The sequence below is a fragment of the Diabrotica virgifera genome, chromosome 1, assembly GCF_917563875.1.
Source record: "Diabrotica virgifera virgifera chromosome 1, PGI_DIABVI_V3a".
NCBI classification, from domain to species: Eukaryota; Metazoa; Arthropoda; class Insecta; order Coleoptera; family Chrysomelidae; genus Diabrotica; species Diabrotica virgifera.
In genome coordinates this window covers 51,280,127-51,808,967 of record NC_065443.1, presented here as the reverse complement: position 1 = coordinate 51,808,967, position 528,841 = coordinate 51,280,127, and the positions used below count along the sequence as shown (strand labels likewise).

The window sequence follows — 528,841 nt, the reverse complement described above, 5'->3', positions numbered from 1 at the left end:
ACCACTATCAACACGTATGTGCCACTGAAAAGCGACGGCATAGTGTTTAGTCACGGTGCCTGTGCCTAAAATGATTAATAATAAAACTTTATCTATCCTGGTTCTTAGTATATATAGTCTAGGGCGCATCTGTTTTAAGATGGACGTTGAGAGGTGCATCAAATTTTTTTGCAGAAATTGCTTGAAAATAACTCAAATAATAATATTTGAGTTATCCTCCCACTCAAAATGGTCCGGAACATTGTTTAAATAATCAAAATGTCAAAATATGAAGGAAAAATTCGATTTTTTTATTGGTTTTTTGATTATAACTTTAAAACTATTCATTTCTGAGAAAAGTTGTACTGACATAAAAGTTGCGTAATTAACTTTTCTACAATATAGAACTGGTTAAAAATTTAAACAATAGTCACCCTTGTTGCAAAATAGCAATAATTGCGAAAAAAAACCATACAAAAACAAGTATTCGCATTTTACGTTTTTCAACCATTTATGCGACACTTAGGACCTTCATATTTTACCCAGAAAAACGTTATAACATAGTAAACAAACACTGTAAATTTCATTAAGATCGGTTTAATAGACTTTGCAAAATAAATTTTAAAATCCAGCTTTCGCAAAAAAAATTCATTTTTTTAAAATGTTGCAGGACTGAAAATAAAGCAGATAGCAAGTTGAATTTTTTTTTGCTTATAGAAGTGTACTGTACCTTTCATTTGTAATTTGCAAAATTAAAATCGATTAATTACCACGGCGCCATGAAATTTTTTAAATAAACGTTAATTTTTGGTGCTACGCGCAGGACAGCTGTGTTCGATTCACACAAGTTGATTTCCACCAAAATTTCTTCCAATCTTTATTTAATATATTATTTTCTTACTCTATATTTTGTTGTATTTTAATATTTTAATTCCACAAAAATCAAATTAATTTTATTATTGTTTGTGAAATATTGTTTAAACAATTGCATATGTTTAAATATAATAAACTTTTATTCTCTAAATTAAAATATATGAACAAAGAAAGTTTTTGCTAAAAAAAGTGTTATTTCAAAGGATAGAGTATGTGTTTTTATTTTGCAATAAACAAATTTATTTATTTATATCGAAAAGTAATAAAAATTAAAATGTATCAATCATTATCAAAGGTCAATGGAATGCCCAATCAGAGTAAACTATCCGCAGTCCTGCGCGTAGCACCAATAATTAATGTTTATTTAAAAAAAATCCTGACGCCGTGATTGTTAATCGATTTTAATATTGCAAATTGCAAATGAAAGGTACAGTACACTTCTATACTCAAAAAAAAATTAACTTGCTATCTGCTTTATTTTCAGTCCTATAACATTTTGAAAAGACGAATTTCTTTGCGAAAGCTGGATTGCAAAATTTATTTTGCACAATCTATTGACCCGATCTTAATTAAATTTACAGTGTTGTTTTACTGTATCATAAAGTTTTTCTGGGTGAAATATGAAGATCCTAAGTGTACCATAAATGGTTGAAAAACGTAAAATGCGAATACTTGTTTTTGTATGGTTTTTTTCGCAATTATTGCTATTTTGCAACAAGGGTGACTATTTTTTAAATTTTTAGCCAATTCTATATTGTAGGAAATTTAATTACGCAACTTTTATGTTAGTACAACTTTTCTCGGAAATAAATACTTCTAAAGTTATAATCAAAAAACCAAGAAAAAAATCGAATTTTTCCTTTATTTTTTGACATTTTGATTATTTAAACAATGTTCCGGACCTTTTTGAGAGGGAGGATAACTCAAATATTATTATTTGAGTTATTTTTAAGCAATTTCTGCAAAAAAATTTAAGTCACCTCTCAACGTCCAAACGTACTAATATTTTTACAGATGCGCTCTGGTCTAATATTACTAGGCGAGTTTGCTATCATGATTCATGATTGATATAAAAGTGCGTAGCTATCATGTCCAAAATATATAATAGTCAAGATCTTCATCTTTCGTGGTCATCAGTTTGTTATTTTTGACAGTTACTTACTTTTTTAAAATATATGTACGGTATTCTAATAATTGTTACGTTATTATACATATACTTTTGTTTTTATACGGAGTCCTTGATTATATATAAGTTATCATTTACGTCGCAAAGTTGAAGAAAAAAAGTCATTACAATAATAATCATACGGTATATTAAAGGATGCCGGGTGATTATAAAACAATTATTGTAAAATAAAAGGTGTATTTAACAAATGTCAGTTATAAATATATTACAAAGTTAGTTTGTCGTACGCCTTCATAGAATTCGCCACAATATACCTACCACGCAATCCTCCAACACGTTCTTCAATGGATATCTGATCAAGAAATCAGCTCATCAACCTCATTTAACAACACCTTATTCGAAGAAAATGTTTGTGCAATGATTGAGAATTCCGTATTAAAATAATGTATTTCTGTCTGTATTTCCATTTAAGCAATGGAAAAATTATTGAATATTTTTCAAAACTCTAAAAGATAAAAAACTACTAAGGAAATAATAGTAAAGTAGAGGCATTTTTTTATTATTTGTTTAATAGTCCATTTACTCACGGTTTTTGCTCCGGATTTTAAAGAACCGCTTTAATTGACATGACATTTGGTATAAACATAGCTAACGTGTCAAAGAAAAAAAGTGATAGTAAATTTTTCACCCCCAACTTTTGCCCTGGGGTTTAGTATCACCCCTTCTCTGTGTGAAAAAACATACGTTCAAGATAAGTCCGGAAATGGGTAACACCGTATATTATTTTTCATAATCTAAAGGTAAAAAAGCAAACTTGATTTATTATTTATTAAGTTTTTGTTTAATTTTCAATGTATGCAAACAGAAAATATTTACTAAATAACAAACTCAAAATAAATTTTTGTTTCATTGACCAGTGTAAAGTACATAGTTGTTTAATAATTTAGTTTTTGTAAATAAAGATTTCTTTCTACAACCGTGTTAAAAATGCAAATTTTAGTACGAGCGTTAAAGATGCTGCTTTAAGGCACTAGTGCCTTGACCGTATAGGCAATTTTGATGTAATGTCAAAAAAATATAAAAATGGAATGTCAGTCAAGTTCAAGTAAAAGTTTTTGTAGATATTGTCCTTTAATTACGTTTGTAGAAAAAATATTGTATGATATGCGTGTTAAAAAGTACATTTTTAAGACACTCATGTGAATTGCAGAACTCGCTATCGCTCATTCTGCAAACTTTCACATGCGTGCCTTTTTTTTTTTTTTTTTTTTTTTTTTTTTTGGCTTAGACTTACCGTCATACTGCCAGACACATAAGGAATACAAGTTATCAAGTTATACAAAACAGGTTTAAAACAAAGATAACAACTAAAAGGTATTAATTAAAAATGTTTAAGGGAATTATAATGATAATTTGCTGTCTTTTAAAAAGTTAATTAAAGAGTTGTATACATCTACAGAACCAAGTGATAATAAATATAGTATATTCCAAGGAGTTGCTACTTTACATTTTAATAAATCATTTATTAATTTAGATGAGTAAATTGTATTTTTAGAACAACCAAAAAATATATGATCTAAATCACTTTCCTCTTCACAATGCTCACATTTATCATTATCCAAAACCTGTATTTTAAATAAATGCTTTGGATAACATGCATGCCCGAATCGTACTCTAATAATAGAAGTTATGTACTTTCTAGAAGCTCTACAAGACTTGTACCAAGGAAATTTGGGAATATCGGGCTGAATTAACGAGTATCTATTTTGATTCACAAAAGAGTATTCCTTCCACTGGTAGCTCCACTCCCGATGCAGTGTTGACTTAAAAGAGATTATACTATCAGTCAGTGTTATTTTATGTAGAATACTGGTATCGGATGAAACGCTTTCTTTGGCTAATAAGTCGACATACTCATTATGTTCAAATCCTGCGTGTGCTTTAATCCAGATAAAATGTACATTGATTCCTTTGGTTAAAAGATTTTGTTTAATATGTTTAATTTTATAAATGTATGGCCAGTCTTGGATGTTTGGGGGTCCATATTTACCAAGAGATTTCAATACTGCTAAGGAGTCAGACAAAATTATAATATGGGCGAAATCAAATTCAGCTACATATAGTAAAGCTTCATATATTGCAATAGCCTCTGCTGTATAAATCGAAGTCTCCGGTTTCAGTTTGAATTTCTTTTCTATATGTCCCGATGGTATAAAAAAGGCGCATCCAGTTCCATCTGCAGATTTAGACGCATCTGTATATAGAGCTATTGACTCATTGTAACTATTCGTTATGGATAAAAGAATATTTTTATTTAAATATATGTTTTCACTATAATTTGGTACAATAATATCTGTAGGAGAAAAGAAAGAAGAGTACGCGTAGTTTTTGAATAAGTCGTTCGTTTTATCTATATTTTTTAAGAGTACTATATTTTGATTATAAGCTTCACACAGTAAGGGAGATTTCTTTTTTTGCCAATATTTATTGGTTAGATCATGGCAACTTAAAGTCACTATTTTTTGGTATAGAAGAGGGTTAATTAAGTATACTTTCATTAAATATTTTTTGGACAAAAAACTTCGTCTTAGATTTAAAGGAGGTTCCAAGGCTTCCAAATATAAAGCTTGTACTGGAGTGGATCTCATAGCTCCTAGACATATTCGTAAGGCTGAATTCTGTAAAACGTTGATTTTGTTTAGTAGTGCATTACTTGCTGATCCATACAAAACACTGCCGTAATCGAAAATAGATCGTATGTAAGCTTTATAAAATAATAAACTTACTTCAACATCCGATCCCCACCAAGTTCTATTAATTGATTTAAGAAAGTTTATTCCCTTATTACACCTGTTCAACATGTCGTCAATATGTAACTTCCAGGTCAATTTTTGGTCGAGTATCATTCCAAGATATTTAATTTTATTTTTAAAAGAAAATTTATGCCCACCTAAGGTATATGATTGTGCTAATATTAGGAAAGTTATGTCTGGTAAATAAACAAACTTGTGATTTACTGCATGATAATTCAAAGCCATTTTCAATAAACCATTTTTTATGGAGACCATAGACACTATTCAAGTTTTCAATGGATTGCTGTTATTTCTTATGTTCTGTGTACAAACAGAAATCGTCAGCATATTGTACAACATTAAATGCAATATTGTTAATAGCGATGTTGTGTAGATCTGCTGTGTAAATGTTAAATAAAATAGGGCTCAAAACGGAGCCCTGAGGTAATCCTTTATTATTAAGTCTAGGGCCTATAAGAGTATGATTATTTTTTAAATAAATTATTCTATTTTTATACAGGTTTACAATGTTAGAAGCAAACTGTGATGGAATATTAAAAAATGTAATCATTTTTTCTTGGAGAATTGAAAGAGAGACAGAGTCATAAGCACCTTCGATGTCTAAAAATAAAGCGGGCACATAACTGTTCCTGGAAAAACTGTTCTGAATGTCTACAACAAGAGTTGTTAAGGAATCTAAAGTTCCATAACCTTTTTTAAAACCATGTTGGTTAGCGGGTAAAGGATTTTGATCCCTTAGCCACCAATCCAACCTAATCTTAACCATCCGTTCGAGAGTCTTCAATATACATGATAATAATGATATCGGTCGGTAAGCTTCAGCTAATTTAGGGTCTTTCCCCGGTTTGGGAATAGGAACGACTATAATACGCTTAAAATCTATTATGCTGTTGCCTTCAATAATTATCTGGTCAAATATATTTAAAAGTAATTGTTTTGCGTTATCTGGTAAATGTTGTATCATAGGATATTTGATTGCATCGTATCCTGGTGAGGTACTAACGCGATTATCAAGGGCAAATTCTAATTCAGTTCTCGAAAAAGGTGTAAGGAGAAAATGATTCTGATCAGATGGAAGCGTTTTAGAATTAATAACATCTAACTGGTTATTTACGTAAGGTGGAGCTATTTTATCGAAAAAATCGTCTATCCATGAATTACTTAGAGGTAATGAAAAATTAACTTTTTTCCTATTCATTTTTCTTGCTTGATTCCAAATAAGACTAGATGGAGTTTGTTTATTTAATTTTGAACACCATGCAACCCAACTTTGTTTGGCCTTTAATTTCAGGAATTTTTTGACACGAGCATTTACTTCTTTGCATTTACAAAAATTTTCAGGAGAAGAATTGTTTTTATAGTTTATTAATGCCTTCTTTCTTTCTGCAACGGATTGATCACATTCCGAATCCCACCACGGAGGGGGAGTCCGTTTGCATTTAAATGGTTTATATTCAGAAATAGATTGTTTAGAAGCTTCATTAATACAGTCAATAAGGAAATTATATTTTTCTTGGGTATTTAAGGATGTATGAGGTTTTTCGTTTAATAAGGTATCAACAAGCTGAGAGTATAATGACCAATTTGCTTTTTTAATGTTCCACTTAGTACTGGGATAAATGGTATTAGCATTAGTTCCCAAGACATCGATTACAACCTTTATAACGAAATGATTTGATCCCAAGGTATCAAGATCTACAGACCACGAAGTTTTATCAAAAAGGGATGGTGAGCAAAACGTGACATCAGTCATGGAATCTGAGTTTCCTGGACTCGTTTGGCAAGTTGGTTGTCCATTATTCATTACTACATAATCTAAATTCTGAATTGTCTCCACAATTTGATGGCCTATATTATCATTTTTATATGAGCCCCACAAAGAATTATGTGCATTCATATCTCCTCCAATGATACAAGGGTGTTTTAGTTGAGAAAATAACTTATCCCAATCTTCGGTTTTTATTCAAGCAAGTCTTGAATATAATTTTTTTTAATTGTTATGCGCTCAAAAGGAATACCAGTTTTAATTAAAATAGCAACTCCAGAATAGCCGTCATCGCGATCTTCGCGTATCACATTATAACCTCTATAAATATATACAACATCCCGTTTAAACCAAGTTTCACTTATTAAAGCTATGTCAATATCTTCGGTTATTAAAAAGTTAATAAGGCTGTTTTTGTTAGCAACAGCTGATCGAGCATTCCATTGTATTATTTTGAGTTTAGATTTGTTCGTCATTAGATGAGTTATTTTTTAAAATATTATCTAGAACATTATTAATACCTTTGGCTAACAAATTCATGTCAAGTGATTTTGCCTCTTCTAAACAATTAATATTTTGAATAAAACTTGAGAAAAGAAGTACTAAGGAATCTACTAACTTATTTTTATCATTGTCTGTATTAGGAAAACTTTCCTTATTTAAGGGAGGTAAAGGTTGAGACGGTCCAAATCTGAAAGGGATGAGATATGGTGTAGGATCTTCGGAAGTTGGAGATGATACTTTTCTTTTTTTATTTGCACTATACTCAGTGCTTGATGTACTACAGCTTGGTTGGCTAAAACTTTTGGGTTTCTGTAGGTGAGGCCTCAATGGCTTGAAATAAGGAGATGTACTAACTTCAGAGGAGTTAGTTAATTTTGGAAATTCTTTGTCTGAATTTGACAATATTTCAAATCTGTTATTAGAAATAAGCCCAGAAAATGATGAGTCACTCAAATTTTTTGCCTCCAAATATGAGATTTTATGTTCAATCATGATATTTTTTATTTTTTTTTGATGTTCGAAAAAAGGACAGTTTTTAGAGATCGATATATGCTTATCAGTTTTACAGTGTATGCAATACTTTTTTGTTTCATCACATGTATGTATGTCATTTTTAATTTGTCCACATTGTATACAGTATTCCTATGTACCTTTACACTGTCTAGAAATATGTCCATATTTGAGGCATTTATAACATTGCGTCACTTTACCCAACAATTTTTCCACTTGGAAAAATACATAATTTATCACAACATAGTTTGGCAAACAATTGCCTTCAAAAGTAATTATAACATTACGTCTAGGGACGTATTCTGTATTTCCATCCTTTTCTACTTTCCTGTGCATTCTTTTAATATCAATAATTGGTGAACTAGAGCTCATATATTTTTTCAAATAGTCAATATTATATTTGGTATCAACATCGCGTATCAGTCCTTTGATTTCCAAGAGGTGATTTGGAATGTACGCTTTTAAATTATCGTCCTTTAAGTGACTATTATTGACTAAATTGTTTGCATCCAAAATAGATTTGAGGATTACTTTAACACGGTTTCTTCCTATACTTTTAATTTGCTTAATATTATTAATCTTTAATTTTTGATGTAAAATATCTGCAACAACCATTGGATGCAAACGGGAAATATTCTGATCATTGGTCTTCTCAACATAAACACAACAATTTTGAAAGTCGTAACTATTACAATTAATATTAAAAAGTTTTACCTCCCTTGTAGCAGAAGAATTTGTGGTGATAGTTCCTGTATCCATGTCTTGATTACTATCACTAATAACTTCAGCAGTATTTAGTTCGCACACTGGCGTCTTTTTTATATTCTCCCCCATCTGGGGAGAATATTTTCACTTTTGTATCACTATTCTACAATATGTAAATGTTTTTACCCACGATGAAATTTAAATGTTTTAATTGTCACAAAAACTGCGAGCTGAATGTCAATATTTAGGTACGTTTAACCATGGCCAAATTTTAAACTGTTCACACAAAAGTTAAACACCGTGAAAAGAAGCCTAGGCTGTTTAACCCATAGGACTGAAACTTCTTATCAATGATAATTAAAACCACTATAAAATTAATTTAAGTTAAACTACTAAAAAATTAATTTTTTCTGGAGCTATTTTAGATGCAACCGTATTTGACGTTTATTAATGTCAAAAGTGCATGCGTGCCTTAAACGTGTACTTTTAACACTTATATCATAAATAACTATTAATAAATTTTTTGTTTGTCCGAACATGCCAAAATTTTCGATGAGCTAGACTAAATAGTTATTATAGTATTATGTTGTATAAGTATAACTAAACAAGGGTAATAACATCCATTTTCCGTCATAAAATTTTAAAATTTATAAGTGAAACCGATCTACACTCGACAGAAAGAAGTAATCGAAAGTATCTAGAAATTATATCATATAAACAAATATAAAATGTTAAAAACGTTTACTTTCTACTACTTCAATTCAAACGTTGCATGACAAATTGTGTAATTTCAGTTCACAAAAACTATAAAAGTAAATCACTGGAAGATTTGTTTTAATTTCAAACTGACTATAAGAAGGTCTTACCGAACAACAAATCGAAACTTTTATTTGTATCAGTCTTGCTTAATCTTTAATATAATTGTCACTCGTAGTTGGTAATTATTTTAGAAAGGAAAGCTTCTTGTGAAACATGTGCTTACAAGTATCTAAAATATGTTAGAATATAAAAATAAAAGCATGTACGGCCATTCAGCCTAATATCACTTCTGTATTGTTAGATATTATTCGATACGTTTAATGAGATACTTGACTTCTTATACCGTTCACATTATGTATCTTGCTTTTTTCATTAGCTACATTTTTTGAGTCCTGATTATCCTTTTTATGAGGATCCTGGCCTTTTATTTTAATTGTATTTATTTTTGGCAAATTTCCTATTTTCCTGCTCTGTTTTTCGTGATTTAAAGTTTGTGACTATTTTTTTATGTTCTTTTCCGTTCGGATATTCTCTAGATCAGAGGTCGGCAACGCGGGCCCTTCAATAAATTTTAATGCGCCCTTAAACAAATTTTAATGCGCCCTTAAACTATTGTTAATTTAGACAAGAAATTCAAAACGTATCTTTTTTAAACGCCATGAATTTTTAATTTAGTATTTTACTCTTTACATTAAAAATGTGGCCGACCTCTGCTCTAGATCTTAACTTTTAATATACAGCTTGTGTATTTAAGAGGAAACAGTAGCGATCAACAGGTAGCAACAAACGCGTTCCAAGATTGCGGCTCTAATTTTGAATATTTTGTCGAGATATTTTGCACACATATTCGTAATATAATAAAGAATGGCGGTACAGAGCCCAATTTCAGAAATATGTTGGTATGTGGAAATTACTCTACAACTAAATATAATATTGAAAAAAGGAGCCTGTACCGCCATTAAGAAAGACAAAAAAATACACTTTCTTCAAATAAACTTTTTTATCCCATGCCTAGATTTTGTGTAATCTTGGAACTACTAAAAATCGATTTTTTTATAACAAGAAATCGAAAGTCACTGACTTGGCACCATTAGTCCTGTCGCCAGGGGGGTACAACGGCCTTCTTAATTCAGATGGACTTACCCAAGTTTTTTTTATGTATTTTGGCCCGTAGAATACGAATTTTTTGGGTAACAGTTGATCCGGATGTCGATAAGATTGTTATAAACAAAGAAGTTGAGGAATTACATGACAGCGATTTCTCGCAAAACAAAACATTTTTTTGTATTTTTTGGGTCATTCTAACCAAAAAATGTTCCTACAAGTTTTTTCGTAGGATGCATAGTTTTCGAGATAAACGCGGCTGAACTTTCAAAAAATCGAAAAATTACAATTTTTGAACCCGAATAACCTTTGAATAAAAAATAAAATAGCAATTCTGCTTACCAGCTTTAAAAGTTTGAGTCAAATTATATCTGTTTTGAATATTTGCATTGCTACAAATTTATTTTTTAATTGTTAAAAAAAGCTATAAACACATAGTGTTTCCCGTGCCTAATACATGCGTTTTAATGCATGCTACGTAGAAATAGCCCCGCTTGCACTCTTATCTCCTCTACCTACTCGTTTGATTTTAAATGAGAAATCATTGAAAACATCACTCAAGCACTAGGTGTTTATAGCTTTGTTTTAACAATAAAATAATAAATTTTTAGCAATACAAATAATTAAAACCGATATAATTTGACTTGAACTTTCAAATGCGGTAAGCAGAATTGCTATTTTATTTTTTAATCAAAAGTTATTCGGGTTCAAAAATTGCAATTTTTCGATTTTTTGAAAGTTCAACCCCGTTTATCTCGAAAACTATGCATCCTACGAAAAAAATTGTAGGAACATTTTTTGGTTAGAATGGCCCAAAAAATACAAAAAAATGTTTTGTTTTGCGAGAAATCGCTGTTATGTGATTCCTCAACTTCTTGGTTTATAACAATCTTATCGACATGCGGATCAACTGTTACCCAAAAAATTCGTGTTCTACAAGTCAAAATACATAAAAAAAACTTGGGTAAGTCCATCTGAATACAGGAGGCCGTTGTACCCCCCCTGGCGACAGGACTACATTTCGCGCCTATGTGTATAAAAATTATTGTTTTTGATAGTATAAACGTCACTGTCAGTGTGGCGAATTAATGACGCACTGTTGCCTCACTTTTCAAAGTTCGCAGAACCGCCGTTTGTTGCCACCTGTTGAACGCTACTGTATCACCTTAATAAAAATTCGCAGTTATTGCATCTAGCTTTTTCCTTCAACAATATTATGGTATTCTGTGTTTCCTCTATGTAATAGGACCCAACTGTTGGTCTCTAAACTATCTTTGTTGAAAGATACTTCTATCCTTCTATCCTTTTATATCTTTGTTGGAAGATCCGGTCTCTCATGGAAGTCTACCGTAGAACATATTGATTTCTCCCGTTCCAGTCGGAAGGCATGGGGACTGATCCGCAAACTGGGCGAAGCAAGCAGAGCACAACACTTAAACAAATCAACAATTGAGCCAAATAAGATAGCAATAGAATAATTGATAACTCTCGAACTCCATCTGAGAAAACTCATACATCGACGGTAAAGAAGCTCTTAAACAACTTAAAGCAAATACCCCCGCAACATCAGAAACTCACGTGCCTTCTCATTGAATGAAATAAACGAAGCGCTTAACCAAACCAAAACGGGAAAAGCAGCTGGTTTCGATGGAATATATCATGAGTTTATAGTCCACACTGGTACAAAAACACGACAGTGGCTCAAAGAATTCTTTAGCGATGCTAAAAAGAACAAAAATTATCACAATCCAGAAGCCTGGCAAAGACAACAAGCTGCCTGAAAGTTACCGGCCTATCGCCTTACTCAGTTGCTATTATAAATTACTAGAACGACTCTTATATAATAGAATATGTAACACCATTAAGGACGCTGTACCAATTGAGCAAGCTGGATTTAGAAGAGGACGAAGCTGCTGTGACCAAGTGCTGTCCTTAACTACATTCATCGATGCTGGCTTTGAAATACGTGAAAAATCTGCCATAACATTTATAGACTTTACGGCTGCCTATGACACTGTGTGGAGAGAGGGCCTTATTTATAAGTTGATGAAAATCATACCCTGTCTCAAAACTTGTCAGCTGATAAACAATCTACTAACTAACAGACTGTTTCAGGTATATATAAATGAGCACGGATATACCTGAAACAAAATCGAGAAAATTCGCTTATGCAGACGACCTGGCCATTGGCTTCCAAGATAATAGTAAGGAAGCTGGAGAACGAGCTCTAAACGAGGACCTAACTACACTAAGTAACTACTTTGAGAACTGGCGCTTACGTCCTAACACAAGCAAAACTGAAACCTGTCTCTTTCACCTGTCGAATCAACTTGCGGGCGATACTCTCAATGTAACTCTAAATGATGCAGCTATCAAACATAACAACAACCCCAAATATCTAGGCGTCACACTTGATAGAACACTCACCTTCAAAAGTCATCTTACAAACGCAGCCGGTAAACTGAGAACAAGAAACAATATAATAACAAAACTTGCTGGAACAACTTGGGGTGCTTCTGCAGCTACTCTTCGGACCTCTGCTCTAGCTTTGGTTTTTTCAGTGGCAGAATATTGTGCCTCAGTATGGCTAAATAGTGCACATACAAACAAAATCGATGTCCAACTTAATCAAACCATGAGAATAATCACTGGAACAATAAAATCAACCCCAGTGAGATGGCTGCCTACTTTGAGCAATATTGCTTCATTAGATCTACGCCGTACAGCATCATTAGTGAGAGAGTACCAGAAAATTGTAGCCAACATACAATTACCAATCCATCAAGACATACCAGACATCTCAAAAGAGCACCAGCGACTGAGGTCTAGAAATCCTCCAATCAGATCTGCCCAAACAATTGGTGATTCCTATGAAATACAAAGGCAATGGTCCACAAGATGGATGCCAACAATAGCAGCAGAGTATATTCAGATATCCACCCCAACCCAGGGTTTCATCGGATCGGGTCTGCCCCGTTCCACCTGGGCGAGGCTTAATCGCATACGTACCGGACATGGTAAATGTGCTGATTCTCTGTTCAAACGGGGTCGTGCGGAAAGTCCACAGTGCGATTGCGGATCACCTAGACAGACCATAAGTCATTGTGTTTCAGATTGCCAAAATCGTGCCTACCGTGGAATCATCCAGGACTTTGTGGAATGCTCCCCAGAAGCAGTTGAATGGCTATGTAAATTGGACATTAATATTTAGGTTCATGCATTATATTTTAGTTTTTGAATAATATATTATATTTGTGTATTTATCGTACTGTGAAAGTCCATACTCTAAATAAAATAAAAACTATCTTTGTTCTAACACCACGTAAATAAAAAAATATTTTAACATGCACATTTGAATCTTCTTCACCAGGATTTGTTGGTTCTTTTTTTTCGAGCATGGATGCTGTGTTGAGGGATGAAAGATATGAATTACTTCTACTTCAAATCACATTGGAAGGTAAAGTACATGGCAAAAGATCAGTAGGAAGACGCCAGAACTCGTGGCTGAAAGACATGAGGATATGGTTTGACCGCTCATCCACAGAAATCTTTCGTGCAGCAGTTTCCAAAGCTACAGTTGCCATTTGGATATCCAACCTTCGAAAGGGAAGCAATAAGAAGAAGATTCTGTGAACTTGGAACGTCTTGTTTTTCAGGAATTGGTTTATTATGTTTACCGAAGCTGGTCCGAAGTCCTGCTGCATTTTGTGAATAAGTATGCATGTTGCACTAGAGTACATAAAAACGCATTTAATTACAATTTTTGGAATAAACATAAGGCTACCGATTTTGCGGTCTACTACGGTTTTGAAATACAGCGGAAAAATAAATCGACTTTGAAATACAGCTCCTATAGTTCAAATTCAATAGAATTGTCAGAGCAGTGATTTTGTAGTTCGTAAACACTTGATGGAAAGGCTATCTAATTATTTGTTTATTATCCTTTATTTTCCCTTATTTTAAAAATGTACACGCTACCATTGAAAACACTCGTCTCTCGTCTCGGGTCCCTCCAGAGTCTATCATTTTTAAGCGATGCTCTGACAATCCTATTGAATTTCGACTATAGCATCTTTTTGCATTGTATTCAGGATGACGTCTGGAAAAAGTCTACAATAGCAAAATGGGTGGAAATGCATAATTACATTTTAAAGTGCAGATTTTGTTATTCAGGGGGTTTTGGGGTCGCTGAACACGAATACGCAATCAGAACCGGCCCCTGAAGCACCTGGTGCCCAGGGTTATTGATAAGGCACGTCATCTGAAATTTCGAGGGTTTTCGCACTCAATTGATGCAAGTAGATTACTCGGGGCTTTTTGAGGTTGCTGAACACGAATACGCCATCAGAACCGACCTATGAAAACAGAAAACCCTCGAAATTCCATAAGATGACGTGCTTATCAGTGACCGTGGGCACAAGGTGCTCCGAAGGTTGATTCTGATGTCATATTAGTGTTCAGCAACCCCAAAACCCCCACGAGTAATCTGTTTGTATCAATTTAGTGCCGAAAACTCTCGAAACTCCAGAAGAAAACGTGCATCAGCAGTGACCCTGGGCATCAGATGCTCTGGGGTTCCCAGTGGCCTTAATATATTAGAATAGAATAAAATAGAATAGAAATATGCCTTATTGTCATGAAAAATTGTACAATTTTATCGACAAAGCTTACAAAAAGTCAAGAAAACAAAACAATAATAATTAAATTTACTAAAATTACATAAATCGTCAGTATAAATTAAAAAAAAATAATAATGATGGAGTTAAACAATTAATCAATTGCAAAATTTAAATAAATTGCAAATTGCATAGTCTACCTAGTAATTAAGTTTAAAAGTTAAGCTGCTGCATATGACACCCAAATATAGATGAAAAATAATAATAAAAATACTACTTGTGCAAAGGGTACTGTAATTTCTTAGTTATTGATTAACAAAATCTTCTACTGAATAATATGGCCTTTCAGATAGGTAGGCTTTTGTCAGTTTACGGAATTTGGGGAAAGATGCTGCAGATTTAAGTTGTAGAGGGAGATGGTTGTAAAGTTTTTTTGCGGAATATAATATAGATTTCTTGGACATCTTGGCTTTTAAAGCACCCTATGTAACGCACAGCTGGCACAGCTGAATGTGGCTGCATTTTTAGGTTTGTGCATCACAGTGTTGCCATGCTGTTTTCTATATATTTCTTTCATAATTTCAATCAATGTTAAATTAAATATACCTACAAGAATAATAGAATAATAACATTTACTTCTCCGTCATTATACTAGGTATAATGATAAATGAGGTGTCAAATTAAAGCTTATAATCCAAGGATAGTACTAAAGGTAAGACATTAGATCTAGGTTGTCTGTCCGTCTGTCTGTCTGACCGCGAATATAACTCCTCCGTTACTATACCAGGTAGAATGACAAATGAGGTGTCAAATGAAAGCTTATAATCCAAGTATGGTACTGAAGGTGAGAAATTTGACATAGGTTGTCACTCCTCCGTTACTATACCAGGTAGAATGACAAATGGGGTGTCAAATGAAAGCTTATAATACAAGGATGGTACTAAAGGTGAGAAATTTGACATAGGCTGTCTGTCCGCCTGTCCGTCCAACCACGAATATAACTCATCCGTCACTATAGCAGGTAGAATGACAAATGAGGTGTCAAATGAAAGCTTATAATACAAGGATGGTACTAAAGGTGAGAAATTTGACATAGGCTGTCTGTCCGTCTGTCCGTCCGACCGCGAATATAACTCCTTCGTCACTATACCAGGTAGAATGACAAATTAGGTGTCAAATGAAAGCTTATAATACAAGGATGGTACTAAAGATGAGAAGTTTGACATAGGCTGTCTGTCCGTCTCTCCGTCCGACCGCGAGTATAACTCATCCGTCACTATACCAGGTAGAATGACAAATGAGGTGTCAACTGAAAGTTTATAATCCAAGGATAGTAGTAAAGGTGAGAAATTAGACCTAGGTTGTCTGTCCGTCTGTCTGTCTGTCCGCGAATATAACTCCTCCGTCACTATACCAGGTCGGACGGACAGGCGGACAGACAGCCTATGTCAAACTTCTCATCTTTAGTACCATCCTTGGATTATAAGCTTTCATTTGACACCTCATTTGTCATTCTACCTGGTACAGTGACGAAGGAATCATATACGCGGTCGGACAGACAGACGGACAGACAGCCTAGGTTAAATTTCTCACCCTTAGTACCATCCTTGGATAAGCTTTTATTTGACACCTCATTTGTCATTCTACCTGGTATAATGACGAAGGAGTTGAGTTTGCAAACAGACAGACAAGACGGACGGACGGACAGACGGACGTGGACAATTCAATGTTTTCACATTTTTTCAAAATTGGTGAAAACAACAACATAATAAACTTTACTTAATTGGTGTTTCAAAACTACTTACTTTTAACACATTAGGTACACAATATTACAAGGTTTCTAGCAAGTTAAACGTCACAATGATTTAAAATAATCAAGTAAAAACCTATATATACATAACATATTAGGACATACCTAAAATACACAAAAATGATACATTTCACACACAAATATAATATCACAAAAAATTGTAACGAGATAGTATGAAAAAATAGAGGATACGGCAACGGTGTTATATGTGACGGTCGGCCCGGGTCGGATTCAATACCAATATCTACACAGACATGACATAATATATTAGGGTGCTTTAAAATCCAAGATGTCCGATTTCTTTACTAACTCAGAGGACGGGGTCGGCAAATAGACGTCAAACGGAGCATTTCTCGTGAAGTAGTCGTGATTAGGTCTTGGTGGAAAGACATGTAGATGTTTATGGATTAAGCAAACAGTTTCTAAAATATATAAAGATGGAAGGGTTACAATTCTGTGATGTTTGAAGTAACTTCTACAATGTGTTGTTCTTCTAAGGAAAAACAGATATCTTATTGCTCTTTTTTGTAATTTGAAAATAACATCGAATTGGGCAACTGTACCAGAACCTGTAAGAAAGGCTCACCAACTGATTGTAATAACTACCGCACTATAGCCCTGATCTCCCACGCAAGTAAAGTCCTTCTAACTATAATTAACGAGAGATTAAAATCAATACTTTTACCACCACAGATCCCACAATAACAATGTGGATTTGTCCCTGGAAGAGGCATACGTATTATCTCTCCCACGTTATTCAATATATATATATATATATATATATATATATATATATATATATGTTGATGTGATCTTGATTATTGATATGAGATAATATTCTTATATGTCACTTAATTTAATCAATGTATTAATACTAATCTAATTAATTAACCAGATCACATATCAATATGTTTTCAATCTCAGGGCGAATTATAAATTAATTACTTACTTTCGTGGCTTCAAATATTTCTTAATGGTTCCTAATCGGGATAGAAAAGAAAAGAGTAAAAAAAATACACATATGGGTTACAATTATAATCAAAATATTTTTTATTTTATTTAAAAAGCAATCACTGCTTAATATTTGCTATTTCTTATTATTCTTAAACATAACATTTACAAATGGGAATCTTATTTCCTTTTGGTTTTCAATTGAAAGTTTTTATTAACATTTAACTATTAGGAGTTATTAGCAACAACTCTATTTAAGTTTGATGAAGCTTTTCTGATATTATTGATTATGTTATTCAATTTTTATGTGGAATTTAATACGAAAAACCCATACATTCATGTCCAAACAAATGAGACTGACCTTTTCCTGGTGAACTGAAAATGTCCTCACACAAAACCCGTTCCTGCTATCCTTGGCTGCGATCAAACCTCGTCCTGGCTTCCAGTAATGTACTCCTTTGAAAAACTAGCTCGAATAGCTCTCGTTCCTGCTTCGGTCGTGATGCTGTGTTCTACCTTTTTCGAAACTGCTATCAGCTACCGGGACACTCTTGGCTCAAGGAGGTTCTTTTACTCTCGACCTGGCCTACTTCTCGTTCCACGATAGATACTCCACACTCACGGAACTACCGGCTTTCTCACTCTCCGTACACTACCGTCTACTACTCGACTTCACTTCTCGACAGCTCATAACATTCTGATCTCACTTTGTCATTCATTCACCTACTTTCTAAATATCCCTTCCAGATTCACAAATCAATCTTCCACCACCAACTCTCATTCGTAATATTCCTCAAAACCAATTTTTAATCTTTCTAAATATGCTTAATGGATTTCAAAAGAAAATATTTAATTCCCATTCTAAAATACTTTCTAACTATTTACAAATTTTAATGACCTATTCTCTCTTTCAAATGAGTCTTATTTAGCATAGGCTAATGATCGAAACCTTCCGCGAAAAACGATAATGAACTATCATCTATTTCACTGAGTTTTATTTAGCATAGGCTAATGATCGACCTTCCGAGAAGAACGATAATGGTACGCGTCATTCACTTTGTTTATCTAAGCACATTGTTCCGAGTTTCGTACGCTTATTCTAATCACTTCTTAAAATTAAATATAACAATTTGTTGTATACAGGGTGTTCTAAATTTATATGCCCGTGGTTGAGAAAATTGAAAATATTTTATATTAAATTGAATTTTGTTTATAATTATCAAATTTTAATTTTTATATCAAATAGAAATATAACAATATATATATATATATATATATATATATATATATATATATATATATATATATATATATATATATATATATATATATATATATTAATTAAACGAAAAGATTTCTCTGGTATACAGAAGAAATCTTTTCCGTAGCGGACGCGAAAATGTAAATTTCAAAGTCTTCATAAAAGACGATGAACGACAAAAGACACCTCTTTGTGTCACAGATTTGTCTACAAAGCCACGTTATTCGCTACACATTCGTCAATAACGGAGAAGAACCGTGATATGAAAGGAAACGGCAATTGCATTTTATTTCACTTCGACCACCACCGATATTCTACACGACGTGTTTCGAGCTCATGTCAAGCTCTCGTCAGGAACATCTAGGTGGATGGTCGAGGTGTAAGAAAATGCTTTTGGCCTTTCTGGTAATAATAAAATAACCAGACTTCAGTACACTTGGTACGACATCTATATTAATTAAACGAAAAGATTTCTCTGGTATACAGAAGAAATCTTTTCCGTAGCGGACGCGAAAATGTAAATTTCAAAGTCTTCCTAAAAGACGATGAACGACAAAAGACACCTCTTTGTGTCACAGATTTGTCTACAAAGCCACGTTATTCGCTACACATTCGTCAATAACGGAGAAGAACCGTGATATGAAAGGAAACGGCAATTGCATTTTATTTCACTTCGACCACCACCGATATTCTACACGACGTGTTTCGAGCTCATGTCAAGCTCTCGTCAGGAACATCTAGGTGGATGGTCGAGGTGTAAGAAAATGCTTTTGGCCTTTCTGGTAATAATAAAATAACCAGACTTCAGTACACTTGGTACGACATCTATATTAATTAAACGAAAAGATTTATCTGGTATACAGAAGAAATCTTTTCCGTAGCGGACGCGAAAATGTAAATTTCAAAGTCTTCATAAAAGACGATGAACGACAAAAGACACCTCTTTGTGTCACAGATTTGTCTACAAAGCCACGTTATTCGCTACACATTCGTCAATAACGGAGAAGAACCGTGATATGAAAGGAAACGGCAATTGCATTTTATTTCACTTCGACCACCACCGATATTCTACACGACGTGTTTCGAGCTCATGTCAAGCTCTCGTCAGGAACATCTAGGTGGATGGTCGAGGTGTAAGAAAATGCTTTTGGCCTTTCTGGTAATAATAAAATAACCAGACTTCAGTACACTTGGTACGACATCTATATTAATTAAACGAAAAGATTTCTCTGGTATACAGAAGAAATCTTTTCCGTAGCGGACGCGAAAATGTAAATTTCAAAGTCTTCATAAAAGACGATGAACGACAAAAGACACCTCTTTGTGTCACAGATTTGTCTACAAAGCCACGTTATTCGCTACACATTCGTCAATAACGGAGAAGAACCGTGATATGAAAGGAAACGGCAATTGCATTTTATTTTACTTCGACCACCACCGATATTCTACACGACGTGTTTCGAGCTCATGTCAAGCTCTCGTCAGGAACATCTAGGTGGATGGTCGAGGTGTAAGAAAATGCTTTTGGCCTTTCTGGTAATAATAAAATAACCAGACTTCAGTACACTTGGTACGACATCTATATTAATTAAACGAAAAGATTTCTCTGGTATACAGAAGAAATCTTTTCCGTAGCGGACGCGAAAATGTAAATTTCAAAGTCTTCATAAAAGACGATGAACGACAAAAGACACCTCTTTGTGTCACAGATTTGTCTACAAAGCCACGTTATTCGCTACACATTCGTCAATAACGGAGAAGAACCGTGATATGAAAGGAAACGGCAATTGCATTTTATTTCACTTCGACCACCACCGATATTCTACACGACGTGTTTCGAGCTCATGTCAAGCTCTCGTCAGGAACATCTAGGTGGATGGTCGAGGTGTAAGAAAATGCTTTTGGCCTTTCTGGTAATAATAAAATAACCAGACTTCAGTACACTTGGTACGACATCTATATTAATTAAACGAAAAGATTTCTCTGGTATACAGAAGAAATCTTTTCCGTAGCGGACGCGAAAATGTAAATTTCAAAGTCTTCATAAAAGACGATGAACGACAAAAGACACCTCTTTGTGTCACAGATTTGTCTACAAAGCCACGTTATTCGCTACACATTCGTCAATAACGGAGAAGAACCGTGATATGAAAGGAAACGGCAATTGCATTTTATTTCACTTCGACCACCACCGATATTCTACACGACGTGTTTCGAGCTCATGTCAAGCTCTCGTCAGGAACATCTAGGTGGATGGTCGAGGTGTAAGAAAATGCTTTTGGCCTTTCTGGTAATAATAAAATAACCAGACTTCAGTACACTTGGTACGACATCTATATTAATTAAACGAAAAGATTTCTCTGGTATACAGAAGAAATCTTTTCCGTAGCGGACGCGAAAATGTAAATTTCAAAGTCTTCATAAAAGACAATGAACGACAAAAGACACCTCTTTGTGTCACAGATTTGTCTACAAAGCCACGTTATTCGCTACACATTCGTCAATAACGGAGAAGAACCGTGATATGAAAGGAAACGGCAATTGCATTTTATTTCACTTCGACCACCACCGATATTCTACACGACGTGTTTCGAGCTCATGTCAAGCTCTCGTCAGGAACATCTAGGTGGATGGTCGAGGTGTCGACTTTGTAGACAAATCTGTGACACAAAGAGGTGTCTTTTGTCGTTCATCGTCTTTTATGAAGACTTTGAAATTTACATTTTCGCGTCCGCTACGGAAAAGATTTCTTCTGTATACCAGAGAAATCTTTTCGTTTAATTAATATAGATGTCGTACCAAGTGTACTGAAGTCTGGTTATTTTATTATTACCAGAAAGGCCAAAAGCATTTTCTTACACCTCGACCATCCACCTAGATGTTCCTGACGAGAGCTTGACATGAGCTCGAAACACGTCGTGTAGAATATCGGTGGTGGTCGAAGTGAAATAAAATGCAATTGCCGTTTCCTTTCATATATATATATATATATATATATATATATATATATATATATATATATATATATATATATATATATATATATATATATATATATATATATATATATATATAGCGAACACATCGTGCGCATTTTATTCGACGGATGGCTAAGAGGAATATCAGTAGGAGGCCGAAAAATCAGCAATCTCCGCTATGCTGACGACACTTTAGTACTAGCATTATCAACAAATGAACTTAAATACATAATGTACAGACTAGATACTATTAGTCGTGAATATGGACTTAAAATTAATGCACAGAAGACCAAGGTAATGATAATCGATCGAATTAGAAATAACCAGCCGGAAATACGAAACGTAGCGGGGTTTCAAGTGGTAAGACGTTTCAATTACTTAGGTTCTGTTACCACAAACAATGGTGGATGCGAAGAAGAAATACGCCGACGCCTTACAATGGCCAGATCAGCAACGGTCAAACTCACTAAAATATGGAAAGATACGGCCATAACCAGGAACACGAAACTGCGCCTGGTACGGACGCTTATCTTTCCTATCGCTACCTATGCTTCAGAAACTTGGACCATTAAAAAGTCCGACTCACGACGTATAATGGCCTTTGAAATGTGGGTATATCGTAGAATGATGCGCATACCCTGGACAGCACATCGCACAAATATCTCAATATTATCAGAACTCGACATCAACACTAGGCTTACCACCATCATCAACCAAAATATATTGAGGTACTTTGGACACATTACCAGACGAAGAGAAGGCATGGAGAGGTTGGTGGTTGAAGTCAAGGTAGAGGGTAAAAGAACTCGAGGAAGATCGCCACTCCGATGGTCAGACCAAATAAAATGCGCCACCGGTTACTCTCTGTATGAGGCAGCACACCGCGCCCAGGAGAGAGAAGAATGGATAGCAACCATTCGTCAAATACCATAACGTCACCACACCCTTACGAAGGATAAAGGACAGAGGAGGAGGACCAGAACCCCAAAAAGGAAGACCATAACGAAGATGTGACTCAAACAAAGAAAAATATGTTATTTTGAAACAGATCAGTCATTCGAAACATATCTTATAGCATAGCAAGCTGAATATAGTTTCTTTTTTAACAAATTAATATGGAGGGACCATTTAAGGTTGCTGTCTAAGAAAATACCAAGAAATTTTACAGAATCAACAGTACTGATCTGGCTGTTATTAAGAGGTAAGGGTTGAAGAGCTCCTTTATAAGATAATGCTACTATTTTATCTACGTTAAACGAGAGTAAATTAGAGTCAGACCAGGTTTTTATTGTAAGTAGATCAGAAGTTATAGTTATAGTAGCATGAAGAGTTGCAATATTTGAGTTGGTCCAAGTGATACTGGTATCATCAGCATAAAGAAAGATTTTTCCATCGATTTTTAAACTAGTAATGTCATTATTAAAGATAAGGAAAAGTAGAGGATCCAATACTGACCCTTGAGGTATCCCACATACAATGTTTTTGAGACTAGAGTCTGTATCATTTGCTCTAACCAGTTGCTTCCGATCATCCAAGTAAGATTGGAACCAATTCAAAGAAATACCTCGAATTCCGTAGAAATTTAGTTTTTTTTATCAAAATGTTGTGATTTACACAATCAAAAGATTTGGCGTAGTCACAAAAAACGGTGATAGTGTGAAGATTATTGTTCAGTGCTTAATAAACCTCGTGTAGTACAGAAAACATTGCATCAGTGGTGCATTTATTATGTAAAAAGCCGAACTGATTTTGTGATAAAATGTTGTTTTCAACGAGAAAGGACATAAGTCGGGCTTGTATGAGTCTCTCAATAATTTTGGAGAGTACCGGTAGTAGTGCAATAGGTCTATAATTGCAGGTATTAGATATTTCACCACCCTTATGAAGAGGAATAATGATGGTAGTCTTTAGGCACTCTGGAAATTTGCCTTTCTCAAAAGAATCATTAATCAGTGAGATGAGGACTTCCAACACACTTTCTGGGAGATTAGAAAAAAATTTTATCGATAGGCCATCAGTACTACAGGAAGATTTGCTTTTGATACTATTGATTGCTTGGATCAGTTCAGATTTATCGACTGGTTTTATAAAGAATGAACTCGAGACCTTTCTTGAATTAGGGAGATAGGAAATGGGATCTTTTTGTGACAAAATAGTTGATGTAATATTCTTACTCACATTAACAAAGTATTCATTTAATTTTCAGGGTCTGGAAGGGAAAATGTTTGAGTAGTGTGGGTTTTATTTCGAAGATCGTTTATTACGGACCAAGTTTCTTTTGCAACACTTTTAGAGCTTTCCAGACGGTTTTGGTAGTAGACTTTTTTAGCTGATTTTATAAGTTTAAGATAGGTTGCCCTGTACTTGGTGATATATTCAGTGATAGAGACGTTGGTAGTAAATTTCTTGATGTAGAGTAGAGAACGCATATTATTGGAAGATATTCGGATACCTTTAGTAGTCCAGGGTTTGTGATGTTTTGGCTTAATTGGAATTATAGGAAATGCTTTATTGAAGATACAGACAAGCTTATCTAAAGAATCACTGAAATTATTATCCACGTCCATAGCAGGAAAGCGCCACTCAGAGGTTAAGCATAAATTTTGGAAATTGCGAAAGTTCCGGGTAGATAAAATCCTGCCTAAACGTCGGGTTTTCGAGGAGGGTTTGCTAAAGATATTAAACTTCGTATAAACTGCTTCATGATCAGATAGTCCAGCATTAATAATTGTAGAGTGGGCATCAAGGGGTGAGAAATCTGAGACAATATAATCAATTCATCTGGCCCTTAATATATTCATTTTGACATGTTTATGCACTTTTGAATGCATGTTATGCACTTTAAAATGCAATTTTATCACAAAACTAGTTGAAAACAACATTTTATCACAAAATCAGTTCGGCTTTTTAAATAATAAATGCACCACTGATGCCATGTTTTCTGTACTACATGAGGTATATCAAGCACTGAACAATAATCTTTGCACTGCCACCGTTTTTTGTGACTATGTCAAAGCTTTTGATTGTGTAAATCACAACATTTTGATAAAAAAACTAAATTTCTACGGAATTAGAGGCATTTCTTTAGACTGGTTCCAATCTTACTTGGAAGATAGGAAACAACTGGTTAGAGCAAATGATAAAGACTCTAGTCTCAAAAACATTGTATGTGGGGTACCTCAAGGTTCAGTATTGGGTCCTCTACTTTTCCTTATCTTTATTAATGACATCACTAATTTAAAAATCGATGGAAACATCTTTCTTTTTGCTGATGATACCAGTATCACTTGGAGCAACTCAAATATTGCAACTCTTCATGCTACTATAACTTCTGATCTACTTACAATAAAAACCTGGTCTGACTCAAATTTACTCTCGTTTAACGTAGATAAAACAGTAGCATTGTCTTATAAAGGAGCTCTTCAACCCTTACCTCTTAATAACAGCCAGATCAGTACCGTTGATTCTGTAAAATTTCTTGGCATTTTTTTAGACAGCAACCTTAAATGGTCCCTCCATATCGATTTGTTACGGAAGAAACTCTCTTCAGCCTGCTATGCTATAAGATCTGTTTCGAATGAACTCAATTTAGCATCTTCCAAAATAACATATTTTTCTTTGTTCGAGTCACATCTTCGTTATGGTCTTCCTTTTTGGGGTTCTGGTACAGCTGTCCAATTCGATGTTATTTTCAAATTACAAAAAAGAGCAATAAGATATCTGTTTGGCCTCAGAAGAACAACACACTGCAGAAGTTACTTCAAAGATCACGGAATTTTAACCCTTCCATCTTTGTATATTTTAGAAACTGTTTGCTTAATTCGTAAACATCTACATGTCTTTCCACCAAGACCTAATCATCACTACTTCACGAGAAATTCTACGTTTGACGTCTATTTGCCGACCCCGTCCTCGGAGTTAGTAAAGAAATCGATATTATATTCCGCAAAAAAAATGTACAACCATCTCCCCCTACACCTAAAATCTGCACCATCTTTTCCCAAATTCCGTAAACTGACAAAAGCCTACCTGTCTGAAAGACCATATTATTCAGTAGAAGATTATTTTAGTCAATAACTAAGAAATTACAGTACCCTTTGCACAAGTAGTATTTTTATTATTTTTTTATCTATATTTGGTGTCATATGCAGCAGCTTAACTTTTTAACTTTTAAACCTTTTTTATTAATTATTAGGTAGACTATGGATTTGCAATTTATTTAAATTTTTGCAATTGATTATTTCTGTTTTAACTTCGATTTATTTATTTATTTTATTTAACTTATTGACGATTTATGTAATTTTAGTAAATTGGATTGTTACTGTTTTGTTTTTTTTTTACTATTTATAAGCTTTGTCGATAAAATTGTAAAATTTTTCATGGCAATAAAGCATATTTCTATTCTATTCTAATTATGCATTTCTACCCAATTTTTCTATTGCAGACTTTTTTTCTGACGTCATCCTGAACATGATGCAAAAAGTTATGTCTCTAGGTGCTGTATTTAAAAATCGATCTATTCTGGTGTTTTAAGTTGTAAATGACTTGGTCTATTTAGTCTACTAGAATAGTTCTTTTGTGTGTGTAGAGAGGGGTTTGGCTTCGGACTTTTAATCCATTAGCCACAGATTAGATAGTTCTTTTATGAAGTAGTCTCAGATGTGCAAAGTAGACAAGATTGCCACTTTCGTAGTAAATAAATATTAGGACACATACGGAAGACACTATTGTTTTCAAATATTAATTATTATAAAATAATGTTATCTAAATACTTTCAAAAACTCTTCATGAATTATTTAAGTAGACAGGAAGTGAAATTTTTAATATCACTCGTACACATAGAGTATAATTTCCAGATTCTTAAATAGCTTTTATTGCATCGTCCAAATTAACCTTGATATAATGATTCCTTCTGAGTTAATGTGGAGATATCTTATGTAGTTAATTTGCATTTAATCCTTTACACAATCGTATAAAATACATTAAATTTTTATGTTTCGGAACAAACCATATTAGTCATCGGCCATTTCATATTGTTCATTATACTAATGCAATTATTGCTCAAGCACATTATGTTAAAATACCACTATAATAGATTTAAATATCTAGTTGGTAAATAGTAAATGTCTACGTGGTAGCTTGTTAAACGTTTAATAGCGACAATGATGTAGGTATGTATAACATGAATATATAATTCTTGACCACCAATAATTCTAAACAATTAAAATATTGACAAAAGTGGATGTCGAAGAGTCGATGGAATCACTTCTTCATTACTTTAAGAACTAATAATAAGGCGTTCTGCCAACTATCACCTCAAATATAAATATTCTCCTCATCTGAGGTTCATAGAAAAATAATGAACACTAATTCTGACAAAGCCACAGGATACGTTTTAATCGATGGAAGAATCCTAAAACACCTACCAAAAACCAAAATCATGCTACGAACAGCCGAAATAAAGACACTAAGAGCAATAGCAGGGAAGACAAGAAGGGATAGAATACGAAACAACCTCATCAGGGAACAATGTGGCGTGCAATATGTAGAGACCACCAAAAAGATGAAGAGATAGCTGGCAGTCTACCTCTCAAGAAATACTTCAATGTCTGAATTAACAGATCGACAGATCTACAAGTATAAGAAGAAGAATTTATTTTCCAATTCAGCGGAAATAGACTCATATTATAATGATTTTTTCTATCGTCATATAAGCTTATTGCTCTCGATGTCCAAGATATTTGAAGATTCCTGCTGAATGAAGTAAACAAAACTCTATTACTCGATAAAATACCCGATATCAATTTGGTTTCAGTCAAAACTATTCAAAAATCCAAGAGTATCGTAGAATTGTAACAATGAAACGTTGGGCGCCAATGTGTAACCATAAAACAACCATATAGATCAGCGGTTCTCAATCTGTGGTACATGTACCACTGGTGGTACATATCATAAAACAACTATCTACATAGAACTAGATCGTTTGGTGCCAACAAAAGAGGGCACCTCAATCATGTAACTATGAACAGGCACTTTTAAACACAGGAACAGAGATGATAATTTTATTTTTAGGGTTTCCACTAGCTTTTTTCAGATATACAGGGTGACTGATTAGTGTGATAAAGCTCAGTAGATCCGCTATAGTAATAGATAGCAATAAAAGTTAATAACAAAAATTGTAGTCAACTTTGAGCTTAACATTACAAATTTAGTTAGAATGTTATAGGGTGTTCGATAACATAGTGGCAGACCAAACTTATGTTTTTTTTAATGGAACACCCTATATTTTATTTTATATTCGAAATCTTCTTAACTTCCCCTTTACAAAAATAAGGTTTGTTATGTTATACAGGGTATTTACAAAGTTATAACTAAAGCGCGGAATATATATGCATCTTTTTTCATGAAAATATGCACAAATATTGACTTTTATTACAAAATATGCAATCCAATATGTAATAAAATTGAATTATGTAATAGAACAAAATAGGGTGCAAAAAGTACTACGTTCAAAAAATGGTTTTTATTTGGAAAAATACACATACTTAGTAAGTAAGAAAAACATAGTCAGATACAATTATTTACTATTTTAAAATGGTACAAAATTAAAAAGACTAAGTTTTCAATCTAATAGCACATAAAACAACATCAAAAAAAGGTACTCTGCATCCTACCAGATTGAAAACAATGGGAACCTTCTCTGGTTACACCTCCGAGGCTTCTACAATTTGCAAGCCATAATGGATGCTGAGACTAAGGAAGATGAGGGAATTTTACAATTTATAATTCACGTCCCATCTGCTCAGCGCGGTAAATTTCCAACGAGAAAAGTTCTCGTCGTACTCCAATCAGAGTAAACATGTAAATCAAAAATTAATAAACCATTTTCAATTTCGTTGCAACACGAAAATACAGCCGCATCATTATTCTAGTTCAATCAGAGAGTGCAGCAAGCACCTCTACCGGTTTCGAAACTTATTGGTCTCTCATCAGGAGGCACATATGCTGCTCTCTCTGGCCCAACCAGGACAAACCCCGGCGTGCAGTGACGGATTGCAACGAACGAAATGGCAGTGATGCCGTAGCGGCAACTGCTACCAAAAGACTAAGTTTTCAATCTAATAGCACTTAAAACAACATCAAAAAATGTTACTCTTACTAAAAAGCATATTTGGCATAGGGTAGACTTTGTTTCTTGAGCTATTCCCTACTTTCTGTGAGAATATCAAGTAAATTGATGCATTAGGACGAAATTCAGAGCCAATTACCCTCATTGACTGAACTATCAACAGTGCTCTATGTAACTCTATTTCACCCCTATTTCACCTACTCCTTAGTAGCTCAAGACGCGACAGTTTCGCGTCCTGAAACCAACAATTTTACGGCGAATGGTAGTAGCGCCATTTTTGCTGGGTACTTTTTGGTTCATCCTCGTAAATAGTATATTAAGTATGGAGAACGGTAAGGGTTTTATACCGATCGAAGACAATTGTTTGGAGGAGGTGCGGCGCGACGACTCCAATTATTGTCTAAGATCGGTTACCCTTAACGTTCGACATGCTTATAACGTTTTTTGCACGATTGATACCATTATAAATTATAAAATTAAACATTTTCGTCATATTGACTAGTTTCATTCATTTTATCAAGATAGATACTTTGGTTGTTAGGTAGTAACTAGGGTGCATAACAACAATGGAGAATTGAGTTTTTATTTAGTTGTCAATAATTTTAAGTACAATTTTGATTATTATAAATTAAAATACGAGCGAAAGTGAATTTGAAGAAATTGAACGGGCTTGGGAAGAAGGGTGTTCCGCAATTATTCCCGAAAAATCCAAAATCCGTTATCAAAATACCTACCAAAGTTTTAAAAAATGGTGCGAAGGCAAGAATTTAAGAATCGAAGAAAAGACTCTATTGGCATATTTCGTTCAAAGACATATGCAGTTGATGAAAGCTCCTGGAAGCCTCTGGGCAGAATATTCTTTATGATGGCATTGCTATTTCCAAGTTTTCAACTTTGATCGCGTATTTGAAGAGAAAAAATGTTGGATACTACTAATGTATGCGATTCTGCAGGAGTTTCTGTTAGAAGTGAAACCACAGCCCAAACAAGTGGGATTTCATTAAATAATTTAACAAAATGTACCATAAGTTTCAATATTAATAAATAATTCGTTAGTTTTCTTTATTCTTTCAAAAAATAAATTAAAATTAAGAGATTTTTTAACTCGACGGTAAGTGAATTACTTACCGTCGAGTTGGAGTACTTACCGTCGAGTTGGATTACTTACCGTCGAGTTGCTAGTAAATGTCACCTACTGACGTAAAATCTGTCACGGTAAACAGTCAAAAATGATCAATCGTGCAAAAAAAGTTTTTTTTATTGTTAAAAGATATAACCGAACATTCAATTTTATGTTTATTAACGTTTTTACTAAGGTAAAGTAGCGCTGTTTTTTGCTCTACCCTTCTAGTTTTTTGCCATGACTGATGATCCAACGGTTGAGCAAGCATGGCGTTGGTGTGTATGTGTGTAAATTTAAAACACCTGGTCGGGAACAATTCACGTTGCTAATACGTAAAGATCCAAGTGGGTGATAAACAAAACAATGCAACCAGTTGTCAGTTTAGGAAGTGTAATTATGTGACCGTATATGTGGGCTTATTCGTATATAACATATTATGGATTTTTTTTTCATTATTGTGGATTAGGCGCCGTTCGTTTGATATAGTTTGCGTATTACAAAATAAATATTACATTTGTGTATATCAATATGATTATATCCACTGATCATTTTAGATATGCTAAAAGACAAAATGATTCATCGATTTGAAATACCTTCTCTTCTAGCTCAAAATATTGTCAATTTCTACAAAAACAGGTAAATATATATCAGGTTTGAAAATAATAAACTCATTGGACCACGCTTTAATATCTCAGGTCTTCCACAGGGGTCAGTTTTAAGTCCTCTTCTATTTAATCTTTACACAGCTGATTTTCATAATATTAGTATCGACAATATTTCATTTAATATAATACAATATGCTGACGACTTTTGTATTTATACTGAATCTAAAAAATATAATGATGGCTTAAACACATTGGAACATATCCATGAACATTGCCGTGAGTGGTTTAAAAAAAATGGTTTTGAGTTAGCAAACAACAAGTCTAACATTTGTATATTCACTAGACACAATGTACCTCAAAGAGAACAAATACAATTAAGTGATGATTACTTTCCTGTTTGTAAATCAGTAAAATATCTGGGTATGATTCTAGATACCAAATTGACTTGGAAACTGCACGTTGATTTTATGCTTGATAGGTGCAGTAAAACACTAAATTTTCTTAAATCAATTGCAAAAACTTGGTGGGGTGCAGATGTTGAAACATGTCTTCTATTTTATCGTTCATATATCAGATCTATTATAGATTATGGCTCAGTACTGTATGGATCGGCTAGTAAAAATATTTTAGGTCGCATAGATGTTTTTCTAAACACAGTATTGCGTTGTTGCATAGGTGCTATGAGATCTACCCCTATTGAACCACTCTATGTTGAAACAATGGAATTGCCGACTAAATTCAGAAGGCAATATCTCAGTCAAAAATTTCTTCTTAAGATCCGATGTTACAACACTTGTTTATATAAAGAAATTAGTACTTTAAATTATTTTGATTTAACAAATAAATATTTTGCTCACAAAAATTCGCCACCGTTATGTGAAGCATTTCGAAACACTGCGAATAGTAATACTGAACTTGCAGTTGCAAATAAAGTGGTAGATTTCGAAGATTTCTTTGAGTTACTAAATCAAGTAGATATAATATAACCCAGTTATCATGAACAGTCTTTATTAAACAGTATTGTTTTAAACAACTACCTTAAAAATTGGTCAAAGTCTGTTTGTATTTATACAGATGCATCCAGAAGTTCAAATGGTACTGGTTGTGCCTTTTATATTCCAGATAAATTTATAGAAAAAATGTTTAAACTGCCCTCAAATTTCTCCATTTTTAGTGCTGAGGCTGCGGCGGTATATGAGGCTATAATTTATTTCAAGTTAGCATCCTATAATTCTGCAGTAATTTTTTCTGATTCATTATCTGTGCTTATTGCTATTCAATCACCTCAACTACCTTGTAGTACATCTAATCCATACATTTTCTTAATAAAAAAATCTTATGTGAAATTAATAAACAAACCCAGAAATACAACTTATGTGGATCAAAGCACATTCAGGACTTACACATAATGAACATGTAGACCAATTAGCTAAAAATTCCCTCATCCATGGAAAAGTATCGAAATATCAGCCCTGCATTGTAGATGCTTTTTCTTGTTTAAGAACTGAACAGATGAAGAACTGGAAAACACACTGGGAAAGGTACTGTAGCATATCAACAACACAATACAGTTTGATACAACCGATTATTCCGGAAAAACCTTGGTATAATAATTTCACCCTCCCTCGCAAATACATATCCACCATCAGTAGAATTAGATTTGGACATGCATGTTATCCTGCACATTTATTTAATATAAACATATTAGATTCGAATATTTGTCAAGAATGTGAGGTTAAAAGTGACTTGAACCACATATTTTTTGAATGCAAGAAGCATAAACACCTAACCAATCACCTAATTAAAAGAATTATAGACCAGAACATCCCACTCCTTGTAAATATTCTCTTTATTCTGTCAGTGAATAAACAGAAAATTTTTGACTGTTTGGTATCTTTCTTGTCGGATAGTAAAATATTATTGTAATTAATTATAGGTATTTGTAAAATAGGTTAAAAAAATTTTAAAAAAAATTTAAAAAAAATTGAAAAGAAAACAATAAAAAATATGAAACAAAAAAAATTACAAAAAAAATATAATAAAAAAAAATTTAAAGAAAAAAAATCACTAAGAGGATTTAAACCTCCGAGGGGTTGAACCGGGTTGACATCTTATCGTAGTGACAAAAAAAAACAAAATAAAAAACAAAACAAAAAACAAAACAAAAAAAACAAAAAAATATATATACAAAAAAGAATGCATTTATTTTAAATATTAACATTAATAATTTTATTTGTAAAATGTATACACTATGTGTTCTTGATAAACATTAAGTAGTAAAACCTATAATATATTTATAATATTTATTAACACAGTATGTACATTAGCTGTAATAAGTAGGTAAAATAAGAAGTAAAAAATTGTAATATTATTATAATAACCATGTTTCACTAATTGGCAATATCTTTAATACATTTACTTTTGATTGAAACTGGCTGAATGACTATAGTCCAAGCCAAAAAAAATATCCACTGATCCAAAATTATTGTCATCATAGTGGGCCATGAAGGAGAGAGATAGCTATACCTACAGCGCATATCTATCATTAATTCAGATATACTTGTCAGTTTACGTCAACTTTGATGTTTCAAGTTTTAGTAAACAAAAGTATTATTAAAAATGGTTTTCACGGATGAACAAAAGCGATCTACGCTGGAAGTGTATTTTAGATACAGCCAAAGAACTAATAGGCCAGGGTAATAAGACAAAAATATACCCTGTTCGTGACACTCGAGCAGCCAGGGTACTGAAGCGTTTTTTCGACAAGTAATACCTATAGGAACAAATTGTAACTATTTCCTGCGTAGGATCTGGCGGCCATTTTTATTTATAAACAATTAACTGTCAAAAAATGGCATTTTTCCCTTTTTTTTTCAAATCAATGGAAAACAGTGAAACTTATGATTTTTTTAGTACAAATATCTTTGAGATTATGGAAAAAGCTTTAAAATGACATATTACAAAGTTTGATGTACTCATTTATTGTTAATATAATTGCGAAAAAAGGTCGGAACTGCAAAAAAATTATTTTCGCAATAACTGCTGTAAAAATTAGTCTACAGGTTTGAAATTTTTGTGAAATGAGGGTTCTTTGGTGCTTAATATGTGATAAAAATTTCAAAGCGATTCATTCAATTGTTTAAATTTTATTAGAATTGTTTATCTCAGTGAGCATTTTTTTTGCACTAACATAAGTCAGAAAAAAAGACGCTAGAACCATTCCACAGGTGTCAAATGGAAAAGCATGAACTATATTTTCAACTTGGTTTAAAAAAAGCGAATAAAAATTGCATTTATTAGTAACAAATAATTGTGCAAAAGTATCGTAAATCTTTCCTTATAAACTTTTTGAATAACTTTTTCCAAAAAAATTAACTTTTTTACCCTGTTTTAAGTGCACAACTACCAAGTAATGTTATTTATATCATAATTGATAAAAAATTGTAATAAATATTGTTGTGATCTTTATTATTGATATGAGATAATATTCTTATATGTCATTTAATTTAATCAATGCATTAATAATAATCTAATTAATTTACCAGATCACATATCAATATGTTTTCAATCTCAGGGCTTTTTATAAATTAATTACTTACTTACGTGGCTTCTAAGTATTTCTCAATGGTTCCTAATCGGGATAGGAAAGAAAAGAGTAAAATAATACACACATATGGGTTACAATTGTAATAAAATATTGTTTATTTTATTTAAATGGCAATCACTGCTTAATATTTGCTATATCTTATTATTCTTAAACATAACATTTACACATGGGAATCTTATTTCCTTTTGGTTTCCAATTGAAAGTTTTTATTAACATTTAACTATTATGCTTTATTAGCAACAATTCTATTTAAGTTTGATGAAGCTTTTCTGATATTATTGATTATGTTTCTTCAATTTTAAATGTGGTATTTAATACGAAAAACCCATACATTCATGTCCAAACAAATGAGACTGACCTTTTTCTGGTGAACTGAGAATGTCTTCACACAAAACCCGTTTCCTGCTATCCTTGGCTGCGATCAAAACCTCGTCCTGGCTTCCAGTAATGTTCTCCTTTGAAACTAGCTCGTATAGCTCTCGTTTCCTGCTTCTGTCGTGATGCTGTGTTCTACCTTTTTCGAAACTGCAATCAGCTACCGGGAACTCTTGGCTCAAGGAGGTTCTTTTACTCTCAACTTGGCCTACCTCTCGTTCCACGATAGATACTCCACACTCACGGAACTACACCGGCTTTCTCACTCTCCGTACACTACCGTCTACTACTGGACTTCACTTCTCGACAGCTCAAAACATTCTGATCTCTATTTGTCATTCATTCCCCTACTTTCTAAATATCCCTTCCAGATTCACAAATCAAACTTCCACCACCAACTCTCATTCGCAGTATTCCTCAAAACCCATTTTTTAATCTTTCTAAATATGCTTAATGGATTTCAAAAGAAAAATAGTTAATTCCCATTCTAAAATTACTTTCTACTATTTACAAAATTTAATGATCTATTATCTACTTCAACTGAGTCTTATTTAGCATAAGCTAATGATCGAACCTTCCGCGAACAACGATAATGACCTATTATCGATTTCACTTGAGTTTTATTTAGCATAGGCTAATGATCGAACCTTCCGCGAACAACGATAATGGTACGCGCCATTCACTTTGTTTGTTCTAAGCGCATTGTCCCGAGTTTCGTTTAATCACTTCTTAAAATTAAATATAACAATTTGTTGTATACATGTTGTTCTAAATTTATATGCCCGTGGTTGAGAAAATTGAAAATATTTTATATTAAATTGAATTTTGTTTATAATTATCAAAATTTAATTTTCATATCAAATAGAAATATAACAATATATATAATTTCTTATATAACAAAATAAAAAGTTTATAAGGAAAGATTTACGATACTTTTGCATAATTATTTATTACTAATAAATGCATTTTTATTCGCTTTTTTTAAAAACCAAGTTGAAAACATAGCCATGCTCTTTCATTTGACACCTGTGGAATGGTACTAACGTCATTTTTTTCTGACTTATGTTATTGTAAAAAAATGCTCTCTGGGATAAACAATTTGAATAAAATTTAAACAATTGAATGAATCGCTTTGAAATTTTTATCACATATTAAGCACCAAAGAACCCTTATATGACAAAAATTTCAAAGCTGTACACTAATTTTTACAATAGATATTGCGAAATTATTTTTTTTTTGCAATTCCGACCTTTTTTCGCAATTATAATAACAAGAAATGAGTATATCAAACTTTGTAATATATATATATATATATATATATATATATATATATATATATATATATATATATATATATATATATATATATCATAAAGGAGTACGACCGTCAATTCCAATATAACAAAGGAGCACTCGTAAGTGTAGGGTTTTATCGGTCAAGTGGGTGAAAAAAGAGACAAAGAATTCAGCTACTTCATCTATTTATTGAAGACGTTTCGTCTACTGCTCAGTAGACATCATCAGTTCATCTACAAAAAGAGTGGTATAAGAGACAACATCCAAAAGAGAGGTAAACAAGCACTAGCGTTACCTTAAAAAGACATGTAGCAAACGATAAGATGTACATAGTAAAAAAACCTTATCCATGAACCAACGTAATGTAAAAGTATATAACATTTAAGTGTATAGTTAATATTTAAAAAACTTTAGTACAGCCAAAGACAAGACCATGTGGTAACAGTCATATATAAAAAAATAAAAAAAAACAAGTGGAAAAAAGCCGGCTTGCTTTTTTTTGAAGTCAAGAATGAACCAAGAAAAAACCAGATTCACTTCCAAAAACTTAGTAGTATTTAAGCATACTTCATTTTAACTTTGGGTAACATCATTAAATGAGTAGAATGCTAATATGCAACTTTAAAAATTTAAGGTCAAATAGTTACCAGCAGGTCATCCTAGCCCAACCGACACACAAAAGAAAATGGAGTTTGAATTATCAGGTGTAAACTGACATCTCGCCAAGAGGCAGGCAACCTTTAAAAAATTATAACAAAGAGTGACTGACAACTGCAGTGCAGCGCGGTAAAATTTAAATTGATGTAATTAAAACAGTTATAAAAGTGTTTAAAAAGTGAAAGTAATATCAAGAAGTAATCAAGGGATGTACCTTATACCTCGTAGACAAGAATCACAGTTTATTTTAAACAAGTGAGGGCACTTCACACAATTATATGGAAAAGTGCCTACGTTAGTACTGGTAATCCAGTTAACTAACTAATATATAAGATAGTACAATAGTATAACTCCCATATATCGCAGCTCAAAAAGCAAGAAAAAAATATATGCAATAATTTAAGAAAATTTATAAATCAGTTTAGCAATTAATTATTTATATGGGAAATAAGCCACAATTAAAATGAAAAAAATAATTTTATTAACGTTTCGACGCCCAAATCGGGTGCCGTTGTCAAAATACAAAATATTACTAAAATAAACTAAAGTGTTGTTGCTAAGCAAAAAAATTCTTCTAATAATTTATTTAATCTCACTCATTTATATTGGCAATTCAGACATATATTATACATTTTAAAGTAGAAGACTTTAAAATGATATTGCCAATATTTATGAGTTGCGTTCCTGGGACGACTTACTGAAAGATAGTTCATTCGATTACATGAAATTAACCCCAACTCAAGAATATCCGTCATAAAAAATTATAGCATGTGATATGTCTTTAAAAAGACAACCAAATGCAACGACAGTAAAATTCTCGCGTTAGAGACTTCATAGTAAATCACAAGGGAAAACCAGGAAAAACCCTGTGATACTATCCCGACATCGTAAGTATTTGGTCTTACATTAATTTACTCTCAAAAAATAATACCAAATTCTGACTTGTAACATGTTTAAATTATAAATAATATTAATAATACTAGATATATAAGTAATACTAAAATATAAAATATGTACTAGCTCGATATTATTGACTTACTAATCTTGGTATTTTCTTTCTATTGACTTCCTCTTTCAGTATGGGTAACCACATCCTACTGCATTCTACCGAGGAATTTGCGACACAATTGGTTTCATTTAGCATAATTAGAGCCGCTTCTTTGATTTTTCTCTTTTTACTATCTGATTCTTTCAGGACTATACTTGAATCTCTCCACTGAACTCTATGTTCATTATCCCATGCGTGTTGACATATTTGAGATCTCTCAAATTCTCTATTTTTAATATAAGATTGATGTTCACTTATTCTAACGTCTAATGGTCTTGATGTCTCACCTAAATAAAATTGTTCGCATTCACAAGGTATTTTATAAATGCAATTCTTTGTTCTTTCTTGATCATTGTTAGGTTTAGTTTTAGATAGAATAGATCTCAATGTGTTTGTTGTTTTGAATGTTGTTGAAATGTTGAACTTATTTCCTATTGTTTTAAGTTTCTCGGATAGTCCTTTTATATATGGTATTGATATTTTCCTCGTATTATTTCTGGTGAATGTTGTAGGATCCCGTTCTAAGTTGTTCTGTTCCATTCGATCCAATCTTGACAATTCCTTATTTATAAACGATAAAGGATAATCATTTTTTAATAAAACAGATGTTAAAAATTGTTTTTCTGATAAAAAGGAATTTTCGTTAGAACAAGTAATTTTGGCTCTATCATATAAGGATTTAATGATTCCCTTTTTAACGTTGATGTTGTGATTTGACTTGTAATTGAGATATCTGTTGGTGTGTGTTGGTTTTCTATACACTTGAGTCTCATATCCAATATCCTTCTTTGAGATCAAAACATCGAGGAAAGGTAGGCTGTTATTGTATTCCTTTTCCATTGTAAATTTTATTGTCTCTTCTTGATCGTTTATAATATTCAGGAACGTATCCAACAATTCTGATCTATGAGACCATATTGAAAACACATCATCTACATATCTCCACCATACTGTGGGTTTTAAATTTTGTTTAGAAATAATATTAGTTTCGAAATCCTCCATAAATATATTAGCCAATAATGGAGATAAAGAAGAGCCCATTGCTAGACCAAAATTTTGTTTATAGAATTCATTGTTTAGTTGAAAATAGGTATTATGGGTACATAATGTCAATAACTCCATTATAGCTGATACATTTAGTCTTGTCCTAGTTGCCAATGTATTATCATTCTCTAATTTCGTTTTGATTATGTTTAAAGTTTTATCTAATGGTACATTTGTAAATAAACTGTTTATGTCAAAACTTACTAAAATATTATTTGGATTAAATTCAATAGTTGATAATTTGTTTAAAAAATGTTTTGTATTTTTTATAAAAGTGTCATCATTATTAGCAAATGGTTTTAGAATGTTTAATAAGAATTTTGATAGTTCACTACAAGGAGAATTGATGGTACTACAAATGGGTCTAAGTGGTATGTTCGCTTTATGAATTTTCGGCACTCCATAAAAATGTGGTGTTTTACTGTAGTGAGGTGTCATTAATTTTCTTTGATAGTATGTTAGATCATTTTTAAATTTGAATAAAACTCTATATATTTTGTTTTCCAGTGTCTTCGTTGGATCCTTCGTTAATTTGCTATAAGGTCCATTTGTAATTAGATCTGTAATTTTGTCCTCATATTGTATTTTATTCATTATTACAGTTGCATTGCCTTTATCCGCTGGTAGGATTGTTATGGAGTCATCATTTCTTAAAGTTTTTAAAGCTTTCATTTCCTCTTTGCTGATGTTCTGTTCAATTTGATTAGACTTTTCCAATTCAAGTTTACATAGTACCCTATATTGTTCTTTTTCATGAGTTGGTAGACACTGGGATATTTTCTCCACTGAGCTGATTATGTCTAATTTTGGAATAGATGGATGAGTAACAGCATAGTTTAAACCCTTTGACAATACCAAATTTTCCGTTGCATTTAAATGTCTATTTGATAGATTGACAACTGTCGCTAATATGTCATTATTTCTATTTAGGTTATCAAAAGTATGTAAACTATTTTGTTCTAAAAGATTATTAAATTTATTTAAATGTATATTTCTTTGTTTCTGATATGAATTTTCATAAATTATGTGTAAACTAAAAATAATTCGATCAAAATCAGAATTTGATATCATTCCGAAAAGTAAATCTTCAATACTTACGATGTCTTGTTCGATAAAAAATAAATTTGACCTGTGAAATTGCAACCTTTCCCGGATCATCGACAAACTGGCTCTATGTAGAATATTTTGGAGTCTTCTGCTTGAGTATGCTGGCCGTAACCTCAAGCCCTTTGGTATTATGTTGTTATTTCTACATCTTCTTAAAAATTTTATTGAATTTTGACAATGTGCCAGTTTCTCGTAGAAGGTTTCCAATTTCCTAAAATTTTGACACACGATAGGCCCATACCGGTTTCTTAATGTTGTTCTGAAGCTATTTTCTTGTGGCATTTTTATGATTAATTATTTATATGGGAAATTATTTTTTGAGAGTAAATTAATGTAAGACCAAATACTTACGATGTCGGGATAGTATCACAGGGTTTTTCCTGGTTTTCCCTTGTGATTTACTATGAAGTCTCTAACGCGAGAATTTTACTGTCGTTGCATTTGGTTGTCTTTTTAAAGACATATCACATGCTATAATTTTTTATGACGGATATTCTTGAGTTGGGGTTAATTTCATGTAATCGAATGAACTATCTTTCAGTAAGTCGTCCCAGGAACGCAACTCATAAATATTGGCAATATCATTTTAAAGTCTTCTACTTTAAAATGTATAATATATGTCTGAATTGCCAATATAAATGAGTGAGATTAAATAAATTATTAGAAGAATTTTTTTGCTTAGCAACAACACTTTAGTTTATTTTAGTAATATTTTGTATTTTGACAACGGCACCCGATTTGGGCGTCGAAACGTTAATAAAATTATTTTTTTCATTTTAATTGTGGCTTATTTCCCATATAAATAATTAATCATAAAAATGCCACAAGAAAATAGCTTCAGAACAACAGTTTAGCAAATTGTAATTTATAATTAATATCAATAATGCAACATTTTATCCTATGGCAAAATTTTAAATTGTACATCTAATAAGTAAACTGTTATTATCAAAAAAAAAAAAGTGGGAAAAGCTTGAAAAAACCACCAAAAACTTTTTTACAATAAAATAATTTAAGTGAATAACATCGACTGATTCAGCAAGATCACTATTAAAGAAGTGGAAAAAGCCTGAAAACCACAAAACTTTTTTACAATATAATAATTTGAGTGTAATAATACCAACTAATTCTGCAAAATCAATGCATGGTATATTTGACTCAAGTTACTGATGTCAGTTCTCTTGTTAAGTACATTAGAGGTTTTTAATATGAAACACATCTCTAAGAACTGTCTTTTCGACAGGTTGCGTTCATTGCAAAGGATCTTGGCTTCATCAAAGTCCACCTTATGTTTTGTATCTATTGCATGTTGGGCTAAGGCACAAGTTGGTTTTTTCAAATTGATATCACTACGGTGTGAAATTAAACGTGATTTTAAAGCTCGCTTTGTCTGCCCTACATAACATGCGTCACATTCAGCACAAGGTATGTGGTAGACCACATTAACTTGTTCCAAAGGGGACAAGAGTGTTTTAGTCTTAGAGAACAAATTTCTGACTGTTCTTGCGTTCTTAATTGCAATCTTAACAGGAATATTATTATTTTTATATAGTTTAATAAGTTTATCAGTAACCTGAGGAAAATAAGGAAGTGAAGAAAACTGGGAAACAGGAGTCCCAAGATTAGTAGTAGGCAGAATTGTGATGTTAACAGTATTATTCGATATTGATCTAAGTTGGTCACCATTGGGTATGTCGTTCAGAGAAGAACCGTAGCTTTGGGAAAAAAGAAATTTATTGATAAGGGAGGAAGGGTAGGAATTATCTACCAATATACTTCTGAGTAGCAGAAGGGATTCCCTTCGATTAACCGGATGTGCCAACCTATGTAGCCTACAGCTTAAAGCTTTAATAAGATTTATTTTATATTTAAAAGGATGACAAGAATGGTAGTTGAGAAACCTATTAGAGGCCATTGGTTTCCTATACCAACTTGTACAAAGTGTGTTATCTCCACTTCTAGTGACACGCATGTCCAAGAAGGGGATACTATGGTTGTTGGGGTCCTCGAGTTCACATGTGAACTGCAAATGAGGAACTCTTCACTCTTCAATGGGTTTGATCCTCATTTGCAGTTCACATGTGAACTCGAGGACCCCAACAACCATAGTATCCCCTTCTTGGACATGCGTGTCACTAGAAGTGGAGATAACACACTTTGTACAAGTTGGTATAGGAAACCAATGGCCTCTAATAGGTTTCTCAACTACCATTCTTGTCATCCTTTTAAATATAAAATAAATCTTATTAAAGCTTTAAGCTGTAGGCTACATAGGTTGGCACATCCGGTTAATCGAAGGGAATCCCTTCTGCTACTCAGAAGTATATTGGTAGATAATTCCTACCCTTCCTCCCTTATCAATAAATTTCTTTTTTCCCAAAGCTACGGTTCTTCTCTGAACGACATACCCAATGGTGACCAACTTAGATCAATATCGAATAATACTGTTAACATCACAATTCTGCCTACTACTAATCTTGGGACTCCTGTTTCCCAGTTTTCTTCACTTCCTTATTTTCCTCAGGTTACTGATAAACTTATTAAACTATATAAAAATAATAATATTCCTGTTAAGATTGCAATTAAGAACGCAAGAACAGTCAGAAATTTGTTCTCTAAGACTAAAACACCCTTGTCCCCTTTGGAACAAGTTAATGTGGTCTACCACATACCTTGTGCTGAATGTGACGCATGTTATGTAGGGCAGACAAAGCGAGCTTTAAAATCACGTTTAATTTCACACCGTAGTGATATCAATTTGAAAAAACCAACTTGTGCCTTAGCCCAACATGCAATAGATACAAAACATAAGGTGGACTTTGATGAAGCCAAGATCCTTTGCAATGAACGCAACCTGTCGAAAAGACAGTTCTTAGAGATGTGTTTCATATTAAAAACCTCTAATGTACTTAACAAGAGAACTGACATCAGTAACTTGAGTCAAATATACCATGCATTGATTTTGCAGAATTAGTTGGTATTATTACACTCAAATTATTATATTGTAAAAAAGTTTTGTGGTTTTCAGGCTTTTTCCACTTCTTTAATAGTGATCTTGCTGAATCAGTCGATGTTATTCACTTAAATTATTTTATTGTAAAAAAGTTTTTGGTGGTTTTTTCAAGCTTTTCCCACTTTTTTTTTTTTTTGATAATAACAGTTTACTTATTAGATGTACAATTTAAAATTTTGCCATAGGATAAAATGTTGCATTATTGATATTAATTATAAATTACAATTTGCTAAACTGATTTATAAATTTTCTTAAATTATTGCATATATTTTTTTCTTGCTTTTTGAGCTGCGATATATGGGAGTTATACTATTGTACTATCTTATATATTAGTTAGTTAACTGGATTACCAGTACTAACGTAGGCACTTTTCCATATAATTGTGTGAAGTGCCCTCACTTGTTTAAAATAAACTGTGATTCTTGTCTACGAGGTATAAGGTACATCCCTTGATTACTTCTTGATATTACTTTCACTTTTTAAACACTTTTATAACTGTTTTAATTACATCAATTTAAATTTTACCGCGCTGCACTGCAGTTGTCAATCACTCTTTGTTATAATTTTTTAAAGGTTGCCTGCCTCTTGGCGAGATGTCAGTTTACACCTGATAATTCAAACTCCATTTTCTTTTGTGTGTCGGTTGGGCTAGGATGACCTGCTGGTAACTATTTGACCTTAAATTTTTAAAGTTGCATATTAGCATTCTACTCATTTAATGATGTTACCCAAAGTTAAAATGAAGTATGCTTAAATACTACTAAGTTTTTGGAAGTGAATCTGGTTTTTTCTTGGTTCATTCTTGACTTCAAAAAAAAGCAAGCCGGCTTTTTTCCACTTGTTTTTTTTATTTTTTTATATATGACTGTTACCACATGGTCTTGTCTTTGGCTGTACTAAAGTTTTTTAAATATTAACTATACACTTAAATGTTATATACTTTTACATTACGTTGGTTCATGGATAAGGTTTTTTTACTATGTACATCTTATCGTTTGCTACATGTCTTTTTAAGGTAACGCTAGTGCTTGTTTACCTCTCTTTTGGATGTTGTCTCTTATACCACTCTTTTTGTAGATGAACTGATGATGTCTACTGAGCAGTAGACGAAACGTCTTCAATAAATAGATGAAGTAGCTGAATTCTTTGTCTCTTTTTTCACCCACTTGACCGATAAAACCCTACACTTACGAGTGCTCCTTTGTTATATATATATATATATATATATATATATATATATATATATATATATATATATATATATATATATATATATATATATATATATATATATATATATATATATATATTTAAAAACATGAGATGTAGATCCTTGAAACACACTCAGTGATCAAAAGATCCAAGGTTAATGGTTTGACGACCACTCGTACGAAATCAAACAGATGAAATAGAGAATGTGGAAAAATCCCCTTACGAACAATTCACACATCCACCATTTCGGGTTGGGAAAAATTTTTTGAATAGAATCAAAGATCCAAACACCAGTTCTTATAAATGTGTTTCGCCCTCTTCAACCTCTCTGGGCTTATCAATAAAGATGAGAGGTTGAATATCTTTAGACACATTCCAATCAAAAAACAACATTCGAGACCTAGACATAGAAGGTGCGTAAATCTACGGCAAGTCCGACAATGACAGTCTCAAGTTTTAATTCCCTAATTACTTAAAGTAAGTAAAATATATGTTTAAAAACATGAGATGTAGATCCTTGAAACACACTCAGTGATCAAAAGATCCAAGGTTAATGGTTTGACGACCACTCGTACGAAATCAAACAGATGAAATAGAGAATGTGGAAAAATCCCCTTACGAACAATTCACACATCCACCATTTATATATATATATATATATAATGTTCTTGAACTCCTAAGTGGAGCATAGAGCTTCAGTTAAAACGCGCCATCGGGTTCTATTTTGCGCTAGGGCCTTCACCTCATTCCAAGACTTTCCTTGACTTCTTATCTCGTCCATGATGGATCTTCTCCAAGTTTGTGCTGGGCGACCTCTTTTTCTCTTTCCTTGGGGATTCCACTCTAGGGCATTTTTGCAATACTGGAACTATCTTTTCGGAGTGTGTGACCTATCCACCCCCACTTTCTGTATTTTATTTCATTTTCTACCCTCTTTTGTTGGGTCAGGTGTAGCAGATCTTCGTTTCTGATGGGGTTTGGCCAGAAAATACGAACAATTCTTCGTAGACATTTGTTAACAAAGACCTACAAAAACTTTGTAATACGTCATTTTAAAGCTTTTTCCATAATCTCAAGATATTTGTACTAAAAAAACCATAAGTTTCACTGTTTTCCATTGATTTGAAAAAAAGGGAAAAATGCCATTTTTTGACACTTAATTGTTTATAAATAAAAATGGCCGCCAGATCCTACGCAGGAAATAGTTACAATTGGCTCTTATAGGTATTACCTGTCGAAAAAACGCTTCAGTACCCAGGCTGCTCGAGTGTCATGGAAAAAACCTTACTACCCTGGACTATAACGGAGAATCCGTTTACTCCAACCGAGATTCTTTTGAAAATTTTGTTAAAAATTTCCCAATGTTGAACTTCATTATGACGTCTTTTGCACAACTATTCGTCGCTTTGTAGATGTTTATAGAGAAACGGGAAGCGTAATTCACAAGCCAGGGGCAGGCAGGCCTAAAGTGTGAACTGAAGAAAACATTGAACTGGTCAGAACAGTTATTGTAGATCAACCACATTCATCAACAGGTAGATCTTTCATATGGAACTTGCCAATGTATTCTTAAGCAAGATTTACATTTTCATCCGTATCGTTTACAAGCCTGCCATGAAATCACCCTAAACGACTATCCCCAAAGGCTAGCATTCTGTAATTGGTTTCTGAACAATCTCAATAATAATGATGATGTATTAGGCAAAATCTTTTTTACTGACAAATGTTGGATTCATTTTTCTGGGTACATAATATGAGGATATGTCTTTATATCCACAGAAACTTGGAGTTTGGGCTGCTATAAGCAAGCAACGTATTGTAGGACCCATATTTTTCGAAGAGATTCTAAATGCTGAAAGATACCATCAAGAGATTTTAACTCATTTGATGGTATCATTAAATTTTAAATCATTTGATGAATGATGAATTAATACTGATAAAAATGATAGATGATAATAATTTTCAGCAAGACGGGGTTAGAATTCATACAAGTGCAATCTGCAAAATTTGAATTTTATTGTGGACTTTTTCAACAATAGGGTCATAAGTCATAAGTTTAAATTACTCGTATTATATTTGTCTCCTCAATCCTGTGATTTGGCCTCCTGCGATTTATTTCTGTGGCCACAATTAAAAAATTCAATTTTTAAAACTTCTGTAGCGGATTGGAAGATCTTAACAAATAATAGAGAATCATATTGAAAAATTAAAATAATACTCCGTGGGTCCTAAACAATGTTATAACTACAGACACTATGACACTATACAGATAACAATGAGAAAAAGAGTTACATTGTGTAGAGATGTTGGCGGTGGACATATACGGCATCTTCGTTGATATTATTTATTATTGTTACTTATAATTTTGTTAATTTTTGATTAAAATTCTGTGTTAAAGGTTTTGACTGATTTTTTTATGTTGGATTCATCTTTCTGGGTACATAATATGAGGATGTGGAGTGCAGATAACACGCATTATTTTATTCAGACGCCTTTATATCCACACAAACTTGGAGTTTGGGCTGCTATAAGCAAGCAACGTATTGTAGGACCCATATTTTTTGAAGAGATTCTAAATGCTGTCCAGAGATTTTAACTCCATTTATAAATCAGTTTATAAAAGATGAATTAATAATGATAAAAATGATAGATGATAATTTTCAGCAAGACGGGGCTAGAATTCATACAACTGCAAGCTGCAAAATTTAAATTTTATTATGGACTTTTTCAACAATAGGGTCATAAGTCATAAGTTTAAATTACTCGTATTATATTTGTCTCCTTAATCCTGTGATTTGACCTCCTGCGATTTATTTCTGTGGCCACAATTAAAAAATTCAATTTTTAAAACTTCTGTAGCGGATTGGAAGATCTTAGACAAAGAATAGAGAATCATATTGAAAAATTAAAATAATACTCCGTGGGTCCTAAACAATGTTATAACTCAATGAGAAGAAGAGTTACATTGTGTAGAGATGTTGGCTGTGGACATATACGGCATCTTCGTTGATATTATTTATTATTGTTACTTATAATTTTCTTAATTTTTTTTGATTTTTGATTAAAATTCTGTGTTAAAGGTTTTGACTGATTTTTTTTATGTTGTACCATGTTAATTAAGATTAATTTATAAACTAATTATACACTTCAGTTCAGATTAAAACAAGGCATACGTAATTTTTTGCTAGGATAGCCTTGATGAAAATAATTGTTGAACGCCCGTTATATTTATATTAACATAAAATTATTCGGAAGAGATATACGGAGTACCACAAGAAGACAAGAAAGTCTTAACAGGACAAAACATTAAATTTCTAAGACGAGTTACAAGTTATATTCGTTATCTAATAATAATTGAAATAGCAAAACTGTTATGGAATGTACCCGGATTATTATTCTGCTAGTAGAGACATGTTTGGCAAACAATGTATGTGCCATTTTGTATAAACATAAAATATTTGCCAAATACCAATATGGCTTTTACAGACAGATGTCAACAATAGATTAGATATTTTGTTCTGCGACAGATACTAAAAAAAACAAGTGATTATAATACACACATCATCTCTTCATAGACTTCGAAAGCGCATATGACAATGTAAATCGAGAAGTAGAAACCATTACAAACAATCAAATAAATTAAAATACCAACACAACTTATAATAGTAACAAAATATACTCTAAATGTAGAAAGCAAAATCCGGATACAAAACGAATTAAGGGGGTATTTGCACGCCATAGTCAAACAGGGTGGCTTTCGAAGAAACTAACGTTTAGCAATTCTTTGAGTAGATGGAAGCACGTACATATATTCGTATATTTTACTTTTCCGAAAATTTACGACCACGTATTCAATCGTACTTATTCTATTTATCGATGACATTCTTTACTTGCTATTATTGGCAAATTCTCACTATTAGCGTATTCAGGTACAAAAGGTTCATTCATTTCGAAATATTTTATTATGAATACTTGTATTGTATGAAGACCATTTACAGACGACAATTATTCTTAAGTAATTCTTTACCTGCTCACAAATATTTATGTCAATGAACTGATAAAGAAATTTGCAATTGTTTGAAATACAATATACTATATAACATACCTATGAAGATCGAGTTACTATTTATAAGAATGGTATTTATAAGAAATCTAAAATGCGTAAGCCAATTGAAAAACAGCGTCACTACAATAAAAAAAATTTTCATATCGAATGTCAACAGGGGAAGTTTTTTTCCTCGGAAAATTTCACATTTTCATTTCATTTCTCATTTCAACAAGCGAGGCCTACAGAATAATTAGTCTAATGAGCCAGTGATACACAGCAGTATATAAAAAATGCAAAGAACAAGTATCATGGACACAGTTTGGATTCTGCGATGCCTTAGGCACCCGAGAGGATCTATTCTCTGTCCAAGTACTTATGCAGAGGTGCAGAGACGGCAACTGTGACGTATATATTTGTTCTATCGACTACAAAAAGGCATTTGACGGAGTGAAACTTGATAAGCTCATAACTATAAGTATTCATAATGATGAAGTCTCTTTTCAGAAGTCACGATTTACCACTTGGTACCAAAATCTCTATCGTCAGATGTTATGTATTTTCTACATTAATATACGGAGTAGCGACCTGGACACTTTCCGAAGCTTCTTTAAGAAAACTTAAGGCATTCAAGATGTGGTATTACAGACGCATTTTAAGAACTTCGTGGATGGATCGTGTGACTAATGTTAAGGTCCTAAGTATAATGGGCAAGGAATTCGAGATTATTAACACCATCAAAGCGAGCAAACTAGAATATCTTGGCCGTGTTATGAGGAATGAACAGAGATTTATGCAACTCATTCTTCAGGGCAAGTTATTTGGGAAGAGGGGACTAGGGAGAAGAAGAATATCTTGGCTTCAAAACCTGAGAAACTGGTTCAATATATCGGCAACCCAACTATTCCGAATAGCAGCAAGCAAAGTTAGGATAGCTATGCTGATTGGCAACATCCAAAACGGATAGTCACCGTAAGAAGAAGAAGATCTCATTTCTAATTATTCTTCTTCTTCTTCATGTGCCTTGTCCGTTGCAGACATTGGCTATCATCATACCAATTTTAATTTTGTTTACGACGTTTCTGAGTAATTCGATCGATGTTAGTCCAAACTATTGGCGTAAGTTTTTAAACTCTTCTTCTTCCGGGTCCACGTTTGCTCTCTATTTTACTGTGTATTATCAGTTGCAATTAACGATATTTATCATGTCTCATAATATGATCGAGGTATTCAGGTTTCCGTTTCTTACTTGTGAAAGAGATTTCTTTTTGTTTTTCCATTCGGCACAATACCACTACGTTATGGTGGTGTGCCACCCTATAACCCCCTCTAATACCTCTAGCCCAAGAATACACTAACGACGTTAACGTCTGGTAAAATTTGGTAACGTCGTTAGTGTATCCTTTGTTCTAGCTTTTTCTTTACTGTTTCCGTTATTGTCTAGGCCTCTGCTCCATACAGCAAGACAGAAAATGCATAGCATTTTAGCAGCCGTATTTTTAGTGGGAGAGATATGTCGAATTCTTTGGAAATTTTAACTAGATACTATTAAACTAGAAAGTTTACAGTTCACGTACATACCCATAAGTTGAAAATTGGTTTTGAAATAGTGACGGTAACTGTACCTAAAAATTATATAAATTTTAACATTGTGTCATACCACCTTAACGGAAACAGTAAATGTGAAAAAGGGAGTACGTCAGGAAAACGGTCTATCATGCATCTTGTTTAACATCATGCTCGAACAAACAATAACAGACTCAACAGTCAATACTCGAGAAACAATTATTAATATTAGTGTGCAAATACTAGCGTTTGCAGATGATATTATTGACATTAACATAATGGCAAGATCAAGAAGAGAAATGATAGAGGCATTCAATCAACTAGAGCAAGCTGCACAAAATAGTGGCCTTAAAATAAATCAGGCCAAAACAAAATATATGCATGCAAGTAAAAATTCAGAAATAAGGAAGCTATCTAACACTAGGAGAATTCTACATTCAAGGGGAAAAAACTTGATATTATAATACTACAGATACTCACATATGGTTCAGAAACCTGAACACTCTCTAAAAGTGAGAAAAGATTATTAGCAACCTTTGAAAGAAAAATCTTGCGTCACTTATACAAAGCGACAAAAGAAAATTGAATTTGGTGAAGACGATACAACTTTTAACTATACAAAATACACTAGGATCTGGATATTGTTACCTGGTTGGATCGGATGTGAACTGACCAGTTGCCACCATCTATTTAACATGTCAACAACTCAATTTGGGCTCAAATGGTACCCTGAGAAGAATACAAGTGATATTTTGTGCATTCATGTTCAATTTCACAATTATAATCAATGTTTCTTTTTAATTTCACAATTATAGTCAATGTACTTTTGTATTAGTTTTACTCCTAACTGAGTATCGAGACCATGTTTTCGTTGGAATTTTGCCACGTTGAATAGACAGGAAGTGAGCTGCAAATTATAGACCCCCGTGTCTTCTTTAGTTCAACATTAACTTGGTTTGCAAGTACTAGAAACCACGAAGGAGTAAACCACGAAATAAAACTTCGAATTATTTATTATGTACTGTTATATATTTTTTATCTTTATTACCCCAGGCTGTGGGTGAAAAAACGTGATATAATTCAGGAATTTTTGAAACCTAGCAGGTGTTGTAAAGGACGATGCCAGGAATAACGTCTACTAAAATGTAACCAAAAATATTGTGCGCTTTTTTTTCTATTGCGATTTTCATTTGTTAAATTTGCAATTTTTAATGATTTTTAATTTTGCAGCTTAGGATATTGATTTTAGAGAAAAACTTTTTAATATAAAGTTGTAGTAAATTAAAAAACCTACAATTTGAGCTATGGTAAGTTTAATTTCGTTAATGGGTTATTGCAAAACAGCCTGGGAAACGTCCAAAATGGCCGTTTTTTACAATTGCATTATTTATTGTACAAATAATTTTTTTTCTATTTTTTTAAACTTTAAAATGAAGTTCTGAAGCTATTTCCTTGTGGCATTTTTATGACTAATTATTTATAAGGGAAATAAGCCACAATTAAAATGAAAAAAATAATTTTATTAACGTTTCGACGCCCAAATCGGGTGCCGTTGTCAAAATACAAAATATTACTAGAATAAACAAAAGTGTTGTTGCTAAGCAAAAAAATTCTTCTAATAATTTATTTAATCTGACTCATTGATATTGGCAATTCATACATATATTATACATTTTAAAGTAGAAGACTTTAAAATGATATTGCCAATATTTATGAGTTGCGTTCCTGGGACGACTTACTGAAAGATAGTTCATTCGATTACATGAAATCAACCCTAACTCAAGAATATCCGTCACAAAAAAATTATAGCATGTGATCTGTCGATTTGGGCGTCGAAACGTTAATAAAATTATTTTTTTCATTTTAATTGTGGCTTATTTCCCATATAAATAATTAATTTTAAAATGAAGATCATTCAATTTCAAACATAAAAAAAATGTAAAGCCAGATTAACGAATTTATTGCTTAGATATTATAAATTGTTTATCCCAAGGGGTCAAATGTCGAAGGCTATAACTTTTTGAAAAAAAATCGTAGAGAGTTGGTGAAACATCCAATCTCCTTCTAAAGAGTTATATTTTCATATTCTGATGTAAATAAATGCGTAAAACATTTTTAAACCTCTAATTTTTGGGTTTGAAAATAAGGGGGCAAATTTCGTTAAAAACATTTAGAGCTGAAGCGGCCCTGTACATCCTATGAGTTTTTAACTTACAGATTATTGTTGCTGAAGATGAAACGAAGATTTGTAAAAAATAAAAAATTTCTACGACCAACTGAAGCCGAGATAATTTTTGGGTTTGAAAATAAGGGGGCAAATTTCGTTATAAACATTTAGAGCTGAAGCGACCCTGTACATCCTATGAGTTTCTAGCTTACAGATTATTGTTGCTGAAGACGAAACGAAGATTTATAAAAAAATAAAAATTTTCTACAACTAACTGAAGCCGAGATAATTGTTTTTTTTTTCTTAAATCGTAGTGCCTTTTTTTATAACAATTAGGAAATTATTTTACAGTCGTTGACTAAAGAAAGACTTATATTATCTTAAAATAAAAATTAGTATAAAATACAGTTACATTCAATTATTAAAAATTATTTTTAAAATCGGTGCTTTTGTGAGCGGCCGAATTTTGCAAATCGCCCGGCTCGCTTCAAATCCGCGCGCTCGGAAAATTTTTACGTAGCTTGTATTAAATTTGGACAGAAAACAATTTAATAATATTTCCATTATAATATACAGTCTATTTACCACTGTATTTGTTTTTCTTGATAAACTTTTATATGTGAAATCCAAAAAGAATAGTCACTACAAGAAGAAAAAGTCATATATTGTATATTATAGTAAGAAGTAACATTATTATTATTATATTTATTTAACAATGAAAAAATTAAAAATATAGTTATATATTTCATATATTATGTATCATTTTTGTAATATTATTTCTTCAGAAATGAAATTTCCCATATAAAAGTTTATCAAGAAAAATAAATACATTGGTAAATAGACTGTATATTATAATAGTAATATTATTAAATTGTGTTCTGTCAAAATTTAATACAAATTACGTAAAAATTTTCCGACGGCGCGGATTTGAAGCGAGCCGGGCGATTTGCAAAATTCGGCCGCTGGCAAAAGCACCGATTTTAAAAATAATTTTTAATAATTAAATGTAATTATATTTTATAATAATTTTTATTTTAAGATAACATAGGTCTTTCTTTAGTCAATGACTGTGAAATAATTTCTTAATTGTTATAAATAAAGGCACTACGACTTAAGAAAGAAAAAACAATTATCTCGGCTTCAGTTGGCTGTAGAGAATTGTTATTTTTTTTATAAATCTTCTTTTTGTCTTAAGCAACAATAAAATGTAAGTTAGAAACTCATAGGATGTACAGGGCCGCTTCAGCTCTAAATGTTTTTAACGAAATTTGCCCCCTTATTTTCAAATCCAAAAATTATCTCGGCTTCAGTTGGTCGTAGAAATTTTTTATTTTTTTTTTTTATAAATCTTCGTTTCATCTTCAGCAACAATAATCTGTAAGTTAAAAACTCATAGGATATACAGGGCCGCTTCAGCTCAAAATGTTTATAACGAAATTTGCCCCCTTATTTTCAAACCCAAAAATTAGAGATTTAAAAATGTTTTACGCATTTATTTACATCAGAATATGAAAATATACCTCTTTAGAAGGAGATTAGATGTTTCACCAACTCTCTACGATTTTTTTTTTAAAGTTATAGCCTTCGACATTTGACCTCTTGGGATAAACAATTTATAATATCTAAGCAACAAATTCGTTAATCTGGCTTTACAATTTTTTTATGTTTGGAATTGAAAGATCTTCATTTTAAAGCTTTAAAAAATAAAAAAAATTATTCGTACAATAAATAATGCAATTGTAAAAAACGGCCATTTTGGACCTTTCGCGGGCTGTTTTGCAATAACCAATTAACGAAATTAAACCTACGATACCTCAAATTGTAGGTTTTTTAATTTACTACAACTTTCTATTAAAAAGTTTTTCTCTAAAATCAATATCCTAAGCTGCAAAATTAAAAATCATTAAAAATTGCAAATTTAACAAATGAAAATCGCAATAGGAAAAAAAGCGCACAATATTTTTGGTTACATTTTAGTAGAAGTTATTCCTGGCATCGTCCTTTACAACACCTGATAGGTTTCAAAAATTCCTGAATTATATCCTGAAATCGACCTATTTTTCACCCACAGCCTGGGGTATATATTAATAGTAGTCGGTACGATGTCTAAGCTGTTAAATGTTAAGTCCATCGTTTTCCTCAATAGTAAAAAAAAGATCAAACATTTCAATAAATTAACTTTATAAAATACGTCCACCGGGATAATAGCCATTTCCTAATAATTACATTGACAGTACATGCCGACGTACGTTTCACTTAATATTTTGATTTAACTTGTTTGCAAATCAATCATTACATTTGTACGAAGATCCATTGCAACGACTGTAGATAGATGCTGCACTTTTAATGTTGCACATTTAAAGTTTTCACACAGAATAAAGTTCAAATCGCAAACTTACCTAAGCAATAGTACTTTTGTGTAATCTACTCTTACTTCCGGAACTAAATTTACTGAACAAGGAAGCTTTTATTTAAATAACAATAGTCTTAACATCCTTATTTGCTTTCAGTGAAGATTATCCCTTTCGGGAATATGTATATGCAAGTACATTCCTAACGTGCGTGCTGAAAATTGTTTCGATACTTTCACCGTTTGCATTGTTTTAAAATTAATCGTTTCCCATTTTTTATTGCTTACAGGATACTTCGAGTAAATTGATAAAATTCCTTTACTTCTGATTGTTAGATATAATCTCTTAATTGCAACTACGATTTCATTTCACTTAATAACTATAATGAAAATTATTATAACTTGCAATGAGTTAATTGCTGATACATTTGAAGGTTTTTAATTTTTTTTATGAAATTCGACTTGCTGCTGATATAGTGGAGTGCATATAGATTTTTACGGGAAAAATCAAACAAGATAGAACTTTTTGTAATTTCATTAAGAAATGTTTAATAAACAACATATCAAAAAGTTCTACTCGAGAAGTGGGTGCTTCATTTTTTATTAAACAAATGAACTAAAAACATCTAATTTTGAAATTAGATGTTTTTTTAAATAACTCCGAAAATACAAATTTTACAAAAAAACTGACTTGACCATTGAAAAATTTAGAAAATTTTACAAAAATATAAAGAATTTTCTAAAATTAAATCTGTATCTTCTATAATTTTTTATTTATAACGCTAAAGTCACCCTTCTCACAAACATTGGCGTACTGTAAACTAACGTACGGCGAAGTGCACAGTTGAGTTATTTTAATGTAATTCTTTAACTAATTGATCAAATGAAATTTTACAAATTGACCATGAAAGAAGAATAATTAACCTATCTTATGGTTATAAAACAAAGAAATGAAATGTATGGGCATAAGTACGGTGTGGGCGGAAGTGAGCCTTACATGAATTTTGTTTAAACATGATTTAAAGATGTGTAACGAATACAATTTTTCTCATAAAACTCTCAATTTTGCACTACTTATCTTTCAAGCATCTTACGAAATGATGTCTCATTAAAAAAAAATCTCAAAAATTTAATTCAAATGATATGACGTCTCAAAAAACGTAATTTTTGAAATCTTCGTAGTTTTATAGAATTACCACCACTTTAAGACGGTATTACTCTAGTTTGAACAGATTTATTACAGTTTTATAAGTGCTTTTTGAAAGCTTAGGATGTAATCAACTATTTTTAATGGGAAATAAGCCACAATTTTACCAAAAAATGATTTTATTATATAAAGAAAATACCACTATTAGTAAGTCAATAACATATCGAGTTAGTACAAATTTTATATTTTAGTATTACTTATTGTATATCTATGTATTATTAATATTATTTATAATTTAAACATATATTAAAGTCAGAATTTGGTATTAGTTTTTTTGAAAGTAAATTAAATGTAAGACCAAATACTTACGATGTCGCGATAGTATCACGAGGTTTTTTTTCCTGGTTTTCCCTCGTGATTTACTATGAAATCTCTAACGCGAGAATTTTACTGTCACCGTTGCATTTGGTTGTCTTTTTAAAGACAGATCACATGCTATGATTTTTTTGTGACGGATATTCTTGATTGGGATTGATTTCATGTAATCGAATGAACTATCTTTTAGTAAAGTCGTCCCAGGAACGCAACTCATAAATATTGGCGATATCATTTTAAAGTCTTCTACTTTAAATGTATAATATACGTCTGAATTGCCAATATAAATGAGTCAGATTAAATAAATTATTAGAAGAATTTTTTTACCTAGCAACAACATTTTTGTTTATTTTAGTAGTATTTTGTATTTTGACAACGAAACCCGATTTGGTGTTCAAAACGTTAATAAAATCATTTTTTTTTTTGGTAAAATTGTGGCTTATTTCCCATTACAAATAGTTGATTGTAAAAATGCCACAAGGAAATAGCTTCAGAACAACCTTAGGATGTAATCTTTAAAATGCACTGAATTATTTTACTTTAGAAATGAAATAAACTATTTATTTTTAAGAAAATTAAGAAAGATAACAAAAATGTAATACAAAAACCGAAAATTACCAGCTAAAAAATGATCAAAACTTTTTTCTGTAAAACTTACCTAAAATACATTTAATAATAAGCAATTTATAATACATTTATATAACATCAATAACAAATGTTCAGCAAAAAAAATTTTTTTTAGCTCTTATACAGTATGTCTGCGTAACTTGGAACCTATTGATATTTTTTTTATTACCAGTTTTACGAAAAAAAGTTATTCTTTATAAAATACTCTGCATCGTATATAATCATCTAAGATGTAATCATCAAATATCAAATTTAATTAATGTTATACGACATTTGTCAAAAAATATGAATTTCACTCAAGAGTAAAGTACCTTTACATTTCACAATATCGAAAATTGTTGTTAAGAAAAGTTGTTTGGAATTAAAAAATTTGTTTTAGTGTTCAATTACATCCTTCGAGTTAAAATATTGTGAATAATAAAGGCACTTAACTCTTAAGAAAAATTCATATTTTTTACATACCTCGTATAAAATTAAAAAAGTTTGATATCTGATGGTTGTATCTTAGATTTTAGACCAGGAAGAGCATTTTATGAAGAATAACTTTTTTTCGTAAAAGTGATAATAAAATAGTTATCTTATCATAATTGTAATAAAATGATGATAAGTATCCGTAATTTGAGAAAAAATTGAAAAAATTTTTCGATAAGAATGATGTAATTGTATATTTAGACATAGTTTCTAATTTCAAACAACTTTTCATAATAGCATTTTTTTATATTCTGGAATATAAAAGTACTTTACTCTTTAACGAAATTCATATTTTTGACATAACTCGTATAAAATTGATAAAATTTGATATCTGATGGTTGAGTTTTAGATTTTTGACTATTCAGAGCATTTTAGTAAGAATAACTTTTTTTCGTAAAATTGATAATAAAAAAGTTTTCCATGTGGTTCCTAGCTACGCAGACAGACACACTGTATAAGAGCTTCAGTATAAGAATTTTCAAATTGCAATGCCATATTCGGATTCAGCATAATCAAAAACAAAATAGAAACATATTTGATCAAAGTAAAATGATGAATTTAACGATATTTTTAAAAGTAATTATACAAAATAATTGTTATCATTTAAACAATTAATAAACAATTAGCGGCCAAATCTGCGAGTAGAACTTTTTACTTTAACATGTATATAAACTAATAAAAAAAGTTTTAGAAAAATATAAGCTTGTTTGAATTTTTCCGAAACAATGCATGTTTTCGTTCTAAATGCACTCCCCTAATAAATTAATGAGTGTCTCTCTGTATCTGTAGAATTGGGAGAGCGAGTCGAGTCCCACAGCAATTAGGCCACAATTGACGCATTGTGCATCCTCCCAGAGAGCTATCATCCTTAGCTCATTGTCAATCCTGCCATCTCCAGGAAGGTGGACAAATCACCAGGGGACATCAGGTGACAATTGACCCATTGTGTATCCTCCCAGGGAGCTGTCATCCTTAGCTCATTGTCCATCCTGCCATTTTCAGGAAGTTGGACAAATCACCAGGGGACATCTCTCTTATGTCGGCAGGTGTAGGCCAGGGCTCGCCGAACGTATACTTTCGTATTGACCATAACAATTGACATTCACATTGGACATGCTCGACAGGTTCGTTATCTCGTTCACACTACCTGCATAGGGGCCTGTCTACTCGTCCCAGTGTGTAGAGGTGTTTGCTTAGTTGACGATGGCCAGTTAGAAAACCAACTGTCAAGCGTAGGTTTTTCCTGGTCATTCCCAAGTACTTTTCTGATGCTGACTTCCCAAAGTTCCTTAGTGTTACCTTGGCAAGTCTACATCCTGGCCCTTCTTCCCACCTTTTCACGATTTGCGTGTAGGAGCGACATTTGGCAATTTTCGCGATTGTTGTAGTTAACCAGCCAAAAAGATCACCAGGCCCTCACAGTCGTAGCCTTGCTGCCTCTCTAGTTAGCTGGTCAGCAGTGCGGTTGCCTTTATTTCCATTGTGTCCTTACCCACCTCAGGATGATGCTATTACCATCCGAAGCTTGGTCGTGTGACTCATGACACTCCATTACTAACCTTAATGTGACACGTGTTCTATTCAGGGTTAGTAGCGCTTGTTTGCTGTTTGTGCAGGTTATTATGGTTTTACCGGCTGTATATTTTCGAGTTGTCTCTTTTGCGGCTATTGATATACCAGCCAGTTCAGTTTGGACTACGCTGGCATTTTTGCCCATACCCCATTTTATTCTAAGGTTCAGTGATCTGGAGTATGTCTGCCACGTTTGACTCCCTATGTTGTCCTGTTTGGATTTTGTAGGGTTTGTTGAAGACAGACGTAGGTTTAACTGAGTTGCAGCCTGCATGTAGCAGTGGTAGCACGTCTAGCTCTCCCCGCCAGAAACGACATCTCAATTATCCTATTCCTACACAAAGATTTGTACCCGCTGAGCGCAATCGCATCATTTTCATCAGCGCCACCTCTTTGACATATATATGTTTAGAGGGATGATGCCAATGAGCAATTCCATTGCAGCAGTTGGTGTTGTTTTAATGGCACCTGTTATATTTAGGCAAGCTATCAGCTGAATATGGTTTAGTTTGTTAATCGCTTTTGCCTGTAGCACTTTTGGTATCCAAGCAATAGCTCCGTCAGTTATCATTGGCCTAATGACAGTTGTGTAGATCCAGGTGATCACCCTGGGCGAAAGGCCCCAAGTGCGTCCGACCGTTCGCCGACACTGTTCATAGGCAATATATACTCTTTTATCTCTACTATATAAGTGGGATCTATATTAACTTCCTGTCAAGGATAATATCTCTTCAGAGATCTCTTCGTTTAGAATCCTTGGGGGTATTAAGCCCGTGATCCTTCTTTTTCTGGTGAGGAGGACCATCTGTCTTCTTTGGATTTATATACAGTGAGTGTTCCTTACACAGTGTTTCTATTAGTCTGTGAGCAACCTGTAATCTCTCACATAATGTGTTCTCAAACTTACCGCTTTGCAAGACAGCTATGTCGTATGCATAGGCTGTTGTGTACAAACCGTTCCTGCTGAGTTGGACAACCAATAATTAATGAGTAATTTGGATTTTGAGTAGAAGAAAGTATCAATAATCTACTGCTAAGGGTTATCCTATACTAACTATTTAGTGTTTTACTTATCACTGAGGAGATTCTAAACTGAACATAGCAAAATGAACATAGACAATGATATTGATGAGCACTGGTATCGACTAAAACATTATCTACTGTAATCATGCAAGGAAATGCCAAAGACTTCCGCAAGAAGAAAAGAGTAATGAATGAATGTCATGATACTTAATATGATGGAATAACGGAGACAATGCAAGAACAAAAATAATAATAAATTTGGATGATTAAACACGAAATCAGGAAGATGATAAAGCAGGCAAAAGAAAAATGCAAGGAGATCGAGGACCTTAAAAAATATACGAAATATGTAATCTACACAAGAAAGTTAACGAAATGAAAGTACTAACAAAAGAAAATCTCACTGGTGCACTTTTGGATAGATACGGGATTAGTATAACACAGACAGATTGCAAAGTACAGCCAACAGCCTGGGCAGAATACATCGACGAACTATTTTATGAAAAGGGAGACCTAGAACACGTAGAACTTACATAAGAACTTACAAAATAAATAGGTCCAGATATTGCTATGGAAGAAATGAAATATTGGGAAAGATCTGGACCTGATATGCTTCCTATCGAAATACTAAAAAGTATAGATGAGAAGCATACTAATATTGTAGTGACACTCTTGAACCAAACTTATAGCTCAGGCGTATTACCCAACCAAAGACTGGTTAACGTCGACTTTTTTTACTTCTCCAAAAACAAAAACGCAAGAGAATGCGGCGATTACAGCACCATTAAATTGATGTCTCCTTTGCCAAAGTGACTACAAAAAGTCTTTCATAGCCGAATATCAGAAACTGGACATACACATTAATGATTTACACTTTGGGTTTCGCAAAGGTCTAGAAACACGTGAAGCTCTTTTTTCGCTTATTACACAAGGTTTGTTCCAACACAACGAAGAACCGTCATGTGACGATCACGTTACAATAAAATAATACGTTCCATGCGTTCTGTGTCTGTATAACCTGCGTTCCATGGGTTATTTTGTTCACTGCGCAGGACGGTCATCGTTACATGGACGGTTTCTCGTTCTGTTGGAACAAACCTACAATATACAGATGTCTGGACGTTAATCAAGATATATATGCGTGTTTTTTTGACTATAATAAAGCATTGAACTTCTTCTTCTTCAGGTGCCGTGTCTGTATTCAGACGTTGGCCGTCATCATGTTTACAAGTTCCTGAAATCCCTCTCTATCGGCTACTGCGCGAAATAATTCTTCTACCGTGGAGCCACACCTATGTCTAATATTACGCAACTATGAAAGTTTCTTTCGAATAATCCATCTCTTTCCCTCCACTTTTCCTTGTATTATAAGGCGAAGGAGATGATATTTAGGTCCTCTAATTATATGGCTGAAGTATTCTGTTTTTCTCCTCTTTATGATGTTTATGAGTATTGGACAGAAATAAACAACTAATTAATGTCTTGACATCAAAGAAGATAGACTAGAATGACCTCAGGATCATATCGAATTTATACTATAACGAGCGAGTAAAGGTACCTACCTACAAGTTAACAGCTATCAGAGGAAGTTGAAATTACACGTGGGGTGAAACAGGGATGCGTATTGCCGCCAATTCTTTTAATGCCTAATACTGAAGTGATCCTGTAAAACGCTCTTGAAGGTGAAACAGCTGGAATAAGGTAAATGGAGTAGCCATTAACAACATTAAATATGCGGATGACACTGTCATCTCAGCCGAAATATTGAATATATTCAGAGACTAGTGACATCATCGACATCGACAATCTCATACACAATACAAATGCAACACACAATGCACGAACGCACATCTATCTACAAAAATTCAAAAAGCCTAATTTACACAATCACATATACGATACATATTACACAAACAAATTAACACACAATAACACACAAAAACAGTCAGAATTTGATATCCCTAGGGTAATAATGTCACCCTCAAACAATTTTTTCAACCACACACTTGTTGTGGCTTATAAGATCTAGACCGAGTATGTTAGTTTTTGAAAATGCTCTCAATGATCAATTTTTTGGCGCTCGCGTGCGCGAAGTATCCAAGTCTCTGCCCTGTATATAAATATTGAGAATACAAGGGAATTCACCAGTCTCATCTTGATATTTTGAGAGATAGATCTGTATTTCCAAACTTTAGTTAGGCAACTCATCGCATTTTTTGCCACACCTATACGTCTCCGAACTTCTGCTTCACAGTTACCATCGTTAGTTATACTAGACCCGAGATAGACAAAGGTGTTTACTATCTGTTATTCCTGTAATCATTATTTTTGTCTTAGCTTTATTGATTTTCAGACCAACTTTATTGCTCTCGTACTCAACTCTTCGCAGAAGATCAATTTCTTCGCATTTCTTGCTCATATGCTGCTATAAGTGTAGTGTCATCAGCAAATCTTAAATTGGGGATTTTCCCACCAGTTACTGTTACTCCACCGGCCCATCCTTTTAAAGCCATCCTCATGACATGTTCACCATAAATGTTGAATAAGTCAGGTGACAACACGCTAACACCTCTCGTTGTCTAACACCTCTCTCGGTCTTGAATTGGTTTGAAAACTTCTGATCTAGTTCGTACTGTTGCTATATTGGATTGGTACAGATTTTTAATAAGTGTCATCAGGTGCATTGGTGTGCCCATTTCTATTAAAATTGACCACATATTTATCCAGCTTACACAATCAAATGCCTTTTGGTAGTCAACGAAGCATATAATCATAGGTACTTGAAATTCTTAGTCCAAAATCGAATACAACCGACCATTAGTCCTGGCTTTCGTAGACTTTCGCAAAGCATTTGATACGATAGAAAAATAACAGCATAATGAGAGCATTGGAGGAAAGTCGTATAGATTATCGGTACTCCAAACTGATAGCGAACATATATAATAATGCAACCATGACCGTCCGACTACACAAAGATACCAAATCTATAAAAATAAAAAGAGGAATTAGCCAGGGAGACACGTTATCTCCCAAACTCTTTACGGCAGTACTTGAACATGCTTTCAAACAATTGGAGTGGGACGCCAAAGGAATCAATGTCGACGGTGAAAGGCTCTCCCACCTACGATTCGCAGACGACATAGTTCTTATAACAGACAACTTAAGAGAGATTGGAACTATGCTTACTGAGTTAGATGCCGCCTGTAAAAAAGTTGGTTTAAAGATAAATTTTGGAAAGACACAATACATGACAAACCTAGTGCCAAGCGAAAATCCAAAAGTCGACGTCAACGAAATAGCATTGGTCCATAAATATAAATACTTAGGGCATGAAATCCAAATTGCCAGGGACAATCAAACTGCTGAATTACAGAGAAGCATCACCTTAGCATGAGCCGCATATGGAGCTCTATCAGACATCTTCAAGAGCAACTTTCCAAATTATTTGAAAAGGAAGACGTTCAACCAATGTGTGCTTCCAGTCATGACTTACGGCGCCGAAACATTATCGTTAACCCAGGCCACAGCAACGAAACTTAGAGTGGCCCAAAGAAGAATGGAACGGTCACTACTTGGACTGACTCTCAGAGACAGGGTCAGAAACGAAGAAATCAGAAGAAGGACAGGCGTCACAGATGTCATAGAGCGAGTAGCATGGCTGAAGTGGAATTGGGCGGGCCATGTAGCCAGAATGAAGGACGGGAGGTGGACCCAAAAAATTACAGTGTGGAGACCAAGAGAAGACAGAAGAAGTAGAGGTAGACCACCTACACGATGGACAGACGACGTCAAAAGGATTGCTGGGAATTGGTTGCAGAAAGCCCAAGATCGACAAAACTGGAAGAAATTAAGGGATGCCTATGTTCAACTTTGGATGCAGAAGGCTCGATGATGATGACTTGAAATTCTTTAGACTTTTCAATGAGTTGTCTCAGCTTCAGGATTTGTTCCCGTGTATCTTTACCCTTTATAAACCCCGCTTGTTCCTGAGTTATTTGGTAATGTAGATAGGTTTTAAACTGTTTTTGATGATATGCAATAAGATTTTCTTCTTCTCAGGGTGCCTGTCCGTTCCGAACGTGCGTTGGCGATCATTCTGGCTATGATGACTTTGTTAGTTGCTATACGGAATAGTTGTGTTGAGGTCTTTCTATACCATGCTCTCGGGTTAGCAAGCCAGGATATTCTTCTTCGTCCTGGGGCCCTTTTTTCTTCAATTTTACCTTGTAAAATGCACTGAAGTAGCTCGTATCTGCCTTGATTTCTCATTATATGCCCCAAGTACTGCAGCTTACGCCCCTTCACGATGTTGACTAAATCTGCGGTTGTGTTCATCCTCCGTAGTACTTCTTCATTGGTGACTTTGTCTGTCCATGGCATCTTCAGGATCCTTCTGTACCACCATAGCTCAAAAGCTTGAAGTTTCTCCGTATAGAAGCACTGAGTACACGTAACATTTAAGCATCCTTATTTTTGTTTTTAGAGTGATGTCATGGCTCTTGAACACAGAGTCATAGTCAAGAATGCACTCTTTGCCTTTCCGATGCGACCTTTAAACTCAATAAGATTTTACCAGGTGTTATTAGTGACAGTGTGCGGTAGTTTTCACATCTGGTAGTAGGTACATAGTTCCTTTTTTGTATAGCGGGATGTAAATTAATGTACACCAATCAGATGGCCATTTTTCTGAATTCCAAACAGCGACACAGATAGAATGGATGATATGTACTCCTTTGTCACCGAGTAACTGTAGTATTTCACCTGGTATTGAATATATGCCTGGGGATTTGAAAATGACATACATAACCAAATAAAACCAGGTTATAAAATCTTCCCAGACTTTTTGAAATATTCTTTTTTTTTATAACGATTTCCGGACATTTCGGAGTGGAAAACGTTCAGTAAATCGAACAACTGTGGGTAGTGTAATCTTATGTTGAGTATTTTTTCCATACTTTTTATAAAAAAAGGCGTTTATACCAGTTAGAAGGAGCGCCCACCCTATGAGACAACACTTGACATATTGAGTCGTATAATTCCAATATCCACTAACTCCACATGCAACATGTTTTCACTAAAAAGCAAAAAACTGCATTTATTATTTCAGAGCACCTGTCTAAATGAATTGAAGTTATTCCATTATAGGTCTGGATCCTGCGTATGAAAAAAAAGGTGATTAATAGCAAGCTGAAAATTTGTTAATAGCTTAAGGGTGTCTAGTCGGATAAACTTTGATATATGGGAACACTGGAACAGGGGCAGTTTTAATTGTGGAACAGGTTAAAAATTTGGAACGGTCAGACCACGAAAACGGCACATTTATTTTGTCCGACAGAATAGACTTAAACTCTCCGAACAGAGATTAAACTCTCATGCAAAAATCAGACTGCCACAATTCCTGTCATTTGACATATTCTACATGTTACACTCATTAAAACGCCCATTTGGTGATAAATAGCAGTCTGATTTTTGCATGAGACTTTAATCTCTGTTCGGAGAGTTTAAGCCTGTTCTGTCGGACAACATACATGTGTCGTTTTCGTGGTCTGACCGTTCCAAATTTTTAACCTGTTTCACAATTAAAACTTCCCCTGTTCCAGTGTTCCCATATATCAAAGTTTATCCGACTAGACACCCTTAAGCTATTAACAAATTTTCAGCTTGCTATTAATCAACTTTTTTTCATACGCGGGATCCAGACCTATTACGGAAAGTAATAATATTTTGTTGGCAACTCTGATTTAAGTAACTTGGTTAATAAAACAAAAGATAAAAATTTATTTATGTATAAAAAAGTGGATTTAGCAGGTTTTGAAACTAACCAGTGGAGATAGCGTGGAACTAGCGAATTTTGGATATCACTACAGGTGAATTTAACGACTTTTCCTTTTCTTCTTTTATTAGGACATGCTTTTTCAACTTGTTTAGTTATTTCTTCCATTATTTTAATTAATAAAAGCAAATTAAGAACAACACAGTTTTGAACTGTAACTGTAGCGCCATATTGAAATCTTCAGAATGAAAGTAGCTGGCGAGTTTTGGAAAAAATTCTTAACGTTACTGTCATTCGGGAGCTGGCGGTTTTAGGTACAAAACGAACATAATAACATTTAAAAAATTGCAGACTATCTAAAGTCAAAGATAGTTCAAAATATGCAAAAAGTGGAGTTAGCGGATATTGAAATTATTATACGACTCATGTCGTGATCGCGACCTCTCTGACTATAGCGAAATCCTCACTCATCGACGCCGACGACGGTTCGACGGTGCCACCACGGAGAGATCGCTATGCCTCGCCGATCACGTATATCCCCGATTCCATCGTCAACGGTTCGGCAGAACTCCGTCTGATTCCGGCGGTTTAGTTGTCGCTCACCCGTTGTGAGGGTATGTTGTGTTCAACGTCAGTGCATTGACAATTCGAGGCCAACAACCTTCATCTTTTCGCAGAGCCGAAAGTTCTAAGTGATTTGTGACTGTTTTTATTGTTACCCAGTGAGTTTTAATTGATAAAAGGGTGGATATTATTTAAGTGCATGGTGATGGTACTATTTTCTCTAATTTGGATTAAGTCGGAACGGTGAAAAATTTCGTGTATGGATGTGGAATGAGGTAAGTTTAGCGATATAATTGCATGGTGTTTGTTTTGCTGAGGATTTGGAGGCTAATTTTTTTGTGCACAGTGTTCTACGAATAAATTATTATCAAGGATAATGTGACAATGAGAGCTCTAAAAAGCGTGTAATTGATTGTATTAACTGTAAATATCCATTCATTGATTTAATGAGTCATGTGAAATAGTAAACATATGATACAAGAACATAACCTACATGAGAGTTTCCTGCAAAAGATCTGTACCCTGCATATTTTAGGGCATGCAGTATCATTTCGCAAGTATTGGCTTATCTATTTTTGTCTACCACGGGTTTGAAGTGGTGGATTTTTACAAACTTATCTGAACTTTTTTAATATCAATGTTTAGCATTTATCCTAAATTATGTTAAATAATTAGATTGGTTGGCATGTTGTATTTTCTTGTGTCTTTTCTCTTTCAAAGTAATTTTTGTACAGCGTTACTGATTTCTGGACACACATAGGGGTTATATTTTTTTGTCTTTTATTAGCTATTTGGACGAGTATCCTTTCGTTTTCTTTTATCAAATATATTAGATTGTACTCTTCAGTCTATCATTATTATACCTACCTTTTGTGCGTTATCAATATTTTCCTTAAATTAAGAAGAAACAGTAAAGTTCTTCTACTCTCCATGCTGATTCGCATGGCGAAACAAAAACTAAATTGTTTGCAAAACTCAGTCACGTATGAGCAAGCCCTTCGTCTCCACTGATTAATTGGGGCCCCCTCGGCCCCTAGTCTCTACTCGATTACTAAATGATAACCGAATAATCGGTTATCTAAGCACAAAAAAATATTTATTTTAGATACTACACTCAGGTGCAAAAAAATCCATCCACTTAAAAATTTGTTCATTTTTGATGTCTCGAATTTCCTAAACCTGTTGTCCGATTTAAGTGATTTTTTTACTATTTTATAGCATTATTCGTTAACAATATCGCTGTAATAATATTGTTGCTAGACAGGTAAACTGTCATTGTATACCGGGCAGTGGCGGATATAGGAAAATATTTGGGGGGGGGCAATAACCGGGGAATCCGGGGGGGGGGTATGGAATAAGCAGAGGGGGGTTCGGGTATACTCCCACGAAAAAAAATTTAAAGAATTGGTATATTTTTATTTTAATTTAATATTTTAAGTTTACAACTTTATTACAACTTTTATATTTTAAGTTTACAACACAAAATCAAGGTTTCTTGGTACACTCGCAAACTTGTCAAGAACTTCTTCATTGCTTATTGCAAAGTCTCTGTGGATTGAAAGCAACGCTAGCCCATTAAGCCTATTTTCCGAAGTGCTATTTCTCAAGTATGTTTTTAGCCTTCTTAAACTTGAGAACGATCTTTCCACGGTTGCCACAGAAACAGGCAGAACTGCTAGCAGTTTTAATAGAACATAAATGTTTGGGAAGAAATCTTGGTCACATTTTTCAAGAGAGCTTACGGCTGACTTGGGAAGATTTTCATACTTCTCTTGGCTCCACCTTTCTTTCCACAGCATGAACTCGCTTTCCACAACCTCTTTATGGGACAAATCCTCTTCATAGGAATTGAAAGCAGGTTCCAATGCACAGAAATCAGTTTTGATACAAAATTCTGGAAGGATGTTTTGTAAGGATGCAACTGTTTCCTTGTGAGACTCAAAGCGTTCCTTCAGCGAATTGCAAAAATCGTCTAGGTAAGGTAAATAAACAGCTCGGCGATAGTACTCTTCTTGGGTACTGTATGGAACGTTGTTGCGGGCTGTTTGAAGGCGGCAAATTCTAGGAACCTCCTCTTTAATCTTAAGTTTGTCAGCCCGCTCCTGTATTTGACTATACAGGACTTTAAAGTTGTTATCGGCATTTTCCCTTTCTTTTGAAAGCAGATCTAAGACATTCGAAACATTTTTCACAGCCTGTGTGAGATCTAAGTTCTTTTTTTGAAGATTCTCAGATAAGTTATGTGTTTTAGACAGCATATGGCTCAAAACAAAAGTATTTACAAGAAATTGAAATTGAGTGATAGAACTACCTAGAGCGTGTGCCTTAGGCGCTGAGTCACTTGATTCTTCTTCAATTTTCAAAAGGGAAAGACTGACGGGTTCCAATAGTTCCTTAAATAAAAGCACCGAGTCATGCCTCTCCACCCATCTTGTTTCACATAAAGAAATAAGTTTCTTTTTCTTTTGTTCAGGACAACATTCAGTAATGGTTAATTTTAATACTTCAGTTCTTTTGGCTGACTTATGGAAGAATGCGCAGACTTCTTTAATAACGCCCATGCAATTTTTTATAGAAGGTATGTTACTTGCATCTGATAAACATAAGTTTAGGGTATGTGAAGAACAGTGTGTGTACAACGCTAGAGGCAGTTTCTGTTTGATGCACGCTTGCACCCCTCTGAAGGGCCCTCTCATCGTGGAAGCACCATCGTACCCTTGGCCTCTCAATTTGTTCAGGTCAAGCCCTAAGCTTGACAAGGTATCCAAAACTGTGTTAGCTAATGCTGCCCCAGTAACGTCATACACTGGAACAAAAGTCAGGAAATCTTCTCTGATTTTATATGATGAGTCGTCGACATACCGTACACAAAGAGAAAACTGTTCAACTTGACTAATGTCAGTTGTTTCGTCTGCCAAAACAGAGTAAAAAATAGATTTTCTGACATTTGTGACAATGATAATCTCCACTATAAAATAGTAGTGTAGGCTCTATAAACCAGTTATGCTCCTTGGATAAATCCTTCCGAACAGCCAGCATGCACAACAAACAGTATATATCAATCTCCATAAAATCAATCAATCTCCATCCACTTCAATATTTTGTGTTAACTTGTATTTTTTAACTTCATCAACCATTTTTCATTTATTTATTTTTATTTCGGGAGGGGCCCGGGCCCCCTCGGCCCCCCCTTATATTCGCCCTTGATACCGGGTGTACGAATCAAACTGTGTTTTTTTCTCAAAGTTCGCATCACCCTGTGGACTATTCTAGCATTTATAAAATACTGAAATTAAAACCCAACTATAGTTTCAGGTTTTCTTAATAGTCTGTTTTTAGATTCATTCGCTTATTTTGGATAATAAAAAAGTTAGGTACTTTAACAACTGGCCACCTTCGTCATCAGTAGGTACAGGATGTTTCTAAATAAGTGCGACAAACTTTAAGGGGTAATTTTACATGAGAAAATAATGACAGTTTGCTTTATAATCATATATCCGCAAACCCTTCGTTTTCGAGATATGTACCTTCAATTTTTTTTACAAACTGACGATTTATTTATTGCTTTCAAACCAGTTGAGATATGCAAATCAAATTTGTTGGGTTTTAAGACGTAGTTATTGCACATTTTTTGACATACAATCAGCGCCGGATTAACCACTAGGCGGCCGCCTAGGGCCCACGGGTTTGACGGGACGCGAGCCCCTCGCAAATACATTAATTAATATTGAATTATTTAAGTAGGTATTTATGTAGGTAGTAATAATGTAATCTTTCATTCTGCGTTGAAATTTTTCAAAAATACTTAAGTATTAGTTTCCTCAGGATTCTAAAAAAATGATGCATTTAAAACGCATTGGAGCCGAAATTTTGCGCCTACCTAAAATCTTAGGGTAAGTTTTATTAGAGATTTTTGAAATAATTAGTTTGTATCTATAGAGAATGAAGCCTAACTAACAAATATTGGTAACCTAATAAATATTGCCAATCCAAATGAAATTGATAGCAAAAGTGAAAGAAGTGAAATAAGAAAATTGTTTTTTGACGAGTCTTTAACAATCGAAGTCATATTTAACAGGAATGATTAGAATTAAAACTTTTAATGTTGTTATGTCCATTATACATACAAGATTAAAGTCGCAGACTCAAGTTATGTAAAATAATTAAAAATCGCTTTAACTGTTTTTCTTCCAAATATTTTTTGAGTACAATACCTCTCATTTTGTGTTTATTTTCCTTTTCGTTTTTTATGTATTTAAGAAGTTTCAAGTGAAATATAATTTTGAAAGAAGATGTATAAAATTAAAGATGTTTCCTAATGTAGAAATAGCACTGAGAATCTTTTTAAGCATTATGGCAACAAACTGCAATGGGGAACGCTCCTTTTCCAAATTAAAGAAATAAAAAATAAATTAAGAAGTACAATGCTTTAAGAGAGATTAAACAGCTTGTCGCTAATGTCGATAGAATGTAATATGCTCGAAAACAGATATGAAGATGTGATTAAGGATTTTGCTCAACTTAAATCTACAAGGGTGTCTCTTCAATCAGTGTCTCTAATCGTGGATGCTAATTACTTTATTTTAATGATCTATTCGTAATACATAATATCTAATGTTACTGTAAAAAAATAAAGCTAAAACTTTATTATAGGCCAGGGGTCCATTTTACTAATGTGAAATGGCCTCTAATAGGTGAAAGACGGCCCTGCTTATGTGTGTTGGGATTGTGGCGATTCTTCCTCTAAATTCTGTATTTATAATAATATACCATGGCTTTGAAATTCTCGTTGTTCCGTTATACAGCGCTCTCTTTCATTTTCTGCAGATCTGCCTGTAATATGCTTTTGGAATTTTTGGCTTCACCTGCTGCTTTAAATTTCACTTTAGTGAAAGGATTAAATTTAACCCTATATCCGTTCTGATATCTTTCTATCAATAATTTTGACGTTTACATTCCAAACATTACTCTTTAGGCCGATGCCACATTATGCGTTTTGAACGGATGCGGTGAAAACGCATCCGTTTCCAACGCAACCGGACCGACCTGTCACACTATGCGTTTAGTCTGGTGCAGGTAGTAAGCGCGTACCGATGACTCAAAACGCATCCGCTTCCAACGCAACCGGACCGACCTGTCACACTATGCGTTTTCACCGGATGCGTCGGAAACGCATCCGGTCAAAACGCATAATGTGGCATCGGCCTTATTGTCACCATTTTTCTTTTTCATGTTATAGACCCAGTCAGTTAGAATATTTGTCAGCATTCAACTGTTTTCGTTTGTATTACATTTTTTCTTCTTTAAGAGAATCTATCGTCAAATGAATAAATTGAATTCATTAGAAAGAACGAAATATATAGTCTGACAGAAAGTCAGACTATAATAAGAAAATATCGCCACAAAGTACAATGATTTATTGTATAGGAAAGATTAGCAGGTGGCAGGTATAAAAAGAACAACACAAGATGGGTTTCCTAAGAACCCTAGTGGTTAAAAATATTAACGCATATCAAAGAAAAAATAGATTATCCCAAAAAAAATGAAGGGCCGGCATAACAGGGCTGTTAGAAAATAATCGACAGCAACTAGAAGAAATTGATAACGAAACAGGACCAGAAATTATAATGACAGAAATGCAGCTGACAATTAATACATAGAGCTGATTGTTGGCCACTTTCCATCGTTCTTATGTAATTTCAAAAATAGTACTGCTAAAGACATCCAGTTATAGAACAATATCTTTTACAAGTCATACTCATACTCTGAAAATATTTCTAAAAGTAGTTTATGGACACCTGTGAAAATTAAAAAATATTTGGTTTTCGTAAAAGACCTTTAACTCGAGAGATGTTCTTCTAGAGAAGCTTACATTATAAAACCAGAATATTGATTGCTTTTTCATTGATTTCAAATACATTCGATCGAGTACACCATACCATGAATAACTAGTGGAAAGATTACCTAAGGAACAAGAATATAGAGATTCTAAATGTACAAATTATTATCCAGCTGTATTAGAATCAGAAGGCCTACCTATATAAAGGCGAAAAATCGGATGTCGATAATATCCATATAACTATACCTACTGAAGCTATATTTCGTGGGCGTACTGGGAAAATCCACTAACTCCATTTTTTTTTTAAATTTTGACATTTGAACACCATTAAATCCACAAACATCAATATGTTATCAGGAAAAACCGTATATCTTTAAATCCGTCATCCACCGTGCTTAAATCGGTACATTCAATGACAAAGAAAATCAACTAACTCAATCTTTTTCATAAGTTTTCATGAATAAAATAATGTTTTTCCAAATATTTTTATGTAAAATACACATGTATGTGCACACTACCTGTGGTTAACAACCTTCAAAATCATATCCAGGTACCAACACTTGAACGGCCAGTGTACCCGATTTTTAAGAGGTAAGCTGTGGAGGTAAGCCATAAGGTATAATAATGTTTAAGTGCGTTTTTCTCAAAACTTGACTTTTGTGAGTTAGAGGATTTTCCCAGTACGCCCATGATTTCAGGAAGTGATATTACTGCTCCACAGAATATCTACCTCTTCTTTCGACAGCCTTTGACTGTCAACTTCTGGACGTAGGTTTTCCATTATTTTTTGTCTCTTGCTACCTGATGCCATTGTCTTCCCGTCTTTTCTTTTACATCGTATAGCCATCTTTTTGGGCGTCGACCCATACTTCTCTTATCTATGTAACCTAAGTCTCCACTGTATGATGCGTTTTATCCACCTGGTACCATCTTGTCTGACAGTATGCCCTACCCAAGACCACTTCAACGAAACAGAGCTTTGTATTCTATAGCGCTGTTTCTGTAGAGGAAACATCCTCTACTTTTGTTTTTGACCAGCATAAGTTGTTCCACTGCGCGCTGTATTACTCTCATTTTGTTGGCGCCTTTTATTGTCGTAACTTACTTGTCTCTAGACCGTATGTCATTACTGGAAGAATGCAAGAATTGAAAACATTTGCCTTGAGATTTATTTACATATTGTTCTTGAGGATAATTTTGTCGTTTGTCAACGGCAGCTCATGTCATACGGATTTTTCAGTCACTTTCGCGAATTGTTTTTCTCTGATCAACTTTATTAGATCTCTCTCCTATGGGTCTTCAGCCCATGTCGGGCCCCGATTCCCTAGCATCCACCTCCAAGTATCTCTGTCCCTGGCTGCTGTCCTCCAGTTATCCATCCTCAATATCTCTTTAAACTTTATTAGATGTTCCAAGAAAATTAGATGTTCCTTTTTATCAGTTCATTCCCCACAGTAACACGTTTATGAACAATAGCTGGAATTTTCAAAAGAGGAAAAAATATAGCAGAAGATGCACGGATACGTATAACAGTAAAATTTGTTGACGGAGTCGACATTGGAGATAAAATAGTAAATGGACTGCACAAATATGGAGGAAACATTTTTATTAATCAATTTCAATAGAAACCCTACGAGTTGAAGAGTGATAAAGTAATGTTTTTAAGAAAAAAGTTTAAAAAATCCCAATAACTCTTAGAATGAATAAACCTGTTAAATGCCAACAACAAGAATTACTATTAAATAAGTAGATCGTTGGATTTCAATACGAAATTCAACTACGATTTTATCACTTAGGCCTTTTTGTTTACAGAAAATGTCATATGAGATAATCAAAAAGAAAAGGAAATCTAGAGTTCAGCCAGGGAGCGTTTTCCTAAAAATCGAATTTTTCGCAACTCTTCCATGGTATGTAAAATTTTTCGTTTTCACGACCTTCCGTTATGCCTTTTTTTGCAGATTTCTTATCGTGAAATGTGGCAAAGTTTTAAGTCGCATGAAGGAGAAAATCACGGACACTCGCCTATTAACATTACATGTTTAGGGTACCAATAGCTCTTCTCCAAAATTTTAAAAAATAGAATACGCCCCAATAGTAAAATGGTATACAGGAGAAAATCTTCGCAGTTGAATTTTCTTTACAAAAGAAAATTCAACCAAAGAAATAACAACACTAGAAAAAGAGCAGCAAGAGTTCAGAACGGGAATATCTTGCACAGATGCAGTGTTGACAGTAAGACAAATAAATGAGAAATCGTTGGAGTAAAGTGGCTTCATGTCTCATGTGACTTTTGTATGAAGTCCAGCCTTTGACAAGTCCAAATATAACATTGAATATATTTATTATATGACAGAAGTAAACAAGTGGACATCAAGGCTGTAGAAAATATATCAAAGAAAATGAGGACTACCTTCAGAGAATGCTGGATCAACTTAGACCACAACTTTACAGTATATACATGAAAATTTTCGTAGAAAAAACGAATACTATAGCAATTTAAAAAGACCACATTTGTTGATGTTTTATTTCGAGATATCATTTCTTATAAACGAAACTAAAAACGAGAAGACTGCAAAGAGAAGATATGCCAGTAATGTCTGCATTGCTGCAACCCAATCTAATACGAACCTGCTTCTTCGTTTTGCCTAGACATGACTCGGTCTGTTTTTCAATGTGCATCCAGTAAGTTAATACGTTAAGCCTCCATTAATACGAACCTAGTGCAATGAGAACAAGAAATATGAAAGCAGTACTTCGGAATTAAATAAGAAACATTAAGAGAAAATATCGAACGAAGATAAAAGCATAATTATATGCCTAAAGAGATTGGTAAGAAAAAATCTTACAGCAGGATTTCATATATTTAAGTGCTTATTCTTTCAAAAGTGCCACTTTTGAAAGATTTTACACTAACGTTAAATCAATTCTCTAATGGTTATTTATTACAAAAGTGTGACCTAATAGTCAGATGACTACTTAGTCTTTTCTAAATAGTTATACAATTTAGTATGATTAGACTGCTTCCCTGGCTTAATTAGTATACCTGCTTTAACAAATACCACTAATGTATTATAATTATACTAAATAGTATAATAATAATAACCAACATCAGACTTATTATATTGGTATACAAATGATATTAATTCCTTTTAATTTAGCGTTTTAAGGTTCGGTTTTTGTTCAATTTACCTAATAATTGTTGCATGCCTGTCATTATTTTTCTGGACTACTACTGACTAGTCGTTCTTTCTTAGCTTATTTAATTTAATTTCTATGTATTCTGTTATCTAAGAATAACTAAATTTATAGAATTCATAAAACTCAATGGACAAACAAAAAATAAACTGTATAGAAGAAGCAAGTGGTTTGCTATTTTAGTTGAGAATAAACCACAATAAATTTTAGTTTGAAATTCAGTTTATTACACTTTTCGGTTTCACTGCGGAAGTCGTTATCAAAATACAAAATATTAATAAATTAAACAAACTTTGTTTTCAAATTAGAAGAATTTTTTACCAAGCAACAAAAACAAAATTTGTTTCATTTATTAATATTTTGTATTTTGATAACAATTTCCTCTTCGGAAAATAAAACGTCGAATAAACTAATATTGTGGCTTATTATAAACAAAATAAAAGAAAATACCTTCTTGGCTTATTATAAAGAACATACCTTCAGAACAATAGCTAGTTGAGGATAAAATAATTTAAACTAGATTTTAGTATCCTGAACATAAGATAAAGAACAACAACAACGGAAGGATATACTAAATTCTTTAAAAATATAAAACTAATATAACGAATTATACCAAAAACTAGAAAAACCAAATATATCTGTATTGTATTTGATGTAAACGTTTCCTTTTTAGAGTTTCCTTTCCTCTACAGTCTACAGCTACAGCAATGCAATATACAGTCCTAGGCCCGTATTCATAGTCGGTACTCAAGTTTGAGTCGATGCTTAAGGTCGACCTTGAACAAATTCTTATACAAAGTATACAAATTTTTTCAAGGTCGACCTTAAGCATCGACTCATACTTGAGTACCGACTATGAATACGGGGCCTAATGTTGATAATGTCGTATGCCATTTTTGTCCTGGAGATCCTTTCGGATTGTTCCGGTGCCAATTGCAACTTTCACCCCGTTTCATGTAACTAGTGTCGATGCGCACTAGCCCAGATGGACCAATGGCTTTACGTGCGCTCGGGAACTCTGTGACAGCTCGTTGCATTTTTAAAAAATGTCGTTGGTGTCGAGGATGCGTTTCGGCTTGAAATATCGGTCTCCACATTGTTTTTGTTATACAAGGAGACTGATGCGAGGGTCCTTATGTTAGGAACTATGCGTTTTGCATTTTCCTTTACGCTTTGTCCACATGAGGGCGGTTTGCCAACGTCGACTGAGCGGTTTACCTGTTTTCCTTGGTAACTTCAAAGCCGGCATTAGGTTGTGATCAAGTAAAACAGGTAAACCGCGCAGTCGACGTTGGCAAACCGCTCTCAAGTGGGCTCTCAAGCGTGTAAGAGTAAAATAAACGATACAAAGTATAGTTGTGCAAACAAACTAAGAGAGTCATTAATATTCAGCTCAGCGGGGTATTGATGGGAATTTTTATTGAAATAAACAAGGGATTATTCCATAAAACAGGTAGATCCCTTGTTGATAGAATTTCCCACCTTGAAGAATAGCACCTCTCTGAGCTGAATATTAGTGACTGTCTTATATATAGTTCTGCTGAGAGGGGTGCCATTGTCCGAGTTGTGAAATTATATAAACAAGGGTTTAATTTTATAAAACAAGTACATAGATCCATTGTTTATGGAATTTCTCAACTCGGACAATAGTCCATTCTTTCACGGTTTTTGCTATAAATTTTAAAGAACCGCTTGGATTGACATGAAATTTGGCATACGTATAGTCATATCAAAGCACATATATACATGTCAAAGAAAAAAAGTGATATGGTGCCGATGTGTGCTTTTGCCCTAGGGATGACTTTCACCCCCTTTTGGGGGTGAAAAAATATATGTCCAAAATAAGTCCGGAAATGGGTAAACTGACTAATTTTAAGTAACTTTTGTTCTATAGAGCTTTTTCGCCAAGTCAACACATTTCGAGTTATTTGCGAGTGAATATGTTCCATTTTCAACAAAATAACCACATTTTTAGACGGTTTTTCGCAAGTAACTCAAAAAGTAAGTATTTTGTCGAAAAAAACGTTCTTAGCAAAAATATAGCCTATAAAAAAGTAAAAAAAAAATGGTGTACGCGTTAGGTCTCTGGATCCCGCAGAACCAGAGTTATAGCCAATGAAAAATAGATTCATATTCACCAAATTTCAAATACAATATTTCTACGTGAAATATCCAAAAAATTAAGCACTTTTTGGGGAAAACCCATTATAACTTTTTTAAAGTGTTTAAAAAAGCTTTATTTCTGTTTTTACAAAAAGTTATTAGCATTAAATTTAAGCAAGTTACGCTTAAAATAAAGTTGGTCCCTTTTGTTTTTGCAAAAAAAAATCGGAAAGACCAACCCCTAATTAGCAACTTAAATGAAATTAATCGTTACCGCTCCACAGATTACTTTACTTATGTTGTGTTTATATAATCTGTAAGTTTCATCGATTCAAAGTGCTTATTTTTGAAAAAATTTGGTTTCAAAGTAAAATTTTTAAAAATTTAAATTTTGAAAAATTTGCTTTTTTTTCAAAATAACTTAAAAATTGTTAGAGATACCAAAAATCTCTGAAAACAAAAAAAGTCATATTTGCTTTTCTGAATATCATGTATTTTTTTGTTTTTCTGTTAGACAAAAATTGATTAAGATTTGGTGTTTCTAAATTTGCATACATTCGTGATCAGTAACTCGTTCAACCCCTTTTAACTACAGCCCTTTCAATAATAAGGACTTTGAACCGATGAAACTTACAGATCATATAAACAATATATACACGAGTCAAGAAACGTGAAGTCGTAACGATTAAGTTCATTTAAGATACTAATTAGGGGGTGATTTTCTCGATTTTTTTACCAAAACCAAAAGGGACTAACTTTATTTTGAGCGTAACTTGTTTAATTTTGATGCTAGAAATTTTTTTATAAAACAAAAATGAAGCTTTTTTTAAACATTTAAATAAGTTTAAATGAGTTTTCCTCGAAATGTGCTTCATTTTTGGTTATTTCACGTTAAAGTATTCCATTTGGAATTTGACGAATATGAACCTATTTTTCATTAGCTATAACTCTGCTTTTACTAGGTGTAGAGACGTAATATATATACACCATTTTTTTTAAATTTTTTACAGGCTATATTTTTGCTACGAATATTTTGTCGACAAAATACTATTTGAGTTATTTGCGAAAAATCGTCTAAAAGCGTGGTTATTTTGTTGAAAAAATGAACATATTCACTGCCAAATAACTCGAAAAATATTGACTTAGTGAAAAAACTCTATAGAACAAAAGCTACTTAAAATTAGCCAGTTTATCCATTTCCTGACTTTCTTTGGACGAACATTTTTTCACCCCCCAAGAGGGGGTGAAAACCAACCCCAGGGCAAAAGCACATATCGGCACAATATCACTTTTTTTCTTTGACTTGTTAGCTATGTGTATGCCAAATTTCATGTCAATCCAAGCGGTTCTTTAAAATTTAGAGGTTTTGCAATATTTTACCGTTAAAGAACGGACTACAATGGCACCGCGCTCAGCTGAATATTAATGACTCTCTTAGATAGTTTGTCAGACTCTATTTGATTTTAGAGCTGCCCATGTAAACTGTTCGTGGGAAGACATTTTTTAAACCCGTATAGATATTATATAAATGTATTGAATAATTTACTTGTGATCTAAAAATCAACAATTGACAGGTACAAATATACTCACAGCGGGGTTGGCAAAATTTTACTTAAACAAAAACGATTCTTAAAATCTCTTGTGATTCCTCTGCTTTGCTACCTTTTTCTGCTCACTTGCTATAAATCGCGTGATTTCGGAAAAGCCAATTATGTCCCAATATGCCTTATATCGGTTAACTTATTTGATAAATTTATTAAATTCCTCGAGAGCGAATTTTTTGTACGATAACCTTTTAACGGCTACATAAAAAGTATTTTAGCTTTTAGAAGTTTTAAACTTTTTTCTGAACTCACTGAAATAAGCCAAAAATCATTTTCCGAATATGAGGTCGTTGAGTTTGTGAAGTGAAAACATTTATTGACAGGCTTGAGAAAAAATATACATATCTAAGACTCTTTTCGTTGGGAAAAAGTTCAACTTGACATCAGCAGGAAATCGGTTATCTTACAATTATCGGTTATCGGTTATTGATATTTTTGATTGGTTTTCACGTCCATAGATTATCTTTTCTAAGAAATATATGGCCGGAGCGAATTTATGTACTTGTGACCCTTTTCTGTAAGGGTATTAAAATTTGATTGCGCGCCGGAGCGAACTAGTATATTATGCCCTTTTTAGGTTATGAATAATAACATAAAAACCATATAGACCTACAATAGACTGCGCGCTGCAATCTCCTCCAGTGCGACAGAGATAAATGACTGGAGACAGGGTACCTATGCATCTTTTTCTAATCGACAGCGTTTATCTAATCAGCGACGGTGGAAAAGTCACGTGGTCGATTAGAAAGAGATGCAGACCCTGTTTACATTCATTTTCTCTGTCACACTGGGGGAACAGTTTTAGATAGCAGCGCGCAGTCTAGGTATTATGTCTATGATTAAAAACATAACATAACATAATCTAAAAAAAATCAGGTTATAAAATCTTCCCAAAATTTTTTAGAATAATTTTCTTTTTTTGAAAACGATTTCCGGAGAGGAAATCGAAACGCCAAACATTAGTTAATTAAAAATGCAATTTTTATTACACCAATAATTGGGGAGGTCCAGCCAGATGTACCTCAGGGTATCTACAGGCGTCAAAATAAAAGGTTTGCTAATACAGCCAGATTCACCCGTGAGTACCTTAATGAGATCAGGATTTCAAGTTTCACCATGGCCGGCACGCAGTCCCGATCTTAATCCAATTGAACATATTTGGGATTGGGACAACCTGAAAAAACGAGTAAGAGCAAGAGTACCAGCCTCTAATTCGTTCTGACAGCTCAAGACGGCTGCGGTAGAGGAGTGATACAATGTTCCCCAAACGGATATCTAGGAAATCATGAACCTATGGCTCCAAGATGTCCTATGGGCCAGAGGCGGCAACACCCATTATTAATACTCATATTTTTTTTAATTAGACTGATTTTCAAAATTATGTTTGTTTGAATTTTCTTGGAAGATTTTTAAACATTGGATTTTTGCCAAGCATCCCTTGATAAATGACTTTTTTTCAATAATTTTATTGTTTTCTTGGAGCTCTTCATATCAGAGAGGGGCGATCGGCCCCCCTCTCAAACCAAGTCATCTCAACCGGTTATAGAGCAATAAATAAATCGTCAGTTTCTAAGAAAAAATTCAACATCCCGTATCCCGGAAACGAAGCATTCGCGGACGTATGTTTATAAAGCAAACGGTCATTATTTTTTCATGCAGAATTACCCCTTAAAGTTTGTCGCACTTATTTAGAAACACCCTGTATTGATGAAGAACGTTGCTAGTTGTTAAAGTACCTAAGTAACTGTTTTATTATCCAACATAAGCGAATGAATCAAAAAGCAAAATGTTAAGAAAGGTACAGTTAGGTTTTAATTTCAATATTTTATATACTCTAGAATATTCCACAGGGTGTTTCAAACTTATCTGTTTAGCAACAATATTATTACATCGATATTCTTGAAGAATAAAGCTATAACATATTAAAAAAATCACTAAAATCGGACAACAGGTTTAGGAAATACCAGACATCAAAAATGTCCCATTTTTAAGGTGGTGCGTTAATTTTGATGCTTAGTGTATTTATAGAATTTGTTTAGATAATCTAATAATAATCCAGAATCCGGTATTATTATATCTTTTTACTTCTAAATTTTGACCTTGTGTGTATTCCAAAACGGTTATACCACAGATTATGCAAATTTGCAAACCAATTAACAATTTGATGTAGCTATTACACGTGACTGCTAGTTTTACAAACTTAGTTTTTGTGTAAGCTCATAGAGTATGTATTCTTGAAATAAGGTGAAGGGAGCCCAATACAATACGCTCTCTTTAGCTGATTTTTGTCTTGTCCCCAAGAGGAAAATTGCATAGAAACTTAATATAAAATAATACATCATATCTTCACCAGAGTGAAGAAACGTAGTTGAACCTCTTTTTCATAACACCTTTAATGGGAAAGAATAACATCACACCAGAATTCGTCCAACCTTTAGGAAATATTACTCCGATTTTTTGATTCGTTAGATATCCTTCGTACACAAGTTGTTTCCCATGTGCAAACACAGCTTGTCCAATACTATACGTTTCAATCAATTTATAGTCAGGCGGCGCCGTGCGCCGGCGTCGTGTAGTTTGGAAATCTTCTTGATGTGCCTATCGCGATGAATGTTGGCGATCATCATGGCAATCTTTATTTTGTCTGCAGCAACGCGGAAAAGCTGCACAGATGTTGTGTTGAACCGGGTTCTGAGGTTCTTTAACCAGGATTTTCTTCTTCTTCCTGGGCCTCGCTTTCCAAATATTTTTCTTTGCAGGATGGCTTGTAGGAGGGCATATCTGAATTCATTTCGCATAATGTGTCCAAAGTATTCCAACTTTCGAGATTTGATGGTTCGAGATTGAAAATACTTGTTCAAAATTATCCTACAGATAGAGGTTGCTGGTACAAACAGATGTTCATTTACTTAAATACGTGTTGTAAGAGATTTCATATCTCATGGTTCACCGTATAAACTTTATTAGCTATTATCTGCAGGTCATCAACATTTTCCAACATATCTCAATGTAGTTAGCATATAACAATTCCATTTACGCCACTTCGGCTGTTTAGTTGTCCAGTATCTTTTGTATAATAGCTTCAGAGTTCAGAGTACTTACAAATTAAACAGTAAGGGGAACTAATGCAACCTTACCGTACCAATGGTTTAATTTTGATGTTTTCAATTCCGTCGTATCTATTTTTATATGAGCTGTTTGATATGATGTAGATTTTTTATAATTGTTATGTCTGCATGTACATTTGCCACCATATGTGTAGTCAACTTCACATGATATTTTTAGCAATCTGGTTTTCAACTGGTTTGTAAAAACCAGTCTAGCTAAAAAGTTAAATGTTTTATTGGATAATTATAGATGGATCCGATACTTACTAATCAACCGTTAACGAAATTTTTAATAGCAAGAAACCGATCATGAAAACGGCAATGTCCGATATAAATTCATAAATATAAGAATGTGCTCAAAAGTCGAGAATATAACGTCTTGTAATACTTTCAGTCCTCGTATCGATGTGTAAAAATTGAGTTCTTAAATCTTAGGTTATAAATTTAAAATGCTTTACCGTTGCTATAAACCAACTAGGACTCAACTGGCTAAAGATATTTGACTTGATAATATTTTTCATACAAATGATCTTATCGTGCATGCCCGTCTGAACAAGATTGCAGCCATCACAAGGAAGAAGAAGCAGTGTTATAATATGAGTACGAATCAGACGCATAATTTTTAAATTTACTAAATTTCTTAAAATCTACAACGCTTTTATTATTTCCAATAGTACCGTTTTGAATTATTGAAATGAAACCATGTTAAAAAAAGCGCCAAATACACTACTCACAGGTGGCATGGACAGGTGTACATACTATGAAGATCACAGGTTTTTTAACAACTTGAACACAACTTTTTTAATCGTTATATCTCCGAAAGGGTGACTCTTTTAACATAGTTTTAAATGAGCTCAAGGGATACACATTAACCGGCGATGTTTATTGGATGTTGCGTGTTAATGTCGCACATTCGATATCGATCAACAGATATCGAGCAGAAGCAATTTCTATAGATAATTGAATTATCTACAATTTTCGACTGATCTATTTTTATGATCAAACTTACCATTTGGCTTAAAACACACAAAGAGAACCATACTTTCGACCTTTGACTGTAAACTTTTTGCGGATATGGTTGATGGGGACTTTTTGCTTTTCATTTATAATGGTTTATAGTCTTTCGAACATTCGTATTAATTTTTAGCTCTATGCAAATATCTAACTTTGATTGCATAACCGAAATTTAAATCATCTAGGTGTATTTTTTCCAAGCCTGCATGAGAAATGTTCACATCATTGGATTTTTTTTTTGAATAAATCCAAACTTCCAAAAAATATCCTGAATCATAAGAGTAATAATTTGATCACGTAAAATTCTTTTTATTTACATATAGTAAAACCATAAATCATTTTTAAATTTTTTTATACTTTATCCTGTAGATAACCTATCTTGATAATAAACCCAGTGACATACACACATGTTTATTGTTATTTGGAAGAGACCTCAGATAATTTTCTATTTTTAAACCACGACAACAAATTCATTTGCTAGGCTAAATTAAATTAGTAAATATCAAAACATTTGGCTTTTGCCAAAATATAGAAGTGATAGTAATTTTTGAGTTACTACGCTTTTATTAGTACGTATTTTTAACTTGGTAAACATGTTCCTGAAGAACGGTCTAACTAAATAATATTATTGTGTTGATCATGAGACAGGCGTCAGAAGGCAATACGAAATTTTCAAACGAAAATTTTTGACTCAATAGTCAGGTATAATATTTGACTAGTTTTTCCGATAATATTTACAGTAGACAAACCTATCGTTTTCTGCAGAAATTTCGGCGTTATTTTCTAGTTATTAACAATTCAATCCGGAAACAACCATTTTTTTCGAACTTTTTCGCTTACAGTAATTAAAAAGCTTACTATTTATACTAAAAAATATATAAATATTTTATATGTTCATAAAAGAAGTTTTGTAAAAATCAACTTAGACGTTTGTGTGTGTGTTCTTAAAGCGGAGGTATGGTCTGGTACATCGGGACAGGGTCCACTTGTAAGCCCTTTAGACACTTAGATCTCCTATACGACGAGTCCATTGTATCACCCGTATCCTACGGACCAGCGTTTCTGGGGCCCAGGCTGCACCGGGCTCCCATGTCTGTCAGAAGCAGCAGGGGCTGCAAATCTGAGCCCCTCCTGCCGAAGCCGCCACGAACGTCTAATCTTTCAGCAACCTTATGGCTTCGCAGAAAGCCACAAGTCTCTTCAAAGGTAATTCGCTCACCTGGCTCGGCTGCATAAAGGCCGATCCCAGGATATACCACCTTTGATAGGCCAATGCCGGGCAGTTACAGAGGACACGTGAAGGGGTTTCCTTCTCATCACATAGACGTCACCGTGAGCCATCCGCCAATCCAAGTAGAGGTGCCGCTCTATAGAGGCCGGTGAGCACACTGACCATCAGAGAGCATCCTCTACGGTCTAAAAGAAGAAGTTTAGCTGTGCGATTTTTGGATGGCCCCACTATGTGGAACCTAGCCTGTCTCAAACCTCCACAACTAGCCTGGAAGTCCTAGAACCTTCGCAGAAGAAGCTCCTTGAGATTACCCCGACCCGTACTGAAAGGCATTCCAATCACAGGTTCGGGTCCTACAGGCAGAGCCCCGTCTTGCCAGGGCGTTAGCCCGTTCGTTTTCCCTCCACACCCACACCTGTGTAACCCGGTACCCACACTAAGCTAACCCTGTTGATCAGAGCAACATCATCCAGTGCTATCTTACACCCAAGAACCAGCTTAGAGCTGACCTTGGGTGCTTCCAAAGCCCTTAGCGCTGCGCCTAGCTGTCAAAGCAGATAGAGATGGTCCAGGTCTGTCTATTATTTCTTATTTGGGGAGGGGGGGGGGGGAGTCACCACAAGATGGCCGCATACGTTAGTATAGGCTTTATCCTGGATAAAATAAATCCTTAAACTGGATATTTATAGTACGTAATAAACCCTTAACGATCGATCGAAATAAAAATTATCTTTATAAACAAAAATCGCTTTTCAATTTTTTTTATTTAGCTAATGCCTCGACAACTTAGTGATGTAAGAAGAGAATATTCTCGGCCAGAATATTCTCGTTCTCGAGAATATTCTCTTGAGAGTCACTTCGTCTTTAATCGTGCTAAGACGATACATAAAAAAGAAAAATGAAAAACAGAAAATGTGGATACGGCTTTTCTAAGTAAACGCGAAACAATGGGTAATTTAACTATGGAAATAATGCTAGACAATTATTTGTTTAAGAATTTTACAAGAATGTCAAAAAGTGATTTCGAACTATTAATAAATATGATAGGGCCAATAATAGAGAAGAAAGATTGAACATGAGAAACGCAATACCAATCTCAACAAGATTAGCAATTGTTATTTATAATATATACTAATAGTTTTAGTTTAATGTATTTATTCAGGGTGCACTACTCTTCCATTTGTCTCATAGTTCCAGAAGTATGCCAAGTTCCACAACTCTGGACGTAAATGTACTGCATTAATAAACCTTATTGTGATTTCATTTGACTACATATTCCTTTTCTTTGTATGTTTTGACAAAACCACATTAAATTTCAACAGAGTACAGGAAATATAGAGGAAATACAGAGCAACATGCAAAATTGTCCACAGCAGTTCGACTTTATCGGCAACGCATCAGGCACAAACTTACCAAATATATATTTTCGGCAACATATTGCTTCAAAAACTAGCCCGTCTAAATGCCCCTTTAGACGTAGACCAATCAATGATTGAGCTGGCGACTCGTGAAAAATAAAATCCCACAACTTCTTATCAGTACATTGAAATGCAGAATGTAGATGACCAGGATGAGCTAATGATAGAAATAGATTCTGAACCTGAGGCCTCATGTTTTTCTGATTAAATCACCACATCCATTACTTGCATTATTTGTTGTTAAGAAGAAACAACAATATCCCTAAGTGCGTCATAGGGTTCATTCTCAAAAAATTCTCCATATTGAGAATATTCTCTAGAATATTCTCTGATTTTTCATTCTCGAGAATTTTCCAACACTACGACAACTATTGGCCATTGGCATGATAGGTACGGTGAATTTTTGCAGTTAGGTACCTAGTGTCATGTGTAGTGTGTGTGTTGAGTAAGTGTCTTGTTACTTTGCAAAGTCGACGTCATTGTCTTTCGTATCCGAACGTCTGCGGTCCATCCAGTGAGTACCGATCCCACAAGGACGCTTTTCAAAATTAAACGAAATATTTTTTCATGTTTAAAAAACTGACAGTTTTACACGAATTTAAACAAAAACGAAAGTTATTTAGGTAAAAAGTAGGGAAAAGATTAAACTTAAACAGTTAAAATATACCTGAATTCTGCCAGTTGCCACCACTTCAGAAGGTGGTTACTGACCATTATTATTATTTTTTTAATTATAGTGCCCACTGTGCTGTTCTAGATGTTTTTTTTAATTGTACTCATAAGGAATTTTTTTAATTAAAAAAGGGATCCCTCTTGTTAGTGGTACTTTAATCCTTTGACCATAGCTCTGAAGATGGCTTTGTAAGCCGAAAGTTAGGAAATTAAATAGGTAATTTTACACACTTCAAAAATACTTTTCTTTTTCCGTTCATCCTTTAATATATAAATAATATTCGGTATATTTGTTGGCGTGTGGTTGTTCAGAAAAAATATTTTTTCTAACCTATAGACAAGGTCACTGTACGATACAACCAGTTGAAAAAAATATATTTAGAAAAATCCCTTTCATCATTGCAAAATATCTGAGTTTGTCTGCGTCGAACATCGGCAACTCTTCTGGCAGACGCTGGAGCCAGTATGACAACCTTGAAGCAGCATGGTGGATGCTTCCAATATCAGCTTTCCGAATGTATAAAAAGATTGTTCCTACGGACAATATTTGTCAAGTTATTCTAAATTTTAATAAACTACAAAATTTCAAAAATTTGGCTTTAGGATTTTTGATTATATTGATTAATTTTTTTAACTTTTTTTAATACATTTTGATACTATCAGTCTTCTATTTTCGTTTGGCATACTCAGAATTGCCCAATGTTCATTATTTTCTGTCTTATGTTATTGTAAAATAAATGTCTCTGGGATAAACAAATAGAATAACTTTTAAACTAATTAATGGATCGGCCTCAAATTTTCAGGGTTTGTTAAGTATGTACAAAAATAGCCAACTTTAGGTGAAAGCCTAAAATTCTAAGTTAAAGGCTATAGCGGGATAAGATGGTAAAATCTGCACTCGGCTGGATTCTTAGTTGGGGTTGGGCAATCGAAAGTACATAATTCAAAAACCGCCTAACCAAATTTTTAGCTCCCTATGTGACCCCAGGTGTCCCCTATCGAAAAAAATGTGTTTTTCCGAAAAACATTTTTTTGGAGCGATCTTTTGCTTTAAAAAATGTGAAAAAATTTTTGAATGTACATTATTATACCCTAAATCCCACTGATTTTTTTCAGATTTTTTGGATCAAAATTGACGCCAGAAAAAATTTTTGAAGTTTTCAAAAAATTTTTAGGTTATGTAGGTAATTTTTGGCTAGCTCCGACAAAATTTTTTTTAGTGTATTTTTTTACGTTCTTTTGAATGGCAGGGATAGTTTTGCCATTTTCTCGCCGGAAATTACTCAAAATTCGAAAAAACCCATTTTTTTGGTTACCCCCCTCATATTTTTAGTGTTTACTGAGCTATCTTTTCTTTAAAAAATCTGAAAAAAATTATGAACATACATTGAGGCCCAAAAATATACTATTTTTTTTTTCAGATTTTTTGGATCAAAATTGAAAAATTTTGAATTTTTCAAAAAATTTTTAGGTTATGTAGGTAATTTTTGGCGAGCGCCGACATAATTTTTTTTAGTGTATTTTTTTCCGTTATTTTGAATGGCTGGGATAGTTTTGCCATTTTCTCGCCGGAAATTGCTCAAAATTCGAAAAAACCCATTTTTTGGTGCCCCCTCATATTTTTAGTGTTTACTGACCGATCTTTCCTTTAAAAAATCTGAAAAAATTATGAACATACATTGATGCCCGAAAATATACTGGTTTTTTTTCAGATTTTTTGGATCAAAATTGAAAAATTTTGAATTTTTCAAAAATTTTTAGGTTATGTAGGTAATTTTTGGCTAGGTCCGACATAATTTTTTTTAGTGTATATTTTTCCATTCTTTTGAATGGCAGGGATAGTTTTGCCATTTTCTCGCCGGAAATTGCTCAAAATTCGAAAAAACCCATTTTTTTGGTTCCCCCCTGATATTTTTAGTGTTTACTGAGCGATCTGTTCTTTAAAAAATCTGAAAAAAAAATTATGAACATACATTCATGGCCAAAAACATACTGTTTTTTTTATCAGATTTTTTGGATCAAAACTGACGCCAGAAAAAAATTTTGAAGTTTTCAAAAAACTTTTAGGTTATGTAGGTAATTTTTGGCTAGCTCCGACAAAATTTTTTTTAGTGTATTTTTTACGTTCTTTTGAATGGCATGGATAGTTTTGCCATTTTCTCGCCGGAAATTACTCAAAATTCGAAAAAACCCATTTTTTTGGTTACCCCCCTCATATTTTTAGTGTTTATGAGCGATCTTTTCTTTAAAAAATCTGAAAAAAATTATGAACATACATTGATGCACAAAAATATACTATTTTTTTTCAGATTTTTTGGATCAAAATTGAAAAATTTTGAATTTTTCAAAAAAATTTTAGGTTATGTAGGTAATTTTTGGCGAGCGCCGACATAATTTTTTTTAGTGTATTTTTTTCAGTTCTTTTGAATGGCTGGGATAGTTTTGCCATTTTCTCGCCGGAAATTGCTCAAAAGTCGAAAAAACCCATTTTTTGGTTCCCCCCTCATATTTTTAGTGTTTACTGACCGATCTTTCCTTTAAAAAATCTGAAAAAAATTATGAACATACATTGATGCCCAAAAATATACTGGTTTTTTTTTCAGATTTTTTGGATCAAAATTGAAAAATTTTGAATTTTTCAAAAATTTTTTAGGTTATGTAGGTAATTTTTGGCTAGGTCCGACATAATTTTTTTTAGTGTATTTGTTTCCGTTCTTTTGAATGGCTGGGATAGTTTTGCCATTTTCTCGCCGGAAATTGCTCAAAATTCGAAAAAAACCAATTTTTTGGTTCCCCCCTCATATTTTTAGTGTTTACTGACCGATCTTTCCTTTAAAAAATCTGAAAAAAATTATGAACATACATTGATGCCCAAAAATATACTGTTTTTTTTTCAGATTTTTTGGATCAAAATTCAGACTAGAAAAAATTATTGAATTTCTCAAAAAATGTTTAGGTTATGTAGGTAATTTTTGGCTACCTCCGACATAATTTTTTTTAGTGTATTTTTTTTCCGTTCTTTTGAATGGCAGGGATAGTTTTGCCATTTTCTCGCCGGAAATTACTCGAAATTCGAAAAAACCCATTTTTTTGGTTACCCTCCTCATATTTTTAATGTTTACTGAGCGATCTGTTCTTTAAAAAATCTGAAAAAAAAATTATGAACATACATTGATGGCCAAAAACATACTGTTTTTTTTATCAGATTTTTTGGATCAAAATTGAGGCCAGAAAAAATTATTGAATTTTTCAAAAAATTTTTAGGGTATGTAGGTAATTTTTGGCTAGCTCCGGTATAATTTTTTTTAGTGTATTTTTTTTCCTTCTTTTGAATGGCTTGGATAGTTTTGCCATTTTCTCGCCGGCAATTGCTCAAAATTCGAAAAAACCCATTTTTTAACATACATTGTTATGCCCAAAAAAATACTGATTTTTTTTTAGATTTTTTGGATTAAAATTTTACTCAGGGAAATTTTTTGAATTTTTCAAAAAAAATCGTTTATGTAAGCCATTTTTGACAGACTTCGAAATAATTTGTGTATTTTTTTTTTCGTTCTTTTGAATAACTGGGTTAGATTTGCCATTTTCTCTCCGGGACTTCCTCACAATAATTCGAAAAGAGCCATTTCTTTGTGCCCCCCTATGTGTACACATAAACTCAATTGCATGTCAATAAATAACGATTTTTGATGTCAATAAATAACGATTTTCCGTTATTTTGAATAGCGTGATCAGGTTTTTTGAGAAGAGAAGGTAGCCATTTTGAGAAGAGAATATGCATAAAATACGACAAACTCCCTTTGTTGATGTTTTTCCTATGTTTTTAGTAGACAACCTTAACCCTTAACTATAGGTACATGGCTACCTTAATTACATTATGTATAGATCAATTCATAGATATTTCTTCGTCTTGGTTGTATTTTGCGATTTCTCAATTGAAATTACCATATTAATATTACCTTTTGCGTATTTATTAATTAAGTTACGGTAATTGAAAGTTAATTTTTTGATACGCTAGAGTACCTATTTTAAAAAATATGTGAATATTAAAAATATTTAAATATATATAGACATTATTAATGTTATTAATAAGTAATTATAAGTAATTAATAAGTAATTAATAAGTAATTAATAAGTAATAAGTAAATATTAAAAACGTTTTCACAGCATGAAATATGCCATACAGTTATAGGCAAACGTTTATTTTCAACTTTATTTGATTTATTAATTTTACTTTTCAAAGGTGTAAAGTAAATAAAATTATTCGTTAAAAGTTACATTTTAAATAAGGAAACACGTTTGCACCGTAATCAAGTTATTTCCATAAGTGTAGCTTACTAAATAAGTATGTGAATATCTACATATTTATATTTTCAATCCATGATATACATAGATAGAATAATAATACAATAATACTATAGGTAAGCATAAGCCAATTCGTGCTCGATTTTCCAGTGCCGGCGAGAAAATGGCAAAACTATCCCAGCCATTCAAAAGAACGGAAAAATATACACTAAAAAAAATTATGTCGGACCTAGCCAAAAATTACCTACATAACCTAAACATTTTTTGAAAAATTAAAAATTTTTCAATTTTGATCCAAAAAATCTGAAAAGAAAAACAGTATATTTTTGGGCATCAATGTATGTTCATAATTTTTTTCAGATTTTTTAAAGGAAAGATCGGTCAGTAAACACTAAAAATATGAGGGGGAACCAAAAAATGGGTTTTTTCGAATTTTGAGCAATTTCCGGCGAGAAAATGGCAAAACTATCCCAGCCATTCAAAAGAACGGAAAAAAATACACTAAAAAAAATTATGTCGGCGCTCGCCAAAAATTACCTACATAACCTAAAATTTTTTTGAAAAATTCAAAATTTTTCAATTTTGATCCAAAAAATCTGAAAAAAAATAGTATATTTTTGGGCATCAATGTATGTTCATAATTTTTTTCAGATTTTTTAAATAAAAGATCGCTCATAAACACTAAAAATATGAGGGGGGTAACCAAAAAAATGGGTTTTTTCGAATTTTGAGTAATTTCCGACGAGAAAATGGCAAAACTATCCCTGCCATTTAAAAGAACTGAAAAAGATACACTAAAAAAAATTATGTTGGAGGTACCCAAAAATTACCTACATAACCTAAAAATTTTTTGAGGAATTCAATAATTTTTTCTAGCCTCAATTTTGATCCAAAAAATCTGATAAAAAAAACAGTATGTTTTTGGCCATCAATGTATGTTCATATTTTTTTTTCAGATTTTTTAAAGAACAGATCGCTCAGTAAACACTAAAAATATGAGGGGGGGAACCAAAAAAATGGGTTTTTTCGAATTTTGAGCAATTTCCGGCGAGAAAATGGCAAAACTATCCCAGCCATTCAAAAGAACGGAAAAATATACACTAAAAAAAATTATGTCGGATATAGCCAAAAATTACCTACATAACCTAAAAAATTTTTGAAAAATTCAAAATTTTTCAATTTTGATCCAAAAAATCTGAAAAAAAACCAGTATATTTTTGGGCATCAATGTATGTTCATAATTTTTTTCAGATTTTTTAAAGAAAAGATCGGTCAGTAAACACTAAAAATATGAGGGGGAACCAAAAAATGGGTTTTTTCGAATTTTGAGCAATTTCCGGCGAGAAAATGGCAAAACTATCCCAGCCATTCAAAATAACGGAAAAAAATACACTAAAAAAATTATGTCGGCGCTCGCCAAAAATTACCTACATAACCTAAAAATTTTTTGAAAAATTCAAAATTTTTCAATTTTGATCCAAAAAATCTGAAAAAAAAAAGTATATTTTTGGGCCTGAATGTATGTTCATAATTTTTTTCAGATTTTTTAAAGAAACGATCGCTCAGTAAACACTAAAAATATGAGGGGGGTAACCAAAAAAATGGGTTTTTTCGAATTTTGAGTAATTTCCGGCGAGAAAATGGCAAAACTATCCCTGCCATTCAAAAGAACGTAAAAAATTACACTAAAAAAAATTTTGTCGGAGCTAGCCAAAAATTACCTATATAACCTAAAAATTTTTTGAAAACTTCAAAAATTTTTTCTGGCGTCAATTTTGATCCAAAAAATCTGAAAAAAATCAGTGGGATTTAGGGTATAATAATGCACATTCACAATTTTTTTCACATTTTTTAAAGCAAAAGGTCGCTCCAAAAAAATGTTTTTCGAAAAAACACATTTTTTTCGATAGGGGACACCTGAGGTCACATAGGGAGCTAAAAATTTGGTTAGGGGGTTTTTGAATTATGTACTTTCGATTGCCCAACCCCCAACTAAGAATCCAGCCGAGTGCAGATTTTACCATCTTATCCCGCTATAGTAAAAGTTATTAACAAATATCGATTTTCATTTATTTTGCAATTTGCGAAGCAACAAATTAACTTTTTAACTTTCAAATATCGGTATTTTGAAGGTTTTTCAATGTTCTAAAAAATAAAATTTTGTAGTTTTATGTCAATTGTTTAGCTTTTGAATATGGTGCAAAAAATCGAAAAAATCGCGATTTTTGAAATACATTATTAATAATTAAAAAACGGACGCTAACTCTAGACAGGAAACAGGTAGGTTTTCTTCCTATAGGTCTACAATAACTAAAAAAGTAGTCAGCTACCTGGATCTTTGAGTGTCCTGAGAAAATCCCTATTACCCTGGACTAAATCTGTCGATCACCAGATCATTCCAGAATTGACAGTTTTATGGGAATTCCACTAAATAATGTTATGTATGTAGTTTAATTCCATTTGTAACTTGAATACTGAATTTTATTAAGAATTTATAAAATTCGTTTTTATTTATGTCTGTGCGGGACATAAAATGCACTTTATGCCATTAAGGGCATCATGTATACCATTATGTTGTTGGTAACTAAGCTTTGTTTTTAAACCAAGAGGAGTAAACTAAAAAGACAGATTCACACCGAAGAAAGTCACTAGAAATATCACCAAATACATCTTCTTTTTTGGTTGATCATATTGGCCTTTGGCGGTAATCCATAAATATTATATTTTGCTGATACGTCGCTAAAGAGTTCTAAAAACAACTGTTTTTTATATAAAAACAGACTAAAAAAGAAAATACAAAAAATCGCTGATATAACTTAAGTTACCTACGAAATGCAAATAGTGTAAAAATTTTATAAATGTCATTAGTGTCAAAAAATTTCATAACAGTGGAGTAAACTTGCCTGAGGGTGGACCAATTACAAAAATGCTTGACGGCGGCGCGGGAAATCCTCTCGGTTTAAAAACAGACTATAGCTATATATAATATAAGCAATAACAACACAATAATGAACTAGTATGACAAAATAGGTATAGGTAATTATGTATAAGCGAAGCAGCTAAAATTAAATTACGGGAATTTTGTTTTCAACATAACAAAAAAGGAATTTTACAATTGTCATTATAATATGGTAATTATTACAGAAGTTGTTTACTATTTATTGAGGAAGAGATCTTTCTTTACCTTGCTGTTTAGTAAATATCTAAAAAGTATTTTTCGCCTAGACGTAAATACACAAATTCTATTATTAGAATTCAAACTTTTAAAGTCAATATTAATTTTACCTATAAGTAAATATTTATGCCCGTGAAAGTTCAACCAACTTTGAATACGTCTCATGTACGTGAATTGGAAATAAATTGTTTATTTTGGGTATATCGCACCAGACGAAGACATTAAAAATTGTCACCGTATCGCTGATTGTACGCCACACAGAGGAAGTGATAAAAAAACCTTTGTCTGCATAATTTGTTCCTTCCGATTTTTACCTATTCAAGTCAAATGTAATATACTGGAGAGTTATCGTGAAGTTGACTCATGTTTCATTTCCAGTGCGTTGCCTTTGACACACCTTATAGGATGTTATGTTTATATGGGATTAGCCACAGTTAGGTTGTCATGATAATTACCTATTTTACCTAAAATATTTAACGTTTCGATCTCCTTTCCGAAAATCGTTATCAAAAGAAATGAAGAACAATAATTTGTTGATAAGGTGTGTACAACTGCCAAATTGTTGTTATTATTGAGGTTGTGTCATATTCCTGCCAACAAAAAATTGTACTTTGCCTATGATGGTTGTAGACAACAGCCAGCTATGGCTGGAAAGATTTGAGCATTTGAGGGTGGATGTATTTATGCTCTGTAATACATCAAATTCTGATTATTTTGTGTATTTGTGCAATAATTCTGTGAATTATGTGATTCTGCGTTTTGTTTATGGTACATTCCATGCCAAATCACTCAGGCAAAAAATTTTGGATTACCGATTTGTCTGAAAATTGGTATATAGCTTCTGCGGGACGTAAAAATAAGATATTTAAGGTCAAAAAATCTTCTTTTTTTCTCAAAATGTTATTTTATGCGATTTTACAGTGATTTGATGTTTATTTAAACAAATTTCCATTTTCTATCGTAAAGTATCAATGAAAAACATAACATTTTAATAGAAGGGACTCAAAAATGTCATTATATGGCATTATAACAAGTTATTTTGATTCAAAACAAGTTTTTGATCAAATTTTATAGTGCAGAAAACATTAAAATACCGTTTTTTACATTTTGCTCCATTTCCAAAATACCTCACCATCGATTTGGCTGAAAATTTTCCCACATATAGAAAACATATAAGACTTTAAGTGGTTAGAAGGATTTGAATTATATTACAATACCAAAAAAGTTACATGCAGTAATATCAGACTCAAAAGTATATTAGTCCAATCGGGATAGCATTTGACCTTGCATGCCGAGCTGCCCAAAATTTTATTTTTCTAATCTTCAGGGGAATCAATAGTAGTCTAAATTCTCCGTTGCGTTAGCCGCCATCTTGATTTTAAAGGAGAACCTGTTTTGCTCAATATATCCGCCATTTTTAACTTTTCGACAAAAATGTTAGGAACTGAAATTGTTCCAAATAAATAGTATTTACAATTACATATTACAATTTCTTTTTAACAGTTTTTGTCGTGAGGTCGATATTTTCGAGTTAATTGTACTTCAGTAGACGCCTATATTTTTGACTTTGATATTGCATGTAACTTTTTTGATATTGTAATATAATTCAAATCCTCACCACTTAAATTCCTGTGTTTTGGCTATCTGTGGGCAAATTTTCAGCCAAATCATGTATTTTGGCAATGGAGAAAGATGTAAAAAACGGTATTTTAACGTTTTCTACACTATAAAATTTGATCAAAAACTTGTTTTGAATCAAAGTAACTTGTTATAATGCCATATAATGACATTTTTGAGTCCCTTCTATTAAAATATTATGTTTTCCATTGATACTTTATCCATTACATTGAAACACCAAATCACTGTAACTTTGTTGCAAACACAACGTAAACACAGTTGCTCGAAATGACATAGTGTAGTTTACCTCTGAGGTCCAGATATATTAAATGAAGCTGGTGACAGTATGCAACCCCGTCTAACTCCTTTTCCGACTGTCAAGATATCGGACAGTTCATTTTCGAATCGCACTGTTACTTCTCGGCGATATAAGTATGAGATTATGCATATTTATAGTGTTTCCCTGTCCTCTATTAATGGTACATATATTCTTGTTCTTCACTTCTTAACTAAGTATTTAGGCCAGGGTAATAAGGCAAAAATATACCCTGTTCGTGACACTCGAGCAGCCAGGGTACTGAAGCGTTTTTTCGACAGGTAATACCTATAGTCCTGTCGCCAGGGGGGCTACAACGGCCTCCTTAATTCAGATGGCCTTACCCAAGTTTTTTTTTATATATTTTGACCCGCAGAATACGAATTTTTTGGGTAACAGTTGATCCGGATGTCGATAAGATTCTTATAGACAAAGAACTTGAGGAATTACATAACAGCGATTTCTCGCAAAACAAAACATCTTTTTGTATTTTTTGGGTCATTTTAAGCAAAAAATATTCCTACAAGTTTTTTCGTAGAATGCATAATTTTCGAGATAATCGCGGTTGAACTTTCAAAAAATCGAAAAATTGTAATTTTTGAACCCGAATAACTTTTGATTAAAAAATAAAGTAGCAATTCTGCTTACCGCATTTGAAAGTTTAAGTCAAATTATATCGGTTTTGATTATTTGCATTGCTAAAAATTTATTATTCTATTGTTAAACAAAGCTAAAAACACCTAGTATGTGAGTGATGTTTGCTATGATTTCTCATTTAAAATCGAACGAGTAGGTAGAGTAGCTACAAGTGCAAGCGAGGCAATTTCTACGTAGCATGCGTTAAAACGCATGTATTAGGCACGGGAAACACTATGTGTTTATAGATTAGTTTAACAATAAAAAAATTAATTTTTAGCAATGCAAATAATCAAAACCGATATAATTTGACTTAAACTTTCAAATGCGGTAAGCAGAATTGCTACTTTATCTTTTAATCAAAAGTTATTCGGGTTCAAAAATTGCAATTTTTCGATTTTTTGAAAGTTCAACCGCGGTTATCTCGAAAACTATGCATTCTACGAAAAAGCTTGTAGGAATATTTTTTGCTTAAAATGACCCAAAAAATACAAAAAGATGTTTTGTTTTGCGAGAAATCGCTGTTATGTAATTCCTCAAGTTCTTTGTCTATAACAACCTTACCGACATCCGGATCAACTGTTAACCAAAAAATTCGTATTCTACGTGTCAAAATATATAAAAAAAACTTGGGTAAGTCCATCTGAATTAAGGAGGCCGTTGTACCCCCCCCCTGGCGACAGGACTACTATGAGAACAAATTGTAACTATTTCCTGCGTAGGATCTGGCGGCCATTTTTATTTATAAACAATTTATTGTCGAAAAACGGCATGTTTTCCGTTTTTTCTCAAATCAATGGAAAACGGTGTACCTTGTGGTTACATTAGTACAAACATCTTCGTGAGCATGGAAAAAGCTTTAAAATGACGTATTGCACAGATTGATATACTTATTTATTGTTAATATAATTGAGAAAAAAAGTCTAAATTGCAAAAAAATTAATTTTGCAATAACTATTGTAAAAATTAGTGTACAGCTTTGAAATTTTTGTCAAATGAGGGTTCTGTAGTGTGTAATATGTGACAAAAATTTCGAAGCGATTTATTCAATTGTTTATATTTTATTCAAATTGTTTATCCCCAGAGAGCTTTTTTTGCAATAAAATAAGTCAGAAAAACAGAATGTTAGAACCATTCTGCAGGTGTCAAATAAAAGAGCATAAGCTAAACTTTCAAACTTGTTTAAAAAAGTTAATAAAAAGTGCATTTATTAGTAATAAATAATTATGCAAAAGTCTCGTCAATTTTTCCTTATAAACAATTTGAATAGCTTTTTTGTTATGGCCGGTACAAACATTTTTTTACATATTCTACAAGATGGTATTTTTACACGAACTTTAAAAAAAAATAATTTAGCCTAGGTCAATTGGGGCCAAAGTTAGCAACATTTTTTTAAAAATTTACAGCTAATTTGTTTATAATAAATAAAGATCGAAAATAGCGCTTTTTCACTCTTAAAGACACGAACTATTCATAAAAAAATTTTGGCTCTATTTGCTTTTTAAGGGAGTCGTCGATATAACTTCAGACGTGAAGTATGTAAATCCATGCGACCTAAAATTGAAATATTAACTTCAAAATCCTACAGTTTTTTTGTATCTTGGGAACCAACCAATGGATTTTAATGTTTTTTTAATTTGTATGTACTTTTAGCGTATTTTACAAGTATGGAGTCAGTTGATTCATAAATTATAATAACCAATTTAATTTATTTAAACGAAAAAAAAAACAATTTATTTATTTTTTTACCGTGTTTTAGGTGCACAACTACCAAGTAATGTTATGTATATATTAATTGATAAAAAATTGTTATGAATATATTATATAATATATATACAGGGAGGGGCTAAATTATGGAAAAAATTAGTTTTCTCTAAAATGGAGGATTGTGGAGAAATCCCGAAGCAGGTCGATTTTTATTTTTACATTACAATGTTTTGGCATATATTTCATATTAGTGACGTCATCCACCAGAGCGTGATGACGTAATCGATGATTTTTTTAAATAGGAATAGGGTTCGTGTGACACCCCATTTGAAAGGGTGTTCAATTCTCTATTCAGTAATATAAACATTATTATATATCATAATTTATACAGGGTGGCCAAAAAAATAATTTTTGAATTAAATTAATTGACGAAAAAAGAAGAATGTATACAGTTTATTTATCTCAAAATACTTTCTATCGCTGTCAGAAAATTGAAAAAAATGTTTATTTGGCAAATAAACATTGATTTTCGTTCAAATTAAATGTTAAAACTGCAAAGAGGTTGTTTGTGATTTAATTTAAGCGAAAAGAAATGTTTATTTGTGAAATAATTTTTTTTTATTTAATGACAGCAGTACAATGTATTCTGAGTTAAATAAATTACATACATTCTTCTTTTTGCGTCAAATAATTTAATTCAAAAATTATTATTTTGGTCACCCTGTATAAATAAGGATATTATTGTTTATATTACTGAATAGACAATTGAACACCCTTTCAAATTAGGTGCCACATGACCCCTATTCCCATTTAAAAAAATGGTCTACCGCTCAGATGGATGAAGACACTAGTATAAAATATATTCCAAAAAAATTGTAATTTAAAAATAAAAATCGACCTGTTTCGGGATTTTTCTTCAAAGTCGTCGATTATATTATATACTCTCTGTATATATTATATAATAAAAAAAATTTCTATAAAAGTGCGACTTTTACTCTATAAGTTTGCTTACAGTTGCGGTAATTTGAATTTTGTGATTCATTGTTTATCAAATCATTTTTATATCTTAGATTTTATATTTATATGAATAAAAAATATAAAGTTTTTTCAATTACAAATTTAAGAAGATTTTTTAAAATGTACCTATAGAGTAACTATTTATACGAATTTTCTATTAAAAAACATTCCATGTGAGAAGAACTCATTTGGAATATATGTATAACAGCTACTATTAAGTGGAGAGATTTTTTACTTTTTTGTAAAAAGTACATGTAAACATCTATTTGTAAGCTAATTTTTGAAGTATCCGAATATCTCTTTTCTTGTAAGAGCTGTAAATAAAAACACTGCTTTGAAGGTTTATTTAATTAAAAATATCAAGCGCACTAAAATTAAAAAAAAATAAAACAAAATTAACAACAAAACGAAACAATTCAATAGTGAGTATTGGTGCAAGAATCTTAAAAATCGGAGCACAAATAATAAAGTTATAAACTATTAAACTTAATCAAAAATTTTAGGTGACCGAATTTTGTGTAGTAATAATATATTTATTACAATTTTTTATCAATTATTACATACATAACATTGTAGTTGTTCACCCAAATTACGGTAAAAAAAATTTTTTTTGAAAAAAAATTTTTTTAAACAAATTAAATTGTTTATTAAATAATTTATAAATCAACAGACTCCATATTTGTAAAGTACGCTAAAAGTACATAGGAATTAAAAAAAACATTAAAATCCATTGGTTGGTTCCCAAGTTACAAAAAATTGTAGGATTTTAAAGTTGATATTTCAATTTTAGGTCGCACGGATTTTATGCTTCTACTTCGTCGGTTGCAAGCGGGTCGCGTTTGTACTTCATTTTTGAAGCTTTATTGACGACTCCTTTAAAGAGCCAATAAATCCAAAATTTTTTCTGAATACTACGTGTCTTTGAAAGTGGAAGAGCGCTATTTTCGATTCTTATTTATCATAAACAAATTAGCTGTGGATTTTTAAAAAAATGTTTTAAAAAAACTTTGGCCCTAATTGACCTAGGCTAACTTATTTTTTCCTAAGGTCGTATAAAAATGCCATCTTTTAGAATGTGCAAAAAAATATTTGTACCGGCCATAACAAGAAAGTTATTCAAATTGTTTATTAGGAAAAATTGACGAAACTTTTGCATAATTATTTATTACTAATAAGTGCATTGTTTATTAACATTTTTTAAACAGGTTTGAAAGTTTAGCTTATGCTCTTACATTTGACACCTGCAGAGTGGTTTTAACATTCTGTTTTTCTGACTTATGTTATTGCAAAAAAAAGCTCTCTGGGATAAACAATTTGAATAAAATATAAACAATTGAATGAATCGCTTCGAAATTTTTGTCACGTGTTAAGCACTAATGAACCCTCATTTGACAAAAATTTCAAATTTGTACACTAATTTTTACAATAGTTATTGCAAAATTAATTTTTTTGAAATTTAGACCTTTTTCCTCAATTATATTAACAATAAATAAGCAGTGCCGCGCCAAGGCTTTCAAGCGCCCAGGGGCAAGTAATATTAGGCGCCCCTTTCCTCCTTTTTGTAAGTAGTTTTTTGTAGCTTAGTGAATCGTTATACGGTATACCTACAAACTATTTTTTATGTGTTAGGAAAGTATCATCATCATCATCATAATCTAACCGTTATCGTCCACTGTTGAACATAGACCTCCTCAAAGTTTCTCCATGTCTTCCTATCTTGAGCTACCAGCTATCCAGTTCCCGGCATTCCTCTTTACATCGTCACTCCAGCGCGTCGGTGGTCGATCTCTGCTTCGTTTATCCTATTGTAGATGGTTTTTCGTAAATAACACAAAAAGTGTGTATTTTATTGAAAAAAATGTTCTTAGCAAAGATAAAGCTTATGAAAAATTTAAAAAAAACTTGTGCACGCATAAAGTCGGTAGATCTAGTAGAGGAAGAGTTGTAGCTTGAGAAAAGTGGGTTCTTATTTGTCAAATTCCAAATCGAACATTCCAACGTGAAATAACCAAAAAATGAAGCACTTTTCGGGCAAAACTCGTTATAACTTTTTTAAAGTCTTTAGGAAAAGTTTTATTTTTTTTAGTTTCTAGCAGCAAAAGTAAGCCAGTAACGCTGAAAATAAAGTTTGTCCCTTTTTTTGTTAAAAAACATCATAAAAATCTCCACTTAATTAGCATCCCAAATGAAATTAATCGTTACAGTTTTACAATTTACTTCACTTTGTATATTTATACAGGGTGTCTGCGTAACTTGGAACCATATGGGAAACTTTTTTAATATCAATTTTACGAAAAAAAGTCATTCTTTATAAAGTGGTCTGCATAGTCTAAAACCTAAGATGCAATCATCAGATATCAAATTTTGTCAACAGTATACGAGGTATGTCAAAAAATATGAATTTCGCTCAAGAGCAAACTACCTTTATATTTCAAAATATCAAAAAATTTTATTATGAAAAGTTATTTGTAATGAAAAACTATATTCAAATATCCAATAACAGCCTTCTACTTGAAAAAAATCTAAAATTTTCCTAAATTACCGATTCCGAACATCATTTTTATTTATTAGACATGTAATAGACTCTTTTATTAATAATTTTAGGAAAAAAGTTATTCTTCATAAAAATCTGTGCAAGGTCTAAACCTCAAGATGCAAATATCAGTTATCCAAGTTTGTTAATTTTATACGAGGTGTGTCAAATAATATGAATTTAGAAAGAAATTTAGAAAAAATTTAGAAAAATTCTTTCTAAATTCATATTATTTGACACACCTCGTATAAAATTAACAAACTTGGATAACTGATGGTTGCCTCTTGAAGTTTAGACCATGCACAGATTTTTATGAAGAATAACTTTTTTTCCTAAAATTATTAATAAAAGAGTTATTACATGTCTAATAAATAAAAATGATGTTCGGAATCGGTAATTTATTTGATATCTGATGATTGCATCTTGGGTTTTAGACTATGTAGAGCACTTTATAAAGAATAACTTTTTTTCTTAAAATTTATATCAAAAAAGTTCCCATATGGTTCCAAGTTACGCAGACACCCTGTATGATCTGTAAGTTTCACCATTTCAAAGTGCTTATTTTGAAAAAAAAATTTAAATTAAAAAAAATAATTTTAAATTTTGAAGGAAATGCCTTTTATTCATAATTTTTCCTAAGAATATATTTTTGATAAATTACTTTTTGAGTTATTTGCGAGAAACCGTCTAAAAATGTGTTTTTTTTTGTTGAAAAATGAACATATTCACTCGCAAATAACTCGAAAAGTAGATCTTAGATTGACTTAAGTAATATAAAAACTTCCCCTAAGGCAAAAGCACACGTCGACCTAATATCATTTTCTTCTTTGACATGTTAGCTATGTATATGCCAAATTTCATATTAATCCAACTTCATATTAAGAGGTTTTGCAATATTTTACCGCGAGTGAATATAGTAATAGTTCAGTTTAATGAGAGAAATAACGGTTCGTACACTTAGGGGATCAAAGTAATAAAACTGCTATTTTTATATCTACCTACGATTGGTAAATTTTCAATTTTACAAGATAATAAAATATTATTAATATTTTTGGTAATTTCGGCATTACCAATTTTTTTGGCACCTGCCGGCGCCTTTTTGGTTTGGCGCCGGGGGCGCCGCCCCTCTCCGCCCTTATGGACGGCGCGGCCCTGTAAATAAGTATATCAACCTCTGCAATACGTCATTTTAAAGGTTTTTTCATGCTCTCGAAGATTTTTGTACTAATATAACCACAAGGTACACTGTTTTCCATTGATTTAAAAAAAAACGGAAAAAATGCCGTTTTTCCACATTAAATTGTTTGTAAATAAAAATGGCCGCCAGATCCTACGCAGGAAATAGTTACAATTTGTTCTCATCGGTATTACCTGTCGAAAAAACGCTTCAGTACCCTGGCTGCTCGAGTGTCATGGAAAAAACCTTATTACCCTGGACTAATTGGCAATTAAAGCCTACTGCATTCTGCCGCTGGATTCGCTGCATATTTTTCCTCATTCAGTAGTATGAGGACTGGTTCTTTGATTTTTCTCTTTTTCATGTTCGTTTCCTTCATGACTGTTGATGCATTTTTCCACTGTGGTCTATGTTCATTGTCCCAGGCATGTTTTCATATCTGTGATTGGTCGAAATGCCTGTTTTTCATGTATTTTTCATGTTTGTTGATCCTGACGCTTAATAGTCTTGCAGTTTCTCCCACATAGAAATTGTTGCATTCACAGGAGGTCGCTACCAGGTGAGATTTCTTCTCGAGGCTCTAGATGTTGAAGGCTTCGTTTCATTTCTTAAGACGAGCTTTTTCCGGTGCATATTGTAGATGAATTTCTCTTGAGTTGAGTCTTCGCGTTGTGGACAGGTGATCAAGGAGTGAATGTAAAGGATATTTAATTTGGTTCTTTCTTTCTACATCTAAATCATTTCTCTTCATATACAAGGTGTTTGGTAAAGAATGGGCCATAGCTCAACCTTAGATTTCTGAGTTTAAAATAGGTCGATTTAGGCTAACTTACCTTAATACGAAAGTTGATAATAACCGAAATACAGGGTGCCAAAATTAAACTTTTATTTGATTTATTCATAAATATTTCCTGACAGGCATGAGCTAACAACACGAAATTTGGTAAGCTGGGGTTTTTTGGGACGAAAAATTTAAATTCGCCACCAAAAATAATGTATTACCCAGAGGGCGCCACATACGTCTTTCAACGCTCATTTAATACGTTTAATTTTTTTATCCCCCACTCTTTATACTTTTTGAATAAAAATTTTTATTCTCTTAATATTTTTACTTAAAAAAGGTATACTACATTCATCTCGCTAAACTTAGCCGTTTTCGAAATAAACGCATTTTAAATCTGCGATGCCGAGAGTTACAACTACTAAGGGTCGTGAACTACTAACTGCAATGCATTGCAATAATCTAAACTACCTCTCAACAGGAGAACCCACATATTGGCCTTCGGACCCTTATAAAATACCAGACCTTCTTGATTTCTATATCACAAAAGGAATTGACAGCTAACTAGTCACAGCAACATCCAGCTTAGACATGTCTTCGGATCACACTCCAGTCCTTATGAACATGTACTCCGATATAACCAAGAATTCAAATCCACCCACTCTGTGCAATAAAAAGACCAGTTGGGATACTTTTCAAGAAGTATTAGATGAAGCAATAGATTTAAAAATACCATTAAAAACACCTGCAGATGTTGAATGGGCGATATCTAACCTCATAAAAAACATACAGAAAGCTTCATGGACAGCAACTCCAAACTACAAACAGTCAACAAGAAAAGAATCCTGCCCTCTAACTATAAAAGAAAAAATTTCAGAGAAAAGAAGGCTAAGAAGAAATTGGCAACAAAACAGAACAGTGAGCAATAAAAATAAATTTAATAAAGCAGCATGGGAACTAAAAAAAAATAATACTTGAAGTAAAAAATGATTCTATACAAAGATACTTAGAAGAGCTTACACCAACGGAAGCCACCGACTACTCACTATGGAAAGCCACAAGGAAACTAAAAAGTCCTCAGACACCAATACCACCAATAAGAAAAAACAATGGCAAATGGGCAAGAAATAACATGGAGAAGGCAGATGCCTTTGGTGGCTATCTCTCACAAGTCGTTCAACCAAACAGCTTGGAATCAACACCTGAAGAATTGGAGGAAATAAATAGAGTACTAAATGAACCTTACCAAATGGAGCTGCCCATACCGAAATTTAAGTACAATGAAGTTAAGGATGTAATAATGAAAGAAATTAATCCTAAAAAAGCTCCTGGTTATGATCTGATAACGGGTAGGATACTACAAAAATTAACAAAGAAAGGAATAATTTTAATGCAATAATAAGATTAAATTATTTATTAAATGGCAGTTATAATTATGATCCCAAAACCAGGAAAAAAACTAGAGGAATTAACATCATATAGGCCAATAAGTTTATTGCCTGTGCTTTCCAAAGTGCTGGAAAAATTAATAATGAAAAGCATCAAGCCAATACTAGATAGCAAAAATCTCATACCAGAACATCAGTTTGGGCTTAGACAAGAACATGGAACCATAGAGCAAGTCCATAGATTAGTAAAACATATCAGCAACGACTTTGAAAATAAGCGATATTGCTCAGCAGCGTTTCTTGACGTAAGCCAAGCGTTCGATAAAGTCTGGCACAAAGGTCTACTCTATAAACTAAAAAACCTATTCCTCATCCGTATTATGAACTTCTAAAGTCTTACTTATCTGACAGCTTTTCAGTTAAATACCATTCAGAATATTCAGAATTATACCAAATAAAATCAGGAGTACCGCAAGGCAGCGTGTTAGGACCAATGCTGTACCAGCTTTTTATGCAGATCTACCAACTTCAAAAACTACAATAACAGCAACCTTCGCAGATGACACTGCAATACTCGCCTCACATCATGATCCAGTAACTGCCTCAAGAAACTTACAAGCCAGCCTTAATAATATCCAAGCATGGTTAAAAAAATGGAAAATTCGAGTTAATGAGACCAAATCAATCCATGTTACCTTTACACTAAGAAGAGGTATATGTCCAGCAGTGTTATTAAATAATCAAATGATTACTCAGAGAAATGAAGTCAAATATTTAGGTTTACATCTTGACAGAAGATTAACATGGAGAACACATATATTTACAAAACGAAAACAATTGGGTCTCAAACTAAGACAACTTTACTGGCTTATTGGCAGGAAATCACAATTAAATCTCACAAATAAGATCTTAATATATAAAGCCGTACTGAAGCCAATATGGACGTATGGAATTCAATTATGGGGTTCTGCTAGCAATTCAAACCTAGAAATCCTACAAAGATTCCAGAACAAAGTTCTTCGAATTATAACCAATGCTCCATGGTATGTTTCGAACAACATAATAGGAAAAGACCTGTTCAATCCATAAAAACTGAAGTCACAAAGTACAGTGAAAAATACAAAAACAAAACTAGTGCTCACTCTAACGACTTAGTGTGCGAACTGTTTAATGTCAACGATGAAGTACGTCGACTAAAACGTTTTAAGCCTACAGACTTAATAAACAGATTTAAATAAAATTAGTTAACATTTGCCACTACATTATTAACTTTGTTTGTTAATTATATGCTAAAGGAAGCCTCTCACTGGAGAGAATTCCTACATGTCATTTGTTTTTCTAATAATTGTCATAAAAGGGTACCCCCCGTTAAGATATGCAAAATGCCCTCACTCCCAGAATTCAATTTTTTAAATTTTTTTACGTTCTATGAAACTAAAAAATGAGATAACGCGGATTTTTAGCTCGCCACCCCCATTACCCCTCCCCCCACAGCCAAAAACGTAGATTATTAGATTTAATTTTTTTTAGTTGAGTTGCAATTGATATAAAAATTTCAAAAAATTCACACGTGTAGCTGAGGCTTTTACAAAACATGTCCATTTTTTATGGACCCATAGGTCGAGTGTACATAACCTCAAAATTTTATTTAACTTTTTTAAAGCTTATAACTTTTTTTTGGAGGGGGCTGCAGGTCCAATTTTTTTTGCATTTTGTGTAATTTATCAAAAGCTATCTCTGTGATTTTTTTCAGATTTTTCTGTCAGGTGCGCCATCTTGAAAAATCAGGAAAACTGTTTTTTTAGGGGGTTTTTGGGGATTTTCTCCATTTTATAGACTGCAACATGGGTCAACTCCAGGTTTTGTTAATAGATTATGTATAATTTGAAATAACTGAGTATTTTAGCACCACCACCCCACCCCACCACCCCCTCCCATTGCCCCCACAAAAACGTCATTTTTTCAGTTTTTTTTTTGTTTAGTTAAGTTGCAATTAATTTAAAAAAATTATGAGGCTTCTACAAAACCTATCTATTTTTTATAGACCCATTGGTCGGGTGTACAATACATATAACCTCAAAAATTCCTTTTTTATTTTTTTAAAACGTATTTTTGACTTCCAATCGATATTTTTTTATAACGTCCAATAAATTGTACATCTCTCTCGCGGACGGCCGCTTAAATACGTGTTTAGCGCTCATTTTTAATTAAAATAATAGTTAGTAATAAAGCAGGGTCAAAAATTTCTTCAGGCTATTGCAGGGGGGAGGGCTTTAAATTTTGAGTTGGTCACTTTATGACTTTCATAATAATAATCGAGGTATTAAGCCTTGAACATGGCCATTTTCGCGTTTTTCAAATTTTAAATTAAATGTAACTCGACAACAGTCAATTTTATAGAAAAATCACAAGAGACCTTTTTTGCTCAGGTTGATCCAAAGAATCTAAAATAAATTTGTCCGATGTAAAAAAATTCATTTTTTGAATTCGTTTAAAAAATTGTTTAAGCAATTTTGCGACCGCGGTACTGCCTGGCACCTTGTAGATTTGTTATAAGGACCTGTTTTTGAGTAAGTTTGTGCACAAAAATGAATCGGAATAATTTACCTAACGGGACAAGCATACAGCGTGGACTATTTGCATTATTATGAGCCAAACTTAGATGGTTTGGAAAACAAAACATTAAACGATAGATACTGTTGTAGATGCAAGTTGCGCAAACGGCAACATAACCATAGGCTGTTGTACGCATGTAGCTAATATAATATTTATCCCATGGAAGATATTTTACAAAAATCATCAAGCCAGCAGAATATCTTACAAAACTCTTTGACAATACAGATGTTATACCTATAGGTACCTGTAATAGACGAAGACAGCGATGAAGACTTTAGAACTGTAAAGTGTAATACCAACGAATATACTCTCCGAATACTCTACGAGTATATGGAGTTATATATTCTTTGGTAATAATTTTCTTATTCTTTTTATGGTGTTTTACGTGGCAGTAAATGTGAAGCAAAATGACAGTATAGGCAGAAATATAGGTTATGTAGATGGTACAAGCCAGTGATGTGGTAGGGAGGTTGTTTTTAAGTTTATTCAATAGCAAACTTTATATAATATAGGAAAAAATGTTTGTCCGACAAATATGTTGGGCATTTTAATAAGTCCGCATGTCAAATGACAGGAATTATATTGGTGGTAAATAGTGGTTTGATTTTTGCATGAGAGTTTAATGAAAGGCTAACAAATCAATTGGATGTTCTGTCCGACAAAATACATGGGACGTTTTCGTAATCTGACGTTCGAAACTTGTAACCTGTTCAACAATTAAAACTTCCCCTGTTTCAGTGTTCCGGTACATCAAAGTTTGTCCGACTAGACACTGTTAAGCTAGGAACAAATTTTCAGTTTGCTATTAATAAACTTGTTTTTGATACACAGTATCCAGGCCTGTATGAGTAACCGCTCAAAAACCTTTAAAAACATAGTTTTTGGGGGGTTTTAGAGGTGTTTTGCACAATTTTTGAATATCCCCGAAAACTCAGTTATTTCAAATTATACCTACATAACTTATAAAAAACCTTGAGTTAATCTATTTTAAAGTCTATAAAATGGAGAAAATCCCTAAAAACCACCGAAAAAACCAGTTTTGCGGATTTTTAAAGATGGCGCACCTTACGGAAAAATCTGAAAAAAGTCAGAAATATAGTTTTTGATAAAATACACAAAACACAAAAAAATTAGACATGCAGCCATCACTAAAAAAAGTTATACGTACCTATTAAAAAACAAAAAAAAATGAGGTTATAATATGTTGTACACTCGACCTTTGGTTCCATAAATAGTCCAGGATAATAAGGTTTTTTCCATGACACTCGAGCAGCCAGGGTACTGAAGCGTTTTTTCGACAGGTAATACCTATAAGAACAAATTGTAACTATTTCCTGCGTAGGATCTGGCGGCCATTTTTATTTATAAACAATTAAGTGTCAAGAATGGCATTTTTCCCTTTTTTTTTTAAATCAATGGAAAACAGTGAAACTTATGTTTATTTAGTACAAACATCTTTGAGATTATGGAAAAATCTTTAAAATGACGTATTACAAAGTTTGATATACTAATTTATTGTTAATATAATTGCGAAAAAAGGTCGGAATTGCAAAAAAAAATTAATTTCGCAATATATATTGTAAAAATTAGTGTACAGCTTTAAAATTTTTGTCATATAAGGGTTCTTTGGTGCTTAATATGTGATAAAAATTTCAAGGCGATTCATTCAATTGTTTAAATTTTATTCAAATTGTTTATCCCAGAGAGCATTTTTTTTACAATAACATAAGTCAGAAAAAAATGACGTTAGAACCATTCCACAGGTGTCAAATGAAAGAGCATGAGCTATATTTTCAACTTGGTTTAAAAAAAGCTAATAAAAAATGCATTTATTAGTAATAAATAATTATGCAAAAGTATCGTAAATCTTTCCTTATAAACTTTTTATTTTGTTATATAAGAAATTATATATATTTATTACAATTTTTTATCAATTATGATATAAATAACATAACTTGCTAGTTGTGCACTTAAAACAGGGTAAAAAAGTTAATTTTTTTGGAAAAAGTTATTCAAAAAGTTTATAAGGAAAGATTTACGATACTTTTGCATAATTATTTATTACTAATAAATGCATTTTGTATTCGCTTTTTTTAAACCAAGTTGAAAATATGGTTCATGCTCTTCCATTTGACACCTGTGGAATGGTTCTAACATCATTTTTTTCTGACTTATGTTAGTGCAAAAAGAATGCTCACTGAGATAAACAATTCGAATAAAATTTAAACAATTGAATGAATCGCCTTGAAATTTTTATCACATATTAAGCACCAAAGAACCCTCATTTGACAAAAATTTCAAACCTGTACACTAATTTTTACAGCAGTTATTGCGAAAATAATTTTTTTTGCAATTCCGACCTATTTTCGCAATTATATTAACAATAAATGAGTATATCAAATTTTGTAATAAGTCATTTTAAAGCTTTTTTCATAATCTCAAAGATATTTGTACTAAAAAAATCATAAGTTTCACTGTTTTCCATTGATTTGAAAAAGAAAGGAAAAAATGCCATTTTTTGATAGTTAATTGTTTATAAATAAAAATGGCCGCCAGATCCTACGCAGGAAATAGTTACAATTTGTTCCTATAGGTATTACTTGTCGAAAAAACGCTTCAGTACCCTGGCTGCTCGAGTGTCACGAACAGGGTATATTTTTGTCTTATTATCCTGGCCTAAAAAATAGATGTTCTGTAAAAGCCTCAATGTGCGTGTGAATTTTTTGTAATTTATATTTTAATAAATTTTTAACTATTCTAAATGGGAATTAAGCCACAATTTAACTAAAAAAATGATTTTATTAACGTTTCGACGTCCACCACAGACGTCGTTGTCAAAATACAAAATATTAATAAATTAAACAAAAATGTTGTTGCTTGGTAAAAAAATCTTCTAATAATTTAATTTAATCTGACTTATTTATATAGATCGTCCCAAACCCTTTTTTCAGTGCGTCAACAGATTATTGAATTCTCTCTTTCGCATTACAGATGGAAAATAAAATCATTTTTTAGTTAAATTGTGGCTTATTTCCCATTTAGAATAGTTAATTACAAAAATTCCACAAAGAAATAGCTTCAGAACAACATTTATAACTTATTTGCAAACCAACTTAAAAAAGGAGGTGAAAAGGAGGTGGGGGAGGGGAATAGGGGAAGTGGGCTAAAATTGCAGTGAGTCCCAATTTTTTAAAATCATATAGAACGTAAAAAAATAAAAAATAAATATTCAGGCTCTATCCACCTCAAAAAATATAATTAGACTCGCAAAAACCCTTACAAAACTTAAAAAAAAAACATGGTTTTTGGGGGGGTTTAAAAGTGTTTCGCCCAATTTTTGAATACCATAATATACTCAGTTATTTTAAATTATACATAATCTATTAACAGAACCTTGAGTTGACCTATGTTGCAGTCTATAAAATGGAGAAAATCCCCAAAAACCCCCTAAAAAACAGTTTTTCTGATTTTTCAAGATGGCGCACCTGACTGAAAAATCTGAAAAAAATCACAGAGATAGATTTCGATAAATTACACAAAATGCAAAAAAAATTGGACCTGTAGCCCCCTCCAAAAAAAAGTTATAAGCTTTAAAAAAGTTAAAAAAAAATTTGAGGTTATGTACACTCCACCTATGGGTCCATAAAAAATAGACATGTTTTGTAAAAGTCTCAGCTATACGTGTGAATTTTTTGAAATTTTTATATCAATTGTAACCCAACTAAAAAAAATTAAATCTAAAAATTTACGTTTTTGGCTGTGGGGGGAGGGGTAAGGGGGATGGCGAGCTAAAAATCCGCGTTATCTCATTTTTTAATTGCATAGAACGTAAAAAAATTAAAAAAGTTGAATTCTGGGAGTGAGGGCATTTTGGCTATCTTAACGGGGGGTACCCTTTACTTATTGTTACGAGTGATAACAGATTGTAAATTAAATGGAGATAAATAAAAAAAAATCTGCGATGCAACATATTCTTGCATAATATCATTGTAGTTATACACCCGAAAAATAAACTTAAAACCATAATAATTGTGCAAGTTCTCATATTTACGTTATTGCATCGCAAATTTTATTAGAAAAAATTTGCGATACATTTTTGAAAATAATTATGGCTTTAAGTTTGTTTTCGGGTGTAACTACTATGATATTATGCAAACAATTACGTTGTATCGCAGATTTAAAATTCGTTTATTTCAAAAACTGTCAAGTTCAGCGAAGTGAATGTAGTATATCTTTTTTAAGTAAAAATAATAAGAGAATAAAAATTTTGATTCAAAAAGTATGTCGAGTGGCGGATAAAAAAATTGAACGTATTAAATGAGCACTGAAATACGTATGTGGCGCCCTCGGGGTAATATATAATTTTTGGTGGCGAATTTAGATTTCTCGTCCCAAAAAAACCCCGACTACCAAATTTCATGCTGTTAGCTCATGCCTGTCAGAAAATATTCAATAATAAATAAAATAAAAGTTTAACTTTGACACCCTGTATTTCGGTTATTAACTTTCGTACTAAGGTAAGCTTAAATCGACCTATTTTAAGTTCAGAAATCTAAGGTTAAGCTATGGCCTATTCTTTACCAAACACCCTGTATTAGTTGGTACGATATCAACAATAAAGTAGATTTTAATGATGGCGTGATAGCGTGGGTCTAAGACATTCACTAATGATTGTTGTTAACTCGTTGATATCTAATCCACATGTCTAATATAATATGTTGAGTTAAAACCTACTGCTATGATTAATACTTATTAAACTTTACCAATGATTCTACATATTATATTTTGATTTCAAAAATTTTACGTGATGAATATTCGTAATCAACTTGTTTATTGACTTTTCAATGACAAAGCAATATATCAGAACAGGATATATTAATGCAATTTACAAAATAGTATTAATTATTAGATATTATAAGACATATCTTAATTTGATACATATCCAATGATCATTTTTGTTACTGTTCGTTTTTGTAAGTCGAAAATTTAGACGTTATAGCTATTATTACAAATGAACATTCCGAATGTAGTATCAATATAGGGAGCGTCCATAGTGCACGCCGGTTTCCGAGTCAGACAGCCAGCGCCGAGTCGGTGTGCGTATTATCATTACACCCATACCTCGCTATACGGCCGCTCTGTATACGGCATTTCGCTATAATGGCCCTGTTCAATTACGGCACGGTCTCGATTTACGGCCTAAAATGTTTCGCTATAACGGCCCCATGTTGTCGTTCTTGAGCAAACGCAATCTCGATGCACACTCTTTTCTATTTCCAGTTGTTTATGTATAATTAGAAAATAAAATGAGATGAGGCCGCATCTAAGGAATATCTTAACATTTTAAAAGGAATTACAGAAAAAGGTGGTTATAAACTTGAACAAGTGTTTAACGTAGACAAAACAGGACTTTGTTGGAAGCAAATGCCTGATCGCACGTACATTTCAAAAACCGAAAAATCTGCGCCTGGTTATAAATGGTCTAAAGAACGATTAACTTTGCTACTTGGTACAAATGCCACTGGTGATTTTAAGCTAAAACCACTTCTAATTTGTCCAAAATTCCAGGCCTATTACAGGACTAAATAAAAATAATTTACCCGTTATATGGAGATACAACAAGAAAGCTTGGAGTTTGTAGATTATTTTTGGTTTTTGGAATCTATTATTATTTTATATACCAGTGTATGTGCTTTTTTTGTATGTATTTTTGATTTAAATAAAATAAACAGATAAAATGCATTTTTAACGGCACACCATGTAACATATTTAACAAATTTGGAGCCGATCCCATTAAATTTTTATGAATTTGTATTAGAATAATTGATTCGTTATACGGCATTTCGCTTTGCGGCCATGTTTCGTGGAATGTATCTAGGCCGTAAAGCGAGGTATGGGTGTATTTAGTTGTCAGCGCGCTGGTGCAATTTGGACAGGCCCATTTAAATACGAAGGATTAGCTACACCGACTCGGCGTTGGATTTCTGACTCGGAAACCATTGTGCACCACGCTGGTGTGTCAAGTCTGTGTGCGAATAAGTACGAATAAAAAATTTACCTGTCCAAAGTGTTAATAAATTGATAAAGTTTACAAGAAAAATCAACCAAAGTAGAAATAATTGATGGATTCGACCGTTAAAAAGGCAAACACATTGTAAATTATATCACTTGAGAAAGGCACTCTGCCGAAACAGCTGTAGTCACATAGTTGTAAATAATAAATTTTGTGGAAGTATAGAAAACAAAAGTTTTCAGTATTTTATTGTGAGACAAAGTAGAAATATCAGTAAAAACTATTTTGGTGCTATCAACTTTTTCTAAAGCTCATTTGATAGGTATTGCTAAGTGCTTTGACAAGTGTTTGATAAGCATATTGTTATAAAATGCACCGTTTTCCCATTATTTAAGCTTGAATACTTAGATTTGAGTACTCACCGAAAAAAAATTATACATTTAATTGTCTATAACCCACTTTGATTTAATATTCAATTGTTTTTCAAGTAAGCATTGCATTAAATTTTTTATTACCTTCAATTTTGGTAATGATAACTTTTTTGTAAAAACTTATAGTTTTTGAGTTATTTATGAAAAACCACTTTAAAACATGAATTTTTTTATGAAAAATTAAAATCTTTGATCTTTAATAACTCAAAAAGTATTGATTTATTTTAATAACTATATATAAAAAAATTTACATATAATTTGTCCCTCTATCGATTTCGGGGGATATTTTTAACAAAATAATTTTCACCTCCGATAAGGGGTGGTATCCATCCCCAGGATAAAAGCGCAAGTTGGCACCATGTCACCTTTGTTCCTTGAGGTTTCTTCTAACAACTCACCAATTTTCATAAAAATTGATGGAGGTTCAACGAAATCGGAGGATAAAACTTTCAGTTACTGCACTAATATCGTTTCTGACAGTTTGTAGAAACTCAGGGGAGAGTTATATAGTAAATGAAGCAAGATTAAGTAAATCCGAATCCTCTCTACCTGTGGCTCTGTCGTTTGCAATTGCTTCGTGAATTTTTTGCAAAAAATATAACGTAAACTACAAACCGTTTGTCAAACAGAATATCATCAATTTTTATGTATAAGTTAAAGTAAGTACACACACAAAACTAAGACCATTACAGTAGGTACTTACACCGTCTAACACCGGAAACGTACTATTTTGATTCCCCACACCAATTATATTATCCGAATCAGATTTCAACATCAGGAAATAATCTTAATGCGATGATTATTGCAATCATAAGAACAAATGCCGCAGACGTAACTCCATTTATTAATACAGCCGAAATAATATCTGGGCCAGTAGTTAACTGTTACTTTAATTTTGGTAATAAAGTTATTACCTGTCTATTGTTATTTATTATATAAAAGCAATCACAGTGGTTTATATTTGTAATTTAATTTGACAAGTACCTGCTTTGTTGTATAATAAAATTGGTATTACTAAAAATGATTGGACTTCATTTCGTAATCATTAATTTCGATATAATTTTTGCTAATTACTACTAACTTTCTATATTATTCAGAACAGAATAAATAGAACATCTGAAGATCTTGATAAAACTCAATTTGCATTCAATTATTTTGCATTTTTCGAAATTATCCCTTATAATTTAGAACAAAATGCAAAAACAAGAACAACACAAAAATAATCATAGCTCCAATACAGGAGCTAATCATTTACTTTAGTCATATACAGTGAGGACGTTTGAGTGGGAATAAATTCATTTTCTCGAGAATGGGCGACGGTGGAGATAAATCCCGAAACAAGTAGATTTTTATTTTTAAATTATAATTTTTTGGCATAGGTATATACAACACTACTGACGTCATCCATCTGGGCGTGATAAGGTAATCGATGATTTTTTTAAATGAGAATAGGGGTCATGTGATAGCTCATCCGAAAGGTTATTAAATTCCCTATTCAGTAATATAAACATTATCATAATTAATTATACACGGTACCCAAAAGAATTCTATTGAATTAAATTAATTGAGGCAAAAAGAAGAATGTATATAATTTATTTAATGCAAAATACGTTTTACTGCTGTCAGAAAACAGAAAAAAATGTTAATTTGAAAAGTAAACATTGCTTTTCGCTTAAATTAAATGTTAAACCTGCTAAGAGGTAGGTGGGTGGCAGCTTTAATATTGACTTTAAGCGAAAAAGAATGTTTATTTAATAAACATTTTTTCCTGTTTTCGGACAACAGTAAAATGTCATATACGTTTCATATACGTCATATACGTTTCTCGAGCTTAATAAGTAGTCTAAATGTAATGATAAATTGTACGAAAACTATTAGGCTAATTGATTTCATTTTTTTTTTAATTTTAAAGGTGGACTCTTAAGGAGCATAAAACATATTATGTTAAAAGTTAAAAAATAATTAAAAACATGGCGGCTGCGTCCAGTGGCGTAGAACGGGTTTTTTTTTTCAAGTCAAACGGTGGGCATGATTCAGCTCGTAATATTTATCTGAAACAAAAATTGTTTATTTGTTATCATTTTTTGGAGTCATAGTTCTCGTGTGACGAGAGGAATTTAAGAAAAAAAAATTACGGAAATGGTCGAAATTAAAAAAAAAGTAATTTTCACCCAAAAAATTGTCTTTTTTTATTGCTACTCGAAAATGGTTAAATTTAATCAAAAAAAGCTCTCGTCACACGATAGTGAATCTAATTTAGAATATGTATGCCAAAAATGAAGTTAATCGGACGAACGGTTAAGCAGTTATCATGCCCACCGTTACGAAAAATGCTATTTCGAGAAGAACGCGTTTAAAGCTTTGCAAGTTTTTTTTTAAACTTCGTCAATAATTGGAATATCGAATTCGTTCTGGTCTTAAAATGTTTCTAAGAGATGTACCTTTTAAAATAAGAAAATCTATTTTTTGAAACCGAGAAACGTATATGACCCCTTAATGTTTATATTAGCTAATAGAGCATTGAATAACCTTTTGAATGAGCTATCACACGACCACTATTCTCTTTTAAAAAAATCAACGATTACGTCATCACGCTTAGATGGATGACGTCACTAGTATGATATATACGTCAAAAAATTATAATTTAAAAATAAAAATCGACTTCTTTCTGGATTTATCTCCAGAGTCGTCCATTCTCGAGAAAATTAATTTAATTCCAACTCAAACGTCCTCACTGTATTATGTGACCGTTAACAACAGTCCATCTAGTCTTATAGTCTCTCGTTCGGGTTTTTTGGCTTTAAAATTTAAAATGGTGTGGAGGCGCGCAGTCAGCTGTTTCGGTTTAAAATCTGAACAGCAAGGAAAAAAAAGGTTCACATTCGAATTTTATTCTTATTCTTTTGGCATCATAACCCTGGATGGGTCTTTGCCTGTCTGGCTATGTCCTTCCATTCAGATTTTTCTTGTGCCCTTCTTCTCCATTGTCTTATATTCAAGGTTTTCAGGTCGTCTTCCACGTCATCCAACCATCTTGTTCTGGGCCTTCCTTTTTTTTTCCATCTTCCTATCGGCTTTCATTGTAATTTATTTTTTTAATTTATTTTCTTTGCTGTTTTTGCTGGTTTCTAAAAAAACTGATATACGACTCTTAGTAAGATTTGATCATTTTGAGCAGTGTATGATTGGTCTGACATTATATTATTATATTTATTATGACAGACAAATAATAAAATAAACAAACAAACAGCCATTTTTTGAGGTCGAACAGAACAAGTTATCTGACAAATTTTAAGATTTGGCAGTGACAGTGACAGCATGTACATAATAAGTATTTATCCTTCAAAATGCACTGCTCAATTTTCTACAAAATACGCTTTAAGGTGATACAGTAGCAATCAACAGGTGGCAACAAACGCGGTCCAATATTGCGAAAGTTCTGCGAACTTTCAAAAGTGAGGCAACAGTGCGTCGGTAATTCGACACTGACAGTGACGTTTATACTATCAAAAACAATAATTTTTATACACATAGGCGCGAAATGTTGCCAAGTCAGTGACGTTCGGTTTCTTGTTATAAAAAAATCGATTTTTAGTAGTTCCAAGATTACACTAAATCTAGGCATGGGATAAAAAAGTTTATTTGAAGAAAGTGTATTTTTTTGTCTTTCTTAATGGCGGTACAGGCTCCTTTTTTCAATATTTTATTTAGTTGTAGAGTAATTTCCACATACTAACATATTTCTGAAATTGGACTCTGTACGCCATTCTTTATTATATTACGAATATGTGTGCCAAATATCTCGACAAAATCTTCAAAATTAGAGCCGCAATCTTGGAACGCGTTTGTTGCTACCTGTTGATCGCTACTGTTTTCTCTTAAGAGTAGTATCAGTTTATTTTGGAACCAGCTGTACCACCCTCTCTTGTACCGGGCCATATACAGCATCGTTCCTGCTGCTGCGGTCTTTACCCCTATTCCTATGATCGTACTGGCGGACTGCAATGCATTTTACAAGGTAAAAATTGAAGGAAAAGGGCCTTAGGACGAAGAAGAATATCCTGGCTTGCTAACCTGAGAGCATGGTATAGAACGACCTCAACACAACTATTCCGTATAGCAACCAACAAAGTCATCATAGCCAGAATGATCGTCAACGTTCGGAACGGACAGGCACCCTAAAGCCGGACTCAAACGACTCGTGTACTTGGCGAATAATCGTCACTTGCGTATACTTGCCATGTCGTGTGAGTGGGTTACTCGTACAATTATTTGTCACTCGTTGCCACTCGTTCGTCTTTCAACTGTTGTCGGTAAAAATGACCCGAGTCAAAGGGATCACGATTATTCGCACACTTGCGAAGTACATACTTGTCTATACTTACAGAGGCGGTCAAACGAAATGTATAAATAATTGGCATTTACTGCGACTATTCATTTAGACCAGTGCATTTAACACTAAAAACACCGGAATAAATCCATTTTTAAATACACCACCTACAGACTTGCTAGTTTTGCATTGTGTTCAGGATGATGTCAGGAAAAAAGTATACAATAGAAAAATGGGTGAAAATACCTAATTAATAATTGCTTTTTAAAGTTCTTAACATGCATTAAAAAGTGCATAAACATGTCAAAATAAGCATATTAAGGGCCAAGTTTAGTATATAGTTACTCGCGAGGTTTTTGAGGTCGCTGAACATGACTACGCTATCAGAACCTACTCCCAGAGCACCTGGTGCCCAGGATCACTGCTAGAACTTCTGGAGGTTCGAGGGTAATCAGTTTACTTGGAGGTTTGTGGAGTCGCTGAATACGAATATGCCATCAGAACAGACTCCCGTAGCCCCTATTGCCCTGTGTCACTGCTGTAGCACGTGATCTTCTGGAGTTTCGAGGGATTTTGGTACCAAATTAATGCAACCGGATTATACCGGGGGTTTGAGTGCGGCTGAACACGATTACTCCATCAGAACCGACCCCCGGAGCATCTTGTGTCCGTGGTCACTTCTTAGGCACGTCATCTTCTGGGGTTTTTAAGGTTTTCGGCACTGAATTCATGCAAATAGATTAAGTAGACGGTTTTGGGGTCGCTGAATACGAATACGAATACGCCATCAGAATCGACCCCCGACCACCTGGTACACAATGCGAAGGCATGTTATTTTCAGGAGTTTGGATGGCTTTTGGGCATCAGGTGCAACGGGGGGTCGGTTTTTGGATTACTCCTGAGTAATCTGTTTGCATAAATTTAGTGCCGAAAACCCTGTAAGCTCTAGATGACGTGCCTTAGCAGTGAACCTGGACACCGCAGGTGCCCCGGTGGTCAGTTCTGATAGCGTATTCGTCCTCAGCGACCCAAAAACCCCCCGAGTAACAAAATCTGGCCCTAATACACTTATGTATTTTGACATTTTTATGCACTTTTGGATGCATATCATGCACTTTAAAATGCAACTATGCATTTCCAGCCATTTTTCTATTGTTGACTTTTTTACTGGTGTCATCCTGAACACAATGAAAAAAGTTGTAACTTTCTACGTGCTGTATTCAAATATCGATTTATTTTTTCCTAAATGTCCTGGTCTATTTATTAGTAATCAATACTACTGATTCATTTGTTAAGGTCGTTAAGCCAAATGTTTACGCTCGCGTACTTGTAAATTGTACACATCGTGTGAGTGCCCTGTTTGTCATTGCAATCGCAAACTCGTATACTTTCCAAGTAGGCGAATAATTCTGTACTTGCGAAATACACGAGTCGTTTGAGGCTGGCTTAAGAAGAAGTGCTGCCGGAGTGCAAATTTAGCAAAAATATGTTTTTATGATATTTTATGTATATGGGGATATTCATATTCTGTTAAAAACACAAATCATGTATATTGCACCGGATTAGATTATACGTAAATGACGACACACTAGAAATAACAATATTTATGTTTTACTTGAAACAACTTTAATGACAGCACAGAACATGATTAATATCGTAAATATTATTTTCCAACCGTTATTGTATAAGTTAGGATCGTGGTTAATCTAGCAATTACATTTATGATAATGATAAAGGAACAAAATGCAAAATTAAATACAATATTCAACAGAAATAAAAACAGTAATAAAAAAATAAATTATTAAGTATTTCCTATTATGTATTTCTCCAGATTTTACAATGCTAGCGAAAAGTCACCCCCTCTCATATCTTTTGAACGGATATACATAGGTACTTCTAAAGGCCGCTGCATATTATCATGCACGTAGCGTTTCCAGCACGTAGCGTTTAGTTTCCGAAAAATATGATTAAATGGTTTTAAATATTTATAATTCACACTATCTGGAACGTATCGTATCAGACACCTTTCTAAAATCAGTTTTTTCGGAGTGATAATATGCAGTGACCTTAATAGTGAAATTCGGAGGGAGGGAACAAACAGACATATTGGGTGCGTTCGGACGACCACAGCGGCTGGACAGCTGAGCCAGCAGTAGCTGTCAGACGTCACCGCTGGAAGTCAGCCGCTGAGAGATTTACTAAGCTTTCCCTATCACGGCTGGATACAACCACTCAGCCGATTTCTGCTGACAGTCAGCCGCTGTGGTCGTCCGAACGCAACCATTCTCAAAAATAGTCATAACAGGTGACGTAATAGTGACAGATGACGTTACAGAGTCACTATGACCGATCATTTTAGATAGGGCCCTATGGCAAGTGATATCTCGTTTGAAAGATATTGAAAACACCTATTCAATCACACTAATTTTGTTTTGGTTTATGTTAATGGCGATGAATAAATTAAATAAATATTATAATTGTTGTTTCGTATTTTAATAAGTTGTTTATGAGTTTTAGGGAGCGTTCAAGTATTACGTAACGCTATTTTTGAAGATTTTTGACCCCCCTCACCCTGCGTAACGCACTCTGATGGGCGTTTAACTATTGCGTAACGCAATTTTTGAAGATTTTTTACCCCCCCCCCCCCCCCCCACCTGCGTTATGTAATACTTGAACGGTCCCTTATATCATTAAATTAGATTGACTAAGATTATTTTTGCAAAAAGGATCAAGTCTTTTTTACTACAGATATGTTTGATTGATACTATAATCTTATAAAGAACAGCTCAGCTGCTTTCTCCGTCGTATAAACCTCGCAAGACATAAATGAACCTTCCACATTGTAAATATGACATTTCTTGCGCTTAAAGCCGGATTGTCATCGCTCTGAAGTCACGCACTCTCACCGACAAGCCACCACTACCGTCGATGCGCCCTGGAGATGAAACAACGGTAACGATATAAAACGCCGGCCACCGCAACAGACAACCGAACGACCGAACCCAGTTCGGACCGGAGAACTGAGCAAGTAAGAACTCTAACTGCGAGTTGTAAAGTGGGAGGAAGTGAGTGGTGTGTTGTGTGAGAGAAAAAATTCCAGTGAAGTTGAAGGGAAAATACTTTAAGACATTAGACCAGGTATGATGTACGGAACTGAATATCAAAAAAAGGAGGGACAACGAATGCATGTGGCGGAAATGAGAATGCTTAGATGGATAAGTGGAGTGACCAAAAGGATGACATTAAGAAAGGTTTCTGGAAGGAGTAGGAGAGATATTGATGACCCAAGATAGAAACTTATGGTGAAATGTAATTGGGAAAGCCGACCCCGCATAGGAATAAAGACATATAGGAGGATGGCTAGCATTTGCTTAATAATTTCTAAATTTTTCGTATATTTTCTCTGACTCTGCAGCTTTTCCTCTCTTTAAATTGGAGATACTTGACTTCTGCTGGTACTATTCTGCTTGTTGTAGTTCCTTCTCCTATCGTAGGTTGGCTATCATCACAGCTATCCGTACCTCATTGGCGGCTGCTCTGAAAAGATCTACTGAGCTGCAACTATATCACTCTCTTAAGTTTCTGAGCCAGGAAATTCTTCTTCTATCTATAGATCTTGTCCCCTTGATTTTGCCCTGCATTATGAGCCTTAATATCTCATATTTCGCACCTCTAGTAATGTGGCCCAAATATTACAACTTTCTTGTTTTGATGTTCTTTATCACCTCGCAATCCTTTTGTAACCTTCTTAACACTTCTGCATTCGTAACTCGTTGGATCCATGGTATTTTCAAAATCCTTCTATAGCACCACATCTCAAATGCCTAACTTTTTTATGTTGTCTACTTTTTTAGTGTCCAGCTTTAGCTGGTACTATGTCTTATACAATTTCTTTTATTTATTTCTCGTAATTTACTATGGAATCTCTAACGCGAGAATTTTACTGTCATCGTTGCATTTGGTTGTCTTTTTAAAGACAGATCACATGCTATGATTTTTTTGCGACGGATATTCTTGAGTTGGGATTGATTTCATGTAATCGAATGAACTATCTTTTAGTAAAGTCGTCCCAGGAACGCAACTCATAAATATTGGCGATATCATTTTAAAGTCTTCTACTTTAAAATGTATAATATACGTCTGAATTGCCAATATAAATGAAATAAATTATTAGAAGAATTTTTTTACGTAACAACAACATTTTTGTTTATTTTAATAGTATTTTGACAACGAAACCCGATTTGGGCTTCGAAACGTTAATAAATTAATTTTTTAGTAAAATTGTGGCTTATTTCCCATAGAAAATACTTAATTATAAAAATGCCACAAGGAAATAGCTTCAGAACAACATTAATTTCTTTTTGGAGATAATTCATTTGTGGTTCATCTTTTATGTACACAAATAGCTCTGCAATGCATTTATGCCACGTTGTCTAATATCTTCCGACCCTGTTACAAGCTTTGTTTGAAAAACAATCGACTAGAAGACTAGATAAATGATGGAGTCCCGCAACCTCCAGAAGAAGGAAGCTGAAAAATAAAAAGGGAATGCATGACGATTAATAGTTCTTGGAAAATCATTAAAGTCGTATGCTTGTATTTACACCAAGGAACACAACAATAACGTTAACAATGTCTAGTTGTTAATAAAAGTTTATAGAATTCGTAGTAATATTTCTAGTCACGACATTCAATGATTCATAGTCAACGTCTTTTGTTCAACATTTTTCACTGACTCGCATGGCTCTTGCACAATACCCGCAATTCGTTCGCCATGTGTCTTCGTATTCGCACAAACGAGAGGCACATGTTGCTATTTTCAGATTCAATTTACTGCAAGTAACAATAAAGATGTGGTATAACCGATAGCTGTCTTTACATCGAATATACCGATTGAAAACAACAGATGTATTACGGTATTTCTCTTCACTGTAATATTTCATTGAAATCAGTCGCCTTTCAGTTCTACCGGGATCTGTCAGATGCAGATAAAGAAACGAGAGATGCGATGCATTGGTTGCAATATGTTGGGCGCAACTTAGGTTAAAGAGATATTCTTAGTCGGATTTAAAGGGTGATCAGGAATCAGGATCGATATATTCACTAAAGTTCACTCAGAAATTACTTACTTCTTTAAAGCTATTCACACACGGGGAGCTATACTATAATTTATATTATATTGTGAAATTATAATTATTATATAGTGAAATGTAAGATATATTAGGTATAGTAAATACACCCACAGACGATAACAGATATATTTCAGAATAAGTAAAATATGTTAAGTATGTTAGTAAACAAACTATGGCGGCGAGTAGTGTTAATTTCTTGTTAGATTTGATTGACAGTTACATTTGTGGATGGAAGATGCATTGTTTTGCCCTTTTAACAAAACACAACTAAACAAAACAAACCGCACTTCTTTTTGGTAGACTGTAAAGTGAGGAGTATAAATAGCGGGGAACGAAATATGTCCTAATATAAATATAAAATATCGCTCGACGATGCATATTCGAGATATAGACCTGGATCCCGCGTACCAAAAAAAAGTTGATCAATAGCAAGCTAAAAATTTGTTAATATCTTTAACAATATCTTTAATATCTAGTTTTAATTGTGGAACAGTTTAACAATTTGGAACGTCAGATTACGAAAAAGTCCCATGTATTTTGTCGGACAGAACATTCAATTGATTTGTTACCCTTTCATTAAACTCTCACGCAAAACTTAGATTGCTATTACTAGTGATTACTACCAACATGATTCCTGTCATTTGACATGTTCTTCGTGTTCCACTCATTAAAATGCCCAGTTGGTGATAAACACCAGTCTGATTTTTGCATGAGAGTTTAATGAAATGGTAACAAATCAATTGGAAGTTCTGTCCGACAAAATACATGGAACGTTTTCGTAATCTGACGTTCCAAATGTTTAAACTGTTCCGCAATTAAAACTTCCCCTGTTCCAGTGTTCAAAGTTTGTCCAACTAGACACCGTTAAGCTATTAATAAATTTTCAGCTTGCTATTAATGAACTTTTTTTTTTGTACACGGGATTCAGTTCTAATATACTCTGTAGCCGGTGGTCTCCAATAGACGCTGTAGGCTGCGTACAACGTTCCGCCGTATGAAAATTGTTTATTTTCGTTAGGTACTTTTAATAAACTTTGAAGGGCAAAAACTATCTTGCAACCGAAAATGGTTAGAAAAAGAGTAATTCTAAAACAAATTGAAATTACGGGGTGAATTGAAGTGACCACCAACTTAGCCAGTGGTATCCAATAGACGCCGTAGGTTGCGTACAGCGTGCATTGGAGACCGTCGACTAATATATCGCACGTATTCTTCTTCTTTTAGTGCCTATTCGTTTCGAATATTGGCGATCATTCTGGCTATAATTATTTTATTAACTGATGCTTTAAATAGATTAGTTGTTGTTGTGGAAAACCATTTCCTCAGGTTCTTTAACCTGATATTCTTCTTCTCCCAATTCCTCGCTTTCCGAATACTTTACCTCGAACGATTACCTTCAGTAATCTGTATTTGGTGCCGTTTCTCATTATGTGTCCGAGATATTCTAACTTTCTCTTTTTAATTATATACATCACCTCTCTTTCTTTGCCCACTCTTCGTAATACGGTCTCGTTGCTTATCTTGTCCGTCCATGATATCCTTAGGATTCGCCTGTATAGCCACATCTCGAAGGCTTCAAGTTTTTTCTCCATTGCTTCAGTTAGTGTCCAGGATTCATATATACAGGGTATAACAAAAATACAGGTCATAAATTAAATCACATATTCTGGGACCAAAAATAGTTCAAATGAACCTAACTTACCTTGGTACAAATATGCACATAAAAAAAGTTACAGCCCTTTGAAGTTACAAAATGAAAATCGATTTTTTCGAATATATCGAAAACTATTAGAGATTTTTTATTGAAAATGGATATGTGGCATTCTTATGGCAGGATTATCTTATAGAAAAATTATAGTGAAATTTGTGCACCCCATAAAAATTTTATGGGGGTTTTATTCCCTTAAACCCCCCAAACTTTTGTGTACGTCTCAATTAAATTATTATTGTGGTACCATTAGTTAAATTCAATATTCTTAAAACTTTTTTGTCTTTTAGTATTTTTTCGATAAGGCAGTTTTTATCGAGTTGAGGCTTATTTTTTAAAATGTTTACATAAAAATTTTATTGGGGTTTTGTTCTTTTAAACCCCCCAAATGTTTTTGTACGTTCCAATTAAAATATTACTGCGGTGCCATTAGTGAAACAAAGTGTTTTTAAAACTTTATTGCCTCTTTGTATTTTTTCGAGAAGGCACCTTTTATCGGATTGTGGCTTCTTTTTTAATATGGTTCAAAATATACCTAAAAATGTAAATCATACATAAATTTTCATATTATTACTAAGTCTCCATAATCGTACTTAACCATATACAAATATGTGGTGGATTTGACAAATATTCAAAATATCTTGATAAAAACTGACTTTTCGAAAAAGTACTAAGAGCCAAAAAAGTTTTAAAAACATTGTGTTTAACTAATGGTACTACAATAATAATTTAATTGGAACGTACACAAAAGTTTGGGGGGGTTAAAAGGAACAAAACCCCCATAAAATTTGTATGGGGTGTCCAAATTTCACTATAATTTTTTCTTAAGATGTTACTGCCATGAGAATACTACATGTCTATTTTCAATAAAAAATGTCTAATACTTTTCGATATATTGGAAAAAATTGATTTTCATTTTGTAACTTCAAAACTTTTTTTATATGCACATTTGTACTAAGGTAAGTTATGTTCAATCAAACTATTTTTTGCCCTAGAGTGGAATCCCCAAGGAAAGAGAAAAAGAGGTCGCCCAGCACAAACTTGGAGAAGATCCATCATGGACGAGATAAGAAGTCAAGGAAAGTCTTGGAATGAGGTGAAGGCCCTAGCGCAAAATAGAACCCGATGGCGCGTTTTCACTGAAGCTCTATGCTCCACTTAGGAGTTCAAGAACATTATATATATATATATATATATATATATATATATATATATATATATATATATATATATATAAGTTATGTTCAATCAAACTATTTTTGGTCCCAGAATGTGTGATTAAATTTATGACCTGTATTTTTGTTACACCCTGTGTTATAGTTAAAAAATATAAAAATGTATATTATAGTTCCGTGCGATATCATCAATGGTGCTACAGCCCTATGAAAGAGCCTCGACCTTCCCAAGTCTATTACGCCAGTCAGCCCTATCCATTGCCAACCGTTGCCAGTTTGCTGCGCCTATTTTTCCCCCATCCTCATCTACACCATCCTTCCAGGGCCGCGCCGTCCATAAGGGCGGAGAGGGGCAGTGCCCCCCGGCGCCGAATAAAAAAGGCGCCGGTAGGTGCCAAAAAAAAATTTGATAATACCGAAATTACCAGAAATATTAGTAATATTTTGTTGTTTATTTGGGTTTATATGACTGCGGACACTAAATCCATTCGCCATAGTAATATTTTATTATCTTGTAAAATTAAAAATTGACCAATCGTAGGTAGATATAAAAATAGCATATATTATTACTTTGATCCCCTATGTGTACAAATCGTTATTTCTCTCATGATACTGAACTATTACTATTACTCCATTCACTCACGGTAAAATATTGCGAAACCTCTGAATTTTAAATAACAGCTTGGATTAACATTAATTTTGCATACACATAGCTAACATGTCAAAGAAGAAAATTATATTGTGTCGACGTGTGCTTTTGCCCTAGAGGAGTACCACCCCTTCACGGGGGTAAAAAAATATACGTTCAAAATATGTCCGGAAGTGGATAAACTGACGAATTGTAAGTAACTATAAAGTTAAGTTGTTTTATAAAGTTTTTATATTACTTAAGTCAATATCTACTTTTTGAGTTATTTGAGAGTGAATATGTTAATTTTTCAACAAAAAGAAAACACGTTTTTAGACGGTTTTTTGTAAATAACTCAAAAATTAAGTATTTTATCGAAAATATATTCATAGGAAAAATTTTGAAAAAAAGGCATTTCCTTCAAAATTTCAAATAATTTTTTTTTTAATTTAAAACTATTTTTCTTTTTCAAAAATAAGCACTTTGAAATGTTGAAACTTCCAGATCATACAGGGTGTCCAGAAACTCTACCGACAAACGAAGACAGGAGGTTCCTCATATAATTTTAAGACATTTTAACATTTTAACCCAATTAATCTAGTCCGAAAATGCTTCCTAAGGGAGCTAGAGCTCTTTGAAGATGGCGTCTTGTAATTAGTTTTTCTTAAATACCTCCAGAACGCTTCTATTTAGAAAAATAAAAATTGGTACGCATATTTATCTTCCAGAGATAAATCGATTTCATTCATTGTGAATTTCTAGTAACGGTTATAGGCGTCCGTTTTGGGTAGGGCAACGGTTATTTTATAGCATAACTTTTTTGTTTTTAACTTTTAAGCATTTTTGATACTGGATTATTATATTATGAGATATTCTAGTACTAAAAGGTACTCTTGATTTAAGTAGTCGGTAGGACACACCGTTTTCTAAAAAAATCGATTTTAAAATTTTTCGTTTTTTGAATTTGAAATTTTTTTTCAAAAAAAACGGTGCATTTTGCCAACTTCTAGCAAGAGTAACTGTTAGTACTAGAATACCTCACAATTTAATAATCTAAAGTCAAAAATTCTTAAAAATTAAATACAAAAAAGGTATGCGATAAAATAACCCTTGACCTACCCAAAACGGACGCATATGACCGGTACTAGAAATTCGCAATTAATGAAATCGATTCATCTCTGGAATATAAATAAACGTACCAGTTTTCGTTTTTCTAAATGGTTTTTTTTTGAATTTTTTTGGAACTTCAAAAAACGAAAAATTTTCAAATCGATTTTTCTAGAAAACGGTGTGTTCTACCGACTTAAAGCAAGAGTACCTTTTAGTACTAGAATACCTAATAATTTAATAATCCAGTGTTAAAAATGCTTGAAAGTTAAAGACATAAAAGTTATGCGATAAAATAACCGTTGCCCCACCCAAAACGGACGCCTATGACCGGTACTAGAAATTCACAATAAATGTAATCCATTTATCTCTGCAAGATAAATAAACGTACCAATTTTCATTTTTCTAAATAAAAGCGATCTGGAGTTATTTAAGAAAAACTAATTACAAGACGTCATTTCAAAGAGCTCTAGCTCCTTCATAGGAAGCATTTTCAGACTAGAAGAATTGGGTTAAAATGTCTTAAATTTGACTGAGTAATCTCCTGTCTTCGTTTGTCGGTAGAGTTTCTGGACACCTTGTATAATATATATAAGTGAAGTAAATTGTAAAGCTGTAACGATTAATGTCATGTGGGATGCTAATTAAGTGGATATATTGATTACGATGTTTTTTACCAAAAAGAAGGGACCAACTTTATTTTCAGCGTTACTGGCTTACTTTTGCTACTAGAAACTTTTTAAAAAACAAAAATAAAGCTTTTTAAGACTTTAAAAAAGTTTTGCGAGTTTTGCCCGAAAAGTGCTTCATTTTTTGGTTAGTTTACGTTGAAATGTTCGGTTTGGAATTTGAGGAATGAGAACTCACTTTTCTCGAGCTAGAACTCTTCCTCTACTAGATCTACCGACTTCATGCGTGCACAAGTTTTTTTTAAATTTTTTTATAAGCTATATGTTTGCTAAGAACATTTTGTTCAATAAAATACACACTTTTTGTTATTTGCGAAATATTTACATATTCACTCACAAATAACTCGAAAAATATTGACTTAGTGAAAAAACTGTATATGGAACAAAAGTAATTTTAGCGAATATTTTTTCATTTTCCGACGACGCAATATCAATGTTTTTCTTTGTTATAAATTTAGCTATGCGTATGCCAAATTTAATGTCAATCCAAGCGGTTCTTTAAAATACGGAGCAAGAACCGTGAGCAAATGGACTATAATAATAATTATATTTTTTCTCTGATAATGTAATCTTTTTTTTTTAATATTTATAGTATTCATTATAACTTATCAGTATATTACTTTCCTGCTGCTGAAAATCTAAGAGCAGAAAATATAGGTTACCAGAGGGCCATGCTAAGAATCACAAGAAAACAAAATACCAAATAATATCAGGCAAAGAACAAAAATCAAAGACATAGTAGAACATGTAGCAAAAAAGAAATGGAGATGTGCAGGTCATGTGGCAAGAACACCGAACAACAGCTAGTCTAGAAGATTATGGAATAGCGACCGCGGGCGGACAATCGGATAAACGAAGCAGAGATTGACCACCAACGCGCTGGTGTGACGATGTAAAGAGAACTGCCGGGAACTCGATAGCTTCTAGTTCAAGATAGGGAGACATTGAGAAACTTAGAGGAGGCCTATGTTCAGCAGTGGAAGATAACGGTTAGATTATGATGATGATGATACTTTCCAAACACATAAAAAATAGTTTGTAGGTATATCGTATAACGATTCACTAAGCTACAAAAACCTACGTACAAAGGAAGGAGGAAAGGGGCGCCTAAAATTACTTGCCCCGGGGCGCTTGAAAGCCTTGGCGCGGCCCTGCATCCTTCCATCTAAGTTTTGGCCTACCCCTATTTCTGCTTCCCACAGGTTGTGACATAAGGATTCTTCTAGGAGGGTTGTTATGCTGTGATCTTGCTAGATGTCCTGCCCATCTTAGTCTTCCTATTCTTATAAGAGATACTACGTCTTTACCACCAAATATATGTTTATATCCGTGGTATACCTCGTAGTTGTACCTCCTCCTCCAAATACCATTTTCACAGATGCCACCGAATATTCCTCTCAGGATCCTTCTTTCAAATATAAGCAGAAGGTTTTCTTCTGCCTTGGAGATGATGGTCCATGTCTCCGATCCATATGTCAACACTGGTTGTATAAGGGTTTTGTATATGGTTATTTTTGTTTTTTGGCTTAAATTTCTGCTTCTCATATGTCTACTCAGCCCAAAATAGCATTTGTTCGCTAGGATTATCCTTCGCTTGATTTTTTCCGTCATGACGTTCTTCTTGGTGATCAGGGAGCCTAAGTATGTGATTTCCCTAAGTATGTGATTTCTGTAATATATGAGATATAATATAGTATAGCTTCCGATGCGGGACAAGCTTGACTTGTATAGGACTAATCATAACTCAAAATATTGCGTATTATACATTAATGTTTAAACATAGATAATAGAATTCGTGCATGTTTGTTATTTGTGTTAAGTTTTAGATTTCAATGACTATTCATTGTTTGTTATCTGAGATTGTAAAGATAACTTTTTCTGGAAACGCATGAGTTTGTTGCATAATATATTATAATGTAGTTTGTTTCTTACGATAATCTGAATGATATATAGTGTAGTTCTTAATGGTTGACAGCACAGAATCCTCATTATAATATATATTCAACAGAGAATCAATTATGTCTTACCGAGTGATCATCATAATTTTACAAGTTGTCTCTAAAATTCGTATTCCAAATGAAATAAAATGACAAACTAAGTTCTCATTCATTGAAAATGTTTATACATTTTGAAATAAACTGAAAAAAATATTGAAATTTTGAAATTGAAAAAGTGCATACAAAAATGCATTCTTAAAGTACATCTCAAACAGACAATAAAAAAATTCAGAACTCATCAATTATCGGAGTTAAATTCTATTACTTTTGGTGTTTTTGCGCTCGCTGAAAACGAATATGATTTCGGAAGTGATCTCCGGAGTACCTGGTGCCCAGGGTGGTACCTACTGTTTACCTCGGCTTCTGGAGTTTTCGGCAAATTCATTAAATAGCCAAAAATCAGTACTCGGAGGGTTTTTGGGGTCGCAAAAAACGAATATGACGTCGGAATAATTGATCTTCGGAGTACCTGGTGCCCAGGGTACCTACTGTTTACCACGTGTTCTGGAGTTTTTGGCAAATGCATTAAAAATTAGTCAAAATCATTACTCGGGAGTTTTTGGGCTCGCTAAAAAAGAAGATGACATTTAAAATTACCTCCAGAGTACCCCGTGCCTAAGATACCTAATTTTTACGTCAACTTCTGGAATTTTCGTTATACGATCAGTAAAATCTCTAAACTTGTAAGTTATTGGATTCACCGAAAGTAAATTTCTGAATGTTAATGGTCTTCAAGATATATAATACAAATTGCGGTTGGTTTTAATGCGAATTCTTTGATTTTGTATTAGAAAAATACCTTTATTAAAAAAATACAATTAAATGGATGGATACATAGATGTTTATATTTCAATATTTTCTTCTTCTTCGCTTTCCAATGGATTTATTAGACTATCTGTATTAGTACAATTTACTCCTGCACAATTTCTACATGCAACGCAGCATTTAAGGCCATGTTTCCTGCACCCACATGAATTTCTTCAGTCCGTCTTGCAACTACAGAATATCAAATTCTATAATATACTGGGTGGACCAGGCATTTGAGTCATTTTTATGGGAATTAACGATTTATCCATTAATTCCCATCCCCACTGTGTTAGATCCAAACTGTTGTTACGGTTTCACTAAATAAATAATAATTACTTACTACTATTTTTATAAAACTTTATTTTATTCCACAGTTAAATATAAAAATATAACCAATCAATAAAATTATTCTTATAAATCCTGTTCTTCTATGGTTAATAATAGTTCGTTAGTATGGTAATATTTTATCTAATCTCATTAAATAATATGTATATACTAATATTTTATCTAGTTGCCAATAATTTAATTTAAGTAGTAAACTGGTAAATTGTCTCACATAGGTTAGAAACCATATAGGTGTAGGCCATTTTTGAGAAGAAGCTTTAACTAATCCCTCTCAAATCTAGACATTTCTCGCGCCTCTTTCATTCCCAAAAAAATAGGAAGCTGATCATTTTGCACGTTGTGCTAGCGAATTTTAACGGATCTTTGATAGCTTTCTAGGGTCTCGAGATAGACAACTATTGAATTATTTTAAAGGATAAACTAATCAACTGTTGTTGGATTCGTAGTCTACTCGAAATTACCACTAATAAGGCCATAGTACACCTCTGGTAAGATAACCTCTATTCTGCCTATAGTTTTAGTTATAACTTTTATTACCTGCTTTTAGACCTTTTTATTTTTGTCTTCCTTCTACTTCTGTACTCCAACTTGAAAATGCTGCAACTTCATGATCCACAAGTAGATAATTAAATATAGCCTAAGAGACGTAAACTCGAACTATTCATACCGTTCCAGGGTACTTACTATACAGGCTGAACAACAAGGAGTCCAACAAGTCACTACATTACCAACAACCAAGTAAGCTCTTTCCATTTTCCTGCGCCAAACAGAAGTAACTAAAACCAAAATAAACATTCACCAATACAGGAATACCCTTATCAAAGATAAATCTATTAATATATAAATAAATACTCAATCTAATACTTACTGTGTAAACAAACGTATCGATACGATTTGGGCATTCTATCAGTTCTTGTTTTCTTATATTGCATAATATATATTTATCATATTTAACAACATTCACAATAATTAAAGTTATATTCTCGCTGGTATTAGGATTATCTCTCGCTGTATATGCATCGTAACATCCATACTCTTAATTTAATAAATTTTAACCTATCACAGTCCTAAATGTTTGTTTTATTTTGTTTTATTCGAGCTAGCTGGTAAATAAACAAACAAACAACTTTTCAGAACCGATATCGCTAGCAGTTCTGCCTATCAGAACAAGCGGGTAGCACTGTCTTTACCTTCTACATACATCCAACTTTGGACTTAGAAGTAAATCTTTTTTAAATGTTGCGTGAAGGCATCTACAGTAAATTCCTCCGGTATGTAAGGTTTTTGAAACTTATGGGAGCATTATACATCGCGAGAAGTACATGGTTGACAGCCATGTTTAACTACTTCTTAAGTGGATTAATAAGCCAGAACTACATAGGAAGTGCAGCAGTACTCCGGAGATCACTCCAGATGTCATATTCGTCGTCAGCGACTCCAAAAACCCCCCGAGTGATGATATTTTGACTAATTTTTTAACGAATTTGCCGAAAACTCCAGAAGACGAAGTAAACAGTAGGTACCCTGGGCACCAGGTACTCCGGACCTCACTTACGACGTCATGTTCGTTTTCAGCGACCCCAAAAACTACCAGAGTAACAAAATTGAACTAATTTCCGCCGATAAATAATTGACGAGTTCTGAATTTTTTTTATTGCCTGTTTGAGATGCACTTTAAGAATGCGATTTTTGTATGCACTTTTTCAATAATATTATCTTATGGCTAGGGGTCACAAAGTTTCCTGGCGTATTCACAAATCAAATGGAAAAAGTATTAGTAAGTAAGACCCGTGTTCTCATTTTTTTTTTCGGATGTTCAGTGCTTTATTGCTTCGACCATAATTACATACTCAAAGATCCATTTCTAGTCTGAACGCTCCTACAGTCTAATACGGTAAACACCTTGTAACCTTGTACACTCTATAACAAAATCACTCATATTGAAATTTATGCTGTCTATGAGATACAATTCAATACTTCGGAGAAATTAAGATAAAACTCTGTAACACAGCCAACTTGCATTATTCTATTTGATCTTGCAGTTTATAATTAGCCGTGCATTGACCTTCTTCACGCTGATTTATTTAAGAATAGATCTGTTTGTAATAATGGGCATTTAGATTTGCATGGGTATTATCGGAACTTTCACAAGGTTTTCTAATGGATTGTTTATTTGATTCTTTCTCGGTTATTTGAATTGCTATCGATACATTGCTACCAGATAATCGCATCTGGAGATTAAAAAAAGGTGATAAAGTAGGTGGTATAATACCGTAGACCAGTGGTTCCCAACCTTTTATGTCTGGCGACCCACCTTCTGATGTTTTTTTCATATTCGTGACCCATCCCTCACCTATTATGATAATGTACGCTACTCAGCTACTGTAAAGTTGTGCTCACTACGGAGAGCAATGGATTGTATCCTCGCTCCGACCCTTGCTCCCTGGTATTTTATATTCGTTATATTCGTGAATTCTCGCATTTAAAAATAATGTATTTATTTTACACAGCGATCGATAATATAGTTTCGATCGCTATGTAAAATAAATACATTATTTTAAATGCGAGAATTCACGAATATAAATACCAGGGTGCAAGGGTCGGAGCGAGGATACAATCCATTGCTCTCCGTAGTGAGCAAACCCTTAGAGCCACGCTGCGACCCATCTAAAATCTGCCCGCGACCCACCGGTTGGGAAACGCTGCCGTAGACTGTAGACTAGAAGCGAAGCTTAATTCTACGTTTTTTGTATTTTTAAAATTTAATATTTCTTTATTATTTGTATTTTAAACAAATTATATTATATTAAAAATTATTATATTAGTAGGGAATAAAAATAGCTGGAGAATACCTTACGTTTCGCCGATGATATAGTCATAGTAGCTGAGGATCTAGGTATGGCAAGAGAGATGGTACAGGAACTCGTTGTGGCTACAGAAAATGTAGGTTTAAATATAAACATCTCGAAAACAAAAATAATGACAAATTTGGTACCCAACCAGAACATCAGTATTGGTGGGAAAGAAATAGAACTCGTAAATAGATTATAAATACCTGGGACATGAAATTACGATTGGCAGGGATAACCAGTCTCATGAACTGAAGAGAAGAATTGGTCTTGGGTGGGCAGCATTTGGAAAACTGAGAGAAACTTTTAAAAGTGAGTTGCCCACATGCCTAAAGTGAAAGGTATTTGATCAGTGCGTCCTCCCAGTCTTGACGTACGGATCAGAAATACTTACCGTAACTAAAGCCTCGGCGACCAAACTAAGAGTCACGCAGAGAAGAATGGAGCGGTCAATATTAGGAATAACTCTGCGAGACAAAATCAAAAACGAAGAAATCAGGAGAAGAACAAAGGTGACTGACGTCATCGAAAGGATAGCCAGGTTGAAATGGAGATGGGCAGGACAGATAGCCAGAATGACAGATGGGCGATGGACAAAGTGGTTATTGGAATGGAGGCCAAGAGAAGATAAGAGAAGCGTCGGTCGACCGCCTACAAGATGGACTGACGACTTAAGAAAGCTAAATAAAAACTTGATGTGAGCGGCTCAGGATAGATGGGGTTAGAAACGAGGGGAGGAGGCCTATGTTCAGCAGTGGACTTTTGAGGCTTAATGATGATATTATATTAAAATAATTCAATAAAATATTATGTTTACTCTTAACGGCACTCTATCGTATCAACTACGTTGTTTACTTTTGACAGACCCGCGCGTCAAAATCAAACTAAATATCAAATATTTTTTATAAACATTTATTAACAATCAGAATTAAACATTTTACAAGTTAATGTGATAACAAACACAACTTATACAGTGATGAGCGTGCTAATAACTGGCAAAATAGCGCAAAAGATGGAAAACGTATTAAGTTGTGAGATAAAAGGAAATTAAACTAGTCGAGCTGGTAAATTTAGCGATATTAACATATAAATTCACATTATGTATATTGATTGTTTCCCACCTTTACACGTATCAGAGGAGCATGTCAACTAAAACTGTCACTGTGACAGTGGCAGTTGCTAAACTCGTCCGATACGTCTAAAGGTGGGAAACAATCAATATAATGTAAATTTTTAGGTTATTATCGCTAAATTTCCCAGCTCGACTACTTTCATTTCTTTTTATCTCACAACTTAATACGTTTTCCTGTTTTCCATCTTTTGTGGTATTTTGCCGGTTATTAGCGCGCTCATCACTGTAAACTATAATATTGTACACTAATATGACGTTATGAGATACATCACCCAGCGGTTTCACCTTAGTTTCAGCGAAGATCTATGGGCCATAATCTTCGCAATGTTCTGTTGTTTAGTGGCTGTAGTAGTGGGTAGTAGTGGTAATACATATTAACTGGTTGGGGTGGCCTTCTAATTTTTCATGGTGTTTGTTGGTTCTTTCTTGAATAACTGTGCCGACTAACGGGTTGTTTAGGTCTCTATGAAGTGTTTGATTAGAAATGTATCACGGAGCATTTGAGAAGGTGTGTAGAATTTTTGATTGAGTTCTTTGGATTATTTTTGTATTTGATTTGAAAATATAAATACATATTTGATATCGCACACATCTTATGGAAAATATAATATCACTCAAATTCAATAAAATTTATACGAATAGATTCGTTTTAAATTAACGGCCAAATCTTATCATTGCGCCAACTCTTAATTATGATTAATTACGGCGCAAATTGCAATTAAAGTTTATCGAAATCACATTTTTTGAGTCAGTAAAAGTGTCAGTTACCATCATTATTGCTCTGGGTGCTATTCAAAAGAGCTTAAACCCCCCGCTGGGCCTAAGCGAATTAGTGAAACTAATCCTCTGATTTATGGAGTACCGACAATTTGGGTGTTTTAAAATATTTTTTCTCTCTCTAACTTATGTACCGGGTGTCCCAATAAGAATGGCTCTCGGCCATATCTCAGGAACCGTTTATAGTAAAGCTTTGAAATAAAAAATTTTATAACAAAAGTTGCCTCAGGAAAAGCCTGGAAATTATTTTCATAATTGTGGGACCACCGCTAGAGGGCGTAATTGAATATCAAAAATTAAAAAATCTAAATTTTACAAAATTTTCCTAATGAAGGGGCACTGGAAATCCGATCGTCGTATTCTTCATAAAATTCTACGCATATTTGATTTGACAAGTTTAGGTCTACCTTTGGAAATAAGAGGTGGGGGTGAGTGGGAACCTTGTTATGAAAAACTGGCTGTGAGTCCGGTTCTGCTTAATCAAATTTTGCAAACTTGGTCTTGTTGAAGACAGATCTTTTTTGTCAATGTAAAAGTTATGATTTCGAACCAACTTACTGAGTAATATGCCAGCTAGAAGGCGTTATTTAATTTTTTTCAGAAATCTAGTGTTCCTTGGAAAATATTAAATACAAACATGCATTTTTAATACCATATTACAAAATTAGCAACAGAATAGCGAAAACCGCATGTTAATACCTTTTTTCTATCTCGAGATATCTTACAAAACGTGTAAATTTAAAAACATAACTGTTACTGTCACCGGTAAACGAAATAATTCATTAAAAGTAGTGTGCTATGGAAACAACAAAGAAACATTTTCCAGCTTGCAACGTATATTAGGTCTTTTCAACGCTTCTCATTTGTTTCGAGCCTCGTTCATATCTCGTATATTAATATTATACACGGATTATACGGCATATGACAGAGGCTCGAAACAAATGAGAAGCGTTGAAAAGCCCTATTACAAAGAAATAAAAACAACTATTTAGTGATGACATAAACGTTCAAATTTTTGCCCATCATTTTCGTTGCAAACATTTACTCTTTCAAGAGTAGATTGAACAGCAGTCTCAATTTCTGCTCTCGATATGCTTTGAATGGCGTTTAGTATTCTCTGGATAATGTATTCTAGAGTAGTATATGATGGGCAACAATTTGAATATTTAGGTCGTCACTAAGTAGTTCTTTTTGTTCTGTGTTATATTTAATTTTAATAGTATTGTTTCTCTTTATATTGTTGTTTTAATTAATTATGTTTTTATACGTTGACATCTGGAAAATGTTATTTTGTTTTTTTCCACAGCACACTACTTTTCATTAACTTAGTTTGCCGGTGATAGTAACAGTTATGTATAAAATTTACACGTTTCTCGAGATATCTTGAGATAGACAAAAGGTATCGACATGCGGTTTTCGCTATTCTATTGCTAATTTAATCTAAATTTATAAAGTATGATTAAAAATGCATACTTGTATTTAATATTTTCCAAAGAAAACTAGATTTATGAAAAAAATTAAATAACGCCTCCCAGCTGGCTTATTACTTATTAGGATGGTTCAAAATTATCACGCTTATATTGAAGAAAAAGATCTGTCTTCAACAAGACCCAGTTTTCAAAATTTGATTTAGCAGAACCGCACTTACAGCCATTTTTTCATAACAAGGTTCCCACTCACCCCCACCTCTTATTTGCAAAGGTAGAGTTAAACTTGTTAAATCAAATATGCGCAGAATTTGATGAAGAATACAATAATCGGATTTCCAGTGCCCCTTCATTAGGAAAATTTTGTAAAATTTAGATTTTTTTATTTTTGATATTCAATTACGCCCTCTAGCGGTGGACCCACAATTATGAAAATAATTTCCAGGCTTTTCCTGAGGCAACTTTTGTTATAAAATTTTTTATTTCAAAGCTCTACTATAAACCGTTCCTGAGATATGGCCGAGAGCCATTCTTATTGGGACACCCGGTACGTATCCATTTGATTTCAGATTTATTTATATCAATCTCTGCTCTTATTATTGAAAATATACAGTTGGCGCAATGATAAGATTTGACCGTTAATTTAAAACGAATCTATTCGTATACATTTTATTGAATTTGAGTGACATTATATTTTCCATAAGATGTGTGCGATGTCCTTTATGTATTAAAAATAATATAAATAAGATGTCTAAAAATAAAATTGGACATTACGAAGATAGTTTTCAGCTGTTACCAGAGGCGTGCTGTAGGGATATATACTTCATTTTCGCCCCTTTCCCCCTTCACAATCTACGCCACTGTCGTAATAATCATCTCAGCATGTTTTTGATTCCTTGTTACTTTTTACATAAATATCATCATTTTGTCTCATTACGATAAAGTAAGTAGTTTTTAAGTTATTTGCGTTTAAAGATAATGGATTCCATTCCTATGTATCTTAAACTACAGTCATTCAATAAGATTATGTGTTTAAAATACACAATCTTATTGAATCCATTACATTAAAATACAAATACATAACTTGAAAACTACTTACTCTATCGCATTGAGACAAAAGGATGATATTTACGTAAAAAGTAACGAAGAATCAAAACACATGCTGAAATGTTTATTACGACAGTGGCGTAGATTGTAAGGGGGGAAAGGGGCGAAAAGGAAGTATATATCCCTACAGCACGCCTCTGGTAACAGCGGGAAACTATCTTTTAACACTAGTTCAAGTATCCAAACATGTGTAAACTGTTTGCCAAGTTTGAACAAAAATTATTAAAAGGTGCTTTGACAATGGGCTACAATTGTTTTAGAACATTTGTAATAAAACACTCTGTATCTCGGTAAGGAAAAATATTTTATTTAAGTGTTTTGTGTTAAATCTTCGTATTTTGTGCTTTCTCCAGTTACCATATGGACAATTCTTAATGAAACACCCTGTATACTAGGGTGGTTCGAAAAAAACTTTTTTTTTATTTCAGATCGCTATAGTGCGCAAAAGTTGCCATTGGTATAGACTTGAAAAAAGCACTAATTATTATTTTTTTATTAATTTGTCTTCCGGTCGCGCAATGCCATCGAAGTTAGCAAAAATTGTGAAAAACCTTCATTTTTCTTATATTTTTTTAAACAAGCCCGCTGGTTTTAATTGCGTTCCTATACCATGAATTAACTACTAAAAATATGTAAAATCAATATAAATGCTTTTATTATACATTTGTTTCATATCTTCCGGTCGCGCAACATAATACAAAATGAGTAAAATTAGTAGTTTTTGCAAAATTTCAAACAATGTCAAATAAACGTCAAATTGAAAGGCAGTTTATTTAGAAGTTCTCCTAAAAATTATTAATTTTTAAGGTTTTTTCTTAACTTTTTGAGTATTACGAGTAGTATAAAGAAGTACTAAACCAGTGATCTGTAAGAAAGTGTGAAATTTAGCGCCTAGAAGTTAAATTTCAGAAAACAAATAATATGGAAGGTATACCACCCGAACCTCCAGATAAAGGTAAATTTTATGTAGAAATGGAAGGAGATGGGATGATGGAATATGAGGAATTAAATAAAAATAACAATAGAGTAAATAATAAGGTAACAAACAAACAAAACCAAACAAGTAGTACTATTGAGGTAAGTAACAAATTTAGTTGCAATAACGATGAAAATTTGACAAATTTAAATCAAACAGATAAGTCAGGTAAGCAAAATTTAAATAAAGTAATAAATTTAAGATTAAAACATAGATATCAATTTGGAGATAATGCACCTTATATAGTACACATAGAAAATAAAAACGGTAACATTGGTCGATTACACAGGATCGGCACGGCCCGTTTGATTTTAAGTGCAGTTCCTGAAATTGAAAATAATATCACACAAATTACAGTAGTTGGTAGAAATAAAATCAAGGTAGAACTAAATAATTTTGCTAGTGCTAATAAATTAATTGATTCTCAAATTCTTAAAAGCAAAGAGTATGAGGCATATATTCCAACGTTTTTTACTCAAAAGAAAGGTGTTATAAAATTGGTAGATAAAGAGATAGAAGATAATGATTTATTATCATTAATTAAACCTAGATTTGGAATTAAATTCGAAGTATTACATGTAAAAAGAATTATGCGGAAAGTGATTCAAGATAATGGTAATACTAATTATGTAAAAACAGGAACCGTAATTGTCACTTTTAAAGGTCAGTCTATACCAAAAAATGTAATAATAGAAAAAATGATATACGAGGTGGAAAATTATACACCCAGAATAATCCAATGTTTAAAGTGTTTGAGATTTGGGCATATAAGTGCCCAATGTAGAGGAAAAGATAGGTGTGAAAGATGTGGCGAAGAACACAACAAATCTAATTGTTCCAATCCGAATAATTTACTTTGTGTATTGTGCAAAGGAAAACACAGCGCTACTGACAAGGGAGCAGATTGTACAGAAAGACAAAAACAGGAATATATTAAAAAAATTATGAATAATGAAAATATAACATATTATGAAGCTAATAATAAATATAAAAAATGTTATTCAACAGTAAGTAAAGACCAAGAAAATACTTCAAATAAATATACAATATCTAAACGAAAAAGATCAAGTAGTATTGATTCTAGTAGTGTAGATAAAGAAACAATGGAAGCACGCAGAAAAATTTTGCAAACACCAAGAATACAAAGTCAGCCTTGTTATAATTTTAATAATCCCATTTATTCTAACACAACACAAACACAAAACGATAATCAAAATAATATAGGAGAAATAATAGTAAACTTTATTTCAGCAACATTAAATCAAATTAATCACAATTTAGATAAAAAAACGTTGGAATTATTAAAAAACAATATTTCACAATTATTATTACCTCGTGATGGCTAACGTTTCATTTCTTCAATGGAATGCGAGATCAATTAAAACAAATAAGGGTTATTTAGAAAAATTCTTGTATGACAATAAAATAGATATAGGATTAATATCAGAAACTTGGTTAAAAAAAAGTAATTTTATTAACTTTACTGGTTATAATGTCTTTAGGAATGATAGAGATGATGGATATGGTGGAGTAGCCATCCTTTTGAAAAAATTAATAAAATTTTACAACAGTCCTACCTTTCACCAAATTAATGACATAATGTGCAATAGCATATCAATTAAAATTCAATCCGGAAAAAAGTTAAACATTTATTCAATATACGTAAAACCAAATCTTAAAATCACTCTAAATGAATGGAAAAAGTTTTTTAATAGTCTAGAGAAGCCTTTTATAATTGGTGGTGATTTTAATAGCCACAATTATGTTTGGGGTTGTAGTACTGTAGATACTATAGGAAAAAATCTGTTAGAAGCTATTGAGGACTGTAATCTTGTAATTTTAAATAATGGTAAAGAAACTTTGATGCGTAGACCGAATAGCAATAATAAATCTGCAATAGATCTTACAATATGCTCAGCAAATATTAGTCATTTTTTCGATTGGGATGTTGTGGACGAGACATTAGGATCAAATCATTTTGCTATTATTATTAAGTCAAATATTAATGTTAATAAAGCGGAATGTGTAAATACAAAATTCCAATGGAACATAAATAAAGCGGATTGGTCTCTTTTCTCTTCTATCACTGATAATTTCATGGAAATAGATAATAATTTAAATTACCAACAATTTTTAAATAAATTAAACGAATATTGTAAGATATGTATACCGGAGAAGAGAACAGGGACTAATCCACGATTTAGAAAAACTTGGTGGAATGACAATTGTAAAAAGGTAATAGAAGAACAAAAACTAGCTTTACGCAAGTTTAAACTACAGTCTAATATACAAAATTATATAAATTATAATAAATGTGTAGCGAAAACCAAAAAAGTTGTATTAGAGAGTAAGCGTAATGCATGGAGAAATTTTTGTAAAACTTTAAACAAAAATACACCAATTAAAGATATGTGGAATCAAGCCAAACGATTACAAAACATTTTTAAACCACAAGTAAATCCAGTGACTGAAGGAGAATGGGTTGAGGAGTTTTTAAGAAAATTATGTCCAGATAATATATTTTCAAAAATTAATGTAATGGAAAGAAAAAACTCTATGCATCCACTTTCAATTCCATTTAGTTTCTGTGAATTAGAAATAAGCCTTAAGAATAAGAAAAATACTTCTCCAGGTATAGATAATGTACATTATATTATGTTGGCCAATTTACATCAAAAAGGGAAAGAAACACTATTAAATTTTTTTAATCAAATATGGTTATCAGAAGATATTCCAGATAACTGGAGAGAGTACCGGGTGATTCCTATTCTCAAAACAAATCGGAATCCTGATTCAGCAGAATCTTATAGAGGTATTTCATTGAGCTCCTGCATAACAAAAACACTGGAAAGAATGATAAAACTTAGGCTCGAAAGTTGGCTAGAAAAAAACAATAAATTATCACAAACACAATTTGGATTTCGAAAAAATCATTCTACTGTGGAAGCTGTGAGTCATTTGGTAACAGATATAAATTTAGCGTTTACGAAAAATTCTTCAGTAATCGCTCTTTTATTAGATGTTGAAGCAGCATACGACAACGTTAATTTAAATATACTATATAACAAAATGATACAAATAGGTCTGCCAGAATGCTTCTGTCAAAAAATAATAAAATTGTATGACTGTAGAAAAATTTATATATCGGTAAATAATAACACATTTGGTCCAAGAGTAGCGATGGGTGGTTTACCTCAAGGAGGAATATTAAGCCCTTTGTTATATTTAATTTACACTTCTGATATAGAAAAAAATTTAAACTCAACAAAAATTTTACAATTTGCAGATGATATAGTTATTTATCAAGAAAATATTAAAATAGAAAATGCAGTCAAATCCATTGAAGAAGGAGACAAACATATTAAAATATGGAGTGAATTACATGGACTAAATATATCTGATTCCAAAACCAAATTATGTATTTTTACAAGAAAACGAAAAGAAATACCCAATCACATCTTAATAAACAATATATCCTATCCTGTACAAAGTTATGTTAAATATTTGGGTATTACTCTGGATAGACAGCTTCTCTGGAAAGAACATATAGACAATATAGTTAAAAAAACAGAAAAAGGAATAAACCTTCTTCGATTCGTATCACACTTACGTTGGGGAGCAGATCCAAATATTTCTTTGTTGTTATTTAAAAATAATATAAGAGCTATATTCGACTACGGATCAATATTATACAGTGACGCATCACAGTGTCATTTAAATAAAATAGACAAAATCATTAATAAATCCCTTAGATTGTGTATAGGAGCCCTAAGAAGTACACCGATAAATAATCTACAAGTTGAATGCTGTGAAATGCCGATGGATATAAGACGAAAAAAACTTGGCATCAACCTTTTAGTTAGATTGTATGAAAAAAAGGCAAGTTTAATTTCCAAAATACATCAACTGTTTTTAGCAGACTTGACAGAAAAATATTGGATAAAAAAGAAAACTCTAAATATGGTAGATTTATATTCAAAAATGACAATATATGATAAACAACTTTATAAATATGACATAAACCCAAATTATAATATTGACTTTAATAGTATGGAACAAGTTCAGGTATACTTTTTAAGGGACTATAGCAAGTTGCCTATATCTTTAAGAAAATTAGTGTTTATCTCCGACAGTTCACAAATGTTCAAAGATTATTGTATGCTATATACAGATGCATCAAAAAATATTGAAGGTGTGGGATGTGCCTATTGGGATAGCAGTAATAAAATTAGTAAAATGTTTAAACTAAATTCTATTATGAGTATATACACAGCTGAATTAATAGCGATAATGGAAGCACTAAAATATTTATCTAATATAAATCATTCAAAGTTTATAATTTTTAGTGACAGTAAAAGTTCTCTTAGTAAAATTAGTGCTATAAATCCTAAATCAAAAGTGAACTACATTGAATTATATATCATAAATAAAATTAAAGAACTTCAGCAACAAGGAAAGTCTGTTAAGTTGGCATGGGTTAAAAGCCACTGTGGAATAACTGGAAATGAAATGGTAGATGAATTGGCTAAAAACGCGGTGACACAAGGAGTATTAACCCATTATCTTTGTACGCCAAAAGATATTGAATCAAATTTATTCAAAGAGATTAAGAAAGAATGGAAAGAAAGGTATATTGATGAAAACGTAAATACAGGAAACCACTACAGATCAATCAGAAACTATATAACGGATAAACCTTGGTTTTCTAAAATGGAGTCGACAAAAGATATGATAAGAACCATATGCAGAATGAGATTTGACCACTGTCTTACTCCATCATATTTATTTAAAATTAATATAGCTGATAGTCCACAATGTATTTGTGGACAGTTGGGCAATCTACAACACAAAATTTTGACCTGTTCTCTTATCTCTAATAAAGTTAATATGTTTTTAAATTCACTGTATTCTTTGACTGATGTCCACCATCCCATTAATTTAAATTATTTATTAACATTAGAAAATAATGAGTTGGTATACCGACTATTGTATAAACATATTTTAGATATTAAGCTTAAATTGTAATTGTAAAATATAGAGTAAGTATTTCTTGTAAATTGTTATATGTTAAAAGAAAAAGAAAAGAAAAGAAAAGAAAAAAAAAGAAAAGAAATATAAAAAAAATAATAAAATAAAAATAAAAAAAAAAAAATAAAAAAAAAATAAAAAAAAAAAAAAAAATAATAAAAAAAAAGAAAGAAAAAATATAAAAAAGATATATAAAAAAAAAATAGGAAAAAAAAAATATAATAATTAAAAAAAATATATAAAAAAAAATATGTAGATAAAAATGAATGACGAACTTGGACAGTCCATAGTAAAATAGCTTTCGAATGAAGTAGAGGGCTAAAGAAGAATGTTGCAGTTTTTGCTGTGGAACTCTGAGAACATCATTTGGAAAAAAATTAATAAAAATATATATATATAAAAAATTATTAAAAAAAAATACAAAAATAATTATTTATTAGTAGAATTGTTTGTTATATTAGTATTAGTTTTAGGATAAGATACGAAAAAATGACTAATAAAATAAAAAATAGTAAAATTGGCGAATGGATTTAGTGTCCGCAGTCATATAAACCCAAACAAACAACAACAAAATTTCAAAGTTTGACTGTTTAGTACAATTTAATCGTACGATTTTAGAGATGCTATAGTTTAATTCAGTTACAATAATATATTTAAAATCCAAGCACATAAGATAAATTTTGATATTCAATTTGAATTCGGTCGCACAGCTTCGTAAAAAACAGCAGACTACCGAGAGGCGAGGCGAAAGTGACGAATGCCAGCGAAGCGCGCGCAGCCACAAATAGAGATACATGTGGGAAGACCTCTACAATGGAGTATTTGTCTTCTCCATTACAACGAACTGCCATCTCGCCACCTTTTTCAACACTTAGATGGAAATACAACAGGCACAATAGGATATCCGGACCGATTGGTAAGGCCCTACCTGATTGTGAAAGACTACCAGTTGTTGTTGATTTTAATCTTGTCGATTGTGACATTCAAAATGTTGAAAAGCGTATTTTTAGCAAGGACCGATTGCACTTGCTTGAGATATCAGAAGTCGTCAAGTTAGGACATTGTTCAGAAGACTTTTGTAGTATGTGATCCTGGCCCAATGTCAAAATTGGCATCGCTGAGCGGTGCAATAATGTGGTGCTAATATAGCCGTCTCTGGAACTGTGTCCACACACTTTACTTGAAGCTTCGGTCACTAGCTTAACGCATCTTTCAACTGCCTGTGTGTGGCATGGGAAAGTATCTATACTCATAACAGGCTTGAAGTCATTGCTCACATACTGTTTTATCTCTTCATTAGTCAATGTTCTTAGCAGTGGAGGTGAGTCAGTGTACTGGTGTTCCATTTGATAATTTCGTAATACTATTTAGCTTCAAAGTTTAAGTTTGGTGGTTTAGAGATTCTGATAGAGTCACTTTCAGATGTTGCTTGCTTTTCCTTCATGATACGCCTAAATCCCAGCTCTCGGATATGGTTTCCTTCATCAGTTACCATAGCCAAAAGTCAATTTTCGGGATGGGCAAAGTAAGCATTCCGTTGTAAAACGGGATCAACAACTTGAAAAAGCCCTTCTGGTAAGTACCTTGAAGATTCAGTGATTTTGTAATCTAGGCCCATCTGTGAATTTGTGGTTTATTTTTGTGGCAAACCACATATAGGCATAATATAACATTTGAGAATGAATGTGACAATCTCTCTCAGATTTTCAGAAGGGTTGGACACACTGATGTATAAACGCAAAACTCGGTTTGCAGTAGTAAGCCATTGTGACGTTGAGCTAGGATCACGTACCCACTACAAAGTCTTCTGAACAATGTCCTGACTTGATGACTTCTGATATCTCAAGCAAGTACAATTATTGGTGCTTGCTAAGAATACGCTTTTCAACTTTTGGAATCTCACAATCAATAGGATTAAAATCAATAAGTGGTAGTCTTTCACAAGCAGGTAGGGCCTTTCCAATTGGTCCGGAATATCCTATTGGGCCTGTTGTATTTTCATTTGGAAAAGGTGGTGGAATGGCAGTTCGTTGTAATGGAGAAGACAAATACTCCATTGTAGAGGTATTCCCACATGTATCTTTATTTGTGGCTGCGCGCGCTTCGCTGGCATTCGTAACTTTCGCCTCGCCTCTCGGTAGTCTGGTGTTTTTGACGAAGCTGCGCGACCGAATTCCACTTGAATATCAAAATTTATCTTGCATAAATACAAGATAAATAAAATTTATCTTGCATTTTTAAATTCATTATTGTAATTGAATTAAACTATAGCATCTCTAAAAGTCGTATGATTAAATTGTACCAAACAGTCAAACTTTGAAATTTTGCAAAAAGTACTAATTTTATTCATTTTGTATTATGTTGCCCGACCGGAAGATATGAAACAATTAAGTATATACCAATGGCAACTTTTGCGCACTATAGCGATCTGAAATAAAAAAAAAGTTTTTTTTGAACCACCCTACTGTATACATATTTTTGAAGTTAATACTTCCTTAGGCGCGATTGAGAAAAATGTCGACAGTGAATTTTTATAAAAATGACAGTATGAAGTACGTGCACACCGACAGTATGAAGTTATTTGCTAGATTTTTTAGTTTAAATTAAAGAATCGCTCGATATGAAAAGCATTGGCTAGTTTATCTTACAATGGGACGGAGCGACAACGGCGAGTGCCGGGGACGTGCGCTTTCTATTGTTTTATGGCACGTATCGTGCACGCCCCGTTCTAACATAAACCAGGTTTAAGGGTTTAACTAAAATAACTAATTTTTTTAATTTTTGGTATTGTATTAATAAAGTTTTTTGGAAAGTAGTAAAAATTAAAATTAGTTTAATATTTAAATAAAATACAAATAAACTGTTTAAAATATATTTATTTCGTTGAAAGCATTTAATAGAAGTATAACTTCTAAGGTGCATACAAAGTACACACACACATTCTTTTGTTTTTTCCTCTATTTTCATTTATTAGATACTTATTTATCACAAAGTTATTTTCTTGTGTTAATGTTATAAATTCAATACCTATTCACTGAACATTCGCTGAATGAAGGTAACAAGCGGCTATAAATACCTCCTCAATTCCACCAACCTTGTAGGCATGAACGCACTGTAACTAATGATTAAAAGATAAATGCCATGTTGCCAAAATAGTCAAATAAAATTAATCAAAACTGTAAAATAGTAATTGTTCGTTGGGCGTGAAAGAAAAAAGGCGCAACAAAACAAGTGTTCCGCGATATTTTCTCTTTGCCGGTTACAAATATGGCTACCATAAATAAAACTTTGTTTTTAGAAAACGTATTTGTAGGCGAACGTAGGTGAAATGTTAATTATTAAAGTACAAATAAATAATGTATTAGATAGTTACTTGGTTCGTTCAACTTTCTGAAAAGTTTCTATCGGTAATTATTTTAGTTGTACGTTGTACTGTATTGAAGCAGTGACATTTCGAGGATATATTCATAATTTATTAGTATCTAACTGTTTACACTATTTAATATAGCAGTTTGTTCTAGATCGATATGACGTTTTCATCGAATCTCACTAAAATATATTATAATTCAGCTTATAATGGATATTATTCGGAAACTGCTCCTTTGTGTTATCCTGTATATTATATATGTTTAATAGTCAAAGCCCGAATTTCAGGCACTCCTAGGTTTGACTAGGCAATCGTCAGGTCTGACTGACGGTTTTAATCAAAGCCCGAAATAAATTACAGTTTCGGCCTTTGACTAGTCAAACCTAGGAGAGACTAACAGCCGGTTTCCGAAAGGATGATCATCTCAAAAATTATGTAATCGATGGTTAATCGTTGATCAAATGCATTTTGATTTTCAATAACACCAGTTAAACGGGAGTTCAATAACAGTCGATCATATGATTTAACAAACGATTAATCGTTAGTTAACAGCCGATCATAAGTGTTTTGAGTTTCCGAAAGGCTGATTAACCAATTTCGCATGTCACACGGCGACCAAAAGGAACTGTCACCTAATTTGAGGTTATTGGTTGATTAAAGGGCTGTTAATGTTTATAAATAGTTGTTTTTAGTTATTAAATAGAGTTTTTTAGTTATTATATGGTTTAAATAGTTATTAAATAAAGGGTATTTTAGTGTTTAATTAAAATTATTAGTTATTTAATTATAATTTAATTTTTAAAATTAAATATAATATAGTGTAATTATGCAGTGAGCAGGTAAAGGTTGGAATAAATTCATTTTTTCATGAATGGGCAATTTTGGAAATAAATCCCGAAACAGGTCAATTTTTATTTTTAAATTACGACTTTTTGGCATATATGTCATACTAGTGACGTCACCCATCTGGGCGTAATGACGTCATCCATGATTTTTTTAAACGAGAATAGGGGCCTTGTGATAGCTCATTTGAAAGGTAATTCAATTCTCTATTCAGTAATATAAACAATAACATAATTCTTTATAGAGGCTGTCCAAAAAAAATTTTAATTAAATTTATTAACATAAAAAGAAGAATGTGTGTAATTTATCTAATTCAAAATACATTTTACTGCTATCAGAATACAGGAAAAAATGTTTATTTGACAAATAAATATTGTTTTTTGCTTAAATTCAATATTAAAGCAGGCACCCACCTACCTCTTGACACTTTGAACATTTAATTTAAGCGAAAAGCAAAGAATATTTTTCAAATAAACATTTCTTTCTGTTTTCTAAGAGCAGTAAAGTGTACTTTGAATTAAATAAATGACATACATTCTTCTTTTTATGCCAATAAATTTAATCAAAAAAATTTTTTTGGGCAGTCTGTATAAGTAATTATGTTAATGTTTATATTACTGATTAGAGAATTCAATTACCTTTCAAATGAGCGACCACACGACCCCTATTCTAATTTAGAAAAATCATCGATGACGTAATCGATGACCCAGATGGGTGACGTCACTAGTATGATAATAATGCCAAAAAGTCGTAATTTAAAAATAAAAATTGACCTGTTTCGGGATTTTTTCCCAAAATCGTCCATTCTCGAGAAAATGAATTTATTCCAACCTTTACATGCTCACTGTATATTGGGCTGCACACACATGTAGATGGTGCTACAGGGGAGCATTAGTTTAGCTCTACTTCAACATATTGTGTTAGTGTGAAAATAAAAAAATAATGTTTAATTTTAAATATTTAATTTAGAATTACTACTTACCTTTTGTTAAATAATTAAATAAAATAAGGACTCACTACATGGCAAGTAAGCAGATGCACCATCCGCAACTGTTGTATAAAGATTAGATTTGGTTGCCAATTAAATCCAACATTGGGATATGCAATATGATATCTGCTTGATATCACATACAATAGATGACATGAAGAACGTGATAAGGAAGCTGGAAGGAAAGGCAGATGAGGTTGGTCTTAAAATCATCACTAATAAGATAGTAGAGATGAGAATAGGAATAAATGAGCATGGTAAACGATACATCAATCAAGAAGAAATAAAACAGGTTAAAGAATTCTGCTACCTTGATAGTATAATAGTGGAAAAGTTGGAGTCCAGGCAAACATTAAACATAGAATAGGAAAAAGAACAACAGACAACAGACCTTTGAAATCCTCTCATATCATATCTCAACATAAATTAGCCAAAACACATTTAATAGTATCATCAAATCAATACTACTACATACACTGTGTCCGTAAAGTATGGAACAAATTCTTTTTTAGCTAAACAGAGCATTTTAAGAAATAATCCTGAAACACGTCGATTTTTGATTTTAATTTACCGTATTTTAAAACAATATTCTAATATACAGGGTGAATTACTTTCGAGTAATGACGTCACCGTCATTTTTTTTAAATGGAACACCCCCATTTTGTCTCAATTTTCGGATTACTCTAGCTGAGCTGATTCCAAAAATGTATCACATGTTGATTCAAATTGGTACAGGGTGGACAAAAATACAATAGATTTGTGTGTGTTCATACAGTAACGCGTTAGTTAAATTAACAATATTTTCAAAAATACTTATTTTATTTTTGATATTTTAATTATATTTTAATTTTAATTAATTTTTGATATTGTTTAGTTGAATATTTTAATTTATTATCAAAAATTAATTAAACTTTAATAATATGAGCATACACAAAACTATTGTATTTTTGTCCACCCTGTACCAATTTGAATCAATATGTGATACATTTTAAAACACCGTAAATTAAAATCAAAAATCGACGTGTTTCAGGATTATTTCTTAAAATGCTCTGTTTAGCTAAAAAAGAATTTGTTCCATACTTTACGGACACAGTGTATATGGGAATATGGGAGTGAGACATGAACAATATCAGAAGGAAATGCAAGGAAAAGTTTTTGTAAATAGATTCCCACAAATATTCTGAAGATGTATTGGCCCAACACCATAACAAATGAAGAATTGTGGAATGCATTAAGACAAAGAAGCAGAGGACGAAGCTAGTAGGTAATAACTCATTCTAACAGGTGGGTAAATAAACTTTGAAAAATACATTTTTTATTAATTTTATTATTTAAAGAAATTACAATTTTTATTTAAAATTACTTTATTAGGTACATACCTAACCACTATTACCTAATAATTTATTGAGTTCGAATTTTTTTATTTGAAGCTCTACTTCTAAAATTTCTTTTTTTCTTGTTGAAAAATACTATCTTACTTCTTTTCTCTAGTCTTGCTGTTTCAATTTTTTTTTGTAAAAGATACATTAAGGGTTTCGCTCCCTACATCTTTTAATTTTTTATTTTTTGAACGAGCCTGAGACATCTTGGCTGTCTTCTTGGGCAGGACAGCAGTTGTCGTGGGTGTACTGAGCAGCACAGTGGAAGTAGAGGGTACATTGGACGTCTGCTATGTGTCTTCCAATTGTAGGTAATCTACTTCCACTTGACTATCTTGTGCAACTATAAAAATAAAAAAAAATCAATTGTTTTAGATGTACCAGATAGTTTTTTCTTTATAAAAAAATCTTTCTCGAATTAGGTAGGTAGTTACTTTTATTTATCTACTTTAGCTATCTTAATAGCTAAGTTAATAATCTACCTTAATTTAGAATTGGAATAAATAATTATAATAATTAATTCATATTAATAATATTTATAGATATTAATTCTCATATTTTGAGTTTGCTTAAATTTGGTTTACAAAAGATCTTTTTTTGTTTAATGATGTTTATAGATAGGGCTATGTCTGGCTATGGGTAACCCTTGTTATCAGATTTATTATTGATCAACATAGAAATAATATCTTTAACAATCAAACTTTAAACAATAATACCTTTCAAAAAATCTTAAATTGGCTTAGAACTGTAGGATACAATATCCATTTTAGATGGAAATCTTTCAGATGCCAAAAACATTCTAGATTCACTCAAAAACTTACATCCTGATGTACGTACTTTGGAAACAATGGATAAACTTAAGTTTATCTTTAGAAAACCGGCTATACCATACCTCCCTCTTCTAATCATCCTTTTTAACAGAAGGTGGCTTCTTTCTATTGCTACATCCATAGAATACATAATAGCATTATCCGATAATAGTTTTAAATAGTTAAACTAATGTTCACTCTACTACATTTGTGAATAACGTGCTGAACAAAAAACTGTTCTAATTCAGAAGTTTTGTACAGATCAAGACCATATACAGGTTATTGTTCAGATAATATTGGAAATATTGATCAGGCTTTATATATAAATAAATTTAAAATTAGTTACCTTTATTTAAATAAATTAATAAAATAAGGACTCACCAGATGTGAAGAAACCAGATGCACTGTCACAACTGTTGGGTAAAGGTTGGATTTGATTGCCATGCCAATCAAACTCAACATTTGTGCCCCTACATCTGTGCAAGTATGTCTTTCTGAAAACAATTCATTAGTTCATTACTGATTAAGAAATGAATGGGTTAAAATCAAAGTGGTGTAAGTCATATTCTTGAAATGATGTAAGCCCTATTTTATAATCTTGATATTATATACATAGACCTCTTCAGAGAAAAAGTGGTGTGTAAGTTTTTACTGTAAATACTTACACCACTTTTCCTGATGAAAAAATGTCTATTTATCAAAGTTATAAAGCAAAACTTCCATCATTTCACAAATATGAGTTACACCTCTTTGGCGTTAACACCCTCAAATACTAAACTTCTATTGTCTCAACACTAGGTTAGTTCCCATCATGAAATTAGTTTCATTGGATTATATTTTTATAAAAATATTCCACTCAGAAATAGTGTAATTCGACTGACCTGGTGTTAAGAGCTTTAAATTTAAGTATACCGCAGTTTGGTCTCTCTTCAAATGGTCCAAAACCTTCTGCTCATTATATTTTTGAATCTGCAATGTAATTAATCCATATAGCTCTAAATCAACCGAAAGTTTTATACACTTACATTTTCCTCTGCTACTTTTCAGTGTTCAGCTACTTGGGAGTTCTGGGAAATTCAGCGCTGGCATTAAATTCCAGTGCTATTTTTTCCCAGGTTTCATTGTTTTGGTTGGTGGACATAGCATTGGTACATTATTTGTTTTCAATTATAATATGGTTGTATCTGAAAACAAAAATACAATTAGAAATTTGTTCTATAAGTTAGACAGTTTCGTACTTACTTTCCAATTACATATTTCCAACAGCAAACATTTCTCTCTCTCAGTATAATTTTTGCGTTGAGGATTTCCGTTGGTATTGCTCATTTTTAATATATTTTTTAATTTTATAAATTATGTAGTTATTTACTATGGATTGAAATTTTTTGGTTATAAAATGAAATTTTGAAGGATGACAGCCGATTGTGACAGTATCGATACCAAATCGTATGTCAGATAATCGATTTTCTACGATCATATAATTTTAAGATGATCGACGTTTGAGAAACTGGTCACTGGTTAACAGTTGATCAAATCTAACAGCTCGATTAGATGATCGAAGATTTGAATAACGTTTCGGAAACCGGCTGTAAGTTGGTCAGGCAAAGGTCGAAATTAAATTTTATGAAATCAGGGTTTGACAAGTCAAACCCCGATCAGCTATTAAAATGTCGTAATTTGTTAGATTAGGTTTAATAAAACGTCATTTTTTCATTTTAACGTTTATTATTTTTATATTTTCGTAATTAAAATAAAAAAAAAATGTATTTATTCTCACATGTTGAGGAATTATGGCATTTAAAGTTGAACAATACATTAGACCTTTTACACTTACATAATTTTGAAGAGCATTTCTTATTGCAGTACCATTTTATAAAGCCTTGTCCTCCAAATTTAGAGTCTTTTGTTCTAATTTCTCTTAGAGACAGCTTTTGCAAACAATTTAGATTACTTCTTTAGATGTGGTTTGTTGTATTTGCCAAAACAAAGAGCTCTGACGCACATACGTGCATAATTTGTAATCAGGTGGTACATGTTGTGTGCGCTGACAGCAAACTTGATGCATACTATGAAGGTTTTAAAAGAAAAGTTACATGCATGCGTTGTGCACAGACAGAAAAGATTAAAATAAATAAAGGAAAGGCGATTGAAGGTCTTCATGCCCAGGCTAACGCTATAAAACAATTAAGTGAAAAAAATTTTTCTCCAATTTCGATCGGAAAAACTGTAACAATACCTATCCCCAGCTTTGATAGAGCCAAAAGAGATGCTCGAAATATTTTGGGTATCATACAAGATAAAACAATTGACGGTTTATATAGAGTGGGTACAAAATACGGAACAATAAACACACTTTTTCCAAGAAATCAAATATGAGAATGCAAAGAGAATTTGCTCTTCAAAATTATGTAAGTGTAAAAGGTCTAACCTATTGTGCAACTCTAAATGCCATAATGTCTCAACATGTTAGAATAAATACTAATTTTTTATTTTAATTACGAAAATATAAAAATAATAAACGTTAAATTTCAAAAATGACGTTTTATTAAGCCTAATCTAACAAATTACGACATTTTAATAGCTGATCGGGGTTTGACTAGTCAAACCCCGATTTCATAAAATGAAATTCCGACCTTTGCCTGACCAACTTAGTCTCTCCTAGGTTTGACTAGTCAAAGGCCAAAACTGTAATTTATTCCGGGCTTTGACTAAGACCGTCAGTCATACCTGAGGATTGCCTAGTCAAACCTAGGAGTGCCTGAAATTCGGGCTTTGACTATAACATATATATGGAGAGGTTCAAAGTTATGGAATAAATTAATTTTTTCCAGAATAGGCCACTTTGAAGAAAAATCCCTAGACAGGTCGATGTTTATTTTTAAATTATGATTTTTTGACAAATAGGTATGTCATAATAGTGACGTCATACATTTAGGCGTGATGACGTAATCTTTTCAGTAATATAAACATCATCATTTATACAGGGTGGCCAAAAAATAATTTTTGAATTAAATTAATTGACGCAAAAAGAAGAATATATGTAATTTATTTAACTCAAATTACATTTTACTAATGTCAAAAAATATAAAAAAATGTTTATTTCATAAATAAACATTGCTATTCGCTTAAATTAAATGTCAACCAGCCACCCACCTGCCTCTTGGCAGTTTGGACATTTAATTTAAGCGAAAAGCAATGTTTATTTGCCAAATAAACATTTTTTCTCTTTTTTTACAGCAGTAAAGTGTATTTTGAGTTAAATAAATTACATACATTCTTCTTTTTGCGGCAATTAATTTATTTTAAAAATTATTTTTTGGCCACCCAGTATAGTGATGATGTTAATGATAATATAATGATGTTAATGTTTATATTACTGAATAGATAATTAAAAAATCTTTCAAATGAGCTGCCACACGACCCCTAGTCCAATTAAAAAAATTATCGATTACGTCATCACGTCCAAATCGATGACGTCACTATTGCAGAAACGATTGACGGTCATTTTAGAAAAAGGACAGAGTCAGTTGAATTAAAGGGAGACTAAATCGAGACAGAAAGGAATGTTTACTGTTACTATTCATCTTTTATTTTCATCTTATGTCCTATGAAATTTTACTCTCATAAACCTAATTTTACATTATGAAATTTACTAAATTAATCATATTTTTGCTTCAGGTGAGTGTTCACTGTAAGGTGTCTAATATAAACACTACCAGCATGTATAACTGAACCATTGGTATGTATAGAATAATCTACTTCAATTATTTGTTATATTCTTCATAGTTTTTATAATCATCTTTGCGATACAGCATTTAAATATTTTTTTCTGTAAAGCAATGCCTATACCTATATTCCCGTGGAAAAAAGTTGTGGGACAAAAAACAAAATTGCTTTCTTTCGTGTTTTTTTTGCTTTTTTTTTGAATATATTTTTGTAAAAAAATATTTTTGAAATATGTATGTGATATTTCGATAGCAAATTTAACTTGGAACAATTTTCCTGAAGACGTGTTTGTACCCTGTGCCAGGGACTAATTCGCCCCTTTCTCAAAAACGCACCCCTTTAAATGGTAGCACTCATTTGTTTCATATTTAGAGGTCCATTGAGTATATGAAACAATAAAACCCCGTTAATGTTGTAGTTCCTTTCTAAAATACATAATCCTATCCTAAGAGCAACATGCATATAAAACGACTGAAAATAAGAACAAAAACGAAGTTAGAAAAAAAAAATAAAAAGAATATGCTCATTCCCATAAAGATTTATAAAACCCATTATCCTTATCCAAGGTTAATATTTTATCCTTCATAATTATTAAAAAATAAAAATAGTTGTTCAATTGAAACAAGAAACCTTATTTAACGAGTCATTAGACACCCATGGTCATTCATTAAAAACTTAATTATATAGTCAAACAGGTGTCGCGCTATTTCTATGTCAATATTAATTGGATCTCAATTTAGACATTTATCAATGCTGTCATTCATTTTACTTTAAACTCTAATAAATTTTATCCCCGTTTTCTCTCCGTTTATTTCCTTGTTCATCCATAATTTCCATTGGTCATTGCGCCTTTCTTATTCTGATTTCTTGTTATTCTTGTTATTTCTGACATTCTTGTTATTTTTTTAGAGTTGCCAGTCATTTTCTACATGTCAATAATTATCAAAAAATCACAAATTACACACATCGGAATTATTTGGAGATATTTTATATTACCATAAAAATAACAAAAAAATAATTTAGGCAGTTATTTATATTACTGCAAATTATCAATGTTTTACAACATTTGTGTTAGGTAACAAAAAATACAAAAATGATAATCACCTTGTTATCCCATCAACAGGATCTGACTAGTTACAGACTGAACTTCAAATGTAGGACTTAAGGTGATACAGTAGCTATCAACAGGTAGCAAAAACGCGTTCCAAGATTGCGGCTGTAATTTTGAATATTTTTTCGAGATATTTGGCACACGTATTCGTAATATAATAAAGAATGGCGGTACAGAGCCCAATTTGAAAAATATATTAATATGTGGAAATTACTCTGTAATTAAATACAATATTAAAAAAACGAGCTTGTACCGCCATTAAGAAGAACAAAAAAATACACTTTCTTCAAATAAACTTTTTTATCCGATGCCTAGATTTTGTGTCATTTTGGAACTACTAAAATTTTTTATTTCATTAGTATGTAGTTCCAAAATGACACAAAATCTAGGCATCGGATAAAAAAGTTTATTTGAAGAAAGTGTATTTTTTTGTTCTTCTTAATGGCGGTACAGGCTCGTTTTTTTAATATTGTATTTAATTACAGAGTAATTTCCACATATTAATATATTCAAAATATCTCGAAAAAATATTCAAAATTACAGCCGCAATCTTGGAACGCGTTTTCGCTACCTGTTGATCGCTACTGTTTCCTCTTAACATAACCCCCAGAAGTCAAAAATCATGACATTTACCAGAAGGAGGAATTTAGAGAAATTTAGGGTCCTCTAAACTTAAATAGTACAAAAGTTTTGGACCACGAGCTAGCAACGTCGGAAAAACAAGTATTTAAGACAACTGGTTCTTTAATATATTATTCCCTATGCTTCTTCGAACACCGTACCGGCCATCTGCTACTGATGATTATAATTGCCAGACATTTCTGTGGTTTAAAAAGTAATGACAAAAAAATTTTTCGTCTTAAAATAATTTTTTTAAATTAAATGTACAGGGTGATTGATTGGTGTGATAAAGCTCAGTAGATCCGCTATAGTAATAGATAGCAATAAAAGTTAATAACAAAAATTGTAGCCAACTGTGAGCTTCACATTACAAAATTAGTTAGAATGTTACAGGGTGTTCGATAACATAGTGGCAGACCAAATTTATGTTTTTTTAAATGGAACTCCCCATATTTTATTTTATATTCGAAATCCTCCTAACTTCCCCATCACAAAAATATAAAGGTTTGTTATGTTATATAGGGCTTTTACAAAGTTATAACCAATTTTCTATGAAAACCGTAACAAGTTCAGCTCCCTGTATAAATAAAAATAAGCACAACGGCAATGGTTTATGCCATATTTTTTTTGATTGTGAACATTTTTAAGAATTGTTGATATTGCTAATTTTCTTTATATCGAATACAGGGTGAGTCAAAACGCAAGTACATTCTTTTCTCAGAAATTTTAAATGGAACACCTTGTATTTTATATCACTATCGAAAATTACCATTACCGTACTTTAATTTTTGTATATTCACTATGTATAAATTTGTTAGTTTTCGAGATATTTTCATTTTTCAGAGCAAGTTATTAATTAGGGTGTCTATTTAAAATTTCTGAGAAAATAATGTACTTGCCTTTTGTCTCACCCTGTATTCGATATAAAGAAAATTAGCAATATCAACCATTTATATACATTTTGACAATCAACAAAAAAATATCGCACTAATAAACTGTTCCTGTTTGCTTACTTTTATTTATACAGGGAGCTGAACTTATTACCATTTTCATATAACCTTGGTTATAACTTTGTAAATACCCTGTATAACATAACAAATCTTTATATTTTTGTGATGGAGAAGTTAAGAAGATTTCAAATACAAAATTAAATATAGGGTGTTTCATTTAAAAAAACAAAAGTTTGGTCTGCCACTACATTATGTAACATTCTAACTAATTTTGTAATATGAAGCTCAAAGTTGGCTACAATTTTTGTTATTAACTTTTATTTCTATCCATTACTACAGCGGATCTACTAAGCTTCAGTAATCAGTATATAGAAAGTACCAAGAGAAGATAAATAAGTTAATGGTAACCAGTGGCACTCATGGAAAATGTGGGTTTTAAATCGAGATAATATAATATGTTATATTCGATTATAATATGGTGCTAAAGAACACTATGGATCAGTGGTATGGTGGCTAAAGTTGCAGCCAAAAAGGGCCATCCTCAAACTGAGCAACAGGCCCTTGCTTGCCGCGGAATCACAGGGACTATGAAGGGCACACCACCGCCAGCCACGGAAACCTTACTCGACCTCGATCCTTTAAATAAAATTATAAGGGAGAAGGCGAGAACTGGATGTTGTAGACTGCGAGAAAACCTGTGCAATGTATCGGTAGGTAATACGCAGGCATTGTGACAGTTTCTCTTTTACTTCTTCAAAACTTTTGCCTTGAGTTTGAGCATATATTGCAAGATCGTCAATATAGAGGAAGTGTTTGGTTTCAGTCATCGTGAGTTGGTCGTTTGTATATCTATTGAAAAGCATTGGTAATCATCTAGTCCTATTTTGTACAAGATGAATAAGCCTATGGAACTTCTTCAAGGTGACTATTTTAGTGTTTGTTTATGTTTCTCTAAACAAGTTGAACATTATATGTAGATACTTAAGCGTAAATCAGAATAAAGCAAGGTGGAGATACGCTCATGTCACTATTAAATAGGTTGAAGTTTCACATGTCTATACACAAAAATTCCGAAAATAAAAAAATGTAGTTACGTTTGTGTGATCTTAAACCCCCGACAAGTACATAATATGTACATCGCTTTAATTTGTTGTAAGTTGACTTAAGGTTTATAACAATTGCTAAGATATTGATCTTGCCAGTGAAATAAAATTAACCCGTTACTCGATGACATAACTTCTTTCTTCTCTCGAGTGTTTGTAACTTAATGTTTGGATGATTTTTTTACTACAGGTTCCAACAGCACTCCAAAAGAGTAACTGTTTCAAAACTTTGGCTAATGTGATCAATCTATCATTGCATGAACCCACATTGCTATCGCTTATAGAACTGCTAAACCACTTAGATTATTGCCGAATGGAAACAAGTTTGAGAACACAATTGGAGCATTTTAGAATTTCAGTGGCATTTATCCCAATTAATGTGGCACACATTTTTCAACTTGTCAAAATGTACAGCACAGTTTAGTAAATATTCAGATGAAGATATCAATAAAATATTAATTAAATTTATTTATAGATACAGTTTTATTCATGAAATAATCTTACCGAAGTACACTCCAGCGCTTAAAATTCCGATTTGTGTTCCCCTGGTGACTATTTGACATTAGATGCAGAACTAAAAGTTTATTATGGTTCATTTTCTTCAATGGTTCAATGTGACAGTTGTCAAAACTAGGAAACTCATTGTAAATAAACTAGAAACAATCTACTTAATGATATTCCCACTATAATAATCTAGGTAGAAAATTATCGGTATAATAATAATCTGATTGGACAGAATTAAACACGTGATGAAAAATCTTACTACACGATTGGAAATTAAAATCATTAAAAAATAATCTAGCCACCTCCATTTTTTATTGCAGATTTGGATTCCTTGGGTAAAAAGACTTTTATTCGAGACATTTTTTCGAATTATGGAAAGATGGTGCTATAATCGAGGTCCGGACAAATAATCCCGGACAAAAAATCCCCACAAATTATCCCTGGACAAAAAATCCCCGGACAAAAAATCCCCACAAAATATCCCGGACAAATAATCCCCACAATTTTTTTTTGGACAAAATGTCCCCACAAAAAATCCCGGACAAAAAATCCCCAAGAAATATTTGCTGCCGAATAGTTCGTTAAAAGTTTTCCCGAAATTTTAACAAATTTCGAATTCCAATTCCATGCTGAAAACTTCATATTTTACATGACAAAAGAGTGTGAGTTTTTTCAAAAATTGTGGAAAATATGGGGAAGAGCTAAGGCCCCGTTTTCATGACAGGCGCTTAACGCGCGTTTTGATAACGCGCGATTACAACTACATACATTTTACTAAAGACCGTTCACATGCTAACGCGCGTTTTAGGTCATTAAGACGCGCGTTGGCATTTGGCATGTGAACGTAAAGTAAAATGTATGTAGTCGTAATCGCGCGTTAAGCGCCTGTCATGAAAACGGGGCCATATCTTCCACGATTTTTGAAAAAACTCACCCTTTTTGTCATGCTGTTCTGAAGTTATTTCCTTGTATAATTTAAAGTTTTCAGCATGGAATTGTAATTCGAAATTTGTTAAAATTTCAGGAAAATTTTTAGAGAACTATTCGACAGCAAATATTTCTTGGGGATTTTTTGTCCGGGATTGTTTGTGGGGATATTTTGTCCAAAAAAATTGTGGGGATTATTTGTCCGGGATTTTTTGTGGGGATTTTTTGTCCGCGGATTATTTGTCCCATAATATCATAGCTTCTATGTGGGGAGCTTCTATCATAGCTTTTTTTGTGGGGATTTTTTGTCCGGGGATTATTTGTCCTATATCATAACTTCATGTCCTATATCATAGCTTCAACATATCTTTTTTTGGTTTTAGATTTTAGGACCTAATCTTCACAACCCAATAGGTCCCAAATGAGGCTTTAGTAACTGCAAATTTAGCATCCAAGCCTCCCCTACTAGTTTTGCTTGCAAATTTTGATAATGGAATATTAAATCTTCATGGTTTTCGTTTACTACTTTGGCTTTCGGTGTCATATACGGTACTGCACGATAAATAGCCTTTTCAAGTGAACCACCTACAATTTCCATGTGAGCGTAGAGTTATTGGTTATTGGTATAAGTATTACAGATTTGTTTGAACCTCATTATTAAAGACAGAAACGAGGTAAATAACTGAAAACATAAAATACCTTTGACAGCAAAACTAATAGCCTCATGAACAGATTACCGTGGGATATTTATTTACAATGTAATAAAACTTTGAATGTTTGCGTGGCTTCCAGACATAATAAATCCTTTGTCTGTCTGCACCAGGGCAACTGCCGTTAAATCGTTGAATAGAGGTCAAATGTGAGTAAATTCAATGTAGTTATTCTTACCAAAGAGTTGATAATCAATTGTAGATCGGGGTCAATGTATCTCATACACAATTGGAATAGGACAAATGCGGGAAATCGTTACCGAATCAACGGGTGTTTCTTATTGTAAAAACGCATGTATCAATGATTTGGTAAATTGGCTGTTATTTTGATATGCTGATTTTGAATCTTTGTATACTCTACTAGGGCGGTCCGATAAGTACTGAGCCTACAAAAGAAAAAGAAAAATTTTGTGAAAAGTGGTGATTTATTATCTGAACATCGTCCCCATTTAGCTCGATACACTTGATCCAGCGATGCTGGATGCTGATGATGTAGTGTTAATAGGAAATAGTGAAAGAGACTTAGAACAAAAACTGGAACAGTGGAGGAAAGCTCTGGAGGAAAAAGGTTTAAAACTTAGTAGGACAAAAACAGAGTATTTGGAATGTTCATTTAAAGATGGAGTTACTACAAATAAAATGGTATCTTTGGATGATGAAATTATTGTGAAAAGCAATAGTTTTAAGTACCTAGGATCGGTATTACAGAGTAATGGAGAAATAGATGGAGATGCATGCAGTAGAATGAGGGCTGGATGGATGAAGTGGAAAGAAGCGAGTGGTGTGTTGTGTGACAGAAAAATTCCAATGAAGCTGAAGGGAAAATTCTATAAAACAGCCATAAGACCGGCTATGATTTACGGAACTGAATGTTGGGCAGTGAAAAAGAAAGAGGAACAACGAATGCATGTGGCGGAAATGAGAATGCTTAGATGGATGAGTGGAGTGACAAAGAAGGATAAAATTAGAAATGAGTATATTAGGGGAAGTCTAGGTGTGGCACCAATTGATGCCAAAATGAGAGAGCATAGGTTAAGATGGTTTGGTCATGTTCAACGTCGAGACGTTAATCACCTAATATGAAGAATAGCTGAAGTGCAGATTCCTGGAAGGAGTAGGAGAGGAAAACCAAAGAAGACCTGGGGGGAGACGATAAGGCAGGACATGTTGGTAAAGGGGATTAACATTGATATGACCCAAGATAAAATTGTGTGGAGAAATGAAATTAGGGAAGCTGACCCCGCATAAAATACGTTTTCTCGAGATCGGTAGAGTAGTCTTCCTTGACAGCGATGACCTCCTCATTCGACTTAAATTTCTGCGAGCCGAGTGACTTTTTCAAGTTTGGAAACAAAAAGAAGTCATGCAGGGTCAAAAATGAAGAATACGGTGGATGGGACAGCAGTTCGAAGCCCAATTCGACCAATTTGACCATGATAACGATGGAGAATGGAGGTGTATTCCGGTGCGTTGTCAGGGTAGAAGAGTGTTATTCTTCGTCAAACGGGGCCGTTTTTTCTGAAATTCGGCGTCGAATCTATCCAATAATTCGGTATAGTAGAGTCCTGTGACCGTTTTGCCCTTTTCCAGGAAGTCCATATAAGTCACGCCTTGTGAATCCCATAAAACGGTGCCATCACCTTTCCGGGTGATAGGAGAGTCTTCGCCTTCTTTGGAGCACGTTCGCTGGTTAACGTCCACTGTTTCATCCACTGTTGCATCGGATGGTGAGGCTAAGTACTTATCGGACCAACTATGTAGGATTTCTCTATTGTCTTGTGTATGTACAATTACACGTTTAAAAATAGATACAGATAGATCGAAAAACGGCCCCATTTGAAGAAAAAGAAAGTGCTATTTCATAGAGACAACGCACCGTGCCACCGTATTCACCAGATATGGCTCCCAGCGACTACCACCTGTTCGCTGACCTCAAGAGGATGCTCGCTGGAAAGAAATTTAGCACAATGAAGAGGTAATCGCCGAAACTGTGGCTTATTTTGAGGCTATGTTGAATAATAAAATCAAATTTTATCAAAAAAAAAATTCTTTCTATGTTAGCCTACGAACTTTTCAGCCCAACGACTATATACACCTAATAAATTAGATTGAAGCTGTAAGTACCTAATAATTATTGTACTGCGAAAATTAAATTAATATGTGCTGGTGCAATCGTAACCATACCTTAACACCGCTGCCACTATATTATATTCAGTCACTTTCGTATGGTGCCACTACAAAAAGATCCCCCTATTTAATTCCACAGTCAATTGAAAAATGTTACGAACACGATATCGACTTACACATCCTTTTCATAGATTTCAAGCAAGTCTTTGACAGCTTCACAAGACCCGACCTAATAGAAGACATGAAAAACCTAGATATACCAATGAAACTTATCAAACTTACGAAAATGACAATGGAAGGATCGACTGCAGCAATAATTACAGATAACGGTATCACCAATAATATAGAAATAGCAAGTGGAGTACGACAAGGTGACTCTCTATCAACGTCATTATTTAAGTCGCAACAGAAGGAACAATAAGAGCTACAGAAATGGAAGGTATAATAATTATAACATCGACGTCGCAACTTGTGGCGTATGCTGACGGCATAGCATTAATTAGCAGAAACCTGAACAGTTTAAAGGAAGAATTTTCGAAGTTATGCAAGAAGCATCCAAAAGGGGTTTAGAAATAAATTAAAGCAAAACAAAATACCTAATATGCTCAAGAAAAAATCCAGTTAATGTGACAAGTTTAAATATTGGTGAATATGAGTTTGAAACGGTAGAACACTTTAAATATCTTGGAGTCTCATTTAATGGAACTAATGATAGAAGCATCGTAATCAGTGAAAGAATCCAGGCAGGAAACAGAGCCTACTGGTAATACAATAACTTCCTCAAAGATAAGAAGCTTACTCAGAATACTAAACTGAAAATTTACAAAGCAGCAATTAGACCAGTAATCACATATGGTGCTGAAGTAATGTGTCTGGCCCAGAAAGAGGAAGAAAAATTGAGGATCCTAGAGAGGAAAATAATTCTGAGGATAGCAGGCCCACTAAACTTAGGTAATAATGAATTTAGAAAACTCATGAACCACGAAGTAAGAGGACTTCTGAAAGGAGAAGACATCGTCAGATTTATCAAGGCACAGAGACTCAGATGGATGGGACATATAGAAAGGAGAAATCTAGAAGCCGTCATTAAGAAAATTTACAAATGGAGACCTGTATCAGGCAGACCACTAGGAAGACCCAAAACTAGATGGGAGAACCAGATAATCGAGGACCTTAAGAAGATGGGAGTCAGAGAATGGGTAACCATAAGAAAAAACAGGAACGAATGGAGAAAAATTCTAGAAGATGCCAAGTCACACAACCAATTGTAAAACGAAAATGTTAATGCGGATTGATTCACCGCGACAAACGAATCGGAAGAGCCCAAAGAGGGCGGCAATCACTCCGCTAGGAGTGTGGATGCCATGATGATGAATACGATGGTAATATTGTCTCAGTCCTCTCCTGACCTTCATATCTGATTCTTCCTCATGTAACGTATGAAACTCAAAATAATTGTGAAATACAATTCAGTCCTATAATGAAGTATCAACTCTTTTGTTTATTGTAGTTGCAGATATGGTGAGACGGATAATAATATTATGCATCAATGGTAGGCTGTCCAAAAAAGGAACAAAAAAAGTGCCGCCCTGAAATTGAGCAAGGCACTTTTTTAGGCTTTTAAATTACAGGGGCTTTGAGGAACATATTAACAACAGCTATCAAGGCCCTACTGGATATCCGTCCTCTGCACAGCATGGTAATGGAGAATGCGATTAAATATACAGTTGAGTCCGAGTCCAGGGTTCTTTACCCGTGCGTTATCATTTAAAACATACGAAATCAGTCGGAAATTTACTCCACGCAACAGCAAAAACGTCACAAATTGTTTTATTGTACTTAAAATCTAAAAACATCCCCAAGCGTCTTTTCGATGTACTGAGTCTACTAGTGCGTTCATAAACCTGTGTTTTTACTTAATAACAGGTGGGAGCTGGTTTGTCTTTAGTTTCATGAGTGGAAGATGGAAGAGAATGATGATAGATAAAAAGTATGTGTTTTATCTCGCCAGGTATTAATGACGCACGGGTAAAGAATCGTGGACTCAACTGGAGGTACTACGAGAAAACCTGAGTAACCTTTTAGGTGGACCTCCATAGGACCCTTTTAAGTGGACATCCTTAAACTTGTGGACTTTTGGGTATATACAAGAATTCTGAAAATATCATGGACAGAACACGTCACAAACAAAGAGGTTCTGAGAAAGATGGATAATCAAAACCAGAAAATTGGAGTATCTCGAACATATTACACGTGGAGAGAGATATAAACTTACGTTAGATAAAAATGGACCTCCGCCTACTACACCTGTGAGGCAGAAGAACCATTCAACTCAGGCTGTATCCTGGCACACAGACGAGATGGGTCTAAAATACACGAGAATCGGGTGCAGGAGGTTATATTATTGGCGAAAATTTAAACATTTCTATTCTATTCAGAGAGTAAACCTCTGCATCCCCGACAGCTTTTAGGAATCTGGCATTTTGCAAGAGAATTCAATAGCAGGGCTTTTGAACTCAAACTGTTGAATATATTATGCGCAAATAGTTAAGCAACTGTGGAGCAGTTACAAAGCACTTTGCTCTGGAGCCGGACTTAGAGTAGTGCAAAAAAGGCACTACTAAGGTGCACTACTACACTAGGGTCTGCCACCAGATAAGAGCAGGTCTGAACTCAACATTACTACCACTGAGAAAGTATACCCGGTCAACCACATGGCAAAAAGTATACCTGGTTGGACTACATGTTCGTATACCTGAGTATGTAGGAAGAATTTTTAAAGATTTTACCACTTTCTATAAAATACATATGTACTTATAGTCAAATGTTCAGAACAAAATATTTTTCTTTAGGTGGTTGAATGCTGGTTCGAGTATTTTTCATTGCGCCTGGTAGCTGTGGCTACTTATAATAGGTTTGTTCGTAGTACGATCAGCAACCATTGCCAACCATTAGACGCATGCGCAGTTAACAGTTAACGATGCGCAGTTAATAGTTAGTATTCGTAGACTACAAACGCGCAAGCGTCTGATGGTTGGCACCGGTTGCTGCTCGTACTACAAACAAACGTAATGAAATTACCAACTATAATATAACAATAATTATTATTTAAAATAACTATTATTTTTATTAATAATTTAAGGTATGTTTTCTTCTTAATTTAGACGGTCTATTTATTCTGCGGAATATGCTTTCATGCAAAATAGCTTTCCAGTCTATTCCCACTTTCGATGTCATCAATTCCACATGTATTTCTGATTTTCTGGTTCCTTAGTCTATCCGTAATAATCTAGTCCGCCATTATTCTCATAGTTTTAATTTTAAAGGATCTTAATATACTTTTGGTTCGATTTTTAACTGTTCTGGTTTCAACACCGTACGTGACTCATGACTCATGTCATACCTTACTCTCTGTATGATATGTGCCTTAGTCTCTGCTATAAGTATTTATTTCTCCAGATAATTTTTCTCCAACAGCCCCGCCCCATATCGCTGCAACTTTATTTATTATTTTTTTCTTCCCTGTGTCCGTGTGATCCAGAAGATCTTCGTTATCACTGAAGCTGAATCTTATTGTGTTTGCTGCCCATTATTGTTTCCTACACCCAGTCTAGAATTTTTGTAACCTGTAGAAGTTTGTACAGGTCTTTTGTTTGGTGTGCCGTTAATATACCAGGACATGCTCTAGGTTGGCCATATAGTTTTTTTGCGGTCCAGCATCCCGCAGTCGCATAATACATGACGTGTTACAGTTTCTGTTTCCTTATCGCAAAGTTTGCAGTTAAGGTCTCCATTGTAAAGCCCATTTTATTTAAAATTTATCTTACTGGTGCATGGCCTGTTACTGTTCTCAGTTTGTTTCTGCCCATATGGAGTAATCAGTTATGGAGCAATCAGTTCCTCTGTTATTTTTGTACATGGCCCACCAATGAATATTTCCCCATGTGTTTATTTTGGGATTCTCTCTCAATATCGCTCATGACAAGTTGATCTGCTTTTTCGTTACGTTCTTCTAGTTCGTTCTTCATTTATTTGATGTTTTATTTTTCTTACGGGATCACGAATAGAGGTATGCCGTGCCAAATATTGGCCCTTCATTCCTATCTGAATGCTTTTCAAATTATTAACGATTTTACATCGCCAAATATCTTTGTGTTATAGTCGTACTTTTATGCAGTTTGGTAAGAATTAATAATAGTCATAAAATATGTAATGAAATTAAAAATATATTTTTATAACAAAATGTATTTTGTTGGGACAAATCATAACATACATAAACATAATTTAAAATATATCATCATTGATGTTCAAGACCACACGTGTCGCAGATTTCTGCTTATCAGCTTGCACGAGTTGGTTTAAAACGTACATAAAGACGGAATTTTGTAAAGTTTGCTAAACGATCGTGTTAATCTTCACCCAAACTTCTACATGACGATTATCATCATGTTTTGGCTTTCATTTTGACCCACTTCCTATCATATGTGTTTATAGTGTGCGTTGCCAGTAGGTAACTACTTACTGACGGGCCCACCTTTTTTTAATTAATTTAGTGCTTATCTTATAAATTAGCCGTAGGGTTATCGTGTATAGGTGTAAATACGGCTGAAAAGTGTTTTAGCCTAGTAGCCTAGTAATCAAGTTCTTTAGGATGTGTAATAATTTTGTAGTACCTACAGTACTAAGCTTTAAGAAATAAAACTGTCATACAAGTCTCTTGTTTATGATTCTAATTCAGTGATACGCAACCTGCGGCCCGCGGGCCGCATGCAGCCCTCAAGCGTTTTTTATTCGGCCCGAAGGCTAACTAAAGGGCCCTGTGATCAAATGATTTGTCAAATTTCACGTGTTTTCAAATTATTTGATAGTGTGCCGATGTGTTTGAGGTGTATTTGGGCGTAAGGCACACAATTTAATGACTTTAATTTTAAATTATATTGAACTTTTTAAGAACTCTGAATAAAAAGCAAGGTATTATTAACTTTAATAATAAATTATTAAAGTTAATGAACAAATACTCATTTTTAAAATATTCAATATTATTTACTACATTGCAACGACCCATTTAGTAATCACAAGAAAAATTCAGGTCCGGATTAACGAACTTTTTTTTTAAATAATTGTGACCTTGAAACAACACCCTGTATTTTAAAATTTTCAAAATTCGTCTGAACATTTGAAAAGGGCACAAAAAACTAAGTTTAATTTATTTTAAAAGTTCGAGTTCTTAAAAATTTCGACATAATTTCAAAATTAAAGTCATTGATTTGTCTGCGCAAAAAATGGAAGCTCCATTAAAGCTCTTTTCAAATGTGCAAACGGGTTTTGAAAATTTCAATATACAGGATGTTGTTTCAAGGTCACAATGGATTTATAATTTTGTTTAATCCGGACCTGGATCTTTCTTGTGATTAGTAGTTGGGTGGTTTGGGTTCTAAATGTGACATATGTGTACCCAATATCAAAAAAATATACAAAGTGGTTCTAAAGTTATGGGTAAAGAAAGAAATGGGCAAAATCGATAAAACACCCTGTAACTCCGTTATAAAGTCGGTGGAGCAATAAATTTAGTATGACTAGAACCGCCTCATTTACCTCTATTCACCATTCAAGTATTTCTGTTTCCCAATGAAACACTCTGTATACTACTTCATCTTGATTGCGGCCCGCAAGCTGTGGCAATAGTTACTATGTGGCCCAGGAAAGAAAAAGGTTGAGTATCGCTGTTCTAATTGAATCGCTTATTTCAAGTCACATTTTGGCGATTTTGAGTTTATTACACCAACATGTAGATACTTCTGTGTGTTACGCACAATTTAATTCAGAATACACCTAAGTCCCGTAAGTATAGTTGATTTTATATCGATTTGAAATATTAGGTGTTATTTGAAATATTATTCTAATATAGGTGGTAGTAAACCTGCATTATAATCACTGTTTTGTATTTTTTCTTGTGCGTATCGGCTTGTTCTTAAAATAATTTTTCTGTTAGTATACCACTTAAGGGCCAATTTCTCATATCGAGTTCAACTTCAGTTTAACCTGAACTTCTAGTAAACGTCAGTTTAAAGTCAAAATCGTCTTTCTCAATTCCCGTTCAACCGATGGCAGTTTAAACTTGAACGATGCTTGAACGGTGGAATTTGGCCGTTCAAAGATTTCAGAATTCAGTTCAGATGATTTCATGGACTACGCATGCGTTGTATTAACACGAAACGCTGTCATAATATAAATATATCCTATTTTATTATATTAAGCCTAACGATAAACGATAACATTATTTGTGTTTTTATAATATTTATTTATAATTATTAAAATGACTATTTGATTATAAATACTTAAATTTAACTTTATTCAAAAACAGCATAAAAAAGTTAGTTCAAAATGGCGACAGGTTTTTACCTTTTGCCATCTATTGGCATTTCTCGAAAGCTGTAGAACGAGCACTGACATGAACGCGCAATGAGAAATGCATTCCAAACAGAACCGGAGATCACCCGTGAACCCGGTTCAATTGAACCATAGATTAACGCAGGTATGAGAAATCGACCCTTAGGATATCATAACGTATGCCTCGTTATCTTCCATTATTTGCAAGAACTTTGCATATCTGCAATTTTTTTATACGATGATTATATGTAAATCTTCCATATACAGACAAGCAGAATGTGCAAGTAATCACCGATTAGTACTAGGGAAATTCATATAATACACAGGAAGGGGTCTAGGACGTTTCATCGCCGCCGTTTCGATGCCGCCAGTTCGATGCCGATGCCGGCCGATTCATCGCCAGTCAATTAATCGCTATCTGATATATTTCCGAATTTTCGACAGTTACAATTATTAGTTATTTTTAGTATTAATTAGGAATTCTAGGAAATGCGAGATATGACGGAGATGAAATGGACTGGCGATGAACCGGCGGCATCGAAACGGCCGGCGATGAACCGGCGGCATCGAAACGTCCCATTCCGCACGGGAAGATGACAAAAATGGACAATATCCAGAGAGATGAGAAGATGCAAAAAATCGTAAATACGCGGCCTAAAGTAGAACTTCTGCAAAAACTTAATATTGGAACATTATATCAGAATAGACTACAGAATATAGTACAGATGAACGAAGAATGGGATCAACACAGCGATACTCAACCTTTTTTTCCTGGGCCACATAGTAGCTATTGCCACAGCTTGCGGGCCGCAATCTATTTGAAGTCGTATACAGGGTGTTTCATTGGGAAACGGAAATACTTGATTGGTGAATAGATGTCACTGAGGCGGTACTAGATATACTACATTTATTGCCCCACCGATTTTTATAACCGAGTTACAGGGTGTTTTATCCCATTATCCCGATTTTGCCCATTTTCTTCTGGACCCATAACTTTAGAATCACCTTGTATATTCTTTTGATATTTAGTACTCATAATGTCTCATTTAGAGCACAAACCACCCAACTACTAATCACAAGAATAATTAAGGTCGGGATTAATAAAAATTATAAATTCATTGTCAACTTGAAACAACACCCGTTTGCACATTTGAAAACAGCACAAAATATTAGTTTAAAGGATCCCCCAAACCAACGCGAAACTTTCGCAGCCGCAACCTACGCGGAATCGCGGCGAATCGATAGGCACGGCGGATTATGAACGTGTTCAGACTAGTGATGTAACGAATGTCATTTTTCGAACATTCGCGAATACGAATGCGAATGCGAATATCTGCTACCGACATTCGCGAATGCGGATGCGAATGCGAATATTCAGTTTTTTTTTAAATTTGTTTCTATTTTTGTAATGTTTCCTAAATTTTTAATGAAAGTTAATTGATATTTAGTGTAAATCAATCTGAATCTTAAGCTTTATTACATAATATCAAATAATAAAAAAAAGTGAAGGCTGATAATGTGATTACGATACAAGGTTAAGTTCTATCTATCTATTGCCCTTCATTTGTCCAAAGTTGAACGTAGGCCTCCCCCTTATTTTTCCACTCTTCTTGGTTCAGTGCTAATGCTATCGATCTGGTCCCTGCGTATCTTTTTAGGTCATTCGACCATCTCGTCTGTGGTCTGCCCCTTCCTCTTTTGTAGTCCCAAGGTCTCCAGTGAGTTATCGCTTCATTCCACCTTCCGTCTCTTTGTCTGCTGTTGTGTCCTGCATATTTCCATTTGAGAGTAGCTGCATGTTTGAGGTTAAGTTACCTTTTCTTAATAAAAAAAGATGTGAAGTGAATAGATTTTGATTTTATTAACCTAATATTATCTTAAAATTATTTTTTTTCTTGTTTTCATATTCGCAAAACATTCGCACAAATTTCGCGAATGCGGATGCGAATGCGAATATGCAATAACATGCGAATATTCGCGAATGCGAATGCGAATACGAATATTCGTTACATCACTAGTTCAGACCACTTTGCGCGGAATCCGCAACGGTCGCGGCAGAACAGCGTTCCTTTCATAAAACGCTGCATGCACGGTTTTTTCCGCTACCGTTGTAGTTTCGCGTGTTTTAAAATGGTTGTTACAGAAAAACTCATTGAAATTGTTAAACAATATCCTATAATATATGATTTAACGGACGAAGATTATAAAAATATAAGAAAAAAGGATAAAGTCTGGAATAGTATAGGGTCAGAATTAGGAGAAAATGATAAGTTTTTATTATATATTATAAATATTATTATTAATTTGCGTGCATAGAGATTACGCCCACTTAAAAATTTGGTCATTTTTGATGTCTTGTATTTCCTAAACCTGTTCGCCGATTTAAAAATATAATTTGTTCACATTTGTATGGCGAATAGGCGCGTCGGCTTTCGCGTCAATATGGGGAACCCTTGTCCGCTACCGCTCCGCCTGCGAATGTTCCGCTACGGAAAATTCGCGTCGCAAAACTTTCGCGTCGGTTTGGGGGATCCTTAACGCTTCAATTTTTTGCGGAGACAATCTAGTGACTTTATTTTTGAAATTATATTGAAATTTTTAAGAACTCTGAGATTAAAAAGCAGGTATTATTAACTTTTAATAATAAATTATTAAAGTTGATACTTATTTACTACATTGGAAGGACCAACTTACTAATCACAACAAAAATCCAGGTCCGAAAAAAATATAATTATGTTTATATTTTAAATATAAAATATTCCATGAGTTTCTTGACATACATATCGGTCACCGTATGCACTAGGTACACCGAGGGTCGGTTCTGATGTCATATTCGTGTTCAGCAACTCAAAAAATCCCTCAACTAATCTTTTTGTATCAATTTAGTGCCGAAAACCCTCGAACCTGCGATGACGTGCCTAGAAACCCTGGGCACCAGGTGCATCGGGTGGTCGGTTCTGTTTGCGTATTCGTGTTCAGTGGCCCCAAAAACTCCCTGAAAAACAAAATCTGGCCTTAATATACTGATTTTGACACGTTTATGCACTTTTGGATGCATGTTATGCTTTAAAATGCAATTACACATTTTCACCTGTTTCTATTGTTGACTGTTTTCCTGACGTCATCCTGAACACAATGCAAAAGTCGGTAGGTGCTGTATTTAAAAATCGATTTATTTTTTCCTAAGTGCCCTGGTCCTGGTGTAAGAAGGATTAACAGGATTACGCTGCCCGGATCTCAATTTGACCATTTAAATATTTTGACCTTTCTTAATTCTTTTAGATGGGGCACAACTTACCTACTGCCGTAGATTCTATCTGTTGCTTCTTCCGTTATACATAAACTAAATGATAACGATTATAAAAGCTACCAACAATAAACATTGCTATTTCCTTTTGATTGTTAGAGGTAAAAACGATTGGGTTTTGTCGATTCACTCTGTTGTAATAAAAATGTACCGGAGTTAACCTAGTTTATACTGATAGAACATGGTGTAATTCAAAACCTGCGGATTTCATGGTTGGCATGAAGCCTCCGTTGGGCCTGTTAATATAAATCAATTGTAATTAGAGGAGCTGTTATTTATTATTATGTTGTTTGTGGGAAGGTTAAAATGTTTAGAACAATTTATCTCTAGCTGATCTAATAATTTAAGATAACAATATGTATTTTAATTATTAATATTCGCAGATTATTAGTATCTTAGTTATTGTTCGATTTAATTAAAAAATATAATAATCAATAAATTGATTATTGTAGATCATATGTTATCACGGTTGAGAATCCAGATGGCATTTTTTGTTTTTGCACTCCTTCGGTAGTACATTGGGTAGAACGCCACCATTTTAAGTAGCGGGTTCTAATCTCACCGGACACGATGATGCGGATTATGCATATCTAGGAAGGGCTTTACTTAACACACACAATACAGAAAAGTTACGCACAAAAAACCTCATTAGGTTGAGCTGCAGCTGCCAATATGCTACTGCTAAATAACCTTACGACCATACTCTATGTACAATCTGTAGTGTATCTGTTACGGTAAAAGTAAATAAGCGGTAATTGTTTACAATTACCGGTATTTGTATACAATTACCAGAGCCGACGGTAAATGTAGGAAATTATTTCCAATTATCTTATGTTACCGGTAATTGTATACAATTACCAAGGACCAGTGGTAAAAGTAAGTAAAATGATGAATAAAAACAATAAATTCCAAGAGCTGTTCAAGAAGTTTGATTTTTATTGAACTTAATTAAAAACAAGAGACATTTTGTTTAACCTGAATTGAGCTATTTTGCCTGAATTAATACTACTACTTTATTGCTTACTATTTATTGTGACATGGCAAACTCTCATGGAACTTGGAATTAAGCAACTTTCCAGTTTTTCTAACATACTCGCGTAATGAAAAATGTTTAGTTTTGAAACTATGTATATCTAAAGAAATGAATGATTCATTGCAGATGCTAAATTGATTACTGCTATGCAATGCAACTGTAGCAGTCGCCCTTTTTTAGTACCCAATTCATATAATTCATTTTAAATACTCATAAAAACAGCCAAAAGTTTTTGATGTTTTAAGCATTTTCTTCTCTTGCTATTTAAGGTCTTCCTTTGCCACATTTCCATTTAATTGTAACAGAATCTCGCCTCTCCGAAATTTGATTAGAAAATACTTCTTCTAGAATCGCATTAGATTCATTCAGTGATGGTTGCTCAGGTTTTTCTAGTTCTTGTGCTATTAGAAGCTCATTTGGTTCATCCACTTCTGCTTCTTCACGTTCTTGAAAATCAGGACCTGACTGGATTTCTTCTACTTGTTCTTCTATTTCCAAATCTTCTTCAGTCGAAATATTTTCTAAAGAATCTTCTGGCAGTGATGAAGTTGTGAAACTAATTTTGGCAGGTAACACAAACATAGCTTCATGCCGACTGCACTTGATGCTATAAGGGTAAGCTCGGTTCTTGGTGAATTGTACAGATCGAAGACCCTCTGACAACTTGTTTTTGTTTGAATGCTTTCCAACTCGGAACTTAGTATATTTTCAATGTCTTTATTCGCGACAGATCCTTGTGACTGACTGTTTCTTGGCTTACCGTGCACTATCTTTAAATCTTTTCACGTGGAGCACAGTTCTTCTATAATTATGTTGGAGAATTATCGTCCATTGTCGCTTTGAAAAATGCAAGGAGCTCCAAAGACACAAAATATTTCAAGAAGAACTAACGGAACTTCTTCTGCACGTTTAGTTTTCAACGGTCGTAATTGTACAAATTTTGTTAAGTGATCTTGGTAGACAAAAATGAACTTGAATTAATTATCTGCTTGTGCTTGCATAGATATCTATCAAATCTGTTTGACCTGTACTATTCTTTTTTTTTGACAGTATAGGTTTCACTAGTAAACCTTTTTTGGGACATTTAGATTTTTTCTGGCAAGTTTCACACGGATCCAAAAATCCAAATAGATCTTTATGATTTCTACAGTTATGTATTATGGCATTCAGGTTGCGTGTCAATAGTTATAATTTGAATTTCTTACTTTTGCCAAGATCCTCTGGGAACTGTATACAATTACCGGTAAAAGTAGGAAATAAAGGGTTTTTAAAGAATATTTCCTACATTTACCGTCGACTCTGGTAATTGTATACAATTACCGGTATTACCGGTAATTGTGTACAATTACCAGATTATCTACTTTTACCGTAACATATCGACCAAAAGATCTGCTGCTGTTAAAAACTATTTAACGAAATATGAATTAGAAAAATACAACAACGTAAAAAATAGCTAAAAATGTAATAAAGAAGCATGCTGCTTATTTAATATTTGTTACGCGATACAATAGGGCAAAATAAACATCTTGATATAGACATAAAACCAAACCTATAGATGACATAAATACGTCACATTTTAATAAATACTGCAGCTGCAAAAATAAGGCAGACGCGAGTAGAGCAAACCTAATAAGGGATATAATAAAGATGAAAATACGAATAATAATAACCACCAAAATGTTTATACAGTGCTAGCAACACAACATCTGTGCAGCTTTTCTGCGCTGCTGCAGACATAATTAAATATTGCCATGATGATCAACAACATTATTCACGGTTAGGCACATCAAGCAGAAGCCAAAAGTCCCTCCCTCTCGTATATTCTTTTGAACGGTTATACTTATAATAGTGAAATTTGGAAGAAGGAAATAAACGGACTATCTCAACTAGTCGTAACAGATGACGTGATAATGATAGATGACGTTAAAGAGCCACTGACTGGTACCTTACGGAAAGTGATATCTCGTTTGAAAATATTATTTATAAAAATAAATAAAAATATTGAAAATATCTATTCAATCACTAATTTTGTTTGGGTTGATTTTGATTTTGTTGATTTTGATAAATAAATTAAATAAATATATAATTGTAGTTTCGCAGAAAAAAGATTTAAGAACCAATTCTTATATTAAGTGTTCAAAATGTGCTCCATCTACTTCCTGACAGTAATGCACCCTATTGCTAAACTCTTGTATTTACTCGTTTAAATGTGTCGGGGAAATTGCCCTACATTTTTCAATAATTAGTCGTTTCAAAATGTCAATACAGTCGGTTGCGGTTGCGTAAACCATAGATTTTAAGTACCTCCACAGAAAAAATCTAATGGTGTGAGGTCCGGTGACCGAGCTGGCCATTCAATCGAACGTCGTCGTCCAGTCCATCTATCACGATATTCCTCATCTAGGTGTCTTACTGCACCATCATAGTGTACAAGAGCACCATCTTGTTAAAACGTTATTTCCAAGTTGCCGAATTCATCTGGATTATCTTTCAGAATTTCAAGAATAAACGGCTCCATTGCATTTTGTAACATCTCCAGATACACTTCACCGATTAAGTTAGCATTGAGAAAAATAGGCCTAACTATGTGGTTTCCCAAAATAACTGCCCAAACATTTTTTTAAATTTTTTTAAATTGAGTGTGTTTTTCGCGAAAAACGTGAGGATTTGTGTCACTACAATACCTCACATTGTGTGTGTTAACATTTCCATTGAGGGAAAAGGTACTTTCGTCACTAACACAAATTGTTTTTATATAATCTGGCTGTTGGGTAATTTGATTGGACATATTTTCATAGAATTCTATCATCAAAATCAGCTAACCCCAAACAAAATTAGCATGATTGAATAGGTATGTTTAATACCTTTCAAACGAAATATCACTTGCCAGAAGGTCCCATTTAAAATAATCTGATACAGTGGCTCTGTAACGTCATCTATCACTATTACGTCACCTGTTATGAATAGTTGAGAAGCCTTCGTCCGTTTATTTCCACATTCCAAATTTCACTGTTATAAAAGTATAACCGTTCAAAAGATACGAGGGGGGCGGGGAGGGGAATTTTACCTAGAAGAGATTCTGAACAATAGAAACCTACAAAAACAAAAATTTCAGTGATTCTTTCATTCATAGAGATTCTGACCAGTAGAAACTAGTGATGTTGATTATAGTTACTTTCGAGTAGTCATTACAAATCGTTACTTTTGTATAAAGTAATCATTTACAGTATTCGTTACTTTGAGTACTATGATTACTTTTGTATTTGAGTACCGGTAATCATATCGAAAAATCGTATTTCGCAGTAGGTAGGTATTTTGTATAAATTAATCATTTACAGTATTCGTTACTTTGATTACTATGATTAATACTTTTGTATTTGAGTACCGGTAATCGTATCCAGAATCGTATTTTTCAGTAGGTAGGTATTTTGTATAGGTATTCCGATATAATAACGACCTCCACCGATCTATTTAAGGGATAAAAATAATTTGATTACTATGATTACTTTTGTTACTTTTTTATTTGAGTACCTGTAATCATATCGAGAATCGTATTTCTCAGTAGGTAGGTATTTTGTATAGGTATTCCTATATAACAACGACCTTCACCAATCTGTGAAGGTAAAAATGATTTGATTACTATGATTACGTTTGTATTTGAGTACCGGAATCAAAGTAGATACAATAGTCGTTACTCGCTCTGATATACGATTGGTACGAAGTAATCAGAGTAATCAAAGTAACGATTTGCCTCTCTATATAGTAATCGTTACTTTCGGTATTCGTAAGTAACGAGTACTTTGTAACGAATAGTTACTTTTTCAACATCACTAGTAGTGATGTTGATTATAGTTACTTTCGAGTAGTCATTACAAATCGTTACTTTTGTATAAAGTAATCATTTACAGTATTCGTTACTTTGAGTACTATGATTACTTTTGTATTTGAGTACCGGTAATCATATCGAAAAATCGTATTTCGCAGTAGGTAGGTATTTTGTATAAATTAATCATTTACAGTATTCGTTACTTTGATTACTATGATTAATACTTTTGTATTTGAGTACCGGTAATCGTATCCAGAATCGTATTTTTCAGTAGGTAGGTATTTTGTATAGGTATTCCGATATAATAACGACCTCCACCGATCTATTTAAGGGATAAAAATAATTTGATTACTATGATTACTTTTGTTACTTTTTTATTTGAGTACCTGTAATCATATCGAGAATCGTATTTCTCAGTAGGTAGGTATTTTGTATAGGTATTCCTATATAACAACGACCTTCACCAATCTGTGAAGGTAAAAATGATTTGATTACTATGATTACGTTTGTATTTGAGTACCGGAATCAAAGTAGATACAATAGTCGTTACTCGCTCTGATATACGATTGGTACGAAGTAATCAGAGTAATCAAAGTAACGATTTGCCTCTCTATATAGTAATCGTTACTTTCGGTATTCGTAAGTAACGAGTACTTTGTAACGAATAGTTACTTTTTCAACATCACTAGTAGAAACCTACAAGAATAAAAATTACAGCGGCAATTTTTTTCGATAATTTCCCGTCAAGTATTACGTCAGATGCCCTTCGTTGCTACGCAAAATTGAACATTCAGTGACATTAATGGCAATTATTAACGTTTTAAACTTGTCAAAGAGAACCCCTTTGGGTCGTGAAATTAAAACTGTTAAAGTGTCATTCGGAATACAAATCGATCATTTTAGAGCTCTCGTGTAATTTCTACTGATAATATCTTTTGATAATTTCCCGTCGTCAAGTAGCACGGTAGATGCAAATTTAAAATTAAACAAACATTAACTGACATTAACCACAATTATTAATGTTTTACAACTTGTCAAAGTGAACACCATGAGCAGGTTTAGCAAATATTCAGGCGAAGATATTCTTCTTCTTCATGTACCATGTCCTTTCAGAACGTTGGTTTTACCAACATAGCTATCCTAATTTTATTCACTGCCACCCTAAATAGCATGCTTGTATCAACACCATACCAATCTCGCAAGTTATAGGATACCATCATAGGATACCATTAGGATACCATCATAGCTATCCTAATTTTATTCACTGCCACCCTAAATAGCATGCTTGTATCAACACCATACCAATCTCGCAAGTTCTTCAACCATGAGGTTCTTCTTCGTCCTGGACCGCGTTTTGCCTGCTATTTTTCCTTGCATAATATTTTGTAGCAACCTATATTTGGGACCTCTCATTACATGTCCGAAGTACTAAAGCTTCCTCTGCTTGATGCTTTTTATGATCTCAGTAGTCTTGCTGAGACGTTCTAGTATTGTGGAGTTTCGAATCTTCTCCACCCAGGAAACTTTTAAAATTCTTCTATAGCACCACATTTCGAAAGCCTCAAGGCGATTTAGATCGATTTTATTCACAGTCCAGGACTCGGCACCATAAAGTAAGACCGAGAACACGTAGCAGCGAAGTAGGCGGATCCTCAATGCCAATTTTAGGTCTCTGTTACATAACACCTTGGACATCCTTCTAAAAGCGGCTCTAGCCTGCTCTATCCTACATCTAATTTCGCCGTGACACTCTGCAAAGATATCAATAAAATATTATTTTTATATTAGTATTACTCCTATAGAGTAACTAGGTCCATTTTCCGTTGGAACTTTACCAAGCTGCAGACGGAGGTTGTGAATGCATAGTGTAGAATTCCTCCCCTTTTGTCTTCACTGCAGCATCCATTTGGCTTGCATATTGTAGAAGCCTTGGAGGTGTCACCAGGGAAATGGGCTAATAAGTTTTTCAATTAAAAATCTTTTAAAAATATTTTATTTTACAAATATTTTTATTAGGTTGAAAAACTTAGTCTTTCATTTAGCAGATGCCGCCACGCACCTACTACCTTCACGTCAGTTGCAGTGGGGGACTAATATGTCGAAAAATGTTTACCAGGATTAGAGAAAGCAGCCTATGCATTCTCTGAAGAGCCTCTAACAAGAGATGAAATCGTCGATAAGAGTGCTGGCTGCACTCTCTAATCTAAGTAAAAATTAAGACGGTTTTGGCTTCGCATTGCAACTGAATAAAAATGGTATACATTTTTATTTTTAATAAAATATTAGTTAAAATGATTTAAAAAGGCAGTTTTATTTATGAAATAATCTTACCGAATTACACTCGACCTCTTAAAATCAATGATTTATATTATTTCCCTCGTGACAGTTTGACATAATCTCCCCCTCCCTTTCAGGTCTGATAATTAAAACTGTCAAAGTGCCACTCGGGATACAAATCGGTAATTTTAGAGCTCTTTTGTAATTACAAGTGATAAGTAATATTATGTAAAAGTACGTGACCAGACACCTCGTAACGCGACAGCTCGTAACCGGACAGTTGGTAACGGACAATTCGTAACAGCGACAGTTCGTAACGGCGACACTTGGTAACTGCGACAGTTCGTAACTATCAAATTCGTAACGGACAATTCGTAACGTCAAAATTGAATTATTCTGTTTATTTTTGTTAACATGGAAACTAACTGTTATTACAGTTATAATTGAAATTATGTTTATCAATTGAACGAATCAGTACGGGGATAAACATGTTTAACACATTTTATATTTCGTGTTTCAGTGTATATTAAAAGTCTTTAAACACAAGCAAATATTTAAATACATACAAACTTTTAACGATATTCTTAAAAGTTTATTCCTCTTATTGTTCCTTAAATTTGCATATACCTAGACAAAGGTATAATGAAGTACTTAATTCCTGAAATCTTTAATCTGACAACCGTCTTTAGACATTCCAAACTTTTTAAATAAACATTTTGTAAAGAAAAGATTATAATTACCTGTTATTATAATAAACCTTGCGATTGGTAATAGCTTTGGGGCATTCAATCAACGGTTATAGTTGATAAGAGGGATGGCTTGTAATACTTTAATATGTACTTGGTTTAAATACTTTTATTATATTCTGAAACACGAAATATGAAACGCCTTAAAAATATTTATCCTAATACTGATTCGTTAAATTGATAAACATAATTCCATTTATAACAGTAATAACAATTAGTTTCCACGTTAACAACAATAAACAGAATAATTCAATTTGGACGTTACGAATTGTCCGTTACGAATTTGTATAGTTACGAACTGTCGCCGTTACAAACTGTCGCTGTTACGAATTGTCCGTTACCAACTGTCCGGTTACGAACTGTCGCGTTACGAGATGTCATGGAACCGTAAAAGTAAAATTTTGATATTAGCAAACAAAAATAGTTTTGGCGGTAATGGGTTATTATATGTAACTATAACACAATTTATTTTAATAAAATTTGTTCATAGACTGTACTACTCACTATATATCGTAAGTATGTATGTGACTGTTTCTGTTTCGACCATAAAAAGAATAAATCGAACGGATGAATATGAAAGTATCGACCTCGTCTGCGACCTACAAGTTCATTCAGATCTGCGTGGGCATCTTGCTATTGAGCGTTATAATAGGTGTAGTTTCTATTTATAAATTGGCAAGTTATATCGTGAATCGCGGGAACAACCTATTAATGAGAAGATAAAATGCATCTTTTGAAAATGTGACTAAGCCAACTGATATTTTTATGTGCAGAGTGTAAAAGGATTTAAAAATTAAAGGATGTAGGTTGCCTTGAAAGAACGATCAGGAAAAATTATTTTTCCTCAACCAATAATATAAAAATATTAAATACATAATATAAAATAATATTCTTCTTCTTAACGTGCCCTATCAAGTCCCCTTGACGTTGGAGATTAACATGGCGAAACTGTCTCTGTCTCGAGCTATTCTAAATAGGTGTTCTGCTTTCTTTATTCCTGTCCACTCCCGGATATTCTTCAACCAAGAGGTCTGCCTTCTACCAATTCTCTGCGTCCTTCGATTTTACCCATCATAATAAGTTGAAGAATATTTTACCGGTCTCCCTTACTACGTGTCCAAAATAGACCATCTTTCTATATTTGATGTTATCAAGCAGCTCGCGGGTAGCATTTGCTCTCTTAAGGACTGCCACATTTGTCAGCATAGCCGTCCATGGTATTTTCAGAATACGTCTGTGCAGCCACATTTCAAAGGCCTCCAAACGGTTAATGGTGGATATTTTTAATGTCCATGCTTCGACACCATACAAGAGGACTGACCAAATGTAGCATTTAATCATGCGCTTTCGAAGTTGAAGTTGCAAGGTATCATTACAGAAGAATGACCTCATTTTTAAAAATGTCGTGCGGGCTATCTCGATTCTACATTTTATCTCTTTATCTGGATCTAGTTGTTCAGTAATATGGCAACCAAGATATTTAAAACTGGGTACTCTTTGAATTATATGACCATCAACATATAAACGTGAATCTTGATGGGCCAAACGGCTAAATACCATATATTTTGTTTTTGAACAGTTTATATTTAGGCCAAACTCTCTTCCCACTGTGTCAATGGCATTTAAAAGGTGTTGTAATCCATTCATATCATCACTTAAAATAACTGTATCGTCTGCATATCTGATTGTATTTATCAGAATTCCATTAACCTTCACATCCCATTCCAAATTATGCAGCGCTTCCTTAAATATTCTATCTGAATACAAATTGAACAACAGTGGGGACAGTATACAACCCTGTCTGACACCTCTTTGTATTTTGCATATTTCTGTTGATTTTCCATTTATGCAAGCTGTCGCTGTTTGACGCCAGTATAATTTTTCTATGATTCGCACATCTTGACTATCAACTCCTTTATCCTTTAATATTTTAATTAATTTGTGATGTTGTACTCGATCAAAGGCCTTCTCATAGTCAATAAATACAGCAAAGACGTCTTTCCTTTGATCTCGGCATTTCTGCAATAACACATTTAGTGCAAAGAGTGCGTCCCGGGTTCCCAGTCCATTTCTGAAGCCAAATTGTGTTTCATCCTGGTCTTCTTCACATTTATCTCTGATTCTATTGTGGATGATACGTAGAAAGATTTTCAAGGTGTGGCTCATAAGGCTTATCATTCTATAGTCGCTACAGTTTTTCGGACGTTGTTTTTTTGGTAGGGTTATGAATTCGGACTTTAACCAATCTTCAGGGATATCACCAGTCGAATAAACATCATTGAAAAGTTTGACTAGTATTCCAATGTTTTCCTCATTTATGAGCTTTAACATTTCTGTAGGTATGTTGTCGGGACCAACGGCTTTCTTGTTTTTTGCCAATTTTATAGCATGTTGTATTTCTGATTTTAGTATTTCTGGTCCTTCACCTTCATCTAAAGTGTCCAGTTCTTCGGGTCTATCATCATTATACAGTTCATTTATATAATTACACCAGGTAGTTCGAATTTCGTGTTCGTCTATTATCATTTTTCCCGACGAATCGGTTATAGTATGTGGAGTTTTCTTACAATAAAGACCAGCTACTTCTCTAACTTTTTTAAACATATTAAACGTATCATGTTTTTCATTCAACTTTTCTAATTCCTTGCATTTATCCTCCATCCATTTTTCTTTAGCTACCTTTATTTTTTGTTTAATTAGTTTCTGTTTTTCTTTGTATTCTGTTTTGTTATCTTTCAGTTTTCTTCTCTGCTCCATCAATTCCAGGATTTCATCAGTAATCCATTGTTGTTTTTTGTGCCTCTGCATCGTTGTTGTATATTTTTCCATTACTTTCCAGGTAAGATCTTTAAACGTGTTCCATATTTATGTATTGTTTTCATTTGTTGAATTCTTTAGCTGATTATTCAGGTCATTTTCTATTAGCGTTTTGTTGGATGCTGATATATGTAATTTTGGTGTTTTGGGGCTTTCTTCGACTTCTTTGAGCTTCACTTGGATGTCAGCTATTAGAGGGTTATGGTCTGAACCGATATCTGCACCAGGATATGTCGTTGATCTCTTGACACCATTCTTAACTCTTACTAGAATATAATCTATCTGATTTCTAATTATATGAAGTGAGTTATCTCCTGGTCCCTTCCATGTATATAATCTCTTTTGTGTAATTTGAACCATGTATTTGCGATTACATGTCATGTTCTTGACAGAACTGGTATAATATATCGCCTCTTTCATTGCTCTCCCCCTAGTCCATATTCACCTACCAGGTCAGATCTTCGTCCTTGACCAATTTTCGCGTTAAAATCTCCAATAATATATGTGATTTCATTCCTTTTTAGATTGTTAAGTGTCTGTTTTAATTGACTATAGAATGATTCAACATCATTGTCATATTTCTTTTCTGAAGTAGGGGCATATATCTGGATAACATTGACATTAAATGGTTTACTATTTAATTGGAGTATCGCTAGTCTGTCGTTTACAGGTACAAATTTTTTTACATATTTCTTAAAGTTAGATGTTATAAATATGCCAACTCCATTCCTATGATGTACGTCATCTTCTACACTTCCGGAATAGTATAGTGTGCCTTCATTTTGTTCACATGTTCCCGCTCCAGGCCAGCGGAGCTCACTTATGCACATTATATCAATTTTTAAGCGTTTAACCTCTTGAACTAAGTTACTGAGCTTGCCTGCTGCATAGAGGCTTTTAATATTCCATGTGCCTAATCTGATTGTACTGCTAGACATTTTTAAAGTTGTCGTACTTTTTAAATTGTAGGGGTTTCGTGTGGTGACGACACAGTCTGGTGCGCACCCTTCCCTGCCGGATCTTGGTTTCCGAGATCCATGATCAGTAATACTCTGATTTTGTTTGGATTGCGCCATGTTAACTTTACTCGGGAGAAATAATTGGAGTGGTTTCCCGTTGCCTTCCCAATGATTTTTCTGGCGCATTAGGTTTACTCCTGTGGGTTGGATAATCGGCAAGGATAAAATAATATACAAAGATTAAATCGTAATATTGTTGTTGATGGAATGGATGTTAAGCAGACTTCATCTTATAAGTACTTGGGACATGCAATTCGGTTGGGCAGAGATAACCAGCAAGTGTTCAATTTATAGTTCCATGGATGACTTATATAACTAAAATTTGGTAACAAATCACTTCAACGTGTTAATTTCTCTTTTGATTTGGGTCCATCCACTTTTTTCTATAAAAGTTTTTTTTAGAGTTTTTGGAAACATTTCTGGTATATCGTGTAAACACGATAAACCACCAAATGATCTGAATTACCTCTGTATTTCCACAGCTGGTGATTTTAAAACCTTGTACATAATTCTAAAACCATTTGGAGTAGAACAAAAGATTCTGACCTACAAGTTCATTCAGATTTCAGCCACATCGAAGGATATGTATTTTTGGAATTAGGGAAATGTTAAAAAAATGCGTTTTAACTTTTTCTACACTAAAATTTGATAGAAAACACAAAAATAAATTGTTATAATTCTGTATAATGACATTTTTGAGTCCCTTCCGTTCAAATATTATTTTTTCCAAGTCAAAATTTTTCAATTTTATACAATATAAAATAATATTAAAATAAAAACTTTATTGGGACCATTTTATGATTACACCTCCGTGACTTCTAAAAATGCAAGCCAAGCGGATGCTGGAGCTAGGAAGATGAGGAAATTCTATAATTTACAATTCACATCCCATCTGTCCAGCGCGGAAAAATTCCAACGAAAATTGAACCCTACATACTCAGATAGGAGTAATACTAATAGAAATAAAAATGAATAACCAATTTCATCTCGTTGCAACACGAAGCCAAAGCCGTCTTATATTTTAGTTCGTTTAGAGAGCGCAACAAGCACCCTTACCGAACGGTTTCAAAACTCGTCAGTTTTTCATCAGAGAATGCATAGGTTGCTATTTACTGAAATAATCCAGATGACTAGTCCCGTATTGCAATTAACTAAATAGTCTGGGTGTCATAGCGACATGTGCTAGATACAAGTCAAAGTTTTCAACTTAAGGGGAACGGAGCAAAATACAAAATTTTGACGCATGTCAAAATTTTCAATGTGTTTTAAATGTATTCACTATTTTCGAATTCTGAGAAAACTAATAAATATTTTTGGAAAAATTAACTCAGAATGAAAGATTACATTATTACCGAGAGCCGAAAGTCCCTGAAAACTTCTATAATGTTACAGGGGTTAAAATAAAAGACAAAATTTTGTGTGATTTTTATTTGCAAATATTTCATTAAAAAGTTACTTTTTATTTATTCTAAGGGACTTTTGGTTCTCGGTAATAAAGTAGTTTTTCATTCTGCGTTTAAATTTTTCAAAAATTCTTATTAGTTTTCTCAAGATTCGAAAAAAATTAATTAATTTAAAACACATTGAAAATTTTGACATGCGTCAAAATTTTGCATTTTGCTCCGATCGCTAAAATTTAAAATACAGTCGAACCCGCTTATTGGAATAGCCTTTGTACCAGGCAAAAATATTCTTATAACCGGGATATTCTAATAACCGATCATTGGTGGCTAGTCGAAATAAGTGTACCGAATATACGTAATAATATTATTTACATACTATGCCAATATGTATATCATATATGTACACCTATATAATCAGTATATGTAAATGGTTTTAGGTCTTTTTACGTTAATAATACAGTATTGTAACTACTACTTATCTATGTATGTGTTAAATACCAAATTACATTACATTATTTATGTGAATGAATACAGTAGCAGTAGGTAATTAATATAAAATGTATGCAATATGTAGATATGTAAATATTTTCTTATTAAAATGCATATAACAAAATTACTTATTTTTTCTTGAGAAATTATCGGTAATTATAGCTTTTTGTTGTTAATCCGTGCGGTCATCCTTAATCCATTGGTTGAATGGAACTTTTATTGGCGGCAAGAAATGGATGAATTGAATTTAACAAAGCCATAAGCCTCTCTGGGTGAATTCTAAATAAACTGCTTCTAACAATTTTATAGCAGGCAACAGTGCCTTTGTGTAGACAAATAAAAATTACTTTATGACCCATGCATTTGTCGGCTAAAAATCGAATTGGTACTTGTAACGAAGTAATAAATATTTATTACCCTAATAATATCTAATCCATAATCCTTGACGACTGACCATAATAACCAAACATAATTTAAATTTTTAGTAAAATTGTAAAAAAAAAAATAGTCGTTGACCTGCAAAATATGCTAATAAGCGGTATTATCTAATTAGAACCTATTCCAATAAAAGGATAAATTTATTAAGGAGTAAATGGAAACGTTTCGGGAACTCGAATTTATATTCCATAAACCGGGATATTCCTATAACAGGGATTCTAATAAGCGGGTTCGACTGTAATATTAAATTAAAAACTTATTGTGACCAGTTTCTCGTTACACCTCCGTGGCTTCTAAAAATACAAGCCAAGAGTGTGCTGGAGCTAGGAAGATGAGGGAATTCTATAATTTGCAATTCACTTCCCATCTGTCCACGTTATTTTTATTATTTTTTTCATTTATACTTTATGATAAAACATATAAATTTATTTAAATAAATAGCTACCAAATCACTGTAAAGTCGCTAAAAAATGTTTCGAATAAAAGTTGCTTATTTTTACGTAATGAACCCAAATCTGGAATAAAAATTTAGGGCTCTTATTTAAGATTTTAAAGTAACTCCCCACTCCACCTCCGTGGGGGTCGTGTTTGGTACCATTCGATAGATTTTTCAAAAATATTTGTATGTTTTACTAATAGCAGGTACTGTACAAGACAATTATTAATAAAATCAATACGAGCAATAAACACTAATTACAACACCTGCTAAATGAATTTTATTCCTTCTGATAGCCAATATTCAGAGAAAGTGGAATTTCTCCATAAGCGCAATACAGTAATATTATACGCAAATTTAAATTAAATTGGTTGGTAAATATTTCAAACATGAAACAAAGGAGATATATAGGTAATAAAAAGGTAAAAACTTCAATCAAAGCATCAACGACAAAACCAACACTATTTCATGTGTGTACACATTCGAGTTCTGATGGCATCTCTTCCTTCTATCATAGGGGAAGAATTTTTGGATCTCAAGTGGTAAGCGTCCGATCATCTTCTTCGCGACACATGTGAATTTCGATAACATGCTAGCAAGGAACAACACAGGCGTCGACAAGGGTAAAAAAGGGATATGATTTCGAACTATTTAAACAACCAAATCAATTTTATGGGATTTCCAATAATATTAAGTGTAATTTGATTGATTAAGTGTAAGTTAATGCAGTTTTTCGATCTAATGTTTATTTTGCGAAATATCGCGGGATTTGTATTTAAAATTTTAAATTTACCCCCCACCCGTCTCCGTGGGGGTCATGTTTGGTATCATTCGATAGATTTTTGAAAAATATTAAACATGTATTTTTTAGTTTTTCTATCTAACCTTCATTTCACGAATTATTAGCTTTTTTTTGGGAAACTTTTTAACTCGCATATTTCCTCACGTCCCGCTAAAATCATCAGATTTTTAAATATACACTGTTTTGCATGTCCTTAACTTACCTTATCTTAATCAATTTTGAGTATTTTTAAGGATAGATTTTTTTTCGGGTCCCCCTTAACGAACTCCCCTGTGCTAAGAGCTAATATATGGTAGAGGTACATCTGCAGGGCAGCAGGTTTCTCCTCATATGATAATCTGGCGCGCTCGAGTAACTGCAAAAATCCCCACTTGGGCTCCCCTACCATAATGTGCTTATATTTGATGCTAGAAACTTTTCTATAAAAACAGAAATAAAGATTTTTTTAAACACTTTAAAAAAGTTGTAATGAGTTTTCTCCAAAAAGGCTTCATTCTTTGGATATTTCACGTTGAAATATTCTATCTGAAATTTGGCGAATATAAACCTATCTTTCATTAGCTATAACTCTTCTTCTACCAGGTCTAGAGGCCTTATGCATACACCATTTTTTCACTTTTTTACAGGCTGTATTTTTGCTGAGAATTTTTTTTTTCGGGAAAATATTTACTTTTTGAGTTATTTGCGAAAAACCGTCTAAAACGTGATTATTTTGTTAAAAAATGATCATATTCACTCACAAACAACTCGAAAAGTATTGACTTAATGAAATAACTCATAACTATAGAACAAAGGTTGCTTAAAATTGATCAGTTTATCCATTTCCGCACTTATTTTGGGCGTATGTTTTTTCACCCCCGTGAAGGGGTGAAACTCACCCCCAGAGCAAAAGCACACATCGGCACAATATCACTTTTTTTCTTTGACATGTTAGTTATGCGTATGCCAAATTTCATGTCAATCTAAGTGGTTCTTTAAAATTTACAGCAAAAACCGTGAAAGAATTTACTATTATTTTTATGTTACGCAGAAGCTATACACCAAGTTTCAGGCCAATCTTAGCCCCAAAAGAATTTTGGATCCAACATTGAGTGGTTTGAAAAGGAATCGGCCATTATATTGTATAAATGTATATTATCCCGTCTCTAGTCAACATAGCAATTCCATCATTGTGATGCAATCCAAAATATATAATATGTATATGAAAAATTGAAGGCTTACTATTTCAACACCTTCTTTCACACCTCCTCGTAACGGTACAATAATTACAATTATTTTATACTTATAGTATATCGTAAAAGACAAAAGGTTGTGAGCAATACTGATTTTCGTAATATTTCTGATGTCATCGCCTATACTTAATACCAAATTTAGTTATTGCACGTACTTTTTTGCACAATGTAACGAAACCTGCGAACGAAGTAGCTACATTCAAGGCTATAAAGAGAATTGATTGCGGTAATGGTAGTAACCTTTTGAAATATAACGCAGGTTGGTAGTTCTCTCGTTTAATTAGTTTGAGTGCTTTAATTGCTCTTAAACGGTCTATAATTGATTGAAGACATTTTAAGAATCCGATGAGGATTATTAGTCCAAGCTGTATGCTCGCCCCCCGTTAGTAGGACAGTCAATGAGGGTATTTGGCTCCGAATTCCATCCTACTACATCGATTTACTTGATATTTTCACAGTAAGTAGGGAATAGCACAAGAAACAAAGTCTACCCTATGCCGATGTGCGCTTTTATCTTGGGGGTGGTTCCCACCCCTTATCGGGGGTGAAAAATGGTTTGGTTAAAATAGCCACGGAAGAGGCTGGACAACCTAATTTTAAGCAAAAATTGTTCTATAATTATTTTTTGAAAACTCAATACTTTTTGAGTTATTCGTGGTTGAAATTGGCCATTTTCATTGAAAAATGACACCTTCTCGGGCGGATTTTTGCGAATACCTTAGAAACTATGTATCTAACAAAAAAACTATATAAAATATTTCTGTAAGTTATAAAAAAACAAAGAGATTCGTTCCTTCATAAATCTTCTAGTTAAAATACTAAGAGGGATATGGTAGGTAAGAAGAGTTTGTTTTTTGCTGCATGCTCAAATCGGTGCATTCAACTTGAAATAACAGAGAAACGGTCAATTTTAGGTGTATAATGATGCTAATAACTTTTATAGCCCTTGAAAAGACCTTTAATACGAGCAATACTAAATGTTAATTACATTCAAACTAAGCGAGATATTCTGCAAAAAAGTTGATGATTAATGTATTTCAAGAAGAAATGAGAAGTATATTTAACCCCTCATCCATCAGAATTTAAATACATCGTTTTCCTTCTACAATACTTTTTACTATAGCGTTATTTCTATGTTCAAAAAATTGGACTGGTTTTAAATGAATGGTTTTTGAAAAAAATAAAAGATGAAATTATAGAGCGCATTTTTAAATTTTCTTAAAAATCTTCTTTTTTTTTTCGTGTAACTCGAAAATGATAAGAGATACGAAAAAAGATACCACACAAAAATGTAGGGTTTTTTAAGGTAAAAATTTCCTTTTTATTTTTCTTTACTGTATCTCTTATCATTTTCAAGTTACAAGGAGAAAAAGGAAGATTTTTAAGAAAATTTAAAAGTGCGCTCTATAATTTCATCTTATTTTTTTTTCAAAAACCATTCATTTAAAACCAGTCCAACTTTTTAAACATAGAAATAACACTATAATAAAGGTATTGTAGAAGGAAAACGATGCATTTACATTTTGGTGGATGGGGGTTAAAATTACTTCTCATTTTTTCTTAAAATACATTAGTTATCAATTTTGTTTGCAGCATATCTCACTTAGTTTTAATGTAATGGACCTTTACTATAGCTCATTTTAAAGGTCTTTTCAATCAATATAAAAAAGATATTGGTAGCATTGTACACCTAAAATCAACCGTTTCTGTGTTAGTTCAAGTTGAATACGCTATTTTGAGAATGTACCAAAAAACAAACTATTTTCACCTACCATATCTCTTTTGTATTATAACTAGAAGATTTATGAAGGCAAGTGTCTCTTTGTTTTTTATAACCTACAAATACACACATGTTTGATACAGTTTTTTTAGTTAGATGCGTAGTTTTTAAGGTATTCGCAAGAAACCGTTCGTATGTTTCAATGAAAATGGCCAATTTTCAACCACGAACAACTCAAAAAGTATTGAGTTTTCAAAAAAAAATTATAGAACAGTTTTTGCTTAGAATTAGGTTATCTAGCGAATTCCGTGGTAATTTTAACCAAAAAATTTTCCACCGCCCCCAAGATAAAAGCACACATCGGCATAGGGTAGACTTTGAATTAGGAGATAAGTAGAGGCTATTCCCAAAATTTCCTTAAAATCCATGCAGTAGGATAGAATTCGGAGGTAATATCCTATTCTTGCTCCCATTGACTGGCGTATAGGTAAATAATTCCGATTCGATTTTTTGGCACAAACTTACTCAAAAAGAGGTCCTTATAACAAATCCACAGGGCGCCAGGCGGTACCGCGGTCGGAAAATTGCTTAAACAATTTTTTTTAAACAAATTCAAAAAACCCCTTTTTTCACATCGCATCAGTGAAATTTTGTTGTGCATCACATGCACATATCGTCCAATGATGCATCTCCATGCATAATTGTCATGATTCTATATAAAATATTAGGCTACGGCTCCACGGGCGAGAAATTGACGCTAGCAGTAGCAGTAAAATGGACTTAAGGTTCCGCGGAACGGAATGGGAATAGCCGAACTGTACCGACTACAGGGACTTGTGCGTAGTCGGTTCAGTTCGGCTACTCCCATTCCGTTCCGCGGAACCTTAAGTTTATTTTACTGCTACTGCTAGCGTCAATTTCTCGCCCGTGGAGCCGTAGCCTTAGGCTTTTAACTTGACGATAGTTGATAAAAAAATCAATATTAGAAATAACATTAGAAACAAAACTAAATAAACAATATACTTGCCATTAACAACATCAAGTGCCAGAAAGTAATTTATCAGGTAAAGTAATTTTTTATCATACATGCGTGAGTGCGAGATAGATACACCCTTGGACGGCCGCCTCAATACGCGCTTAGCGCTCATTACTCATTGTTAATATGTAATTAAAAATAACAGCTTTGTAATAAAATAAAGACAAAAATTTCTTCAGGACTTTGTAGGGGGCTTAAAACTTTGATTTAGTCACTTTCTGACTTTCATAATTTTCGCGTTTTCCAAATTTTAAATCGCGTATAACTCGAAAACAATCAATTTTAGAGAAAAATCACACAAGACTTTTTTGCTCAGAATGACACAATGAATCTAAAAAAGCCGAACATTTTGCCGAAGTGAAAAAATTCATTTTTTGAATTTGTTTAAAAAAATTGTTTAAACAATTTTCCGACCGAGGTACCTCCTGGCACCCTGTGGATTTGTTATAAGAACCTTTTTTGCGTAAATTTGTGCAAAAAAAACGAATGGGAATAATTTACCTAACGGACCTAATTTACCTTACAGCCTGCACTATATGCAGTTATCACGAAGATTTATAAATGTCTTCCATCAATAATTGATATTTCCTGTTTTTATGCATTGTTTCCTGTTTGTTTTTATACACTTTAGTTATCTAAATTTAAAAACATACTTTTACATCTTCGTTTCCTAATAAACAAAGTTCTTGTTGATGTTGCAAAATATATTTTCTTGGAATAAACCAATAATATTAAGTATAAAATAATGTAGAAATAGGAATAGGCTGGTGTCTGATCGGCCTATGGGGGAGCAGTACGGCAAAAGTTAACGGCTTGAGACTCAGTGATACTCCTCCATAGATCCCTACCGGTAGGGTGTTGACGCCTAATGCACCTAAAATAATATCCCTGTTTGGCATTTCGGTCCTTAGTCCAAGGATCAAAATCTATATGATGCCGAAAGGCGCTTTTACCATGGGGGTGGTTGCCACCCCATCTCGGGGGTTTTGACAGCAAAAGTTGGTAAAAACATTAATTCTAAGCAAAAAACGTTCGATACATTTTTTTGATAAAGTGATAGTTTTCGATTTATTCGCTATTGAAAATGTTAGTTTTATATCGAAAAAATCAATGTTTTTCGATAATACTCATTTACGATTCACTCACATTTTTTAATGCCGTAAAAAAATTTTTCAAAACAAGTTCTTGGAAATTAAATAATCTAGAATTTCATATTTAAGCATAAATTAAATAATCTAGAATTTCATATTTAAGCATTTTTTTCTACGAGCGTGCAAAAATGTCTACTTTCGCGCACGCGTTTTAGTTTAGAAAGTTTTACTTTTCCGCACGCGTGTTACTTTTCCGCACGCGTTTTACTTTTCCGTACGCGTTTTACTTTTCCGCACGCGTGTTGATTTAGATATGTTAATATGGCCTTAAAGTAATTATAATACATGCAATAAACTAATATTTAGATATTATTTACTAATTTATTTCAAATATATCTTATTGTGTTCATAACGCGAGATTAACGCGAGAATTCGATGAAATAAAATAATATTTGACATAATATTCAAAAGTAAAATCAGTAGACAACAGTGGTTTTGAATCGTCGTCATGGAAACCAAGATCGTCGTCATGCTAACCAATTATGCTGAAAGTTTGGTTTTGTAAACCTTGTCAAAGAATTAATTTGTGTATGTATTTTCTTATTAATTAAATTAATTGATTAAGATTTGTTAATTTTTTAAAGACTCGTAGAAAAAATATTGTTCCTAACGCTTGCAGAAAGTCTCTTTTCCTCACTTGACTGCTTGCCGAACTCCCGCTTCGCGTTGTTCGGCAAACTGCAGTCCCGTGCGGAAAAGTATGACTTTCTGCACTTGTTAGGAAAATAACTATTTCCACCTACCTCTACCGAAAGTATACTTTTCCGGACCTGATTGTAGGGAGCAAAGTTGTACTTTTCCTCCCTAGGGAGGAAAATTTCCTCCCTAGGGAGGAAAAGTAAAAGTGACGTCATGGTATTTCATTCATGAAATATAACTTATTGACGCCCTGTACAATATCTATTTTCTATTACGTAAGTATCTATACATTTTAACATTTATTTATAAAACACCCTGTATTTTGCAGAATGGTAAAAAACAGTAAATTGATATTTTGATTTAACAATGTTTACATTAATAATTTGACTTATATTTGACAGTTGACAGTTATATTGTACCTACTTGTTAGTTTTAGTTTTAATAAATTTTGTTGGTTAGTTACATAAATAAATTAAGTAAAAATGAAAAATGACTTGTTATTAATTTGAGGAAGGTGGAAAAACCATATGTATAACATGGGAGTAAAGTGCCTTTTCCTCCCTTGAATGATTACTGCCATTCTCGGGAGGAAAAGTTGCACTTTCCTCCCTTGTTATACAAATAGCTATTTCGTATCTACGATGCTAATCTTTCTATTCTGAAGAAAATGGCATTTTTTACCAAACTACAAAAATTAGTTATTCGCTTTTAACTCCAGTTTTTAAGAACTATTTATTTTAAGCCAGTCAAACTTCTAGAATATATGAATAATACATAAATAAGGTCAATGACTAAAAACACCGCTAACATACATTATTATGCTTCCAATTGGATTTCTCCTTTTTTTTTTTCAAAAAAATATATTGATTTTTTAACCGTAGCTTTTTTATTTTTTATGATAAAAAGTTTGGTAAAAAAGAATTTTGTAGTTTTTTACAAGGTCTATAAGCCTATTAATATTAAATCTTTTTGAAGTCCTTAGTCGCAAAAAAGAGGTGACTTTGAAAGAGTTGGTAAAGGTGGTTTTTGCATGTTATTACAAGTTTTAATTGTTAATAGCTCACTTAATTTTTTCCGTAGAAAAAATTTTTTGCAAACCAGGTTCTTGAGAATTAAATACGCTACAATTTCATATTTATACATTTTTTCGTATTTCTGATGCTAATCATTCTATTCTGAAGATAAAGCCATTTTTTTCCAAACTACAAAAATTCGTCATTCGCTTTTAACTATATTTTTTTAAAAACTAATAATTCTAAGCCGGTCAAACTTCTAGAACCTATTAGTAATTCATAAATAAAGAAGACCAAATAAGGTCAATTACTAATTTTAATTAGAGTGGTGATTAGGAGGTTGCTTCCGATCACTTATTCGCTGAAAAAAATAGGGGCTGACATTATTTTCAAGTGACACGTCACTTAATTTTTGAGCTAGAGACTTTTATTATTTCTGGAGATAGATATTTTTAAATACTTTAAATTAGTTTAAACAATTTATCGTCGAAAAATGCATAGTTTTTCCGTCTTTTGACTTTGAAAGTACAATATTTAGCATTTGATGAAGAAGAGCTATCATATAATAAAGCATAGCTCGATTACTATTGGTCTTAAAGAAAATTAAAAAAGACGGTTGTGTTTATTTTTTAAAAGGTATATTTTTGCTAAGTAAAGTTGTTTTGATAAAACGAAAACTTTTGGAGTTATTAGCAGAAAACTTATTAAAACATTGATTTGTTCGATATAAAACTAATACTTTCGATAGCGACTAAATCGAAAACTATTAATTTTATCAAAAAAATTTATGAAACGTTTTTTGCTTAGAGTGAATATTTTTACCAACTTTTGCGGTCAAAATATATTAAAAAATTTCCACCCCCGAGATGGGGTGGCAACCACCCCCGTGGTAAAAGCGCCTTTCGGCATCATATAGATTTTGATTCTTGGATTATCTACTACTTATTCTTAAATTTTCAAGCAAATCGATCCATTCTGTAAAAATTGCGACGTTTTGTCCTATTTTATGCTTCATTACTTGGACTATATTATGAAATTCTAGATCCGCGCCTGCTTGGGCCATGTGTTGAGAGGGGAAAGATATGAGCTACTTTAAATCATATTTGAAGGTAAAGTGTAGGGCAAAATATCAGTAAGAAGACACCAGAACTCGTGGCTGAAGGACCTGAGAAGATGGTTTGACCGCTTATCCGCAGAAATTTTTCGTTGTTACTTGGTTGGCTACAGTTGTCACTTGGATCGCGAACCTTCGAAAGGAGAGCGCAATAAGAAGAAGAAACAATTAATTGCTGTCTGTATTTACGTTTAGAACGTGACTTTGAGATAAAATTACAAATTAAATCAATCATTTACATAATCTTCGCACAAGTTGGTTCGTCGCTTTCCATGGATCGTGATGAGTTTGCCATGAGTTCGCTGTAAATATATTTTCAACGAACTGTATGCGAGCAGTTCGCAAACAGTTCGGCTCGCATATGTGTACCAAGGTTAAGGCGCGTATCCACTATGTTCGCGACCCTCTTGCGTTCCGCGCTACCTGCAACTGCTCCAATCGATATGGCATGCGATCCTCTACAAATAAACCCATAGACATAAAGGGTAGATCAGGCAAGGTAAGAGCCGTTCTATGCATCGAGGTGTAACGCCAATATTAATAGACAATATTCACTTTGATTGGTCTAGTCATCTTTGTGTGTCACATGCGCGGGATTTCTTTGTAAACAGAGATAGATAGACCAGCTATTTTGCTCAGTACGCCTTTACTTTACTCCGTGGCGTTACAACCCTTCGTGGCCGAGTCGACAACATGCCTCCACTGTTTTCTGTCTTGAGCAACCTTCATCCAATTCTCCACGCCCATGGCGCTTAGGTCTCCTGCTATATTATCTCGCCACCAGAGTCGAGGGCGTCCGCGTGGTCTCCTTCCAATTGGGACTTCCTCCCACACTAGTCTTACTCTTCTTTGGTCAGAATGTCTTCTGAGATGTCCCGCCCATTGGAGTCTTCTGGACTTTATTTCTTTTATGATGTTGGCGTCTGGGTAAAGTTCTTCGAGCTCTTTGTTAGTTCTTATCCTATATTGTCGTGATGCTTCATCCAGCACAGGACCAAAGATCTTCCTTAGGTTTCTTCTTTCCCAAACAAGTAGTCTCTCTTCGTTTACCTTTGTTATCGTCAACGTTTCGCTTCCATAGATCACAACGGGTCGTATGATTGTTTTATAGACTTGTATCTTCGTACGTCTTGTTAATTTTTTTGATTTTATAAGGTTTTGGAGGGCAAAAAGACATCTGTTGCCGGCCTGTATCCTGTTGTTTATTTCTTGGGATCCGTCATTGTCTTCAGTTATGTCTCAGTATGCCTTGCCTACCCTTATTTTGTCTATGAATAAACCGCCACCGATTGGAGCGCTCAGGTGGACCGCGCACCGTTGCAAGGTCCGGGAGCGCCAACGTATCCACTGTGTGGTGCAGTTGCAGGTGTGCGGAGCGCCAGATGAGCGCGAACGTAGTGAATACGCGCCTTTCGATGTGTGAGTCAATTTTAACGTAATTTGAACTCATTATGCTTCGCATAATTTGATTAGATAATGAAACAGATTGGATTTGTACTCGTAGTTGTGATACTGGCAGAATATAAGATTTTGTCAGACTTTCAGTAGTGAAGTGTAGAGAGAAATTGCTCCGGAATATTCCGGAACATTCATCAAATCCTATATTATTTTGATTACATCCTGTATATTTATAATACTTAGTTTGCGTTTTTAAAACGTTTTTATATACTTGGCTTGGTTGGTGTTACGGTCTCCGCAAATTTTGTAATCCATTTTAAAAATAGTTCTAGGCTACCCAGGTACCTGAAATTTTCAGAATAGCTCAGAGATGGCTAACAATGCAATATTTAACTGCCATTATATGCATAAATCGATTTTTTTTTAATTTCAAACTATTTTAAAAATGTGACTAATGGTATGACATTTGAATTCCATTTTAACGTAAGTTAAGACATCGATAGATGGTAGCTCAGTGGTAGAGCATTAGAACGGAGATCGAGAGGTCCTGAGTTCGAAACCTGTGTTGCTTACCTTTTTTTAATACATAATTAAAAGTTAATATACTTGAAATCCATATTTTATAAATTAATTATTATATAATATGCCATTTTTTAAATTTCAAACTATTTTAAAAATGTGACTAATGCTATGACATTTGAATTCCATTTTAACGTAAGTTAAGACATCGATAGATGGTAGCTCAGTGGTAGAGTGTTAGACCGGAACAACCGTAATATTATAAAAAGTACTTTTTTATACTTGTGTAAATTTTGGAATTATAATCTGTACTAAGAATCAAACTCGACGCACTACGTCCACCAAAACTTACCAGATCAGAAAATCAACCTCCTGGTGCAAGACAGTTAAATGTGGGGGGGAGAGTACAAGTATGTATTACCAAGGAAACCAGGAACTTTGGAAATTTGGCACAATTGTTAAAAAGTATGGATTGTTACATTACCAAGTCCAACTTGATGATGGATATTGTCTAAAACGTCACATTGACCAAATTCGTAAAACCATGGTACCTAAAAAGAACGTAACCTTTGTAAACGAACCGGAGTAATTATTGATCAACCGCAATATCAAGAAACTCCCAGATGAAAATCACCAGCAGAAATGTATTTGAACAGAGCGTTAAATATGCGTGCTCTGAGCTTTAATTTTATAAGGTAGTGGATCGGAGTTTTCTTTGATTTATATGAGTTTAAAGTCGATTACAAAATTCTTTATGGCATAGAAATTGAAACAACAAAATAATTTTATATTGGTACTCTGGGCTAATTAGCAAAATTCATGGAAAAGTTATTTACCAGCAATTTTATTGCTGGAATCGAATTATAAGATCCTATATATTAATAATATAGGTATGCAAAGTCCGCAGATAGTGTGCTACTTTTTTTATAAACAAAGTGGCGCCGACAAATCGTATTTTTTTCAATTATTGCTCTATAACTCCGAAGATTTTATCTTTACAACAAAAACACCTTAATAAAAATTCACCGCAATTAAATTCTGCATAGAGATATGTTTTTCACGATTGTCTCTGACGAAAATTTTCCTCGGAAAATGCGGGTTTTCCTAACAAAAACTCTAATTTTCAAATAAAGTTTTAGGTAAGTAATTATTAATCAATAATTAAATAACTTAGTGACATCAAAGCTTTCTTGGTCTAGATTGTAATTACAGAAGCCGGTGAAAATTAAACGAATATTTTAGCAACAATTCAATTGTTAATTAACAAATTACGATCGCAATAATAACCAAAATAATCATGATACATTGATCAAACTTATAAAGATTATAAAGATGAGATGCTTATTTAATATTTTATCGACAAAATATAAATTTTTCTTTTTTTGCATAATCTTTAAATTTTGAAAAAAAAATAGTTATAATACGCTGGTCTAATTAGTAAAGTACAAAGAAAGGTTATTTACCAGCAATTTTATCGCTGGAATCGAATTATAAGATCCTATATATTATTAATATAGGTATGCAAAGTCCGCATATAGTGTGCTACTTTTTTTATAAACAAAATGGCGCCGACAAATCGTATTTTTTTCAATTATTGCTCTATAACTCCGAAGATTTTAACTTTCACAAAAAACACTCAAATAAAAATTCACCCCAATTTAATTCTGCATAGAGACATGTTTTTCCCGATTTGCTCCGATGAAAATTTTCCTCGGAAAATGTGGGTTTTCCCAACAAAATATCGAATTTTCAAATAAATTTTTTGGACCAGTAATTATTTATCAATAATTATATAGCTTGGTGAAATAAAAGCTTTCTTGTTATAGATTACAAATTCAGAAGCCGGTGAAAATGAAATGAATATTTTAGCAACAATTCAATTGTAAATTAACAATTTACAGTCGCAATAACAACCAAAATAATCATGAGATATTGATCAAGCTTAGAAAGAATATAAAGGTGTGATGCCTATTTAATATTTTGTCGACAAAATATAAATTTTTTATTTTTTTGCATAATCTTTAAATGTTTAAAAAAAATTGTTATAAACAAATTAACATTTCTCAGAAAGTGTTTATTATATTCTAATTTTAAAAAATACTTAAAATGCGTATTTCATAGGTCTTGAAAATGAATGCTTTAAAAAAATTTTCCAACCATTTGCAAAAAAGTTATGAAACAGCAAAGTAAATATGAGATTTCTCCGTTGTTTATAATTTGTTTTAATTGTTTTAAAGCTTAAAAGTGAGTCTATGGTACAATCTAATTACTCACAAAGAATGTCAAAAATTAGTGCAATGGTTATATTTTAATCAAAGATTAAAAATACTTTTTTTTGTAATTTTTAGCGCGAAAGTAGGCTTGATACAGAGCCGGAGCTAAAATGTTCACTCGAAGCGACTGACACGCTTAAACTCGCGCGAGTTGTGTATGTGGGCGGGTAGCTACGGTACTGTATTATTCTACTTTCGCGCGTGCAAATTACAAAAAGATATATTTATAATCTTTAATTAAAATATAACCATTAAACTGATAATCGATATTTTTTTATAAATAATTAGCCTGTACTTTAAACTCACTTCTACGCTTTGAAAGAATTAAAAAAAATTATAAATACCGTAGTAATCGTATGTTTACTTTGCTGTTTCATAACTTTTTTGCAAATGGTTGCAAAAAAGTTTTAAGGCATTAATTTTCAAGATATTTGAAATGCGCATTTTAGCTATTTCTTAAAATTATAATATAATAAAAACTTTCTGAGAAACGTTAATTTGTTTGTAACTATTTTTTTTAAACATTTAAAGATTATGCAAAAAAATAAAAAATTTATATTTTGTCGACAAAATGTTAAATAGGCATCTCATCTTTATAATATTTCAAAGTTTGATCAGTTTATTATAATTATTTTGGTTATTATTGCGACTGTAAATTATTAATTAACAATTGAATTGTTGCTAAAATATTCGTTTAATTTTCACCAGCTTCTGGAACTATAATCTAAACCAAGAAGGCTTTTAAGTCACCAAATTATTTAATTATTGGTAAATAATTACTTATCTAAAACTTTATTTGAAAGTTAAAGATTTTGTTGGGAAAACCCGCATTTTCCGATGAAAATTTTCGTCGGAGCAGATCGGGAAAAACACATCTCTATGCAGAATTTAATCACGGTGAATTTTTATTTGGGTGTTTTTGTTGTAAAGTTAAAATCTTCGTAGTTATAGCGCAATAATTGAAAAAAACACGATTTTCGGTCGCCATTTTGTTTATAAAAAAAGTAGCACACTATCTGAGGACTTTGCATACCTATATTATTAATAAATAGGATCTTATAATTCGATTCCAGCAATAAAATTGCTGGTAAATAACTTTTCCCAAAAATGGCCTATTCTCCGATAATCAGCCCAGACTATGGGTCCTATAAATAATAAGAACGTTTTATTATAAAAAGTTCTTTTTTATAAAAGTGTAATTATTTTGATTTCTCTTCTGCCGCCAGTTTTTATTTCACTTCTCGTCCTTGATTTTACTCGCTTCAAGTAAAAAGCAAATACGCGGTTTCCTCATTATGATAATTATTAATCTTGACACTATTTTTTATCAAATCTAGGATAGGATAGGTTACAGCAACTCGAGTATAATATAATCTAAACACTACTTTCTTCACGAGTAGAAACAGTGAAAGACCGAATAAATAGAACAGATCTAATGCGGTAGTTTATCTAGTTTGTGATCCGCGAGTTAGCTAATTAAATCTAAAATGATGTATTATAATTAGGTAATCTGATTCAGTAGCAACAGACTAATCAGTAGTGCACAAACTGAATAAGTGAATTGTACGATATGCGTCTTGAATTTTAATTAGGACTTCAGGATTTATGCATGGTAAATAATTTTATTTTTAAGTAAAGTCTTAGTCAAGAAGTATAATAATCCTGTACCTAAGCATAATGGCGAGCGGTTTGCCCCTATAAGGAAAGCATAAACCGATTCATTTTTTTTTTGTCTTTCTACCTCACCAGTCCTTTTTTATTCGGTTCTATAGTTATATTTTTCAAAGTTCAAATGTATTTTTAGAAAAATTTTCAAGTTTCCACATCGATTGCTTCGAATAATTTTTTTAGGTGCATCTTATTGAAACAATTAGATACTTTTTCTCGTTTGGCAATTTTTCGAAAAGTGTTTCCTTTTCGAGTTATTTGCAATTTTTTGTTGAAAAGATGCCCTAATTACTGATTTTTTAATTTTTTTCCTAAAAAACTATTAAATGAATTGCAATTCGACAAAAAGCTTTATAATCTTTAAACCTTCAAGTACAAGAAAGAATATTTTGACAAGGATAAGTGATTTATATCTTGCAAAAAAAATAGTTTTACCTACATAGATTTTTTAGGTGCTGCGTGCCTGTATCGCCTCAACCACTGAATACACGATCAACGTACAACCGCATCTTTGAAATATTTGAAGATTATAAAGCTTTTGTAGAATTGCAATTTATGTATCTTTTTTTCGTCTCTTATCTCTTATCATTTTCGAGTTACATGGAGAAAAGGGAGGATTCTTAAGAAAATTTAAAAATGCGCTCTATAATTTGATCTTATTTTTTTCAAAAACTATCCATTTTAAACCCGTCCAACTTTTTGAACATAGAAATAACACTATAATAAAAAGTATTGTAGAAGGAAAACGATGCATTTAAATTCTGATTGATGAGCGATTAAATGTACTTCACATTTTTTTTTAAATTCTATTAGTCATCAATTTTTTTGCAGCATATCTCATGCATTTAATGTGGCTCATTCTAAAGGTCTTTTTAATCACTACAAAAGGTATTGGTAGCATTATACAACTAAAATCGACCGTTTCTCTTTTATTTCAAGTTGTGTGTGTCTTTAGATTTATGACCTTGGTTTGAACCAATTGGCCAGCTCAAATTTTTTTTTTTTATTTTCATAGACACAATTTCCTAATTTTAACTGATATACATTATATTTTAATAATCACAAACATATATTACATACATTACATTAAAAATACATACTAATAAAACACTATTACTAAATACTTATACTAAACCACTAATTGATATTAATTTTTTTTTCTTTTTTTTTTCTTTCGCGCTAAGACCTAAACCCGATTCATCCTCGCGGAGGTTTAGGCCTTCTTTGTGATTTTTTTTGTTTTTTTTTTGTTTTTTTTTTTTGTTTTTTTTTGTTTTTTTTTTGTTTTTTTTTTGTTTTTTTTTTGTTTTTTTTTTATTTTGTTTTTTTTTTATTGTTTTTTAATATTTATTTATTTTTTTTATTATTTTTTTTCTTTTTTTTTATATATATATATTTTTTTTAATTTTTTTTTATATATATATTTTTTTTTAAATATCAATTTTCATATTTTTTAAGTGGTTATAAACAATTTTATACAAATTTATATTTCGTGTACATAAAATGGAATTTAAATTGGTGGGGAGAGTAACTCCTACTGTTTGTAGATTCTTATATAACTGTTGATTCAGCATCTGGAAGTTTGCGCAATCGAAAATCACATGCTCTAAAGTACCCAACTCCCTGCATGTGCAGTTTTGAGAAGTGGCCAACCCTAGTTTATTTTTGTGAACTGGATATAAACCATGTTTGTTCCTTGCTCTATTTAAGGTTTTAATGAAGTGCCGATTTGTAATGTCGTTAAACCACGGTTTTCTATAAATTTTTGGTTGGATATCATGAAATCGTACACCTTTAAGAGATATATCATATTCAAGTTGAATACACCGATTTCAACATGCACCAAAAAAACAAACTCTTCTCACCTACCATATCTCTTTTTGTAATATAACTAGAAGATATATGAAGGAACGAATCTCTTTGTTTTTTATAAGCTACAAAAATGTTTTGTATAGTTTTTTTCGTTAGATGCATAGATTCTAAGGTATTCGCAAAAAACCGCCAGAAAAGGTGTCATTTTTCAATGAAAACGGCCAATTTTCAACCACGAATAACTCAAAAATTATTAAGTTTCAAAAAAAAATTATTGAACAGTTTTTGCTTAGAATAAGGTTCTCTAGCCACTTCCGTGGTTATTTTAACCAAAATTTTTTACACCCCCGAGAAGGGGTGGGAACCACCCCTAAGATAAAAGCGCACATCGACATAGGGTAGACGTTGTTTCTTGAGCTATTCTCTACTTATTGTGAAAATATCAAGTAAATCGATATAGTAGGATGGAATTCGGAGCCAAATAACCTCATTGACTGCCCTAAATAAAACGTTTTCATTATTTATAGGACCCAATATAAAATTATAAACTATTTTTTCTACGACCGTTAAATAATGTGCTCATTATTCACTATTTTTGAATAGATAATAACACCCATTACTTTACCCGTGAGTAATAGTTTATTACTCACGGGTCATTACTCACGGGTTGAAGTTAGATTCAAGTGGTGCATGGCACCTTTAATATACTTATTATCAGCAAATAAAATTATTTTAACTTGTTTATTTAATAAAATAATCATTGTAATTTATATCAACAATTAACTTCGAAAAATGTTTAAAGGATTGTTAACTGTAACAATGGGTTAGTATGTTTTTTACGTTTAAATTTCAAAATTTGACATTTTAAGATTGACGTTATTTATATCAATGAATTTTGTTTTACTTACTGTTGATTGTACAATGGATTATTATTGGGAGCAAACGTTCTTTTTCATGTAGTTGCCGTAAAATATATCTTATTTTTAAAAGCCACCTCCATTATATACCATGACACTAATGACAACTGTTTCGTAACGCAAGAAGGGTAATTCTCACAGTGTTGCTAAAGTTATATAAATGATTTTATTAACGTTTCGAAGCCCAATATAATTTTAATAATTTTTATGATTTCGATTATAAAAATGCCACAAGGACATAGCTTCAGAACAACATTGCATTGTTAGCTAGTTCGGAGCTATTCTGAAAATTCCAGGTGCCTAGAAAACATAGAACTATGTTTAAAATGGATTACAAAATTTGTGGAGATAGTGACAGAGACCAAGCCAAGTATATAAAAACGTTTTAAAAATAGCAGTAGAATTCTAGATCATTCATTATTCACTTAAATTTGAATGGGTTTTCGTCTTTACTGCCGTCTCCGTTTCAAAGTTTGGCTATTATCACTTGTATTCGGATCTTACATAAAGCAGCACGGAACAGTTATTGGAGTTACAACTAAACCACTCTTTAGCAGCCAAAGCATCTTTCTTATTGTTTTTTCGATAATAGGACATCGGAACTGAGATGTCCCTCAAACAGTTAGACCAATGACCTAAATATTACTTAAAAGAATTGGTTCATGATAGCACTACTACGGATTACAAGTTTGATAATTTTGAAACACATGATGAAGGGTTACTATATTTTATAAAAGTAAAGTTGTTTTGAATTTTAAATATTTTTTATTCATTATTGTTGTTGTTTAATATATATTTTTTTATTTTAGGTAAGCACTCGACTGAATTTTCTAGTAAGTACTGAGTTTAAAATATCAGTTGTAAGTAAAAGTAGTTCGACTATTTGGAATGAGAATTCATTCGCATTTTAATCAAAGCGATAATAGATTTGACCTTTTTATTGATTCTATTTATTCCCCTCTTCTAAGAAATAATGGGATATTGTAGGTACATATACATTAGTCATAAGATCGTCAGTCCACTGAGTAATCATTTATGTAGGTAATGTTGGTGTTTCCTTACAGGATATACATACAGGATGTTTCATTAAAATTGGAAATATTTTAACTGCAGATTGCTGGGCTCAAAATATTAAGATTTAACCCAAATTATTTAAATAAAATGTGGCTTCTTTCTGAGTTACATAGTGTTTTATTGCGCATCAGTATGGCTGAATAGTGTTCATATATAATACAAGTACCTACTGATATAGAGGACATAATATAAAACGCAACATGCTCTAAAAAACCAACAACATAACCACAGAACCGGCTACAACTAGCCTTCAGCATAACCATAAAGGGTATACTTGATGGCTCTATATCATTATTGAGTAGGTATTCACCAGGCTATGCAGAATCCGGCTTATATTCAATAACTCATGTTAGCGAAAGGCCACACACGCGATAATTTACGGCGCCGTAAGAGCAGTAAACCTGACGAGGCATTGGTTGACTAAGTCGTATTTCATCTACAAATTGGTTAGACAATGCCTCGTCAGGTTTCCTGCTCTTAAGGGCACCCAAAGTCCCATTTAACGACAATGTTAACATTATGTCATATAGCTCTGTAACCAAAGCACTTAGAGACCTAATTTTTGTTTTATTTTGAAACTACGTGTATTGTTTAGTCCCGCATAGGTTTTTGTAAAGTTAGAGCAAAAGAAACATTTATTTTAAAATTTTTTAAAATACTCTTACAAAAAAATCCCAAAAAAGTTTAAATTTTATTTTTTATTTTACTTGGTTTTGTACATTTTTCAATAAAAATTTACGCGTGACTAGATATTATCTATCTACAACTACTGTAAAAATTTGGACCTTCTATCATCTAAGGCAGAGGTTCCTAACCAGTGTGCCACGGCACACTGATGTGCCCTGAAGTCCCTGCAGGTGTGCCGCGAAATTTGATTATACTCACTATCATTATAGAGATTATTTACCCAAGTGTGCCGTGGCTGAACCAAAGTTAGTGTGCCTCAAGCTAAAAAAGTTTGGAAACCGCTGATCTAAGGAACCAAAGATATCTGACATCAAAAGCTAAACGTAGTATTCGGGAAATCGCAAAACATAAAACACTCTAATAGGCTATAAAGCTACCGGTACACGGTAAGTTGAGTACAGACGTTCAGAAAACAAATAGTTTTGTAACCATGGATATTTGGACATCTTGGATTTTAAAGCACCCTAATATATGTGTGTAGATATTGGCATTGAATCCGACCCAGGCCGACCGTCACATGTAACACCGTTGCCGTATCCTCTATTTTTTCATCCTATCACGTTACAATTTTTTATGATATTATATTTGTGTGTGAAATGTATCATTTTTGTGTATTTTAAGTATGTTCTAATATGTTATGTATATATAGGTTTTTACTTGATTATTTTAAATCATTGTGACGTTTAACTTGCTAGAAACCTTGTAATATTGTGCACCTAATGTGTTAAAAGTAAGTAGTTTTGAAACACCAATTAAGTAAAGTTTATTATGTTGTTGTTTTCACCAATTTTGAAAAAATGTGAAAACATTGAATTGTCCACGTCCGTCTGTCCGTCTTGTCTGTCTGCTTGCAAACTCAACTCCTTCGTCATTATACCAGGTAGAATGACAAATGAGGTGTCAAATGAAAGCTTATCCAAGGATGGTACTAAAGGTGAGAAATTTAACCTAGGCTGTCTGTCCGTCTGTCCGTCCGACCTGGTATAGTGACGGAGGAGTTATATTCGCGGACAGACAGACAGACGGACATACAACCTAGGTCTAATTTCTCACCTTTACTACTATCCTTGGATTATAAACTTTCAGTTGACACCTCATTTGTCATTCTACCTGGTATAGTGACGGATGAGTTATACTCGCGGTCGGACGGACAGACGGACAGACAGCCTATGTCAAACTTCTCATCTTTAGTACCATCCTTGTATTATAAGCTTTCATTTGACACCTCATTTGTCATTCTACCTGGTATAGTGACGAAGGTGTTATATTCGCGGTCGGACGGACACACGGACAGACAGCCTATGTCAAATTTCTCACCTTTAGTACCATCCTTGTATTATAAGCTTTCATTTGACACCTCATTTGTCATTCTACCTGGTATAGTGACGAAAGAGTTATATTCGCGGTCGGACGGACAGACGGACAGACAGCCTATGTCAAATTTCTCACCTTTAGTACGATCCTCGTATTATAAGCTTTCATTTGACACCTCATTTGTCATTCTACCTGCTATAGTGACGGATGAGTTATATTCGTGGTTGGACGGACAGGCTGACAGACAGACAGCCTATGTCAAATTTCTCACCTTTAGTACCATCCTTGTATTATAAGCTTTCATTTGACACCTCATTTATCATTCTACCTGCTATAGTGACGAAGGAGTTATATTCGCGGTCGGACGGACAGACAGCCTATGTCAAATTTCTCACCTTTAGTACGATCCTTGTATTATAAGCTTTCATTTGACACCTCATTTGTCATTCTACCTGGTATAGTAACGGAGGAGTTATATTCGCGGTCAGACAGACAGACGGACAGACAACCTAGGTCTAATTTCTTACCTTTAGTACTATCCTTGGATTATAAGCTTTAATTTGACACCTCATTTATCATTATACCTAGTATAATGACGGAGAAGTAAATGTTATTATTCTATTATTCTTGTAGGTATATTTAACGTTGATTGAAATGATGAAAGAAATATATAGAAAACAGCATGGCAACACTGTGATGCACAAACATAAAAATGCAGCCACATTCAGCTGTGCCAGCTGTGCGTTACATAGGGTGCTTTAAAATCCAAGATGTCCGGATATTTTATACTATAATGTGTTATATATCGTTGGAAAGAGATTTCAAAAAATAATTTTCAATCATAACCCAAAAAACTTAAAAAATTCAAGTTTCAGACTTTGGCTGCCCTTAAACCAAAATTGTAATTCAAGTTACATGTTTTTTTTTGTTTTTGACGTTTTGACCTGGTTCTGTTTTAGCTGTTGCTACATCAATTTTTTCTTCCTGTTACACATGACAGCGGTTAACGCCGCGTTTTACCGCATTAAACCCCTTATAACCTCTAAGAGCCCGTTCACATGACAGGCGCTTAACGCGCGTTTTGATAACGCGCGATTACAACTACATACATTTTACTTGAGACCGTTCACATGCCAACGCCCGTTTTAATTACTTGAAACGCGCGTTAGCATGTGAACGGTCTCAAGTAAAATGTATGTAGTTGTAATCGCGCGTTATCAAAACGCGCGTAAAGCGCCTGTCATGTGAACTGGCTCTTAAACAAAACGTTTAACAAAACAATAAAGGTAGAACGCGGCGTTAAGAGCCCTCATGAAGAAATTTTTTAACGCCATTAATATATTTGACCAGTATCACGAATATAGATTATTGAAGGCGCCAAATTTTAGTTCCAGTCATGATATCGTGCATAGACAATTAATCACGGTTGAGAAAATATCGCCAAATCTAAAATTGGTTCTTGATGAGGCGGTAAAAATAATGAATTGTGTCTATATTCACATCTACTACAATGCCGATTGTTGTCAATATTATGTGAAGATTATGGCTTTTTGAACTAAGAATTACAAGTTTTTCTTACAAATATTCCTTTTAATTTTTAAGATCGTTTATCCAATAAAAGCTGGTTATGTAGACTAGTATTTTTGACAGACATGTTTGGAAAACTTAACGAATTAAACCTACAGACTTAAACGAACAGACACCAGTTTTCAATGCTAACCTGTAAAAGAAAATTACATTTTTTTATGGATGCTATACAATGTGCAACTTCTCTCACTACTTACATACATGTAAAACGAACAATTTCTCAGGCAGTGAGAAAAGTCGGCCATTGCAGTGAGAAATATTTTTTCTCACGGGTTCACCGCCGGTTTACATACATAATATGATCGCCATTTCCATGGTAACATGCACAATACAAACACAATTATTTTTGTCAAACAACATGTATTCAAACTTGTCAAAACTTATCAAAAATTACCTTTTAAGACTGTTCAACTGTGAATTATAATTTTAAATAAATAAAGTATATAAATATTAAGAATATTAAATACCTATGTGTATATATGTATTTTATTTCAATTTAGACATATAATACACCTAAAAGCACCTAAATTATTTAATTTTGAAGTTAGAACTCTTGACAAAAACACATCCATAGAAAAAGTACAGTGTACAACACGAGAGAAAATGACATATTTCTCTCTCGCTTGATTTGCAGCAACAAACTTCTGCGCTCGTGAGAAATATGTCTTTTTTCTCTCTTATTGTACAATATACTATTTTGGATTACTTGTTTTGACAAGTTTTTGAAATATATATTTGTTGCATTGGTGCAATATATGAAATCAGTAAGTCTGAAACAGAAAAGAGAACAGAGTCTGAGAACAGAAAAGAAGAGTGGAATCAACATATAAGCAGGATGTCTAAATCAAGGATAAGAATAGTAAGAATAGCCAGGGACAAGTCACCGTTAGACAAAAGAAGTATAGGACGCCCAAGGAAAAGATGGAATGACAATTTAGGGACAGAATGAAATGCACCGATGATATGAAGAAAACCAGGCAGTACTGTCTATATAAAACAAAAGGAAGAATAAGTCTGAAAGTATGTATGCCAAATCAGATCTATGAATCATTTTTTGAACTGGCATAAGACACAGGCATAAAATCATTGTTAAAAACAATTTCACTGAATGATTTTTGGTGCTCGGTTCGTCATGAATATCATATCCACAACCTGACAACGAGGCTTTGAATATTTTTCTGTCATTCCCAACAATTACCTGTGTGAAACGGGATTTTCAGCATATACAAGTTGAGTCCACGAGTCCTTACCCGTGCGTAATTAATACCTGGCGAGATAAAATAGTCCATGTGGTGAGACCGCTCCCGTCTGAAAAAATTTCTGATTCGGTTTCTTTGTGGATTCCTATTCAAAAATATCTCTTTTAAACAAATCTGATGGGTGCCGGGCGGAATTTTTGGGCAGAAATTGTTTAAACAATTTTGCTAGACAAATACAAAAGATCACATTTTTTTGACACGAGGAATATTTTTTAGATTTTTTGGGTCATTCTAAACAAGAAAGGTATCTTGTGATTTTTCTCAAAAATTTATAGTTTTCGAGTTATAGGCGATTTAAAATCTGAAAAATGCGAAAATACGCATTTTCAAGGCTTAAAAACTCATATTTAAATTAGTACTTTTGAGGTTGCCAAGTACTTGAATTGTAGTCTAAATATTCATTTTCGAGATTCTGCAGACTGATCGGGTCTAACTTAAATTTACACAGTTGTTATTTAATTGTTAATTTATGCGTGTCCATCCGATTTTTTTGCCGGTGCGGCGCGCACTATTTCCAAAAATCTCCTATTTTCTTCTCTATTCTCCTATTCTCCTTCTAAATAAAACAGGTTTCTTGTCATTTTTCTCAGAAGTTAACAGTTTTAAAGTTATAAGCGATTTAAAATCCGAAAATGCGCTTTTTTCTGCGCCAGAAAAGAGAACAGAGTCTGAGAACAGAAAAGAAGAGTGGAATCAACATATAAGCAGGATGTCTAAATCAATGATAGTAAGAATAGTAAGAATAGCCAGGGACAAGTCACCGTTAGACAGAAGAAGTATAGGACGCCCAAGGAAAAGATGGAATGACAATTTAGAGACAGACTGAAATACACCGATGAAGAAAAACAGGCAGTACTGCCTATATAAAAGAAAAGGAAGAATAAGTCTGAAAGTATGTATGCCAAATCAGATCTATGAATCATTTTTGAATTGGCATAAGACACAGGCATAAAATCATTGTTAAAAACAATTTCACTGAATGATTTTTGGTGCTCGGCTCGTCATAAATATCATATCCACAACCTGACAACGAGGCTTTGAATATTTTTCTGCCATTCCCAACAATTACCTGTGTGAAACGGGATTTTCAGCATATACAAGTTGAGTCCACGAGTCTTTACCCGTGCGTCATTAATACCTGGCGGGATAAAATAGTCGATGTGGTGAGACCGCTCCCGTCTGAAAAAATTTCTGATTCGGTTTCTTCGTGGATTCCTATTCAAAAATATCTCCATTAAACAAATCTGAAGGGTGCCGGGCGGAATTTTTGGGCAGAAATTGTTTAAACAATTTTGCTAAACAAATACAAAAGATCACATTTTTTTGACACGAGGAATATTTTTTAGGTTTTGTGGGTCATTCTAAACAAGAAAGGTATCTTGTGATTTTTCTCAAAAATTTATAGTTTTCGAGTTATAGGCGATTTAAAATCTGAAAAATGCGAAAATACTCATTTTCAAGGCTTAAAAACTCATATTTAAATTAGTATTTTTGAGGTTGCCAAGTACTTGAATTGTAGTTTAAATATTCATTTTCGAGATTCTGCAGACTGATCGGGTCTAACTTAAATTTACACCGTTGTTATTTAATTGTTAATTTATGCGTGTCCATCCGATTTTTTTGCCGGTGCGGCGCGCAATATTTCCAAAAATCTCCTATTTTCCTCCGAGAAATATATTTTTTAGATATTTTGGGACATTCTAAATAAAACAGGTTTCTTGTCATTTTTCTCAGAAGTTAATAGTTTTAAAGTTATAAACGATTTAAAATCCGAAAATACGCTTTAATGCCTAGTTGCACCAACAGATCTTAAGCTCCAGCTTAGCTAGGCTCTACTTATAGATAGGGCCTCCTTGAGTATCACTTACGTTGCACCATATTTTTAGATTCTTACCTTGTTATCAATTATATCTATTATTATATTATGGGATTCTTATTGTAATATTTTAGAAATGTATTATATTAATTCTTATGATATTCTCGACTTAAGCCTAAGATCTGTTGGTGCAACCGGGTATAAAACTATTAACTTTTGAGAAAAATTACAAAAAACCTATTGTATTTAGAATGTCCCGAAAATCTAAAAAATATATATTTTTCGGAGGAAAATGGGAGATTTTTGGAAAAAGTGCGCGCCGCACCAGCAAAAAAATCGGATGGACACGCATAATTAACAATTAAATAACAACGGTGTAAATTGAAGTTAGACCCGATCAGTCTGCAGAATCTTGAAAATGAATGTTTAAACTACAATTCAAGTACTTGGCAACCTCAAAAATACTAATTTAAATATGAGTTTTTAAGCCTTGCAAATTCGTATTTTCGCATTTTCAGATTTTAAATCGCCTATAACTTGAAAACTATCAACTTCTGAGAAAAATCACAAGATACCTTTATCGTTTAGAATGACCCAAAAAACCTAAAAAAATATTCTTCGGGTCAAAAAAGGTGATCTTTTGTATCTGTTTAAAAATACTGTTTAAACAATTTCTGCCCAAAAAGTCCGCCCAGCACCCTTCAGCTTTGTTTAAAGGGGACATTTTTGAATAGAAATTCACAAAGAAACCGAATCAAAAAAATTTTCAGACGGGAGCGGTCTCACCACATGGACTAAAACACATATTTAATAACTCAAATTTTAAACCGTAATAGGAACAGTAGCTACTTACTGTCACTTGCTGTTGCGTTTAGTAAATTTCAATTCCGACTTATCATCGACTTATTTCGCATGCTTAAATGATGACGCACGGGTAAAGACTCGTTGACTCAACTGTATATGTACACTTCGCGTCATATAAAACTGGTACACTTTTTTTTCCCAATGTAAACCTGTGTTCAGACTGACAATTATTGTTCGTGAATCACTTCGTTGTTGCCATCACAGATAACATAATCGCACTAAATCTAAATACAAAAAAATAACGTTTAAAATGTATATTTCAAATTGTAATACATATATTTAAATTACACACTTGTTCACTGTAAAAGTTATTCATTTTGTATTAATTTTAAATTAAATTTTAAATTTTTCCAGTGTGTTTTATTTATTCTACACAACTTAACGCAGTTTTGTCCTACAATTTACGAAAAACCAATCACACCTCTCGATTTGACATTAAACATAATAATTTAAAGTCATGTCAAGATTTATTATCTATCATTATTTTTGAATTGAAATATTTTCATAAATTATAATAAAACACGAATCAATGTATGGATACTTAATTGAGATGACGTAAAATTACAATTGTTTTAGTTTTTAGTATATTAAAAAATGCGTTCTGTCGCACAGCCCCGTTTTTACCTAGTTTGATATAATATTTTCGTTGAACTGGCAACGTTGCCCTAGAAATTAGAATGACACTTGTGACAAGATCAACTTACACAACTTGAAAAACACGATTTTCGGTTATAAGAGTTGTACCAGTTTTTTTGACGCGAAGTGTACATATACAGCTACAAAATAAAATACCGTAATAGACTAGACGCCGAACCAGACATGAGAATTCAACTTTCTTCTAAGCCTGGCATAGTTTTATCATTTGCTTACTAACCTACTACTTACTCAGTCTTTCTATGTACTTACCTTTTCTTGTATGAGTATTAATAAACTAAAACGAAACGGAGGGAATATAACATGAAGTAAAAACTCCTTTTTAATTCGTGTCTATTTAATTCTTAATTAAAATTCTAACAAATCCAAATGGATTACATAAGTGTTCAGAACGTTTTCGGTCTTATCAGTCCATCCTCAGTGAACTCATTTTACTTGCTAAGTAGCTCCAAAACCAAACAGTGGCTGGATTTAATAAGAAATTTACATTATAAAATTGTAAAAATAATACGACTTGAATTCGATGAACCTGGATAACTTTCCGGGAACATGAGAGTTTTTACTCCAACATTTTGATCCGTACGCTCTGGTCTACTTTCTTGAATGGATTTTTGCAGACGAAAGTAGACCAAAGCAGAGTAGAGAAGTCTCATGTTCCCGAAAAGTTCTCCCGATTCATCGGCTTCAAGTCGTAGTATTTTTACAATTTTATAATGTAAATTCCATATTAAATTCAACAACTGTTTGGTTAGCTGGCACGTAAAATGAGTTAACTGAGGATGGACTGATGTAATCCATTTGGATTTTTGGAAAACGTTTTAAAGACTTATGTAATCCATTTGGTTTAAGAATTTTAATTCTTAATTAAAATTATACCGATTACAAAAAGGAGTTTTAACTGCATGTTAAAAGTTATTGATAAACAATATACCTATAACGGGTTTTGCTTTAAGTTTAGGGTTTAGGGACTTTAGTTTTTTAAAAAGATTCCGTCGCCATAAAATTTAAGATCCGCTGCTATAGTTCATATCATAATCCTTCATAAATATTTAACATTGTCGTAATAGATTTGCTTAACTATATTTACTCGCTATTTAAATATGAAAGTATGAAAAACTACCGTTACGTCAAGACTGTAAAAGCAATACTCACAAGTTCGCAAAGGTAAACTGACATTCTTTTTGTTCCGTCTCAAAATAGTTTCTTGTTTGGTTGAATTATGGAGGTCAAGTGTATGCTAATAGAGATTGTAATACAGAATTTTAACAAAATTGCTTGAAGTTCGCGATAAAAAGTGATTTTGGAGATTAAGCTTCTTGTAATAAATATAGATGCTTTAGTTGATACAACAGTTTTACAAAAGAAAACAACTTTTACATACAGTTAAAATAGACTAAACGATCTTCAAGAAAAATGGGTATACGAGCTATATTACAATCAAATCATGCAGTGTTATCAGATGCCTCAAAGACACTTTACAAAAAAATGTTTATTCGGAGCACACCGTGTTTTACAGGGTTTCTATTTTGTTTTTCTTCAGTAGGGTCAACCTCTCGACCATAAGTCATCTTGATGAAAGCACTTATATCTTGAGGTAAATGTCTGAGGGTTGATCTGATTTCATTAGGCCCAATAACAATTTTTTCAGTAAAACTCTTTGATATTTAGGAGCCTCGGCTGGACAGGCCAATTTGTATAAGATTTGAGCGTTTATGCCGCCAATATTTTTCAGACTGTAGAACATTACACACGGTCATCTCTTTTTATGTTATCCTAAAGGTATAGTAAGCAGCTCACATCATCTCTACAGTGTCCACTCGATCTTTGATTACATTGTAATCTAGTAGGTACAACCTGTGGCTTTTTAGTGTCAGGATCCATTTTCCACGAAATTTTGTCGATGTCAAACATTTGTGCGTACACCTGATTAGATTAGATTATGTGAGCTCGTTAAGGCTATGGAGCCTCTCGGCACTTCGACCTATAAAGATCTTTTGTGCATACCTTAATCTATGCATACCTTAATTTAGTTAAACTCTAGGATACCAATACTTTTGATGAAATTGATTAGCCCTAGGTGACTTGTTTCCTACGTCAGAGGGCGTTAGGGTGACCTCTTCTAGAAATGTTAGTCGTTTGCAGAACAGTGCTGCGCAATTGAATATAATGTGTTCTGCCGTTTCTTTTTAGTTGTCACAGAAACGACAGTTCTCACTATCTGATTTGCCCATTTTTTGGGATGATATCTCAGAGGGCAGTGAGAAGGGAGAAGGCCAGTGACCATTTTTATATATTTTTGACTCATTTCGAGAAAGCGGTTTGTTGCACTAGGCGACACCTTTATGAGCCGTTTTGCTTGCTTCTGTTCTAGTGTGTTGAACCAGTATAGTTGTAGTTGATTGAGTTCCCAGGTCCGGAGTTCCTCTCTGATGTGGCATTTTGGTAGTCCACAAAAGGGTTCTGGAATGGGACATTGGCTCCTTCTTTTGCAAGGCTATCAGCTTCCTCATTTCCTGCAATTCCCTTGTGACCTGGCACCCACATCAAAATTACTTTGTTGCGTCCTGCCAGCTTCTTAAGGATGCTTTACAGTCCCAAACCAACTTTGACTCACAAGTAAATGACTTTAGAGCGTTTAAGGCAGCTTGGCTGTCTGATAAAGTGAAGACTTTTGCCCTACGAGTGTCTCGGTTGAGACATTCTTGGGCACTAATCTGTATGGCATGTATTTCTGCCTGAAAGATAGATGTGGCGTTTCCAAGAGATTTGGATAACCTGAAATTCGGCCCAGTAACTCCCACTCCTGCCCTTTCATCTATCTAAAGGCGCGTTTTCACGGTACACTTTGGATGATCATCCCCGATGAATTCTCAGCATACGACGAAATACCCACATCTCAAAGCTCTCTAAACATCGTAACAAACTAACTGTTAACGTCCAAGCTTCTATGCCGTATAATAGTACACTATTATAATAATAATCTAAAGTTAAAAATATTTATACCCACTGCCCACTACATTTACATGTTTAGATTATCATTTCTAGGTAAAGTCCAAAAATAACAGTCAAAGTCCAAAAATAACAGAGTCAAAATAATTTAGAAATTTATTTTCAAAATTGAGGCAGGTTTTCTACCATTGTCAACTGAGTTTAAAAATATTTACATAAATTACATATACGTAAAAAGTTTACACATATTATAAATATAATTCAAAAAGTACATTTTTAGAAAAATTTACATGACAAGGTCAGTGTCATTATCACTGTGTGATACATGTTTATGTATCCGGACCGAAAAAACTTTTTTATTTAATTTAACATTTTATTTAATTTCTTCTTCTTCTTGCGGTGTCTATCCGTTCCGGATGAGGCTGTTCCAATAAAGCATGGCTATCCTAACTTTGCTTGCGGCTATTCTGAATAGTCCGGTTGTCGATCCACTTTCTCAGGTTTTGAAGCCAAAATATTCTTCTTCTCCCTGCTCCTCTCTTTCCAACTACCTTGCCCTGAAGAATGAGTTGCAACAAGCCATATCTCTGTTCATTCCTCATAACATGGCCAAGATATTCTAGTTTGCGCTCTTTGATGGTGTTAATAATCTCGCATTCCTTGTCTATTCTACGTAGAACCTCAACATTGGTCACACGATCCACCCACGAGATTCTTAACATGCCTCTGTAACACCACATCTTGAATGCCTGGAGTTTTTTTAAAGAAGCTTCGGAAGTGTCCAGACATATACTCCGTATAATAACGTAGAAAATACATAGGAACTATCATCAGATTCTGATATGATAGAGATTTTGGTAGCAAGTAGTCATTCCTGACTTCTGAAAAGAGACTTCATCATTATAAACGCTAATATCGCTTTTCCTATGCGTTGTTTTATTTCACTTGAGTGGTCCCATTGGCTGTTTACGTTGGTATCAATGTATGTGTAGCTGTCCATCCTGTCAATTGGTTGTTGGTTCATCAAAAGCTGCGCATTTAATATTTCGCGCTTACTGACTACCAAGTACATACTTTGTTTTTTTTTGTATTGAGATCAAGTCCGTGTTCTTTACTTATATCTGATATGCGCGACATTATTCTTTGCAAATCATCTATTAGACACCTATCTGCAAAAACTACTGCGTCGTCGGCATACCTAATGTTGTTTAGACGTACTCCGTTGACTAATATGTACGCCTTCCTGTAGTAGACGAAGAGGCAGCGCTGAAAAATCTCTTTGAATTTACTAAAGCTAGATTTTTCACAGTTGATTACTGTGAGTGTGTAGAGAAACATACTGCGGTCGGTCAAGCGAAACCTAGAACAGGGGTTACTGAGAGGGTATCAAAGTTGCTTTCCTACGAAGGCTGAAAATCAGTACACACATTCTAAATTAAATATAAATAAAAGTTATTATAGTCGGTCAGCTCTATGATGGGACAGAGCCGGTCAGTCGGCCCCAATAGTAGATTGAGGAAATGAAGCATTTTGGCTCACAATTTTTTCGTGCAGCATGGATTTACTTGAAATTTGCACAGAAGGTAGGGAATAGTCCAAGGATCATTTTCTATATCATGCCGCTATCATACGCTAAAACGTTGGGGGTGGTTGCCACCCCATCTCGGGGGTGGGAATTTTTATTACATTTTAACCATGTAATTCGATGGAAAAGTGATTCTAAGAAAAAAATGTTTTTTGCATTTTCTTCGTAAAACTAATATTTTTCGAGTTATTCGCGCTTGAAAATAACAGTTTTTCGACGAAAAAATCGACTTTTTTAGAGGGTTTTTTGAGAATACCTCGAAAAATATTATATATATTTTTGGCGATAAAACGTTTCTTCAAAAATGATTTTGTAGGATTTTTAAAGAGCTATAAGACTGTGTAAATTAGTTTTTAATTGGGGCGGGTTTAAAGGGCTCGAATAAGGGGGTGTTTGCTGGTAAATATAGGTTTTAAACAGCTATATCTGGCTAACTATTGACTGTAATGAAAATCTATGCACAGGGTAATTTTAGTCATTAAAAAAGCTTCAATTTAGTAGTTTATAATTTTTTTCGTATCTTCAGTATTTTCGGAGATATTTTGAAGTAAAAGGTGAAAAATACCAAATTGCAAAAAAATCAATTATTTTAAACTCCAATTTTTCCAAAACTAGGCATTTTAAATAGGTCAAAATAGGTCTATTGACAGTATAAATATAAAAAGAACTACAGAAAGGTGAAGACCAATTTTGAATTATGAAGGTAGTTAAGGGGTTGTTTTCACTGATTTTTTCGTAGAGAAAAGCAGGTACCGACATTTTTTTGATTATAAGTCGCTTAATTTTCATGCTAGAAACTTTTTATTATTTTTTTTTGAAAGGTCTAATTGTATACTTGAAAAAAGATTATTTAAGTTTTCCTCAAAAAATGCAAATTTTTCTCATTATTTGGTTTTGAATATTTCAAATCATGCATTTGACGAAAAAAGCTAACCTTTAACATGCCGGATCTCGGTTTGTATTGGTCTTAAAGATAATATAGGAAAAGAATTTGGTTTGTGTTACTAAAAGATACAATTTCGATATCTACAGTTTTTTTGATAAAATGCATATTTTTCGAGGTATTCTCAAAAAAACCCTCTAAAAAAGTCGATTTTTTCGTCGAAAAACTGTTTATTTTTAAGTGCGAATAACTCGAAAAATATTAGTTTTACGAAGAAATGTAAAAAAAAATGTTTTCTTAGAATCACTTTTTCCATCGAATTACATGGTTAAAATGTAATAAAAAAATTCCCACCCCCGAGATGGGGTGGCAACCACCCCAAGGTTTTAGCGTATGATAGCGGCATGATATATAAAAGGATCCTTGGACTATTCCCTACCTTCTGTGAAAATTTCAAGTAAATCCATGCTGGACGAAAAAATTGCGAGCCAAAATGCTTCATTTCCTCAATCGACTATTGGGGCCGACCGACCGGCTCTGTCCCGTCATACAGCTGACCGACTATAATAACTTTTATTTATATTTAATTTAGAATGTGTGTACTGATTTTCAGCCTTAGTAAATGGAAATAATTACCTTCGTAGGAAAGCAACTTTGATACCCTCTCAGTTACCCCTGTTCTACGTTTCGCTTGACCGACCGCAGTATGTTTCTCTACACACTCACAGTAATCAATTGTGAAAAATCTAGCTTTAGTAAATTCAAAGAGATTTTTTAGCGCTGCCTCTTGGTCTATAGTTCTCCCAGCGCTTGCGCGAAGTTATATTCAGAGGATATATTAAACAACATCAGGGACAGAATGCATCCTTGCCGCACTTATCTATCGATGGAGACTGCCTCTATCATTGGTCATCCACTTTAATATTAACAGTTTGGTTCTAATGTAAATTATATATGATCTCTATTAAGTCTCCAGCATGAAATCCCGCTTCTTTCAAGATGTTTATGAGTTTATCATGTTTTACTATATCAAATGCTTTTTTGTAGTCAATAAAACAAATATACACGTCACCTTATTTAATTTGGTCTCGACTGAATTCAACAGTCATTCTATTCGCCATTGTTTTTCACTTATACCTAAGTATTCCATGAAGATGAGATAGATCCAGGAAAATCTCAGAATACTGTTGCATAACCTTTCCTGTTGACAAAATCGTTTTTGCATCCTTTGGTGGCAAAAAGCTGTTTTGTGTCTATTTTTCAAATTTGTAATTCGTTGTTTTCAAGAGTATAATAATACTGGTCCCAGGTTTGATAAAATGTTATGAAACGACGCAATAAATCCTTCTAGCCAGGGAGGTAGTGTCGACCGGAGCATTTTAGCATGGCTGCTTTCTTTTTATTTAGTTAGGTATTCCAAAGCTTATTAACAAATGATGTGTCAGCTGGCCCAAAACCGGGGATTTTAGACAAGAAAAGGTAAAATATGAAACTTGATGGAAAAACGCTACAACTTATGTCAAATATTTATCTACGTGACTTACAACTCTTAATGGCCTTGCTGACTTCTCTAGTAGCTTTCACTCAGGCAATCCGAGTTCAAATCCTGGCGTTGAAATTTTTTTTTGTTTTTAAAATTGACATTTTATTTTGAAAAATAATTATTTTTATAATACCACGTTTGTATTATTTATACGAGACAATATAAAAAAATCTGTATGTCTTTTATAGAATTATGCATAGAACTTATGAAATAGAACTATGCATTTGATCATAAATATTATGATTGACCTTAATAAGCAAAGTTGTTGTAAATGAACCCCTGAAGCTTCCTGAGTTAGTACGACCAATCTAAGTGAAAAAGGGGGTTGCCCTCCCCACCCCCTCCCGACGTTTTTTTTATTTTTTGGACAAACTGTTTTTTCTTAATGTAATAGGATGTAGAACCAAAAGATACATACAACCCTAATTTTTCACTTTTCTATCACCAACCCCCATTTTTTAATAGCAATCTAAATGTTTCCCTGTTCTCTATAATAGGTATATAAAAATGGATGTTTGTCTGTATGAGGAGCGATCAATCAAAACGCAATAAATCCTGTTTTTTAGAATATGAGTTAAATTAATAATAAATAGCTTTGTCATGAAATATATCCAGTGGTTACAGCCAATTCCTTCCAAACGCAATATATCCTATAGAAAATAGCTATCGAAAGTGTGCAAATCAATCAAAACACAATAAATCCAGTATTCCGCTGAATAACGCCCTCATTATTAAAAAAAAATTCAACGCCAGGATTTGAATCCGGATTGCCTGAGTGAAAGCTAGGAGAGAAGTCAGCAAGGCTATTAAGAGTTATAAGTCACGTAGATAAATATATGACATAAGTTGTAGCGTTTTTTCATCAAGTTTCATATTTTACCTTTTCTTGTCTAAAATCCCCGGTTTTGGGCTAGCTGACACTGACACATCATTTGTTAATAAGCTTTGGAATACCTAACAAAATAAAAAGAAAGCAGCCATGCTAAAATGCTCCGGTCAAATTTGACACTACCTCCCTGGCTATTCGACTTTTGCGAAATAGATAGCAAGAAATGCACTTTTTTGAAGTAAAATCAATTCTTATGTTAAAATTCTGCACTCTGCTATTTGAAGTATACTGTTTCCAGTCTCCTACTCACTTTTACTAAATCATTATCTAACACGCTAGATTGGACGTTTCTAAAGGTTCGGACCAATGACACGTGTTGAGGCGAGCTTCACCAGTTTACCAATGTAAACATTAGCAAAGAAAGATAGAAAATATACACATAATAGAGAAAAGGAAAGAGAACACAGTTGCCACCCCAAAGTACTGTAAAATTAATAAACATCTACTTTGTTAAAATCGGTCGGATCATCATGTCCTCAAGAATATCAAGGTACACCGCCAGTGTTGGCGTTAAACATTTTAGTAGGTTGGTTAATTCACACAATGATAAAAAATTAAAACACAACGTAGTTAGACCACAAAATTACCACGGCACGACCGTACCCTCCGTTGCCTAGTTGGAAGGGTCTTGTTTGAGTTTTTGTTTTTCTTTGAAGTGTGTCATTTTACCGACAAACAATGGGACAAGGCAAGCCAGGCCGCTCCAGCCATAAATAAGGGGTTTGTTCTTTGTCTAAGGATCGTCAATCACAAAATTCTAAGGGTAAGAACACTATTTCACGTTGCGTTGAATCCCGTCTTCCGTTTTTATCTTCTTCTGTTACATTTTTATATTTCGCAAAGCACGCTTTAACACGCTCCCTCGGAATTATTTTTAACAGATTTCTCCTCAGTGACATCTTGGTGTTAAACCATATAGTTGTTGAAAAATATCAGTAATATGAAGATATTCTTGGACATCTTAAGCTTTTTGATCATTTGAAACTTAGATTTTGGACTAATTTGACATTTTTTGACGAAATAATTAACAATTTCTTTTAGGTCTTCCTAGTACCTAGAGCATACATTAAAATCTACTTAAACTTTTGTATACCGCATTCGCTTAGTTTTTGTTTTATACTTTTCAATCTACTTACGACTCTGAATAGAATTAGTTAGCAACTTTTGTAACAAAATGTAAAAGATCGTAAATTAAATAAAGAGTTTCTCAGAGTAAAACGAAGTCCGTGGTAGAACAAAGCTATTTTCTCCCCTAGGAACTTGTCTTTCGAACGGAAACTTTTATCTCTTGATAAAACAAATTTGGGTAGATTTAAATATTTTATATAAGACGTTTTCCTTGTTCCAGATACTTGTAAGTCTGTTGTATATGAATTACAATATCTTTTACTTAACAATACAACAAGGTGTATACTTACAAGTTGAATACAGCTTCAGAGATACACAGAAAATATTTACATATTTTCTGAAAATATTTACATGTTTATTTGATATTGAGAGAAAGCTATTGAGTTCAATTATACAGGGTAGCGAAAAAGTATGGAAACACGGGAATTTCTCTGAAACCAATGAATATATATTTATGAAATTCTAGGACCATGAATGAGAAGATATTCTCAGCGAATGCCAAGCATTGATGTTTTCGTTGATATACCAAGTCATGTCCTGTTAATTTCGGCTTCGCTGATGTCAATTTCAACAAGAATACTGAACAACAATAATGACATAGCTTTCTCCTTGTCGCACCCCTTCACTGATCTCAAACTTATATGTTTGCTTTCCATCTATTTTAACCCTATTCTGTGTTTCTCTGAGTGTCACTTTTATCATTTTTATTAATTTTTCACTAATTACAATTTCACATAGTGCCTTGTATTTTCTTTTCGTTTTATTCTGTCAAAAGCTTGTTTAAAATCGATGAATAGGGCCACTGCAGATTTCCCGTATTCGTAGCTTTCCGCTTGTATTTCACGCAGCAGGAAAATTTGATCCACTGTGCTGCGTCCTCTTCTGAATCCACATTGATATTCTCCTATGTCATTCTATCTTTTGTGTTATCTTGTCTTTTATATTATGTACTCCAAGTATTTTATATGCAACGTTTCGTAGAGCTATTCCTCTGTAACTATGACATAAACTTTTGTCGCCTTTTTTTGTGAATTGGGCACAGTGTAGCTTCAGTCCATTGTTATGTGTTCTTGTTCCCAAATTTCTTTTATCAACTTTTCCAAATGCTTAATTAGTATTGGTCCTTCATATTTCAGCTGTTACTTCATCCTTTCCTGGGCTCTTGTTTTTTTTAGTTTATCTATTATTTCTTTTTCATTAAGCGGTATATCCTCTGTTTCTTCCTGATCGGTATTTTCCTTCGGTTATTTTTCTTCTTTTTCTTCTTCATATTCTGTATTATAGTTATTACATTTAGAAGCTCTTCGAAGTATTCTTTCCATCTGTTCAGTATTTCCTCGTCGCTTACTAAATTCCTTCAATATTTGCTTTTGTAGTTTACAGGTTTTCTTTGGTAACACTTTTTCTCATTTTTTACTCCTTGATATGTTTCTAATTTCTCCCTTTTTAAAGCTTTCCTCCACTCAACGAAAAAGGTACGTAATAGTAATAAAAATGTTAATTCAGACAACAGAAGCAATACTTAAAATTTGTCCAATTCTTGGTTTTATTGTAACAACAAAGCTATGTTCATCAATTCATGATTTTCGTTAGTTGATCCAATGTATTACGTTTATTGAATGGATGAACATCCATTTATTAATATTACGAATACTGTTCACTGAGCCACTATTCACACTATTCATTGAAACAACAACGTCGTTAATTGACCGACGAAGACTATTCGTTGTGTCAATAACAGTGTTATTTCTCCTAACGTATTTCGTTTAGAAAAGTGCACAGAGTATAACAAGCCTATCTTTCTTATATTCGTGGATTATGAAAAGGCGTTCGATACTATAGATCATCATAAAATGCTTCTATCATTGGCGGACTGCCGCATTGACTACCGATATATCGCCTTGATTAAAAGTATCTACGAAACTGGTACAGCTTGTGTTCGACTTCATGAAGATACCAAGAAATTTAGAATAGTACGTGGAATTAGACAGGGTGATACTATCTCCCCGAAATTGTTTACAGCTGTTCTTGAATATATGTTCAAGCAAATGGAAGGAGAGGATAATATGGAAATCAATATAAACCGGGAGGATCTGAACCACCTAAGATTTGCCGATGACATCGTTTTAATATCTGATAGAGTTGATAAAGCTACAAAAATGCTGCACACGCTCTATGAAGTGTCAAAAACAATTGGTCTTAAAATTAACACCTCAAAGACAAAATTTATGACCAACCTTGTAGTCAGCGATAAAATTCAGATTGAGAGTCATAGCATCGACCAAGTAATAGTTTACAAATATCTAGGGCATGAGATTCGCTTAGGCCGAGATAACCAGACAACTGAAATACAAAGAAGGATAGGTCTCACATGGGCTGCCTTCGGTAGATTAAATAACATTTTCAAGTCAAATATTCCAGTTTGTTTAAAAAGAAAGATTTTTGACCAGTGTGTTTTGCCGGTTCTTACATATGGTGCAGAAACACTAACTCTGACAAAAAGAACAATAAATAAAATAAGAGTTACACAACGCTCTATGGAAAGATCAATGTTAGGTATTACCATCAGAGATAAAGTACCGAACCTAGAAATAAGAAGAAGAACAGGAGTCACGGAGGCAGTTGAAAGAATAGCCATGGCTAAATGGGCTTGGGCAGGACATGTTGCCAGACTGACGGATGACAGATGGACCAAAAAGATTCTGGAATGGCGACCAAGGCAGGAGGCATATCGAAGCAGAGGACGACCACCGACTAGATGGACGGATGATATCAAGCGCATCACCACAAATTGGATGCAAGAAGCTCAAGATAGAAATAAGGTGGAAATTTTTACGGGAGGCCTACGTTCAGCAGTGGACAAATATAGGCTAGTTGATGATGATTTCGTTTATTTCTACAACTATATCCGTTTATTCTTACAATTAATTCCGTTCATTCCCACAATAAATACGGTTATTCTTGCAAGCGATGATATTCATCCCTACAATCAGTTTCGTTGATTCCTACTATGAACGTATTTTATATTGATAATTACTGAATGCATTAGCTCAATGTATGATATTAATTGATTAATAATAATTTTGCAAATCCCCTTTTTTGTCCTAAACCTAATGGACTTTACACTGTGTGATTTCTCATATGATTTCACTTACACAGTGCGCTGGAAAAAGTGTTGCCCCCTTATTAACTTATTTATTTTTAGTACATAAGCAGAACGCTCGGACAGGTCGATTTTTAAAATAATCAAAGTATATTGTAACATCAATGTTTCGAACTTTACGTGATCCCTCTTCAGGTGACAGCCACAACTTTGGTTTTTTTAAATGGGAAAGTACATCATGTGACAGCTCATTTAAAAGCGTTTGAAATAGTGATTCCAAAAATGTATAACACTTTAATACTTTTGGAGAGTGCAGGTGCAAAATTTCGATCGAATTCTTTTTAAACAAATTCATTTTTTTTATCCTGAGAAAACTAATAAGTGTTTTTGAAAAAACGCGGAATAAAATATTACATTGTTACCGAGGGCTGAAAGTCCCTTAGAATGAACAAAAAGTTTCTTTTGAATGGTATATTTGAAATTAAAAATCATACTAAATTTTCTCTTTTTCACTCCTGTGACTTATTAAAATAATCATTATAAAAGTTCTCAGGGACTTAAGACCCTCGATAATACTGTAATATTGTATTCTGCGTTTAATTTTTCAAAAATAGTAATTAGTTTTCTCAGGATTCCAAAAAATGAATACCATATTAGACACACGAAAACTTCCTTCCAGTACGGACTACACTTGGAAACGAAATGAAATTATCCGGCACTACGGCAGAGGCAACAGCATTGTTTAACAATGTTGTTACACATTGTTTTACATTTCAAATGGTCAAGCAAAACATTTATTGTTTCAACAACTTCGTTTATTGTTACCATGAACGCATTGATTGTGGTTATTAAACGCAGTAGTAGATTGATTAATGTATTTGGTGTCACAACAATCAGTTTACATCTATGGAATAATCAAATATTATTCTAAATTAACAACATTTGTACATTGTTTTAATGAAATCTGTACATTGTCACAATAAACCAAGGTAATTGCTTAACATCTACGAAATCAAGAAAGAGCTTTGCTGTCAGAATTACCATTATTTATTAAGGCTATGGGTACATAATTCGCAAATATTTTACGTGTATCCCTACTTTTTCTGTCTTTACACGGCAAATTACGTGTAGTAAAATTCACACTGGTATGGATATGTAAACATTACTAAAATGTCATTCTACTTGAAAATGTCATCATTAATTTAAAGAGATGGGTTTTAAATGTTCTTTATTAATTCAGTTAATAAATGTGATAATTTTTTCACTAACTATGTATTCAGTGATTGTAATAATTTATTTGAACAACAAAAACTAATACTCAATCGAGAAAAGCGGAAAAGTGTTAAAGTGATTTTTTAATAATATATTGTTATGGAACGCCTACAATTTTGAACATCTTTAACAACAAAATACTTGGATCACAGATATATTATCCTGATGTATTCTTTGCTTGGATCTTCCACAAATAATACACAATAAATAACTTTTTATTAAGTTCACGTCTTAAATCAATTATTTATCAAATACACTATATATCAATAATATTTAATCAAAACTCAAAATATTCCCGATGCAATGTCAAATATTTAAAATTGTCACTGATTGTCAGTGTCTGACTGACAATATATGCTGACAATATTATATTCGGCTGAGTGCGTTGTAAGACAAAGATAGATTTGGAAAATATTACCACGGCATTGTGTTCATTTTTTTCGAATCCTGAAAAAACCAATAAATATTTTGGAAAAATTTAAACGCAGAATGAAAGACTAAATTATTACCGAGGGCCGAAAGTCCCTTATAATAAATAAAAAGTTTATTTTGAATGAGATATTTGAAATTAAAAATCACACTAAATTTTCTCTTAGTTTTTCACCCCTGTAACTTATTAAAATAAACATTATAGAAGTTCTCAGGGACTTTCGGCCCTCGCTAATAACGTAATCTTTCATTCTGCGTTTAAATTTTTCAAAAATACTTATTAGTTTTCTCAGGATTCGAAAAAAATGAATCCCCATTTGAATAGCATTGCAGCCTAAAATACGTACCGATCCTCTTAAATATACAAAACTAGCTTATTGTCTGAATAAATTGAGTTTTATTGATTAATGTATTAGTTATTTTCACAAGTATTATTCAATCATTGTGACAATAACCAAATACATTGATCAATGTCTAAAAGTTCGTCGAAACAAAAAATTAAATTGTTACAACGAAATACTATTCAATAATCACTGTTGTTAATCAATATTACGAACTAAATTTTTTTGTGTCTGTGCATATGATTCTTTTGGCTCGTTTTCTTTGTTCGCTGTGTTTTATCTCCATCTCTGGTGTTTTTACTTGCATCATTTTGAGTCTTAACTTATTTCGTTCATCTAGTTCTATTTTACATCCCTCATCAAACCATTATTTGTATTCATCTCTTATATTTCTATTACTGGTTTGCGCTGCTTTGGTCATACATACTTTTATTTGCATCCATTTTTGTTAGATGTTTCCATTTTCTGGAATATTCTCTAGCTCTCTACAGTGGCTAGTCTTTCATATTTACTTTGTTCTTCTTCTGACAGTAATCTGAAAGTTTATACCCACTCGTATAGTTGATTCCATTGACCGTGCAGAATATTTTCCCATACAATTGACAAACCAATTGGGACCGTGCAAGTTCGGCAAAGCGACCCCTATTTCTACGCTCTATACTAAAATTCGCACTTTTAATTATATTGGCCAATTATATTAGTCCTGGTTACTGGATAATTGTCAAGGCCATAGTCCAAAAAAATAATAAGAAGAAAAAATAAGATTCAGGTTATGTTATGAAAACGTCAACAATTGTATGTAGTAAATAAAATTAGTTATTAAAATGCAGTACTGCAAGCAAAATAAAATTAATTAAATTTACCTTTATATAATAATTGCATATCATATTAATATTGTGGAGCAATATATAATTTTTCTGCTTCATTGACAGAAGGTATGAAATATACGTCAATTTGGCAATTTCAATTAACAATATGAATTATTTAAGATAGTTGCAATATTTCTCCGCGACTCGCGCAGGGTCGTTTCTCGTTTCCCCTTCCAAGTACTTGCACACCGCGAATACGTATTTGGACGTAAGCAAATTTAACGTTATGATGTTCAACTGTATCTACTATTAGATGGAATAGTCTACAAATTATGCCTAATAATATATAGTTACTGCCTTGTGGTCAATTATGAATAAGAAAAATAGTTAAACGTTTCTTCTAATCAATTATATTTGCCAATGAGATCAATGAACTTTTAGATGAAGTCGCGTAAGTATGTAATTTGTGCCTCTAAATGTTTCAGATGATTATGCAGTACATACATTTTTTTGTAATTTATACTCTAAATGGAGGAAATTAAAAGCCATACAACGTGAGACAGATACATTAAAAATCAGTAAATAGAGAGTTATCCAAACCGTAAGATATAAGACGCTTTTATTACAGGATGCTTTAATAGAGTAGAATATACTACATGTCGTAAGTCTAGAGTTGTTGCTAACGTTTAAAAACGTTTGGTAAACGTAAAGGGGGGAAACTATGTAATGTAATGTACATTTATAAGTTCCTATCGATAATTTTACACCTCTACTAGCTTCATCTCTTTTTATATATCACAACGTATTATGGTATCCATCTTATGCGTTATTTTGTCGGTTATTAGCGCGCCCATCACTGTATAACCAGATACAGTCCTGAAAGTGATTCTGTAGATATCTATATATCGCTGTTGTCATTTATTAATTTGCCGTAGAACCCCATCTAATACACACAAATTTCTTATAATTTTGGACTATAGCATAGTCCAATCAACAGCCATTTTCTCGTGGAATTTTGAGAATCAAGGTCGATTTCCTTGAAAATTTGGATTTAGGTAGTAATTATAACCTTCGTCAAAATCTACCCTATCCAGAACCAGGCTTTTGCTCTGGGGGTGAAAACAACCCCATCTAGGGGATGAAAATTTTTTCAATCAAAATAACTATGGAAGTCAATAGATTGACCAATTCTAAGTAAATTTTATTCTATAAATTTTTTTTGCAAAGTTGATACTTTCCAAGTTATTAGCGGTTGAAACTATGCATTTTTCATGTAGCTAATAAAAAAAGAATGTGTGTGTACTTTGTACGCACGTAAGAAGATATTCTTCTATTATATAATAGGTAATTTAAACGAAGTAAATATACTTAAAAGGTTATTTGTATTTTATTTAAAAATCAAACTAACTTTCTTATCTACCACTTTCAAAAAATTTTTATTAAAACAACCAAAAATAAAAAAAAAATATGAATCGCCCAGGAATTGAACCCGCAACCTTCCAATCTCAGTGCTAACGCATTTCCCACTACTCCAGCGAGGCCCTAGAAATAGACATGTAAGTTTCGGATATAATTACACAACACGGCGACATATAGTGTAAAAATGTTATGCTTACATAATATTTTATTATTTTACTACAGGGAAACACAAATCCAAAAACACAAGAATTATAATAAATAATACATTTCCTAAAACCACTAATATATTCTTTTAATGACTTATTTGCACGGTTACAGATACATACATACCTATCTTGAAAGATTAGCAATGAACTACATACTGTCAGAACTACATACTGTCAGTGTGCGCAGGCGCGCGGATCATGTACAATTTTACCCTCAATCGATTCGCCGCTAAAGAAGAATATCTTCAAAAAACAAAGAGATTCGCGTTGGAAAGGTTTATGTATACCCAATAATCACTGAGTTATTGCTCTTTAAAAGATGGTTATTTTCGAATAACATCGAAATGGAAAACCTTCAATCTCAAATAACTCGAATGTGGTGCAATTTTTTGGGAAAACTTAAGAGACATCTTTTATGCCCGGTTGCACCAACAGATCTTAAGCTTAAGTCGAGAATATCATAAGAATAAAATTATAATATATTACAATAAGAATACCATAATATAATAATAGATATAATTGATAATAAGGTAAGAATCTAAAATTATGGTGCAACGTAAGTGATACTCAAGGAGGCCCTATCTATAAGTAGAGCTTAGCTAATCTGGAGCTTAAGATCTGTTGGTGCAACCAGGCATTAAAGCTCCTTAAAAAACCTTTCAAACTAGCTCCGATAAAAATTTTTTGCATAAGAACTGATTGACTTATGACGAAAATAATGTCGGTCTCTGCTTTTTTCTTTTGTTAATTAAAAATTAAATCCTCGTCATTACAATCCTAAAAGATATAATTAGCTTTCCTCTTGAAATTAACTTTATTTAGGTATAATTGATACGATCCATGCTATTTGACCGGTTTGGAATGCTTAGTTTAGAAAAACTAGTTGATTAAATCGAAAATTACATTTTTATAATTAAAAAAAGTGCATTTTTCTTAAATACCTAAACCTTAAAATGAACTTTAAAAGATGCCTCCTAAGTTTTCCCAAAAAATTGTACCACATTCGAGTTTTTAGATATTGAAGGTTACCATCCTTTAAAGAGCAATAACTCAAGTCGTTATTGGGTTTACAGAGGTCTTTCTGACGCGAATCTCTTTGTTTTTTTATTAGCCACAATGTTCTTAAATATTTTTTTTATAAAATTAAATTTTTTTAAGTTATTCATAAAACAAAAGATGGGTAAGATCAAAAACAAAAGTCGAGGACATAACAACAAAAGTTGCCAAACTTAAATGGAGCTTTGCAGGCCACACTGTTAGACAAAAAGACCAACGTTGGAATGCCACGATACAACATTGGAGACCTTACCAAAGTAAACGACCGAGAGGAAGACCACAGATGAGATGGGTTGATGATATTAAAAGAGTAGCCGGAACGAATTGGAAATATGTTGCTCAGGATAGAGACCGATGGAAGGAGTTGGGAGAGGCCTATGTCCAAACGTGGACGATAGAAGGCTAAGAAGAAGAAGAAGAGATTCATAAAAAACGGTTATAAAACGTGAGTTTTTTCATTAAAAAATGCATAGTTTAAATCGCTAATAACTTGGAAAGTATAAATTTTGCAAAAAAAATTATAGAACAAAATTTACTCAGAATTGGTCGCACTATCGATTTCCATAGTTATTTTGATTGAAACAATTGTCATCCTCTAGATGGGGTTGTTTTCACCCCCAGGGCAAAAGCCCGGTTAGGCATAGGGTAGATTTTGAAGAAGAGGGTCAACCGAGCTTAAACCCAAAATTTCATTCAAATCGGTGTTGATTCTCAAAATTCCACGGTTTTACAGTTTTTTACCGCTGATGAGTGATCTACTAGTTCTAGTAGTAATCTGCTTCACTAGTTTCAAATCCACAGGAGGACGTTCTCTTGTTGTACAGTGAAGAGTGCGCTAATAACCGGCAAAATATCGTAACAGACGGAAAACATAATACGTTGTGAAATAATAATAGTATCGTATGGCATTTTTGCCGGGGAGATCCTTTCGGACAATTCCGGCGCCATTTACATCTTTAACCCTGTTTTAAGTAACTAGTACCGATGTACACTAGCCCAGAGGGACCGACGGCTTTACGTGCTCTCCGAGGAACGGTGAGACGGCTCGTGTCATTATTGGAAATGAAAATGGTTTGTCTTTGGCAGGGCTCGAACCCACGTGCACTGTCGTATGAGGCCAGCGATTATGCCGTTACTCCACGGCCGCTCACATATTATTGTTGTGAAATAAAAAGAGATGACACTAGTAGAGGTGGGAAATTTAGCGATACAATCTTATAAATTTACATTATATTAATAGTTTCCCACCTTTGGACGTATCGGAGGTGTATATCAACTAAAACTGTCACTGCCACATTGGTAGTTGCCAAACTTGTTCGATACAGCTATAGGTGGAAAACTATTAATATAATGTAAATTTAGAGGTTTCTATCGCTAAATTTCCCACCTCTACGAGTTTCGTCTCTTTTTATTCCACAACGTATTATGTTTTCCGTCTTTTACGTTATTTTGCCGGTAATTAGCGCTGTATAGACGTACTGTATAGACGTACCTACATTTCAGAGTTAATATAATTTGTTCTCGTAATATGTTTGCTATGTTACCAATCTACTTTAAATAAAATCGTGTAGAAATACATTTCATGAAAGAACGATCCCAAATAAGTGGTAAGGGTTGAATTTGGAGAAACAAATAGACACTAAGATGGCCATTGCCCTTTTTCTTGATCTCTGACCTTTTTCATAATATCATTCATTCAAGTTTATGACAATATTGGGGAGATTTCGGAGTACATATACCTCGTCCAATTTACTTACCGTTGCACGTCATCCGCGCCATAGCCTGTGACACGATACCAACACGAAATATCTAGGCGGTAGGTGTGTTCCCCTTTAGAATCATTTTGATCCTAAAAAAGAACACACCCACCGCCTAAATATTTCGTGTTGGCATCGTGTCACAGGCTATGGCGCGGATGACGTGCAACGGTAAGTAAATTGGACGAGGTATATACATATACAGCAGCATATTGCCTGCAAACGGTAACGAAAATGGATTTTCCCAATATTCGGGAATGTAGAAATTTGCCTAAATATAAACTGTTCAAAAACAAAATACACGGTATTTAGCCGTTTGGCCCATCAAGATTCACGGTTATATGTTGATGGTCATATAATTCAAAGAGTACCCAGTTTTAAATATCTTGGTTGCCATATTACTGAACAACTAGATCCAGATAAAGAGATAAAATGTAGAATCGAGATAGCCCGCACGACATTTTTAAAAATGAGGTCATTCTTCTGTAATGATACCTTGCAACAACTTCGAAAGCGCATGATTAAATGCTACATTTGGTCAGTCCTCTTGTATGGTGTCGAAGCATGGACATTAAAAATATCCACCATTAACCGTTTGGAGGCCTTTGAAATGTGGTTTCACAGACGTATTCTGAAAATACCATGGACGGCTATGCTGACAAATGTGGCAGTCCTTAAGAGAGCAAATGCTACCCGCGAGCTGCTTGATAACATCAAATATAGAAATATGGCCTATTTTGGACACGTAGTAAGGGGAGACCGGTATAATATTCTTCAACTTATTATGATGGGTAAAATCGAAGGACGCAGAGGAATTGGTAGAAAGCAGGCCTCTTGGTTGAAGAATATCCGGGAGTGGACAGGAATAAAGAAAGCAGAACACCTATTTAGAATAGCTCGAGACAGAGATAGTTTCGCCATGTTAATCGCCAACGTCAAGGGGACTTGATAGGGCACGTTAAGAAGAAGAAGTAGAAATTTTGGTTATTAGAAAGTTATTTATCTGAAATTTGTGCAGATGAAGATTTCAATAATTGATTATTAACAGATTGGTTAAACATTCTTGGTCTTGATAATTCCATATCTGATTCTAAAGTGCTGTTAATTTCATTAATATATTTTTATTTATTAATTAAAGTGTATATCATATCATGTATTAATAAAATATTTTTATACGGATTACTGAATTAAATAAAAAAATGATATTTGATGAACCCATTCACCTTTAAACTACGCACTTGTGAGACAAAAATATTGTGGTTTTGAGATTTTATCTTTTGATTTTACACAGATTGACACTTTACGAGGGAAACGTGAGAAGTTTTTTCTCTGCCTTTTTATCAATATCACAAAGGCAACAAAGAAAAGTATGGTTTACAAAATGAATAAATTTGCAAAACATTCAATCATATAATAGGATATGGATATTTATGTACACATTATCTTTTCTTGTTTCTTTTCTTTTTCTTGTTCTAGATTCACTCTATCATCATCGTCTTTGACTTTTACTCTTCGTGAGTCTTTGCGCGTTTACTGTTGTCTTCCATTAGTTCCGATCCTGTGCTACTATTTCCCATGGACTCACCTCCATCTTCTCCAGATTCTTACTTACTTACTTACCTAGTCCTATGCCTTTCTACCTTTAGGTGTAAGGCTGGTGGGGTTGAGTTTGACATTATAGTTTCCATGCTTTCCGATCTTGTGTTAGGTTTCTTGAACTTTCCAATGTGAATCCTTTCTTTTCGACTTCTTTCCTGATTTCATCTACCCACGTATCTCTTGGTCTTCTTCTTTTGTTTTTCCCCTGCACTCTTGTTTCGAATACTTGTTTTGTTCTTCTCCATCTTCTCCAGATTCACTGTAGATAAATAAAGGAGAGAAGCTGTGTTACAAAAGAAGAAAATTTTACACCAAGAAAATAAATCCTCTCGTCGTAGCAATTCGAAAATAGAAATATTTGAAATATAAATTGTTTGAAATATAAATTGAAAACAGTTTCAGAATATAAATTGTTGTTTCCTCTGATATTCATCTATTCCGAAATTATAAGTTGTGTGTATTAGGTTAGCGTTCTACATCAAAAATGAAAAAATGATAACATTCGAAGGTTCTAAACGGTCTAAATTTTGTGTGCAAAAATTAAAGGGCTTAACAGGCTTTTTCAGTCGATGTGCAGTTGTCTTCTGAAAGAAATAGATAGCAACAGGAAACGGAAAGAAACTAATCAATATCGTAAAAGGAATAATTTTTTGTTGCAAACAAGGTTTAAGAACTTAAACTGATTCTGCTAGACGGGACCCACACACTCGAGGCCGTGCCGCCGATCTGGGTTTAACCCATAGTAATTTACTATTTTTGTTGGGTATAAGCCACAATTTTACCTTAAAATTAATTTTATTTGACGTTTTATATTCCACTTTGGAAATCGCATCAGTGTTCTAGTGTGACTGGAGGACGGTCTGGAGCATTGGAGCCGAGTGGATTGGTCTATGATTACGCGAATTACACATCATCTGTGATCAATCCCCCTCACCCCAATAAATTGTATACCCGGATGTCATTTAAAGCCGGCCACTCACAATACTGCGGCGTTGTTCAATATTGTTGAATTCGACTAATTGACAAAAATTTTGATCGTGTGTGACCGTGCATCCAACAAAATCGTTACAATTTTACCACAGAGAAACTGGTTGCTGCAGTACATACTGCAGAATAATTGATATATCATCGACGATTTTGTCGAACGACACCGCAGTATGGTGAGTGGCCGGATTTAGGGGTGTGCATGTGCAAGTCTCACAGACTGGGTTCTTTTTTACTGCTTGCTTGCTTGATCCGATAGGATAGATTATGTCGTATTATTAAAAACCAAGTTAACTTTAAAATTATAACATATTTAAATTGTCTGTATGGCGAGGTAAAAATCGAGCAAGATAAAAGTTTCAAAATAACAATAAAAAAATAGTATGTTAATTTTTTAAATATTATAACATACAACATAGCGTCACGATGGGTGACAAATATAACATAATATACTTTGGGTGGCTGAACATATAATGCGATGTTACTAATAATAATTAATCTCAGAGGGTGTAGGGTTTTTTACAATGAAAATCACGATATTGGATGGAGCTAAGTATTTCGTATTTACCATCAAATAAGAGCAAAAGCTAATATACTACCGTATGTGTGTTCTATTCACATCTGCAAAACATTAAAATATAAACAAAACATCCGAACCACACAAATTAGGGTATGTATCATGCATTCGACCATGTAGGTACCGTACCGGGCTCTCGGAATGCCATGTGTCGGTGGGTGACAATACGCATCTCATAGCAACCCTCCACAGGCTAAGGGTTTGGTTTCTTACAATATTTTAATTCTGAAAACGATTCTAGGAATGGAAGTCGACAGGCGAAGTAAAATGATTCTACTTGCATTTGTGCTTAATTTCCAAAAACTATTTTATTTAAAAATAATAGAGTGTAAAATCGATGTTTCGGCACAGCGATTTTACTTGAATGTTACGACATTAACCTGTCCATTATGTTAAAAGCCATCGATTGTTTTATTCACCTTACTTTTACTTTTTCGTGTGTGACAGGACACGTAGAACACGGGCGCGAGTAATTGGCAGGTAATTGTTCTTTACAAATTTCACCTAAATATTTAGCAATTGTGTTATTACTATTGTTTTAATTTATGCTTTTTTGAATAATCGAAAGCTATTATTCTTTCACTAAAAAGGAGACAACTAATTACATGGCTAGTGGTTTTAAATGAGAAAGGTCGAAATATGCATTTCTCCGTTTATATATAACTGGTCATAAATATTAATTTTTATGTAACAGTAAGAACTTTGAAAGAAAATTGAATATTCACATTTTTATCCTTTCAATAAGATTTTTCGATGATATTAATGATTTAAATAGTATAGTAGGTATAGTATAGTATAGAATAGTAGAGTGCAGCGAAAAGTTCGGTTTATCACTTAACATCAAAAAAACAAAAATAATGATGGTGTCGAAATCTCCACAAAATTTTTCTGACATAACCGTACATGATCAAAGAATTGAGCGTGTTAGAAAATATAATTACCTGGGAACTGTGATTAATGAAAACAACGACAACTCTGAAGAAATCAAGATCAGAATAGAAAAAGCTAGAGCTACTTTTACCAAAATGAAAACAGTTTTATGCGGAAGAGAGCTAAGTTTAAATCTTAAAATTCGCCTGATGAGATGTTACGTGCTGTCAGTTCTTTTCTATGGAATGGAAGCTTGGACACTGAAAAAGATCGATACAAGGAAAATAGAAGCATTCGAGATGTGGATGTACCGCAGGATACTGAGAATATCGTGGACAGAGAGAGTGACAAACATGGAAGTGTTGCGAAGGATGCAGAAAGAAAAAGAACTTGCGCTTACTATTAAAAAGCGCAAACTGCAATACTTGGGACATATAATGAGGGGACAAAAGTACCAGCTACTACAATTAATTATTCAGGGAAAAATAATAGGTAAAAGATCCATTGGCAGAAGAAAACATTCATGGTTGAAGAATTTAAGAGATTGGTACAAGTGCAGCAGCTGCCAATTATTTAGATCTACGGTATCAAAAATACGCATAGCCTTGATGATAGCCAAACTTCGGAACGAGGACGGCACCTGAAGAAGAAGAATGATTTAATTTTGTTGTTTTGCAAAATGTAAGAATTAGGTGAGATATTGATCCCAATAGACGGAGAGCTAGAGGCGAGAAATCATCGTCATAAGTAATATGGAGTTTGGCATGTGAAATGTGTCTATTGTGTATTGATAATTATGACCCCTTTCAGGCTGACACCTCAGTGGATACAGGAAGTAGCAATAAGGGATGAAAGGGGAAAGTTGGTGCAGTCATTAAATGTTTTCACCGTCTATTTTGTTAAACCTCCATCGATTTGCATGAAAATTGGTGAGTAGTTAGAGCATAACTCAAGAAACAAAACTGATATGGTGCCAGCGTGCGCTTTTACCCTGGGGGTGGATGCCACCCCTTCTCGGTGGTGAAAACTATTTTATTAAAAATAACCCCACTAATTGATAGAGGGACAAATTTTAAGCAAAATTTGTTACTTCTAATTATTAAAATAAATCAATACTTTTTGAGTTATTAAAGATCAAAGATTTGAATTTTTCATGAAATAAATGCATGATGTAAAGCGGTTTTTCGTGAATAATAATTGAAAAACTGTAAGTTTTATCAAATTAGTTATGATTACCAAAGTTGAAGAGAATAAAAAATAAAAGAGATTTGTTATTCGAAAAACCTTTGAGAATTAATAAAAAGTGAGTTATAGGTGATGGAATATATATTTTTTTCGGCTAGTACCCAAATATAAGTATTCAAGCTCAAATAACTGGAAAACGGTGCATTTTATAAAATATATTTACTGAACACTTGTCAAAGTACTCAAGGATATCTATCAAGTGAGCTCCAGATGAAGTTTATAACATCAAAGCTAAGCAAGTGATGATGAAAATAAGAGAACCCTTTCGAGTTTTTAGGAAAAAGTGAAAATTAAAACATACGCTATTTATATATTTATTTTGAAATTTGTTAACAAAATAATTTTTAAAGGAATTTCGGGAATGAAGTTAGGATTATAATTTATTATCAAGTTCGTTTTATTACAATTTAAATATAACAAGTTAAAAAAGCGAGCATTATTATAACGAAAACTTTGTTTTTTATGTATTTAAATTCCTAATATGGAAAATTGCTATTATGAAAAGTTGTTTAGAATTAAAAATTATGTTTAATGTGCAATTATATCCTACTATTTAAATATTGTGAGCTATAAAGGCACTTTACTGAGCGAATTTCTTGAGCGAAATTCATATTTTTTACACATCGACTAAAATCGATACAATTTTATATAATCTTATGTTTATGATTGCATCTTGGATTTTAGACCGTGCAGATCTTTTTATGAAGAGTAATTTTTGTTCGTAAAATTAATAATAAAAGAGTTATAAATGAAAATGATGATTGGTAGATATCTCTAATTTGAGAAAAAAATTAAATATTTTCTTTTTATTAGAAGAATGTAGATAATAGTTACATTATTATAATAATTATTAATTATTTAATTATAATAATAACAACTATTGCATATATTAGAACACAGTTTTTAATTCCAAACAATTTTTCGTAGTAACAATAATTTACAACAGTGTGAAAAAAAGGTACTTTAATCTTGAGCGAAATTCATATCTTTTAAAATACCTCCTATAATATAGACAAAATTTGCTATCTGATGATTGGATCGTAGGTTTTAGACGATGCAGAACTTTTTATGAATTATAACTTTATTTCGTAAAATTAAAAATAAAAAACTGTCCCATAATATATGTGGCCAACTTAAGTAGACACACTGTATATTATACAATATAATATACATAATAAATAAATCATTGGGTAGACAGCACCAAAAATTTGTAACCTGCCATTTAACATTACTTACATTAAAATTAATAAGTAATATTTATTTATTTGATATTTCAATTCTTTTACAGTTTATATGAAGTAATATATTTTTGAAATATTATGCAATTTTCATTAACATTTTTACGTATAGTGTCTCCATTGTATAATTATCTCGCTATTTAAAATTGCTAAAAAATCATAAATTGCTGTCCCGAGATGCAACTTGTCTTTGAGGTCGGTTATCTCGAAGATGGTTTGATATATCAAAATGCCGTTTAAATATTTGGATTCAGGAGACAAAACTACATTGAAATAAATCGATACATAAGCTCCAGATATTGCAGGGGTGGCAACGCAGGAACGAACAAACGGACTTTGCGAATTTATAAACGAAATCAAAATTTTCGTTGAAAATACTATTTATTTTTCACTTTCGCTGTCACATTCACTAAAATCGCTATCATAATTATTTTCATCACTTTCGCTATTATGAATGTCATCATCACCTTGCTCATCATCCATCTCATCGTCTGTTTCATTTTTAAAAATAATATCTCTAACAATCTCTGGTATTTAAGACCCTTCAAACCATTTGAATTTATATGTGTTATCTTCAACAAGTTCCCAACGATTTTGTTCAATAACCAGATCTGTTGGATTTTTTTTATAGGCGTTCAACCAAATACTTGTAATGTATCGTGCTCGTAAAAGATGTTGATATAGCTCAGATTGAGATGGATATATTCAATACAAACGCCGACTCCGAAATGACAGTAGCAAATACCTATATAATAGCGTCAATTTAAGAGCACATGCGTAAAGTTACGAATGATAAAAAGAACATATTATTAATTAAATGTATGTTACTAAAATATTATTTTTATATTATTTCGATATTTAATTGAATTTTTTCTATCGATATAAACTTAGTGGCGGTTCTAGCCAGGGGCAGGGGGGCAGCTTTCCCCCTTCAGTTTTTACAGTACTTTTGTACTATCATTTTCGTTAAAAAGGCACGTTATCTTGTTTATTCAGCGGTTGTGTTCCCTTGCCCCCCAATTTTTGGTCTAGAACCACCCCTGTATAAACTGAATATGTACAGAAACTGAGGGTGTCCAATAATGGGCACATTTGACAAAATATTCAAATACATTTTTGCTATATTTTATATAAATGTCTTAAAACCATTTTAAAAACTTATATAAATAATATAATAATTAAGCTCCAAATGTTTGGAGCCTAAATTTTGAAAAATGTTTGTAGCATAATGTTTAATGGTATCAACTTTTCCGGGAGCTCATTTGATACATATTTCTAAGTACTTTGACAAGTGTTCAGTAAATATATTTTATAAAATGCACCGTTTTCCCGTTATTTGAGCTTGAATACATAGATTTGGGTACTAGCCGAAAAAAAATATACGTTCCATCACCTATAACTCACTTTTTATTAATTCTCAAAGGTTTTTCGAATAAGAAATCTCTTTTATTTTTTATTATCTTCAATTTTGGTAATCATAACTATTTTGATAAAACTTACAGTTTTTGAATTATTTACGAAAAACCGCTTTACATCATGCATTTATTTCACGAAAAATTCAAATCTTTGATCTTTAATAACTCAAAAAGTATTGATTTATTTTAATAATTAGAGGTAATAAATTGTGCTTAAAATTTGTCCCTCTATCGATTAGTGGGGTTATTTTTAATAAAATAGTTTTCACCTCTGAGAAGGGGTGGCATCCACCCCCAGGGTAAAAGCGCACGTTGGCACCATATCAGTTTTATTTCTTGAGGTATGCTCTAACTACTCACCAATTTTCATGTAAATCGATGGAGGTTTAACAAAATAGGAGGTGAAAACCTTTAATGACTGCGTTAACTTTCCCCTTTCATCCCTTATTGCTACTCCCTGTATCCACTGAGGTGTCAGCCTGAAAGGGGTCATAATTATCAACATACAATAGACACATTTCACATGCCAAACTCCATATTACTTATGACGATGATTTCTCGCCTCTAGCTCTTAGACTACAACAGTGCCAATGTGTGAATAATATATAAGAGTAAATTCCTCACAGCAATATTAAAGACATGATTATTCCTTAATGGGACGATTGCGCCGATTTTACCTGAAGTGCGTTCAGCTGAGAGCACGATTGCGCCGACCTAACTTAGATGGTCCCTAATCTCTGGGTATTATTGCGCCGCCTTCCATGATGACGTAAGTCTTATAAAGATTAAAAAGGTTCTTCTTCTTCTTTTTGTATAGACATGACTCTGTCTGTTTTTTCAATGTGCCTCTAGTAAGTTGTCGTTCCATCGTTTTCGTGGTCTTCCCACTGATCGTCTTCCTATTGGGGAACCGTCTCTCGCTTTCCTGACTACCCTATTTGTTGTCATTCGGCTTATGTGGTCATTCCATTCTATTCTTCTGTTTCTTACCCAGTTATTAATGTTATCCACCTTGCATCTCCGTCGTATATCTGTACGTCTAGCTCTGTCCCATAGAGTCTTACCATCGATTTTTCGAAGGGTTTTCATCTCCGCTGTTTCGAGCAATATTTTTTCGTCCTCTCTGTGTCGAGTCGTGTTTCTGCCGCGTATGTCATTATTAGTCTGATGACTGTTTTGTAAATTCTGCCTTTCATTTCTTTTCCGATATTTTTATTTCTCCATATTGTGTCATTCAGGCAACCTGCGGCTCTGTTTGCTCTATTCACTTGATCTTCGTATGTCATTATTAGTCTGATGACTGTTTTGTAAATTCTGCCTTTCATTTCTTTTCCGATATTTTTATTTCTCCATATTGTGTCATCCAGGCAACCTGCGGCTCTGTTTGCTCTATTCACTTGATCTTCCACTTCTGTTTCGAGCCTTCCGTAGCTAGATAATGTGATGCCTAGGTATTTAAACTCCATCACTTGTTCTATTATCTGACCTTCCAGCTCCAATTTACATCTTATTGGATCTGTTGTTATAACCATGCATTTTGTCTTTTTTTGAGGAAATTAACATGTTAAAGTTTCTGACGGTTATGTTACATTGGTGCAGCATACGTTGTAAATCATCTTCACTTTGAGAGATTAGTATTGAGTATTGCATCGTCTACATAGCAGATTATTTTAAGTTGTTTTTCTGCCATTTGGTATCATTTTTAAGTTCTTACTTTATTTTTATTATTTCGTCCATGATCAGATTCAGATTGAACAATAAAGGACTCAAGGAATCAAAAAGGTTAGGTTATATTATTCAAAATGGAACTAAAATATAAGAATTTCTTACTCACGGACTTATAGTATAAATAAACTTTTTTTACTATTTTTTGAGATAATAGGTGAGATGGCACTACTGGTATTAAATCCATATGATTTATCTTCTTCTTCAGGTGCCATCTCCGCTACGGAGGTTGGCAATCATCATAGCTATTTTAATTTTTGAGGCAGTAGCTCTAAATAGTTGTTTCGAGCTGCATCCAAACCACTCTCTCAGGTTCTTCAACCATGAAATTCGTCTTCTTCCGATGCTTCTTCTGCCATCTATCTTTCCCTGCATTATGAGTCGTAGGATACCATACTTCTCGCCCCGCATCACATGTCCGAGATACTGTAGCTTCTTTTCTTTAATTGTAAGTTCAACTTCCTTTTCTTTACCTATTCTTCTCAGTACTTCATTGTTTGTAACTCTATCTACCCAGGAAACCCTCATAATTTTTCTATAGGTCCACATTTCAAAGGCGTTAAGTCGTCTCATTGTCTCTACATTTAACGTCCATGATTCCACTCCATAGTATAGAACACTGTAGACGTAACATTTTGTTAGGCGTACTTTAAGAGCTAATGTTAAATCTTTGCTACATAGGACCTTTTTCATTTTTATAAAATTAGAACGTGCTTTTTCGATTCTGACTTTTATTTCTGCAGTGTAGTCATTATTTTCTGTTATAAGTGTTCCTAGGTAAGTGTACTTTTTTACTCTTTCGATCTGCTGGCCCTCTACTATCAAGATTTCGTTAGTATTATGGTTGTTTTTACTAATTTTCATAAACTTCGTCTTTTTGATATTGAGAGAGAGTCCGTACTCCCTACTACACCTTACTATTTTACTCATGAGTCTTTGCAGGTCTTGTAAACTATCGGCTATTATTACTGTATCATCTGCATATCTGATGTTGTTAACTAAGACTCCATTTACTCTTATGCCGACTGTTTCATCTTCCAGAGTTTCTCGCATTACCTCTTCAGAATAAGCGTTAAATAATAGAGGTGATAGTATGCAGCCTTGCCTGACTCCTCTCTTTATTTCCATTTCTTCAGATGTTTCTTTTTCAATTCTTACTATTGCTCGCTGATTGTAATAGAGGTGTGTTATTAGTCTTAAATCTCTTTCATCTAGGTTTTTATTTTTTAGGATTTCCATGAGTCGATCATGTTTTACTTTATCAAACGCCTTATTGTAGTCTATAAAACAGACGTAAAGAGGATGGTTAACATCCAAACATCTCTGTGTCAGCACGTTGAAGGAGAATAATGCCTCTCTGGTACCCATACCATTGCGGAACCCATATTGAGTGTCACTAATATCCAGCTCCAGTTTAGAGTGTATTCTGGCGTGGATAATTTTCAATAGAATTTTCAAGGTATGTGACATTAAGCTTATGGTTCGGTAGTCACTGCATTCTTTTGCATTCACCTTCTTTGGCAAACACACAAAGGCTGATGTCAACATTTCTCTAGGGATGATTCCAGTAGTATAGATAGCGTTGAACAGTTCTACTATTATGTCCAGGTTTTTCTCGTTGACCAACTTTATCAGCTCGCTAGGCAATTCATCTGGACCAGCAGATTTATTGGTTTTCATAGAGTTTATTGCCTGACTAACCTCTGATTTGGTTATCTCTGGGCCTACATCTCCCGTTTGGCTATCTACGGATGTACTAGCTTCTCTCTGGTCATGAAATAGTTCCTCGATATACTCTTTCCATCGTCGTAGTTTTCGTTTTGTCTCCATTATAATATTTCCATTTTTGTCGAGCAATATATTTGAGGTTCTTCTATTTCCTATTCCGGCTAGTTCTTTGACTTTTTTATGTAGGTTGAAGTTGTCATATGTGTTTTGCAGTTCTTCTATTTCTTTACATTTTTCAGAGAAGTAGGTTTCTTTAGCCTCCCTAATTTTTCTTCTTATTTGGTTTTGAAGCTGTTTATAGCGGGTCTTATTAATGGTTTTGTTTTTTCTTCTTTCATTCATCAAGTCTAGAATTTCCTCCGTCATCCATTCTTCTTTCTTACATTTGGTTGTAGTAAGTACTTTCTTACTTGGTTCTAATATAGAGGTTTTGAAGAATTGCCACTGCTGTTCTACGTTGCAATTATTTCCTGGGTTTCTGTCTAGATTTGTGTTGATTTCGTGTTTCAGATTTTCTTTTGTTTCTTCTGACTTTAGTTTCTGTATGTTAAGTTTATTGTTGTTGGGGCTTTTTTGCGTCTTTTTTAGTTGAAGTTGAAACCTAGCAATAAGAAGACTGTGATCAGAGGATACGTCTGCTCCTGGATATGCCTTTACTGCCTGAATTGAGTTTCGATATCTGTGCTTTATTAGGATGTAGTCAATTTGATTTCTGACAATTTTGTGCTCTTTGTCAGCTGGTGATTTCCATGTATACCGGCGTCGCTTAGGTAATTTAAAGAATGTATTTGCGGCTATAACATTATGCTCCTGGCAAAATTCTATTAGGCGATCTCCTCTGTCGTTTCGTTCGCCAAGCCCATATGATCCTACATTAGGGTAGCATTTTCCTTCGCCAATTTTTGCGTTGAAATCACCCATGATCACTGTTATGTCTCTAGATGCTGTGAGATGTAATGTTTTCTGGAGTTCGCTATAAAAGTTTTCTATTTCTTCTTCATTTTTGTCAGCAGTTGGCGCATAAATCTGGATTAGGTTCATTTTTCCATGGGTTGTCAATAACTGCAACATTATTATTCTTTCGGACATCGGAACGAAGCCTGTTACTGATCTCGTTACTTTTTCGCTGAGGATCATAGCAACTCCATATCTGTGTTGGGTGTCGCTGCTTCCAGAGTAATAGATTCGCCCATTGTCTGTATTGAGTTCGCCAGAGCTGACCCATCTTGTATCGCTTATTCCTAATATATCGATATCTAGTCGCATCATCTCTTGCTGTATATTCTTCAGTTTCCCAGGTTCATACATACTTCTTACATTCCATGTAGCGATTTTGTAGGTGGATTTGTATATATTTAGTGAACAGGGATTTCGCTGACTAACGGCCTGGGAAGCCCTGTCGTTACTGTTGTTTCTTCCCCTGCCGAATCTTGGCATCCGAGAACCATGATTAGTAGGTTGTTGGTTGTCATTTCTGTGAGCCATGACGATTTCTAGGGATACTCCATGAGTCTTTAATGCAGTGGTTTCCCGTTGCCTTCTGCATCCTTATACCGTTGACCATTCTGTAGGGTTCATCCGCCTTCGAGACCGATTTCTCAGTCTCAGGACAAAAGAGTGCCCTGCCACTTACCAACTCATCCGCCCGAAGCCGTTGGTCAGTAAGTGGGGGGATTGCTTATACCGGCAATCATTCGGTGAAGAGTAGGTATGTAGTAGAAAGAAATATAGTGACCCGTCTGCCCTCGGAAACCTAATAGCCATTCGGGGTCGGAAGAACAAGAGGTAGCCAAGAGAGGCCGATAGGAAAGATTAAAGACATTTTACTCAAGACTAGTTGAAAAAGAGTAAAATGTGAAGGCCCTTATGATCCGCCAGGTGCGTTTCATAAGCGTATGAGTATTAGTACACTTTGTATTCCCGCTCATACTTCGGGGTGTTGACTACAGGCTGTATGGCTCGTCCAGCATGCCATAGCATGGAGGATAGGGTGCACGCCATTTTACAATGTAAACACCCCAACTCCATGGCCTGACCGGAATATGATTTATAGTCAGCCCTAACCTTCAAAAGTTGCGTGTATAAATTTGGCAGCTGAGATATAGCATTTTGAGTGAAGCAACTTGTGTTAGGTTAAAAGAATGGATAAAAGGAAGTTCGTGTCTTTAAAGCTTTTTGGCGAAAAAAAATACCATTGAAGCCAAAGCTTGGCTTGATAAACATTATTCTGACTCTGCACCAGGAAAATCAACCGTTAAATGGTTTTCTAAGTTTAAACGAGGCGAAATGAGCACCGAAGACGATACACGCAGTGGGCGCCCCAAAGAGTCTGTTACCGACGAAAAATAAATACCGATGACCATAAAGTGAAGTTGTTCGATATAGCGGAGACTCTAAAGATATCAAAGGAACGTGTTGGATTTCTTGTGCATGAATATTTGGGTATGCGAATGCTCTGTGCAAAGTGGGTGTCTGGAGAGCTCACAATCGATCAAATACAACAACGAATTGATGATGCTGATAAGTTTTTGAAGCTCTTGAAGCTCAACGTATTACAGTGGATGAAATATGGCTCCATCATTTCACACCGGAGTCCAACAGTCTGCCGAGTGGATTGCACTTCATTAACCGACTCCAAAGCGTGGAAAGACGCAACAGTCGGCTGGTAAGGTTATGGCATCAGTGTTTTGGGATGTGCATTATATAATATTCATCGACTATCTTAAACATGGATAAACCATTAACAGCGACTATTACATTGCGTTATTGGAGCGTTTGAAGGACGAAATCGCGAAAAAACGGCCCCATTTGAAGAAAAAGAAAGTGCTATTTCATCGAGACAATGCACCGTGTCACAAATCAATGAAAACGATGGCAAAATTTCATGAATTGGGCTTCGAATTGCTTCCTCAGCCACCGTATTCACCAGATATGGCTCCCAGCGACTACCACCTGTTCGCTGACCTTAAGAGGATGCTCGCTGGAAAGAAATTTAGCACAATGAAGAGGTAATTGCCGAAACTGTGGCTTATTTTGAGGCTATATTGAATAATAAAATCAAATTGTATCAAAAAAAAAAATTTCTTTCTATGTTAGCCTACGAACTTTTCAGCCCAACGACTATATACACCTAATAAATTAGATTAAAGCTGTAAGTACCTAATAATTATTGTACTGCGAAAATTAAATTAATATGTGCTGGTGCAATCGTAACCATACCTTAACACATTCGCTGCCACTATATTATATTCAGTCACTTTCGTATGGTACCACTACAAAAAGACCCCTATTTAACAGGCTATGAACGCCAAAAGACGTCGGTGGCGCCTTTGTGTTAAAGGACCCTTTATCGAGATCAGATCATAGCAGGCACCATGCATCGGCGCAATCGTCCCTGGCCGATTATTCAGTCCAATGTATAAATGTATTCAGGTCATATTTAAGTACATAACACGTATAACTATTATTATTTAAGTAATACGTATACCCATTTATATATGATAAGGACTAAAACTTTTTTGGGAATACATATTAACAATTAAATTAACAATTTTCTGGCGCTTATATTAAATTTGTGCAGCATACGTTGTGAATCATCTGCACTCTGAGAGATTAGTATTGCATCGTCTGCATAGCAGATTATTTTAAGTTGTTTTTCTCCCATTTGGTATCCTTTTTTAGTTTTTACGTTTTTTATTATTTCATCCATGATCAGGTTGAACAATAAAGGACTCAGGGAATCCCCCTGTCTTATCCCATTGCCAGCTTCAATTTGGTCGGTTAGTTCATCATCTACTTTTACTTTTATTGTGTTGTTCTTGTAGATGTTTCCGATCGTTTTAATTTATTCCTAGAAATACCTCTCTTGGGTATAACAAATGGATAACGTTCTGTAATTTGACCGTGTCAAATGCTTTCGTTTAAGGTCCAGAAAACATAAATATGCCGGTTTGTGGTATATTAATGATTTCTCTTGAACTTGCCTTATTATAAATAATATAACGTTGCATAATCTTACCGATCTACAATATAGTCATATTGCATAAAACAAATTTTTATTTCGGATAATGCAATTGTGTGCATTATTTCTGAAATATTCCTTTTATTTATACACAGAATAATGCAACCCATAATTTTAGTGGTATAACAAAAAATCATTGTGCTGTCGTGTCTGTATCTCATGAAATGTTTGGTACTGATAAAGACTCATTACTTAGACATTCTATAGTTAAAGTTCATTTTTCATGTATTCAAATTAACTACACGCTCGTCAATTGATATAGAACTGTAGATAATTAGGTATACGGAATTTGTTCGCAATTTAGTCACATTCATGGTTTTAAAGATGTATAAAGAATTCTTGAAGCGCTCGCATATATTTTCGTTATTTCAGATCAATAAATAAGATTAATTTAATTCATGCTGATTTTTGTGTATAAAAATGTTACAAAAACATGAATTAAATCTAATAAATAGTGTAGTCTTGTTTAAAGTAAGTAACTTTAGTCCATGTTGCTAGGCCGCTGTAGTATGAAAAAATTTCTGATTCGGTTTCTTTGCGGATTCCTGTTCAAAAATGCCCCTTTAAACAAACAACGGTGCCGGGCGAAATTTTTGGGCACAAACAATGTTTTTAAACAAATTCAAAAGATCACCTTTTTTACTCCGGAAAATGTTTTTTTAGGTTTATCTGAAAAATGCGAAAATGCGCATTTTCGAAGCTTGAAAACTCATGTATAATATTATATTATTTTTGAAGTTGTCATGGGTCTAAATTGAAGTTTAAACATTCAATGTCAAGATTCTGTCGAGTAATCGGTGCTTGTTTCAAAGTAGATCGATTGTTAATTATGCTGGTCCATTCGACTGTTAAGCCACCGCGTCACACTATATGGTGCGTCTCTGTCGCACTGATACATATTATACATACTAATGGCAAACATTCCCAACAAATATTTTACATTTATTAAAATTTTATTATTTATTAGGTATTAACATAGTTTTTTAATAATTTATTTATTTATTCCCTTAATTATTGCCAATGTGCTAATTAAATACGCTAATCATGTAGTGCGAGGCGCTGATTATTTCTTGAACGTCGGATAGACACGTCTAATTAACAATTAAAAAACAATGGCCTAAATTGAGACCCGATTACTCGTCAGAATCTTGAAGTTTAATGTTTAAACTTCCATTTTAGGCATTATTTTGTGGAGCAAAAAAAAAAGATCTTTTCAATTTGTTTGAAAAAATTGTTTTAACAATTTCTGTTTAAATTTCAGAATCTTGAAATTTAATGTTTAAACTTCAATTTAGGCATTATTTTGTGGAGCAAAAAAAAAGATCTTTTCAATTTGTTTGAAAAAATTGTTTTAACAATTTCTGTTCAAATTTCAACTTCTGATTTGTTTAAAGAGGAAATTTTTGAACAGGAATCCGCAAAGAATCCGAATTAGAAATTTTTTTCATACGGAAGCGGGCTTACAATATGGACTACATGGACATTTTTGTGGATTGTATACTGCTTTACTATTACATATTTATCGTTTACTATTTACGAAAGGTATGTACTTGTGCAATTTTCGAGCAAGGATGAAATACATTCACATGTGATCTTTAAATCTTAAGACATCGACTTAATGTCGACCACTTTTTAATATAGAATGTAACAATAATGTATTTTAGAGGTTTTTATACCTATTGAAGTGGCTAGTTACAATTACTTGTACACTGGACGTTTACACTGATGATGGTCAGTCTGACCGAAAACGTTTTGTACTTCCACTCCTTCGTGGATAAATTTTAAGGATTTTTTAATAAATTCATATGCCTACATACAACAGAAGTGTTTACTTCATTCCACGTTGTTAACTATAACTTCAATAAAAAAAAGTAATGTACATACTATGCATAAAACTGTATTTATAAGAGGAAAAGTATATTATTCAAAATTAAACACCTAATTAATTAGATCGGTAAGACATAGAACTATTGCTGTACATAACATATTTTTTATTGTATTACTAGATTAAAAAAGACGGAATATTCTTAAACTTTAGGTGGATCTTATACCAGGCCTGCACATATTATTCAAACATTTACTCCCTGTTACATATTGATTTGTAGGGTACATGGGGTGAGTAGAAGGGACACATGTTTAAGTTAAAATGTAATTGGAAGACAATGTCAAATTCAATCAGCTTTGTGACGAAGGATAGGTACACCAACAATCGATGTATCAACAACAATCTATGGCAGAGGTGGCCAAACTGTGGCTCGCGAGCCACATGTGGCTCTTTGAAGGATTATTTGTGGCTCTCAATAAATGGACCTGAATTACTTTTAATTTTTGTGTTTCAAAATGTCTTAAATTACTGACAACAAATATAAAAGACTAAGTGTAACATCAGGACTTGGACAAGGAGACCCCTTATCACTGTTGCTGTTCAATTTGGCCTTAGATTATGTAGTAAGTAAAATATCATCTGAGTTGACAGGAGGATTTGCGAATCGAGGATCAAAACTATTGTTGTCCTTTGCTGATGATATAGGTGCAGTCGCTCAATCTATACAAGAGACGTGAGAGAGTTGTTTTCACAACTCGAGGAGAAAACAGGTAGTCTAGGCCTTCAAATAAATAAAGAGAAGACGAAATACATGCTAATACTCAAAAATCCAAGAATAAGAGGTAGATAGAACATAACTATTAATGACCACAATTTGGAATTGGTAAAAGAGTTTAAATATCTAGGGGCGGTAATCACACATGACAACTACATCTAAAAAAAGGTATCAGCAAGGATAGTTGCGTGGAACAGAACGTTATACTCCCTATCATCATTATTAAGATCTAAGCAGCTAAAAAGACAATCTATATTAAGACTGTACAGCTAATTATTCGTTAAGATAAGATGGGCAGTTCATGTGGTAAATCAGAGGAAAACAGTGTTAAAGACGGTATTTTTTGAAAGACGATAGAAGATAAGTAGGCCGTCCCAGAAAAAGATAAAAGGATGATGAAGACTCGAAGTATCCTGAATTAGCAAAGGCTGCTTGTAGAATTATTTGCATATTTGAAACAACAATGTTAACCATTTTATTTGACTTTAAAATTCGTGAAATCCAAATAGTGAGAGAAAAATACCTTCTGTACACTTTTTAGATAATTGAAGAAAAATCGTCTGCGTAAAACGTATATTTATTTTAAAAACCCCAAAAAAGAGAGCATCATCTGTTTTGTATTCTGTTCAGTTTTGTATTCTGTTCTGTTTATAATTGTAATTTTTGTAATTAATGGTATATAGGGCTTACAATACCGGGATTCCGGGATCCCGAATACCGGGATCCCGGACGATATTTTCCGGTATTCGATGCCGGTATTTATAATAAAAATTCGGTATTAGCTTAATTTATAAAAATGGAATTGATGCACAATAAACTTTCTTCTAAGATATTTTTTGCTATTACAAGAAATTATTTTTGAAGATAAACTACCAATATCAAATTAATCAAATATCATTGTAAAAAATATTTATTAAATACATTCATTACACATACAAGTCAAGTGAATGTCGTTAATTTAAGGCGAACGGTGATACATATCAGCTTCTACAACCAAATTATTAAATCTGGTGTATACAAATATACACTAAGCGCCAAAATTAACGCACCACCTTAAAAATGGGACATTTTTAATGTCTCATATTTCCTAAACCTGTTGTCCGATTGTAGTGATTTTTTTAATATATTATAGATTTATTCTTCAAGAATATCGATGTAATAATATTGTTGCTAAACAGAAAAGTGTCATAGTATACCGGGTGTAACAATGATAGTGTGTTTTTTCCTCAAAGTTTGGAACACCCTGTGGAATATTCTAGCGTATATAAAATATTGAAATTACAACTCAACTGTAACCTTAGGCTATCTTAACATTTTGCTTTTTGATTCATTCGCTTATGTTGGATAATAAAAAAGTTAGGTACTTTAAAAACTAGCAACTTTCTTCATCAATACAGGGTGTTTCTAAATATGTGCGACAAACTTTAAGGGGTAATTCTGCATTAAAAAATAATAACCATTTGCTTTATAAACATATGTCCGTAAATGCTTCGTTTCCGAGATACGGGATGTGGAATTTTTTCTTACAAACTTACGATTTATTTATTGATCTAAAACCTGTTGAGATATGCAATATCGCTGCTGTAAATGTGAGTGCGAGTAAGATGCACAATTGGACTGCTGGAATGGCTTCTCTCTCGCACTCAGCATTTACAGCCCCGCACACGTGCATGGTGCTTATTATTATTACTTAAAAATAACAGCTTAGTAATAAAATAATGACAAAAATTTCTTCAGGATCTTGTAGGGGGGGCTTTAAACTTTAATTTAGTCATATATTGACTTTCATAATAATAACTTTTAACTGAGTTATTAAGCCTTGAAAATCGCCATTTTTCGTTTTTTTCAATTTTAAATTGCTTATAAGTCGAAAACGATCAACTTTAGAGAAAAATTTAAGAGACCTTTTTTGTCCAGAATGGTCCAAAAAATTAAAGAAAAAATTTTTCGGGCCAAAAATATTGATTCTTGCAATTTGATTAAAAAAAAAATTGTTAAAAAAAAATTCGCCCACTTTTCACGTGGTCGACTTCTTGAACCTTATTCTGGAATGTCTCACGAATGTGATTATGCAAAAAAATTTCATGGGAATATTTTTCCCTTCGAACCCGCCGTTTTCGCCTTGTCTAGAAAGATTTATTAATCAGAATTGTTTTTACATTTTCAGATCTATTTTTCATTTTTTTGTGTATTGTGGTGTATAAATTAGGCTCACTTATTTTCTGAATTATTAATAATAATTGAAAATATATAGCGGTCTAAATACAGAGTAATCCATATAAAATATTTGTCACAGTAAGTTAATCTTTGTATTAATATATTTTTCCGCAAATCGCCAGGAAATTTTGACATTCCTGTCAAAATTTCTTGAAGAAAAAGTCAGGACTTCCTTACTGTAAGGAAATGTCATTTCCTTACTGTAAGGAAATGATATTTCCGTACAGTTGTTAGTGTTCTACATAAATGATAATTCAACCTCAATACGTTTCCATAGTAACCCAAGTAATTTTATTAGGAATTTCAAAGCACCATTTATTTGGGAATAAAATTATCGCGTTTTTTTTAAATCAATCAATATCTGTCGAATTTTAAACGATTTGCGGAAAAATAGTATGTTTACCTCGTAGGAAAAGCCACATTCCTGGACTCTGTGTTGCTAAGTCTCGGCTTGCGCCTCGACTTAGCAATCTTCACAGTCGTCCAGGAATGTTAAGCTTTTCCTACCCGGTAAACAATGTACTATTTCCGCAAATCGCCAGGAAATTTTGACATTCCTGTCAAAATTTCTTGAAGAAAAAGTCAGGACTTCCTTACTGTAAGGAAATGTCATTTCCTTACTGTAAGGAAATGATATTTCCGTACAGTTGTTAGTGTTCTATTTATAAGCGTCAAGTTTGACAATTCAACCTCAATACGTTTCCATAGTAACCCAAGTAATTTTATTAGGAATTTCAAAGCACCATTTATTTGGGAATAAAATTATCGCGTTTTTTTTAAATCAATCAATATCTGTCGAATTTTAAACGATTTGCGGAAAAATAGTATGTTTACCTCGTAGGAAAAGCCACATTCCTGGACTCTGTGTTGCTAAGTCTCGGCTTGCGCCTCGACGTAGCAATCTTCACAGTCGTCCAGGAATGTTAAGCTTTTCCTACCCGGTAAACAATGTACTATTAAAGTTAAATTAATTTACAAATCGCAAATTTCATGAGTAAAAGTACTTACTATCCTATTATATGCAAAATTTATCCTAGAACCAAATATATAGTTTTTCTATTTGCACATTTTTTGTATCTATCTATTCCTACTCTCTAGGAATGTTATAAATAACATCTACTCATTTCAAAACAAAATTTAATAGGTTTCATATAATTATTTAATAACAAGTCGATATAACAACTGAGGATAGTATAAATATAACGCGTATATTTTTTATTCATAATACCGGTTTTAATACCGGGATCCCGGTATTTGAAATTTTAAATACCAAATACCGGTATTGAGATTTTGGCTCGGTATTGTAAGTCCTAATGGTATACAGCCAGCTACAGGAAATTTTTCCTGGTGGATTTTAGATAAATGTTTAATTGCGGCTCTCGAAACATTATGGCTCGGACTATCAAGGATCTTGGCCACCCCTGATCTATGGGATGAAATCCAGACCTTCTTCTGGTTCTCTATGCGTTTCGGATGTTGGAAATCATATTGGTAATCATAACCTTGCTCGCTGCGGCTCGAAACAGTTCAATTGAAGTTTTCTTAAACCATGTTCTTAAGTTCTTAAGACTTAACCATACGTAACGATACGTACTTAGTCGAAAAGACCGAACAACTTTTTTTATTAATAATATACCTGACAGAAGAGAATGGAAAATGGAAATTTTAGAGGAAACATCCGCAATATTTTGGGATTTTTTAACAGAATTACTGGAAAGTCTTTCTCGAAATGGTCAATTATTAATACATCTTCGTTGGTTAACAAGTGAAGATTTCCATTTTTGAAGAAGGTCCTAAAAATGCAGATGTATAGAGCAGAATGAAATATAATATGAACAAGATAAGATGGAAACACTACGGACAAATATTGTGAGAATTTCAAAATATGTGTAAAGGTTTATTAAAATTATTATTAATATTTATATTAGCTTGTAAAATTTGAGTTATATTAATATTTGATATATAATTTTTAAGGCTATTTGAATAATATGGCCATTTCAATTTAAAATGTTGGGTATACTACTATAAAATATGAAAAGCATGAATGTGTAAATTATTCGTATATAAACAAGTCAAATGTTGTTCTGAAGCTATTTTCTTGTGGCATTTTTATAATCAAGTATATTCAAATGGGAAATAAGCCACAATTTTACCTAAAAATGATTTTATTAACGTTTCGACGCCCAAGTCGGGTGTCGTTGTCAAAATACAAAATAATACTAAATAAACAAAAATGTTGTTGCTTAGTAAAAAATTCTTCTAATAATTTATTTAATCTGACTCATTTATATCGGCAATTCAGACATGTATTATATATTTTAAAGTAGACGACTTTAAAATGATATTGCCAATATTGATGAGTTGCGTTCCTGGGACGACTTTACTAAAAGATAGTTCATTCGATTACATGAAATCAATCCCAACTCAAGAATATCCGGCACAAAAAATCATAGCATGTGATCTGTCTTTAAAAAGACAACCAAATGCAACGGTGGCACTGAAATTCTCGCGTTAGAGATTCCATAGTAAATCACGAGGGAAAACCAGGAAAAAACCTCGTGATACTATCCCGACATCGTAAGTATTTGGGTTTACATTTAGTTTACTCTCAAAACTAATACCAAATTCTGACTTGATATTTTAAATTTTAAACAATACTAAAATACTAAATATGTACTAACTCGATGTGTTACTGATTTACTAATTGTGGTATTTTCTTTCTATTGACTTCCTCCTTTAATATGGGTAACCACATCCTACTGCATTCTACCGAGGAATTTGCGACACATATGTGGTTACCCATATTAAAGGAGGAAGTCAATAGAAAGAAAATACCACAATTAGTAAATCAGTAACACATCGAGTTAGTACATATTTAGTATTTTAGTATTGTTTAAAATTTAAAATATCAAGTCAGAATTTGGTATTAGTTTTGAGAGTAAACTAAATGTAAACCCAAATACTTACGATGTCGGGATAGTATCACGAGGTTTTTTCCTGGTTTTCCCTCGTGATTTACTATGGAATCTCTAACGCGAGAATTTCAGTGCCACCGTTGCATTTGGTTGTCTTTTTAAAGACAGATCACATGCTATGATTTTTTGTGACGGATATTCTTGAGTTGGGATTGATTTCATGTAATCGAATGAACTATCTTTTAGTAAAGTCGTCCCAGGAACGCAACTCATCAATATTGGCAATATCATTTTAAAGTCGTCTACTTTAAAATGTATAATACATGTCTGAATTGCCGATATAAATGAGTCAGATTAAATAAATTATTAGAAGAATTTTTTACTAAGCAACAACATTTTTGTTTATTTAGTATTATTTTGTATTTTGACAACGACACCCGACTTGGGCGTCGAAACGTTAATAAAATCATTTTTAGGTAAAATTGTGGCTTATTCCCCATTTGAATATACTTAATAACAAGTCAAATAAAAATAAACCATGAAAGTTTTTTTTTTCGTTTAAATCCAAATTATTTCTTTTATTAAAAAATATTTTGACTAGTAATTATATTTCTTTCTTCAATTTTAAATGTATACTATAGAAACTTTTGATGTTTCTTTTAGTAGAGGATCCGATATAAGGTCGATTTGTACCGATCTGTTTAATAGATAAAAATTATTGGACATGTAATTTAGCATGTTAACAATTACAAAAAACAAGGGTTGCCCGATCTGATCTTGTTCTAACTATAATTAATTAATAAATAAAAAGAATGTGTGTGTACTTTGTACGCACGTAAGAAGTTATACTTCTATTATATGATTTAAACGAAATTAATATACTTTCTATTTATATTTTATTTAAATATTAAACTAATTTATACTTACTACTTCTCAAACATGTTTATTAGAACAGTGCCAAAAATTAAAATAATAAAAGAATAAAACACACACAAACACATTAAACAAGCCACAAATGATGTCTGAACATTAATTGTCGAGAATTTTTTTAACTAAATACGTATTTTCTGAAAATACAATTATATAATAAATATACTTACAATCATAAAATGTATTAAAAAAAAACAAAAAAGAAAGTTTCTATTGGGACTCGAACTAGCGCTGATAAGAGCGGTTGGTATTGGAATTCATTCACCTTCTCCGCTTAGCCACGGACACTATGTGTCATTATTTACGAAGATCGACTAACTAAACGGATTAAACTTGTGATATTTTGATATTTTGAAAATTGATCAAATTATTTTAATTTTGAATTGAAATGATTTAGAATTGAAAAAATACAACAAAACATAGAGTAAAAAAACAATATATTAGGTGAATATTGATAGAAATTTTGATGGTAATCAAATTATATAAATAAAAGTATTACATACTATGTATTTTGGCAGATCAAATAGGTAGGTTTATACCCATTATACATTAACAATTATTACGTACCTGTTGCTTTTAAAAACTATTTAAAAGTCACTACAATATTATAAACTTTTTTGTTTCTGTCCTCACAACAATAAAACTAATATATTATACATTTGTTTACCTTTACCTCCAAACCACAGCTGCCATATCGGATAATTTTTGACATGTCATTTGAACATCCAATCAGAACAAAGTTATAATGCGCATGCGCCGGGCTGATAGGTTTTAACATATAAAAAAATCACCCTCTATCGCCGGTAAAGAAGTATAACTTCAAAAATTACATTTTTTTATGAATTAAAAAAAAATTTCGACCCGGGCAGATATTATTTCAGATTTTTTGGATACTTTAATTTTTGGACTCAATAATATTGAGTTATAAACAATTTAAAACTGAAAAAAGAACGAAAGATGACAATTTTCAAGGCTCAAAAACACAAGTAAAAAATATCATTTTTGTAATCATCAAGTACATAAATTCAAGCTCAAACCTTTTTATATCAGGTCTCGATAATCATTCTAAAACATATTTTTTTAATTGTTAATGAGGAAGGTTTCTTATGGGGAGTTATGGGGAGACGGGCAGTAACAACTAAAAAACAATGCTTCAGAATGAAATAAGTCCAAAAGACCTATCAAGAACTGATAGAATAAGATTTGAACTTGAATTTAGATACTTCGTATTTTCAAAAATGATATTTTATACTTAGGTTTTTGCGTCTTGAAAATCGTCATATTTCGTTCTTTTTTAAGTTTTAAATTGTTTATAACTAGAAAACGATCAACTTTAGAGAAAAATTACAAAAGACGTTTTTTCTTTAGAATGACCCAAAAAATCTGAAATAATATCAGCCCGTGTCGAAATTTTTTTTTTAGAATTTATAAAGAAAATGTCATTTTTTAATTATTAATTAATTATAGTTAGAACAAGATTAGATCGGGCAACCCTAATTGTTTGTAATTGTTAACATGCTAAATTACATATCCAATAATTTTTATCCATTAAACACATCGGTGCAAATCGACCTTATATCGTATCTCAGACCATTTGCACCTCTTTATGGATTGTTGAACGTCTGGTGGTTTTTTTATTTTATTTATTAGCTTCTGAAGTCCGACATCCAACTAAAAAAGGTTAGCTTAAAAACTGTTAATAAAAATACAAGGTTAAGGTGCAATAAATTTTATGTAAATACTAAAATACGTTATTTTATAATAATATTCCGGATTTGAATCTTCGGAACACTTCTAGAAGTGTAAACCATGGTTTCCCTGGGTATTTCCCAAAAAAATATTGATGGTTATGTACTGTAGTAAAACCCGTTGAACGTCATCTGGTAGCTGTTCAATTTGATTTTGTGATTTTCTCACAGCGTTGTCATATTGTCTGGATAGTAGAGAATGTAGGGAGCTATAAAATTATGAAAATCTAAGGTTAATGTCTAACGTGTGAAAACTGCTGAGATTACGGTGGGCAAGGCACGTGGTCCGCATGCATGAGCATAGAATCCCCAGAAAATTGCTAAATACAAGAATGCAAGGAAGAAGACCTGTTTGAAGACCAAAAAAGAGATGGGAAGACGAAGTAGATGAGGGTGCCAAAAGCCTCCTAAAAACGCGTTCATGGAAAAGAACAACAGTAAATCGAAATGATTGGAGAAGCTTGCTGAAGGAGGCCAAGGCCTAGTTTGGGCTGTAGTGCCATTGGGGATGGATGGTGTGAAAATCTACGTATTTAAAGGTACACGATAAAAATCTCTAACGGCACAAAATAATAAATTATAATGAAGAATTTGTAGATAATTCAAATAGAAATATTTATATCTTTTGAAACTGTTTTCTGGTGGCATGTCTAATTAAGTACACACAACCAAATTTATATGGAATCATTTGATATTTCGTATTATTTAATGCGAATTTAAAAAAACGAACACACGAAGTCAAACATATAATAATTTATTTTAAAGCAATTTATTAACAAATACGTAACAATTAAATAAAACAATACAGTATTTAACAAACAAATTGCAGTCCACTCCAAACAAGGGATACATTTTGCTTCAATGATGTCTTTAGTCAGTCTAATGCTATGTGGAGGTCCATTACCACGCACGAAAATTAAATTTTCTCCTGTTGCATCTATTCAGAGCCTAACTACAGGTTATTAACATACCTGTGAGCAGTTAAAGTTGATTGGATGAAAATTAAAGGAGTTTTTTTACGGATCACAATTTCTCTCCAGAATATTATACTTCCCCTTGTATATTTGTGAACAGATCTGACAGTTTTAGTTCTTGCTTGTCTTCTTCGACCTCTAAGTACACGATTTCGTGGGTTATCTGATTTTACACCAATCCTGACTTTTTCTGAAAATAGCACATTTTGTCAATTCCCAATGTTCCAGTTTTGGTGGTGAAGACTCCAATTTATACTGTTGTATACTTGGCACGAACTCTTCTTCTTATCGTTTCAACTGAAACAGTTAACCTGTAGCTTTCAAAAGCTGCCTTTGGAGCTACAGGTGAGAAATTGCAGGTGTAGGTAAACAGCATTCTGTAATTAACTGGATAGTAGAAGGAACTCAGATCTACAAGTGCAATCTCGGTTACTAGTGTATTTTCTTATTTCCCTTCCACGTGCTCTGTGATGTTGAGAATTTGGCTGATGCGTGATTTACCTGGTGTAAAAACTATAGAAGCTTTTGAGATCTGGGTGTAAAGGCGGATTTTAAAAGTCTGGGTTGACTGAGTTTAAAACCAATAAATGGTAGAGCTAATAGGAAAAGAAAGGGAAATTATATTTAATCTCAAGAACAGGAAGCTAACTTTTGTGTAGTCAGTGCTAGGTATTTCCTACTACACTTTTATATTTTGTTGTAGAACTGTTACTGCTTTGTTTTGAGGGCCAGAAACTTCCACTGTGCTCTTTCATATGAGTTTCAAACAACAATACATTCTAATAAATTGAAACAATTGGATTACTTTGAAGATCGGGTTGGGGTTAGTCGAAACAAGGGAAACAATTATTGGAACGGGCTATTTATTTATTAGTCTACTTTTAATAGGGGGATCGATATGGGACATAATCGAAATGGACTCGAAACAACTAGATGTTGATTAGAAAGACTAGTGGACAATGCGATAGGGGTTAGATATAGCCAGCAATTAATCGTTCGGGTGCGAACGGCTACTCGTATTTTAGTGGAAGAGCTGGTGTGGATTAGTTTAGGGGATAAGGGGATAACTACTGAAAATAGATGGATACTTACAGAGATGCCCTTATAATTAAAAACAGAACGGTTCTAAACTATTTAAGATTTGGACGCTTCTTACAAAACAGTCTTCTTCTTAGACTTGCCTAGAAAAATGTATTTGTGAATTTTGTACTGATTGAAATTTTATGAAATTAGGGAATGGAATTTTATAATAAATACAGGTAGATTTTAAAAAATGATAGAATTGGTTATTAGAAAGAAAGAAATTAATAGAATGATTATGTAGGGTCGATGTCTATGGGTCGATTTTAATAATATATTTCTTGTAAATATTTAACGCTATAAAATAAGTCAGAAAGATATACTAAATAAAGGGGCGTTATATTTTGCTTACCGTTTACTGCAATGCTATGATTTTATTGACAAATAGATTTTTCTACATTTTTCGCAAACATTATTGGAAGCTTTAGGGGGTTGATAGTGTCTCATGTAAATAGAGACACTACTCTCATGTAAGTAGTGTGACAGATAGTGTCACATCTTAAACACAAATAAAGTTAGAAAACTGCAATATCTGGGACATGTCATGAGGAGCGAGCGTTATAACTTGTTGCAATTAATCACACAAGGAAGAATACAGGGTAGAAGGAGTCATGGAAGAAGACGCATCTCCTGGTTAAACAATTTGAGAGCTTGGGTTAACTGCACTTCTGCTGATCTAAAATAATATAACATTACTATCATGGTTATTTGTATTTATTCGTAGTTCTAATTATAAAACGTGTGCCCTAGGGGGCTTGTGAAGCAATTATTATAATAAATAAATACTTACTTATAGCATGTTTCAATTTCTCATTTTAGTTGTTATTGTGGCGATATGTAGTTGCAAATTGTTGTACCAGTGATCAGATCTATACCCTTGATGATATATTCGTATTACCTTAAGCCAATGATTTCTAATAATTTGATTTTGATTCGTATTATCGTTAAGTGTTGATTACATTGAAACGTGAGTGCAATGTTGATCTTGCCTTGAAGTATTACTCATACCATATTACAGTTAATGTGTAGGAGCAGTTAATTTACTATAATATTAAGGAAATAAAAGCTGGCCTTTTTAGTCATGTGTGTGCATTATAATAACATCGTTTGCATGGGATCGTTAACCTCCTCAAACCTAATTTTAGTCATCTCAGAAGTAATCACATTAAGCAAAGCTGTGGGAGGTGACTGACTATATACAATGTGTTGCAGATGTATTAAATATGAGTACATATTGCAGAAATTACTTAGCCTACAGGATTACAATATTACCCATATGAATTCGAAATAAAGTACTTTGCAGCTAAGAAGATCGCTTTGCAATTAAATGCTGATAACTTTATTACCAGCGGACCAGATAAGCGGTGATATATTTTACACAATCTTTATGAATAACATTTTATTGCTCTGTTGTATCAATCAGCACTACTCAACAAGTTTTCGTTTATTAGTTTTAATATTTTTTCTACAACCGTGTTAAAAATGCATTTTTAGCACTCCACACGAGCGTTAAAAATGATACTTTAAGGCACTAGTGCTTTAAAAAAATTTTAAGGTACTGCAGTTCATATTGACCGTATATGCAATTTTGATGTAATATCAAAAAAATATAAAGTTGGAATGTCAGTCAAGTTCAAGTAAAAGTTTTTGTAGATATTGTCCTGTAATTACGTTTGTAGAAAAAATATTGTATGATATGCTTGTTAAAAAGTACATTTTTAAGGCACTCATGTGAATTGCAGAACTCGCTTTCGCTCATTCTGCAAACTTTCACATGCGTGCCTTAAGCGTGTACTTTTAACACTTATAATCATAAATTAACTATTATTGCAGTAGGTAATATAATATATGTGATTAAAACAGTGAATTTATTACATGTTAATTATTTTTAATTTCTTGTGACGTATCTAATGTAGGTTTAGCTAATAAATCAAAGCTATGCGTGTACAAGAGCATATTATTTGAAAAATAAGGAGTACCATAATGTGTCATAATTATAATCTCCTTTATACAGGTAACAACATTGTTTAGTATGTATTTCTTAAATCTACACAATCATTGGAAAATGATTCATGGTATTTAAAAAGATCTATTAATGACACTGTTAAACGACAAAGTAGATCAATTTCAAACATATTTCAAAATCATATATTATTAGACTTTTGTTTATCGTTAAAAATTAAATGATGGTTGTGAATTGTATTTTTTGTGTTATTTAATATTTTAGCAAAATACGTAATCAGCAAAAATCTTATTTAAAACATGTGAACCGTTTTTGCAATCACAATCAATGCAGTGTTTAACTTATGCTTGTTATTATAAGGTATGTATACATATGCGCTCCGCTTGGTGTGCGAGCCGCTCGCGCGCTGCATGTTCGTCAGATTAGCACGTGTTTTAAAGTGGCGCACAAACGGCGCGCACACGATGCACCACAATCTAACTTCTGTCGGTGTTTCAACAAACGCTTTGAAGGTTCGCAATACGTATTTGGACGGGTTTGCGAGTGGTTTGTTGGTTTTGGGGAGCCGAGTTAAATATTTCTTGTAATGTGGAAGGCGGAAGGAAATATCATCAAAACTTATTGATGTTTACCGTGGAAAATCTTTATTGTAGGTACCACGGAAATCGTTATGGTATCGTTGTTTCAAGGTTATATTTAATACAGTGTCTGCAGAAAGTAAAGTCCTGAATGTATTTTATTCAAATTGGACATACCAGTAACTTAGCAAGTATTTTCCAATTTTTCTGCATGCAAAACCATTCGTATAATTTTCGACAAATAATGTCGACAAATAATTTCGAGTTTTTAAAATATTCCGTCCCACTTCTTTTAACACGCCCTGTATATACATATTATATTAATTTTATTTGCCTTTGATAGAGTAAAATTTAATATTCTTACTGAACATAAAATACAGAAAATTAAATATTTTTACTTTTCAAGCGATCGGAATTAAATATTAACGCCCCACTGTTTGAGACCCACTGATCATCTCTTAGTTGCAAAGCGGTCTTCTTAGCTGAAAAATACTTTATACCTACATTGTTTGAGTAATATTCTCATTTAAACAAATTTAATTTAAATCTGGGCTACACGATGAATTACCGCTAAATGAGACTAAATGAAAGGCGAGCATAATATCTTGTATTTTCGATAAACATGTTCCGAAATTTGAAATGACATTGACATATAAGGATGTTAAAGGGATAAGGTATAATGATTGCTGAAACGCTTAAAGGACTAAGAAAAATGAGGATTGAAGTCATGCTTAAACTTTGCAATATGATCTGGATCTGGAACATGGGAAAATGGCGGAGGTGCCGATAATCAAATTGTAAATGTGAATATTTGTTGCTATCTTTGGGACAATAGAACATTGTTGCAAGAGACACACATTATGGCGATGTGGGCCATAATAGATATTCCTACGTTCGTCTATTCTTTTTTTGTGATTGTTTATGGTTTCATAGTTATGATTATTATCTTTTTTAGCTCTATGGTTTCTATTGATGTCACATATTTCCGATGTTTATATCTCGCATAACGTCTCTTTATCTTTAGCACAATCCAAGTCCTCAAATCCTCAATCTTGTGTGGAGTTATGCCATGAAATAAAAATCTGACGTTACGCGGCTGAAAGGATTTTTCACTAACATATTGTGATATGAATCACAACAGAATATGAATAAAAAAATTCTTCCATATTTACGGTTCCGGTTTCTTATTTTCTTTTCTCTAGATATATTATATTGTTCTCAATTTATTAAAAAATAAATTTAAATTGACATAAAAACATTTAATCAATAGTCGCGTCGTTTCAAGTGGCCTCGATACGATTGCATTTTTATGAGAACTAAAAATGTGTTAATAAATTCATACACCAATTTATTTCTATCACTCTCAGCTGTGTAGTATTGTTATAGTTTCTACTGGTACTTTTTTCTCTAGTAATCAAACCGACGAACACCTTTGTTTCTTAATTATTAGATTTTTCCCAGGCTTGTATATTTTTAATAGGTTTGCGGTATATTGTATTCGTTACCCTAATTAGAGACACTTCATTGCAATAGTTTTAGACCGGACAATCTCATCTTATTTATTTTTTTTTATAGGAGAGAAGGAATTCCTGAAACAGTGGGACATGGGACATTCCTGAAACATGGAGTTCCATACTCCATGGAACGTCAACTAGGACTTGAGATTCTTCCCATTTCCTATTGTTCTAGCCACTAAATTCTCTGATATCGAGAGTTCCAAACAAGAAGAGAGAGGGGAGTATGGTTTGAAATCAACATTTTAAGCACATTTTGTGAATTTTTGTTGAAAATATGATAGAACATTTTTATTTTTAAATTTAACAAACATATTCGGTTCAATTCAAAGAATGTTCAAAAACAGAATGTGTGTGTACTTTGTACGCACGTAAGAAGTTATACTTCTATTATATGATTTCAACGAAATTAATATACTTTAAACAGTTTATTTATATTTTATTTAAATATTAAACTAATTTTAATACTTACTACTCAAAAAATTTTATTAAAACAGTGCCAAAAATTAAAATAATAAAATAATAAAACACACACAAACAAACAGATTGAAAAATGCCACAAATGATTTCTGAACAATGTAGGAAAAAATTTTAACTAAATACGTATTTTCTGAAAAAAATTATATAATAAATAAACTTACAATCATAAAATGTATAATAAAAATAAAAAAATAAAAGTTTCCATTGGGGTTCGAACCCGCTTATCAGCGCAGTTAGTATTGAAATTCATTCACCTTAAACTTTTACCCACGGAGACCATAATGGTGTGTCATCATGTACGACCATGTGCCATCTTGTATGACCACGGTATAAACGGATTAAAGTTTTGACGGTTCTGAAGTTAACCAAATTATTTTGATTTTGAATTGAAATTATTTAGAATTGAAAGAAATATTAAAATACAACAAAACATAGAGTAAGAAAACAATATATTAGGTGAATATTAATAGAAATGTAAATCAAAGCATTACATACTATTTTGGTAGGTTATTTTTAAATTTTCCAAATAGGTAGGTACCTATGAAATTTTTTATTATGATACTGAAACATTTACAATTATTACGTACCTGTCGCTTTTAAAAACTATTTAAAAAGTCACTACAATATTATAAACTTGCTTTTTTCTCTGCCATCACAACAATAAAAATTAATATACACAACATTAATTTGTTTATCCAAAATCTCCATATTGAACAATTATTGACAGATGATTTTAACACCCAATCAGATCCCGTATAACGTTTATACCATACTGTCGGTGTGCGCATGCGCCCAGTAAAATAAAAATTTACCCTCGTGCCTAAAGAAGTATAACTTTAAAAATTTAAAGGCAAAATATTGAAAAATAAGCCAACGGTCACTCCAAAAAATGGATTTTGCGGCGGACATCAGAACACGTCATTGGATCATGTCAATCAAAAAATTCAAAAAGATTTTATTAGCGTATGAGTTTCTCGAGGTAACGCTGTCGTGTTTTTAGTTTTAACGACTTTGACTTCTTGGTATCACTCAGAAGTCGAAATAACATTTTTGTTGGTAAAAAGACGGTAAAAATCAACATGTTTCTTATTGTTAATAAGCAAAAAACAAAAAATATCTCGATAGCGTTACTTCACGAAATGTCTAAAGAAAATTATGCAAAATTTCAGGTGGATCGGTTAAGTAGTTTTTAAGTTATAATATCCACCGCAGTATATCTACCACAGTAGTAATATCCACCGCATTTGAAAAAGCAGTTTTGAGAAAAACGCGTTCTTGACAACTTTTATTGTCAATTTCTATTTTGACTGTCAGATCGTAAAGTGATTCATACCGGAATATGTTGTTGAATCGCGGAGTACTTTAGAAAAGAGAAGGGGAATAGCTGTTGAACGTTTCTCAGTATGCTCAAGAGCTCTGGCGCGAAGCTGCTGCAAAGCGAGACGAAGCTGTATGCCGGTCATTTTTCTCCGAACAATCTGAAATTTTCAGAAAGTATTCTTGAAGTTATATACTTTCATATAAAATAAAAAAAATCGAAAATTTCAAAATTTTTAAACCATACCCCCCAGGGATACAGCAGGAACTTGCAACTCAGCGATTGTTGTTAGTGAGTGATTACACAGCGGAACAGCAATTTCGTTGTTTATTATATTTAGAGGAGGAAATATAATGTCCTTTTTGTTAACAAGTGGTTGATGTATAATGTTTGGCTAACCAGGTTTCAGGTCAGATCTTGGCAGCCAATTTGAGTGTAACCAATGTTTCTCACTTATACAAAAAGCAGGGATACTTTGTGTATCCACCTCAGTATCCAAGGAGGAAGCGGATCATTTTGAGAGAAAACATATTATGATCTATTGGTGCAAGTGACGTTGCAGCAGAACAATGACTCTTATGTCTTCATATTTTTCACTCAAACAAACTGAATGGTCTATTGGGACTGGACCAAATAAATTTCAAATATGGAGCATTGAGCTATCGATAAAACAGTCCCCATTTAGTTGCATTATAGACTGAAATTCCCGACTCTTTCAGAAAACCACGTACATTAATGGCAATACACAAATCCACCATTACTTTGAAAGTATTGTAGAAACGCTCTTTCTCTTGGTCGAAAATAGTTCGTTAGTTCCCTTTTCACGCAAGTTTCCCTCGCGTTGTCTTCAAGCTAAGAGCTCTGAAGCTTTTTTGAATAGCCTGAAATGATGAATTAATCATTTAATTATTGCTGACTAAGTCCCATCTCGTAATGAAACGTGCTTGACGTGATTACAGTTTTGAAGCCAGCATGTCTGAGTAACTATAAAACAGCCCAAAAATCAAACTCAACAGATTCTTTTTAAATAATTGTTGCCCAGTGTTATCGTTTCGGATAAATTGGAAGTACAGTGGAACCCCGATAAGTCGGTCCCCGACAGAATGTGATAACCCGGAAGTCCGGCTAACCCGGACCGATTTTCATCAGACAAACATTTCAACAATTCAAAATAAAAATGTATGTAATATAATATTTGAGAAATAATGTGTATTTGTGTAATTTGTGCTATACGGTAGTAAAAATGACTTATCGGAAACAACAGGCACCTGTTGTAGTATTCCTTTATTTATTTCAATCAAACTGTCTTAGCATTGTTTAAAAAAGACTAAAAGACTATTTAAAAAATTCTTTTTTAAACAATGGTCTTAGTTCTTCACTGTTCTTAAATAACATAACATCGTTCCGATTGTGTTGTATGTAGTACAGTCTTGTATTGTTCGCTTCCGTTTGCTTAGGTTTATGTTAACGTGTTTTTAGTAATTTAGATGTGTACTGTGCATATATATTTCATGTTATTTCAATTATAACGGAGTTTATCTGTAAGTATACCGTGTTTTATTCATTTTTACCTTATTCTCCGGCTAAACGGATTTTCGATAACCCGGATTGGCCGCGGTCCCGATTAATCCGAGTTATCGAGGTTCCACTGTATGTGGAAGACTTATCGTTTCGGCATTGAACGCGCGCTAACCCTCTTAACCTATGTGAAATCTTATATTTTTTTACTAAATCATTAAAAACTGTTTTATACTCTACTCACTAGACTAAATAAGTAAAAGAGCAATATTTTACACTTAAATTTAATTCATATTTTTCTCGTTTCTGCATTTCTGAATTAATTTTATAACAAAAGTGTGTCATTTTTAAAACTAGTTTATTGCAGATAGAACCTCGTTTTATATTTAATTAATTTTAATGAAAACGTAAAATTCAGACTTATTATGGTTTTTTCAATGACAGAATGTGTCAAGATTCTCTTTCATGTTGTTTCCAAGTGGAGGAGCATATATGTCACAATTAAAATTAAAAATTAGATATATCAATGATATTAAATAGTAGATATTATTAATTAAAAATATCGATGTTGATCGTGAACTACACTTCTACATTGTCCGGCAAAATTAACCGGGCATGTGAAATTTCAGAGGTTTCTTCTTTTAGTTTTGTTAAATTGCCCTGTATAATAATAATTAAATATGTTGTTACATTTGCGTAAGATTTATCCTACATAGTAAAAGTCCCTTGACGAAAAAGAAGTATTAAACTTCGAGAATATTGGAGATGTCTTCAAAAAATCATGAAATTCCTACAGAACTTCCGAACATGAAGCAACCGGTTATTCTCCATCACCAGAACAGAAGAGAAATTAAGCTTTCTCAAGATCTTATTTTCGGAAGATTGCCTCCCTGCGAAGGACAACCTTCATCCCTGACGTACATTGAAAATTTAAGAAATTTGATCTTATTTTTTTCACAAACCATTCATTTTAAACCCGTCTAACTGTTTGAACATAGAAATAACACTATAATAAAAGGTATTGTAGAAGGAAAACCATGCATTTAAATTCTGGTGGATGAGGGGTTAAATATACTCCTCATTTTTTCTTAAAATACATTAGTCATCAATCTTTTTGCCGCATACCTCGCTTAGTTTGGATGTAATCGACATTTAATATTACTCATTTTAAAGGTCTTTTCAAACACTACAAAAGGTATTTTTAGCATTATACACCTAAAATCGACCGTTTCTGTTATTTCAAGTTAAATACACCGATTTGAGCATGCACAAAAAAAAACAAATTCTTTTCACCTACTATATCTCTTTTTGTATTATAACTAGAAGATTTATGAAGGAACAAATCTCTTTGTTTTTTATAAGCTACAAGAATGTTTTATATAGTTTTTTGTCAGATGCATAGTTTTTAAGGTATTTGCAAAAAAACCGTCCGAAAAGATGTCATTTTTCAATGAAAATGGCCAATTTTCAACCACAAATAACTCAAAAAGTATTGAGTTTTCAAAAAATATATGTAACAGTTTTTGCTTATAATTAGGTTTACTAGCCACTTCAATGGTTATTTTGACCAAAAAAATATCCAACCCCTTAAAGGGGTGGGAACCGTCACCAAGATAAAAGCGCCATATAGAGTAGACTTTGTTTCTTGAGCTATTCCCTACTTACTGTAAAAATATCAAGTAAATCGATGTAGTAGGATGGAATTCGGAGCCAAATACCCTCATTGACCTCCCTATAGGGATTTTACATTCTAGAGCAGGGGTTCCCAAACTTTTTTGTACCACGCCCCCTTTTGTTGAAATGAAAGCTTCTCGCGCCCCCCCCCCTTTAAAATAAATTGTATGAGCCTAAATAGGAACAAAACAAAAACAAATAAGTATTAGCTTGAAAACAAAACATTTATTTATTCTGCCATAAGATACAACAATATCAGTTTCCATTAAATACAAAAATTATTAATAAAAGAAAAATAGATTAGGTTGGTTAGTGCGATGGATATGCTTGCATTTTATTTACTAGTATGCTTATTGGTGGCTGAATTTTAGTAAGTGCACAGTACAAGTCACTACCAACATCAAGTTTATTCCGATACTTTGTTTTAATTGCCACGGGTGTTGAAAATCGCACAAATAGTTACTTGAAAAAGGCAAATATAAATGAAGAGCTTCCCGTGATACACTAAGATACACTTTGAAATATTTGAACCAAAATGAAGGTTTGTCAATTATAACAAAGTATTTGGCAGAGGAATCATGCAAAAAATAATTTGGATTTATTTGCAAAGCATCTTCTTGAAGCGATTCAGGCAGGGAGTCTATGTTGACATGAAATGGATCAGTTGACATTCTGTAAATAAAATTGTCACAAGTGTTTGGGAAGTATTTCTGGAACTCTTCAATTAGGCTCTCCAAATGGTTTGATATTTGGATTTTCAAACTTGATCCTTCATAAATGTCCTTGAAGCGTGTTTCTTCTGAGATTGGCTCTACTTTAGAGAAATTTGAATAATTTCAGGGGTTTGCTGATATTTTACGCCTCCAAAGTTGAGTAACTAAGCCTCAATCACAATGAGTAACTACTATATTTGAGTCTCCACCCTGCTGTTTTAGGTTAAGGCTGTTCAACGAGTCAAAGATATCTGACAAATAAGCCAATATTACTTGGGTACAATGTTTTTTGAAGGCCATGTTTAGCTCATTTTGCTTTTGATGTTCCAAGGTGATTACTTCATCTCAAAGGTCAAATAATCTTGCCAACATGTTTCCTTTTGAGAGTCGTCATCGTACTTCTGTATGAAGTAACAGTGTTTTGTGATCACTTTCTAAATCTTCACAAAGAGTTTTAAACAGTCAAGTATTCAACGCACTGTTTTTTTAATGTAGTACTTTAATACACAACTTTAAGACAGCCATAAGTTCATTTGGAAGGGTTTTTGCTGCCAAGGCTTGTCGATGTATAAAACAGTGTATCCAAATCACATCAGCATTTTTCTCTATTACTAATTGTAAATAGCCTGAGCGAAAACCAAGCATTGAAGGTGCGCCATCTGTACATAAACTGATCAGTTTTTGCCAAGACTGCTTTCATAACATTACTAGCTTTTGTTGTGGTCTCCAGTCTCCAACTCTGTAGAAAAGAGTAGCTCGTCTTTCATTCTTTTGTTTTGAATATACCGAACATAAACAATTAACTGATAACATTGTGATATGTCAGTACTCAATACTCTCGTCTAGTTGAATAGCAAAAAATGGCGATTATTTTACTGCATCAACTATCTAATTTGTATGTCTTCGGTCATATCATCAATGCGGCGTTTCACAGTGTTGTCGAAAAGAGGTATTTGAAGCGGTTAATTTTTAATTTTAGAAAAATAACTAAATTTAATTTAATGTTCAACTTCTTTCGCGCCTCCCCTGATATGTCCTCACGCCCCCCAGGGGGGGCGCGCCCCCCAGTTTGGGAACCCCTGTTCTAGAGAACAGTAAGTACAGTCGAGTCCCTGAATCTTTACCCGTGCGTCATCATTTAAAGCATACGAAATAAGTCGATGATAAGTCGGAAATTGAAATTTACTAAACGCAACAGCAAGTCACTTGCTACTGTCACTTGCTGTTGCGTTTAGTAAATTTCAATTTCCGACTTATCATCGACTTAATTCGTATGCTTTAAATGATGACGCACGGATTTGTATTTGAAGTTTATAGTTGTCATTGTGTTAAAGTTATAAGAGTTAAAAAGTTTTGTAAACGAGTTGGTTTTTGAATAAATTGATTTAGACTAAGTGTAACAATATTTATCAAAGTCTAAGTTGTCTTTATTCATTCGTTTTTGATTAAACTTCGTTATCCACTTCGTTGGATTCCTTGTTCATTTAACAAAAGTTTTTCGTCTTTTGTGGCAGAAAGTTTTTATTAAGTTCTTATAAATCGAATATTTACTTTACCTATTCTTTACGTGCAAAGTGATTTATTTCTCGTTTTAACAATTTTTTCTATTAAACTTGGTATGAATAAGAATAAGTTTTTTTTAAATATGAAAAAATATACCCATTTAAATTAAATAAGTTGAGGGTATTTCAAAGTAGTACAGTACTTTCAAGAAATATGACGTCAGATGCGTTATATGTCAGAAGATTTTGTTTCACATTGTTTTAATTACCGCTTCTTTATAACCTTCACCATTACACCTTTTTATATTGAATGCCCAGTCTTTTAAAATGAAGGCCAATTTTGGGATAGCAGTATTTTGTTCGAGTTTGTAAATCATTTCGTCACAAAATACTTGGAATGAATTCCAAATTGAATTGTTGCTAATTAAAGTATTCTTACTTGCATTTGCTGTAATCTGTTTGTTAATTTCTTCCACCGATGCAGAACTAACAGCCGGTTTCCGAAACGTTATTCAAATCTCCGATCATCTAATCGGCTGTCAGATTTGATCAACTGTTAACCTGTGATGGGTTTCTCAAACGCCAATTATTGTAAAATTGCATGATCATAGATCATGTAATCGATGATCTGACATGATTTGGTAACGATACTGTCACAATTGGCTGTTATCCTTTAAAATTTCAATTATATTAACCTCTAAATCCAAACTTGTATCTTTAGATTCTAAAGGTGCATTCTCTCTTACGTACTGTCACTTTTGTTTGGAGCAAGAATTGAACGAGAGCATTTTAAAAATGAGGCTAGGTACTGTGACGAAAGTTGGAGATATAAAACAGTTTATTTATGATCCATAATATTTTATAATCTTATTTTTATTTTTGGTCTATATATTTACTTTTTATATTTATTTTTAATTTATTTACCGGCTGTTTTATTGTCTTCAAAGTTAGCTGCTATAATTTCTCACACGTTTTCCCTCTTATTTACATCGCTATAATCATTATGTTATGCTTTTTAGAGCTCTGGCCTCTCAAAAAATAGCTCCATGAGTCTAGCATCCTTGTTACCTTACATTTTTAAAAGAAAAAAAATATAAATTATATAATCAAATATAAAAAATGTCCGAGATATCCATGTTCTGCAAGTTAAATAAATACTTTAAATTATTTCTTCCATAAAAAAAACCTTATTTTTATTGAATAATATGATTTATATCATTTATATATGTGTTATTTGACAATTTTTTCCCGGAATTTGTTAATTACAGTAATTAAAAATCTAAAAAAAAACTCTTAACAGCCCGTTAATCGAAGTATAGTCGCAGATTAGGTAACAGTCCATTTTTACCGCCGTTTGACAAGCGAAACTGGTTAATCGACCTTTCGCAGACTCAAAACACTCATGATCAGCTGTTAACTAACGATTAATCTTTTGTCAGGTGATCGACTGTTGTTAAAACTAGTTTGTTTGACGTTTCTGACGCATTTAATCTATTGTTAATCGTCGATTACATAATTTTTGAGATGATCATCCTTTCGGAAACCGGGCGTAAGACGTTTATTTTGGTTCATTTTCTTAAATGTGACAGTTGTCAAAACTAAAAAACTCGTTGTTATTAAACAGAAACAATATACAATAATTTATTCTCAGCATTAAGAGCAAACAGTAGCGATCAACAGGTAGCAGTAAACGCGTTCCAAGATTGCGGCTCTAATTTTGAATATTTTGTCAAGATATTTGGCACACATATTCGTAATATAGTAAGGAATGGCGGTACAGAGCCCAATTTCAGAAATATGTTAGTATGTGTTTAAAAACCTAAGATGTAGATCTTTGAAACACACTCAGTGATCAAAAGATCCAAGGTTAATGGTTTAACGACCACTCGTACTAAATCAATCAGATGAAATAGAGAATGTGGAAAAATCCCCTTACGAACAATTCACACATCCACCATTTCGGGCTGGGAAAATTTTTTCGAATAGAATCAAAGATCCAAACACCAGTTCTTAGAAATGTGTTTCGCCCTCTTCAACCTCTCTGGGCTCATCAGTAAAGATGAGAGGTTGAATATCTTTAGACACATTCCAATCAAAAAACAACATTCGAGACCCAGACATAGAAGGAGCGTAAATCTACGGCAAATCCGACAATGACAGTTTCAAGTTTTAATTCCCTAATTACTTAAAGTAAGTAAAATATATGTTTAAAAACCTAAGATGTAGATCTTTGAAACACACTCAGTGATCAAAAGATCCAAGGTTAATGGTTTAACGACCACTCGTACTAAATCAAACAGATGAAATATCTTTGATTCTATTCGAAAAATTTTTCCCAGCCCGAAATGGTGGATGTGTGAATTGTTCGTAAGGGGATTTTTCCACATTCTCTATTTCATCTGTTTGATGTTAGTATGTGGAAATTACTCTATAACTAAATAAAATATTGAAAAAAGGAGCCTGTACCGCCATTAAGAAATACAAAAAAATACACTTTCTTAAAATAAACTTTTTTGTCCCGTGTCTAGATTTTGTGTCACATTGGAACTATTAATAATCGATTTTTTTATAACAAGAAATCTAACGTCACTGACTTGGCAACATTTCGCGCCTATGTGTATAAAAATTATTGTTTTTGATAGTATAAACGTCACTGTCATTGTTGAATTACCGACGCACTGTTGCCTCACTTTTGAAAGTTCGCAGAACTTTCGCAATCTTGGACCGCGTTTGTTGCTACCTGTTGATCGCCACTGTGTGCTCTTAATATCACAAGAGAGTGAGAATAAATTGACAATAATGCGACAGTTTTTCGAAAACTGGTTGTCTGGCAATAGACACGAGAGCCCGCAGGGCTCGAGTGGCTATTGCCCAATGACAAAAAAATTGAGAAAAAGTGAAGCATTATTTTCTTATTTATTCTTACTGTCGTGTGATATTCGTAAGGTTATTTTTTAATACTTACATATAAAATTCAAGTCTTTGTACCTATACAAACATTCAGTGACATTGATCCCAATTAATGTGACACACATTTTTCAACTTGTCGAAGTTGAACAGTTTATTAAATACTTAGACGAGTATATTAATAAAATATTAGTTAAAATTATACATAAATACAGTTTTATCTATGAAATAATCTCGAGCGCTCAAATTTTCCGATTTGTGTTCTCCTCGTGACAGTTGTCAAAACTAGAAAACTGGTTGCAATTAAACAGAAACAATCTACTTAAAAAAATTCCCACTGTAATTTTGTACAGTAGAAAATTACCGATGTAATAATAATCTGATTGGACAGAATTAAACATATGATGAAAAATCTTACTACACGATTGGACGTTAAAATCATTAAAAAATAATCAACATTAATATTACAAGAGAAGAGAGAGAATATATTGGCAATAATGCGACAATTTTTCGAAAACTTGTTGCCTGGCAACAGACACGAGAGCTCGGGGGGCTCGAGTGCCAATTGACAATTGAGTGACAATTGACTACTGCCGATTGGTTTAAAAATTGGAGCATCATTTTCTTATTTATTTTTACTATCGTGTCATATTCGACAGATCATTTTTTAATAGTTACATATAAAATTGAAGTCTTTGTATAAAAACATTCAGTGACATTTATCCCAATTAATGTGACACATTTTTCAACTTGTCAAAGTGAACAGCACAATTTAGCTAGTATTCAGACGAATATATCAATAAAATATTAGTTAAAATTATTTATACAGTTTTATTCATGAAATAATTTTACAGAAGTACAATCGAGCGCTTAAAATTGCCGATTTGTGTTGTCCTCGTGATAATTTGAAATTAGATGCAGAAATAAAAGTTTATTATAGTTCATTTTCTTAAATGTGACAATTCCCAAAACTAGGAAATTCGTTGTAAATAAACAGAAACAGTCTACCTAAAAATATCCCCACTGTAATAATCTAGGTAGAAAAATCCCACTATAATAATAATAATCTGATTGGACAGAATTAAACACGTGATGAAAAATCTTACTACACGATTGGAAACTAAAATCATTAAAATATAATCATGTAAGTAGATTTTTTCCGTTATAATAATAATCTGATTGAACAGATCCACGGGTGACTCCAGGGTTCTTTACCCGTTCGTCATTAATACCTGGCTAGATAAAACACATACTTTTTATCTAGCATCATTCTCTTCCACGCATGAAACAAAAGACAAACCAGCTGCCGCCTGTTATTAAGTAAAGACATGTTATTTTTATAAACGCTCTAGAGTCAGTAAATCGAAAAGAGATAGGTATAAAAAAGACGCTTGGGGGCGTTTTCAGATTTTAAGTACAATTAGTGACGTTTCTGGTTTGTTTATTTGTCACTGTCAGTTTGTTGGATTTTTTTGCTGTTTTTTATCTTGTTTTTGCATTTAGAAGTTATTTATATTAAACCAACAGTTGTTTTCACAACTAATTTTATACTGGAGTTTGAAATTGTATGGTAAGTTATTTTGCCATTAATTTACATACAAAGTTAACCTCATTCACATAGTTGTTAAGGAATGGTTTTGTTTAAATTTCCGTAAACGTGAAATAAATAACAAAAAGAAAATATTTTCAAATATTTATATCATAATAAATATTTAATACTACTAATGATAGGTATTACAAGAATTTATTAAGCTGCTTCATATGTAGCTGTAATTCTGCACCAAAATTTTAAATTCTGTTTATAGGTCTGGATCCCTCGTATGAAAAAAAAGTTGATTAATAGCAAGATGAAAATTTGTTAATAGCTTAAGGGTGTCTAGTCGGACAAACTTTGATGTATGGGAACGCTGGAACAGGGGAAGTTTTAATTGTGGAACAGTTAAAAATTTGGAACGTCAGACCACGAAAACGTCCCATGTATCTTGTCGCACAGAACTTTCAATTAATTTGTTACCCTTTAATTAAACTCTCATGCAAAAATCAGACTGCCTGTCATAATTCCTGTCATTTGACATGTTCTACGTGTTCCACTCATTAAAATGCCCAGTTGGTGATAAATAGCAGTCTGATTTTTGCAGGACAGTTTAATGAAAGGGTAACAAATTAATTGGAAGTTATGTCCGACAAAATACATGGGACGTTTTCGTAATCTGACGTTCCAGATTTTTAACTTGTTCCACAATTAAAACGTCCCCAGTTCTAGTGTTCCCATACATCAAAGTTTGTCCGACTAGACACCTTTAAGCTATTAAAAAATTTTCAGCTTGCTATTAATCAACTTTTTTTTCATACGCGGGATCCAGACCTATTATTTTATAACGTCAAATTTTATAATATAATCCGTGATCGAAACAGTAGCCACTTTCTGTCACTTGCTGTTGCGTGGATAGAGATTTAACATATTGGAAAAAACGGAAAATATTGGGAAAAAACAGGTTTTTTTCCAGACCATTGGAAAAATTGAAAAAAATGGGAAAATTTAAATATTTTTTAATTGAGACTTAAAACGTGACAAAATACCAAATTTAAAAGTCGTTTAATATAATTTTGTAAAAATAAATACACGAGCATACTTGAATAATATATATTCATATTCATATCTTAGATATAAGTAGTACATACATGTATATGGGGTCAAAAATTATAATTATTATCCAATAATTGAAAGTATCAAAACCGAAACTTTAAAGGTGGAAACACATTACTTAACCAAAGAGCTCAGTGGTATATTTTCATCCGAGTCTGAATCTGAATCTTCAGACCAAGCCTATGATTCAGACTCGATCCCCGCTTCGTCATCCTGGACAGATAAAACAACATGATTTTTGTCAGTCTCTTCTAAAAGTGGATATTATGGTCTAGCACCGTAAAGAAATATCACCTGTTTTTCGTTTATAACCAAATTTAAATGAATAGCACTAACTCCTGAATAATTTTATCCTGTGATAATATACTATATTATCAGAGAATAAAATTCAGAAGTTGTTGCTTATCAATTTCTTTTGCTTGTATGTATGAGGCCATGTAAAGACCAGTGTCTGTCTGAAACGGCGGAAAATGGAGGTCCATTTAAAATTCGGGAGGCAATTGTCATAAGTGGTTGTGATGTACACAAACCTTGCCACTGTAACGGGTATTCGCACTATCCGATAAAGAAATTGGACTAAAAAAATCCAGTTTTTGTTTTAAATTGGGCTAGATTTTCCACCACCTTCCCTATATCTACATGTAATGAACGAGCCATTTTAGAAATAAAGTCCAATAGCTTCCATTAGTTGGTCTTCATTCAATTATTCTCCTTTAAAGCGAGCATCAAGAAGATTGTCTGCAAATTGAATCGACTTAGAACAAAATTCGTAGCGTTCTTCAACATATTTTAGCAAGTTTTCGATAATAGTCTGGTCAACTTGTTGGGGAATATTATCTAATATTGTGTCTTTCATCGTTGATTGAATACACGTTTATTCGATCAACGCTTTTATATACTTAAAGACAAAAGGCACGTCTGATAATATAGATTTATCAGATTTTACTAAATTTATCGATTTTGATAAATATGGGATGCAGAATTTGTTTTGTATATTGTTACAAATTTCAATTTTTCCGTAATTTTCAATTTTTCCTGTTTTTTTCCGGAAAAAAACAGTTTTTTCCTGCACTCAATTTTTCCGGAAATTTTAAATCTCTATGCGTGGAATAGATTTCCCCACTTATTTCGTATGCTTTAAATGATAACGCACGGGTAAAGAATCATGGACTTAAGTGTAAACACGTGATGAAAAATCTTAGATACTACACGATTGGAAATTAAAGTCATAAAAAAAATAATCTTAAATGATACTGCGTCGAAGTTGTCATGGAAATCATCGTTTTCATTGTTTTCTGAACTTACCGTACACATTTGCTGGTAACGAATGTGTTTTAAAAACCCATTAACACCTAAGCAGCCATCAAAAAGAAAGCTGCGTGACTTACGTCTTTATTACACTTTTTTCGTCGTGTTCGAATGCGAGTTACGAACTTTCCACGACCATAACAACAGATGGATCGTATTTACATTTGTTCTTACTTTACATAAACAAGTCACTTGTCACTCGTGTTTACCGTTTTGTGTTTGATACCTTAAGCGGTCGTTAAATAAGTTGTCGCTTTCAATTTCTGTAGAAACAGTATCAGTCAACTTAAGTTTGCTATTGTTTTAGTTTCTCTATGGAATGTACAGTGACATGACATTTTATTCTCAGTAACACGAGATAAAACTTGTAGTAATACTTGTATGTTAAAAATGAATTAAAAATAGGAACACAAGCTTGCATTATTTTGTAGGGGTGGGGTGGCCAAACTTCTTGATAGTTGACATTTTCTAGCTAGAGCCATTTTTCAAAATTTAAAGTTTTTCGAGAGCTACAAACAAAATGTTTATTAATAAGTATGCAGAAAAGGTATTAAAATTTTTGTTTACAGAAATTATATTTATTTAAAACATATGTTAAACGTATACAGGGTGTCCAGAAACTCTACCGACAAACGAAGACAGGAGATTCTTCAGATAATTTTAAGACAATTTAGCTCAATTCACCTAGTCAGAAAATGCTTCTTAAGGGAGCTAGAGCTCGTTGAAAATGGCGTCTTGTAATTAGTTTTTCTTAAATACCTCCAGAATGCTTTAATTTAGAAAAACGAAAATCGGTACGTATACCTATTTATCTTCCAGAAATAAATCGATTCCATCCATTGTGAATTTCTAGTATCGATCATAGTCGTCCAATTTAGGTAGGGCAACGGTGATTTTATCACATAACTTTTTTGTCTTTAACTTTTAAGCATTTTTGACACCGGATTATTCAATTGTGAGATATTCTAGTACTAAAAGCTACTCTTGCTTTAAGTCGGTAGGACACACGGTTTTCTAGAAAAACCGATTTGAAAATTTTTCGTTTTTTGAATTTGAAAACAAATTAAAAAAAAAATAAAAAAAAACGGTGTATTTTACCATATTAAAGCAAGAGTAACTTTTAATACTAGAATACCTCATAACTGAATAATCAGAGGCAAAAATGCTTAAAAGTTAAAGACAAAAATGTTATGCGACAAAATAACCGTTGACCTACCCAAAACGGATGCATATGACCCGTACTAGAAATTCGCAATTAATGAAATCGATTCATCTCATTCAAATCAACGTACCAGTTTTCGGATTTCTAAATAGTTTTTCTTGATCAAGTATATTCAAATGGGAAATAAGCCACAATTTTACCTAAAAATGATTTTATTAACGTTTCGACGCCCAAGTCAGGTGTCGTTGTCAAAATACAAAATAATATTAAATAAACAAAAATGTTGTTGCTTAGTAAAAAATTCTTCTAATAATTTATTTAATCTGACTCATTTATATCGGCAATTCAGACACGTATTATACATTTTAAAGTAGACGACTTTAAAAATGATATTGCCAATATTGATGAGTTGCGTTCCTGGGACGACTTTACTAAAAGATAGTTCATTCGATTACATGAAATCAATCCCAACTCAAGAATAGCCGCCACAAAAAATCATAGCATGTGATCTGTCTTTGAAAAGACAACCAAATGCAACGGTGGTACTGAAATTCTCGCGTTAGAGATTCCCTAGTAAATCACGAGGGAAAACCAGGAAAAACCTCGTGATACTATCCCGACATCGCAAGTATTTGGGTTTACATTTAGTTTACTCTCAAAACTAATACCAAATTCTGACTTGATATTTTAAATTTTAAATAATACTAAAATACTAAATATGTACTAACTCGATATGTTACTGATTTACTAATTGTGGTATTTTCTTTCTATTGACTTCCTCCTTTAGTATGGGTAACCACATCCTACTGCATTCTACCGAGGAATTTGCGACACAATTGGTTTCATTTAGCATAATTAGAGCCGCTTCTTAGATTTTTCTCTTTTTACTATCTGCTTCTTTTAGGACTATACTTGAATCTCTCCACTGAACTCTATGTTCATTATCCCATGCGTGTTGACATATTTGAGATCTATCAAATTCTCTATTTTTTATATAAGACTGATGTTCATTTACTCTAACGTCTAATGGTCTTGACGTTTCACCTATATAAAATTGTTCGCATTCACAAGGTATTTTATAAATACAATTCTTTGTTCTTTCTTGTTCACTGTTAGGTTTAGTTTTAGATAGAATAGATCTCAATGTGTTTGTTGTTTTGAATGTTGTTGATATGTTGAATTTATTTCCTATTGTTTTAAGTTTCTCGGATAGTCCTTTTACATATGGTATTGATATTTTCCTCGTATTATTTCTTGTGAATGTTGTAGGATCCCGTTCTAAGTTGTTCTGTTCCATTCGATCCAATCTTGACAATTCCTTATTTATAAACGATATTGGATAATCATTTTTAAATAAAACAGATGTTAACAATTGTTTTTCTTCTAAAAATGAATTTTCGTTAGAACAAGTAATTTTGGCTCTATCATATAAGGATTTAATGATTCCCTTTTTAACGTTGATGTTATGATTTGATTTGTAATTGATATAATATAATATAATATAATATAATATAATATAATATAATATAATAGTTTTTCTTGAAATTTTTTTTTATAAATTCAAAAAAAGAAAAATTTTCAAATCGATTTTTCTAGAAAACGGTGTATCCTATCGACTTATAACAAGACTAACTTTTAGTTGCAGAATACCTCACAATTTAATAATCCAGAGTCAAAAATGACTAAAAATTAAAGACAAACAAGTTATGCGATAAAATATCTGTTGCCCTACCCAAAAAGGACGCCTATGACTAATGACTGGTACTAGAAATTCGCAATGCATGGAATCGATTTATCTCTAGAAGATAAATACGTGTACCAATTTTCGTTTTTTTTTACTAATTAGTTAAAAACTAATTACAAGACGCCATCTTCAAAGAGCCCTAGCTCCCTTAGAAAGCATTTTTGGACTAGGTGAATTAGGTTAAAATATCTTAAAATTATCTGAGGAATCAGATAATTTTTTTTCTGTCTTCGTTTGTCGGTAGAGTTTCTGGACACCCTGTATAAATATAAAATAGGAAATGGTTGAATGCTCGAATATATGAATTTATGGAAATAAAACGCAGATATCGAGCACTGAATTTATTAAATCTTGTCCAAGTATACTTTCGCTCCTAGAGCATCAAGGACATTTCGTCATATTAGGAAGGTATCCTTGAATGTCGTAGACATTTGTTTAAATTAAGTAATGACAGAAAAAAAATTTAACATATAACTTATAAATAACACACACTGGACAAAGGACAAACAGATCAGCAAAAGTATACTGGCATTTATTTTTTCCATAAATTCATATACAGTAACCGCCACACTACTAGACACATAGGAACATTGAGCTAATACAGTCCTGGACCGTTCAGTTGTTGCACTGTTTACTTTTATGTCTAGTGACGTTTAGAACGTCAGAAAATGTATAGAAACCGAATATTAACATTGAAAGTTGACATTTAATAGAACAGCTAATTTGACGTATATAGTTGTCATTGTGTTAAAGTTGTGAAAGTTTTAAAGTATTGTAACATTCTTGGTGTTCGACCATATAAAAAGATTGTTTCTACGCACAACATTTTTAAAGTTATTCTAAATGTTTATCAACTACAAAATTTCATAAATTTGGCATTAGGATTTTTGACTATATTAATTAATTTTTTTATCTTTTTTTAATACATTTTGATACTATCACTCCCCTATCTTCATTATTTTCTGTCTTATGTTATTGCAAAATAAAGGTCTCTGGGATAAACAAATAGAATAACTCTTAAACTAATTAATGGATAGGTTTCAAATTTTAAGGGTTTGTTAAGTACACCAATGCCCAACTTTGGGTAAAACACTAAAGTTCTAAGGTAGTTTTAGTAAAAGTTATTAACAAATAACGATTTTCACTTATTTTGCAGTGTGCGTAGCAACAAATTAACTTTTTAACTTAAAAAAATCGGCATTTTGAAGGTTTTTTAATGTTCTAAAAAATTTAATTTTGTAATTTTATGTCAACTATTTAGCTTTTGAATGGGGTGCAAAAAATCGAAAAAAAATTGCACTTAATTGTTAATAATTTAAAAACGGATGCGAATTCTAGGCAGGAAATAGGTAGGTTTTCTTCCTATAGGTCTACAATAACTAAAAAAGTAGTCAGCTGCCTGGATCTTGGAGTGTTCTGAGAAAATCCTTATTTCTCTGGACTATTTCTATGATCTTGCACCTTATTAATTCTAATTCTCTAGATGTTTTTTGACTCATACATAACCCACCTTTAATTATGTTAATTACAAAAGACTTAAAAAAAGATCAAAAGACGATTTAAAATATTTCAAGTCTTGAAATCTATTTTGGAATTCCGTCAATATTGCTTCTAGTTTTTTTATATACTCGTTGACCTTTCTTGTTTAATATTATAATCATTTTTTAATTCTAGGAAAATGGCAAGATGTTTTATTTTTAATCTCCCTTTGAAAAAGTTTTAATTTAATTTGAAAACTAAATATGTACACTGTGAGAGGTCAGATATTATTTTATCTTTCCCCTGCAATTGTAAATTTGGTGTTTGTTAATTAACGTTCAATGACATCAGTCATAAACATTATATAAGTCTTGTAACAACTCATCATTGTTTAATTCTGAATAGGTTTTAAGGATTTCAAATCTAATAATTAAGGGATTTAAATCTTGAAAAATGCGTTCCAAGATTGCAGCTTCAATTTTTAAATATTTTGTCGAGATATTTGGCACACATACATATTCGTAATGTAGTAAAGAATGGCGGTACAGAGTCCAATTTGAGACAATAGCTCCAATAGCTCTATAGAGCTATTCCAGGTCAAATCAACACACTTTGAATTAATTTTTTTCCTGACCTATTTACATTTTGTTAAAATTTAGGGTACTCATAGTGGATGATTAGGTGAAGAAAAATACAAAATTTTTAAATTTTTATCTCAAGCCGTTTCCGAAATACGGTTATGTAAAGTTTTCCAAAAAAAATCAAAACAACGCGATCATACTTTTTTGGAATGGTTGTAGAAGCTGTCCTAATAAAGCTAGAATGCTGGGAGAGGTGTCATTTTGCAGCATTTTTAAAGCCCTTTACAGTGATATATACAGCATGATGTTATGATAAATAAATTATTCTCAAACAAAAAAAATATATTTTGATTAAGTTTTTTTTCCAAAAAGTACATAATTTAAAATTTTTATAATATTCCTACAAATACATAGTACTGTTGTTAATAACATATAAAATTTTTATCATGGGATGGTGATGGGTTCAACATAAAAAAAATAAATTTTACACATACGGTATGGTGCAAATGAAAGGAATAAATTCGTAATGTCGCAAGCTGGCGACTTTAAGAAAAAATCCCGAAACAGGTCGATTTTTATTTTTAAATTGTAATTTTTGGCCTATATATCATACTAGTGACGTCATCAATCTGGGCGCGATGATGTAATCGATGATTTTTTTTAAATGACCAGGTGGATGACGTCACTAGTATGATATATATGCCAAAAAATTATGCCAAAAGTCGCCAGCTTGCGACATTACTAATTTATTTCTTTCATTTGCACCATACTTAGTGTGACCAACTAGCCCTAAAAATCCGGGACATGGCCCGAATTACGAAGTCGTGTCCCGGCGTCCCGGACAAGGCTTCCGGGCCATCCGAATTTTCAACCTTTAGTGTGCTTTAGGTAAAATTCTATTTTGAAATTTTGAATACGTTATTCTTCTAAGAATTCACATCAAATTGATTTGGTGGGATGAAAAAAAGTGGACAATTTCTAGAGTGTAATACTTATACTACATCCAAAACACATGCATTTATATCGTGGTATTATAGTTCTACGAAAACTAAAACGGTGGACTCTTTTTCATTTCTGTATTTTAATTATCGTCTTCTGAAAAAAAAATGGCCCGATTTTCATTAAAAAGTCCCGGATTTCAGGTATTTTTTTCAGCCTTGTCCCGGATTCGGCTGAATTGGAGTTGGTCAGACTAACCATACTGTGTGTGTAAAATTTATTTTTTTATGTTGAACCCATCACCATCCCATGATATATTTTTTATATGTTATTAACAACTGTATTTATAGGAATATTATGAAAATTTTGAATTATGTACTTTTTGGAAAAAAACTTATTCAAAATATATTTTTTTGTTTAAGAAAAACTTGTTTATCATAACATCATGCTGTATATATCACTGTAAAGAGCTTTAAAAATGCTGCAAAATGACACCTCTCCTAGCATTCTAGCTCAATTAGGACAGCTTCTACGACCATTCCAATAAAGTATGGTCGCGGTGTTTTGGATTTTTTTTTGGAAACTTTACATAACCCTATTTCGAAAACAGCTTGAGATAAGAATTTAAAATTTTGTATTTTTGTTTCCCTTATTAGCCACTGTGAGTATTCCATATTATAACCAAATCTGAAGAGGGGGTGGAAATTAGCTGTGTTGAGTTGATATGGAATGACCCTATAATTAAATAACATATTACAAAAACGAGTCTGTACGGCCATTAAGAAGAACAAAAAAATACACTTTCTTCAAATAAACTGTTTATCCCATACCTAAATTTTGTGTCATTGGAATTACTAAAATCGATTATATATGATCGAGTATAATAATTATTATTATCACAATACTGTGCCTTCGTTTTTGATAGTATTGTCCTTTTCATGATCATTTTTCAGTGCGTAACAAATGATAGGAAAATGGGTAAGTCCGTGATAATATACATTTATGACATTTATTCTAACATGACATTTTAGTTAAATCTGACAGTTGTCACATTTTATTTTCAATTTGGAATAAAAACAAATCAAATGTGTTTCTTGCATTTATAAAATGGTATTTTCTTTGATTTGTATAGTCTTATAAATTATACAGATTATATTTTTAATATTATTATCTAATTAAAAAAAAAATATTTTTTTATTATGGCGCCATCTATCGACAACTAGAATAACTAGAATAAATGTTATAAAAATGTCACCGACGAAATGTAATCACCGACGTGCCTTTTTTTCTGTCACATACAATTTAATGCGTTAGAAAGAAATCGAAAAACTGTGACGCACTGAAAGATGATCCTGAGAAATACTGTAAGCGAGTAGTGTCACGTACTGCCGACGCACTGTTGCCACACTGTTGAAAGTTCGCAGAAGTTTAAAAAAAAATTAATGACGCGCTGATTTAGCCTCGTAAATCTAACAATACAAAAGAAATTAATGTCATCTGGAAGTTTGTCGTCCTTTAATTCCTCAAGGAAATTTTATGCAGTGAATCGGAAATTGTATGCATAATTGATGAATGATAGAATTTGATAATCTTCTCTTAAAAGCCCATTAAGACCGACTTTTTTACCCAGCATTTCCGGAGCTTCATCAGTTGCAATGCTTGCAAGTTTAATAAGAGGCACATCAAAATTTTTCATTATGGAATCTAATGCATTTTTAATATCGACAATGGGGGTTAAATCATGAAGGGCTATTAAATCTAATAATAATTCTTCTTTAACAACAAAGTCGGGTGAAAACGTATGAAAACTGTCTATTGTGGAAGATATATTATGCCAAGTCAAGGGCTAAGCTGAATCAATACACTTCTTTAAATATTTTTTTAAAATATATTTAAGTACATCTTCCAATTTTTTTTATAAACACTTCTTCTCCATACGGGCTTTTTTCACGACCAATATTACAGGCAATAACAAAACTAGCTTCAGCCACATTATTAGCTTGATTGCTAAATGTCGTCAAAATTGACTAGCTTATTTAAATTTGATTTTAAAGATCTTATCTGATCTTAATTTGAAATTTGGTGGATACTGGCTTGAAACCTGAGGATGCTTGGTTTCATAGTCGACGTAAATTGTTAGCTTTATAATTTTTTATAGTATAAGTGCAAATAACACAATTCTTTTCCGTTCAACAAAAAAGAAATTATTATTCTACTCCTACACATTATTACTGGGAATTTTTATTGGGAATAAGCCACAATTTTATTTGGCTTATTTAAAATTGTTTCTTATTCCCAATAAAAAAGTAAATTATATTAAGATGACCCAAGAAAATAGCTTCGGAACAAAATTATAGTTAACTTACTACCCATTCGCATTCACGTAATTTCCTTATTTGTTAATTTTTTCTACGTGTTATAGATAGGTTAATTATGTCATCTTCAATTTTATTTATACTTATTTTTCTTAAAACCTTATATTATTAATGTGTATTAATTTCAGGGCGGCGACCCAGTGGGATCAGGTGGCATGGACTGCCTGCAGCTGCGCCAACCAGCAGGCCCGTTTCATTACCTCATCAGCGAACAGGCCAAGTCTCTGGTCGCCCTTCAAGAACTTCAGCATGAGGTGGGGGCCCTCCTGGAGTTCCGCGATCTCGTCATCGAGACTTTTCCAAACCTCCGAAGTAAGATGGCGTCCTCCACCCCGGCGACGATGACCTCACACCATTCCAACATTCCCGTATCGATAAGACCAGGAGATTGGACACCGGGGATAAGAGTGAGGAAGAAAATTGGCAGTAAGGACGATAGGAAGAAAGGAGGAGATACGGCGGTGCAAGATTCGGGATTCAGTACCGAAACTTCGAGCAAGGAAACACATAGCGCTTCATCTACTGCGTTGGCAACATCTTCATCTGCAGCTGGTGAGTGAAATATTCAATAACATTTAGTGGGGCTCTTATTTCTAACGTATACTGTCGAATGTATTAAACAGGAGAAGGCTAGGTGGGGCAGAATTTTTTCAGCTCTTATATACGAGTATTATAGAGTATCTTCAGTATCCTAAAACAAGAGTACTGGTTCATACATGCTTTGTATCCTGATATACACGGATCAAAAATATAGTAATTGCTAGTGTCTTCCTTAGGACATATAGCCTACTTCCTTAAGAAACCTCCAGGAATGTATAGTTGTGCAAGTTGCATCCAGTTATTTTTAATTTCTGAATATTGCCCCTCAGTCACGTCGGTGTCCTACGCCGACTTCTTCAGTTGAGTCATGGGATCATGGGATGTCGATTTCAATAGTGTTGTAGTCACTATAGTATCGTTCAGTCCGGCTACATGTTCTGCAAGTCTGCATTTATCCTTGTTCCTTTCTCTGTAGTATCTTCCATGCATATTTTATAGCATCCTTCTTTATATCTGTTTTGTTTGATTGCCTCTAGTGATTTTTAGATCGTGATCAAGGTATTTAAATCAAGTAATTTCTTTATGTACATGCTACATAATGGAACGCTATAGAACATAATATTAAGAACCAAAGGTATTGATGGTAGAGACCTACATATTATAGAAAACTTTTATTAGAAGCAGAAAACAGCCATGCGAATCGATGGGAGATTATGGCGTGAAGATCAATGGTTTAGTCAAAGTGATTAGTAATCTTAGATATGCTGAAGACTCTATCTGCGATAGTCTCCAGGTACTTCAAGAATTATTGGATTGCGTAAACACCACTGGAAGAGGAAAGGGTCTAAAAATGTAGGCTTCCGAGATAAATTTTACGATATTTAGTCGCCAACCTCACGACGGTGCTTCCCTAGAAATATATCAACAAAACATTAGAGAATTACTCACTTTAAATATCCGGGATGCTAAATTAAAAACCAACTAGAGCCAAGTAAAGATATCAAATCTAGAATTGAAGCAGCTCACACAAAGTTTCTAAAACTTGAATCATTCTTCTGTACCTACAACTTAAACCTAAAGTTACGACAAAAAAATGATCAAACGCTGTTTGGTCAGTGTTGTTATATGGCACCGTGACATGTACTCTAAAGGCTGATACTATAAATCGCTTAGAGGAGGTTGAGATGTTGTTGCATAGAAGAATACTCCGAATACCCGGCACAGCGATTCAGACCAATGAAGCTATGTTAAATAGAGCAAATTCCGTTCGTTAGCTATTGAAAACTATTAGAATATGAAAAATTGTATACCTAGGGCGTGTTCTTAGGAGACCAGCACAAATCCTCCAGCTTATCATGAAAGGTAAAGTCGAGGGCTTATCCAGATTTAGCCATACAGCTCACACTCCCTCTAAGGGGAAAATTGACTCATCCCAGATACATACGGTTTCAAAAGGACTGAGCTCTGGTGGGACTCTTTCCGTGTTATCGAGCCCTAGGTGACTTGGAATGCAGGTGTATCTCCCAAAAATTTTCATACACTTCTGGCCGTCGCGAGTAGTAGAGCTTTCTGCATGGTCTTATAAAGATGTTCATTCAGACCCAGCTTTTTTTATGCTTTCGAGAAGGGTCTTCGGAATGACTCCAGTAGTAGACATAATAATCGGTATCGTCTGGATACTTTGCATTCTCCGTTGCCTTCGTATTTGAATTTCCAGGTCTCTGTACTTGGCGATCTTTTCAGTAAATTTACTACGCAGATTATTGTTGTTAGGTATCGCCACATCAATTAGTGTTGTTTGTCTTGTTAATTTATTAAATAGTATGATATCTGGTCTATTATGTGCCACTGTTTCGTCTGTGAGCACAGTGCGGTCCCAGTATAGCTTGTAGTTTCCATCCTCAAGCATACTCTCAGGGACGTATTGATAATACGGGAGATGGTCCGTTTGGAGAAGTCCCAGCTTGATAGCTTGATCTCTTGATGAAGGATTTTTCCCACTGCGTCATGCCGTTTCTTGTATTCAGTTGCAGCAAATGCCTGGCAGCCCCCTGTAAGATGTTGAATGGTTTCTTGGGCTTGACATCCATATCGGCATTCTCTCGTTTTGAACCTGAGGGTCTTTGATGATATATTTCAGGTAATTTCTGGTTGGTATAACCTGATCCTGAGTGGCCAGTAATGAACCTTCCGTTTCAGGTAACATCTTTCCTGATATCAACCAATAGTTCGACGCTGTATTGTCGACATAGTCTTGGCTGACCTCATTGGGATGTCGCCTGTGCAGAGGTTTACCCATCCAGGTGCACATTTTTTCGTCTTTAGTGAGGTGGTTTATGCGCATTTCTGGTTCAAGGGCTTATTATGATTATTATTATTTGGAACGAAGTAAATGTCATGGCTAAAAAACATTCGCGATTGGACAGGAATACGCAATGTCGATAGTGTTTTAATTTTCGTGTTCTTCCGATGACCAGAGTGATACATTTTTTTGAAGTGAAAACTTCTTTAGGGACGTTGTGCGATTTTTGGATAGGGGAAAAAGCATTGAATTCGCGACCGTCATTGTTTGACGAAATAAATTTTAAAAGTGAAAACTTCTTTAGGGACGTTGTGCACTTTTTAGATAGGAAAAAAGTATTGAGTTTGCGACCGTCATCACTTTGCCGAACTAAATTTCGTACGTATACATATATCTACATAATGTGTATGTATACATAAATAGCATAGAACGTACGCAACGCGTATATAATATAGGTATAGCACTTCTTTTTTGGTGGGGAAAAGCATTGAGCTCGTAATTTATATACTATAAGAAGTTTTCACTTCTGTCGGCACTCCCATGAGTGCTTTAAATTTTTTTTTGTATTACTCTCAAAGACGATTATTTATTATTTGTGATTATACTGAAAAAATAGCGACAATTGAAAGAGCAATAATTGAAAAACATGTGTTACATATCAAATTAGCAGACCCGGAAAGAAATAAAAGTAGCTAGCTGCTAGAACCATTATAAAGCTGTCTCCACCAAAGCAACATACCGCAACTTACTGCAACAACAACAGAAAAGTTGGCTGCTGTTGTAGTATGTTACACTGTATTGCAGTATGTTTATGTCGCAGTTGGAGTATGTTGTGTGTTTCCATTTTCGGCGGTAAAGGTAAATAGTATGGTATAACTAGACCCAAATCCAGACATCCAAAGTGAAAGTTATCCTCCAACACCAAATTGTTCTATATAGTCCACATAATGTTCAGAAGAAAGTCACACCATTTTGAGCGTCGGGTTTGGAGGGGGAGAGGGGGGAGAAATCGGTAAATTTGTAGTTTTTTACGTTTTTCGTCAATGTTTCTAAAACTATGCGGTTTAGCATGAATAACCTTCTATACAAAAATGTTCTACATTAAATTTTAAATAAAAAAGGTCTTATGCATAATCCTTCTGAAATGAACGGTTTAAAAGTTACGGAGGTAGTATAGTATAATTGGTCCAAAAAAAGGCCTAACCCAGACATCCAAAGTAAAAGTTTTTCTTTAACACCAAATTGTTCTATATGGTCCACATATTGTTCAGTTAAAAGTTACACCATTTTGAGCGTCCGGTTTGGGGGGGGGGGGGAGGAGAAAAGTCGGTAAAGTAGTAGTTTTTTTACGTTTTTCGTCAATATTTCTAAAACTATGCTTTAGCAAAAACAATGTTCTATACAGCAATGTTCTACGTGAAATTTAAAACAGAAAAGGTCCTATACATAATTGTTATAAAATCAACGGTTCCAGAGTTACGGAGGGTAAAAAGTGGAGGTTTTCGATACTTTTTATATTCTTTGGGCAATTTATAGAAATTTTCTTTAACAGGATTGTGTTTTGTAAATAAAATTTGCTATTTCAGTGGCCGATGATATGTTAGTGATAAGGCCTTGAAGAAACGTCAACCACACCACCCAAAATCATCATCAATTGCCCAGATAATATAAAAAGTATCGAAAACCTTCACTTTTCACCCTCCGTAACTCTGGAACCGTTGATTTTATAGCAAATATGTATAGGACCTTTTTTGTTTTAAATTTTATGTAGAACATTTTTGTGTAGACCATTGTTTACGCTAAAGCATAGTTTTAGAAATATTGACGAAAAACGTAAAAAAACTACTAATTTACCGACTTCTCCCCCATCTCCCCCCCCCCAAACCGGACGCTCAAAATGGTGTAACTTTTTACTGAACAATATGTGGACCATATAGAACAATTTGGTGTTGGAGGAAAACTTTTACTTTAGATGTCTGGGTTAGGCCTTTTTTGGACCAATTGTACTATACTACCTCCGTAACTTTGGAACCGTCATTTTAGAAGGATTATGCATAGGATCTTTTTTATTGTCAATTTAATGTAGAACATTTTTGTATAGAAGGTTGTTCATGCTAAACCCCATAGTTTTAGAAATATTGACGAAAAACCTAAAAAACTACAAATATACCGATTTCTCCCCCCCTCTCCCCCCCCCCAAACCCAACGCTCAAAATGGTGTGACTTTTTTCTGAATATTATGTGGACCATATAGAACAATTTGGTGTTGGAGGATAACTTTCACTTTGGATGTCTGGGTTATGCCATTATTTGGATCAGTTATATCATACTAAAAAGGATCTTGCAACATTGTAACAGCGACGAATGTTAACATCAGTGTGGACGGCTTGTAATTAGTCCTAGTTGCTAGTTGTTGATAGGTTCGAGCTATTCGTTTTGTTTTCTGTATTTCTGAATTTGGGTATTAAAATGGTACTTAAATGGACTCTAAAAAATGCATTAATTTAACAGACAATTATAAACAACATACATGTCTTTGGAATGCAACTGACAAAAATTATAAATGCTGAGAAGCAAAACATGATGCCTGGTCCAAGATTTGTAGCAATATAAACTGTGAATATATAGAAAAGGCTTTCTTTCTTTCGCACCTTCCTTTTGCCCTATCAGGGTGCCGGATTATATAGAAGGCAAAACGAAAAATAAGAAACTTGCAAGCCTAGTTCTACAGAGAGCGGAAGAAATACAAAGCTGTGAAGAAATCCGGAGCAGGTGCCTCTTTTATTAACAGAGCTGGATTGGACATCCGCAAAATTTTTTGAAGCAACCATCTGTACGGAGTTCACCTCATAAAAGATCATCGTTTTTTTAAATCTGTTGGTATGGAATTTCTACCATACTATTTTCTTTTTTGTAGACTAGGACGAACCCAACATTTATGTTTCCCTTTACGCGAATTTCTTTCAATTATCACGCAAGCAGCCGCTACCAACAGATTGTCTTTTTCGTCGCACATAATAAACAAGTATCGTTGCTTCAGTGGATACATGATAATGCATCTAGTCGCAAATACATGCAACAAATTCCAACATTGGTACAACAAAGTTGCTTGGGTGAAAACACTTTGTTACAAAAATGTGAAACTTAATTCAACCTACTTCAACATTGTAAAATACAAAAGTTGAAGTATGTTGCTTTGGTATAGACACACCTTTAAAGCAAAGGACTGTGTTTAGGACCCAGAAAAAAAAAGAATGTGTGTGTACTTTGTATGCACGTAAGAAGTTATACTTCTATTATATGATTATATGATTATAAACGAAATTAATTTAAAATAAAAATGTATACCATTTTTATTCATATAATTACTTTTTATTTATATTTTATTTAAATATTAAACTAATTTATACTTACTACTTCTCAAACATTTTTATTAAAACAGTGCCAAAAATTAAAATAATAAAAGAATAAAACACACACAAACACATTAAAAATGCCACAAATGATTTCTGAACATTAATTGTCGGAAATTTTTTTAACTAAATACGTATTTTCTGAAAATAAAATTATATAATAAATATACTTACAATCATAAAATGTATAAAAAAAATAAAAAAATAAAAGTTTCTATTGGGATTCGAACCAACTTACCAGCGTGGCTGGTATTGGCGTTGTATTGGGGTTCACTCGCATTAAACGCTTCGCCACGGAGACAGTGTGTCATTATGTGCGAAGATCGACTAACTAAACGGATTAAACTTTTGATATTTTTGAATTATGTAAATCAAATTATTTTGATTTTGAATTGAAATGATTTAGAATTGAAAAAATACAACAAAACATAGAGTAAGAAAACAATATATTAGGTGAATATTGATAGAAATTTTGATAATAATCAAATTATGTAAATAAAACTATTACATACTATGTATTTTGGTAGGTTCAAATAGGTAGCTACCTATGATACATTTACAATTATTACGTACCTGTTGCTTTAAAAACTATTTAAAAATCACTACAATTATAAACTTTTTTGTTTCTGTCCTCACAACAATAAAACTAATATATTATACATTTGTTTACCTTCATATTGAACAATTATTTATTATTGACAGATCATTTCAACACCCAATCAGAGCCCGTATAACGACTAATAAATTTCGCAATCACTTGCATCGTGCAAAGTGGCTATATTCAAATATCATAACAAAATTTGATCAACTATTTTTAAAACACTTACCAGTGTAAGATTCTTTAGCTTTGAATAAGCGAGATCGTAGATCGTCCCGGTTGATTGTTGTTATCCACAGTTCTCTACGCCTTCGAGCTAATAGGTATTTTATCAGTAATTTTGCGGCGCTCATACTAGTCACAGTTTGATGGGCTTTCACATTGGCATGCAACAATCATCTCTTCTATGTTAATAAGTCCAAAAATATAATATGAAAACTATTTAAAAAGGCAGTATAACCATTAACTAACTTTTTGTTTGTTGTTTCTCTTCCTACAAATTTTAAAACGCAACAACCATACATAACCAAACCACAGTCCCACAGCTGTGCCACAGCTGCCATATTGGATAATTTTTGTCATGTCATTTGAACATCCAATCAGAACAAAGTTGTAATGCGACTGCGCCGGGATCAAAGGTTTTAATCCTATTAAAATGCACCCTCATATCGCGCGTAAAGAAGTATAACTTCAATAATATTGACGATCTACATCCAACAATAAATCTATACGGCTCCTTATACCAATAATTATTATACTACTGGATATATTCAAAATAATAATCGTTCATTTGAGCAAGTAATTTGGTTTAGTTGGAGGATTTGTTAATGATTGAATTAGAATTTTCTTGAATATGAAGATAAGCAAAGCTCTTTCTGATTCCCCGTTTTGTATTTTACAGCCACGCTTGGGACTCGACCTTTTTTAAGTTTATTTCTCCAGTCTTATCTGTCCATTGCAAAAAGTTTCTGACACTTATGTTGGCACTGGTAGGATTGTCCAAAGTCACCTTTACACGGTCAATATTATTGAAGCAATATCGATATTGAGGAATATATGTATTGAACGTGTAAGGAATGTATTGAAACAATAATACCATTGAAAAAATATTGCTTCAATAATATTGATCGTGTAAAGGTGGTATTATGTATTGTTAGTTTGGATTTTAGCTTATTTGTTTTTTTAGTTGTTTATAATCTAAAGTGAGACTTGTTCTTAGTAATACCCTGTTTTCTATTCCTCTCGTTGTGGATTGGTTCGGTTTCTCGGTATTGCAGATTACTTTTACCTGTTTTCTCATTTGTTCTATATAGTTCTTGTCTTGTCGCAATTTATGAAGTCAACTACTAGAGGGTGAACCTTTTTTTATTCCATTTTAGCAACTTCAATTAACACAGTATAATAATCAACATCTGCCCCAACAGCAGATTTTGGACGACCTTCACGAATTTCGTCCACTGTGAACTAGAATTAAGATAAAATACGCAAAATAACTAAAAACGTAAGAAAATCATTAGAATGATTACAAGTAGTCACGATTTAGTTTTATCTTTCAAATCCTGAATTCTTCAGATCATTGTACCCGTAAGTAATGCAAATGGCATTCATATGGAGAAACCTGCTGAGCACAATATTAAAATACCAACGGTTATATAGAAACTTACGTAATTACGTCTTTATTATATTTAATTTGTTAGAATATTTAAATAAGTTCGAGTATCGACTCTTCATTTCACTTTACATTAATATTTTTAAAAGTATGTAATTATTTATTTGTTACAGGTGCGATAGAGTCTGACGAAGTCGAAGACGAACTTTGGAACCTTCTAGACATCATTCACCGCAAAGGAACCCGTTTAAAAGATGAAGCCGAAGTCCTGCAAGGCACTCTCCGCGAACAAGCTATGCATAAAGACGAACAAGATGGAGGTGGTTCGTTTCAGCAAGTTATTTTTTCTTCCTCTTGTCCGACATCATCAACAGACGTGCGAAAACTGCGTCAGGAGCGCGATCTACTCCTGGATCGGTTGGCAGAGATGGAGGCTGAAGTGCTGGCCGGGAGAGTGCATACTTCAAGATTGCAAGAGGATTTAGAGCATTTGTTGACGACGAAGCTTGATTTGGAGGAGCAGCTCAAAGCGGTTGTTACACAAAGAGGTAAGGTGGATTAGTGGTTGCTCCAGAAATACACTATGCCAACAACAAGTTCTTTTCAAGGTATCTCGTCAACTAAACTTGAAATTAACAATGAATTTTTCGTCTATTTCTACCTTCAGACCGCATCATTCTCTTACCGTTATCCGCATATTACACATTTCAAAGATCGCTTCTAATGAATTCATCTTTTATTTTATCTAATACTTTCTTCCACGATTCAGAGAACAGTATTTCTCACCAGTGGCGCACACCCCGCTACATGCGACACTATATTATATACCTACAGACGCGAAGTTTTTGATTCTGTCAATGTGACTGAATTGAAAAATGGGCCAAATCCCATCTTTAAGATTAGAAAAAGACCCGCAAATCCATATATCAACCATCTATTTTGATTTAAAGGTGTGAGTTTTATGACCCCAAAGTTTTTATGAGAAAACTCCCAAAAATTTCGAAAATATAACTCTGACCTGTGCGGCTTATGATAGTATTGGTCATTACCTTTCCAACGCGTTTCTAATTTTGAAAATCGGTTAATTTTGCTCAATGTTTATGCCTCTAAAAGGGGTAAATGTTTGTGGCTGTGTGTTTGGCCTTCTATGTTTCAAGAGGCGGTCGGGGCCGATTCAAAGCCGGTGTAGTTTGTGCAGCAGGCATATTTTTTGGGTGAATGTATCTCAGGTTTAAATAGAGATAGCAAAACCTAAAATATACCAAATCGGTACCGCCTGAGTCCAGCTTTGAAATGATGCCTAAGTGGTTAGGATCGGACATATACACGGCCCAGTATAGCCGAAAAACTAAAAAATTGAACTTGGAACATTTTGATTTTTCGGCAATTACTCAAAATTTCCACCTACGAATTGCGCCAATAATAGGCCTGGATCCTGCGTACCAAAAAAGAGTTGATTAATAGCAAGCTGAAAATTTGTTAATAGCTTAACGGTGTCTAGTCGGACAAACTTTGATGCGCGGGAACACTGGAACAGGGGAAGTTTTAATTGTGGAACAGTTTAAAAATATGGAACGTCAGATTACGAAAACGTCCCATGTATTTTGTCGGACAGGACATCCAATTGATTTGTTACCTTCTCATTAAACTCTCATGCAAAAACCAGACTGCCATTACTAACCAACATGATTCCTGTCATTTGACATGTTCTTCGTGTTCCACTGATTAAAATGCCCAGTTGGTGATAAACACCAGTCTGATTTTTGCATGAGCGTTTAATGAAATTGTAACAAATCAATTGGAAGTTCTATCTGACAAAATACAAAATACATGGAACGTTTTCGTAGTCTGACGTTTCAAATTTTTAACCTGTTACACAATTAAAACTTCCCCTGTTTCAGTATTTATTTTATTTAGCGTATGGCACCTGACACATTTACATTTACATATATTTTGTATAAGACAATACATAGGTTCACAAACGTACATCTAACTTATTTACATAGTCTATCGACTCTGGAGTCGCCATCAGGAAATCCTCTGACCTGCCATGATATGATCTTGTGGGACACTGTTCTGTGATGTGATAGATGGTTTGTGGTTGTCCACAGTCACAGGGTGGGGATGGTCGTTTACCCCATTTGTCCATCATGTAACCACATCTACCGTGTTGGGTTCTGATTCGGTTCAGCATAGACCATGTGTTGCGTGGTAAGTCAAAGCCTGGTGGTTTTTGTGTGATGCAGGGTAAGTTGCTATTTTGTTGTTCCATCTATTCTCGAGTCCATGTTGTCGTTAAATTGAACTCATTTTCCACAGCAACCTTTGCTGTTTTTATTGGTGGTCGTTTGGAGCGTAGACGGTTACCGTTCGCGGCATCTATATCTTGATGGATTGGCAGGTTCTCGTTATTACTTTCTTTCTATACTCACTAGTGAGTGCGTGCATGCGTTGTAGTTTGGGTGGTGGAATGTGGCTCAGGACTGAGAGCCATTGCGTAGGGGTGGATTTGATAACATCAGCAATCATTCTCATTGTATTATTCAATTGGGCATCTACTTTGTGTATATGTGGGCTGTTAAGCCATGCTGAAGAGCAGTATTCCGCAGTTGAGAAGACTAGACCCAGGGCAGATGATCGCAAGGTGGAAGCCGATGCTCCCCATGTTGTGCCGCACAACTTCTGGATGATGTTGTTTCTGGATTTAAGTTTTTCCGCTGTTTTTATCAGATGTTCCTTGAATGATAGGGTTCTGTCAAGAGTCACCCCAAGGTACGAGTACTTTGGTATTTTATTGTAGGCGAGTGTGGTGTTTTCGAACTGAATATTGAGTATTATTCCTGCAAGCTTGTTATTTAGGTGGAAACTGGAAGCCTCTGTTTTCGTCGGAAACCTGCCTGATCAATCGGTATTGTTTCAAGCAGCTTTGGGCTAATTCTATTGTAGATAAGGCGCTCTAGAAGCTTAAACGTCACCGATAGTATGGCTATTGGTCTGTAATTCTTAGAGTTGTTATCATTTGGTTTCCCTGGTTTTAATATGGCAATGACCTTCGAGCGTTTGAGTTCCTGTGATGTACATTAAAGTTTGTCCGACTAGACACCGTTAAGCTGTTAACAAATTTTCAGCTTGCTATTAGTCAACTTTTTTTTGGTTTGCGGGATTTGGTTTGTAGAATGACTCCAGACGCGTCGAACGGTGTATATAGGCCTCCTAAGTGTGATTAAATCCATTTCTTATGAAAAAAAAAGGGTTTTTCAAGCTCATTAAATCATCCAATAATTTCAGATATCATTTTTGACCTTGGCTGCTTCAGACAGTACTTGTCAATTTTCTTGAAATGCGTGTTTACTGATCAAAATCTGTTAAACTATGTAGAAGTTATGGAGCTTCAAAAGTTACCCAAATTTATTTTAATATTTGGCGGATTTTTTAGTAAGACTTGCAACGAGTTTGGCTGCACGAACGCGTAATCACATTAAAGCAAATTTAACGAGGATACAGGCTCTCGGTTGCACGTTAAGCGTTATAAACCAGTAAACTATTATCGTCAAAATGGTCTAGTGGTCACGACGCTAAACTTTTGATCGGGCAATATGAATTCATTTATCAGCTATCTTAATATTTATTTTCAATATATTCCCAATAGAAGAAAATACAGTGTAGGTACATTCGGTGAATAAAAAAGAAATTATTACGTTGAAAAAAATGTTGGGGTGGCTGGGAAATGAATTGTCCAATCACAAGATAAGCGTCGTAACCACTAGACCATTTTGGCGATAATAGTTTACTGGTTTATAACGCTTAACGTGTAATAGTCCAAGAGGCAGCGCTGAAAAATCTCTTTGAATTTACTAAAGCTAGATTTTTCACAGTTGACTACTGTAATTGTGTAGAGAAACATACTGCGTTCGGTCAAGCGAAACGTAGAACAGGGGTTACTGAGAGGGTATCGAAGTTGCTTTCCTACCAAGGTAATTAAATCCATTTACTAAGGCAGAAAATCAGTACACACATTCTAAATTAAATATAAATAACAGTTGTTATAGTCGGTCAGCTGTATGACGGGACAGAGCCGGTCGGTCGGGCCCAATGAATGTACAGGGTTATCCACTATATTTTGACCCCCTTGTAGACTGCTTTATTTACAGAATTAGAAAAAAATGTAAAATACAAGTTATTCAATTTTTAAATTATGTTTTTTGACATATATATCGTACTAGTGACGTCATCAATTTGGGCGCGATGACCTAATCGACTATTTTTTTTTAAATGGGAATAGGGGTCGAGTTCTAGCTCATTTGAAAGGTTATTCAATTCTCTATTCAGTAATATAATCATTAACATGATTAATTATACAGGGTGTCAAAAACAATTTTTTTAATTAAATTAATTGTTTAATTAATAATTCAAAAAATTTTTTTGGACACCCTGCATAAAAAATGATCTTAATGTTTATAGTACTGTATAGAGAATTGAATAACCTTTCAAATGATCTAGCACACGACCCCTATTCTCATTTAAAAAAATAGTCGATTACGTCATCACGCCCAGATGGATGCGTCACTAGTACGATATATATGTCAAAAAATCATAATTAAAAAATCGAACAACTTTTGTATTTTACATTTTTTTCTAATTCTGTAAATAAAGCAATTTACAAGGGGGTCAAAATATAGTGAATAACCCTGTACATTCATTGGGGCCGACCGACCGGCTCTGTCCCGTCATACAGCTGACCGACTATAATAACCTTTATTTATATTCAATTTAGAATGTGTGTACTGATTTTCAGCCTTAGTAAATGGATTTAATTACCTTCGTAGGAAAGCAACTTTGATACCCTCTCAGTAACCCCTGTTCTACGTTTCGCTTGACCGACCGCAGTATGTTTCTCTACACACTGACAGTAATCAACTGTGAAAAATCTAGCTTTAGTAAATTCAAAGAGATTTTTCAGCGCTGCCTCTCCGTCTATAATAAGAAGATGTAAAAGACCAAAAATAATTAAAGCCAATAGAACGGCCGGATGCCTAAACGACACAATTTGGAAAAACAAACACCTAAGAGTGGAAACAAAGGCCCGAATATATAAGTCCGTTATTAGACCAGTTATGACTTACACGGCCGAAACAAGACCAGACATAAGCAAAACAAATACATCTGGAGACCAACTAAATGAAGATCTTAGGAAGGATTGCTGTAAAAGGACTACAGGACAGGGTAAGAAGTGGGGAAATCAAACGCATATGTGGGGTAGACAATATAAATACCTGGGTAAAGAACAGAAAAGAAGAGTGGAATGAGCAGGATGTCTGAATCAAGGATAGTAAGAATAGCCAGGGACAAGTCACCGTTAGGCAAAAGAAGTAAATGACGCCCAATGAAAAGATGGAACGACAATTTAGGGGCAAAGTAAAAGGCACCGTTGAAAAAAATAGGCAGTACTGCATATATAAAATAAGAAGAACCTGTAATCGAGAAACAGTAAAAAACGCCCCTTTGTAGGCCAGGGTAATAAGACAAAAATATACCCTGTTCGTGATACTTCAGCAGCCAGGGTACTGAAGCATTTTTTCGACAGGTAATACCTATAGGAACAAATTGTAACTATTTCCTGCGTAGGATCTGGCGGCCATTTTTATTTATAAACAATTAACTGTCAAAAAATGGCATTTTCCTCTTTTTTTTTTCAAATCAACGGAAAACCGTGAAACTTATGATTCTTTTAGTAGAAATATCTTCGAGATTATGGAAGAAGCTTTAAAATGACGTATTATAAAGTTTGATATACTCATTTATTGTTAATATAATTGCGAAAAAAGGTCGGAATTGCAAAAAAAATTATTTTCGCAATAACTGTTGTAAAAATTAGTGTACAACTTTGAAATTTTTGTCAAATAAGGGTTCTTTGGTGCTTAATATGTGATAAAAATTTCAAAGCGATTCATTCAATTGTTTAAATTTTATTCAAATTGTTTATCCCAGAGAGCATTTTTTTGCAATAACATAAGTCAGAAAAAAATGACGTTAGAACCATTCCACTGGTATCAAATGAAAGAGCATGAGCTACATTTTCAACATGGTTAAAAAAGTGAATAAAAAATGAATTTATTAGTAATAAATAATTATGCAGAAGTATCGTCAATTTTTCTTTATTAACTTTTTGAATAACTTTTTCCAAAAAATTAACTATTTTACCCTGTTTTAAGTGTAAAATTATGCAAAAGTATCGTAAATCTTTCCTTATAAACTTTTTATTTTGTTATATAATTATGATATAAATAACATTACTTGGTAGTTAAGTAATGTTATTTATATCATAATTATATAACAAAATAAAAAGTTTATAAGGAAAGATTTACGATACTTTTGCATAATTTTTTATTACTAATAAATGCATTTTTTATTCACTTTTTTAAACCAAGTTGAAAATATAGCTCATGCTCTTTCATTTGACACCTGTGGAATGGTTCTAACGTCATTTTTTTCTGACTTATGTTATTGCAAAAAAAATGCTCTCTGGGATAAATAATTTGAATAAAATTTAAACAATTGAATGAATCGCTTTGAAATTTTTATCACATATTAAGCACCAAAGAACCCTTATTTGACAAAAATTTCAAAGCTGTACACTAATTTAATTTTTACAACAGTTATTGCGAAAATAATTATTTTTGCAATTCCGTTTTTTTTTCGCAATTATATTAACAATAAATGAGTATATCAAACTTTGTAATACGTCATTTTAAAGCTTTTTCCATATTCTCGAAGATATTTGTACTAAAAAAATCATAAGTTTCCCTGTTTTCCATTGATTTGAAAAAAAAAGTGAAAAATGTCATTTTTTGACACTTAATTGTTTATAAATAAAAATGGCCGCCAGATCCTACGCAGGAAATAGTTACAATTTGCTCTTATAGGTATTACCTGTCGAAAAAACGCTTCAGTACCCTGGCTGTTCAAGTGTCATGGAAAAAACCTTATTACCATGGACTATTGATAAAGTTTGCCGTTTGAGGTTCTTTTGCAGTGCGTTTTATTTAAATTTAGCAAATATCATGGAAAAATCTTTTAAAATAAAACTAGAATTTTATTTTCCATAAAAATGAAAATAAATTTTTGAGTGACGTAATATTTATTATAAGCTCTTTGGAACTGGAATATTGTGTGAGCCAATAATTTTTACCGCATTTACCGGTTTTTTATTATGGTATTGTATATTTACAGGGGTGCCATTTTTCAAAAATTGAAATTTTTCGCGAGCCGCAATTAAACAATTATTTAAATTTAGAAAGTGTAAAAAAGGTATAAAATTTTTCTCTCAGTGTTTGGATTTCACGAATTTTAAATTGAAATAAAATGGTTCACATCGTCGTTTCAAATATAATTCTACAAGCAGCCTTTACTACATATTTCAGTATATTTAGATCTTTTTCTGGGACGGCCTACTGATCTTCTACCGTCTCCCAAAAGACACTGTCTGTAACACTCTGTCTTCCTCTGATCTAACCACATGACCTGCCCATCTTATCTTAGCTTTTATAAATATTTTTAGTACCATACACAGTCACCAATTCAGCTTTGCAGCGCCTTCTCCACTCTTCTGTCAATTCATTTCTTTGAGGGTCAAATATCATTCTGAGAACTTTCCTCTTAAAACCAGCAGCATATTTATTTTCCGCTGATGTAGAGTCCATGTTTCACTTCCATATGTAACCATTGGGTGAATAATTGGCATGTGCCGTATTAATTTAGAATGTCTTTTTAGCAACTTATATCTTAACAATGATGATAGGGAGTACGATGCTCTATTCACCGCACCTATCCTTGCCGAGACCTCTTTTTATATGTGTGGTTATGATCACCGCCCCCAGATATTTAAACTCTTTTACTACTTCGAAGTTGTAGTCATTAATAGTTATGTTCTGCCTAACTCTTGGTCTTGGATTTTTGGATACTAGCATGTATTTCGTCTTCTCTTGATTTATTCGAAGGCCCAGACTACCTGTTTTTTCCTCGAGTTGTGAAAACACCTCTCTCACGTCTCATGTAGAATAAGCAACTGCACCTAGATCACCAGCAAAGGCCAGCAATAGTTTTGATCATCGATTCGCAAATCCCTCTGTCATCTCAGATGATATTTTATTTTACTTATTACATATTCTTTCCTTGTCAAAGTCCTGATGTTACACTTAGTCTTTTATATTTTTTGTTATCAGTAATAATTACTTACTTAAATTATTTAAGACATTTTGAAAGAAAAAAATTAAAAGTAATTCAGATATTTGTTGAGAACCACAAATAAACCTTCAAAGAACCACATGTGGCTCGCGAGCCACAGTTTGGCCACCCCTGGTATATTATTTATTTATATGACAGTCTTCCTCATTCAATAGCGGTTTAAGTTCTGAAACTATGGATTTGTTGTTTTACAGTCATATTTTTACTTCTTTGTTTAAAATGGTATGTGTATCGTTAAATTTTTGTTTCAGGTGAAGTGAATTCGCGTATTCACGATTTGCATCTTCAATTTGTGACTAAAAGTGGAAGCGTTTCGCCGTCGGAAAGTAGCAAGCTCCGTAGAGACTCGACGTCATCGACGACGGCGATATCTAGTCATCAACGGACAAGTCAAAATAGTGTTTGTGATCTTGACTCAGTGCTCAGTGATAAAATACCAAAAGTAGCAGTGCCGGATACGAAAAAAATACGCGCCATTTTAAAAGAACACGACTCTTTGGTGCTGCAAAAGCATCTGTTGACGTCTACAGTACGAAATCAGGTAAGGTATTTGTAATAATATTTTCACTGTCTAAAATACTTTAATGTAGTCGTATATTCAGACTCTAAAGGCTGAAACGCATTAGAGCAGCGTTTCCCAAATTGTGCTCCGCGGAGCACCGAGTGCTCCGCGAAGCATCTACAGGTGCTCCCTTATATGGCGATAATAAACTTCTTCTTCTTCTTTTTGTATAGACATGACTCTTTCTGTTTTTTCAATGTGTCTCTAGTAAGTTGTCGTTCCATCGTTTTCGTGATGTTACCACTAATCGTCTTCCTATTGGGGAACCGTCTCTTGCTGTCCTGACTACTCTATTTGTTGTAATTCGGCTTATGTGGTCATTACATTCTATTTTTCTGTTTCTTACCCAGTTATTAATATTATCCACCTTGCATCTCCGTCGTATATCTGTACTTCTAGCTCTGTCCCATAGAGTCTTACCATCGATTTTTCGAAGGGTTTTCATCTCCGCTGTTTCGAGCAATTTTTTTGTCCTCTCTGTTGTGTCGGGTCGTGTTTCTGCCGCGTATGTCGTTATTGATCTGATGACTGTTTTGTAAATTCTGCCTTTCATTTCTTTTCCGATATTTTTATTTTTCCATATTGTAATAAAACAAGTATTTACACTTTATTTAAGACTTTATTAAGTATTTATTTATATAAGTTTTCTTTTACAAACTCTAGCTTAAACTAAATCCGTTATATTTATAGCCCAGCCGTTATTCTGGAACAATCCACGCTCATCTCTAGCTATCAGCTCGTCACGATTACTTGAGGTACGTTCTCGAACACTCTTTACCCCTCCGCCGCCTCCTCGAACATTCGATAGCGTCATTCTCGAGTTGTGTACCGTTATACGGGGGTCGGTCAAGAGTTCTCTTTCGTTACAATATTATGTCACTCAGGCAACCTACGGCTCTGTTTGCTCTATTCACTTGATCTTCCACTTCTGTTTCATAGTGTGATGCCTAGGTATTTAAACTCCATCACTTGCTCTATTATCTGACCTTCCAGCTCCAATTTACATCTTATTGGATCTGCTGTTATAACCATGCATTTTGTCTTTTTTGGGGAAATGTTAAATTTTCTGGCGGTTATGTTAAATTGGTGCAGCATACGCTGTAAATCATCTACACTTTTGAGAGATTACTATTGCATCGTCTGCATAGCAGATTATTTTAAGTTGTTTTTCTCCAATTTGATATCCTTTTTTAGTTCTTACTTTTTTTATTATTTCGTCCATGATCAGGTTGAAAAATAAAGGACTCACGGAATCCCCCCATTGCCGGCTTCAATTGGGTCAGTTAGTTCATCTTCCACTTTTACTTTTATTGTGTTGTTCTGGTAGATGTTTTCGATCGTTTTAATTATTCCTAGAGGTACCTCTATTGAGTATAACAAATGGATACCGTCCTTTAATTTGACCCTGTCAAATGCTTTCTTAAGGTCCACGAAACATAAATATGCCGGCTTGTTGTATTCCAACGATTTCTCTTGAACAAATATCTGTTCTTCTCATTACAAATAATAAACGATAAAGCGATAATAAACGCTTAAACATAACAAGTTTTTAGGTGCAGTATGGTAAGTCCTCCCTACAGAATTTCTATCCTGAATAGTGCTTCTCGACCAAAAAACTTTGGGAAACGCTGCATTAGAGTATTAGAGAGTTGCGGACGCGACTCGACTCGTCGTGGACTAGTCTAGCTCAGATTCTTTGCGTTGTTTTTAATCTTCATGAACGCATTTGGAAGTCGCGAACGCGACGAGGACTTGATTTAATTTTTAATGAGAATCTCAAGTCTACCACTGTCTTGTCCGCGACGAGTCGCGTCCGCGACCTCTAATGCGTTTCTGCCTTAATGGAACTACCCATCTCTTGGTCAAATGCATGGACGTGTAAATGACACACCATTTCCACGCATGCGTAATGGGTGAATAATACCAAACAAAATTGTTGTTCTGACGTGCAAGTGGTTTTAATCTTAATTTTTGGAAACCTTGAGATATTCATATGTTCTGTCCGTCGCGTCGCTAAAAACCTTAATCTCTTCATTAACCTTCGGATGACCAACCTTTTCTGTTACACGGATGACCAAAGGGGGGGGGGGGAATGACCCCAGGTCAAAAATGTGTAAAATGACAATTAACAAAAAAATGAATTTTTTTATGGCATGGACTTTATGTCATTCAGCCAGTCACAACATGAGTATTAGTGTCATGTGTAGTGTGTATGTTGAGTAAGTGTCTTGTTACTTTGCAAAGTCGACGTCATTAGCGTAAAACTACTTGGAATTACACATAATGGACGGTATTTTACTAAACATCAACTTCAGAATATATTTTTTATTCGTAAAATATAAGGATTTTTTTTTATTTCAAAATATGAGGATATCTAGAATGATAATAAAGTCAAATAAAAAAATAATGAGTTAAAAATTGAAATTACTTTTGAGTTTATTAAAGAAAAACATACGCTGGGGTCACAATTTCCCCCGCTTGGTCATCCGAAGGTTAAGAAATGTATAATAAACAACATGCCAAAAAGTTCTACTCCAAAAGTGGGTGATTAATTTTTTATTAAACAAATGAATTGCGAAATTAGTTGTTACTAACTACGAGACTAAGAAAATATAAATTTTAGAAAAAAAGTGACTTGACCATTACAAAACAATAATTGTGACTTAATTCCATATAACCTTGATAAATAAAACTATTTTCTAAGATAAAACTAAAATTGCAGGTTTTTACAGCTTCACCACAGTTTCTACGCTATTTTAAGTACAATACATAAACGGCATACGTCATTTTTCGGTTCGGTGAGTTTAGCTCCTTTTGAGCGATTTATAAATTTGCACATAATGTCTGTACACGTGAGTGTTAAAGTAAACCATACTTTCTCAGGTTTCCTTTAAGTTTCTTCGACGTCTGTAAACATGCACGTGCAATTAGAAGTCATTGTGTTCGATGTCGTTTTAATTTGCGCATTTCTAAGTATTCATCAAATGTATTATGTTGTAAACTCATCAGGAAATTTTCAAGGGTGGATTTTGAGTAAGTAAAGTAAAAGGTGAAGCACTCCAAGAATTAATTACGCATTACAGAAATCTAAAGAGCATTTAATAAACAAATTTTGTTAAATGGGAACATATTATTATGTACGATTATAGTAGAAACGAAAATCGGTAAAATGCCCAACAAAGTGGCGGTATAGTCGACGTTCCTAGCAGGATTAAGGGAACCAATAGGATCAACCATCCGATCAATGAGGCCTACAAGCCTCGCTGTCGCTCTCCGATTTATCCAAGAAGAGAACAATATCAGATACTTACAAAGAACCAATTTCTCATTGCCAAATAAAACTACTCACATACAACCCCAGAGACAACCGCAGTTCGTAACAGCACCACAATGGCAACAACCCATGCCCAGGCCCCAGTTACATCAACCATTTTTTGGAAATAATCCAGGACCGTCACGACCACAACAGTCCACATTTAATCCAAGATGGCCAATACAACCCACTCGATTCCAACCACAGAAACAACAAACCATAACAAATACACAACCTCCAAGACCTAACCCATGGGCAAGCAAACCACCGCAACAATACAAGCCAACACCGATGTCTGTAAGCACACGCCAAACAGGATTTAACAGAGGACAAAGCTTCAGAAATTTTAGACCACAGCCACAGCAACAATACGCTCCAAATATCATCGTAGAAGAGCTGTTTAATATTGAACAGCAAGACGAAAACGACACCAATGCCTACTATGGAGAACAGGCATATTACTACCCAAATCAGGACACATATTCGGATGACTACCACGTAGAAGACTACCAGAATACCCAATACGAGGAGGAAGAAGATGTAAATTTTCCAAAACCCCAAGAGGAAAACGAAGAAACGTAGTCGAACTCAATTCTTATTCAGACAAAAAAGAACTTCCGTATATCAAAATCCAAAATCCCCCACTCAAACTTCTTCTTGATACAGGGGCAACCAAATCATTTCTTAACCCCGAAATTGCTTCCAAATTTTATAAAAATTTCATCAAGCACGAACCGTTTGTAGTCCGTTCAATATTTCAAAACCATTCACAAGAATATTGTGCCGAAATTCCCATCTTCCCTGAATTTAATTCTAATATTAACCTAAAATTTTACCTATTTAAATTTCATAAAACATTTGATGGTCTTATAGGCCTTGATAACTTAAAACTTCTACAAGCACATCTTAATTTCCCAGCATCCACACTAACTACGGCACATTCAGTTCTCCCTATCTTTTATTATGAAACCAATAAGACACAGTTTTATACAATTCAATTAGAACCCAGAACAATTACACAAGTACGACTTCCAGTGAAACAAACAAAAGGCACCATACTTATACCGAAACAAGAAATACAGGGGGCGATTTTAAGAGAAACTCTTAGCGAAGCCTGCAATCAACTAGCCTGGACCGAAATAATCAACAACACCGATGAACCTATTCAAGTAGCACTCACTGATCCTGTTAAGAGCAATCCAATAGATCTTCATGAATATCATCTGTACACTTCGGACATCATTCCTATGGAAACAGAAACACTAATAGACATTGATCTCCTCATCAGAACAGATCATCTAAATCCAGAAGAGGAGATGCATATCAGACGTTTATGCAGAAAATTTGCAGACACATTCCATAATCCTGATGAGACTTTAACATTTACAAATCAAATAAAACACCATATAAGAACAACAGATGAAGTCCCAGTTTTCACAAAATCATATCGATATCCACATGTTCATCGAGAAGAAGTTAACAAGCAGATAACATCAATGCTGGACCAAGGCATCATCAGACCAAGTCAGTCGCCCTGGTCGTCGCCAATCTGGGTCGTGGCAAAAAATCCAGACGCCTCAGGAAAAATCAAATGGAGAATCGTAGTCGATTATAGGAAGTTGAATGAGAAGACTATAGATGATATATACCCAATCCCAAATATCACGGACATCCTCGATAAACTGGGACGCTGTCAATATTTTCCACCCTTGATCTAGCCAGTGGATTTCACCAGATAGAAATGGCAGAGGAAGATATACAGAAAACAGCATTTAACGTTGAAAATGGCCACTACGAATATCTCAGAATGCCTTTTGGATTGAAGAATGCACCAGCTACATTCCAGAGGATAATGGACAACGTGCTTAAAGGATTTGTAGGAGACATCTGCTTAGTATACATGGATGACATTATCGTATACTCAACCTCACTCCAGGAACACATGGTCAACCTTAAGAAAATCTTCGAGAGACTACGAGAAACAAAATTCAAGATACAGATAGATAAATGAGAATTTCTGAAAAAGGAAGTCGAATTTTTGGGTCATGTCGTAACTCCTGAAGGAATAAAGCCAAATCCAAGCAAAATTAAAGCCATCATAGACTATCCCATACCAAGGACAGCAAAAGAGATTAGAGGATTTCTCGGACTACTTGGCTATTACAGGAAGTTCATCAAGGATTTCGCAAAAATAACAAAGCCTCTCACCTCATGTTTGAAGAAAGATGCCAAGATAGAACACACGGAACAATTCCTCAACTGTATCAAAATCTGCAAGAACCTGCTAACCAACGAACCACTTTTACAATACCCGGATTTTACTCAGCCTTTCAACCTCACCACAGATGCAAGCAACTTTGCTATAGGTGCTATCCTGTCACAGGGTCCTGTAGGACAAGATAAACCCATCGCATATGCATCACGAACACTGAACGAAACAGAGCTCAAATATTCCACTATTGAAAAGGAAAAGCTTGCAATCGTATGGGCTCCTAAATATTTTCGACCTTATTTATTTGGAAGAAAGTTCAAAATCCTCTCCGATCATCGACCACTTCAATGGCTATTTTCTCTGAAAGATCCGAACTCAAAACTTGTTAGATGGAGGTTGAAACTCGAAGAATTCGACTACGAAGTCATATACAAAAAAGGAAAATTCAACATCAACGCTGATGCATTATCCCTTATTGAAATCCACACTAAAGAAATGAACACCGTTGATGAGCACATGGAAGAAATAATCAGCCTATTATCCAGAAAAGAAGATGACGACATATCCATGAATGAGCATCAAGTTAGCTAAACACCTATCACAAATCGATTCGAAAGTAGGTGGATAATTTGCCGCTAATTAGTCGTTAATTAGTTGTGAAAATACCGATTTTGTCGTTTCTTTTTTTTTTTATTTTTTTAGGTGCTTTGCTAACTTGATATAAAGTTAGCAAAGCACACCTCCGAAAAATGACTTTAGAGCGTTCGTAGGAGAATCGGAATAGGATTAGTTTTTGCCGCTAATTAGTCGCTAATTAGTTGTGAAAAAATTAATTTTCTAAATTAATTTTTTTTTGTTTTTTTGGGTGCTTTGCTAACTTGATATAAAGTTGGCAAAGCACGCTTCCATAAAATGATTTTAGGGATTTCGTAAAAGAATGAAAATAGAATGAGAATTTGCCGCTAATTAGTCGCTAATTAGTTGTGAAGAAATGAATTTTCTAAATTAATTTTTTTTTTGTTTTTTTGGGTGCTTTGCTAACTCGATATAAAGTTGGCGAAGCACGCCGCTATAAAATGATTTCAGAGTTTTCGTAAGGGAATGAGAATAAAATGAGAATTTGCCGCTAATTAGTCGCTAATTATTTGTAAAGGAATTTTATTCAGAAATTTTTTTTTTTTTTTTTTGTTTTTCACGGTGCTCCGCTTACTCGATATAAAGTTGGCAAAGCACGACTCCATACAATCATTTTAGGGTTTCCGTAGAAGAATAGCAATGGAATAAGAATTATTTGCTAATTAGTCGTGCATTAGTTGTGAGAATACCAATTTTGTCGTTTTTTCGTTTTTGACGGTTCTTTGCTGACTTGATATAAAGTTCGCAAAGCATGCATCCATAAAATGATTTAGGTTTTTTTTAAGAAGCATGGAAATAGGATCAGAATTTGCCGCTAATTAGTCGCTAATTAGTTGTGAAGAAATTAATTTTCTAAATTAATTTTTTTTTGTTTTTTCGGGTTCTTTGCTAACTTGATATAAAGTTGGCAAGCACACCTCCGAAAAATCATTTTAGGGTTTTCGTAGAAGAATAGGAATAGAAAAAAAATTTGCCGCTAATTAGTCGTGAATTAGTTGTGAGAATACCGATTTTGTCGTTTATTTTTTATTTTTTATTTTTAGGTGCTTTGCTAACTTGATATAAGGTTAGCAAAGCACACCTGCAAAAAATGACTTTCGAGCGTTCGTAGAAGAATGGGAATAGAATGAGATTTTGCCGCTAATTAGTTGCGAAGGAACTTCATTCAGAACATTTTTTGTTTTGTTTTTTACGGTGCTTCGCTTACTCGATATAAAGTTGGTAAAGCACGCCCTGATACAATCTTTTCAGGGTTTTCGTAAAAGAATATGAATAGAATAAGAATTTGTCGCTAATTAGTCGTGCAATAGTTGTGAGAATACCAATTTTGTCGTTGTTTTTTTGTTTTTTACGGTTCTTTGCTGACTTCATATAAAGTTTGCCCGACCGCCCGCCTTTTTACCACTCATATATAAAAGTTATTCTACAGTAGTAATTTTTAAAAATGAATAGATTTTGACTTCGATGGTCATCGACCACCAAATTCTTATTATGTGTAATTTCCAATCTAATCTCAAAGTCCCAAGGAAAAACAAAGAGTAAAATAACAAAATAGTTATAAATGAAATTTAGTGGAACGTATTTCATTATAAACAATTTACCATTTTTGACAATAAAAAGTTAAAAACTTTTATTTTCTCTGATATTGTGTTGTATTTTTTAAAAAAACACGAAATAGTTCAAAAAAAATTTTAGTTGACTGATGTTTAGTATAAGAAAATAGTTGTTTACAACAAAATAAAGTTGTAGACATTGTCTCTACTCAATATAGTAGTCATACGAGTCCTTGGAAGAACACGAATGGATGATTCTCTGAACTATTTTACGTGTAGGATTATATCTGACTATCCCGAACGGAAATTCTGGATTATTCTTTTGTATGTATCTCTGAAAATGCATGGTCAACGACCCAGTGAGCCCGCTGCTCCCTGAGGACCAAGCCGGAAAAGCTAACCATTGGTTGCACCTAAGAAGAATGCATTCTTCTTAGTCGCATCGTTTCCTTGAGACAGTTTGCTTCGTCAAAGGCCTAGCTGTGAGTCTGATTTCACAGAGTTCGACAATTTATTTCTTTCCGTGTTTTCAAAGTGTCCTGCAAAATGAATCCTTTTATATTATTACGTGTGACATTACAAATCAATCACGATTAAAAAGTACATTTTCCATGGTGCAAACGATTTTTTAATCATAATGGGAGAAAAAGCCAATTTTTGTCCGCTAAGCGGGCAAAAAAGGAGGCTTTTTGGACCGCTTTGATAAAAAATAGTTATTTTCATTCCTTGGGGAAAAGAAAATTTCTTGCGAAGGAAATATTCACTTGAGGGAAAATAGCTATTTTCGTACGTGTGAGCAAGAAGTCGATTTTGGCGAAGACGTGATTTTTGAGGCGAGGCGAAGCCAAGCCGTAAAATCGTCTGAGCCTAAATCGACGATTGCTCATACGTACGAACATAGTTTTTCATGTTGAAGGCTCAAAAATCGTGATTTTGCGTGAAAAACAAAAGCGGAGCACCGTGAAAAACAAAAAAAAATTTTTTCTGAATAAAATTCCTTCACAAATAATTAGCGACTAATCAGCGGCAAATTCTCATTTTATTCTCATTCCCCTACAAAAACTCTGAAATCATTTTATAGCGGCGTGCTTCGCCAACTTTATATCGAGTTAGCAAAGCAGCCAAAAAAACAAAAAAAAAATTAATTTAGAAAATTCATTTCTTCACAACTAATTAGCGACTAATTAGCGACAAATTCTCATTCAATTTTTATTCTTTCACGAAATCCCTAAAATAATTTTATGGAAGCGTGCTTTGCCAACTTTATATCAAGTTACCAAAGCACCTAAAAAACAAAAAAAAAATTCATTTAGAAAATTCATTCCTTCACAACTAATTAGCGACTAATTAGCGGCAAATTCTCATTCTATTTTTATTCTTTCACGAAATCCCTAAAATCATTTTATGGAAGCGTGCTTTGCCAACTTTATATCAAGTTACCAAAGCACCCAAAAAAACAAAAAAAAAATTAATTAAAAAAATTAATTTCTTTACAATTAATTAGCGACTAATTAGCGGCAAATTCTCATTCTATTCCCATTCTTCTACGAACGCTCGAAAGTCATTTTTTGGAGTTGTGCTTTGCTAACCTTATATCAATTTAGCAGAGCACCTAAAAAAATAAAATAAAATAAATAAACGACAAAATCGGTATTCTTACAACTTATTCACGACTAATTAGCGGCAAATTTTTTTTCTATTTCCATTCTATGATTTTTCGGAGGTGTGCTTGCCAACTTTGTATCAAGTTAACAAAGCACCCAAAAAAACAAAAACAAAATTAATTTAGAAAATCAATTTGTTCACAACTAATTGGCGACTAATTAGCGGCAAATTCTGATCCTATTTTCATGCTACTACAAAAAAACCTAAATCATTTTATGGATGCGTGCTTTGCGAACTTTATATCAAGTCAGCAAAGAACCGTCAAAAACAAAAAAACGACAAAATTGGTGTGTTCACAACTAATGCACGACTAATTAGCAAAGAATTCTTATTCCATTGCTATTCTTCTCCGGAAACCCTAGAATGATTGTATGGAGTCGTGCTTTGCCAACTTTATATCGAGTAAGCGGAGCACCGTGAAAAACAAAAAAAAAAATTTTTTGTGAATAAAATTCCTTTACAAATAATTAGCGACTAATTAGCGGCAAATTCTCATTTTATTCTCATTCCCTTACGAAAACTCTGAAATCATTTTATAGCGGCGTGCTTCGCCAACTTTATATCGAGTTAGCAAAGCACCCAAAAAAACAAAAAAAAAATTAATTTAGAAAATTCATTTCTTCACAACTAATTAGCGACTAATTAGCGGCAAATTCTCATTCTATTTTCATTCTTTTACGAAATCCCTAAAATCATTTTATGGAAGCGTGCTTTGCCAACTTTATATCAAGTTAGCAAAGCACCCAAAAAAACAAAAAAAAAATTAATTTAGAAAATTAATTTTTTCACAACTAATTAGCGACTAATTAGCGGCAAAAACTAATCCTATTCCGATTCTCCTACGAACGCTCTAAAGTCATTTTTCGGAGGTGTGCTTTGCTAACTTTATATCAAGTTAGCAAAGCACCTAAAAAAATAAAAAAAAAAAGAAACGACAAAATCGGTATTTTCACAACTAATTAACGACTAATTAGCGGCAAATTATCCACCTACTTTCGAATCGATTTGTGATAGGTGTTTAGCTAACTTGATGCTCATTATCCATGATCAACCACCCAAGTTCAGTATGCGATCCAGACGAAGTAATTCCTATGGATGACTTAGAAGAAATTATTAAAGAAAAACAAACATCCGGCCTAACTGCAGAAGAAATGAAAGTAATAGATGAAATTCTTCAGGAACAAAATCAAAAAATTGAAAGTCAGCCAATAAGTTCTCTATATCAACAAGGCAACAACACAGATGGTACCCAGCATTCTACAGAAGAAAACCCAATACTCGGAATTCCAATCAGCGAAAGACCATTGAACTGTTACAACAATCAAATCATATTCAAATTGGTAAACTACAATCCTGCAAAACCCATAACAGAACAGTGCTTCGTAACAAAGAAAAGAATGCACGTCCAACTCGACAAAAGCGACCTGAAAAATGATATTTTCAACTTCTTCAAAAATTACGTTGACACAAAAAAGAAATACGCCATCCTATTCGAAACTGATGAACTCTACCAGACTGTCTGCAACATACTTCGTGAAACATTCAAGAATTCTGCATTTGATCTTGTCAAATGCAACAACCTCTTAGAAGATATAAACAGTACAGAGAGACAGAAAACCATCGTACAAGACTATCATCAAGGAAAAACAAACCATAGAGGAATTAACGAAACAGAAATTCAAATCAGAAAACACTATTATTGGCCAACGTTGAAAAAGGACATAGAAGAATATATTAATCTCTGCGATACTTGTCAAACAAACAAATACGACAGAAATCCCGAAAAACCGAAGTTTATGCTAACCCCAACACCAACGAAACCACTGGAAATTGTTCACGTAGACACATTCCAAGCAGCAGGACAAAAATTCCTTACCATAATCGACGCATTTTCAAAATACGGACAAGCATACCCAATAGAAGGATCAAACGCTATCAACATTTTAAACGCATTCCTGTTATTCATCACACATCATGGACTACCACATATGATAATTTCGGACAGTGGAACCGAATTTAAAAATGGACTCGTTCAAGAAAATTTGTGGACACTCACAAGATTCTAGTCCACTACACAACACCTGATAACCCGCAATCCAATGGAATGGTCGAGCGCTTTCACTCCACAATCATAGAGCATCTTCGAATATTAAAAGAAAAAAAGAAAACACTTAACATAAAAGACCAGATGCTTTACGCCATTATGGCATACAACAACTCTATCCACTCCGCTACCAAACAGAAGCCCATCAACGTTCTCAATGGTCACATAGATGCCCAAGATCCATTCGACATTGACATTAACAGAACACTTATAAATAATTACACACAGGAGCACAGATTGAAAACAAAAGAGATGTATAAAGAAATAAATAAGAAATTGCAAGAGAGCAAACAGAAAAATATTGAAAAATTGAACGAAAAACGACACTCACCTGTAACATATAAACCAAGCACGAAAATCTACACTCGAAAAACAGTAAAACGAAACAAATTGCTCCCCAGATTTTCATCTAAAATAGTCAAAAATAACAATCCTGTTACTATTGATACCCAAGATACTACGGTGCACAAGAAGAACATTAAACATCAACCACCAATGAAAACTAACCCCAAAAATACTTTACAGATCTATCTCAGTAACAGCCCAAGAATTAAAGATCCAGGACCTTCGAGACAATCCAGGGATCCTTCCTGTTAAGATCGGAGAAGCCAGAATCCAAACTAGCACTCACGATTTCATCCACTATTTCCAATTAGAACCAATAGCACAAGAAATCGAAACATTAGAATCTCAATATCAAACTACAACCATAGCTATAGAAAATGGACTCAGCCAACCGTACTTCGACAGTCTACAGAACTTCGACCAAACATTGCGATATCTCCTCAAAACAGCCCAAGAGAAACTCGACTCAATCTATCCAGCAACCAGAAATAAAAGGGGTCTTATCAATGGCTTAGGAAGTATTATAAAATCCATATCAGGAAACTTAGATCAAGAAGATGCAGTAAGATATGATGCTGCAATTCATACACTTGAACTTAATCAACAGAATATTATTAACAACATCAACAACCAATTAAGCCTTAATAAGAAAATAATGAACAACTATAATGAGACAGTAACGTTGCTAACCCACAATCAAGAGATAATAGCAGCAGAAACCAACAGAATCAGAACGGATTTAAACCAATTCGTCTTTGATTTCAACCACTACATGCAAGTTCGAAACGTTCTAGACCAGATGAATTTAGCCTTACAAACTATCATACAAATATTAGATGACTTACAGACAGCAGTTACGTTTGCAAAAATCAAAACTCTTCACAATGGACTTATAAAACCAGACGAAATCAGATGGACCATCCAGAAGATGCTAGAACATCACCCAGCTTCTCAGCTACCATACCTCCAAGAAGAAGATCTGATGAAATACTACGAGATAGTAGAAGTAGATGGTTACTATTCCAACCATTCTCTAGTCTTTATCTTACATTTCCCCATTCTTCATTCCAAAGTATTTACATATTTTCATTTATATTCACTTTCCACCATCAACAATACAATAATTATCCCACCTGGGCCATATTTAGTTTCTAATTCGGAACTTTTCCAATACATGGACCTACCATGCAGAAAAAGCGAACCGAAGAAATTCATCTGTCCAGAGAAGTTCCCACAAGAAAATACAGAAACTGATGACTGCATAAATCAAATCCTAAAATTATCCAACGACGCCGCTCAATGTCAAAACGTGCCGATCACAATTAGCACAACAATTATCCAAAAATTATCTGAAGCCCACTATATTGCTGTTTTTCCAAAAGCTACTAAAATTTCCACCCACTGTTCTACTTCCAAAATTGAAGTACTAGAAGGAACATTCCTGATAGAACTACCCCCAGGATGCGAGTTCAGAACCAACAACGAAGTTTACATCAACTCCAAAGCAGCAGTAAAAGAAGAACCTTTAACCCTGCCAAAGATCAAAATTAAATTCCAAGGAGAAAATCCATCAGTGAAGCCTCTAAAGTTAGACAGAATCCAATTAGATGAACTGCATAAACTCTCAACCGAAGAAGAAAGACTCCAACCCGTGTCCCTAACAACAATGGACCATTCTCATCTGTGGACACCACCAATATATTTCTTGGTAATTGCCCTCATCATTCTCCTGGTTTACAAATTACGAGAGTTATGGAAAAAGAAGAAAATGGAAGAAGACGAAGAAGAGAGGATGCAGCCGATCCGGAACCAACGCCTTCAGTTTTGTTCATCCCTCACAAAACTTCTCAAGGGGATGGAGAAATTATGGTGCAATAACCCCAGAGGTCAGCGATCGCAATCAGCAGTTTTACCTTTTATATTCAGCATTTTGATTTTATATAAAAGTAATATCATTATAATTAATTTCAGTTATTTTCGATCAATTAAAAGTGAAGTATATTTGTAAAAGTTAATAAAGGGTCTTTTTAAAAAGTACCTTAGTGAGTTTAAACCTTTAAGTTGCTCCTCGTGTTTGTTTATTTCTAGTGCATCTTTATTGTGATTGTAGTGTGGACAGTTGTGTCTCAGATTAGCGAATCGACTATACTATATCAATGTTTTGGTATAAATGTTTAAGGAATTCGAGAAGCCTCTTTAAAGATAAGATATTTTGACATCCCATTAATCATTGTAAATTAGTAATTTTAGAACTTTCACTAAACACTTGGATACACTTAAAGGGGTGATACAGACGCAAGTAAGTACGCGAACTTATGGCTCGACGACCTTTTTCGCACGTGTATCACAGCAAGTACGCCAAGTAAGTACGCCGTCGATCCAACAAGTTTGAAATCTTACTCGTAACCCGTACGTGTATCACTGCCACCAGCCGCGAGCCTCGAGCCATCATGTTATTGCGTTTAAAGTTACACTTATATTTTCAGTAATTAAGCAAATTGGCTAGAAATAATTCAATCGTTTATTGTTGAAAGAAAACAAGTTTATTTTTAGCTATACTAAATTATGTTTGATTATTTGTTTTTGAGTAAACCTAATTATTTATAGGCTGTTTTATCCTCCTGATGAAAATATTACCCTCTTATCTATGCTTTTTTTTTTGTTACCCACACTTTTCGATTTCGTATTTTTTATTAGTATTAAAAATATATAACAAGATAGGATACGATACGAAGAATATAATACGATAAGATTCCTAAATAGCACAAACCACCGACGGCGACCGCGATCTTTAAAACCGCGTACTTTAAGTCTGCCGTGTATCACCGACGGCGAGCCGAGTAAGTCCGCGATCTTTAAACCCGCTTAAAGCGCGTGATACACACGCAAACTTTAAGTACGTGGGTTTAAAGATCGCGGACTTACTCGGCTCGCCGTCGGTGATGCACGGCAGACTTACTCATAACTCATTGCGATGTCGTCGAGAGAAGATGCTTTGTGCTATTTAGGAATTTTATCGTATTATATACTTCGTATCGTTCCTATCGTATTATATATTTTTAATACTAATAAAAAAAGACGAAATCGAAAAGTGTGGGTAACAAACCAAGTATCATAGATAAGAGGGTAATATTTTCATCAGAAGGATAAAACAGCCTATAAATAATTAGGTTTACTCAAAAACAAATAATCAAAAAAGCTTAAAATAGTGTTTTACGGTTTTCTCAAAACTTATAAAATGTAACTTGTCTCCTTTCAGCAATAAACGATTGAATTATTTCTAGGCAATTTGCTTAATAAGTGAAAATATAAGTGTAACTTTAAACGCAATAACATGATGGCTCGAGGCTCGCGGCTCATGGCAGTGATACACGTACGAACGGGTTACGAGTAAGATTTCAAACTTATTGGATCGACGGTGTACTTACTCGGCGGACTTAAAGTACGCGTACTTGGGTTTATTGTAAAGACACCGAAATCATTAGACCGAAAGCAGTAGACCGAACTCATTAGACCGAAAAGCACTTTACCGAAATCTCACTAGACCGAACAGCAGAAGACCGAAAAGCAGTTATTTTTAATTGTCGCAGTAAAAGAGATAAGACTAATGTAATTACAACTAAATGTTATTTGGATGATTATTATAAACAGTTAAAATGGTGTTAACGTCACTCTACCCTTAATTTATTTTTACCTTCACTAATTTGTTTAACGGATAAAAATTATTTCATATCAGACTGTACAGAGTAACAATTTATATAGTCTATATAATATATAAAATAATACAAAAAAATACAATAAACAAAAAGACAGATATACAAAATCTTAGCATAATTTACTGCAAACTTTTTAAATTTATTTACCATTTCGGTCTAATGCTGTTCGGTCTAGTGAGGTTTCGGTAAAGTGGATTTCGGTCTAATGAGTTCGGTCTACTGCTTTCGGTCTAATGATTTCGGTCTAATTGTCGCGTACCGCGTACTTGCTGTGATACACACGCGAAAAAGGTCGTCGAGCCATAAGTTCGCGTACTTACTCGCGTGTGTATCACACGCTTTAGTATAGTTTACGTTTACATAATTAGACGAAATATTACTCAAGAAAAATTAAACGTTTTTTCTACTTTTAAGGACAAAAATAGCAAGTTCATTAGCGGAACCGAATTCAAAATTATTTTACACATCATATTTGAAACATTACTTGGTTAAAACATCTCATTTTTGTTCGTCTTCTTCTTGTACTACTGGTGCTACAACCTTTTGTGAGTCTTGGCCTGCTTAACAATGTTCTTCCATTCTGCCCTGTCGGATACTTTTCTTCGCCACTGCCTGATGTTCAAGGATTTAATGTCCTCCGCTACGTCGTCTATCCATCTTTTACGGGGCCTTCCTCTTGTTCTATTTCCTTGGGGCCTCCATCTCTGGATTACTTTTACAGCTCGATTATCTGGCATTCTTTCTAAGTGACCCAGCCAGTTTTGTCTTTGTGACTTTACAAATCTAATAATATCTGCCCTCTTCATTAGTTCATCCAGCTCGTAGTTCATTTTAGTTCTCCACGAACTAAATAGGTCCAAATAGTTGAAGGAGGTCAAATGAGGTCAAATATTCTTAGTTGAATTTCATCAGTGGTTGAGAGGGCCCACGTTTCACATCCATGTGTGACCACTGGTCTAATTACTGTTTTCTAGATTCTAAGATTAGACCCAGTAACTTACTTTTCATCAAGTCTTTGGATGCATAAAAGATAAAAGACGATAGATTAGTCAATTAGGTAGTATTGAATAGTCTCCTCGTTCACCCGATTTGAATGTTTAAGATTATTTTTATTGAGGATACTTGAAAAGTAGAATTTATAAAACTAAACTAGCAAGTGTTGTAGAGCTATTATATTATATAGCAGGGGTGGCCAAATTGTGGCTGGCGAGCCACGTGTGGCTCTTGAAGGATTATTTGTGGCTCTCAATAAATGTACCTGAATTACTTTTAATTTTTGTGTTTCAAAATGTCTTAAATTACTGACAACAAATATAGAAGACTAAGTGTAACATCAGGACTTAAACTCCTTATCACTCTTGCTATTCATTTTGGCTTTAGAATATGTAATAAGTAAAATATCATGTCAGCTGAACCCCTGAGACGACAGGGGATTTGCGAATCGAGGATGAAAACTACTGTTGGCTTTTGGTCATGATCTAGCTGCAGTCGCTCATTCTACAAGAGACGTGAGAAAGGTGTTTTCACAACTCGAGGAAGAAACAGGTAGTTTGGGCCTTCGAATAAATGAAGAGAAGACGAAATGCATGCAAGTAACCAAAAATCCAAGACCAAAAGTTAGGCACAACATGCTAGTAACGAAAAATCCAAGTCCAAGAGTTTGGCGGAACATAACTATTAATATGACCACAACTTCGAAGTAGTAAAAGAGTTTAAATGTCTAGGAGCGGTAATCACAGATGACAACCACATATAAAATAGGTCTCAGCAAGGATAGCTGTGTGCAATAGAGAATTATACTCTACATCATGATTATTAAGATGCTAAAAAGACAATCTAAATTTAGACTGTACATGCCAATTATTCGCCCAATTGTTACATATTGAAGTTAAACATGGATTATCAGCGGGAAATAAATAAGCTGCTGGTATTTGAAAGGAAAATTCTCAGAATGATATGTGGCCGTCACAGGGATGAATTGACAGGGGAGTGGATATGGCGTCGTAAAGCCGAATTGGTGACTGTGTATGGTACTGAAAACATCGTCAGACATATAAAAGCTAACTGGATAAGATGGGCAGGTCATGCGGTAAGATCAGAGGAAGACAGAGTGTTAAAAGCAGTGTTTTTTGAGAGAAGGTATAAGATCAGTAAGCCTTTCCGGAAAAAGATAGAAGGATGATGAAGAATCGAAGTATCCTGAATTAGTAAAAGCTGCTTGTAGAATTATTTGCATATTTGAAACAACGATGTGAACCATTTTATTTATGCAAATTTTAGAAGCCATGGAGGTGTTACCAGAGAAATGGAAGAATAAGTTTTCAATTTAAAAATCTTTTAGTAATATTTTTAATATTTTTCAATATTATTAATGTTGCTATTAGGATTGAAAACTTTACCTTTCAGTTGCCAGATGACGCTAGTCACCTACTCCATACACGTCAGTTGCAATGCGGGGATAAACTTTCATGGTTGGGCCACTTCGAGCAGAGAGCAGCAGGCCTACGGCTCTCCGATGGTGACTCCAATAAGAGTCGAAAATCGTCGATTCAGAGTGCTGGACTGCGCTCCCTGTTCTAAGTGAAAAATAAGATTGTTTTGCCTTCTCATTGCAACTGAATAAAAATGGTATACATTTTTATTTCACTTTTATTTCACTTTTAAGTTTAATACCTCTTTAATTTAAATTTAAAATTTAATACCTTTTTTACACTTTTTAAATAATTGTTTAATTGCGACTCGTGGAAAATTTCAAATTTTGAAGAATGGTTCGGACTATCAAAGAGCTTGGCCACCCCTGTTATATGGAACTATACTAATGCAAATAATTACCGATGAATCCATATTCATTTATTCATTTCTAGAAAAATATGGAGAAATGTAATAGCCAGAATAGCCACATTCTACCATCGTTTATTAGGATACTGTCAAATTAACAACAATTAATAACAACATTTTGAACACTTGATGAGGTAGACATTGGTTTAGCAATGTAGTAAATTTTTAATTATTATGTTCAAAAGTTAAACGTAGTTCGAATCAAAAAGATGTTTTTGGCTACATAAAACCCGAAAGTATTATAATATACTGTGGAAACTGGTATTGAAGTGGAGATTTCAATAAAGGTGCAATATACAAGGTGTTATATTTAAAAAACCAAAGTGACTAATGATATCAGGAAAACGGTAAATCTGGTAAGATACCAAGCATCAAATTTGAAATATCCATATTTAGGCCAGGGTAATAAGACAAAAATATACCCTGTTCGTGACACTTCAGCAGCCAGGGTACTGAAACCTTTTTTTCGACAGGTAATACCTATAGGAACAAATTTTAACTATTTCCTGCGTAGGATCTGGCGGCCATTTTTATTTATAAACAATTAACTGTCAAAAAATGGCATTGTCCCCTTTTTTTTCAAATCAACGGAAAACAGTGAAACTTATGATTTTTTTTGTACAAATATCTTCGAGATTATGGAAAAAGCTTTAAAATGACGTATTACAAAGTTTGATATACTTATTTATTGTTAATATAATTGCGAAAAAAGGTCGGAATTGCAAAAAAAATATATTTTCTCAATAACTGTTGTAAAGATTAGTGTACAGCTTTGAAATTTTTGTCAAATGAGGGTTCTTTGGTGCTTAATATGTGATAAAAATTTCAAAGCGATTCATTCAATTGTTTAAATTTTATTCAAATTGTTTATCCCAGAGAACATTTTTTTGCAATAACATAAGTCAGAAAAAAATGACCTTAGAACCATTCCACAGCTGTCAAATGAAAGAGCATGAGCTACATTTTCAACATGGTTTAAAAAAGTAAATAAAAATGCATTTATAAGTAATAAATAATTATGCAAAAGTATCGTCAATTTTTCTTTATAAACTTTTTGAATAACTTTTTCCAAAAAAATTAACTTTTTTACCCTGTTTTAAGTGCACAACTACCAAGTAATGTTATCTATATCATAATTGATAAAAAATTGTAATAAATATGTATAATTTCTTATATTAACAAAATAAAAAGTTTATAAGGAAAGATTTACGATACTTTTGCATAATTATTTATTACTAATAAATGCATTTTTTATTCACTTTTTTTAAACCAAGTTGAAAGTATAGCTCATGCTCTTTCATTTGACACCTGTGGAATGTTTCTAACGTCATTTTCTTCTGGCTTATGTTATTGCGAAAAAAATTATTTCTGAGATAAACAATTTTAATAAAATTTAAACAATTGAATGAATCGCTTTGAAATTTATATCACATATTAAGCACCAAAAACCCTTATTTGACAAAAATTTCAAAGCTGTACACTAATTTTTACAACAGTTATTGCGAAAATATTTTTTTTGCAATTCCGACCTTTTTTCGCAGTTATATTAACAATAAATGAGTATAACAAACTTTGTAATACGTCATTTTAAAACTTTTTCCATAATCTCGAAGATATTTGTACTAAAAAAACAATAAGTTTCCCTGTTTACCATTGATTTGAAAAAAAAGTGAAAAATGCCATTTTTGACACTTAATTGTTTATAAATAAAAATGGCCGCCAGATCCTACACAGGACATAGTTACAATTTGCTCTTATAGGTATTACCTGTCGAAAGAACGCTTCAGTACCCTGGCTGTTCAAGTGTCATGGAAAAAACCATATTACCCTGGACTAATTGCATAATAGGCGGATCCCCGTTTTTGTACAATTCGGATCACTCTGTATATTAAGATGAGCGTGGATCGACAGGCCTCACTTTACCGCTGAAGGGTTGAAGGGTTAGTGTTACTTACTTGTTAATGTGAATCAAAAATATCAGCCATTCTTACTTTTATTTTTATTCAGAAGAACTACTATCGTTATATTTGGATTCCCGACCAGTAGATTCCCTACAAAGTGTAGATCAGTTAGCTTTGTATTTCTATACAGGGTTCTTCTTCATTCTTCTGAGGACCTCCTCATTTGTGACTCGATCAGTCCACAGGATTTTAAGTGTTAAGACAGAGAATACGTTGCATCGCAGCATTCTTACTTTTATGCCAAGACAGAGGTTGTGGCTCTTCAAGAAAGTCCCCATCCGGTTGAAGGTGGATCTAGCTTTTCCCTTTTTTAGAACCATATTCTCAACAATCTTTTAATGACAAGTGTGCCAAATAGCAAATCCAGGAGGAGTTCTTCATATATTCATATAGGATTATGTCAATCCAGAAGAAAGATAAGTTCCTGACAACAAAAAAAACGAAACCTATTTACAAGTAGCAGCTATTTTTAGCCAATTATGTAGAAATATCTCTTAGCCGTGTAAAAACGAGTCTAAAACGATCTGGCCACTTCAATTTCAATGTTAACCATATTTTACTTTCATAGTCCCAATTTTAAAATTCTATATTTAGAAATAAATTACCGATAACTAGACCGCATCGCAATAATGTAGATTTCTATTTTGTTTTTACAAAATCCGCAAAATCATTTCGGATCGAAAAACATTATTCGGTTGTTATTCGTGGAGATTGTCTTCTACCGTAACGAAACCCATTGCCGGTGATGTAAACATTATTTACAATAAAAATTCGCCATTACGTATATTATGCTAAGCCAATTTAATAAAAAATTACAGTCATAAAGAATATGAGTATGTATAAAAAATGTTATGAAACGGAAATGTCTGCTTCCAAATGTGTCATTATGTTGGGAAATTGCGTCTAAAAAGTTTTTGTATCTCTAGGGTAATTGTTAATTACGTTATTTACACAATAAGCAGTTGGTATGACATAATTATTATTCAGTGATTTTTAATGATTTATCCAATGCATTGGAAGAGATTCCGTGACTGATTGTAGAAACTACATTGGAACAATGTAAAAATACCAATTAGAGCAGCTCCAAGATAAAGAAGTAGAAAAAGAACACAGGTAGAAATAAATAAGAGATTGGGAAGAATTACGACGTAGAACGTAATATATAGGAGTCATGGGAACTAATACAAGCAGCCGTGATAGAAGCGGCGGATCTTAGCATTGGGAAAGCAGAAAAAGAAAAGAGAAAACAGAAAAAACAATTATTGTTTGATGAGGACTGCAAAAGAATCCTAGCGCAGAGAAACAATGCAGAAATGGAAAATATTAGAAACAACACAGAAAAATACCCAACCCAACTCATTGGCCGTGTGTACCGAGGTGGGGCCATTAAATTCTTGATTTGTTTACATATGTAGCTGTGTAATATCTATGAGCCATCTCCCTCCTTGTGGCGTGGAAGTGTGCATTGGATGCATGATTTTGGGTGGTATACGCGGTATTTAGTTACATGGTTCTATGTACTTAGTATTTAGTCTATTCAGTTCTTCAATTGCCGTATTCGACCATTTTATAAAGCCAAATGAATACGTAAAGAGCGGTATTACGTTTGTTAATTGCTTTTACTATGTGTTTAGCATTAAGTTTGCATCACGAGTATAAATGTGATTATTGTTTAATATTTCTGTGTTATTTGTTGCTTAATGTTTTAATGTTGCAGTTTTCTATTATGATGATACCTAGATATTTCTTATTGCTGTGGTGAAGTGATGAGCTGCTCATTTAATGTCTTTATTTCTTCGTTCTCTTTCGATTTGACTTTTCTCGTTTTAATCGTTTTACATTATTTTTCTCTTCCAAATTCCATGTTAATGTCTATATTGTAGTCTTCGAATTAGCCCAGACGGGATAGCATTTGACCTTGCATTACGAGCTGCCCCAAATTTTATTTTTCTAATCTTTAGGGAGGGTCAATATTAGTATAAATTTAAAATCTCGACTGAATTTCACCGTTGCGTTAGCCGCCATCTTGATTTTAATCGAGAACCGTTTTTGTTTAATATCTCCGCCATTTTCAATTTTTCGACAAAAAGTGTAAAAACTGAAATTGTTGAAAATGCGCTTTTCTATAATTTCATTTATTGTAATTTTTTTCGTGCGGTCGATATTTTCCGAGTTATGAGGGGAAAATAGTGACAGTTGGAGCATAATTATTGAATTATTGAATTATCTCGTTAATTATTAGTTTTACAACAAATATGTACCTATACAAAAATGAAGAGAATTAAATTTTGTACAATTTTGATATTGTTCATTTTTTGATAAAATCAAAATTTAAGGTAGTACGTTGCGGTAAAGGTGCGAGCGGACCTGATTGATTTTATAGCAATTGTTTATGTTCAATATCTCTGGCCATTTACAACTTCTCGACAAAAAGTGTAAGATTTGAAATTGTTGCAATTACGATTTACTACAATTTTTCGAGAGAACCATTGGCGGGTCTACAAGGGGGGGGGAGGGAATGGGTAAAAAACCCCCAACAGGGCCCAAAATTAAAAAAAAAATTGTTGAAATATTAAAATGTATTAGCTAACATAAAACTTAAAATATCGACAGAAAAATTCAACCAATAAAACCCGCTTTAAGTGAATTTAATGCATACAAGTTATTATTTATGTCTTTTATATACTTAGTTTGGTTGATGTTTCATTGGAGGTTAAAAAAATTGTATAAAATATAATTCTCTTTATTTTGTTTATGCATAATTATGTCGTAAAATTAATAATAAATGAGACAATTCAATAATTATGCTTCCCCTCGGCTTCCACTATTTCCCCCCTTAACTCGGAGAATATTGATCGCATAAAAAAATTGTGCAAAGGAAATTGTAGGAAATTGTATTTTCAACAATTTTCTTTCCCACAATTTTTGTCGAACAATTGAAAATGGCGGAGATATTAAGCAACAACAGTTCTCATTTAAAATCAATATGGAACCGCGGAATTAAGTTGAGATTTTAAATTTACACTACTATTGATCTCTCCTAAAGGATAAAATTTGGGACAGCTCGGAAACAAGATTCAATTCAATAATTATGCTCCCCCAAGGCTTTTTACTATTTTCCCATGTAACTCAGAAAATATCAACCGCATGAAAAAAATTGCTAAAGAGAAATTGTAGGAAATTATATTTGAACAATATGCTCTAACTGTCAATATTTTCCGCCATAACTCGGAAAATATCCACCGCACGAAAAAATTGTAATAATAGAAATTATAGAAAATCACATTTTTATCAATTTTGGTTGGTATACTATTTGTCAAAAAGTTTAAATGGCGTAGATATTGAGCAAAAACGGTTCTAGTTTAAAATCAAGATGGCGGCTAACGCAACGGCGCAATTCAGTCGAGATTTTAAATTTACACTACTATTGACCCTCCCTAAAGACTAGAAAATTAAAATTTGGGGCAACTCCTAATGCAAGGTTAGGCCTGTTATTCGTCTAACCCGACTGGACTAAATATTTTAAAATTTGTTTGATTTCGATAAGTGTTGAGTCGTGTAATTTAATCTAAATTAAGTGGCTGATGGTATGGCTTATTATTGTTATTATTCTACAGTAAGGTTATAATATTATTATATTCGAGAAATATGGGGAAAATATGGATACCTGAATTCTCCAACGAAATGCATGTCTAATGCCTGGTTGCACCAACAGATCTTAGGCTTAAGACGTGGCTTAAGTTCAGCTTACCAAACATACGCGTTGCACCATTGAGTCTTAGATTCATTTTCAGCTTGCCACAATGGTTACCCACGTGGATTGCATCTTAAACTTATCAGCTAAGACGTGCTAAGAGAGACGAGCTCTATCCATAAGCTGAGCTAGGCTAAGCTGGAGCTTAAGATTTGTTGGTGCTACCAGGCATAAAAGATGTTACACATGGTATGGTCCATATTTAAAATTAAAGGTGTATGTGGTACTGAAAGGGAGAAGGTTGAAAAATGAGGGCATATATTAATTCGCTCACGCGGTCAAATTTTAGTACCCTGCAGAAAAAGGTTACAGGTTAATTCGCTCCGGTCATATATTGCTGAGAAAAGATACTCCGTGGAAGTGACAACCAATAAAAAAGAACAATTTTTATTAAAAAATTATCCGTTACAAAAATTTGTTGGCTTTTCTTGTGTATCCAACTTAACATTTTTAAGTAAATTAGAAACAATTTATGTTAATGGAATTTTTGAATACTCCACAAATTTTTTTACTCAACTATTTACAGTTCGCGGACTCAAAAATGGATACTTTGTACCATTGGTATTATTTTGCTTTCAAATAAGTTAGCAAATCCATATGTGACTACCTTAAACTGCTTAAAGATGGAGTGTCAAACAATGAATCTAAATTTTGGTCCCAAGATTGTGTACCTATGCCGATTTCGAAAAAGAGATCCATAAGTGAAGTGTGTCCATCTGCCAAAATAAAAAGATGCAGATTTCATCTCGGACAATAATTGTGGAGAATGATTCAAAAAGTTGGACTTTGCTAGATCCATTAGACATAGGTGAGTGTTTTGCTTTAGCCTTTGGTGAGATATTACCAGCACATCACCAAGCCGTACAACAATTTGCTGACTACTTAATGGACAACTATATTTCTGAAAAGGCAGACTTCTTTTCTAAGATGTGGGCGGAAAATAGTTCATCAGTTGAGCCTACAACCTATGCCTGGGAAACTTTCCATTCTAAATGTAATTTATGTATTTATGTACAGTTTGGGTCTCACAGAGTCACCTAACTGTGAGTGCGGAAAAGAAGGTGATCTACTACATATTCTCCTCGAATGTTCACATCAGTCAGTAAATATAAACAAATTTTATGATAATCTTAATATATTAAAAATTCCACTTCCCGTCTACCTGAACAATTTGATATTTGCTGAAGATATTAATACGTTAAAAATAATTTACGAACATATCAAAAACTGTAAATATAGACTGTAGCAATAAAATTTACCCTGTATTTAAGAAATTTGGTTAAATTGTTAAAACAAAACAAACATGTTTGTTTTGTTGTTATTTTTTTTTAAACCCTGTAGATTTAAGTAATTATTGTATATTATAATTGAAAAAAGAAAAGAACAAAAAAAAAGAGAAAAGGAAAAGCAAAAAAAAAAGAAAAAAAAAAAAGAAAAAAAAAGAAAGAAAAAAAAACTAAGAAGATGTAAACCTCCGAGAGGATGAATCGGGTTTATGTCTTAGCGTAGTAAAAAAAAAACAATTTATAAAAAGTAACAATAAAAAAAAACAAATTAATAATATAAAAAAAAAATACAAAAAAAATATTTACAGAGTAAAAAAACAGAGTATCATTTAGATAATAATTGTAGATAATATGTTAGTTTGTTATGTAGGTATTTAGAGAAAAAATTCCTCTGATTGAAAAATCAAATTTGTTTGTTTTTAAAATAACAAAATGTCTGGCTAATTGGCTCGGCCAAGGCCATCCAATTCACGCAAAAAAAATTTTATTCATTATTTTATAATCGGCACCCTAACAGGTATATTTCAATTTTTAAATGTTTTAACAGATATTAAAATTGACACTTATACATATTTATAAACATATGAAGTTCTGTGAAACCAAAAAAATATATACTGAACGGTACTTCAAGAGCATCAAAAATTCGTTGATCACAAACTAGCGGAATATAGTGCAGTTACTGAAGTTGGATATGAGCTATTACCTCCGATTTCGTTGAACCTCCATCGATTTGCATGGAAATTGGTGAGTGGTTAGAGGATACCTCAAAGAACAAAGGTGACATGGTGCCAACTTGCGCTTTTACCCTGGGGGTGGACGCCACCCCTTCTCGGGGGTGAAAATTATTTTATTAAGAATAACGCCATAATTCGATAGACGGACAAATTCTAAGCAAAATTTGTTATATAAAGTTATTAAAATAAATCAAAACTTTTTGAGTTATTAAAGATCAAAGATTTTAATATTTCGTTAGAAAAATGCATGTTTTTAACTGATTTTTGACAAATAACTCAAAAACTGTAGGTTTTTACAAAAAAGTTATAATTACACCAAAATTGAAGCTAATAAAAAATGAAATAAACTCCTTTCTAGAAAAACCTTTTAATGTTAACCAAAAGTGAGTTATAGGTAATTGAGTGTATATTTTTCTCGGCGAGTACATAAATCTAAATATTCAAGCTTAATTAACGGGAAAATGATGCATTTTATGACATAAACTTATTTAACATTTTTTGTCAAAGTACTTAGAAATATATATCAAATGAGCTCCCGAACGAGTCGATAGCATTAGAATTTATGCTCCAAGAATTGTTCAAAATTTATCTTTTAAAATTTTTTCCAAAAATGTTATTGTGTTTTTTAAATAACTCCATTAATTTTTACGATATCAGATTCACCTAAACACCATTTTGGAAGTTAATTCCAAGGGCTATTAAACTACGTTGAATTTAATATTTTAAACCCCTTACTTTTTATAAATAAAAGGTAAAATGGACCCGGTTACATGGTTTTCGCAGCAAAATTTGAGCTTTAAACGTTTCTATCTCAGTTTATTTTTACCCTACAGAAATAGTAAAGGAGGGAAAATATTTGCTAGAGAAAAAACTAAAATTTGGTTATATATAAGTTTTTACGTATTTTTGGAGTTATTATCAAAAGAAAATGAAAATTACGATAATTTTAAAAATTCTGATTTTTTTAAGTCATATCTTTTTTTCAAAAATATGCATTCTAATCGGTCAAAATTGTTGAAATGATTACTTATGCTAATATAAAGAAATTCTTGTAAGGATTACAATAAATTTTAATTTTTGTGGAAATGGTATATGTTTTATTTTTCACTTTTTCCAAAAAAATTCGAAAGGGTTCTCTTAGTTTCATCATAACTTTCTAATTTTCCATCGTCAAACTCATCGTTTTCCTGTTATTTAAGCTTGAATACTTAGATTTGAGTTTTCGTCGAAAAAAATATATATTCAATTACCCATAACTCACTTTGAATTCACATTAGTTTAGTTCTTTTAGTGAGTTGTGTATTTAATTTTTTATTATCTTCAATTTTGGTAATAATAACTTTTTTGCAAAAGCTTATAGTTATTGAGTTATACGTGAAAAAAGCTTTAACACATGCATTTTTTTGCGAAAAAATAAAATCTTTGATTTTTAATATCTCAAAAAGTATTGATTTATGTTAATAACTTTATATAACAAATGTTGCTTAGAATTTGTCCTTCTGTCGACTTGTGGTATTATTTTTAATAAAATAATTTTCACCCCGAGATGGGGTGGCATCCATCCCCAGGTATCCAATCACCCAAGCGCAAGTAGGTATCCAATCACCTTTGTTCCTTGTGGTATCATCTAACTACTTACCAATTTTCATGAAAATCGATGAAGGTTCAACGAAATCGGAGGTGAAAAGCTTCGGTGACTGCACTAATAAAGGAAAATAAAATTAGTAGATTTGATTTTACAGCAAAATAAATGCCTTGTTTTAATTTATATTTGTTTAACTTTGGAAATGTAAAGGAAAGGATATCCCATATCCCGGATATTTTTATACTTGTATTGCTTTGTCTCATATATTTTCGAATTAGCACAAATTATTCCAGTAATTTTTAAAAACAGAATTTATATCAAAATAGCTAACAAAATTCCTAAACCAAAAGAAATTTTCTAATAAAATTTCTAAATCAACCACTAATATTTTTTTCAAAATAGGGTCCAAAATTAAGTAAATATTCTGAAAATATTCATCTGTCGCGGATATAAATATGTAACAACCAATATTTTATATAATTTCTATATAATATACAAAAAAATATTTACTTAATCCGCTTAACCATGGGAGCGAACTAGAAAACGGTTTTCGGATGGAACTATGGTTTGTTTTTAAACCAGGAGTAGTAAACTGAAAAGACAGATTCACACCCCAGAAAGTCACTAGAAGAATCACCAAATATGTACATCTTCTTTTTTTGGTTCATCATATCGGCCTTCGACGGTAATCCATATATAATATTATACTAATACGTCGCTAAAGAGTTCTAAAAACAACAGACTGTTTTTTTATATAAAAGTAGACTAAAAATCTAAAAATTAAAGTAAGAATGCAGAAAACACCAAAAATCGCCGAGGTTGGACTAATTACAAACAAGCATTACGGCGCGGTAAATTTGAATTACTCCTCTTGGTTTAAGAACAGGTTTAGTATATAATTAAAAGGGTTTTTTGACTCCGGAAGCGAACTAGTGTGTTCCGAAAAATGACATATATCTATATCGTTAAAAGATGTCTCCTAATGATCAAAAAACTATCATTTTAACATTTACACAAAATCCAATGAATGTTGCCAAATATTAGGGTGGACTCAATTGGTGGCGAATTCATTACTTCTGTATTTTGCCAACGTAATTACTTAACATAATTTGTAGTACACTAAGAATAGATCTATGATCTATTTATCTTACGGAGTTTATCAATGGAAGTATTGACCTTAGTTATAACGATTCGAATCATGTTAACTACTACTTGTATTTGAAATCATTTCCTTATTAATAACTTGCGTTGATTGCCGACTTAACTTACGTCACTTTTCTTTTGTTACAGCTCCTTCAAGAACAGCTAGAATCGGCATCTAGTATCGAAATGGAACTCACGGAGAGGTTACATAAATTTAAAGAAGAATACGACGAGTTAAAATTTCAGGTATGTATATGTGTGTTTTATCTTTAGGTTATAAGCAATATTACATATATTTCCTTTGAAGAAACATTTTCCCAAATAAATTTTGGGACGAGAAAAATCGTTCTTTAAAGGCTTCATATTTTTATCTTGTCCTCTTTTTCGGATGTTGGCCACCTCCAGATTGGGTTTTCACTTTATCTACTGCTGCTTTACATAGTGAATATAGGATCAAACCATCCCATTAAATTTTCAGTAAATATTATATGTTTATTAATTCAATGTTTTAGAACGCTAGCACTTTTTACTTAAGGGCATAGGAGCAAAATGTCGCCTGTCGAAATGTTCAATGTGTTTTAAATGTATTCATTTTTTTCGAATCCTGAGACAACTAATAAGTATTTTTGAAAAATTTAAACTCAGGATGAATGATTACATCATTACCGAGGGTAGAAAGTGCCTGAAAACTTCTATAATGTTTATTTTAATAAGTTACAGGGGTGCAAAAAAAAAAGAGAAAATTTAGTGTCATTTTTAATTTCAAATATCTGATTCAAAAGAAACTTTTTATTTATTCTAAGGGACTTTTTATCCTCAGTAATGATGTAATCTTTCATTCTGCGCTTAAATTTTTCAAAAATATTTATTTTTTTCTCAGGATTCGAAAAAATGAATGCATTTAAAACACTTTGAACATTTTGACAGGCGACATTTTGCGCCTATGCACTTAATAACATCATTAAGAACAATTAAGCGTAGCTTAATTAAGAACAGAGGCATATGTGTCACATTACCTCAAATAATTGATTATAAAAGGTACATATTTGTTATTATCAAACATTGGGTAGACGAAAGAAAGTAAGATCCAGAACGAGATGTTTGAATGACTTGGAAGACGGCCTGAAAACCAGAGACATGTCAAGGGTAGACACGGCATACTCACCAAAAAAAGCATAACGCGGAAACAGCATGGAAACAGTCGATCGATGGTCTATCTATCTCTTTTAACCAAGCGACCCCGCGCATGTGACCGATAAAGATGGCTAGACCACTCAATTCTATGTAGGCGTTACACCTCGATGCATTGAGTGGCATATGACTAGCCTAATCTACCGTGTATAATATCTTTGCTGAAAACTATGAATGTACGACAATGGAGGAGAAGGGTCCAAGAGAGGTCGGAATGGAAGGACATAGCCACATAGCCAAAGACCCATCCAGATTTATAATGCCAAAAAAAAGAAGAAGAAAAATGGCGAAGAATTTCAAAATTATTTGATTATTTCAGAATTAATATTCCTTTTGTTTACAGTTTTAGAGTGTCCCTATTAGACGAGCCGCTATAGGTGAAATTTGCTAATCATTTTAGGCACGATAACGAGAACCTAAAAGAAAACGTATAAACACTGTGCCGTCACTTTTTAGTGGCATATGCGTCGACAGTGGCGCATCAAACTTTCCACTAATGGACGGGATAAATAAATTAAAAGGTACCCTCCCTCACTCCCAGAATTCATTTTTTTTTAGTTCTATGTGATTAAAAAATGAGACTCAGCGTAATTTTAACCCACCACCCCCTTCCCCTCCCCTCCATAAAAAACTACATTTTTCGTTTTTATTTTTTTTTAGATGGGATGCAATCAATTTAAAAATTTCAAAAAATTCATAGGCATAGTTGAGGCTGTTACAAAACATTTCTATTTTTTATAGATCCGTAGGTTAAGTGTGCATAACCTCAAAAAAAATTAAAATTTTTTTTTTTTTTTGAAAAAAGCGTGAAAAAAGCGTATAACTTTTTTTTTTTGGAGATTGCTAGATGTCTAATTTTTTTCTATTTTCTGTATTTTATCAAGCACTATGTTTTTCAGAGGCTTCACATTGTTTCTTTGAGCAGTATTCGTTTTTCCGATTAATCACATTTTATCCGGGCTTGGGACCGGCTGTGGACGGCAGAAACACGACCCGACACAGAGAGTACAAAAAGATTGCTCGAAACAGCGGAGATAAAAACCCTTCGAAAAATCGATGGTAAGACTCTATGGGACAGAGCTAGAAGTACAGATATACGACGGAGATGCAAGGTGGATAACATTAACAACTGGGTAAGAAACAGAAGAATAGAATGGAATGACCACATAAACCGAATGACAACAAATAGGGTAGTCAGGACAGCGAGAGACGCTTCCCCGTTCCCCAATAGGAAGACGATCAGTGGGAAGACCACGAAAACGATGGAACGACAAATTACTAGAGGCACATTGAAAAACAGATTTAGTATTATATAGTATTATTATATAGTACATATTTAGTATTTTAGTATTATTTAAAATTTAAAATATCAAGTCAGAATTTGGTATTAGTTTTGAGAGTAAATGTAAACCCAAATACTTACGATGTCGGGATAGTATCACGAGGTTTTTCCTGTTTTTCCCTCGTGATTTACTATGGAATCTCTAACGCGAGAATTTCAGTGCCACCGTTGCATTTGGTTGTCTTTTTAAAGACAGATCACATGCTATGATTTTTTGTGGCGGATATTCTTGAGTTGGGATTGATTTCATGTAATCGAATGAACTATCTTTTAGTAAAGTCGTCCCAGGAACGCAACTCATCAATATTGGCAATATCATTTTAAAGTCGTCTACTTTAAAATGTATAATACGTGTCTGAATTGCCGATATAAATGAATCAGATTAAATAAATTATTAGAAGAATTTTTTACTAAGCAACAACATTTTTTTTTATTTAGTATTATTTTGTATTTTGACAACGACACCCGACTTGGGCGTCGAAACGTTAATAAAATCATTTTTAGGTAAAATTGTGGCTTATTTCCCATTTGAATATACTTGATTATAAAAATGCCACAAGAAAATAGCTTCAGAACAACATTGAAAAGCAGAGTCATGTCTATACAAAAAGAAGAAGAAGACTATGTTTTTAATTTTTTTCAGATTTTTCTGTAAGGTTCACCACCTTCAAAAATAAAAAAAACTGTTTTTTGGGGGGTTTTGGGGATTTCTTTTAGAACATTTAAAAATGGAAGAAACACGTTCAAACCCCCAAAAACCACATAAACAGTTTTTTGGATTTTGAAGGTGGCGAACCTTACGGAAAAATCTGAAAAAAATTAAAACCATAGTGTTTGATAAAATACACAAAATAGAAAAAAAATTAGACCTCCAGCTACCTCCAAAAAAAAAGTTACGCTTTTTTCCAATTTTTTTTTTTAATTTTTTGAGGTTATGTACACTCAACATACGGATCTTTTAAAAAATAGACATGTTTTGTAAAAGCCTCAACTATGCCGATGAATTCTTTGAAATTTTATAATTGATTGCATCCCATCTAAAAAAAAAATAAAAACTAAAAATGTAATTTTTGATGGAGGGGGGAGAGGGAAGGAGGTGGTGGGTTAAAATTACGCTGAGTCTCATTTTTTAATCACATAGAACTTAAAAAAATGAAAAAAATTAATGCTAGGAGTGAGGGAGGGTACCTTTTAATTTATTTATCCCGTCCATTAGTGGAAAGTTTGATGCGCCACTGTCAACGCATGTGCCACTAAATAGTGACGGCACAGTGTTCATCCGTTTTCTTTTAGCTTCTACTATTTAAGCCATCCGTTGTGAGCTCGTACGTAGAGGGGATATTTAAAAGTTCGTGAGCGCCAGTAGTGACAAATCAGTGAACGTTTGTTGGAAATTTGACATAAATGTCAAAGTGATTAATTTAAAACATTGAAATTAAAAGCATTAATAGGAAAAATATAGTTGGCCAAAGCTGTGGTATATATTTTTACCTTAAATATGCTTACGTTTTAAATACTGAAATTTGTTTTTTTTTTTTAGTATTTCGTAATATGTAATTATAAATTAATATATTAATCTAAGCGCCATCTACACGATAATTATTGTAAAAGTATCCGAAGTAAGAAACTAATATTTCGTTAATAGAACGTCAAAATGATTACCAAAATCTTAAAAAAATATATTACAATTTAATTACTTTTTTGCGTTGTAAATATTACGATGATAAAAATTAAATAATAAATTTAAAAATTTCCGGCGAAAGTTGCATTAGTAATCCGCTAGTTAGCGATATCAGCGAAGCTCGGAGCGTATAGACTCTTATCGTGCCTAAAATGATCAGCAAATTTCACCTATACCTAGTGTGACCAACTCCAATTTATGACTCATAGTCGAATTCGGGACAAGACTGAAAAAACTACCTAAAATCCGGGACTTTTCAATGAAAATCGGGCCATTTTTTTTAAATACATATAAAACTTTAATATCATCATTTTATTGACATGAATTTTACGAATCAAAACGAAACCGTAGATTTTCTTATCATTTTATTGATTATTTAACATTTTTATGTTGACAAAAATTTTTTGATGAGATGGGTTGTAATGATAATTACATTTTTGTTTTTTATTTTTTTTTTGTTTTTGACGTTTCGACTTTCAAGCCGGAAATCGTTCTCAAAAAACGAAAAATAAGAAAATCAACTAATGTTGGATTTCCATGTAAATTGAACCTTGGGTTAAAATATAATTAGGTATTATCATTATTTGATATTCCTGTTTTTAAATCGTCTTTTCAGAAGACGATAATTAAAATACAGAATCCGGAAAAAGTCCAGAGTTAGAGTTTTCGTAGAACTATAATACGACAATATAAAATGCATACGTTTTGGATGTGGTATTAGTATAACAGTGTAGAAATTGTCGACTTTTTTTCGTCCCACCCCACCAATTCAATTTGATGTGAATTCTTAGAAGAATGATGTATTAAAAATTTCAATATGGAATTCTACCAAAACGTTGAAATTCGGATGGCCCGGAAGCCTTGTACGGGAAGCCGGGACACGACTTCGTAATTCGGGCCATGTCCCGGATTTTTCGGGCTAGTTGGTCACACTACCTATACCGGCTCCTAGTCTATATTAATACACGCTCCCTAATATTATCATTGTACAATAAATATATTATACACGGCTCACTAAAATAATTAGTTACGCCCCTGTACTACTGATTACTTAAAATTCAAGTAGTATTTATGTAACCTTTCTGGAAACTCCAGGTTATTGTCGAGACTCGCATTTGAACCCCTCGCCGGGGCAGATCGTCAAAAGCTTCCTAACGAGAATCATCTCTAATCTATCGACGCTCCCGCTATTCGTAAAAAGGCCGCATTTTACCGGCTTTTTTTGCTATCGTTTTATACCGCTCAGATAATTCAATCTGCTCAGTATTATCGACGATGATTTATTTAGCGTATTAGTGAGTGCCTTACAAATGAACCAAATGGATTATGGAATTCAATCAGAGCTCTGATGTGACACGTCATCAAGGAATAAAACTGTAAGTACTCTACATGTATGTGAACATAACTTATTAGTCGTGATACTGTATGCATTTTGAACCATATACCTCTCGTAGCAAATATTCTTTGTGCCATTTATGCAGATAATACTTTAAATTACATATGAAAAATCGTTATCTACTCTTAACCAGCTTACCTATGGGAATATACTCTATAACCGTACAATAAGTATAGGTTACTATTGTTAAGGATACTTTACGTATTGCCTAAACATTTCTGTTCCATCGAGCCGTATCATATTAATTATTTATTAATTAAATCCTCAAGGTCCTTCGTATTTGCATATTTTGATAATCTCTATTCTGAGAATAACGGTTTTTCATTTATAGTGTCTTTCTGTTGCATTTGGAAATTTCCAAGCCACGCCGCCCCGGCACAAAAATAAAATATTCCTCTCTTTCTGCACTCAAATTCTCAGTATTTAACCCAGCACGTCTCTACAATAGCTGGTAGGTTGTTAAGCCCGGTCTACACGTGCAATTTCAGAAACTACTTGCTTTGTTCAAATAAAGGAGTCGTTTTGTTTGTATGAAAAAATATTTGCATATATTACATTATTTTATTTTCGTAAATATATTTTTCTGTTTATAGTATACAAAAAGTGTACTCATTTCTTGGCTGATAGTACGGGTGTTATAATTTCAACATTGTTTGTTCAACCTTTTGATTTAAATTAAATTTATAATTTTGAATCCGATTAAGCCTGGTTCACAGGTTACAAAAATTATTAAAAATAATTTTGTTTTCTTGCATAAATTGTAAGTTTTTGCTACATTTAGCTTCGCTTAAGCTCATTTTACACTTCTAGAAAACTATAGAAAATAAATAATTGTTTTTTCCTTCAATTTAATTAATTTAAATACTTGTTAAGGGTGTCTCACACTTGCTGAAAAATACCCATTTTGGAAAATTGCATATATTTTGAAATTTTATAGTTTTGCATTTCATATACTAATCTGCGCTCATACAGGGTGATACTATTAAGCCAATCTCACACTATTAAACGTGTAATATATAATATATTGTACATATTCTCTCATTTTCGCATCGATTTATAGGTTTAGACATTTGCAAATAATCTATCTAATCTCACATTCTCGCAACATGGCTGACCGATCAAAATATAACCGACAGAGGCTCACCGCAAAACTTGATATAACCAAGTTGGCTGATTCGGTTCCCACAACTCTTAATTCTCTAAACAAATATAAAATTCGTGAAATAATTTCACAACTCAAACATTCTTACGGACTTTTCCGCGATGCTCAAAATGTGCTGGAGACGATCCCCGAGGAACCTACCCCCTCTACTGATTCCTCTGTGGTTTTTGATAAATATTTGGATACAATTTCTCTATTGGAAGAAAGGTTAGAGGTCATTGAAAGTTCTAATGTGACTGCTACCCCCTCCCTCCAATTTGACCCTAATTCTTCTCTAACCTCACAGTCTATGGCTAGGCAACGAACAGTAAACCTCCCTCGTATTCAGTTAAAACCATTTAGTGGCTTAGTTACTGAATACAATTCATTCATTGAGACCTTTGATACAATAATAGGATCTGATACTACATTAAGTGATCTGGAAAAACTCATTTACCTCAAAAGTTTTCTAACTTCCGAGCCTTTGACGCTTCTCGAGCATATCCCACTCACAGGTGACAATTACAAAATAGCCCGGGATAACCTGACACAAAGGTACGCCAACTCTAAATCGCTTATCAAAACTCTCATCTCTCAAATTCTTGATGCGCCTCCTATTTCTGGAAACGCAAATCACTCACAATTAAGAAATTTTCATACGGTCATGTCAAATAATTTCAAGGCCCTATTGAACTTGAATAGGCCCCCTTCAGATCTCTTGCATTTACTTCTCATACATATCGCTACTCAGAAACTCGACGCACCTACCATTAGGGCTCTTGAGTTCCAATCCGGTGGTAGCCAAGCTACCCCTGATTTTGTCCATTTTCTAGGGGAAATCGAGACACGCGTTGTTCATCTTGAGAATATTCAATCTCAATCAAAACCAAAATCGACTACTACTTCCAGACACTCTTTACACCTAGCCTCAGACACTTCTACCAGTAACCTTTCGCCTCGCTTAGGTCCTAAGAAATGTTCCTATTGCAACGACTCTCACTCGATCTACTCTTGTCCTCAGTTCAAGCAGTTGAATTCTAAAGAACGTTTTAGTTTTGTCAAACAAAATAAATTTTGTATTAATTGTCTTGGGTCTCACATGCTCGATCAGTGTAAATCCAAATTCTCTTGCATAGTTTGTAAATCTCGTCATCACACGTTGCTCCATTTCGACAAAACGGGTCATAGTAACCCTTCCGCGGCTGTTGGCCAACACAACTCAAATAATCATAATAAAACCGCTATCTCAAATAACTCCCATACACAGGGTAATTCACAACAGGGGCCCTCACATGTTAGAGCTCCTGAAACGGAAGTTAATCTTCAAAATTCGACTCCACATTCAATGGCTCTATCTGCAGCCTCGCTTGATAATCATTTGGTGTTATTAAGCACACTCCAGGTCTATCTTGTCGCTCCTAGCGGCAAGAGGGTCTTCGCAAAGGCACTTTTAGACTCGGCCTCACAGGTTTCATTTATTAGTGCTGACCTCGTAAAGGAACTGTCACTCACCACTAGAGATGGAAAATTACGGATCAATGGAATTAACTCCACCTCATCCTCGTCTCAATCTATTGTAGATACAACAATTTTCGCTGTCGCTAACGACGTTCCTTTTGACATCTCGTGCTCTGTACTCCCAAAGATAACAAATCCGCTTCCTCAAATTTCTATTTCGGCGAGCAAACTAAACATACCCTCAGAGATACCATTAGGTGATCCGATGTTCCATGTAACATCCCCAATTGGTATCCTGCTCGGTGCAGACCTGTATAACGATATCATTCAACCTGAAATAATTCGTTTGGGAAAAGGTCTTCCCGTTCTTCAACGCACTCTACTCGGGTACACGATATCAGGGTCAGTTCCAGACTTTGCTCTTAAGTCGAAAAATACTAAAAAGGCTTTGGAATTTTATTCAAACTCTCTCGTTACTTGTTGTTCTCATAACACTCCTTCCGCCGTAAATGAGCCGGTAGTGTCCAACGAGGAACTATCCGATCATTTACAAAAATTCTGGGAGCTGGAAGAAGCCGCTCCTCAGAACACCGATCTCATTAATGATCACCCCGCTGAAATTAATTTTGTAAAACATGTTAATGTTCTCCCCAATGGACGATATGAGTCCACACTCAATCTCAAACTCCCTATCGAAGATATAGACATGGGAAATTCGTTTCTCTCGGCAAAAAGACGTTTTCTCAGTCTCGAGAAACGTTTTCAACTCAACCCTGATTTATTGGAAAAATATCAGGACATTATATCGGAATATCTCAATAACGGACAAATAATTCAAGTGCCGTTAAAAATGCTAAATGACTCAGGTAAACCTAATTACTTTCTCCCTCACTTTCCCGTTTTCAAATCCAACTCTACTACTTCCACTCGTATAGTTTTCGATCCAAACAATAAATCGTCTACGGGAATCTCCCTCAGTGACGTCATAGACAAAGGTTATGTCGTCCAACATGAACTTTTTGACATTCTCGCTAAGTTTCGTCAGTTTAAATTCGCACTAGTAGGCGACATCAAGGCTATGTTCCTACAAATCGCCATTTGTCCCACTGAAACATTTCTGTTAAATTTTCTCTTTAGGGACAATATTCAGCAGCCTTTACGGTGCTATCAATTTCAAAGATTACCCTTCGGGCTCCCAAGTAGCCCATTTATCGCTCAAAGAGTTATCAAGCACATCGCTGACAACAACAAACATACCCACGAACTTGCTACTAGTGTTCTGCAAGAATCTATCTATATGGATGACCTGATCAGCGGTGCTGACAGTCTTCATGAATTAAGTTGTCTTTTCGAACAATTAACTTCTTTGCTAGAAACCCATGGTTTCCTCCTCCACAAGTGGAACTGCAGTTCTTCAGAATTTCTGTCTCAACACAATTTAAATCCCGTCTCTGAAGTCAGTCTTAACTTCACGGGATCTGATAAAGTCTTAGGCATATTCTGGGATTCAGAACGCGACCACTTTTCGTTTAAAACTCCTATCTTCAAATTGGCTAATGTTGTTACTAAACGTACTATTCTCTCCTACATTGCTACTTTGTATGACCCGCTAGGATGGTTATCCCCTGTCCTTGTGAACGCTAAGCTCTTGATACAGGAAATATGGTCCCAGAAATTGGACTGGGATCAACCCATTGACTCACCCATCATTATGAAAAATTGGCAAAACCTCTTATCGACATTCAAAACTATAGAAGAGGTCAAGGTACCTCGATGCTTACTTTTACAAAAGAAAGTTGTTGATGTTCAATTAATTATTTTCACCGACGCATCGGAAAAAATATACAGCACTTGTGTGTATCTCAAAGCGACATACTCAGACTTTTCTGTATCGTCGCGGCTTATCGCTTCTAAAAACAAAATTTCTCCGCTAAAAAATAAACTCACCATCCCCAAATTGGAACTTTGTGGAATAGTGTTGGGAGTCACTCTGGCTCATAGACTTTTTCACATCTTCAAGAAAAATTTGAGTATATCTTCATCTCATCTCTTTGCTGACTCTACAATTGCCTTGTCTTGGATACTTTCTAAAAAACACATTTGGAACATTTTTGTACAAAACAGAATTCAAAAGGTCAATTCCTTGTTGGAAACTTTTCCTTGTGATTTCCATTTCGTCAGAAGTCACGAAAACATCGCTGACCCCGCTTCCAGAGGGATAAATGTCTTTGATAATCCCCAGACCACCGAAGACTGGTTATGCGGACCTAGCTTTATTAGAGACAATCCCATCGATTTTTCTCTTCATCAAATTCCTCATTTTCAGGATGATCTTCCTGAATTAAGGAAGTTAGTTGTCTCAAACATAGCAACAAATCACGAACTCAACGACACCTTTGAAAATCTATTCGCTAAATCTTCTTCTTTTCGTAAAATTCAAAGAATTGTCGCTTATCTTTTTAGATTCATCAGTAATATTAAAAAGAAAATAAATAACTCTCCACGAGATACGGATATATTGACGCCACCCGAAATGGAGATCGCTGATCACGCGATCATCAGGTATATCCAAAGTATCTACTTTAAAAAAGAGATTCTTGAATTGAAAAATGCTAAACTCGTGACCAATAAAGCCATTCGTAAACTCAACCCCTTCCTACAACATAATGATGGGCTGATTCGTGTGGGAGGACGTCTCCGACACGCCCCCATATCGTATAATCAAAAACACCCCATTCTACTTCCTTCTAAATGTCGAGTTGTAGAACTAATCTTGACTCAAGCTCATCATAAGTTATTACATTCAGGCGCGCAAACAGTACTTTCGTATGTCAAAATGAAGTACTGGCCAATTGACGGATTAAGACAGATTAAACGCTTAATTCGTAAGTGTGTAAACTGTTTCCGATTCATGACACCCAATTCTGTTCAACAGATGGCAGATATGCATCCCGATCGTGTACTCCCCACTAGACCCTTCCAAGTCGTCTCAGTGGACTATGGGGGGTTCTTCTTAATTAAGTCCTCACATTTGAGGAAGGCACCGCTTTACAAAGCATACGTAGCCTATTTCATTTGCATGAGCACTAAATGTGTTCATATCGAACTCGTCACAGGATTAAGCGCAGAAGCCTATATTCTTACTCTGAAAAGGTTTATTGCCAGAAGATCCACGCCCAGTATTATTTGGAGCGACAATGCCACAAATTTCCATGGGGCAAAAAATGAAATGCGCGAATTCTATGATTTTTTCTTAAATCAAAATAATTCGGAACAGATTAAGGAATTCTGTACTCAAAACTCCATAACTTTCAAGATGGGTGTTCCCCGCAACCCCCATCAATTCGGCCTCCATGAGGTAGGAATAAAGAGTGTGAAGTATCACCTCTATCGAATTATAGGAAATTCCCACTTCACCTTTGAAGTGTTTAACACAGTATTATGCCAAATCGAGGCTATTCTAAATTCGAGACCCATCACTAGGATGTCGTCTGACGCCAATGACTTCGCTTTCCTATCTCCAGCTCACTTCTTAGTTCAAAGAAGTTTAACCGCGCCCCCTGAACCAAGTGTTTCAGAGATACCTGAAAATAGGTTGAATCTTTTTCAGCGTATTAGTAAAATTCAACAGCAATTTTGGAAATTGTGGAAAAAAGACTATCTTTGCCTCCTGCAGCAAAGAAATAAATGGACCGACCCTACTGACCCTGTCAAGATCGGGGATTTGGTTCTGTTGAAGGAGGATGGTACTCCTCCACTCTTATGGCCAACTGCCAGGGTAATAGATGTATTGCCTGGTAAGGATGGTCTAGTTCGTACTGTCAAGATTCACACTACTCACGGTGATTTTCTTCGTGGTATTACGAAAATCGCTGTGATTCCCCTGGAAGATTAAAATCTATCCCTAGGGGGAAAACTTATCGTTTTCCTCCATTTTATCGTTGTTACCCCTTGTGTATATAAACTCTAATTTCTTCAAACATTTCTTATCGTTGTGCACATCTTTGCCAATCCCCTCTCTTCGAGGTGATATAGGCCATCTCTCTCGCCTGTCGCCCCCGGCAATATGTACAATAAATATATTATACACGGCTCACTAAAATAATTAGTTACGCCCCTGTACTACTGATTACTTAAAATTCAAGTAGTATTTATGTAACCTTTCTGGAAACTCCAGGTTATTGTCGAGACTCGCATTTGAACCCCTCGCCGGGGCAGATCGTCAAAAGCTTCCTAACGAGAATCATCTCTAATCTATCGACGCTCCCGCTATTCGTAAAAAGGCCGCATTTTACCGGCTTTTTTTGCTATCGTTTTATACCGCTCAGATAATTCAATCTGCTCAGTATTATCGACGATGATTTATTTAGCGTATTAGTGAGTGCCTTACAAATGAACCAAATGGATTATGGAATTCAATCAGAGCTCTGATGTGACACGTCATCAAGGAATAAAACTGTAAGTACTCTACATGTATGTGAACATAACTTATTAGTCGTGATACTGTATGCATTTTGAACCATATACCTCTCGTAGCAAATATTCTTTGTGCCATTTATGCAGATAATACTTTAAATTACATATGAAAAATCGTTATCTACTCTTAACCAGCTTACCTATGGGAATATACTCTATAACCGTACAATAAGTATAGGTTACTATTGTTAAGGATACTTTACGTATTGCCTAAACAATCATTGAACGACAACGTGTTTTATAGGTGTACAGCAAAACTCTCAGCTTTGTTCATATCAGTCATCACATATGATTCATCGATCATTTTGACAATAATTGATTGACAGTTATATTTGTAGATTTATCTACCTAATACATAGGTAAATACTGATATCCTTATTGTAATTCAGTACGATTACCGATAAAATCCGATTGTATGTGGACTACTGAATATAGATAATTAATGAGACAATGTAAATTAGCCAATAGACCGGTTCTGTGACTAAAATAATAGCCCACCAAATGACCGTTGGAATTCAATCGTCACACGGATTTTCTTAATTATTTCATTCATAGGAGATTCTGACCAATAGACTACAGAAATAAAAATTAAAGTGATAATTTTTGATAATATCCCGTCGTCAAGCATTACGTCAGATGCCCTTCGTTACTATGCAAAAATGAACATTCAGTGACATTAATGACAATTAATGCTTTACAACTTGTCACAGAGAACACCAAGAAACACGTTTAGCAAATATTCAGCTGAAGATATCAATAAAATATTAGTTAAAATTATTTAAAAAGACAGTTTTATTCATGAAATAATCTCAGCGAATTACCCTCGATCTCTAAAATTATTATCGACTTGTTAGTTGCCCTCGTTCCACTTTGACATAATTTCACTCCCCTTCGGGTCGTGAAATTAAAACTGTCAAAGTGTCACTCGGGAAACAAATCGATAACTTTAGAGCTCTTGTGCAATTACTACTGAAAATTTGGATTTAGGTTCCTCTTACCCTCTACTTCATTACTGGACTTAAGCCCAGGGATGCTTTTACTTGGGGGTGAAAAACACCCCTTTTAAGGGGTAAAAAAACATGCGTTTAAAATAAATACGGAAATGGATAAATTGACAAATTCTAAGCAGCTTTTGTTCTATGGAGTTTTTTTTAGCTAAGCCAATACTTTTTGAGTTATTTGCGAATGAAAATATTCATTTTTCAACAACAAAAACTCTTTTTCAGGCGGTTTTTCGCAAATAACTCAAAAAGGAAGTATTGTATCGAAAAATGTTCTTAAAACGCCTACACACATCCCTCCTGACCTGACACGACATAATTTCCCGACCATTCTTGTAGTAAAAATGTAGCTTATAAAAAATTTTAAATAATGGTGTATTCCTGAATTTCGTCAAATTCCAAATCGAATATTTCAACGTGAAATAACCAAAAAATTAAGCAGTTTTCTGGGAAAACTTTTTAAAATGTTTAAAAAAACCTTTATGTTTATTTTTCATAAAAGTTTCTAACAGAGTTGGTCCTTTTTTTGGTAAAAAAAGTGCATGATTTTTTTGGTTATTTCATGTTAAAATATTCGATTTGGAATTTTGACGAATAAGAACAATTTTTCATGAGCCACAACTTTGCTTTTACTGGGTCGATAGGCTTCATGAATACACCATTTTTTTTTAAATTTTTTATAATCTATATTTTTGTTACGAATATTTGTTCTTGTTCGATAAAATACTTATTTTTTCAGGTATTTGCGAAAAACCGCCTAAAAATGTGTAGGTCTGGATCCCGCGTATGAAAAAAAAGTTGATTAATAGCAAGCTGAAAATTTGTTAATAGCTTAAGGGTGTCTAGTCGGATAAACTTTGATATATGGGAACACTGGAACAGGGGCAGTTTTAATTGTGGAACAGGTTAAAAATTTGGAACGGTCAGACCACAAAAACGGCACATTTATTTTGTCCGACAGAATAGACTTAAACTCTTCGAACAGAGATTAAACTCTCATGCAAAAATCAGACTGCTATTTATTACCTGTCATAATTCCTGTCATTTGACATATTCTACATGTTCCACTCATTAAAACGCCCATTTGGTGATAAATAGCAGTCTGATTTTTGCATGAGAGTTTATTCTCTGTTCGGAGAGTTTAAGTCTGTTCTGTCGGACAAAATACATGTGCCGTCTTCGTGGTCTGACCGTTCCAAATTTTTAACCTGTTCCAAAATTAAAACTTCCCCTGTTCCAGTGTTCCCATATATCAAAGTTTGTCCGACTAGACACCCTTAAGCTATTAACAAATTTTCAGCTTGCTATTAATCAACTTTTTTTTCATACGCGGGATCCAGACCTAGTGGGTTTTTTGTTGAAAAATAAACATTTTCACTCACAGATAATTTAAAAAGTATTAACTAGATAAAAAATCTATATAAAACAAAAGTTGCTTAGAATTATGCAATTCAATTTAACCATTTACGGACTTACCTTAAACGTATGTATCCCCGTATTTCATGTTTACTGGGCTATGAAATAAATACGATTCGTTGCCAGTTTGAAAGCCGTTATTTTGAATTAGACGATGCCGTTTTCATCATTCCTCGTTTATCTTAATTCAACAAGATGGTTTACAAATTGTACAAGTGATTATAGAAGTCGTTAAACAGCCACAGATAATTTAGTATTTTTTAATGAATCTACCATATTTGGAAATAATGTTTTTAATATGTTATCGGATTGGACCGATAAGACTTAATGAAACACTTAAATGAAAAAATAAGAAAACTGACCATATACATTATATTATTATGTATACAAAATTAAACTTACAGTTGATTCCATGGTTCTTTACCCGTGCGTCATCATTTAAAGCATACGAAATACCGAAGTCGGAAATTTACTCCACGCAACAGTAAGTGACAGAAAATAGCTACTGCTCCGATCACGGATTATATTATAGAATTTCTTCTTCTTCTTCCTGCTTCCTTAAATGGCTCGCGCCTGTTCCCTCTTCGGATGCCTCCTTATCAGATATCCAGGTTGTCACTCCATCTCTTCCTTGGCCTTCCTATACTACTTCGGCCGTTTGGTGATCTGTCTCTTACTATCTTTACCAGTCTTCCTTCTCCCATTCTGCTTATATGGCTATACCTTCTTTTCAGTGTCCAGTCATTTATATTCTCTATATTACAGCTTTGCCTGAGGTCTGTGCTACGTTGTCCATCCCATAATGATTTTCCTTTTGTGATAATTATAAATTAATTATCACAGAATATTAATTATTGATGATATAAAATTTGACGTTATCAAATAAATAGAATGTAAAATGTTAGTTTTGTTTTAAAATTTTGGTGCAGAATTACAGTTACATTTGAAGTAGTTCAATAAATTCTTTTTAATATTACTATTGATTAATAAGTAAATAAACAATTTATAAAAAAAATTTATAATTTCACTTTTGGAGAAACTTAAACAAAACCATTCCTGAACTGTACGAATGAGGTTAACTTTGTATGTAAATTAATGGCAAAATAATATACTTACTATAAACTTTCAAACTCCAAGATAAAATTAGTTTTGTTGTGTAATATGAATAACTTTAAATACAAAAACAGGACAAAAAACAGCAAAAAATCAAACAAACTGACAGCCACAAGTAAACAAACCTGAAACGTCGCAAATTGTTTCTAAAATTTATGAAAACGTCCATAAATATAACATGTGTCTTTACTTAATAACAAATGGTAGCTGTTTTTTCTTTTGTTTCATGCGTGGAAGACAATGATGCTAGATAAAAAGTATAATGTGTTTTATCTCGCCAGGTATTAATGACGCAAGGGTAAAGAACCATGTACTCAACTGTATATGGAATCATATGTTATTTCTTATTATTTCTAGCAAAGTTAAGAAAAACAACGTATGCAGTCAAACAATATTTATTTTAAAGCAATTTAATCAGTAGGTAATACATAAAAGTATTACCTAGAAAGTATTGGACTGAGTAGACATATGAGAAGCAGAAACTTAAGCCAAAAAACAAAAATAATCATATACAAAACCCATATACAACCAGTGTTGACATATGGATCAGAGGCATGGATCACCTCCAAGGCAGATGAAAACCTTCTGCTTATATTTGAACGAAGGATCCTGAGAGGAATATTCGGTGGCATATGTGAAAATGGTGTTTGGAGGAGGAGGTACAACTACGAGGTATACCACAGATATAAACAAAAATTTGGTGGTAAAGACGTAGTATCTCTTATAAGAATAGGAGGACTAAGACGGGCAGGACATCTAGCAAGATCACAGCAGAACAACCCTCCTAGAAGAATCCTTATGTCACAACCTGTGGGAAGTAGAAATAGGGGTAGGATGGAAGTATGGTGTAGATGAGGATGGGAGAAAAATAGGCGCAGCAAACTGGCAACGGTTGGCAGTGGATAGGACTGACTGGCGTAATAGACTTGGGAAGGTCGAGGCTCTTTCATAGGGCTGTAACACCATTGATGATGATGAATACATAAAAATTAAAGAAAACAATAAATTCCTAAAATAATAAATTGGAACGATTTGGTGCAAAGTCAATAGAATAAAAAAATTGAATGTCAAACGAATAATGTTTAAATTTTTTAATTTATGTATGTTTTTTTAGTGGTCAGTGTTACCACCCCTAATCCCATTATAAGCATCAATTCGCGTGTGCATGCTCCTAATCAAAGTGGCGACATTTAGTTGTGGTGAATTCTTTAAGAGCAGCTTTACTAGCTGTGCTGTATTTTGTGGATTATCCTGGCTAGCTCTAATTCTTTTTTTTTAAGCATATCCTACAAATGCTCGATAGAGTTAAGGTCGGGTGAGTAAGCAGGCCACTCCAGAACAGTGATATCTTCTGTTTGAGGGAAGTTTCTACTGGTATGTGCATTATCATTGTTATCATATTACTGGTATGTGCAAGTTTCTCCCATTGTACGGCTACAGAGCCGAGCTACAGGTTCTAGAACCAAATCAACAAATCTGCTAACAGTTAAAGTTGGTTGTCGTTTTCGATTTCTTTTATATCTGTGAACAGATCTGGGCAATTTCCATTCTTGTATGTTTTCGTCGCCCGCTAAGTACACAAATCGTTGGTCAAAATAACACATTTTGCCGCTATTTCTTTAAATGGTCATTATGTTGTAATATATAACCTTGTTTGTTATTAATTTCTCGGCCAATTTCCCTTTTAGACACTCCCAGATATTTTCGATGGGGTACATGCAACATATACAGACATGGACGTTAAAAACCACAATGCTAAATAAATTAGAAGCATTCGAATTGTGGTGCTATCGACGAATCCTAAAGATATCGTGGGTTTCGCACACTTCCAATGAAAATGTTCTCCAAATGATGAATTCAGAACGTCTGCTCATAAACATCATAAAGAGGAGAAAAACAGAATACTTCGGCCATACAATTAGAGGGCCTAAATATCATCTACTTCGCCTTATAATACAAGGAAAAGTGGAGGGAAAGAGATGGATTGGTCGAAAGAAACTTTCATGGTTACGTAATATTAGGCAATGGTGTGGTTCCACGGCAGAAGAATTATTTCGCGCAGCAGCCGATAGAAAGAGGTGTCAGGAAATTGTAAACATGATGATGACCGCCAACGTCTGAATACGGACACGGCACCTGAAGAAGAAGATATGCAAAATAACACATTTTGCCGCTGTTTTTTTTTTAAATAATCATTATGATTCTAAATACTGAACCTTGTTTGTTATTAATTTCTAGGCCAATTTCCTTTTTAGACACTCAAAGACATTTTTGATGGCAAGGTATCCCATTCTGTATAAAGACCTATTATGACAATTATTAACAAACTATTCGTTTATTTGTGGAACCAGTCTTGTTTGCAAGACTCTTTTATACTAGTCCTGTCGCATGGTTCCTTCTACCACATATATTATAAACGTCCCATTTCTTTGCCACACATTAAAGACAAGACCATTGCTGAGGTGAGATATTCAATTGCTTTTATTACACATCCCTTGATAATTAGGCGCTTCCAGACTTTTGGTCCATTCTGTTTATACGCTGCTTATTTATAATTTACACGCCGTAGGCATTTCGTAACTCGTTCGCTGCCAGAGTGTTTTGTATGGTTTTTTACGTTCAGGTCAGGTGGTATATTCCAGATGGGAAAAATATTATTTCTTTGGACCAAGCTGTGAGAAGTAGATTTTTCCACCTACCTCTACCGAAAGTATACTTTTCCGGACCTGATTGTAGGGAGCAAAGTTGTACTTTTCCTCCCTAGGGAGGAAAATATTTTTCCTCCCTAGGGAGGAAAAGTAAAAGTGACGTCATGGTATTTCATTCATGAAATATAACTTATTGACGCCCTGTACAATATCTATTTTCTCTTACGTAAGTATCTATACATTTTAACGTTTATTTAAAAACACTCTGTATTTTGCAGAACGGTAAAAAACAGTAAATTGTTATTCTGATTTAACAATGTTTACATTAATAATTTGACTTATATTTGACAGTTGACAGTTATATTGTACCTACTTGTTAGTTTTAGTTCTAATAAATTTTGTTGGTTAGTTACATAAATAAATTAAATAAAAATGAAAAAATGACTTGTTATTTGAGGAAGGTGGAAAAACCATATGTATAACATGGGTGTAAAGTGCGTTTTCCTCCCTTGAAAAGTAACACTTTCCTCCCTTGTTATACAAATAGCTATAAACGGATAATGAAGTCTTATGAAAGAAATTGACGTTACCCATATTAAGAAATTCGTGGAAATGTGTCTCTGGCATGAAAAAGAAAAAAAAATTCTCGGTCATATTGGCCGCGCTGACTTGTGTGAAAGCTACTTTCCCGGTCACATTGATGATATCCAAACAAATAACCTACTGATTTTTTATTTCAGCTGGAAGACAAAACTATTGAATTAGAGGGCACCAGAGCACGAATCCGTCTCCTAGAAGATCTCCAAAAACCTTTAACGAAAAGCAGCTCACCTGATATCATTCCAACTTTAGAGTCAACACCTCCCGGTCGACCGCCTTCCAGGACTGAAATATCCACACCTAGTATGAAGGCCATGAGTCCCCTTATCATGAACAACATGAAAGCGATGACTCTGAACCTTCAAACAGATCATTCGAGTAGCACGGAATCTGCGCACGATCAGTCCACGGAGAAAGAGAAGAAGGACAGTTCGAGGACGAGACGGCCGAGTAAGATACCTTTGAAGAGTTACACTGCGCCAAAACCTCCGGGAGGTGAGCACTTGCATTTAGATTTCACTAATTATTGTAGTAGGTGTAGAATGTATTTTGAATTTAAAAAATATAAGTACATAATTATTAATTAGTTTGAGTAGAATTTGACTTCATATACAAAATAGATTACTTGTATTACTTGTTAATGCATAGTTACTGGAAGTAGAAGTAAGGCATCGAGCGTTCTCTTTTTGTAATCTTGGATTATCAGATTTAAAATATGGCTACTTGAACAAAATATTGGTTAATAATAATTCAATAGTGCTATCAATAGTACTCATGAAACCCCAACCCCGTAATCATTATTTTCTCAGGAAATATTTATTTTTACGCGTGTTTCTGCTTAGTAACCTTGATGATTATTTCCCTGCTGAAAACATGCTGAATTTGCTTTACTTTATCAACTGGTCTCTTCTAAGGTTTTCGCAAACTGTTATTACTATGTTGTCCACTTACCCTTTTTTAACTACAGTATTTTGTAATTTGTAACAGCTTTAGACCAGTTATTTAGAAGTAGTTTCATGAGTTCTGTGGTTGAACGAAACATAACTTTCATAACATGGCAAATGTTTGTTTATCCTGAGCTTGCTAAAGTAGGTTATGGAGTTCAATCTCTTACGTTACACAGCCATGACTTTGTCTTTTCTTCTAAGTAGGTATTACGTGAAATTATTAAAATTCCTTACGCATTGTGCTTCGGTTACGATCATTTCATTGACAGCTGTGGCCTAAAACTGTTGTCCGTTATACATAACTTTTGATAATTCCTAATAATTTCTTTTATGCTAATCCACTACTACCTTTTGTTGTACTCCACCTGCTTCTCTGTTTTCTTTTCCTTCGTAAGGATGTAGTTGCGTCATGTAATTTGTTTGACTGTTTCTGTATGTTTACTAATAGCAGGTACTGTACGAAACAATAATAAAATCAAAACAAGCAATAAACATTAATTTACAACACCTGCTAATGCCTTCTGATAGCTAATATGGAAAGAAAGTGGAATTTCTCCATAGGCGCAATACAATACACAAATTCAAATTAATCTGATTGGTGAATATTTCAAAAAACGAAACAAAAGAGATATATAGGTAACAAAAATACAAGGTAAAAACTTACAATGAGGGCTTCATCGACGAAGTCAACACTATTTCGAGTCTGTACACATTCGAGTTCTGGATGCATCTCATCCTTATGTCATACGGGGTAGAATTTTGCATTTCAAGTGTTCAGCGTCCCATACTCTTCTTCGCGACACATGTGAATTTCGATAACAAGGAACAACACAGGCGTCGACAAGGGTAAAAAAGGGATATGCTTTCGAACTATTTAAACAACCAAATCAATTTTATGGGATTTCCAACAGTTTCTGTCCAATTATCTTTCTCTTTCTTGTGCGAGTTGTTTTGCTTCGGAGAATAAGTAACCAGTCATGTCATTTATTTGGTCGGCCCATTGTACTGGAGATCCTCCTCTGGATCTTTTGCATGCTACGTTGCCTTCAACTATAATTCGCTCCATACCTTCTCTTCTTTCATGTCCAAAATCAATATATCTCAGTATATTTTGGTTGATAGTTGTGGTGACTCTAGTTTTTATGTTCTTCTAATATTGAATTATTTGTGCGATATTCGATCCATGGTATGCGCAACAGTCTGCGATATACCCACATTCTAAATGCCGTTATACGCTTCGAATCGGCTTTTTTTGATGGTCCATGTTTCTGAGGCGTAGGTGGCGATAGGAAACATGAATGCTCAAACAATGCGTAGTTTTGTGTTTTTGGTAATGTTTGACTGTTACCGATCTGGCCATTGTGATGCGTCAACGGATCTCGTCTTCGCACCCTCCACTGTTAGTGATGACGAAGTCTAACTAATTAAATTGTCTGACGACCTTGTAATCTGCCATGTTTCTTATCTCTGTTTGGTTGTTTACTACCTGAGTGTATTGTATGGTATATTTTATATCCCCGAAATATAATATCTTTTTGTGGCTCGAAACAGCGGAGATGAAAACCCTTCGAAAAATCGATGGTAAGACTCTATGGGACAGAGCTAGAAGTACAGATATACGACGGAGATGCAAGGTGGATAACATTAATAACTGGGTAAGAAACAGAAGAATAGAATGGAATGACCACATAAGCCGAATGACAACAAATAGAGTAGTCAGGACAGCGAGAGACGGTTCCCCAATAGGAAGACGATCAGTGGGAAGACCACGAAAACGATAGAACGACAACTTACTAGAGGCACATTGAAAAAACAGACAGTCATGTCCATACAAAAAGAAGAAGAAGAAGAAATATAATATGTGCTTATCTAGTAAAATGTGTTTCTAAGATGAAATACACATCTATTTTTTCGAGGTCAATTTTCTTGCTATTTCTGTTCTCGATTTTGGAGTCCATTTGGAGTTTTATTGCATAATGCGAAGTTGCTTGGTCACTTTATTTTTTAGTATCGCTCCTTTTACACGTTTTTCTAGGTTAAGGATAGTGTCATCCATTTTATTGTATTCTGCATATCCAGAATACAAATAGATGATTATTGTCAACTTTCGAAAGAAGACGGCACCTTAAGAAGAAGATCCATTTTATTCAGTCTACTCAGCATTTGCTGTATGTAGTAATAATTGATGGATTCGACCGTTACTTGATGGAAGTTCATTTTATCTAACAATAAAACACTGAAAACGTTTGTTTTCTATACTTCCACAAAATTTATTATAACTAAGTGACTACAGCTGTTTCGGCAAAGTGCCTTTCTCAAGTGATATAGTTTACATTACAATGTGTTTGCCTTTTTAACTCTTCAACTGAAGAGGTTGAGGAGTGGGGAGCTGTTTGTCTCGAGTTGGTCATTCAGAATTATATCTGTATTTTTCAGTTTATTAATTTCCATAGATTCTAAAAAAGATAACTTAAGGCCTTTATTTTGAATATGCAGAATTTGAAACTCTTCATTGAAAGAATGATTATGATCTAGAAGGTGAAGTGCGTATGTAGAAGTGTCTGTTTTTCTATTGTTGAATGGCCTTTTGTGTTCTGCTATCCGTTTGTCAAAAGTTCTGCCAGTTTGACCGATGTACGTTTTCGGACAGTCACTACAAGTTAGTTTGTACACACCACTCTGTAGTTGCTTTCTCTTTCGGCTTTTATTGTTCTTAATATATTTGCTTAAGTTGTTGTTAGTTCTGAAAGCTGGTGTTATTCCTTTCTTTTTTATGTATCTGGCTATTTTTGTTGTTATCTTGCCAGTATATGTGAGAGAGCAGAAGGTACTGGGTTCTTTCTGTGGTGGTGGATACACTAATTTTAGGGCTTTCTTATGGAGTTTTTGGTTTAAAATTTTGTTAACTGTTTGTTCGTTATAGCCGTTGTTTACTGCTATTTGTTTAATGATGTTTAGTTCTATCTCGAAGTTATTTTTTGTCATGGGAATTTCTGTCAGTCTATGTATCATGCTATGGTAGGCTGCTAATTTGTGTTGTGTAGGGTGGGATGATGAATTGTGTATAGTTGTGTCAGTATGGGTAGGTTTATGATATACGGAGAACTCATGTTTGTTGTGTAGTCTGGAAATCGTTACATCTAGAAAGTTTATGGAGTTATGCTGTTCTGTTTCTATTGTAAACTCAATATTATTATGAAGTGAATTAATATATGATAGAAATTGGTCAAGTTGTCTGTTAGTTCCTGTAAAGCATACTAGTATATCATCCACGTATCTCCACCAATATAAGAACTGTTTAAATACGGGATGTTTAGAAATTGTTGTTTCAAGTTGGTTCATAAATATATCTGATAGCAGTGGGCTTAGAGGATTACCCATAATAAGTCCTGCACTGTTGTTTGTGTATATTTGATTATTGAATTCAAAATAGTCTTGATTTATGCAAATTTCAAGAATGTAGTAACACTTGATACCTGTAGTTAACATCTTTACTCTTTACTTCTTGTTTTTGTTTTTCTTCACCTTGATGCTCTACTCACGGAACGGCATTTTGTTAGATGGTATGTCTGTATCTTTTTATTTTCTGTATCTTTTTAGAATAAAAAAATCTTCCGCAAAGGTAGTGCTTTCCTTCCAAGATGCAGCGTCACCTTTTGTTGAGTGTCTGAGTTGTTGAGTGACGCATCAAATCTACATCAAATCAAATTTAGTCGTTCGTCTTCTTCTCCCTTGATGGAGAACTACCAAAAAACTAGACATACATACCAACATACCCTTCAGTTTGCTGTCACATCCTTTCCAAATGTTAAGTTATACCTTTCTCGTCTATTAATTTTAGATAACAAAAAACAAAAATAACATTGAAGCAAGTTGATTTCTATTACAAAATGTGTTGACTGGTCTATCGACAATTATTATGTTCTCGTTTCCATTTTCGAAGTTACAGATATTAGTGACAAAAATTCTAAGTAGGTCATGCCTTAATCAATGACTGTTGCTAAATTAATGACAATACCGTTTGGTTAACATGGCTGTTAAATAATCTAACGTTTAGTGACTAATGCTAGCACGAATTTTTATTTTGGTGCTTTGAAACCTTCAAATGTATGTTTTGGTTTGCTATTAGAGGTTATTTTGGAATACAAGGCGATTTCGAAACAACTTTTTGTTCCGATACTTTAATGCAAAAACGACTCATTAGTTGTAATCGCAAAAGTAAAAACGAAAAGAATTATGAGCCTAGCAATAATATGTATATATTATAAAGAATATACATGAATAAAGGAGTGAACATATAATAAATAATAAACTTAATCGTTAGCACATTTTTAATAGGAAAAAGATATGTGCAGATTAAAACCTAAATGATCCAGAGATTGAACCAGAAGCCAAATGTAAATAAAAAATAGTATTTAATGTTTTTTTATTAATGAAATATTTATGTACTCTCTCGATTACTGAAAGGTGCTTGACCAAATAAAAAAATATATCTGGTAGAAACACAACATGATCCATGACTAAAAATATTGCACTTGAAGAGGACACTTAAAATATTGATCTGTTTAGAAAATAAGTGATGTGAAACCAAAGAGAAGATGAAACATCACTAAGGTGTCAACAGAGCAACGGATATTAAACTTATAATATAAAAAATAGAACATACCTAATTACTTGGGATAGTGTAAAAATATGAAGAATCAAACAAGAAAAATAAAAAGGCAAATAGTAGTACACATAAAAACAACGGTCAAGAGTCAAAGTAAGCGCAAGAAATAAATGTTGACATCCTTTGTATAGGCTATTAATTATGTTCAAAATAAGAGAGCTAAAAATAACTACAACGTTAACGGGATTTTATTGTCTCATATGGTCAAAGGACATCTAAATTTGAAAAACCGTAGAGTGCTACCATTTAAATGGGTGCGTTTTTGAGAAAGGGGTGAATTAGTCCCTAGGCACATGGTGAATTAGAGTGAGTTTTATGCACTTTTGGTACAAACACGTCTACAGGAAAATTGTTCCAGGTTAAATTTACTATCGAAATATCAGATTTTAAAGTCAAAAGTATTTTTTTACAAAAATATATTCAAAAGAAAAACAAGAAAAAAACACGAAAGAGAGCAGATTTGTTTTTTGCTCCATAACTTTTTTCCAAAAGTTTAGTAGAAGTCTCTAGGATTTATCGTTTCTGAAATAGGGTTTTTCAAAGTTCGCCGCTCACAGCATTTTTGGGCCATTTTCCCCATTATTTCGCAAAAATTGTTCTGTAACTCTTTTCTACGCATTTCTTGGTATATACAATGGTACATTTAGTAGAAAAATATTTAATTACCTTTAAAATGGTCTATTGTATAGGGTTATACGACTATTTTTAAGCAAGTTATGCTTTTTCAAAGTTTTATACTTTTAATGATTTTTGATATTTTTGAGGATTATTTTTTAATTCCTCATTATGACTTTTTTTCTTGTACATTTAGGTATATACATTGTGGAATAAAAAAGCTTATTTTCTTTACTTTAAAGTGGTGTATTGCAAAAAATTCTGGGACCATTTCTAAACAAGATATCACAGTAGGGTATCCAAGGGTATCCGTTATTTGAGAAAAAATTTAATTTTTTATATTTTCTTTCAATTAGACGAATTTAATTGCATATTATAACATAATTTTTAATTCAAAATAACTTTTCTTAATAATAACACTTTTCGATATTGTGAAATATAAAGGTACTTTACTCTTGAGCAAAATTCATATTTTTTAACATGCCTCGTATTTTTGCCTGATGTGGTATTCCCACTGACCAGTGGTCATTCCTTATAAAGTATGTAGAATAAGTAGGATAGAAAATGTTAAGTAGATAGGTATAGGAAAATATATTGTAAAATAAATGAGCAAAATTGGTGAATCGGCGAATGAGCCTTGAAGGGCCCGTAGTCATACAATTCCAAAGAAAAAAAACATGCCTCGTACACTATTGATAAAATTTTATATCTGATGATTACATCTTAGGTTTTAGAGTTAGACTATGCAAAGCATTTTATAAAGAATATTTTTTTTCATAAAGTTAATAATAAAAAAGTTTTCCATATGGATCCAACTTAGTGGGACCTATTGCATGTGTATATGTCACAGTTTGAAAAAGCATAATATCTTGTTTAAAGACAGTCCTAGAATTTTTTACAATACACCATTTTAAAGTAAAGAAAATAAGATTTCTTTTTTATTCCACAATGTATATACCTAAATATACAATAAAAAAGTTATAATGACAAATTTATAGTCTAAGAGCTAGTGAACCCTTCGACTAACGGTCGTCCTGTAAGGCTAGAAATTTTTCTAGTGATAATTCATAGCACACCAAGGCTAAAAACCATGACCTGGCAGGCCTCAGCGGTGCACGTGTATCTATCAGGTGAATCGAAAAGTGCAAATTTAGGGGGTAAAATAAACTTTCTCCTGTAAGGTTTAAATTTAAGTATGTGTTTGAGTAGTCATTTAAAAGAAATGTGTACAATGACAGGCGATTCTGAAGAGCATAAGACCTTGCCAGGCGAGGGGAAAGATTAGGGGTTTTTCCTAAACTTATTTTTTTTCACCGAACATATTTTTTTTTTTTAAGTTTTTTGAATCATTCCAAACAGAAAAGGTCTTCAGTGATTTTTCTCTTAAGTTAATAGTTTTTATTATATAAGCGATTGAAAATTTTGAAAATTGCGAAATCGACCATTTTTAACCCTAAATCGGACATTTATCTAAAAATTTCAAAGTGGCCAAGGTAGGTAGATATTCTTTAAACATTGATTGATGAAATCCCAAAGAGTTTTTTTGCAATACAATATCGGAAACCCCTTTGTTTTTTAATTGCTAATTAAGCGGACGCGACACTGTAGTATAAGTGAGGACGTTTGAGTTGGCATAAATTCATTATCTCGAGAATGGACAAATTTCAAGAGCAATCCTCAGATAGGTCGATTTTTATTTTTAAATTAGGACTTTTTGGCATATATATAATAATAGTGACGTCATCCATCTGAGCGTGATGACGTAAACGATGATTTTTTTAAATGAGAGTAGGGGTTGTGTGATAGCTCATTTGAAAGGTTATTTAATTCTCTATTCACTAATATAAACATTAACATAATTATTTATACAGGGTGTGCAAAAATTTTTTTTTATTTAATAAACTTTGATTAAATTTGACAAATAGAAGAATTTTTTTTGTACACCCTGTATAAATAATTATGTTAATGTTTATACTACTGAATAGAGAATTAAATAACCTTTCAAATGAGCTATCACGCAACCCCTACTCTTATTTAAAAAAAAGCATCGATTACGTCATCACGCCCAGATGGATGACGTCACTAGTATTATATATATATATACCAAAAAGTCCTAATTCAAAAATAAAAATCGACCTGTCCGAGGATTTCTCTTGAAATTTGCCCATTCTCGAGATAATTAATTTATGCAAACTCAAACGTCCTCACTTATACTACAGTGTAGCGCCCGCTTGATTAGCAATTAAAAAAACAAAGGGGTTTTCGATATTTTATTGCAAAAAACTCTTCGGGATTTCATCAATCAATGTTTAAGGAATATCTACGTACCTTGCCAATATTGAAATTTTTAGATAAATGTCCGATTTAGGGTTAAAAATGGCCGATTTCGCAATTTTCAAAATTTTCAATCGCTTATATAGCAAAAACTATTAACTTAAGAGAAAAATCACTAAGGACCTTTTCTGTTTGGAATGATTCAGAAAACCTAAAAAAAAATTGTTCGATGCAAAAAGAATAATTTTAGGAAAAACTCCTAATCTTACCCCTCGCCTGGCAAGGTCTTATGCTCTTCAGAATCGCCTGTCATTGTACACATTTCTTCTAAATGACTTACTCAAACACATACTTAAATTTAAACCTTACAGGAGAAAGTTTATTTTACCCCCTAAATTTGCACTTTTCGATTCACCTGGTAGATACACGTGCACCGCTGAGGCCTGCCAGGTCATGGTTTTTAGCCTTGGTGTGCTATGAATTATCACTAGAAAAATTTATAGCCTTACAGGACGACCGTTAGTCGGAGGGTTCACTAGCTCTTAGACTATTAAAAATAATCGTAAAATATATCAAAAATCAATAAAAGTATAAAACTTTGGAAAACTATATCGTGCTAAAAAATAGTCACACAGCCTTCTACAGTAGACCATTTTAAAGGTAATTAACTTTTCTTCATAATAATGTAACATTGCATATACCTAAAGCTACGTAGAAAAAAGTTACAGAACAATGTTTGCGTAGTAACAAGGAAAATGGCCCAAAATCTCTGTGAGTGACGAATTTTGAAAAATCATATTTTGGAAACTATAAATCACAGATACTTCTACTAAACGTCACTTTAAAGAGGAAGGATGGAATAGGAAGGACTATAGTATATAGTATTTCAGAACCATATTAATAAACTAAGATGGAAACCTTGATCAAAAGAGAAGACTCCAGCTCAGCACAACACTTTCAGAACCATATTTTTGAAGAAAAAAATATTTATAAAATAAGAAAAGAAATATACATAAAAAACAAAAAATAACACAAGCAGTACGTAATAAATTGAAAAAAAAAAACAAATAATATTATTGGAGCCGTGAATAATATGCAAAGGAAAAATATGCAGCAATGTTGTTAAATTATATACTTTTGTAGACGAATTGCGAATACAAGAAATGTATAAAAGCAGAACAGCAAACCAAGAAATCAGAGGTATACGGAGAGAACACCAAAATACAGCGTCACATATAAAAGAACAATAGGTATATAGGATAAAGATTGATAAAGAGGATAATGTGAACCTGCCGTTTGGGCTCCATCAAGCCATGTTGTTTTTGGTCTTCCTCTTTTTTTAGCTCATGTGGTTGCCAGTCCAATATTAACTTGCGATTAATATGCGATGGTCTGTCATTCTCTAAACGTGGCTGTACCAAATAAACTGTTTTTCTGTTTTTGCTGATTTCTTCTATAATAATGACTGTTCTATCCATGGTTTGTCTTATTCTTTAATTTGTTACGTAGATCATTCTGGATACACCTATTGTAGTGAAACTAAAATCCATTTCCAAAACAAGGCAGTTTTGTTTTGTTTTCTCTACATCAGTTGTCAAGTTTCCATACCCATTTTATAACCTGATCTTCCCCATTTCTTCAGTGCCCCATTCAGATAGATTTTGCATAGTATTGTAGGCTGGCCTTAGTTCCTTATTTACTATCAAATTCCCGGAGAACTGGTTAGTTAACTTTTTAATTTTGATTGAAGATCGTTGTAGAATCGTTGTATTGCTTTTACATACTTGCTTCGTAACTTTTTACGTCCACAAATTTAATAAGTTGACAAATAATAGTTAAGTTGGTCTATCCCTCTAGCCGTTTTTTTGGTGGTTGTTGTATTCATCCTTCTTTCCAGATTTCAGGTGTATTATCTTCGTTTAAGTATCTATTAACAAGTTCTGTCAGCAAATTAACAAGTTTCGGTATTTTATTTTCCCAGAAGTTCAGCAGGGACTCCTTTTATTATTCATGGGTTTTATAAGTTTGGGAGTTAGGTCGCTTCGGTCCTAATGTTAATTTCTGATCCATGCATTTGGTATCTTCTGGGTGTCTGTTGGAGATATTCAGGTCTGGACTTTTGTAGGTCTTTTGCGTAGTCACTTTTAAATATATTGATATTGATGATTTGTAAGTTTGTTGTATTTACATACTCTCTCCTTTTTCGTATGAACCTCTGAAGAGCTGCTTCCATCTAGCCATAATCTTTGGTTTTTTTTCGTCTCACCATTCTTCTAAAAATTCTTTGTTTATTGCGATATTGGTTTTTATCGTCTACTTCTTGGATGATAAACTATGGGTGATACGTATATTGGTTCTGTTGCTCGAACTTATCACTCCTCAATATTCTCTTATTTGTTCGTCGGCAGATTCGCTCTTGTTTTTCTATGACTTCATATGCAGCTCCTTTTAGCTGCATATGAAGCATCGTAAAGACTGTTTATATTAAACTTTGTTTCTCTCCAAGTTGTTTTGTAGTTTTCGTATGAGATTTATTATTATTATGTTTATAGGAAATTTGAGCTTGAGATTTGAATGATGTGTCATGTGTCTTGTATTTTGACTTCAGATAACTACCTAACTATAATAATTTTAATTGTTTCATGTCCTGGTACCACGTATACTTATGTATACTTATATATTTATGTATACTTTTACAGGAATTACCTATTCCTGATTATTTTGTCTACTGTCAGGTTTTTGCGTTCAGGTCACACATTATTTTATTTTCTTCTGATTGCCTATTTTTAAGAGTACCTCTTTTACTTTTTGGCAGTACCGGCGCTAGGGTAGCATGCGCCCACCTGCAAAACTAGCACAGGCGCCCTTCAGTTTCTTTTAAATTAATATTTTGTATCCCACCAGCAGAAAAAAGCCCATTTTAGCGCCCCCCAAACAAGGGCGCCCGCCTGCAGTGCATCCCTTGCAGGCCCGTTATCGCCGGCCCTGCTTTTTGGTAGAATGTATCTTTTTGTTGTACTGATGTATCTTGTACTAATATAGTAATTTTGTGTCAGTAGATTAGATTTGCACTTACATTTATTAAATGGTTATCAGTGTGTTACTTTCTTTCTAATAGTTTTTGTTCAATATCCCTTGGTTGTTTTCTTGTCTTTTGGTACGCCGCTAAAAATGTGGATAAATTTTCCAGATAGTGTAATTCCCTTGCTTTTTTTCTTTATTTCTGTAATGACAGAAATCGACATTTTTTGTTATTTTAGTCTTCAGTAACGTCATCCGTTTTAAATCGCCAGCCCTGTACGTGTGTACGTTCCATCTTGTAAAATCTATTGTCCTGTTTCATTTCAACAACTTTTAAAAAAGCAAGAGTTTGTGAATACCGAGTGACCTAATGAACAAAAATAAGTAAAATGTGTGAAATTAAATTTTTTTAATCGCTATATTTCTACTTGTATATTTAATTTAGAAAATTTTAGAAATTAGAACCACATCTCTTCTGTTACATTTTTTTGGCAAAAAGTACCTGGTTTTGATTGCTTAATTATTATTAAATGCTTAATATGAAAAGACCTTATATCAAATAAATCCATTTTTATATCGGTACACAGTTTAGAGCAACGTAGATTCATTTACAAACTAAGAACAGTTTTTTCCATTTAAATCACACATTTGGTTTTGTAGGAGTTGGTATTTCATTCCTATGGTTTCATCGGTTATTTTAGTTAACAGTCACAAAATATTACAATTTAGAGTGTTTTAATAGCATGTTTCATTTATAATACACGAAAATTTAGTAGTTTCGCAAAATTAATGACATTTTAAAGAATAGAATAATGGAAACAAACTTTTATTCGAACTTATTAATGCATTTGAATTTTAATCCATAAGTTCATGTCGAATGAAATTCATCTACCGATAACAGTTCATCGTATACAATTATTCAGCTACCGGAAGTTCACCGACATCCGGTCATCAAAAAAAGATAATCCATCTATTATGCAACTTTAGTTTTCAATTTCAATGTCATAAAATGATGGAATACTTTTTACGAAAGATTTATATTTTTAAAATAAATGAAATATTTGGAAATACGTGGTTTTAATTTTTTTATGTGTTTGATGATTTTGATAATTGTGGAAATAAGTTAATTAACCTTTTGACTGATTGTAAGTGAATTGTTATCGGTGAGCCTTATTCAGGTGAATCATGGTCGGTAAATTTTGATAGAAACAACTTATATATAGAAGAAAATAAAAAAAATTGTTTTCATTTCTTATTTAAAATTAATAAACTTAATGATATTTTGAAATATACATCTATGGATTTTTCTACACATTTTAAATTAGTTTAGTTGGTAGGTGATAAAACTGTTTAATAAAACAAGGAGCACACTAGGCATACATTCCATATTATTATTGTACTTTTATGCTTGCTTACTTTTACCATACACATGTTACTTTTTATATTTTCTCGTATTCTTGTTAACTCGCTTTCCATTATGGTTGTGAATATTAGGGTCCATGTATTTTTGACAATACTGCGGCAAAGGGTAATATTATCATCATTCTCTCTGACTGTATCCATCTGTACGGGCCCTGCCTTTTTATTATATTTTGCCATAAATATCAATTTTTTTGTGGCATATATATTTGTCATGCAGCCAATTTTAATAATAAATCTTCTTCATAGACGTGTACTATCTCTGGGTCTCCCTCCAGGTTTTTTGGTCTTCCTCTCGTACTCCTTCATAATTTTATGGTTTGTTGTCACTTCACTCATCCACCTAAGTATTCTTATTTTCGCCACATACATTCATTAATCTTCTTTCTTTTTAACTTCTCCACATTATGACATAACAGTTTTATAGCTCTGCATTACAATCATCTCGATCTATTACCCCATTAATGTATAAGATCAAAACTAAAAAAGGATGCCAAATGGGAGAAAAACAACTTAAAATATTCTGCTATGCAGACGATGCAATAGTAATCTCTCAAAGTGAAGATGATTTACAACGTATGCTGCACCAGTTCAATATTACCGCCAGAAATTTTACCATGTTAATTTCCCCAAAAAAGACAAAATACGGTTATAACATCAAATCCAATAAGATGTAAATTGGAGCTGGAGGGTGGGATAATAGAACAAGTGATGGAGTTTAAATATCTAGGCATCACACTACGCATCTAGCTATGGAAGCCTCGAAACAGAAGTGGAAGATCAAGTGAATAGAGCAAACAGAGCCGCAGGTTGCCTGAATGGTACAATATGGAGAAATAAAAATATCGGAAAAGAAATGAAAGACAGAATTTACAAAACAGTCATCAGACCAATAATGGCATACGCGGCAGAAACACCACCTGACACAGAGAGGACAAAAAGATTGCTCGAAACAGCGGAGATGAAAACCCTTCGAAAAATCTATGGTAAGACTCTGTGGGACAGAGTTAGTACAGATATACGACGGAGATGCAAGGTGGACAACATTAATAACTGGATAAGAAACAGAATAGCAGAACGGAATGACCACATAAGCCGAATGACAACAAATAGAGTAGTCAGGACAGCGAGAGACGGTTCCCCAATAGAAATACGATCAGTGGGAAGACCACGAAAATGATGGAACGACAACTTAAGTACTGGAGGCACATTGAAAAAACAGTCAGTCATGTCTATATAAAAGGAAGAAGAAGATGTATAAGGCCGATCCTACATACTAAAAACCACTATTCTCCACAATAATTTCATTATCTCAAGTTATGGTCTTGTTGTAGTAATTCGATCTTTAAATGAATCTTCTAGATTCTCTGTTTTCGACTTTAAAAGTTTTAAACCTTTTTCTTCAAGCGTTTCTCTCCACTCTTCCAGTCTCTGCTATTTCCCTTTTAGTATTTCCTACTAACACCACGTCGTTAGCATACGTTAAGCATATTCGTGACGAATGTTGGCGATCATCATGACAATGTTTATTATACCTATATGTAGCAACGCGAAAAGCAGCACAGATGTTGTGTTGAACCAGGTTCTAAGGTTCTTTAATCAGGATATTCTTCTTCTTCATCCAAGACCTCGCTTTCCAAATATATTTTCCTAGTACGTTCTTTAAAGGTAAAATATGGCAAAACCTCTAAATTTTAAACAATCGCTTGGATTGACATGAAATTTGGCATACACATAGCTAACAAGTCAAAGAAAAAAAAGTGATAGTGTGCTTTTGCCCTAGGGGTGAGTTTCACCCCTTATGGGGGTGAAAAATATATGTTCGAAATAAGTCTGGAAATTGATAAAATGACTAATTCTAAGCAACTTTTGTTCTATAAATTTTTTCACAAAGTTACGACTTTTTGAGATATTTGCGAGTGAATATGTTAATTTTTTTTTACAAAATAACCACGTTTTCAGACTGTTTTTCGCAAATAACTCAAAAAGTAAGTACATATTTGGTCGAAAAAACAATTCTTATCAAAAATATAGCACGTAAAAAAGTGAAAACATGGTGTATATAACTAGTAGAAGCAGAGTTATAGCTAATGAAAAATAGGTTCATATTCGTCAAATTCCAAATCGAATATTTTAACGTGCCATAACCAAAAAACGAAGCACTTTTTTGGGGAAAACTCATTTTAACTTTTTTAAAGTGTTTAAAAAATGCTTATTTTTGTTTTTTTTTTTATTTTTTAGCATCAAAAGTAAACAAGTTACGCTCAAAATAAAGCTGGTCCCTTTTTTTGGTAAAAAATCGGGAAAATCGCCCCCTAATTAGCATTTCAAATAAACTTAATTATTACCAGTTCACAAGTTTTTTTACTCTCGTATGTATTGATCTGTAAGTTTCGTTGGTTCAAAGTCCTTATTTTTGACAGAGCTGTAATTAAAAGGGCTTGAACGAGTCACTTATCACGAGTGTATGCAATTTTGGAAACACCGAATCTTAACCAATTTTTGTCTTACAGAAAAACAAAAAAATACAAAATATTCAGAAAAGTAAAGCCGACTTTTTTTATTGTTTAAGATTTTTGGTATCCCTAACAATTTTTAAGTTATTTTGAAAAAAGCATTTTTTTTAAATTAACATTTTTAAAATTTTTTACTTTAAAACCAAATTTTTTCAAAAATTAGCACTTTGAATCGATGAAACTTACAGATCATATAAACACAACATAATTAAGTAAAGTAACTTGTGAAGCGGTAATGATTAATTTCATTTAAGTTACTAATTGGCGGGTGATCTTCCTGATTTTTTTTTGCCAAAACAAAAGGGACCAATTTTATTTTGAGCGTAAATTGCTTACATTTGATGCTAGAAATTTTTTTTATAAAAACAGAAATAAAGCTTTTACTTTAAAAAGTTGTAATATGTTTTCCCCAAGAATGCTTCATTATTTGGATATTTCACATTGAATTATTCTATTTGGAATTTTTTGAATATGAACCTATTTTTCATTAGCTATAACTCCGTTTTTGCTAGGTATAAAGACCTAATATATACACCGTTTTTTTCACTTTTTTATAGGCTATAGTTTTGCTAAGAATATTTTTTTCGACAAAATGCTTAGGTTTTGAGTTATTTGCGAAAAAAGTCTAAAAACGTGTTTTTTTTGTTGAAAAATGAACATATTCACTTGCAAATAACTCAAAAAGTATTGATTTGATAAAAAAACTCTATAGAACAAAAGTTGCTTAAAATTAGTCAGTTTATCCATTTCGGGACTTATCTTGGACATATATTTTTTCACCCTCGAGATGGGGTGAAACTCACCCCCAGGGCAAAAACACACATCGGCACCATTTCACTTTTTTCTTTGACATGTTAGCTATGCGTGTGCCAAATTTCATGTCAATCCAAGCGGTTCTTTAAAATGTACAGCAAAAACCGTGAAATAATGTACTATCCTACAGGATGGCTCGTAGGAGACATATCTGGATGTGAGGAACATTTACTCGGTAATTTGATAACGGTTGGCAATTGACAGAAACGACTAGCGAAATAGACTTAAGATAATTCGAATTCATACTACCATTAATGATGATGACTTTTCGTGTATATTAATGTATGTATATTTTGTATTTGTTTTTATCCGAATTATCCTAATTCTTCAGAAGTCAGTCGAAATTTTATGCAAATGAAATAAAAACAGTAAAATAATTTATTAGTTGAAAATTAGAAAATCCGTAGGTATATATTTAAAAGATATTTCATAGGTAGTATATTTTGCAGAAATTAATACTATAGACTTATAAAAAAAACTGAAAGACAATTTTTCGTTTTTCTTTAGATCCGTTTCAAGTTTAAAATGATAATTTAAAAATTAATAATTTGGAAACGGCCATGTTGCTTTAAACGATAGTCGAAGTAAACTTTATACTCCAGGGGAAAAGTTTTTCTCGGGACTTCGCATTGGTCAGGTATTTGACGAGTTTGTCTTTTAATATATGCCTATAGTAAGAAAATCTATTTTCTGCAAAAATTTCACACACTATAACAACTTAATTAGTTTGAAATTGACATCCAGATTTTGAGCACATTTTTCAGCACCGTAATAATGTATTAGTTTCTGCAAAGTATACCTACACTATTCATAGTAATCATATACATTACATGCCTTTTTGCACACACTTTCTCTCATTAGAAAAGTATTACTAGGTAAACACAGCCCAGCACCATCCAGCACTCGTAGCCGTAGCGGCGATTCACCAGGTAGACCACATTCGGCACAATCGTGGCGGCCGAAGAGCGAGTCCAACAAGTCCGAAGGCAACAGCCTCAACTCCAAATCCAACTCCCTTTCCAAATCGAGGAACAGCTCCCTCGTGACGACCAAGGACTCCTTGTCCGGAAAGCTGAGATCCAGTGAGTCGTTCCAGAAGTTGAACGGCAGCAACACGTTCGGAAGGAGCGTTCAGAAGAAAAACCTCGGCGGTACTGTCGTCAAGAAGGAAAATAGCGTGAGTGATAAGGTACGCACCAAAACTACGACCAGCATTATCTGGAGTTTCTTCAGACGTGATTAGGAGCTGAGGCTGCCATTTTTTTTAGTTACGCTCTCGGCCTTCATTGTTAGGGATAAGTGCAGTAAGTGACGCTTATTTTTTATTATTTGCTTCTCCGCTTTAGAGGCTTTTTGTTTTTGGTTTGGTTTGGTTTGAGTCCGTTTTATGGGTTCTTCCTGGTTGGAGCATTAGTAGTAGTTCATTTGGAATATAGTAAGTAGTTGTAGTTGGGATTATTTGTAAGGGAATTAAACGATCTCATATTGTGTGGAGTTCATTGGGTGATAATATTTACAAAGGCGTAAAAAGTGTGTAAAATATTTAATATTTATTTTTTTTACATCGCAGATACATATAATATTTACAATATTTTAAAATTCGCTGTTTTCACATCAGTTTACAGGCATATAAAGGGACGAATCCTCAGCAATTACATAATTGCTCATGTCATAAACATCTTTGTGTTCCTTTGTGTCTTCTTTCGAATAAAAAAAGTAAAACCTACCAAGATACAAGAAACAACATCAATTCTAAGATAAAAAGCAAAAAAGAGACAGGACACAATTCACCAAAAACATGGAAGGCAAGCATCCATCATCTATAAGGAGACAAAGAAAATTTTAGAAAATCCTTAAAGGTAGAAAAAAAATCTATTATGAAAATAACCTACACAAAATAAAAAGAGAACAATCATAATTATGGTGTTTTAAACTGATTTGCGATTAAATCATTCCTATTAAAAATAACAGATACAGATATAGACCAGTAAGGATCTGTGAAAAAACGTCTATTTTTGGATGTGAAAGGTGGCATTCGGATTTTTGCAGATAAAGTTAGGTGACACCTTCAGTAATAATAATTGACTTATGCTCCTTCTCAAATATGCCCGGAACATTAATAAAAAAATTAAAATATTTAAAAATTTCGAAAAACGTCGATTTTTTTCTGCTTTCTTTGCTTATAACTTTAAAACGATTCGTTTTGGAACAAAGTCGTAGAGAAATAAAATAAAGATAATTGAATTTTGTATGATATACGACTGGTCAAAAATGTCTTAACGTATTACCTTTTCTGCAATATATCAATAAATACAAAATAAGGGGGCAAAATACGCCTCTTGTTATTCAATGTTTTTAACCACTTTGGTGGCACTTAGAACCTTAGTAATTCGCTTAGGAAATTCTTTGTAACATACTTAAACCATGTACCAAATTTCATTAAAATGGACGTAATAGATTTTGCATAATAAATTTGCAATCTAAATGTTTTTAAAAAAGTTCAAATTTTTTAAAATCTTTCTGAACAAAAAGTAGACCATTTAGAAGTTGTCTAATTTTTTTACATATAAAGATGTGCTCTACCTATCTAATACAATTTACAGAATTAAAATCGGATTATTTAAGGGGCCTCAGCAATGTTTTAAACTTATAAACAATTTTTTTGGCTTATAAACAAATAGCTTTGTTTAATAATAAAAAAATTAATTTTTAGCAATGCAAATAATTAAAACCGGTATAATTTGACTTAAACTTTCAAATGCTGTCAGCAGAATTGCTATTTTATTTTTTAATCAAAAGTTATTCGCGTTCAAAAATTGCAAATTTTCGAATTTTTGAAAGTTCCACTGCGTTTATCTCGAAAACTATGCATCCTACGAAAAAACTTGTAAGAACATTTTTTGCTTAGAATTGCCCAAGAAATACAAAAAAATGTTTTATTTTGCGAAAAATCGATGTTATGTAATTCCTCAAGTTCTTTGTTTATAACAATCTTATCTACATCCGGATCAACTGTTACCCAAAAAAATCGTGTTCTACGGGTCAAAAAATACATAAATTGGAGTTTATAACTTTAAAACATTGCTGAGGCTGCTTAAACAATCCGATTTCAATTCTGTAAAGTGCATTAGATAGGTGGAGTGCTTCTTTATATGTAAAAAAATTGACAAATCTTTGTATGTTCGAGTTTTTGTTGTGCAAGATTTTAAAAAATTTTAATTTTTTAAAAAAAGTTTAGATTGCAAAATTATTATTCAAAATCTAGTAAGTCAATTTTAATGAAATTTGGTGCACGGTTTTAGCACATTACAAAAATTTTCTAAGCGAATTAGGAAGGCTCCAAGTGTAACCTAAGTGATGGAAAATCATTGAATAAGGACAGGCTTGTTTTGTCCCCTTATTTTATATTTATTGCTATTTTGCAGCAAAGGTGATAAATTAAGACATTTTTAACCAATCGCATCTGATAGAAAATTTAATTATCTTTGTTTTATTCCTATACGACTTTGTTCCAAAATGAATCGTTTTAAAGTTATAAGCAAAAAAGTAGAAAAAAAAAACGAAATTTTTTGAAATTTTTAAATATTTCATTTTTTTTTATTAATGTTCCGGGTATATTTGAGAAGGAGCATAAATCAATTATTATTAACAAAGTTATCACCTAACTTTATCCGCAAAAATCTGAATGCCACCTCTCACATCCACCTAAAAACAGATCCTTACTGGTCTAAAAATATAATTTCATAATTACAGTATGAGATATATAAAAACAGAAGAAAAATAAAGTGATGGTAATGATATCTAAGAAATCACAAAAGACGAAATCAGGGATAGCCTGTGTAAATTACCTGGTTGCACCAACAGATCTTAAGCTTAAGACGATAAAAAGGTGCAACGTAAGTGAGACTTAAGGTGGCCTTATTTATAAGCTGAGCTGGACTAAGCGGGAGCTTAAGATCTGTTGGTGCAACCAGGCATTAAAGAACTAAAAAGCTCCAAGATCAGATTTGATAACATACCACATGAACTCCTAAATTACGGTGGAGAAACGATAACTGAAAACATAGAGCTACTTCTTCAAGAAATTCTAAATAGCAAGCATGTAACAGACCAGTAGATGTCCATCATTACCATACCGATAAACAGAAAAGGAAATAGTAAAGATCGTACCAATTATCGTACAATCACCATCCTGAATACAACTATTAAACTATTAACAAGGATATTTGCTAACAAGATAAATAGATTAATGAAAACTACTTAATCAGTGAAGAGCAACAGACAATGCAACAATTCGTATCGAGACAAAATTGGTGAGAAAGGTTAGTAATATAACACACCTATTTACCTATATGTATGTGCTTTATAGATATGACTAAAACCTTTGACTATAAATAACAAAAAACAATCCAACGGACTGATAAGGGTAGTAACACTAACAACAACACAAAAATTAATTTCGATAATGGACTGTTATCGGTAGATATTAATTGCATGTATAAATGTAAATATTATGACTATTCAACTTAGTAATCAGAGATAATAAGATCGTAGAGGAAAGAAAGCAGACAGGACAAGGATACAAGCTGGGCAGATAAAAATCGTTTGTTCCGAACACGAAGCAATCCTGATAATATGATCTCAGATAACGAAGAGAACATACAGTGAATGGTATTTACAAACATACAAAACAATGACTAAGGATACAAACCATGCACAATATTAATTATTTATGAAATAATCCAACACGTCTCGATATGTCGAATATCTGGGAGTAAAAATGTCCTATCCATCTAGGGACGCCTTAAAGAGTTGAAGAAAACAAACAAATAAATCAGCTTATATACAGGGTGTCCAGAAACTCTACCGACAAACGAAGACAGGAGATTCTTCAGATAATTTTAAGACAATTTAACCCAATTCGTCTACTCCGAAAATGCTTCCTAAAGGAGCTAGAGCTATTTGAAGATGGTTTTTTTTAGGAAATTAGTTTTTCTAAATATCTCCAGAACGCTTTTATTTAGAAAAACGAAAATTGGTACGCATATTTATCTTCCAGAGAAAATCGATTCCATCCATTGCAAATTTCTAGTACCGCCCATAGGCGTCCGTTTTGGGTAGGACAACAGTTATATTATCGCTTAACTTTTTTGTTTTTAATTTTTAAGCATTTTTGAGTCTGGATTATTAAAATATAAGGTATTATAGTACTAAAAGGTACTCTTACTTTAAATCAATAGGATACACTGTTTTCTAGAAAAATCGATTTGAAAATTTTTCGTTTTTTGGTACGTCTACGTTTATTTATATTCCAGAGATGAATTGATTTTATTAATTGCGAATTTCTAGTACCGGTCATATGCGTCCGTTTTGGGTAGGTCATCGGTTATTTTATCGCATAACTTTTTTGTCTTTAATTTTTAAGAATTTTTGAAACTAGATTATTAAATTATGAGGTATTCTAGTACTTAAAGTTACTCTTGCTTTAAGCTGGTAAAATACATCGTTTCTTTTTGAACAATTTTAAATTTTTTTTTTTCAATTCAGGAAACGAAAAATTTTCAAATCGATTTTTCTAAAAAACGGTGTGTTCTACCGACTTTAAGCAAGAGTACCTTTTAGTACTAGAATACCTCACAATTTAATAATCCAGTATCAAAAATGCTTGAAACTTAAAGACAAAAAAATTATGCGATAAAATAAACGTTGCCCCACCCAAAACGGACGCCTATGACTGGTACTAGAAATTCACAATAGATGAAATCGATTTATCTCTGGAAGATAAATATGTGTACCAGTTTTCGTTTTTCGAACTGGATGCGTTCTGGAGGTATTTAAGAAATACTAATTACAAGACGCCATCTTCAAAGAGCTCTAGCTCCCTTAGGAAGCATTTTCGGACTAGATGAATTGGGTTAAATTGTCTTAAAATTATCTGAGGAATCTCCTGTCTTCGTTTGTCGGTAGAGTTTCTGGACACCCTGTATTACAGAAGATGCCATAAAACGATTAGAGGCATTTGAAATAATGTGGTGCTACCGACGTATGTTCAGGGTCTCAGATATGCATTATGCACCACACAAATAACATAACTATTCTCAAGAGGTTAAGAAAAAATGAAAGAAGGCATTAACACCGTAAAGAACAGACAAACAAAGACAGTAAATTGGCGTACTTCGGTCACTTATGCGTAATAGTTATTACCGACTTTTAGAGTTGATTCTACAAGGCAAGTTTGAGGCAAGAGAGGCCTTGGACGTAGACGTATATCCTGGCTGGCCAATCTTACGAAATGGACTGGTTTAACGTCAACTGATCTATTTCGAGCTGGTGTGAATAGAATAAGATGGGTCAATGTGATCGTTAACATCACTATACGGCACCTTTAGAAGAAGATATATCAGAACTTTTTAAAGGATATCATCTGAAAAAATAAGGATATGAGATTAGATGGGAAAGTACGTATATATTATAATCATGTGTAAGACCAATAATGGCATATGCAATAGAAACGAGAGCAGATGCAGAGAGAGAGACTTAAGAGGCAGAATACCAAATAACCAAATAAAAGATGTCTTAATAGTTGGGGAGGAAAGTATGCTAAATTTGCAGTTACTCGAGCGTTATGGGGACCTATCGCGTTGTGAAGATTAGGTCCTTAAACTAAAAAAAGTTCAGTTAAGTTTTCCATTTAAGTGGGGACTTTTCATTTTTTAATTTAATTTTCCATTTCCAACAATCGTTTTTTCCGATTATAGCGCCATCTATCCATAATTCGAAAAAATGTCTCGAATTAAAGTTACCTATTTTTACGTAAGGAACCCAAATCTGCAATAAAAATGGGGGCTCCTATATAATATTTTAAAGTAATTCCCACTCCACCTCCGTCTGCGATCTTGTTTGATGTCATTCGATAGATTTTCCAAAAATATTGAATACGTGTAGGTATTTTGCAATTTTTCGATCTGATGTTTATTTCGCGAAATATCGCGGGGTTCCTACGTAAAATTTTAAATCTACCCCCACCCCTCTCCGTTGGGGGTCGTGTTTAGTATCATTCGATAGATTTTGAAAAAATATTGAACACATGTTTTTTAGTTTTTCGATCTGACGTTTATTTCTCGAAATGTTCGCTTTTTTCTTGTGAAAATTTGCGACTCAACCCATTTTCTTACGCCCCGCTCAAACCGTCAGATTTTATACTGTTCTGAATATCATACATTATTTTAATCGGACGATTTCGAATTTTTCTAAGGATAAATTTTTTTCGGACTCACCTTAACGAACTCCCCCGTATTAATTTCCAATATATGGTAAGAGTATATTTACAGGGTACAAGGTTTCTCCCCATGTCATAATCTGACGCGCTCGAGTAACTGCAAAAATCCCCGTTTGGGCTCCCCTACCATAAAAGATTAGTTGAGTCATGGACCATCAAGATGGGCAGCATTAAAAACATTAAAGCTTTTGAGATGTGGTGTTACCGTAGAATGCTACGTGTATCTTGGGTGGACCACGTGACGAATGCCGAAATTTTACGTCGGATCGGAAAAGGATGTGAAGTTGTACTTACTGTTAAAAGAAGAAAGCTTGAATACTTTGGCCATGTTATGAGAGGTGACAAATACTCGCTGCTGAGACTGATCATTCAGGGTAAAATCAGGGGTAAGAGAAGTATCGGTAGGCGCAGAATATCTTGGTTAATAAATCTGAGGGAATGGTTCGGCTGCAGTTCCATCGACCTATTTAGGGCAGCCGCCAGTAAAATAAGAATAGCTGTGATGATTTCCAACCTCCGATAGGAGACGGACTTGAAGAAGAAGAAGAATCATAAAAGATGTGTATAAAATACAGAATATTCTATGATGGGGAAGATAGCGAAGATAGAAATGGAACGAGTATGTTACATGAATTGGTAGCGAGAGTCTAATTTTGTGTGCTATATTATTTAGTAATATATCCGTAGTTCTGGCATTGAGTCATCTATGTTTATAAATTTTTCTCTGTAGCATTAACTTCTTTGTTCATGTTATTAGATGATGGATTCTTTTGGTTTTCACGTAACTCTATCCGAACCTAGGACTTTGATATTTTTTAGTTGTGTTATTTGTTCAATTTCTTGATTACTGAGGTTTTGGGGATGATATTATGCTATGTAGGATGTTTATCTTCATTTTGTTCATTGTCAATGTTTCTTCAAACTTTTATTTCTATAGTCGGTTCGCTAAACTCAGACGCAACTGGCTAGATATTTTAGTCAATATTTTTTTTGTTTTTTGCCAATTTTGCAAAAATTGGCAAAATTACTAAATATTTAGTGGTTATTAACTATTTAAAAATTATTTTTTGCCAATTTTGCTAAAATTGGCAAAATTACCGACTAAAATATCTAGAAAGTTGCGTCTGAGTTTAGCGAACAGACTATATCTGGATTGTCTCCCTGTTTATATCTTGAAGTTTAAATACTAATATTTTGTTTCGGAGACGCTTTAATTCTTGTAATGTTATCATACAGCGTTAAAAGAATTTCTAAAGTTTGAAATATTTTGAGTTGATCAGTTGATCTATTGATATTACTATGGAAGTGTTTCTTTGTGGCATCTCAGCTTGGTATTGGTACCTCTTTGGAAATAAAAGCCAAATTACAAAATCTTTTAATATGCGATCTAGCGTCTTACGACCTTTCGATAGAAATAATGAATAAGGGCCATCGGGATCTGAGATCTCCTGTCTATGTGACCTACCCAATAGGGAACTTGCACATTTTTTTATTACATAATAATGTTCAGTTTTGTTTAAAAATGAGATTTCCAAAATTTCACGCTTTAAAAACTCGTACAATCCGACAAGCCAGAGGTGGCGCGTGACCTTGAGCGAAAATACACAGCGATAAATGCAGAATACGAGAAGGTCAGCCGCCAGCTCTAGTTTGTCTCATTGTAATAACTTAGAAATACAAATTTAAAGTCTTCTGCGGTATAAAATAGTTCAAACGACCCGTGACGTCACATAGTTTTATTATATAGTTATGATTATGGTTATATTTAGGTATATTCTTCTTCTCCTTCTTTAGTTTATTGGTCTCCACCTACTTGGATGTTTGGCCAGCTCATCGTCGCGGAATAAGGAAAAAATATTTATATTCTAATGACATTTATCGTATGTCATTGTAATACCAGTTTGTTCAGATTGGAGTTTGATACAGTTTTGACGGAAAGGAAACAAGGTTTACTATGGAAAATAAAACCATTTTGTAAAAGTATAAGTTTTCTATGAATAGTTCAAACGATCAAAAACACTTGTGACTTCACATAACTGTATTTTCTACTGACGCATGACGTTTAAAATGTCTAATTTAAAATTATATACAATTTTGTTTACTTTGTTGGTGCAGAATGTAAACATATAACCGGATGACGTCACGACGCGTTTTGGGCTGGCTGCTATAATTTGAATTTTTAATCGTCTTTAGGGGCCAAACGAAAGACAAAAAAAACTTTTTTATCTTTGATATATGTTTTAAATTATGTTCTGTTGTGATTTATAACATTTTTTTCGAATTTAAAATTTTATGCAAGTTCCCTATTGTAAACATCAAAACATATTTTTTTACAACTCGTGTTTATTCTCAACAAGATATTTGTGAATAATCGATTTGTGTAAAAAATGGCTCGTGTGACTATCCAATTGTTCATTCATTGGTTTTGTTTGTGTGCCAGATTAAGAATAATTTTCCTGTTTTTTTTTTAAGACTGTCCAATATACATATTTTTAAGTTGTAAATATTATGCAGTAAATGCGCTTGCTTAAGTTTCAATAATAATATAGGTCTGGATCCCGCGTATGAAAAAAAAGTTGATAAATAGCAAGCTGAAAATTTGTTAATAGCTTAAGAGTGTCTAGTCGAACAAACTTTGATATATGGGAATACTGGAACAGGGGAAGTTTTAATTGTGGAACAGGTTAAAAATTTGGAACGGTCAGACCACGAAAACGGCACATGTATTTTGTCCGACAGAACAGACTTAAACTCTTCGAACAGAGATTAAACTCTCATGCAAAAATCAGACTGCTATTTATCACCAAATGGGCGTTTTAATGAGTGGAACATGTAGAATATGTCAAATGACAGGAATTATGACAGGTGATAAATAGCAGTCTGATTTTTGCATGAGAGTTTAATCTCTGTTCGGAGAGTTTAAGTCTGTTCTGTCGGACAAAATAAATATGCCGTTTTCGTGGTGTGACCGTTCCAAATTTTTAACCTGTTCCACAATTAAAACTGCCCCTGTTCCAGTGTTCCCATATATCAAAGCTTATCCGACTAGACACCCTTAAGCTATTAACAAATTTTCAGCTTGCTATTAATCAACTTTTTTTTCATACGCGGGATCCAGACCTATAATGGCAGACCTGCATATACACTAATTTTCTTTGTTTAAAATTTATTGCAACAAAACTGTATTTGCACTTTTCATTATTTTTTTTATCATGATGATTCTTTTGGAGTGAATTTAAAGGAAAAAAATAAGACTAAGTTTTCAATCTAATGGCATATAAAACAACATAATAGGTCTGTTCCAACCAACAGTCAAACTATCCCCTCTACTCGTATTGGTCGACTATTCGCTGATAGTTTCTGACTGGTTTGACCGCTAGTTGGAACAAGCCTATTAGGCTGTTACTCTACATCCCACCAGACTGAAAACAATGGGAACCTTCTCTGGTTATACCTCCGAGGCTTCTGCAATTTGTAAGCCATAACGGCATAACGGAATTTTACAATTTATAATTCACGTCCCATCTACTCAGCGCGGTAAAGTTACAACGAGAATGGTTCCCTTCGTACTCCAATCAGAGTAAACATGTAAATCAAAAATGAATAACCATTTTCAATTTCGTTGCAAAACGAAAATACAGCCGCACCATATTCTAGTCTAATCAGAGACTGCAGCAAGCACCTCTACCGGTTTCGAAACTTATTAGTCTCTCATCAGGAGGCACATATGCTGCTCTCTCTGATCCAACCAAAACAAACCCCGGCGTGCAGTCAGGGATTGCAACGAACGAAATGGCATAGATGCCCTAGAGGCAACTGCTATCAAAAGGCGTAAGTTTTCAATCTAATGGCATATAAAACAACATAATGTTACTCTACATCCCAACAGACTGAAAACAATGGGAACCTTCTCTGGTTACACCTCCGAGTCTTCTACAATTTGCAAGCCATAACGGATGCTGAGACTAAGGAAGATGAGGGAATTTTACAATTTATAATTTACGTCGCATCTGCTCAGCGCGGCAAAGTTCCAACGAGATTGAAAACTTAGTCTTTTGATAGCAGTTGCCGCTAGGGCATCTATGCCATTTCGTTCGTTGCAATCCGTGACTGCTCGCCGGGGTTTGTTTTGGTTAGATCAGAGAGAGCAGCATATGTGCCTCCTGATGAGAGACTAATAAGTTTCGAAACCGGTAGAGGTGCTTGCTGCAGTCTCTGATTAGACTAGAATATGGTGCGGCTGTATTTTCGTTTTGCAACGAAATTGAAAATGGTTATTCATTTTTGATTTACATGTTTACTCAGATTGGAGTACGAAGGGAACCATTCTCGTTGGAACTTTACAGCGCTGAGCAGATGGGACGTGAATTATAAATTGTAAAATTCCCTCATCTTCCTTAGTCTCAGCATCCGTTATGGCTTGCAAATTGTAGAAGCCTCGGAGGTGTAACCAGACAAGGTTCCCATTGTTTTCAGTCTGGTGGGATGTAGAGTAACAGTATGTTGTTTTATATGCCATTAGATTGATTATTTCATTCATAGGAGATTCTGACCAATAGAAAGCTACAGAAATCTAAATTAAATTGATAATTTTTGATAATTTCCCGTCGTCAAGTATATTACGTCAGATGCCCTTCGTTGCTACGAAAAAATACATTCAGTGACATTAATGATTAATGACAATTATTAATGTTTTAAAAATTATAAAAGTGATGACTTTCAACCGCAAAATATTTATAACAACTGTGTGTTTAATTGTACTAATTTGTACTTACATAAATAAATTACAATAAAATTTTGGTTTTGAATAGTTTTATTCATGAAATAATCGCAACAAATTGCACTCGATCTCTAAAATTAATATAGAATTTTAGAGCTCTTGTGCAATTACTACTGAAAACTTAGTCTTTTGATAGCAGTTGCCGCTAGGGCATCTATGCCATTTCGTGACTGCACGCCGGGGTTTGTTTTGGTTGGATCAGAGAGAGAAGCATATGTGCCTCCTGATGAGAGACTAATAAGTTTCGAAACCGGTAGAGGGGCTTGCTGCACTCTCTGATTGGACTAGAATATGGTGCAGCTGTATTTTCGTTTTGCAACGAAATTGAAAATGGTTATTCATTTTTGAAAAAAAAATAGTTCATTGTTAAATTACAATTTTTGGTTATATTGGCAATAGAGAAAACAAAAATCATCGTTTTTCATTTTAAAAAATTCATGTAATACTTAAATATTTTTTTAATAAAAAAAATATTACATATTTTTTTATAAAAATAATATTAATAGTTTTTACAGAAAATTATAAAATATTAAAGGATGAATATTTTGATCGTACAACCGGTTTCACGTAAACTCATCACCAATTACCATAAATATCATCGCCGCATTAAAACCAGGATTTTAAAATAAACCTGGAGAAAATTGCAAACTGGTCACTTGCGTATTTGCACTCTTAGCACTTGCAGACAAATACAATAAAATGAACTTGGACCATTTCTAAAATCCAGTAAACACCATTTGATCATTTTAATGCATTTAATAATGGTAATAAGTGAATGGTGATAAAAAATAAATTGCTATTTACCTTAAAGGACACCGCAGACATCTTATGAACAATATAATGTCACTCAAATGAAATAAAATTTACATGAATAGATTGGTCTCGAAATTTCATTAATTTCATGCCATTGCGCCAACTCTGAATTTTGCTTAATTATGGCGTTAATTGTAATTAAAGTTTATCGGAATCGCATTTTTAAAGTTCATAAAACTGTTATCCTTAAATGATATTAGTCTAGCGCCTATTGAAAACAGCCTACCCACCATTAGCTTAAGCCGATTAGAGGCAGTACAACTGACCTAACTTTATTATCAATAATAATAGGATAAGATAAGAGTAAGCCCTAATCCCTCAGAAAGCGAATTACAAAATCTTTTTTCTCTCTTTGACACACGTACATTCCCATTTGATTTTGGATTTATTTTTATCAATTTACGCTCTTATTATTTAAAATACAGAGTTGGCTCAATGATATGAAATTAGTGTCATTTCAAGACCAATCTATTCATGTAAATTTTATTTCATTTGAGTGACATTATATTCCATAAGATGTGTCTCGGTCTTGGTAAAAATTCCCTCAAATGATGCCTGGAACTGTAGATATTTGCGCATGTAGAAAATTATCTTTATCTTCTTTACGTAGGTATATAAAATAAATAATGTTTAAAGTAAAAATAATATTCTTTTTACGCCTTGTATAAAATACGTAGACACTAACATTAAACCATAGAATTAACATTGTTTTATCACTGTACTAGTGATATTTTTGTGTCAGGCTAAGGCCACACGGGCGATAATTTACGGCGCCGTAAGAGCAGTAAACCTGACGAGGCATTGGTTGACTAACTCCTATTTCATCTACAATTGGTGGTGGAGGAGTTAGTCAACCAATGGGTTTACTGCTCATACGGCGCCGTAAATTATCGTCCGTGTGGCCTTTCGCTAAGGCTACGGCTCCAGGGGCGACAAATTTACGCTAGCAGTAGCCGTAAAACGAACTTAAGGTTCCGAGGAATGGAATAGGAATAGCCGAACTGAACCGACTAAAGGACTTGTGCGTAGTCGGTTCAGTTCGGCTATTCCTATTCCGTTCTGCGGAACCTTAAGTTCGTTTTACGGCTACTGCTAGCGTAAATTTGTCGCCCGTGGAGCCGTAGCCTAAAACGTCATTATTTATTTGTGTACCAATTTTGATGTATTTTTAACGCATTTGTCGTCTTAATCCGGGTTTTAAAAGAAATAATCATTCAAACGTTTCAACCATTCAAAGAGCAAAATGTCAACCTCAGCTAAGTGGTAATCGATATGGTAAGTTGATTTTTTCGGAAGTTTCTCGTCCACTATTAGGCTTTGGCCACACGGCCGATTTTTTTCGGCGCGATAATTTACGGCGCCCATTGGTGGAGGTGGTAGTCAAACCAATGGGCGCCGTAAATTATCGCACCGTAAAAAATCGCCCGTATGGCCAAAGCGTTAGTATTTATTTTTGTTGCATATATTTTGACTTTAACTGGAAGTGGTTATAAAAGCTTGCGTTTTTATACTATTGTATAAGCTTGTTCAATAATTGAAACATATCTTTGGTCAGGTTATCCTTGGAAACAATTTGTAATCACTCAACTGACGTTCTGAAATGTTAGTTATGTGTGTACACGTCACACTGATCAGTTCCTATCGTTTGTATTTGACTACTATTTTAAGTGTAGTGACTTCAAAATGGCGTTTGTTGTTAACAATTCGTCCAATAAATCAACATGTGGCCATACCAGTTTTAACCTTCTGTGGGCAAGGTCATGTTAATATGTTTTTCAACCATGAAGGACCATTGCTCATAGAGTTTTCGGAACCTAGAGTGCATATTAATGAAAATCTTTATAGGGAAACTTAAAACAAGGTTTATCAAGAAATATGACCAAAAAGGTCCAGAAAAGCTTGTCATTCTTCTGCACGACAATGCTTTGCTTTATGTCGTGGAAGATGTGAAAAAATCGACAACGAAAGAAATAGAGAATATTAGAGTATCCACGCTTTAGTTCCGATTTAGCGCTCTACGATTTTCACATCTTTGGGCCACTGAAAATGGCGTTAAAAGGTAATCGTTTTCAAATGGACGAAGAAATACAAAATGCCGTTAAAGAATTCTTTAATTCAACATTCAATAAGGTTATGTGTTTTAAATATGTACATAATCTTATTGAATCCATTACCTTTAAGAGTAAACAGTAGCGATCAACAGGTAGCAATAAAATATAACTTCGGGAGATAGTATCATAAACTTTGGCAACATTGGTAATCTTTGACATTATGTAAGATTAATATTATTGACAATTTAACTCATGGGCGCGCTAAATGGAAGTAACCGAAAACAATTTTGTTATTAGTAAATAAATATTTATAAAAATAAACCCAAATGGGTGAAAATTTTATGTTAACATAGGTATTTGTACGAAAAAATAATAATTAATAATTTCCTTGTGAAGCGAAACGAGAGCAGTCTTATTTTATTTAGTTCATAGAGCGCCAAAGGCACTCTAGAACACCCTTTAACCCTTCTTAGGGTCCCATCAGAGGTGCATATTTCATTCTCTTTGAACTACTAAAATTCGGGCTACCGTTATCGGTTCACAACGAAATGATGGCATGAATGCCGTGGCGGTATCTGCTAAAGACGAACGAAAGTTTTACTTCTAATATTAACAATATCAAAAATAAAATAAAACTTAGAACTAGTCTTCTGGTTAAACCAATCGTGGCTTGTGGCTTCTAAAATTTGCAAGCCAACGAATTGCCGGAGCTAAGAAGGCCGAGGGAAATCTACCAGGTTAAGTCGTACTTCATGGAATGATTATTTATTATTTTGATTAGTTCTACTCCTAATCTGAGTATTCGGAACTAAGCTTTGTTGGAATTTTACCGTGCTGGACAGGCGGGAAGTGAGATGCAGCCTGATAGATCTTCCTCGGCATTGTTAGCTCCTGCACTTTTTATAAAAATACACTTTCTTCAATTTTTTTATCCGATGCCTAGATTTTGTGTCATTTTGGAACTACTAATGAAATAAAAAATTTTAGTAGTTCCAAAATTACACAAAATCTAGGCATCGGATAAAAAAGTTTATTTCAAGAAATTGTATTTTTTTGTTCTTCTTAATGGCGGTACAGGCTCGTTTTTTTAATATTGTATTTAATTACAGAGTAATTTCCACATATTAATATATTTTTCAAATTGGGCCCTGTACCGCCATTCTTTATTTTATTTCGAATACGTGTGCCAAATATCTCGAAAAAATATTCAAAATTACAGCCGCAATCTTGGAATGCGTTTTTGCTACCTGTTGATCGCTACTGTATCACCTTTAGCAAAAATAAATTTTTTCGGGTTCAAAAATTGCAATTTTTCGATTTTAAGTTCAACCGCGTTTATCTCGAAAACTATGCATCCTACGAAAAAACTTGTCAGAACAGTTTTTGCTTAGAATGACCCAAAAAATACAAAAAAAATGTTTTGTTTTGCGAGAAATCGCTGTTATGTAATTCCTCAAGTTCTTTGTTTATAACAATCTTATCGACATCCGGATCAACTGTTACCCAACAAATTCGTGTTCTACGGATCAAGATACATAAAAAATCTTGGGCAAGACCATCTGAATAAAGGGGGCCGTTGCACTCCCTTGGCGACAGGACTATGAATATCTACCTAAAAAAAATTGGCATTTGTACTGTAGTCAGGATTTCTGTACCTAAACATAGATTTATTACGAATTTCATTTTCATGGGAAACAACTTTTTACACTTTTTTTATGTATGACAACAGTAGATTACTTCTCATAGGTACTTACATTGTTAAAATTTGTGGTGGCTCCAATTTCGATGTTTTCATTTTGGCACGGCTTTTAATGGACTTTTTCTTGGAATTCTTCGCTTTATTTGTCGTTTGATTAACTTTTCCCATTTCGTTAAACTATTGATAATATGTTAAAAATAAAATATCCTCCTAAATCTTTATACTCGCATTAGAATTCGAAATGTGTTTACGTAAAATATACTTACCTACCTACATAGAACTGAACTAAAACACAATTAACAACAATCTATTATTTCAAACAGGCCAACAACTTATACAACAACAACAAAAATATAATAAATAACTATCAATAAACACTATTTTCCTATGAAACAACTATAACGAATTCTTAAATTAACACACTACTGCACTGGACTGATATCAATAAAGATGACAGAACAAATTAGAGAAAATCTGACGCAGGTTTGTCAAAATGACACTGATAATTTCTCTATGTTGCCTAATTATTTATTTAGTTATAATATGTTCGATTTCTTGTTAGAAATAAAAAATTTTAGTAGTTCCAAGATTACACAAAATCTAGGCATGCGATAAAAAAGTTTATTTAAAGAAAGTTTATTATTTTTTTCTTCTTAATGGCGGTAAAGGCTCCTTTTTTCAATATTTTATTTAGTTATAGAGTAATTTCCACGTACTAACATATTTCTAAAATTGGGCTCTGTACCGCCATTCTTTATTATATTACGAATATGTGTGCCAAATATCTCGACAAAATATTCAAAATTAGAGCCGCAATATTGGAACGCGTTTGCTGCTACCTGTTGCTCGCTACTGTAGCCTCTTAAACGCAATAAATTGAAAACTACTTATAGTCCAGAGAAATAAGGTTTTTGTCGGGACACTTAAACAGCCAGGTTGCAAATGGATTTTTTGGGTACTATATACCTAATACATTATAAATACAAAAATGCCCGTCACAATATGGACGAGAATTTTAGTTATTAACAAATAAGTGTCAAAAATTGCAGTTTTTTCGTTTAAATCGCTACAGGTAAAAATAGGGTAATTAAATATCTTATTTATAATATTCTTCTTTTTGTAGATGAGCCAAGGTTTAAAATGGCACTTTTTGAATTTTGGTCCGATCCTTTTTTGTTTCGGAAAGTGCAAAATAAGACTAAAATTTCAAAAATAAAAAATGTGCTATAACTTTTGCGAAAATGGCCTTAAGACTTTCATATTGCACGAAAAGTTGAGTCAAACATTCCATATAATTTCCAAATTTTATTCAATTTGTTTATCGCAAAGAGCTTTTTTTCGCAATGTTATTGTTCAGAAAATAATAATGACATAGCAATTCTGTGGAAACCACATGCAAGAATAATCGTTATATTTTTAAAGTATTAAAAAAATCATTAAAAAGTCGTTTTTATCACTCCGAAAAAAGTTTAGTAAAATAGAGTCATTTTTGGCTTTTAAACAATTTGAATAACTTTGTTAATATTGACTAGAGAGTAAATCCGCTGACAATGAGAACATTGATAGAGAAGGCAAATGAATACCAACTACCCGTATTTCTTGCCTTCGTAGACTATGAAAAGGCCTTTGATAGTATCGAGATGTGGGCCATAGAACAAGCTATTAATAATTGTAGAATAGATTCGAGATATAGACAACTAATACATAATATATATGAAAATGCAACTATGATAGTACAACTAGACGAAAATACAAATCCCATCCCTATTAAGAGAGGCGTGAGACAAGGAGACGTAATATCGCCAAAGCTTTTCAACCTAGCACTAGAAGACGTCTTCAAAACGACAAATTGGTCAACCTATGGCATTAACGTTAATGGCAAGAAGCTAAATCACCTCAGATTCGCTGACTACATTGTGATTATAGCGAGCTCATTCGAGGAACTGCAAATTATGATAGAGGAACTCGCAGGCAGCTCCCAATACGTCGGTCTAAAAATGAACATGAAGAAAACAAAAATAATGACAAACACAGATGACCCCAGACGCATAACTATAAATGGCAGTGAGATAGAAAAAGTCCAGGAATATATCTACCTAGGCCAAATCCTGAAACTAGCAGAAGAATGAAGGAGAGCAAGACTAGCATGGGCAGGATTTGGAAAACTTGGTTGGATACTTAAGAACCGCAAAATACCTCAATATTTGAGGACCAAAGTGTTCAACCAGTGCATCCTTCCTATCATGACATATGGGTGTCAAACCTGGACCCTAACCAAGGCAAATATGAATAAACTAGCTACAACAGAAAGAGCTATGGAAAGAGCAATGTTAGGTATACGACTGTCAGATAAAAAGAGGAGCGACTGGGTAAGATCAAAAACAAAAGTCGAGGACATAACAACAAAAGTTGCCAAACTTAAATGGAGCTTTGCAGGCCACACTGTTAGACAAAAAGACCAACGTTGGAATGCCACGATACAACATTGGAGACCTTACCAAAGTAAACGACCGAGAGGAAGACCACAGATGAGATGGGTTGATGATATTAAAAGAGTCGCCGGAACGAATTGGAAATATGTTGCTCAGGATAGAGACCGATGGAAGGAGTTGGGAGAGGCCTATGTCCAAGCGTGGACGATAGAAGGCTAAGAAGAAGAAGAAGAAGAGAGTAAATCTACTTTAGGATTTCAAAAGCTGGTATTTTTATACGAATTTTCAGAAAAAACTTTTTGCCTAGGTTAATTAGGTTCAAAGTTAGCCACTTTTATTATTTAATTCGCAGTTACTTCTATGTATGTATGTATATACATCAAATTCTCCTGTAGCAGTGTTAGTTACCATACTACTCCGAAACGGCTTGGCCGATTTTTATAAAATTTTACACGTTTATCCTGTAGGACGTTGAAGAGGTTTTAATCTATTTTTTAGCCAAAAATGACTCTATTTTACTAAACTTTTTTCAGAGTGGTAAAAACGACTTTTTAATGATTTTTTTCAATACTTTAAAAATATGTATAACTATTATTCTTGCATGTGGTTTCCACAGAATTGCTATGTCATTATTATTTTCTGAACAATAACATTGCGAAAAAAAGCTCTTTGGGATAAACAAATTGAATAAAATTTAAACTAATTGACGCATCGTCTTAAAATTTTTTGTGCATTGTATGGACTGTTTGACTCAACTTTTCATGCAATATGAAAGTCCTAAATTCATTTTCGCAAAAGTTATAGCAAATTTTTTATTTTCGAAATTTTAGTTTTATTTTGCAATATCCGAAGCAACAAATAATCGGAATAAAATTCAAAAAACGCTATGAACCTTGGCTCATCTACTAAAAGAAAAATATTATAAATAAGACATTTAATTACCCTATTTTTACCTGTAGCGATTTAAACGAAAAAACTCTCATTTTTGACCCTTATTTGTTAATAACTAAATTTCTCGTCCAAACTGACGGGCATTTTTGTATTTATAGTTTATTAGGTATATAGTACCCAAAAAAACCCATTTGCAACCTGGCTGCTCAAGTGTCCCGAACATGGTATATTTTTAATCAAGTATATTCAAATGGGAAATAAGCCACAATTTTACCTAAAATTGATTTTATTAACGTTTCGACACCCAAGTCGGGTGTCGTTGTCAAAATACAAAATAATACTAAATAAACAAAAATGTTGTTGCTTAGTAAAAAATTCTTCTAATAATTTATTTAATCTGACTCATTTATATCGGCAATTCAGACACGTATTATACATTTTAAAGTAGACGACTTTAAAATGATATTGCCAATATTGATGAGTTGCGTTCCTGGGACGACTTTACTAAAAGATAGTTCATTCGATTACATGAAATCAATTCCAACTCAAGAATATCCGCCACAAAAAATCATAGCATGTGATCTGTCTTTAAAAAGACAACCAAATGCAACGGTGGCACTGAAATTCTCGTGTTAGAGATTCCATAGTAAATGGTATATTTTTGCCTTATTTTCCTGGTTTATTACTCTATCGCATTGAGACACGGATGATATTTACGTAAAATGTAACGAAGAATCAAAAAACATGCTGAAATGATTATTACGACAGTAGCGTAGATTGTGACGGTAAAAGGGGGGAATAGGAAGTATATAGTCTTAAAGCATACCTCTGGTAACAGCGGAAAACTATCTTTTAACTCTAGTTACAGTATCCTAACATGTGTAAACTGTTTATCAAGTTTGAACAAAAAATATTGGAAGGTGTTCAAACAATGTGCTAAAATCATTTTAGAATATTTGTAATAAAACACTCTGTATCTCGGTAAGGAGGAATACTTTATTTAAGTGTTTTGGGTCAAATCTTCGTGTTTTGTGCTAAGACTTCTCCAGTTACTACAGTCCCTGGTCATATTATTATGACCACCTATGAATTTTTACAAAAATCAACTATTCCACTAGTTTTGTTTAAAATATTATTTTTAAATTTAGTTTTGTTATGCAATATTAATGTGAAGCATTAACTATAATATATTTAATAATAAACAACAATAAAATATTTGAAAATATTAAATATTTATATTTTTTTAATATTTTGTTGAACTTCTTTGCTGACCTTAATCAGATGGAAAATATTTGGGAGCTTTTAAAACAGGAAATTTCCGATGAAAAGGTCACTAGCGAATTTGTTTTGATTAAAGAATTAATATTTCATTGAAACCACAAATTACAAATTAAATCAAAAAAAAAATTAACTGCATTCAAAGTATGCCAAGACGGGTACCAGCGGTAATCAGAGTTAGAGGGGGCTCAGCAAAATATTTAAAAAATGCAAGTATGTGATATTTTCAAATGGTTTATTGCTGTTTCTGTTTATTATTAAATGTATCATATGTGATAATAAACACCAATAAAACATTTAAAAATATCACATATTTTTATTTTTTCAATATTTTGTTGAGCCCCCTTTAACTTTGATTAGCGCTTGTATCCGTCTTGACATACTCTGAGTACAGCTAATTTTTTTTTGTTTTATTTTGTCATTGTGGTTTCAATGATATATTAGTTCTTTAATCAAAACAATTTCGTTAGTGACCTTTTCATCGGAAAATACTCGTTTTAAAAGCTCCCAAATATTTTCCATCTGATTAAGGTCAGAAGTTCAACAAAATATTAAAAAGTATATAAATATGTAATATTTTCAAATGTTTTATTGGTGTTTATTATTAAATATAATATAGTTGATGTATAACATTAACATTACATCACATAATTTAATTTAAAAATCATATTTTATACAAAACGTACCTAGTGGAATAGTTGATTTTTGTAAAAATTCATAGGTGGTCATAATAATATGGCCAGTGACTGTATATGGACAATAATTCTTAATGAAATATCCTGTACACATTCATTTGACGTGATATTTCTGATACAAACATTACTTTATAAGTCTTTATTGAATTTGTTTCGAACTCTTCCTTATATCTTGGAGTCAATTTATATCTTTCAATATACAATGAAATTAAGTACCTAAGTACAGTTAAATCAAAATCTTGCTCAAGCTACTAATATTGATGTATGTACCTATTTCCTGTAGGAAATATGGTAGAACACTTTTGTTTTGAGCTGTATATATCTGAATAATTAGAATTCCCACGGTTACATCCGGTAGGTAATTTGTACATCCGATTCAATCAGAACAGAATGTACGTATTTATTGTTACTCGGACTAGGTTATTACAGTATTGTAATTCTCGGTACAGTTTTAATGACAAAATATTGTTAGAGGGATATTTTTTTAATAGAAAATCGATGAAGCTTTGTTCTGAAAAATTATTCTTTATATTTAAAACATTTTGCCTCTTCATCAGATCAAGGAAACTTTAGCGCAAAGTATTGTGTATCAATGTTTTTTAAGATTTAGCTCCAGTAGCTCATACTTCTACCATCTGAGTTATTTTAATACAACAGTCATCTGCGATTTGATGATAGAAATGTATTTTATAGGCCTGGATCCCGCGTACCAAAAAACAGTTAATTAATGGCAAGCTGAAAATTTGTTAAAATGTAGCTTAACGGTGTCCAGTCGGACAAACTTTGATGTACGGGAATACTGGAACAGGAGAAGTTTGATTTGTGGAACAGGTTACAGGTTTCGAACGTCAGACTACGAAAACGTCCCATGTATTTTGTCGGACAGAACTTCCAATTATAACATTTATTTGGATGACAATTAGCTCTTTCATTAAACTCTCATGCAAACATCATACTGCTATTTATCACCAACATAATTCCTGTCATTTTACTTGTTTTACGTGTCGGACTTATTAAAATGCCCAACATATTGTCGGACAGACATTTTTTCATATATTATATAAAGTTTGCTATTGAATAAACTTAAAAACCACGTGCTAGGTTTCACATAAAGTTCCACAATTAAAACTTCCCCTGTTCCAGTGTTCCCATACATCAAAGTTTGTCCGTTAGCTAGACACTGTGTTACGCTATAAATAAATTTTCAGCTTGCTATTAATAAACCTTTTTTTGGTACGCGGGATCCAGGCCTATTAGATTAGCTACCAAAAACTCTGCTGCAATATCATTTTTATTCAGTAGGTGCCTTTACTTGTTCTGTTCAACACTTTTCAAAAATATTTATTATTTATATGTTCAAACTATTTTTGCAATACAAATACTTCTATTTCCAGAAACACATTTCTGTAACTATTGGTTTTAATCGAAGCCGACGTGAAATGTACCAGAAGGCAGGTACCTTCGGGTACAGTCCCAAAATGGCAAGGAAAACTATTGGTCATTCATACTCAAGTAGTTCTGAGGGATTTTCAGCCATAATTCTAGAAAAATATCAGCTGACTACTGATTCAGTTCGATATAAGTCATCAACGAATTAAGGAAAAAGAAAAAAAAAACAAGAGAAATCTTAAGGTGCATACTGACTTTTCTTAAAGCATTTTTGTCCCAACGAGCAGAGCGCGCTGTAACAAATTGCTCTAGTCAGTACCTGTTCGCGAGCAAAATTCTGCCGAACCGAACGACTCGATCATTTTCGGAGGAATGTCGGTAACCGTTGAAAGATCAAAAGCGAGCATTTGTTCATTGTTACTCAGTCGGTACGGGCGTACTCTAGATTCTCTGCTACCATGGTCGGACAAACACTCAAATAAAATGAGCAGAACATGGGAACGCGGCGAATAGAACGAACACTTCAAATAACCTGAGCATTTACTTGTGTAAGTGCGCTCAGCTTGTTCGGTTTGTTTGGTTCGTTCGGAAGAAAAAGCTCTAGTCAGCGTGCACCTTCAAAAGAATTTCTCTGCGAATGAAAAATAATTCCTGGATCAGCTTCATAAATATGGTTTTTCGATAAATGATATTACTAAAATGACTTTGTTGTTATTTGTTTCCAGAAAATCTAAAGAAGTTTTGGTAATATTTGCAATGGACCATAAAATTGACAATGTGGGCGAGAAAACAGAACTGATATATTTTTATTGTAGAAAAGAAGGCATGGACAGCTTAGATAAATATGCCAAATACTCTAGCAGTCGTCGTAATGTACGGATGGTCTATGGCCTATGGCATGGCAAGATTTTGTACAATTCTAGACATCGCTAATATAAATTACTACTTCTTATTTTGGTGCCATACGCTACGCAGCGGTAAGCATGCTAGTTGTCGAATGTATAGGGGATCCCTCTCAGTGGCGTGCTGGAACTTTTCAAGCGGCCCGGTGATTTTATAAAAAAGCGGCCTCCCATCCTTATTTTATCTTCTATTATCAGAACTTTTATTTCTTATTTATAAAACAAAAATACTTCTTCTTCTTCTATTTGTATAAACATGACTCTGTTTTTTTCAATGTGCCTCTAGTAAGTTGTCGTTCCATCGTTTTCGTGGTCTTCCCACTGATCGTCTTCCTATTGAGGAACCGTCTCTCGCTGTCCTTACTACTCTATTTGTTGTCATTCGGCGTATGTGGTCATTCCATTCTATTCTTTTGTTTCTTATCCAGTTATTAAGATTGTCCACCTTTAATCTCCGTTGCATATATGTACTTCTAGCTCTGTGTCCCATGGAGTCTTACCATCGATTTTTCGAAGGGTTTTCATCTCCTCTGTTTCGAGCAATTTTTTTTTCCTCTCTGTGTCGAGTCGTGTTTCTGCCGCGTATGTCATTATTGGTCTGATGAGTGTTTTGTAAATAATTCTGCCTTTCATTTCTTTTCCGACATTTTTATTTCTCCATATTGTGTGTCATTTAGACAACCTGCGGCTCTGTTTGTTCTATTCACTTGATCTTCCACTTCTGTTTCGAGCCTTCCGTAGCTAGATAGCGTGTTGCCTAGGTATTAAAACTCCATCACTTGTTCTATTAGCCCCTACATCTTATTGGATTTGCTGTTATAACCATGCATTTTGTCCTTTTTGGTGAAATTAACATCTTAAATTTTCTGACGGTTATGTTAAATTGGTGCAGCATACGTTGTAAGAAATGTTTGATCTCCTGCGAAGAGTTGAGTATGAAAGCAATAAAGTTGGTCTGAAAATCAATAAAGCTAAGACAAAAATAATGGTGGCCGACAGATTCGACACTATTCAACTGATTAACGTCAGGAATGTTACAGGAATACTAGATAGTAAACACTTTTGTCTATCTCGGGTCTAGTATAACTGACGATGGTAACTGTGAAGCAGAAGTTCGGAGACGTATTGGTATGGCAAAAAATGCGATGAGTCGCCTAACTAAAGTTTGAAAAACAAATCTATCTCTCAAAATATCAAGATGAGACCGGTGAATGCCCTTGTATTCTCAATATTTCTATACGGAGCAGAGACTTGGACTCTTTGAGTCCAAGTGTGGTGCTTTTGAGAGCGGATGCCTTTGAAATGTGGTGCTGGAGAAGCATGCTGCGCATACCTTGGACAGCTCATAGGACAAAAGTTTCCATTCTAAACCAACTCGAAATTAAAAAAAGGCTGTCCACAATATGTCTGCAACGAATTCTGCAATTCTTCGGTCACGTGGTTCGCAGAGGTTACGATAGTTTGGAGATATTAATTGTTTCCCGGAACGTTCCGGGGAGAAGATCAAGAGGACCATCACCAACTAGATGGTCCGACCAAATTAAGAATTTAGCTGGAAAGTCATTCTGCGAAGCTCTTAGCGCCATAACCATAACAGACGGGCGACTGTGGCCGGCCACTCTCTGGATCACAAAAGTAGTTTACCGTGGGTTCTTATGCGAGCGACTGTGGCCGGCCACAGTCGCTCGTCTGTAATGCAACGTCCATTCCACATAAGAACCCACGGTCATGGGTCAATCATCGGAAATCGGAAACTACTTTTGTGGATCCACAGAGTGGCCGACCAGTCGGCCACAGTCGCCCGTCTGTTATCGGCGTTAGAGCAGCTGAAGATAAAGACCAATGGAATAAAATTGTTAGGAAGAATATTGGAAGAAATCACGATCCTCAGTAATAGGGAAATGACAAGAGAGAGAGATACGCTGTAAATCATCTTCACTTTGAGACATTAGTATTGCATCGTCCGTTTGCATTGTTTGTTTTAAGTTGTTTTTCCATTTATAGAAAATATTATAAAATCTATATTATACATATATTTTTATTGTAATGGATCTATCCTCGCTAATTTCAAGATAACCGCGATACATCGCCTGGTTCTGTCCACTCAGCAAAATCGAAAACATCCAAAAATACTTACGGAACTTTTCCCAGAAACACATATTATTATTCTAAACAAAATATATACAATATACAATTGCTGAGTCGTATTTTGTTTAAAAGTCTGTGTTTATATTATCAGCCGAATAATACCTATTCTCCTATTCATGACTCAATTGAATGTCTTAATTTTAACCGTTTTGAAATACACTAGTACACAGTGTATAAAATATACAACTGGAATTAATGCAACATTATTCAAATGGCTCGAACACTCTGTATGGAAATAAAATATTTTTGAAATATTTTGTTAATATCATTCGATTAGAAATTAAAAAAAAATTGTTACATGTAAAATTTTTTGTCAAAAAAAGTTATTTGACCGGCCTGAAGAGGCCGCGGCCTCTCGGTGATTGCACCGATTCATTTATATGGCCAGCACGCCACTGATCCCTCTTACACTTGAGTCAGATGTATTCATGTATTGAGTCTTATCCTATTCAACCCTGGGCAGTTGCACAGAATGTGTTCCGCCGTTTCGTCTTTCTTCTTCTTCTTCAGCCTTCAGTAATCCAACTTTGGACATAGGCCTCCCCAATTCAATCCAGTGTTGTCTATTTTGCGCCACCTGTTTCCAGTTGTGTCCTCCAAACTTCTTTATGTCATCGGCCCATCTCATTTGTGGCCTTCCTCTACTTCTTCTTCCTAACCATGGTCTCCATTGTTGTATTACGTGATTCCATCTTTTATCCTTCAGTCGGGCATTGTGTCCTGCAACAGTCCCATTTTATTCATATGGCCTTTGTGGCGAAAAAGTCCTGTTAGGAGACATACTATTTATAACTCGCAGATCAAAAACCTTTGAATGTTTAAGACCCATTTGTTTGTACCAGTAGTTACGTTTCATCCATTCCAACCCGTCCAATATTGTTCTTTTGACTGTGATCCTCGCTATGGCAACGAAAGGTTCTGGACCTATGAATGTTTCTTTTGCCCCTCCCCTGACAAATAGGTTCGCTTTTTCGTTTCCTTCAATACCAGTATGTTCAGGCACCCAAAGTAAACTTAAATTGTTACTTTTTCTGTTCCAAATCGGATTCTGACAATTCGATTGGATCCAAACTAGCTAGGAGTCAATTATAGTCGAATCCTTGGCTAAGGACTTGAACTAGGCTTAGCCTTGGTTTCCCTCCGTACACTCCAGCTCCAACTCCTTCATCGGTTTTAGCACTGTCTATATACCAGCATTCATCTGTCATTATGAGATTCGCTTTATTCTACTCGCATTCGTCCTTTCTTGGAAAGACGATGGTAAATGGCTTTTCGAAATTATATTTAGATTGCATTGCATCTGGTATGTACCATTTCCAACCCTGGATTTTTTATTATCTCTACAGTTTTAATCCCGGAATCATCGCCTGCATCCATATAAATATGTATTACTCTATCCATATATGTAGTTGAGGAAGGTCAAGTATGACCTCCATGGAGGCGGTTGGGTTAGTCGACGTCGTTCCTGTTATGATTAAGCATTCGTAATCATAGGTCTGACTACAGGACATATAGCCAGTACATTTGTTTAGGTTCCATCTCCTATGGTTTCCCACATTTCCTTCGATATTTCCAAAAGGAAATTTGAATTGTTGGATATTCTTTCCAGGTGGACGTTCCATGTAAGCCAGTTATCTAGTATTACTCCTAGATATTTGACCTCATTCGCTTCTTTGGCTATTGTTTATAACGTGATCGTTGCGTTTGTTGCTCCAGGTAACAAAAATTCAGCCGAGGACAGAAGGTTCGCTTTTTAAGACATTTATTTTAGAATCAAAACATTACAATTGATAAAATAATTAGCCTTAATTACTACTCGTTAATTTCGTTAATAAAATATAGTTAAAACCTATGTATCGAACATTAGGTTCGGGTTGATGTGACGATATCTAGTACATGAATGAATACTATCGCGTGAGGAAAACTCGCTCAGCTCGCCAGCGGAAAAGACATGTAGGGAAATACGATCAACGCTCGTTAAAGGATAGGTAAAAGGAAAACCGTCGGATTCGTTCAACACACCAAAACGACGGCGGAAAATAGTCGGGATAACTCACCTCTTATACCTCGTTGTTGTTTATTATTCTTCGATCAACGCTCCAAGAATAATAATCAACTAGGCTTTTCGTCCCGACTTTCATATCGTACGAGACGGTACAAAAACACGTTCTACTTAATTCATTGGCGTACTCTACACGATAAAATTATATTATCGTCACATGCTTTCAATTAAGTTAATTTGAAAAAAAAAAACAAAAGAATAATATTCATTTGTAGAAATTTGTACGTGTATAATGGGGCATTAGAGACCTCACCATACCAGTTATGCAATCAAGTATTTATCTAACCAATTGAGGGTTATAACTGTGTTGTGTGCGTTCATCCAATTAAGTATGCCCGCTTATTTACGATTTTATTTTTACTTCTTTGGCCGCTATTATATTAGGCAACTGGTGACGCCACCAAGTTGCTCCACCAGTGACTCATGACGTCACGGGGCATTTAAGTAAATGAGACCTATTAGACTACGGCAACTGGTTGCGCCACCAGAAATTGTTGTCGATCTGGTGGCCGAACCCGTCCACCAGCCGGGTAACCGGGCCTGGTGGCACCACCAAGCCGGGGCATTATGTTATATGGACCCTATTAGACTGAGCAACTGGTGTCGGCCACCACTAGTTCATTTGTATTTTGTAATCGAGTGCTTCGTATTTCTTTTCTATTAACTTCTATATTTTCTATTAAAAAGCGTATATTTTTCTAAAACCTTTTTTGTTGATTTAAAAATATGTTATATTAAAAAGTTCTTCTCGCAGATTTAGCCGTTAATTGTTTATTCATTGTTTAAACAATAAAAGCTCTTTTTATATTTTAGAAATATCGGTGAATTCATCACTTTACCTTGATCAAAAATGTTTCTATTTTGTTTTTGATTATGCTGAATCCGAATGTGACGTTAATTGGAAAATTAAAAAAAAAATTGAGCTTTTATATAAAGGTACAGTATGTCTGCGTAACTTGGAACCATATGGGAAACTTTTTTCTTATCAATTTTACGAAAAAAAATATTCTTTATAAAATGCTCTGCATAGTCTATGTTATACGAGGTATGTCAAAAAAATTGTATGTAAAGTACCTTTAGATTTCACAACATCGAAAATTGTTATTATGAAAAGTTGTTAAGATTTAAAAAAAATATGTTTTGGGTCGCATTAATTTTATTACATCATTCTAATTGAAAAAAAAAAATGCAATTTTTTTTAAATTACAGATACCCAACATCATTTTATTACAAATATCTATAAGTATTTTATTATTAATTTTACGAAAAAAGTTATTTTTTACAAAAAGCTTTATATGGTCTAAAATCTAAGATCCAATGATAATATATAAACTTTTATCAATTCTATACGAGGTATGTTAAAAAATATGAATTTCGTCCAAGAGTAACGTACCTTTACGGTTCACAATATTTCAATTAGAAGAATGTAATTGCATATTCAAACATAGATTTTAATTCCGAACAACTTTTTATAAAACATTTTTCGATATTGTTTAATATAAGGATACTTTACTCTTGAGCGAAATTCATCTTTTTTGACATACCTCGTATAAAATTCACAAAATTTGAATATGATGGTTGCATCTTATATTTTATACTATTAAGAGCATTTTATGAAGAATAACTTTTTTTCGTAAAATTGATAACAAACAAGTTTCCAATTGCATTTGATTATTTTTCCAATTCCAATTCAGTTTATTATTTTTGCTGGTGGCTATTCTCGGCCACCAGTTGCCCGTGCTCACAATTTGGTGGGCCCACTAGTTGCGCCACTAGTTGCGCCACCAGTTACCTAGACTAATAGAGCCCTTTGGTTTCAAATCGTTCAAAAAGTAATATTTTTAAATATTATACTCCACGAGTAAATTTTCACGCACCACCACTGATTGTAAGTAATAACAATGTAAACGCGTAGAAAATTCAAAATTAGAGTGTAACCAGACCGCAACTATTGACGCAACCGTGAAGAAAATTACAGTGTTCATATCATAAAAAAATAGCTTGAAACTGAACGGAATAACAATGTAATTAGATGAAAAGTGGCCTTTTCGTTTTCAATTCATACATGGATAAGATGGCTTGAGGTAGAAGTAATAATATTTATCACAAAAATTGATTTGTGTATCGCAAAATTTCATATAATAATTCAAGAAGTCGTGTCTACATTTTCACGGTATTGAACGATTTCTCGAAATATACGAATGTAATATACAGAGGTATATTCTTCGGCTTTAGTTTCAAATATACTGTGTCGTATTCCTGAAGAAGCTTCCTACTGGTCTCAATAATGCTTTGCTTTATTGCACTTCTTCTTCTTAGTTCAGGCGAGACTCATTAATCTGTGGTACTTGGTCGTAAGAGAAGAGTTATTAGAGTAACAAGAGAAGAAGTGTCAAATGCCATCCTAAAACTCAAAGACAATAACGCCCCAGAAATCGATGAAATCTGTTCGGAAATGTATAAAAAAGGTGGTGATCAACTTTTTGCAGCAATCCATAAATGAATAGCACTTAAATGGCAGAATGAATTGGTACCAGAAGGGTGGCTAAAGGGAATAATATGTCCGTTGCATAAAATAGGTGATCTGTTAGCATCTGCGTATAAAATCTTCGGCAATATATTGTTCGAAAGACTTGAAACGTTTTACAAATAGACCACCATTCATCAGCGGTAAAAAAACTGTAAAACCGTGGAATTTTGAGAATCAACACGGATTTTGACGAAAATTTGAATTTAAGCTCAGGCTTCTGCCCTGGGGGTGAAAACAACCCCATCTAGGGGATAATTTTTTAGTCAAAATAACTATGGAAATCGACAGATTGGCCAATTCTGAGTAATTTTTGTTCTATAAAATTTTTTTACAAAGTGGATACTTTCCAAGTTATTAGCATTGAAACTAAGCATTTTCATTGAAAAATCTCACGTTTAATAACCGTTTTCATGGATATCTTAAAAATTTTAATTTTATAGAAAAAATCAGTAAGAACAAAATTGTAGCAAATAAAAAAACAAGAGACTCGCGTCAGAAAGACTTAAACCCAATAAACACTGAGTTATTTCTTTTTAAAAGATGGTTATTTTCGAAGAACCTCGAAATGGAGAACTTTAAATCTCAAATAACTCGGATGTGGTGAAATTTTTTGGGAAAACTTAACAGATATATTTTAAAGTTTATTAAGAAACTTTTCAAATGAGCTCTAATAAAAGTTTTTTGCATACGAACTGACTGACTTATAACATGACAAAAATAAATCTTTTTTTTAATTAACAATTAAACCCTTGTCATTACAATCCTAATAGACATGAACAGCTTCATATTTGAAATTAACTTTATTTAGGTATAATTGAAAAAAAAGTGAATTTTTCTTAAATAAATCTAAAAGTAGGTATTCATAATATAAAAAAATGTTTCAAATATTAATTGTAACATTTTTATACTGAAAATTTTTATTTTTGATTTTGTTTTTGTATCATGAATACTTTTAGGTTTATTTAAGAAAAATGCACTTTTTTTTGAATTATAAAAATGTAATTTTCGATTTAATCAACTATTTTTTCTAAACCAAACATTCCAAACCGGTCAAATCACATGGATCGTATCAATTATAATTAAATAAAGTTAATTTCAAGTGGGAAGCTATTCATTTCTATTAGTAATTTAATGACGATGGTTTAATTGTTACATTTAAAAAAAAAGCAGGGAGCGACTTTATTTTCGTCATAAGTCAGTTAGTTCTTATGCGAAAAACTTTTATCAGGGCTCGTTGGAAAGGTTTTTTAATGAACTTTAAAAGATGTCTCTTAAGATTTCCCAAAAAATTACACCACATTGGACTTAGTTGAGATTGAAGGTTCTCCATTTCGAGGTTCTTCGAAAATAACCATCCTCCAAAGAGGAATAACTCAGTTGTTACTGGATTTACATAGGTCTTTCTGATGCGAATCTCTTTGTTTTTTTATTAGTTACAATTTTGTTTTTAATGATTTTTTCTATAAAATTAAATTATTTTAAGTTATTCATGAAAAACGGTTACAAAACGTGAGTTTTTTCAATGAAAAATGCATAAATTCAATCGCTAATAACTTGGAAAGTATCAACTTTGCAAAACAAATTATAGAACAAAATTTACTCAGAATTGGTCAATCTATCGACTCGCATAATTATTTTGATACATTTGACAAAAAATGTCATCCCCTAGATGGGTTTGTTTTCACCCCAGGGCAAAAGCCCACTTCGACGTAGGGTAGATTTTGACAAAGGTTATAAATAAATCTAAAATTTCCTAAACTTTCCTAAACCTAAATCCAAATTTTCAAGGAAATCAACCTTTATTCTCAAAATTCCACGAGAAAATGGCTGTTGATTGGACTAAAAGGATATTGTTGGTCAATATCAATGCGGATTCACTGCTGGAAGGTCAACTATACATCAAATTCAAGCACATAGGCAGATTCTAGAAAAGTCACTAGAACGTAACATAGATACCCACCATCTCTTCGTCAACTTCGAAGCAGCCTATGACAGTGTTAAAATAACTGAATTATATAATGCAATGATAGACTTTTAGAACCCACCTAAGCTGGTTAAGTTGACCTAATTAACAATGCAAAATGTAAGCTCGTCCGTTAGAATTCAAAGAGAAAACTCTAATATTGCCTTGGAAAAGGCAATCAAAAATTAAATATTAGAATAAATGGAACTATTTTTAATAGATCGACGCAAATTCTCGCATTCGCTGACGATATAGTTATAGTGGACAGAAGTATGAGAGACATGGTGCAGTGTTTTACAAGGCTTGCGGACGCGGCAAGTGAATTAGGACTTGTGGTAAACGAGGAAAAAACCAAATATACGTTGGTAATATAAAAACTCCCGAAATATCCATCAGAGAATTCAAATTGACAACCATACCTTTGAGCAAGTCAAGGAATTCACATATCTTGGATCGCTAGTAAACTCAATAAATACGACAAGCGACGAAATAAAAAGACGCATAGCAATAGCAAACAGAACCGTTCACGGTCTCCAGACACATTTAAAAATAAAAGTATAAAACGTGCAGTAAAGCTCAATATGATACAAGACCGGTTTTGATATATGGGGCTAAAACGTGGACCTTATCTCAAAGTGATAAAAGACTTCTTGGTATTTTTGAGAGAAAAATTCTTAGAACGATTTTTGGGGCCTTAGATGAAAATGGGCTATGGCATCGAAGATACAACTTTGAACTGTATCAGTTATAAATTATAAACCGATCCAGATATTGTGAAATTTGTTAAAGTGCAGAGACTTAGATGGGCTGGACACATTGCTAGAATGCCAGATCACGAATACACTAAGAAATTAATTTTTTCAAAACCAGAGGGCACAAGAAGTAGAGGACGACCACGAAGAAGATGGATTAATGATGTGGAAGAAGACCGAAAGAAGACACAACGGATTGACGAGCCACTTGTGATGATGATGATGATGATGACTTGGTAAACTCTTGTACTATACCTTGCTGAAGTGAATACTTCTTATCGCTCGGTATTATATTTTTGCACGGGACCGAAATCCTATTTAGCGTCATTCGCAAAATCGAGACGCGTGCAGTAACCCTGCGGTATACAGTAATATACATAATATACAGTCGGAAAAATGAAAGAATACCCATGAACGAACATATAAAACACGCTGTATTTTCCTGTCACCGTGTCACAAAGAAAATTGACCAGTGCAAGTACATGTAACAATAATTATTACATGTACTTGCGCTGGCCAATTTTTTGTGTGACACGGTGACAGGAAAATACAGCGTGTTTTATATGTTCGTTCATGGGTATTCTTTCATTTTTCCTACTGTACAAATATTTGTATACTATAAATATAATAAAAATATATTATAGGTATTTTGATATATAATAAATAAATATTTTGATACAGTCGAACCCGCTTATCGGAATAGCCTTCGTGACAATCAAACGTATTCCTATAACCGGGATATTCTAATAACCGCTCTTTGGTCACTAATAGAAACGTTTTGGCAACTCAAATTTCTATTCCTTAAACCGGGATATTCCTTTAAGCGGGTTCGACTGTATATGATAAATCTAATAGGATCGAATCGAATGTAGTGGAATCGAAAAAAATCGGATCAAATCAATTCATTCGAATCGGATCTAAAGAAGGATTTCTGTCTGCACTCCCCAAGAGCCACGCTCTTGTTTTTTTTTTCATTAAACTTAGTAAGTCCGTAGCCTCAACGAAGGCCAAAAGTTTTCTTATTGCTAGCTCTAGCATTTCTTCTGGTTAAATCCTCAGTTGACCAATAAATTCCTGTCTCACATCACTTAGCACATTGCAATGGCATAGGATGCAATCTTCCATGTCGCATTTTCTGCACCATGGTTCTTCTACTCTACCTAGTTTGTATAGGCGTTTGCTTAAACGAAAATGTCGAGTAATTATTTATATGACTGTTTTAATCTCTCGTTTATTGTGGTTCATCAATTTGTCCTAGAGTGTTTTATCAGCATTCTTGATTATTTTCTTCGTCAGGATTTGTTGTTGAATGGCTCTCCATTTCTTTTGATAATTTCTTATCAGTCACTTCTGGACCTCGTTTTGTCTAACATCTATACTGGTATCACAGAATGGTTCTAGGCCTACAAAGGTTTCTCTAGAGTCATGTTTTGCCAGCAAATCTGCTCTTTCATTCCCATACACCCGTTCATGACAGGCTGACAGGCACCCATATTATAGTCACTTTATTATTTTTTGCCAGGTTATTGAGAAGATATTTGTTGGTTCTCACCAGTTTTGTGTATTGACCTAGGCCGAAGCTTTATTATAACTACATGTTTGCCCAAAGACTGATCCAGTACCATGGGCAGTTGTAGATCCATCAATGAATTAAGACCCCATTAGTATTTGTGCCTTTCTGTTACTAGATGGCATAATTGTGTGAATCTTCTCTGTGGATATTAGTTCTGGATACTATCTGAGTTCACCATAAAGATGAATGCTTCAAGTATAGTTCCAGTAGTAGTTTTGTGGCTATTCAATAGTTGGGCCTCCAAGTAATATGAGTGCTCTAATTGAGTTTGGAATTCAGGGTTACCACTAAATACTCGACCTCATTGGTTCTTTCTAGTTCCCCAAATAATTTTAGCTCACTCAGTCCAGTAAGCTTCCTCTTATTAATGAAGGTTACTAATTTAATTTTGTAATGGTTCACAGAGAGGTTCTCCATCTGATACTACTTTGCTATGTAAAATCGCATCTGATCCGCAACATTACTGTTAAATGTTCTATTAGTCACTATTACAATGTCGTCTGCGAAAACCGACAATATATTAAATTTACATACGTTATAACCTTTTTTGGCAAACCGTAAAAAACTAAAACATACCTATTGCTAAAAACAATAGTATGTAATTAAAAAGTAAATGTCGACATAAAATAATAGTTATTTATGTACCAAGTCAGTAAAGTTACTCTTTATCGAACGACTCTGATATTATGAGCCGAGCGAGCTTAGCGAGCGAGGCGAATAACAGACGAGTTAACAGACACAGAGTTACCAGAGTTAACAGAGTTAAATAACAGACACAGAATAAACTAAAATTTGGGTATTTATCATTTTTTACGTATATTGAGTATTTTTGGAGTTGTTATCAAAAGAATATGAAAATTACAATAATTTTAAAAATTATGACTTTTTTAAATTATATCTTTTTTTCAAAAATATGCATTCTAAACCGGTCAAAATTATTGAAATCATTACTTATGCTAATATAAAGAAGTTATTGTAAGGATTATTATAAATTTTAATTTGTGTGTAAATGGCGTATGTTTTATTTTTCACTTTTTCCTAAAAAATTCGAAAGGGTTCTTTTATTTTCATCATAACTTGCTTAATTTTGACGCTATTAACTTCTTCTGAAGCTCATTTAACAGGTATTCCGAAGTACGTTGACAAATGATTAGCAGGTATATTTTATACATTGCATCGTTTTCCCGTTATTTAAGCTTAAATACTTAGATTTGAGTACTCGTCGAAAAAAATACACATTCAATTGCCAATAACTCACTTTGAACTAACATTAGTTTAAGTGAGGATTTAGTTCTTTAAGTGGGGAATGTATTCAGTTTTTTATTATTATCAATTTCAGTAATAATAACTATTTTGTAAAAGCTTATAATTTTTGAGTTATACGTGAAAACCCGATTTAAAACATGCATTTTTTTTACGAAAAAATAAAATCTTTGGTCTTTAATAACTCAAAAACTGTTGATTTATATTATTAACTTATAACAAATTTTACTTATAATTTGTCCCTCTATCGATTTATGGTATTATTTTTAATAAAATAATTTTCACCCTTGAGAAGGGGTGGCATCCACCCCCAGGGTAAAAGCGCAAGTTGGCATTATGTCACCTTTGTTCCTTGAGGTATCCTCTAATTACTCACCCATTTTCATGAAAATCGATGGAGGTTCAACGAAATCGGAGGTGAAAACCTTCAGTGACTCCACTAACTACAGAATATCACTTTTTGGCATAAATTTAATTAACAATGTCGTAAATTTTGTACACTTCGCGTCATATAAAACTGGTACACTTTTTTTCCCAATGTAAACCTGTGTTCAGACTGACAATTATTGTTCGTGAATCACTTCGTCGTTGCCATCACAAATAACGGAATTGCACTAAATGTAAATACAAAAAAATAACATTTAAAATGTATATTTCGAATTTTGTATTAATTTCAAATTAAATTTTTAATTTTTCCAGTATGTTTTATTTATTCTACACAACTTAATGCAGTTTTGTCATTGTCATTTGACATTAAACATAATAATTTAAAGTCATGTCAAGATTTATTATCTATAGTATTTTTACCATAGAGGTATATATTAACATAGAGGGAGCCTACCTTCCGCGCTTCCTGACGACAAGATCTCAGGGACTGGTTTGCTGCATCTCCTTCTAACACATTGTATCGAGAATCTATAATGACATTCAGTGTGAATATAGGCACGGAAGAGGAGGACAACTGTAGCAGCTTTACTATGCGTAAGAGTGAAACAGCACTAATCCAAATAAAAAAGATGGTGTCGTCACTTCGCTCTTAATGACACTCTCTCTATGCTAATATTTAACTCTATGATTTTTACTACAAAAACGTTATTACGTAGGTCAAAATTTTTGACGTAACAGAACTGTCAAAACATTAGAATGTGACTTTTCATTATTGCTATATTTATTATAAACACGGCAATAATGAAAAGTCACATTCTAATGTTTTGACAGTTCTCTTACGTCAAAAATTTTGACCTACGTAATAACGTTTTTGTAGTAAAAATACTATATCATTATTTTTGAATGGAAATATTTTCATAAATTATAATAAAACACGAATGTATATGGATACTTAATTGAGATGACGGAAAATTACAATTGTTTTAGTTTTTAGTATATTAAAAAATGCGGTCTGTCGCACTTTTTACCTAGTTTGATATAATATTTTCGTTGAACTGGCAACGTTGCCCTAGAAATTGGAATAACACTTGTGACAAGATCAACTTACACAACTTGAAAAACACGATTTTCGGTTATAAGAGTTGTACCAGTTTTTTTTGACGCGAAGTGTACAATATTTTTAATAATTAAAGTACATAAATAAATTTTAAGTCAACTCAATAAATAATCGATTACTGCCATCGACCACTTACATTCAATCTCGATTAATCGCGGCAGGTAAAGTAAAATTCTTCTTTCAGTACAATAAAGTGTTACTTTACTGCCGCAAATGGCGTCAAATGAGTACAATAATGAATAACTTTAGTGACGGTTGGCGATAAAAGAATTTTTTCTACGAGCGTGCAAAAATGTCTACTTTCGCGTACGCGTTTTAGTTTAGACAGTTTTACTTTTCCGCACGCGTTTAGATATTTTAATATGGCCTTAAAATAATTATAATACATGCAATAAACTAATATTTAGATATTATTTACTATTTTATTTCAAATGTATCTTATTGTGTTCCTGTTTTAATGAAATTAACGCGACAATTCGATGAAATAAAATTATTTTGACATAATATTCGAAAGTCAAATCGGTAGACAATAACAGTCGTTTTGAATCATCGTCATGGAAACCAAGATCGTCGTCATGCTAACTAATTATATTGAAAGTTTGGTTTTGACAACCTTGTCAAAGAATTAATTTGTGTATGTATTTTCACTAGTAATACCACTAGAGGTCAAATTATTTCCGGAAATTTTTTTGAGATCATGAATATTTTGAAATTTTCCCGAGTCGCAGACGAGGGAAATTTTCTAAAAATATTCATGATCAAAAAAAATTTCCGGATATTAATTTGACTTCGCGTGGTATTCGGTAAGAAAATTCCACACCAAATTTGCATTTGAAAATCCAAAGCTGCATGAACAGATTAATAGCGCGCCATAGCTTTGTCAGCAATTATTTAGGCTTTCAAATTCGTAATTTCTACTCATTGTAGTTGCATGGGAATACCATTTCAAGATAGAAAATAGTATATTCTTCAATTTTACATAAGTTTTGAGTAACTACAAGTGATAGAAAATGAATCAAAACTAAATTATGTAAACAAATAAAAACCAGTCTGTCAAAAATGTTCTGTTATTGTAAACGTCAAAAAATTTCCATTATAATTCGCTGTTGGGTACCCCACGAGAAAAAAATTTCCGATAAAATACCTCCGTTGCCATGGTGATCTGTCAAAATAACGTATTTTGATTGGTTCAAAATTACAGGTGTGGAATTTTCATATTAATTAAATTAATTGATTAATATTTGGTCATTTTTTAAAGGCTCGTAGAAAAAATATTGTTCCTAACGCTTGCTGAAAGTCTCTTTTCCGCACTCGACTGCTTGCCGAACTCCCGCTTCGCGTCGTTCGGCAAACTGCAGTCGCGTGCGGAAAAGTATGACTTTCTGCACTTGTTAGGAAAATAACTATACCCTCTATATTTACACCACAAGTTTTTTGTGTAAAACAATGAACCAAGCCTTTAAGAATAATCTTTTAGTTATTACATTCCGTAGCATTACAAAAGAAAACAAAATATACAAAAAAAAACAATATTTCACGCATACAAATTTTTACGAGATTATAATTCTCGAGATGTGCATTAGAGTTTCTCCAATTTAAATAAAGAAATAAACATTTCTCTTTAAAAGAAGCTAACGGTAACGTCTGAATAATTTTCCAATTTTGTGAAACAGCCGTAAAACCATAATATTTAATTATTTATTTTTTAATCCTTGTGCGTTCATAAATGATTCGAAAGTTTCGTGATTTCTGCAGTTCTAGATTCGTAATTATTTTAATCAGAGACGGTCTTGCCCGAATTATATTGATGATTTACTTTATATATATAATATAATAAGCGAGTCTTCTACAGCTGGCACCACTTCTCTTATCCTAATTTCCGTTTTTTGTCTCCCCAGGATCGTCTTGGTCTACCTCGTTTTCTCCTAGTGAGTGGAGTCCATTTTTCTATTTTTCTATTTTTTTGCCATCTATTTTCAGGCATTCTCCGAAGGTGTCCATATCAGTTGAGTATTTTGGCTTCAATTGTGTCTATTATATCTAGATCAATTTCGATTTCTCTCCTAATTCTTCGTTTCTCACCCTATCAAGTCTAGTGAGCCGGCAACATCGTCTCTAATAGTTCATTTCCAAGGCCTTAATTTTTGATTGATCATCATAGCTATTCGGACTTTAGAAACGGCTTCTCTGAAAAGTTGATTTGATGTACATCCGTACCATTCTCTGAGGTTGCGCAGCCATGATAATCTAAGTCTCCTGTGCGTCTTTTTCCTTGGATCTTTCCCTGCATAATGAGTTAGAGCAAGTTATCTCTCTCCACGTGTAATATATCCGAGATATTCGTGTAATATTGTCCACATCTTTCTTAGAACCTCTTTATTTGTGATGTGTTCTTTAGTTCAGATTACCATTTCTTTATTCATATTTCTCAGAACCTCTTTGTTTGTGATGTGTTTTGTCCACGATATTTTCAGAATTCTTCTATAAACCCACAGCTCGAATGATTCCAGTTTTTTCATTGATATCGCACTCAACCTAAGCAACTTAACTCTTAGCTCCAACTTCAGACTTCAAATCTCTTGCGCAGAGCAATATCTCATTTTGTCAAAATTTTCTCTAGCTTTTTCTATTCTGATTTTGATTTCCTGGAAGTAATCATTTGTGGAGTTGATCATTGTTCCAAGATTCTTCTACTCGTTCGACATTGATTCCGTTTATGAAGAGATTCTCGTTATTTCTTTAAGTTTTCGATATTCTCATAAATTTTACCTAATAAGTCCAGCTCTATTCCAGCCCTATTTCACCGTCAAGAGCTAATATTCCTTAATAATAATTCATCCTCTTCGCTACGACCCGTTGTCGATTTTGGCCTAAATCTGCCACCACTTTGCTTTCTTTTTCTTCTCATCTCTCCTGCATCGGTCTTGCACCTCTACCTCGGCTCCTTCGCCATTCTTTTGTACAAAATTTCGCGCTGATGTCTTTCCTGGAGTATTTTTTCCTCGTGATCAAGTGACGCCAGTTGTTTCGTCTTTACAAACCTCGCGCCACCTCCTATTATATTTGGAAGTTCTATTTCTAATTCTTCGCGAGTCACCTTTCTTCACCAGTACGTAGATCCTTCGAAGAATCTTTCAAAAATTTGAAGAAGATCCTATAATTTTTTCATGCACAAGTTTTCAGCAGTTAAGACAACTATTTTATTGAAAAAGACCTTTGTAAAAGGTATAAAAACTTTTATTAAAATCTCTTTAAGGGCTATATCACAACAGAACGTTTTCGATTTGCTTACAAAATCATCATCAGTGTTATAATAAACAGGTTGAATGCTATCTGAGCCACCAAAGGAATACCAGGGTGAGAACCCTTTAAATGGTATGTAGTTATTTTACAAATGCATATTTGCTTGAAATTCCATAGGATGGATATAATTAATAAGGAATTAGAGGAGTTTGCTGTAAGAAGGATCCATAAGGCTCCATATTTGGTAATTGTTGGGAAATTGAACAAAACTGTTTTTCAATAAAAGTTTTTATTTTAACCCGAAAGACATAATATCAATCGATGACAAACAGATTTAGTCAATACTTGAGTTGAGACTACTTTCAAGTAGATAATGTTTGAAAAAATAAGAAAAAAAATTGAAAAAAGTTGGACCTGCATCTTTCTTGCACCAAACACGTGAAATAATGCTTCTTTACCACCATTTTTGAGAAAAGAAACAAATTCCCAACAAAAACTCTTTTATTCGGTTACAACAATCAAACGACTATGGTTTGCCTACTACACAAATACGAAAAAATCTATAAAAAGAAACAGGTTGGTGTCAAAAAAATAGCATTCAGAGAAAAAATAAAACATTAAACACACGTGCAAACACATCCTTCATTCATCCACCTGGTCGTCATCATCCGTTCCAGATGATTCGGTTTTCTGGTTCTCTGCCATATCTGCATCACTTCTTGTGAGGCAGGTATAAAAAGCCATTTGGTCCATAGGAACGAATCGTGTTGCCAACTGCATTACATCTGCATATTTGGCTTTTTTGACAGGTATAGGATTGCAATAGACAGGAATATCAGAAGAAACTGAGAGGTCGCTATCAAGGTTTCTCAAGATTTGGAATAAGTGAAAACTCGGAAGACCAGTAGATATACTGACTTTAATACTATCTAAATGTTCATTGCTGTACTGAAAAATTCGGTATTTGGAAATCTGGAATCTTTGCTTTTCTGCATCTGAGATAACTTTTTTAAAATGTCCTTCATAGTGACCACTAAAGTTCAGGATCATATTTTGTTTTACCAGAATGGAAATAAACTGTTTGGATGATTGTTTAACAAAATCAGCATATTGTTGGGGCTAAAAACGTAGTATTTCTTCCTTAAAAACTTCTCAATAACTCCAAAGCAGCGATCACAGGGAAGAAAGCTATGTCCTGGCTCAGGAAAGCGGTGCTCTATCTTGTCAATAGACCTAGTTCTCACCAGCAAATACAGAAACTGAATCAATACTGACTTTTTGTTTTGCGCAGCAGCGTTATCGGAGAAAAGGTATAAGACTTTAGCATTTTTAGGGAGTATATTTTTTATATAGGGGTACCAGTGGCGGCGCCTGGTGTAAAATATTGGGGGTGCACACATAATGTTAACATATAAAAAGACCTTGAGACCCTATTTCCGTAGGTAAAGGTTTTTGAGTATCTTCAAATTGTAAAAATCAAAGGACCCTATTAAAAATTACAATAAATAATGTATTTTATTGACTTAAAATTATAATTTAGTGTTTAAATGTTACAAGCAAGTTTTGTAACGAAAGTCAGTCGCCTGTTATTTTTTAGATAAATTATTCACAAACAAATTCAGTAAAATTTGGAATTTCTTGAATCATTTTTTTTTATTGAAAACATTGCGAGTGCAGTTAATCGATCCTGGCCCATAGCTATTCTAAGGAAAGTTTTGATACGTTTCAATGCAGAGAGACATCGTTCTGTTTCTGCAGTGGTCACTGGCATCGTAACAAGTACATAATTGGAGAATTCCAATCTGGAATTCCAACTGGATAGTTAAAATCGTATCTTCTGTTTTATTCATTATGCTTCCTCTTCTCCAAATATGTGCTTCACATCTATACAATTTGTAAGTTTTTACACAAATCTCCATTTTAAATAATCATTTATAATCCCGACGTTTGCACTTTGGTACATTCCTAATTAACAAATTTGGTTTCGGCATTTTTAATTTTTCTTCTAAATATAATGAAGAAAATTTAATTGATTTTAAATATTCCACGCTAACATTTACGTCCACAAATCCTTCCATTATTAATATAGTTCCGAAATTCGAACTTCATGAAAGCAAAATTTAAACATACGTGTGCCGTGCACGTTGAAAACACCAAAGATCATGCCATAAGATCACATCCAACTTGTGATCCTGTGGCCATCTAAACTTGTGGGCTATGAGTTGTATTTTGTCGTATGAAAAGTCATTGGGATAGGAACCACTGTGAGAGCGGTGAACGCGGGGTTCTGTCTAAGGCCTCGCATCCGTGAACTTTCTCCTTTGAAATAGAATAAAAATAATTAAATCCTATTAGATACTTATAAACTCCTTGGATCTGTTATTTCGAATTTCAATTACTGTATAGTTAGATTAAAATGTTATTTATAGAATGATAAATATTACATATATGAATGTTGGTGTGAAAATAATTTTGGGGGTTCACGTGCACATGTGTACTTATGGAGAAACCGCCACTGAGGGGTACAAAAATGAGACTACCTCGTTTGGTGACTTTCGAGCCGTAGTTTCATCATACATATAAAAGTGTACTTGATTTGTCTTACGAGAATGGACGTAGAAGTTGTATGTCCACAACTGGCGTTTGTAAAAATCTTCCCCAGCAGGACTTTTTGGAAGTGGAAGGTTTTGTTGGAAGTCAAAGGTCAGAACCTCCACTTCGCCGCTATGCTTGCACAGTGTGGTTTTCTCCTTCAGCTCCTTGAAAAACAATTGCTGTTAAAACTTTTCATTCATTTTCGTCGAGGGTCACATCTTTGAGTTTGTTATCTAAGACATCACATTTTTTGCACGTATCTGATCGAGGTGAGCCAAACCTGTAGTTGAAGTTTTCTTTGAAGTATCGATAGTAGAAGTCATAGGGAACTTTGGGTTTATATTTATATGACCTTGCATTCCACGAAAATCACCGAACATTCTCAATTGTTTGGTGCAAAAAGGATGCAGGTCCGGAGCTGTACCCTTCTTGCACCAAATGACTGAGGAGGCAGATCCATAAAGACGTATATTTCCTTTATTTATTATCGGATCTGCATCATTCTTATATCAGTCAATCCGCCAATTTTTGAAGTGAAAACTTCTTTAGGGAGGTTGTGCGATTTTTGAATAGGGGAAAAAGCATTGAATTCGCGACCGTCATCGTGACCGTCATTGCGACCGTCATCGCATATGCTATATATTATTTGTATGCATATATAAATTTTATAGAAGTATTTAAATTTAAAATAAATGTAAAACCTATTTTAGGAGGGGGAGAAAGGATTTATTTCGCGACCGTCATCTCTTCGGCGAAATAAATTTTGTACGTATCTATATTATGTGTATCTATACATAAATTGTATAGAAGTATTTAAATTTAAAATAAATGTAAAACATATTTTCGGATGGGGAAAAACGATTTATTTCGCGACCGTCATCTCTTCGGCGAACTAAATTTTGTACGTATATGTATTGAAGTGAAAACTTCTTTAGGGACGCTGTGCACTTTTTGGATGGGAAAAAGTATTAAATTGGCGACCGTCATAGCTTCGAAGAAATAAATATTTGAAGTGAAAACTTCTTGAGGGTCGTTGTGCACTTTTTGGATGAAGAAAAAGTATTAAATTAGCGACCGTCATCCGATCGTCATCGCTTCGACGAAATAAATTTTTGAAGCGAAAATTTCTTTAGAGACGTTGTGCACTCTTTAGATGGGGAAAAGTATTTAATTGGCGACCGTCATCGCGACCGTCATCCCTTCGGCGAAATAAATTTTTAAAGTGAAAACTTCTTTTGGGGACGTTGTGCATTTTTTAGATGGGGAAAATATTGAATTAGCGACCGTCATCGCTTCGGCTAAATAAATTTTTGAAGTGAAAACTTCTTTATGTACGTTGTGCACTTTTTGGATGGGAAAAAGTAATAAATTAGCGACCGTCATCGCTTCGACGAAATAAATTGTTTAAGTAAAAATTTCTTTAGGGACGTTTTGTACTTTTTGGACGGGGGAAAAGTATTGAATTAGGGACCGTCATCGCAACCGTCATCGCTTAGACGAAATAAATTTTTGAAGTGAAAACTATTTTAGAAGCGTTGTGCACTTTTTGGATGGGAAAAAGTATTAAATTAGCAACCGTCATCGCTTCGACGAAATAAATATTTGAAGTGAAAACTTTTTGAGGGACGTTGTGCACTTTTTGGATGGGGGAAAATATTAAATTAGCGACCGTCATCGCTTCGACGAAATAAATTTTTAAAGTGAAAATTTCTTTAGAGACGTTGTGCAGTTTTTGGATTGGAGAAAATATTGAATTAGGGACCGTCATCGCTTCGACGAAATAAATTTTTGAAGTGAAAACGTCTTTAGGGACGTTGTGCACTTTTTGGCTGGGAATAAGTATTAAATTAGCGACCGTCATCGCGACCATCATCGCTTCGACGAAATAAATATTTGAAGTGAAAACTTTTTGAGGGACGTTCTGCACTTTTTGCACGGGGAAAAGTATTAAACTAGCGACCGTCATCGCTTCGACGAAATAAATTTTTGAATTTAAAATTTCTTTAGGGACGTTGTGCACTTCTTGGATGGGGAAAATTATTGAATTTGCAAACGTCATCACTTCGCTGAAATAAATTTTGTACGTGTATAAATTATGTGTATGTATACATAAATAGCATAGGCAAACGCATCGCGTATATGATATATGTATAGCACCTCTTTTCGGATGGGGAAAAAGCACTGAGCTCGTAATTTATATACTATAAGAAGTTTTCACTTCTGTCGGCACTCCCACGAGTGCTTTTAATTTTTTTTTTAATTATGACATAAGTTTCCACCCAAAACGGTCTAAATATGGAGCTGCATCCTTCTTACAGCAAACTCCTTTATACTTTACCTAAGGACATAATTATTATGTCCTTAGGTAAAGTATAAACCTTCCCATCACGTGGGATGTAAATTGAGTTGTTGTCTCTACATTACGATAGTTCGATGGCAACTGTTACCATCTCCCAAATCATTATTGATCCTACTCGGTAAGCCACTGTTTCGGTTATAGTGCATGAAGCAAACGTTTCATGTTGACGCCTGTAGACACGCAGACCTCCATCTGGACCTCTTAGGGCTATTCTGCTCTCGTCTAAGAACAGTATGGTCTTCTATTCCACCACAGTCCAGTCAGCATTTTCTCGCACAAAACCAAATCCAGCTCTATGGTGTTGTGGGAACAGCTGTGTGGCGCGAGCTGAATGGAAGGCCCTTAAATTTCTTTCTGCCAGTCTTCTTCTATTGGTACGTTCACTCACACTAACATTTCTCACCTCAAAAAGACGCGTATTTTCTTGGCAATGGTGCGGTCATCTCGAATTGTAGTGCATCAATGTTGGCCTTGCCCTGGCCTGCGGGTGTATAAACCTGTCTTCTGAAGTCGTCTCATACTCATAACATGTACCGTAGTTAAGTTCCTACATCCTTCGGAGACTTCAAGACAATTCGAGGGTTAAGTTCCTACATCCTTCGGAGACTTCAAGACAATTCGAGGGTTTAGTGTCAAACAACGTTATCGACATTTTTTGTGAACTTGAGATATATCTATAATCGACTTCACCGTTTTCGACTTCATTAGTAACAAAAACCTGTATCCCTATCTGCAGCAGATTACAAAATACATTAAACGTTAACATACGTATACATTGTGAAAAAATTGTTCATGTCAAAAACATCTAAGAGGTGATAACGTTATTTCACAGAGAATTTCGTGATACATCAAAAACAGTTATCGACTGTTAACGTTTATTAACACTAATATTTGAAGCTGTAATTGTAGACAGCGTTATTATTATAATTCGTATTTGTTTGAAAAATGCCATTTTGATACGGGATAGCTAAATACATTTGTTTATTTTCGATATTGTTCGATTCTACCATCTGATTACTCATTACATGATTACAGGATTACAATAATCTGATTACTCATTACATTTTTTAGTTTTGCCGAAGTTAAAAGAAAACATGTTATTTTCTTATTGCCGGTTACGTATATATTTGTCGTAATTATTTAATATTTTGATTTTGTCAGTGTTTAACAGAAAAATGTCCAGTCGTAGCACAAAACTTTGTATTGACACGAAGCACTAGCGGGTCGTGGATCTTCTGAGGTAGCCTCTTGCCTTACAAATACAATGAAAAGTGAAGTTACTGGGAAATACTTCGCTTTTATGTCTGAAAGTTGTTCGGGCCAAAATGTTTCTATTTGCTGTTGAAACACTAAATATTTCAAAAATCGACCAGTTATTTTTTGAGCCCGGATATTCCCAAATGGAACGTCACATGGTCCATGATGCCCACATCAAAAACGCGAGTAAAAGCTTGGAAATTTATGATCCATCGGGATGGTATATGTACAGTGATTAAAATGGCTTTAAAGAAATCAAAATACGAAGTAGTTGAAATAGATCAGGAAGACATTTTGAATTTTAAAGAACTTCAAACTCAAATGATTAAAAATAAAAAAAAACTGACATTGAAGGAAATGTTGTCAAATGGTTGAACATAGTTTGGCTACAATATACATATTATAAAAGAAGACACTGCACACAGTTATTTCAAATATAATTTTAAATCAGACAACTTTACGAAATTAAAAATACAGAGAAGGCAACTTCGAACATTTTCAATTAACAAACTTGTGCCAAGAAGAAAATATGACAAACCGTTAACGATTAATAATAAAAAGTTAAAAGGTTTAGTAGAACTCTGTGAGCAAAAATTAAAGACCAATATCACTTCTTTTACTAGAATCTTCAAGGAAGGGGTGATGATCGTAATGAAAATGTTTCAGAAGATGAAGACGTTTAAAGATGGTACCTATAAGTATTTAGACATTTCATAAGTTTAATATTTGTATGTTATTAGAAAAATAAAGTTTTTTTATTTAAATACACTTATAACATTTTTTATAATACAGGGTTAGTGCTGCATTAGATATCCTGAAAATTTTGAAAATATCATCGAATTTAAGTTAAAGTCAAACTGGATATCCTGAAAAAAAGGGCAAATATCAGGAAAATTTTCGCCACATTTTAGGGAAATTACATTTTTACATTTTCACCCAGCAGTGCTAACCCTGTAGTAAAACAATTATTATCAGGTGCGACGTTAACGGTTACAAAAAATATATATCGGTAATATCAAAAAGTGTTATCAGGTCCTTATTAGAAAAAAAATATATTTTTTCTCTGTAGAATAACAATAATCTGTAATAATTTTTACCATATGTCAAAGAAACCATAATAATACTATATAAATTTACAGATTTCTATTGTAATGTATTTTGCCTCCGTAATCACAAAATTGTTGGCCGATATTACGTTTCAAAACAGTTTTTCGCATTTTCTGCCACTTTATGTTTTTGTAGTTAACATTGTTTGATACTAAACCCTCGAATTAGACTGTAATTTTCAAAATTATGTTTGAATTTTCATGGAGGATTTTTAAACATTATATTCTTGTTAAGTATCCCTTGATAAACGTTTTTTTTTCATTCATTTTAATGTTTTCTTTTCCTAGAGGTAGTTTGGACCGTATCTTTCATAAAATGTGGTCCAAGATTGACAATTTCAGCAAATTGAAAGAAATAAAAGGTGGGCGGTTAATTCTGTCAGTGAGTGTATTTACATAAAACGATCATCAGATTTTCTTCAATCAGGTAGCTTTGAAATAAATGCCGCACTGATTATTTTATTTAAAATAGAAAAATATTGCTTTATATTATGGTTGTTGATATTTTAAATATTTTTTGAATTATCGACGAGTAGTAGTTCTGTTTGGCCTCGTTCATTTTTATTTCAATTTTTCTTCTCTATTATTGTATTAACGTTTGTTACTGCAACATGTTCTATGCGAATATTTGTTTTTATTTATTTCCAAAGTTTCGCGATTACGAACTAATTAACTAATGAAATAATTATAAAAAGCCTCTTTATTACGACAATAATATGCAGCAATTGCTTCTTCCTCTATGTTTTGCTGCAATCTAGCCACTTTCTAATTTTTTTCTGCAAAGCGTGGAGCGTTACGGTTCGGAATGATTCCATTTAAAAAATTAAGCAAGGCATTTCATAACGTCGTAAAAAGTAGGTGAATACACATATGCAACAAATCGATAACTCGGGTATTTCTCGATTAAATTATAGTGCTGCAGATATATGGGACTATGAGTGATGAGGAAGATTGTTATAGAAGTCGGTTCAAAGATGTTGTTCTGAAGCTATTTTCTTGTGGCATTTTTGTAATTAACTATTTTTAATGGGAAAAAAGCCACAATTTTACTAAAAAACAATGATTTTATTAACGTTTCGACGTCCAAATCGGATGCCGTTGTCAAAATACAAAAAATATTAATAAATTAAACAAAAATGTTGTTGCTTAGTAAAAAATTCTTCTAATTTATTAAATCTGACTCTTTTATATCGGTAATTCAGACATATATTATCCATTTTAAAGTAGAAGACTTTAAAATGATATTGCCAGTATTTATGAGTTGCATTCCTGGGAAGACTTTATTGAAAGATAATTCATTCGATTACATGAAATCAACCCCAGCTCAAGAATATCCTCCACAAAAAAATCATAGCATGTGATCTGTCTTTAAAAAGACAACCACATGCAACGGTGACAGTAAAATTCTCGCGTTAGAGATTCCATAGTAAATCACGAGGGAAAATGGGAAAACCAGGAAAAACCCTCGTGATACTATCCCGACATCGTAAGTATTAGGTCTTACTTTAGTTTACTCTCAAAACTAATACCAAATTCTGACCTTAATATGTACATTACGTTATTTTTTAAGATTATAAAGATGTTATAAAGATGTTATAAAAGAGGAAGTCAATAGAAAGAAAATGTCACGATTAGTAAGTCAATAACATATCGAATTGGTACATTTTATATTTTAGTATTATTTATATATCTATGAATTATTAATATTATTTATAATTTAAAACACCATATGTACCGGGTGTCCCAATAAGAATGGCTCTCGGCCATATCTCAGGAACGGTTTATAGTAGAGCTTTGAAATAAAAAATTTTATAACAAAAGTTGCCTCAGGAAAAGCCTGGAAATTATTTTCATAATTGTGGGTCCACCGCTAGAGGGCGTAATTGAATATCAAAAATAAAAAAATCTAAATTTTACAAAATTTTCCCAATGAAGGGGCACTGGAAATCCGATTATTGTATTCTTCATCAAATTCTGCGCATATTTGATTTAACAAGTTTAACTCTACCTTTGCAAATAAGAGGTGGGGGTGAGTGGGAACCTTGTTATGAAAAAATGGCTGTAAGTCCGGTTCTGCTAAATCAAATTTTGAAAACTGGGTCTTGTTGAAGACAGATCTTTTTCTTCAATGTAAGCGTGATAATTTTGAACCATCCTAATAAGTAATAAGCCAGCTGGGAGGCGTTATTTAATTTTTTTCAGAAATCTAGTTTTCTTTGGAAAATATTAAATACAAGTATGCATTTTTAATCATACTTTATAAATTTAGATTAAATTAGCAATAGAATAGCGAAAACCGCATGTCGATACCTTTTGTCTATCTCAAGATATCTCGAGAAACGTGTAAATTTTATACATAACTGTTACTATCACCGGTAAACTAAGTTAATGAAAAGTAGTGTGCTGTGGAAAAAAACAAAATAACATTTTCCAGATGTCAACGTATAAAAACATAATTAATTAAAACAACAATATAAAGAGAAACAATACTATTAAAATTAAATATAACACAGAACAAAAAGAACTACTTAGTGACGACCTAAATATTCAAATTGTTGCCCATCATATACTACTCTAGAATACATTATCCAGAGAATACTAAACGCCATTCAAAGCATATCGAGAGCAGAAATTGAGACTGCTGTTCAATCTACTCTTGAAAGAGTAAATGTTTGCAACGAAAATGATGGGCAAAAATTTGAACGTTTATGTCATCACTAAATAGTTGTTTTTATTTCTTTGTAATAGGGCTTTTCAACGCTTCTCATTTGTTTCGAGCCTCTGTCATATGCCGTATAATCCGTGTATAATATTAATGTACGAGATATGAACGAGGCTCGAAACAAATGAGAAGCGTTGAAAAGACCTAATATACGTTGACAGCTGGAAAATGTTTCTTTGTTGTTTCCATAGCACACTACTTTTAATAAATTATTTCGTTTACCGGTGACAGTAACAGTTATGTTTTTAAATTTACACGTTTTGTAAGATATCTCGAGATAGAAAAAAGGTATTAACATGCGGTTTTCGCTATTCTGTTGCTAATTTTGTCTAATTTTGTAATATGGTATTAAAAATGCATGTTTGTATTTAATATTTTCCAAGGAACACTAGATTTCTGAAAAAAATTAAATAACGCCTTCTAGCTGGCATATTACTCAGTAAGTTGGTTCGAAATCATAACTTTTACATTGACGAAAAAGATCTGTCTTCAACAAGACCAAGTTTGCAAAATTTGATTAAGCAGAACCGGACTCACAGCCAGTTTTTCATAACAAGGTTCCCACTCACCCCCACCTCTTATTTCCAAAGGTAGACCTAAACTTGTCAAATCAAATATGCGTAGAATTTTATGAAGAATACGACGATCGGATTTCCAGTGCCCCTTCATTAGGAAAATTTTGTAAAATTTAGATTTTTTAATTTTTGATATTCAATTACGCCCTCTAGCGGTGGTCCCACAATTATGAAAATAATTTCCAGGCTTTTCCTGAGGCAACTTTTGTTATAAAATTTTTTATTTCAAAGCTTTACTATAAACGGTTCCTGAGATATGGCTGAGAGCCATTCTTATTGGGACACCCGGTACATTAAGGTCAAAATTTGGTATTAGTTTTGAGAGTAAACTAAAGTAAGACCTAATACTTACGATGTCGGGATAGTATCACGAGGTTTTTTCCTGGTTTACCCGCGTGATTTACTATGGAATCTCTAACGCGAGAATTTTACTGTCACCGTTGCATGTGGTTGTCTTTTTAAAGACACATGCTATGATTTTTGTGTGGAGGATATTCTTAAGTTAGGGTTGATTTCATGTAATCCAATGAACTATCTTTCAGCAAAGTCGTCCCAGGAACGCAACTCATAAATATTGACAATAAGACAATATCATTTTAAAGTCTTCTACTTTAAAATGTATAATATTTAATAAATTAAAAGAATTTTTTACTAAGCAACAACATTTTTGTTTAATTTATTAATATTTTTTGTATTTTGCCAACAGCATCCGATTTGGACGTCGAAACGTTAATAAAATCATTTTTTTTAGTAAAATTGTGGCTTATTTCCCATTAAAAATCGGTTCAAAGAGACACAACTACATATATAGATTTTTTGTTTATAAAAGGATACTGAGCTGTTATAAAAATCTGAGGCACATATTACGAGGCACACGAAGTTTTGCATAAATAGTATGAGAAATAGCTGTTTGTATACCAAGGGAGGAAAAGGCACTTTGAAAGCCTTTGTTAGGGTGTAGTCCATCCTGCCTGCTTTTGGTATGAAGACCACACGTACTTCTCTCCACTTTCTAGGAATATATCTCTAAGCAAGGAGGTTCTGAACATTCCCACATTCCTTGTACGGCAAAAGGATATCCAGTCCCCACCGTAGTAGGGTTGAATATATGCCGTCAGACCCTGGTGACTTGAAAGGGGTGAAGCACGATATGGTCCATTTTACATTTTCCTTACTAATCCATGTTCTGGCAAGATGCCAGTCATTCGGTGTGGGTATGATTATTTCTTCCGTCCAGTTCGGTGCTTTTGAGGCACTAGAACCGGGGAAGTGTGTTTTCATCAGGATCTAAGCACTTTTGCAAAAGTTAAAAGTTTTATTTATATCTTCCTTCGTTAATATGCCGATGTGGATCTTTTGAGAACTCTCTTTGTAGCCTGGAAGTCTGCGGAAAATCTTCGATTTCCTCACAGTAGGCTCTCTAAGCAGCTCATTGTTTTTGGCTGCAGATTGTCTTAAACTCTCTGAGGTTTGGTTGATAAATATCCCAATCCTCTTTGAGTTTGGTGCGCTATGCTCTATTAAAAGCTGTTCTTGATGTCTTTCTAAGATGTTCCAGTTCAGTACACCACCAAGAGCTGGTTTTGCGACTTTCCTGGATCTTCCTTATCGCACAGAAGCTTAGCTTATTTTGTTTTGATAGATACCATGTCCCGGAGTTAAAGCCTTTTCATTCGGCAGAGCATCTTCTAAAAGGCAGTTGCAGAGTTCTACATCCGTTCTCCTAAGGTCGCGAGATTTCATAAGGCTTTTTTACAGACTAATAGTATAGGTCAGCCAGCGGTGATCAGACATGGAGATGTCCTCTGGCACCTTTTATTTAGATATTGCTGCTGTTGCTAGCATGATATATATGACTGCTTGGCTACGAACATTAATATAGGTTCCTGCCTCTATTTAAGATATACAAATCTTTTCTAAAATATAGTCATAAAGCCTGAACATTTTCCACACCTTTTTCTGCTCTTCATAGAAATCATGTGGCACATCTGTTGAGTTTTGTCAATATTTTTTTTTCGCTTCTTTAACCGCTTTTTCAACTTTGGTCGAAAGATATAATTAAACATTAACAGTTCGCGTGTGTTTCACTATGCATTATTTTTATATAATACGTAAGATTTAACCAACTCTAACCAACTAAGTATTCTATATTCTAGAACTGAAAGATAGTTAATTCGCTGATCATTGTATGGATTAAATAAATTATTAGTAATTAATGATCGCATGTCCAAATTGCCCGCCGTATTGTTTCATGAAAATCATATACGTTACGGTCACGCGCATAAATATATCGGTAATTTGTTTATATGCGTTGCATACTTAATATTTTAATTGTAGAGCTAACAGTTGGTTAGTTTGTTTTCTTTATAGGGCAATCACTGAGGGTATTTGGCTCCGAATTCCATCCTACTATATCGATTTACTTGATATTTTCAGATTTATTTATCGTATGGCTAGATCACAGTTTTTGTACATAAATAAAAAGGACAATACATTGTAAATAATAATAATTAATTTTTACATACAAAAATTTAGTTGACATATTTATTCAATCGACTCTCATTGTAGGATCTGATCGGACACTCCTCCACTAAATGTTTGCTCTTCTCATACCTTCGATATTAAATTGGCACGCTCGTACAGTCCATTTATTAGTATGTAGTTGTCTTTTCTTTAATTACTTAAAAAACTGTGATATTTTTCTGCCAGGAGATCTTGTGAAATATTGTCAGAGTAAGTAGGGAATAGCTTAAGAAACAAAGTCTACTATTTTTTTGAAAACTCAATACTTTTTGAGTTATTCGTGGTTGAAAATTGGCCATTTTCATTGAAAAATGACACCTTTTCGGACGGTTTTTGCGAATACCTTAAAAACTATGCATCTTACTAAAGAAACTATGTATACAATAATTGTGTAGCTTATAAAAAACAAAGAGATTCATTCCTTCATAAATCTTTTAGTTATAATACAAAAAAGAGATATGGTAGGTGAAAGGACTTTGTTGTTTTTTTGGTGCAAGTGCAAATCAGTGTATTCAATTTGAAATAACAGAGAAACGGTCGATTTTAGGGGTATAATGCTACCAATACCTTTTGTACTGCTTGAAAAGACCTTTAAAATGAGCAATATTAAATATCGATTATGCTGCAAAAAAATTGATGAATATTGTATTTTAAGACAAAATGAAAAGTATATTTAACCCCCATCCACAAGAATTTAAATGCATCGTTTTCCTTCGACAATACCTTTTATTATAGTGTTATTTCTCTGTTCAAAAAGTTAGACAGGTTTAAAATGAATGGTTTAAAAAAAAATTAAATTATAGAGAGCATTTTTAAATTTTCTTAAAAATCTTCTTTTTCTCCATGTAACTCGAAAATCATAAAAGAGACGAAAAAAATAGCATACAAAAATGAGGGGTGTTAAAAAATTTTTTTTTGTTTTTAATTACTGTATCTCTTATCATTTTCAAGTTACATAGAGAAAAAGGAAGATTTTTAAGAAAATTTAAAAATGCGCTCTATAATTTGATCTTATTTTATCAACAACCATTAATTTTAAACCCGTCCAACTTTTTGAACATAGAAATAACACTATAATACAATGCTTTGTAGAAGGAAAACGATGCATTTAAATTCTGATGGATGAGGGGTTAAAGATTTTGTGATTAAGATCTACTAGAGTTTTCAAAACAGGTTTATTTTGTATATTGGAAAATGGGAAATTTGGTTTATCTCATTTTATAATATGTATGTTGAAAATATGTTTTGTTTGTTAGCTTGTACTGTTTATATATTTTGTCTCTTAGCAGCACTGTAAGCTAGAACATTTTCGCAATATTAAACTCGGTATTGGAAAAATAGCAACATAAACAATAATATTTTTTTATCTTTTACTTTGTTAAAACTTAGCTTAGTGGAAGAGTGGTTTAAGAGTAATCAGGAGCTTAATCAATTTTAGGGTACTATAGGTTTCTCAAAAGTATAAAAGTTATTATGAATGACAAATGACAAAAAATGCTCGTTGCATAATATACTATTTTAAGTACGTATTCATTGGCGACACGAGTCAAACAACGTTTCCATTTCAATGGCTAATGACCAGAGAGTTATCAATAATTCATGTTTTTTTTCAATATTTTGTCGTAAAACTGCAGTCTGTGGTTATTTGTGTATTTACATGTTCTCGTTTATCACTTCAATAATATAAATGTAATAAATAATTTAAATACATATTTCTCTCATTAAAATAGTAAAAATTTAGATATTTTGTGCATTCTTACATATTTATGGGTTGGGTCACTCTTCAGCTAGGCAATTTAATTTAAATTTATTGAAAATTAGCTTTCTTATGATCTATAGTTTCCAATAATTAGATTAAATATTAGACTATAAATCCAAATTGTATTTTTGCAGATTCAAGACTCAAACCTAGCAAAAGAAAAATCTCCGTCTCAATGGATTCTCTCTTCATATAGTAGCGACCCGGGCCTAGATCCAGATCTCGAGCTGGCGTTCCCGGACTCATTGGACAAAAACAATTACGTTCAACAGTCCGTCACCGATAGTTCCACGAGCTTCCGCTTCCACACCGCCAATACCTTCATGTGGAATACGGGCCGCGCCCGGGCCGACGACGAATTCTACGATAGCATAGACACCGACATGGCTTCCAGCATGTTCCATAACGGAGAAGATATGGCCGAATGCGACTCACTTGAAAGGCAGCTCTCGGATTTTTTAGGAAAAAACTAATTTATTTATGGATTTTTTTTATTTGCTTTTTGTCGCTACAAGAATGGACAATATGGTAATCAGACCAGCCCATTTAGGAAAAAATTAATCGGTTTTTAAGTACAGCACCTAGAGACTTGCAACTTTTTGCATTGTGTTCAGGATGACGTTAGAAAAAAAGTCTACAATAGAAAAATGGGTGGAAATGAATAATTGCATTTTAAACTACATAACATGTATCCAAAAGTGCATAAACATGTCAAAATCAGTATATTAAGTATATTCAGGGGGTTTTTGGTTTTCGGTACTCAATTGAACAGATTACTCGGAGGTTTTTGGGATCGCTGAACACGAATACGTCATCAGAATCGCTCCCCGAAGCACCTGGTGCACGGGGTCACTGCTGAGGCACGTCATTTTCTGGAATTTCGAGGTTTTCCGACACTAAATTGATATAAATAGATTACTTGGAGGTTTTTTAGGGTTGCTGAACACGAATACAAAGTCAGAACCGACCTTTAAAAACCGAAAATACTCTAAATTCCACAACATGACGTGTATATCAATCACCCAGGGCACTAGGTCCTCCGAGGGTCGGTTCTGAACACGAATATGAGATCAGAACCAACCCTCAGAGCACCTAGTGCCCAGTGTTGTGAGTTTTTATTGAATCTCACCCCACCGTGGCAAAAAGGGTTTAATTATTACCTTTTGCCTAATAGGACATAGGTGAATATTGTAGGACCACACCCGTATGTCCCAAGCAGAGAATGTCCTTCGATGTTAACAAATTAGTGAACTTTTAGAGCGACTGGTTCTGAGAATTTATTTGGTCGGGTTTTATAGTTACTAATAAACACGATATAAAGGATTGTGCAAACTAGAAATAAAGGTGTTAAACGAACAAAACATTTATCAACCACGAGTTTAACAAATATGCGGAATTAACGATAAATTATTGTCTTAATAGCGAAAGAGAGAGAGAGTAAAAGTCTTTAATCTAATTATTGCGGAGAACGTATTTTCATAAATTCACTAACACCTCGCCTTTAGAGAGGCTAGCGAGAGACTACTCAATTTTTATTCTAAAACTGCAGTATTTTGTTGTAAGGGTAAGAATGTCACTTAGCAAGAGCGTATCCATGGCATCCACACATGTTTATACCCTTGCGACCACCGAAGACGCCAAAGCAGCAACCATATCTCCGTTATCTTTTGTGCCCTAACACAACACTAAGGCCATTATTAGACTAGGTAACTGGTGGCGCAACTAGTGGGGCAACTGGTGGCGCAACTAGTGGCTCCACCAAATTAAAGCACACAAAATATTATGGGCAACTGGTGGCCGATATGAGCAACTGGTGGCGCAACCAGTTACCGTAGTCTAATAGGTCTCATTTACTTAAATGCCCCGTGACGTAATGAGTCACTGGTGGAGCAACTTGGTGGCGTCACCAGTTGCCTAATATAATACTGGCCTTACACTCAAGTTTTCAGATAATTAAATCTTTCAAACACAATACAGATTGTCTCAACAGATTTACAGGAGAGATTTACAAAAATGCGAATTAATTTAACTGTTGTTTTCACAACACCCAGGGTGGCTTTTATGCACGTCATCGTCTGGAATTTCGAGGTTTTCCGACACTAAATTTATGTAAATAGATTACTTGGGGGTTTTTAGGGTTGCTGAACACGAATACGAAATCAGAACCGACCTTTAAAAACCGAAAATCCTCGAAATTTCATAATATGGCGTGCATATCAGTCACCCATGGCACTAGGTACTCTGAGGTTCGGTTCTGATGTCATATTCGTGTTCAGCAACCCCAAAAACCCTCCGAGTAATCTATTAGTATCAATTTAGTGTCGGAAGCCTCGAAACTCCAAACGATGTGCCTTAGCAGTAACCCTGGGCACCAGGTGCATCGACGGTCGGTTCTGATTCGTGTTCAGTGACCCAAAAAAACCCTAATAACAAAATCTTACCATTATATACTGATTTTAATATTTTTATGCATTTCCACCCATTTTTCTATTGTTGGCTTTTTTCCTGACGTCATCCTGAACACAATGTAGAAAGCAACAAGTCTATAGGTGCTGTATTTAAAAATCGATTTATTCCGGTGTGTTTAATGCTAAATGCCCTGGTATAAATGGTTTATTTTAAACTATTAAGTAAAATCTGTCCAGCAATGTTGAAAAATATTCCAAAAAAAAACATGGAAAGTACTGATGTACGAAATATAGTTGGTTTTAGGCAATTTAACTTTAAGATTAAATTGATGTTCCTCTTAAACCAGTTCCATGAGAAAATACTAAGTATTTAATCAATGAATTAGTCCAGTACCTATAAAACTTAAAAAGTTGTATTGTAATTGTAGAACTAGCATCAAATATGATAATGTAAACATTAGCTGTCGAGCAACTTCGGACAATCTATATTCAATTTATAATAAAAAATTTGAAATATTTTAAAACTATGTCAGAACTTTTAAAAATACTTCTTCTAAAGGTGCCTATCTTATCTTCTAGAGATGTTGGCGACCACATTGACCCATCTTATTTTATTCACAGCAGATCGAAATAGATCAGTTGACGTTAGAGTCAAGATTGGTCCTAAGATTGGCCAGTCAGAATAAACGTCTACGTACAGGGCCTCTCTTGCCCTCAATCTTGCTTTGTAGAATTAACTGTAGAAGTCGGTATTTATTATTACCCATAATGTGGCCGAAGTAAGCTAATTTTCTGTTCTTTTGGTATTAATAATTTCTTTGCCTTTTCTTAGCCTGTGAAGAAGAGTTATGTTAGTTGTGTGGTGTATATGAGACCCTCAACATACATGGGTAGCACCAAATTTTAAATGCCTCTAATCGTTTTATGGCATCTTCTGTAAGACTCCAGTTTTCTACTCCATAGAGGAGGACACTAAAGACGTAACATCACAGAATTCTTAAGCTTATATTGAAACTTTATTTAAAAGATAAGTTGCAGAGAATCCTCCTAAGACCGTTAAAAGAGTTTCTGGCTTTTTCAATACGAGTTTTTATTTCGTAGCTATGATTCCAAGTATCCTTAATATTGCAGTCCTTCTTCTTCTTCTTAAAGTTCCCTCTCCTATCGAAGGTTGGATATCATAATGTCTATGGTCACTTTGTTGCCTGCTGCTTTGAATAGTTGTAATGAACTACACTTAAACCGTTCTCTAAGGTTCCTCAGCCAGGAGATGCGTCTTCTTCCTATGCTTCTTCTTCCTTGAATCCTTCTTGCATAATAATTCTCAGCAACTCATATTTTTCTCCTCTGGTAATGTGACCCAAATATTCCAGTTTTCTAGTTTTTATACTCTGCATAATTTCTAACTCCTTATTTAAACGTCGTAGCACTTCAACATTGGTAATCCTTTGAACCCACTGAATTTTCAATATTCTTCTGTAACACCACATTTCGAACGCTTCTATTCTTCTTATGTGTTTTCTCTTCAATGTCCAAGCTTCCATTTCGTATAGCAATATAGAAGATATGTAGCATCTTAGAGCCCTCAATTTGAGAGGCAACTGAAGGTCTTTGTTTGTAAGCAGTGTCTTCATTTTTATAAATGCTTGCCTTACAGTTTCAATTCGGACTTTAATTTCTTTGCTTTGGTCATTTTTGTCATCAACCCAGGTTCCCAGATATTTGTATGTCTAAACTTTTTCTATTTGGGTTTGCTCTATCATTAACCTTATATTTCCATGTTCTGTTTTTGAGACAATCATAAATTTAGTTTTTGCGGCCCAAATAAGATATTTTCTGCACTCTTTCTAACGGTGTATCGCTTATTGTAATTTGGGCGTTTATGTTGGTGTTCTTACTGATGATCATCATTTTTGTCTTCTTACAATTTAGGTTTAGGCGGTATTTGTTATATGTTTCTGCAACATTATCCATCCTTTGGAGTCCTTGCGGACTGTCTGCCAGCAATACTTGTCGTCTGCACATCTAATATTGTTTATAAGTTAGCCATTTACTGCAGTACCATCTTCTGATTCGTCCAAGGCCTCTCTAAAGATGTTTTCAGAGGATATGTTAAATAATGCTGATGACAGTATGCACCCTGTCTAACACCTTAGACAAGGCGCCCTATTGTTCTCTATTTGTCCTGGTCTGGCATGGTCCTGAAAATCATCCATTCCCTCCACTTTTAAAGAATTCTCTTATTTTCGCAAAATAGGTTGCTCTTTCATGTCAATATTGAATTATTTCGTCGAGAGTTGTGCTTCCTTCCGCTATGGCCTTGATTTTTTTATGTAGGTTAAAAGTGTTTCTGTTCTATTCTGTTGAGATTTTATTTCTGTACATTGCTTATACTATTCTACAGTATGTAGAGGTTTTATTTCTATATATTGCTTATACTATTCTACTGTATGTAGAGGTTTTATTTCTATATATTGGTTAAGTAGCCGCAACTCTTGTTTCTTTGATCTTTTTGTTGATTCTGTTTGTCTTTATAGCATCCTTCATCTTTGCTTCCGTATTTTCTTCGATCTTGCATTATTTCTTCTGTCATTCACGGTTTTTGGTTTTGTACATCTTTTCTCCCTTAGTGTACTGTTTGTTACTAATTTTTTTCATTAATATGCTGTGTTTTTTATTTTGTTGTTGAGTTTTTCTTTAACATCTTCCATTTTCGGTTATCTTTTGATAACTAATGTCGATTGTTTTTCGTCCTTTTGTTTGTAAACGTTTTTCATATGTAAATTTATATATTACTGAATTTTAGACTATTTTGTCTGTTATCCTGTCTTTTTAATAACGTTTTAGGGACAGTCACATAGCGATTTCCAGATATAAATTCTCCCCTGAGGCAACTGAATAAAGGTGTGGATTATAGCAGTGGCTCCTTTTATTTCTTATTTTTATTCACAGTCCTACAGTAGTCCCAAAGTGTCCTACAGTAAAGTTTGTTCACTTTATCGTTAAAATCACCTATATGGCAATTTCGCTCTTTGTTGCGATATCTCCTCAGAACACTTATTTCTCTTCTTTTCCTAATATATTTTCCTATATGAGCACCATGTTAGGGGGTGCTCTTTATTTTCTACATTTACATTATAAAAACTTGTAATTACTTGTTATAAAATATAAAAAATAGTTACTTTATCAATAGCTAAATGGATTTTCCAATATCCATGATGTAATTCCACACAGAAAAATTTTTAATTTTACCTTTTACCCGATTGATTTGTATTTAAATATATTTTAAGACAAGTAGTTAAAAACATTATCTTACTAAATATAAAGCTAAAATATGTTTATATAAATTTAAACAATTCGTATTTCAACTAGTTAAATTTTTAAAACATAAAATATATTTAACTAAGAAAATGGATGGATTATGAATTTGATACTTTATAACAAGATATTAACTCTAGAAAAATCTATATTTTGACTGAAAAATAGCGCAGCCTCTTGCATAAACTTGTAGATAAGTTAATGTTGCCATCAAGGACTGGTGTTCTGTTAAAATCAATTTTAATTTCCACAAAACATTTGTACTCGATGTGTGTCGGTTGGCCAGTAGTTGTCAAAAGTTAAAAAAATGAGTACGTATATTACCCAACAGTAGTAACAGTATAACCGTATATAGATCATAGACATAATAAGAATAGACAAAGCATGGTTGAGCAAAATAGTATAACGTTGGGCACTCTAGTATATCTGATTGGAGTGGTCTATCTATCTCTCTTTACCGCGCGATCACGCGCGTGTGAAGGACAAAGATAGCTAGGCCACTCAAAGAGAACGAGAATATTGGCGTTTCATGTGGTTTCACCTGTATTCACAGAGCCGCCCATATGTACCTTACCTACTCTACTGTTATTATATCTATCTTATAGATGCCATACCACTGAGTAAATAGTATGAAATTTAAAAAGATAATGTACAAATTTGTGCAACTTATTTCAAATTTGATATTTAGTGGTAGAGATGTAAAGTGGTGGCATCCCATAACGTGTTTATAGATAAACTTTTATGCAGAAGGTTCTTCCTGAGAAAAGCATATAAAAAAAATCCATTTTTGATTTAGAATAGCAAACTATTTTGTGTACCATTAATCGGCAACATTCCACTTAAAGGTGAATTGAAAATATACGCTACATTAAGATGACGTGGCACATCAGTTTTTGTGAGAATAGATCCATATCAATTCATTTTGAACTATTTATTCGCGTTTTATCTAGTTAGTAGTTCACTGTGAGGTATAAATAATTTGTGAGCTGTTATATAGTTCTCAATTATTTCCAAAGAACTATGATTCAGCATTTATTTTTATACTAAAGCTTTTTTGTTCAATAAAATATTTCAAATAAATTTACAAAATGGATTTGAAATAATCAGCTATGGTTATAGCCATAGACATTTAATGACTAGACTGCGCACTTCAATCTAAAATTCTTTCCCTCAGTAGGCATCTCTTTCTGATCGGTGGCAGTGGGAAAGTCACGTGGTCGATAAACCTAACGTCATTGGATAAACACCGCCGATTCCCGTCGATTAGAAAGAGATAAATACCAACACTTTTCTCTGTCGCACTGGTGGAGCAATTTTAGATTGTATTAAGTATAAGTATTATATGTCTATGATTTAAAGTAGTAGATTTAATTTAATGTCGTAAAATACAATTGTATCTAACCTCAAAATAACATGAGAGTGTGACGTCAACGATAATATAGCGACTGCAAGAATGAATTTATAGATTTGGTGCTTGTATATATCACTGAACTGATATTTTGACTTGTATTATAGCATGTAATATGTCACTAATACCATTTAAAAGTGTATAACTTTTTTGTAAGATATTATGTAGGTAATCGGTAATTTTAAACACATTTGGCGAGAAGTAGAACAAGTTGTAAACTTTTTATAGCAAAAGATGTCTACTTTTTGATAAGTATGAAAATAATTATGTATCTTATTGTTTCTTATTTATTTTTCTATGTATAATTTAATTTATGGTCTGAAAAGTTTCCTGTCGATATGATATACTCCATTTATTTTTTTTTCAGCACTTTTAAGTAACAATTGAATTTTTAAAATGACATTGATTATTTATATTTTAATTATTTATATGGATGTATATTTCACTACTTATTCTATCAGTATTCACTAAGCTATTCAATGTGTTTATGTATCCATTAGAAATATAAAAAATCGATTTTGCTTTGTTTGCTGTGTAGAACTGTGATAAGTAATATGCAGATGTGGATGTCTCCGAGTGGCAAACTTCATTGAATTAGTTTATAATAGCAGTATTAATCCTTTCTATAACTGTTTAACATTACAAAATCCACACGGAAAAGAAAGAATTTTTCCTGTAGCTGGCTGTATACCATCAATCACAAAATTTAATGAAAAATCCTTTGTAAAAGGTATACATTTTTTTATTAAAATCCCTTTAAGAGCTACATCACAGAACTTTTTCGATTTTTAATAAAATCATCATCAGTGTTTGGAACCTAAAAGTAAGTATAACTGTGTTAATGAATGCAAAGTTAATATTTGAAATTTTGACTAAGGGTAAAGCAAGTTGGTTATACTTACAGGTTAATTGCAAGCTGAGCCACCAAAGAAATACCAGAGTGAGAACCAGGGTTCTCAACACTGATGATGATTTTGTTAAAAATCGAAAATATTCTGTGATGTAGCCCTTAAAGGGATTTTAATAAAAAAAATATACCTTTTACAAAGGATTTTTATTAACATTACGTAATTTGGCCTACAAGTTATATAATATACAGTGTGTCGCATTTAAGACGAAGACAGCTCTATATTTCGGCTATCAAAATAAATACAGATTTGACGTTTTGCACTGTCATACAGGTTGAAGGTTCAATTCCTGAGATCCATCTCGGGACAACCAATGTTAGGTCTTCCTGACTACAAATAATGAAAACACTAGAAGTGCGAATTTGATCATGAAATTTGGTATGTGGAGTTAGAATAATATTTGGAATAACTTTTCCCGATTTCTCTAACGCGAAGCCAAATATCGAAAATTTACCTTGTTTGTGGAGTCTTTGTTTAAAATCTAAAATTTCAGTGAAGTATTTAAAAAAATGTGAACATTCAACCTGTATGAGTGTGCAAAACTGCAAATCTGTATTTATTTTGATAGCCGAAATTTAGGGGCTTAAATGCGACACACTGTACATAAGATATACAATCAAACTAGTGATAAACACCTACAGCTCTTACGCACTGGAATACAAACATGAGAATTCGCCAAACCACGCCAAATTCAGAAATAAATTATTTTAGTTTGGAATAGCTTCCTTCACATCCAATATTGACTAAATGTGTAAAACAGTTGTAGAAAATATGTGTCTATAATTTTCTATATTTTTTCTTTATTATTTTAACTTATTTATGTTGATCAGTAAATTTTGGTGCATTTTCTTGAAAAAATCATGCTTTTAATATTTGAATTTAAGTTATTAGGTTTTTTTATTGTAAGTTTTTTGTAATGGTTTCTTATTAATCTCGTTTTATATTGTCGTGTCAATTTTTATCCTTTTTATCAAATTTATTATATGCAATGTGACCTACTTAGCTTAGAACACCCCTGTAAAATTATTAACAGATTAAGTTATAATTATTTAAAAGTAATTGTATTGTCATTAACAAACTTCTGGACAACATTTAAAAGATTAATTTAAATTTTCAATGCACTGTATTTTTTCGTAGTCCAACATACAAAAAAAAAATAGTGGTTTTTATAACTACTCGTTTATTTATTATAGTTTTTCATTGTACTGAGACGGCAAATGTTCATATTTCTTTTCGTTGAAGTATACGGTCCTGTATTGCCTAATTTTTATCTCTGAGGGACAGTGAAGTTATTTGTTCAGTATGTATTGACTTTTTACTTTTACATTTTACTTTTTAGAATTTGGTGTTTATATTTTTAGTTTTTGCTTAGTTTTAAACAAAATCTTATACTTGTTGAATTTTAATAATTTTTTCATGAAAATGCACCATTTTATTTTTATCCACCAATTGCCACAAACTTTGTGATATGTACTGAAATGCTCATCACATGTATATTCTCTTTTAATTCAATTGAGATTTTCTTGAACTTGAATATATCAACTATAAATTATCAACTTTTTTCACTATGTAATTATTAGGTAACAATATAGGAATTTACCATTTATACAGAGTGTTTTATAAGTGATTGGACAGGCAGAGAAATATCTTGCATTAAAATCAATCGTTTGAGTTCAAAATGTTGCTTATTTTCCTTTTACATGGCCTTCTCTTCTTAGGGTGCCATGTTCCTAGAAAACGTCGTCGACGACCATGTTTATCATGATTATAATTTTCTTATATTTCCTATATATACTGTTAAACCTGTCCAGTGTAGCAAATTTCTCAACCAAGAGATTTTTCTCCGCCAAATCCATTTCTTTCTTTCAATTTTACCGTTGAAGGAACTTATATCTTGGTTCTCTGATTATATTCTAGTTTATGCGTCTTAATGATATTTAATAAAGTTCTTTGATGACCTATTTTTCGAAGAACTACTTCGTTTCTGGTTCTGCTGGTCCATGCTATTTTGAGTATATAAATTGACTTTATTCATGGTATCGATGTTCAAAGTCGAAGTTCCACATCCATACAAAATGGGTTGGGTTGGGCTGATATCCTCTTTACCGGTCACCATATATTAAGTTTCATCTATGTTTATTGACAGTTTACATAGTGTTTTCTCATTATTTTTGGGATAGATTTTGAAATTTGTATATGGCCAGAATTTGTAATCGAAGAAATCGTCTTTTATTATATGGTGCAAATATTTTATATATTTTATATTATCAATATTATCTTTGCGACCATATTTCTATAATTTGCCGGCAGAATGTCTATTCCGGGTGGTTTCTGGCCTCTTTCATTTCAATAGTCGTTGATAGTTCCTCTTACCTCTCTTCTGTTTTTTTCTGTTATTCTTGCCTCATCTCTTTCATCTTACAAGGTTTTCTTTCTCATCTATATTAATTGTCTGACTAAAATATTCAACCCATCTGTTCCTTGAATTCTTTTTTGTTGGTGTTAACATCCTTATAGAATCTTCTGAATTTAAGTACCATATTTATGCGGATTCGTTTCTTTTTTTTTTGTTTATTTCAAGTCTTTGTATGCACATCACACCTACAAATCATGTATAGCGGTAAACAATATACAGCGCGCATATTAAATATTTAAATTTATCTTCAGCTGTTAGGCGAAAGGGCCACCATGTAGTAGTAGAGAAGAGATGATACAATTCTCTTATGCAGTTCAGCTTCATATGACATTTTATTGGAATCTGTTGAATTTTCTGTTAGATTTAAGATTTCTGTATTTACCACAGGACTCTTAAAAACAAGTTACAGAAACGCCCTCTCGGAGAGAATCAAGCAACATATCGTATTCAAGGAAAATAATAAATAAAGTATAACACTTTCTTTACCATTTAATTATTTATGGACCACTCTGTATAAGTAAGACAGATTTATAAAATTAATACCTAATTTGTTATTATTTTTAAGAATTTCTTGACTGAAAACGTTTTATAAATCTGTTCAATTAGAAAAATATTTGTATATAGTTTCTGTTTGTATTATATATTATAAAAAAATCACTTATTATAAATAAATACAATGTTACATTTTATGAATTTTCTTTGTTAACGCCTCCTTTCCTTAATTACGTTTTCCATCATTTCTAATCTGTATAATAATGTTCTTACTTGATCAACCAGTCGACCGATTGCATTTTCGACTTGTTGTAGTTTTTCTTGTTGGCTGAAATGTAGAAACATTCATTGGTCAGTAAATCAAGTAGATATTTATATCAAAGTCCAAAGTAGTAATAACTCGTTATTGATGCGAGCAAACTTACTCGCCAAAAATAGATAAAAAAAAGTAACAAGAAGAGAGCGTGCCACTTCCGGAGTGCCGACAGAAGTGAATACTTCTTATACACTCACCGCCACCCAAAATTTTTGATTACGTTTGACAATTTATAACTTTATTATTAAAATTTGTACTCCGATTTTCAAGATTCTTGCACCAGTTTATAGGTACAGGGTTATTCACTATATTTTGACCCCACTGTAAACTGCTTTATTTACAGAATTAGAAAAAAATGTAAAATACAAAAGGTATTTGATTTTTAAATTATGATTTTTTTTACATATATATCGTACTAGTGACGTCATCCATTTGGGAGTGATGACGTAATCGACTATTTTTTTAAATGGGAATGGGGGTCGAGTGCTAGCTCATTTGAAAGGTTATTCAATTCCCTATTCAGTAATATAAACATTAACATGATTAATTATACAGGGTGTCCAAAAAATTTTTTTTAAATTAAATTAATTGACACAAAAAGAAGAATGTATGTAATTTATTTAATTTAAAATACATTTTACTGCTGTTAGAAAACAGAAATAAAAGTTTATTGCACAAATAAACATTGATTTTTGCTTAAATTCAATGTTCAATCTGCCAAGAGCAGATGGGTGGCAGCTTGAACATTGAATTTAAGTGAAAAGTAATGTTTATTTGTTCAATAAACATTTATTTCTGTTTTCTGGCAGCAGCAGAATGTCTTTGGAATTAAATAAATTACATACATTCTTCTTTTTGTGTTAATTAATTTAATTGAAAAATTGTTTGGACACCCTGTATCAATCATGTTAATGTTTATATTATTGAATAGGGAATTGAATAACCTTTCAAATGAGCTAGCACTCGACCCCTATTCCCATTTAAAAAAATAGTCGATTACGTCATCACGCCCAAATGGATGACGTCACTAGTACGATATCGGTGTCCCCGAAAATAGTGCGTTCCTTAAAGGTATAGGTAGAAGGCACCATGTAGAGCAAAAAAGTCTTTTTTTCTAAATTCAACCGTTTGGCTAAAAAACCAAAATACATTTTAGTATGTAAATTGAAATCTGACAACTATGTATACAAAAATCTAAACATAGACAATCACAATTCAAATATAGTTGCAGCATTTTAGCCATAAGTATTTACATTAAACCCTGTCTTCATCCTAAACAAACAAATTCTTGTTTTGTTGGATTTTCAAACATGGGGTGGTACAATTATTTTGCAGATGTACCTGTCTGACCTACGTTTGTCGTGTCAATAAACTAAATCACAAACAGTTCTTGTACAGTGATGCCAAATTAGTTAATTTTATGAAAATAAAAGTTCGCTTATATGGCGAACAATGTAATTTTTTTTTGGAAACGGTAAACTTTAGAAAAAAATGTTATAGGACTTTTTTGTTCTACATTGTGTATTATATCCATACCTCAAAGGAACGCACTATTTTCCGGAACACCCTGTATATATCAAAAAATCATAATTTAAAAATCGAATAACTTTTGTATTTTACATTTTTTTCTAATTCTGTAAATAAAGCAGTTTATAGTGGGGATCAAAATATAGTGAATAAACCTGTATATGTTTTGGCGTCGTTTGTTATTATTTCGGTAACAAAAAATGTTTGGCTAGATGGCATTATACGGGGGTGAATGGAAGCGTTGTATTTCCTCCTAACTTTAAAAAATTCTGTGGAAAAATTAGAGGGCTGATTTTGTTACATACTCATTTTGTATTATCCTCGAGATATTCCTAAGATTTTCCTTTTTGAATTATCCGAATATCTCTTTTCATTTAAAAGCTTATTTTAGACAACATATTTGAGAAATATGTTAGTATGTGGAAATTACTCTATAATTAAATTAAATATTACAAAAACCATTCTGTACTGCCATTAAGAAGAACAAAAAATACACTTCAAATAAACTTTTTTATCCTATGCCTAGATTTTGTGTCACATTGGAACTACTAAAATATATTATCTATAACAAGAAGTCAAACTTAACTGACTAATTTGGTAACATAGAGAAATAGTCACCGTCACAATATTGTGCCTTCGTCTTTGATAGTGTCACGTACTGCCGACGCACTGTTGCCAAACGTTCACAGAAAGAGAGTTGCCAAGGTAATATTGGTGTTCAACGACCTCAAAAACCTCAGGATAACAAGTTTCAACGATTTTCATAATGACTTTAATATCGGGCACCACCTCTTACAGCTTCGCCGAGCCAATATTCCTGTTCAGCTACCTGAAAAACCTTCCGAGTATGTATGAAAATTGAACTGATATCCATGGTTATTTTCTGGGGAATTTTTATTTGTTGAACACTTGGAGATGCACTTTGGGAAATGCATTTTCCGAATACAACAATGCAATTTTCATTTCTCCCTCATGCCAAGTGGTCAAGAATTTTTCTGAAGCTCTCCCTTTCCCCTCTGAAATTATTTCATAACGATCCGTCTTACTTGAAAAAAGTTTAGGCGGTTTTAGTCCTTTATTTCCGCGCCTAAATATACATACAAATTTTGCTTATATGGTATTATTTTACGAGGCTAAATAAAAGCGTTTTATTTTCTCCAAACTTTAAAAAATTCTGTGGAAAAATTGAAGAGCTGATTTTGTTTCATAGTCCTTTCGTATCATCTTGGAGGATTCCCTAAGATTTTGTTTTTGGAATTATCCGAATATCTCTTTTCTTGTAATAGCTGCACGTCTTGTAAGAGCCTGACACGTCGATAAAAATTAAATTACAGTGATAGTAATTTACATTTTCATTTACAGAAATGACAGTGCCAGCAAAAAAATAACTTATATTTATCATGTTGGCGCTGGTAGAGGAATATCGGGCTATTTCCCAGGCAAGAATAACACATCTTATTCATTCGATGCCAAACAGATTTCGAGCAGTCATTGCTGCGACAGGTGAATATACCCACTATAGGGCTTTTCATTCACAGTCATTTGTTTCGAGCTTCTGTCATGTGTCACATAATATTAATATATCTACGTAGTACGTTATTGGTATATACCAGTGATACAAACCAAAGACGTATGACGTAGATATATTAATATGTGACACATGACAGAAGCTTGAAACAAATGACAATCGATGAAAAGCCCTATTGCATTGTTTTGTTTTCTTGTTAAAGTTTTGTGTTGTTAATTCTAGTGCTTTTGATATTTTTAAATTAATAATCCTTCAAAGCAGTGTTTTTATTTACAGCTCTTGCAAGTAAAGATATATTCGGATAATTCAAAAACAAAATCTTACGGATAACTATGGAACAAAAGCAGCACTTCAATTTTTCCACAGAATTTTTTAAAGTTGGGAGAAAATACAAAGTTTCCATTCACTCCCGTATAATAACATATAAATAAAAATTGTTTATTACTAGAATAATAACAAACGATGTCAACACATGTACCTACCTGATGCAAGAATCTTGAAAGTCGGAATACGAATAAAAAATATAAATATTCAAACTTAATAAAAAAATTTTGTGGCGGAATTTTGTGACGGTGAGTGTAGATATCGAAAGTGAATGATCACACTCCTTTGTGAGCAAACGAGCAACTTCATGATGTTTAAATATATTCATTGAGAGTTCGACACGAGTACCTGAGCGAGGAACATCGTTTTTGCTGTTCTCGTAAATTACCGTGTTTATAAATAGGTTTTAAACTTGTTTTACGTTTTTAAACTAGTTCCGGACAAAAACAAAGTGCAGTGTATACGAGTGTAGAGTGTATCTACGTATACTTTCGCAACTTTCACCACTATGGTGCATAATAAGTTGAATAATAAGGTGCAACCTCCTGAGTCTCAATAATTATGGCAAACCAAACTGAAGAAGCTGTCTTTGACTACGAGGGCAGCTCAAAACCAACAATGTCAACAAACCAAACTGCAAACAACACCAACTCAACCGCCAACAATAACTTATCGTACACTGCTGCATTAAAAACCAAAAGAATTTTAATTTCGAATATTCCACCTGTTATTCCTCATGAAATTGATGAAAACGCTATAAAAAGTCTTGGTTTACACCTAGCATCCCCCATATCGTTTCTCAAAGCAGGTATCCCTGGAGATGAATACAGCCACGTATCAAGTTTAACGCGCCAAGTTTATATAAATTCTCCTTCTGAAAACTACGAACTACAGACATCATTACTTATTCCATACGATGGCACCGAACATAGAATATTCCTTTCTACAGATAGAATGGAATGTTTTCTCTGCAAGCACACCGGACACGTTGCAAATAATTGCAACCATCCCCCATCTTCCAGTATTCTTGCACAGTCAGAGACCCAAGCCGCAACTTCTAACATTGAACCTAGCACAAACATAAATGAAAGCGACCGCAGTCATCTCAAATTCAAGCAACAGTCCAAAAAAGACCTCCTTCAACTTCCATCATTCCTACACAGACAGAGACCCAAGCCCCACCCATTAATATTGAACCTAGCACGAGCATGAATAAAATCGAATAGTCATCTCAAATTCCAGCAACAGGCCTAAAAAGACCTCCTTCGGACTCACTTAATGACGAATCTAGTCTTCCTACATCTCCGTTAGCTGACGATATCACCGATATCACTAGACTTGACATAACTGAATACTACAACAAAAATCCACAAAATATCCTCTCTCTAAACGAACTTTTTGCGTTTTTAGAAAATACTAAAGGTAGCAATGACCCCTACCATGAAGCCCTAGAGTTTACAAACGACATCAACACACTTCTTACCAATTTACATTCTATGTATACACACCTTACTGAAAGAACAATAAAAAACAGACTCACACGATTAATAAAAAAAATCGAACAACAATGCAATGATAAATCTGCAGAAAATAATGACACATCAACAATACCGTGTCTTTTACAAACAGATCAAAATGATGACGAGTCATTCTCCGATACTTCTCTTACCTCCCAACAGTCTCAAAAATAAATAATATCTTTCACTTTACTTTATCCTTCACTCTAATCCAGTGGAACTGCGATGGATTTTATCCACGCTTAGAACACCTTCAACATCTCACCTCTGAATTCTCCCCAGAGTTTTTCTGTCTCCAAGAAACAAACTTTACCCATTCTCATACACCTTTTTTTAAAAAACTACATTGGCTACCATTTTATCAGAACTTCGCACCTACGAGCAAGTGGCGGGACATCAATCTTCGTTTCCTCTGATGTATACCATCAACAATTCCATCTAGACACCGATCTCGAAGCTACAGCAATAACCGCTTGGTGTCCACAAAAAACCGTAATATGCAACTTATACATCCCTCCAAATTACAAACTATCTCCAACTGAAATCACAAATTTAATCAATCAGCTTCCAACTCCATTTATTCTAGTTGGTGACTTTAACTCCCATAGTCCTATGTGGGGGTCCAAATATACATCTGCGCGTGGCAAACTAATTGAAAGGGTGATAAATGATTTAAATATAAATGTTCTAAATACAGGTAGCAGCACATATTTTCATGTCCAATCTGGCAGCACATCATCTATTGATCTAAGTATTTGTGACCCTGGTTCTGCTCCTCTCCTCTCCTGGTACACATTGGACGACCTATACAATAGTAACCACTACCCAATCATCATCTCTAATAATACTTCTCAACCCATTCAAACTAAGATTAAATGGAAAATTTCAAAAGCGAACTGGAATATTTTTAGCGAAACTGTTAGGGAAAAACCGATCAGATCTTGTTTGAATATGATGTAAACAAAAACGTAGATGTTTTTACTAATGTTTACTCTCTTCAGCTGAACAATGCATTGGCACATACAAATTTCACAAGAAAAAGAGCTGTTCCATGGTGGAATAATACATGCCAAACTGCTGTAAGAGAATGTAAAAAAGCTTTAAATAAATATCGACGAACACGCAATGAAACAGATTTTATACATTTCAAAAAAATGAAAGCCGTATCGAAACGTACCCTCAAGGAAAGCAAGAAGGATTCGTGGAAAAAATACATTAGCTCTATTAACTCTAACACAAACCCCTCTCAAGTGTAGAATAAAATCAGACAAATGAAAGGACACAACACATTTTATAAAATTCCTGCACTCATTCAAGAAAATAAAGTTATTACTGATGACCAGGAAAAGAAATAATTACTGAATATTTTAGCAACAAAACGAAAGGTAAAAATATATCCTTAGAACAACAAACATCCACAAAAACTTACGCAACAAATTCCAGTCATATAGAGTGTATAAATCTTCCTTTTTCTTTGTCAGAACTCGAATTTGCCATTTCCACCTTAAAAAATTTGGCAGCAGGACCCGACATGATTCCCTCAATTTTCCTTAAAAACCTACATCCAAGTACACAATCGAAACTACTTGAGCTATATAACATTATATGGACAAGCCAAGAATTTCCTTCTCTTTGGCAACAATCGCTTGGTATCCCAATCAAGAAATCTGACTCACTGTATAACACAGTAAACTCTTTCAGACCAATCTCTTTGACATGCACACTGTGCAAACTCTTAGAAAAGATGCTAAATTTTCGACTTATCTGGTATCTTGAAAAGCAATGTTGCATGAAATGAAATGAAATTGCACATGCCTTCGCCAGCAACAGAGATTTAATTGCTGTATCTCTCGACATAGAGAGCGCATTTGATACAGTTCAGAAACCGGTAGTTCTACAAACACTTCAAAAAAATGAAATTATATGGTAATGTATATTACTTTCTCGAGAACTTTTTGTCTAATACATAGAACCTTCAGAGTCTCTACCAACGGAAAATTCTCGGCAATACATCTTACTGAAAATGGTATACCACAAGGATCGGTTCTAAGTACTACTCTATTCTTGATGAGTATAAATAATATTGGCACACTGATTCGACCCCCAGTCAAATATACAATATACTCAGATGATCTAGTAATTTTCTTTCAAGGCAAAACCACATCATCCACTTGCGCCTTAATTCAAACTGCGTTAAATGATATTCACAGTTGGTCAAAAGGAACAGGATTTAAATTTTCATCAAAAAAAATCTAAAATAGTTCATTTTAGTAAAAAACATAATCCCAACTTAATTAATTTAACCTTAAATGGCACCCCACTACAAGTAGTTCATCAACAAAAATTTTTAGGTTTAATCTTTGATAAAAAGTTATCTTGGAGATATCATATTCAAGAATTAAAAGATACCTGTCTTAAAAGAATAAATATCTTAAAATCACTAGCGCATCATCAGTGGGGAACAGATGAAGATATGTTGCTGAGAATTTACCGATCTTTAATTCGTTCAAAAATGGACTATGGAAGTATATTATACATGTCAGCTCCCAATTCACAACTAAATTGCCTCAATATCATCCAAAACACCGCTCTTCGAATATGTCTTGGTGCGTTTAGATCTAGTCCCATTGAAAGTATTCAAATCGAAGCTAACGAACCACCTACTCATATTCGCCGTCAGCGACTTCTTTTGTCATACTTTGTCAAAGCATCAGCTAATCCAAATAATCCAGTCAATGGGTTAATCAACTCTACCAAACCAACGATAGTAAACAAATCCAGAACAGTAATACCAGCTTCTCAAATTCTTAAAAAACTAGTAGGTAATATAGACTTACGAACTACTACTCCAATTTCATATTCTAACATTCCACCATGGACAATAACATTGCCCACTATAAACACCAGTCTATCAACACATTATAACAAAAAAGAAACCCCTAGTTCCGCCCTAAAGTCATCCTTCCTTGAACTCATCCACACCAAACAGTATGACTCAATCATCTACACAGATGCTTCTAAACTCGAAGATCAAGTTGGTTCGTCTGTGACTACCACCAATGAAGTTATAGCTACCTACCGTCTTCCATATTACTGTAGTATATTCACAGCCGAACTATATGCTGTCATGAAAGCACTTAGTTGTCCAACCAACAAAAGCAAAAACCTTGCAATCTGCACTGATTCGCTATCTTCCATACAATCCATCAAGGACTTCTACTCCCAAATCCCACTAATTCAAAATATCCACAATGCATGCCACTTATTATTAGATAAGAACGTATCGGTTAGCATTATTTGGACTCCATCGTACGTGGGTATTACAGGAAACGAAAACGCCGATCAAGCGGCCAAAGAGGCATCCCGTTCTGACATTCCAATGGAGAGTATACAACTTGGTGTAGATTTACAACATACAGTAAACCAAATATGCTTGAGAGTCTGGCAAAACCTCTGGAATAGAACAAACTCAAATCTCCATAGTATTCAACCCAGAATACCTGCCTTAAAAATACCAGCACTTTGTAGAAGAGACAAAGTTGTCATGAGAAGACTAAGAATTGGACATTGCCGTCTTACACATGGTTACCTGATGAGCCAGGGAAATCCTCCTTGGTGTCATACCTGCAACACTCGTGTCACTGTCAAACACATACTAGTTGAGTGCCAGCTATACACGAACACCCGAAGGACAACATAAACTGGATGAAGACCAAACCGCCACTCTTAGTAATAATAGTAACTTTAATAATGTGATAATGTTTCTCAAAGACTCTCGGTTATACTACGCCATATAAATGTTGTTTTTTTACCATTTTGCTGATGTTGTAATTTCTTGATTTTAAATTCTTTATTTTCTTAATTCATGTTATTTAAACATACTGTACCTTACTTTTGTAACCGTGTCAATGGCCTGCGTTGCTGAGACACGTTAATTTAAATAAAAAAAAAATAAAAAAAATATATTCATTTTGTCATGGTATATGAAAGATTTGTATAAAAAAAATTCAAGAAGGGAGATACATCGTTGAAAACTATTACCTTATAAAATCCTCCAAATGTACACCATCATTCCTTTCAGAACCTAAAAATATTTATATTTAAGTATTTTTTCATAAATGTAAAAAATTAATAAACATCTAGACTTTTTCTAGTAGAACGTTTATTAAATATTGATGTCTACTAAAGGTACTAGTACACTTAAGAAGACCAAAAATAGTCATTTTTCAAGATTTTTTTCTCAGATCCTCTAATAAAAATGAACATAACACTTTTTACATATTAATATCTCGATGCCTCAGAAGCCAATCGGTGTTACTCAATAAATCTTTAAAATGAGATAATAAGATGTTTATGGAAATATGTAGTTGCAGAAAAATAAGGAGTCATTAGAAATAAATAAACCGTCTTTATTTATGATAATATAAGTACTATATTTATAAATACAAACAAGGAAACTAAAAAACTTTCATTATTTTTGAAAAATAATTCAGTATTTTCTACATGCTAGAATATTCCATAGGATGTTCCGAACTCTGAGGAAAAAACACAGTATGATTGTTATACCCGGTATACAATGACATTTACCTAACTGTCCAGCAATAATATTACTACATCACTATTCTTAAAGAATAAGACTATAACATACTAAAAAGATCACTAAAATCGGACAACAGGTTTAGGAAATTCGAGACATAAAAAAATGTCCCATTTTTAAGAATTTTGCTGTTTAGTGTATTTGGGATTTTTATGTAATCAGAATTATACAATTTTATTAGATATATTAATACTAAAACTAACTATCAAAAGACGAAAACTTAGTACTTGCGACATGTGATGAGAGGGCAAAAATACTCATTATTACAACTTATTATGCAAGGCAAAATCTGAGGAAAGCGAAATGTGGGAAGACGAAGAACATCCTGGCTTAAGAACTTACGGGAATGGTTCGAATCCAGTGGTGCAGAGCTATTTAGAGCGGCAGTCAACAGGGTCCGCATCGCCATGATGATTTCCAACCTTCGATAGAAGATGGGACTTAAAGAAGAAGAAGATTAGATATATTGTATATCACAACAGAGGGCAGCAAGCTGTCAGTAAAAAAGTATGTATGTGCAAAAAAAGGTAAAGAGGGACAAAGCTAATATAAAAGACAGGAAATAAGGCCAGCGTTTCTACAAGAATATGTAATTCTCGATGCAACGAGGGTCACCTAGAACCCCTTCCATCAAAACATCTAAACTGAGAAAGTACCCGGATATAAATAAATAATGCCTGGTTGCACCAACATATCTTAACCTTAAACCGTGCCTTAAGCTCAACTTTTGAAACATACGCGTTGCACCATTGAGTCTTAGATCAATTTTCAGCTTGACAGAATGGATTGCCACGTGGATTGCATCTTAAACTTCGTCTCAGTTAAGACGTGCTTAGATAAAAATCGAAAATTATTGATCTATAACCTGAGCTGGCCTAAGCTGGAGCTTAAGATTTGCTGGTGCAACCAATCATAAGAGTCCCGGACCAGATACTGCTCAATTTAAGCATAGAGAAAGGAAAGCTGCCATAAGATTGGAGAACCTACATCAACGCAAACCTGTACAATTAAACTTTGAACAAGCTAAATCATGCAATAAGAATAAAATGTTGTAGAAGCTCTCACGTGTTGTGTTTCTTCTGTGTGACAGTGATCGGCGTCATGTTGTCAAAGTAGTAAAAGAAAATCTACAGCGAAAGAAATGAAGGATTTAGAGAGCATCCATCATATAGTTCTGATTTATCACCTTGAAATTTCACATGTTTTGGCAACTGAAAAAGGCGTTAAAAGGTAATCATTTTTAGTGGAACGAGGAAATACAAAATACTGTAAAAGAATTCTTCGAACAACAGCCACAAGAATTCTTTAAGAACGTAGGTCCAAATATTTTACGGCTATCCATACTTTTTCTTTCTTTACACGGCAAATTACGTGTAGTATAATTCCACTGGTATAGAGATGTAAACATTAATTGACAATGACATTGTCATCATTAACATAGAGATGGCTATTTTGTTCAGTTTTTGAATGTTCTTGGATAACCGTTATTTGTAAAATCGCTTAAATTATTAATTCAGTTAATTAATAGGATTATTTTTTCACTATGTATTCAGTAATTATGTACAATAATCCATATACTATATAATAGAAACTAATAATCGAGAAAAGAGAAAAAGCGATAAAGTCATTTTAATAATATATTGTTACTATGGAAGGCTTAGATAAATTTTGAACATCTTTAACAACAGAATACTTGGATCACAGAATACAGTGGTGTACGCGCTAATAACCGGCAAAATAACGCAAAAGATGGAAAACATATTAAGTTGTGAGATAAAAAGAAGTGAAACTAGTGGAAGTGGGAAATTTAGCGATAAAAACCTATAAATTTACATTCGATTTATTGTTTCCCAGCTTTAGACGTATCAAGGGAGTATGCCCACTAAAACATGCCAGTAATTATTTATAGTTCGTTTTATCGACTTCTGAAGATACCGTTTTCCCTCACAGGTCCTAGTATTCTCCTCAGTACTTTCCTTTCGAGCTTTATCAACTTTCTAAGGAAACACTTCATTAGAATACAAAGATTGTAATGGGCCGGACATGTGATAAGACTGGGAGAGGATAGGCTACCAAAAAGAGCACTGAATGCTAGAATGCCGGGAAAGAGACCGGTTGGAAAGCCAAGAAAGCGCTGGGAAGACACAGTAAACAGCGACGTACAAGCCCTTTTAGGAGTCCGTGTATGGAGAAGAGCAGCCACAGACAAGCAAGGGTGGAGGCAAAAAATAAAGGAGGCCAAGGCTCAATTTGGGCTGTAGTGCCGTAGAAGAAGAAGAATTATTTATAGATATTATATTAATTTGTTCATAAAGTTTTTCTGGACCAAAGATGGATTTCAAGTGAACTTGCTTTTTAGATCAGAAAATTATCTCCAGGAGACAACAAAAAGAAAATCATACGAAGTTTTCTTACCGTGTTCGGTAAATTAAAATTGGTTTTTAAAGGTTTTTCACATAATAAAAATTTAAGAATAATCAATATTCACAAAATGGTTCCCGGTATGATTACGAAACATGTCTTATAAAACCAACACAGAAAACTAAAAATATTACTCAAATGAAAAATGGAATGATATATGCCTGGAATAAAGCTAACAAACAAGAAAATAAACATGTAATATGACAAAGATATAGAAATCGCATACCTATGTTAAAATGAAGAGGGGTTGATTATTTATATAGAAGGGAGAATAAAAGGCTAAGGAAAAATGTGACTATTTGGTAATTAGGAATAAATAAAATAAAACCAAGAGCAACAAGACGACAGCAAATAACCAAAGCTAGCCGAATAGTTTGAACGAGCAAGAAGGTTCGAGCAAAACAATGGTAAATACCCAATGATATTTCTAGGAATGGAGTACTTAACAAAGTGGAAAATGATGATATCAGAATAGACTATGCAACTGTGCATATTTGAAAATAGTGCTGCAAAAATGTACTTAAGTAGGCATACTACAGTATTATTCCTGCACTTTTTATTACTGTAATTTTCAATTTGTCCAATATAACTTGACCTTTCAAGAATTTTCCTGGTGATATTTGACAACAGAAAACTTGTTAAATGTATCAGAAAGAAAAATCATCAATTTGTATGGTTTACAAGAAAAGCGAAAGAGAGCAAAATACAAAAGGCACATTGTATTAAAATCACATCATTATCAAGCAAAACAGTTACTGTCGGTTCGCTAAACTCAGACACAACTGGCTAGTAGTGGCTAGTGATTTTAGTAAGTCATTTTTCCAATTTGGTAAAATTGGCAAAAAAATAATTACTAAATAGTTAATAATTACTAAATAGTTAGTAGTTTTGCTAAATTTAGCCAAATTGGCAAAAAACAAAAAAGTTACCTACTAAAATCACTAGTCAGTTGTAGTCAGTAGATGATTTTTGTAAAACAAAATAGGAAAATCAGGTCCTTATCATGTAAACTACTGTTCTAATTGGAAATAAGTCTCAATTTAACTTAAAAAATAATGATTTTATCGACGTTAGATTGTTTATTGAGAAACGTCAATAAAATATTTGTTTTAAGTTAAATTGTAGCTTATTTCCCAATTAGAATAGTATTTTATGGTAGGGGAGCAAAGTATGCTAAATGTGCAGTCACTCAAGCGTTATGGGGACCTATTGGGTTGTGGAGAGTAGGTCCTAAAACCAAAAAAACTTAAGTAAAGTTTTCCATTTTAGTGGGGACTTTCCATTTTTAATTTAATTTTCCATTTTCAACAATCGTTTTTTTAGATTATAGCGCCATCTATCCATAACTCGAAAAAATGTCTCGAATAAAAGTTACTTATTTTTACGTAAGGAATGCAAATCTGCAATAAAAAATGGGGGCTCCCATTTAAGATTTTAAAGTAACCCCCCACCTCACCTCTGTGAAGGTCGTGTTTGGTGCCATTCGATAGATTTTTCAAAAATATTGAATAAGTGTATTTTTCAGTTTTTCGATCTGGTGTTCATTTCGCGAAATATCGCGGGATTCGTATTTAAATAAGTTTTCAATCTAATGGCATATAAAACAACATAATGTTACTCTACATCCCACCAGACTGAAAACAATGGGAACCTTCTCTGGTTACACCTCCGAGGCTTCTACAATTTGCAAGCCATAACGGATGCTGAGACTAAGGACGATGAGGGAATTTTACAATTTATAATGAGAGACTAATAAGTTTCGAAACCGGTAGAGGTGCTTGCTGCACTCTCTGATTGGACTAGAATATGATGCGGCTGTATTTTCGTTTTGCAACGAAATTTAAAATGGTTATTCATTTTTGATTTACCTGTTTACTCTGATTGGAGTATGAAGGGAACCACTCTCGTTGGAACTTTACCGTGTTGAGCAGATGGGACGTGAATTATAAATTGTAAAATTCCCTCATCTTCCTTAGTCTCAACATCCGTTATGGCTTGCAAATTGTAGAAGCCTCGGAAGTGTAACCAGAGAAGGTTCCCATTGTTTTCAGTCTGGTGGGATGTAGATTAACATTATGTTGTTTTATATGCCATTAGATTGAAAACTTAGTCTTTTGCTAGCAGTTGCCGCTAGGGCATCTATGCCATTTCGTTCGTTGCAATCCGTGACTGCACGCCGGGGTTTGTTGTGGTTGGATCAGAGAGAGCGCATATGTGCCTCCTGATGAGAGACTAATAAGTTTCGAAACCGGTAGAGGTGCTTGCTGCACTCTCTGATTGCAGTATTTTCGTTTTGCAACGAAATTGAAAATGGTTATTCATTTTTCATTAAAATTTTAAATTTACCCCCCACCCCTCTCCGTGGGAAGTCGTGTTTAATATCATTCGATAGATTTTTGAAAAATATTGAGCACGTATTTTTTAGTTTTTCGATCTGTCATTCATTTCGAGAAACATTCGCTTTTTTCTTGTGAAACTTTAAGACTCACCCATTTCCTTACGCCCCGCTCAAATCGTCAGATTTTTGAAATAACACTGTTTTGCGTATACTTAACTTATCTTAATCTGACGATTTCGAGTTTTTCTAAGGATAGATTTTTTTTTCGGCCCCTCTTAACAAACTCCTCTTCATTAAGAGCCAATATATGGTAGAGGTACATTTTCAGGGTACAAGGTTTCTCCCCATGTGATAATCTGACGCGCTCGAATAACTGCAAAAATCCCCGCTTGGGCTCCCCTACCATTACATAAATGCCACCAATAAATATCTTCAGAACAATACCTTATCATGTACTTACTTAAAATTGTTTTTAATTCTTGGAGAAACTGTTCAGAATCCTTTATCTTGATATGCGTAAGAGGATCTATGTTATATCTCGCAAAAAACATTTCGATTTCCATATCGGTAAAACCGCATCTAAAAGTTACATTTATCAAAAATACGAGCTCTATTGAATGTTCGAATCAAATGAAAATTTGACTTCACGCATCATAGGATTCTCTCCACGCGAGATGCAATGGCCAGAGGATGGAACCTCACATAACGGACTTCAAGTGGTAACTTGGCCTGTACTTTGACCTTTAATACGCACTGATTATGGAATTATTATAATCCGAAGACGTTCTGTGATATAGACATCACAGAACGTCGAATTTAACTATTTTCTGTGATTAATGTATAGGTACAGCCAACTACAGGAATGTGTTTTCCTCGTGGATTTTTTTTATTAAAAATTTCTTAAAAATGTTAATTTATATAAACTAAATTATTAAGTTGAAAAAGTATACTAACGATCTATTAAAATTTCTGTCATTTATAAAGAATAGTGAAATGGTTTGCTTCCTGTGCGCACTGTATCAGATGAAATACAGTGTAGGCGAATAAATTAAATAATCAACAAAAAATTGCAAAATATCCTGAAAACGATAAATATTAGTTAAATTAAAGAATTTCCTATATTAATCAAATCTGACGTTTCCCCTCTATGGCTCAGTGATAAGAGAGCCCATCTTTTGATTCAGGGGTCGTGAGTTCGAATTTAAGCTGGGTAGGAAATTTTTCATTTATTAAAGAAATTAATAAATGAAAGTAGTTTCTATCCTTGGGGGATCGGTACTCACCAGATAGGCTGCAGACGTTCGGATACAATAATTAGCGTCTCTTTGTTAAGACAATGAAATCGAATTTTCAAAGCAACGAGACATTTACTCAACACACACTACACACTACACTAGGTAAGTGATTGCAAAATCAACTGTACCATGCCAATGAACATTACAGGCGAGCGACACGCACCCCCAAAATGACACGGTATAGACCACGGTTTGGTGAATGGCTAATGTTGGTCTTAGTTTATGTTTTTGATGGTGCTGAAAATGAAAATGAAGTTTACTTTGAACTTTAAGTGGGGGAACATTGTCAAAAACGTAATTTTACCCTAAAAATAAAAAAAAACAAAATCACTTTTCTGCGTTTAACTCGCTACAATTCTGTTTGGTCTTAATATTTTTTTCTGTAATTTTTGTAGCATATATTTTCACCTTTCTGAAGAGTATGGAACCTATTGCAAGCCTTCAATCATATTCTTATAAAATTTATGAATTTTTTAAAGTAAAAGGTGCACATTCGTGAATTTCATGACAACATTCAAAATGACAACATTTGAAATTCAGCTTTTTAATCATGCCGGTTTATGTTAAAATATAGAGTAGGTACAAAGAAGTTTTTCGGGAAGCTTTGGGTCAAAACGTTTTATAGAAAAAAAATGGTGCAACTTTTAATACCGACGTTATAGTGCAGTATATGAAGGTAAAAATCAACTGTTATCTCCGATTTCGATGAACCTTCATCGATTTTCATGAAAATTGGTGAATGATTAGAGGATACCTCAAGAAACAAAAGTGAACACCATAAATCGGTAGAGGTATAAACTCTAAGCAAAATTTGTTATATTAAATTATTAAAATTTAAAATACATCAATACTTTTTTAGTTATTAAAGATCAAAGATTTTACTTTTTTGTGAAAATGATGCATGTTATAAACCGGTTTTTCAAGAATTACTCAAAAACTATAAGTTTTCAGAACACAGTTATCATTACGAAATTTGAAGCTAATAAAACATCGAATAAATTCCTTGCTTGACAAACCTTTTAATGTTAATTCAAACTGAATTATGTCAACTCCGTTGATTTTTATGACATGAGGTTCATCCAAAAACCATTTAAAAGATAATTTCAATCGCTATAAAATCGTGTTAAATGTAATCTTTTATATCCCTTATTTTTTAAAGATAAAAGGTTAAAGAACCCCGGTTACTTGGTTTTCGCAGGACAATTTAGGTTTTAAACGTTTCTATCTCGGTTATTTTTTATTCTACAAAAATAAAAAAATAATCAAATCTTTGATAACAAAAAAGCTTAATTTTGTTCTCTATAATTTTTAACATATTATATCGGGTATTTTTGTAGTTACTATCAAAAGGAAAGAAAATTTACGAAAATTTTAAAAATACGTTTTAAACCGGTCAAAATGTTTGAGGTCATTACTTATGCTAAAGTAAAGAAAATGTTATAGGGGTTACTGTGAACTTTAATTTTGCTGCAAATGGCGTATGTTTTATTTTTCACTTTTTCCTAAAAAATTCGAAAGTGTCCTCTTATTTTCATCATAACTTTCTTAATTTTAATGCTATCAACTTTTTTAGAGCTTATTTGATAGGTATTACTGAGTACTTTGACAAGTATTTAGTAAGTAAATTTTATAAAATGCATCGTTTTTCCGTTATTTCAGCTTGAATACAAATTTAAGTACTCGCAGATTATTACGTCAGACAATTCTAAAAGATCTTTCTACTATCAAGTTTATTCGATTTTTTATTAGCTTCAATCTTGGCAATTGTAACTTTTTTGTAAAAACTTTTGATCTAGTAGGTATTATGTAGTAGTATTGATTTATTTTAATGACTTGATATGGCAGGGGAGGAAAGTATATGCTAAATTTGCAGTCACTCAAGCGTTATGGGGATCTATAAGGTTGTGATTATTAGGTCCTAAAATCAAAAAAGTTAAGTAAAATTTTCCATTTTAGGGGGAGCTTTCCATTTTTTAATTTCATTTTCCATTTCCAACCATCGTTTTTCCGATTATAGCGCCATCTGTCCATAATTCGAAAAAATATCTCGAATAAAAGTTGCTTAGTTTTACGTAAAGAATCCAAATCTGCAACAAAAATTTGGTGGTCCGATTTAAGATTTTAAAGTAACCCCCCACCCCCGTAGGAGGTCGTGTTAAGTACCATTCGATAGATTTAAAAAAAATTGATTTTTAAGTAAGTACCATTCGATGGATTTAAAGAAAAATTTGTGTTTTACAGTTTTTCGATCTGATGTTCATTTTGCGAAATATAGCGAGCGGGGTTTGTTTTTAAAATTTTAAATTTACCCCCCACCCCTCTCCGTGGGGGTCATGTTTAGTACCATTCGATAGATTTTTGAAAAATATTGAAGACGTACTTTTTAGGTTTTCGATCTGACGTTCATTTCGCGCAATATTCGCTTTTTTTTGGTGAAACTTTTTGACTCACCCATTTCCTTAAGCCCCGCTCAAATCGTCAGATTTTTGAAATATACACTCTTTTGCATGTACAGTGGAACCCCGATAAGTCGGCCTCCGATAAGTCGGAAGTCCGGCTAACCTGGACCGATTTTCATCAGACAAAACAAACATTTTTTCAGTTTGACCGATTTTTTACCAGGAAATGACCAATACTGTATACAACTGTATCTAATTTAGATGTACTGTGCATACCTATGGATGTCATGTTATGTGTTTTCAATTATAATGGAGTTTATTTGTAAGTATACTGTATTTTACTTCTTACCATATTCTCCGGCTAACCCGGATTTTCGATAGCCCGGATCAACCGCGGTCCCGATTAATCCGACTTATCGAGGTTCCACTGTACTTAACTTACCTTATCTGACAATTTCGAGTATTTTTAAGGATAGATTTTTTTTCGGCCCCCGTTAACGAACTTCCTGTGTTAAGAGCCAATATATGGTAGAGGTACATCTGCAGGTACCAGGTTTCTCTCCATATGATGATAATCTGACGCGCTCGAGTAACTGCAAAAATCCCCGCTTGGGCTCTCCTACCAATACAGGGTGAGTCATGAGGAACTGTACATACTCCTACCTCGTATAGAGGCCCCTATGGGGAATAACAAATGACCATTAAAAAGTATCTGCTCCCATTGTTTAATAATATACAGGGCGAGTTTCGCATTTTGACAGAAACTTGTATTCGTCATAATTTTTGAACGGTCAGATCGATGTGTCTCTTATTTTGGTCAATCGTTACACTATTACCAACTAATCAACTGATTTAGTCAACCTAGAAAAAAATCAGGTCCGGCTTTAAAAAATTAGTTCGTTTTGGTCTTAGAAAAAATTTCACCCTGTATACGCTTTTTGAAAACTCTAATATGAATTTTACAAATTAGACAAATAGGCCATTAAAATGGAATATTTATTTTTTCCCCACACGATTACTTAATTTTTTATAAAAAAATCAAATTTGACTACGAATTAAAAGTTTGGTAAAGTGAACCATAGATTTAATAAAATTAACTTTTATTACAAAAATTATTTTTTTTAAATAAATATTTAATTTATGTTACCACCCAATCAACTGATTTATTCAAACGAGAAAAAAATCAGGTCCGGCTTTAAAAAATTAGTTCGTTTGGATCTTAGAAAAAATTTCACCCTGTATACGCTTTTTGAAAACTCTAATATGAATTTTATAAATTAGACAAATAGGCAATTAAAATAGCATATTTATTTTTTTCCCCACACGATTACTTAATTTTTTATTAAAAAATCAAATTTGTCAAAATCGCAATTTTACCTTAAAAATAAAAAAAATTAAACAACGTTTTTCTTAAAATTAAAAGTTTCACCATTTTTTTTCTGTAACCCGTCTAGAGCTAAAACTCCCCATACACTTCTGTTTGGACTCTATAGTTTAACCTAGACGTGATCAAATAGACAAATTTTAAAATTTTTCACTTAATTTTTGCGATTTACCTTTGCAATTCACGAATCTGCACCTTTTATTTTTAAAAATTAATAACTTTTACGAGAAGAAGACTGAAAGTCTACAACAATTTTTATAGTCTTCACAATGGTAAGAGATATGTGCTGTAAAAATGTCAGAAAAAAAAATATTAAAATGGAACAGAGTTGTAGCGAGTGACCGTGATTTCATTTTTTTTTTCATTTTTAGGTTAAAATTCATATTTTGACAAATTTGATTTTTTAATAAAAAATTAAGTAACCGTGTGGGGAAAAAATAAATATGCCATTTTAATTGCCTATTTGTCTAATTTATAAAATTCATATTAGAGTTTTCAAAAAGCGTATACAGGGTGAAATTTTTTTTAAGACCAAAACGAACTAATTTTTTAAATCCGATCCTGATTTTTTCTAGTTTGAATAAATCAGTTGATTGGGTGGTAACATAAATTAAATATTTGTTCAAAAAAAATTAATTTTTGTAATAAAAGTTAATTTTTTTAAATCTGTGGTTCACTTTACCAAACTTTTAAGAATTATTCATAGTCAAATTTGATTTTTTTATAAAAAATTAAGTAATCGTGTGGGGAAGAAAAAATAAATACGCCATTTTATTTGCCTATTTGTCTTATTTGTAAAATTCGTATTAGAGTTTTCAAAAAACGTATACAGGGTGAAATTTTTTCTAAGACCCAAACGAACTAATTTTTTAGAGCCGGACCTGATTTTTTTTCTAGTTTAAATAAATCAGTTGATTGGGTGGTAACATAAATTAAATATTTGTTTAAAAAAAATTAATTTTTGTAATAAAAGTTAATTTTTTAAATCTATGGTTCACTTTACCAAACTTTTAATTCATAGTCAAATTTGATTTTTTTTATAAAAAAATAAGTAATCGTGTGGGGAAAAATAAATATGCCATTTTAATTGCCTATTTGTCTAATTTGTAAAATTTATATTAGAGTTTTCAAAAAGCGTATACAGGGTGACATTTTTTCTAAGACCCAAACGAACTTATAATAAGATTATATTAATGTGCAAAAATCTGTGGCAAATGGACTAGTTTCCATGCCAAACATCATCACCATCATCATCAAGACCCAAACGAACTAATTTTTTTAAAGCCGGACCTGATTTTTTTCTAGTTTGACTAAATCAGTTGATTGGGTGGCAATAGTGTAACGATTGACCAAAATAAGAGACACATCGATCTGACCGTTCAAAAATTATGACGAATACAAATTTCTGTCAAAATGCGAAACTCGCCCTGTATATTATTAAACAATGGGAGCAGACACTTTTTAATGGTCATTTGTTATTCCCCATAGGAGCCTCTATACGAGGTAGGAGTATGTACAGTTCCTCATGACTCACCCTGTATAATGAATAAGTCATTATCAAAATTATTTTGCTTAAAATTTGTCTCTACAGTGGCGGCTCGTGACCTCAGTATGCGGGTAGGCGACACATATACCTTTATATATACTCTATAATCTAATATACTTTACATATTATAGGTATACTCGTATACCTATATACACAGTGTGTCGCATTTAAGATGAAGACACCCCTATATTGCGGCTATCAAAATAAATACAGATTTAAAATTTTGCTATCTACTGCGAATTTACAAACAGGGCGAATTTTCGATATTTTGCTTCGCGTTAGAGATATCAAAAAAAGTTATTTGGAAAAGTTGTTCCAAATATTATTCTAACTCCACGTACCAAATTTTATGACAAAATTCGCACTTTTAGTTTTTTCAGTATTTGTAGTCAGGATCCTAAAACATACAATTGGCTATCCCGAGATGCAGCTCGAGACAACCATTGCCGAAGGCGCAAACAAATGTAGCCTAACCTAGCCCCAAAAAGTTCCAGGAAATTCTCGTTCACTAGGGCTAGACAAGCCACAGCCATAGTAACAACAGCCCTGTGCTTAGCGTAAGAATGAGAGACGCATATCATTCTGTTCTGTTCTTTAGGTTAGGCAGATTTTAAAGTGCCTGACCATAGGGTAGTGCCATAATTTAGAAGTCAGTAGTACTACTACGAGGAGCGTACAATAATTACAACTTTGAAGAGAAATTAAAAAGTAGCTTTTTTATTTTAGATACTTACGCATTGTGTCAAAATTTATAAATTACAATTTTGAAATAAGAAAATTATATTAATAAATAATTTATTATTGTATTGTACATTTGAAGAGGTTAGGCAGCGCCTACCTTGCCTACCCCGACGGGCCGCCCCTGTGTCTCTATATCAATTTATGAGAGGAATATTCGGTAGAGTGTGTGAAAATGGTGTTTGGAGGAGGAGGTACAACTACGAGGTATACCAAAGATATAAACATATATTTGGTGGTAAAGACGTAGTATCTCTTATAAGAATAGGGAGACTAAGATGGGTAGGACATCTAGCAAGATCACAGCAGAACAACCCTCCTATAGAAGAATCTTTATGTCACAACATGTGGGAAGTAGAAATAGGGGTAGGCCAAAACTTAGATGGAAGGATAGTTTGGATGAGAATGGGAGAAAAATAGGCGCAGCAATCTGGCAACGGTTGGCAATGGATAGGACTGACTGGCGTAATATACTTGGGAAGGTCGAGGCTCTTTCATAGGGCTGTAGCACCATTGATGATGATAATGATATCGATTTATAGGGTTATTTTTAATAAAATAATTTTCGCCTCCGAGAAGGGGTGGCATCCACCCCTAGGGTAAAAGCGTAAGTTACCACCATGTCACTGTTGTTTATTCAGGAATCCTCTAACCCTAGTCATTCACCAACTTTCAGTAAAAACGAAGGTCGGAGGTAATAGTTAATTTTTACCTTTATACATTGAACTATAACGTCCGTATTAAAGTTGCACCATTTTAATTCCATAAAATATTTTGATCTAAGACTTTCCAGAAAACTTCTTTGTACTCTTTATTTTAATATAAACGTAATTAAAAAGCTAAACTTCAAATTTTATCACTCAACTTTTGCGATTTAACTTTGCAATTCAGGAATGTGCACCTTTTGCTTTAAAAAAATCATAACTTTTATTAAAATACGATTGAAGTCTTGCAACAGATCAAGCAGTCTTCAGAAAAGTGAAAAATGTATTCCGTAAAAATTTCAGAAAAAAATATTTTTATTTTTAAGGTAAAATTACGTTTTTGACAATGTTTCCCAATTAAAATTCAAAATAAACTTCATTTCCGTTTTCAGCACCATCAAAAACATAAAGTAAGACCAAAATTAGCCATTCACCACCCGTGGTCATCTCGAGAAATAAGCGTTATTTTGGGGTGTGCCGTTGGCCTGTTAATTGTCGAGGCATTATGTAAGCTAAATAAAAAAAATCTGATGTTAGCATCGCCATGCTAATGCTATGATTGTAGTCTATGTAAATTTACTTTTTTAAAACATCTCTGATTTCTCTTAAGGTGGTCTTAATTTCTTTTTTCAGTTTCTGCGGAAAGAATCGTCTGAAACTGCCCCATTTTCTAAACAATTTGGCGAGTTTTTCTCCTATGTATTCTGTCATTTGAAGCTCGTCTGGTGCTAAAGCTATTTCTGTTTTAACATCGGAGTAAGTGTCGTTGATAATCGCCAAAAACATATTCTGAAAAATAAAATAATACGATTCTGAAGCTGTTGAAGGTCTCTTGTGGCATTTTTTGTTTTAACATGCTAAAAATGCGACCATTATCATAACGAAAACTTTGTTTATTTACATATTTAAATTCATAATATAGAAACTTACTATTAAAAATGTTGTTTAGAATTAAAAACTGTTTTAATGTGCAATTTATTATATCCTTCGATGGAGTCTACCCCAAAATCCCGACAGCCAAAATCCCGACAGCCACAATCCCGACGGCCAAAATCTTGACACGCCAGAATCCCGACAGGCCAGAATCCCGACAGGCCAGAATCCCGACAGGTTTGATAAGTTTCTTTTTAACATATAATTACATTTATTTCTTGTTTTTTGTTTATGGCCATCTGTTTTTTATTTTTTGTTACCAAACAAAAGTATTTTGTATTAAAAGTATTAAACAAAAGTCGGAATTTTTACTTATGCGAGGATTGTTGCATGTCGGGATTTTGGCCTGTCGGGATTCTGGCGTGTCGGGATTCTGGCGTGTCGGTGTTTTGGCTGTCGGGATTTTGGCTGTCGGGATTTTGGGCGGCACCGCCTTCGATGGTCCCAGGATGGTCAAAATATTAGATTGTTGTATTAGCAAATTTGAACCGTAATGACGTACTTATTTTAAATAATAATACCCTGGAAATTAATAAATTAAAAAGTACAGATAATTCATCTTATCTAATCCAAGATATCTATCAAGTAACAGTCGAACCCATCAATTAATAAATTTTCTTGAGTTGGGATTGATTTCATGAAATCGAATGAACTATCTTTTAGTAAAGTCGTCCCAGGAACGCAACTCATCAATATTGGCGATATCATTTTAAAGTCTTCTACTTTAAAATGTATAATATATGTTTGAATTGCCAATATAAATGAGTCAGATTAAATAAATTAGAAGAATTTTTTTACTTAGCAACAACATTTTTGTTTATTTTAGTAGTATTTTGTATTTTGACAACGAAACCCGATTTGGGCTTCGAAACGTTAATAAAATCATTTTTTTGGTAAAACTGTGGCTTATTTCCCATTGAAAATAGTTGATTATAAATCTTAATGTTGTGGCTATACGAACTGTCAGGGAACTTTAATCAATTTTGGCCACCCTGTATAAACTATGATGTTAATGTTTATATTACTGAATAGAGAATTGAATAACCTTCCAAATGAGCTACCACACGACCCCTATTCCCATTTAAAAAAGTCATCGATTACGTCATCACGCCCAAATGGATGACGTCACTATTATTACATATGTCAATGAATTTATTCCAATGAATTTATTCCATAATTTTGAACCTCTCTAAATGTATTATTAAAAGTTTTTAAAACACAATACATATTCACGTTTAATAAATATTGCATTTTCAACGTCAAGCAGTAGCAGTAGGTACCTATATTATAAATGTATGAATAAACTATACTTACACAAAAGAATACACGATCAACAAATACAGATAAAGAAACCAAGGTATGAAACAAGACTAAGATAGACAAGGCGAAAACGGATGGTTCGTTGGAAAAAATATTCCTATGAGATTTTTTTCCATAATCACATTCGTGAGACATCCCAGAATAAGGGAGAATAAAACATCTATTGACTTATTATTTAATAAGGAAATTTGGCCACCTGGTGTAAACATTAAATGGTCTACAGAATCCTGATGCTTCGAACCAACAACTTCATCTGAGGCAAATATGAAACCGAAGCACATCAGAAGCCCAGTTAGCTTGGAAAATCCAATTACCATTCCAAGTAAAAACAAAAATGAAGTTCAAAACACAAATATACTTACTGACAAGCAGGCCATCGAAATTTGCAAATCTAAAGATCCGTTCCGTTCCCAAATTAATTTCATTAAGAAAGATACTTTGGAACCATCGATAAATTTGGATCCTTTAACACCACCAAGAGTTAGATTAACCAATAACTCAAACAGTCGATATCTTCTAGCAAGATTAAGGGAACCGGATATATTAAAAGCAATTAAGCTACATCTTGCTTTCCTACACGACCAGCCTGCCTCAGTATTTTGTGATGGATATACCAACACCAGTGTGAAACTATTTTTGGCTTCCGAAGGACTACCTACCAAGACTGAGGAACTAAGAAAAATTCTTCTAGAATTTAACGATGCCTATGGAATTGGTCCAGCTGAGGTGGAAGCTGATCTTGTTGCTTATAGGTCCTTTCTAAGTTCAGAAAGAATCATACATCTACAAAAATCAAGGGAATGTCACCGAAATTATTATTCTACTAGCTCTCCAAGACGAAATTTTTAAATAACACGACGTGTTCTGAGGAACTAGAAACCTCGAATAATTTTAGTGATGACAACTTTAGTATGGTTCTGATTAATATTCGTTCTATAAGAAATAAAACTGACGAATTAGTTTTGTTTCTGGAAGAATTAGGATTTCCCCCGATAGTTGCGGTTACAGAGCACTGGCTTGAAGTCAACGAGCCTTTTTTTGTAGAAAAATATACCACAATTGCTAGGTATGATCGTCCAAGTTCAGCTCATGGAGGCACCCTAATTCTTTCTAGAAATAATGATTTTTCTCTGATTACAAAATATGACTTTCTGTTAAATGAAGCCTTCTTTGAGTTTTCCCTAGTTTATAATAAAAATCTTAATCTTTACATTATTTGCATCTATAGATCACCTGACTCCCCTGTGGAACTATTTTTTCAGAACCTGCTAAATTTGTTAGATGACTTGCCTCATAGAAGCAGAAAAATTCTATGCGGGGACTTCAACATTAATTATGATGCTGCTTGTGCTACCCAAATGTCCTTGGTCAACATATTTGAATCATATGGTCTCTCAATGCACGTTAATTCTCCTACAAGGATTACAAAAACTTCATCTACCATAATTGACTATATTGTCTCAGATTTCTCACCCCTTGATGTCTGCTCTACAATTATTAATGCGGGATTATCAGATCATGAAGCAGTATTTACGAAGTTTAACATCTTCAGCAAACCCTCCTCGAAAACCCGACGTTTAGGTAGGATTTTTTCGGCTGGGAATTTTCATAAATTTCAAAATTTATGCTTAACTTCTGAGTGGCATTTTCCTTCTGCGGACGTGGACTATAATTTCAACGATTTTATAGAAAAGCTTGTCTCTATCTTCAATAAGGCATTTCCTTTAATTTCAATTAAGCCAAAACATCACAAACCCTGGGCTACAAAAGGTATTCGCATATCAGCCAAAAATATGCGCTCACTATTGTATATCAAGAAATTTGCTACCAACGTCTCTGTCACTCAATATATCACCAAGTACAGGGTAACCTATCTAAAACTCATCAAATCAGCTAAAAAAGCCTACTATCAAAATCGTATGGAAAGCTCTAAAAGTGTTGCAAAAGAAACTTGGTCCATAATAAACGATCTTCGAAATAGAACTCACGCAGTTCAAACATTTGCCCTTCCAGACCCGGAAAATCTAAACGAATATTTCGTTAATGTGAGTAAAAATATAACTTCTACTATTTTGCCACAAAAAGATCCCATTTCCTATCTCCCCAATTCAGGAGTGTTCTCGAATTCATTCTTTTTAAGACCAATCGATATAACTGAACTGATCCAAACTATCAATAGTATCAGAAGCAAATCATCCTGTAGTACTGATGGACTATCCATAAAAATCTTCTCAAATCTCACAGAAAATGTGTTGGAAAACCTCGTCTCACTAATTAATGATTCCTTTGAAAGAGGCAAATTCCCAGAGTGCCTAAAGATAGCCATTATTATTCCCCTTCATAAGGGTGGTGAAAAATCTAATGCTTGCAACTATAGACCTATTGCCTTACTACCGGTACTTTCAAAAATTTTTGAGAGACTCATAAAAACCCGTCTCATGTCCTTTCTCATTGATAACAACATCTTATCCCCAAAATCAGTTCGGCTTTTTAACTAATAAATGAACCACCGATGCCTTGTTTTCTGTGTTTCATGAGGTTTACCAAGCACTAAACAATAATCTTTATACTGCCACTGTTTTCTGTGACTATGCCAAAGCTTTTGATTGTGTAAATCACGACATTTTGATTAAAAAACTAAATTTCTATGGGATTCGAGGTATTTCTTTGAATTGGTTCCAATCTTACTTGAATAATAGGAAACAAATAGTTAGAGCAAATGATACTGACTCTAGTCTCAAAAACATTGTATGTGGAGTACCACAAGGTTCAGTATTGGGTCCTCTACTGTTCCTTATCTTTATAAATGACATCACTAACTTAAAAATCGATGGAAAAATTTTTCTTTTTGCTGATGATACCAGTATCACTTGGAGCAACTCAACTATTGCATCTCTTCATGCAACTATAACTTCTGATTTGCTTACGATAAAAACCTGGTCTGACTCTAATTTACTCTCTTTTAACGTGGATAAGACAGTAGCATTATCCTATAAAAGTGCTCTTCAACCCCTGCTTGTTAATAACAGCCAGATCTCTACCGTTGATTCTGTAAAATTTCTTGGTATTTTTTTAGACAGCAACCTCAAATGGTCCCTTCATATCGATGTGTTAAGTAAGAAACTTGCCTCAGCCTGCTATGCTATAAGATCTGTTTCGAAAGAACTCAATTTAGAAAAAATCAATGGGAAAATCCCAATAGTTGGCTGTATACCATAGTTTTTACTTCTGTATTGGTAACTCAATTTAGCATCTTCTAAACTAACATATTTTTCTTTGTTCGAGTCTCATCTTCGATATGGTCTTCCTTTTTTGGGGTTCTAGTACAGCTGCCCAGTTAGATGTTATTTTTAAATTACAAAAAAGAGCAATAAGGTATCTGTTTGGCCTCAGAAGAACAACACATTGCAGAAGTTACTTCAAAGATCACGGCATTTTAACCCTTACATCTTTATATATTTTAGAAACTGTTTGCTTAATTCGTAAACACATGCATGTCTTTCCAGCAAGGCCTCGTCATGACTACTCCACCAGAAATTCAAATTTTGATGTCTATTTACCGATCCCGTCCTCTGAGTTAGTAAAGAAATCTATATTATATTCCGCAAAAAAACTATACAACCATCTTCCTTTACAACTCAAATCTGCAACATCTTTCCCCAAGTTCCGTAAAATGACAAAAGCTCATCTATCTAAAGCTCTCTTAAAACCAGGGAAGGATCCGGCGGATACAAAGAGTTTTAGACCTGTATCTCTCTTGTGCCACCTTTTCAAGGCCTTTGAAAGAATGATACTGAACCGGATCGCAGAATATGTGGAGACTAAAATTATTCCAGAACAAGCAGGATTCAGGCCCGGAAAGTGCTGCTGCAGTCAAATTCTTAATCTCACCCAACATATTGAAGATGGTTTTGAACGGAAGGAAATAACAGGAGTAGCGTTCATAGACCTAACTGCCGCCTATGATACAGTTAACCATCAACGGCTACTCGCAAAACTCTACGAAACTACAAAGGATTTCCGACTAACAAGGTTAGTGAACTGTCTCCTCCAGAATAGACGCTTCTACGTAACGCTCCAGTCCAAGAACAGTCGGTGGAGGGACCAAAAAAATGGGCTACCACAGGGAAGTGTCCTCGCGCCGATTCTATACAACATATACACCAACGACCAACCCATACACCAACAAACAAGGCAATTTATTTACGCTGATGATACAGCGGTGGCAGCTCAGGGAAGAACCTTCAATGAAGTCGAAGTGAAACTGACAGATGCCCTGGGAGACTTAGCTCTATACTATGATAAAAACCATCTGAAACCCAATCCCACAAAAACCCAGGTATGTGCTTTCCACCTGAGAAACAAGCATGCCCGAAGGTCGCTGGAGGTGGAATGGCGTGGTCAGATGCTGGAACACAACAAGACGCCAAAATACCTTGGCGTCCGTCTGGATAGAACTCTGTCTTACCGATACCACTGTCAAGATGTCAAGAAGAAAGTAAGTGGCAGAAATAATATCATCCGCAAGCTAACTAATACAAAATGGGGAGCACAACCACACACTCTCCGCACTTCTGCCTTGGCATTATGTTTTTCGGCCGCGGAGTTTGGAGCACCAGTATGGGCAAACTCCGCTCACGCAAAGAACGTCGACGTGGCTCTAAATGAAACGGTCCGTATAATATCGGGTTGCCTGAAACCGACACCTATCGAAGAGGTATACCCCATTGCTGGAATTGCTCCACCACCTATCAGGAGGAAGGTCACGTCAGAGGTAGAACGGAAAAAGCAGGAGACGGACCGAAGACACCCCTTATATGACCACCAAACTCAGCCAAGCAGACTAAGATCTCGGAAAAGCTTCCTGAAAACATCAAGATCCATCCCCGAAGCGCCAGAGACGCGCCGAATACACCTATGGCAAGCGTCAGCTACCGCGACACATTTTCCTCCCTCGGAGGAAATGGCTGCTGGACACAATTTACCGTATCCGACTTGGAAAGCGCTAAACAGACTAAGAACCGGCGTTTCACGTTGTGCTAGTAACCTGAAAAAATGGGGATACCAGGAGGACGATACCTGCGACTGTGGCGCGGTTCAGACCAGCCGGCATCTACTATCATGCACAGAGATGAGAGAGACCTGCACAGAACAAGACTTAATTATAGCAAATGACAGGGCCATCTATGTGGCCAACCATTGGAAATACAGAATTTAAAGTTGTTGGTGTTCCGGACACGGAAAGTAAGTAAGTATCTATCTAAAAGACCATATTATTCAGTAGAAGAGTTTCTTAATGACTAACTAAGAAATTACAGTAATGTACAAGTAACCAAACTTATCTATATTTGGGTGTCACATGTAGCAGCTTAAACTTATTAGTTCCTATGTCTATAAATAGTTTACTTTGTTGTATATTCAATTTGCAATTTCTATAAATTGTTGCAAATATATCGATTTTGTTTTTTTTTCTTTACTTTATTAACTTATATTTTGTATTTACGTATATTTTTTTTATATTGACGATTTATCAAATTTCAGAAAATTGTATTTGTTATTGTTATTGTTAGATATTATTTATTTATTTTTTCTGACTTTAATTAAGCTTTGTCCATAAAATTTGTATTTTCAGTGACAATAAAGCATATTTCTATTCTAAGGTTCAAGAAGTCGCCCACGTGAAAAGTGGTCCAAATTTTTTTTTACCAATTTTTTTAATCAAATTGTAAAAATCAATATTTTTGGCCCGGCTTAATTTTTTTTAGGTTTTTTGAACCAATCTGGATAGAAAAGGTCTCTTATAATTTTTCTATAAAGTTGATCGTTTTCGAGTTATAAGCAATTTAAAATTGAAAAAAATAGAAAAATTGCGATAATTAAGGCTTAACAACTAGGTTAAAAGTTATTATTCTGAAAGTCAAAAAGTGACTAAATCAAAGTCTAAAGCCTTCCCTACAGGCAGGGCCGGCGATAACGGGCCTGCAAGGGATGCACTGCAGGCGGGCGCCCCTGTTCGGGGGGCGCCAGAATGAGCTTTTTTGCTGGTATTATGCAAAATAGAAAATTATTCAATAGAAAAATTCATTTTTTAAATATGGTTTAAATTCGTCACAATAGCCTAATCTGTGTTTGTTAGTTTTGCATATCACACATGTAAAATATACAAAAATATGCAATGTGCATAGAATTCTTGCCATGTAGTAATATAATTTATTGGTCAAAGATATCATATTTCAACCAAACAACTATGCTCTAAATAAAATATAGACTGCTTTGTTTATTTTTTTCAAATTTCTTGCAAGTTGTAAAGCGGGCTCCACACTCTCGGCAAAGTTACTTCGCCAAAGTTGACCGAAGTCAGAAGTACCTCTCTACACACTCATTCTACTTCGCGAGGAAGTGCGATATCGACAAAGAGCGGTGCGATACCGACAAAGATCCCTTTGACTCGGACGCGCCAGACCGACAGAGAATGGAAGTAGAACGAAGTGAGGCAAAGTTGCACAAGGTGGCCGTCTACACTCTCGTACTTGTTGAACCTCGATCGACTTCGGCGAGAGTGTGGAGCTCACATTAGTTTTGTATCAACAGTTATGAGAGGAAGTGAATGATTTCTAGTAAAATAATCTAGATTGAAAATCTGTCTAATTTAAGTATTATGTACGTATTAAGAGGTCTCAAGTTAAGTATTAATCGCATAAAAACGTAATATTTAAAATAAACATTTTACATAAAATTTAGTTTATATGAGCTCCACACCACACTCTCGCCGAAGTCGATCGAGGTTCAACAAGTACGAGAGTGTAGACGGCCACCTTGTGCAACTTTGCCTCACTTCGTTCTACTTCCATTTTCTGTCGGTCTGGCGCGTCCGAGTCAAAGGGATCTTTGTCGGTATCGTACCGCTCTTTGTCGGTATCGCACTTCCTCCCGAAGTAGAACGAGTGTATAGAGAGGTACTTTGGACTTCGGTCAACTTTGGCGAAGTAACTTGCCGAGAGTGTGAAGCCCGCTTTAGAGCTCTTTTGAATTTAGTATTATTTCATGTGATTATAATACAGAATAGTTTGTCAGTTTTACTCTGCAGTTAAAGAATCTAGTGTTGCATTCAATTAATATAAAATTATATTTGTTAAGTACTCAGTACTAATATTAAATTAGGGTTTCACATTACTGCAGAAGCATAATCTTGAGGTTATAAAGTTATTATTTTTATTTAGTTAAATAAAAATGGAATCAAAAAAAAATATCTGGGACACAAATTGAAAAAGAAAAGCCGAAAAAGCGGAAATGACAAAAAAACAGTATTAGTTCTCATAGCCAATTTCTTAAAAAAGTTAAAGTGAAGTTGTTTTGTCAGATAATGGGTCCAATAAAACTGTAACCGAACTTTATTTACCGGGGACATTTGCGGATAGCGAGACACCGACTTAAGTCGGTGCCTCGCTGCTCGGAACATACATTTGTATGACATAAGTCCAAAATCAAGTCATTAATAGAGAGAAAAGCTCTTCTAGCTACCCCTAAAATCAGGTGGTTTAACCACATAAAGTAATACAGATTTCCCATTACCCAGGGCATCCAAAGTAACGTTAGTAGAAAGCCTCATCACTCGTTATGTACTGCGATAGGGAGGGGTGGTGGTATAGCTTGGGGGTCAGATAGATACCATTCCAGGTTATGAGAGGTCAGATACGTACCACTCCAGGTTGCGCAGTGTGACCGGTTTTATCTTCGGACAGGTGGGTCTCACTGTTCCATTAGAACACACCTAAATTAGGTCATTAAATTTCCCCGAGGCTTGGGTTGTACGAGTATATTTGTGTATGTGTGTGTGTGTGTGGCGAGGGGGGGGGCGCTTGTGCTAGTTTTAGAGGCGGGCACCTTATACCCTAGCGCCGGCACTGCCTACAGGATCCTGAAGAAATTTTTGTCATTATTTTATTACTAAGCTGATATTATTAAGTAATAATAATGAGCGCCATGCACGTGTTAGGCGGCCGTAAATGCTGAGTGCAAGAGAGATGCTATTCCGGCAGTCCAATTGTGCATTTTACTCGCACTAACATTTACAGCCGCGTCAATAAAATCTAACCGCTTATTGTTATTAATTGAAAATAACAGCTTAGTAATAAATTAATGACACAGATTTTTTCAGGATCATGTAGTAGGGGCTTTAAACTTTGTTTTAGTCACTTTCTGACTTTCATAATAATAATTTTTAACCGAGTTATTAAGTCTTAAAAATGGCAATTTTTGCGGTCTTCAAATTTTAAATTGCTTATAACTCAAAAAAGATCAACTTTAGAGAAAAATTATAAGAGACCTTTTTTGTCCAGAATGGTCCAAAAAATCTAAAAAAAAATGGCCAAAATGGCTGATGGGCCAAAAATATTGATATTTTGCAATTTGACTAAAAAAATTGTTAAAAAAGAATTTGGACCACTTTTCACGTGGGCGACTTCCTGAGCCTTATTCTGGGATGTCTCACGAAAGTGATTATGCAAAAAAATCTCATGAGAATATTTTTCCCAACGAACTCGCCGTTTTCACCTTGTCTAAGATGCCTAGGAGCCTCAAAATCAAAAGCAAAGTAACTAAAGAATGTTAGATAGTAAATCACGTAAAGACAATAATTTTTTACTTGAAGTTATATGACTACGGCCCTTTTAAGGCTCATTCGCAGATACACCGATGTGGCTCATTTATTTTAAAATAATATAGAATAATAGTCTCACGTTTTATACCGCTTTGGGATTATAGCAGGGTTGTCTGCTATCTCTAGGGCCTACGCCTACGGTATACAAAGAAGGTAACAGAGCCAGTGCTACGCTTCAACCGTCTATTATTACCCCTGGTTTACCCAAGGTACTCATTTTATTCATTTTATTCAGACTGAGTCGACCTGGGGCCTACAGACATTTTTAAAAATGTCTAGATGTTCTCGCCGGCGGCGCTGGGAATCGAACCCCGGCCTACCTGCGTGGAAGTCAGACATCTACCGCCTGAGCTATCCGGGTCCCTACAATATATTTTCCTATACTTAATATTCCCTATTTTACGTATCCTACTTAATTTGTTATTTTTATTTTTCTTATCTTTTTGTTTACAAATTTTTTTGTTCTTTTTTTATTTTCCCCTTACAGAATGAGTGCCCAAGTTGGTGGTTAGTCAGCGAAAGATTTCGTTATGTGTTCAAATTTTCAGATGTAGTTACCTAGTCCGTTATTTTACATAGTTCTTTCGAATATTGAAAATTGAAAACAAGGATTTTACCGCTGAGTTTGATACAATAACATTCTTTGATATTGACGACTCAACTTTGACATGAGTACCTATATTCCAATAAAAAATACGAAGTTTTCGAAATATGGTTGCTTTCAGATATTATATTTAAAATTAGCAGACGAAAAAAAAACTTATCAAACTTCAAAACATTTTTCAATTTAATATACATGTAAATACGGTATGCGACAAAATAAACAGTACTAAAATGCATATGCCTCATAGACCAGGGTATCTGTAAAAATATGAGAACATTTGGATGTTGAGAGGTGACTCATATTTTTTACAGAAGTTGCTTGAAAATAACATATAATAATATTTGAGTTATCCTCCCACTCAAAAAGGTTCGGAACATTGTTTAAATAAACAAAATTTCAAAAAATGAAGGAAAAATTCGATTTTTTTCTTCGTTTTTTGATTATAACTTTAAAAGTATTCATTTCCGAGAAAATTTGCACTGAAATAAAAGTTGAGTGATAAAAAATTTCCTTCAATATAGGATTAGATACACATTTCAAAAATTGTCACCCTTGTTGCAAAATAGCAATAATTGCGAAACAACCATAAAAAACAAGTACAGTGGAACCTTGATTATCCGTCTCTCCATTAACCGTCACCTCTGTTAACCGTCAGGGTACATACAGACGTTGTATTGACTACATAAGCAAAAAATTTTAATGTAAAAAAATAAAAAAAGTTAATTTGATTTGTGATGAGGACACAAACGGCTACCCATTGCTGACAGATAAAGAAATCGTTGAAATGGCAACAAAGGCGGCCCAAACAGATTCAGAAGCTGACACAGACTTGGAAGTTGATTGTAGATATGTTGATGAACCTATTGTAACTGACAAAGATTTGCGTCAATAACCTAGAAAAGCTGCATGGCACATGCAATAATTCATCGAGTGGTATTCTCAACAAGAAGAAGCCAATAAGTAGATTGCATGGTCTTATGCCGATTAAGAAATTCAGCCGTCGCAAAATGTGAAGCAACTGTAAAACAAGCAAAGATTTCGAATATTTTAAATTGATTCGATTGTACGAACACAAATCCCTCGCATATTGTCAAACAAAACATACAAATGAAATTTGAAAGTTGTACTATGAATTTTTAATTCTTTTTAATGTTCTGTTAACTGTCTTTTCGATTATCCGTCACACCCTTGGTCCGGTGCCCTGACGGATAATCGAGGTTCTACTGTATTCGCATTTTACGTTTTTCAATCATTTATGCTAAACTTAGGACCTTCATGTTTCACCCAGAAAAACTTTTGTCATATATTAAAACAATACTGTAAATTTCGTTAAGATCGGTTCAATAGATTTTGCAAAATAAATTTTGCAATCCAGCTTTCGCAAAAAATTCATTTTTTTAAAATGTTGCAGGACTGAAAATAAGACAGACAGCAAGTTGAATTTTTTTCTACATATAGAAGAATACTATACGTTTCATTTGCAATTTGCAAAAGTAAAATCGGTTAACCTCCAAGGCGTCAGGAATTTTTTGAAATAAACATTAATTTTTGGTGCTGCGCGCAGGACAGCGCATACGTTTGCTCTGTTTGGGCATTCCAATGACCTTTGATAATGATTGATAAATTTTAATTTTTAGTACATTTCGATATAAGTAAATAAATTTGTTTATTACAAAATCAAAACACATACTCTGTCCTTTGAAATTACGCTTTTTTTTTCAAATTCAACTTGCTATCTGCTTTATTTTCAGTCTTGCAACATTTTGAAAAAATGAATTTTTTTGCGAAACTGGATTGCAAAATTTATTTTGCAAAATCTATTAAACCGATCTTAATGAAATTTACAGTATTGTTTTAATATATGATAAAGTTTTTCTGGGTGAAACATGAAGGTCCTAAGTGTAGCATAAATGGTTGAAAAACGTAAAATGCGAATATGTACTTGTTTTTTATGGTTTTTTCGCAATTATTGCTATTTTGCAAAAAGGGTGACAGTTTTTAAAATTTGTAACTAAACCTATATTGTAGGAAATTTAGTCGCGCAACTTTGATGTCTGTGCAACTTTTCTCGGAAGTGAATACTTTTAAAGTTATAATCAAAGAACGAAGAAAAAACTCGAATTTTTCCTTCATTTTTTGACATCTTGATTATTTAAACAATGTTCCGGACCTTTTTGAGTGGGAGGATAACTCAATTATTATTATATGAGTTAATTCCAAACAATTTCTGCAAAAAAAATTGAGTCACCTTTTAACGTCAATCTCAAAACAGATGTGCCCTGGACTATCAAACTTTGTAGGTGTATCATGCGCCGAAACGCACTGAGTGGTTTCCTAACGTCGTGATAACGTATGTGAACGTCGTAGTAATGTTAAGTGCTTCAGCATAGTTCTCAGTTTTGCAGAATTTTTGAAGTTATACTTCTTTACCGGCGGTGAGGGTTATGAGGGTGAATTTTTATATGTTAAAACCTATGATCCCGGCGCATGCGCATTATAACTTTGTTCTGATTGGATGTTCAAATGACATGTCAAAAATTATTCAATATGGCGGCTGTGGCACAGCTGTAGTTAGATTATTTATGGTTGTTGCGTTTTAAAATTTGTGTGAAAAGAAACAACAAAGTTAGTTAATAGTTATACTGCCTTTTTAAATAGTTTTCATATACCTATATTTTTGGACTTTTGGACTATTTTGGACAAGGAAAACTCATTCTAATTTGGTAAGTAGTTTTTATTATAATCATATTGTAATTATACATTTGGATTAGGTTGAAATACAGTAGAGCGTCGATTATTCGAACTAATTGGGGGACATAGGTGTTCGGAAATCTGATTTGTTCGGATAATCGAACTACAATATATTGATACATATTTATAGTCATACATATTTATCCACAAGTGAATAAAAGCCATATTTATATACCTACATATTTATTTATATCTTGATAATGACAACTAGCAACTAAACAAAAAAGTGCAGTCTTTGCAACAACATAATTATTTTTGGATACAATATTGAAGAAAATTTAAGATATTTTAAGCGTCAATTACTAACGCTTGCTCGGTATTCGAGTGCGGGACGCGTGAGTCGATAGTTCGAATAAGCGGTCGTTCGGTTGATCGACGTTCGGATAATCGACGCTCTACTGTACATTTATTTTCTCAAGAATGGGGATTTTAGAGAGAAATCCCAAATTAGGTCCGATTTTTATTTTTAAATTATGATTTTTTGGCGTAGATTTATTTATCTAGTAGGTAAATAATGCTTTGATTTACATACTTAATTTGATTACCAACAAAAGTTCTACCAATCTTCATCTAAAATATTGTTTTCTTACTGTTTTGTTATATTTTAATATTTTCTTCCACAAAATTTAAACTACATAATTTAATTATATTCAAAACAACTGTCAAACAGTAAAACGTTCAGTTACCCTATTTTTCCACATGACAAATAATGTGGAATTGACCGAGTGAGTCTAGGCTTCGATTACGAATCAAAGCACCCCGAAATTCACGTTTTCGATTCCCGATGCAAGTTTTTATTTTTTTTATTTTTTTATGCATTTTATGATTATAAGTATATTTGTTATATAATTTTTTTTTCAGAAAATGCGTATTTAAAATTTTTGCCAACAATTATTATCGTTCAGAAATCATTTTTTCTTTGCGGCATTTTTCAATGTGTTTGTGTGCGTTTTATTCTTTTATTTTTTAAATTTTTGGTATTGTCTTAAAAATCACATAATATGTAGTAGAAGTATAACTTCTTACGTGCGTACAAAGTACACACACATTCTTTTTTTTATCGTGGAGTACTATTTTCGGTTATACGGAATAGGTCACGAAAACGGTCCAAGCTTAAAATCAACAATGATTTCAGCAGGACGGGGCAACCTGTCACACGGTCATGGAGTCTCTTCGAAAACTGCGCGATCATTTTGGGGATCGCCTTATTTCACGTGGCAGTGACTTTCTATGCCCATCGCACTCACCAGGTCTAACACCACCTCATGCGTAAAGATCTTTTTGCAGCTCCCGGAACGAACCATGCCGATGAGAAATGCTATAGTCGGTCGTACGCCCACCTAAACTTTACGCAGACACCAGCCATGGTTCGGTCCGGGATCTGTACGTGCCAGAGGGCAGCTGTTTTATCGGGAACGTCGGCGTGAATAATGTTTGCAAGGCTATATCATGTATATTAAATATACAGTGTGTTCCAACGAAAATTTGACCCCTCCACGGAAACTCAGAAACCTAGATTTTCTTTACAATTTAAAAGAACACGTCAGTTTGTATTGAAAGAGGGACGAATTTTAATGCAAAATTCATGCCCTCAAATGTAACCCCCTACTGCCCCGCATCAACCCTGTAACAGGTGCAAAGGTCACTAACGTTTTCGAATCCCTAATATTATCGCTCCACCCTATATGGTAGATCCGTTTCAGGAATTGTACCGTGTATTGCGTAGAATTAGGTCATCTGTGATTCTTTTTGGTTTCTCATAATGTTAGATCGATTTTGTGTTTCTCGTGAATAGATCAATTTTTATTTCTCCACGTATTTACATTATTTCAAACCGCCAAAGTGATCTTTAGCTATAAATCTTTCACTAATGGTTTTTGGCGACTGTGAAACTGGAAAATATCTATCTTATAGAGATTCGTGGTTCAGAGATAAGAGTCCAAGTGTCTTTTTGCTGAGTCGTCTGAGAACGGGCCTCAGTTGTAAAGACAGCTAAAGAGTGGGTGGTAGTATCTGCTGGGATCCGTTTTGTTTATTCTTTTGGTGATTGGACGAGCTGTTTTGGTGTGCATTAGAGGGTTTAACCCAGAGCGTATTTGGCATTTTCTATTGGTTAATATTTTGATTAGGGAAGTGTCTGAAGTCTGTAATTGATCGTTGAGTATTATCGATGGGAGAAATCGAATTATTTTGAAAGGGGCGTTTGGTTTCTGAGGATTGAGTTTGAGATATCGAAAAATTCAGTTACGTTTGAGCTGTAGAGAAGTCTAGTTTGAACCGTTGAAGATTAAGATGTAGTTGAATTTGAGTTTCTTCGGCCGGCTGGCTAATGTTTGTAGCTTAGCTCAGCCCGGCATACAACGTGACTTCGGCATTTTCGCTAATGTTAGGAGGATGTCGATATTATCATACCACTATTGGTATAATTTTTCTTACAAGCAGTCAGAATTTATCCAGGAATTTTTCAGAAGATAGTTAAAAGTTTTTTTTTGTGTTAGTAGTTTTTAACATCATGGTTAAAGCATGGAGTTGCTTTTGTATTTTTTTTATCCCGTTTAATATACTATTGTGTTTGCATTTTATCAATCAAAAGCAAAATAAAAATAAATTAATTTTTTTTAATAACGCGGGCACATAAATTTGATACACCCTGTATATTGATCTGTTTTAAAATTTATTAGAATTTAGTTAGGATGTAAATAGATTTCTCTTTTAACGAGCTTTCCGCGGAACCATTAAAGACTTTTGTGAATAATTAAAGTGAAAAGAACTATGTATTTAGATTTAAAATGGAAAAAAATTGTTTACTGTATAGGTAATTATCAATATTTCTCGAAATTGATAATTGAAAAGAAAGTTGGAATTTTAATATCTTCATTTCAATACGAGTATATGTGGGAGAGTTTCTCCGAAAGTAATTAGGATTGTCGGAACAAATTTGAGGGTGACTGTTGTTTGTCAAATGGAAAAGTCAATGTTTTGATTCTTGGAATGTGGAAGGGGAAAAGATGGATTGGATGATGGAGAGAGGTTGAAAAATTGTTCATTGTGTTGTTGGCAGCGAGAAAGAGCGGTCTCGACGTGTTAAGTGCAGAGATAGTTAGCATATATCAGTGGCTGGTTGATAGTGGAGAATAGTGTTGAAAAGTGGAATGAGAGACAGATCAAATCGAGACGAAATACCTCTTTGATTCTGTATTATTGTGAGAAGGAGAGCAGAGAATTTTTGGAGTTTTGTTTGAATCGAGAACGGGTCAAAGAGACACGGTTTGTTGGAGAATAGTGCTGGTATGCTGATAGTTTTGAAGCTGGACAACGGAGAGAAACTTTGATGAGTAGCCTTTAACATAATCAACGAGGGAGAGCTGTTTGGGGTCACGAGAAGACATCCGAGTGAGGGAAGCAAAAAGGTCAGTCAATTTATGTGAAAGAGATTTTTATGTTCGGGAAATAGATTTTTGAGTAAAAAGCATATGAATTAAAATTCCAATATTTCAAAATATAAATAGTAAATATAGGTAATCTTGCGAAGACATAAATTTGTTTGGTTTAGTTTGTTTTACCAAAATCATCGGGAACAAACCGATAAATAGTTTTTTTTGTAACGATAATAAATTTAAGTAGTATAAATTTCATTCGGACATCTGTGTCCACAGGTTTTTAGATTCGATAGATTTCATAGTATTAATTTGATAAATAAAAGACAATTCTGTATTTTTATTTTAATATTTTGCTTTATTTCTTTTCCCTATTTTATCCCGATTAGGATCAACTCAGAGATACTGAACCCACGAGAGAAGATAAGTATAACGTGAGATAATTTGGATTTTTTTTAATAGTATAAAAAAACACCCTGAGATTTTTTATTCAATTTTGATGTATGATTTGCGACAATTAAACAATTAATCAAATAAATAATAATTAATATAAATTAAATAAGAAGCAGATCACAACAATACTAAAGGACTAATGAGTTCTTCAATTATTTTGTTCGAGTAGTTCCGATTTGTTTTATGAAATAAATGCTGAATTTTTCTATAAACTATGGAAACAACCATTGATGTACTTACTATTCATGTATCTATTCCTCTGTAAAGTGACACTTAATGAAGTGTAACCGTGCCTTGGACTTTTAAAAACCAACCAAGAGAAGATACAGGACTAGTATACAAGGTATTATTTTTTATGTAAACTTTTCATTTTCTTTTTGGTAAACTTGATCTCTATTTGTAATACCGCAAGAGATCGCATTTCCTTTTAATTTTATTTTATTTTGTTTCAATAAATAATGTTTGGTTCATTGCAAAATACCTTTTTTTATTATTGTCTTTTCCCTTTCTCTTGTTTCGTAAGAACAACAGAGATTCGCATTGCATTAGTAAAGACATAGATAAGGTAAGTCACGCCATAAGTATTTTATATATTTTGTATTGACTATGTTTTTGTTTAATTTTTGATTTAGCTATATTTTCTTTTACGTTTATATTTTTGTATACTTTTGGTTCCCATAAGGAAATCAGTGGCGCCCAATATTTTATTTCTTTTTATTTAATATTCTTATTTAATTTTTCTATTTTTTTATTTCTAAGCTAATAACAGAATATTAATAACATCCCGTTAAGGACCATCCCATATCTCTTCCGTTACTGAGCAACCGAGGACATGTTCTTCAAATTGTGTAACACGTTTACATCTCCTTATATGACATATCAACATCTTGTCAAATTCTATTTTCCATTATTCCTAAAGGGTGAATTTCGTCGTTACAACCCCCAGTTTTTTTAAAATAGCAAGTTTGAAAGGTATTTTTTCTCTACATGATCCTCTATTTTTTAATTTGCGGAATAAATTTGAAGATTATTTTGGATTTAACTAATTTATAATAAATTAGTTAAGTCCAAAATTATCTTTAAAGTTATTACGTAAATTAAAAAAACAAGTGACGTATAGAGAAAAAAATTACCTTTCAAATAATGTGTCACTCGACCACATTTGCTATTTAAAAAAAAACTGGGGGTTCATACGAGGCAGTAGGGGGTTACATTTGAGGGCATGAATTTTGCATGAAAATTTGTCGGCCTCTCAATATAAATTGACGTGTTTTTTAAATTCTGAAGAAGCTCTTGTTTTTCTGAAGCTATTTTCTTGTGGCATTTTTACAATTTTAACTATTTAGAATGGGAAACATTCTAAATAGTATTTTGACAGCGGCACCCGATTTGGGCGTCGAAACGTTAATAAAAATCATTTTTTAATAATATTGTGGCTTATTTCCTATTCTAAATAGTTAAAAAGCTCTTGTTTTATGAGTTTCTGGGGTGGTCAAATTTTCGTTGGAACACACTGTATAACAAAATCATAAACATTTCAATTAGTGTTGCCCAAAATTGGTCTCGGTCTTGCAGTCTTGGTCTTGTTCTTGCGTTTTCGCAAGACCAAGACCAAGACCAAGACCGCCTAATTTTAGCAAGACCAAGACCAAGACCAAGACTTACCGTGCAAGACTTGAGCAAGAACAAGACTAAGTCTGCGAGACTCTTGCGTCTTGCAGTTAGAACTGAGGGTCGTTTTAGGGAGTATATAAGTTCGGCTATATTCTTAGATACTCTATGAGAAACAAAAAAAAATTGTAACAACAATTTTGAAAATTGGACTTTACGAACAATACCATAAACATACATAGCGAATCAAAATATCTATTAAAAGAACACTCGACACATTTGACATGTACTCAGAGGTCATTATTATAATGTAAAGATAAAAATTTTTACTACAATCTTTCTCAGCAGCCGACTTCTTTGTTCTGAAATTAATTGTCCCGGTTTTGAGAATAGTCGTCTTCTAATCATATTCATATAACACAACATTCGTGCGTTGCGACGCCTACCAGGTCTGGATCCCGCGTATGAAAAAAAAGTTGATTAATAGCAAGCTGAAAATTTGTTAATAACTTAAGGGTGTCTAGTCGGACAAACTTTGATATATAGGAACACTGGAACAGGGAAATTTTAATTGTGGAACAGGTTAAAAATTTGGAAAGATCAGACCACGAAAACGTCACATGCATTTTGTCCGACAGAACTTCCAATTGATTTGTTACCCTTTCATTAAACTCTCATGCAAAAATCAGACTGCTATTTATCACCAAATGGGAATTATAATGAGTGGAACACGTAGAATATGTCAAATGACAGGAATTATGACAGGTGATAAATAGCAGTCTCTTTTTGCATGAAATTGGAAGTTCTGTCGGACAAAATACATGTGACGTTTTCATGGTCTGACCGTTCCAAATTTTTAACCTGTTCCACAATTAAAACTTCCCCTGTTCCAGTATTCCCGTATATCAAAGTTTGTCCGACTAGACACTCTTAAGCTATTAACAAATTTTCAGCTTGCTATTAATCAACTTTTTTTCATACGCGGATTCCAGACCTATACAGTAATATCGAATATCGTATCCAAACTTTTTAAAAATATGTCACCTTAGCACTTATATAAATTTACATAAATAATTTTTTTCATTATTAGTTTTCTAGGAATCTAACCAGAAATCTTATCAGTATACATTATTATAATAGTAAGACTATTATGTATTGTTTCTGCTGCACAGTCAGCAGAATTATTATGTATACTGATGTGTCCCGTGTTATGAGGTCACTCGGCTAAACAAAATTTGCAGAAACAGCGCGGCTATTATTTGTAAGTATCATATACCAGACAAAAGTATAGAGATAATGCCGGATATCGTGTAAACATAATACCGAAATATTATTTTAACGATCACTTCTCCAAGAAATTAACGCGGTCATTTTTAATGTCTCAAATTTCCTAAACCTGTTGTCCAATTTAAGTGATTTTTTTTAATATTTTGTCTTATTCTTTATAAATATCGCAGTAATAATAGATATTGTTGCTAGACAGGTCAATTATTGTCAGTGTATACCGGGTGTACCAATCAAACTGTGTATTTTCTCACTCTGTGGAATATTGTAGCATTATACTAACTTATTATTCTAGCCTGCAATATCATACTGAAATTAAAGCCCAACTGTAGCCTCATATTTTCTTAACATTATGTTTTTTTATTCATTCACTTATATTGGATAATGCAAAAGTTACTAGGTAACTGCAAAAGGTACTTTTTTAACTAGCCATGTTTTTCATCAATACAAAATGTTTTTAAATAAGTATGGCAAACTTTAATGGGTTTTTCTGCACGAAAAAGTAATGACAGTTTGCTTCATAAACGTTTACTTTATAAATGCTTTGTTTACCAAATAGGGGGGGGGGGTTGAAATTTTTCTTACAAACTGACAATTTATTTATTGCTCTAAAACCAGTTGAGATATGCAAATGAAATTTTGTGGATTTTAAGAGGTAGTTTTAACTTTAGTTAATTAGAACATAGGCAGGAATCACTTAAATCGTGGGTTCAAACCCCACCCGGTGTCAGTTGTTTCGATATATATTAATTTGGCTAGTCTTTACTATGGCTATGATATTCAAGCCTAAAATGTACCTCTTTGTTACGTTGTTCTAAGATATGCAATAGGCTAATGGCCAACTGCGAGACTTGCAAGACTCTTGCTGCAAGACCAAGACCAAGACCAAGACTGGGAGCGCAATACCAAGACCAAGACCAAGACCAGGTGTACTGGCGCAAGATCAAGACCAAGACTGTCTAAGTCTCGTCTTGGTCTTGCATTTGGGCAACACTAATTTCAATATTCATTTCAGTACTGTTTATTTTGCCGCATACTGTACTAAGTCAAAACATCTACTTACCAATAATACAAAGAAAACTAGAAATATATAGGTAATAAAATATATCGGCGCTAAAACACTATTAGCTTCTTCGATTTCTGGATAATTGAAGTCGCCCAAAATTGTTCGAAGTAAAGTAAACATTGAAATAGAGAAAGTACTAAAGTTTTCAACCTAAAATAGAAAAATGCATTGTGATTATGGTGGTGTAAATAAAATATGGCACATAAATTTGTGTTTAATTTTGTTTACTTTAACTATTTTGTTATTTGATAGTTGATCTTGCCATACACAGTCTCCAGTCTCTTCATTGTTGCTTCACCTTAAGTCCAGAACTCTTCATTATGCTCACATCCAACATCCAATTCTCTATTGCGATATTACCTGGGCACCAGGTACCTTGGGTACCATCGCCGACATGATATTCGTGTTTAGCGACCCCACAAACAATCTTCGAATAACTAACCAGGTTTGCACTCAAATATTGTTCGTCTGCTATAACTTTGCCCATGCCTCACGATTCATTTTCAAACAAATTAAGTCAAAACATAAAGTATATACATTTTGTATACTGTATATTATATACTACATACATCGGCGTACGTTTCACTTTATGTTTTAACTTAATTTGTTTGAAAATGAATCGTGACGCATGGGAAAAGTTATAGCAGACGAACAATATGATAGTTTATGGACTTCAGAAATGTGATTTCCATAAACTTAAAATACAATTTACACCGTTATTAACAAAAATTCAGAGTTGGCGCAATGATATGAACTGATTGTAATTTAGAGACGAATGTATTCATGTAAATTTTATTGCATTTTCCATAAGATGTATCCAGTGTCCTTTCATTGAGATTCATCCAATTGTAAAAAATTGTCATGTTTTGGGCTTGTTACTGCTTCATTGCCTCACCGAAAATATAAATGGTGTCATATAGTAGGGCGTCTGTGGAAATATTAATGCAAATTACTAAAAAATCACTTTTTTTACTTTCGACTCATAGTTTTATCATGAATCAAGTACATACAACTTTTAAAGAATTTCTTTACAAAATTAAAATTAATGATTACATACCTGATGTCCAAATACTAAATATCCAAGTTCGGCATAAGCAAAAAATATAATAAAAAACATAATTGAAAATCCTAGAATATCCCAAGCGCACTAAAAAATAAATTAGTCGTTACTTAAATAGTTATAGAAAAATATGAAAAAAAATTTTTAAGAAACGCTTTTCTTTAGTTACGAGTGACTAAAATTAAAAAAAAAATCAACTAAAAAGCAAAAAATAAAAAAATTCAAACTCAAAGGATTATTCGAAAAAAACTGTTAGGCACAGTAAATATACAAAATTGAAAAATCTAACACATTCGTTAAAGAAAAGCGTGGGGCGCGGCTTCATCGAATAAACGGTTTTCGCCCCACGCTTTTCTTTAACGAATGTGTTAGATTTTTTCAATTTTTTAACGAATGTGTGAGATTTTTGTATATTTAATCTGTCTTCAACTGTTTTTTTCGAATAATCCTTCGAGTTTAATTTTTTTTATTTTTTGCTTTTTAGTTGATTTTTTTTATATTTTTAATTTTAGTCACTCGTAACTTAAGAAAAACGTTTCTTAAATTTTTTTTTCATTTTTTTTATTTTTTACTTTTTAGTGTTACACTTTTCAAACATTAAAATATATCGTAATGTTTTTTATTAAAATATAAATATGTATAAAACATATGATGTACAAATATGAAAAGTAGTCGGAATCGGCAAAAAATGAAACTTTATTGTTTATTTATGAAGCATAACGTAAACAAGTAACGTAAAAAGTGAAATTAAGTATAGCTACAATCTGTAAACGTTTCAAGTTTCTTCATTGTAAAAAACAAGAGAATTTAAGCATTTTCCATTAAAATCGCTTTTTTTTATTTAAATTAATAAACAAAAAAAATTGTTATTGACTATTCGTGTATTGTTCCCGCGAATACATATGTCTGCAAATTTTCATTCATGTGCATTGAAGAAAAGGCAGTCAAATTAACATCTAAAGATTTAACCCAAACGATTCAACCAAGCAATTTATGTAACAAATATTTTAAATTAATTTGTGTTAAAAAAAAACAAGATTGTAAAGTGATGTTAAAAATTTAATGAACGTTGGCAGTCTAATCAGAGTTGTGTTCGTTGTTCTCTGTTCTCTGGTCTAAGGACTAAACCCGGGAGCAGTCGCGCCGTTAGAAAAAATCTAACATTTTATCCTTTTCCGTGAAAATTTTGCAACATAACTTTCCACTCGTAAGTGCCTCGAGGAAGATTGTAGTAATGCGTAGGTTTTTTTCGTATTATTTTTCTTATCATTTCTTATTTTTTTTAATTTTAATTTTTTTTATTCTTTTATTTTTTATTTGTGGAATTTGTGGTTCTGGTGAGAACCAATTAACTTTAAAATTGTTAGAAATAGATATTTTTAACATAACAATACAAATATTATAAAATAAACATTTGTTTCAAATTCGTATTTAAATTCGTATAGTTAGATAAAATCTAACGCGCAACTGCTTGCCGGGTGCATCTAAACATTCCGTATATGTATTTGGCACCGAGGACTTTTCTACTGGTTCTTTGCGGCACGCGGCCATATTTCAACCAATAAGTGGCAAGGTGCCAAACACGTATACGGAATGTTATTCGGTGCGAAATTGATATACGGACAACGTTTACGGACCGAAAAAGACAACTTTTTATTAGAGTCAGTTAAAAGAGGTTGATTAAAATACTTGTTAATGTATTATTAAATAAAAAATAAAACAATTATAGCATTTGGAATGTTTTTTGGTGAGAAATTCATATGCTTTGTACAGTGCCGGCAAAAAAATCTTTACATTGCCAAATAAATCACCAAATTTGAAGACAATTTGCATGCGTTCTGTCTGGGCTTGGAGGGGAGGGTAGGGGAGGGGGGATAGCGTACTTGCGACGGGAATTATCTGTAGTTTACGGACCGCTTAGCTTATTTAAGGTATTCTGCGCGTTTGCACTGTAAACAGTTGGCTTTGTGTGGGTAGTCAGTGTTAAACTTCTTCTCATTTACCGCGTAAAGTTTGAGATCGTCAAATTCTAAATTGAACTGACAAATATGGGTCGAAAGAGACTCACAAAAGAGGAGAAGGTTCCCGCTTTAACATTACTGGAGAAATTAGACTCTGTAATTACCGTAGCACGTTATATTGGTGCTTCAAAATGGGCTATTTATCAACTGAAACGCTGCAGCCGGACGTTTCAGTTGATAATAGCCCCTCTTGAAACACCAATATCACGTGCTACGGTAATTACAGAGTCGCATTTCTCCAGTAATGTTAAAGCACGAACCTTCTCCTATTTTGTGAGTCTCTTTCGACCCATATTTGTCAGTTCAATTTAGAATTTGACGATCTCAAACTTTACGCGGTAAATGAGAAGAAGTTTAATACTGACTACCCACACAAAACAAACTGTTTACAGTGCAAACGCGCAGAATACCCTAAATAAGCCAACCAGTCCGTAAACTACAGATAATTCCCGTCGCAAGTACGCTATCCCCCTCCCCTACCCTACCCTCCAAGCGCAGACAGAACGCAAGCAAATTGTCTTCAAATTTGGTGATTTATTTGGCAATGTAAAGATTTTTTTTGCCGGCACTGTATTCATTTAGCCATTTATTCATGTCTTCTTCATTTCTAATGCCGACTCTGTATTTATTTACATTGATTACAATGTATTTAACACTTTTTCGTAAATCCATTATGTAAATAATAGTAGGGGAGAGAAGTATGCTAAATGTGCAGTTACTCGAGCGCTTTGGAGACCTATTGGGTTGTGAAGGGTAGGTCCTAAAACCAAAAAAAGTTAAGTAAAGTTTTCCATTTTAGTGGGCGCTTGCCATTTCTTACTTTAATTTTCCATTTCCAACAATCGCTTTTTCCGATTATAGCGCCATCTATCCATAATTTGAAAAAATGTTTCGAATAAAAGTTGCTTATTTTTACGTAAAGAATCCAAATATGGAATAAAAATTAGGGGCTCCTATTTAATATTTTAAAGTAACCCCCCACCCCACCTCCATGGGGGTCGTGTTTGGTACCATTCGATAGATTTTTCATAAATAATGATTAAGTGTATTTTGTAGTTTTTGATCTAATGTTTATTTTGCGAAATATCGCGGGATTTGTATTTAAAATTTTAAATTTACCACCCACCCCTCTCCGTGGTGGTCGTGTTTGGCATCATTCGATAGATTCTTGAAAAGTATTGAAAAAGTATTTTTTTGTTTTTTGATCTAACGTTCATTTCGCGAATTATTCTCTTTTTTTTGTGAAACTTTTTAACTCGCCCATTTCCTTACGCCCCGCTCAAATCGTCAGATTTTTGAAATCTACACTCTTTTGCATGTACTTAACTTACCTTTTCTTAATCTGACATTTTCGAGTATTTTTTGAGGATAGATTTTTTTTCGGGCCCCCCTTAACGAACTCTCCTGTGTTAAGAGCTAATATATGGTAGAGATACATCTGCAGGGCACCAGGTTTCTCACCATATGATAATCTGACGCGCTCGAGTAACTGCAAAAATCCCCGCTTGGGCTCCCCTACCATAAACAATATTTTATAGAATAAATAATATTTAAAATACAACCGCAAACATATAACCAAGTTAACGCATTTTCGTCTGGTAGCACACAGCCCTAAACTTGCAACAGAAACAGAATTGAATAGCTGAAACAGATCTAAACATATAAAACAACTCGTGAAAGTCATTAAAAATTCTGCGAAAGCGAAACCTTGGTCAAATAAAGAAATAATTTCTCCCAAATCTATACCATTCCATTTATGAATTTCGCACTAAATAACATTCCATATAGATAATAATTATTTTATTTTTCTTTAATAAAATACATTAACAGAATATTTAAAAATCACTCATCTTTAACTGACTTTAATAAAAAGTCGTCTTTTTTAGTCTACGAATATTTAACATTCCGCATATGAATTTCGCACCAAATAACATTCCGTATACGTGTTTGGCACCTCGCCGCCTATTGGTTGAAATATGGCCGCGAGCTGCAAAGAACCAATAGAAAAGTCCTAAGTGCCAAGTACATATACGGAATGTTTAGATGCCTCCGTTCACTGAACAATTACTTACCCTATTCAATGTATTGTTTAGCTGTCCCATAGTTCTGTTAAAATTTAAAAATTTAAACGCCTTTAAATATATTAAACATAAGGCAATAGCAAGTATGTTGACTCGATTATATTCAAGATAATTCACATATTCCAAGTTACCATACGCCTTAAGATTTTTTTTGATTGTATCAACGGCAGAAGGTACTTTCACCATATTGAGTATGGAATAAATTAATCCAGTAAGCATTAGCTGGAATAAAAATATGTATCTATTACAAAAACTAACATTTTTAAAATCATGTTTTCAATATCATATATAGGGTGTTTCATTAATAATTGGAAATATAAACTGTTGATTCCCGTGATCAAAATATTAAGGTTGCACCCAAATTACCTATGTACTTTGAAAATGCTTCCTAAGAGCTCTTTAAAGATGGAGTCTTGTAATAATTTTTTTAAATACCTCCAGAACGCTTCTATTTAGAAAATCAAAAACCTGTACGCCTATTTATCTTCTAGAGATAAATCGTCCATAAATTGAGAATTTCTAGTACGAAGTGCGTCCGTGGCCGGACTAGGACTATACACTTCACTAGATTACAAGAACGTTCGTACCTACTAAATGCAGATTCTCAGTTACACTAAGGATTACATTTTAATTCATTTTAGCCATTTATATGGTTTTTGTTTTTGTTTTGTTAGCCGGTTTTTGTTTGATCAGATTTCTCGTAATCTAAGTGTCCAATCCGTTGAAGCCGTTCTAGTAAACTTTGAAAAGTTTCTCTTCTTGGTTGTCGTCTATCTGATAATTCCTGATGTTAAATTCTTATTGCTAGTTGTACATTTTTGTTATACTTGGCTAGCACAAAAATCATATTAAGAGGAAACAGTAGCGATCAACAGGTAGCCAAAACGCGTTCCAAGATTGCGGCTGTAATTTTGAATATTTTTCGAGATATTTGGCACATGTATTCGTAATATAATAAAGAATGGCGGTACAGAGCCCAATTTGAAAAATATATTAATATGTGGAAATTACTCTGTAATTAAATACAATATTAAAAAAACCAACCTGTACCGCCATTAAGAAGAACACAAAAATACACTTTCTTCAAATAAACTTTTTTATTCGATGCCTAGATTTTGTGTCATTTTGGAACTACTAATGAAATAAAAAATTTTAGTAGTTCCAAAATGACACAAAATCTAGGCATCGGATAAAAAAGTTTATTTGAAGAAAGTGTATTTTTTTGTTCTTCTTAATGGCGGTACAGGCTCGTTTTTTTAATATTGTATTTAATTACAGAGTAATTTCTACATATTAATATATTTTTCAAATTGGGCTCTGTACCGCCATTGTTTACGAATACGTGTGCCAAATATCTCTAAAAAATATTCAAAATTACAGCCGCAATCTTGGAACGCGTTTACGCTACCTGTTGATCGCTACTGTTTCCTCTTAATAACTGGAACTATGAAAATAGTACAATGTCAAATGTTTAAGCAAATTTAGTGTGAAAGTCATAGTCAACTAGATGGAATATTGTATGTTTTTATCAATATTAAACGCACCAACAATCTTAAGTACGTAGGTAATAGAGAGTTATTGCCACCGGCAAATAAAGGATCCTTTATTACAGGATACTTTAATAAAGGACAAATACAGGACGGGTCTAAAAGAGTGGTATTGCAAACGCAGTTAAAGAATCTTTTATTTTGACAAATGACATGAAATATTTTTGTAAATATAAAAATAACTTATAAAATTCCATTTGTCGATATAAAATTAAAATAAGATAATTGAAGAGTAAAACGTTAAATTTAATTATTTTGTCATTTAAAGATGTTTAGAGAACAACATAATATATATCCCATAATACTCATCGTTCATAAATATGGAAGTGCAATAAATTGGAAATACTATTTTATGAGTTTTTAAATACTTTTGCATTATGGGTATATGTAATGGGGAATTTCTGGAGAATATATTATTAGGGAATAGTGGATATCCATTCCTCAACTACAACTACCGAATGACACCATTCCAGAATTTTCAGACAGAAGTTGTGTTTTTATAATCCATCACAAATCCCTTCAAGAATTGTTATTGAAAGAACATTTGGTATTGTGAAGAGATTTCCCATTTTACCATATGTAATGAGATGCAGCTTGTTCAGTTTTACATATTGCAGTAGTACATAATAGAGAAAACGTTGAAATACTGGCAAATGAGTGTGCTGTTGATATTGATATAGAAGCTGTGGCAGTACATTTTCAACCAGGAGCTAATCTAATGCGACTAAATTGTGTGTGTGTTTGTTTAAAATTATTGTTCGACATTTAAAGCTAGCGCTTAAACTAATTTTATTTTTATTGGACTGCAGTTTGTTAATAAATTTATAAATAAATATAAATATTATATTGGTGACTGATTTTAAGTATTTTATGATCATTAGCAGGTTTTAAATAATAAATTTATAAATATATACATACATGCTATTGGCGTTTGATCTTTTATCCATTTGGCCCTCTCTTTCTTTCTTTTCACCTCTGGATAACTAGTTATCAGGAAGTTTATCTGACAGATTAGATACTAATAGATATCTGACAGAGAAAAACTTCCCGTTAACTAGTTATCCGGAGCTGAAAAGACAGATACTAAGGATACTGTTATATAAACTTCCCAATAATTAGTTATCTGAAAATGAAAAGACCTCTAATCTGTCAGATAAACTTCCCGATATACAAAAAGATAATAGAAGAATTAAGCTTTATGCTGGTTTTTATTAATTTTTTTGGCAATGTTTAAATAAACAAATACTGATGGCATGAAATGGATCACGAACAAGGAGGAATGAAGAAGGAACTGGAGATTGTGTTTACCATTAAACGCATAAAACTGCAGTATCTGGGACACATATGATAAATCAGCACCGTTACTCCCTGCTGCAGTACATATTGCAAGGTACAGTCAAAGGTAAGCGAAGACCTGGTAGAGGGAGAATATCAATGGAACTGTTTCGAATCGCAGCTAGCAAGGTTACGATTGCTATATGATTTCCAACATTCGAAACGGATAAGAACCAAAAGAAGAAGATGGCATGAAAATGAAAGTGTATTAATACTTTTGATTAAAAACTTTATAGATTCTTATCTATAAAAGATTAAATTTTCAAAAATAAATACTTGAACCTTTGTTTTATTTTGTTAACCTGTTGTTATATATCTGTTGAATAGAACTCTATTTTGAATCTAGAATTTTAACAAATCCTAACTTTCATTAAAATTTATTGATCTTATATCTTCAATCTCTTATATCTTCAATAAATATTTATTTCTATAGAAAAATGTAAAATATATTGAGTTTAATAAATGAGTTACTGATATTTTAAGTCTGATCATTGTAATTAGTAACAATTTAAAATTATTTAGGTAATATTCCTTTTTACAACTTCTTGTAATAACTCAAGCTTCAATAAAATGTTCTTTTCTATATTCGTTTGGGTCAAAACATCAATAATCTATATCTCAGAATATTACTTAGAGTTGTTTTTAATAAATAAAACCCAACATACAACTTTAATGATGAAAGTTTAATCAAATATCAATCCCACAATACATAAATTATCAATCCAAAGAAGCGACAAGATAAATTCAAAATACAAGTGAAGTTAGACCTTTCTTCACATTTTTGACACGTTATGTCAAAATAAAGGAACTTTTATTAAAATAAAGGTGTCCTCTAATTTTCCTTAAATACAGGCGGCCTGTATTTTATTAAAAGACAAAAATAAAAGACGCAATACTGCGCATGCTTATGTCAAAATAAAGGATCTTTTATTACAGGTCGACTTAAAAGACGTTGGCAATAACTCTCTTTTGTTATTTCAACCAATATTAATAAATTAAGGATCACTCCAGATTAATATGTATTTATTTTCGAAAAATGATTTTTGATTGAATATTTTCAAGACCAACCTAATAAAATTTCAAACGATTTCACGTAATTTTTTTTGCAATTACTGTTTGGCTTAAAGAATCACGAATAACTCATAAATTAAAGCAGTTGGGTATAGGGAATGCTTAAGAAATAAAAAAGTAACATAAAATATCGTTTCATTATAATACTAAAATACAGGGTGTTTAGAAATTTCATTTTAGAAAATTCAGAAAATAGTCATTCCGAGTTTTGACCAACCCTGTATACTAATCGCTATATTAATAATACTTCACTATATCAATAATCTTTAACAATAATAGACTATATTAAAAATGATTTGAACATAAATAAAGTTTTTGATGTCAAATCAGTACAATTCTGCAGGGTGTGAATATTGCTACGAGATTGATACAAAAAACATACATTTCAAATCATGATTTGGGACTTTTGGGAGTGCTCCTCGTAACATTCAACGTATCTTGGTTTGTTTATTTCTAGTGCAGCTTTATTGTGATTTTAGTATAAATATTCCAATTAATGTGTGACTTAATCTGTGCATACTCACGAGTATAATTGCTAGATCCACGTAATTCCAAAATTTTAAAAAGTAATATCCTCGAAAATACATTATTTCTCGTATCTCCTCCAAAAGATAAAATAATATAAATATATAGGAAAACACTTTGCAGATCAAAACGACTATGCCCCATGTTGTTTTGAATTGTATTAGGTTGACAGTCCGTATATCATCTGACGGAATGACTCCTCCTGTTGAGGGAAACTCGAAAACAAGCTTCGCTAAAAATATTAAAGCGAAATTAATTGCAATGTGAGGTATCTTCTTTTATATACAGGGTGTCCCAGACTAACTTATCCAGGCTATATCTCTTGAACCAATAGAGATTTTCGAATGGGACAAAAACTGATCTATTCCATTTATAATACACTTTAATATGGCGTAGATAAAATCATCCCCTAAACATTCATCCCTTAGTTACAACCCCTAACTTTAGTGTTTTTAATAGCACCCTGTACATTTTTTATAGTTTTGGATGTGGTCTTCTATCGTCTATTCAACAGATTTTTAAAAAATAATATCGGTTCGTAAGTAATCAAGAAAATATCAGTTTATTTTTGTTAATTATGTGTCCCAAAATAACTTATCCAGGCTATATTTCTTAAACGAATAGAGATTTTCGAATGGGACAAAAACTGATCTATTCTATTTGTAATACAATTTAATATGGCTGAGAAAAAATCATCCCCTAAATGTACATTCCTTAGTTACATCCACTAACTTTAATTTTTTTAATAGCACTGTAAGGGATGAATATTTAGGGGACGATTTTTTTTCTACACCATATTATACACGGAATAGATCAGTTTTTGTCCCATTCGAAAATCTATATTCGTTTAAGAAATATAGCCTGGATAAATTAGTCTGGGACACATAATTGTTCCGTGGGTGGTGTACGGAAACAATTATGAAATTAAAGTAAGTGTAAAACAACGAAGAGTAATATATTTATTTATTTTGGGTAAACAAGCGTGCTTCGTTTATATCTCGTAAGGGTTTGTTATTTTAGCGAGGGTGTGACTGCGAACCGTGTCCGGTGTGTCGATACTGACCGAGACCACAAACGCTATTATGTCATCATATATGCGGTTCTACCATGTGGTCAGAAAAGGCGATAAATTACTAAATCTGGCGTTTTAAAAGCTGAGAACCTTTCTGTAGTTTCTAAGAAGTTGACATAAAGAGGCTGGCCCTTTATCTGGTACCGTAATCTATGAGTTTGCGTTTCCCATACATAAACTGAACAGGCCATCAACATCTGGTTTTGTATTTAGGAGCGAAACACATGTGAATTTTAAATGCCCCATATTATTTTCGTTTAGAAAAGAAAGTTAATATTTAAAATTAGCAATTAAAAAAATAGTAAAATAGTAATTGAAGCGTGTCGCTATATAATTAACAAAAATAAATTGATATTTTCTTGATTACTTACGAACCGATTTTATTTTTAAAAAATCTGTTGAATAGACGATAGAAGACCACATTAAAAAAATTAAAGTTAGGGGTTGTAACTAAGGGATAAATATTTAGGGGTTGATTTTTTCTACGTCATATTAAAGTGTATTACAAATGAAAAATAGACCAGTTTTTGTTCCATTCGAAAAACTCTATTCGTTTAAGAGATATAACCTGGATAAATTAGTGCGGGACACCATGTATATTATTATTTATAAAACATACTTTTTTCTTCATTTTTTATAAAATTTATTCAATGCTTACACAGCAGCAATAAACAACGTTAAACGGCTAGTGACATCGTGTACTTAGAGCAAAAATAAATATTAACATGAAAGAAGAGAGAAAAAGGATATTTAAAAATAGGATAGGAAATGACTAGTCTGCAAAGGAAGGTTCCAGAAGAGAGGTGGACTAATAATGAGAACAATAAATGAGAACTTTTATGAACCGGGTCAGTCATCTTGTCTCATTTTCGCGTATATCTCAAGGTACGCTGGATCCAGGACTATACCTGCAGGCGATACATTTGAGAATGACTGTCACCATAAAGATCTAGAAAAACTTCGAATCAAGTAAGAAGTCCCGTCAAAATGACTAGTTTGCAGAAGAGAGGTGGACTAATAATGAGAACAATAAATTTCTAAACGGTTTAACTTATTTTGATCATGAGTTTGAAAGGTATTGACAAGTAGTGTCTGATTCTCCCAAGGTCAAATATGATATCTGAAGGTAGATATTATAAGATTTCGTGAACTTGAAAAACCGTGTTTTCACAAAAGAAATGAATTTGATCATACTTAAGAGGCATATAACTTAAAAAATTTATGGTGACACAAACACATGAAACATGAAACACATAACCGACCATGACCATGTGCCATATAATGACTGAAAACAGATAGCCAATCAGATAGCGCAAGATTTGTCAAAAGTCATGTTCCACCAATCACGATGCCGACATCAGCGCCTCTGACAAATTGGAAGGAAAATAAATATGATTAAATTTTTTTATTAGAGTGCGCGGGGCATGTGACTGAACACAGACAGCGCAGGATTTGTTAAAAGTCATGTTCCACCAATCACGATGCCGAAATCAGCGCCTCGCACACCCTCTGACAAATTGGAAGTAAATTAAATACGATTACATTTTTTTACTAGAGTGCGCGGGGCATGGACAGATGTCAAATTTATACACGCATATTTTAAAGGTTAGGGCTGACTAAAAATCATATTAATTTAATATCAGTAATGCCATCTATGTGTCAGCCTACGAACTTTTCATCCCTATGCTTACTTACCAACTCCAAAAATATTTAAATTTGCGTTATACACGGTAAAATCTACAAATACTGCTCTCGTCCCTCTTGTGATCCACATATTATCCTTCAAATTTTTTATTATTTCCTGGGTTTCAACTTTCGTGTCTGAAAAATCGTTATAAAATCCGCCTCCACCATAAGTAGCAATTTTACCCCGATATTTCAAACTTTTTGTTACGGTTTCGTCGTAGTAAGTCCACCTATATAAAAATAGAATAAGAGAAATAAAAGACTTGAAGTTAACATTATGAGGTTGTTAGAGAAATACACACAGCGACAAAATTAACAGAATACCTTAAAAATGGGTCATGTTAGATGTCTAGAATTTCCTAAACCTATTGTCCCATTTGATATTTGATTCATTTTTTTAGTATATTATAACACTATTATTAGTCGGTAGAAGTCGGTAAATTAGTAGTTGTTTACGTTTTTCGTCAATAGTTCTAAACGTAAGCGGTTTAGCGTAAACACTATTCTATACAAAAATGTTTTACATTAAATTTGAAACGAAAAAGGTCATATGCATAATTGTTCTAAGATCAACGGTTCCGGAGTTACGGAGGGTGTAAAGTAGAGGTTTTCCATATTTTTTACATTTTTTGGGAAAATTATAATATTATTACTGAGGAAACTAATTTTTTTAACAGGATTGTGTTTTCTAAATATAATTTGCTACTTCAACAGCCGGTGATATGTTACTGATAATATAAACCCTTGAAGAAACGTCAACCTCACCAGCTTCAAGAGGCTTCTACAGGCCTAGGCTAGGCCATATAAATCTCTGGTACCTACGATAAAACCCACTCTGAACTTTCTGTCGCATGAATATCTTTCCAACAGTAAAATTTTCGTTTCAAATTTAATGTAGAACATTTTTGTATAGAATATTGTTCACGCTAAACCGCTTAGGTTTAGAAATATTGACCAAAAACGTAAAAAACTACTAATTTACCGCCATCTCCCCTCCTCCTCCCCCAAACCCGTCGCTCAAAATGGTGTACCTTTTTACTGAACAATATGTGGACCATATAGAACAATTTGGTGTTGAAGAATAGCTTCCACTTTGGATGTCTGGGTTTGGGTCTAGTTATACACCATACTAGATACCTATGTACTTTTATATTACAAAAGAAGTATGCTATGCTGGTCTTGATCAATGTCATTTCAAATCTAGAGTTTCTGTTTCTACCTCTTGTAAGGTTCAAGGAAATGTCAAACGCTGTCGTACTTTTCTGCCAATTATGTCACACAAATATTCGATCGGGTTAAGATCTGGACTATGCGATGGCCAATTCAAAGTACTAAGATTTACTTGTAAATATTCGATTATAGTTTGTGAACGTGAGTACGTGAGGTCTTGCATTATCGTGCGTTAGCAAAAGAAATGTTACCATATAAGGAGCCGACAGCATGGTAGCTAAGTTCTTCGCCATGTAAGATCACTGCTTGAACACACTCATCGCGGGTCAAATTCCTTGTAGCGCGTTCCATTTCCACAAAACGACAAAAAAATACGGACTTAATTGAAATTTTAAATAATAAATCTACTAATTTTCACAACAAATCATACACTTTTTGACTGTTAACAATTTGACATATATTAAATTGAGAATTTCTCATAGCCTACTTTTTATTGATAAAAACACGGCTATTATTGTTAATGTACCTAACTTTTTTAATATCCAACATAAGCAAATTAATCAAAAAGGAAAATGTTAATAAAGCCTAGAGCTACAATTGAATTTTAATTTCCATATTTTAACCTGTCTAACAACAATATCATTACATCGGATAACAGTTTAGGAAATTCGAGACATCTAACATATCCCATTTTTAAGGTGTTCCGTTAATTTTGGCGCTGTGTGTATTTGTTTTTTTTATTTAATATGCTCTACAAGCCTTGTAGGCCTAGGGTATTACAACTTAACAATTACAATTTTACGTAGTACAAATGACAATATACTAATGTCTTATATAGGGGAGTGCAATTAGAACGAAAACATGCATTGTTTCGGAAAAATTCAAACAAGCTTATATTTTTCTAAAACTTTTTTTGTTAGTTGGAAACCACATGGAAAACTTTTTTATTATCAATTTTACGAAAAAAAGTTATTCTTCATAAAATGCTCTGGATAGTCAAAAATCTAAAACTCAAGCATCAGATATCAAATTTTATCAATTTTATACGAGTCAAAAATATGAATTTCGTTAAAGAGTAAAGTACCTTTATATTTCAGAATATCAAAAAATGCTATTATGAAAAGCTATTTGAAATTAAAACTATGTTTAAATATACAATTACATTATTCTAATCGAAAATATTTTTTCATTTTTTTCTCAAATTACGGATACTCATCATTATTTTATTACAATAATTATGAACAACTATTTTATTATCACTTTTACGAAAAAAGTTATTCTTCATAAAATGCTGTCCCTGGTCTAAAATCTAAGATACAACCATCAGATATTAAACTTTTTTATCTTTATACGAGGTATGTAAAAAATATGAATTTTTCTTAAGAGTCTTTATTATTCACAATATTTTAATTGAACGGATGTAATTGAACACTAAAACAAATTTTTTAATTCCAAACAACTTTTCTTAATAACAATTTTCGATATTGTGAAATTTAACGATACTTTACTCTTGAGTGAAATTCATATTTTTTTACATACCTCGTACAAAATTCATTAAATTTGATATTTGATGATTGCATCTTAGATCATATACGATGTAGAGTATTTTATAAAGAATAACTTTTTTTCTTGAAACTGATAATAAAAAAGTTATCAATATAGGTTCCAAGTTACGCAGACATACTGTATAAGAGATTTTTTTTGCTGAACATTTATTATTGTTGAAGTTTATTATTAAATGTATTTTAGGTAAGTTTTACAGAAAAAAAGTGTTGATCACTTTATATAAACATTTTTTAGCTGGTAATTTTCGGTTTTTGTATTACATTTTTATCTTTCTTAATTTTCTCAAAAAGAAATAGTCTATTTCATTTCTAAAGTAAAATAATTTAGTGCATTTTAAAGATTACATCGTAAGCTTTAAAAAAGCCCTTATAAAACTGTAATAGATCTGTTCAAACTTGAGTAATACCGGCTTAAAGTGGTGGTAATTCTATAAAACTACGAAGATTTCAAAAATTACATTTTTTAAGAAGTCATATCATTTGAATTAAATTTTTGAGATTTTTTTTTTGAATGAAACATCATTTAGTACGATGCTTTGTTAATTTGTGCAAAATTGAGGGTTTTATAAGAGAAATTGTATTAGTTACACATTTTTAAATAATTTTTAAACAAAATTCATGTAAGGCTCACTTTCCACCCCCACCGTACTTATGCCCATATATTTTATTTCTTTTTATTATAACCATAAGATAGCTTAATTATTGTTCTTTTCGGTTCAATTTGTAAAAAAATTTCATTTGATCCATTAGTTAAAGAATTACATTAATATAACTCAACCGTGCACTTCGCCGTACGCTAGTTTACAGTGCGCCAATGTTTGTGAGAAGGATGACTTCAGCGTTATAAATAAATGATTATAGAAGATACAGATTTAATTTTATAAAATTCTTTATATAAGGTTTGTTTTGTAAAATTTTCTGAATTTTTCAATGGTCAAGTCAGTTTTGTTCTAACATTTATGTCTTCGGAGTTATTTAAAAAACATCAAACTTCGTAGTTCATTTGTTTAATAAAAAATGAAGCACCCACTTTTCGAGTAGAACTTTTTGATATGTTGTTTATTAAACATTTCTTAATGAAATTACAAAAAGTTCTATCTTGTTTGATTTTTTCCGAAGTGAAAATATATATATATATATATATATATGCACTCCCCTAATATATTATATAATTTTACTTAATGTCAATGTAAAAATTGCTGCACCATGTTTCTCCACTGTATCCTATTTTTCGCTTTCTCTTTCCAGTCTGTAATTTCCATCGATCCTATATCTTCCTGAAAGTTTTCGTGCCTTCTTTTTCTTAGTCTACCTTGTCTACTTGTCCCATGTGTTGTTCCTTGTTGTTCCCTGTGTATTTGTATTAAAATAAAAATTTTTGTTTTTTTTTTCATTAGATGCGTTATTTAAGCAGAATTCTCCTATATTCGTTGTGCTATTACCAAAAGGCACTAAAAATTTTGAATTATAAACTTACCCTGTGGCTGTTCCTATTCCAAACTTTTCTTTGTCTTCTGCCTCCTCTGAGTATTCGTCGTAACAATCAAGAAACATTCTTAGAAAATATTCGTGGACAATACATGAGTCATTACGTACTTTAACCTAATGAATGAAAATATTATGAGTTTACTATGTTATGTATTAGTTTTATGAAGATCCATATACCATTCTGATTCTTGGTACTCCCAAAACTTTGTTTTCGTAAAGAATATTCATACCATCTGAATCCTTTGCTTCACCATTGCCATATGTCGACTCCCAAAAGAAACTATTGATCATATGGCCTTCCACATACTGTTAAAATAAGAGAAGTTTAAAAGACTAAATGTTCACTCTAATGGCATATAGAACAACGTAATGTTACTCTACATCCCACCAGACTGAAAACAATGGGAACCTTCTCTGGTTACAGAGAATTACACCTCCTTTTTCTGGTTACACCTCCGAGGCTTCTACAATTTGCAAGCCATACGGATGCTGAGACTAAGGAAGATGAGGGAATTTTACAATTTATAATTCATGTCCCATCTGCTCAGCGCGGCAAAGTTCCAACGAGAATGGCTCCCTTCGTACTCCAATCAGAGTAAACATGTAAATCAAAAATGAATAACCATTTTCAATTTCGTTGCAAAACGAAAATACAGCCGCATCATATTCTAGTCCAATCAGAGAGTGCAGCAAGCACCTCTACCGGTTTCGAAACTTATTAGTCTCTCATCAGGAGGCACATATGCTGCTCTCTCTGATCCAGCCAAAACAAACCCTTGCGTGCAGTCACGGATTGCAACCCCTGCACGTCGGGGTTTGTTTTGGTTGGATCAGAGAGAGCAGCATGTGTGCCTCCTGATGAGAGACTAATAAGTTTCGAAACCGGTAGAGGTGCTTGCTGCACTCTATGATTGGACTAGAATATCATGCGGCTGTATTTTCGTTTTGCAACGAAATTGAAAACGGTTATTCATTTTTTATTTACATGTTTACTCTGATTGGAGTACGAAGGGAACCATTCTCGTTGGAACTTTGCCGCGCTGAGCAGATGGGACGTGAATTATAAATTGTAAAATTCCCTCATCTTCCTTAGTCTCAGCATCCGTATGGCTTGCAAATTGTAGAAGCCTCGGAGGTGTAACCAAAGAAGGTTTCCATTGTTTTCAGTCTGGTGGGATGTAGAGTAACACTACATTGTTCTATATATGCCATTAGAGTGAAAACTTAGTCTTTTGTTAGCATTTGTCGCTAGGCAAACCAGTTATGACCTGGAAACCAGTTTTATGTAACCGAAGCCTGACGTTGAATATTCGCAAGAAGGTCCTGAAGTGCTATGTGAGATCTATATTATTGTATGGTTGTGAGACATGGACGTTAAAAACCACAATGCTAAATAAATTAGAAGCATTCGAATTGTGGTGCTATCGACGAATCCTAAAGATATCGTGGGTTTCGCAAACTTCCAATGAAATGTTCTCCAAATGATGAATTCAGAACATCTGCTCATAAACATTATAAAGAGAAGAAAATAATATTTCGGCCATATAATTAGAGGACTTAAATACCATCTACTTGGCCTTATAATACAAGGAAAAGTGTAGGGAAAGAGATGGATTGGTCGAAAGAAAGTTTCATGGTTACGTAATATTAGACAATGGTGTGGTTCCACGGTAGAAGAATTATTTCGCGCAGCAGCCGATAGAGAATGGTTTCAAGCTCAGGAACTTGTAAACATGATTACAACCAACGTCTGAATACAGACACGGCGCCTAAGGACTTGTTCATGTAAGAGCGGTTTGCCAACGTCGACGCAGCGATTTACCTGTTTTCCCCCTGTTTTACTTGATCTCACCCTAATGCCGTCTTTGAAGTCAACAAGATAAACTGGGGGAAAACAAATAAACCGCGACGTCGACGCTGGCAAACCGCCCTATATGAACAAGGCCTAAAGAAGAAGTCACATATGGCCTACAACAAGGCCTACATACTGTGTTTAGACGGTTTTTTTTTATGGCATAGACTTGGGTGTCATTTAGCCAGTCACAACTTTTTTTGTTCTCTGTTCATACATAAGGAAGGCAATGAGGTCCTTAGAGTTCCATAGCAAACTCTTCTACAGCTCTCTACTCAGTTCAAAAGCTGGCCGCTATGGACTGTCCAAGTTGCTCACCACATTTTCCATTATGTATCTTCTTCTTCTTCTTTTTTCATATGTACATAATATACCAAATTATCAGGATTAATAAGTTTAGAGGTTAATTTTAGTTTCACAGATAAATTTCATTAAACAATCATATATGTTCTTGCTGTTCAGAGACAATAGATAGGATACATTGAAAGGTGGAAAAACATTACATTTTATTAAATCTTGGATTAAATTATATGTGCATGGAATATATTTTGCGCACTCAAATAAAGTATGATTTAAGTCACCAACCTTCTGACATTCTGTACAAAGATTTGAATCAAAAACTTTAATTCTTGCTAGATGTAGAGGGAAACATGCATGTCCAAACTTCATTCTAATTAATGTTGTTATATATCTTCGAGGTACTACATAATTTTTAAACCAATATATATTTGGAACAGAAGGTTGAATCAGTGAATACTGAGATTTGGATTGTTTACAAAGATCTCGCCATGATTGACTCCACTGATTTTTAACTCGATGCTTAATAGTGTTAACTAAGTCAGATATGCAAAACTTACGATTATGTGAAGTACCATATTCAATAGCTTTTTTAGCCAAACTATCAACATATTCATTATGCGTTAGTCCTATATGAGCCTTAACCCATAAAAAGTTCACTCTTCTTTTATTTTTATGAATTTCAAAAAGGATTTTCTTAATTAGTAGGATATAAATATTTGAATTGTTATTGGGAAATTCTATAGTTTGAATAGCAAGAAGAACAGAGAGTGAATCGGAAATAATTGTTGCAGATATATCTTCTGATTCTTTAAAATATTGCAGGGCCTCACAAATTGCTATGGCTTCAGCACTGAAATAGAAAAATCATGGCCTAACTTAAATATTTTTTCTGTTTTAGTAGCAGGTATGAAAAAGGCACATCCAGTGCCAACTAACGTCTTAGATGCATCTGTATATATATTTATAGAATCTGGCCACTTATCTAAGAATGTTCTTAAGATGTTAGAGCTAATATTACTGTTTTCATGGTAACTTGGTTTTACTAATTTAACTGTATGTAAAAAAGAATGAAAATCTTCAAGTCCAAAACTATCAATCATGTTAAAATCACAGTCAAAATTTAACAGATCTCGAAAAGCCTCGCAAAGTGGAGGAGAGTTCTTTAGCTTCCAGTATTTATTAGTTAAATCCGCTACATTCAGCTTGTTAATATTTTGGTAAAGACCGATATTTAGGTAACGAATTTTCATTAAAAATTTCTGGCTGAGATATTTCCTTCTATAATTGAGTGGAATTTCTAAAGCTTCTACATGTAAAGCTTTATTTGGAGTTGATTTCATAGCTCCCAAACAGATACGGAGTCCTAAGTTCTGTACAACGTCTACTTTGTTTAAAATATGTTTAGAAGCTGAGCCATATAGAATACTACCATAATCAATTATAGATCTAATATATGATCGATAGAAAAGCAAGGAAGTTTCAACATCAGCTCCCCACCAAATCCTTGAAACTGATTTAAGAAAATTTAGACCCTTATTACATCGATTTATCATAAAGTCAATATGTAATTTCCAAGTCAATTTACGATCCAAAATCATTCCCAAATACGGTTTGTTCGCAAATTGTAACTCAAAAAGTTAGTATTTTATCGAAAAAATATTCTTCTATGTAGCTTATAAAAAAAAACGAAAAAACGGGGTATATATGAAGTCTATAGCAAAAGCAGAGGTGTATCTCATGAAAAATAGGTTCTTATTCGTCAAATTACAAATCGAATATTTCAACGTGAAATAACCAAAAAATTAAATACTTTTCAGGGAAAACTCATCAACATTTTTTTAAGTGTTTAAAAAAGCCTTATTTTTGTTTTTTATTAAAGTTTCTAGCGTCAAAACTAAGTTTTTTTTTGAAAAAAACTCGTGAAAATCACCCTTAATTAACCCTTTACAGTTAACTTATGTATTTTTTTATATGATCTGTAAGTTTCACCGATTCAATGCGCTTATTTTGAAAGGGTTGTAGATGAAAGGGGTTGAACGAGTCACTAATCACTAGTGAATGTAAACTTTGAACAGCTATTTTTTAGCCAGTTTTCGTCTTACAAAAAAACAAAAAACTCAAAAATATTCAGAAAATGAAAACCTACATTTTTTACTCTTCGAGAATTTTCGTATCACTGATACTTTTTAAATTATTTGAAAAAAGGGATTTTTTTCAAAATTTCAAAAATGTTTTTTACTTTAATACATATCATACAAACGATATAAAAGTAAAGTAAATTGTAAAGCGGTAACCATTAATTTCATTTGGGATGTTAATTAGGGGGTGATTTTCACCAACTTTTTCCCAAAAAAGGGACTAACTTTGTTTTAAGCGTAACTTGCTTAGTTTTGTGTCAGGAGATTTTATAAAAAACAAAAATAAAGCTTTTTAAACATTAAAAATAAAGCTAAAAAAGTTTTGATGAGCTTTCCCCGAAAAGTGCTTCAATTTTTGGTTATTTCACGTTGATATATTTGATTTGGAATTTGACGAATAAGAACCTAGTTTTCATGAGCCTCAACTCTGCTTCTACTGCGTCTACATACTTCACACATACATCATTTTTTTCGTTTTTTTATACGCTACATTTTTGCTAAGAATATTTTTTTCGATAAAATACTAACTTTTTGAGTTATTTGCCAAAAACCTTCTAAAACGTGTTTTTTTTTTGTTGAAAAATGAACTGTTTTTTACTCGCAAATGATTCAAAAAGTATTGACTTAGTGAAAAAAACTCTATATAACAAAAGTTGCACACAGTTTATCCACTTCCGAAATTCCAAAACGTATGTTTTTTCACCCCTGAGAAGGGGTGGCTTTCACGCCCTAAGTAAAAGCAATCCTTTCCTCAAGTAAGGCCAAAAGTGAATTAGAGGATAAGAGGAACCTAAATCCAAATTTTTAAGCAAATCCCTCGTTACTAAGTAGAAAAATTACGATCCAAAACTACGATCCGGTAATTAACTGCCCTATGGCTATAATAGACCAAGGGCTGGGAGCGGATTTTGCTCGTGATAAGTAATATGGAAAAACTATACGGGGATATGTTGAATTAGTTGTGTACATGACTTTCCCCAACGGGCGGAAACCAAAGTGGGGGACAAGGGTAGTTATAAGGGGTGAAACTCGCGGTTTTAATTATTTTTTGTGACATTCATGAGCGAGTGCACCAAAATTTTGGAATAAGTAGGTCATGACGTGACTAAGTAAAATCTTTAGGGGCGGAACGCTGCGTGGCCGACAAACGGGTGGGGGCAGGGGTGGATATAAAAATTATAAGGGGTTTTCTGTGACGTTCGTGATAGAGATAGTGCACCAAAATTTGGGAATAGGTAGAACATGACATAACTAAGTAAAATCTCCAGAGGGGGAACGCTGCGTGGGGGACAAATGTTGTGCTGCGTCACAAAAAAAATAATAAAAACTGAGACTTTAACTCCTTAAAACTACCCCCCAACTCTGGTTTCCACCCCTGGAGATTTTGCTTAGCTACGTCATGATCTACTTACTCCCAAATTTTGGTTCACTATCTCAATCACGAACGTCACAAAAAATCCCTTATAATTTTTATATTCACCCCCGCCCCCACCCCTTTGTCTTCCTCGCAGCGTTCTGTCCCTGGAGATTTTACTCAGTTATGTCATGACCTACTTATTCCCAAATTTTAGTGCGCTATCTCGATCATGAGCGTCACAAAAGAAAATAATAAAAACCGCGACTTTGACCCCTTATAACTACCCTCGTCCCCCACTGTGATTTCCGCCTCTGAGGATTTTACTTAGTTATGTCATGGTCTACCTATTCCCAAATTTTGGTGCACTATTTCAATCACGAACGTCACAAAAAACCCCTTGTATTTTTATATTCACCCCTGCCCCCACCCCTTTGTCAGCCACGCAGCGTTCACTCCCTGGAGATTTTACTTAGTTACGTCATGACCTACTTATTCCCAAGTTTTGGTGCACTATCTCGATCATGAGCGTCACAAAAAAAATAATAAAAACCGCGACTTTGACCCCTTATAACTACCCTCGTCCCCCACTTTGGTTTCCGCCCGTTGGGGAAAGTCATGTACACAACTAATTCAACATATCATCGTATAGTTTTTCCATATTACTTATCACGAGCAAATTCCGCTTTTATCTCTTCGACTATAAATAAAAAAAGGATGAAACTTAATGGTACTTACGGACCAAAAATCTACTGCAGTTCTAATCTTTTCGAATGTAATACTTTCATCATTCTTGGTAGTGAAGTCGTGTTCCAAAAACTGTTCTCTCAAACCTTTATTCATATAATACATCGCTGTACTGTTGAATCCAATGATATCTGAAAAATGTAATGCTATGGTCTAGATTTATTATTATAATGTTTTGACGCAACATGAAGAATAAATATGATCTAACCTTTTATATTCAGGCTAAGGAATATTTAAGTATGAAAGATGAAATGAAAGATTACATTATTACCGAGGGCCGAAAGTCCCTTAGAATAAACAAAAAGTCTCTTTTGAATAAAATATTTGAAATTAAAAATCACTCTAAATTTTCTTTTTTTTTCTCATCCCTCTAACTTATTAAAATAAACATTACAGAAGTTTTTAGGGACTTTCTTTTCGGCCCTCGGTAATAATGTAATCTTTCATTCTGCGTTTAAATTTTTCAAAAATACTTATGATTTTTCAGGATTCAAAAAATAAATGCATTTAAATAGCATTGGACCAAGGTTTTACGCCTACCCCCTTAATTAAAATATTAATTAAACAGCTTATTATTACAAGAAAGAAACAAATTGCTATTGAATTACTCATTTAAGGGCGCAGGGGCAAAATTTCGCACCAATTCATGCATTTAAAACACATTGGCGCGAAATTTTGCGCCTACGCCCTTAACAATGATCCTGAAATTTCCCGTTTTCGCAAAAATACTTTATCTTATAATTTGTTAGATAACTGTCGGTAGTCGGTAGATTACTAGTTTTCAAATATTTTTCATCTTTTGACAGTGCAACGAAAATTTAGTGCAACGATAATAATTATTAACTATATTTTTATAAAACAATTGTTTTCTAACTTACATATTGTTGCAAAAATTGTAAATATTACATAGATTAATAGTTCAAAAAGCGTTCTCTTTAACACCTCTTCCCTTCCTATTTCTTCTGCCATTGATCTAGTTATCCATGTAGCTAAAATAAGATATATATCGTTAGTTATAGGTCAACCACCACTGCAATTTTCTATGACTGATTCAAAATAGCCCAGTCGGGATATCATTTGACCTTGCATTAGGAGCTGCCTCAAATTTTATTTTTCTAATCTTTAGGGGAGGTCAATAGTAGTATAAATTTAAAATCTCGACTGAATTTGACCGTTGCGTTAACATTTTAAACGAGAACCGTTTTTGCTCAATATCTCCGCCATTTTCAACTTTTCGACAAAAAATATATAAACTGAAATTGTTAGAAATGCGATTTTCTATAATTTCGTTTATCATAATTTTTTTCGTGCGGTCCATATTTTCCGAGTTATGGGGGAAAACTGTGACAGTTAAAGTATAATTATTGATTTATTGAATTATCTCGTTTATTATTACTTTTACAACAAATTTTAACCCAGTCAAAAATAAAGAGAATTAAATTTTGTACAATTTTGATTCCCTTCATTTTTTTGATAGAATCAATATTTAAGGTAGTACGTATGCGGTAAAGGCCCGAGCGTAAGACCGGATTGATTTTAAAGCAATTGTTTTTGTTCAATATCTTCCCCATTTTCAACTTTTCGACAAAAAGTGTAAGGACTAAAATTGTTGCAATTACGATTTACTACAATTTTTCGAGAAAACCAGTGGAGGGTCTAGGGGGGGGGGGAATGGGAAAATTCCCCCCAACGCGGTCCAAAATTTAAAAAAAATTGTTGAAATATTAAAATATGTTAGCTGACATGAAACTTAATTATCGACAGCCAAATTCAACCAATAAAACCCGCTAGGTAATAAAATTAAGTGAACATAATGCATATAAGTTATTATTTATGTCTTTTATGTACTTAGTTTGGTTGGTGTTTCATTGGAAGTTTCAAAAATTGTGTAAAATATAATTCTCTTTATTTTTGTCTATGTACAATTATGTCGTAAAGTTAATAATAAATGAGACAATTCAATAATTATGCTTCCCCTCCGCTTCCAATATTTTCCTCCTTAACTCGGAGAATATTGATCACATAAAAAAATTGTGGAAAAGAGATTGTAGGAAATTGCGTTTGCAACAATTTTAGTTCCTACCGTTTTTGTCGAAAAGCTGAAAATGGCGGAGATATTAAGCAACAACGGTTCTCCTTTAAAATCAATATGGTGGCTAATGCAACCGCGGAATTCAGTCGAGAATTTAAATTTACACTACTATTGATTTTCCCTAAAGGATAGAATTATAAAATTTGGGGCAGCTCGGAAAAAAGATTCAATTTAGTAATTATGCTCCCCCCACCACTTTTTACTATTTTCCCACTTAACTCGGAAAATATCCACCGCATGAAAAAAATTGTTGAAAAGAAATTGTAGGAAATCATATTTGGAACAATTTAAGTTAAAAATGGCGTAGATATTGAACAAAAACAACTGCTACAAAATCAATCAGGTCTTACGCTCGCGCCATTATCGCATACATATTACCCTAAATATTAACTTTGGCAAAAAACGAAAGAAACTAAAACTGTATAAAATTCAATTCTCTCTATTTTTGTATAGAAACATTTTTGTCGTAAAACTAACAATAAACGAGATAATTCAATAATTATGCTCTATTTATATATATATATATATATATATATAGTGATTTTTTGAATATATATAACTATATATATATATATATATATATATATATATATATATATATATATATATATATATATATATAAACAGTTGGTTTTTAATTCCTGGGTTTGCGGTCTGTTATAAATAAAACACTTGATTTTGCTTAGACGTTTCGGCTCTTTGCCATTTTCAATAAGCACTTTTAATTATTAAACATTACACTGTTAACAAACATATTTGATATACAATACACGTAATATTTTGAAAATTTAAAAAAAAAAAAAAAAAAAAGTGCACATCGTGTTTCTCTAAGATGTTATGAGAGAATGCCAGGCATGGGCATTGGGCATATGGTAAAAGCACTTCACAACGGTTTTGGATGGTGGTCGTAAAACCAAAACGATAATATACAGGAGATCAAGTTACATAATATACGAAAGAAATAAATCTGACTAATGTTTAACTTTTAATAATGGGAGCAAGATTTTTTGTAGTTGTGATCTGAGTATGTAACTCGAAATATGAATACTGAGGTGCGTATTTTTTTTTGTATTTTATATGGAACAGAGGCTTGAACGCTAAAACAAGGATATTCATTAATGATAGAACATTATAATAGAACAGAGTATTTGATATGTGGGCATATAGAAGATTTTTAAAAATAACCTTGGTTCAAAAGATTAAGAGACAACCACGTTTTGTAACCGAATGAAATAAAGAAAAATGAGATATTAAATACAATTAAAATAAGAAATTTACATTATTTGGAAACATGTTATGAGAAATGAGATATGTGTTTATGTAGATCGTTATATAGAAAAATCTTCTATATGCCCACATATCAAATACTCTGTTCTATTATAATGTTCTATCATTAATGAATATCCTTGTTTTAGCGTTCAAGCCTCTGTTCCATATAAAATACAAAAAAAAATACGCACCTCAGTATTCATATTTCGAGTTACATACTCAGATCACAACTACAAAAAATCTTGCTCCCATTATTAAAAGTTAAACATTAGTCAGATTTATTTCTTTCGTATATTATGTAACTTGATCTCCTGTATATTATCGTTTTGGTTTTACGACCACCATCCAAAACCGTTGTGAAGTGCTTTTACCATATGCCCAATGCCCATGCCTGGCATTCTCTCATAACATCTTAGAGAAACACGATGTGCACTTTTTTTTTTTTTTTTTTTTAAATTTTCAAAATATTACGTGTATTGTATATCAAATATGTTTGTTAACAGTGTAATGTTTAATAATTAAAAGTGCTTATTGAAAATGGCAAAGAGCCGAAACGTCTAAGCAAAATCAAGTGTTTTATTTATAACAGACCGCAAACCCAGGAATTAAAAACCAACTGTTTAAAAATTCACGGTCAGGAAATAAGCAATATATATATATATATATATATATATATATATATATATATATATATAACTGCCACTATTTTCCGCTATAACTCAGAAAATATCGATGGCACGAAAAAATTGTAAAAATGGAAATGATAGAAAATTACATTTTCAACAATTTTGGTTATACTTTTTGTCGAAAAGTTGAAAATGGAAAAACGTTTCTCGTTTAAAATCAAGATGGCGGCTAACGCAATGGCGGAATTCAGTCGAGATTTTAAATTTACACTACTATTGACTCCCCCTAAAGATTAAAAAAAATAAAATTTGGGGCAGCTCCTAATGCAAGGTTAGGCCTGTTATTCGTCTAACCCTACTGGACTAAAACGTTTCTCTGATCATTGAGATTTTAAAAATTCTGTATAAAAGAATTTACCAACACACATCACTTGAAACCAAAGTTTGTGAAATATCGATCAACTATAATAATTGATAACATCTTTTCCTTTACATTCTTTAATATATTTTCCGTTTTCTTTTAAATTGGTAGATCAATAGTTGGCCATTCTCTTCATTTCATTCATTAAATTACCTATCGTCATGTTTCATAAATTTGGAGAAACTTTTTTATCGCTCGGTTTTATTGTAATGATAAGAAATTAATTGATTTCTTTGACATTAAGTTAAAAAAATTAAACTTACGTTTCTTATTTTTTGTTGTAGGCTTTTTCTCTTTTTTAATATCATCAGTAAACGCAGTCTCATGTATAGAACCATTTTTTTCATTTTTTAAACCGTTCGTGTTATTCATTATATTCACGTTTGACTAACTTGAAGTGACGTACTTGTACGGTTTTAAAAGTGACGTTTAAAAATTAGCCCATACTTTTTCACAGATTCAGCTTTTTTGTTCCTGGTTACCAAGTACGAACCCACGGTTCTTACATTCTTGTAGACATTTACTACGGTTGCCCAGATCGACTAACCAATGAACATTAAGGGTGCTATTACGTCACGAGTTATTGTAATTTGAATCGTAATATGACTAATCGGTATTTTTATGTCTTTGATGTTGATGTATGGAAAATAGTCAAGATAATTAAGAAATAAAGATGTTTAGTGGATTATAATACCTAATTATGGAAAACTGTTGATATTTATCCAATGGTTAATGCAATATTTACGGAAATCTAGGACTTCAATCACCATTCTACACTGAAAATTTGTCGCTGAATTTCCATTAATACTGGAATAACTATTGAATACACACTATCCTTAGAGGTCAGCTAGGATTATGTGAATTAGAATTATGTACTTGTATAATTTATTGTAAGAATTTAAATAATAGGTAATAAATTTGGCCACACTACAGCCTGCACTTGGCATTCTAAAATGTCATCAACTATTTGTATGTTATATACAAATATCCATGAAGATGCCATTCACTGAACCAAAAAAGTACGTAAATATAATGAAAAAAACATTGATTCAAAAAAGGGGAGCATTAATTTTCGTCCAATGATCAGTATCGTTGGTCCAATGTAAGTAGATACATTAACTAATGCTCAAAAACATTCATTTCTATGAATTAGTACGTTGATTCAATGTACTTTCTAGTTAAGAATTAATGTACCGATCCATTGATTCAATGTCCCGATCCATTGATTCAATGTACCGATACATTGATTCAATGTACCGATACATTGATTCAATGTACCGATACATTGATTCTTAACTAGAAAGTACATTGAATGAACGTACTAATTCATAAAAATTAATGTTTTTGAGCATTAGTTAATGTATCTACTTACATTGGACCAATGATACTGATCTTTGGACGAAAATTAATGCTCCCCGTTTTTGAATCAATGTTTTTTTCATTATATTTACGTACTTTTTTGGTTCAGTGTATCTAACCTTTTTTTTTGGAGGTGAGAATCTTCAAAAGACCGTCTGGGAAGGTGCCCCAGGTGTGTTGGATTCAATCCGCCACGCTTCACCGTGCCGAATCGCCTACCAACTAATCTCACCCCCTCTTTCTCCAGCCGACGGGTCTGGGACCACTCTTAGCGAGTATATACACTGACCCGTCAACCTTACTCCCAACTCTCCTCTGGCACTTTTCGCGTGCGTTCCGCAGATCAAGTGACCACCTAGCTGCCTCGTCCCGCACACACCTCGACATAGACTGGTCAGTGAAGACGACCGTCCCGTGCAACCCATGTGCGGGTGAGGCAACCGGGGTGTCCCCCATCCAGCATGAAACTAGCAAGAAGATACCAGTCGGCAGTTACGAGTAACTCCAAGAATTCATGTTTTCATCTACTCACACTCACTCTCGTACTCATTCATCATAAATTAATAGGTAAATAGACTTCCTTATGAGAAATAATGGAAAACGTATATAAAAATTTTTGTATGAATAAAATTATGGTACGATAATAAATATATAACATTAAAAGTTAGGTGTCTAACCTAATAATAAAGTTACACCTATTAATTAACCCGGTATGTTATGAAACGTACCTTCATCTCCAAATAGTACATTATCGAAATAAAGAAATCTCCCTGCCAATTAATTTTATCTAAGACCCATTCACAAAATAATATTCTCTTTTCAGAATCTTCCTGAATTAATTCTTGGTACAATTGAATGTGGTAAGGCTGAATTCTGTTTTTTGCAATAATTCTGTGCACAGAGTAGAAAATTAGTTAGTTTGCTTTGGAAATATTTCGTATACGTATGTTGATTTTCAATAACTACCACCAACACAGGTATTTCGTTTGGGGCGATGAATGTAGTACTTATATAATATCTAAAACTATCTCATTGACCTCTATTCACCTATTCACCATTCAAGTATTTCCATTTCCCAATGAAACACCCTGTAAAGGAATAAAAAAATCGGTGTTTTATCTATTTATAAGATCAATGTTTTATTTATTTATAAAATCAATAATCACTTATTTCAGACAATGTGCTTAACATAATAGGGTTAGAAGTTCAGTTATCAATTCAGTTATCAATTTTTAGTTTATCTTTTCCATGTAGACAATGACGTGTGGTACCTGCGTACTGGCTTTTAAAATCATGAAACCCAGCTGATTTCTACTGGACAAATTACTGATACTTCTTAAAAATCATGTGAAAGGGTCTTAATTGCATTTTAATTTCTTTCAATGGTTACCGTTCATTTTGAAATTTCTGATAAATGTCAAAATATGTACTTTCAAAATAGAAATGTGTAGTACTTTTCCTGGAAAACTGTTTATAGTATGTGAGAAGAATGAATTGCAGGGCTAGTAAGTACTCATATATTTTAATACTACTTATTTTAACGCTACTATGGGTGTATAATTTTATTTGAAGGTTTCACCACTTCACTAATTAGATAAAAACAAAGAGTACATATTTCTGCTCATCTAACTATTATTGTTATATTATAACGTTTGGAAGCCGATATATAGGAGATAAACGTCCTTATCACTTATCACCTAATCAGTTAGGCTAGCCTTAAGCATTCCTCTGCAACATATTTAACCCGTTGACAATGTGAGTCTTGTCTTTACTTTTGTACCAAATAATATCCAATAGAATACACATTTCACCGGAGGGATCGCAGATGTTCGGATACAATTAACGTCTGTTTGCAAAGACAATGACGTCGCAAAGTAACAAGACACTTACTCAACACACACACACTACACATAACACTAGGTACCTGACTGCAAATAAAAATTCACCGTACCTACCATGTCAATATGGCCATTAGTTGTCGAGGCATTAGCTAAATAAAAAAAAGAATACAAATTCACAAGCAGAAAGGTAAACGAAACTGTGAAGTTCCAAGACACATCGTTTACCTTTCTGCTTGTGAATTTGTATTCTACCGGGATGGTTAATGAGGTAGGGATACCGAAACATGTATCATCCTATTGAATAGGTACCAATTCATATGCAGCGGATGCGGGTCGCAGGGCCGTCTTAATTATACACGGCGCCGGGGTGCAAGACTCATCTTTCCGCCCCCTTTTGTCAGAAGATTATATAGGTTATAGGTACACGCTAAAATTAAAACAAATTATGTTTGATTTGTTTATTTATATATTAAAAAACATGGCTTCAGTATTAAAAAAAGACCAATCTTACTTGAGTCAGTACCTTGAGCCAGAGAACTTTCAGTATCAAACCATACTTTTTAAATTAAATCAAAGTACACTTTTCTAGCTTTTAAGTTGGCGACAGTTTTTATTGCTTCGGTAATATCTATTTTTACTTGCTTTTCTATACTTATTAAAGCCAGGTTTGTTAATCTGTCTTGGTCCATTGTTGAGCGCATGGAATAGATCTTCACGATCTATATCAGATCTATTTCCATGCGCTAGTTTTTTTGTAAATTTAAACATTGCGTTTTTTTTCCAAGTTTTCTTCGGAGTTTTTCCAACTCAATATACTTTCCAAAAAAAAATTATAATTATGTTCACTCAACATTTCAAATCTCTCACTTAATTTTGGAATGGCAATGTCCAATAAATAATAATAGAAGTTGACTTTAATTTTTGTTTTGGGTCTAAAAGAGGCTCGCTTGCAGTTTCAGGAAATTTAGTTTCGCAATCTTGTTCTTTAACAATTGATACCGAGTCAATTAATATCTGCTCAAACGCAGTGTCAGTGCGGTTGTTGGTTATATCTTTACTAACTTGATCAACATCTTAACAGCTTCCGAAATAGTTAATAATATCGCTCGTTTGTAAAGTTTTGCTGACAAAATTAACCTTTGCTAAAATATTGTACCCTGGCACGACAGAGCAGATAAACTTAAAGCTCTTTAATTTTCTCATCAATGAGCTTGCGATATTTCTTGTATCATTGTCGTACTTGTTGTTGTCAAAAATTGAGTATAAAGCATCGTAAAAATATTCCCCATATTAAAACGAGGCATTTTTAATGAATGAATTCTACTCTCCCATCGCGTATTTGAAAGCGGTTTTAATGTAAAGGTGGGTATCTCATTCATTATGACATTCCACCGTAACGTTGATGATACGGAAAAAGCATAAAGTTCTTTAACAATTAAAATTTGTTATTTTCATTGAGCATTTAGCGGCATCATTTAGCACTAAATTAAGGCTGTAAGGCGCACAAGGAACATAAAACGCACGAGGATTCATGTCTGATCTGTAAAATTTTTTTGAAGGCTAATATTTTTTCCTCTCATATTTGAACCATTATCATACCCTTGGCCTCGTAAATAATCTAAATCAATATTCAATAATTTCAAACATTCTAACAAATAATTTTGGTAATTGTTGTTCGGTAGTATCTAGAAAATGCTTTCTAACTTTGGCAAGCTTTGTTGACGAATTATAAACGAACTAACAACAATAGTAAGTTGTTCCTTGTGTGAAATATCAGGTGTGCAATCTAAAATTATAGAATAATATTTAGAGTGTTTAAAAAAATCAACAATTGCGGATTGTGGATTTAATTTTTTCACCAATTACACTTATCAATTTAATTAATTTTGAATATTATGTCCAAGATAATGAGGCGTCCGATGCTGAACACTTTGCATTCGTGCAATGTGTTCTGATAGCGTATTATCAAAATTGGAAATACATTCTATTAATTTTAAAAAGTTACCGTTATCCGATTCATACAACTGTTCACTGGTTCCTCTTACTGCCGGTTTCACAAAGTAAAGTTAAGAGATAACCAGAGGAGAAGGAATAAAAGAAGATTAGCTAAAACAGATAAGAGTTTAACAAAGAGCTGTTGCATAGAGAATCAAGCTAAAGAAGCAAAAACTAAAACTATATCAGACAAATCTATCATAAATAGTCAGATAATTAAGAGCAAACAGTAGCGATCAACAGGTAGCAACAAACGCGTTCCAAGATGGCGGCTCTAATTTTGAATATTTTGTTAAGATATTTGGCACACATATTCGTAATATAATAAAGAATGGCGGTACAGACAGAGAACAATATTGTTCTCTGGTACAGAACCCAATTTCAGAAATATGTTAGTATGTGGAAATTACTCTATAACTAAATAAAATATTGAAAAAAGGAGCCTGTACCGCCATTAAGAAAGACAAAAAAATACACTTTCTTCAAATAAACTTTTTTATCCCGTGCCTAGATTTTGTGTCACATTGGAACTACTAAAAATCGATTTTTTTATAACAAGAAATCGAACGTCACTGACTTGGCAACATTTCGCGCCGATGTGTATAAAAATGATTGTTTTTGATAGTATAAACGTCACTGTCAGTGTCGAATTACCGACGCACTGTTGCCTCACTTTTGAAAGTTCGCAGAACTTTCGCAATCTTGGACCGCGTTTGTTGCTACCTGTTGATCGCTACTGTGTGCTCTTAATTGCTTTATAAGAATGTTGTTCTGAAGCTATTTCCTTGTGGCATTTTTATAATTAACTATTTTCTATGGGAAATAAGCCACAATTTGACTAAAAAAATGAATTTATTAACGTTTCAACAAAACAAAACGACAACGAAACCCGATTTGGGCTTCGAAACGTTAATAAATTCATTTTTTTAGTAAAATTGTGGCTTATTTCCCATAGAAAATAGCTTTATAAGAAAATGTATAAACTAAATGACAGCAGAAAATATTCTTCCACGATATTAGACTGAGGGAAGAAACAGATAGTTGTAAAACTTAAATACTGACCACAAATAATTTAAAAATTATACTGGCCAGCATATCTATAGACCACATCAGATTTAAATCGGATTATAATAGCATATAATACAGTGTGTCCACGGATGGGGTGCCCAAGAGGAAAAACTTTTATTTTCAATTTTAGCGAAAAATGTCATTCTTGATGAAAAGTTTTGCTTATTCTAAAACCCCATAAAACGAAATAAAATTCAAGTTTTTCAAATCATGCTTAATTTTGTAGCCAGTTTTATGTGGATCCGTATTGGGACCGTGCAAGTTCGGAAAAGCGACACCTGGTTTCTACGCTCTGCACTTTTATTCGCACTTTTAATTATATTGGCCAATCATATGGTCCTAGTTACTGGATAATTGTCAAGGCCATAGTCCAAAAAAAATAATAAGAAGAAAAAATAAGATTTAGGTTATGTTATTAAAACGTAAATAATTGTATGTAGTAAATAAAATTAGTTATTAAAATGCGGTACTGCAAGCAAAATACAATTAATTAAATTTACCTTTGTGGAGCAATATATAATTCTTCTTCTTAAATGACAATAGGTATGAAATGTACGTCAATTTGACAATTTCAATTGACAATATGAATTATTTAAGAAAGTTGCAATATTTCTCCGCTATTCGCGCACGATCGTTTCGAGTATCCCTTCCAAGTACTTGCACACCGCGAATAAATGTTTGCACTAAGTTCGAAATTGTAACAATAATAACTTGGGAGAACAACATTTTCGCTTCTTTGATTTATGAAGCCAGACTTTGTCGTTCTCCTTGAAACATCCAATTATATAATAATTAAATAATAATAATTATCAATCTAATAATTTTAATAATGAAATTTGTCGAAAATAATCGTTGTTCGGTAGTATCAGTATCCGATAAAAAACCTAGAAAATGCTCTCTAACTTCGGCAAGCTTTGTTGACGAATTATAAATGAACTAACAGTAAGTTGTTCCTTGTGTGAAATATCAGATGTGCAATCTAAAATTATAGAATAATATTTAGATTGTTTAAAAAAATCAACAATTGCGGATTGTGGATTTAATTTTTTCACCAATTACACTTATCTATTTAATTAATTTTGAATATTATTTTATTCGTGCAATGTGTTCTGATAGCGTATTATCAAAATTGGAAATACATTCTATTAATTTTAAAAAGTTACCGTTATCCGATTCATACAACTGTTCACTGGTTCCTCTTACTGCCGGTTTCACAAAGTAAAGTTAAGAGATAACCAGAGGTTACCCCAATATAATTAATTGGGGAACCTCTGGTTATTTCTTAACCACAAGTTAACTTTACTTTGTGAAACCGGCCCTTAATGGTACATTTTGTTATGCTAAAAATGTTATTTTTCGATAATTTCGAAATTCTTTCTAAAACCGCCTTCCACCATTTTCTTTCGTGTTCAACTGCTGCTTGATTGACAGATTCTACTGTATGTCTTTCTAGTAAGTCTTTTTTTAGATATACATATTTTTTTACAGAAATTAAGTGACTACAATTTTTCTCGTGTGTTTTTAACAACGTAATAAACGTCGTTCTTGTCGCAAAACGTAATGAAAAAAATTAGGTTTTTGAAAATTAGCATTTATTTTTTCCATTTAATACCATAGCATTTTATTAAAAAAAATTATACCTTTAAAAAATACCGACTAATAATGCGTCGCCATACATAGCTCCCCCAGACGGCAATACATTATACTTTTGTCAGCAGAAGCGAATACACTGATAATTTTTACAAGATGGTGATTCTTTGTCACTAGACATTCAATATTGGTCAAAATAGTGTACGCGTCACTTTTTGAAATTATTTTCGGAATAATCTAAATGGGTTTCTTATTTCATTTGCATATTGTAGGTGTAGGAAGCCTTTGTAAAAAATACCGAAAGTGCACTTCTATGTTTGTGTTTGTAGTTTTTTAAGGACAAAAAGCGCAAGATTGAGCCTAGCAAGTATTGCGCTTGGACTTGGCGCCCGGGTGCCTCGCACCCCTTGCACCCCCGGGTTGAGACGGCCCTGAGCGGGTGTAACGAATTATATGCTATTGCAGCATTTATTTGGTTCAAAATTATAGCGCTGGCAAAGATTTTGCTGAAGCAAAAATGTACGCAACATTTTATACAGCACAAGATAGCACATATAGAAACCGACTCCATTCGACACGGCTTCGTTCAAAGCCATCAGAGTAGATGGCGCTTTTGAGCTTTTTCACTGAAACTGTGAAGTTCCACGCCACATGTGAATTTGTATTCTATCCGCATGGCTGATGAGGTAGAGAAACCGAAACATGTATCATCGTATTAAATACTTAAGTATTATTTAATTGGTAATAAATATTACCAATAAGATACCTACCGTATGGATAACTAATAGGTAACCAATAACCGATAGCACGGACCACCAACTATTGCTATTTTATATGAGTAGTGAGGAAGCTTCTAGCAAATTGAAAACACAATATCTAAAAAGTTCGTGTAATTATATAGTGGTAAAGCATATTTTAAACTAATTTATGAGTATGAAATCTTGTCACTAATAATCCGAACAATAAACAAACGTGACGGATACTTCAGCGGTCTCATAAAAGTCAAGAAGGCTTTACTGAGTAGTTGGTTTTCTTTTCAGTAGGACAGTATCAAAAAGAATATTTATAAAGGTTACTTTTACATTTAAAGGGTACATTTAGAGGTACTTTTTTCAAAAAGAAATAACAATGACAAAAATTTATTTTATTTGAAAATCTTCAGTACCATAGGTACAAAAGAACCATTCTTTACAATTACTTCTTAAAGAAAATTTCTTTGAAATGTTGGCCGTTACTACCGTTATGGTGGTTCATTCTGAAGTTTTAATTCTCGATGACACATTCGAGCATTTCGATTGGTATTTGACCAATCACTCGATTAATATTGACCTTTAATGTCTCAATCGTAGCCGGTTTATTCATATAGACTTTTGGCTTTAGATAGCCCAAAAGGAGAAAGTCTAGAGGTATGATGTCACAGGATAGAGGCGGCCAATTCACTGGTCCGAAGCGTGAAATAAATTGTTCACCGAATCGTTCTCGCAGCAAAGCCATGCTTTCACGGAGTCTATGGCAAGCAGTGCCATGTGCCATATTGTTGCAATCGAATATCGCCGAAACCACGAGCTTCAATTTTAGGCATCAAATAGTCCCTTAAAAAGGCGCGATATCGGTCTCCATTCACAGTAACATTCTGGTCGGCCTCTGTTTTAAACAAATATGGACCGACGATTCCACCGGCCATAAACCACACCAAACAGCTGTTTTCTTTTTGAAATAATGGCAACTATTGAACCTCTTCGGGTTGCTCATCATCTCAAATACGAACATTTTATTTATTCACGTACCCATTAAGCCAAAAATGAGCCTAATCGGAAAACAATTTTTTTTTAAAACAGTGGAACAGTGAGGACCAACATTTAAAAGAAATTATCTTTAATAAGTAATTATTGTCAAGAATGGTTCTTTTTAATAATAATACCAATTTTCAAATAAAATTAATTTTTTTTTATTGTTTTTTCTTTTTGAAAAAATCATCTCTAAATGAATAACCCTTTACAAGACTATGTGAGTTTAAACTACCACTTATGTGAGTTTAAATTGCTTTTATTAAAAATCGAATGGCATTTTCTTACACTTTATGCATTGTTTGTCTAACGTAGACTACTATGCTGCTTCAATACGCATTTCCCTTTTTTCCAATTTTTAATTTTCCTATTTTACTAAACCAGTTCTAATTGCAGGTTGCAACCCACAAGCTAAACACGAAGAACGAATTTGCAAAAAATTTTCATCAAGTTACAATAATCTGGACGACTTTACAAGAGGAAGCAGAAACATTTCACAGCGAAATTATAACACACAACAAAACGTTTTAGACAATCCCATAATTAGTTCACAAAGAAGTCCTATTTTGGCGCAACATCCAATTTCCAATAATAACATAGACACTTTTGATAGCTTCGTAAAGCAAAGAAATCCTATGAGTGAACATAATCAGCGAGAATTCCAGATTGTAGATCGTCCTCGACACTTAGAGACAGCTTCTAATCCTACATCTAATCCTGCTTCGAATCCTACTAGAAATACAATAGGTTTAAGCATGACTGAATCAACCATTTTGCATACATTGCGTTCTGTGAGGTCGCCTATTGTTAATTATCAAGAAAGTCGGGGAGTTCCTAGAAATGAGTAAGTATTAATAAGGGTATAAGCATTTGATCGAAATAAAAGTAAAAAAAAGTCTCTTTTCGAAAAAAAATGTATTTAAATTCTTTCAAAAAATTTTTCTTCTTCTTTTTGTGTAGAAATGACTCTGTCTGTTTTTCAATGTGCCTCCAGTAAGATATTATTCCATCGTTTTCTTGGTCTTCCCACTGATCGTCTTCCTATTGGGGAACCGTCTCTCGCCGTCCTTACTACCCTATTTGTAGTCATTCGGCTTATGTGGTCGTTCCATTCTACTCTTCTGTTTTTTACCCAGTTATTAATTTTGTCCAACTTGCATCTCCGTCGTATATTTTCATTTCTAGCTGTATACCACAGTCACAGTATAAAGAGGAACCTCTTTATACTGTGCCATAGTGTCAGACCATCCTAGCTCTATATCATCGTCAGACCATCGATTTTTCGAAGGGTTTTCATCTCGGCTGTTTTTAGCAACCTTTTTGTCCTTTCTGTATCAGGTTGTGTTTCTGCTGCGTATGTCATTATTGGTCTGATGACTGTTTTGTAAATTCTGCCTTTCATTTTTTTGCGGATATTTGTATTTCTCCATATTGTTTCATTCAGACAACCTGCGGTTATGTTTGGTTTATTCACTTGATCTTCCACTTCTGTTTCGAGCTTTCCGTAGCTAGATAGTGTGATACCTAGATATTTAAACTCCATGACTTGTTCTATTTTCTGACCCTCCAACTCTAGTTTACATCTTATTAGATTTGCTGTTATAAGATTGTGCAAAGGTTTGATGATGTACGTAGTTATAACTCATCTCCTTGTTGGGCTACTCCTATCGGAGATTGGAAATCATCAAGGCTATCCTGACTTTGTTTAGAGCTGACCTAAAGAGTTCATTAGTGGTGTAGCCAAACCACTCTCCCAAATTCCGCAACCATGACATTCTTCTACGGCATGGATACCGTTTTCCTTCTATTTTTCCTTGCATTATATTTTGAAGTAATACGTATTTATGTACTCTCATCAGGTGACCCAAATATGTGAGTTTTCTTCGTTTTATCGTTAATAAAATTTTTGGGTCTTTTCCGATCCTTCGTATTACTTCAAAGTTTATGATTCTTTCAACCCAACTTATCTTCAGCATTCGTCGGTAGCACCACATCTCGAAACTTTCAATATTGTTTGTTGTTGCCGGTTGAGAGTCCAGGCCTCAACACCGTATAATAGCGTGTTAAATACGTAGCCTCTTAGCATTATTAATCGTAGAGGGATGCTTATATCTCTGTTGCCGAAGAATTTTCTCATCTTTATGAGGGTGGTCCTGAGAAATTCGATACGTCTTTTTATTTCATTGTTTTGGTCTCCAGTTTCGTTTATTAAAGTTCCCAAGTATTTGTACCTTGATACTTTTTCAATTTGGATGCCGTGTTATAATAATATGTGTGTCATGTTTTTACTGAAGACCATACAGGGTGATCAACTTCTGTGACAAAGTCCAATATATCTGTTATTATACAATATATGAAAAAAAGTTGTTAATAAAAGTTATAGACACCTTTAATTTACACATTTTAAAATTAGTGAGAAATATACAGGGCCCTCCATAACACGGTGCCAAACCAAAGTTATGTTTTTTTAAATGGAACACCCTGTATTTTATTCAAAATCTGGTTTTTCTATATTTTTCTGATTCTAGAAATATAACACTTGTCTAAGGTTATACTGAGTGTTTCAAAGTTACGAGCACTTTTATTAAAAAATCATATTGATTTGATCGCCCTGTATGTTTCTAACGGTGTAATATAAACTTATTTTTTAATGCTTTTGACTATTAATATTAAAGTAGTTTTGCAACAATGTACTATGTTTTTTATAACTACAAAAATTGTATACAGGGTAAGTCAAAATGTAAATACAAGATTTTCTTCATAATTTTAAATGGATCACCCTGTATTTAATATTATTTTCGAAAAGTTCTATCACTATACTTACATATCTTTTAAATATTCCCTATACCTAAAGTTATTAGTTTTCGAGAAATTTTAGTTTTATTGTCGATAACAGCATGTATTACTTAGTTATTAATAACAATACTGTAATTTATTCAAATTTATAAAAAAAAACTAAATTAAATAAAAAAATGTTCAACGTACTTCTTATGTTATAAAAGGTGTTCAAAATGACCTCCCATAACGTCTACACAAGCCTGGAGATGCGTTTCGAAAGACCTACTGATGTTTGTAAGCATTTGTTGTGTGACACTTTAAAAGGCGTTTTGAATCCTTATTTTCATATCGTCAACTATTGTTGGATGTGTACTATTTACTACGTATTTAATATAAGCCAAAAAAAAGAAGTCAATTCGTTTAATTCTGGTGATCTGGGTGGCCAGCGAACTGGCCCATCTCTTCCTATCCATCTTTCAGGAAATAGTTCATCGAGTTCACCGTTGACAAGTACGTTGTGGTGAGCAGGGGCTCCGTCGTGAAGCAACCACATATGTTGGCGGATGTTTAAGGGTACATTTTCAAGTAGAATAGGTAAATTATTTACTAGAAAATTTAAATAAACCTCACCATTTACCGATACCTCAAACAAAAAAGGACCTATAACGTAATTGCCTATGCTTCCACCCCAAACATTTAAGGACCATCTCGTTTGACTATGTGTCTGAGCACAGTACGGATTGGTTGTGGAATAATAATGAAAATTGTGTCTGTTTACACTACCATTTTTGTGGAATGTTGCCTCGTCTCCAAAAAAAAAGAACAAACTCAAAAAAATCTCTCTGCATAACTATTTGTTGTTGTGACCATTGACAAAATTGTACTCTTCGTTCGAAATCATCCCCAACAAGTGCCTGATGTAATTGTATATGATATGGGTGCATGTTGTTTTTCTTGAGTATGTTTTGGATAGATCCATAACTTATATCTTGCTCTCTTGTAATATTTTGAATACTTGTATGAGTATTTTCTGTAACAGGCAGTAAAACATTTACTTCATTTTCATGCGGAATAATGATTTTTGTTTTTTCCTTTGCTTCATAAACAGAACCAGTACGATTAAACATGTCTAATAAGTTATCAAATACTCTCTTATTTGGTTGTTGACGCTATGGACACCGTTCCTTATAAATTCTTGTGGCAACTAATGAGTTTTTGAAACACTCTGCTAAAATCCATATCATGTCTGTCATTTCTTCACGACTAAAATTCATTGTTAGGTACCAATCATAACAATATGGCAAACAATTATAATCAATAACAAAAATAAAAACGTACAGATAATTAAAATCTTACAACTGACAGTTCTTGTGTCAATTATTTCAAAGCCACCTTAAACAAGAACTTGCAGCAATTTATAGTTCCCATTTCTTCGCGTAAAATTAATATCATTTTGTTATTAAATATAAAATTGTCGTTATTATATAGAATTTACCATAAACTTGGAGAAAAAATGAAATGCAGTCTAATTTTAATTATCATTAACAAACTCATTGGAGGTTTCTAATATTAAGGGTAATTAATTTACTGTAATAGACGTATCTATGAGTTATCAACAATAAAACTAAAATATCTCGAAAACTAATAACTTTAGGTATAGGGAATATTTAAAAGATATGCAAGCATAATGAAAGAACTTTTCGATGGTAATATAAAATATAGGGTGTTCTATTTAAAAATATGAAGAAAATCTTTTATTTGCATTTTGACTTACCCTGTATATAATTTGTGTAGTTATAAAAAAATTGTACGTTTTTGCAAAACTACTTTAAAATTGACAGTCAACAGCAGTAAAAAAATAAGTCTATATTATACTGTTTGAATCATACAGGGCGACCAAATCAGCATGATTTTTTGATGAAAGTGTTCATAACTTTGAAACGCTCAGTATAACCCTAGACAAGTGTTATATCTTTTTAAACAGAGAAATATAGAGAAATAGATTTTGAATAAAATACAGGGTGTTCCATTTAAAAAAACATAACTTTGGTTTGGCACCGTGTTATGGAGGACCCTGTATATTTCTCACTAATTTTAAAATGTGTACATTAAAGGTGTCTATAACTTTTGTTAACAACTTCTTTTCATATATTTTATAATAACAGATATATTGGACTTTGTCACAGAAGTTGATCACCCTGTATATTATTTTAATTGGGTTCTGTTAATGAGCTTGCTTTTTTGTCATTAAAGTAGAAAAAACTTTAAATTTCACTCATTAAATCATTATTGTCCAGTTATCGTCTTAATTATTTTAACTGTATTAATATCCGTCGACTAATTCTGAATGATTAATGGGTTGTTAAAACATTTTATCTGTAGCGGCTTCTGGAATGTCTTAAAAATATCGAATTTCATTGATAAAATGCGAATATCTCACCGATCTTCGCTTCGATCATACTTGGTTTTTTGATATTGATATGTATGCCATAATTGTTGCAAGCAATATTTATATTGTTAAGTAATCGTTGTAATTCTTCTACTGTTCTCGCAACTATTAGTACAGTGTCGTCCGCGTATCGAATATTATTTACAACCTCTTCATTGATTACGATTCCTTCGCTTGTTTGCAAAAGGGCTTCCTATCAGATCCTTTTTATATAACATTAAATAGCAGTGGTGACAAAATGCATCCCTGCCGTACTCCTCTACGTAATTATATTCCTTGTGATGTCTTATTTTCTATTTTGATGTTAGCTTTCTAATTCCAATGTAGGTTGAGAATTATTCGCAGATCTTTATTATCTATGTCATTTCTTTCAATAATGTCTCTTAGCTCATGGCGTACTCGGTCAAACACTTTTTCAAAATCGATAAAAGCTGTATGTACTTCTTGATTAACGTCTAGGCATATTTCCATATTTGCTTAAGAACATTAAAACCGAAGAGAGCTTCAAGAGTTCCTAGGTCCTTTTCTGAACCCCATATGTGTACCTATTACTAATATCTGACTCCAACTTTTGACAAACTCGGTTGTGAATAACTTTTAGAAATATCCTTAGTAGATGGCTCATTAAAGATATTGTTCGATGTTCTGAACATTCTTTTGAATTGGATTTCTTTGGCAGTGTAACGATATGTAGACAACAGCCACTCTCGAGGTATACCAGTATTGTATATTGTGTTAAATAAATGCAATATTACAGGTACCTATTGATTCATCATCCAGGCTTTAGCAATTCAATAGGAACCTGATAAAGTCTTTCCAGTTTTGGAATTCCTAAGTGCCATTTCTACTTCACATTTTAGGATTTCAGGTCCCGTTTCACCATTTACCTGAACAATGGTATTTCTGTTATCCTCAAACAATTATTTTATGTATAAGTAGGAAAATATAAATATAAACATGCTAATACTCTTTTTATTTTTTTTTCAGACAGGTTTCATTCATAAACCTCATCACCTCCCTATGCACACACGCCTACACGGCGGTCATTACGATTTTAGTAATGTTATGGAACTTAGTACCGCTGCTTGATGGTTTTGTCTATTTTGCCCGTTTTGCGGTCGACAAACTAATAAACATATTCGAAACCAGAGATTCGAAAGAAAAAATTATGAAAATGGCTATTTTTGCTGGAGAAATTATAGTTATATTATTTATCATTTTTTTGATCATTGGCTTAATTTTTATGCCTGTGTATCTTTTAGTGGCTCGAATAATAAGTAAAATATGGGGCATGATAGTGTGGTAGTACTGATAGTAATAGGGGCATGATTTTAAATTATATCAATAGTGATGTAAATTTCGGCTTTTATTTAATACTTCTATTAGGTACTTGGTAGGTACTTCATATTTATTAACTATGAAATAGATACATTCGATACAGAGATATGTACCCAGGGCCAAAACTAGAGGAACAAGCCATAATTGTTCTGATTGCCATATTTTAGAGGAGGTGTGAACGAAATCCAAATTTTAAGAAAAATATATATTATTATAACAGTGATATATTAATAATTACAATTATTTGATTGTAAAAATTTTGACTTTTATTCTGATTATACTCGTAAGTATGTCTTACACCAATCTTGTTTATTACATTTGAAGAAAATTTTTTCAAAACTTACGTTCTGAAGAATTTCCAATAGATGCTTATTGAATGGAGCCCGGTTAGTGTCTTCTCCTCCATTATATTTCTTGTTCGAAGGGTACTGTAATATCGTTCAATAGTAGCCATCACGAGTAGCCATGGTGGATGGAAAGCCTCACGAAATAATGAGTGCCTGGTTGCGATTTTAAGAAATATACCCGCTATTCGTCAACATATACGTCATTCTGAACTGTAAGTATCCCTACCCGCTGTCAACACATTTTATCAAATATACCGATTTAAACACACTTCGGTTGATTAGGACATTTTTCCAAACAATATTCGATTTGCTGAAAGAAAGAGAGGAAATCTCGGAGGGAATAATAATGTAGTTTTATGGTTTGATAATATTTTTATTCTTTAAATGCATTCAATTAAAACGTGCACTAAAACTTACAGATAAAAAATAATTCAAGTGATTACACTATTTTCTTGCAATGCTCTTTAAATCCATTCATTTTTTTTTCGAATCCTGAGAAAACTAATATAACTATTTTTAATTGATGGATTCGAACGTTACTTGATGGAAGTTCATTTTATCTAACAATAAAACACTGAAAACGTTTGTTTTCTATACTTCCACAAAATTTATTATAACTAAGTGACTACAGCTGTTTCGGCGGAGTGCCTTTCTCAAGTGATATAGTTTACAATGTGTTTGCCTTTTTAAGTCTTCAACTGAAGAGGTTGAGGAGTGGGGAGCTGTTTGTCTCGAGTTCGTCATTCAGAATTATATCTGTATTTTTCAGTTTATTAATTTCCATAGATTCTAAAAAAGATAGCTTAAGGCCTTTATTTTGAATATGTAGAATTTGAAACTCTTCATTGAAAGAATGATTATGATCTAGAAGGTGAAGTGCGTATGTAGAAGTGTCTGTTTTTCTATTGTTGAATGCCCTTTTGTGTTCTGCTATCCGTTTGTCAAAAGTTCTGCCAGTTTGACCGATGTACGTTTTCGGACAGTCACCACAAGTTAGTTTGTACACACCACTCTGTAGTTGCTTTCTCTTTCGGCTTTTATTGTTCTTAATATATTTGCTTAAGTTGTTGTTAGTTCTGAAAGCTGGTGTTATTCCTTTCTTTTTTATGTATCTGGCTATCTTTGTTGTTATCTTGCCAGTATACACTACAGTATACAGTACAGAATACACTAAATTTTCACCTAAATTCACCGTAAAAAATACACTAGAACTAGTTAATAAAATACAACATTTTCAATTGCCCAACAACTCCAGACTAATTTCATTTGACGTAAAAAATCTTTTTCCTAGTGTTCCTCCTACAGAAACTTTTGTTTTAGTTAAAAATCTTTTAGACCATAATAGTACAAATCCGATCATTGCATCTGAAATTTTACACCTTCTTGAAATTTGCATAAATCAAGACTACTTTGAATTCAATAATCAAATATACACAAACAACAGTGCAGGACTTATTATGGGTAACCCTCTAAGCCCATTGCTATCAGATATATTTATGAACCAACTTGAAACAACAATTTCTAAACATCCCGTATTTAAACAGTTCTTATATTGGTGGAGATACGTGGATGATATACTAGTGTGCTTTACAGGTACTAACAGACAACTTGACCAATTTCTATCATATATTAATTCACTTCATAATAATATTGAGTTTACAATAGAAACAGAACAGAATAACTCCATAAACTTTCTAGATGTAACGATTTCCAGACTACACAACAAACATGAGTTCTCCGTATACCATAAACCTACCCATACTGACACAACTATACACAATTCATCATCCCATCCTACACAACACAAATTAGCAGCCTACCATAGCATGATACATAGACTGACAGAAATTCCCATGACAAAAAATAACTTCGAGATAGAACTAAACATCATTAAACAAATAGCAGCAAACAACGGCTATAACGAACAAACAGTTAACACAATTTTAAACCAAAAACTCCATAAGAAAGCCCTGAAATTAGTGTATCCACCACCACAGAAAGAACCCAGTACCTTCTGCTCTCTCACATATACTGGCAAGATAACAACAAAGATAGCCAGATACATAAAAAAGAAAGGAATAACACCAGCTTTCAGAACTAACAACAACTTAAGCAAATATATTAAGAACAATAAAAGCCGAAAGAGAAAGCAACTACAGAGTGGTGTGTACAAACTAACTTGTGGTGACTGTCCGAAAACGTACATCGGTCAAACTGGCAGAACTTTTGACAAACGGATAGCAGAACACAAAAGGGCATTCAACAATAGAAAAACAGACACTTCTACATACGCACTTCACCTTCTAGATCATAATCATTCTTTCAATGAAGAGTTTCAAATTCTACATATTCAAAATAAAGGCCTTAAGCTATCTTTTTTAGAATCTATGGAAATTAATAAACTGAAAAATACAGATATAATTCTGAATGACCAACTCGAGACAAACAGCTCCCCACTCCTCAACCTCTTCAGTTGAAGACTTAAAAAGGCAAACACATTGTAAACTATATCACTTGAGAAAGGCACTCCGCCGAAACAGCTGTAGTCACTTAGTTATAATAAATTTTGTGGAAGTATAGAAAACAAACGTTTTCAGTGTTTTATTGTTAGATAACTATTTTTGAAAAATTTAAACGCTGAATAAAAGATTACATTATTACCGAGGGCGGAAGTCCCTGAAAACTTCTATAACGTTTATTTTAATAAGTTACATGGGTAAAAAGAAGAGAAAATTGAATGTAATTTTTAATTTCAAATATCTTATTCAAAAGAAATCTTCTGTCTATTCTAAGGAATTATTTCGGTTTAGATTTGTTCGTATGCATACGTTAAAACTAGCATTATCAGAGCATGATTCAATCTCTAATACATCTTCATCGTGCAGATATAAATATTTTCTTAAATATAATTTCAACATTTTTCATACTTATTTAGATGAAACGATG

At 33.2% G+C, this 528,841-nt stretch overlaps 3 protein-coding genes and 2 long non-coding RNA genes across 8 annotated transcripts; 2 read left to right on the top strand and 3 right to left on the bottom strand.

Moving 5' to 3' along the window:
- The first annotated feature begins 65,661 nt into the window (after positions 1-65,661).
- Positions 65,662-437,428, top strand: LOC114325533 (splicing factor, suppressor of white-apricot homolog). Of its 2 annotated transcripts, none has more exons than XR_003651690.2 (8): positions 65,662-65,922; positions 288,417-288,840; positions 296,924-297,298; positions 305,246-305,535; positions 334,549-334,647; positions 354,005-354,359; positions 371,014-371,442; positions 426,416-426,664. XR_003651690.2 is itself a non-coding variant. In XM_028273605.2 (8 exons), the coding sequence occupies exons 1-8, from the start codon at positions 65,911-65,913 to the stop codon at positions 426,752-426,754; spliced, it is 2,208 nt and encodes a 735-aa protein (XP_028129406.2). In that variant the 5' UTR covers positions 65,662-65,910; the 3' UTR covers positions 426,755-437,428. The 2 variants fall into 2 exon arrangements, 1 of the variants encoding a protein (XP_028129406.2); XM_028273605.2 differs by having other exon boundaries at positions 371,014-371,327; positions 426,416-437,428.
- Positions 151,262-153,049, bottom strand: LOC126888240 (uncharacterized). Its single transcript, XR_007699470.1, has 2 exons — positions 152,524-153,049; positions 151,262-151,676 (listed from the first exon to the last, which is right to left on the bottom strand). It is a non-coding gene; the product is annotated as an uncharacterized LOC126888240 (long non-coding RNA).
- LOC126888245 (uncharacterized) lies at positions 153,054-153,719 on the bottom strand. The gene is made up of 3 exons (XR_007699472.1): positions 153,385-153,719; positions 153,168-153,326; positions 153,054-153,111 (listed from the first exon to the last, which is right to left on the bottom strand). It is a non-coding gene; the product is annotated as an uncharacterized LOC126888245 (long non-coding RNA).
- LOC114325536 (polycystin-2-like) lies at positions 436,298-511,758 on the bottom strand. Of its 3 annotated transcripts, none has more exons than XM_050656330.1 (14): positions 511,431-511,758; positions 505,814-505,924; positions 504,927-505,066; positions 498,722-498,850; positions 498,534-498,658; positions 494,331-494,551; positions 491,563-491,795; positions 487,077-487,307; positions 482,981-483,070; positions 481,921-482,073; positions 460,446-460,654; positions 452,260-452,378; positions 446,485-446,527; positions 436,298-437,559 (listed from the first exon to the last, which is right to left on the bottom strand). In XM_050656330.1, the coding sequence occupies exons 2-14, from the start codon at positions 505,902-505,904 to the stop codon at positions 437,442-437,444; spliced, it is 1,902 nt and encodes a 633-aa protein (XP_050512287.1). In that variant the 5' UTR covers positions 505,905-505,924; positions 511,431-511,758; the 3' UTR covers positions 436,298-437,441. The 3 variants fall into 3 exon arrangements, with proteins under 3 accessions (XP_050512287.1, XP_028129407.2, XP_028129408.2); XM_028273606.2 differs by lacking the exon at positions 511,431-511,758 and adding an exon at positions 509,607-509,787; XM_028273607.2 differs by lacking the exons at positions 498,722-498,850; positions 511,431-511,758 and adding an exon at positions 509,607-509,786.
- Positions 511,759-511,941: 183 nt separating this feature from the next.
- On the top strand, positions 511,942-525,567 carry LOC114325538 (uncharacterized). The gene is made up of 3 exons (XM_028273609.2): positions 511,942-512,207; positions 519,380-519,827; positions 525,198-525,567. Exons 1-3 carry the CDS (start codon positions 512,192-512,194, stop codon positions 525,514-525,516), a joined length of 783 nt encoding a protein of 260 aa, XP_028129410.1. The 5' UTR covers positions 511,942-512,191; the 3' UTR covers positions 525,517-525,567.
- Positions 525,568-528,841: the final 3,274 nt, after the last annotated feature.

Bases quoted from the DNA above. Each gene is read 5' to 3' on its own strand.
- LOC114325533 (XM_028273605.2), top strand. The intron at 297,299-305,245 runs GTAAGGTGGATT...TTTTTGTTTCAG, and splicing joins AGCGGTTGTTACACAAAGAG to GTGAAGTGAATTCGCGTATT. The intron at 305,536-334,548 runs GTAAGGTATTTG...CTTTTGTTACAG, and splicing joins CGTCTACAGTACGAAATCAG to CTCCTTCAAGAACAGCTAGA.
- LOC114325536 (XM_028273606.2), bottom strand. From the start codon at position 509,715: ATGAATAACACGAACGGTTTAAAAAATGAAAAAAATGGTTCTATACAT. The intron at 460,655-481,920 runs GTAAGTAGATGT...TTTATTTTTCAG, and splicing joins TAGTTTTCTTTGTATTATTG to AATATGTTTTTGGCGATTAT. The intron at 437,560-446,484 runs GTAATAGTTTTC...TCTACATTTCAG, and splicing joins CATTTGGAGGATTTTATAAG to CCAACAAGAAAAACTACAAC.
- LOC114325538 (XM_028273609.2), top strand. The intron at 519,828-525,197 runs GTAAGTATTAAT...TTTTTTTTTCAG, and splicing joins CGGGGAGTTCCTAGAAATGA to ACAGGTTTCATTCATAAACC.